At 45.4% G+C, this 437,542-nt stretch overlaps 2 protein-coding genes across 2 annotated transcripts; one reads left to right on the top strand and one right to left on the bottom strand.

Moving 5' to 3' along the window:
• Positions 1-118,606: 118,606 nt before the first annotated feature.
• Positions 118,607-291,105, bottom strand: RNF41 (ring finger protein 41). Its single transcript, XM_082245466.1, has 6 exons — positions 290,923-291,105; positions 192,507-192,618; positions 181,220-181,491; positions 170,321-170,456; positions 128,307-128,410; positions 118,607-120,525 (listed from the first exon to the last, which is right to left on the bottom strand). Exons 2-6 carry the CDS (start codon positions 192,594-192,596, stop codon positions 120,174-120,176), a joined length of 954 nt encoding a protein of 317 aa, XP_082101592.1. The 5' UTR covers positions 192,597-192,618; positions 290,923-291,105; the 3' UTR covers positions 118,607-120,173.
• A 319-nt stretch (positions 291,106-291,424) lies between these two features.
• NABP2 (nucleic acid binding protein 2) lies at positions 291,425-387,303 on the top strand. Its single transcript, XM_082245468.1, has 7 exons — positions 291,425-291,532; positions 307,667-307,778; positions 332,812-332,950; positions 336,245-336,316; positions 363,310-363,391; positions 385,396-385,459; positions 386,811-387,303. The coding sequence occupies exons 2-7, from the start codon at positions 307,700-307,702 to the stop codon at positions 386,987-386,989; spliced, it is 615 nt and encodes a 204-aa protein (XP_082101594.1). The 5' UTR covers positions 291,425-291,532; positions 307,667-307,699; the 3' UTR covers positions 386,990-387,303.
• Positions 387,304-437,542: the final 50,239 nt, after the last annotated feature.

Genomic DNA, 437,542 nt, shown 5'->3' with positions numbered 1-437,542 from the left:
AGAATTATACATCATGGATGGTGGAGTGCATATCATGATAGGATTATATATCATAGATAGTAAATTATATATCATGATAGGATTATATAACATTGATAGTAAATTAAAAATCACAATGGGATTATATATCATAGCTAAATTATATATAATGGACAGTGGATTATATATCATGACTGTAGGATATATAAGATCTCTGATCTGTAAAGCAAAGCACTGTGTATATTCAGGATGACCTCCCCTCCCCCCTGTCAGGTTAAGTGAGGACAGCGGTCACAGAGGACAGATGTGTGACCTGCCAGGTGATGGAGATGACAGTTGCTCATGTCATGTTGGTGATAGGTATGACAGTTGCTCATGTCATGCTGGTGATAGAGATGACAATTGCTCATGTCATGCTGGTGATAGAGATGACAGTTGCTCATGTCATGCTGGTGATGGAGATGACAGTTGCTCATGTCATGCTGGTGATAGAGATGACAGTTGCTCATGTCATGCTGGTGATGGAGATGACAGTTGCTCATGTCATGCTGGTGATAGAGATGACAGTTGCTCATGTCATGCTGGTGATGGAGATGACAGTTGCTCATGTCATGCTGGTGATAGAGATGACAATTGCTCATGTCATGCTGGTGATAGAGATGACAGTTGCTCATGTCATGCCGGTGATAGAGATGACAGTTGCTCATGTCATGCCGGTGATAGAGATGACAGTTGCTCATGTCATGCTGGTGATAGAGATGACAGTTGCTCATGTCATGCCGGTGATAGAGATGACAGTTGCTCATGTCATGCCGGTGATAGAGATGACAGTTGCTCATGTCATGCCGGTGATAGAGATGACAGTTGCTCATGTCATGCTGGTGATGGAGATGACAGTTGCTCATGTCATGCTGGTGATGGAGATGACAGTTGCTCATGTCATGCTGGTGATAGAGATGACAGTTGCTCATGTCATGTTGGTGATGGAGATGACAGTTGCTCATGTCATGTTGGTGATAGGTATGACAGTTGCTCATGTCATGCTGGTGATAGAGATGACAATTGCTCATGTCATGCTGGTGATAGAGATGACAGTTGCTCATGTCATGCTGGTGATGGAGATGACAGTTGCTCATGTCATGCTGGTGATAGAGATGACAGTTGCTCATGTCATGCTGGTGATGGAGATGACAGTTGCTCATGTCATGCTGGTGATAGAGATGACAATTGCTCATGTCATGCTGGTGATAGAGATGACAGTTGCTCATGTCATGCCGGTGATAGAGATGACAGTTGCTCATGTCATGCCGGTGATAGAGATGACAGTTGCTCATGTCATGCTGGTGATAGAGATGACAGTTGCTCATGTCATGCCGGTGATAGAGATGACAGTTGCTCATGTCATGCCGGTGATAGAGATGACAGTTGCTCATGTCATGCCGGTGATAGAGATGACAGTTGCTCATGTCATGCTGGTGATGGAGATGACAGTTGCTCATGTCATGCTGGTGATGGAGATGACAGTTGCTCATGTCATGCTGGTGATGGAGATGACAGTTGCTCATGTCATGTTGGTGATGGAGATGACAGTTGCTCATGTCATGCTGGTGATGGAGATGACAGTTGCTCATGTCATGTTGGTGATGGAGATGACAGTTGCTCATGTCATGCTGGTGATAGAGATGACAGTTGCTCATGTCATGTTGGTGATAGAGATGACAGTTGCTCATGTCATGCAGGTGATGGAGATGACAGTTGCTCATGTGATGCTGGGCTCTCCTGTCTGGTGGTGGTAATGTCCCCCTGTGTGGGTGTCACGTTATGATGTGATGAATGGATGGATAATGATGTGTGGGCTCCCATGTGGGGTATCAGGGGGTATGGTGACATCTGGCCTCCTGTAGGCCCCACACATGCCCTCCTATAGGAGATTGGCCTGGCACTGCCCCCTCCCCCCGGCCCCCCAGCACAGTGGAGTGTCAGCTGAGCACAGGCCATGCCGGCCGGCAGCTCTCCCCGTTCCCGGTGCCGCCGTTCCCCCTCCCCCTAGCCGGGCCCGGCTCTTTGTTCTCGGTGTACAGACAGGGAGGAGACGGCGCGGTTCTCGCCAGGACACCGGGCCGCTCCTGCTGGTACCTTCTTGTAGTTTTTCCCCAGCCATAGCCGCACGTTGTCGAACTGGGAGATTGTGTCTGAGGACTCATAAAATTTCACGTTCGGCCCACCGTCCTTCTTCCGCACCGCCATCTTCTGCAAGCCTGACCGGCACCTTCAGACTTACAGAAAGGCGACATCTAGCGGCCACATTGCAAACTGCGAGGAGACGGGTTAATGGAACCCTGCGAGAGCGACACCTTCGGCCCCATCTGGTATTACAATATAGCGGGCACTGCCATTGAACTCAGGGTGCCAACTGGGGGGGGGGGGGGGGGGGCATGAGGGAAGAGATTTGATGGGTGCTGAGGCTCCTAGGCACACCTGCACACTGTGTAACCCGCGCTCAGGATGTGACAATACCTCATGAATCCTTCAGGCCAGTGCTGTGCTTGAACCATACGTCCTATTATACAATGGGTGACTCTATACAGGCCGCTGTCTGTACAGAGAAACTTCTAGCACAGACAACCGCCCACTGCTGAACTACTACTCATTCTACAAAGATTGACTATTGCAGGTGTCACCTCGTATTACAAACAATCCTGCTCTCCCACATGATTCGATCCGAGAAACCGGCATGGCTGTGTGACTGAGACGAGGTAATCAGCGCCGAGCCAATCAGCAGGCAGCAGCCAGGGGGCGGTATGTACTGTGTGTTGGAGCTGTGTGAGGCCGTTGGCTGACAGTCACGGTGGCCGAGTGGTTAAGGCGTTGGACTCGAAATCCAATGGGGTTTCCCCGCACAGGTTCGAATCCTGTTCGTGACGGTTTCGGTTTTTTTGCTTAGTGATAGGATTTTAATTCTCCCAACATAATTCAAACTGGAAAATGTGACAGATGCACAAAGATTTCTATGCGAAGTTCATTCACGCGTGGTGTACTTCAATAGTGTTTGCTGCAGCTACTACATAATTACCAGATCCAAATGGAAAAAAAAAGTCTGTATGGGGAATTAAAGCGGTTGTAAACCCAAAATGTAAAAAAAAAAAAAAAAAACCACCTGCAAGACAAAGGCATAATGAGCTAGTATGCATCGCATACTAGCTCATTATGTATTACTTACCTTAGAACGAAGCCCCGACACGGACCCCCGGACATCGCTGCGGGCGCCGCCATGATCCCTCGCTGTCTCTTCCGGGTTCGGCGGCTCCGCGCTGTGATTGGCCGGAGCCGCGATGATGTCACTCCCGCGCATGCACGCGGGAGTGATTTTCCGGCAAGCTCCCGGCAAGCAAAACTGAAGGTCCCCTTGGACCTTCAGAGCGCATGCGCCGCTCGCGTGAGCGGCTGCATTCACTGCAAATATCTCCTAAACCGTGCCGGTTTAGGAGATATTAATTGTACCTGTAGGTAAAAGTGTAAAAAAGCATGATACTACCACTTTAAGAGTACACCTAAGGGGCTATTCACATCTGTTTTGAGACCTACATTTTTTTTTTTTTTTTGGGGGGGGTCAACTTTTTCCCACGCGTTTAGGGCAGTCCATTTATTTGAATAGGCTGCGCTACACACATCAAACGAGGCAAAATAGCTCATGGAGGATTTCCCTGCGTTACGGTTTTGCACATTTTTAACTGCAAATTTTACCGCATGTGTTGCGCGTTTGCCTCCCGAGTTGACGGGGGCATTAACAATTATTGGTGCACTAAGTATGATGCATGTTTTTCATTCTTTCTGCATTCCCAGAATGCGCAAATGTGAATGGAGCCTTAAAGTAAAACCCTTTTTCATTTTGGATATATTAACCTCTTCAATGCCGTGCACTTTCACCCTCTTCCTGCCCAGGCCATTTTCAGCTTTCAGCGCTGTCACACTTTGAATGAAAATTACTAAGTCATGCAACACTGTACCATATGACATTTTTAGAATATTTTTTTTACACAAATAGAGCTTTCTTTTATAGGTATTTAATCAACACTGGGTTTTTTATTTTTTTGCTAAATAAACTAAAAAAGACCAAAAATTTTGAAAAAAAAAAGTTTCATGGTTTGTTGTAAAATTTTACAAACAGGTAATTTTTCACCTTCACTGATGTGCACTGATGAGGCTGCACTAATGTGCACTGATAGGCTGCACCGATGGGCACTCATGAGGCTGCACTGATGAGGAGGCACTGATGAGGCTGCATTGATAGGCGGCTGGCACTGATGAGGCAACACTGACAGGCGGCTGGAACTGATGAGGCTGTACTGATAGGTGGGTGACACTGATGAGGAGGCACTGATGGGTACTGATTGGGTGCACTGATGAGCAATGATAAGTGGCACTGTTGGGACTGCACTGATAATCAGTGACCTGAATATCAGTGTAGATGTCCCTTTCACACAAGCCAGTTATTGGCTCTCCTCTCCCCCTCTTCTCACATTGTCAGCGTAAGGAAAGGAATGCCAATAACTGCCTTGTGTTTACATCGTGATCAGCTGTGATTGGACACAGCTGATCACGTGATAAATAGCCGCTGATTAGCTCTTTACCAAGATCTGTGATCAGCAGTTTCCGGAGGACACAGTGATCACAGAGCACAACGTAGAACTGGCCAACCACACTGTGGAGATCCTTGGTGAATACTGCAATATGGGCGGTGTTCGGGCGCCCAGCCCGGAGTTAGTGTTTTCTTCTCCCGACCCGGTGTAACGTTAGAAAACCATACCCCGTGAGAAATCCATGCCTTCGTCACTTCCTGTCAGGAACAGCTGAGCAGCGTAGCAGTGCACATGCTCACAGCCCCGGATACGTCATTGAACAGCCGAGGGCCTGACAAGTGCGCATGCTCCGAGGGTATGGTTTTCTCACGGTAGTGTGTGTAAAGTTACACTTGCGGCGGTTACATTAAAACAGCTGTGCTGCAATATGAGTCATCTCCGCTCCTATCCCTGACACTTCCCTGATCTCGGCTAATAAATGTAAAAGCAGCGGCGGGTGTATGAAATCTAAATGACGGAGATGTCGGCTCCGTGATCCACTTTTATATTTATTAGCCGAGATCAGGGAAGTGTCAGGGATAGGAGCGGAGATGACTCATATTGCAGCACAGCTGTTTTAATGTAACCGCTGCAAGTGTAACGTTACACACACTACCGTGATAAATCTATACCCTCCGTAGGTGCACCGGAAGTGACGAGGGTATGGTTTTCTCACGGGTATGGTTTTTTCATGGAACCCCGGCCCCCAGGCCTGGGCTTGGGGTGGCGCTGCGGCCGCAGGTGACGTAGCTATGTATGTCGCGCTAGTTGCGGCGTGGGCTCTCTTTCTTGGCACCCGCACCGGAAGTGACGGGCGGGAGGTTCCCGTTCCGCCCCTTCCGGTGGAGTCCTATATATGATGGAGGCGGTCGGCGTAATGGACGCGGCCCCCTTCTGCCCGGTGAAGTGCCATCATTTGGGTCAAAATGAGTTTCTATATGCTGAGGTGAGTAGAACTGCAGGTTGATTATTGGTATATATCATTAATTACATGTAAATCCCTTTGGTATTTGGTGGAGGTCTGGCTTTTTAGGAATGAATGGAGCTGGTTTATCTTCTCTTTGATCTCCCATTCCCTTTGAAATTGGTGGGGATTCTGGTTTACAGTATCTGTCTCCTTATTTCTGGTGATAGTGGCTTCCTTACACCGTATTCTATATTATGTATGGAAGGTACCTCAGCCTTTTTAGATGCCCCTCTTCTCTCCCCCCCCCTTTTCCCTGTTTTTTCTCGTCCTCCTTTCTCTTCACACCAAGGGATTTCCATTTGATCTCAGGCACTAGATGTTAGTTTGCCTCTTTTGAAACTGCATACTTATATGCATTGTAGGCACTCTCTATGTCCATTATTGTTATTATATATTTTCTTGAACTGCCATCTTATTGCTTGGTTTCCATAGTGGCGGGTTTCTCTCTCCCTTCTTTTTGGATGAACCAATACTTTGTCATCCGGAATTATAGGACTCAGCACCTCCCAGGAGAGGTACCCCGCCACTGGGTGCAGGGGGATTACTTCTCAAGTTGCCACCATTGAATGTCCGCAGCATACCTATAGGCCGCCTTACATCCTGACCCTTAATACATGTTGTTCCTTGTATCTATGGTGAGCATTAATATGTATGTATTAGTTTAAAGATAATTAATTGAATTTATATGTGGAAATGTCGATGTATTACAATTGTTTTACCCTTTTTTATAAAGTCTGCCAGGGATTGAAAGGGTCTCTGAGGAAGCACCATTTTTCGAACAATTAGTTCAGCAAAACGCGTCAGACCCATGCTATCCTGGTTGTGACTACCAACAGGCCATTTTCATCTATGGGCCGGAAACTCCTCTCTTGGCAGATATGATCAATGGTTGTCATATTTATGCATTTAATGTTGTGCTATGTTTTTAATGAATTGTCAATAAAATGAATTTTTCATATATTTCCTTTCTTGGTTACTAATGCTCGCTACTGCACAATCTACACCCCTTAATATCCCACATTTTTAATAGGTTGGGTGAGGCCCATTTAGTCTGCTTGACTTTGGGATCAGCCCAAACCTGTGTTTTTTTAGTGGCCGGCCACACTGTAACCGTCATTCGGCTATAGCACAGTTGGCAAGTGTTAAGGGAGAGTTAAGACCACTATAAGTTTTGTTGGTTATCTATGTCCAATTGGGGAAATTCCCTTTTACTTCCTGTCCCATAGCCCGCAATTTTGCCCATCCGCACTCTTTTGCTGCCATCTGCCAGCCAGTGACCCGGGAACTCGATCGCTATGGATCGTTTCCTCCACCACGGCGGCGCTCCGCCGGCGGCCCAAATCAAGCCCGTGGCTTCAAGTGCGGCCTACTCTGAGGAAGACATGGCGGATGCCGCCCCCCCTCAGGCGCCACTAACGCAGCCACACCAGACCACCACATCCATCCCTGAGGCTCAGATATCCTCCCTGGCACAGGCTGTGGCCACCCTGCTGTCCCCCACGATCAAGGACGCTGTGGACAAAGCCATCTCTGAGGGGATTGCTCAGATAAAGAAGGAGATAGGAGAACATGCACATCGGCTGACAGAAATTGAACACAGAATGTCTGACCTGGAAGACGAGCTGCAGGGATCCTTTGCGATGGACCAGCAGGCCAGGCAGACTCAGAGGTATCTCCTAGATAAAGTGGACGATCTGGAGAACAGATCTAGGAGAAATAACCTCCGGATCATAGGACTGCCAGAGACCTATGGAGCAGAAACTCTGTGTGAAATAGCCTCTGCGCGCCTTCCTGCGGCTCTGGGGATCCAGACGCCATGCTCTGTAGAACGCGCTCATCGCCTGGGGGCCCCTTCCAATGACAGACGCACCCCGCGATCGATCATCGCGCGGTACCTGAATTATATGGACCGGCAGAATATTCTAAAATCCTTCCGCAACTCCAAGGCCCTGCAAGTCGAAGGCCATAAGCTGCTGATATTTGCTGATTACTCCCAGGAGGTTTCCCGCCGCAGAAAGGCCTTTCAACCGATTTGTCAGGCCTTATTCCACAAATCTATAAAGTTTACACTGGCGTACCCAGCCATACTTCGGCTAGCGGACCTCTCCGGAGAACAGAAGTCCTTCTCTGTACCTGACAAGGCCTACCACTTTCTGCAACGCCACTACAACCTCGCCCTGGACCCTCCGTCTACACCATCACCTCAACGCCCCCAGGGGGCTAGGGGACAGCAGAGCCCCAGAAAAGATCCCGCAAAGAAGCAACGGGTTTCTTACCGCCACAGACCACGCTGATGAACTACCTGATGCCGGACTGTTAACTATCAACTATGCCTCAACAAACTCGTTCTGTGCATATCCTGTGCTTCCCGACGGCAGTACCCCAGACTGGTACTTGGTAACTATACGTGTTTAATATGATTACACACAACTGTAATTTTCTTTGTTCTTTTCCCAGTTACATTAGGATGATTCTTTGCCAATGCATTATGCCTGTTATGGCTTACGGGTTTCTTTATTGCATATATGTTCTTGGTTGCCATTTTAGTACATCGGCCCGACGCGCCTGCGTGGGATCTACCGTGCACGCGGGTTGCTGCCATTCTGTAGCTTTTCCTCTCCAGTGCTGTGCGACCCTGTTACAATGTCGGGGACCTCCCGCGGTTGTTCTAAGCAGCATCCCTCAAATACTGCACACTGACCATCAGTGGCGGGGGCACACCACACTGGACCTGGTAACGCTGTCCGATGCGTGAGCGCATTTACATGAGGAAAAAAGTGAAGTTCCACATGTATATCTCATGTTCCTCACTGGTTTACCCTTTGGCCCACGTTGGGCCTACCCCACTACCTTTATCTATTCCCTTGGCATCTACCTCCAGCTATCGTCCGTTGTCCACCTTATTTGGCCGGTCAGACATCCCACCACGAGGCATAACACCAGGGGCACTCCCACCAATAATTCCTAATCATCACGAGTTATCACTCCCGTGGGACCCTCCATGAGTGTCATATCTTGGAATGTTAAGGGACTTAGATCACCTAACAAAAGGATGGCAGTTCTCAGACACTTGAAGCGTTTGAAAGCTGACATTGCGATTTTACAGGAAACGCACTTGGAAGCAAAGGACTTCCATCGTATGCGCAAATTGTGGGTGAGACAGGTTTTTGGTTCTCCGGCAGTGAAGGGCAAAGCAGGTGTCCTAATACTTGTCCATAAGAACTTACAGGCTACCACCAAACACACGGTATCTGACGCGGAGGGACGCATAGTGATACTACACTTAGACACGCCGCAACGGGAATGGGCAATAGCGGGTGTCTACGCTCCGAATACGCCCTCACCGTCATTCTTTCAGTCGTTGACCCAGACATTGGCACCCTTCCTTCATCTACCGCTTTTAGTAGCGGGAGACTTCAACCAACTTATGGACCCGGCGGAGGACAGATCCCTCACTGCAAGGGCCCTCCAGAACCCAAATTCACGTCATTCCTCGTTGCTGCGGGAATTTGCGGATAGCATACACCTCTCCGATGTGTGGCGACTACACAACCCTGAAGGCAGGGAATACTCCTTTTATTCTCACCCCCACCAGATGCTCTCCAGAATCGATTACATCTTTGCGAATCCTAATATACTCGCTTACGAGACATCTCCCCTCATACATGACATAGCGATATCTGATCACGCCCCAGTCTCAGTTGGCATCACCCTATATAACTCCACTCCTGCTGCGAAATGTTGGCGATTTCCCTCATACCTCGCTAAGGACCCGGGGGTCTCCTCCCTCATCAAAGCGGCCTGGACAGAATTTATCGCACAAAACTAATCTCCCTCGATATCCCCCACCCTTCTTTGGGAGACAGGGAAAGCAGTGCTAAGAGGTCGTCTTATATCTTATGCCGCGGCATATAAGAAGACACTCTCAGAAACTTTTGAGACGGCCAGCTCCTCACTGAGAGCGGCCCAGGCTGCACTTCACAGCCGCAACTCCCCTGACAACATAGACCATTGGCGGTCTGCAAAGGCAGTCTTTGATGAGTGGGCCAAGAAGAGGGAACAGCTATATAGATCCCACCAGGAACGGAAGTTTCATTGCTATGGAAACAAGCCGGGAAAGCTCTTGGCCTCTCTTTGCCGAGGTCCCTTTACCCCTACTCAGGTGTCCGCTCTCAGGGACACTGACGGCCAACTAGTAAACGACCCAAAAGATATCAACAGGGTATTTGCTCAATTCTACCAAAACTTCTACAGCCACGAACCTATGGACGAGACAACGGCCTCGGAATGGCTCTCCAGGGTCGGCCTCCCAACTCTAACTCCGGACCAACTATCGCAGCTCAATGCCCCATTGACTTTGGAAGAATTGACCAAAACCATCAAATCACTAACACCGGGGAAATCACCGGGCCCCGACGGGTACACGCCAGACTTTTACAAGCTAGCAATGGACTCGGTAGCACCGACACTGCTGTCTGTCTTTAACCACATACTAGATGGCCATCCCTACCTCCCTACGGGCAGCCAAGCTCACTTCAAATTGATATACAAAAAAGGTAAGGACCCACTAGACCCGGGCTCTTATAGGCCAGTTTCATTACTTAATGTAGATTCCAAATTGTTATCCAAATTGATGGCGGACAGGTTGGCATCCATAATGCCTACTCTCGTCCACCCCTCACAGGCGGGGTTCACGAAGGGTAGATCAGCGACCTCTAACATTAGGAAAGTACTTCTTGCATTGGAAAGGGCTAAATCAGACCCGGGCACAGACACAGCGATCATAACCCTCGATGCCGAAAAGGCATTTGATAACGTAAATATTCAATGGTTGGATCGTGTGCTTCTCCAATTGGGCTTCTCCGGTAAATTTCTCCACCTAATCCGCACGATGTATGCGTCCCCAGCGGCACAGGTGGTGATAGCGGGACATATGTCCCCGTCCTTTCGCCTTTTCAAAGGGACGAGGCAGGGGTGCCCACTTTCCCCACTTTTGTTCAACTTGGCGCTGGAACCGCTGTCCAGGGCCCTTCTAGCACACCCAGACTTGCATGGTATTGGGGTGGGCACCGAAGAGCTTCGCATTGCAATGTTTGCTGATGACGTCCTTATATTCACATCAGCACCGGGCCAAGATATACCCACAATACAATCCGTATTTGCTTACTACCGTCTGTGCTCGGGCCTGCGCATTAATTTTACCAAGAGCGAAATCCTACCCCTCAACACAACACGCACCCCGTCGTGGGCAAACTCCTCGACTCTCCGTATAGCAACATCACACATAACTTACCTTGGGGTCAAAATAGGCAGTTTCCCCTCATCAATTTACCACCTAAATTTTACACCGGTCCTCGATAAAATGATAGCTGAAATGAAAACATGGGCCAACTTACCGCTGTCCTTCTTCGGAAGATGCCATCTTTACAAAATGACTACCTTCCCGAAATTATTGTATCCGCTGCAAACCATTCCTTTACTTTTAAAGCACACTGATGTCACTAGACTACACAAAGCGCTTTCCACCTTCCTATGGAAGGGGAAGAGACCTCGCATCTCACTCATCAAACTACACCTACCAAAAAGAGAGGGGGGAGTGGATCTTCCTAACACCAGATTGTACAACATAGTATGCCTCTTGAGGGGATGTCTAGATTGGCTCAGCCAGGATTCGCATTACACCAACTGGTCGCTGGAGACGCAGATGGTGGCCCCTTGTGACCTCATAGCGCTGCTGCACTGTGGGACGGGGGATATCCCGTAGCCCCTTCGCAATAATATCTTGATAAGAGACACAGTGGCGGCATGGCGAGAAGTGCGGAAGAAGCTGGGGACCCCCCCAGCGGCTGTCAAGGTATCTACCCATACATCGCCACCCCGGGTTCCCACAGGCGCAGCAGCACTCAATTTATGAAACGTGGTCATCTAAGGGGATCAAGCGGTTCTCCCAACTATTTGATGTGAACACCGGAAGACCGTTGGCTTTCGCCAGCTTTGCATAAACCTACGGCCTTCCTCACGGTCATTACCTCTATTTTAGGCAATGTATAAGTTATGTCTCAGGCCTGTGTCATACCCCCTCACAACGTTTTTGCTCAACCCTTTTGGACGCATGGATACAACAGGGTAAGCACAGGATATCACAGCTATACAAGCCTCTAAATCAGGAACTCATGAAGGGGACTTCGGCCTCCATAGCCAAACCTTGGAACAAAGCACTTAACTCCCCTGACGCACATCGGAAGATCTTACAAGTCTACACCATCACCCGTATGTATGTCTCTAACGAATTCTGGAGGGAACAACAATTTAAAATTCTACATGGAGCATACCTCCCGCACATTCGGTGGTCTACTGATGTCGCCCACCACTTTTGTACTTTATGCAAAGAACGTTTCCCTTCCCTTCTACACAAGTTATGGTCATGTACCCACATATCATCTTTCTGGAATAAAGTGATTAGATATGTTGCTAAACTGACGGGGGTACTACTCCCCCAGGATATATACCCTCTACTTTTCAACTGTTTGAACAAAAACTCCACCTCTTTGTCTCAGTCCAATTGGAAGCTTTTGTCATTACACAAACCTTGGATAGTGACCTGTCTGATGTCGGCCCGCAGGCTGATACTCCGTCATTGGCTTTTGGACTCTGCCCCCACAATCTCAGAACTGTCCACTGCCATGTCCGCACTGAGAACCACGGAATCTGTGGGTCTCTCCATCGACCCACGTCTGTCTCACGCAAAATTTGACAACAAATGGAACTGTCTATCCTCCACCTGCCCCACGAGAGCTGAAGGATACTCAGCTCCCGTCTCTATTTGATCTAAGATCCCACCACTACTGACTCAGTGGACTACAACGCACCGGTGAAATGCACTCACCCCAGCTGAGATCCCCCTATTTAGTATGAATATGCCTTAGCCTCTTTCTACTGCCTCACTGTATGTATAAGACTGTTTCGGTGACAACGGGCTCTTCTGAGCTTTCATGACTGGGCTGCTCGACTACGGTGGACAGCCTTGTCCCAAACGACTAGCAACGTCAGATACGATCTCCTACCAATACTTAATGTGATGCCCACCACCTACCCTTCCCTCCCCTCCCTTCCCTATGTCATTCCTTGACACCAGGCTGTACATTGTACGATTTTCTGTAAAGCCCCCCCCCCCCCCCCACCCAGAGTTACACAAAACACCCTAGGCTTTGCGGAAAATTGATCTTGCGATTCTACCCAAGAAATTCTTTGCGACCTGAATTGACACTTTGCAGAGCGCGTTGTCACCAGTATTATGCCGTCTGAAGTACTTTTTGCTCCACTGCTCACAGTTTTGTTACCTGTAATGCTTTGAATTTCAATAAAATATTGTTTAAAAAAAAAAAAAAAAAGGATGAATGAATAAATAAAGTGGCAGTGTGCATAAATAAAAGTGTGCAACAAATATATGGTGACTAAATATTAATAATGGCAACAGTGCTCACCAGAACTGTAGGACTCAGAGTGCCATATAGCACCTGGGTCAAACCAGCTTGTTAACCAATGGATGGCTGATCCGAAAAGATAGACAGACCACGGATGTTGAAGGAGCTCCCAATCCGTCAGATAGTCATAGATAAACCATAAAAAACAAGGGAGCGCAAATAGTGTAACACTGCTAAAATTTATTTAAATATAAATAAACAAAATTGCACTTACAAACATCCCATGATAAAGAACGTATAAAGATGCAAAGGTAGGCTGTCAGCAGCGTGGCCTTGACGCGTTTCAGCATAAATGCTTTTATCAAAAGGTAGTGCCAGCCAAATACCTAAAAAACCCTTATATTTATAACCCAGACTGTAATGACTTCCCCCAGTGAGAATGGCGCTTCCTGTGTGTCAAACCGAGGCCAAAAATGGCGTCGGCGTGCGTTCCAAGCCTCGTTTTGCGAGGCGGCCGAGAGACGCGACGTCACTTCTGGGATAAAACGGAAGTGTGCCATATGCGGAAGCGCGGCTACGCTGTACAGATAAACAGAGTCTATTGGAATGAAGGGAAGCACCATTTTAAGTCAGGGAAGAGGTCCAGTATGCGCCACAAAGGGGGCCGGAACCAGTCCAATATAAATAGGACAATATGCCGGCATATAAAGAAACAAATCTACATAAAATACACCACTGCACAATGTATATAATATAACAGCATTTGAATAAAATGAAGACAGGTATGACATATAATAATCATAATAATACAATATGTCACAACATGATTAAACAAATCTATAAAATTACAGCATGTAACTACCATAAGGAAATAATAAAAAAAATAAAAAGGTTAAAACTATTAGAAAATTATTATGTATAAAATATTAATAAAAACATTTTATAAAAAAGCCAATTCATGAGAAAACAATATTGAGAAAGAGGGGGATAAATATTAACCCCTAGAGGACTAAAACTAACCACTAAATGGAAAATAAAGCAAATAGATTGGACAAAAAAATGATCAATTAAGATGTATTAATAAAAGCGTTAATATCCCACTCTATGTTAAGTCCGTGAGGATAAATTGATTTTTGTAAAATCTTACCGTAAAATCCTTTTCTCTTAGCTCATTGACAGACGTAGTCCTCGGTGATACACCACCTTCGGGTTATGTTGCCTCCACAGGAGCAGGACTAGACAGGAAATTAAAAAGCTCTGGCCACACCCTAGGGGCAGTCCCAGAGGGTATATCCTCTCTCTCTCTGCCTCAGCAAATCAGTTATGTGAAAAAGCATTTCTTCAGTCTTTAGAGATTTTAACCCAACTCAAAAAACAGAGGGGCGGGGACTACGTCTGTCAATGAGCTAAGAGAAAAGGATTTTATGGTAAGATTTTACAAAAATCCATTTTTCTCTAGCGCTCATTGACAGACGTAGTCCTCGGTGATACACCACCTTCGGGACGTCCCAGAGCAGTATCACAACCGAGGGGTGGGAAAATGAAATCAAATCCCAATCTAGAAGGCCCAACCGGTGCCAACTAGAAGTTTACAATGCTCATCCTTAATGATGAGACTCAACAAAAAAGAGAAAAATTTTTTTTTTTTTTTTTTTCCAAACAGAAAAAAACCCTCGAGGTAGACCACCGGTCTCCTCAAATTGCGGCCTGCAAAACCTTGCGGCCAAATGAGGCATCCGCCGATGCCGTCACATCAATTTTATAGAATTTTGTAAAGGTATGTACCGACGACCAGGTGGCCGCCTTACATACCTGGACCACTGACGCCTGATGGCGAAAGGCCCAGGAAGTACTGAGCGCTCGAGTGGAGTGCGCCCTAACAGGGAACGGAGGACTCTGACCCTTAATAGAATAAGCCTGTACCACCGTTTGTCTAATCCATTTGGCAATGGTCGCGGCAGATGCAGGCAAACCCTTTCTGGGGCCATCCGTGATCACAAAAAGTGAATCCGTCTTACGGAAAGATTCCGTAGCTTTCAGGTATACCCTGATTGCCCGAACCACATCTAAGGAATGCAACGCATGTTCCCGATGATGCTTGGGCTGAGGACACAAGGAAGGTAGTACAATATCTTCATTCAGATGAAAATCTGAAACCACCTTAGGAAGAAAAGATGGCTTAGGATGAAGTACTACCTTATCCCTATGAATCACTAGGTAAGGGGACTGGCATGATAATGCAGCCAGTTCTGACACCCTGCGAGCAGAAGTAATAGCCACCAAGAAGGCCACCTTCTGGGATAAAGTAAGCAAGGGAATCTCCCTGATGTTTTCAAAGGGAGGTTTCTGTAGAACCGACAAAACCAAATTAAGATCCCAGGGCGGTAAGGGCGCGCGGACTGGAGGAGCCAGGTGCCGCACCCCCTGTATGAAATTCCGCACCAAGGACTTGGTAGCTAAAGGCTTCTGAAAGAAGATTGCTAATGCTGAAACTTGACCCTTGATGGTGCTCAAGGCTAGCTTCTGCTCAACCCCTTGTTGCAAAAAGGCCAATATTCGAGTCACCGAATAGGTACGTGGAGGAAATCCTAAAGATTCGCACCACGCAATATAAGTCTTCCATGTGTGATAATAGACTTTGCTGGAAGTCGCTTTCCTTGCTTTAATAAGGGTAGGAATGACTGAAGTAGACAAACCTCTGTCCTTCAGTACTTGGGTCTCAATGGCCAGGCCATTAAACCCAGCAACTGTAAAGCATGATGGTAAATTGGTCCTTGAGACCACAGACACTCCCTGAGACGAAGTTCCCACGGAACGTCTACGACTAACATGTCCAAGTCGGCCAGGCCGGCTTGAGGAGGCCAGCCTAGAATTTCTAGGACCACTGGCGCTGATAGAATCTGAACCAGGCGTCCCTAGAGGTATCTGGCCCCGACCATCCGAGAAAGTCTGGTCGTTTTCTGTTCCCACACATTTATCAGATACCTGATAGTTATCAGGAAAGGTGATCTTTTCTGGTTGAACCTCAGGGACCGAAGTCACCCGACTAGAGGCTACTTGGCCTATCTGGTCAACCAGATCCGATTCCTGTGAGGTATCGGGACTAATCTTAGGAAAAGGTAAAGGAAAAGATCTATTCAGGGAACGGTAACTACCGCTTCCTGTAGTACTTAAATGTTGGAAGGGAAGAATCGCACCGGTAGTAGTGGTTGATGCTCGATCTAATGTCCTGAATACCGGTGAAAACGTCCCCCCACCCTGAAACCGGGTGGGGGCGCACCTTCAGGCTGTGTACTCCTTTGCTTCGGGTTTGGCTGGGTTGGTCCTTTGCTTGTCCGACCAGCCCTTCTTGAACCCTCCTGGAGGAGTCTTGCCTTTCCCGCTAGTACCAGCCGGGCGCCCTTTATGGGCGGTAAAGAAAGGTCCTCGCTTGTTGCGAGGTCCCTTAGCTTTAGCAGCCTGTGGCAAAAAAGTGCTCTTGCCCCCAGTGGCATCCTTAATGATTTCATCTAGGTTGGCCCCAAATAGACGATTCCCCTGAAAGGGGAGATTTGTCAAGGTCTTTTTGGAACCTAGGTCAGCAGACCAGCATTTTAACCACAGCACACGTCTGAGGATCACCGCTGACTTAGATGCATGCCCTAATAAGGGAGTAGTGTCCAAGGCTGCGTCACAGATAAACTGTAGCCCTTGTATAATCTGTTCCATCAAATCAGATGTCTCCTGGGGAATATCTTTTCCCCTAAGATCTTGGCGTACCATTTTCGCCCATTCCGTAAGTGTCTGGGAAACTAGACCAATAACAATTACTGGTCTAAATGCTGACCCTATCAGAGAGAAGATGGTGCGGGACTCTGCTTCCATCTTTCGATCCACCGGATCCTTAAAAGACGAAGTGTCCTCCACTGGAATAACCGTGGCTTTATTCAGCCTGGAAATAGGTGGATCCACCACTGGTGGTACTGTCCATTTCTTAATGATGGATTCCTCAAACGGATAGCGTCTAGCAATACGCTTGGAAATAGTAAAGGTACGTTTAGAATGCTCCCATTCTCCTTTAATCTGATTACCGAAACATTTAGGTACAGGAAAAACCTTCACCGTTTTGATGGGCTTATTAGTACCAAAAGGAATCTCTGTTTCAGTTGCCTCTGCCGGTAAAGCCTCAAGTTTTAAGGTTTCCTGCACTGCCACAACTAGTGCGTCCACCAATGCTTCTTCCTGAATTATAGCAGGAGAAGAAACGTCCTCCTCACTGTCTGAGGGGGCTTTACCTGGGATAACAGCCCTTGCAGAGGAACCTGCAACTGCAGTGACCATCTCTGAATCAGAGTCAGAGGTGTCAGATAGTATAGGAGTAGGCGGGGGTCGCTTCCTTGACCCCCGTCCCTGACAGGCCGCCTCCACCCGAGCCACCATAGACTCCAAAATTGCTGTAAATGACTCTATACTCTGTGCACCGGCGGGTCCCGTGGCCCCCTCGAGGGAAACAGGTGGGGGAATATGTGTGGCAGGGTCCATGATAATTCCAGTCACTTCCTGGATAATATAATTCAAAAATAAAAAACTTTTTTTTTTTTTTCTCAGACCCCCAGCGCCACAAAAGCCCCTTAGTGTTACCTGCTAGGGATCCCTATCGATCGAGAGAGAGAGAGAGATAGACCCCCAGGCTCACCACTTGATGCTCAGAGTTTAACTGCAACAGGTTACAGCGCTGTCTTGACAAACAGGAAGTCTTTTGGCTGGCTGCCCAGGAAGAAAGGAGGCGGCTCCGCCCCTCTGCACGCCTTCCGGCGCCTCCCCCAAGCTCCACGAGGTGTTTGGATCACCTCAAACATGGCCGCCCCCATGCTGGAGACACGAGGCTACGCCAAAATGGCGGCTCGTGCGATCCAGCAAAAAAAATGGCAGCGGCCTGTACTGAATAGCGGTGTGCTGCAGGGCACACAACACTCTCTCTGCATGGGGATATGGCGTGGTTGGCGGTACCGGCCCTGGCAGACCGCATGGCCATTCGGGAGGCCTGCTAATAGCTGGAGATCTGATTAGGAAGGCAGTCTACATGTCCGTGGCTTCTGACTGGTAGGTAGCTTATTCTTAACACCGTAAGATTCCCAGAATGCCACAGATTACATCTTTTTAACATGTATACAATTAGATTGTTAGCCCCCAAACCAAGCCTCCTGGCTTTTTGCACATAAAATCACACTCAAAGTAGGAGGATCTGTGTCATGTTATAGGATAGAGAGGGACTCTATCTTACCATACAGAGAGTGGCCCGCGTTCACCACAAGACCCGTCAGGGGAAAAGGGGGAACATACTACTCACCATACCGGAACCAGGCGGGCACCAACTCCTGACAGTACCACTCTCCACCGGGGCGGGAGGGCTGTCGACCGATACGGACGCCGTGACTCATGGTCTTTGGCGTTTCAGCGAGACGTTTAACTCGCGTGGACAGTCCTTTAATGGGACTTTGTCGCGGCCGACCCAGCGCGGAGCTATGGCCTGCACGCGCTCGTAGGCTGAACTGGGGTGACCACCGGATCTCAACATCCAGCCCGTCGCCCAGTTCAGCTTTCTTGCTTGAAGATCTCACAGGAACACTGGAGAAAAAAAGCTGTCTAAAAAATCTTATATGTATGGGTGGTTCCTGCGCTATCTGAGGATATGTATTTTTCCCTTCTTACTGCTGCACCACAGTACTGGTACCAGGAACCAGTTAATACAATGTATACAGTTTGGGTGGGTGATGCGCTTCAGAAGTGAATATAAAGTAAAAATATATAATAAATGTATAAACTGGCGTGGTAAAAAGTGTTCTAGTGATAAAAAGTGTTGGTGTTGATTAAAAAAAGGTGATCCAATACTTCATTTATATCTCATATATATATATCAATACAAGTAAACTATTCCAGTTATCTTCTATACAATAAAGTGCTGAGTGTTTATACTTTCCTAAAAGGTATCAAATAAATAAACCGTAGACAAGATAAAAATAAAGATACTTCAAAAAGAGATACAAAGTGCTGTGTGCTCATTTGCTTAGATCAAAAAATAAATAAATAAATAAAGTGCTGTGTTTATAGTGTCCATATATATAGAGATCCAAAATCAGGTGTCATTTCCTTCGATATCATTAAATAAAACAAGGTGCTCTCATGCAAAGTATGGGTGTTGTGACTTGTTGCCTCCACCAGGTGTCACATCTAGGTGCTCTATCTTCTCACCTCAATAAGGTGTATATTGCGCCTGTATACAAGCTTAGCCTCCGGATATCATATAGGCTTTACTTATTCCGGTATCTTGCTCCACTTCCAAGTATTTCCTGTCCTGTCCTGTTTAGTATTTAGGGGTGCATACACTTTCCGTCCTTATATCGTGGCCTCGGGCTCAGTAAAAACATAGGGCAATCATGGTGCAGTATGTCAAACAAGATATTTTATTAAAAACGTAGTTGCACTTACAATTTGTAGATCATTTGAATGCGGGTAAAATCTCAATACAGCGTGGGGAGCGTTATCGCTCCGATCTCTAACGTCACTTCCGGTAGTCTGGCGGCTCCTCCTACGCGTTACGTCACATCACGTGACTTCCTCAGGGAGTGGCCTATACTGGATGTGACGTTTATTTATATATGCCGGACCGGAAGTACCGTCGCGGCCATTTTTAAAAAACCTTGTGAGCGAAATTCCGGCGGATATGCTCGTTCCGCCATATTGCCTTTAGAAACAGGTGTATTGTTATTGTTTTTCTTCAATGTTTACACCGGAAGTGAGGTTGTGGATCGTTTTTTTATCTAGATGAATACATTTGTTGCATATACCCAAACTTATTCACAGTTATTGCATCTAAAAACATACAGAAAAGATAGTCCAAAAACGAATAAAATCATTAGTTTATAAGAGCATATCTTTTAAAATTATATGTATACCGACGTACAACTATCTTCATAATACTTTAAGTGTGCCTAAGGGGATGGGGAATATTTCTTATTTCTTATCATCAGATCAGGTGGTGTTTACTTGTCTGAGGGGGGATTTTCAGAATATGTTTAAAATATAAAAAAAATATAATAAAAGAATATATTCTCTATATAAAACTTTAAAAATCACTAATAAAGCAGTTTAAGTCGAAGTCAACGTTCAGGCCATTTGGTGTAAAAGAATCCATTTTAAAAATCCATTGTGATTCAAGTTTACTCAGGGTACGAACTTTATGGCTTCCTCTCCAATGTCTTATGTAGGGAGTAATCCCCCAAAAGAGCATTTTTGAGGGGTCTTTATGATGATATTTGGCAAAATGTCTTGATACGGTATGTTTGTCGCTTCCTTTAATGATGTTTTGTACATGTTCTTTAATGCGAATCCTCAATAGACGTTTCGTTCTCCCTATGTATTGTAGTCCACAACTACATTGTAAAGCATAGACTGCTCCCTCTGTATTGCAGCAGATAAATTCTTCAATTTTGAATTTAGTTCCATTGCTGGTAGATGAAAATTCAGTTATTTTCTGCTTTGGTTGTTTTGTTTTTGTACATGCAAAGCATCTTTTGCAGGGATAAAATCCCTTTCCAGTGAAAAAAGAAAATGTTTTTTTCGGGGGTTCTATGATGGTTTTTACAATTTTATTTTTTAATGTTGGTGCCCTTTTATATATAAAGTGTGGTTGTTCTGGAATATAATTCTTCAAATGTCTATCTATTTTTAACACATGCCAGTGTTTTTTGAATATTTTCTCCACTGCTTTATATTGTAAATTATAATTCAAAATTATTGGAATTTTGTCTGTATAGGCATTCTCATTTTTCTTTATCTTCAAGAGTTCTTTTCTCTGTGTATTCTTTACTTCAGTTATTTTATTTTCCATGAATTTCTCTTCGTAGCCTTTGTCCACAAATCTTTGGGCCAGCGCTTTGGCTTGTTCCTCAAAGTCTTTATCCTTTGTGCAATTGCGTTTAAGTCTTAATAATTGTCCCTTCGGGATATTCCACAGCCAATTTTTATGGTGGCAACTGGTGATGGGGAGATAACTGTTACGGTCTGTGCCTTTGAAGTGTGTTTTTGTAGTTATTTTTCCATTATCTTGAGAGATATGTAGATCCAAATAGGTAATTTCTTCTTCACTAATATTCCAAGTGAGCTTTATATTTTTATCGTTGTTGTTCAGTTTCTTTAAAAAGTCTTCTAATGTATTCCTTGTTCCTTTCCAGAATATTAATCCATCATCTATGAATCTGTTATATAGAATCAGTTCATGTGGCGTGTTTTGATAGATGGTTTCAAAACACGCCACATGAACTGATTCTATATAACAGATTCATAGATGATGGATTAATATTCTGGAAAGGAACAAGGAATACATTAGAAGACTTTTTAAAGAAACTGAACAACAACGATAAAAATATAAAGCTCACTTGGAATATTAGTGAAGAAGAAATTACCTATTTGGATCTACATATCTCTCAAGATAATGGAAAAATAACTACAAAAACACACTTCAAAGGCACAGACCGTAACAGTTATCTCCCCATCACCAGTTGCCACCATAAAAATTGGCTGTGGAATATCCCGAAGGGACAATTATTAAGACTTAAACGCAATTGCACAAAGGATAAAGACTTTGAGGAACAAGCCAAAGCGCTGGCCCAAAGATTTGTGGACAAAGGCTACGAAGAGAAATTCATGGAAAATAAAATAACTGAAGTAAAGAATACACAGAGAAAAGAACTCTTGAAGATAAAGAAAAATGAGAATGCCTATACAGACAAAATTCCAATAATTTTGAATTATAATTTACAATATAAAGCAGTGGAGAAAATATTCAAAAAACACTGGCATGTGTTAAAAATAGATAGACATTTGAAGAATTATATTCCAGAACAACCACACTTTATGTATAAAAGGGCACCAACATTAAAAAATAAAATTGTAAAAACCATCATAGAACCCCCGAAAAAAACATTTTCTTTTTTCACTGGAAAGGGATTTTATCCCTGCAAAAGATGCTTTGCATGTACAAAAACAAAACAACCAAAGCAGAAAATAACTGAATTTTCATCTACCAGCAATGGAACTAAATTCAAAATTGAAGAATTTATCTGCTGCAATACAGAGGGAGCAGTCTATGCTTTACAATGTAGTTGTGGACTACAATACATAGGGAGAACGAAACGTCTATTGAGGATTCGCATTAAAGAACATGTACAAAACATCATTAAAGGAAGCGACAAACATACCGTATCAAGACATTTTGCCAAATATCATCATAAAGACCCCTCAAAAATGCTCTTTTGGGGGATTACTCCCTACATAAGACATTGGAGAGGAAGCCATAAAGTTCGTACCCTGAGTAAACTTGAATCACAATGGATTTTTAAAATGGATTCTTTTACACCAAATGGCCTGAACGTTGACTTCGACTTAAACTGCTTTATTAGTGATTTTTAAAGTTTTATATAGAGAATATATTATTTTATTATATTTTTTTTATATTTTAAACATATTCTGAAAATCCCCCCTCAGACAAGTAAACACCACCTGATCTGATGATAAGAAATAAGAAATATTCCCCATCCCCTTAGGCACACTTAAAGTATTATGAAGATAGTTGTACGTCGGTATACATATAATTTTAAAAGATATGCTCTTATAAACTAATGATTTTATTCGTTTTTGGACTATCTTTTCTGTATGTTTTTAGATGCAATAACTGTGAATAAGTTTGGGTATATGCAACAAATGTATTCATCTAGATAAAAAAACGATCCACAACCTCACTTCCGGTGTAAACATTGAAGAAAAACAATAACAATACACCTGTTTCTAAAGGCAATATGGCGGAACGAGCATATCCGCCGGAATTTCGCTCACAAGGTTTTTTAAAAATGGCCGCGACGGTACTTCCGGTCCGGCATATATAAATAAACGTCACATCCAGTATAGGCCACTCCCCGAGGAAGTCACGTGATGTGACGTAACGCGTAGGAGGAGCCGCCAGACTACCGGAAGTGACGTTAGAGATCGGAGCGATAACGCTCCCCACGCTGTATTGAGATTTTACCCGCATTCAAATGATCTACAAATTGTAAGTGCAACTACGTTTTTAATAAAATATCTTGTTTGACATACTGCACCATGATTGCCCTATGTTTTTACTGAGCCCGAGGCCACGATATAAGGATGGAAAGTGTATGCACCCCTAAATACTAAACAGGACAGGACAGGAAATACTTGGAAGTGGAGCAAGATACCGGAATAAGTAAAGCCTATATGATATCCGGAGGCTAAGCTTGTATACAGGCGCAATATACACCTTATTGAGGTGAGAAGATAGAGCACCTAGATGTGACACCTGGTGGAGGCAACAAGTCACAACACCCATACTTTGCATGAGAGCACCTTGTTTTATTTAATGATATCGAAGGAAATGACACCTGATTTTGGATCTCTATATATATGGACACTATAAACACAGCACTTTATTTATTTATTTATTTTTTGATCTAAGCAAATGAGCACACAGCACTTTGTATCTCTTTTTGAAGTATCTTTATTTTTATCTTGTCTACGGTTTATTTATTTGATACCTTTTAGGAAAGTATAAACACTCAGCACTTTATTGTATAGAAGATAACTGGAATAGTTTACTTGTATTGATATATATATATGAGATATAAATGAAGTATTGGATCACCTTTTTTTAATCAACACCAACACTTTTTATCACTAGAACACTTTTTACCACGCCAGTTTATACATTTATTATATATTTTTACTTTATATTCACTTCTGAAGCGCATCACCCACCCAAACTGTCTAAAAAATCCTTTAAGAAAAAATTCTTGCCAGGACCTAAGATCCCAGCAAGGTATCTAGGTCCTTACTCCTAACTAGACAGAAAATAACTGATTTGCTGAGGCAGAGAGAGAGAGGATATACCCTCTGGGACTGCCCCTAGGGTGTGGCCAGAGCTTTTTAATTTCCTGTCTAGTCCTGCTCCTGTGGAGGCAACATAACCCGAAGGTGGTGTATCACCGAGGACTACGTCTGTCAATGTGCGCTAGAGAAAATAAGATTTAACGTGTAGATCCAATAAGTTTCACGTTGTGAGACCCCACGGATCTTAGAGCCACCTCTCCAAGGGGAGGTAAACCGGTCAATAATTTGAAAAAGTGTCCCGTTGGGACTTTTTTGATGACATAATAAGTAATGTTTGGATACATTGTGTTTGTCTTTCCCTTTAATTGTAATAATTATTATTCCCTTTTATTAGTGATGTGCTCTTTAACTCTAACATAAAAAGGCCTAATGGTCCGAGCTACATATTATTTACGGCAGGGGCATGTGAGTAAGTAAACAACATGGGTGGTAGTGCATGTAGCAAAAAATGTTATCTGATATAGACAATTAGTCACTGTAGGATGTTTTTGTTGTGATTACAATTGAACATGCACACCCTACATTTGCGGCAAGGATAATAACCAACAAGGTCTAGAAAAAACGTAGGTCTCGTTGGTTCATCTAGAACATTAGGAGCCAATTTGTTTCTAAAGGAAGGAGCTCCTCTGAATGTGACAATTGGTTTCTCGGGATGTACAGAGTTCAACACACGATCATTTTTAAGGACACCCCAATGTTTTTGAAAAATCTTTTTAATAGACTTATGTTGGGTATAATATTGTGTGAATAAAGACCATTTTGTGAAGCCTGGATCTTCTTTTTTAGCGGTAGCGGTGGAACAATTCAATAATTGGGACCAATCAGTTTGTGATACTTGTGTAATAGTAGATTCTAGTGAAGCTCGGTCATAACCTTTAGTCAGGAATCTTTCATTGGATTCCTGACTAAAGGTTTTGAATTCCCTTTCATTGGAATTCAAAAGGGACATAAAAGAGTCCAATGATTCAGAGTCCCCATGTCATAGTAGGAGGATGTCGTCTATATAACGTATCCACAGAACCAACTCTGGCCTATTAAGTGGATAGACAACATCCTCCTCCCATTTGGCCATAAAGAGGTTGGCCAAACTAGGGGCGAATTTTGCCCCCATGGCCACACCTCTTTGCTGCAAGTAAAACTGATTATTGAACCAGAAGTAGTTATGTCCAGTGGCGAACAATAACAACTCCAAAATGAAATCACGTTGTAATGGTGATAAGGATAAATCAGTCTTTAAGAAATGTTTCACAGCTTCAAACCCCAAGTTGTGTGGAATACAGGTGTAAAGTGATGTAACATCCGCCGTTACCATAAGATGTCCACCTTCCAACTTTGTGTTGTTTAGAATGTTAATTACATCACGAGTGTCCTTGATATATGATGGGGTTTTATATACCAAAGGTTGTAGGTAAAAATCAATATATTTACCTATGTGGGAGGTGATGGAATTGATCCCGCTCACAATGGGACGACCTGGCGGGTGAACGGGATCCTTATGGATTTTAGGTAGGTAGTACATTACTGGTATACAGGGGGCTGTAGGGACCAGGAATGATTTTTCTTTTTTGTCCAAAATATGATCATTTTATCCTTTATTAATTAATTTGACCAATTTAGCTTTAAATTGAGAAGTAGGATTATTTGGCAATTGTATGTTGGTATCCTGGTCACCCAGGATCCTATCCATTTCAAGAGTTAATGAGCATATCACTAACATAATTAAAGGGAAAGACAAACACAATGCATTAAAAAACATTACTTATTATGTCATCAAAAAAGTCCCAACTGACACTTTTTCAAATTATTGACCGGCATAGCCGGGTGTTTTTTGTTCTGCCTAGTCCTACTCCTGGAGGAGACAATATAACCCAGTAGTTATGATTTATGGAGCGCTGTGTCCGTCAATGAACGTAAGAGAAATACGGTTTAAAAAGCTCTTAAAGCGGAGTTCCGGGCACAGAAATTATTTTTTGCTGAACATACCCCCGGGACAGTCAGGGCTAGCACATTCCACAATGGCTTGCCTCTGATCTGTCCCGGTTCGCACTTACCTTTTAGAAGTGTAATGTTCTGGTACCTTTGGGTACCCTAATTACTCTTTCATAAGTGTATGCGCCCCACCATTCTCTTTTGGTAAGGTGCGCATACACCTTTAAGACTGATGCTGTCATCACTGAGAGCCGGACTGGATGGCTATTTAGATCGCCGGCTCTCACTCACATGTGTTCGTTCAAACTGCTTTGTGCCTTTATGCTAACCTGTCTTGAAGCTCTCATGCTTGCAAGCATACCTCGCTGTCCGAACCACGCTGCGCTGATCCCTGTATCCCGCTACCGGATCATCCGCTCTTGCCGAACCTCTCCTCTGCTACATTGCTATTAGTGATAAGTACCCCACAGGGGAAACCTCTATAACCTTTATACTAAAGCTTACACTATCTAGCTCTGCATACTAAGGACTATTACTACATCTGCATTATCTAAGATTGCTAGCTCTTGAGCCTACTACCACCTGTTCTTGCACTGGATTGATCTCTCTTGTATGTCCACCTGCTACTCTGTCATCTACTACCATACATGATTGCTAAACCTATCTGCATCCCATCTGCTACTATCTTACTTTCAAGAACATTTCCTTTCAAGTGTCTGTCATCTACCATCTCTACCCAACCTGTCTCTTCAGCCTATCATCACTGTGTTACTATATACATAAGTCACTCTAGGAAACATCTTATTGAGTGTGTGTATTTACTTGCTGAATTGAGATCATCCACACATGATGAGTCATTGAGAGTTGGGAATGGTGTCTCAGCGTTTCTCTACATGACTACTGAAGTGGAATATTTCTGCAGCTGAAAATCCACATCATACGTAAAACGCAGGAGCGTTACAAGAAGAAATACTTACTTAGAAAATTTCTTCCACAGCGTTTCCATCTCTGTTGTGGGCAGCTGAAGCCGGCGCGGTACTCTTCTCTGTCTTCTTCCGCGTCTTTGTGTCCCAGAATGCACTGCACCGGCCCCTCTCGTCACTTCCGGTGCGGCGCCGCATTCCTAAACAGCTTCTGGGCATGCCCAGAAGCTGTTTAGCAGGGGAATGCGGTGTCGCCCGGAAATGACGAGCGGGGCCGGTGCCGTCGCATTGATTCCTGGGAGCTATGACGTTTAGCTCCCAGGAATCATCGCAAGGCAGGAAGTGACGGGGTGAGCCGCGGCTCCGAGGGAGGAAGCAGTCAGAGGTGAGTATTTACGATCTTCAATAAAAAGGTGGGTAAACAAAAAAAATAAAAATAACTATCCAATTGCTTTTCAGGTGAGCTCTATATAGCGGAGGGGCACAAAAAAAAAATCGTTTTTGTGCCCGGAACTCCGCTTTAAGTCCAATTCGCAAACGGATCAGAGTCAAAAAACATGCAATATTTACCACCAGGGTTTTGCTGGCGGTATCACATGTAGTATTTGTCAAAAAACAGCGTGGGAATCAGGGGGACCATCTGCTGTGTACTTAAAGTGGAGCTCCACCCAAAAGGGGAAGTTCTGCTTTAAGGCCTCCTCCCCGACTTCTGTTCGTGAAATAGAGTTTTTGGGGAGGAGGGGGGGAGCGAGTACCCTATTTTGACAGGTTCCCGCTTCTGTTACGGTCGCCTTAGACGATTGGCAGCAGAAGTTCTCCTTCCCGAAGTCTTCTGGGACACATGACAGGGCCTAGAAGACTTCGGAACCAGCCATAGAGCGCATCGCTGCTTGCGAATGCACAGTGGGCACCCAGCTGTGAAGCCACAAGCTGTCACAGCTAGGTGCCCGTAGTAAAGATTTTAGGGGGAACCCCACACCAAATAAAAAAAACCCACACCAAATAAAAAAAATAAAAAACGGCGTTGGGTCCCTTCTAAGGTCCTAAGATCCTTATCCAAGCAAGCGCCCCCCCCACTCCTGAACCATACCAGGCCACATGTTCTTAACATGGGGGGGCCCCCCATCCCAAAGCACATTGTCCCCATGTTGATGGGGACAAGGACCTCATCCCCACAACCTTGGCCGTTGGTTGTGGGGGTCTGCAGGCAGGGGGCTTATTGGAATCTGGAAGACCCCAGATCCCGCCCCCCTCATGTGAATGAGTATGGGGTACCCCTACCCATTCACCAAAAAAGTATCAAAAAGTAATACAAATACAGAGACAGTTTTTGACAATTCCTTTATTAAAAAAATAAAAAAACAGTGTCCCCCAATGTAAATCCATCGTTAATCACGCAGCAATACTGAACCCGAAAAAAAAAAAAGAGCTTCACTCGCGGGGACGGCTGGCCGCCGAATGCTTGCTTCGCCATTTGACAGTTCTTATATAGGTAAGGGCAAGGCCACCTGGACACATTACCTGGTGGCACGGCCCCCCTTGTGATGTCACAAAGTGGTGCATGCTGGGTTGATGACGTCATAAGGAGACGTGCCACCAGGTGACATCGCCAGGTGGCCCTGCCCTTACCTAAATAAGAACTGTCAAACAGCAGAGGAAGCATTTGGGCAGCCAGCCGCCCTTGCGAGCGGAGCTCTTTTTTGTTTTGTTTTTCGGGTTCTGGCGGTGCGCAGGCATCATGATTGACGATGGATTTACATGGAGGGACACTGTTTTTTTATTACTTTTTGACACTTGTTTGGTGAATGGGTAGGGGTACAATGTATCCCATACTCGTCCACATGGGAGAGGGTGGGATCTGGGGGCCCACAAGGTGCACCCACCCCATGTTGAGGGCATGTAACATGGTATGGTTCAGGAAGGGGGGTGCCCGCTCGCCCCCTACCCCCCCCTTTCCTGACCACTAGGCTGCATTATCAAATAAGGGTCTGGTTTGGATTTTTTGGGGGGGGGGCCCCACATCATTTTTTTTTTTTTAATTTTGGCGTGGGGTTCCCCTTAAAATCCATACCAGACCTGAAGAGCCTGGTATGGACTGGGAAGGACCTCACACGTTTTTTTTTTTTTTAATTTTTCTATTGCGAGCAATTGTATTGTATTACCGGCAATTTAAATGTCACTGACAGCTGAGGAGTCATTCGTTCATAAGGACTCAGTGGCCAGCTTCCTGGCCCGCTCCTTAGCAACCAGCTCAATGCGGTAAATCAAACAAATTCTTTGTGAATGGCACTTTCGCAACTGATTTTCCACAAGCATTATTTTACTGCATTGTTTTGGCCTGTTATTTAACTCTTAGTAAACTGACCCCTTAGTGATGAAAAAAGCCCTTGTGGGTTTAGCCAATCATTTTTTCTTAATAATTTTTCATTGGCCATATAACTGGGGATGTGGAAGAAGGTGTATTGATACTCATACTTACCGGTAAAATTGCTTTCGGTACAACCCTAGCAGGAAGTAAAAATAATTATTTTTTTTATTATATTTATTTATTATATATTATATATATTTATTTTTTATTTATATTTTTATTATTCCCCACTCCTTTTTTTTTTTTTTTTTTTAAATCTGGTCTGGTCACACGATCCTGTAGGTTTGACTCACTGGTGTATGGGAGTGAATTCTTGGAGTTGTGATGTCTCCTATAGGCTCGCATCTTCAAGCTGATGTCGGCGTTCTCTCATTTCCCCGGCAGCAGCTGCTTACTGACACGGTGTAACTGGAGCTGTGTGATCACGTGACCAAATCAAAGCGGTTTAAAATAGTTAAGTACACAAATCTGTTTTACGCATTGTAGGCAGAATAGGTGGGAGGAGGGAGAGCTAACATTTTTAAGAACATTAGGCTTTTCTTCTTCTTCTGAAAAGTAAAGATTTGCTACTGTAGCCCTCTTTTGGGGGTGTTATGAGAAATTACCCTCCCCAAACAAGATACTGCATTAAACCTGTAGGTAAATAAGAGAACCAGAACCTTCGCTAAATGGAAAATTGGGTTTGATAATAGAGTTGGCAGTGCCTTCACACAGGACACGGCCTCTGCGAACAGAGGGGGTTACCTTACGGGGGAAATTAACCAGTAATCTGATCAAAGTAATTAGGAGCAGAGGTACTACCGCAAAGTAATTAGGACACAAGGCAGGAAAAAGATTGACCACGCCTATGGGCAGTCCCAGGGGGTGTACACCCGCTCTCAGATATAGGCACTTTTTTTCTGCCTAGTCAGGAGTAAGGACCTAGTTCCATGCTGGGATCTCAGATTCTGGCAATTTTTTCTTTTTAAATGTAATTTTTTCCTCCTTTTATTATTTTGTTCCTGTGATCTACAATCAACTGCCGGAGCGAGCCGGAGCAAGCATATGCAGACTGCAGCTCCAAGCTAGGTCAGTCACGACATAGCCCCACTGGACAGGGGCTGGCCTGCGAGTTGAACGTCTCACGAGGGTGCATATGAACTGGCTTTGGCCTGAGTCGCAGCGACCCTCTGGCCAACAGCACCCACATTAATATGGAGCGGTGTCCTGTCCGGTGCCGTGCCCACCCTGTTCTTGGTGTGGCAAGTAGCTGTCCCCCCTCTATCCCTGGAGGGTTTTGGGGTGGACGAGGGCCCCTCCCTGGGACGGTGTTAAAAGTTAGGAAATCTACTTCTAGGAAGATCTACTATTGTACGTGGAAGACGCTTCTTCTTGGTGGATCAGATCTTAACCTTCCTTCAATGGTGGTTGAACAGAAATTGGCCCTGGGTACCATCAAGGGCCAGTTATCTTTTTTTGGCTGTCTTTTTTACCGACCTTTGGCCACACACTCCCTGGTGTGTACCTTTTCTTCAGGGTGTCCGACATTTGGTTCCTTCTGTGCAGGCTCCGTTGCCACCCTGGAATCTTAATGTGGTGTTTTCAGCTCTACAGAAGCCTCCCTTTGAAAATATTCGGGAGGTTTCCCTGCCTAGCTGCCCCAGAAGGTGGCCTTCTTTGGTGGCTATCACCTCTGCATGCAGGGTGTGGGAACTGGCGGTGTTATCCTGTTGATCACCTTATGGGGATTCCCAAGGATAAGGTGGTGCTTGCCTCTGTCCGTCATTCCTTCCTAAGGTGGTCTCTGACTATCATTTGAATGAAGACATTGTGTGACCTCCCCTGTGTCCCAGGCCTAAACATCCAAAGGAAATTGCCTTGCATGCCTTGGATGTGGTTCAGGCAATTAGGGTATACCTGACAGCTACGGAGTCTTTTCGGAAATCAGACTCTATTTGTGCTCACGGACGGATCTTACAAAGGGTTGCAGCTTCTTTTGTGACCATTTCCAGATGGATCAGAGGGTGGTTCAGGCCTATTGCATCAAGGATCAGGTTCCTCCTTTCCCTGTCAAGGCACACTCTACTAAGGTGCTTAGTGTCTCGTGGGCTTTCCGTCATCCAGCGTCAGTGACGCAGGTTTGCAAGGCGGCCACCTGGTTGTCAGTGCACACTTTTACACAGTTTTTTGCAAAGTGGATGTGTTGGCATCTGCGGATGCTTCTTTTAGCCACAAGGTTTTGCTGGCTGCTGTTTAGAGGACCTTGTCCTCTTTGAGGTTGTATTGCTTTTTTCAAACGTTTCAGGTTTTTTTCAGGTGAGTTCCAGTTGTTTATGTTCGAGCTCTATGTTACCTGGTTGGCTATGGTTAGCCTTGGGAATTTTGGTGCTTTGGAACGTCACAATGGTTAAGAAAAATGAGGAGCTGTGTCTGTCAATGAACCAAAGAGAAAATGGGATTTTTGACTTACCATAAAATACATTTCTCTGATGTTCATTGAAGGACACAACACCCACCCCTCAGTGAAGTTGGCTTTCTTCTGACACTGCTTGTAACAAAAGTGCCTATAGCTGAGAGTAGGTGTATACCCCCTGGGATTGCCCATAGGTGTAATCAAGCTTTTTCCTGCCTAGTGTTCTACTTCTGTAGAGGGCAGTATAACCCAATGGTAAGTTGAATTAGTGTCCATCAATAAACATCAGAGAAATGGATTTTACGGTAAGTCAAAAATCCCATTTCTCTTACGTCCTCCGACAGTCGCAGCCCCTCACACAGCCTTCACGAGTGGGTAATGGAGCTCTCTGCAGGAGCAAGCTAGGCAGTTTAAATATTAAAGAGGTTGTAAACCCTCAAAACTTTTTTTTTTTTTTTGCTGCAACCTGAAAGAGAAACCCATAATGAGCTAGTATGCATTGCATACTAGCTCATTATGAAATACTTACCTAAGAACGAGCCCCCGCCGTGCCGCCCGCTCACCTGGGGCCATGTTCTGTGGGGGTGTTCTGTGGGCCCACTCTTAGGGGATGGCAGTTCTAGTGGCTTCTGTGATATCCCCCTCCTGGCCGTTTTGATTTGGTTCCCTTCCTCCCTGCCCCTGCTGGGGGCACTCTGCGGTGCAAATTGCTGTGGCTGGGGGGTGTGGGGGCTTAATGTATCTGGGGGTGCTCTCTGGGGTTCCCTGTGATGGCCATCTCATGTGAAAGTGCTTACTTTGGCGCCGTTCGCGTGGCCGCTATTCTGGATAAGGGCAGGCTGCTTGGGCTTCATGTAAGGGCAGCAGCTATTTTAACTCACTGATCAGGCGCCATCTTTGGTATGGGCAACCACCTAGTAAGGGCAGCAGCCATTTTGCCTGTGCTTCCTCCCATTGACTCTCATCAGGCACCATTTGTTTGTGGCTCAGGGCGGGCTTAGGCCTCTATGTGCGTGAGGTCACTTCCTCCTTTCTCTCATCTTCGCTGCAGCAGCGTGTGGCAAGTACTGACTCTGTGGGGTGATTTTAACTGTTATCTCAGGCATTTTCCTGTAAAAACTGTTTTCTTTTTGTGGCTATTGCTTTTTCTAAAGGGTCTCCACAGGTGGTGCAGTTTGCCAGCATCCTAAAAAATTTTTCTTACTAAAATGGAGTCCCAGGATAGCAAATTCCCCACACACCAGGTTGGTGCTTCAGGAACTCCTGAATCATCTTCCATGGCCTCATTATCTGCTGCTCCTTCGACTTTGGCGTCCAAAGTGGATCTGCTGATGTCTGAACGCACTTCTCAAAAACGGCCTATGCCCTCTCAGTCTTCTGACTCAGAGCCTGATTTGGTTGCCATGGACAATGTCCCCCCTGAGGGATCGAGGGATCCCAGTCCTCACATTCAGATGGGGAGGAGGAAGAGTCTTCCTCTATGGTGGCGCGAGAACACGCAGCAGTGGGTGCACTTATTAGCTCCATTAAGGAGACTTTAAATCTTGACGATGAGCCCTCTTATGGCCCGTACACACGATCCGAAAATCGGACGAAAATTAACGCTTGTGAAAGGATCGGACGATAATCGGATCGTTAGTACACAGCTTACGAGAGGCGATCACGACAGTTCACCCGATATTATCCGGTCGTGCAAGCATAAAAATTTTGATCGTATTATAACACATCGTACGATAATCGTATTATCAGTATGTTGTTCGTCCGAAAAAAATGGTGAGCAGTAGACAGCGCATGAGCAGTAGACATCATTTTCCCCTCACACGCTACAGCGTGGTTACGCATACCGGAAGCTAAGAATTATCGTCCGAGAAAATTCGTATCATGAGTTACCTCTCCCGTTAAGCGAATATTATTGAGAGCTGCTAGAATACGAAAAATAACGGATGGAACGTCGCCCGATTTTCGGATCGTGTGTACTGGGCATTAGTCAAGAAAGCGGGCTGCCTTCGGGTGCCGCAAAGCCCAGAAGTCGGGTCAGGTTTTCCCCTGACCCGAGCAGTTTCACGAAATAGTGAACGACCAGTGGCGTTTCATTAAACATATGCTGGCAGGGCAGCCATCAGAAATTGTGGGGCCCCTTACACAGCTTTAGGCCTGGCCCCCCCCAGGCCTGACCACCAACATTCCCCCAGGGCCTGCCAATGGACCATCCCACCGAATCCACCCACTAGTTATAACAGTGAATCCTTCAGTGCACACTTTTATTTTAACATTCTTACAACGTAATATATGAAAATGAAAAGTGTATTCCAAGTCATCAGTGCTATTAAGATTTAACAGTAAGGAATTATATTTTGCCCAAAAAGATCCCAATTCAGCAGCTGTATGCACTCAGACCCCCTCACACCTGTACGCACTCAGCCGACTCACACCTGTACGCACCCAGCCCCCTCACACGTGTATGCACTCAGACCCCTCACACGTGTACGCACTCAGACCCCTCACACGTGTACGCACTCAGGCCCCTCACACGTGTACGCACTCAGGCCCCCTCACACCTGTACGCACTCAGCCCCCCTCACACCTGTATGCACTCAGCCCCCCCTCACACCTGTACGCACTACTCAGCCCCCCTCACACGTGTATATATCACACACACACACACACATGTGCAGACACGTACAGACACACACAGATATATACGCACACAGAGACGTGTACACTCACAGACATGTACACAAACACAGACATGTGTACACACACACACACATGTACACTCACAGATATATATACACACACACACACACACACATGTACACACACACAGGCATGTACACAAACACAGACATTAGTACACACACATGTACACTCACAGACATGTACACACACACACACACACACACGTACACTCACAGACAAGTACACACACAGACATGCAAACACACGTACTGACAGACACAAACCCACACGCAGATATGTACACACACCCACCCCCATGTACACACACAGTCATGTACACACGCCGACCCCCATGTACACTCACAGACATGTACACACACAGACATGCACACACACCCACCCCCATGTACACACACAGACATGTACACAGACACACGTACACACACAGACATGTATACACACACACAGACGTGTACATGTACATACACAAACAGGTACATACATACACATACAGACACACATGTACACAACCCCTCCCCCTTCAGTTGTACAACAGCCCTTACTGGTAAGGTGGTCTTCCTACCCCCGCTCTTGTTTCCCCATGTGTCTGTGAAACAGAGAGGAGCTACAGTCCAGGATTCAGTACAGGCAGCACACAAGAGGAGTGCAAATGCAGTAAGTAGCCAGAGGTGGCAGCAAAGAGCCAGATGTGAGCTCAATGACACAGAGAAGCAGCAGCTGCCGACTCACAATCAGAAAGCCAGTGCAGTCATGGAGCACCTCTGCACCTACCCCTGCCTTTTCCCATCCTCGCCGGGCCCGTCTAGACGCTCTGACCCCTTACAAGTGTATGGGCTGTACCACCCTGATGGCGGCCCTGTATGCTGGTGGTGCCTAAGGGGTTTAACTACCGTTATCCCTTTGCGGATCCTGTAGACAAGCGCTGGACGGTGTCGCCTAAGGTGGACCACACTGTTTCTAGGTTAAATAAATCCAGCTTGATGCCTGTGGAGGACTCCCCGGTGTTTAAGGATCCGGCAGATAGGCGCGTGGAGATGCTTTCCCACCACATGTACTTGGTGGCGGGCTCCCTGCTGAAACCTGTGTTTGCATCGGTGATGGTCTCTCAGGCTGTCACGGAATGGTCCAAGGTGCTTCGGCGCACCCTGGTGGCGGAATCGGCCTCTCGGACTGCCCTTGACAAGGTGGATCAAGTGACCCAGGCCGTAATATACCTGTGTGACGCGGCCTTGGACGAGGTTCCTTTGGTCGCACGGCTGTCTGCGGTCTGGGTCGCGGTCCGCCGCATTATTTGGCTGAAAAGTTGGTCGGCTGACCATGCTTCCAAAAAGACTGTGTCTGATGTCCCTTATGTGGGGAGTCGTCTTTTTGGGGACACTCTGGATAAGTTGATCAAGGGGCTTACGGGGGGGGAGGGTAAGAGTACCCTTTTGCCCCAAGCCTCTAAGGGAAAATCCACCCGCGCTAGGCGGGGCACTTCTTTTAAAGCTCATCGTGGGTCCTTTCGTGCCTTCGGGGCACAGGATAAAGGAAAATCCTTCAAGACCTCAGGGGGTCACAAGAAGCCGTGGTCAGGTAAGTCAAAGGCCAGTCAGGCCGGTTCAGCGGCCCAGTCCACCTCTTCCTGAAGGGACGCCCTCACACGTTTTCAGGGGTGGGGGGACGTCTGCGTTGTTTTCAGGAACCCTGGTTGTCCAGAATTCAGGACAGGTGGGTTCATGAACGGATTCATTCTGGGTACAAGATCGAGTTTCGATCTCTCCCCGCAGACAGATTCTTTCAATCAAATCTCCCGATCGTTTCAGAAATCTCATGGGGGTGGTACAAGATCTTCTCGCCCAAGTGCCTTCATGGGACAGGTTTCGCAGTTTTTATTCCAACCTGTTCACAGTGTCCAGAAAAGAGGGCAAAGTGCGTCTGATTCTGGACCTAAAGTCTCGGAACCGCTTTGTGAGGGTACAGAAGTTCTGGATGGAATCCATCAGGTCGGTGGTGGCGTAGTTGAGTCCAGGGGACTTCCTGGCTTCCATCGACTTGAAGGATGCGTATCTGCACATCCCTATCTACGAGGGTCGTCAGAGGTATCCCCGCTTCGAGGTGGCAGAGGGACGAGATCAGGTCCCTCAGGGACAACGATCTCTCCTCTCTACGGGCCTATATGCAGTCCCTGGGTCTGATGGTTTCGGCTTTCGAAGCCATCCCATTTGCTCAATTTCACACGAGAACTCTGCAAGCAGAGATCCTTGCCAGGTGGGCCAGAATGCCTCAGTCGTTGGACAGGAGGATTTCTCTGAGCCACCTTACAAGATCAGATCTTTTGTGGTGGCTCCTGTCACCAACTCTGACACAAGGCAAGTCCTTCCGACCTCTGCTGTGGACGGCGCTCACCATGGATGCCAGCCTGTTGGGCTGGGGTGGAGTTCTGGGCGCGCTTTGTGCCCAGGGGACGTGGTCGGCGGAGGAGGCCTCCTTACCGATAAACGTCTTGGAGCTCCGAGCAATCAAACTCTGCCTGTTCCGTTTGTCAACTCGGCTTCAGGGTTGCCCGGTTCGGGTACAGACGGACAATGCCACGGCGGTGGCTTACATCAATCACCAAGGGGGCACCAAGAGTGCCCGGGCGGCCAAGGAAGTGGCCGAGATCCTATCTTGGGCCAAGACACACGTTCTGGCGATTTCGGCCGTTCTCATTCCAGGTGTGGAGAACTGGCAGGCGGACTATCTGAGTCGCCAGACCCTGGACCAGGGAGAATGGTCCCTGCATCCGGAGGTGTTTCGTCTCCTGTGTGCCCAGTGGGGGTCTCCGGACGTGGACCTGTTTGCGTCCCATCTTAACAAAAAAGGTGGGAAGGTTCGTGGCCAGAACCCCCAATCCTCTGGGGACGCCACGGACGCGTTAGTGGTGCCTTGGCACCAGTATCGGCTGATTTATGCCTTCCCTCCAATTCAACTGTTATCCAGGTTCCTCTGCAGGTTGGCGTCGGAACGGATGCAGGTCATTCCGGTAGCCCCAGACTGGCCGCGTCGGTCTTGGTACGCAGACATCATGCAGATGGTCGTCGAGCCTCCCTGGCGGCTTCCGCTGAGAGACGATCTTCTGTCTCAAGGGCCAATCTTCCATCCTGCTTTACAGTCTCTGGCTTTGACGGCATGGCTGTTGAAAGCCAAGTCTTGAGAGACAAGGGTATCCCAAATGCTGTCATTCCTACCTTATTGAAGGGTCGGAAAGCTACCTCTAGAAAAATTTATAATCGCACCTTTAAGGCGTATATTGCCTGGTGCGAGTCACAAGGGTTTCATCCCCACTCCTTTTCGGTGGCGAGGATTTTGGCCTTCCTGCAGGAAGGTGTGGATCAGCGTTTGGCGCTGATCCCGATGAAAGGTCAGTTGTCGGCCTTAGCCATTCTGTTCCAGCGTCCCTTGGCGACTAATTCCTTGATTCGCACCTTTATTCAAGGGGTGTGGCATCTGGGTCCCCTGAGGAAGGCTCCTTTGCCTCCCTGGGACCTGAATTTGGTGTTATCTGTTTTACAATGACCTCCTTTGGAGAACATCAGAGACATACCTCTGCCTGTGTTGTCCGAGAAATTTGCCTTTCTGGTAGCTATCACATCTGCTCGCAGGGTGTCTGAGTTGGCGGCTCTGTCTTGCCGTTCGCCTTATCTGGTAGTTCATAGGGATAAAGTGGTCCTGCAACCCAATCAGTCTTTTCTCCCCAAGGTGGTGTCGACTTTCCCCCTCAATGAAGATATTGTGTTGCCTTTGCTTTTGTGCGAAGCCCAAGCATCCCAAGGAATATGCCTTGCATTCCTTGGATGTGGTCCAGGCAGTCAGGGTTTACCTGTCTGCCACGGAATCTTTTAGAAAATTTGATTCCCTGTTTGTCCTTCCTGAGGGACCGCGGAAGGGTTCGGCTGCGTCCGCGGCAACCATTTCGAAACGGAACAGACAGACGATTGTTCAGGCCTATTCAATCAAGGGTCAGGTTCCTCCTTTCCCTGTAAAGGCACATTCTATTAGAGCTGTCAGTGCCTCTTGGGCGTTTCGCCATCAGGCTTCTGTGGCTCTGGTGTGCAAAGCGGCGACCTGGTCGTCTGTGCACACTTTCACAAAATTCTACAAAATTGATGTGATGGCATCCTCGGATGCTTCCTTTGGCCGCAAGGTTTTGAGTGCGGCGGTTGTTTGAAGAGACGTGTTTTTTTTCTGTCTCTTTCTGGGGTGTTTTTTCTTATTCTGGGTTAGCTCCTGTTTAAGCTTTGTTGCCCTGTTGGCTCAGTTTTTTTTTTCTGGCCTGGTTGATACGTTGCCTTTTCAGTAGGTTGCGTCTTTCCACCCCTCACACCTGCACTGCTTTGGGACGTCCCACTCGTGAAGGCTGTAATGAGGGGCTGCGACTGTCGGAGGACGTAAGAGAAAATAGAGTTTTTGTAAGAACTTACCGTAAAACTCTTTTCTCTGAGTCCTCCGACAGTCACAGCCCCCGCCCATCTGTTTTTTTGGATCTTGGGGTTATTGCCTTCCGGTACTGCTTGCTACTAAACTGAAGGGCAGTGGTAACAGGATCAGGATAATGGTTGAGGGACGGCCCCCTGGAGGTGTGCTTAAGTGTAGAAAGTTTTTTATTAACATTTAAAACTGCCTAGCTTGCTCCTGCAGAGGGCGCCATTACCCACTCATGAAGGCTGTATGAGGGGCTGCGACTGTCGGAGAACTCAGAAAAGAGTTTTATGGTAAGTTCTTACAAAAACTCGATTTTTTCTCTTCAGCAATTAGAGCAGTCTTATGACTTCTATCAGCAGTATTCAGCAGAGCATTGGTTAAAGTTTTCATTCTGCTCTGACTGTCCTATGAGGCTGTAGGACCCCCTGACACTCTGTCTGAATGGTGCTGATTGGCCCTGTGCTGATCAAATGCTCTCTCTCAAGAAAAAGTAAAAACTCTCTAGCAATGCACACCAAACTGAGCATGTGCAGCTTGGCCCCAAAGGCTCTGTTCTATCAGAAGATGGTTTGGGGACTGTGGAAGAAGGGGAGGATTGGAGAAGACAGGATCAAACAGACTTTTTACACATTGCAGAGGATTAACCCCTTAGGTTCCACAGTGAGTATAACAAGCATGCTTTACTGCATATACAGACTGGTTTTACTGTTGTGAGTTTAGTAACACTTTAACTGCAAGTATATAGATGCACACCAAGATTAATAATAGTACATACATCCAATGTACAAATGGTTATTTTCAGCAAAGGGCCCAATAGGAGTCCTGGTGAAATTGTGCACATATACCCTCGTATGTATAGTTTTTAATAGAGATACTGTACCTCCAGATAAATGTTGCAGCAAAGTTCATTTGCAGGGGTACTTGAGGATTATTGCGATGCAGCATCCCTCTTTGTATTGGAATCCTAAATACGAGATCAGTAGTGATGGGGAGATCCTTCAACTGTTTTCCAACCAGCCTGGAATGCAGCTTCTCACATGCAGAAACCGTGGTATGGCATTGGAACTCAAAGTGGGCCTATCTACTTTATGATTTAGTCCCTCCTTAGTGGCTTGTAATCTGACATGCAACTGGACCTTTAACTACCAGAAGTGACCAATGAATGCCTAACCTGGCTCTAGCTTATGCTGGCTATCAAGCCCTAATATCACGTACCTGGTGCTAGAGGCCAATGGAGAGAGAGGGCTTCCCTTGCGGCTAAGTTCCAGACCCCCCTGAGGATGAGAACAGGAGAGGTCAGGCCCAAAGTAGCACGGGTCGCCTGCTGGACTGTGTGCAGGAGGATCCAGAGTACCGCTGGAGTGGAATCAGCAGACAGGTGGCACCCGTGAGGTGTTTGCAGGACTTGGATAATGCTGAGACTGGAACGTGGTCACGTGGATAGCCAAGATCAGGAGCCGGGTGGATGTCAGAGCAAGCGTGGTCAGGTGGATAGCCAAGATCAGGAGCCAGGTGGATATCAGAGCAAGCATGGTCAGGTGGATAGCCGAGGTCGAACACAGGAAGCAATCAGGAGACAGGTCAAGGACAAGCCGGGTTGGTAACAGGAGACAGGAACTGGAATATCACAGGGATAACACACTGGAGGGGCTGAAGATCAACCAGCAACTAAAATCACTGGCAGGCTTCCTTAAATAGGCCCAGGTAAATTGCTGGTAGTGCTGCTGGGTCCTAAAGTCCTTCTCCTGCCAAAGTGCTGATAGCGCTGCTGGGTCCTAGAGCCCTTCTCCTGGTGTTTGTGCCCTGACACCTAAACTAAAATTAGCTATAGAATCCCAGATCAGAAGGGACAGGGTTAACTAAAATAACAGGAGCTGCATGTAAGCACTATTGTAATAAATAAGTTCACATACTAATATACTGGAAGGTGATCACTAGATACTGTGGCAGTGTGAAGCCCTGCTACTGGGAAAATGTAGGAGACAGTGACACCGAGTTTGCACAAATGCAAAGTGTAGGATTCCATTGTGTAAATTCTGAGCGGAGAAAGGTGGTTTCTGATCTTTCTCCTGGTTTTGGAATTCCTAACCCAGGGGCTGGAGCTTGAAGACTCTGAAGTGCTTTGGGCGGGAAGGAGTCTCTAACCCAATGTCCAGGTTTTGCCAGTAACCAACAGGCTGAGTGGACAGGTGTTAACAGCCCTTATAATCTAGGATCTGATTATAGTTAGGGCTCCACTTGAGAGACAAAAGGACCCCAATCCTTCCCCAGAAATCAGAGAGGCCGCATGGGGCAGCCAGAGCATGTATGTCTGCACAATGCAAGAGCAGATAGTGACAGAGCAGCAAGGAGCTGGAAGAGAGCCAAGGTAAAGAGTGTGTACAGGAGCACTAAGGTGCTGTGTTTAATGGTCTGGACAGTGGCGGCCGGTGTATTGAGGGCGCAGGGGGGCCGCCCCCCATCCATGCGTCCGGCCCCCTAATCTGCATGCAGGGCGTCGGACGCATGGAGCTTAATATTTATTTATTTTTTTATATCACCTGATTAGAGCCAGAGGCTCTAATAGGGTGATGCAAAGGATGAAGCCAGGGCGCAGAGCAGTGCGCCCCGAGCCCACCCATTGTGTGACAATAGCGAATGAAAATTCGCTATTGTCACACCGATCCTCCTCCTGGCCAATCAGGAAGCGCGTCCGATACACGCTTCCTGATTGGCCGCAAGGCAAACCCCATGCCATTGCCCGAGGAGGAGGCGGGAGCGGGAGGACTGGAGGAGATGCGCCGCCGGGGGACACAGTGAGGAGAAGCCGCTGCCGGGACTGAAGTGAAGCCGCGGCCGGGACTGAAGAGAAGTCGCCACGCCGGGACTGAAGAGAAGTCGCCACGGCTGCTCCAGGTAAGTGCACTGGCCTCGGGGGGGGGGCACACTGCATTGAAGGGGGCACGCACGCTGGTCTCTGCATTGATGGGGGAATGGCATGCTGGTCACTGCATTGATGGGGGCACGGCAAGCTGGTCACTGCATTGAAGGGGGTACGGCAAGCTGGTCACTGCATTGAAGGGGGCACGGCAAGCTGGTCATTGCATTGATGGGGGCACGGCAAGCTGGTCACTGCATTGAAGGGGGCAAGGCAAGCTGGTCACTACATTGATGGGGGCACGGCACGCTGGTCACTGCATTGAAGGGGGCACGGCAAGCTGGTCACTGCATTGAAGGGGGCACGGCAAGCTGGTCACTGCATTGATGGGGGCACGGCAAGCTGGCCACTGCATTGAAGGGGGCACGGCAAGCTGGTCACTACATTGAAGGGGGCACAGCAAGCTGGTCACTGCATTGATGGGGGCACGGCAAGCTGGTCACTGCATTGACAGGGGCACGGCAAGCTGGTCACTGCATTGAAGGGGGCACAGCAAGCTGGTCACTGCATTGATGGGGGCACGGCACGCTGGTCACTGCATTGAAGGGGGCACGGCAAACTGGTCACTACATTGATGGGGGCACGGCACGCTGGTCACTGCATTGAAGGGGGCACGGCAAGCTGGTCACTGCATTGAAGGGGGCACGGCAAGCTGGTCACTGCATTGATGGGGGCACGGCACGCTGCTCACTGCATTGATGGGGGCATGGCACGCTGGTCACTGCATTGATGGGGCACAGCACGCTGGTCAACTCTGCATTGAATGGGGGCACGCTGTAGTAACTCTGCATTGAATGGGGGCACGCTGTAGTAACTCTGCATTAAATGGGGGCACGCTTTGGTAACTTTGCATTGAATGGAAGCACGCTGTGGTAACTCTGCATTGATGGGGGAACTGCAAGCTGGTCACTGCATTGACAGGGGCACGGCAAGCTGGTCACTGCATTGAAGGGGGCACAGCAAGCTGGTCACTGCATTGATGGGGGCACGGCACGCTGGTCACTGCATTGAAGGGGACACGGCAAACTGGTCACTACATTGATGGGGGCATGGCACGCTGGTCACTGCATTGAAGGGGGCATGGCAAGCTGGTCACTGCATTGAAGGGGGCACGGCAAGCTGGTCACTGCATTGATGGGGGCACGGCACGCTGCTCACTGCATTGATGGGGGCATGGCACGCTGCTCACTGCATTGATGGGGCACAGCACGCTGGTCAACTCTGCATTGAATGGGGGCACGCTGTAGTAACTCTGCATTGAATGGGGGCACGCTGTAGTAACTCTGCATTAAATGGGGGCACGCTTTGGTAACTTTGCATTGAATGGAAGCACGCTGTGGTAACTCTGCATTGAATGGGGGCACGCTGTGGTAACTCTGCATTGAATAGGGGCACGCTGTAGTAACTCTGCATTGAATGGGGGCACGCTGTAGTAACTCTGCATTGAATGGGGGCACGCTGTGGTAACTCTGCATTGAATGGGGGCACGCTGTAGTAACTCTGCATTGAATGTGGGCACGCTGTAGTAACTCTGCAATGATGGGGGCACACTATACTTTGATTACTGAAGGCCCCTTTCACACTTTTGTGACCTCAAAGTCATGCAATTTTTTGCCGCGTTTTTTGCCGAAAAGCAATGTCTATTAGATTTTTTTTTGTTTGCGCCCCCCCAAAAATTTTGAGCACCAGCCGCCACTGGGTCTGGAGGACCAAGGCAACAGGCCTGAGCAGTGGGGCTGCCACAGAGAGCTATAAGGCTGAATGTCATTTATGTTTATGTTCATGGTGGAAACCCCTGCATGGGAAACCGATTCTCTGTATGAACTTTTTTTGTTTCAGTAATAAAAGTGGGCCAACAAGCCCTAAAACCGCACTCCTTGACAGGACTGAACTCACTGAGAAGCACTACTATTGAGTGAAAACCCCCAAACCATCATGAATTGGTGCTTGGATGTGGGCAGAATGATCGAGTTCCAGATCCTCATATGCCAAATCACAAATTGGTGCTCAGATGCAGGCAGAACCATGGAGTTCCAGATCCTTGCATGCCAAAAGAGTGAGCTTGCCAGAAACTGTTTTTTGCTCTGCAGTTTGTGCACCAGGTGGTGTGTATGTAAAGGAAATGTGTATTGCAGCTCAGTAGTTCAATTTTTTTTTCTGTGCAAAGTTCAGGTGGGAACTGTGAAACAAACCAGTGTGTGTGGCTAGAGAAGATGTCTCCGTATTAAGATGTTTTGGATTGGTGTGTTCGGCACCTGGTAAAAATAACCCTGGATGAAAGGGAGTGTGTACTGTTGCCATAGGAGATGTATCCTTTAGCAACTGGAGAAAGTATTCCATTAGAGATCCAAGCTGTGGCCATGAGTGGGAGTCTGCTGTTGCTAAGTCTCCCTGGTCTCAGGTTTATGCACCTGGTAATTCAGCAGAGAAGAAGTTTAGGAATACCTGCATTGATATTTACATAAATAGGTGTTGCCCTTGGCAACAGAAAATAAAAACCAGTACATGTAGGGGTGCCAGAGTGCACAGGAAGCCTGTTGAATCACTGTGTTGCCGCTAAGGTGAAGAGGCAAGTCGCAGTGAAGTGGAGCAGCGTAAGCAAAGGAAGATGGGGAGACCGCCTATGCCAGTGGGTATGACCATCTGTGTTGCAGCGAATGCTAAGACTGAGTGCTAAGACTGAGTGTGAGACTATCTGTTGTGATGCTGTATTGACTTGGGAGACCCACTGAATGTCATTTTGAAAGAAGTTTGCCGCTGTACAATGTGTTTAATGGGGAGGCAACAGCAAACTGGTATAAACATAATGTGGAATACCGACAATTAAAAGACTCTTGGTGATAATGTGTTAATGCAGCCCCCTTAGGCTGAAAATGCAAATGCCTATGTTGGGAGTGGAGCACCACCAGTACACGGTGGTGAGAATGTTGTATTGCAACCATCTATGTCTAAAAATGCGGTATTGCAATGTGATGTTAAAACTGACAGGTGCAATGTGTCTGATGCTGTTGAGCCCTTTGGTCCATCTGTGTCTCCTTGGGCAGGTGGTGTGGTGCTTCAGAGCACCAGAGGTTGGAGCACAATGGGTTACGATAGTTAGAGCAAGAGGCTTCTACTATTGCTGTGCCAAATGGAGGCTCTGCAGAACAGCCTGTCGTTAAGCACGTGTTGGCTGTTGCAGAGGTTACCCTTGTAATGATATCTGGATATATGAAGCTGTCGCAAGAAACCATTTTGTTTAAAGCAACCATGACAGGTAGACCAGAGACCACTCACTCATCCAGCCCCCTCCTCTAGCTAATTAACTCCTGGAATGCAGAGCTTCAAAGAGCTGGCACTTCAAAGAACCTTATCTCAGCAGACAGGACGCCTGGCAGATGTGTAGGACAGGACAGGCCAGGTCGTAAAGCCATAAACGAGCAAGCCATTAAGACTGACCAGGCTGGGTCGTAAATACCACACAGCCCAGCTGGTCATTATAACTGTAACACATTCACACACAAATTCATAATTCTAAACACAGCCAAGATATGTCTTTAGAAAGTGTATAGTTAAATGCAAAATAAAATACTGAACGGAATGAGATCATACATGACCACCCGGTCACATATAGAATAGAAGGTAGCCATAAGATATTCCCTGTATGATAAAGTTATCCATGTTTAGTATCTATTAAAGCCAAATGACATGCTGAGTTATAAACTAGCAGTTTAAAGAATGTAACCCTTACATATTTTGAGATATTAAGAGTGGTATGATTCTGTCCACAAAGGTACATTTGATATGGTCGTAAACCACAGGACAGCCCTTTGCCACTCTGTTGTAATTGGTCAGGGGTGTCCGTTACCGCCCCTTTGATCATAGAGAAAAGCTTGCTCAAACTTTGCTTTTTAAGTTCTCATGTAATATCAAAGAAGAAACATTTATCAAGTGGAGAACCGATCACACATGCTCAGCTTCTGAATCTCTGATACTACTCAGGACATTGACTGCAAGTATATTAATTTCTAATTCTTTGTCTTATTTTTTTAAATTGCTGAATTGTGTCTCTATTTCTTTGAAACCCATTTTTCTGTAAATATTTTTATTGGCACCAATGTTAAACTTTTTATTATTAAACTTTATTTTGAAAAGTGTTAATCTTGTCCCTAAGCTCTTAATGCAAGCTAACAACGAACCTGTCTCTTGAAGAGCGCTACTGTCTAGAATAAATCCTCTGGACATTCCTGTCTGCGGTGACAGCGCATGTTACAGATGATTATTCTAAAGTCATAATTGTTATTTCTAAAATTACGAGCGTCCGCTGGGCTCAAACGTAGCAGTGGTGGCAGAGAAAGGGTTAATTGCTTAATTAGCCCGGTGATAATCGCTCTCAGCCTGCTGGCATCTAGATTGTGGTCCCGCAAGCTGGAAAATCTTTGTGCCAGGTGCAGCTGAGAGTGGCATTGTTACGCAAGTGACGGCAGGGTGTGAGATTGCCTGGTCCTCGGTCACGAGTTAGTGAGAAGGGCAGGGGTCTGATACCCGCCACCGTCACATATTGGCTGGCAGCGTACATGGGATAGTCTTGCATTAAGAACATTCAGTGCACTGTTAGGAATTAGCTCTGCACTGAAGGATTGTAACGGTTGTGGAAAGCAGTCCTTAGAGACAAGCTGGTGCATATTTTTTTGTTTTTTAAAAGAGACATACAGCAACCTCTACTTTCTACAGCTCTTTCCTATCTTTGCTTTCTGTTCTATCTTTTCTGCTTGCAAACATGCCTGGTTTATCGGAATATAAGAAAATGAGCAAAAGTGATCTGAGTGCGGAGTGCATATCGAGAGGACTTGACGCCAGTGGCAAAAGTCGTGAAGGAATGATTCATGCCCTGCAGGAGAATGATATCCAGGCAACCCAGAATCTGGCGGAACCAGAAGCCAGGGTTTCCGTCACTTCAGAGGCCAGTGATTCAGAAATGGCCTCCCAGGATGGGCCAGCCGAGACTGACACTGGAGTATCACTGGAAGTCACCCCCCAGCCACAGCATGAGCAGACCAGCCCCAGCTTGCCTGCAACCAGCATAGACTCTCCTCAAATGCAGGAAACACTACAACGTATCAAGGAAGTGGATTCTATGGCGTACATGCAGTTTCTGGAACGCCAGGCTGAGAGAGAGGCTATGGAACTCCAGGCTGAGAGAGAGGCTATGGAACTCCAGGCTGAGAGAGAGGCTATGGAACGCCAGGCTGAGAGAGAGGCTATGGAACGCCAGGCTGAGAGAGAGGCTGATGACGTCGGCATGAACTGGAGATGGCTAGGCTCAAGCAGCAGCCACAGGCTCAGAACCTCGGATCCCTAGAGCACAGGGACACCTCTCTGCTTGTGAGCCAGGCAGCCAAATTTCCAGTTATGGAAAAGGACAGTGACATTGATGTGTATCTACTGTCGATTGAAAAGACTTGCCATCAGTACCATCTGCCTCAAGCACAGTGGGCCCAATACCTGACGCCAGGGATGCGAGGCAAGGCCCTGGACGCTTACGTCGAATTGCCAACAGCACAGGATGGCGATTATGAGGCCATAAAGGCTGCGATCATCCAAAAATATCAGTTGACCCCAGAAATGTACCTGAAGTGATTTAGGTCCCTGCAAAAGGGGCCTGGGGACTCATATATGGATGTGGTAAGCCGCTTACGCACCACATTCCGGCAGTGGACTAAAGGCTTGAAACTCATTTCTTTTGAGTCCCTGGAGGATCTCATGATTGGAGATCAACTTTTGCACATCTGTCCCACAGACATCAGACAGTTTGTGTTGGAATGGAAGCCAACCTCTGCCCAAGAAGCAGCAGAGCTGGCAGATACCTACATCCACGCTCGGGTATCTGACCATCGCAAGGCTCCTCTGTATGGCGCGAAAGGAGGGAAATCGCACATGGCAACACCTCCTGCACCTCTGAGTCAAGTTCCCCAGCATCCAGCACCTGCAGTCACTGGAGTCACCTCAACTGCAACTGACACCCGCAGATGCTACACCTGTGGAAAAGCTGGACATCTCAGAACACAGTGCCCTGAGCAGAAGCAGATGACATCACCTGGTCAGCCGGCCAGCAACTCCTCCTCAGTGCTATTTGTCTGCAGGAAATCGAGGGTGACCGCTGCCAACTTGCAGCCAGTCACCGTGGGCAACCGGACTGTAACTGGTTTCCGGGACACAGGAGCTAAAGTCACCTTGGTCAGACCAGAAGTGGTAAGAAGAAGGGACATCATCCCTGGAAAGTTTTTTACCCTCACTGGAGTCGGGGGGACCCGCTCACGAGTACCCCGTGCCCATGTTTTCATTGCTTGGGGTGCTGGAAGTGGGATGAGGGAGGTGGGAGTCTCTGAGGAAATCCCCACAGCTGTTTTGTTGGGTGCCGATTTAGGTACCCTTGTTTCTTACTACACCCCTGCTAAGAGAACCCTGGATGCCTCCACGGAACTCTCTGGACTTAACAAGGTACTGTGTGCAGATGTTGGGTTAATGTCTGGGCAACCTATGGATGGACAGAGGGAGGGGGAGGGGAAGGGTAGAGTTGAATTACAAGGTCCTCCATCTTCTGAAGGAGAGGAGGCCCCCTTGCCTGTGAAGTTACCAGGGGTATGCTTTAATAATGCTATAAAGAGTAAACATGATGTTGCTAATGATGATGATGATACTGATGATGAAAATGATGATGCTAATGATGATGAAAATGATGATGCTGATGATAATGATAATGATGTTTTGCCAATGTTGGTGGTCATTCGCACTGCTGCAAAGGCAGCGGAGATGCAGGCCCTGGTCGCAGAACAGCAGGAGGAGGTCTCTGTGCCCTCTCCTTGTTCTGACCCAGTGGATTCCACCTCTGTTAAGCCTCTGCAGCTGTCTTTGTTTGCCACAGGACAGCTGGCTGGGACTTGTAGTTCCGCCTGTCAGCCAGCACTGCAGATCGACCAGGCTCTCAAATAACTCAGGAGTGGAGCTGATTTGCTCCCTGCGGAGGAGAGTAAACAACAGTTTGACTGGGACAGTGAGCAGATAGGTGCGACAGGCCAACAGGCAGGAGGCCTGGAGACTGAAGGGGTTAAACAGCTGCACATTGTGCCCAGTCAACCTCAAAGGCATGTATTGAAGGTGTCAATTGATCTGGTTTGTAAGGATCCCTGTGAGATCAGGAGGACCAGGCCTGGAGTGAAGCACAAGGGTTTGTGGCTTAACCTGATTCTTACACAGCATCCTAGCACAGCACATGCCATGGGCAAAGGTAGTAACCCTGAACTCCTGAACTAGGAAAAACAGGTGTCCTGTTAGTGGTAGCTGACACTCAGGGAGTGGGCTTGGGCCTTCAGCTGAAACCACCCTTCTCCCTCCAGGTATCTATGCTGCTGGCAGTGCTTACAGCAGGCCGCGTCAGAGATATTTGAGACCCTGGGAAAGCACACCATGACGTCCACAAGGTGGGCACCTGGGTGTCTGCTCCCCCCATGCCTGCAACCTCCCCTGTCTCACAGGAGGCGCAGGCCGATGGGAAACAGAAGACAGAGAGAAGGCTTTGTGGAGCCTTTAGCAGGCTGAATGCCAGCCCTGCGATTGTGGCCTACCCCGTGCCCAGGAACCATGAGGTGTCAAAGCATCTGGCTGGTGCCCGCTGTCTAACCATCCTGAACCTGAGCAGGGGGCGTGGACCAAACACTCTAACCCGTAAGGCTCAGGCCAAGCCAGCCTTCACCACCCCATGTGGCTTGACTGCATCTACGACAATGCTAGATGGGGTTGAGAACGCATCAGACACCTCCCTAAGGGTCATGTGTGATCTACGGGGAGGGGTTGAACTGTGTGCAGTGGCCTGCTTTAGGGGCCTGGTCATGTTTGGCCCTGTCTGGGACACCCAGGGCTCCTGTCAGCAGTCCCAAACAATCTGGCACGGCCTAGTTTGACAGTTCTGCACAGTAACTGTCAGATGGACATGTCAGAGGTTTGGTACTGGGAACAGCAGGGAGGAGTAGGCACCCAGAGATCTGGAACTAAGGCTACCAGGACCTGGCCTACTCCTCAAACCAAAACTTTAGTTACGTCATTCCTGGGTACAGCTGGCTACAGGCGGATGCTGGGGTGCGACTATAGTAGCTCAGCTGAACCTGTGACTGACCAATCCAACGGTACCCTGACTAAAATGGCGTCCTTGATGCCAGCGTGTCAGAAGGACCGTCCGGCCCTGACGGAGGTACTGGCCAGTGCACCTGGGACATGGGCCCCAGAATTTAAACGCCCAGTCCCGGCACAACCCTATGCCACTACCTTTGGGCCAGATGCAGCCCTGGGCCAGAGGGATGCGAAAGGAGAGGAAAATCTCATCCTCTATCTGAGCCGGAAGCTGCTCCTCAGGGAAGTACCATATGCCATCCTTGAGCAGAAGTGTCTTGTGATCGTGTGGGCCCTCCAGAAGTTGCAGATGTACCCGTATGGAAGGCACATCACTGTGATCACCGATCACAATCCCTTGAACTGACTAAATCGTGTTGCTGGGGAGAATGGCAAACTATTTTGGTGGAGCTTAATTCTCCAGCAATAAGATTTCACCATCCAGCATAAGAAAGGCAGCACCCATAGCAATGCTGATGGTTTGTCGTGACAAGCCGAGCCCGCAGGAGTCGGTTGCGTCAGAAGGGAAATTGCAGTCCCCTCCTATGGACCCACAAAAGGGGGAGGTGTAATGATATCTGGATATACAAAGTTGTCGCAAGCAACCATTTTGTTTAAAGCAGCCATGACAGGTAGACCAGAGACCACTCACTCACCCAGCCCCCTCCTCGAGCTAATTAACTCCTGGAATGCAGAGCTTCAAAGAGCTGGCACTTCAAAGAACCTTATCTCAGCAGGCAGGACGCCTGGCAGATGTGTAGGACAGGACAGGCCAGGTCGTAAAGCCATAAACGAGCAAGCCATTAAGACTGACCAGGCTGGGTCGTAAATACCACACAGCCCAGCTGGTCATTAGAACTGTAATACATTCACACATAAATTCATAATTGTAAACACAGCCAAGATATGTCTCTAGAAAGTGTATAGTTAAATGCAAAATAAAATACTGAACGGAACTAGATCATACATGACCACCCGGTCACATATAGAATAGAAGGTAGCCATAAGATATTCCCTGTATGATAAAGTTATCCATGTTTAGTATCTATTAAAGCCAAATGACATGCTGAGTTATAAACTAGCAGTTTAAAGAATGTAACCCATACATATTTTGAGATATTAAGAGTGGTATGACTCTGTCCACAAAGGTACATTTGATATGGTCGTAAACCACAGGACAACCCTTTGCCACTCTGTTGTAATTGGTCAGGGGTGTCCGTCACTGCCCCTTTGATCCTAGAGAAAAACTTGCTCAAACTTTGCTTTTTAAGTTCTCATGTAACATCAAAGAAGAAACATCTATCAAGTGGAGAACTGATCACACATGCTCAGCTTCTGAAACTCTGATACTACTCAGGACATGCAAGCATCTTCATTTCTAATTCTTTATCTTATTTCTCTAAATTGCTGAATTGTGTCTCTATTTCTTTGAAACCCATTTTTCTGTAAATATTTTTATTGGCACCAATTTTAACCTTTTTATTATTAAACTTTATTTTGAAAAGTGTTAATCTTGTCCCTAAGCTCTTAATGCAAGCTAACAACGAACCTGTCTCTTGAAGAGCGCTACTGTCTAGAATAAATCCTCTGGACATTCCTGTCTGCGGTGACAGCGCGTGTTACAGATGATTATTCTAAAGTCATAATTGGTATTTCTAAAATTACGAGCGTCCGCTGGGCTCAAACGCAGCAGTGGTGGCAGAGAAAGGGTTAATTGCTTAATTAGCCCGGTGACAATCGCTCTCAGCCTGCTGGCATCTAGATTGTGGTCCCGCAAGCTGGAAAATCTTTGTGCCAGGTGCAGCTGAGAGTGGCATTGTTACGCAAGTGACGGCAGGGTGTGAGATTGCCTGGTCCTCGGTCACGAGTTAGTGAGAAGGGCAGGGGTCTGATACCCGCCACCGTCACAACCATCTCAAGACAGAAGTACTGAATGAGAATCAATAAGGAGGGTTTGGGACTTTAAAGGAGGTGAACAATCACCTCCATCCCGGTTTCAGTACATAGGTCAGTACAAGGACCCCAGCCATTAACCACCTCTGCATCCCCAACGTCACATTGGCGTGTGGCGAGGAAGGCATACCTCCACGGGATGTGGACGCCATATGGCAGCCAGCCCCCGGAGGAGTGTCTAAAACATGCTGAGCTTCCATATGGCGTCCACATCCCATGGAGGTATGCCTTCCTCTCCACACGCCAGTGTGACGTTGGGGATGCAGAGGTGGCTAACGGCTGGTGTCCTTGATTGGGGCACTCCTTCCTGGGACTAGCTTTGCCGACAGGTGGTGCGCGGTTGGTGGCCGACAGGTGGTGCTGTGCTGCGGACTTGAGCAGCGCGGGAGCAGAGGCTGACGTGTGTGAGGAGCGCGTGTGTGTGTTTGACCAAAGGAGCGGCGCCGAGCGGTGCGAACACCCCCCCCTGAGAAGAGCGGCGGCGAGCGGTGCGAGACCCCCCCCCTGAGAAGAGCGGCGGTGAGCGGTGCGTGACCCCCCCCTCCTGAGAAGAGCGGCGGCGAGACCCCCCCCCCCCCAGAGGTAAGAGCGTGGTGTGCGGGCAGCGAGCGGTGAGGTAACCCCCCCCCCCTGCAAGGGCGGGCGGCAGACAGAGAGAGGACAGGGGGGGCAGAGGAGACACACAATTCCTGACCTGGCCATTGGCAGGGAGAGGAGCTGAGGGGAGACTGATCGGCAAGTGACAGAGGAGAGAGACAGGAGCCTAAGCAAGTGTCAGGCTTAAAGGAACACACACACATACAGGACTGGTGACTGAGGTTGATCACTGAGGCTCAGCGAGTAACTGGTGAGTATCCTTGCGACTGGGAGTGTCCTTGCGACTGGTGAGTATCTAGCGACTGGTGAGCATCTTACCACTGGTGAGTATCTAGCGACTGGTGAGCATCTTACCACTGGTGAGTATCCCTGCGACTGGTGGGTGTCCTTGCGACTGGTGAGCGTCCTTGCGACTGGTGAGTGTCCTTGCGACTGGTGAGTGTCCTTGCGACTGGTGAAGTGTCCTTGCGACTGGTGAGTTTCCTTGCGACTGGTGAGTGTCCCTGCGACTGGTGAGTTTCCTTGCGACTGGTGAGTGTCCCTGCGACTGGTGAGTGTCCCTGCGACTGGGAATGTCCCTGCGACTGGTGAGTGTCCTTGCGACTGGTGAGTGTCCCTGCGACTGGTGAGTTTCCTTGCGACTGGTGAAGTTTCCTTGCGACTGGTGAGTATCTTGCGACTGGTGAGTATCTTTGCGACTGGTGAGTGTCCTAGCGACTGGTGAGTGTCCCTGCGACTGGTGAGTGTCCTTGCGACAGGTGAGTGTCCTTGTGACTGGTGAGTTTCCTTGCGACTGGTGAGTGTCCCTGCGACTGGTGAGTGTCCTTGCGACTGGTGAGTGTCCTTGCGACTGGTGAGTTTCCTTGCGACTGGTGAGTGTCCCAGCGACTGGTGAGTGTCCCTGCGGCTGGGAGTGTCCCTGCGACTGGTGAGTGTCCTTGCGACTGGTGAGTGTCCCTGCGACTGGTGAGTTTCCTTGCGACTGGTGAAGTTTCCTTGCGACTGGTATCTTTGCGACTGGTGAGTATCTTTGCGACTGGTGAGTGTCCTAGCGACTGGTGAGTGTCCCTGCGACTGGTGAGTGTCCTTTCGACTGGTGAGTTTCCTTGCGACTGGTGAGTGTCCCTGCAACTGGTGAGTGTCCTTGCGACTGGTGAGTGTCCCTGCGACTGGTGAGTGTCCCTGCGACTGGTGAAGTTTCCTTGCGACTGGTGAGTATCTTTGCGACTGGTGAGTATCTTTGCGACTGGTGAGTGTCCTTGCAACTGTTGAGTGTCCTAGCGACTGGTAGTGTGGTGCGACTGACCGGCTGTGCGATTGTGAGGGTGGTGCGACTGAACCGGGCTGTGAGACTGTGAGTGAGTGCGACAGGAGTGTGGTGCGACTGACCGGGTGGTGCGGCTGGGAGTGTCGTGCGACTGACCGGGCTGTGAGATTGTGAGTGTTGTGCAACTGAGTGTCAAGTGAGTGAAGCGGAGTACCAGAGGGTGAGAAGGTAGAGTTAGGAAGTCAGGAAATAGCCACATAGGATAGTCTTAAATCACTGAATCCCCATTAGATTAGATTAGTAGGTACAATGCATCAAAAAACATCAAATGAGGATATATGTAGCCGCTCAAAATTAAGAGGTTTGTATACCAATGCCAGAAGCCTGGCCAACAAGATGGGAGAGCTAGAGCTGCTGTTGTTGGAGGAGGACTTAGATTTTGTGGGGATAACTGAGACTTGGTTTGACAGCTCTCATGACTGGATGGCGACCATTCAGGAATATTCCCTTTATCGCAGAGATAGAGAGGGTAAAAAAGGAGGAGGGGTATGTCTGTATATTAAGAACAGTGTGCAGGTAAATATGAGGGATAATATTAATAATGGAGCTAAGGACGAGGCAGAATCCCTATGGGTAGAGCTTCAAAGGGAAGGCACAGTGGGGAAGGTAATATTGGGCGTATGCTATAGGCCCCCCAACCTGAGGGAGGAGGGGGAGGCGGACCTCATGTTACAGATAGGATTGGCAGCAAGGATGGGAAATGTCATTATAATGGGGGACTTTAATTATCCAGATATAGACTGGGCAGATGGAACCGCGCATTCGGCCAAGGCTAGGCAGTTCCTAAATATCTTGCAGGACAATTTCATGGGTCAGATGGTGAATGCACCGACAAGAAACAATGCGGTACTTGACCTACTGATTACCAACAATACAGACCTGCTCACGGATATAGAAATATGGGAGAACTTAGGAAACAGTGACCATAGGTCAATAAGTTTCAGTATTAATTATAGTAATAGGAAGCAGAGGGGTAATTTAAGGACGCTGAATTTCAAAAGAGCCAATTTCCCAAAACTGCGCTCGCTGCTAGAAAATATCAATTGGGATAGAACCCTGGGAACAAAGAACACGGAGGAAAAATGGGAGTGCTTCAAGAGCATACTTAACAAGGGGATTGACCAGTGCATTCCAAAGGGAAATAAATTTAAAAGAGCAAAATTAAACCCTGGGTGGCTAAACTCCAACATAAAAATGCATATTAGTGCTAAAGGAAAGGCTTTCAAAAAATACAAGGCTGAGGGGTCATTGGCAGCATTTAAGCATTACAAAGAGTGTAATAAGAAATGTAAAGATGAAATCAGGGCGGCTAAAATAGAACACTAGAGACATATAGCGGAAGAGAGTAAAAAGAACCCCAAGAAGTTCTTTAAGTATATAAACAGTAAGAAAGCGAGGTCAGAACACATTGGCCCCATAAAAGATGACAAAGGAAATATGGCCACTGAGGACAGGGAAAAGGCGGAAGTGTTAAATAATTTCTTCTCTCCAGTCTTCACAAAAGAATCGGGGGGCTACACGAACCCAGCTTGTAAGGCCAATCTAAACAACACACCTCAGGAAGTGCCGCCATGGCTAACAGAAGACAGACTTAGAACTAAACTTGAGAAACTTAACATAAATAAATCACCGGGACCGGATTGGCTTGCACCCGAGGGTTCTTAAAGAGCTCAGCCAGGTGATTGCCAGACCATTATTCTTGATCTTTAAGGATAGTTTACAGACAGGTATGGTGCCAGCAGATTGGAAAAAGGCCAACGTAGTACCAATATTTAAAAAAGGGCCGAGGTGTATCCCGGGTAACTATAGACCTGTCAGCCTAACATCTGTAGTCTGCAAGATTTTGGAGGGGATGTTAAGGGACCACATACAAGACTTTAGTAATGAAAACAATATAATTAGTAGTAATCAGCATGGATTTATGAAAAATCGTTCTTGCCAAACCAATCTATTAACCTTCTACGATGAAGTGAGCTGCCATCTAGATAAAGGTAAGCCAGTGGATGTGGTGTATCTGGACTTTGCAAAGGCCTTTGACACCGTTCCCCACAAACGCTTACTGTATAAACTAAGGAAGGTAGGTATGGACCATAAGGTGAGTACCTGGATAGAGAACTGGCTCCAGGGGAGAGTCCAGAGGGTGGTGATTAATGGGGAGTACTCGGATTGGGCGGGGGTGGAAAGTGGGGTCCCCCAGGGTTCTGTCCTGGGGCCAATCCTGTTTAATTTATTCATAAATGATCTAGAGGAGGGGATATCGAGTACAATCTCAGTATTTGCGGACGATACTAAACTAAGCATGCCAATATCTTCTATACAGGATGTGGAAACCTTACAAGCGGACCTAAACAAAATAACGGGGTGGGCAACTACATGGCAGATGAGGTTTAATGTTGATAAATGTAAAGTAATGTACTTGGGGGCCAGAAACCAGAAAGCAAGCTACTCACTAGGGGGGGAACCTCTGGGGGAGTCTAGGATGGAAAAAGACTTGGGGGTACTGGTAGACAACAGGCTTGGCAGTGGCATGCAATGCCAAGCAGCTGCAAGCAAAGGCAACAGAATATTGGGATGTATAAAAAAGGGGATTCACTCCAGAAATAAAGAGATTATTCTCCCGCTCTACAAGACTCTGGTCCGGCCACATCTGGAGTATGCTGTCCAGTTCTGGGCACCGGTCCTCAGGAAGGATGTGCTGGAATTGGAAAGAGTCCAGAGAAGGGCAACAAAAATAATTAGGGGAATGGAGGACATCAGCTATGAGGAAAGACTACAAGCACTGAACCTATTCTCTCTAGAGAAGAGACGTTTGAGGGGGGATATGATATCAATGTACAAATACTGTACTGGCGACCCTAGCATAAGGAACAAACTATTCAGAGTAAGGAAATACAACAAGACACGTGGCCACTCACTAAAACTAGAGGAAAGGCGGTTTAACCTTAAAATGCGTAAGGGGTTCTTCACTGTAAGGGCGGTAAGGATGTGGAATTCTCTTCCACAAGCAGTCGTATCAGCAGGGAGCATTGATAGTTTCAAAAAACTATTAGATGGGCGCCTTAAAGACCACAACATACAGGGGTATACAATGTACGGTTAAAAGCAAACACACACACACATCATAGGTTGAACTGGATGGACTGATGTCTTTTTTCAACCTCACTAACTATGTAACTATGCTCCATCCCTTGTCTCACCGATCTGTTGATCCTACAGACCCAATATGCATTTTCTGTCATCACCTTTTCAATCTCCCGGTACGACTGGTTTGTTGGCCGATTCTAGCATTACATATCCATGTGATTTGCAATGATCTGAGATGCCCTATTCGTATCACATCTGTTCCTTATGAAGTGGAATACAGTCCACAGAAACGCGTCGAGCCTTATTGATGCAGATCATTATTATTTGGGTTACTGTTATATATCATACTTTGACCAATTTTGGTTGGTTCATTGTGTAACTTTGATGTACTGTATGTATACTAGCTCATATCAGTCTTTCTTTTATCCATTTTAAATTCATATATATTTACTATTGCCATGTATATGTGCATTGATACAATGAATTTGTTTTCATGGTTTTATAAATATGGCCGTGTCACACGTCTCATTAAAAGTCTCAAACCTTCCCCCTATTATGTACTGAATGAGAATGAACGCAAAGCAGCAGTTTTGCCCTCAACCCATAAAAAAGGTAAAGATATGGTAGGTATACTAAACTGACATTGTCCCTAGAGATAACCTGGAAGAGATCATTGTCTCAGCCTGAAAGGGTTTGGTGAATCCTGCACCTGGCAGAGCTCTTGGAGAGCACCATTATTGTATCAGGTGTCTCCAGTGGGGAGGAAGCCCATTTAAAAAACATAAATTCTGGGCATCGGTAAATGAGTCTCTCGTCTCTCATGTCCCCAGTAACATAAAGACCACAGGAAGGTCCTATGTGTGGAATCGGGTACCTTTTTTTGACAGAAAGTCTTAGAGAAATTTTAGAATTCTGGAATGTACACCCAGTGTATATATATATATATATATATATATATATATATATTACCATCTGCTCCTCGCTTGGATGAGCTGGTACTGTGGAGTAGCGCTGATTGGGTACGGACTGGCCAGGCGGCATTCCGCTCCTCGAGACAGTCGTTGTTGGCACATAGTGACCTATAGCTACTCACACATTGCTGTTATATGCTGTGAGTGCTCCCAGTCGGCTTGCCTTCCTGTCTGGCTTGTTGTGCATTACTGAACTTCCATTACAATATATTCCTGTTATTCTGCACCTGGACTGTTTTCTGCCCCGGCACCATGCTGCACCCACCCACAGGCACTTGGCAGCATTAAACCTGGATGAAAGGGAAGTGTGTACTGTCGCCTTGAGCAACATGGATTCAAATGTGCTACAATGTGAGAAGATGTCTCCATTTGTAATGGCCAGTCCAAAGGGCCACATGGTGTTTGAGACAGTGGAGGAATGGTTCAAGTGGTTGCCTTTTAAGATTTATGCTTAAAGAACTTGTAACAAGAGAGAGATTGAGGCATTGGGATACTTCAAAAATGATTAGCAACAACAGTGAGAGGACAGTCTTCTCCCACAGTAAAGATGAACAGCGAACAGTCTATTCCCTCACAGTTGGAGACCATGGAAGGGAAGATTACTCTGGCATCTGGTTACCTTGCTCCAATGTACAGCTTCTGGTACCCAGTGCAATCTTTAAAATGCTCTACAGTCACAGGGATCACTTTTAGGCTGGGTTCATACCGGTGCTAATTGAATGTAGGTTTCCCCGCATCCATGTCAGGAAACTGTGAACACCTTTCAATGGAGCCCGTTCCCATAGCTCTAGTATGGCTGCGGAGTGGTTTGCAGAAGGGTCCTGTGCATCTTCTGGTCCATTTCAGGTGTGAATTTAGCCAAAAATTCAGACCGAATTCGGACTTGAAACGGTGAACAGGGACGCAACAGACCCCCTGCTGTGAGCCATTCTGTAGTGTCTCCAGGGCAGCTGCCCCTGGACACTCTCAGTGAGGGAGATACTCCTTCTCCAGACCAGATCCCTTGAATAAATCTTGCAATCAAATCCAGGCTAACTCTAGGTCCCAGCACTGCAGCTACGGTCCAGTCCTTGGGCTGCCTCAGGGGCAAACCCCCCCCCCCCCCCCAAACACTGGGAACTTTCCTTCCAGGGGAATGACCCTCCAGCTACACCTCATCAAGGATTGGCTAGGCCCTGATAATATTCAGAGTGGCCATTTAAATCCCTTATAGATGGGCCATTGGCACAAAAAACGTAAGGAAAGTTCCTGTGTTTGAAGACAGGTGGTTTAGACGAGGCAAAGTGAGTCTCCTGGAAACAGGCCACATCACACCCAAGCCGTTCCACCTCCCTCCAGGCCATCTTTCTCTTGTATGGACTATTCAGGCCCTTCACATTCATGGAGGATATCTGGAATGCCATGGTGGTGTAGTTGAACACAGGTGCAATGGGGTTAAGTCAGTGGAAAGTTGGAGTGAGTCAGAGCGTGAATGTGCATGTTACCTATTCCAGGACGGGCTGCAGGGAGAAGTGGTGCAAGCACTAAGGACACGTGTCTCCAGTTAGACACTGAACGAAACTCAACAAAGGGTGTGTAACTGTGCTCCAATACAAGAAAGTGAATGAAAAAAGAAAAGATTAAAAAATATATATATATATATATATATATATATAAAAGGACGATTCCACGTGGAATCTGTGCAGGTAGATTGCCGCTAAATCAGTGGGGGTCAAAGGAAAGTACCAGTGTGGCATCCGTCTAGGCTGTCAGGATATGGGACCAACTATGTTTTATAGAGATCTCCGGTATTAGCTCGCCTCAATGTCTGAGTTGTCCCGTGTGGGAGGGGGTTCCACTCCCTACGGTGTGCTAGTCAGGGATCTGCCAATCCCTCAATAGGCAAAGCCCTTCTTTCATTGTGGTGATTGCATGAGTGGATCCATCTTTTGTAACTAGGATTTTAGCCGGATATAGCCACCGATTGGTAATTTGGTTGTTATTCAGGGCTTTTGTAATTGTGGCCAACGGTCTTCTTCTTTGTAGAGTGAAAGATGACAAGTCAGCAAAAAATGACAGACCCTGCAAATTTTGGGAGAGATTGTCCCTGTTCCTAGTGACCGACATAAATTTTTCTTTTGTATGGAAAAAGTGGATTTGCACGGAAAAAGTGGATTCGCACTATCCCTAGGCAAATGCGATGGGATATGTTTGGGTCTCGGCAGTCTGTGTATGCGATCTATAAGGAGGTCTTCAATTGGTGCTTCGGGGAGGGCTTCCTTTAGGATGTCTGTGAAGTAAGTCTTAAGATCTGGGGGCTTTACTGATTTAGGAATCCTGTGAATTTTAACGTTGTTCCGTGGGGATTTATCTTCTAAATCCAACATTTTTTTATTTCATCCAAGTTAGCTTATCCTCTTTTTCAGTATGAGCGTCTACTAGGCTGTTAAAAATAGATGCAAATTCTTACATTTTAGACTCTATATGTGAAATGCTCTTTGTTACTGCATTTACTTCTGCTTCAAATTGCTGTTAATGATAAGATATCTGCATGGAGTGTGGATCTTAGAGAGACTAACATATCTTTAAGGGTGATATCCATAGCTGGCAAATTATTAGTGGGATAATCAGATATATCTGATTATCCCACTAATAATTATATAGTCTTGCAACTCTCTAGTGTCCTCCCAGGGATTAATCAAGGTGGCTTTCCTCCAGATCAAGTGCAGGTGGAATGCTTCTTCTTCTTGTTTTGCTTTGTGAGACTGGAACTAGAGGATGGTGGGGGGGATTGTTCCCCTGTCTCCTGTCTGGTGCTGGATCTGGAGCCGTTCTGTGCCTGGGAGCCTTGTGCCAAGTCTGCAGGACCACCAGCGCCATATTTGTTATATTGTCTGTTCGGCTGGGGAAAGAAGTCTGTCATCTTCCCTGGCTTCATATGGTTTTTCTGCTTCCTCGCTGCCACCCCCAGAAGCTCCGCTATCACAGGTGAGAGATGCAGGCCGGTTTGAAGATCTGTGTCGCTGTGTTGTGTCCTGGCAGTCCGCGGCAGAGAGGAGCTCACTCATAAAGCGTCCATGCACTCTGCTGGCTGGCCACGCCCCCTAGAAACTTATTTTAGAGGCAGGAGGAAGCAATTCAACCTCCTGCCTGTGAAACCCGTAACAAACCAGACCAAAATAATCTCTGCTCCTGCTTAATTACAGAAGAAGCAAAAAACTATGCTAGTAGGGTGCTAAATTTGCTACATCTTAAAGTAGAACTATAGGCAAAACTTTTTTTTCTTTCTCCATTTTGGATAGTGTATGGGGGTTATAACTTCTGTTGGGGAGATTTCCTTTCAATTTGGAGAATCTCTAAGGGCCCCTCAGGTCACTGACTGTGGAAACTTCAGACTGGGCCTCATGCAACCTGGATTCTGTGCCTCTCCACTCTTCCTCCAAACCCTGGGACCTTGATTTCCAAATGAAATGCAAACTTTTAAACAGTCTGTGATGATTTGGGGAGCCATGTCCTCTGCTGGTGTTGGCCCACTGTGTTTTATCAAGTCCAAAGTCAGCTCAGGCCTCTACCAGAAATTCTAGAGCACTTCATGCTTCCCTCTGCTGACCAACTTTATAGAGATGCTGATTTCATTTTTCAGCAGGACTTGGCACCTGCCCACACTGCCAAAAGTACCAATACCTGGTTTAATAATGATGGTATCACTGTGCTTAATTGGCCAGTAAACTCACTTGACCTAAACCCCATAATCTGTGGGGTATTGTCAAGGGGAAGATGAGAGACACCAGACCCAACAATGCAGACGAGCTGAAGGCCGCTATCAAAGCAACCTGGGCTTCCATGACATCGCAGCAGTGCCACAGGCTGATCGCCTCCATGCCACGCCACATTGATGCAGTAATTCATACAAAAAAAGCCCTGACCAAGTATTGGGTGCAAACTTTACTCTTCAGTAAGCCAACATTTCTGTATTAAAATCTTTTTTTTTTTAGTGGTCTTATGTAAAATTCTAATTTTCTGAGGTACTGAATTTTGGGTTTTCACTAGCTGTAAGACCAAATCATTACAATTAAAAGAGACATGTTTTAAATATATCACTCTATTGATACACTATTATGTGTAACGCATCTATATAAATGTATTTGTATAATACACTGTATGTCAGGCATCATTAAATGGCGGACCGCAGGCCAAGTCCGGACCGAGTCAATGCTCCGCCCAGCCCCGCCACGGTCGCGCCATTTAGGATCTGCTTTTTTTCCCTCCGCCGCCACTGCCCGCTAGCTCTTTTGTCTTTACAGAGCTGACATCGGAGGAGCAGCACAGCGATGCATGGAGGACAGGGGCTGGCACAGTTAACTAAATGGTTGCTAGAACGGCCCTGTATTCTAGCAACCGATCAGTTAACTAGGGCAGGTCCCGCCCTCAGTCCATCCGTTTTCTGCATCTCTGATATCAGCTGCTGTGCCCTGTGTAAGGTAGGACAGGGAAGAAGGCACTGCTGATGTAAAGGGGGAAAGGGGGGTGATATAAAAGAGGCAGGGCAGAAATGTAAAGGGAGTGATATGAAGGAGGATGGGGTTCTACAAAGAGGGTGAGGACAGAAATGTAAAGGGGGGCTGGAGACTGCGGTGTGAAGGGGTTTCTAAAAAAAAAGGGGGTGAGCGTGCTATAAAGGGAGTAAAGACAGGAATGTTAAGGGGGGGCTGGGGACTGCAGTGTGAAGGGGGGTGCTATAAAGGGGATGAGGACAGTTATGTGAAGGGGTGTGCTATAATGGGGATGAGGACAGTTATGTGAAGGGGAGTGCTTTTAAAGGGGGTGAGGACAGTTATGTGAAAGAGGTTGCTATAAAGGGGATGAGGACAGTTATGGGAAGGGGTGCTATAAAATGGGTGAGGACACTTATGTGAATGGAGGTGCTATAAAGGGGGTTAGGACAGTTATGTGAAGGGGGGGTGCTATAAAGGGGGTGAGGACAGTTATGTGAAGGGGTGCTATAAAATGGGTGAGGACACTTATGTGAATGGGGGTGCTATAAAGGGGGTTAGGACAGTTATGTGAAGGGGGGGGGGTGCTATAAAGGGGGTGAGGACAGTTATGTGAAGGGGGTGCTATAAAGGGAATGAGGACAGGTATGTGAAGGGGTGCTATAAATGGGATTGAGGACAGGTATGGGAAGGGCGATGCTCTAAACAGGGTTAGGACAGGAATGTGAAGGGGGGTGCTATAAAGGGGGTGAGGACAGGAATGTGAAACGGGGGGGGCTGGGGACTGCAATGTGAAGGAGGGGTACTATAAAGGGGGCAAGGACATGAATGTGAAGGGAAGGGTGATATGAAACGGGCTGGGAACTGCAATTTAAAGTAGAGGGGTGATATAAAGGGGGACTAAGAGCACTGATGTAATAAAAAGGATAGTGATGTGAAGGATCTGAGGCTAGGTTCACATTGCATAACACATGTAGGCAGCCTATTTATTTAGTCTCTGACTCTAATAAGTCCCTGGCCTTTTTTTTTTTTTATTGCGCCGTATCAAGCTGCATGGTACTGTGGCACCATGCGATGTGGCACTCGTAAAGACACATTTGCCCATTGTGCAAAGGTGCCATTAAGAGACAAATATATGATTAGGACCTCGGCTGGAAGAAAATTTTACTGACTGGACCTTCATGAATTTAAATTAAATACCCCTGATGCAGGGGGGTGTGGCTAGGCAATGGCTCCATGAGGCCGCAGTAAGCAGGAGCTTGGTGAGCTGAGCGGAGCGTGATCCTCTGCAGCCAGCGTTCCAGCCCTCACGCCTGCAGCTTACATGCCGGCAACCCAGGCATCTACACAGCCGTGTATTACTACGAAGCGGTCTGAGATTACCGCATATTTTTTGAGACGATCGGCGGTCCCACAAGGCTCTGCAGCTACCTCCAAAATGGCGCCGACGCGACCTCCGGCTACTGGCCCGGCATTGCAGCAGCAAAAAAAAGGCATCCAAGGCGATCTCCGACCGGTCGAGAGAGTCCCCTCCCCCTACACAGGGTTCCCCTTCTTGGGATCCAGCTATGGAGGAGTGTGGGGCTGCACAGGCTTCACTAATACCCCAGCTTCTACCGGTCACAGAGTGGAAGGAGTTTGTCTCCCGCATTCCAACTAAGCAAGATATCGCAGACATGGCGTCCACAATCTTGAGTAACCTGAAAGGTGAAATTAATTCAGTTAAACAAAAAGTGGACCAGGTAGACGCCAGGGTCGGCTGGGTGGAGGATGTACAATCCCTATCGGATTCTATAATTAATGAGTTAAAGCAATCACAGTTGTTATTACAGAAACAAATCACCATACTGCATCTGAAGCAAGATGATAATGAAAAAATGGATTTTTGTAAGATCTTACCGTAAAATCCTTTTCTCTTAAGCTCATTGACAGACGTAGTCTTCTTGATTCTCAAGAGCTGGGTTATGTTGTCTCCGCAGGAGTAGGACTAGGCAGAAAGACAAAACGTTCTGGCTCCACCTTAGGGGCAGTCCCTGAGGGTATATCCTCCCTCTCTCTGCTACAGGGAATCAGTTCTGTTCTAAAGCAGTAACAGAGAATTTAACCCAACCCAACTCAATGATAGAGGGGCGGGTACTACGTCTGTCAATGAGCTTAAGAGAAAAGGATTTTACGGTAAGATCTTACAAAAATCCATTTTTCTCTATCACTCATTGACAGACGTAGTCTTCTTGATTCTCAAGAGCTGGGACATCCAGAAGCAGTGCCACAAATGAGGGGTGGGATTGACAAAAATCAAATCCAATCTAGAAGGCCCAACCGGTGCCAAACTAGAAGTTTTAAAGGCTCATTATAAACAAAGAATGAGACTAAAAAGAAAAATTTCCAACGGAAAAAACCCTCGAGGCAGACCACTGGTCTCCTCAAATGGCGGCCTGCAAAACCTTGCGGCTAAACACGGCATCAGATGATGCCATTACATCAACTTTATAATGTTTTGTAAAGGTATGCACCGACGACCAGGTAGCCGCCTTGCACACCTGGACCACTGACGCCTGATGGCGAAAGGCCCATGACGCACTAAGCGCCCGAGTGGAGTGCGCCTTAACAGGGAACGGGGGCTCCCGACCCTTAATAGAATAAGCCTGTACCACCGTTTGTCTGATCCATTTGGAAATGGTCGCGGCAGATGCAGGCAACCCCTTTTTGGATCACAAAAAGTGAATCCGTCTTGCGAAACGAGTCTGTCATTTTTAAGTATACCCTGATCGCCCGGACCACATCCAAGGAGTGTAAAGCAAACTCCCGAGGATGACTGGGCTTAGGACACAGGGAAGGTAATACAATTTCTTCATTCAGATGAAATTCTGAAACCACTTTTGGTAGGAAGGATGGATTCGGACGAAGAACCACCTTATCTCTATGAACCACCAGATATGGTGAACGACAAGATAATGCGGCCAGTTCTGACACCCTGCGTGCAGAAGTAATAGCCACCAAGAAGGCCACCTTCTGGGACAACGTAGGTAGAGGAATCTCCCTAATATCTTCAAAGGGAGGTTTCTGAAGAACCGACAATACTAAATTAAGATCCCAGGGTGGTAACGGCGCGCGCACTGGCGGAGCCAGATGTCGCACCCCCTGGATGAAATTCCGCACCAAGGAATGAGTAGCCAAAGGCTTCTGAAAGAAGATAGCTAATGCTGAGACCTGACCCTTGATAGTACTCAAGGCCAGTTTCTGCTCAACCCCTTGTTGCAGAAAAGCTAATATTCGACTAATCGAATAAGACCGTGGACGGAACCCCAGAGGTTCACACCATGCAATGTAGGACTTCCATGTACGATGATAAATCTTTCTGGAAGTCGCTTTCCTTGCTTCAACTAGAGTAGGAATAACTGAAGCTGACAAACCTTTGTCCTTCAGCACCTGGGTCTCAATAGCCAGGCCGTTAAAGCCAGCGATCGTAAAGCAGGATGGAAGATCGGTCCCTGAGACAGTAGGTCCTCCCTGAGAGGAAGTCTCCACGGGACGTCCGCCACCAGTCTGACCACGTCGGCGTACCAAGCTCGACGAGGCCAGTCCGGAGCTACCAGAATTACTGGAATTCCTTTCTCCTCTATCCTGCGAAGAAGTCTTGGCAGTAACGCGAGAGGAGGGAAGGCATACATTAGCTGGTATTGCCCCCACGGGGCGATCAGTGCGTCTGCGGTCTCTGCTAGAGGATCGCGGGAGCGAGCCACGTATCTCTGTACTTTCCTGTTGAATCGTGATGCCAACAGATCCACATCCGGGGTGCCCCACCGTAGGCACAACTGGTGGAAAACGTCTGGATGGAGGGACCATTCCCCCTGATCCAGAGTCTGACGGCTGAGATAATCTGCCTGCCAATTCTCCACCCCCGGAATGAACACCGCAGAGATCGCTGGAACAAATTGTTCCGCCCAGCGAAGAATGCAAGCCACTTCTTTGGCCGCTCGGACACTCTTGGTGCCCCCCTGGTGATTGACATAAGCCACGGCCGTGGCATTGTCCGACTGGATCCGAACCGGGCTGCCCTGGAGCTGCTCGGTCCAGTGAATCAGACAAAGTCTGATCGCTCTCAGTTCCAATACATTTATCGGCAACCTGGATTCTTCCGGGGACCAAAGTCCCTGGACAGATAACTGACCGAGAATTCCTCCCCATCCGGATAGACTGGCATCCGTGGTCACTATCGTCCAATATATTGGCAGAAATTACTTTCCCTGGCTGAGCATCGGAGACCGAAGCCACCAGACCAGAGACTCTCTGGTCTGTTTGCTCAATCGGATCTGATTGTCCAGGGATTCCGGATTCCGATTCCATCTGAGAAGAATCTCTTGCTGAAGAATTCGGGTATGGGACTGGGCAAATGGGACTGCTTCGAAGGAAGCCACCATCAACCCCAGAACCCTCATGCAAGTCCGAAGGGAAGACCAGCTGTTGGATAGTAATAACTGGACTGCTGATTGAATCTTTCGGAGTTTCCCTACCGGAAGGAAAACTCTTGTCCTGACTGTGTCTAGAATTAGACCCAGATATTCGAGCCTCTGGGTGGGAACCAGAAATGACTTTTGCTGGTTCACCAGCCACCCGAATTCCTGTAAAGAAATCATAGTAATTTCTATGTTTTGTAGCAAGGTCTGAGGAGACTCTGCATGAAGCAGAAGATCGTCTAGGTAACCAAGAATCGATATGCCTCTTTGGCGCAGTAGTGCCAACATTGGGGCCAACACCTTCGTGAAGACCCGAGGAGCCGTGGCGAGACCGAAAGGTAACGCCACAAACTGATAGTGGTTCTCTTCTACGGAAAAGCGTAGAAACCGCTGATGTCCTGCGAAAATGGGAATGTGAAGATATGCGTCCTTGATGTCTATGGACGCTAGGACATCCCCTGGATGCAGGAAGGCTGCTACTGTGCGAATGGACTCCATTCTGAATTTTCTTATGTTGACAAAAGAATTGAGTGCCCTTAAGTCCAGAATTGGACGCACTTTGCCCTCTTTCCTGGGTATTGTAAATAGGTTTGAATAAAACCCCTGAAAACGTTCTGTCCGAGGAACGTGGACTACCACTCCTTGTTGTAGTAAATCCGTGACTGCTCTCCGCAGATCTTCTAAACGATCCGGGGATAGTCGAATATTGGAAGGGAAGAATCGCGCCGGTGGGAGAGATCGAAACTCGATCTTGTACCCTGACCTTATGACTTCGCAAACCCACTTGTCCGGGATTCTGGAAAGCCATGGATCCGGGAACCGGCGAAGACGTCCCCCCACCCCAGTTATGGGTGGGGGCGCACCTTCAGGCTTTGGACGATTTATCTTCAGGTCTGGAGGGGGCGGGCTTTTGCTTGCCCGACCAACGACCCCTGACGCCTCCTGAAGGAGCTTTGGAGGACTTAATTTTTTCACCCGCGGGACGAAAAAACCTCTTGTGAGCAGAAAAAGAAGGCCCTCGTCTTTGACGAGTTCCTTTACCTTTAAAATTTTGCGGTAAAAAGGTGCTCTTTCCACCCGTGAGATCCTTAATGATCTCATCTAAGTTGGCTCCAAATAGACGCTCTCCTAAAAAGGGGATATTAGCCAATGCTTTTTTGGAACCTTGGTCGGCTAACCAACCTTTTAGCCACAGTGTACGCCTGAGAACCACTGCTGAGACTGATGCTCGCGCCAATAATGGAGTGGCGTCTAACGCCGCATCACACACAAACTGTAATCCTTGTATCATTTGTTCCAACAAATCTGATACCGCCTGAGGGACCTCTTCTAAGTCCCGGCGTAACCACTTGGTCCATTCAGTTACAGCCTGCGAAACCAGACCAATAGCTATTATAGGTCTGAAAGCTGATCCAATCAAGGAAAACATGGTGCGAGACATAGCTTCTATCTTGCGATCCACTGGATCTTTAAAAGACGGAGCGTCTTCTAGAGGAATAACCGTGGCTTTATTCAATCTAGCGATTGGTGAATCCACCACAGGTGGTTCTGTCCATTTCTTAATGAGGGTTTCCTCAAACGGATAACGCCTGTTAATGCGTTTAGAAATAGTAAAAGTGCGTTTTGGCGGAGCCATTCTTCTTCGATTGGATTGCCAAAACATTTGGGCAATGGAAAAACCTTCGCCACTTTGATGCGTTTTTTAGTCCCAAAAGGGATTTCAGTTTCAGCTATTTCCGACGGAATACCCTGTAATCTTAAGGTTTCTTGAACAGATACAATGAGTGCGTTTACCAACGCTTCCTCTCTGGCTATGGCTGATGCCGAAACATCCTCCTCACTGTCTGAAGAGACAGTACCCGAGACACCAATCCCAGATGAAGTACCTGCAACTGCAGAAATAGGCTCAGAGTCTGAATCCGAGGTTTCAGATAATAAGGGGTTAGGCGGGGGTCGCTTTCTTGCGCCCTGTCCCTGACAAGCCACTTCCACCCGGGACACAAAAGTTTCCATAATAGCTGACAATGATTCAATCGTCAGTGGGGTGCTGGAGGATCCTGCAGACCCCTCGAGGGGATTCGGAGGAGATACATGAGTGGCAGGGTCCATGTTAATTCAGGACACCTTTGCCAGAAAAAACAAAAAAACTTTTTTTTTTTTTTTTATGTGTCTCCCCCTAGCGCAATAGCGCCCCTCAGAGTACCTGCTTCTCGATCCCCACAGAGAGAGAGAGGGACCCCCAAGGCTCACCAACCGATGCAGTGAAGTTTCCAACCAACTGCAGTCAGCGTCTGTCTTTTACAGACTGGAAGGAGCTGTTGTTTTTTCCCGGGTAGAAGGACGTGGCTCCGCCCCCTGTGTACGCCTTCCGGCGTTCCCAGCTCTCCACGAGGTAGCTGGGCTCATGAAACATGGCCGCCCCCATACAAGAGACATAAGACTCCAAAAACATGGCGGCCGGCGTGACCTGAGGACATACATGCACTTGGTCTACGGCAAAATGGCGGCGGACCGCCGAAATCGTTTTCCCAGCACATCCACCTGCATCTCTGCTAAGTGGCGATATATGGATCTACAGGAGATACACTACAAATAAGGTAGGATTATACCTCCTATGTCTGCTGTAATGTTACAGTCTGCTGGGTAGAGTGTTAGCTCTCAAACCAAGTCCACTTCCCACAAACACATACTGTATTTACAAGGGGGACTTTTTAGTGTCAGATATATACTGACCATGTATGGAGGGGCCCATAATTCATACTGCCTCATAACGAGGAAAGAAAAAAAGGGAACGTTTACTCACCATACCAAACCGACAGGCACCCTCTCTTCACAATACCCTCTCCACCGGGGTGGGGGGTTGTGGACCACTCCGGACGCCTCGACTCTCTGGTTCCTGGCGTCCAAGCGAGACTTTTAACTCGCAAGGTCAGTCCCTCCACTGGGACTCCGTCGCGGCCGACCCAGCGCGGAGCTCTGGTCTGCACGCGCTCGTAGGCAGAAACCGGGGTGACCACTGGATCTCAACATCCAGCCCGTCGCCCGGCCCCGCATACTTACTTGAATGTGTCGCGGCCGACCAAGCGCAATGCAATGGTCTGCGCGCGCTCGTAGGCCGGCTGGGGTGACCACAAGTTTCGCCCAGTCCGGCGTTTTTGCTTGAAGATCTCACAGGAAAAAACACTGGAGAAAAACTACCTAAAAAATGTTTTTTCTAAAGAAAAAAATCTTGCCAGGACCAAAAGATCCCAGCAAGGAACTTAGGTCCTTACTCCTGACTAGACAGAAAAAAACTGATTCCCTGTAGCAGAGAGAGGGAGGATATACCCTCAGGGACTGCCCCTAAGGTGGAGCCAGAACGTTTTGTCTTTCTGCCTAGTCCTACTCCTGCGGAGACAACATAACCCAGCTCTTGAGAATCTGTCAATGAGCAATGAGCGATAGAGAAATCGTAACCGCAGAAATAACGTCAGACTTAGAGGTTTACCAGAGTCTGTATTGGGCCCTGATCTCAAGGAATGTGTGATGAAGATCATTAATGGGTTAATGAAGCGTCCATTGGTTGAACCCTTTGAAATTGATAGGGTTCATAGGATTGGAACCCCACGCAATAAAGGCATTGAATATCCACGTGATGTGTTAATAAGGATACATTTTTTTGCCTTCAAGGAGGAGATCATGAGGTGTGCCTGGAAACAGGGACCATGGGACTATGAAGGTGCCCAAATACGTTTGTTACCAGACCTCTTCCATAACACCTTACGAATGAGGGCTATGTTGAAGCCTTTGTTGGAGGAGATCTATAGGATAAAGGCAACTTATCATTGGGGTCATCCATTTCAGCTGGTGGTGGTGCGAGACAAAAAGTCGTTTATACTCAAGTGGCATGATCAACTCCCCGAATTGTTTTCCTTTCTTGGGACCTCTCCTGTCCCTGTACCGGACTGGTTAGGGGTCTATGGGGGGGGGCCTGGAGGTCCCATACCAAATAGGCTTGTGTCCCGCTCACGAACCCACTCGAAGAGCCATCCAGAGATAGCGACAGAGGAAGTGCTTACCATATCCTAGGCTTTGTTAAAATCTTTGGCCCATTGAAGATATGTGCTTAAGAATATTTATGATTGCACCCGATGGTCCTCTATTTCTTTGGATCGTGATCATCCTCTTATTATTGGATGATACTATGCATTCTGTTTATAGGATTCTTTTTCTCTTTTTATTTTTATTGTTAAGATAATGATAATATAACGGGTTGATTCCTGCATTTGGGACCTCTCCCTCCCCCTCCTTTTGGAGGGCGACGGAGGGTTAAATTATTTTTGTTACATGGCGATGGGCTGGTCTGAATCCGGGGAGACGGGTGGGGTGGGGTGGTTGGGGGAATGGGGGGGGTGTTACCCCTGTGTCTCTTCCCTTTCCCCCCCCTGTCTCTCCCCTCCCCGCTCTTCCTCCTTTGTTTTTTTTTTGGGGGGGTTGGCGGGGGTGGGGGGTCTGTCTTCCCTCTCCTCTCCCTCCTCCCTCCTACATTAGAGGTGGGCCCGCTCCGCTCATAGCTCCAAGCATCTAGTCTTTGGAATTTTTTCTTCTTATCAAATCTGTGGGAACCTCACGGAGTCTGCCTATCACATTTTTACCCCACTATAGGCGGCGCCTGGTTGCGCGAAGTGTTTTTTTTTTTTCTTCTTTCTTTTGTGTTTTTTGTGGTCCCCTTTTTTTTTTGCTCTCCATGTCTGTGCCTACGGCTTCGGGGGGGGGGGGGGGGGCATCATCTGCAACATCGAACCCTCATAGACGAGTGGATATTGGCTGTAATATTACAACCCTCAATGTTAGAGGAGCGCTTATTGCAGGACCTAAAACGCAGCCATACGCAAATAGCATTTTTACAGGAAACATATTTTAGGAAGGATTCTATTCCCAAACTTTACAATAAAGATTTCCCTCGGGTATATCATGCTCCTTCTCCTATCGCTAAATCCAAGGGGGTTAGTATTCTTATTTCTAAAGAGATTCCGTGGACACTTAAAGAGTGCCTAGCAGATCCCATGGGGAGATATTTACTAGTGAAGGGGAGTACTGGTCATAAAGAACTTACACTGGTGAATGTTTACCTACCCAATTCAGACCACCTGGCATTTTTACAGCAGTTGATACCTGTTATCCTGGGATTCAGGGAAGGCCATCTGGTTTTGGGGGGGGGTTTCAATTTCACCTCAGAACCCCTTATGGATACTTCAAAGAAATCTTCTTGTATCTTGCATACACAAGTGCGGCGCCTGCAGCGCAAACTTTCTATTCTAAATCTAGTCGACCCTTGGCGGTTAATGCACCCGAATGTAAGGGATTATACATATTATTCTCCAATCCACAACGCCTACTCCCGAATAGACCGCATTTTGGTCCCTCAGTCAGACTTACCGTTGGTGTTCTCATCCAGCATCGACAATTTTTCTATGTCAGACCACGCCCCGGTCCATGTGTGCATGGGATGGGACTCTAGACCACCTAGACCTGCTACATGGCATCTGAATGAATCACTCTTACAATCCCCAGAGTTTAGGGTAAAAATAGAGGAGGCGCTGAGATATTACTTTCTAGAAAATAAAGATGACTCCCTGTCTCCCTCAATTATTTGGGAGGCCCACAAATGTGTGGCTCGATGGGTTATGATGCGGTTGGCATCCCAACAAAAAAAAAACTCAGGAGAAAAAGGTGAATGAGCTGCTCTCTCAAATTGAAGACCTAAGTAGACTCCATAAAAGATCTTTGGCTATTGAACATTTGGCCCCTCTCACTCGGGCAAGAGAGGAGCTAAATTGCATTCTCTTTCTAAAGATAAATAGGAGACTGATATGGTTTAAAAGACACTCCTTTGAATTTGCAAACAAACCAGGGATGATGTTGGCAAGGGCATTAAGGGGACCTAGGCAACAAACATCCATCCCGCACATAAAGATGGCGGCAGGTGGGGAGGTGTCCACCTCGTCTGCAATTGCAGGTGAATTTCGCTCATTTTATCACTCCCTGTATAATCTACAGAGTGCAGGGGGTGGAAAAATGGACCATGTTAAACAGTTAGAACGGATAGAATCCTATCGCCAAAACTCTGGTATGCCCGTGTTATCTGCGGAACAAACACTCGCTATGGAAGGAGAGATTACAGAAACGGAATTGGTTGCTGCAATATCCCAGGCCAAGGCACATAAAGCCCCGGGTCCTGATGGACTTACATTACCATACTATCAACATTTCAAGCCTCATCTAATACAACCTCTTTTAAGGCATATGAACTCAGTTCAGGACGGTAAAGTACTGCCTATAGATTAATTGAGGGCGTATATTACGCTTTTACTCAAGGAGGGGAAAGATCCCCTTCTATGCAGCAGTTACCGTCCAATTTCTCTTCTAAATTGTGACATAAAACTCTTGGCAAAAATACTCGCAAACCGCCTCATGCCTTACATTCCTCACCTGATATATTACGACCAGGTTGGTTTTGTACCGTTGCGTGAGGCGAGGGACAATATCACCCGGGTTATAGATATCATCTATGCGGCACATGTTTCCCACAATAAAATGGTGTTGCTTTCTACTGATGCGGAGAAAGCATTTGACAGGGTGGCCTGGAGTTTTATCGAGGCCACCCTGTCATATATTGGACTTGGTCCGCAGATGTTAACATTTATTTTATCACTGTACACTAATCCCTCAGCAGCGGTGCGTGTTAATGACTGGAGATCGGATTTTTTTTTAATATCAAACGGGACAAGGCAGGGATGCCGTTATCTCCTCTCATTTTTATTTTAACACTTGAGCCTCTACTTTGTTCAATACGTAGATCTTCAAATATTGCAGGGATGTGGGTTGCCGGTGAGCAGCACAGGGTGGCCGCTTTTGCAGACGACCTTGTATTCTTCGTCACTAATCCAATTGTATCACTTCCAAATATATTGGAGGCACTTAGAGTATATGGAGCATTAGCTAACTACAAGATCAATCTCACCAAGTCGTCAGCGCTGAGTATTTCTATGCCACTACAGGAGGAACTTCAATTACGCGCATCATTTCCGTTTTGTTGGGTTGAGGGCTCATTAAAATATCTTGGGGTCCAAATCACAGCAGATCCATTGGATCTATATAGAATTTTTTTTTTACCCTTATTAACCACTTAAGCCCCGGAAGATTTTACCCCCTTCCTGACCAGGGCCTTTTTTGCGATTCGGCACTGCGTGACTTTAACGGACAATTGCGCGGCCCTGCGACACTGTACCTAAACGAATTTGACGTCCTTTTTTTCCCACAAACAGAGCTTTCTTTTGGTGGTATTTGATCACCTGTGCAATTTTTACTTTTTGCGCTATAAACAAAAAATAGCGTCAATTTTGCAAAAATAACAATATTTTTCACATTTTTTTATATTAAATTCCCCCCAAAAAAAATGTAAAAATCAAAATTTTTTAACATTTTTGGCCAATTTGTTTTCTGCTACATATGTTTGGTAAAAAAAAATCACAAAAAGCGTATTTTGATTGGTTTACGCAAAAGTTATTGCGTTTACTAACTAAGGGAAAGATTTCTGTCATTTTTGGTGTTTTTTTTTTTTAACGCGTAATGGTGGCGATCTGCGATTTTTTTTGCGGTACTGCGACATTGCGGTGGACAGATCGGACCCTTGACTGACATTTTTGGGGTTACCAGTGACATTACTATAGTAATCAGTGCTATACATATGCACTGTTACTGCAAAATGACACTGGCAGGGAAGGGGTTAACTTTATTGGGGAAGGAGGGGTTAAGTGTGTCCCTAGGGGCGTGCTTCTTACTGTGATTGGACATGGCTACTGGTTTAGGAACAGTGATCAACGGTCCTACATAGTAGAACCGAATGATCACCATTCCTACACAGGGGAGAATGACAGGCGGCTTGTTTACATCAGCCGCCTGCCTTTCTCTCTTCACGGCGGCGATCGCGGGTGACCGGCGGACATCGGGTCTGCCGGTCACACGCACAGACTTCCCAGGGAACGAGCCGGGGAGGACGCGCGCTCGCCCGATATTGGCTCACAAGCAAGTGACAGGCTAGTGACGTACCGGTACGTCACTTTGCCTGGCCGGGGCTGACCGCCGCAGTATATGTACTTGCGGCGGTCGGCAACCGGTTAAGGAGGATTAAAGAAGACTTGAGGATATGGCAGCAGTTATTTCTAACCTGGTTCGGTAGGTGCAGTGCACTTAAAATTAATGTCCTACCCAGGATTCTGTACGTAATGCAGGCCCTGCCAATTGCAATTCCCCCTACCTTCTTTCACCAGATTAGGGTGTTGTTCCACTCTTTTATCTGGGCTCATAGGTCCCTGCGGATTCGGTTACAGATCCTGTCCCTGGCTAAAGCTGGGGGGGGGGGGGGATAGGGTTACCGGATGTATTTCGATATTACAGGGCTATCCATCTGACACGGGTAGTGGATTGGAATTGTAATAGGGCCTTTAAACGATGGGTGGGGCTCGAAGTTGACAAGGTGGGTCAATTGACCCCCCCCCGCACCGTGGTCGATATACTCCTCTATGAATAAGGCCTATGTACACCCTACTATAGAGACGACAATACGGGAAACTAGATATATTCAACAACTCCCCAAGATATCCCCAAATCCATCTCCTCTGATACCGATTTTAGGCAATCCTGAACTTCCTCCGGGATGTATGAGTGTAAAAGTACGGCGCTTAGCACAGGTTGGTAAAATCCGTATATATGGCGTGTGGAAGCAAGGCCAAATACCTACACAGGAGGAGATTATGGCATGGCCAGATTCCGAATTGGATTATTTTAGCATCTTCCAATTGAGACATTTCCTAAAGACACATCAACAAAGGGGTACGTTCCTCGGAACCTAACCCCCTTTGAAAAGATGTGTATTTCGGGGGCTCCGCCCAAACATTTGATATCCTTATTTTACGCATGGCTGTCAGAAGACCAAGAAGATCAGCAGCTTCCGTTCATATGGAGATGGGAACGTGAGCTTGCAATATCCCTGTCTCCTGGACAGGTCAATAAGATTTTGACCACCATATTAAAACTGTTCATACGGTATCACAATATGTGCCTTATTTATTACTCCCTGGTACAATATCGCGAGTGACACCCCGTGGACATTCCGGACCACTACCTACCGTTAGGAGCTTATCAGATCCCGACCACTATCCCTGGGGAACCTTCCATATAGGACCTTTCAGACCACTTACAGGACGCCCCCATCCAAGAGTAGGCGAGGATATCAGGAGTTCTCCGATTGTAGGATACACATACATACCCGCTCTATACCCCTGTGTGGGGTGGGTATTTCTGGTGAGTGAGCTTTTTTTTTTTACCAGAGGGATCACCCAGCACCTCACCGCCCACCACGGGGTCACTCCTTATAGTTATCGTCAGAGTGTTGTCACCCATTATCCACATTGGAACTTTGTCCATTATATTTGGTCACTGCACTTGGTATATAGACACCAAGCACCTATATTGGACTTTGTATTTTTTATTTGTTGCTATATATTTTGCTTGCACTTTCACTTTACCTCCATACCACAGTGTGTGGTATAGTTGGGGTATTTTGTATGCACAAGAGCACTTTTATTTAATAGCCTGATATGCATGATCAAGATTGTATATAATTTATGTTTTATTGATATCCGCTATAGCCTTTTCTCATTAACTTTTTTAGGTTTTGTATTTATTCAGACCTTTTATATCACGTTTTACCACATTTGTCCAGTGACACCTATATGCACATATCACTTTATATGCTAATTATATTTATACACCAAATTTCTACAACTGCTGTCACTTTTCACATTACCTAGTTGCATCTTTAAGGTTTTTACCTCGGGGGGCGTGGCCGGGATGTAGACGGCGCCGGACGTGTGTTGGCAGAGCTCTCCACCATCCTGATCTTATCCGGCTCCATCCACGGCCCCTGTGCCTCGGATCGCGGCGGTTTTGCCCTCCTCCGCATCGGGCACAGGTGGGGCACGGATGCCGGGGAGAAAATCCCGGGTTTCAGCACCGACCCCGCGGCCTAAACGAGCGGTCCCGCTGCGAGGCGCGAAAGCGGCCGCCGCCATCTTGCAGGTCCAGGCCTCATCTTCTTCCTCTGCAGCCACAGGCGCCCAGGCCTTCTTGAAGTCGGGAAAGATGTCCGCGGGGGCCGGGGACCCTCCTATGGCGCAGCCTATGGACTCAGGTACCGGGGGGTCTCTGCCGGGGACCGCTGGTCAGAATGGAGGGTCGCATGGAGGGGGGGATATTACTGCTCCCATACTGGCTGCTATAGACGCCTCAAAAACTGCCCTGATGCTCCGGATTGACCACCTGGCCTCTGAATGTACCCTAATCCGCCATGATCTGGATAAAATCAGGGGGCGCCTGACTGAGACTGAGGGCAGGGTGTCTGAGGTGGAGGATGTTACCGCTTCCCATTCGGCACAAATCATTGCCATGCAGGCCCAGGTGAATGCTTTGGCGGACAAGATGGAGGATGCTGAGAACCGACAGCGTCGCAACAATATCAGGGTGGTCGGCTTGCCAGAGAAGGCTGAGGGATCTAATTCTACATTGTTTGCTGAGAAGTTCTTTTGTGATCTACTCAAATTGCCTCCCCCTCCCCCGACATATGTGGTGGAGAGGGCCCATAGGGTTCCCACAGGACCTCGGCCACCCGGGGCCCCCCCGCGCCCGTTTCTGGTCCGCTTTTTGAACTTCCGTGACAGGGATCGTGTCCTCTCTGAGGCCAGGAAGCAGGAGGAATTGCAGTTTGAGAACAGCAAGATAATGTTATTTCCTGACTTCTCTGTGGAAACGCAGAAGAAACGCAGATCATTTACTGAAGTGCGCAAACTCCTGCGAACCAAGGGCCTGAAATATGGCATGATGTACCCGAGCCGCTTGCGTGTGGATTACAAGGGATCTGTCCTTTTCTTCAATTCGGCGGGGGAGGCTGCTGACTGGTTGGACTCCATTTAATTTCCTCTGCTGCACCTGCTATCTTGGATGATATGGGGCTCTTGGGGCCCTGCTACACTGTACTCCCTATTTGCAGCTCCTGTCTACGCACGGTCTGCCTCCTCTATTGCTGCTGGGGGGACATCTACGGTTCCTGTGTTGTTGATCCTGCCCTGAAGTTTCCTGGGTTGCCCTGGGCTGGATCCATGCTTCTATTCCTGGGGCTGTGGACTGGTCTACAGGTCATTGGAGCTCTGTGTGCTACACGTTGTTGAACTGACATTTTTCTCTTTTTTTTGTTTTGACTCTATTTTTCCTCCCCTTAGGTTTTTTTCCTTTTTTCTGAGGAATGACTATCTAGCGGCCCCCCCTTTTTTTGGGGCTGCCGTTGGTGGACAAGAGTAACGCCGGCTGCGGTTTTTATGTCGCAGCCATGCCTTTAAAATTTTTGCTGGGTTTTGGGATTAGGCTGGGTACCCTGTTGCACTTTTTTTTGTTCCAGGTTTGGGTATCACAGCAGGGATGTTTTTTTGTTTTTGGCTCCAGGCTCCATCCGGTGGTCACTGTCCTTTTTTACTTATATGTCTGTATTGCTGAATGTCTGGATGGAGTTGGGGGAACGGGTTGGTCCTCGGGCTGTGCTTGGTCCTCCGGCTCCCTCCTGCTATATGTCCCTCTGCTGTTCTATGGCTGAGCTACTTAAAATCATGTCATGGAATGTGCGGGGTCTCAATGACAAGGTGAAACGCACGGCCATTTTTAGGTATATTAAATCTGTTCAACCGCATGTTATCCTCCTCCAGGAGACGCATTTGGATGGGAGCAGGGTGCTTGCCTTGAAGAGGCCTTGGATTCAGAGGATCTTCAATGCTACCTACTCCACGTATGCCCGTGGGGTGTCTATTTTGCTGGGTAGAAATGCACCCTGCTCGATTCAAAAGGTAATTACGGATCCTGGCGGACGGTATGTTATTGTTCTACTGGAGATTTTTCACCGGCAGGTGGTCCTGGTGAGTGTCTACTTACCTCCCCCGTTCCACTCTCAGATTCTGGTGGATCTCCTGGTGACCTTGGCCCCTTATATGCATCTTCCTCTAATTATGGCGGGGGATTTCAATGCTGTTCTGGACGGCGGGCTGGACTCCTCTAACCCGGGTAGACTGTCGTCTCCTGAACTGGTGTCCTGGTCTTCCGCGGCTCAGCTTACGGAGCTGTGGCGCTGGAAAAACCCTGGGGTACGTGGCTACTCCTGTTGGTCTGGGGTGCACAGAACGGCGTCCAGGATAGATCTGGCTTTTGCTAATGGGCCTTGTCTTGCTTTGGTCCAGGATGCTACATATTTGGCGGGTGGCCTCTCTGATCACAACCCACTGCTATTGACTCTGCGGGTGGGAACGGGTAGAACTAGGGGTGCATGGCGCCTTTCGCCGGGTTGGCTACAAACTGACAAGGTGATGCAGCAGGTGGAGCCCCAGATGCCTACATATTGGGAAGATAATGCCTCGTCCACGGCAGGGGTGGTCCTGTGGGATGCTTTCAAAGCGGTTATGCGGGGTCATTACATCTCTGCGATTAAGGCATCTCGTAGGGAGGCTAATGCTGACAGGGAGGCTGTTCTGCTGGAGGTCCGTAGGTTGGAAGCTGAATACTCGGCCACTCCGGGACCGGCGGCCTATGCGGCCCTGGAGGAGGCCAGGAGGCGTTTGGCTTTGTTGGATACTGATTTTGCGCATGCCAGCCTTAAACATAGAGCGGAGTCACTTTTTGAGAAGGGGGACAAGAATGGTAAGCTTTTGGCTTTTTTGGTGGCAGATCAGAGGGCTTCGGTAAGTGTTCCGTGCATCCAGTCTAGTTCAGGGGAACTGGTTAGGGACCCGGGGGAGATCTCCCGGGTCTTTATGGATTACTACTCTGACACCTATTCCCCCCTACCTGCATATGACCTGGAGGAGTTGGAGCGCCTTTTATCTGGCTTGCCGGTTCCGGTCTTGGAGGGTGAGGACAGTGCGTGGCTGGACAATGACATCACGTTGAAGGAAATAGAGAGAGCCATCTCATCCTTTCCCTCCAATAAATCGCCGGGCCCTGATGGGTTCCCCGTGGAATGGTATCGGCAGTACTCGGACTCCCTGGCTCCCAGGCTCCAGGCATTGTATGCTGCGTGTTTCGATCAGGGGGCCCTGCCGGGTTCCATGCTCGAAGCGTATGTTGTTCTCCTGCCTAAGCCGGGAAAGGATCACACCCTGTGTTCCTCCTACCGCCCCATTGCCTTACTCAATGTGGATCTCAAGATACTCACGAAGGTCTTGGCTACTAGGCTGGCGGTGGTCTTGCCTACCCTGGTGGACATTGATCAGACCGGGTTTATGCCAGGCAAGTCCACGGACACCAACCTTCGACGTCTGTTTACTCATTTGCAGGTGTCCCATGCCTCCGTTGGCACTAGGGTGGTGGTGTCCTTGGACATTGCCAAAGCCTTCGACACGGTGGATTGGGGGTACATGGGGGTGGTGCTGAGGCGCATGGGGTTTGGTCCTAAATTTTGCAAGTGGATTTCCCTTTTGTATTCCTCCCCGCGTATGGCGTTGAAGATTGGATCTTCCCTGTCCCCATTTTTTGCAGTGGGTAGGGGGACTAGGCAGGGCTGCCCTCTTTCGCCCTTTTTGTTCTCTCTGATGATTGAACCCTTGGCTATTGCGTTGCGTGCGTCTCCGGAGGTTGGGGCTCTGGAAGTGGGCTCCATTAAGGAGTGCCTGGCACTTTATGCGGATGATATGCTTTTATTTTTGAAGGATCCCAATGCTTCTCTGCGGGCGGTGTTCAATATCCTAGACACTTTTGCACAGTTTTCCGGCCTAAGGGTGAATTGGGATAAATCCACTATGCTCCCTATTGATCCTGGTGCCATTGCTGCAGCTGATGGGGCGCTACCATTGAAATGGGTGACGGAGTTCACCTACCTGGGAGTCAGGGTGTCGGCGAGGGTGGCGGATTATCTTACTCTGAATCTTAACCCACTGCTGGAGGTCTTTAAACGCAGGGCGGAGGTGTGGCGCGACTTACCTTTGTCGGTTCTGGGGCGCATTAACTTGGTGAAAATGAAACTTCTCCCTGTCTTTCTATACTTCCTTAGAAATTCCCCGGTGTGGGTCCCGCGTTCTTTCTTCCGCCGCGTTCATGGCCTGATAGGTTCCTTTATTTGGGGTACCTCTCCTCCTAGAATTGGTCTGCAGGTGTTGCAGGAGCCCTGGGGTCAGGGGGGATTGGCTTTACCTGATCTTTATAAATATTTCCTGGCTGGGCAGGGAGTGGTGGCGCGACGCTGGCTTGCAGGGGACGATGGGGACTCCGCCACGGTGCTGGAGGCGGCTGTTTTGGGCTCCTACGAGAGTCTCCGCCTTTTACTGCATCGAGAGTCCAGGGCTACATTTCAGCTGACAGGAACGATGCGTTCTACCATCAAAGCCTGGGAACAGATGCAGGTGCTGGTGGAGCCAGGAGCCACTGGTGTTTCCCCGGCCTCCCCATTGTGGTGGAACCCCAAGTTTCCGCATTTTGCCTCGATCCCTGATCCTACCATCTGGGCCGTTAAGGGGGTGAAGTTGCTGGGGGATATTGTCTCTGGTGGGGAGCTGTGCTCCTTTGATGCCCTGAAGGCGCGTTTTGATCTTCCAAATGGGTATTTTTTTCGCTATCTCCAACTTCGCCATGCGTTTGTGGCACAATTCGGTTCCTCTCGGGTTGTGATTAAAACTTCGGCTCTTGAAACAGCGATACAAGCGGCGGGTATGCGGAAGCCTCTTTCGGAATTGTACAGGGAATTGTTCGCTGTCACTCCGCCTGCTGTACGTAGATGTCGGGAACGCTGGGTGGAGGAGGTGCCTGACCTGGATGGTGATGACTGGGATGATATGTGAAGTTCACCCTTCGCCTACCTGGTCTCTGCGAGGGACCGTCTGATTCACTTTAAATTTCTGCATCGGATTTATTACACGCCGGCGAGGCTGGCACGTATTTATCAGACGGCCTCGGCGGAGTGCTGGCGTTGTTTGACCTGTTGTCACTGTTATGGTTGTTGCCCTGCGTGGCATTGTTTTGTCTGTTTTTATTGTGCAAAAATTCAATAAAAACAAATTTTCAAAAAAAAAAAGGTTTTTACCTCAGCACTTACTAAACACCCTTAACACCTATATTATTAGGCAGCGCCATCACCCTATCTTTTTAATACCATACATATATAGTCTTCGGACTATAATCTAGGGAGGCTGCAGCCTAGTTATTTATTATATTATATTTCACATTTATATTACACATTTTATATACACTTTTATATTTCATTTTCATATTTATATCTTTTTATCTTTGCACATATCCTCCTTTTATCCAGATAGACCATAAGCGCAGAGTTTTATACTTTTTAAGATTTTGACCACAGTCCATAAATCATCTATGGACTGTAAAACCCAGGAGATGGGATACAAAATACTCACTAGGTGGTACAGAGTCCCTGAGGTGCTGCATAAAATGGATGAGAATTGTTCGGACAGATGTTGGCGTTGTGGATCGGAGGAAGGGACTATGCTCCATATTTTTTGAACATGTCCCTCCATAAGGGTATTTTGGACAAAAATCGCTTTAATTATTAAACAGTTGACTGCGGTAGAGATCCAGGATGACCCCACCTTATGTCTTTTGCACCTTACAAAAAGCTCTTTAAAAATATATAGAAAATCTCTGACGCTTAGACTTCTAAATGCTGCGAAGGCCTGTATACCTGCCATGTGGAGACAAACCCAGATACCTACTTTGACTTTGTGGTTCTCAAAAGTAAAAGAGATCCATAAGATGGAGGAACTGACATCTCTGCTAAAAAAATACAGAAGAAGTGACTAAAGCCGATGGCTACCATGGGTACACTTTACTGGCACGGAGGCTTTCTTAAATACTATATGAGGATTAAATTCTGTGTTGTATGGGCATCTCATTCTCCCCCTCTCCGTGTTGTTCCCTTTTCCCCTTTCTTTTTTTATTTTTCTTTTTCCCCTGGGGTGCTAGGGAGATACTCCGAGCACAAATGTTTTTTTTTTCCTTTTCTTTTTTCTCAAGTCACACATATAATGTAATGACTCTATGGAGTTTCATGAGGGCAGGTTCCCCTCCTATCACACGGTCTTTATATTGCGAAGAGGGCACATCTTTCACTAGGTCTTAGTGTCATTGAGGTGGTTTTGGCTTTTTTTTTATTACCTCATTCTATGGGGATGATAATATTTGATTAAGACACACTTACACATTATGGTTTGATTTTTTGTTTGTCACAGAGTGATATATTGATATTGGACTCACAATGGAGCTAAAATTTTCTATAACACTTCACAGATTTTTGTGTATTATTAGACCGGGGTATCTTCCCCTCCCTCCTGCCCCCTTTTATTATTTTTTTTTTTGTGTTTTTATGATGTTTCGATGTATGTATTATTTTTGTGGTTTAGTTGGTTTGTATATATAAAAAATTTATAAAGATTGTCAAATTTGAAAAAAAAAATACCCCTGATATTATATGAGTTTCACTTTTTGAATTGAATTACTGAAATAAATTACCTTTGTGATGATATTCTACTTTTATAAGATGGACCTGTAGTAGTATCTTCTGGTGTACTATAGTGACAAGGGAGTTCAGGTTTCCTTATGAGAAGAGCTACTATTTACAGCCTTCTTCTAAAAATGCTAGTTGCCTGGCTGTGTCTGTACTTATAGACCTGGAATAAGGATACCACAACTAAAAGTTAGGATTTCTTATTTGGTATACTTCTTGTTGGCAGGAGGAGAGATCAACAATGGTAACCTACATTTTTCCCTGAGATATCTTTTAAGAAAGTAAAGTTTTCTAGTTATTGTTTTTGTATATATTTTCTTTATTATGTTCAGAACATAAAAATAGATGTTGGAAACATATTTTAGATTTTTTTTAAAAAAAGTATCATATATAGGATTTTCAGCCAGCAGGTGGAGCTCTCGGCTCCTTTCACTTTTAACCAAGTTAAAAGGAAGAGAATGTACAGTGATTTTTGTGTATATTTTTTCTTTTTAATTGTTCCCCAGATTAAAATAGATTTTCTTCTCCTATTTGCTCATTAAACATTTACACTGCTCAATAGCTCAAGTGGGTGAGTCAGATCAAAGATTCTTTTATTACTGGAACAATTATAAGTTATAACTCTGGTATGCCCCCACTACATTCTTTATGGGAGAATGGGGCATCCATGATATTCAGTGCAGTTTTACAGCTCTGCTCAGAACATTATCCTAGCTTGCTGGAGAGGGGGTCAGCAGGAGAAACCATTTAATTTGTCCTTGTAAAAGGTGAGGAAAGGTTCCAAGAGAGAGACACTTCTGATAATCATGAAAGCCACCAACATTTCTACTTTGCCTGAGAAGTCATTCAAAGGGAGTTCCTGGATTCAACGGGTGGGTTCTGCAGGGGAAGAGAACCAAATTTAGGGTTCCAGGGAAGCACATGGTGCTGTAAGGGTGGTTTAACCAAGAAACACCTTGAGTAAAGGTCTTTAAAAGGGAAGGGAAAGTAAGAGGTTATTGGAAAAAAAAAAATAGAGCTGAAACCTGTTCCATAAAAGTACCTAAAGTGGATGTAATCCCTCACATACCCAGTGAAGTGAACAGCCTTAGATAAAACATAGAGATGAAACACATTTCCCTACATAAGTTTTACATGCATATCTGCTGTCTTCAACTTTATATATTCTTTAGAAAGTGCACATTGTGTTAGAGATTTTCTCTTCCTGTTCAGCACTGGGAGTGGATTCCTAGCATATTGCCAAGACAGCTGATTGGAGGAAAGGCACACCCCCTCCACATAGACAGAGACTTGCAGAGCTGTGCTTTGACAAGACAAACTCTCTGCTAATCTATATATAGCAGCCTCCCACGACATAAATTTCAGGCTGGTTTTATCTTGGTTGACGGAGAACTTGTCGGAAGTTATCATGCTGGTAACAGAGCAATGAAAGAGCAGAAAGACACGGGACTTAGGGCTTCAGAGCGAGATAAGAAAACACTACAGATATACAGTATATGCTTAGGTCAAATTTCATAATTCAGGTTTACATCCACTTTAAAGACAAGTTCTGGCCAAACCCTTCTTGTTGGAAAGCCAGAATCCAAGGCACAGTTATCTCTGGGATTCAAGTGCCTGTGGTCACACCAGAAAAGAAGGATTTCCAGGTATAATAGCAGATCTTTCTGAAATTGACTTTCCTTGCATTTAGCAATGTGGGAATGACAAAATCAGAGACCTTTTGCATTTCTGAATATCTGGGTTTCAACAGCCATGTCATTGAAGTCAGTGAATGAGAAGCTGGGTGGAACAGAAGGCCTAAAGTTTAATTTTTTTTTTAATAAACACTTTATTGAAAATTTTATAAGCATAAAAGTAAGGTTACAAAGAGTGTACAAAAATCCAAGACCAAGTGGTAACAAACAACCTTAGTTAGGACAATAACAGCTACCGAATGACACGTAGTATATGGCTAGTAAACAGGTGAAGTTCAGTTGGGGAAAACACAAAAGCGAACAGCGAGAAGAAACCCAGGAATAGGGCAAGTTGTACTTGGAAAACAGCGCTCGAGTACCAGTAAGTGTCTGAACTGATTGCTACAGTACTTCCATTAGAAAAGTGAAACCCCGGAACCCCTTGGCCGGGTCACGGTCGAGAAGTGGATCCTGCAAATGAAACCAGGGGGCCCCCAGGCACACATTCGGGGGGGGGGGTCGGGCACACCCAAGGGGAGCACACTGTGCCCAAGACCCCCGAGCATGCACCCGAGGAGGTTGAATGAGGACCAACCTAGGGGCACAATGAGCAGGAGGGGGGGTTATGCCGATAATTAAGCTGGGGAGGGCTGTTACACAGGTAAGGGCAAATGGTAAACTGGCATCTTGTCTTACCATGGTACTACAATATTACAGGAGGTAAAGGAAAGGTAAAAGGGAAGGACGTTGGGATAGGGATGACGAGACAAAGACACAACAATGGGAAATGAGGAAAAGAGAAGAGAGAAAAAAAAGGGAAGAGGAAAAGGGAAGGGAAGAGGAAGATAAAAAAAAAAAAAGGGGGGGGGGAGAACATCGAGAGCCCGCCATATCCGTGACGAAAAAGAGGATGCAGCCAATTAGCCTGAAGCTCCCGTTAATTCGCCATATTTGGAGGAGAGGGAAAAATGAAGCCACGTGGCCCACGTGGTGTAAAATTTGTCAGGGGAATCGTGGGCTTGGTGGGTCAGGTCCTCCATCTCCGCCACCCTCTTCACTCTACGGAGCCAGTCCGCAACGGTGGGAGGGAGGGAGAGCCAGCGACAAGGGACGCACATTCTCGCAGCATTAATGAGGTGTAGGGTCAACGATTGTTTGTAAGCTTTTTGTGGTATAGACATGTGATTGAGGAGGTATTGAGCCAGGGAGAAGGCAGGGGAGTAGGTTGTGATGTACTTGATAAGAGAATGGACCGCCTGCCAAAAGGGTTTCATAAGGGGACATTCCCACCAGATGTGGAGTAAAGTACCAGTGTGACTGTTGCACCTCCAGCACATAGGGGAGGCTGCCAACGAAAACTTGTGTAGGGTATCGGGGGTCCTGTACCATTTGGAGAAGAGTTTAAAGCCACTTTCTTGCACAAATACGTTTCTGGAACCCTTGTGCATGTGTGTGAGGATCCTATCCCAGTCCTCGCCACAGAGATGTCGAGGTCCTCTTCCCAACGTTCGCAAATACGAGCGATCCTAGGGGGAAGTCTTGGCGAATAGGAGGGTGTATAAGCAAGAGATTAAATGTCGCTGGGGCGACGTACGGGTGCAAAGATCCTCTAGGGGGGGTAGCGTCCCTATGCCAGGCATTTATGTCCTCGGCGTGTAGTAGGAAGTCTCTAATTTGCAAGTAGTTGAAGAAGGGGATTGTGCATTTGGTCCGAGTATGTAATTGGGGAGCCACCCCGAAAAAAGTGAACCGCCCTATGCGGGACATCCGACAAGCGGGTCACGGCGACCCACACCCGGAATAAAGTCTGGGTTGTGGCACAGGGGGACCATCGGGCCCGGTCTCGAGGATATGTCCTGAGTCTTAAAGAGCTGGCGAAAAATAAGTAGGGTAGGGTGCGTGAGGGGGTGTTTCACGCAGGTCGCCGGAGTGGAGTTGGGGCTAGACCACGGTAGGAAGCGTATGGGGTAAGGGGACAGAGTCTTCAAGGTTCACCCAGTCCTTTGTAAGGCGGCCATTGTGCCAGTCCACAATCCTAGACAAGTGACAGGCCCAGTAGTATCTTTGTAAGTGAGGTAGGCCCAGCCCCCGGACAATTTCGGTGCGGTTAGGAGATCCCAAGACAACCTAGGGCGCTTAGGGCGCCAAATAAAGGCGGAGCATATCCGTCGATAAGTTTTAAAAAAACAGGGGGGGATCTTGATGGGAATCGTTTGAAGGACATATAGCAGCCTGGGGAGGATATTCATTTTTATGATGGCCACTCTACTGAACCACGAGAAGGACCCGCGCTCCCATTTAGTCAAATCAGACTTAATGGCCGTAAGGATAGGGATGAAGTTCTTTGCGTACAAGTCTGAGAGCTTGGCAGGGATCTGGATACCCAAATAGAAATAATTTGTGTCCTAAACCTTCTCTGTAACTCTAAACTGGTAACCTGTAGACATTTTTAAATAGTGTCACCTATAGGTATTTTTAAGTACCAATGTTTGTCGCCATTCCACGAGCGTGCGCAATTTTGAAGCATGTCATGTTGGGTATCTATTTACTCGTCGTAACATTATCTTTCACATTATAGTAAAAAATTGGGCTAAATTTATGGTTTTCTAATTTTTAGTAAAAAAAAAAAAAAAATTGTTCCAATAATATTGCGTTTGTAAGACCTCTGCGCAAATACGGTGTGATAAAAAAAATATTGCAACTATCTCCATTTTATTCTCTAGGGTCTCTGCTAAAAATATATAGGTTTGGGGGTTCTAAATCATTTTCTGGCAAAAAAAATGATTTTAACTTGTAAACAACAAGTGTCAGAAAAAGGCCCGGTCCAGAAGTGGTTAAACCTGGGTGGCTAAACCGTAACATAAAAAGTCATATTAACCACTTAAGGACCAAGCCTATTTCTGACATGTTTACAAGTTAAAATCAGTATTTTTTGCTAGAAAATTACTTCGAAACCCCAAACCTATATTTTTTTTTTAGCAAAGACTGGAGAATAAAATGGCAGTCACTGCAATATTTTGTCACTCGATATTTGCGCAGAGGTTTTCAAATGCAATTTTTTTGGGAAAAAATAAATTTCACTTAATTAAAAAAAAAAACCTAAACAGTAAAGTTAGCCCAGTTTTTTGGTATATTGTAAAATATGATGTCACGCAAAGTAAAGAGATACCTAACATGTTACAGTTTAAAATTGCGTACACTCGTGGAATATCGACAAACTACGGTACCCCAAAATCTCCATAGGCGACGCTTTAAAAATTAACGTTTACCAATTTAGATTTTCAGAGTAGGTATTTTTCTAGACTTATTGCTCCGACTCCGACGATTGCAGCGATACCTCACGTGTGATTTGAGCACAGTTTTCATTTGCGGGCGTGACTTACATATGCATTTTCGTTTGCGCATGAGCTCACAGGGACGGGGCGCTTTAATTTTTTTTACATACATATAACACTTTTTTTTATATTTTTTAAAAATTGATTTTTGTACTTACCGTAAAATCCTTTTCTCTGAAGTTCATTGACAGACGCAGCTCCATATTGTCTTAGACCATTGGGTTATGCTCCTCCCATCAGGAATAGGACATTAGGCAGGAAAAAGCTTTACCACGTCTATGGGGCTGTCCCTGTAGGCATAACCCCGCACACTCTGCTACAGCCCTTAGTTTCATTGCAAGCAGTATTAAGAAGACAAAAAAAAACATTTCACTCACAAGGAGAGGGGTGTGTGCTGCATCTGTCAAACTTCAGACACTGATATTGAAAATAAAGGGTGCGCTGATAAAATGAATGCGGTAAAGCTGCTACCAAGATACTGTGCCTGAGTGTAAATTAATAGAAAAATTGATTGGTGCGCTAAACGTAATAGTGTGTCTTAAATCAAACTTAATAAACGCAATTGGACAAAGTGCAAACAAAGTGAACCAACAAATCATATGTGCTGAAAAAGTCCAAAATGAATGTCCATCATATTCTACAACAGCAACGTGAAAAATAAATGATGTTCCTCGTGAAACTTCTGTGCTCATATAAAGGTGCTGAAAATGCAACTCAAACAGTGTGACATCCGTGTGAAAAGATCCCCACCACCAGCAGGCTGATCTTCTTACCAGATATATGAATGTAAGGATCGTGAGTATTCCACAATAGCCAATATGTGCAAGTAAATCCCATGCACATTCACCCTGCGTGTAAACACACTTGTGAGCCTCTTCCCAGATGTAAGATAATTTGGGCGCTGGGAATAAACTCTCCACAAGCAAGAAGGCAGCTGGTAGCTGAATATGGATGTCTAGTTTCCACGGACAAAACGATGTTCTATCTTCCTATTGTCTCCGCAGACCGCATGTAAAGAATGCAAATAAGGCCGACAATAGTGTATTATCCTCAATTTATTTTGTAAACATAGGCAATTGCACTTACATGTACTGGATCTTGTTCATAGCATGTATCAGAAGAGCCTATAGGGTTCCCAAGTCCGGCTGCAGCACGGACGAATGGATGACGCGAGTGACGGTGCGACATCGGGTTGCAGCAGAAGCAGCCAATCCTTTACGAGGTCCCTTGTTAAGGACAGAAGGAGCATCTGATTTTCTGAAAGATTTAGTGGCCGCCAGGTAAACTCTGATCGCCCAAACCACAACCAAAGAACGCAAGGCAATTTCCTTGGGATGCTTGGGCCAGGGACAAAGTAAAGGCAGCACAATGTCTTCATTCAAATGAAAATCAGAAACCACCTTAGGAAGAAAAGACCGATTAGGTGGGAGGATCACCTTCTCTTTGTGGACCACCAAATAAGCTGAGCGGCAGGACAACACAGCCAATTCAGACACTCTGCGAGCAGAAGTGATAGCCACCAAAAAGGCAACTTTACGAGACAATGAAAGCAGAGAAATCTCCCAAATGTTCTTAAAAGGAGGCAGATAATACCAAAATTGAGATCCCACGGAGGCAGCGGGGATCGTCTCGGGGGAGCTATATGGCGCACTCCCTGAATGAAAGTGCGAATCAAGGCATGCGTAGCTAACGGGCATTGGAAATATATAGCCAAAGCCGACACTTGGCCTTTGATAGTGCCCAAAGCCAACTGCTGTTCAACCCTTTTTGCAGAAAGGCCAAAACCCAGCTACTGATAACAATCGAGAGTGCACCTTCAATAATTCACACCATGAAATGTACGATTTCCACGTACGATGAAAGATCTTTCTGGGGTCGACTTCCTGGCCTTCAATATCCCCTCCTGCTCGTTGGGATAAAGGCAGAACGGCTGCTGAGCCACATCGGTTGTCATCTCCTGAAAGCCGACCGCCAGCTCTAAAAAACTATCCGGTTGATGCCTGCAGCTGCTGGAAGTGGTTAGGGACAAAAAAAATGGCCTTAAAAAAAAATAAAGCAGATGGGTCATTTAGCATTCCAACACTACAAGGAATGCAACAAGAAGTGTAAGAACGCAATCAGGGTGGCGAAGATAGAGCACAAAAGACACAGCGAAGGAGAGGAAAGAATTTCTTGGGATTTTTTAAAAATATATATAAACAAAAAAATAAGGTTTTGGCCCCATAAAAGGGGGATGAGGGGGAACTTGGTTACAGATGACAAAGAAAAGGCAACTGTACTGTATAACAACCACGACCGTATTGTTAGTAACGTGTCACAGGATGTAACCTTGTGGCTTACAGTGTCGAGAAAAGACTGGAAAAAAAACTTAACACAAAAAAATCACCAGGACCTGACGGCTTGCACCTGAGAGTGCTCGAATAACTCAATCAGGTTATAGCCAGACCGCTATTCCTAATCTTTATAGACGGACAGCATACTGACAAGAATAGTACCAACAGATTAGCAAAAAGCCCATGTGGTACCAATATTCAAAAAAGGGTAGAATACCATCAATAGCATGTAAACTATTTGAGGGGATGACAAGGAATTATATCCAAGAATTTGCTGATGAAAACAGTATCATTAGTAGTAATCAGCATGGGTTTACGAAAGATCATTATTGTTAACCTTTTATGAGGAAGTGAGCTGCCACCAGGACAAGGTAGGCCTGTGGAGTATATGGATTTTGCAAAAGCATTCGATACAGTGCCCCACAAACACTTAATCTACAAACAGTAGGTATGGACCATAGGGTTTGCTCTTGGATAGAAAACTGGCTACAGGGGCGCGTCCAAAGGGTGGTGTTAAAAAATGTGTGCTCAGAATGGTCTAGAGCAGTGATGGCGAACCTTGGCACCCCAGATGTTTTGGAACTACATTTTCCATGATGCTCAACTACACTGCAGAGTACATGAGCATCATGGAAAATGTAGTTCCAAAACATCTGGGGTGCCAAGGTTCGCCATCACTGGTCTAGAGTGTCCCTGGGACCAATTCTGTTTAATTTAAATATAAATGATATAGAGCATGGGATAAATAGCTGAATCTCAGCATTTGCCGATGACACAAAAAGGAGTAGGGCAATAACATCACAGCAGGTTGTAGAAACCCTACAAGAAGACCTCAAATTAACGAAGTGGGCAACTAGATGGCAAATGAGGTTTAACATCAAAAAATGTAAAGTAATGCACTTGAAGGTAAAAAATATAAATGCAGGTTGGAGCTGGAGAGAAAGTTCAGAGAAGAGCAACAAAATTAACCACTTAAGCCCCGGAGGATTTGGCTGCTAAACGACCAGAGGGTATTTTGCGATTCGGCACTGCGTGACTTTAACGGACAATTGCGCGGTCGTGCGACGCTGTACCTAAACAAATTTGGCGTCCTTTTTTTCCCACAAACAGAGCTTTCTTTTGGCGGTATTTGATCACCTGTGCGATTTTTTGATCACGCGCTATAAACAAAAAAAGAGCGTAAATTTTGCAAAAATAGCAATATTTTTCCCTTTTTTTTATATGAAATTCCCCCAAAAAAAAATGTAAAAATCAAAATTTTTTAATATTTTCGGCCAATTTGTTTTATGCTACCTATGTTTGGTAAAAAAAAAATCGCAAAAAGCGTATTTTGATTGGTTTGCGCAAAAGTTATTGCGTTTACTAACAAAGGGAAAGATTTTTGTCATTTTTGTTGTTTTTTTTTTTAACGCGTAATGGCGGCGATCTGCGATTTTTTTTGCGGTACTGCGACATTGCGGCGGACAGATCGGACCCTTGACTGACATTTTTGGGGTTACCAGTGACATTTCTACAGTAATCAGTGCTATATATATGCACTGTTACTGTAAAAATACACTGGTAGTGAAGGGGTTAACTTTATTTGAGAGGGAGGGGCTGTGTGTGTCCCTAGGGGCGTGATTCTAACTGTGATTGGCTGTGGCTTCAACTGTATGCAGAGTGATCAATGGATCTACATAGTAGATCCATGTGATCATCTCTCATACAGAGAGGAGAATGACAGGCAGCTTGTTTACACAAGCTGCCTGACTTTCTCCCTCTCCCCCGCCGATCGCAGAGTGGCCGGCGGCGATCGGGTCCGCCGGTCACACGCGCGGGGGGGTCTGTGACCACGCGGGAGCGGGAGCGCGCCTCCGGCGGCGTGCGCTCGCTCCCTAAACCCTCACAGGCGAGCGACGTAGACCTACGTCACTTTGCCTGTGAGGGGCTGACCGCCGCCGTAGATAGTCGTGCGGCGGTCGGCAAGTGGTTAATAGAGGCCTGGAGGTCTACAAATACGGGGAACGACTACAAGCGCTAAATTTATTCTCCCTGGAGAAAAGACGCTTAAGAGAAGATATGATAGCAATATACAAATATCTCAATGGTAATCCCTGTGTAGGTAAGAAACTTTTCAGTCTCAGGGAGTGTAAGACAACACCGGCCACACAATGAGATAGGAAGAGAAGCGGTTTAACCTTAAAGTGGATGTAAACCCTCACATATACCCAGTGAAGTGAGGGGAACAGCCTCAGATGATACACAGATGAAACAAATTTCCCTACATAAGTTTTACATGCATATCTGCTGACTTCAGCTTTATATATTCTTTAGAAATTGCACATCATGTTGGAGATTTTCTCTTCCTGTTCAGCACTGAGAGTGTTGTGTTGGTATACACTGTGTAACAGCTGATTTGAGGAAAGGCACACACCCCCATTACACATAGGCAGAGGAAGGAATGTGCTGTGAATAGATGAGCTTACTGCTAATCTATTTATAGCACCCACTCCGACACAAAATTCAGCCTGGAGAACTTGTCAGAAGTTATCATACTAACAGAAGAACAGAGCAGGAGAAAGCTACGGGTGTGCTGTTACACATGTGAAAATTTAAATAGCTAATTTTTATAAGCCATTGTTATTTGACTGCTCTATATTTGGTTATTTTACTGCCATCTTGTGGTTGTTTTGGTTGTTGCACTTGCATTCTGTCTATCCCTTCTGTGTTCCTTCCCTTTTACGGTGTTTCCTGTTCCTGATTCTTCATGCTTGGCATAAGACATGTCTAGGCCTCCATGCAATCTGCTCGCATCTGAGAAAACCATGTTTTGTCCTGCAAAATACAGTATTTCAATCATCTACCGCATCTTGTTGTCTGCTGTTTGCAATAAATATCTTGTGGATGGAAAAGACATATTAATTATGGGGAGTTCAAGCTATCTGATAACGATTGTCTGCGGTGATTGCATCTGCTCGTGTTAAAAGACAGAGCAGTACATGTTGACTACCCAGATGCAGGTCTTGCTGCTGCATGGGCAAGACTTGAGCAAACCTATTGTAGCTCTGAAGCCATAGAAAGCACTCTATTCAAAAGACTGCATAACTTTCCAAAAATAGGTAGTAAAGATCATCGCAAACTTCAAGAACCAAGAGATCTCCTCATGGAGTTAGAGTTGGCAAAGGCAGTCCCTCTTTTACCTCAACTAAGCTTTCTGGACACTGCTCATGGCATGAATCCAGTGCTGTCTAAACTGCCATACAACCTGCAGGAGAAATGGGCACAACAGTGCTCAAGATGTAAAAGACTAATTTATCCTTTCCTCCCATCTCATATTTTTGCAGGTTCATCAGTGAACAAACCTGGATGAGAAATGATCCCATATTTAGCTTTTGTGAGTCTAGCCTGCCTGCTTCATCATCATCAAGGTATGATGAAGCTAAACAGACTTAAACAGAGCTGTACCTACTAAAAAGACAGACATCTCGCCTCTTGCATCCTCTCCTGCTCACCAGAGTGGTACCGGTGATAGAGATAAAGATCCAAATCGTCAGTGCCCTATTCACAACAAACCACACCCTCTTAAGAAATGTTGTGGGCTTAGGGCAAAGGCTGTCCAAGAACGCAGGGAGATTCTTCAGACACTTGGAATATGCTATAGGTGCTGTGCTTCCTATGACCATTTTTGCTAAAGATTGTAAAGTTGTCATCAAGTGCACAGACTGCAGTAGTGACAAACATGTAACAGCTATGCATCCTACACAACTTCCAGACAATCCACAGCAGCCATCTACATTCAACCCTGCTTCAAATCATTGCAGGGAGCAACAAAGCCATGCTCCAGCCACAACAAATGTTTCATCTTCATGTATTGAAGTCTGTGGAGAAGGATCAAGCCACAAATGCTGTGCCAAGGTTATGTTTAGTCAAAATATATCCATGGGATCAACCTGAGAAAGCTACCAGGATGCATGCCATAATAGAGGAGCAGAGCAACAGATCCCTGGTTAAATCTAAATTTGAGATCTTTGGCATAAAGGGACATGCTACGCTATATACTCAACACCTGTTCTGATCGTGTAGAAACCTCTGGCAGAAGGGCTGATGGGTTCATGGTTTCCTATATCAAGGCGTAGAAGGGAATACCCTTGCCAGCATTAGTTGAGTGTGACCAAATACCAGACAACAGGGAAGAGATTCCTACTCCAGAAGCTGTGTATCACCATCCCCACTTAAGGCACCTGGTTACCGAGATTCCTCCAATGGACATGGATGCACCCTGTTGCAACATATGGTTTACGAAGGACTGCTCGACGATGAAAAGGAATATGGTGCAGATGCTCGGCACTTTGTTGAGAGAGACTTCTACGTGGACGATGGACTCAAAGCCTTATCCACAGAAGAAGAAGCCACAGACCTGCTCCAAAGGACTCAAGGTATGCTTTCTGAGGCCAAACTCAGACTTTTTAAGATTGCCTCAAACAGTGCCGCTGTGATGAAAGCCTTTCAGCCTGATGATCATGCCACAGGATTTAAATCTGGGAATGGACATGCCTCCCATTCAGAGAAGTCTGGGCTTACGGTGGAACTTGTTAAAGACACTGTCGGCTTTCAAGTCAGCACTGCAGACAAGCCATTCACCAAAACGTGTTCTGTCAATGGTGTACAGTCTTTACGATCAACTGGGATTTGTGGCTCCCATCAACATACAAGGTAAATCTCTATTAAGACAGCTATCAGAGACTATTCAAGATTGGGATGCGCCACTACCAACAGATAAATATTCAAAGTGGGAGTCCTGGAGACAATCTCCACGTGCCTTAGATCAGTGGTTCTCAACTCCTGTCCTCAGGACCCACTAACAAGCCAAGTTTGCAAGATAACTGAAATACATAACAGGTGATACAATTTGCTGTTCAGGTATTGTAGTATTCTAGTCTGCATCTCCCCAAGGTAATACTTAAAAATCTGGTCTGATAGTGGGTCCCGAGGACAGGAGTTGAGAACCACTGCCTTAGATGGAATTGACCTACCACACTGCTACACTTCAACTTCCCTTGCCACAAGTCAGAGAAAAGAGATTCACATCTTCTCAGACGCATCCACTGAGGCCATAGCAGCTGTAGCCTACCTCAAGCTAAGAGATTCTTACGATCAAACCCATGTAGGATTTCTGTTTGGCAAACCTAAGTCTGAACACACAATTCTCAGGCTTGAACTTGGTGGGACTGTGCTAGTCGTAGAAGTTGCAGATTTTTTATTGCTTCTACACAGATAGCAAGGTTGTTTTGGGTTACATGTACAATCAGACAAAACGCTTCTATGTCTATGTCAGTAACCGTGTAGAAAGAATCAGAAAATCCTAAAGGCCTGAACAATGGCATCATGTTCCATCAGCGTTAAATCCTGCGGATCATGCCACCAGACCAATGTCTGCAAGTGCCTTTGCAAATTCTTCTTAACAGGACCTGAATTCCTGCTGGATCATACAGCTTCAGCTGAGGTCTTCAGTCTTCTAGATCCTGACAAAGATCCAGAGTTGTCAACCATCCTTACTCCAGCTACTCTTCTTACCCAAAAGTTTGGGTCTGTTCCTATTCCACCTGGGTTAGAAAGGCTGGATTCATCTCTTTTTCATGGATAGTGTAGGACCCACTGATAATGGGGTACTTTGACGCAGTAGTGGGCTTGAGCACAATATGGCCATATGGTGGGACCAAACCCCCATTTTTATTTATGGACTCTCTTCAGATTTGGTAGTAATTTCTTTTGCATTTGCGCGCTATTCTTTTTTAATATACATGTCTTTTGGTTCATAGCTGCAGCAGCTTTGGAAATACATGGGTATGCTCCCCCAAATTTTTTGCAAGTTGGAGATCTTGTTCTGCTTAAAGACCAGCAAGCAGAAAGAATCAAATGGCCGATGGGACTCATTGTAAGAACCATGCCTAAAAAATACCTATTTTGGCAAGTTCAAGCTATCTGATAACGATTGTCCGCAGTGATTGCATCTGCTTATAGAGACCAGGATTAGGTCTCAGCAAGGGATAAGCCACTATTACAACAATTGGAGTCAGAATAACGGGAGTTAGGGTTTTGGAGAGAAAGATAAGAAAACACTGCAGATATATGTGCCTAGGTCAAATTTCATTAATCGGGTTTACATCCACTTTAAGCAGCGTAGGGGGGTTTTCAAGGTGAGGGCAGTAAGGATGTGGAACACTCTTCCACAATCAGTAGTGTTAGCAGGAAGTATCCATAGTTTCAAAAGACTTTTGGACATGTATCTTCTAGAACACAAAATACAGACATATGGGAAATAATTATCTACATGAACACACACCAACATAGGTTGAACTGGATTGACTATTGTCCTTTTTCAACCTTACAAACTATATAGGAAGTTCCTGTTTATCGGCAGTTGTCAAAAAAAAAGGGCCGGAGAGCTGTTCCAGTCTGCAGAGCTCAGTGAGGAGAGCTCTAAAAGTGGATTGTAGGGAATGGTTAGCAAATCAGCTGGAGCTCCCTTCCAGCCACCTTTTTTTTTTCTTGGTATCAGGAAAACTTGTCAGAAGTGACTTTTAGTTTAGTGCTTTTCATTGAGACAAGTACACACTATTGTTGGGATTGGTTTTGTTCCTATGTCATATCTGAGGTTTACAACTACTTTAAAATTAATCTTCTAGTCATTTGGCCAAAGTAAAAAGTGCCACTAAACCTACATCATAAAAAAACAAAAAACTATCAAATACTGTATTACATGCGGTTTATACTCACCCAGTCACAATAAGATTTTTCTGTATTCTGCAAAAAAAAAAGAAAAAAGTGGTTGATCCTGCTGCTCTATCTTCTGTTCATGTCCCCAATTCAGTTAGTTTTTGCAGCTGTGATAGCAACTCTGCACATGCTGTTTTCAGTGGGCATTTATGCTGAGCATTTCCTCCCCATCCCATCTGAGCAGCCCATGTGACTATAGTGTCACACACGGGTGAATACACAAAGGTAAATGACAGCCAACTCCTTCCCTCAACCTCCATACCAGCTAAACACAATGGGCATGGGATATTACATGTAGTTTAATAGAGGCCTCACCTTCCTCTTATTCCAAGACCCATGCTGGAGGGGCGGTAACAACCTGTGACTGGCAGAAATCCACCCATACCATGTTATTTCCACAGAATAATAAACATTTTAATTTCAAATATATATACTTGTATGACAATTTTAAACAGTTTAACGATATTTAATTTTTTCTCTGTATTCCAAAGACTTTTTGTTTTTTGATCAGGTGACCAGCAGCAGAGGATTAGAAGCTCCTCCTACTTACGTTTCCCTGCAGACAGGCTGGGAAAGATCTGGGTAATATGACAGCTGTATATCGATTAGGAAAAAAGGTATTTTGATTTTTTTTATAATTAAAATTAAATTACAGTGCCATTATCCGAAGGGACAATGTAAAGTAAACAAGTGTGTGTTAAGTATTACTTTAATACCAACACTTTGTGTATTAGAACCATGAGGGTCTTTTTGAGAAGAGAAACTGCTGGATCCACCAGAGGCATATTCCATTGCTTAGTAAACTCACTTCACATAGGATATCATAATGCAAATCATTTTTGTGGAGCGAACACCTTAGGGTGAACCCAATCCCTATATACAGTGCCTTGCAAAAGTATTCACCCCATTGGCATGTTTTGTTGCTTCACAACCTGGAATTAACATGGATTGTTTGAGGATTTGCATCATTTAATTTACAGAACATGCCCACAACTTTGAAGATTTTTTTTTTTTTTATTGTGAAGCAAACAACAAATAGGACAAAATAACAGAAAAATTCAAGGTGCATAACTATTCACCCCCCTAAAGTCAATACTTTGTAGCAACACCTTTGCGGCAATCACAGCTCCAAGTCGCTTTGAATAAGTCTCTATGAGCTTGCCACTGGAATTTTTGCCCATTACTCCTTGCAAAACTGCTCCAGCTCCTTCAAGTTGGATGGTTTGAGCTTGTGAACAGCAATCTTTAAGTCTGACCACAGATTTTCTATTGGATTGAGGTCTGGGCTTCGACTAGGCCATTCCAACACATTAACATGTTTCCCCTTAAACCACTCAAGTGTTGCTTTAGCAGTGTGTTTGGGGTCATTGTCCTGCTGGAAGGTGAACCTCCGTCCTAGCCTCAAATCACGCACAGAGTGGTACAGGTTTTCCTCAAGAATATCCCTGTATTTAGCACCATCTATCTTTCCCTCAAATATGACCAGTTTCCCAGTCCTGGCTGCTGAAAAACATCCCCACAACATGATGCTGCCACCACCATGTTTCACTGTGGTGGGGATGGTGTTCTTTGGGTGATGTGATGGGTTGGGTTTGCACCAGACAGCGTTTTCTTTGATGGCCGAAAAGTTCAATTTTAGTTTCATCAGACCAGAGCACCTTCCTCCATACATTTTGGGAGTCTCCCCCATGCCTTTTCGCAAACTCAAAAACGTACCATTTTGTTTTTATGCTGAAAGTAATGGCTTTCTTCTGGCCACTCTGCCATAAAGCCCAACTCTATGGAGCGTACAGCTTATTGTGGTCCCATGTACAGATACTCCAGTCTCTGCTGTGGAACTCTGCAGCTCCTCTAGGGTTACCTTAGGTCTCTGTGCTGCCTCTCTGATTAATGCCCTCCTTGCTCGGTCTGTGAGTTTTGGTGGGCGGCAGGTTTGCGGTTGTGCCATGTGCTTTCCATTTGGCTAGGATAGATTTGATGGTGCTCCTGGGGATCATCAAAGATTTGGATATTTTTTTTATGACCTAACCCTGTCTTGTACTTCTCAACAACATTGTCCTTTAGTTGTTTGAAGAGTTCCTTGGTCTTCATGGCAGTGTTTGGTTAGTGGTGCCTCTTGCTTAGGTGTTGCAGCCGCTGTGGCCTTTCAAGAAGAAAAAAAAAAGTGTTGTAATGTAATGACACATCATGTGACACTTAGATTGCACACCGGTGGACATCATTTCACTAATTATGTGACTTCTGAAGGGAATTAATTGCACCAGAACTTTTTACAGGCTTCATAACAAAGGGGGTGAATACATACACACATGCCAATTTTCTGTTTTCTAGAAAAAAATTGTTTTATGTATATATTTTTCTCGTAGTGTTCTCATCCATCACATAAAATTCAGATTAACAAAACATTGAACTTAAGGCTGTAATGTAACAAAAAAGTCAAGAGGGGTGAATACTTTTGCAAGGCACTGTAAGACTCCCTTTAAATAGGGATGTACAGGGAAAGATTGGTAGGGGATGCTGTGGCAGCTGGCAGGACCTCAAACCCCTACCCTTAGGGACAGAGGATTTTGGCAGAGGTCATTTTTTAATTGGTCTGGACCTCTTTCTCCGAAAGAAAAAAAAAAACACACAAACTCCACAAAGGCCTTTTTGGGTCTGAGATAGGAGTAGTTATCCTCGTCCTCATCCTCTGAGAAGTTTATTCCTTTCCACCTACTTTTTCTGTTTCTCCATCAACAAGTGAGGCGAGACAGAGCATTTTTGTGTGCGGTCCAGACCACAAAGGACTCTAGAGAAAGACCAGATAAACAAAGGGGATCACAACCACCAGGCACTGACCTCCAGGGGAGTTATTGCAACGGAAGCTTCAGCCAGATTACTCGAACTACAAAAAAAAAAAAAGGTATCTGGGACCCTGTATTTTGGCACAACATCCTGCTCCACCCCTGAACACAGCCTACCGGTCTACCAGACAACAGAAAATGTCACAATATACAGGTACACCTCCTAAAATTAGAATATCAGAGTCATTTCAGTAATTCAATTCAAAAATAAAAATTATATAAATTGCACACACTGATATATTTCAAGCATTTCTCTTTTAATTTTAAGGATTATGGCATACAGCTAGTGAGAATCCAAAATTCAGTATCTTAGAAAATAAGAATAATCACACAGCAACAATTAAAAATTGGATTGTCTTACCGTAAAATCCTTTTCTCTGAAGTTCATTGACAGACGCAGTCTCTGTTCTTCATAACAGTAGGGTTATACTGCCCCCAACAGGAGTAGGACACTAGGCAGAAAAAAAAGTTCTGGCTACACCTATGGGCAGTCCCAGGGGGTATACCCTCTCTTCCTGCTATAGGATGTCAGTTTTGTATCAAAGTAGTGTCCGAGAAAACAATACCAACCCAACTCAAAATAGAGGGGTGGGTACTGCGTCCGTCAATGAACTTCAGAGAAAATAATTTTACAGTAATACTATATTCAATTTTGTGTATCGTCCATTGATGGACACAGTCTGTTCTTCATAAGAGTAGGGACGTCCCAAAGCAGTACCATAAAAAACATGAGGGGTCGGAACAGCAGAAAATGATTTACCCAAGGCTGAACCACAGCCAACATAGGACTCATCAGAACAACACGATGAGACCCACCTAAAAAACATTAAAACACCCTCAAGGGATACTAAAACCCCCTTAAACCGCAGCAGATGCCAGCACATTCACCTTATAAAACTTTGTAAAAGGTATGAACAGATGACCAGGTAGCCGCCTTGCATACCTGAACCACAGATGCCTGATGGCAAAAGGCCCAGGAAGCACTAAGTGCCCATGTAGAATCTGCCTTAACAGGGAAAAGTGGAACCTGACCCTTAATTGCCCGGCTGTCTGTCTGATCCATCTGGAAATAGTCGCAGCAGACACAGGTAGCCCTTTCCTTGGTCCATCCCTGAGTACAAAGAGCGAATCAGCCCTCTGAAAAGATTCAGGAGTCGCCAAGTACACCCTGATTGCCCGAACCACAGCCAAAGTATGTAGTGCAAATTCCTTGGGATATTGAGGCTTAGGACACAAGGAGGGCAACAGAATGTCCTCATTTAAGTGGAAACTGGAAACCACCTTCGGAAGGAAGGATGGATCCAGATGAAGCACCACTTTATCCCTGTGAACCCCTAGATAGGGAGAACGACAGGACAACGCCGCCAGTTCCGACACCCTGCTCGCAGAAGTAATAGCCACCAAGAAGGCCACCTTCTGGGATAAGGTAAGCAGGGGAATCTCCCAAATATTTTCAAAGGGAGGCTTCTGGAGAACCGACAGCACAAAATTAAGGTCCCAAGGTGGCAACGGAGGTCGCACCGGCAGTGCCAAGTGTTGCACCCCCTGGATAAATTTACGCACCAGGGAATGGGTGGCTAGCGGCCTCTGGAATAAAATTGCCAAGGCAGAGATCTGACCCTTGATACTACTCAAGGTCAATTTTTGATCAACATACAGGTTGAAGGCAGGCCAAGATCAGAGCCACCGAATAAGAGCGAGGGGGAAACCCAATAGACTCCACGCAATATACGACTTCCACGTACGATGATAGATCTTTCTAGAATCACTGAAGCAGACAATCCCCTGTCCTTCAGCAGCTGGCTTTCAACAGCCAAGCTGTCAAAGCCAGCAACTGTAAAGTAGAATGGAAGATTGGCCCTTGAGACAGTAGATCCTCCCTAAGAGGAAGTCTCCAAGGAACGTCTGCGACTAGCCTGACCAGGTTGGCATACCAAGCTCGGCGAGGCCAGCCTGGAGCCATAAGAATGACCGGAATCCCTTCCACCTCGATCCTGCAAAGAAATTTTGGCAGCAACTTGAGAGGGGGGGGGGGGGAGGCATACATCAGCTGGTACTGACCCCACGGAGCCACCAGTACGTCTGTGGCGTCTGCCAGAGGGTCCCGAGATCAGGCCACAAACCTCTGCCCTTCCCTGTTGATCCGAGATGCCAAAAGATCTATTTCTGGAGTGCCCCAATGAAGGCACAACTGCTGGAACATCTCAGAATGGAGAGACCATTCCCCTGGATCCAAGGTCTGCCGACTGAGGTAATCCACCTGCCAATTTTCCACTCCTGGAATGTGAACAGCAGAAAGACCTGGAACAGAGCGCGTTCCGCCCATCGAAGATGCTCGCCACCCTCTAAGGCCGCAAGGACACTCTTGGTGCCCTCTTGGTGATTGACATAAGCCACAGCCATGGCATTGTCCGATTGAATGCGCACTGGCCAGCCTTGAAGGTACTCCGTCCAGTGGACAAGCCAAAGCCTGATCGCTCTCAGCTCCAGCACATTGATCGGTAACCCGGATTCCTCCAGAGACCAGACCCCTTGAGTAGAAAGTTTGCCTAGAACACCTCCCACCCAGAAAGCCTGGCATCCGTGGTGATTACTGTCCAATATAGGGGAAGGAAGGATTTTCCTTAAATTGAGCGTTGGGGACCGAAGCCAACATATCCGGGACCCCCTGGCTCAGCTGGATCTGGTTGTCAAGGGAATTTGGATCTTTGTTTCATTTGAGAAGGATTTCCTTCTGGAGGATTCTCGTGTGGAATTGAGCGAAAGGGGCCGCCTCGAAGGACGACACCATCAGTCCCAGGACTCTCATACAAGTCTGAAGGGACGACCATTTGCCGGACAGCAATTGCAGAATCGCAGTCTGGATCTTTTGACATTTTTCCGGAGGAACAAACACCCTGGCTGAGGACGAATACAAAGTCAGGCCCAGATAGTCCAGTCTCAAGGAACCAGGGACGACTTCTGAAGGTTCAAAAGCAACCCAAACTCCTCCAGAGTTCTCATGGTGATCTCTAAATGTGTAATCAGCACCGTGGGAGACTCTGCATGAAGAAGTAGATCGTCCAGGTAACCCAAGACCGATATCCTCCGCTGACCAGGACCGGAGCCAACACCTTTGTGAAGGCCCGAGGAGCAGAGGCGAGACCAAAGGGTAACGCCACAAACTGATAGTGATCCTCTCCTATGACGGAGAAACCGTTGATGTCCTGCACATATTGGGATGTGAAAGTAGGCATCTTTAAGGTCTATGGAGGCCAGGAAATCCCCCTGATGTAGGGAAGCCAGCACCATGCGAATGGATTCCATCTTGAATTTCTGGCAATATAGTGCCTTTAGGTCCAGGATTGGACGCATCTTGCCTTCCATCCTGGGGACCATAAACAGGTTTGAGCAAAAGCTCTGAAAACGTTCCGAAGACAAAACCAGAACTATTACTCCTTGTTGTAACAGCTCCTGTACCACCCCAAAGAGAGCCTGTAAGTGACCTTGGACATTGGAAGGGAAAAACCTTACCGGCGGGACAGATCGAAAAATCGATCTTGTAACCGGACCGTGTCACCTTATGAACCCACTTGTCTTGTATATGGGATAGCCACAGGTCCGGGAACCGGATACGGGTGAGGGCGCACCTTCATGCCTAAGGGGTCTTATCCGCAGGTCTGGAGAAACCAGATTTCTATTTGCCAGACCAGGCTCACTTGGAGCCACCCAAGGAGGCCTTGAAGGACTTCGATCCTTTATCACTTGTCCCTGAGGGACGAAAAAAGCCACAGACTCGCCTTTCTATCTGCCGGATCCTTAAAAGGACAGGGAATCCTCCACTGGGATCATGGTAGCTTTATTCAGACCGGAGGGTCCACCATAGGTGGCACAGTCCACTTTTTAATAAGGGACACCTTAAAGGGGTAGCATCTAGCAATCCGCTTAGGCACCCCAGGGGGACGCTTTGGGCGGTTTCATTCTTTTTTGACCATGTTGTAAAAATACGCAGGAAGGGGGAAAACCTTTGCCGCTCTGGATGGCTTGTGAGTGTCAAACGTAACCTGCGCCTCAGTCATGTCCTCCATTTTTAGGGTCTCACGCACGAAACAACCAGTGCATCCACCAGCGCCTTATTTTTTTGCATGGTGGCAGAGGGAGAGGTGTCATCCTCACTATCAGAGAAGACAGGGCGCGAGGTAGTAGACCCGGAAGCAGACCTACGTCTGCGGTGGCTGAATTAGATTCAGATACATCAGATGAGGCAGGGGTTTTATTGGCAACTCGCCCCTCACAGGCCACCTCCACCCGGGACACAAAGGATTTCAAGACTGCCGACAGTGCATCTATGCATAGCTGGGATGTGGAGGGCCCTGCAGCCTCCTTGAGGGGCTCAGGTGGGGAAAAAAGTTCTGCTGGATCCAAGTTGCAGCAGGGGAACCCCTCATCAAAAAGTTGCAAAAAAAAAAAAAAAGAAAAAAAAAAAAAGAATAACGTCCCACCACGCTATAGCACCCCCAAGAGGTCAGGCAGAATGCACTGAAGACCCCCCCACCACCACCCGCACCAGAGATGCAACAGGAAGGCCCAGAACGTCTGTACAGCACATGTCTGCAGCGATGTCGATCAGAGGAAAACCTGAGTGTCAGCACCAGGGTAGAGGGAGAGACTCCACCACCAAAAAAAAAAAAACACATCTAGGGACTACAAGAACATGGCCGCCAGTGATTTTCAGTGGGAATCCACAGCAAAATGGCCTCCGGTTGTACAAACATGGCCACCAATCTTTCTCAGCACATGGGCTACAAGAAAATGGCGGCCCCGCAGAGCTTCTGGGGACCCTCAAGCGGACCCCTCTATCCTCCTGGACGGGATCGACAGGAAGGGGGCCCTGGAAGTGACCAGTAAACCCCCCCCCCCCCCCGCGATCGATCGTCCAGTCACCGGGGGCGCACCCCCCAGGGAGTAGCTTCACGCGTCCCATAGCCCCAGTAGTGAGGGGGGGTGTGTGACAGGATAGAGGGAAACCCGGGGGTGCGAGGGTCCGACCGTCCTAAGGAGAGGCCCGCATTCACCCCAAAACCCACCAGGGTGGAGAGGAGGGAACATTTTACTTACCATACCTAGAACAGGCAGGCACCATCTCCCGACAGAACCCCTCTCCGCCGAAGAGGGGGGGGGGGGGGGGGCTGTCGGCCAATAGGAACACTGACACTGGGTCTACGGGCTGACTATTGGTAATGAATAAGCGATCTGTGGAATCGTGAAACGAGTTTACCTGTCCCGTGTCTATGTGAAGCATTGTTTGTTCATTTTCAAGTGTATGGGGAATAAAGCACTTCCATCTTCATCTTCTTCCGAGTGCGGTCACTTTTCTTCTGTTGATTATTGGACTATTGGATGACGGATCCAACCTGCACCGGTACACCTTCTCACCTGATCGGCTTTTTTTTTCTGTTGCCTGCATTGTTTCTCCGAGACGTTTAACTCGCAGGGCCAGTCCCTGTCCAGTGGGACTATGTCACGGCCGACCTAGTGTGGAACTGGGGTGTGCGCGCTCACTGGCCGGCTGGGGTGACCACTGGATCTATATATCCAGCCTGTCGCCCAGATCCAGCTTAGTTTCTTGTAGATCTCACAGGAAAAAAATCTGGTGAAAAAACTATCTAGAAAAAGAAAAAAAAAAAACTTTTGCCAGGACCAGAGATCCCACTAAAGGAACTAGGTCCTGACTAGGCAGATTAAAACTTGTATCCTATAGCTGGAAGAGAGGGTATACCCCCCTGGGACTGCCCATAGGCATAGCCAGAACTTTTTCTGCCTAGTGGCCTACTCCTGTAAGGGGCAGTATAACCCTACTGTTATGAACAGATACTGCGTCTGTCAATGAACGAGAAAGAGAAAATTGGATTTTAGAACTTACCGTAAAATCAATTTCTCGGAGTCCACTGCTTTAATCATAGACGGTTGGCTTTGGCCTCACGGCTGCATTTCCAGTTTTTAGTTGAAAGCAGTGGAGAATAACCTAAAACCCTCAGAAAAACAGAGGGGTGGGAGCTACATCCGTCTGAGAAATGGATCTTACGGTAAGTACAAAAATTCAATTTTCTCTATCGTCCGACGGACGAAGCAGCTGCTTTAATCATAGACGGTTGGGACGTCCAAAAGCAGTAACCACTGAGGGGTGGGAAAAAATGACAAAACCCCAAAAGGAATGCAATTCCCATGGCTAACAGCAAACAATAAAACAGAGCCCAACAAGTAACAACTGCGGCTCAAATGCAACAAAACCACAAAAGGAGGAGAGAAAAATAGATCGCCCCTTACACGGCGGCCTGCAAGACCTTGCGGTTAAAGGACGCATCTGCAGATGCCAGCAGATCCACTCTGTAAAATTTGGTGAATGCGTGTACTGACGACCAAGTGGCCACCTTACAAACCTGCAGCACTGATGCTTAATGGTGGAAGGCCCAGGAGGCACTCAACGCCCGCGTAAAGTTAGCAGTGACTGGGAAAGGCAGAACTTTGCCCTTAAGAGAATACTCCTTCACCACCGTCTGTCTGATCCATCGAGAGATGGTCGCCGCAGAGGCAGCCTGACCCTTCCAGGGTCCATCCGTAGTCACAGAGTCCGACTGACGAAAGGACTCAGTAACCTCCAGATACTCTTGTATCGCCCGAATCACATCCAAGTAATGCAAAGCAATTTCCTTGGGATGGGAAGGTTTTGGACAGAGTGACGGGAGCACTAGGTCTTCATTCAGATGAAAATCAGAAACTACTTTAGGTAGGGATGGCGAATGAGGTCGTAACACCACTTATCCCTATTGATCACCAGATAAGGAGAACAGCAAGACAATGCCGCCAGTTCAGACACCCTACGAGCAGAGGTGATATAGCCACCAAAAAGGCAACCCTCTGCGACAAGTCAAGCAATGAAACGCGCCTATGTTCTCAAAAGGAGGATGCTGAAGAACCGACAGAACCAAATTAAGGTCCCAAGGAGGCACGGGGGACCTCCTGGGGGGGAGCCAAATGGCAAACCCCCCTGAAGAAAAGTACGACTCTTTCAAACGGACGTTGAAAATACACAGCCAAGGCTGAGATCTGTCACACAAGAGTGCCCAAAGCCAAGCGTTGGTCAACCCTTTTCTGCAAAAAAAGAAGCCAGGATCCTGCTGACCACAAAGGATCAGGGATGTAGGTGGAACAACTCACACCAAGCAATGTACACTTTCCATGTACGGTGATAGATCTTCCGAGAAGTGGACTTCCTGGCTTTGAGTAAGGTAGGGATCACAGAGTTGAACAGACCCCTGTTCTTCAACACCATGCACTCAACAGCCAAGCCATTAAAGCCAGCGACTGTAAAGCAGGATGGAAGATGGGACCCTACGATAGATCTTCCCACAGAGGAAAGGCCCATGGACCTGCCACCTGTAGCCAAATCACGTCGGCGTACCAGGATCTCCGGGGCCAATCTGGTGCCACCAGAATCGTCGGAATCCCCTCCAGCTCGACCCTGCGGAGCAGACGAGGCAAGAGTTTTAGAGGAGGAAACGCATAAAGGACCCCGTACTGACTCCAGGGAGCCACCAGGGCATCCACGGCTTCGGCCAGGAGGATCTCTGGACCGAGCCACAAACTTTGGAATTTTTCTGTTTTGCCTGGAGGCAAACAGATCCACATCCAGGGTTCCCCACTGCAGACACAACTGGTGAAACACTGGCGGATCCAGAGACCAATCTCCCTGATCCAGGGTTTGTTGACTCAGGTAGTCCGCCTGCCAGTTGTCTACGCCAGGAATGTACACGGCGGATAGGGCTGGAACATAAGTCTGCACCCAGCTCAGAATTTCGGCTACCTCCATAGCCGCCAGGGCACTCCTGGAGCCCCCTTGATGATTGACATATGCCACGGCCATGACGTTGTCTGACTGGACCCGGACAGGACAGCCCTTGAGTGTCCATCCAATAGAGCATGCTCAACCTGATTGCTCTCAGCTCCAAAACTTTGATCGGAAGGTTGGATTCCTCCATCGTCCAGGTACCTTGAACAGTCAGAGTGCCCGGTGCTCCCCCCCCCAACCGGTCAGACAGGTGCCTGTCGTCACCACCGTCCACAACACTGGAAGGAAGGAAGGATTTCCCATGGAGAAGGTTTGGAGAGCTGAGCCACCAATGCAGGGAGTCCCTGAAGCTCTGACTCAAGCGAATCAGACTGTCCAGGGATGCGGGGTCCTTGTCCCATTTGACAAGGATTTCCTGTTGAAGCTTTGTGTGGGCCTGAGCATAGGGCACGGCCTCAAAAGAGGACACCATCAGGCCCAGCACTTGCATAGACGACCAGAGAGACACCAGGTCGCAAGCCAACAGGGACAGAAGCGCCTCCAACTTCGCAGAAGGGAGAAACACCTTTGCCGCAGCTGAGTCCAGGATCATGCCTAGGTACTCCAGTCTGGTCGTTGGAACCAGTGCAGATTACTGAAGGTTGAGATTCCAACCGGAACCAGTGCAGATTACTGAAGGTTGAGATTCCAACCGAACTGCTGTAGAGTGAATAGTCACCTCCAGATCCCATTCCAATTGCACAGAAGAGTCTGCTTGGAGCAGGAGATCGTCCAGATAACCCAGGAAGCTAAAAAATGGAAATGCAGCCGTAAGGCCGAGGGTAATAGCCTGGGGGGGGGTCAAAGCCAACTGTCTATGATTAAAGCAGCAGCTACGTCCGTCGGTGGACGATAGAGAAAAAAGATTTTTTAAACACAGAAATGTTGGTTTACTTAAATGTATGTCCATGTACTGTATACGTACTGTGGAAACTTCACACTGGACCTCATGCAACTTGGATTCTATGCCTCTCCACTCTTCCTCCAGACTCTGGGACCGTGACTTCCAAATGAAATGCAAAATTTGACATCCATGATGATTTGGGGAGCGATGTCATCTGCTGGTGTTGGTCCACTGTTTTATCAAGTCCAAAGTCCGCACAAGACCAGGAAACTCTAGGAGCACTTCAGAGGAGAGACACCAGACCCAACAATGCAGATGAGCTGAAGGCAGCCATCAAAGAAGCATAGGCTTCCGTAACACCTCAGCAGTACCACACCGCATTGATGCAGTATTTAATGCAAAAGGAGCCCCGACCAGAACTTGAGTGCATACTATACTGTACATCAGTAAGCCAACATTTCCGTATTAAACATTTTTTTATTGGTCTTATGTAATATTCTAATTTTTCGCCAGCTGTAAGCCATAATCAAACATTTCTTTTGTTTACTTTTAAAATAAATCACTTTGTGTAACACATCTATATAAAATGTAGGAATTTCACTTTTTGAATTACTGAAATAAAATTTACATTTTGATGATATTCTAAATTTTAAGAGATGTACCCCCTTCTCTATCAGCGACTTCACGGGCATGACCATCACCTAAGGAACTAGCCAAAAAAAAAAAAAAAAACTGAAGCTATGCCTAGCTGTGAGGGATTTTTCCTGGATGGGGGATTTCCTGTCTTTTGTGTCAGTATCCAATCACCTAAAAGGTGGTAGCATAACCCTATGTATATGAAGATACCCCATGTACTATTATGAACAACAAGAAAACTTACCGTTAGTATACTGGTAACGGCCTTTCTCTTAATCCTTCAAGGACGGCCTACATATGAGAGATTGTGGCTCCGCCTCACAGGAAACACAACTAATTTGCAGCTGTTAAAAGGGTCCCACCCATCCTTGAGCTTCAGTAATAGAAAAGTACCTTTCCAACCGAACTTTCAAAGGATACAGTTATTCAATAACATACAGCTACACATATATATACATTTTTTAACTCACCACCATCTTGGGCGGGAAGTAGGCCGGCCGTCCTGGAAGGATTAAGAGAAAGGCCGTTACCAGTATACTAACGGTAAGTTTTCTCCTTTCATCCTTCCAGGACGGCCTACATATGCGAGGATAATAAAGGAATCCATACTGGCCTACCTTAGGGCGGGACCACTGCCTGTAAAACCTTTCTGCCAAAGGCAAGGTCTTGTTGTGACAGTACTTCCACACGATAGTGCTTTAGGAAGGTATCTTGACTGGACCAGGCGGCTGCATGGCGGATCTGCTCCCAGGATGCTCCGGCTTTTTCGGCCCAGGAAGTTGCCATGCCCCTTGTGGAATGTGCCTTTAGATTTGTTGGTGTGGGGGTACCGGACACCTTATATGACATACTAATGGCTTGTTTAATCCACCTAGAGATTGAGGGTTTTGATGCTTGTAATCCACTCCTTGGTCCAGAATGTAGAACCAATAGGTGGCTAGATCTTCTAAAGCCCTTGGTTCTTTCTAAATATGCTAGAAGACACCTTCTTACATCTAAGCAATGGAATTTTCGTTCTTTTGCACATTTAGGTTTTTCACAGAAAGATGGGAGAACCATCTCATGATTCCTATGAAAGGAAGACACTACCTTGGGTAGGTACAGTGGGTCTGGTTTAAGAATCACCCTGTCTTGGAGAATTCGCATAAAGGGTTCCTTTATGGATAAGCTTTGTAAATCTCCCACTCTCCTGGCTGTGGTGATTGCCAACAGAAAAGTTAACTTGATTGACAAAATGTTTAAACTAATTTTGTTCAAAGGTTCAAATGCTTCACTAGATAATGTCTCTAGTACTAGCGTTAGGTTCCAAACTTAGTTCTGTTAATTGGAGATACTCTTCCCCGGGCTAACAGAAACCTTTTAATTAAAGGTTCTTTGGCCAGACTTTTGTCTAAAAAAACAGAAAGTGCCGCTACCTGTACTTTTAAGGGTGTTCACCGCCACCCCCTTATCTACCCCATCCTGTAAAAAATCCAGGATCATCGGGATTGAGGCAGAGGAATCCTTCTTCTGACTCTGCCAAGTACAGAATGTTTTCCAGATTTTGGAATAAATTTTCCTAGTTACTGGCTTTCTACTTGAAAGGAGGGTCTCAATGACTGTCTGAGCATCCTTTTTCTTTTAAGATTTGGCGTTCACTACCCAGACTTAACTGAAAAAACTGTGGTCTGGGGTGAATCAAAGGTCCTTGTAGTAACAAGTCTGGAACTTCTGGTAGTTTCCATGGTGCTGTCACTGATAGGGATACCACGGTTGCAAACCACGTTCTCTTTGGCCACCCAGGTGTGACCAGGATGAGGCGTAGTTGCGGCCATCCGCTGAGTTTCTGCAGAACTCTCGCAATTAGATTCTGTGGGGGAAAGGCATAGGCTAGCCTGAAGGGCCAAGGCTGTGCTAGAGCATCCAGGCCCAGCATACCCCTCTGCTTTGTCAGAAAAGAACGGTTCTACTTTTCGGTTCTGCCGAGTGGCAAACATGTCCACTTCTGGCTGACCAAATTTTTGGACTAGGCGTTGATAAATTATGGGGTTCAGTTCCCATTCTGCCTGTTTGATGTGATGACGACTGAGGAAGTCCGCTTCCCAGTTGTCCTTCCCTTTTATGTACATGGCTGAAAGGGAAATTACTCTCTTTTCTGCCCAGCTCAGTGTCTCCTGAGCGAATTTTAGCAGAGAGCTTGATCTGGTCCCCCCCCTGATGATTCAGGTAAGCTACTGCTGTAGCATTGTCTGAATGGACTTGGACTTCTTTCCCTAGAATGTCCTTCTCGAAGGCTTTTAAGGCCTTTTCCACAGCCTTCAGTTCCCTGTAATTGGAGGAGGCTTGACTCAGCTTCGAATCCCAGATACCCTGGCTCCGTGCTTCTTTTAGGTGAGCTCCCCACCCCTCGGAACTTGCGTCCGTGGTAATCCTTACGGGCAGCTCTTGACCCCATAATCGCCCCTTCTCCAGGTTTTGGGGAATTGTCCACCATTTCAGTGACAAAATTACTTGTGGGGACAATGTAATTTTGTGGTCTATGGAGTCCTGTCTCCTGTTCCAAGAGGCCAGGTGAAAAAAATTGGAGGTCTCTTGAATGTAGTTGGGCCCACTCTACAGCTAGAATACACGCTATCATTAGCCCTAGAACTTGCATGATCTGTCTCCTGGAACACCAAGGATGAGAGCAGATGCCTCTTACTGCTGAGACCATTTTTTCCACCTTTTCCCTTGGGAGGAAAAGTTTTTTGAGTCTGGTATCTATTTTGTATCCTAGATACACTTGGACCTGTGCTGGCTGTATTGAGGATTTCTCCAAATTCAATAGCCACCCTACCGCTTGAAGAACTGACATAACCTTTTGGGTGTCTGCCATAGCCTGTTTTTCTGATCTTGCAAAGATCAACATATCATCCAGATACGGGATCAAACTTAGGCCTTGTAGGTGAAGATGGCTTACTACCTCGGCCAAGATTTTTGTAAAAATCCTTGGACTTGTTGCCAAGCCAAAAGGAAGAGCTCTGAACTGCCAATGTGCAGTGCCTTCTTCCGTCACAATGGCGAATCTGAGAAATGCTTGATGTTCCAGATAAATTGGAACATGTAGGTAAGCATCTCTTAAATCCAATGTTGTCATAAAGACATTCTGGTACAGATTTTTTCTGACCGCATAAATGTTCTCCATGGGGAACTTCTTGTATATCAGTAATTTGTTTAGTTTCTTGAGGTTTATGACTAGTTGGAATTTTCCTGAGGGCTTTGGCACCACAAATATGTGGGAGAAAAAGCCTTGGAATGCCTGACCCATTGGTACAGGTAAAATCACCCTCTGCTCCGCTAGTTCCTGAATACCGTCTAACAGTGCCTTCCACTTTTGTTCTATTTTTGAGGGATAGGTCACTGTTATATCTGGTACCGGCTGTGGGGCAAACTCGTCGGTACTAGAGATGCACCGAAATGAAAATTTTGGGCCGAAACCGAAACCGAAAATTCAGGATGCCCTTGACCGAAAACCGAAACCGAAAATGACTGACTTTTTTAACCTAAATAATCTACATAATAAAAGTGTCAAACACCCCTATAATAAATAACCCATAAATTAACATCAGCAATAAATAAGCAATATATTCAATATCCTATAAAAGCTATCACTAATGTGGATAAAAAAAAGAATGTGTGGCTTATACAGTACATAAATATGAACTTAGCAAATATAGAATAAATATAAATGAGCAATAACAAGTGCAGTAAAACGTATATACTCATGCACGAGGATATACGTTTTACTGCACTTGTTATTGCTCATTTATATTTATTCTATATTTGCTAAGTTCATATTTATGTACTGTATAAGCCACACATTTTTTTTTTATCCACATTAGTGAGAGCTTTTATAGGATATTGAATATATTGCTTATTTATTGCTGATATTAATTTATGGGTTATTTATTATAGGCGTGTTTGACACTTTTATTATGTAGATTATTGAAGTTATTTATATATTTCTATATTGATAATTTATTTCCCTCTATATATATATATATATATATATATATATATATATATATATATATATATATATATATATATATATATATATATATATATATATATATATATATACACACACACACACACACACACACACATCTGTATTTTTTTTCCCTTCTCAGTTTACACACTACGCTGATACAGAATATTCACATTGAATCCTACATATTCACCGGCAGCGCCAATCACTTCCTCTTCTCTTTATATATCTATTATATAACCCCTCCCAGGGTTATATCTTGAAGTGGGCTGCAGCCAATCTCTCTATTATCTCTTTATACATATATATTTCTTAATTTCTTTATTTGTTATCCTAAGCGCAGATTCTCTTAGTTTTTTGATCTAAGGGGTTAACTTTATTAACTCCCGCACTGCAATCAGAAGGGGGTGAGCACTGCACTAGGCTGTGAATTCATTCTACTACTGACATGCAGGGGAGAAACAGTTTTTTTTTTTTACAGCACAGCACATAACATTAATTCCTCCACAACAAACACCACGTGAAGGCACTGAAGGGAGGAGGTGGGTGGAGCGGTGGAGCGATGCAGCAATCGGCGCGGAGGAGAATGAGATCCTCCTACACCGTCACTGTGCATTCTGGGTTCCTCTCCCCCGGGACGACAAGCTGTAAATCACAATGAAGGAGGCACCGCATCGGATCGCGGCGGACAGGGAAGTCAATGACTCACTTCTTTCACAGATCAGCGGCCATACATTTTCGGCTTTTTTAACCCCCTATCGGCCGAAATGAAATAGTAGCATTTTCGGCCGAAAATATCGGCGGCCGAAATTTCGGTGCATCCCTAGACTCGGTACCCTTCCCGAATTATCTGGAGAATGTAGGGGCTGGCAGAGATGTTTTCCCATTGGGAAGCAAAATGGGTCAGTCTGCCCCCTACCCTGATGCTGGCGTCAGTTGGTTTCTTTGGACTTAGGTCCAGGTTTAAGGAACAATAAGTTGGTTCCTTGTTTTCCCTTTTCAGGACCACCTTTCCTGGCCTGTCCCTTGAAAGGCTTTGATTTTTGTCCTGGAAGTTCCGAAAGGAATATCTTCCCGTTTTGACCTTTTTACTGGGAAATTTTTTCCCTTTTTCTGCAGATCTGGACAAGGTATCATCCAGTCCTGAACCGAACAGTAATGAACCTTCAAAGGGTAATGCGCAGAGTTTTACTTTGGAGGCTATATCACCTTCCCATGCTTTGACCCAAAGCGCCCTTCTAGCAGAATTTACTAATGCTGCTGTTTTTGCAGATGCTACTATTGACTCCACAGCCGAGTCTGCTAAGTAGGATACTGCTTTTCCAATCACAGCCAGGGAATCTATCAGGTCTTGTGATCCCGCCATTGTGGGGACATGTTTTGACAGTTCCTTGAGCCAAAAGTCTGCATTCCTGGCCATACAGGTATCAGCTAAGGCTGTAGTCATATTATACGCGTTAGAATCCCAAGCCTTTTTTTTAATAAGGATTCAATCCTGCGATCCATAGGATCGGTAATATGACCGGCATTTTCCAAGGACAAATCTGTTCCTTTTGATAGCTGTGCTAGAGGAGCGTCCAGTTTTGGATTTTTTTGTAAATACCTCCAATTCCTGTGGCTCAAAGGGATACCTTCTTTTCCAGCTATTTGGCCTGGATAAGGCATGTGTAGGGCATTTCCATTCTTGGTGTATTATGTCTTTTAATGACTGGTGAATGGGAATGGTTCTGTACTGGGCTCTTTCCAAGCCTTTGTACACTTTATCTTTACTGGAAGACTCATTTACTGGGGTAGGGATTCCTTCAGTGGCATGTACCACTTTAAGGAGACCCTCCATGTATTCCAACGAAAAAAGATTTTTGTTACTTTTAAACTTCTTTTTCCTCCTCACTGTTACTTTCTGAGTCCTTATCCGAGCTGGAAGGACCTCCCGTGTAACTAGTGCCTTCCCCTGGATCTTCCTGTTCCCTGACTTGTGTTGAGGGAATGGTTTGAGACTCTGACCAGAGAGATGAGGGTCCTCTTGACCACCCACTGTCCTGGGAGGATAAGCTATCCTTGGATACTTCCTCTGCTGGGTTTTGAGGGATAGCTGCTGTAGTCCTGAATGACTAAATAGTAGCTAACATTTCCTCTTGCATAGATTTAAGAAAATCTTTCATTAGGATTGATGCTTCCTTCCCTGCTAACTTATTAATACAAGTATGGCATAAGGGCTTTAAGTAAGACTTAGATAATCTAACCCCACAGTTCCCACATTTTCTAGACATGCTAGTGCTGACTGTGGAAGGGGGTCTGGCAGGGGCTTCCTGTGCCGGTGGCAGACCTGTGTAAAACACAAGACAAGAAAAAGAGACAATAATGTGACACAATAGTATCTCTTGTCTACCACTGCGGCTAACATTAAGTCAGGGAAATGGCCAGGCATGCCTGTCTTGAAATAGACAGCAGTTGGCCCGGCACCGGTGTAGTCACTTACCCGTTCCTGTCGCCACCTGCGCTGCCGCTTTTTCCTCTGTCGGGAGTGCGGATATCCGAGTCTCTTTTTGGGGCAATTTCAGCCCTCTCGTAGCCGGAGAATCAGCCATGCCCCCAGCGCTGAGCTCACATGGACCCGGCGTCTCCTCCACGCTGTGCCTCTTCCGGGTATCACCCGCTCCGCCTTTTCCGCCGGAACTTCTGGTCTCCATAGCGAGGCTTGAGGCGCGCTCACTGGCGGGAAATTCAAAATCCTTACCGCCCAACGGAGCTAATGGAGGAGACTTCCTGCAGAGACAACAGGACTTCAGGTATAGAGGGACCTTCACTGTAAGGTAAACCGCACTACCTGGCATGTTGGCGACCTGAAAGCTCCTGTTTCCAGGATGCAGCTAGGGAGGAAACCTGCCATTAGGCCGACCGAAGCTGCCTTCCAGGGGTACCTCTCAGACAGTCCTTTGCCTTCAGGTCAGTAAAAAAAAAACAAACGTTCCGATGTGAGGTTGGAAACACAACTGAACTGAAGCTCAAGGATGGGTGGGACCCTTTTAACAGCTGCAAATTAGTTGTGTTTACTGTGAGGCGGAGCCACAATCTCTCATATGTAGGCCGTCCTGGAAGGATGAAAGGAGAAAGAGGTCTTTTAGACCTCCACTCCAACCATTGGTTTAAAGTTTTGTTTGTCAGTGTTACAAAGTATGAATTGGCAAATGATTAGCAAGCCCTCAACTAGGGGAAAGAGAGAACAAGGCCCACCCAAAGAAAGCATGTGAAGTGAAAAACCATTGCATAGAATCACACAAAATGAAAGGTTTTCCATGTTTTATAATAATTTTTTACAAACATTAAAGCTGGCCATACATTATACAATTTTCTTATTCAATTTCCTTTAGAATTACCTTCAAGTATGAAGTGCAAGGGCCTGCTGATTGCATACAAATTGAAAAGGTTTAGGTCTGACTTCAAGTTATATGGTTTTGGTAAAACTAAAGGAAGATTGTACAAGAAAATTGTATAATGTATGGCAAAGCCTTAGAAGCGGTCAAGATAAAATGCCCCATCTCAGAGACTAGGTTTCAATAGCCAGATCATCAAGCCAGCAACCAAGCAGCAGGACAGGAGATTGGTTCATAAGTTCAAGTCTTGCATCTAGTTGAACTGACACACTAACAGGACTTCGGGCGTTCCCAAAAACAGACATATGTTTGTTTCGGGAAAACTTCCGAATGATGGATCTATTTCCCCTGGGTGCAGATCTTGACTTCTGAAAGTCTACCAGATTCCCCCCCCCCCAGGAATCCCTAACACAGCAAGCTCCACCCAGAAGAAAGCTACCCCAACACTCAGGGTAGCCCACCGATGATTGATAAATGTGCCACTGCCAACTGAACCCAGACCAGGCCATCCATTAGAAGGAAAGGCCAGGGAAGGAACAGAAAACAAAATTTCAGAACTGTACATTAAATACTGTTAATATATAGCTATGCTATGCAGTCACCTAAACACTGACCCAAACAGACAGCTTAAGATAAACCCACCCACAACCGGAATACTTAAGCTTTTTGCTGCGTCCTCAGGTAGGTGAAGGTTTTCACACAGAAGGAACACCAAGGGCAAGTCTCTTATTAGATAGTTCAATCTGAAATTTTATTCCAACATACAATGCCTCAAAGGAATTGGGGTTTCTTCCACTAACCCATAGCTATCCGTAAATTCTGTGTCATATATTAAAGGTTTTATTCTAAACCCGACAATATAGATATACAATTGACCCCAGTCATATTTTCCCTTCGAATGACTACTTGTCGAAACATTAAAGAACTTAAAAAAAAAAAAAAAAAAGGCTATTTCTGTTAAGCTCCTCCTATATTTATTGAATGTTTGAAATTTGTTTGTATGAATTTTTTATTGCGCTATTGGTAAAATTTCAGCACCCTTTTAAATGAAATCCTCATCACATGCATGGCAGCTGAAATTGCAAAATCCTACTGACATCTGGGAAATCTGGAATTTTGATGCTGGAGAGAAGAGGTTAAGACACAAATCATAACTCCTGCCACTTAGGTGCCATATTACATGCACTGGTGACAGTGACCATTGTAGCTGCTAGCATTTGTTTCTTTGGTTGCTGTGTTCAAGGTTTTCACCAGCTGTTATATAATGGCTTTCACACATTATAGCAACCATTTATAATAGTGCAGTAGGTTCTGTGACATTAACTATTGCTTTATATATGTATACATTTTAATATTAGTAAATAAAAAGAGCAGAATACCCTTTGCACTATACAAATAGCAACATAATACACATACCTGCATACAAACAAGAATCTGTGTATGCAACTGCTCTTTACTTGTCTTAGCATACATAAAAAGAACCCCAAGAACTGAAAATATATTAATATCCAATGTTTATCCGACTTCAAAAGGATGCTGCCTAAGAGGATTAAGAGTACGGATTCTCCACAAGGTCTTTGAAGCCTGCACGAAAATGAAGTCTGCTCTGTCTACAAAAAACAGCACATACCAGCATGTAGTAAAGCTGCAGTGTATGCTCTGGGCATTTTGTATAAACCAGCTTAACACATAATAGGGAGGTCTGTTGAAGGGCATTTTCAGCACACATCACAGGTGAAGCATTTTTAACCATTTTAATTGTGCACTAACAATTGCTTTAGGTTGATCGTAAAATATAAGGTGACTTAAGGTAACACAAAAACATGTACTTTATGTTTTATGTATATTAAAATAGACAAAGGAACCATACATACAAAAATCAAAGACACATATTAAAAAAAAAAAAATACTGAAGCATAAATATTGAACAGAACCGGAAAACAAAAATACATATAAAGCTTTTGCAACATCAACAAGAAAATAAAGACCGGTGGTACTGGAACAGAGAACAAGCAGTGCTCTGCATGACCTTCAAGTTTTTTTTTTTCTCTTTACACACAAGAAAAGGCACCACTGAGGTGTAAATCTCTGCAACAATTTGTTGAAAACTGTTTACATGCCAACCCTCAAATGTAGTCAGTATGCAGATATGACCTGTAGTATTGAAAGTATAACTAAAATACTGCAATCTCTCTTCCACTGTCAAATTAACATTAAAACCTTCTCAACTCTTGCAGAATATGATAAATTTAACATGCACGCTTGACATAAAAAAAGTGAAACTAAAGTTATGAAAAAAAGGATACACAAAATAAAAAGCTTTGAAGTCAAGAAGAATGTTGCACCAAAGTCCACTGCATGAATAAATGCTCGTTTGGTGCACAGATTAGATAAAACAAAACAAATCATTATTACACTTCTGTACAAGCACCTCAAATAAGTGCATCATCCCTTGCGTAGAAGAAAAAAAAAAAAAATCAAGTTCATAACCCACAACATACTCTAATAGATGTCCACAGTTTTATTGTTTGTCATTCACCCAATGAAGACTGAATATGGAAGATTGGAGTGTTGCGTCTGATCACATTGAATCATGAAAACGGCTTGAACACAACATATGTTTAGAGTGTAGTATGTTTGGAGTGTAGTATGATCGCTGCTTTGTCTGCTGCTTATTCATATTTTATTGTGACACTGGCCACACCAGATCAAAAAAGAAAATCTAACATTAGTGCCAAGTAAAAGAGGGATTAATAAAAAAATATCCAATTTTTCTTCTAGCCTTCTTGCACAAATGATCCCTGCCAGATCAGGTTCTAGTGGGTCTGCACAAGTCCCAATTCAAGTTGTAGATGCCAGTGATTTAAGAGGGTGCCTCAGCACCCCTGACTTACAAATGCCCATAAATCTTGCACAATGCCCCTTGTAGTGTCTTCGGTTAGTCTTTTCTCTCTAGTTTTTGCAATATTGTTGAAGACTGCTCCCTTCTCCTGAGGAACTAGTAATCGTACATCCAGCCAACATAAAGCAGAAGGTAAGAAATTAACATGACTTTGGACTGGGTTTGCTTGTGCTGGAAGCTTGGCCATAGTGCACTATGGGGGAAACTAAAAGCTAATAAAGCTTAGCTTGAGTCTTTACCAAAGAAAAAAACACAACAATGGCAAGTCATCACACAGTACTCAACTAGTAGGCACCAGTGGCAAGAGCAGGGTCTGGAGACTTAGCATTTCAAATGTTATCTCAGGTAACAGGATGGAGCACATGGAGAAGCAAAACAAGTGTGTATACAGTTGCCAAAGTGCATTTATATTTCCTCCACACCGTGAGCAAAGATCATAACCAGGCCAGGCTCCAGTACCATGTCCTCTCCCATATGTTGGTTCTCACAGGCCATTACCACAACAGCCTGCTTTCCTGGAATCCGCTTTGCCACGTAGTTCTCGTAATACCTTCGGTTCATCTGTCGTGTCTCAAGTGTTGCCAGGCCCTGTGGCCAGTTGCGCTCATGGGCATTTTCTATGAGCTCATTCACTATAGATGCTGGGCAACCACTTTCCACTAGTGAGCGTTTGATGACTGCTTGTAACACAGCATCTGGCGTTGAGATCATTCCACCCCACCGAGTCACGCGTGCAGGTTGTAAAGAGTTTACCCACCTGTATAGTAAAATCAAAGGGAGTATGTAATCATTACACAAGTCAGACAATCATTTCAAATCCTTAAAAAGTCATAATACATGAAAGTCACACGACAGATTCAAGCACTACTTGCTATTAAACAATGAAGGAGTTTACTAGAGAAAACTATCAATTGCTTAATAAGAACCACATAAACAACACGTTTGGCATGAGGCAGTTTAGAAAAGGATTGGAAGATTCCTAAAGGAGTTGTAAAGTCAGGTGTTTTTTGCATGAAGATAAAAAAAAAAAAAAAAATAATGTGTGTAACAGCTGCCCCAGCACCCCCTAATACTTACCTGAGCCCCCCATCTCTATCCGGCAATGTCCACGAGTCCCTCAGCTGTCCAGGACCTTCCCTCCTGATTGGCTGAGTCAGTTAGCGAATCAGGAGTGAGGGGACACGGCTGAATGGCAGCTCCATGTCTGCATGGACACACGGAGCTGCAGCTAGACTCGGGTGCCCCCATAGCAAGCTGCTTGCTGTGGGGGCACTGGACAGGAGGGTAGGGCCAAGAGCACCTAAGAAGGTCCAGAAAAGGAGGAGGATCTGGCTGCTCTATGCAAAACCAACTGCACAGAGGAGGCAAGTACAATGTTTGTTATATAAAAAAAAAAAAAAAAAACACAAGACTTTACAATCACTTTAAACACCTGGTTCTGGTACAAACATGCTCATCTAAGGTCACCATTATGTGCTGTAGTCTGAGGATTTGACCACAGTAAGGCCCCATGCACACGGGACGTTTTTAACGCCGCTGTAAGCAGCGTCAGGCGTTTTCTTTTTGCAGCCTAAAAACGCCCCTCCATGTTATTCTATGGCCTCATGCACACTCAGACGTTTTTGAGCTGTAAGTGGCTTAGACGTTTTTAGGCTGCAACAAGAACCCACCACCTGCGCGTTCTGAGGACCAGCGTTACAGCGTTAAAAACGCCTGACGCTGCTAAAAGCTGAATAACTTTGCTATAACGTGGCTTAACGTGCGTTAAGCCACGTTATACGTTTTTTTTTCTTCCATTCAAAATCAATGGTTCCCTATGGGATCCTATTGATTTGAATGGAGGTCGCACCGCAACACCGCAAGTCGGATCAGACTTGCGGGGTGACTTGCGCTGTGGGAATCTTGAGGGGGAACGCCACACCAAAATGGGAAAAAAACGGCGTGGGGTCCCCCCCAGGGTTCCAAACCAGGCCCTTCGGGTCTGTTATGGAATTTGAGGGTAGCCCCATGCCGAAAAAACGGCATGGGGTCCCCCCCAAAATCCATACCAAACCCTTATCCGAGCATGCAGCCCGGCAGGCCAGGAAAGGGGAGGGGACGAGCGAGCGGCCCCACCCCCCCTGGACCACACCAGGCCACATGCCCTCAACATGGGGGGGTGTTGGTGCTTTGGGGCAGGGGGAGCTCTGCACCCCCCACCTCAAAGCACCTTGCCCCCATGTTGATGAGGACAAGGGCCTCATCCCCACAACCCTGGCCGGTGGTTGTGGGGGTCTGCGGGCAGGGGGCTCATCGGAATCTGGAAGCCCCCTTTAACAAGGGGGCACCCCAGATCCCGGACCCCCTCCCTATGTGAATGGGTATGGGGTACACTGTACCCCTACCCATTCACCCCATAAAAGGCAGTGTAAGGAAATAACGACAAGAGACGTTTTGGAAAGTTTATTAAAAATCTTCATCCGACTCTTCTTGTCTTCTCCTCTCCGGGGTCTTCTCCGGGGTCTTCTGCTCTTTTGCTGTCCGCCCTTCTTGTCTTCTCCTCTCCGGGGTCTTCTCCGGGGTCTTCTGCTCTTTTGCTGTCCGCCCTTCTTGTCTTCTCCTCTCCGGGGTCTTCTGCTCTTTTGCTGTCCCCCTCTTCTTGTGTTCTTGTCTCCGGGGTCTTCTGCTGTCCCCTCTTCTGCTGTCCTCTCTTCTTTTCTTCTCCTCTCCGGTCTTCTGCTCTTTTGCTGTCGGCTGTCTTCTTCCTCCGGTCCTCCTCCGACGATGTCTCCGCTGATTATGCCTATGCCTATGGTGAGTTTTTGGCAGCTCTCATTTGTTTTGGAAAATGAAGAAAGAAAAAGGAAAATGTATTTGTCATTTGGGGGGTTTGTGCTGTCTTGGCATTTCATGGCCTCCGAAACTGACGGGTAGGAGTGAATTCAACAATTTCCACTCTTCGCAAGCCTGAAGGCGGTGATTGGTTTCGGGGTCCTGTACGTGGCTAGACTGCCAAAAAGTCTCACACATGTGGTATCCCTGTACTCAGGAGAAACAGCAGAATGTATTTTGGGGTGTCATTGCACATATAACCATGGCATGTTTGAGCAATATAAAATTTAGTGACAACTTTGTGTGACAATTTTTTTTGCCCCCCCCCCCCGATACTTAAGTCCACGGAATATTTTATATTTTGCCACAACATGCCTCTCAGAAAATAGCTTGGGGTGTCAACATTCCGAAGAGGGGTCATTTTTTTGGGGGGGGGGGGAAGTTGCCTCCAAAACTGATACGTAGCAAGGAGGGACATCAAAAATGTATGCCCTTAGAAAGCCTGAAGGCAGTGATTGGTTTTGGGGGTCCTTTATGCGGCTAGACTTCCAAAAAGTCTCACATGGGGTATCCCTGTACTCAGGAGAAGCAGCAGAATGTATTTTGGGGTGTAATTCTACATATACCCATGGCGTGTGAGCAATATATCATTTCAATGACAACTTTGTGTAAACTTTTTTTTTTTCCTGGTCATTTTTTAAACACCTGTGACAAAAAAAAAAATTAAATATTCATTGGGCTCAAAACGCCTCTCAGAAAATTCCTTAGGGGGTCTACTTTCCAAAAAGAGGTAATTTGGGGGGGCTGCCCTGCCACGTTAGCACTTCAAGAAATTCCAGTATTTACACCAGTTTGTAGATGCTATAACTTTTGCGCAAACCAATATATGCTTGAGATTTTTTTTTTATCAAAGACACGTAGCTAAAACTGGATTTTTGACTTACCGTAAAATCCTTTTTTCTTAGGTTTATTGACTCAGTCTCTGATGCATATCAGAAGGTTATACTGCCCCCTACAGGAGTAGGACACTAGGCAGAAAAAAAAGTTCCGGCTACGCCTATGGGCAGTCCCAGGGGGTATACCCTCTTTCTTCCTGCTAAGGATGTAAGTTTTGTATCAAAGCAGTGTCAGAGAAATAATAGCAACCCAACTCAAAATAGAGGGGCGGAGACTGCGTCCGTCACTGAACCCAAGAGAAGTGGATTTTACGGTAAGTCAAAAATCCATTTTTTCTATCGTTCATTGATGGAAGCAGTCTTTGATGCATATTAGTAGGTACGTCCCAAAGCAATACCATAAAATGAGGGGTGGGAACAGCAGAAAAAAACAAGTATCCAAGGCTAAACACAGCCAAAATGGAACTCATCAGAACAAGATGAGCCTCACCTGAAACAAACAGAAAACACCCTCAAGGGAGACCAAAAGCCCCCTAAACAGCAGTCTGCAAATCTTTGTGGCCAAAAGAGGCATTAGCCGATGCCAGCACATCTACCTTCTAAAGTTTGGTAAAGGTGTGAACAGATGACCAGCCTTGCAAACCTGAAGCACAGATGGCGAAAAGCCCAGGAAGCACTAAGCGCCCGAGTATAGTGCGCCTTAACAGGGAAAGGTGGAACCTGACCCTTAATTGAATAAGCCTGTACCACTGTTTGATCCATCTGGAAATAGTCGCAGCAGATGCAGGCAGCCCTTTCTTTGGACCATCCGTGAGTACAAAGAGCGAATCTGACTTACGAAAAGACTCAGTAGTTGCCAAGTACACCCTGATTGCCCGAACCACATCCAGAGGATGCAGTGCATATTACTTAGGATGTTTTGGCTTAGGACACAAAGATGACAATACAATGTCCTCGTTTAGAAACCACCTTCAGAAGGAAGGACGGATCCGGACGAAGTACCACTTTATCCCTATGAACCAACAGGTAGAACGACAGGACGCCGCCAGTTCCGACACCCTGCACGCAGAAGTAATAGCCACTAAGAAGGCCACCTTCTGGGATACAGTAAGCATGGGAATCTCCCAAATACTTTCAAAAGGAGGTTTCTGGAGAACCGACAGCACCAAGTTAAGGTTCCAAGGTGGCAACGGAGGTACCAAATGTCGCACCCCCTGGATGAAGTTACGCACCAGGGAATGGGTGGCCAACGGCCTCTGAAAAAAAAAAAATTGCAAAGGCCGAAAACCTTACCCTTAATAGTACTCAAGGCCAACTTTTTATCAACTCCCCGTTGAAGGAAGGCCAAAATCCGTGCCACCAAGAACGAGGGGGAGCCCCAAGAGACTCACACCACGCACAGTACGACTTCCACGTACAATGATACATCTTCCTAGAAGAAGTCACTTTTCTCGCTTTAAGCAGAGTGGGAATCACTGAAGCAGACAATCCCCTGTCCTTCAGTGCCTGGCTTTCAACAGTCAAGCCATCAAAGCCAGCGACTGTAAAGCAGGATGGAAGACTGACCCTTGAGACAGCAGATCCTCCCTGAGGAGAAGTCTAAGGAGCGTCTGACTAGCCTCACCAGGTCGACGTACCAAGCTCAGCGAGGCCAGTCCGGAGCCACAAGAATTACCGGAATCCCTTCCGCATCGATCCTGCGGAGAAGTCTCGGCAGCAACTTGAGAGGAGGAAAGGCATACATCAGCTGATACTGACCAAACGGGGCCACCAGCACATCTGCCAGAAGGTCCTGGGAACGGGCCACAAACCTCTGCAGTTTTCTGTTGATCTGAGACACCAACAGATCTACGTCCAGAATGCCCCAAGGAAGGCACAACTACTGGAACACCTCGGGATAGAGGGACCATTTCCCTGCATCCAAGGCCTGTCGACTGCGCAGATGCTCGGTCCAGTGGACTAGGCAAAGCCGGATCGCTCTCAACTCAGGACATTAATCGGTAACCTGGATTCCTCCAGAAACCAGACTCCTTGAGCAGATAACCTGCTGAGAACTCCCCCCAACCCCCATATATATGGAGGAAGAATTTTCCTTGCTTGAGCATCGGGGACCAAAGCCACAAGATCAGAGACTCCCTGGTCACCTGGCTCGGCTGGATTTGATTGTCCAGGGAGTTTGGATTCTTGTTCCATTTGAGAAGGATTTCCTTCTGGAGGATCCTCATGTAGAATTGAGCGAAGGGGACCGTCTCAAAGGAGGCCACCATCAGTCTCAGTACTCTCATACAGATCCAAAGGGAGGAACATTTACTGGACAGCAACCACTGAACCGCAGTCTGGAGTTTTTCCGGAGGAAGAAACACCCTGGCTGAGGACGAGTCCAGAGTCAGGCCCAGGTAGTCCAGTCTCATGGAAGGGACCAAGGACGACTTCTGTCTGAAGACTCAGAATCCACCTGAAGTCCTCCAGAGTTTTTGGCGATTTCCAAATTTGTTTCCAGCACCGTAGGAGACTCCACACGGAGAAGCAGATCGTCCAGGTAACCCAGGACCTATATCCCCCGCTGCTGCAATAGCACCAGGATCGGAGCCAACACCTTTGTGAAGACCCAAGGAGCAGAGGAGAGACCAAAGGGCAGTGCCACAAACAGACTGATCCTCTCCCACGGCAAAAAACGGAGAAAAAGTTGGTGTCCTGCACAGATTGGGATGTGAAGGTAGGCATATTTGATGTCTATGGAGGCCAGGAAATCCCCCTGATGTAGGGAGACCACCACTGTGCAAACCGATTCTATCTTGAATTTTTGAACTTGCACAAAGCAATTTAGTGCTTTCAGGTCGAGGATTGGACGCACCTTGCCTTCCTTCCTGGAAACTGAACAGGTTTGAATAAAAGCCATGAAAACGTTCCGCACACAGAACTGGAAAAATATCTCCCTGTTGTACCAGGTCCTGAACTGCCCCAAACAAAGAGGGGGGGGGGGTTGACAGAGACAGACACTCTCACTGTACCAAGATGCAGCAAAGAGATAGACTCCCTGTACCAAGATGCAGCAGCGGGCCCAGAACATCTGCACGTGTCAGCAGTAATCTCTCCAAAACGGAAATGAGCTGAGAAAACGCCAAGGGTTTAGGGGGGGCTCCATCCACAGAACGCCTCCAGAAACTCCCATACCGATTCCTTGCAGGAGAATCCACCGCAAAATGGCTGTGCCGGGTGTACCAAGATGGCCGCTGATCTCCTCAGCACGTGTCTACAAGAAAATGGCGGCCTGCAGAACAGCTGGGGACCCTCATGAGGACCACCCCAGACTCCACAGTGGGATCGATCAGCAGGTGGGCCCTGAAGGTACAGACCGAGACCCCCCCCCCCTCATGATCATTCATCCGCCGCCGCTGCACCCATGGTCCCCTGGAAACACGGTCCCAGCCCCTGGGAGTAGACCCAACAGCCACCAGCAAGGGGGGAGCGCAGGTAGAGGAGGGGGTGCGTGACAGGACAGAGGGGAACCTGGGATTGTGAGGGTTCGACCGTTCCAGGCCCGCGTCCACCCCAAAATCCACCAGGGGAAGAGGGGGGAACATTTACTCACCATACCAGGAACACAGGCGGGTACCATCTCCTGACAGGAACCCTCTCTGCCGAAGTGGGATGGCTGTCGGCAAAATAGGAACGCTGCGACTCGGGCCTAGAACCAGCCGCATGCAACCTGGCGAGACGTACAACTCACAGAGCTAGTCCCTGTCCAGTGGGACTATGTTGCGGCCGACCCAGCGCGGAGCTAAGGCCTGCGCACGCTCGTTGACCGGCTGGGGTGACCACTGGATCTATACATCCAGCCCATCGGCCAGATCAGGCATAGTTGCTTGTAAAATTCACAGGAAAAAATCCAGATAAAAAGCTAGCTAAAAAATTATATATAATTATATAATAAAAAAAAAAAAAAAACTTTTGCCAGGACCAGAGATTCCAGCAAGGAACTAGGTCCTTACTCCTGACTAGGCAGATTAAAACTGACATCCTATGTAGGAAGAGAGAGGGTGTATACCCCATAGGAGTAGCCAGAACTTTTTTTTCTGCCTAGTGTCCTACTCCTGTAGGAGGCAGTATAACCCTACTGATATGCATCAGAGACTGTGTCCGTCAATGAACGATAGAGAAATACATTTTGGACTAAATGTATGACAAATATTTCATTTATTGGAAACTTTTTATAAGAAAAAGTAGAAAATTTCATTTTTTTCCTCACAATTTTCAGTCTTATATTGCAAAAAATAAAAAAACGCAGAGGTAATCAAATATCACCAAAAGAAAGCTCTATTTGTAGGGGGGGAAAAAAGGATGTAAATTTTGTTTGGATACCGCATTGCATGACTGCAATTAAAGTCATGCAGTGCCAAATTGCAAAAAAATGGCCTGGTCATTAAGGGAGTAAATCCTTCTGGTCCAGAAGTGGTTAAAGAGATTTGGGAACACAGGAGCTCTACTGCATTGGCATTATCAACCCGATGCAAACTATGTCAAAACAGAAACATTTAGCACTGTCATCCTAAGTGAACATAAGGGGTCAGGACAAGAACTGAGGATGGCTTGCTTTGAGACAAAGTTGCTAGGAGAGGATCAACTTCTTTTGTTTGCTTGGTGTACAAAAACATTTTTAACCTATCTTGTTTATAACCTTTATTCCATGTTTTTTTTTTATTAGGAGATCCTTTTACTATTAAATTGAGCAGCCAGTTAACTTCCAATTTATTTTTTGGTGGCAACAGGCACAGCCAATATCAAACTTTTCAAATGAGAATGTAAAATTTCTATCAATACCATAACTTACTCAAGAATTTCATTATACTCTATTGTTTCCTCCAAGTTCTGAAGATTAGGGTTGGCACTGCGGATTGCTCTCATATATGCCTTTAGTAGCTGGATGTCTCGTTTCTGTTGGAAAGTTAAAAAAATGATATGTAAATACACTGAATACAAAATAAAGTAAGCTGTAATTTACATTACTATTTACCACGGGGCTCTCCTATTTGAAAGAATGACAAGCAAAATGCAGCACTATATACAATAAAATAGCTTAAAGTCAAATCAAATACATTTATACAAACACACCTAAGTCCAAGCAACAACATGAAAAATATTCTAGAAAATTTTAATATAAAAAGGTTTCAAAATACAGTGCATCTGGGAAGTATTCACATCAAACTTTTTCCACATTTTGCCATGTTACAGCCTTATTCCAAAGTGAATTAAATTAATTATTATTCTCAAAATTCTACAAACAATACCCCATAACGACAACTTAAAAGAAGTTTGTTTGAAATCTTTGCAGATTTATTAAAAATAAAAAACTAAAAACAAAATCACATGCATTCACAGCCTTTGCCATGACACTCAAAATTAAGCTCAGGTGCATCCTGTTTCCACTGATCATCATTGAGATGTTTCTACAACTTGATTGAGTCCACCTGTGGTAAATTCAGTTGATTGGACACGATTCTGAAAGGCACACACTTGTCTTTATAAGGTCCCACAGTTAACAGCGCATGTCAAAGCACAAACCAAGCCATGAAGACCAAAAAATTGTCTGTAGACCTCCGAGACAGGATTGTATGGAGGCACAGATCTGGGGAAGGGTACAGAAATTCTGCAGCATTGAAGGTCCCATTGAGCAGTGACCTCCATCATCCATAAATGGAAGAAGTTTGGAACCACCAGGAGTCTTCCTAGAGCGGGCCGCTGTGCTAAACTGAGCAATCGGGGATAAGGGCCCTAATCAGGAAGGTGACCAAGAACCGGATGGTCACTATGACAGAGCTCCAGCATTTTTCTGTAGGGAGGGGAGAACTTTTCAGAAGAACCATCTCTGCAGCACTCCACCAACCAGGCATATATAGTAGAGTGGCACATGACAGCCTGCATGCAGTTTGCCAAAAGGCACCTGAAGGACTCTCAGACCATGACAGACAAAGTCCTCTGGTCTGATGAAACACAGATTGAACTCTTTGGCCTGAATGGCAAGCATCATGTTGGGAGGAAACCAGACATCGCTCATCAACTGCCCAACACCATCCCTACAGTGAAGCATGGTGGTGGCAGCATCTCCCTGTGGGTATGTTTTTTCAGCGGCAGGAACTGGGAGAATAGTCAGGATCGAGGGAAAGATGAATGCAGCAATTAAGAGACACAAACTTGAGGAATTCCTGCTCCAGAGCACTCTGGACTTCAGATTTGGGCAAACGTCCTTCTTCCAAAAGGACAACAACCCTAAGCACATAATCAGGATAACAAAGGAGTGGCTATGGGACAACTCTGAATGTTCTTGAGTGGCCCAGATGTGAACCCGATTGAATATCTCTGGAGAGACCTGAAAATGGCTGTGCACCAACACTCCCCCATCTAACCTGATGGAGCTTGAGAGATCCTGCAAAGAAGAATGGGAGAAACTGGCCAAAAATAGGTGCGACAAGCTTGTAGCATCATACTCAAAAAGACTTGGTTGTAATTGGTGCCAAAGGTGCTTCAACAAAGTATTGAGCAACAGCTGTAAATACTTATGTGATTTTTTTTTTTGTTTTTTATTTTTAATAGATTTCCAAAGATTTCAAACAAACTTCTTTCATGTTGTCATTATGGGATAATGTTTGTAGAAATTTGAGGAAAATAATGAATTTGTTCCATTTTGGAATAAGGCTGTAACATAACAAAATGTTTAAAAAGTAAAGCACTGAATACTTTCTGGATGCACTGTATGTGTATATCCAACTTTATTAATACTACTAGACATTAAGCCTGTTAAATTAACGGGCGCTAGAACATATGTGGTCAAACATTTGTAAAAACAGACAGCCGTAAGTCCACGTGAGCGCGCACCCGCGCACACCAGCCACTTCCAAAAGTTTTGCCTGGCTGCCCGAAGTCTCTGCGCTCCAAGTCCCAAAGGCTGTCCGTGGGGCACATGCGCAGTAGCGCAATCCCACGCACACAGGGACTGGACGCAGAGACACTTGTACTTTATATGTATAGATTATTTAGTATACTTAGAAGAGAAGGAGATTATACACATACATACATATTTATGTATATACATATATATATATATATATATATATATATATATACACACACATATATATATTTTTTTTATTTAGAAATACTTAGAACAGAAGGAGCTATTATATATATATATATATATATATATATATATATATATATATATATATATATATATATATATATAGGGGGGGGGGAGGGGATTGTAGTGTATGGGGAAGGGAGGGGATTGTAGTGTATGGGGGAGGGGTTCTACAGTGTATGAGGGAGGGGATTGAAGCGTGGGTGGGGGGAGGGAGGGGATTGTAGTGTGTTGGGGAAGGGAGGGGATTGTAGTGTGTTGGGGAAGGGAGGGGATTGTAGTGTATGGGGGAAGGGGATTGTAGTGTATGGGGGAAGGGGATTGTAGTGTGGGGGGGGAGGGGATTGTAGTGTATGTGGTGGGGGGGGGAGGGGATTGTAGTGTACAGGGGGGGGGGGAGATTATAGTGTATGGAGGAGGGGTTCTACAGTGTATGGGGGAGGGAGGGGATTGTAGTGTGTTGGGGGGGGGAGGGGATTGTAGTGTATGGAGGAGGGGTTCTACAGTGTATGGGGGAGGGAGGGGATTGTAGTGTGTTGGGGGGGGAGGGGATTGTAGTGTATGGGGAGGGGATTGTAGTGTGGGGGGAGTGAGGGGATTGTAGTGTATGGGGGGACAGAGGGGATTGTAGTGTATGGGGGGAGATTATAGTGTATGGGGGAGGGGTTCTACAGTGTATGGGGGAGGGAGGGGATTGTAGTGTATGGGGGAGGGGTTCTACAGTGTATGGGGGAGGGAGGGGATTGTAGCGTGGGGGGAGGGAGGGGATTGTAGTGTGTTGGGGAAGGGAGGGAATTGTAGTGTATGGGGAGGGGATTGTAGTGTATGGGGGAAGGAGGGAGAGGATTGTAGTGTATGGGGGGAGGGAGGGGATTGTAGTGTATGGGGGGATGGAGGGGATTGTAGTGTATGGGGGGGTTATAGTGTATGGGGGAGGGGTTCTACAGTGTATGGGGGAGGGGTTCTACAGTGTATGGGGGAGGGGATTGTAGTGTGTTGGGGAGGGAGGGGATTGTAGTGTATGGGGGGACAGAGGGGATTGTAGTGTATGGGGGGACAGAGGGGATTGTAGTGTATGGGGGGACAGAGGGGATTGTAGTGTATGGGGGGACGGAGGGGATTGTAGTGTATGGGGGGACGGAGGGGATTGTAGTGTATGGGGGAGGGAGATTATAGTGTATGGGGGAGGGAGATTATAGTGTATGGGGGAGGGAGATTATAGTGCATGGGGGGATGGGTTCTACGCTTCAATCCCCTCCCTCCCCCATACATGGGGGAGGGAGGGGATTGAAGCGTTGGGGGGGGGGGAGGGGATTGTAGTGTATGGGGAAGGGAGGGGATTGTAGTGTATGGGGAAGGGAGGGGATTGTAGTGTATGGGGAAGGGTGCTGTCACGGGCGAACCAAAGGTGCTGGAGACCCCAAAATTGTACCGTAGGTGGCCAAGATGCTCCCCTACAGCTAATAAAAATTTGGGGTTTTGGGGATGAAAGAGCGCGGAGCAGTGACCCCGAGAACCGGGCCTCCCCCCGCCATAGACTCCAATGTTAAACCTGGTCACCTTGCGGTTAGGTCACGGTCCGTTTGGGGAGGTGTCACGGGCGAACCAAAGGTGCTGGAGACCCCAAAATTGTACCGCAGGTAACCATGACTCTTCCCCCTACAGTTGATAAAAATTTGGGGTCTAGAGGATGAAAGGGCGCGGAGCAGTGACCCCGAGAACCGGGCCGTGACCTAACCGCGAGGTGACCAGGTTTAACAGTGGAGTTTATGGCGGGGGGGAGTCCCGGTTCTCGGGTCACTGCTTCGCGCCCTTTCATCCCCGAACCCCAAAATTTTTCTCAGCTGTAGGGGAGTTTCTTGGCCAACTGCGGTACAATTTTGGGGGTCTCCAGCTCCTTTGGTTCGCCCGTGACAGCAATTTTTCCGCGGCGGTGTTCTCTGCGTCCCAACGGCTGTTTGTTCAGCACATGCACAGTAGCGAATTTCCACGGACACAGGGAAAAGCAGGGAAAGCGGACGCAGGGACATTTGCGTTTTATTAATATAGATGAAGGATAACAGAAATTGGAAGTGAACACAGTCTCTAAATACCACCCCTCTTAACCAATTGACGACTGCCCACAGTACATTTACATCATAACTTTGACGTTAAATACCATTATGGCAGCAGCTAGCTGCCATAGCCTTGGAATTATTTTGTACTGTGGCCGATTCTGCATCTGATAAAAATGTGGTCCCGGCAGCGGATTAGACACGGGATCACTTAAAGGCGGCACTGCTTGCACTGTGTTCTGATACAAAACACTACAAATTACAATAAACAAATAGTGGAGCACTTTAGTGTTATTATAGAAGGGTTGCAACTAACGATTATTTTCATAATCTTTAATTCAAAGTTGAAAAAAAAAAAAAAGGCAATTTATTCTTAAATATCTATATGCAGTGGTAAATATAAATAACTATAGGGTTAGGGAGCAAAATCTCTAATCCACCTTGATAATAACGGACAGAAGGGATATACTGTATATACTATTAGAGGTTGAATCTGAGAAATATGAGACTGAAAAGACTATTTTGCCAATTTTCAGACAGAACTGTATTATTTTATGTATGACAGACTCCCTTGTCAGAGGAGGGTGACCTGATAAAAAGCTACCTGCGCCTGAGGTTACTTATCCTGGCCATACAAAAACAGGTCTTTTTGAAAAATTATTTTGAAGGAGTTGCAACGTCAGAAGGTTTATCATAATGCATTCTATGCATTAAGGTAAAAAGCTTTCCGTGTGTAGCAGCCTCCCCAGCACCTCTAATACTTACCTGTGCCACCCTCTCTGTGCCATCCATGAGTCCCTCGGCTGTCCTGGGACTCTCCCTCCTGATTGGCTGAGATACAGCTGCGGCCATTGGCCCCCTTGGCTGTCAAAGTTAGTGAGCCAATCAGGAGAGAAATTGGGGGCGGGCCGAACAGCAGCTTCATGTCTGAATGGACACATGGAGCTGCAGCTTGGTTTTGGGAGGGGAGGGACCAGGAGCTCCAGCCAGGGACCAAAGAAGAGGAGGATCCAGGCTGCCCTGTGCAAAACCAACTACACAGAGGAGGGAAGTATAACAGGCCATGCTTGTTATTTGAAAAAAAAAAAAAAAAGAAGACTTTACAATCACTTTAACCACTCCACTTAAGCCCCAGAATATTTTACCCCCTTTCTGACCAGGCCCTATTTTGCGATTCGGCACTGCGTGATTTTAACGGACAATTGCGCGGTCGTGCGACGCTGTACCCAAATGAAATTGACATCCTTTTTTTCCCCACAAATAGAGCTTTCTTTTGGAGGTATTTGATCACCTGTGCGATTTTTACTTTTTGCGCTATAAACAAACAAACAAAAAAAAAAGCGACAATTTTGAAAAAATATTTTTCACATTTTTTTTCTGCAAAAAGCACCAAAAAACACAGATGTGAAACAGGCCCCAAGGCCTTATATACACTGCTGCTGATAAACAGACGTTTAAGAGCAGTTGGGTGTTTTTTTCAGCAGCCCCCGAACTCTCCCGTTATCTTACCTGTCCATGCACACAGACGTTTGAAGTCGTTTAGAGGCAGTTGAGTTTAGTGGCATTTTTTTTTTTTATAACAAAAAAAAAAAAAAAAAAAAAAAAATGCGTTCAGACGGAGGTTTATTGGCATTTGAAAAGCCAAATGCTTGTAACAGCGTGTAAACATGTCTAAACGCGGTAACTTGCGTTTCATAAGCACTTTGTTTATAGGGGTTTTCAATGGGGATACATTTGACAATTTTACAATGTAAAAACGCTTCTAAACCTAAACACGCATAAATAAACCCAGCAAAACTGATGTTTTTAGCCATCGGTTACTAGCTGTATAGTTCCAGCATTCAGGAGAGGTTTTCAAACATCTAGTGTACATGAAGCCTAAGATGTTAAGCAGCAGCAGCATGCTTTTTTTTTTGTACCGCCTAATACAAAAAGAGCAGATGATCGCTACTATAAGGGGTTCATTTATACTGTGAAACAGTGGAAGTAATATAGATTACTTATATATAATAATAAATACACCCAGAAGTAGGATATATGGGCATTTAGGCTACATGAAGGGTGGAAGGGAGATATAAATCTTTTATATTAAAGTAGTACTAAAAGCGGAGAGACTTTTTAATGGATATAATCGTTTTAAATATAAATGCACAATACTGGTAAAAGTTCCCTTTAACCACTTCCCTACCGGCGTATAGGGAAATGACGCCGGCAGAAATGTCTCCTACCTCCGTTCTTGCCGTTCTAACGCGCCCCACCAGAGGCATGCAGCATGGCGATTGGGGATTGCTATGCTGTGTAAAGAGCCATTTTTATTGGCTCTTTACACTGATCGGGACACAGCCCACCCCGATCAGTGTAAAGAGCCAATAAAAATGGCTCTTTACCATTTGACGGGCTGTGTCCAATCACAGCCGGCCACATGCATGGTCCTTTCTCACGCCACTCGTGTGCGCCCCCCAGAGGCGCGCAGAACGGCGATCGGGGATGGAGAGAGTGTCACTCTGACACAGCCCATCCCCGATTAGGGTAAAGAGCCAATTAAATTTGCTCTTTACCATGTGACCGGCTGTGTCCAATCACAGCCGGTCACAGAATGTAAACAAGCCGTGGTAACTAGCTGTTACCAGGCTCTCCTCCTCACACACCAAAACACACCGATTACCCACCAATAAAGAGAACCAGTCACCAGCCCATCAGGGTAGCCGAGTACCAGCCCATCAGGGTACCCGAGTACCCGTCACCAGGGTACCCGAGTACCTGTCAAGAGTACCTATCTGCAGCCCATCAGTGTACCAGAATACCTCTCTGCAGACCATCAGAGTGCCCAAGTCATTTTGTGGGCGTTTCCATTGTCCTGGACCTCCAGGGCCTTCAAAAGTGTGATAAATTAGATGTGTAATTCATGCTCCTAGAACGCCTGAAGGTACTACTTGGATGTTAGGCCTCTGTATGTGGCCAAGCTGTGTAAACATCTCACATGTGGTATTGCAATACTCAGGAGAAGTAGCAGAATGTATTTTGGGGTGTAATTTTTGCTGTGTACACGTTAGAAATATCTTACAAATTTTTGTAAGATCTAACCATAAAATCTTTTTTTTTCTGATGTCCGCCGTCGACAGACGCAGCTTCATCTCCATGAGCGGAGATGGTTTATGCTCCTCCCATCAGGAGTAGTCTAAGCAGGAAAATTTAAATGCACACGCACAGGGGGCTGTCCTCCAGGCATAAGCCCCCACTGCACAACCCAGCACATCAGTTTAGTTTAAAAGCAGTGAAGACAACAGAACCAACCCCAAACAGAGGGGCGGGTGCCGAGTGTCGCGGAAGATCAGAGAAAAAGATTTTATGGTAAGATCTTACAAATAAATCTTATTTTCTCTATCGTTCGTCGACAGACGCAGCCTATAATCTCCAGGAGCTGAGTGGGACGTCCCAAAGCAGTATCGGCATGAGGGGGGTGGGAAAACGCAACCAGACAGTAACGTCAACTCCAAAAGGCTAAACTTAGCCAACCAGGCAACATGGAGCTCAACAACAGGATCTCACCCAGATAAAAGACCCCGAAGAGAAGGACAAACAAACATTCTTTTATGAAAACAGCAGCCTGCAAAACCTTTCGGCCAAAAGAGGCATTCAAAGAAGCCAACAAAGTACACCTTGTAAAATTTGGTAGAAGGTGTGCACAGACGACCAAGTCGCTGCCTTACAAACTTGTACAACAGAGGCTTGATGGCGAAAAGCTTAAAAGGCACTCAGCCACTGCGACAAAGAAAGCAGAGAAATCTCCCTAATATTCTCAAAAGGAGGCTTTTGAAGAACAGACAAAACAAGATTAAGATCTAATGGCGGTAACGGGGATCTCCTGGGGGGGGGGTGGGAGGCGACGCACACCCTCTGAATGAAGGTGCAAAACAAACTACGAATAGCCAACGGACGTTGGAAGTAAATAGCCAAGACCGAAACCTGGCCCATGATAGTACCCAACGGCAAGCGCTGCTCAACACCTTTTTTGTAAAAAGGCTAAAACCCTAGCTACAGAAAACAAGCGAGGGTGCAGCTGCAGCGATTCACACCAAGAAATGTACGATTTCCACGTACGACGATAGCTCTTCCTAGATGCCGACTTCCTGGCCTTCAAAGGGGTAGGAATCACCGAATAAGAAAAGACCTCTATCCCTCAACGCCTTGCTTTCAACAGCCAAGCCGTTAAAGCCAGCGAACGTAAAGCAGGATGGAAGATTGGTCCTTGAGATAGATCTTCCCGCAAAGGAAGACGCCATAGAGGATCCACGACCATTTTTACCAGGTCCGCGTACCAAGACCGCCGAGGTCAGTCTGGTGCCACCAGAATGCCTTCCATCATCACCCTGCGAAGAAACCTTGGCAGGAGAACGAGCGGAGGGAATGCATAGATCAGGCGATACCAACTCCAAGGAGACACCAGAGCGTCTGTGTTGTTGGCCAGAGGATCCCGAGACCTGGCCACAATCCTATTGAGGCGAGATGCAAACAGATCCACATCTGGGGTCCCCCACCGAACACACAGGAGATGAAACGCTTCCGGATGCAGGGACCACTCCCCCTGATCCAACACCTGACGACTTAGGTAATCCGCTTGCCAATTCTCCACATCCGGGATGTGGACTGCGGAAAGAGCCGGAACACTGTTCCGCCCATACCAGAATCCCGGTCACCTCCTTTGCCGCCAGGGCACTCCTGGCGCCCCCTTGATTAATGTAAGCCACGACCGTGGCATTGTCTGACTGGACCCGAACCGGAGAGCTGTGTAGCAGACCCGACCAGTGAAGCAGGCAGAGCTTGATCACTCTCAGCTCCAGAATATTGATCGGCAATGAAGACTCTTCCGACGCCCAAGTCCCCTGAGCACAGAGCTCCCCCAGCACTCCACCCCAGCCTGATGGGCTGGCGTCCGTGGTGACCACCGCCCAAAACACCGGCAGGAAGGACTTGCCATGGCACAGGACAGGTGACTGGATCCAACAAGAGAGCAGACTTCACCGAATCTTCTGGTCCAATGACCGAGTATCTCTTTCTGCAGCTGTCTCGTGTGAGACTGAGCAAATGGGACTGCTTCAAAGGTCGAGACCATCAGACCCAGGGCCCTCATGCAAGCCCACAAGGAGCACTGATCGGCCTCCATCAGCAATTGGACCACCCTTTGCAACTTCTGAAGCTTGTCCAAGGGAAGAAAGAACCTCGCCAGAGCAGAGTCGAGGATCAGCCCCAGATAGGTGACCCACACAGATATAGTCAGGGCAGATTTGGTGATATTAATCGTCCACCCTAAGTTCTGAAGGGTCTGAATTGTGATGGAAAGGTTTTCCAGCAGATCCGAATGGGAAACTGCTCACAACAGGAGATTGTCCAGATACCCCACAATGGGAATACCTCGTTGACGAAATAAGGCCAGCACAGGGGCTAGGACGTTGGTAAAAACTCTGGGAGCCGAGGCGAGACCAAAGGGTAACCCCACGAAATCAAAGTGCTCCTCTGCCACCGCGAAGCGGAGGAATGGCTAATGTCAAAAATGGGGACGTGGAGATACGCATCTTTGAGATCAATGGAAGCCAGAAAATCCCCCTGATTCAAAAATGCCACCACCGACCGAATGGACTCCATTCAGAATTTCTGCACCCGCACAAAGCGGTTCAGAGCCTTGAGGTCCAGGATTGGACGCACCTTGCCCTCCTTTCTGGGCACGGTGAACAGGTTTGAATAGAAACCTTGAGAGCTTTCCTGTTGGGGAACCGGCACATCCAGATCCTTCAAACACTCCGGAGACCGGTGAAGATTTGACTGAAAAAACCTGCCCCCTGGCCGGGACCAGAATTCGATCTTGTACCAGGAACAAATCAGTTTGCGAACCCATTCGTCCTGAATGAAGGAAGTCCAGGGTACCTGAAAGAAGCGCAGACGTCCCCCCACCCCTAGGACGGGTGAGGGCCAGGGTTTCTTAGCGCCTCCAGAAGTTCTGAATGGCTTACCTTTTTCTTGCACCCCGGAGGTACAGAAAAAACGTTTATGAGCAGAAAAGGAGGGCTTAGTACAGGGGTGTCTTACCCTTGGAGGATTGAGGAAGAAGAGTACTCTTCCCGCCAGTCAGGCCCCTGATCATCTCATCCATTGAGTTGCCAAACAACCTGTCTCCCAGAAAAGGGAGATCAGGTAAGCTTTTTTAGAAGCTTGGTTAGTCGACCAGCTCTTCAACCAGACCATGCGTCTTAAAACAATGCCCACGGCTGAGACCCTGGCCACCAGGGGAGCCGCATTCATAGACACATCACACAGAAACACCAGAGCCTGGAGAATCTGGCCCAACAGTTCCAACTGTTCCAGAGGAACAGTCTCGGGGTCCAAAGACTCCTGCAAACCCCTAATCCATTCCATCGCCATCTGAGACTAGCAAAGATACAAAAACAGGTTTTAAAATTGAACCCGCCAGCACGTGAAGATGGCGGGAAAGGGATTCCACCCGCCTGTCCACTGGATCTGTAAAAACTGGGGAATCCTCCACAGGCACAAGAGTAGATTTGTTTAATCTGGAAACAGGATGGTCCACTTTAGGTGGCACCGTCCAACGGTTGGAAACCTTTTCAGCAAAAGGATACCGGCGTTTAAAGCGTTTTGGCACCACTCACACGTACTCAAAGCGCTGCCATTGGCCATTCACAATATTGTGAAAAGTGTTGGGAAAACCCTGTCAGCGTTTGGAGACTTCTGGGAGCCAAAAGCTACCCGCATCCCTGCTGGCGTAGGTTCATCAGCCAATTTTAAAGTATCCAGCACTGAAATAACCAGGGCTTCCACCAAAGCACGTTCCCGCACTACAGCTGAAGACAGGTCCTCTTCACCATCTGACTGCAAGGACAGCGACCCCTCAGGAAGGGGAGCATCAGGGGGCAAACCATCAGCCTCCGATTCAGAGGACACCTCCACAGATGGAGAAGGCAGTGGCCGTTTATGGCTATAAACCCTTCTCAAAAATAAATCAACTTTAGTCGCCAGGCTCGCTCACTGAATCGCGGACAGCGACTGAACTTGACTGTCCGGGAGTCGCACAGAGTGGGTCTGAGGGTCAATTTCCAGTTTGGGACTCCATAGTGCAATTTGGAGTACTGTAGCTTTAGGAACGCCAATCGCAGGATCCACCACCGATCGTAGCGTTCTGCAGGGAGCCCCTTTAAACCAAACTGATAGAAAGTGCAAGGATATGCCCGCAGGGACCCTCAATACTTTACCACCACAGACACACAGTCTCCTGAATCTTCCACAGCATGGAGAGAGAAGCAGGAAGTGACCTTGGCTAAGCAGCAGGAAATTACCACACAGGAAGTGATGTTGTCTGATAGGGATACACTGCCAAGTATAGCACCAGGGCTACACAAAAGATGGATGCCCATACAAAACAATAGGAAGCTGCAGGAATGGCTGCCCCCTACAAGTCTATAGGGAAAAAATTCCATTGCCCACACTTAAGATGGTGACGCCCATGGCACACCATGCGGCTAGGGACCGATGCATGAAGGCCTCACGAACCACAACAGGGACCAGCAAGCCCAAGGTACCATGTGCCCCCCCCCCCCCCGTCCGAAGCCCCAGCCGGCAGTGTTGCTTGTAGATCACAAGGAAATTCTTCGAGCATAACCCCACTCAGCTCATGGAGAGGAGGCTGCGTCTGTCGAAGGACGATAGAGAAAATACGATGTCATTTTTTTCCACAAGTTTTTGGAAATGTGGAAAGAAAATGAAATGTTTAAAAGACTCATTATGCCTCATAGAATATACATTGGGGTTTTTGCTTTCCAAAATGGGGTCATTTTGTGGGTAATTCGATTTTCCAGGTGCTCCAGGGCCTTCAAAATTGTGTTTGGCCGTTAGGAAATTAGATGTTTAATTTATGCTCCTAGAACACCTGATCGGTGCTCCTTGCATTTTGGGCCTCTGGAGTATGGCAATACCACATATGTGAGACATTTAACACAGCCTGGCCACATACAGAGTAGCAGAATGTATTCTGGGGTGTAACTGCAAGCATGCATATACTGTGTGCGGAAGAAATAACATGACAATTTGAGAAAAAAAAAAAGTCTTAATTTTCCTAAGAATCGTGGGGAAAAAATTACAACTTCAAAAAAAAAAAAAACTCACCATGCCTCTTACCAAATACCCTGGAATGTCTACTTTCCAAAAAGGGGTAATTTGGGGGGTATTTGTACTGTCCTGACATTTCAGGGCCTCAAGAAATTAGATAGACCGTCGGTACATCAAGTGTGATCGATTTTCAATGATTGGCACCATAGCTTGTAGACTAACTTTCACACACACTAAATAACCACTAATTTGGGTTATTTTTACCAAAGATATGTAGCAGTATAAATTTTGGCCCAAATTTATGGGAGAAAAAAAAAAAAAAAAAAACTTATTTGCAATTTTTTTTACATTTTCACTCTTTTTTCCACTTCTATCGCTAAAAATAAAAACCCAGTGGTGATTAAATACCAACAAATTTGTGTGAAAAAAAAAATATTTTTTTGTACAGCTTTGCATGAGTAATCATTCAAAGCGTGACAACGCTGAAAGCTGAAAATTGTTCTGGGCAGAAAGAGGGGGAAGTGCCCTGTATTGGAAGTGGTTAAATGCAATTGTGATGCCTTATATTTCCTCCAGTCCATCAGCCTCCACCTTCTCTGTGTTCAGAAGCTGATCTTCCCTGAGTCTTAAAGTGATTTTTTTTTTTTTCAAACCAGTTTGACTGCCCACTGCATATATACTGCAGCAGGGCGGCCCGGCTGGGCAGAATCATGTACATGTAATGTGATTTTCTGCAGGTGATGTAGCGGCATGCGGGAGCCAATCAGCGTTTGTTCGGCAGAATGACAAAATGGTGGTCTACCCATGTATATACAAGGCAGACCGTTGTTCTGTCAGGGAGTAAGCTAAGCTGAAACACCGATCTCTTTTCCTACAGTGCATCCACTCCCCCCACAGTTAAAAAGCACTCCATAGGATGACACTTAACCCCTTGATCGCCCCTGGTCTTAACCCCTTGATCGCCCCTGGTCTTAACCCCTTCCCTGCCAGTGTCATTTATATAGTAACATTGCATTTTTTGTTTTTGTTTTTAGCACTGATAACTTATTTGGATTCTTTTTTACCAAATATTTGTAGCAGAATACATATTGGCCTAAATTGATGAAAAAATTGGATTTTTTACATTTTTTTCAAAGTTGTGGTTCTTTGTTTATAGCGCAAAAAATATAAAAACACACACAGGTGATCAAATACGCCAAAAGAAAGCTCTATTTGTGGGGAAAGAAAAAGACCTCACTTTTGTTTGGGTACAGCGTCGCATGACTGCGCAATTGTCAGTTAAAGCAACGCTGAGCCGTATAGCAAAAAATGGCCTGATCAGGAGTGGGGAAAACCCTTCCGGAGCTGAAGTGGTTAAACAAACTTATGTTCTACTTACATGCTCTGTGCAATGGTTTTGCACAGAGCAGCCATGTTTCTCCTCTTCTGGGGTCCCCCACCAACACTTCTGGCTCCTCCTGGCTCCTCCTGCCTTCAGAGTGCCCCAATAGCAAGCTGCACAGTATAGTATAGAGTGCCCCTATAGTAAGGTAAAAAAAAAACTTCTGCTTTTAGAACCACTGACTTGCCTGCCCAGGACTACATGTCCCATGAGGCATTGCTCCTCATTCACAAGTTCTCAGGCACTTACTGACATGTATGGATGGTGTACTGAGCTGTACGTGTGCTTCACTGTGTCTTCTGACCTGTATGAGCTGTGTATTGAGCTGTATGTGTGCTTCACTGTATTTACTGATATGTAAACAAATAATGCATTCTGTAGGCAGGCCAACTAATCAGCTGACCAACTAATCGATTATTAAAATAGTTGTCAATTATTTTCATAATCGATTAGTTGACCATTAATCGATTCGTTGTTTAGGCCTTAAACTATAGTACATATAATTGTACTGCAATACTCCAAAGGGTGAGCAGAAAATATTATATACATGTGATTAACCACTTCAGCCCTGGAAGGATTTGCCCCCTTTATGACCAGGCCCTATTTTGTGATTCGGCACTGCGTGATTTGCGCGGTCGTGCAACGTTTTAACCAAAAAAAATTGACATCCTTTTTTCCCCACAAATAGAGCTTTCTTTTGGTGGTATTTGATCACCTGTGCGATTTTTAATTTTTGCGCTATAAACAAAAAAAGAGCGACAATTTTGAAAAAACAAAGAAAAAAAACAAAAAAACACAAAACCATATATTTTTCACATTCTGCTATACGACATTCCCAAAAAAGAAAATTTAAAAAACAGACAGGTGGATCTGAACGGTCAGCCCGTGTGAAAGGGGCCTCACAGTGTAAAATTTGCTGCCCCCTCAAAATAACCACACAGTCATTCATGTCTAAACCACTGGCAACCAGAGTTGCAGCGATATATTCGCTCTCTCTCTCATATTATATATATATATATATATATATATACACACACATACATTATATATATATATAGGTGTGTGCAGGGCTTGACAAATTTGCCTGAAATCTAGGAGCCAGCTAAAAAAGTTAGGAGCCAGTTTTTTTTTTTTAAACTAAGTGCCGGTTCACACTCATGTGGCTGCGGCGATCGCATGTAATATCGGAGCGCACTGCTCCTTCATTACATGCGATCGGCTGTGCGGTGCGAGTTTAGCCATACACTTTGTATGGCTAAATTCGCACCGCACCCGCAGCAAAGACGCTCAGGACCCTTTTTTGCAGCCGCATCAGGATCGGATTGCACAGCGGTTCACATTTGTGCGATCCGATCCTGTGCGAACTGCAAGATCGCACTGCGATATGCTATCAAACTGGGGGTGTCATTAAGATTACATTGACACCCCCAGCGTATCGCATATGGCAGTGTGAACTGCCAGGGGCGCGCTTGCGATGCGGGAACATGCTGCGAATTCGCAGCCTTCCCGCATCGCATAAGTGTGAACCGGGGCTTACAACCAAGCTTTATTTAATAAAACGGATACTAAATTTACAAATAAATACGACTAGAACTCCACTCTCTTCTATAGCGCAATTGGATGGAAACAGACTGTCTGTCTCTTTCCATCCGATGCCATCTGATCCGATCAACGGGATGGATAGAAAATAGAACCACCATCCGTCTGTTTTTGGCGGACAGGATCAGATGGCGGCAGATTACTGCTCCATAGAGGAGACTGAAGGGTCCGATTAGGTCTGCCTGAAAAACAGACAGGCGGACCTGATCAGACAGCCCGTGTGAAAGGGGCCTTAGGCTGTGGTATGGCGATGAGGAAAAAAAAAAAAAAAAAAAATGATATAATATATATATATATATATATCAATTTTTTTTTTCTTTTTTAAATAAGAATTGGAAAAAAAAAAACGTATTTTTTTTTAATAATTTAAAAAAAAAAAAAGAAAAAATTATTTAATTTTTTTTACATTTAAAAAATAAATTAATAATAATAACCATACTCCCTGTCCACTTACCTTTAAGCAAAGGTAGCTGGACAGAGAGATGAAGCCTTAAAAAAACTTTCCTCTCATTTCCTCTTTGGAAGGAGATGGAAAGGCATTAAGAACATGCATTACTCCCGGCCACCACAAGAGGGCGCCAGTTCCCCTAGCCTTTCTCATCTCACAGAAGAAGGCCGAAAAGCCGGGGCCTCAATTTTTGGACAGCGCGGAAGTCCGTGCACTCGAGGAGAAGGTGGGGGGCTCAAAAGGGACAGGACACCCTATGCAGGGCACCCCAGGCGCCAGGTCGCTAATTCTAGTCGCAAATGCGACCTGGCGCCCGGGTTTGTCGAGCCCTGGGTGTGTGTGTGTGTGTGTGTGTGTGTGTGTGTGTGTGTGTGTGTGTGTGTGTGTGTGTGTGTGTGTGTGTATATATATATATATATATATATATATATATACATACATACACACACACATACATACATATACACACACACAGATTTTCTGCTCACCCTTTGAAGTATTGCACCCTATGAGTGTTGCACCATTTTAGGTATCTATTTACTTGTATATCAGCAGCTTTCACATTATACTAAAAAATTGGGTTAACTTTACGGTTTTGCTTTTTTTTTTTTTTAAATTGATTGACCACTTAAGGACCAGGCCTATTTCTGACATTTGTTGCTAACAAGTTAAAAATCCGTTTTTTTATTTTTTGTAATACTAGAAAAGGACTTCGATTCCCCAAACATTTTGCATTTCTTTTTTAGCAGAGCTTTTTTCCCCAGTAAAATCTATTTTATTAAGTTAGACGGACACAGCACTCCATAAATCATAACTACTGGGTTATATTGCCTCCTCCAGGAGTAGGACTAGGCAGAAAAAAAAAAACACAACACCTGGCTACGCCCATGGGCTGTCCTCAGCTTAGTATATAACCCCCCTCTCTGCTCTATGTAATCAATTTAGAAGCGAGCAGTATTACAAGTATCAGGACACCATAGAGGGGTGAGTGCTGTGTTAGTCGAACATTTAGAGAAATGGATTTTACGAAAATCCCATTTTTCTTTTCGTTCGACGGACACAGCGATCCATAAATAATAACTAGTGGGACGTCCAAAAGCAGTGCCAAAAGAAAGATGAGGGGTGGGGAAAATAACCCAGGGCTAAAACATAAGAACCCTTCACCAGGAAATAGGAGCCTTTACGGGGTCACAGGATCCCCTTCTGAAAAATCAAAGTTTTAAAGAAAAACACCCCTCAAGAGGGAACAGCCCCTCTAAACAGCAGCGCACAAAACTTTGCGGCCAAAAGAAGCATCCGCAGATGCCAAAGTATCTACCTTATAGAATTTTGTGAAGGTATGCACCGACCACCAAGTGGCCGCCCTGTAAACTTGCAATATTGATGCCTGAAGGCTCAAGAAGCACTCATTGCCCGAATAGAATGCGCCATAACAGGGAAAGGTGGAACCAAACCTTTAATGGAATAGGCCTGAGAAACCGTCTGTCTGATCCATCTGGAGATGGTAGCCAAAAAAGCAGCCAGCCCTTTTTTTGCTCCGTCCGTAACCACAAAAAGAGAGTCCGACCTCAGAAAAGACTCAGTAGCTGCCAGATACACCCAAAACGCACGAATCACTTCCAAGGTATGCAAAGCAAATTCCTTGAAATGAGCAGGCTTTGGACACAAGGAAGGCAACACAATGTCATCATTCAAATGGAAGTCAGAAATAACTTTGGGCAGGAATGATGAACAGGGATGAAGAATCACTTTATCCCTATGGACCACCAAATAGGGACTGCGATGGGATAATGCCACCAATTCCGAAACCCTGCGGGCTGAAGTAATAGCCACCAAGAATGTCACCTTCTGGGATAACGCAGACAAGGGAATCTCCCAAATATCCTCAAATGGAAGTTTCTGGAGAACCGAAAACACTGAATTTAAAACCCATGGCGGCTAAAAAGAGACCATACAGGTGGGAGCCATAAGTCGAACCCCCTGAATGAAGGTACGAACTAAAGAGTGCGTGGCCAGGGGTCACTAAAAGAAGATTGCCAAGGCAGACACCTGGCCCTTGATGGGACTTAAAGGCTGACTTCTAAACAACGCCCCGTTGAGGAAAGGTTAAGATCCGAGCCACAGACAAGGATCGAGAATGAGTGCCAATCGACTCACACCAAGAAATGTAAGCTTTCCAAGTACAATGGTATAACTTCCTTGCCTTCACCATAGTAGGGATAACTGATCCAGTGACTAAAGCAGGATGGTAGATTAGCCCTTGGGACAACTGGCCCTCTGAGAGGAGGCACCCAAGGGTCATTTATGGCCACCAGGATGATTGGAAGATCCTCGCTCTCGATTCCACACAGGAACTGCGGAAGAAGCCTGAGCTGAGGATGATACTGGCCTTACCGTGGCCCTTGGATGCCTGCCATAGGAACCAGTGATCTCGGCACAAACTTTGTTATCCTCCTGTGGAGCTGAACCTGCTAAGGAAGCTGCATGTAGGATTGTGCAAACAGAACTGTCTTGAAGGAGGATACCCCCAGACTCAGAACCTGTATGCAAATCGGGAGAGAGAACTATCTGTGTGACAGCAGCCGGTGAACCACAGCCTGTGGTTCCTGAAATTTGTTCAGAGGAAGGACCACCATGGTGAGAATTAAAATCAGACCTAGGTAATTCAATTCCCTGGACACGGATAGGGGGGATCTTAGTAGTTTAGACATTACCTAAACCTTTGCAGGAATTAAATCCCCACAAGGAGACCTAAAAAACTACAAGCTTTGTCCCCCTTTCTGGGTACTCCCAAAAGAAACATTTTGCAGATCTCCTTGACACTCTCAAAATAAGTTCACAGGGCCAGAAACCAGCAAAGATGTCCCCCCCACCCCAATAATGGGTGAGGGCAGACCTTCATGTTAAAGGGGTCTTGTCTGTGGGTCTGGGGAAGCTAGCTCTAGGCTTACCAGACCAAGGTTGCTTGGAATCTCCCGGGGAAGATTTGAAAGAGCTATTTCCCATATTCTCAGTCCCAGAAGCACAAAACTGTCTATGGGCCGAGAAGGAGTGCACCCGCCTGAGGCGAGGCTCCCATCTCTTTCCTGGTTTGTGGCAGGAAGGTACTTTTCCGCCCCCGCGATACCCTTAATGATGTTATGCAGGGTAGCCCCAACCAGGCAATCGCCTTTAAAGGGCAGATCAATGAGAGCTTTCTTAGAGGCTTGGTCTGCAGACCAATTCCTAGGCCACAGCACACATCTAATCACCTTCGCTGAAACAAAGTTTGGACAGCATAGGAGCTGTATCCAAAGCTGCATCACAAATAAAACTGCAGCCCATTGACCAACTGGTCCGCTAAATCAAAATAAGCAGTGGGGACCTGCTCACCCTCCCCACGTTCTGGCGCATAAGCTTGGCCCATTCAGTTAGAGTCTGAAACACCAGGGCTGAGGCAAAGACTGGCCACAATGCCGAACCAGCTATAGTAAATATGCTGCGTCCCACAGCCTCCGCTTTCCTGTCAGCCGGGTCCTTAAAGGACAGGGATTCCTCTACTAGGATCATGGCTGCTTTATTCAACCTGAAAAAAAGGAAGGCCACCACTGGTGAACTAGTCCACTTTTTTAAAAGGGACTCCTCACTTACAGAAAAACGTCTGGGGGACCACAAATGGTAATTTTGCTTGTTGCCATTCCTTACAGGAAAACTAAGGCACATAAGGAAACACCTTTGGGGTATGAGGTAACTTATGCGTACCAAAACGACAGAGCCACGTCTGTGGCTACATCAGCCACATCCTCCTTTTTTTAAAGCCTTACGCATTGCAGTGATAAATGCGTCTGTTGCAACAATGGAGGGGAGGAATCATCCTCACTATCGGATGGATCTGGGGGATGTGATATTAAGACCCCGTGGACAGAGCGCGTCCACGGCGGCTTTAGGCTCAGAATCCAAGACCGACTGAGCAGGGGAAAGCAGGGTACGCGTCCCCCCTGGGCCTTTGCTCACACGCCGCTTTCACCCGGGACACTAAGGACTGCAGGACCACCATCAGTGCTCCCATGGGAAGCAGGGGGTCTCCGAGTGACCTGCCACCTCCCTAAGGAAAGGAAGACCTTGCAGTACAAAAACGATCTTTTGGCACCGCTAAAGGATCCCCTCAAGGCTCAGGGTACCCATCAGCAGAGAGGGAGATAACTGGGACCCCCAAGGACTCCCTACCGACCGGAGGAGTGTCAAGAATTTGAACCCGGCATCATCATGGACGCCATCCCTGTTTATATGTCCCAGGCAAATGAAGAGGAAACTGAGAAGGAAGAAGAGGAAGGAGGAGCTTCTGCATCCTCATGAGACTTCGGTCATCTCCAGCGTCTCCCAGTTTAAAGGAAAATAGCCCCCGTGACATCAGGCTACACAAAAATGGCCGCCAATCGGAGACCAGCCAGACTAAAGGAAGATGGCCACCATCAGCTACAAACGCTGAAGCATGCTGCCATGATCTTCCCTGCACCCTCTGCAACCCCCCCCTGAAGGTAGGACAGAGGGGAGACTCTGCTCTTCACTCTGTACTGGACCCCCTGCACTATACCCACACTGCAAACAGTAGGGCATGCACCTGGGGGTCTCCTACACTGGGACGACCTCTCCAGACTACCAGGGCAGGACACACACTAACCCAGAGTGGGGATAGAGGGGAGGGGGGCCCCAGGGGTCTCCACTGCATTCTCTTCCCTGGGACCCCCAGCAGACTCAAAAGTCCAGACAAGGGGGAAAGGGAGTCGGGGAAGCCCAGCTCTCTGAGGGATTTAAGGATGAGAGGAGGGAACCTGAAGGTAGGTCCAACTGTCACTGAGGTTACCCAGGTCCATACAAAAAAAATGGCAAACGAGGAGGGGGGGGGGGGGGACTATACTTACCCCTTCCATGGTTCGGGCAACGCTCCAGACAGAATCCTCGCCAAAGTAGGTGAGCTGTCGGCCAAGGGACCACTGTGACTCAGACCCAAGCTTGGCCCGCCTCTGTCCGTGAGGCAATGTCGCAGCCAACCTAGCGTGTATGAGTGGTCTGCACCCACTAGCTGGCTGGGCTGGGGGGGGGTAGAACCACTGGATCTAGGTTATCTAGCCTGGCAGTTAATTGTAGATCTCCCGAGAGAAAAAAAACAAAAAAATGTAAGACAGGAGAAAAAATTGCTAGGACCAGAGATCCCAGCCGGAAGCCTAGGTCCTTACTCCTGGACTAGACAGATTGAAACTGAATACCTAGAGTAGAGGGGGGGGGGGGTTATATAACCAAGCTGAGGATGGCCCATCTGCATAGCCAGGTGTTTTTTTATTCTGCCTAGTCCTACTCCTGGAGGAGGCAATATAACTCAAAGTCTTCACCAATGGGTATCGACATCAGCTCCGCAGGAGTAGCTAGGCATAAGACTTGTTAAAAACAAAAGCATTTAACAGACACACCGATGGGGGCTGTCCCACTGGTCAATACCCCCCTGCAGTAAGCCATCCCAACTCAGTTTGGTAGCATAGCAGTAAGTGTACAAGAAATTACCCCAAAAGAGGGGCGGGGGCGACGACTGTCGGAGGACTCAGAGAAAGGAATTTTACGGTAAGATTTTACAAATATTCAGTTCTCTTACGTCCTCCGACAGTTGCCGCCACTCAAAGTCTTCACCAATGGGATGTCCCAAAGCAGTGTAGACATGAGGGGTGGGAGACGCAACCGTAGAAAAGGCCAACGCAGTACCCACATCAGAGAAAGGAACCTTACACGCACAGTAAGAGAACCTTCTGGGCAACAGAAAAGGCTCAACAGGAGCAACAGCCCAGAAAAGCAAATAACCCAGGGGATAAACAACCCCAACAAGCAAAGGACCCACAAAACAACAAGGGTCCCCTATGGCACTGCCGCGCAGAGAACTTTGCGGCCAAAGGAGGCATCAGCTGATGTGCACTGACGACCAAGTCGCAGCCTTGCACACCTGGGCCACTGAAGCCTGATGCCGGTAGGTCCAGGACGTACTCATCGATCTGGTAGAGTGCGCCTTAACAGGGAAGGGTGGAACCAGTTCCTTTAAAGCATAGGCCTGGACAATCGTCTGTGATCCATTTTCCATTTGGCAATGGTCGCCGCAGACGCAGCCATGCCCTTCCGAGATCCATCAGGAAGGACAAAGAGGGAATCCGATTTCCGAAAGGATTCAGTGGACGACAGGTAAACCTTGATTGCCCGAACAACATCCAAGCAATGCAAGGCAACCTCCTTAGGATGCTTAGGCTTCGCACAGAGCGAAGGCAAGACAATGTCCTCATTAAGGTGAAAGTCAGACACCACCTTAGGGAGAAATGACGAGTTAGGTCGCAAGACCACCTTATCTTTATGAACCACCAGGTAAGGGGAGCAACTCCGACACCCTGCGAGCCGACGTGATTGCCACTAGAAAGTCAACCTTCTTAGACAGCAGAGGCAACGATATCTCCTGGATGTTTTCAAAGGGAGAACGCTGCAACACGGACAGAACCAAGTTCAAGTCCCATGGAGGTAAAGGCTCCCTTCGGGGAGGGGCCAAATGTCGCACACCCTGAATGAAGGTGCAAATTAAGGAATGAGACGCCACAGGGCGTTGAAAAAGAACAGCCAGTGCAGATACCTGGCCCTTTATCGTGGCCAGCGCCAGGCGCTGGTCCACACCAGACTGGAGGAAAGACAAAACTCTTGTCACAGACTATGAGCGAGGAGAAAACCCCCTGGACTCACACCAGGCAAAGTAAGCTTTCCAGGTAGGGTAATAAATTTTTCCAGACGAGGCTTTTCTAGCCTTGATTAAGGTAGGAATGACCTCTGGGGAGAGACCCCTGTCTCTCAGGACCTGGCTTTCAACAGCCAGGCTGTTAAAGCCAGCGACTGTAAAGCAGGATGGAAGATCGGTCCCTGAGACAGTAGATCTTTTCGCATTGGCAGTCGCCAAGGAGGCGCGACTGCTAGGTGAACGATGTCCGCGTACCAGGACCGGTGTGGCCAGTCCGGTGCCACCAGAATCACCAAGTTCGGTTCCAAGGTCAACCTGCGAAGGAACCTGGATAAAAACTGAATCGGAGGAAAGGCATACATCAGACGATACCGATGCCAAGGGGCCACCAGCGCATCCGAGGCGTCCGCCAGAGGATCGCGCGTTCTTGCCACGAACCTTCCCACCTTGTGGTTTGTCCGAGACGCTAACAGATCCACGTCCGGGGATCCCCACTTCGCACACAGCATTTGGAAGACCTCCGGGTGTAGGGACCATTCCCCCTGATCCAGGGTCTGGCGGCTCAGATAATCTGCCTGCCAATTCTCCACACCCAGAATGTGAACTGCCGAAATCGCCAGGACATGAGCCTAGGCCCAAGACAGAATGTCGGTCACCTCCCGGGCCGCCCGGGCACTCCTGGTGCCCCCTTGGTGGTTGATGTACGCCACCGCGGTAGCATTGTCCATCTATACCCGAACGGGACGACCCCAAAGTTGATCCGACCACTGGAAGAGACAGAGTATGACCGCTCTCAATTCCAATATGTTGATCGGAAGGGAGGATTCCTCCTCCGACCAAGTGCCCTGGGCAGACAGGTTGCCCAGTACTCCACCCCAGCCTGACAGGCTGGCATCCGTGGTAATCACTGTCCACAGTAACGGACGGAAGGATTTGCCTTCCGACACAGCCGGGGACTGAAGCCACCACAGAAGATCCATTCTGGTCCGGCGACTCAACGAGACACTCAGATCCAAGGACTGAGGTAGTCTGTCCCACCTGGCCAGGATCTCCGCCTGGAGAGACAGTGTGTGAAACTGAGCAAAGGGTATCGCCTCGAAGGCTGACACCATCAACCCCAGGCACCGCATACAGGTCCTGAGTGACGAGGATTGGTTGTCCCTGAGGGACCTGATCTCGTCCTGAAGGGTCCGGAGCTTGCCCTCCGGCAGAAATACCTTCGCTTGAGCAGAGTCCAGAACCATTCCCAGATAGGGAAGACGAACCGAAGGAGACAAAAGTCGACTTCTGAACATTGATGGTCCAACCGAACTCCTGGAGCGTCTGTACCGTAGTCGACAGATCGCACAACAGACTGACAGGCACTCGATCTTAACAGGAGATTGTCCAGATATCCCAAGACCGCAATGCCCTGTGCCCTTAACAGGCCCAGAACAGGCACCAGCACTTTGGTAAAGACTCTTGGAGCCGAAGCGAGACCGAAAGGTAGCGCTACAAACTGATAGTGGTCCTCCGCTATGGCGAACCGGAGGTACCTCTGATGACCCTCGAAAATGGGGATGTGCCGGTACGCATCCTTCAGGTCGATAGAGGCCAGGAATTCCCCTGGCGGAGAGATTCCATGCGGAACTTTCGAACACGCACCAAGCGGTTCAGAGCTTTTAAGTCCAGGATAGGACGCACCTTGCCCTCCTTTCTGGGCACAGTGAACAGATACGAGTAAAACCCCCGAAACCTGTCCCGATGAGGCACCGGGACAATCACCCCCTGGGCCAGGAGATCCTGCACCGCTTGATGCAGGTCCTGCAGGCGCCCAGGGGTCAAATGAAGATTTGAGGGAAAGAATCTGTCCGCCGGCCGTGAAAGGAATTCGATCTTGTATTCCGATCTAATGATTTCCTGAACCCACCTGTCCGGGATGCGGAGCAGCCAAGGTCGGAGGAAACCGCGCAAACATCCCCCCACCCCTGAAACGCGTGAGGGCGTCCCTTCAGGCAGAGGCGGATTGAGCCGCCGCACCGCCATGGTCGGACTTCTCCTTGCCCGCCCAGGGCTTTTTCTGGCCCCCTTGGCCCTTGAAAGGTTTACCCTTGTTTTGTGGCTTAAAGGCAGGAAAGGACCCGATTGGGTCTAAAAGCGGGACCCCGCTTGCCGTGAAAAGGCTTGTTCTTCGGATTTTGGGGCAGCAGAGTGCTCTTGCCCCCAGTGACACCCTTCACCAAGGTATCTAAAGCCTCGTCAAACAGGCGAGCCCCAGCATAGGGAAAATCAGCCACCGTTTTCCGTGACGTCTGGTCAGCCAACCAGCTCTTCAGCCAGATCAGTCAACGGTTAAGCACCGCGACACTAGACAGGCGCGCAGCCAAAGGGGCCTCATTTAAGGCCGCATCACACATATACATGACCCCTTGATGAATTTGGTCCACCATGTCCAGCGTAGCAGGTGGGGGAGAATCAGACGCGAGAGTGCGTCTAAGCACCTTAGTCCAATCTGCCACCACCTGAGCCACCATGACAAACGAAAATAGGTTTGAGCATGGAACCCGCCACCATGTAGGCATGACAGGCCAGAGACTCCAACCTCCTGTCCGTAGGATCCCAGGACACCGGGGTATCCTCAGTGTGAACCAAAGTAGCCTTGTTTAACACGGCCACCGTGTGATCCACCTGGGGAGCCACACACCAGCGTGAATCCGTAGAAGGCGCAAAGTGGTAAAGCAGTTTAAACCGATTAGGCACTGTGAAAGGGCGTTTCAAACTGCGCCATTGTTCATTCACAGTGTGATGAAACTCAGCGGGGCAGGGAAAAACCTCCGCCGACTTGCGGGTCCTATGTGTACCAAAAGGAGGACACAATGCCCGGAGGATTGGGCTCATCCTCCAAATGTAGTGTTTCTTTTACAGAAGAAATTAACGCATCCATAGCTGCGCGTTCTTCAGGCGACCCCGGGGAGAATCATCTACCCCCTCCGCCTCAGACCCCAGCGGGTCCAGGGACGAGCGGGACCCTGAAAAGGGCACGCCAGCCACATCACCATCTGAAGAGGAGAAAGATAGTCTAGGCCTTTTTCTAGCAGCTCGTTCAGCCATCAGCACCTCCATTTTTGACACTAAAGACGCCACCACAGTGGCCAAATTAGGTATAGTGGGGGGTTCAGCAGAACTGGGATCCCCCACCAAAGCTGGGGGGAATTTGCTGTCCTGAGATTCCATTGCATAAAACACAATGAAAAAAAAAGTACTGGCCCTTTAAAAGCGCTGCGGATTGCGCAGCCCACCGCTAAATACACTGTGTACACAGACCCCCCAAAAGGGACAAAACTGAGCCAGAAGGGATAAAACAGAAACATGGAAGAGACAGTCTGCAGAGCCCCACAGAGTGTTACCACACCGATCGCTGCTCCAGAGGAAAAGGAAGTGAGGTCACCAGGGGCTGAACTATATGCTGCAAGGCTAAGGGAAAATGGCTGCCCATAGAAAGTAACGGGAGGCTTCGGCAAGATGGAGACCGCCATGTGCTCGGAACGATCATTCTGCCACACACAAGATGGCGCCGGATGGCGCCAAAACACTACACAGCAAGCTGTTAGCAAATAATGAAAAAATAAAGGTGCGCTGATAAACGTGCGTAAAGCTGCTACCAAGATATATATGTGATATAAATGTAAAGAAAGGTTGGTGCGCTAAACTTAAATTCCACAAATATATAAACAATGCATACAAATGTAAATATGGTGAAAAAAATCAAAAGTCCATTCTCTTGTGACAACGTGCAAATGAATAAACTTTGAAGTGACTTGAAACGAATTGTGATTCCTGTAACTCGATAAATTGTGTATGACCACCACGTGAAACGATCCCCACCACCGACAAGCTGTTCTTCTTACCAGATAGACAGATATATACGTGAGTTGATTAATAATACAGCTACTCACTCCCCATGCAGCTTCACCCAAGGTGTGTGTGTAAGCCGCTTACCAGATATCAATATGGTTGGGCATGGGAATACAATCTCATCTCTTCAGAATCGAGGCTGTCTGTTGGTGTGGCGATCCCAATACAAAGTATAGTGTCTCCTTGTGACCAAAGCCAACAAGACAGGAAATGACGATTTCACGGAGCTGTCATGGTGCAGCAGTTTTGGCCAGGAGCCCACATAAAATCCACGCTGACACCAGCCAGCAGACACTATCCGTAGAACGTAGCTGGGTGACGGATAGTGTCTGCTGGCTGGTGTCAGCGTGGATTTTATGTGGGCTCCTGGCCAAAACTGCTGCACCATGACAGCTCCGTGAAATCGTCATTTCCTGTCTTGTTGGCTTTGGTCACAAGGAGACACTATACTTTGTATTGGGATCGCCACACCAACAGACAGCCTCGATTCTGAAGAGATGAGATTGTATTCCCATGCCCAACCATATTGATATCTGGTAAGCGGCTTACACACACACCTTGGGTGAAGCTGCATGGGGAGGGAGAAGCTGTTAGCAAAGCCCATAGTGAAGCCAGACATGCTGCCCACATCCAAAATGGTGGACCGCGCGGTTTTCAGCCGCAGCAGCCGCCGCACACACAGTCTGCACCTCCCAAACACCGAAGTGACACAGGAGAGAGGCCCCAAAAAAAAACACACAGTGCCAGCAGTGCAATAAAAAAGACCCCGCAGGGATCGCATCCAGGAGCCCCACAAACGCACAGACATGAGGGGACACAGCAACACAGGACTGCCACCCCAGACAGAGGTCCCACACAGAAAAGTACTTACCTGTACCGGATGGCGTGGGGAGCCTCTATTAAAAACGGAAAGCCGCTGTCCTCAGATGACAGGGAATGCCGTCAGCCAAAACGCAGGACACTGCAGTACTTAACCGCAGATGCGTCCAGTGTGGTAGCCACCTCACAGGCTGCATCCCTGCTGCGAACAGGGATGGGGCGTTCATAGTGCCAGGGCGAACCATAGCCGAACGCTCGATGGCGGGCTGGGGATCCCTCTGACCCTCTGCCCTGGAGAGCCAGGGCGGCCAGTCCGATTCCCAGCTCCGAAATCCATCTTCATCCGAAGATCCGACCAAAAACTAAAGCTGACAAAATAAACAGCTAGTAAAGCAAAGAAAAAAAAAAAAAAAAACGGACATTTTGCAAATAAAAATCATAAGAAAAGATTAGATTAGAAGGCTGTGACTGTAGCCCCAGCACAGGGAAGCCTATCTACTCCTAACGCTAGGCAGAGACAAACTGACCAGTGGGACAGCCCCCATGGGTGTGTATGTTAAATGCTTTTGTTTTTAACAAGTCTTATGCCTAGCTACTCCAGCGGAGCAGAAGTCAATACCCATTGGTCAAGACTTTGAGGGGCGGCGACTGTCGGAGGACGCAAGAGAAAATGAGTTTGAAAGACCGCTGCGCAAATAGAGCGTGACATAAAATATTGCAACAATTGCCATATAATCCTCTACGGTCGCTGCTAAAATATATATTTGTTTTGTTTGGGGGGGTTCAAATTATTATTACTTTAAGACCAGGTCTTTGCTAAAACTTTTCATTTACAAGTTTAAAGTGGTTAAATGCTAGCCCCTGGCACTCGAATATCCATAGCATAAGGCGGCTTAGAATGTATTTACCACTGTCTGATGTGTTGTAATCTAATGTCAGCAACCTGCAAACAGCTTAAGTTTTTTTTTACCAGATAATACAGCTCCTTTTGTACTTGTGGTCCCAGCGGACTTCAGTGCATTTTGTGAATGACCAAGGTAGATGGGGGGAGTAGACACAAGCACCAGTGTCTGAGACCTGGGGGGCCAATATAGCAGGGTTTAGGGAGCTGTACTATCTAGCGAAAGTGGGTGGGTGGGGGGGGGGGGGCACAACCCCCATTTATAACCCCTTGCCACCGCCTGGCATTCTTTAACAGGGTCTTAATGTTTGGAGGTAGACGTGGATGAAAATGAAGAAATAATTTGTGCGCCCTCTATTTCTTAATTTCAGTTCATTTAGCCATTCCCTAGTCTTAGGAGGGCAGCATATATCTGGACTTGCCAGGGCACAAGCCTAGAACACCACCACTGTTGGGCCCATCTTCGAGTGCAGGAGATTGGAGTTTTGCATCTTGATTTAGATGACCTGATTAAGTGACTGCTGTGATTGGCGGTCACAGTGCACACATTATCAGGAGTTTCCAAATCGTAAGCAATGATCAGGAGCGGTCCTCAACAGCTTGATCACTGTGCTGGGAGCGTGCTACGAGTGCACTTTGCAGAGAATTATTATATTTTTACCAACATACGGGGTTTATATAGTGCCAACAGTTTGCACAGCGATTTACAAAATGAAGGCAGACAGTACAGTTACAATACAGTTCAATACAATACTAGAGAAAATCAGAGGGCCCTGCTCTCCCTAAAAGGGAGTCAAGTAATACAAAAGACTATAAAGGAATGAGCAGAATAGGGTTCTCTAAAGTGATGTGTTTTCAGGGATCACCTAAAGATGGACAGAGTAGAAGAATGACAGAATGGCCTGTCAGCCATTCCTTACAGGAAAACTTGTCAAAATAAGGCACATAAGGAAACACCTTTGGGGTATGAGGTAACTTATGCGTACCAAACGTACATTGCCAGGTGTTATTACCCATTCGCCTGCCACCACATATATGTGTAGAGCTGTCAGGAACAGGTTAAACGGTTAATATACAGCAGCAAACACATTTTAGGACCTCTTAAGCTATGTTAGTATGGTAACTGGATTTGAGCTTTTTAACAAAGTGGTGGTCATTTATACAGCTTCAGTGAGAATTCCAGTTAAAATTAAAATCAAAACACAGTAACCTTTTGGAGGACCTCAACATCCTGGCTAGAGCACCTGATTACAGCTCATAGACTTCGACATTAGTAGCACAGCTGGGGTAACAATTTGTTTTCTCTTAAGACTATTAAAACTTGTGTAATACAGCACTGGGATATTTCTCTCCCCCCCCCCCCCCAGTTGTCCTATAAAGCCCAACTCAAAACAATACAATTTTTAGCTGTCAAGACAGGGTAGGGGTCAGAAACGGTCAAGTTGTAGCTGAGTCCTCATTAGCGAGTTATTTAACAAATCATCACCAGATGTAGCACAATTAAATATTCAGATTACTACCCATGCCTGTTATTGATCTTCTCAAGTCAAGCTACGAATGGAATTTTAACATCGTTATTGCTATGGTTCATAATTTAGGACGACTCCCAAAACAAACTGAGAAAAGTATTAATCTGTATTCTGGGTTATAAAAAGCATATTTAGCCAATTCATTTTGCGCTCCCCTATTGTAAAAACAAAAACAGGCTCACTGGTCGGATGATACAGACAATCACATTTAGTATGCCATACATGGAGACACAAAGTAAGCTCAAAATGACCTCAAGGGAGGCTTGGTTACCATTATACTCGAACATCAATATAGGACCAAAAATGGCCCTATAAATGGCTAAAAATAGCCTTTTATTTTAAATCCGGTATTTAAAAGGCATTGTACATGTTTGAAATGCTTGTTGGGAGGACATCGACACTTGAAGGCTGCCATCTTTTTTTCTTAGTCCGGTGTGGAGTTACATCTATCAGAAACTTTGGTTCAAGGAGTTCTCCCCAGTTATATCTGTTCCGGGTTCTAAAGTGCTCCTACTAATGCATTTTTTGCCAAGAGAACGCCGCACTGCAGATGGCAGTGCATTCTATATGCCGATGTGATGTATCCACCGAACTTTCCCTGCTTTACCGTTAATCTGAGACTTCTTGGTCACTCCACTGTTTGATGGTTCCGAGACACCGTTGTGCCTTATTAGAATGATTACCGTTTTGATGCACATCTTTTTCAGGATCGGTCACATATCTGTTTCCCACTGTAAGCCAAGTTTGACCAGAGTCGCATGCAACCGGAGACTCAATCAAGGACCGTTCCTTAAGAATGTCACATTACTGAATACTATTAATTTGTCAATATCCATATACATACTGCAACATGGTGGACGTTCCAATAGTCACATGGAATGTTAGAGGGCTGGGTAACCCATTAGAAAGTGCCGCGGTAACCTTGGTCCTCTGTAAACATTACCCTGCACTAATTGGCCTGCAAAAAACACACCTTACAGGTGACACACTATGCTGCTTGCGAAATTCCTGGGTAGGCCGGGCATACCACTCTATTCACACAGCCTGCTCTGGGGGGGGGAGTGTTCTGGTACAGAGGTGATGAGGAATCAAAAACATTAAAATACATTCTAAAAATTAAAAAATGAATGAAAAATATGCATATGAATGTAATTATTAATGTAAAAACCCTTCTTCTGGGTACTATTATGCACTGGATGATCACACCCTGCCCCCTTATTTGACACATGTCCAGTTGGATACACCTTCCCTGTTGAGTGGTGTTCCAACCTTATTTCATGCAGGATCGCTAACATTACATTTCACAAAAAGCTGTTCTATATATTTTTGATCTGCTTCTGGTAAGACCAGCTCTGAAGAAGGGGGGTTGACTCCCGAAATGCGTTAGCGGTCCTGATTGAAGGACTTGTTCCAGTTCACATGGTGGATTCTTGTAACACAATTTTATTATCTTCATGTCTATGAGTATGCATTTTATTAAAATTTTGCAAACCGTGACCACGGGTAATGCACTAGGTGTTTGCGCCTCCTTTCTCTTATTTTCTATGTACCCATGTTGGAGTTCCCTGCCTGAGGAGAGCAGCACGCCAGTCTTCCCCTTCGGAGTGAGCGCTAGGCTGAATTTTGTACTCAAAGACTAAGCCTTTTTCTGACAAGTGTTGCTTACAAGTTAATAGCAGTATTTGTTAGAAAATTACTTCAAACCCCCAAATATATAAATATATATATAAAAAAGATATATAGTAGATAGACACTCCACAGTATCTCTATGTATATATAGTAGCGCAAACTTATCAAAAAGAAAAGTGCCAAAAATAATGTGCCGACTGCACAGAGTCCCAAAAAAAATGCAATAAATGTCACATAGGCAGCAGGAAAAAATGACAGAAACAGTCCATATTCCTTCACTCTATATCCTGGGATGACAAAATACAGAAGCGTGTTTCTCAAAGGGATCACCACCACCACCGTGCTCCAAGGGGGGAGGAGAATTGCCCACTCACCAGATGCTGTGGCCCAACCCACTTTCGTGTTTGAGCATTCAAGCTTATAATGATGGTCACTGGTCCAGAGTATCCACACCGGGAATCACACCAGCACAGTCAAAAGAAGCTCAGCAGCATATGGAGAGGAAAAAACATATTCCCAATAGCGTGATACCGTTTAAAAGGCTTTATTAAATAAAACATAAGGTAGAAGAAGTGGAAATCACGAAACGCGTCGGGGCGTGACCAGGCGGTGGAACCAGGTTTTGTAAGAGGAGTTTGGAGTACCCAGAAGGCGCGGCGTCCACGGCGTGGAGCCTGGACATCATCTCCCGAAGGGCATCCCTCTCCTATTGGTGACTGTGATATGCGTTTGATGACATACAAGAAATGTGAGTGTGCTACCTTATGTTTTATTTAATAAAGCCTTTTAAACGGTATCACGCTATTGGGAATATGTTTTTTCCTCTCCATATGCTGCTGAGCTTCTTTTGACTGTGCTGATGTGATTCCCGGTGTGGATACTCTGGACCAGTGACCATCATTATAAGCTTGAATGCTCAAACACGAAAGTGGGTTGGGCCACAGCATCTGATGAGTGGGCAATTCTCCTCCCCCCTTGGAGCACGGTGGTGGTGGTGATCCCTTTGAGAAACACGCTTCTGTATTTTGTCATCCCAGGATATAGAGTGAAGGAATATGGACTGTTTCTGTCATTTTTTCCTGCTGCCTATGTGACATTTATTGCATTTTTTTTGGGACTCTGTGCAGTCAGCACATTATTTTTGGCACTTTTCTTTTTGATAAGTTTGCGCTACTATATATACACATAGAGATACTGTGGAGTGTCTATCTACTATATATCTTTTTTTATATTTTCTCAGTCAAGTAGCTGCATAGCCATTATATTTATTGGTGAGTGGTCCTCATTTTGAGCGCTTGGGATAGCTTTTATCTTTATTTGGTCTTCGGTGGGCATTTAAGCTGTCATGTCATATCTTATATATATATATATATATATATATATATATATATATATATATATATATATATATATATATATATATATATATATATATATATATATATATATATATATATATATATATATATATATATATATACATACAAGGTGTGCAGCCCTTAAAGCGGAGTTCCACTTAAAAAAATACATAAATACCCCCGGGACAGTCAGGGCTAGTGCATTCCACAATGGATAGCCTCTGAACTGTCCCGGGTTGCACTTACATTTTAGAATACTTACCTTGAAAATGTATTGTCCAGCGCTGCCATCTCAGGTGTGGGCAGCTTGAAGTGAGCGAGATCCTCTTCTGCGTCGTCTTCGGTCCCGCCGTGACTTCCGGGGCTGCAGCGTCATCCCTTCACAGCTTCCGGGCATGCCCAGACGCTGTTTAGCAAGGTATGACGCCGCCTGCACCAGAACTGACGTCGGTGCCGGTGCATTGATTCCTGGGAGCGATAAGTTCAGCTCCCAGGAATCATTGCAAGCCAGGAAGGGACGACTCGCCGTGGCCGCCGAGGGAGGAAGAGGAAGTAAGGCAAGTATATTATCTTCTAAAACAAGGCAAGTAAAAAAAATAATCATTGCGCTTATCCATTTGTTTTTCAGGTGACCCAGAGCAAGAAGATGGACGGAAGTTACATTTTAGGGTGGAACTCCACTTTAATATAGACCTAGCAAAAGATGGGTCAATGGGACCACAAGAATCTATCAATCAATGGACACAAAATGAAATTAACACTATTAAAACACCAGCACCACACGCATCTCATGCATCTCCCCAATGCCTTGGCTTTGTTTGGAGTTTTGGCTATCCACTTCTACACAGTTCAAAGGGAACACCTCTGCAGAACACAACTTATGCGCTTCTTGCTTTTGTGATATGCGAGTGTAATATTTTTTAAATACATTAAACCAACGTGTTGCTTACTTCACCATGGAGGAGTTTGTTTATTTTTGCCAACCCCACGTTATACCTGCCTTGGTGAAACCACCTATGAGGGTGTACACTAAATCAGTCTGGTTATGATCCCTGGATTATATACGGTTCTGGAATCAGGATTCAATACCCATTCAGCTGATCGTTGTGCTTTGAGACAACTACTTTTGGAGCTAGTGTGGATCTCTGTAATGGGGATCTACACATTCTGGTAAGCGGCCACACTAACTGGTGATTGGTGGAGGTTCTGTTGTTATAACAAGCACACGGTGAATGGGATTGTTCCTGAGGGTTTTATCGTTATGGATTTTTTATGATTACATTTTAAATCATTACATGTTTTAATAGTGTTCATTTCATTTTGTGTCCACTGATTGATAGATTCTTGTGGTCCCACTGACCCATCTTTTGCTAGGTCTATATTAAGCGCTGCACACCTTGTTCATATTTTTGCTTAGTTGGGGTTCAACAACCTTATGTGCTGGCTGCTAAAATATACTTTACTTAGCCATTACTACAGATCAAGCGCAGTGATTTATTAAATCTATATATATTTATTTATTTATTTTTTTTTTTACTTAAGTTAATTTTTATTTGGTTTTCACAAGAAATAAACAATCACATAAGAAACACAATAAGTTTTGGACACATAAGTATTGGACACAGAAGGTCGCTATATTATACTTAACTGCACTATTGATAATTGCCTATACACCATAGTAAATGTGTATGCCCCCAACACGCACCAATTAAGGTTTTTCCGTAAACTGTGGGCTAAAATTAACAAACTCAAATCAGGAAGATTAATTGTTTGTGGAGACTTTAACATGGTGGCAAACCACGGTATGGATGCTTCATCCAAGGGAAGATCCTCGGCTCCTTCCTTGGCTACATTCATCCACGATGCTACCAGCACGCAGAGGAGAGGGATTATTCATATTTTTCTGTGAGCCATAATTCCTACAGCAGAATCGACATGTTTCTAGTTGACTTACAAACACTATCACATGTCACTCACACATCTATTTCTCAGATAACATGGTCAGACCATGCACCAATTCACATGTCACTGTCCCACCGTCCTGTTTCCCCAACTACATTTATATGGAGATGTAATAACTCCATTCTATCAGATCCTGAATCTTTCAAATCTTTGAAAGCACAGGTGGAGGAATTTTTTTCTATCAACAATACACCGGACATAGACCCGGCATTGTTGTGGATTACACATAAGGCTTTTGCGAGAGGACTCCTCATTCAGCTGGGGGCTAAGTTGAGGAAGAGGTTCAATCGCAAAATGGAAGAGCTTATTCGCGATGTCCAAACTCTGGACACTGCGAATAAAAAGACCCCTTCATTATCCAACGCTTCAAGATTGAGGTCTCTCCGTGCTGACCTTAGAAGACTTTTGTTGGAACGTCATGGAAACATGTTAGCACACCTTCACATGCAGTATTACTCTGCAAACAATAAAGCAGGCAAATTTCTGTCATCTAGGATTAAGACGAAGAGAGTTAAAACCAGAATCGAAGGTATTGTGCATCCACACACGGGTAACAAACACTTGCACCCACAAGAGATAGCGGACGCGTTCGCTGATTACTACAGCGCCCTATATAGTCTCAAGATAGACAAAGACACCCCTCAACCGACGGACGCATCCATCTGTAATTTTTTAGACAACCTTCATCTTCCGACTTTGTCGACCGATAAAGTAACACCTAAACAGACCATTCACTATCAAAGAAGTGACTGATACACTCGCAACTATGCCCTTAAATAAGTCTCCAGGTCCTGATGGATTCACAAACGAATATCTCAGGTCTTTGCAAGACCAATTAGCACCCCACTTGTTGAACCTTTTCACAAAAACGGTTAAGGTGGGTACATTACCCACTGAAATGTTACAAGCCAATATAATTACAATCCCTAAAGTTGGTAAATCTCCCTCAGATCCTGCCGGCTATAGGCCGATATCTCTTTTGAACAGTGATGTCAAGCTATACGCTAAACTTATAGCCAATAGGATCGCATTAATTCTACCTACTTTGGTAAAGGAGGACCAGATGGGGTTCGTCAAGGGGAGACAGGCCCCTGACGCTACAAGGCGAGTTATCAATTTGCTCCATCAGGCAGAACGCACTAAAACGCCTTCTCTGCTCTTATCAATAGATGCAGAGAAGGCGTTTGATCGTGTCCACTGGGGATACATGAGGGCAGTATTGGGGAAGTTTGGTTTTATTGGACCGATTTTTTCGGCTATTATGAGCTTATATACATCTCCAACCGCTCGAGTATTCTCTGCGGGCACTCTATCCAAAACTTTTCCAATATTAAATGGTACGCGCCAGGGGTGCCCACTTTCTCCTCTAATATTTAACTTACTGATCGAGCCCTTGGCGGAAACGTTAAGACAAAATCCTAGGATTTCTGGCTTTAAAATTCAGCACCTACAACATACCATCACGCTTTTTGCGGATGACATAATTCTGAGCTTGACGAACCCCATCGTGTCCTTACCTGCTGTCCATGACACTTTGCAGACATTTAGCAATATCTCTTACTATAAGGTCAATTTCGATAAATCAGTCATCCTAAATATGGGCATACAGGGCCACGCACTTAGCCATCTTAAGCAAAATTTACCTTATACATGGACCCCCCAAGCTTTGCAATACTTGGGTATAACCTTGACATTTCCAACCTCAGGGCTACAGACACTTAATCTGCGATCACTGACAACTTCCATTTCCAATGATACTAATAAGTTAAAAAAGACGGAACTATCATGGGCAGGAAGAATAGCTGCATTTAAAATGACTTGCCTCCCCAAGATAGTATATATTTTTCGCGCCCTTCCGATTTATATTCCTAAACACTATATCAATTCGCTCAATAAACTCCTGCGCAACTTTGTTTGGCAGGGAAAACGGGCAAGGTGTGCATATCTACATATGATACGACACAAATCAGTTGGTGGATTGGGACTACCAAGCCTTGAGGACTATTATCATGCATCTCGCTTGGCTCCTTTACAGTATTGGTTTACCCATAAAACTCACAAAATTTCTCTTCCGTGGCTTCCGATTGAAGCTGCACTATCTAATTCACAGGAACTATATACATTACTTTTGGCAGATATGTGGAAACCTATACCAATTCAGACCCTTCCGTTAACAATAAGAGCCTCTCTTCAGTCTTGGCGTCATCTAATTGCTCAATCACAGTTACAACCACAGCCAAACAATATATTAGTTCCCATACCCCTATCGACAATGTGTATCTTGCTCCCTAACGTTCACATTAATAAATTGGTGGTAGCAGGTATTGAAACAGTGACACAATTATACCAAAATAATATTATTAAGTCTTTCGCAGCCCTTCAACGAGAATTTTCACTCACCCCTCAAGCGGTTTTTGCCTACATTAGTATAGTGAGTTTTATATCTAAACACCCACTCCCTAAACTTGAAATTCCTCAATTACTTTGGAAATATCTCACAGATCCAAACTAAGCTTAAAGGGATATCGGTGTTTTATAATCAACTACAGCAGAAACTCACCTTTTTTAAATCATCGTACATGAAGAAATGGGAAAGAGACCTCGGCATGTCCTTTTCCAATGAGCAATGGAGATGGGCGATACGAGCGTCTTACAAAGCAACACAATGTGTAACACATTGGGAACAATTTCAAAAAATAGTCACTAGATGGTATCTATCCCCCTACCGCCTGTCCTTAATATACCCTAATTATGACCCATTGTGCTGGCGTGAGTGTGACCAAGCTGGCACAATTTTTCATATATTCTGGTCCTGTAAAAGTCTTGTTAGTTTTTGGAGGAAAATTTTTGAAGTACTTTCTGAAGTTTCCGGTATATTGATCAAACCTGAACCCGCAATAGCTCTATTATTTTTGGGTATTGAAAATATACCACTTGATATCAGAACAGTATTTATACATATACTGATAGCAGCTAAAACGGTAATTGCTAGATGTTGGAAACAACCCATAGCCCCTTCCCATATAGAGGTAATAGGTTTAGTCAACCAGAACTATTCTTTGGAAAAGGCATATGCATACTCAGTGTGTCGTGGCAAGAAATTTTATACAGCTTGGCTTCTCTGGCAACAAAGCCCCTACTTTCACAGTGTCTAACAGAAGAATGGAGGCGGGTGGATGGTGAGATTCAGAGCATGATGGTGCCTCCTCCGGTATCTGTCTTGGCATTCCCTGTTTTTGTTTTTTTGTTCCCCCCTTGGGGTATCTCTTATGTATCTCCTATATATTTCCTGGGTAGTCTCCTAGGTTTTGAATGTATACAGTATTAGACTTCCTCGTTTCCTGTTCTTGCCATATATAATGTTATAATGTATTGTGATTAACATACTACATCAATAGTCTCTTCTGTTCCTTTGTTGTTTTTTTTTTTTTTTCTTTCCTTTCCCCTTTCTTTTTCTTTTCTCCTTTCCATTATTATTATCTATTTTTTTTTTTATATGCGCTCTAAATTTTTTTATTTTAAATTGGTATCACATAAATATCCTTTGTGATCGCAATAGGCAGTGACAGGTACTCCCTTACGGAGAGATCTGGGGTCTATTAGATCCCTATTCTGCCCTTAAAAGCATTTGATCAACACCAAGATTGGTGTGATCAAATGCTTTTTATTTAAAAAAAAAAAAAAAAAAAATGGAGTTGTTTACATTCAGGGAAACCAGAAGTGATGTATGGTCAGAGGCGAATAGTGCCATTCTGGGCTTTGTTTGCCTGTATGATCAGCCTGTGGAAGTGTCGGCTGGTAAATCAGGTCTAACCCGGGATGATACCTGCAGCTAGACATCTTCCCAATGTAAGCACTTTAAGTCCAGCGACGTAACAGAGGTCTGGTGCTAGAGTCGTCAAATGGTTAAGAAAAAAGCTGAATGCGACAACACGTCTCTGGAATACTGATTCTGTGTTTAATATAATCAACTAATGCAATTGGTCTTCTTATGAGGAAAGCTGCAGTGCCTGCATGCCTTTAGAATTAACCCTTAAAGCGGAGTTCCGGGCACAAAATCGATATTTTTTTTTTTGTGCCCGTCCGCTTCTACGCCTTCACCTGAAAAGGAATTGGATAGTTAGGTTTTTTTTTTTTTTTTTATTTACTCACCTTGTAATTTAAGATCGAAGATACTCACCTAGTCTTCACTTCCTCCCTCTGTGCCGAGGCTCAGTGGTCTCTTCCGGGCTTGCACTGATTCCTGGGAGCTGAACGTCATCGCTCTCAGGAATCAATGCGACGGCACCGGCCCCGCTCGTCACTTCCGGAAGTGACGAGAGGGGCCGGTGCAGGCGCATTCTGGGAGAAGAAGACGCCGAAGAGGACCGCGCCGGCTTCAGCTGCCCACAAGAGATGGAAACGCTGTGGAAGAAATTTTATAAGTGAGTATTTCTTCTAAGAGGTAAGTGCGAACCGGGACAGATCAGAGGCTAGCCATTGTGGAATGTACTAGCCCTGACTTCTGTGCCCGGAACTCCGCTTTAAAAGAGTATACCACCAAAAATATAATTCCCATTATAGGAGGATGCCTAAAATTTTACTTCTGTCATGGCGCAGACATATGGGAAAATCAGTAAGCCAATTGCACAACCAGGAAATTACATTTCTGTTAAAGTTCTGTACACCAATTGTGTACAGAAGGAAGGCCTGTAGGATGCAATATTGCATTGAATTTAAGAGACTCTTACGGCTGCTGCAATACTCGTTTAACGACTTACCTGTTTTGCGACCGCTCGGACTTACGACCGCCTCTGCTACGTACCTTTTTTATGACTGCACTCGGACTTACGATCTCCTCTGCCGCGTACCTTACGACCGCCTCTGCCGACCCGCCTGCGCAGGACGTCATGTCATCACTCTGCACAGCCTCGTTCTCACTCCCGGCCTGCTGTTTTACAGGTATGTACATACTGTACTCGGTTCTCCTCAATGCCACTTCAAGCATTCCTTGTACTGTTATGGCTTTATGTACAGTACTGTAATGTGTGCTTGTAATGTACAGGTATTGCCCACACCATGTCAGAAAAGAGGTCAGAAAAGAGAAAAAGTGTGCATGCACCTGCAGAAATTACTCTGAAAAAAAGAATATCTATTGATCTTGGTATGAAAATGAAGATCATTAAGGACTATGAGGCTGGAAAATAAAAAAAAAGTTAAAGAAATAGCAAGTGAATTGAAACTTGCACAGTCTACATTTCAACAATTCTAAAGGATAAGGATAGAGTGAAAGAGGCAGTAAAAGCATCAACAGGATATCAAGCCATAATAACTAGGCAGCGGAAAGGCCTCATTCATGAAATGGAGAAATTGCTGGCGGTATGGATTGATGACCAAATAGAAAAAAGAATGCCAATGAGTCTTTTACGGATTCAAACCAAAGCACGCAGTATTTTTGACAGTTTTGAAAGTGCACAAAGGAGAAGAATCAACTGAAACATTTACAGCAAGTCATGAATGGTTTCAGAGGTTTTGTGGGAGATTCAACCTCCACAATTGGAGTATCAGTGGTGAGGCTGCAAGTGCAGATGTGGAAGCAGCTGAAAAATTTGTTGTTGAATTTGATAAAATCATCGAAAACTGTGGCTACTGTCCTGAGCAGATATTCAACGTGGATGAAACTGGACTTTTCTGGAAAAAATGCCTGAAAGGTCCTACATACACAAAGAAGATAAAACAATGCCTGGTTTTAAGGTTTTTAAAGACAGGGTCACGTTGTTGGGAGGAAATGTTGCTGGGTTCAAGTTAAAGCCTCTCCTCATTTATCGTTCACAGAACCCACGTGCATTGAAGCAGGTTAGTAAGCACAAGCTATATTTGATGACTGGTTCATCAATTGTTTCATACCCTCAATCAAGCATTCTGTGTAAAAGGGTGTTCCCTTTAAAATTATCCTCCTGCTTGATAATGCCCTAGGCCACCCCCAGCATCTGGATGACCTTCATCCAGACGTAAAGGTAGTGTATCTGCCTAAACACACAACTGCTATCCTACAAACCATGGATCAGGGTGCAATAGCAACATTCAAGGCCTACTATTTTCACACCACCTTTTCCAAAGCTGAAGCAGCAACTGAAAATGATGAAGTTACCCTTCGTGATCTTTGGAAAGCTTACATTTTAAACTGCATAAAAAACATTGCATCAGCTTGGGAGAAAGTAACAGAAAAGTGTATGCAGGGTATATGGACAAAATGCTTAAAGCGTTTTGTGAACAATAGTGAAGGGTTTGATGAAACAGATGTTGAAGTTATAAATGAAAAAAAAGTGTGCAACTTGCTAACATGCTTGACTTAGATGTTGACGTGACAGATAATAAAGACTTCGTGGAATTTGTCGAGGGAGAGCCAAGTAATGAAGATTTAATTGGAAGAACAGCTGGCGTGTTCTCAAAAGTGAATGCAGCTTTATTACAATTAGAGGGGATGGACCCAAATGTTGAAAGGTTCTATAAAGTGGAACGTCAGATGAAGGAACTTATGCAATGTTATTGTGAGATTTATGATGAAAAAAAAAGAAAAATGACAAAGCAAAGCACCTTAACAGAATTCTTCTTACAAGCTACTCCTACCAGTTCTAAGCTACTCCTACCAGTTCTATCATTTCCTTGTCGTCTTCTCCCTTCTCTACAACTCCTGATGACCCTGCTGGTAACTCCAATGATGACACTGTTGATCCTGCTGGTATTTCAGATGCTGACACTGATGGTAACTCCAATGATGACACTGTCGACCTTGCTGGTTATTTCAATGATGACACTGATGACCCTGAAGCACTAACACCCCTTGAAGGATTTGATGACCAAAATGTTACTCTAAATGTCTACTGTACAGTATACAGTTACTTATTTAGACACTGTACATTACTGTATATCCTGTACAATACTGTACAGTAATGTACAAGATTTTTGTAGTTTATATTTTTGTTATGCAAATAAAATAAGTACAGAACTATTGAGTTGGAGTTTTGTGTCCAGACCTTTTTTCCCAGAATACAGTACAGTACTTAAGAATGATTAAAATATTGATTACTTGTGGCTCCTCGTTTAACGACCTGGCCGCTGGAACGGAACCCGGTCGTTAAGTGAGGAGTACCTGTATTTACAAAGGAAAGGTAAATTCCAATATGGTTCATGTAGCAATTGTATACACAATTTTGTTTATTTGCTAAATTTTTCTCACAAAGTTGGAGTTACATTTTAAAGCAATTTCACAATTCTTGCAAGATAAAAGAAAATAAAGCAATACCTGTTCAGCCAGCTGATGCTTGTTTTCAGCTGCTGCCTTTTCTAGTTCCCCTATACGTGTTTGTTGCTGCTGAACCACAGAACGTAGATGTTTTATGCAGTTGTGGTTTGGTAGTTCATCTTTGGGCATTTCTAGGCTGGTGGACAATAAAAAACAAATACAAGTAAAGCTCAAAAGACTCGAACATACATACAATCTAAAACTGTGCAAAACTTGAACATAATCATGCTAATAAATGTAACCGATATGCATATAAAAGTTCACTTTTTACTGTAGTTCGTGAACATGAAACAGAATGACAAGTGTGCATACATCCAACACTAAATACGTATTTGAAGGTAAATGTGCAAGACCGCTATATACAATGGATATGAAAAGTCTACAAACCCCTGATAAAAGGTCAGGTTTCTGTGATGTGAAAAAAGTTCTGAAATGATCTTTCTAATTTTATTTACATTTAATGTGACCTATAAACTGTACAACTCCATTGAAAAACAAAATCTTTTGTGGGGGGGGGGTTAAAAAAAAAAAACTAAAACAATGCGGTTTCATAAGTGTGCACACCCTTTTAATACTGGGGATGTAGCTGTGTTCAGGATTAGGCAATCACATTCAAACTCATGGTCAATAGGGGTCAGTACACACCAACCATCATTTAAAGTGCCTCTGATTAACCCCAAATAAAGTTCAGCTGTTCTAGTAGGTCTTACCTGACATTCTAAAGCCTCGTACACACGATCAGATTATCTGAAGAATTTTCGTCCGTTTTTCGTTGCATGCTAGTCTCATATCGAAAGTGAAGAGGTTACTCAACATACGAAAACGCTCGTACGACAGAATACCACTTCAGAAGTGATGTCATGTGTTGAATTGTTTTGTATGTATTCTCTCATTTCCAAGAATGCGTAGTCTTGCTCTTACGATTTTTTTTGGACAAAAACTGTACTAATTAAACGAAAATTGGACATTGTGTTCATGTACAATAAAAATTTTATAGCCTGCACATTCAGCTTTTGTCGTACGAAAATGCGTAACCAGCTTTCGAAAGTACTGCACTAATGATCCTAAAATTGGCAGATTGTTCATGGAATGAAATTTTACTTCTGTTCTTTTCTTGTCGTGTGTACGAATGAGCCTCAAGTCGCATCCTACAGCAAAAGCCATGGTCCGCAGGGAGCTTCCAAAGCATCAGAGGAATCTCATTGTTAAAAGTTATCAGTCAGGAGAAGTGTACAAAAGAATTTCCAAGGCATTCGCTATATCCTGGAACACCGTGAAAACAGTCGACTGGAGAAAATATGGCACAACAGTGACATTACCAAGAACTGGACGTTCCTCCACAATTGATGAAAAAACGAGAAGAAAACTGGTCAGGGAGGCTGTCCTAAGGCCTACAGCACTATAAATGTAGCTGAAGGAATATCTGGCAAGTACTGAGTTTGTGGTACATATGAGAACATTCTCCCATATTCTTCATATGTCTGGGCTATGGGGTAGAGTGGCAAGATGGATCCTTTAAGAAAAACGTACAAGCCTTGCTAAATTTTGCAAAAACCCATCTGAAGTCTCCCAAAAGCATGTGGGGAAAATGTGTTATGTCTGATGAAACCAAGGTTGAACTTTTTCTCCATAATTCAAAAATCTGAATTTTTGTAAAATCTTACCGTAAAATTCCTTTCTCTGAGTCCTCCGACAGTCGCCGCCCACTCATACAGTCTTCACCAATGGGATGTCCCAAAGCAGTGTAGACACGAGGGGTGGGAGACTCAACCGTATAAAAAGGCAACGCAGTACCCACATCAGAGAAAGGAACCTTACACACAAAGTAAGAGAACCTACTGGGCAACAGAAAAAAGCTTAACAGGAGCAACTACCCAGGAAAGCAAATAACCCTCGGGATAAACAACCCCAACAGCCAGGGACCCACAAAAAAAACAGGGTCCCCTAAGGCACTGCAGCACAGAGAACTTTGCGGCCAAAGGAGGCATCAGCTGATGCCAGAACCTCAATCTTATAGAATTTGGAAAAAGTCGCAGCCTTGCACACCTGGGCCACCGAAGCCTGATGCCGGTAAGTCCAGGACGTACTCATCGATCTGGTAGAGTGCGCCTTAAAGCGGTTGTATCCCGCTTTTTGACACTTTCACCTACAGGTAAGCCTATAATAAGGCTTACCTGTAGGTACAAATAATATCTCCTAAACCGGCATGGTTTAGGAGATATTTACAGTGCGCGAGCGGCGCATGCGCTCTGAAGGTCCGGGGGGACCTTCAATTAAGTTGCCGGGAGCTTGCCGGAAAAATCACTCCCGCGCGCATGCGCGGGAGTGACGTCATCGCGGCTCCGGCCAATCAGCGCGCTGGAGCAGTCTCTTCCAGCCAATCAGCGCGCCGGAGCCGCCGAACCCGGAAGAGACGAGGGATCATGGCAGCGCCCGCATCGATGTCCGGGGGTCCGTGTTGGGGCTTCGTTTTAAGGTAAGTTACACATAATGGGCTAGTATGCGATGCATACTAGCTCATTATGCCTTTACCTTGCAGGTTTTTTTTTTTTTTTAATTTTTTTTTTTTATAGGGTTTACAACCGCTTTAACAGGGAAGGGTGGAACCCATTCCTTCAAAGCATAGGTCTGAACAATTGTAGGGATGCACCGAAATGAAAATTTTGGGCCGAAACCGAAAATGCAGGATGCCATTGGCTGAAAACCGAAAATGACTTTTTCCCCCAAATAATTTTAAAATAGATAGAACAGGGGCATACGCCAAAAAACAGGCAGCGACGTACACCTGTCGCTGCCACCCTGTCACAGTATATGTACTGTGATGGGTTGGCAATAGGTTAATTTAATTACCAATGGTATTTGTATTATGCAGCATGAGGGGGTTAATGTATTGTCACTGATGCATTAGTGACCGACGAGTGGCAGTTAATTAACCCCTTTGCGTTGTGATCGCTGAGGCAGCTTACCATTGGTATTAGTATTAATTATGCAGCATGAGGGGGTTAATGTATTGTCACTGCTGCATTAGTGACCGACCAGTGGCAGTTAATGAACCCCTTTGTGCTGCATTCGTGCAACCAGTATCAGTGTTAACACTGGTTGCACTGATACTGGTTGCACTAATGCAGCACAAAGGGGTTAATTAACTGCCACTGGTCGGTCACTAATGCAGCAGTGACAATACATTAACCCCCCTCATGCTGCATAATTAATACTAATACCAATGGTAAGCTGCCTCAGCTATCACAACGCCGCCAACTCAGACACCCTGCGAGCCGACGTGATTGCCACTAGAAAGTCAACCTTCTTAGACAGCAGAGGCAACGATATCTCCCGGATGTTTTCAAAAAGGAGAACGCTGTAACACGGACAAAACCAAGTTCAAGTCCCATGGAGGTAAAGGCGCCCTCCGGGGAGGGGCCAAATGACGCACACCTTGAATGAAAGTGCGAATTAAAGAATGAGACGCCACAGGGCGTTGAAAAAGAACAGCCAGTGCAGATACCTGGCCCTTGATCGTGGCCAGCGCAAGTCGCTGGTCCACACCAGACTGGAGGAAAGCCAACACTCTCGCCACCGATTATGAACGAGTAGAGAAACCCCTGGACTCACACCAGGCAAAATAAGCTTTCCAAGTACGGTAATAAATCTTACCAGACGAGGCTTTCCTAGCCTTGATCAAAGTAGGAATGACCTCTGAGGAGAGACCCCTGTCTCTCAGGACCTGGCATTCAACAGCCATGCCGTTAAAGCCAGCGACTGGAAAGCAGGATAGAAGATCGGTCCCTGAAACAGCAGATCTTCCCGCATCGGCAGCCACCAAGGAGGCCCGACGGCCAGGTGAACAATGTCCGTATACCAGGACCGGCGTGGTCAGTCCGGCGCCACCAGAATCACCAACATTGGTTCCCAAGCCAATCTGCGAAGGAACCTGGATAACAACCCTATCGGAGGAAAGGCATACATCAGATGATACTGATGCCAAGGGGCCACCAGCGCATCCGAGGCGTCCGCCAGAGGATTGCGTGTCCTCGCCACGAACCTTCCCACCTTGTTGTTTAGCCGAGACGCGAACAGATCCACATCCGGGGATCCCCACTTCGCACACAGCATTTGAAAGACCTCCGGGTGTAGGGACCATTCCCCCTGGTCCAGGGTCTGGCGGCTCAGATAATCGGCCTGCCAATTCACCACACCCCGAATGTGAACTGCCGAAATCGCCGGGACATGAGTCTCGGCCCAAGACAGAATGTCGGTTACCTCCCAGGCCGCCCGGGCACTCCTGGTGCCCCCTTGGTGGTTGATGTAAGCCACCGCGGTAGCATTGTCCGTCTGTACCCGAACAGGACGGCCCAGAAGTCGATGCGGCCACTGGAAGAGACAGTTTTATCGCTCTCAAATCCAATATGTTGAGCGGAAGGGAGGATTCCTCCCCCGACCAAGTGGCCTGGGCAGACAGGTTGCTCAGGACTCCACCCCAGCCCAACAGGCTGGCATCCGTGGTAATCACTGTCCACATTAACGGCCGGAAGGATTTTCCTTCCGATACAGCTGGGGACTGAAGCCACCACAGAAGATCCATTCTGGTTTGGCGACTCAACGAAACACTCAGATCCAAGGACTGAGGCAGTCTGTCCCACCTGGCCAGGATCTCCGCTTGGAGAGACCGCGTGTGAAACTGAGCAAATGGTATTGCCTCGAAGGCTGACACCATCAACCCCAGGGACCGCATACAGGTCCTGAGTGACGAGACTTTGTTGTCCCAGAGGGACCCAATCTCGTTCTGTAAGGTCCGGAGCTTGTCCTCTGGCAGAAATACCTTCGCTTGAGCAGAGTCCAGAACCATTCCCAAATAGGGAAGACGAACCGAAGGAGACAAAGTCGACTTCTGAACTTTAATGGTCCAACCGAACTCCTGGAGCGCCTGTACCGTAGTCAACAGATCGCGCAACAGGCCCAGAACAGACGCCAACACTTTGGTAAAGACCCTTGAAGCCGAAGCGAGACCGAAAGGTAATGCTACGAACTGATAGTGGTCCTCCCCTATGGCTGATTTCATGCGAAACTTTTGAACACGCACGAAGCGGTTCAGAGCTTTCAAGTCCAGGATCGGATGTACTTTGCGCTCCTTTCTGGGCACAGTGAACAGATTTGAGTAAAACCCCCGAAACCTGTCCCGATGAGGCACCGGGACAATCACCCCCATGGGCAAGAAGGTCCTGCACCGCTTGATGCAGGTCCTGTAACCGCCCTGGGGTCAAAAGAAGATTTGAGGGAAAGAATCTGTCCGCCGGCCGCGAAAGGAATTCGAGCTTGTATCCTGAGCGAATGATTTCCTGAACCCACCTGTCCGGAATTCGGAGCAGCCAAGGTCGGAGGAAAACGCACAAACGTCCCCCCACCTCTGAAACGGGTGAGGGCGTCCCTTCAGGCAGAGGCGGATTGAGCCGCCGCACCAGCGTGGCCGGATTTCTGCTTGGCCGCCCAGGGAAGGCACGAAAGGACCCTTGATTGGGTCCAAAAGGCGGGACCCCGCTTACCGCGAAAAGGCTTATTCTTCGGATTCTGGGGCAGCAGCGTGCTCTTGCCCCCAGTGACTCCTTTCACCAAAGTATCCAAGGCCTCGCCAAAAAGGCAAGACCCTTCATAAGGAAAATCAGCCACCGTTGTCCGTGACGTCTGGTCAGCCGACCAGCTCTCCAACCAGATCAGTCGACAGTTAAGCACCGCGACACTAGACAAGCGTACAGCCAAAAGGGGCCTTATTCAAGGCCGCATCGCATAAATAGATGACCCCTTGAATGAAATCGGTCCACCATGTCCAGCGTAGCAGGTGGGGCAGAATCAGACACGAGAGTGCGTCTAAGCACCTTAGTCCAATCCGCCACCGCCTGAGCCACCATGACAGAAGCGAAAATAGGTTCGAGCATGGAACCCGCCACCATGTAGGCATGGCGGGCAAGAGACTCCAACCTCCTGTCCATAGGATCCCGGGCCACCAGGGTATCTTCAGTGGGAACCAAAGTAGCCTTGTTTAACACGGCCACAGTGTAAGCCACCTGGGGAGCAACACACCAGCGCGAATCCGTAGAAGGAGCAAAGGGGTAAAGCAGTTGAAACCGTTTTGGCACCGTGAACGGGCGTTTCAAACTGCGCCATTGTTCATTCACCGTGTGATGAAACTCAGCGGGGCAGGGAAAAACCTGCACCAACTTGCGGGACCTATGTGTACCAAAAGAGGACACAATGCCCGGAGGATTGGGCTCATCCTCCAAAATGTAGGGTTTCTTTAACAGAAGAAATCAACGCATCCATAGCTGCGCGTTCTTCAGGCGATCCGGGGGGAGAATCCTCAACCCCCTCCACCTCCACCTCCGCCTCAGACCCCAGCAGGTCCTGAGGAAAGCGAGACCCTGAAAAGGTCACGCCACCCACAGCAGCCACATCACCATCTGAATCAGAAGAGAAAGATATCCTAGGCCTTTTTCTAGCAGCCCGTTCAGCCATCAGCACCTCCATTTTGGACACTAAAGTCGCCACCATAGCGGCCAAATTAGGTAGAACGGGGGGGTTCAGCAGAACTGGGGTCCCCCACCAAGGCTGAGGGGAATTTGCTGTCCTGAGATTCCATTGCAGAAAACACAAGTTACAAAGTACTGGCCCTTTAAGAGCGCTGCGGACCCCACCGCTACACAGACCCCCTACAGGGACAAAACTGAGCCAGAAAGGATAAAACAGAGGAAAATGGAAAGGACAGTCTGCAGAGCCCCACAGAGTGTTACCACACAGATCGCTGTGTGGAAGGAAGGGAGGTCGCCAGAGGCTGAATAATATGCTGCAGGCAAAGGGAAAATGGCTGCCCAAAAGTAGTAATGGGAGGCTCCGGCAAGATGGCCGCCGACATGTGCTCGGAACGATCGTTTTGCCACACACAAGATGGCGCCAAAACCACTACATAGAAGCTGTTGAAAAAGCCCATAGTGAAGCCAGACATGCTGCCCACAACTAAAATGGCGGACCGCGCGGTTTTTACCCCACAGCGGCCGCCGCACACATAGTCTGCACCTCCAAACACCGAAGTGACACAGAAGAGCCCCGCAGGGATCGCATCAGGGAGCCCCACAAACGCACAGACATGAGGGAACACAGCACACAGGACTGCCACCCCAGACCGAGGCCCCACACAGAAAGTACTTACCTGTAACGGATGGCGTGGGGTGCCTCTATTAAACGGAAAGCCGCTGCCCTCAGATAACAGGGAATGCCGTCAGCCAAAACGCAGGACACTGCAGCACTGAACCGCAGATGTGTCCAGTGAGGTAGCCACCTCACAGGCTGCATCCCTGCTGCGGACAGGGATGGGTCGTTCCTAATGCCAGGGCGAACACATGGCTCGATGACGGGCTGGGGATCCATCTGACCCTCTACCCTGGAGAGCCAGGGCGGCCAGTCCGATTCCCAGCTCCGCAAAATCCACCTTCGTCCGAAGATCCGACTAAACTAAAGCTGACAATATAAACAGCTAGTAAAGCAAAGAAAAAACTGACATTCTTGCAAATAAAAAATCATAAGAAAAAGATTAGAAGGCTGAGACTGTAGCCCCAGCACAGGGAAGCCTATCTACTCCTAACGCTAGGCAGAAGACAAACTGAAGTGGGATGGCTTACTGCAGGGGGGTATTGACCAGTGGGACAGCCCCCATGGGTGTGTATGTTAAATGCTTTTGTTTTTAACAAGTCTTATTCCTCTCCTGCGGAGAGGAAGTGAATACCCATTGGTGAAGACTGTATGAGTGGGCGGCGACTGTCGGAGGACGTAAGAGAAAGATAGGTTTGGCGCAAAAAAAACATTGCACATCACCAAATGAACACCATACCCACAGTGAAGCATGGTGGTGGCAGCAGCATCATTCTTTGGGACTGTTTTTCTTCAGCTGGAACAGGTGCCTTAGTCAAGGTAGAGGGAATTATTAACAGTTCCAAATACAGTTAATATTGGCACAAAACCTTCAGGCTTCTGCTAGAAAGCTGAACTTCATCTTTTAGCATGACAACGACCCAAAGCATACATCCAAATCAAGGAATGGCTTCACTAGAAGATTAATGTTTTGGAATGGCCCAGCCAGAGCCCAGACCTGAATCGGATTGAAAATCTGTGGGATGATCAGAAGGGGGCTGTGCACAGGAGATGCCCTTGCAATCTGACAGATTTGGAGTGTTTTTGCAAAGAAGAGTGGGCAAATATTGCCAAGTCAAGATGTGCCATGCTGAGACGACTAATACCCAGCTGTAATAAATTCAAAAGGTACTTCAAAGTATGTTAATTTTCGTTTTTTATTTTTACTTCCCTACACCTAAAGGATTTCAGTTTTTTGTTCAACTGAGTTGTACAGTTATAGGTCACATTGAAGGTGGAAAAGGTTCTGAAATGATTTATCTGTCTTTAATTTTTTTACATCATAGAAACCTCACTATTTAACAGGGGTGTGTAGACTTTTTATAGCCACTGAATCTCCCTGCCCGGCATGGAGAGCAGACTGGGAAGACATCAGTTTACAGTTAGGGTAGGTGTTGAACATCCCCTTACTACTCCGAGCATACTGTAGCTTTTATGCCCTACACTTCTGACCCACTAATAGGTGTAACCACTGGAAATCGTTCACATAAATATATAGTGTTACACTGTATTTTGTTGTAGCCCTTAATAGCAGATCAAGTTCTCCTTCATTCTGCTTTTGTCAGCTAAAGATAACCCAAAATAAAAAAAAATTTAAGTCCTCAGAAAGAATGGGCTCAGGTAAGGAAAGGAGGAGAAGCCCATTCCTTGAGGCCAGAAATGCTAGAAAACAGGCACAAAAACCCAATCAGCCCTATAGAAGAAGAGCTCCATAGTGGGAAAACATAAGAGGGGTTAGTTCCCAAGGAAGACGTGGCAGGTTGCCACAGAAAGCAGTCCTGACCCCCCACCCATAAGGCAAAATTAAAATTGTTTGACTATTGTACCTGCATAACCCGATTGTTTAAACTTAGTAACACTGAAACTAGAGCTATTCCCCCCACATAGTGAGAAGAGTTCTAGTGACCCTAAGACTACTCTAACCCGGATCTGCAGCAATAATGCAGAAAAAAAATGCATATGCGTTTTTGCCGTGATCTTACCGAGTTTGCAGTGCATTTTTTTTAAAACATGTGACTCAAGAACCACACCAAAAACACATTGCGGGTACGTTTTTCATTGCTTTCAATGAGGCTTTTTTTATTTATTTTTTTAACTGACCAAGCATGTTCGAAAAACGCAGCAAGCAAGATTTTCTACACTGGAACAGAAGCGCAACACCCCAATCTGAACACCTACATAGAATGGCATTTTTCTTAAGCATTTCTAACTTTTTTTTTTTTTTTTATGCAAAAGCACTTAAAAGAACTCCAGTTTAAAAACAGCCCAAGCCCCCATTTACATAAGCACAAATTGACATTGATTCAACAGGTCAAATTGCATGTAAAATTGGAACCCATAGCCAGAAATTGGGGCGTCACAATCCGTGGGATTTCCAAAAGTAGTTCCTGCACTACTTTTGGCGACTTTGGGGGCGACTCAACAGACATCTGCCCAGATGTTTTTGCCCTCGAAGTTGGACTGAAACGCGGCTTTTAAATTGTGCGAAGTTCAGATGATTTCAAAGCCGTGTTTAGTGTGAACGAGGGCTAAGCCCCGTTTACATTGGAATGAACAACTTGTCATTTAGTCGCATCATATTGCCGCACTGTTCAAATCGTGATTTTTCAGTGTGATTTGAATAGACCTCTGTGCACGAAGCTACACAGATGTCTTCAAAGTCGCACAAAAATTCACACTGAGATGAGGCTTTAAAAATCGTGCGATTTAAGATAAAGTTGCACGATTTCAAAGCCACAGTCAATGTGAACAGGGCAAAGTTAATAAAATCAGGCAGGGACTGCCTCAAAAAGTTAGCCAGCAGATCCTGAGAGAAATGCTCATGGGAGGGGCACTATTGAGTGTGTTTCTGAACACAGAACCAGACAGACAAAAATGTCATGAAGGGAGAAAGTGAATGAAAGACACCAGGATTAGACCCAGATGGTACAAGGTCAGGGGAGGAATTCAAGAAGAGTACGGTATATATAATAAAAAAAAAAAAAAAAAAAAAAAGTGAGAAATGTGAGCATTAGCAGTTGGCAAATGATTCAAGTAACTGGGCCCAGGAGTTCTGTAGCAAACAATCTCCACAGCTCCCTAGGTTATGAATGTTCAGGGTGTAAATAAGAGGCTAATAAAAATATCACTACAGAGCAGGGTTTCTCAACCAGGGTTCCTCCTGAAGTTGCTAGGGGTTCCTTGAGCAATGGGCAATTTCTGCCTCTCAGATAAGTTTCCAATGACACCATTGTTCCTTTTAGCTCTCTGTAAGGGGGTAATTCTTCCCAATGATAAGAGTAACGAGCATTCTCCTCACTGACTGTCACACTAATGTGTCATGAGTTGTAGATATTTTTAATTTTTAGCAGGGGTTTCCCGGGACCAGACATTTATTTCAAGGGTTTCTCCGTGTTGAAAAGGTTGAGAACGGCTGCTAGAGTGTAGTGAATTTTTCAGCAATGCAAGGACTGAATTGATGCGTGAATTGATAGAGAGTAGAACCCCATCACATTTCATTTGATAATAAAGCTGGGGGGGGGGGGGGGGTGTAGTATAGTGGAGGAGACTAGGCAGAAGCCTAAATATTGCAGAAATTAGAAAACAGGTTTTATAGCCAAGATGGGACTGTGTAAGGTGTAGGGAAATAGTTGCAGGTTTACATATAACTGTGCTTGCATCTTCTCCAAACAAAAAAGCAAACCAAGGCTTTTTACTTTAACAAGTACATAAATAGCTACTTACCCACATCCCTGCTCACATGTTACTGGTCGCTTTGGATTGTGTTCACAGTCGTTAAGATGAGACATGAGGTTATCAAGTCGCACAATTGTGGTACAGCCAAAAACTGCGTTGTCACAAGTAATCTGTAATTTGGAGAGCATATTCCGCATGATGCGGGGGACTGGACGGAGATGAGCTACCGTTACAACACTGCGGTCCACAGGACAGGTCTGCTGCTGGGAGAACCACTGTGTAATGCAGGCATTGCAAAAGGCGTGTTCACAATGAGGAGCCTATAGATTTTAGAAAAAAAAAAAAATATATATATATGTATTGTAACTAATAAAAACAATAGCATTTACTAAAATATTTTAGCATTTTTTCCAAATGTAACACAATTTTAAAATGAAAAGAAATAGAAGGGTAGGCATTGCCTCCCTAGGTAAAGATGAATATATTTTGGAAGCAATTTAATGGATAGCAGAGAATGCAAGATTCAAAACAGCTTAGAACTATAGGCAAAACTTTTATTTTTCATTTTGGATAGAGTAAGGGAGGGTTACTCTGGTCAGTTTTTTCTTTTCGCCATCTGTCCCAATGTGGAGGAGTTCCCTTCACTTCCTGTCCCATTGCCAAACAGGAAGGGAGAGGAAATCTCTGAACATTAGGGGAATTTCATGGGGACCCCCCAGGTCACCAGAACTAGTGTCCCCATTGGAAGATTTCCCCTATATTACTTTTCAGGGGACAACCTAAAATTTGGAATTTTTTTTTACTTTCAATGAGAATGATAAAAGAGGACAAATAGGCAGGGTTGCATCTCCTCAATGGGGTCACAGAAAGCAATAAAAACTAACAGGTGTTCTAATCATTCTTCACTATCCAAAAAGAAAAAAAAACAAAAAAAAAAAAAAAACAAAAAAGGCATGTTTTGTTATACTTTAACCGCTTGCCGGCCGCCATAATTTTGTTTGGGCAGGTTGGCTCGGTCCTGTGAGACGACGTACCTGTACGTCGCTTTGCAGGATCACTCCCCGTGGAGACAGAACCGCGTACTGCCTTTGTAAACATGGCAGACCGCTGTTCTGTCAGTTATGAACACAGGGATCCTGCGTTCCTCTTATTTAAGGAACATAGGTCTCTGTGTTCATGCAGCAAGCCCAGATCACCAAGTTCCTCAAACTATAAAATTTTAAAGCCAGAACGAACAGCAGTGCAAGCTGGGGTTCTGTCACGTCACCTTAAACAAAGGCTTGATAGCCTCCCTGTTGTCCGGCCCACACATTTTGGTATAACCTTTCTCTCTCCCCCCCAACACCCAATTTTACCACTTCTTTCCTCTCAATCTGGTCATCTTTTTCATACTGCTTTAAGAGTCCTAAATAGATTTACTGCTAAACTGCCCTTGTTGCCTACCTATAAATTTCCCTCAAACATGATTATTACAAAACGAACACCACAAGGTACAAAGCTTGCTTCCATGCATTACCACCTCCCACCCATGAGTTTGCCCCCCAACTTTATACAGAAAAAAATATTGATAAGTCGCATCCCTTGTGCGCATTCCCTGTTCTTAAGCTGGCCATAGATGGTTAGAATCTTGGCCAGTTCAGCAGGGACTGGCCGAGATTCAAACAATGTATGGGCAAGCCTGATTGCACCAAAGTTGATCCATCAAATGACTTTGCTACAACCAGCATGTCTGATTTTACATGCGATTTGATGCCAGAGGTTATAGCTGCTAGAATTATTCACTGCGTGCTCCCGGCAGGGACGGCTCTCCCCGCCCCCGTCAGGAGGAGAACACAATAGCTCTGCAGGAGGTATTCCCTCATCAACACTGACTGTGCTGAAGGGGGAAATCTCGCGATTTTCTTTCCTGCAATCCGTGGTGTTTCAGGAAAGAAAATCGTATCATCTATGGCGGGCCTAACTTTTCCATACAATTAGAGGGGTAAACAGCTGCTCGTTCTTTAATGCACCTGTTTGCAGTCATACTGGTTTTGTCTCATACTTTCCCTCCAGATTCTTTGTATAGCATCCGGAAATAAAAAGTTTACATCTGGAAAAACAGTACAGCAGTGGCAGGTCCCATGTTCCTTTATTGTAAAACTGAACCTATCCCGATAGGTTCAGTTTTAAAATGCATGTTCTGATAACCTATGCTGAGAGAATTGTGTTAGCTGTCATTGCAAATTTTCTCCTGAAAAAAGGAGTGCCTGCTGTCTCAGTCATCGGCCATGGTATATTCAGTTTTCCATTTTAGTTTAGCCTGGCTATTTGGTCTACCAGGTCAATGAGTGTTGGAGGGACCGACTTAGCCACCAAGTTGCGTTTAAGCACCTTGATCCTTTCCATAACCGTCTGAGAAACCATCACAGAAGCGAACATAGGCTTGAGGAGCGAGCCCGCCACCAGAAACATGTGGCGGGAAAGTGACTCCACGCGCCTATCCATCGGGTTTTTAAACACCAGGGAGTCCCCCACGGGTACAACCATGGATTTATTCAACCTGGACACAGTGTGGTCCACCTTAGGTGACATCGTCCAGCGAGTGTTAACGGGGTCCGCAAAGGAGTAGCGGCATTGAAAACACTTAAGCACTGCCAGCACTTGCTTAACGAGTCGCCAATGCTCATTCACAATATCGTGAAATTCCTCGGGGCAGGGGAAAACCTGACCCGACTTCTGTGCTTTGCAGGACCCGAACAGTCATAAGCACAGGACCCTGGCCACCGTGGGAATCCCTAAGGAAGCCCCCCTCAGGACAAGTATTAGCCCCCGAACACAGCGGGTGCCGCTAGAGCACCCCCAGAAGGAGCAGGGACCATCCAGACTGGCCGGGGGGGGACACCACAGAGATTGCATGCTCTGACATCCCCAGAGTGGGCCCACATCAGTCACTGTACCAGAGCCCGCGGGCTCCGCTCCGATACGAGTCACCTCCCACCCTGAGTGGGGTGTCGTCAGCCAGGAGGGGACACCGCAACACAGGGCATTCCAGAGTTGAGGCGTTCCGGCGCAGAAAATTTCTCCGCAGGCTTGTCCCCATCCGTCGGGGCACCATCGTGGTGAGGCCTGGGCGGACCACAACCTGCGCACGCTCGCTGGCCCAGCTGGGACACCAGAAGGATCTATAGTATCCAGTGCGAGGCCCAGCCCGGCTGACACTTTTAGTTCTCCAGGAGGATCCCCTTGATACTAGCTAGCGATAAGTGAGAAATAAAATAAAAACAAACATTTTCAAAAAAAAATAAAAAACAGTCCCAGCAGGGAATCCTAGTCCTACTCCAAAGCTAGGCAGCAAGAAACTGGATTAGCAGCACTGTGGGTTGTCTTGTGTAAAGCTTTTTTTGATAAGTTTTCACTACCTAGCCTGCTCCTGCAGAGGGCGCCATTATCCAATAGTAAAGAACATATGGAAGGGCTGCCACTGTCAGTAAGAGAAAATTTTTTTTGCAAGAACTTACTGTAAAATTATTTTCTCCGAGTCCTCTGACAGACACAGCCTCTTCCAAGTTTCATCACTATTGGGTAATGGCGCCCTCTGCAGGAGCAGGCTAGGTAGTGAAGCTTCATTAAAAAGCTTTAACTAGACACACCTTTAGGGGCTGTCCCTCCAGATCAGAGATATGCAAAGTGTGGCCCTCCAGCTGTTGCAGAACTACAAGTCCCATGAGGCATAGCAAGACTGACAGCCACAAGCATGACACCCAGAGGCAGAGGTATGATGGGATTTGTAGTTTTGCAACAGCTGGAGGCCCGCAGTTTGCATATTCCTGCTCTAGACATTACCCTCAGACACAGAGCTTACTAATCAGTTTTGTAGCAAGCAGTACAGGAAGACAAACAACCCCAAAATAGAGGGGCGGGGGCAGGGGCTGCGTCTGTCAGAGGACTCGTAAAATAATTTTACGGTAAGTTCTTACAAAAATTATATTTTCTCTTACCTCCTCTGACAGACACAGCCTCTTCCAAGTTTCATCACTATTGGGACGTCCCAAAGCAGTGCAGGTGTGAGGGGTGGGAAAAGCCGTAACCAACAGAAAACGGTAACGTGTCAACAAGGCCAGAACCAGAACTCAGCCAACAGGGCAACAAAAGCTCACCAACAGGCGCTAACCCCAAAACAAAAATTTCACCCAAAAAAAAAAAAAAAAAAAAAAGAAAAGCATGTCTCTCAACAAACAGCAGCACTCAAAACTTTGCCGCCAAAAGGAAGCATCCTAGGATGCCATCACGTCAATCTTGTAGAATTTTGTAAAAAAAAAAAAAAGTGTGTGAAGACAACCAGGTCGCAGCTTTACACACCTAAGCCACAGAAGCCTGATGGCGAAAAGCCCAAGAGGCACTCACGGCTCTAGTAGAATGTGCCCTCACAGGGAAAAGGAGACACTTGACCCTCAAGGGAATAGGCCTGAACAATAGTCTGTCTGATCCATCTAGAAAAGGAGGCAGCGGACGCAGCCAAACCCTTTCGAGGTCCCTCAGGGAGGACAAACAGGGAATCAGACTTCCTAAAGATTCCGTGGCCAACAGGTAAATCCTGATAGCCCGAACCACAGCCAATGAATGCAAGAAAATTCCCTTGGGATGCTTGGGCTTCACACAAAGCGAAGGCAAAAAAACATCTTCATTGAGGTGGAAGGCAGACACCACCTTAGGGAGAAAGAACTGATTGGGTCGCAGAACAACCTTATCCCTATGAAGGACCAGATAAGGCGCCCGGCAGGACAGTGCCGCCAATTCAGACACTCTGCGAGCAGAGGCGATAGCCACCAGAAAAGCAACTTTCTGGATCAACATAGGCAGAGATAGTTCTTTGATATTATCAAAGGGAGGTCGTTGCAAAAATGGACAAAAACCATATTCCAATCCCACAAAGGCAAAGGAGCCCTCCGCGGAGGAGCCAGATGATGCACCCCTTGAATAAAAGTGCGAATAAGGGAATTAGTCGCCAAGGGACGCTGGAAGAAAATGGCCAAGGCCGACACCAGACCATTAATAGTGCCCCATGCCAAACGTTGGTCCACACCTTTCTGCAAGAAAGCCAGGACCCTCGCCACCGAAAAGGAGCGAGGATGCAAACCTTGCAACTCACACCAGGCAATGAACGCCTTCTGGGTACGATGATAAATCTTCCTGGAGGTAGCATACCAAGCTCTCAGCAAGGTAGAACAGCATCGGAGAGACCACTGTCTCTCAACACCTGGCCTTCAACTGCCAGGCCATTAAAGCCAGAGACCGTAAAGCAGGGTGGAAGATTGGCCCTTGAGACAGCAGATCTTCTCTCAGAGGTAGCCGCCAGGGAGGCTTGACGACCATCTTTACGAGGTCTGCCTACTAAGACCGACGAGGCCAGTCTGGGACCACCAGAAACCCTTGTAACCCGTTCCAAAGCCAACCTGCGGAGGAACCTGGACAACAGTTGAATCAGGGGAAAGGCATAAATCAGCTGGTCCTGGTGCCAAGGCACCACCAACGCGTCTGCTAGAGGATCTCGAGTCCTGGCCACAAACCTTTCCACCTTTCTGTTGAGAAGAGACGCGAACAGATCCACGTCCAGAGTCCCCCACCGGGCACATAGGAGCCGAAACCCCTCCGGATGCAGGGACTATTTACCCTGATCCAAGGACTGATGACTCAAAGTCTGCGTGTCAGTTTTCCACTTCCGGAATATGAACAGCAGAGATAGCTATAATGTGCGCCAAGGACCAAATCAGAATCCCGGCCACTTCCTTAGCTGCCGGGCACTCCAGGTGCCCCCTTGATGATCGATGCAAGCCCCAGCCGTGGCAATGTCGGACTGCACCCGAACCGGGAGGCCATGCAGCCGAGGCGTCCAAGGAGCAGGCAGTTTGTTCACCCTGAACTCCAGGACAAGGATCGGAAAAGGAAGATCGACAGATCGCCCAACAGGGTCGGTTAATAACCCACTCTCAACAGGAATTTGTCCAGATACCCGAGGACCGGAAACCCCCCCAGCGGGAACAAGGCTAACACCCCGGTCAAACCTAGAATAAAAGACCCTAAAACCTTACCTGCCGAGGAAACGGCACCACCACTCGCTGCGCAAGCGGAGCCCGCTCCGCCTCCCTGGGAGCCCACAAACGATCCTGGAGATATGGTGAAAAGAATCTGTCTGCCGGGCGAGACCGAAATACGGGCTTGAAACCTGAACAAATTAGTTTGTGAACCCATGAGTCCTGAACCAGAGACGCCCAGGGTTCTGGAAGGCAACACAGACTGTCCCCCACCCCCGAAGGTGGTGAGGGTGTCCCTTCATGCAGAGGATGAACCTTCCTCCGAACCGGACTGGCTATGCTCAGACTCATCTGATCAAGCCGTCTCAACCTCTCCGGAGGCTTTGAATGGTTTACCCTTTTCCTGCGCCCCAAAGGCATGAAAAAGCCCCCGGTGAGCCTTGAAGGAAGGACCCCGCCGCGCACAGGGTGTTTTACCCTTTGCAGATTGGGGCAGGAGAGTACTCTTACTCCCCATGAGACCCTTGACAATCTCATCCAAGGAAGGCGTTCCCACAAATAGGGGATATCAGACACGGACTTTTTAGAGGCATTGTCTGCCAATCAGCTCTTCAGACACACCATGCGGCGAAGAGCAATCCCCACCGCAGACAATCTTGCGACCAGGGGAGCCTCGTCCAGGGCAGCGTCACACAAGTACATAATGGCCTGGCCATTTGGTCCGTGAGCTCAATGAGAGTCGGTGGAACCGGCTCAGCCACTAAGTTGCGCCCAAGCACCGTAATCCATTCCGTAACCGTCTGAGAAATCAGCACGGAAGCGAACACCGGCTTGAGGTGTGAGCCCGCCACCAAGTACATGAGGCGGGAAAGCGACTCCATGCGCCTGTCCATTGGGTCTGCAAACACCGGGGAGTCCTCCACGGGCACCACCGTGGATTTATTCGCCCTGGAAACAGTGTGGTCCAACTTAGATGGCACAGTCCAGCGATTGGAAACTGGGTTCGCAAAGGGGTAGCGGCGTTGAAACCGCTCCGGCACTGACAGCAGGTGCTTAACGCGTTGCCACTGTGTGTTCACGATATCGTGAAACTCCTCGGGGCAGGGGAAAACCTGACCTGGCTTCTGGGCTATGCGGGAGCCGAAGACAACCCGCTTACCTGACTGGGTGGGCTCATCAATGTGCAAAGTCTCCCTAACGGAGCGAACAAGTGCTTCAACCACAGCACGTTCCCACGCTGCAGCGGAGGAGGACTAATCCTCCTCACCGTCTGAATGTGCAGAAAGGGATCCCTCAGGGGGCTAGTGTCCGTGGCAACCATATCAGGCTCAGAATCAGAAGACAGAGAGTATCGGCCGTTTTTGAACATGAACTTGTGACGTGACAAGATCAACTTTGGACGCCAAAGATTCAATGGCTGCAGATAAATAAGCTAGGGAAGGCGACCAGGATGTCCCGGATGCACAAACAAGATCAGTGGGGAAATGGTCACTCTGGGACTCCATTTTGGCAGAAATAGAAAAAAATGGAACGCTGGCCCTATAAATGGGCGATTGCGATCCGCACACCTTTAATGTATGCAGATAACTTATAAGCAAATGTGTCTAAGGAAAAAATGCCCAAAGATGATTAAATCCCCATACAGTGCCTGAAATAGAGAAGACAAACCGCTCTCCACGCTTCTTCTGCAGCAAGTGAAAGATGGCTGGAGGAAAGGCCGCAGTTCCCTGAACTACACAAACATGGTGCCAATAGAAAGTATAGGGGAAACAGGGAAAAAGGCCGCTGCCCTCAATGCGGCTTGCCCACATCCAAGATGGCCCTGAAAACGGCGCCAAAAGCGCATGCACAAAAAATGGCTGCTGTCAAACTGATGCAGCCATGCTTGCCCTCACCCAAAATGGCAGCCGGAAACGGCACAGACAATCAGGAGCCCAGGAACCCTGGCCACTACGGCATTCCACTACAGGAAGCCCCCCAGGACAAGGTAGGAGCCCATACACCCCCCCCACGCAGTGGATGCCGCCAGTGCGCCCCCATAAGGAGCATGGAAGCAGGATCCGTCCAGACCTCGAACAGGGGGATAGAATCACTCACCATACCATGAACCGCGGGCACCAATACAGCTCGCCTCCCACCCCAAGTGGGGGTGCCGTCAGCCAAGAGGGGACGTTGAAACACAGGGCATTCGAGGTTGATGCGTCCCGGCGAAGAGTTTCTCCGCAGGCTCATCCTCATCCGTCGGGGCACCGTCATGGCGAGGCCTGGGCGGACCACAACATGCGCACGCTCGTAGGCCAGGCTCGGGTACCATAAGGATCTAGATTATCCAGGGCGAAGCCCAGCCCGGCTGTCGCTTGTAGTTCTCCAGGAGGATCCCCCTGACTAGCTAGCTATAGTGTGTGAAGAAAATAAAAACCCCTTTTCAAAGAAACACAAAAAAAACTGAGGCCGAAGACTTGGAAGAGGCTGCGTCTGTCAGAGGACGTAAAAGCAATGATGATTTTTACATGTAGGAGAGGGGTGCCAGAAATCACCCGGTATGGAAGTGGTTAAAAGTATAGATCTACGTTTGTCCAAAGCATGTTTGAAGCCATTTATTGTTTACAGGCTCACTACCTCTGGTAAAGTCTATTCCAAGCATCAACTACCTTTTCAGTAAAAATACTCTCCAAGATTAGTTCTGAACTTTCATGTCCCCCGTGTTCTTGATTTTAGTTTTGAGGTCATGTCCCGGTGTTCTTGATTTTAGTTTTATATTGAAAAAAACTGCCCTCCTGAAACCTATTCGTCCCCTTGATGAATTTAAAAGGTTTAAAATCAGGTCTCCCCTGTGACAGTGGCCGGTATCAGACCCCTGGCCCCGGCACACAGATTGTCCAGCTTGCGGGACCACAATCTAGATGCCAGCAGACAGAGCGATTGTCACCGGGCTAATTAAACAATTAACCCTTTCTCTCCCACCACCTCTACGTTCTAATGAGCACAGAGGACGCTCGGAATTTTAGAAATACCAATTATGACTTTAGAATAATCATCCGTAACATGCGCTGTCACTGCAGACAGGAATGTCCGGAGGATTTACCCCAAACAGTAGTGTTTTTCAGGAGGCAGGTTCTGGTTAGCTTGCGTTTAAGAGCTTAGAGACAAAATTAACAATTTTCAAAATAAGGTTTAAATTATAAGAAAGGTTAAAATTGGTGCAAATAAAAATATTTACAGAAAAATGGGTTACAAAGAAGTAGAGACACAATACAGCAATTTAGAAGAATAGATAATAATTAGAAATGAAATACTTGCATTCAAAAGTCCTGGGTGTTTCAGAGGCTGAACATGTGTGATCGGTTCCCCCTTAAGCGATGTTACTGCTTGATGTTAAAATTAAGAACTGAGAGCTCCATTAGCTCTCTCCTTTTCTCTGACCCCCAGGGGGGTGTCACCAGAAGTACTTGACCAACAAACACTGGGGCCATGGGCGGCCCCGGAAGCTTAGCAAAATGCCAAGACACCTCCGGATTAGACAGATTACTAACATAACTCATATCTCAAAATATGTAATTGTTACATTCTTGAAACTGATATTTTATTGTCCGGCATAAAATTTATTATGCACAGACACTAAACACGGGTTCTCGGAATAACCTCTGACCCGTAAGGCATCTGATCGCTAGCTTGTCTTCCCTAGGATCGAATGTAATCGGGTTTGATCTTAATTGGATCGGTATTTTATTTGCCATTCAAATATATACTTTTTGTCAAGGTGTCCTGTTCGGGTAAAAAGTTATGAATTGGGTTTGGATTTGTGAGATGTAGGCGTTACATTTTAATTAACAACTGGGCTTGTGGAATTTACAAGGAAGCCTCCCTGGCCATCTGCTCAGATTACGACATAACTTCTGGCCAGGAAGAGACATATCGGCTAGGAGGTCTGTCTGCTGCTTAGATAAGAGTTGTTTAACCACTTAAGTCCCGGAAGATTTTACCCCCTTCCTGACCAGGGGGTATTTTGCGATTCGGCACTGCGTGACTTTAACAGACGCTGTATCTAAATGAATTTGGCGTCCTTTTTTTCCCACAAACAGAGCTTTCTTTTGGTGGTATTTGATCACCTGTGCGATTTTTTGATCATGCGCTATAAACAAAAAAAGAGCGTAAATTTTGTAAAAATAGCAATATTTTTCACATTTTTTTTATATGAAATTCCCCCCCCCAAAAAAAATGTAAAAATCAAAATTTTTTAACATTTTCGGCCAATTTGTTTTATGCTATCTATGTTTGGTATAAAAAAAAAAAAAAAAAAAAAAAAAAAAAATCGCAAAAAGCGTATTTTGATTGGTTTGCGCAAAAGTTATCGCCTTTACTAACAAAGAGAAAGATTTGTCATTTTTGTTGTTTTTTTTTTTTAACGCGTAATGGCGGCGATCTGCGATTTTGCGGTACTGCGACGGACAGATCGGACCCTTGACTGACATTTTTGACACTTTTGGGGTTACCAGTGACATTTCTACAGTAATCAGTGCTATATATATGCACTGTTACTGTAAAAATACACTGGTAGTGAAGGGGTTAACTTTGAGAGGGAGGGGCTGTGTGTGTCCCTAGGGGCGTGCTTTCTACTGTGATTGGCTGTGGCTTCAGATGTATGAACAGTGATCAACGGTTCTACATAGTAGAAGCGTATGATCATCCTTCATACACAGGGGAGAATGACAGGCAGCTTGTTTACACAAGCCGCCTGACTTTCTCCCTCTCCCCCGACGATCGCAGAGTGACCGGCGGACATCGGGTCCGCCAGTCACACGTGGGGGGGGGGCCGTGACCACGCGGGAGCGCGCCTCCGGCGGCGCGCTCGCTCCCTAGACCCTCACAGGCTAGCGACGTAGACCTACGTCGCTTTGCCTGTGAGGGGCTGGCCGCCGACGTACGTAGATAGTCGTGCGGCGGTCGGCAAGTGGTTAAAGCCTTGCATACTAATGCAAAAGGGACCCAGGGGGTAATTAACACTGCAAAAAGGAGCTGGGGTGAGGGGCTGGTAAAGGAATGACTTTTTTGGTTTTGAAAACTGTCAGCTGAGCTCTGAAACACAAAATGGTTGCTTTCGTATCCCAGCGCAGGATATTCAGTGTACGATACCATTACATCCCCTTCTTTCCTCCAGACTGTACATATTAAGTTCCTGAAGTTTCACTCGACATGTTTAATCCCCCTGACATTTCACCATTTTTGTTATCAGTCTCTGGACTCGTTCTAGCTTATTATCTTTTTGTAAGTAAGGTCTCCAGAACTGGACACAGTATTTACAGTAAAAAATTTAAACTGCTTACTTGGACTGGCTCCTCCAAAACCCCACTGCATATGGGGCAGATAAGATCTTCGTCCACATCACCCTGAAAGCGTGTTACATCATACCCCATCGCTCATCACTGACACTGAACACTGCAAAAAATAAATATAGGTATTACATTTTAAAGAAAATAAATTTGATTATGTTGCCCACAGCATCCAGATGCTTTCACTTTCCTATATGCACAGTAGCTGCTTAAATCTAGTTGCTATGGGCGATACAAATGTTACTGCGTCATAATGTCAACACTATGCGTCAGTGTCAACCTCTCTTCATTCAAATAAGGAGTATACATTTAGAAAGGTACACTCCAGTGAAAAGAGAACAATTATACTGTAAATTGTAGATTGCACTGTATAGTAATCTTTTTTTTTTAGTTTGAGAGAGAGCGAAGGATTAGAACTTCTGTTCTGTCCATGCCTCCCAGCTGCAAAGATTTACCTTCCCCTTTTGTCTTGCGGTCCATTGTCACTGGGACAGATGTAACCAGAGCAAAGAAAGCAATCACCCTCATTTTGGAAAAATGTCCTTATTTTCTGTTGAGTCTCTGGGCAAGCAAAGAAAATTTTCCCCAATTGCACCCAAAATTCTGTAGTTTATTTCTTGGACATTTATTCCTCCTCCCTTTTCTGAAAGATTCTTGATGGATTCCAATTATCACATGTTGATATGTCCCCATCTCGAATCTTACCATAGCTTTGTTTGTCATTATTATAAAAACTGTCTGTAAAAACATACCTCCGAGTGGCGGTTCACACATATGCAGTGTCAAAACCCTGCGAATCCACTGCGGGTTCCTGCATCGCACTCGACTCGCAGGCAGTTCACACTGCCATCCGCAAATCGCTGGGGGGTCTCAATACAAAGTGAACGATACCCCCAGATCAGTTCGCATATCGCAGTGTGAACTGTCAGTTCGGACATGAATCGGATCGCATAGGTGTGAACCCATGCAGTCCGATTTCGGTGCGGACCAAAAAAAAAGGGTCCTGTGCGACTTTGGACCAAAATGCGATGCAAATGCAGGCATACAATCTGCATGGCTGAATTAGCAACGCACAGACATCACATGTGATTTGCTAAGCAGTGCGCTGCAAATCACATGCAATGTCTGACATCGCTGAAGTGTAAACCAGCACTGAGGGTACACTATCTGTTGTACTTGCACCTTTTGGGCTTCTGGTAATTGTAAATGCTGTTTCTCTTGACAGGAGAGAATCCGTGTTAAAAACAACTAAACCGCACTTTTTCAAACCAGTGTGGGTGAGTTTAGCAGCATTTAGTGTTTGAGTTTATTTCATTGGCCAGATTTTTAGCTTATTCTGGTCATGAAATGAATAATTTCTGAAGTGCTAAACGCACCTAGGGGCATTTAGCGTTTTTTTTATGCCAAAATCTCCCCCCCTGAACGCAAATCTTCTGTGTTCAAGGGCTTCAGCAAAAACACACCAAAAGCAGTGTACAGGAGACCCTAACAGGATGCCTGGAATTGTTCTCCAGGAACTCTGAGCTACTGAAAAAAAGACTTTGAATATGGATCTTAAAATGTGAAATGTTTTTCTTGTATTTGGTTTATCATGGATTTTGTAAAGAAATCAATTTGTATTATATGACTGGATAGTTTTTTCTCACAGCCTTGTTGACTAGCCCATAGAATTTTTCAACCAAATTCTCAGTCATACTCTAACTTCTTGACCTGGGAAGGGCTGATATTTTGTATTTCTGGAGCAAAGAATTTCACCAAGACTGTTACTATGCAGTTCAGAAAATAACTGGTTTAAAAGGCCACATGTAAGGATTGCATTACAGAAAAATAACAAAGATAATTGTAGATCAAAAGAAAATTAATATTGGCTTCAAAATATAAAAAAAAAAAAAAAAAAAAAAAAAAAGGGTAACAAAACACCTTATTACTGCTATCACTACGAAAAGTAAGTTGTATAGTCTTTATCTGTATTGTGGCGATATGCTCAACTGATAAATTCTTATGAATGATATATAGAAGTCACAGCATCTCAGCATTTTCTTGATTAGAGGCAATTTCAGAAGAACACTGCAAGAGAGGTACCTTTAAAGCACCACATGCCTAATTGTTATAAAGTAGGGATGCAACGATCCGATATTCGGTATGGATATCGGCACCGATATGGCCATAATAGCTGGATCGGGGGATCGGTAAAATTAACAGATCCACGGGCTAATCCGATTTTGCTCTTTACATAGCTGTGAGGGAGCAGAGAACAGCTGTCAAAGAAGAAAAAAAGAGCCTCCTGCAAATGCCTGTCAGTCTCCCAGTTAAGTAAACACGATTACAATGTATCTTTTCGTTCTGTCTGCTGGAGGAAGGAAGTTTAACCTCTTAAATGCACAATTGTTATAGGGTATCTGCCGATACCGATCCGGAAGTATTATTTTGTTATAAGCTCACAAAATAGTACTTCCGGATCGGACTCGGGATCGGCGATTTCACAAATCAAAAGATCGGCATCGGGATCGGCACCAAAAAAGTCGGATCGGTGCATCCCTAGTTATAAGGTCTACCTATGGCAAAAGAAAATTTGTTGCAAAGCTGTAGAGACACAGGATGCCCTCAGCCACTACAAGGTAGGGAAGTATTTAAAACAGAATACTTAATAATATTCAGTTAAATACTACATGGATTTATGGTGGCATTTTTTAATTTTTAATAACCTAAAGCCAGCCTTGTATCCATAAAATCCAGCCAGACAGCAAACAGCCAGTTCCTAGAACTCTACAGCAAAGGGACACCAAAGGAATATCCTTATTCTCTAAAATGATCACAACTGAATGGCCCTGTAATCTATTTTTTCTTTATTAAAAGGTTAAACTTCACTTTCATGGGAATAAAAATTAAAAACAAAAATAATAAATAAATGATATAGCATATACAATTGCGACACAAGTAATTGCAATAGCTGTAATTTTATGCAAAACGTAATGCAATATAGCTACCTGGAGGTGTCCTGTACAGAGAATGTTTGCAGAACGCCCCCCAGAGACATTTCCTGCTTGTGTGATTGGCTTCCTGATTTTCCCAGAACTCTGCACTAAGACACAAGTCAAATTTCTGGCATCCCCTGCAACAAAAATTTCATTTTTGTTGATACTCTCAATAGGAAATCACATCCAAAAAGGATGCAGACCCCACAATTTTCCTTATTAGAGCTTTGAAGTGCAACCGCTGCTTGATAATTATGAAACCACTCCCATTAGACTCACTTTGCACATGGGCACAGAGAAACACAGGGTTTTTTCAGAACAGAAGGTAGGAATCTGCAACAAAGTTTGTTAAAACCCCTGCAATATACATAGATCACCCAGAGGGGGAATGTTTTTTTCTCTCAACAAAAGGGGAGTTACTCGTTAAACTGTTTGTGTTTTTCTGCCTCCTTGCCATAGTGCATAGTCCCTAGTCCATTCCTGGAGTGAGCAAGAGAGGGTGACTATGTATTAACATCCAGTGGGACCAAAGAAAATAAACAAACATAGTCACCCTTTAATATTTAGAGTCGGTTCACACTATGGCGACACGACTCTGCACTACTTCGGGAGGCGACTTGCACGGACCTCATATAATGAATGTCTATGCAAGTCGCTCCGAGGTCGCCCCGAAGTAGTACAGGACCCTTTTTCTAAGTCGGAGCGACTTGTGTCGCTCCTATTAGAACGAGTCCTGTAGCAGTCAATGGACTGCGAGGGACCGTGACGTGTCAGGCTGACAAGACGCCTGACAAGTCGCTCTAGTGTGAATCAAGTCTAAGTCGGATCACACCAGCAAAAAAACAAACAAAAAAGGGTTGGGGGGGGGGGGGGGGGGGAGATTCAGAGGGAGCTAAAAGCAATAGAAGGTACTTTAAGTTAAAAATACATAATTCATATTAATTCAGGCACGTTCATCCCACGGCCCAGAACCGCAGGCAATGCGGCCCACCGTCCGCGGAGCTCCAGACCAGGGGCGAGTCCAGGGGGGAAGCTTCCTGTATAGCGCCGCCTCCTGTCACAGGCAGAGGGATACCAAATGCACTCCGCCTCTGGAGCTACCCAGCGCTATACAGGAAGCATTGGCTCCGCTTCCTGCGACTGTCACGCTGATCCCCAGAAATGTACCAACAGTACCCGCCAGCAATACCCACCAACAGCGTTTCTGACATCTACCACCATGACCACTTCAAATCACTGAAGTGGTTAGAGTGTTCCTTTAATATCCCTCAGAAGAAGTAAACCCCTGTATACGGCGGCGTTTTAATTACTTAAATACCTTAACTATAGTATATATTTTATATGCGGACCAAGAAAATTTCTCTACACTCAATGTGGCCCAGAGAGGCCAAAAGGTTGTTTTAATTGAAAAAAAAAAAAAAAAAAAAAAAAACACATGCATTATATATATATATATATATATATACACACACACACACACACACACACACACACACACACACACACACACACACACCTGCACATAAGTGAGCAGGTATGAAGAAATGCTCTCAAAGTAAAAAAAAATTAGAAAATTAAAAAAATTGCGCTATACAAAGGTCAGAGTTTGTGACACCAGGGCAATGGCGTGGACTGGCCTAAGTGCCGAGCCAGCCACAGTGAACATATTGCGGGCTACAGCCTCCGTGTTCCAGTCAGCTGGATCCTTAAAAGCTAGCAATTCTTTCACTGGAATCACAGTAGCCTTAGGCTCCTTTCACACGGTCCGCTGTCCGGTGCTGACCGCTCTCTGCTCAGCGGGAATCGATCCCTGTTGAGCAGGCGGATGACAGCTTAAGGCCCGTACACACGTACCGATCGTCGGCATACAAACGTCGGTGGACGAAGGATCTGCCGATTGTACGTGTGTTAGTATGGTGCCTCCGACAGATGTCTGCGCACAATCCGCGGACAAAAGTCTTTCGTGCAAACATGAAAATATTTGTATGCCGACACCAGAACGGACGATTGTTCGCCTGTCAGTACACAATTCGGCCGACAGACCGCAGATTTGCAAGACTGGGCATGCTCAGAAAATAGAAAACACAGGGAAAGTTAACCATTACATGACATCACTTCTGCAGTCGGCGGACAAAATTCTTGTGCTGTCCTTGTGCTGTCTTTGCACTTTTCAGCAGACACCGACATCCCGGGGAGAAAAGAGGAACATTTGTAAGCCGACCATCGGTACGTGTGTACGGGGCTTTAGTCTCCGCACTGTGTGCAGAGACGGAGGTGTCAGAGCCCCGCTGCTCTCTATGGGGGGAATCGGATGAGAGCGGACTGCATGTTGGCTCTCATCTGATCCCATCCGATCCTCTGGAGGGTTGAAAATTAGGGTTTCCATCCGTCCGGATTTCACGGACAGGATCGGATGCAGATGGCAGCGGGTGTCAGCGGACATGTCTCTGCTGACATCCGCTGCCCCATAGGGATGCATGGAGGATCCGATCAGATCCGCCTAAAAAAAAAAAAAACAAAATAAAAACTGACAGGCGGATCTGATCAGATCGTTCGTGTGAAAGGACCCTTATTCAACCTGGAAACCAGGGGATCCATCCCCGGTGGAACAGTCCACTGCCCCAGCAGTAGCCCAGACCACCACACTACCCCATGTTAGGGGTGGGGGAATGGGAGACCAGAGGACCCACAGGGACCACCAAGGCACAGGGGGGCAGGGCCAAAATGGGAAGGAGGGAAACCCATGGATTCTACAGTCCTAGGAAGGGCCCGCGTCCCCCCCAAAACCCTCCAGGGGGAGGGGGGGGGGGGGAAGACAGGTTCTCACCCAAACTTGGAACCAGATGGAGACCAGCTCCAGACAGAATTCCTCGCCATTGAAATGGGGGGCTATTGGACAGGAGGGATACTGACGCGGGCCGAAAACCGGTCATACGCGACCTCGCGAAACATTAACTCACAGGCCAGCCCCTGTCCGGTGGGGCTATGTCCCATCAGACCTAGCACAGAGCTGTGGTCTGCGCGCACTCGATGGCCTGACTGGGGTGACCACTGGATCTAGATTATCCCGCCAGTCGCCCAGTCAGGCAATTGATTGTAGATCTCAGCAAAAAAAACTTACCGTTAGTTTACCGGTAACGACTTTTCTGATGAGCCTTCCAGGACGGCCCAAACATGAGAGATGATAGGCTCCTCCTACCGGAAACACAATCAATTAAACATGGTTAAAAGGCCCCACCCTTCCCTCTATCCTCAGTTGTAAAAAAGTATCTTCCACAACCAGATTTCTTGAGGGAGGTGTTTTAATATTTAATCCATAGGTACTTACCCCTTTTAAATTTGTTTGCACCCTTTGATAGGGCGGGTAGGCCGGCCGTCCTGGAAGGCTCATCAGAAAAGTCGTTACCGGTAAACTAACGGTAAGTTTTCTCTAATCGCCTTCCAGGACGGCCCAAACATGAGAGGATACTAGATTAACCCCCGGCCTACCTTAGGGTGGGACAACTGCCTGCAAGACCTTGCGTCCAAAGGTTAGGTCCTGTTGAGACAGAACTTCTATCCTGTAGTGTTTCAGGAAGGTGTCGTGGCTGGACCAAGTGGCTGCCTTGTGGATCTGCTCCCAGGATGCTCCTGCCTTCTCGGCCCAAGATGTTGCTAGGGCTCTTGTAGAATGTGCTTTAATTTTTACAGGAGCTGGGACACCTGATGCCTCATAAGCTCATAAGCGATGGTAATTGCCTGCCTGATCCATCTGGATATTGAAGGCTTAGAGGCCTGCAAACCTTTCCTAGGTCCAGAGTGAAGGACTAAAAGATGGTTTGACCTTCTGAAATTCCTTGTCCTGTCTAAATAGATGAGTAGAGCTCTTCTAACATCAATACAGTGGAACCTTTCCTCCTTACTGTTCCTAGGGTTGTCACAGAAGGAAGGTAAATTAATCTGTGTTCTGTGAAAAGGAGATGCCACTTTTGGTAAATACAGAGGATCTGGTTTTAGGACTATCCTGTGCGGGAAAACGGTCATAAATGGTTCTTTGATGGAAAGGGCCTGGAGATCTCCTACTCTCCTAGCTGAAGTGATGGCCAGTAAAAATGTCAACTTAAGGGACAACCTTTTGAGGGGAATCTCTCCCAAAGGTTCGAAAGGGGGCCTAGATAGCGGCTCTAGGACCCTTGTCAGATCCCAAGGTGGGAACCTGTCCTTTAACAAAGGAGTAACTCTGTCTGGCTAACAAAAATCTTTTTATTAGCGGTTCTCTCGCCAGACGTTTGTCAAGAAACACAGAGAGGGCCGCAATTTGTACCCCAAGTGTGTTAATGGCCACACCCTTATCAACCCCGTCCTGTAGAAACTCTAGGATGACCGGGGTAGAGGGGGGGAGACAAAGCCTTTTTGTTTACCCCAGGTACAAAATATCTTCATGTAGATTTTTTTGGTAACAGGTTTCCTGCTCAACAGGAGAGTATCTACCACTCTCTGTGAGCAACCTTTTGAAATTAAGAGTTGGCTTTCAGTAGCCAAGCTGTTAACTGAAAAAATTCCGGGTTTGGGCAAAAAAACGGACCCTGAGATAACAGGTTTTGTGAAACCGGCAGGTGCCAAGGGGGAACCAGTGCCATGGTCCTCAGAGTTGCAAACCAAGGTCTCCTTGGCCACCAAGGGGCAACTAGCATCAATCGGAGGTCCCCTGAGTGATTCAATTTTTGAAGAACTCTTGGGATCAACATTAGAGGGGGAAAGGCATAAGCCAGACTGAATTGCCAAGGTTGGGCTAGTGCATCCAACCCCATCATCCCTCTGGTCCTGGTAAGGGAGAAGAACTTTTCCACTTTCTTGTTCTGCTCTGTGGCAAACAAATCTATTTCTGGTGTTCCGAACCTCTGGGTTATCTCTTGAAAAATTTTGGGGTCTAACTCCCATTCTCCCTCCTGAATAAGATGACGACTGAGGAAGTCTGCTTGCCTGTTGTTTTCCCCTTTGATGTGGACTGCTACTAGGGAGACCACTCTTTCCTCTGCCCAGCTTAGGATTGAGGTAGCTAGATCTAAGAGGGGTCTGGATCTGGTCCCTCCTTGCCTGTTCAGGTATACTACCGTTGTAGTATTGTCAGAGTATGAGGACCTCCCTGTTGAGGATGTTCTCCCTGAAGGCTTTTAAGGCCTCTCCTACAGCTTTCAACTCTCTGAAATTGGAGGAGGCTTGAGTTGTTGCCAAGTCCCAGATCCCTTGTGCCTGAGCTCCTTCCATGTGAGCCCCCCAGCCCTTGGTACTGGCGTCTGTGGTGATTTCTACAGGATCCCATTGCCCCCAGGGCCTGCCCTTGCTGAGGTTGGTCTGTTCTTTCCACCATATCAGGGATTCCCGAACCTGAGGGGTGAGGACGACCTGTTCGTCCAAGGACTCTGTTTTCCTGTCCCAAGATGATAGATGGAAAAACAGAAGTTCCCTTGCGTGTAGTTGTGCCCAAACCAAAGCTGGTATACTGGCTGACATAAAACCCAATACTCTCAGAACTTCTCTTCTGGAGCAGGATGGGGAGTCCTCTAACGCTTGGACTGCGGTGACTATTTTGTCCTTTTTTTCTTGGGTTAGAAATAGTTTTTGAGCCTTTGAGTCTACCAGGAACCCTAGAAAGTTCCGTAGCTGGGATGGAAGCAGGGCTGACTTTTTCAGATTGATGAGCCATCCTAGATACTCCAAGACCTCTATAACCTGACGAGTATCTAGGTCTACTTGGGTCTCTGATTTCCCGAAAATCAGTAGGTCGTCCAAGTAAGGGATCAGGGCAATCCCTAACAAGTGTAGGTGTGCTACCGCCTCTGCAAGGACTTTTGTAAATATCCTTGGGCTGGCGGCAAGACCAAAGGGTAGTGCCCTGAACTGCCAATGAGTCATTTTCCCCTTGTTCTCTAAGGCAAATCTTAGGAACTTTTGATGTTCTGGGTGGATGGGAACGTGCAGATAAGCGTCTCTGAGATCTAAGGTGGTCATGAAGACATCCTTTAGCAAGTTCTTCCGTACTGAATAGATTGTTTCCATTGAAAAATTTTTGTACGTCAGGAACCTGTTGAGTTTCTTTAAATTTATGATCAGGCGGAATTTTCCTGATGGTTTTGGAACCACAAACACGTGGGAATAGAACCCCTGGAGATGTTGATCTTCTGGCACTGGGGTTATCACTGACTGCTCTGCAAGTTCTTGGATACCCTGAAGCAGCGCTTCTTTGACTTGAGGATTCTTGGGGATCTGAGTTAAGGTAATTGTGGTGTGAGGTATTGAAGAAAATTGAAGGCGGTAGCCTTCTTGAATGAGGTTGTAAATATATGGGGAGACTGAAATTTCTTTCCACTGAGTGATAAATTGGGTCATTCTGCCTCCCACCTTGATGCTGGCGTCACTTATGGTCTCTTGAACCGGTGTTGGAGGGAAAGAGCAAACTATTCCTTTGCTTTCCCTTCCTGAACCCCCATCTTTTGTTGGGTTCCCTTTTCCGTCTGTTTTGACTTTGCTCCTGGGGGCCTCAAAAAAATTTCCTGGGAACCTCCTTTCTCTTTACTGGAAATTTCTTCCCCTTTTCCGAGGACCTGGCCAGGACCTCATCCAACCCAGAACCAAATAGCAAGGACCCCTTGAAAGGCGAGGCACAAAGTTTTGTCTTTGAGGTAAGGTCCCCCTCCCATTCTTTCAGCCATATGGCTCTTCTGGCTGAATTTAAGAGGGCACCTGTCTTAGCCGAGGCTACTACTGACTCTACAGCCACATCTGCCAAATAGGCTACAGCCTTCCCAATCAGGGACAGTGAGTCCTGTAAATCCTGAGACTTGTCCTGGGGTAAGTTCTTATTTAACCTGTCTAACCAACAGCAGGTATTCCTTGCTACACAGGAGGCGGCCAAGGCCGGGGCCATGGTAGAGGCATTGGAATCCCAGGCTTTCCTCAGGAGAGATTCTGCTTTCATATTCATGACATCATTAATACTGCCTGTGTCAGCAAAGGAGAGGTCAGATTTCTTGGTCACTTGAGCCAAGGGTGCATCTAACTTGGGACTCTTGATCAGCTGTTCTATATCCTCCTCTTTAAAGGGGAATCTGCGTTTCCATGAAACTGGTTTCTTAAACTTAGTTTCTGGACGCTTCCACTGCTGAAGGACCAACCCTTTGAGGGATTGGTGGATGGGAAAGACCCTGGAAGGAGTCTTACCAAGACCCTTATAGAGTCTGTCCTGGGCTGATGTCCCTTTTTGCACTTCGGGTATTTCTTCAGAGGCATACACTGCTTGAAGGAGTCCCTGCATGCTATCCAGCCCAAACATATTTCTAGATGGTTCTGTTTCCTCTGTCTCTTCTGAGTCCCTATCTCCTTCTCCCTCTGAGTTGGATTGGGAGACTGAGCGGTCTATATCCTCTTCCTCCTGTCTAATCGTAGAAGGTAGACTCTGAGGAAAAGACTGGCTAGCTTGTCCTGGCCTAACCGAAAGGCTCTCCTGAGAAGAGGTACCCTCTCCAGCTGAAGAGGTTGGGGATCCTGAATTTCCTAGGGAGGATTTTACAGTCTGAATTGTTGACAACATTTCTTCCTGGACTGTTTTTAGGAAGTCCTTCATTAGGGCTGAAGATTCCCTCCCTGCCAGCTTGTAAATGCATTTGTAGCAAAATGGTTTTGTGTGGGAGCTAGGCAACCTGTCTGCACAATTACCACACTTTTTAGAGGCAACAGATCCTAACCCTACAGGTGAGACAGTAGAGGTTTCCTGCACACCGCTCTGGGACTCTGGAAGACAGGATACAACATCAATTAGTATCACTCTTCCAATCTTTCTGAAAGGGTATGAGGCCCCTAGAAAAGGACACTTAAACAGTCCTACTAGGGGCAGGGAGAGGGAACATCAAGCATTTGCAGGAAAGCAAACAAACATCAGCAGACTTTTCCTTGGCAAAAAGTAAGATGCACTGCAGCACTTACCCGAGTCCGACCTGGGTTTGGCTGTCGTTGCTTGGCCCAGCGCTTCTTCCTTCCCTGGTGGGTGAGTAGAAGGCTTCATCTCCCTGGCAGCTGTCCGAGCTCCTATGGCCTGGGAGTCTGCACTACCGCGTGCAAGCGGTTCCGGCGTCTCCTCCACCTTTCTCTTCCGCATTGTAGTAGGAACTGACGTCACCGGATGTTGGAGTCCTTCCGCTCTGACCGCGAGGCTTGAGGCGCTCGCGTCTGACGTCACTTCCAGCGGGAAACTTGAATCCGGATCTGTGGAGGAGAGCTGCTGGCGCAGGGAAAACGATCGGTGAGAAAACCTAGAGGAATCACCCGGGTGACCGACGGTTTTACTGAAAGAAGAGGTGACCTGTGAGAAACCCGGGAGGGGTGGCAGGTAGAGCTCCACTCACAATGGCTTTGCTGAACCTGGCTCACAGGGGGGACCATAGGACTATCAAAAAGTCTGCAGGTCAGTGAAAAATAACAAATGTTTCGTAGGAAGAAACACAATCTAAACTGAGGATAGAGGGAAGGGTGGGGCCTTTTAACCATGTTTAATTGATTGTGTTTCCTGTAGGAGGAGCCTATCATCTCTCATGTTTGGGCCGTCCTGGAAGGCGATTAGAGAAAAGAAAAAAAAATATAATAATAAAAAAAATTTGCCAGGACCAGAGATCCCTGCAAGGAACTAGGTCCTAACTCCTGACTGGGCAGAAAAAAAAAAAAAAACTGGAGTACAAATAGCAGAGAGGGAGTATAACTCCTGGGACTGCCACTAAGGCCTTTTTCTACCTAGTGTTCTACTCTGTAGGGGGCAGTGTAACCCACTGGTCAAGATTCTCAGGAGCGGTGCCCGTCAATGAACAAAAGAGAAAACTGAATTTTTGGAAAATCTTACCATAAAATTCCTTTCTCTGAGTCCTCCGACAGTCGCCGCCCATTCACACAGTCTTCACTAATGGGCTATTGCTTCCTCTCCACAGGAGTTTCTAGGCACAAGACTTGTAAAAGAACAATTTATCTACATAGTCACACCCATGGGGGCTGTCCTAGTCCAATACCCCCCTGCAAAAGCCATCCCAACTCAGTTTGGTCACAAGCAGTGATAGTGTATGAAAAAAACCCCCAAAAGAGGGGCGGGGGCGGCGACTGTCGGAGGACTCCGAGAAAGGAATTTTACGGTAAAATTTTACAAAAATTCAGTTTTCTTACGTCCTCCGACAGTCGCCACCCATTCACACAGTCTTCAATAATGGGGACGTCCCAAAGCAGTGTAGACATGAGGGGTGGGCAACGCAACCGCCAGAAAAGCAACGCAGTACCCACATCAGAGAACGGAACCTTACATGCACAGAAAGGTAACCCTCTGGGTAACGAAAAAGGGCTCAACATGAGCAACAACCCAGGAAAACAAACAACCCAAGCGGAAAAACAACCCCAAAAGCCAGGGACCCGTACAAAAACCAGGGTTCCCTATGGCACAGCCGCACAGAGAAATGTGCGTCCAAAAGGAGGCATCAGCCGACGCCAGAACATCAATTTTATAGAATTTGGAAAAGGTGTGCACCGACGACAAAGTCGCAGCCTTGCACACCTGGGCCACCGAGGCCTGATGCCGGAAGGTCCAGGACGCACTCACCGACCTGGTAGAGTGCGCCTTAACAGGGAAGGGAGGAACCCGTTCCCGCAACGAATAGGCCTGGACAATGGCCTGTCTCATCCATTTGGCAATGGTTGCCGCAGACGCAGCCGTACCCTTGCGAGGACCCTCAGGAAGTACAAAGAGAATCCGACTTCCGAAAGGATTCAGTCGCCGACCGGTAAACCCTTATCACCCTGACAACATCCAAAGAATGCAAGGCAACCTCCTTTGGATGCTTAGGGTTCGCCAAAAGCGAAGGTAAAACAATGTCCTCATTGAGGTGGAAATCCGAAACCACCTTCGGCAGAAAGGACGGATTAGGTCGCAAGACCACCTTATCCCTATGAACCACCAGGTAAGGGGCCACCAACTCCGACACTCTGCGAGCAGAAGTGATCGCTACCAGGAATGAAACCTTAGATAGCATAGGTAATGAAAGTTCCCTGATGTTTTCAAACGGGAAACGCTGCAACACGGACAGAACCAAGTTCAAGTCCCATGGAGGTAAGGGCTCCCTTCTGGGAGGAGCCAAGTGACGCACACCTTGGACAAAGGTGCGAATCAAGGAATGAGACGCCACAGGGCGCTGGAAAAGAACAGCCAGTGCAGACACCTGGCCCTTAATCGTGGCCAACGCAAGGCGCTGGTCCATACCAGACTGTAGGAAAGCTCTCGCCACCTAGTATGAACGAGGAGAAAAACCCCTGGACTCACACCAGGAAAAATAAGCTTCCCATGTACGGTAATAAAATCTTACCAGATTTACCAAATTAGGAATAACCTCTGAGGAGAGACCCCTGTCTCTCAGGACCTGGCTCTCAACAGCCATGCCGTTAAAGCCAGCGACTGTAAAGCAGGATCGAAGATCGGTCCCTGAGACAGTAGATCTTCCCGCATTGGCAGCCGCCACGGAGGCTCTATGGCCAGGTGAACGATGTCCGCGTACCAGGAAAGGCGAGGCCAGTCCGGCGCTACCAGAATCACCAGTGATTGTTCAGAGGCCAACCTGCGAAGGAACCTGGACAACAACTGAATCGGAGGAAAGGCATACATCAGGATACTGATGCCAAGGCGCCTGCCAGAGGATCACGCGTCCTTGCCACAAACCTTTCCACCTTGTGGTTTAGCCGAGACGCGAACAGATCCACATCCGGTGATCCCCACTTCGCGCACAGCATTTGAAATACCTCCGGGTGCAGGGACCATTCCCCCTGGTCCAGGGTCTGGCAGCTCAGATAATCTGCCTGCCAATTCTCCACACCCGGAATGTGCACTGCCGATATCGCCGGGACATGAGTCTCGGCCCAAGACAGAATACTGGTCACTTCCTGGGCCGCCCGGGCACTCCTGCTGCCCCCTAGGTGGTTGATGTATGCCACCGCAGTGGCATTGTCCATCTGCACCCTTACAGAGCGGCCCTGAAGACGTTCCGACCAATGGATCAAGCACAGCCTGATCGCTCTCAATTCCAGAATGTTTATCGGGAGGGAGGATTACTTCTCCGACAACAAGTGCCCTGGGTACACAGGTTGCCCAGAACACCACCCCAGCCTGACAGACTGGCATTCGTGGTTAAGACCGTCCACAGAATTGGCCGGAAGTATTTCCGTCCAACACAGCCGGGGACTGAAGCCACCACAACAGATCCATTCTGGTTTGGCAGCTCAGAGACACTCTCCGTTCCAAGGACTGAGGTAGTCTGTCCCACCTGGCCAGGATCTCCGCTTGAAGAGATCACGTGTCGAACTGTGCAAATGGTATCGCCTGGAAGGCAGATACCATAAACCCCAGGGACCGCATACAGGTCCGGAGTGACGAGGATTTGTTGTCCCTGAGGGACCTGACCTCGTTCTGTAGGGTCCGGAGCTTGTCCTCTGGTAAGAACACCTTTGCTTGAGCAGAGTCCAGAACCATTCCCAGATACGGGAGACGAACCGAAGGCGACAAGGTCGACTTCTGAACGTTGATTGTCCAACCGAACTCCTGAAGCGTCTGGACCGTAGTGGACAGATCGCGCAGCAGGCTCTGACTGGCATTCAATCTTAACAGGAGATCGTCCAGATTTCCGAAGACCGCAATGCCCTGTGCCCGCAACAGGCCCAGCACAGGCGCCAACACTTCCGTAAAGACCCTTGGAGCAGAAGCGAGACCGAAAGGTAACGCCACAAACTGGTAACGATCCTCCGCGATAGCGAATCGGAGGTACCTCTGATGACCCTCGAAAATGGGGATGTGTAGATACGCATCCTTTAGGTCTATAGAGGCCAGGAACTCCCCCGGATTCAGGGAGGCCACCAACGAGCGGAGTGATTCAATGCGGAATTTTCGAACGCGCACGAAGTGGTTCAGCGCTTTTAAGTCCAGAATCGGACGCACTTTGCCCTCCTTTCTGGGCACAGTGAACAGATTCGAATAAAAACCCAGAAACCAGTCCCGATGAGGCACCGGGACGACAACCCCCTGGGCGAGCAGATCCTACACCGCCTGATGTAGGTCCTGTAACCGCCCTGGGGTCAAATTAAGATTTGAGGGAAAGAATCTGTTCGCCGGCCGTGAAAGAAATTCGATCTTGTACCCTGACCGAATGATTTCCCGAACCCACCTGTCCGTGACTCGGAGCAGCCAAAGTTGGAGGAAATCGCGCAAACGTCCCCCCACCCCTAAAACGGGTGAGGGCGTCCCTTCAGGCAGAGGCGGACTGAGCCAACGCCCCAGCCTGGACGGATTTTTGTTTGCCGAATGAGGGTTTTTTCTGGCCACCGTGGCCCTTGAAGGGTTTACCCTTGTTCTGCGCCCTGAAGGCACTAAAGGATCCTTGGTTAGGTTTAAAGGAGGGGGCCCGCTTACCGTGGAAAAATTTCCCCTTTGAGCTATGGCAAGAGCACTCTGCTGCCCCAGAACTCTTTCACCTTATGGTGAAATTCTGCAGGGCAAGGAAAAACCTGCACCGTCTTGCAGGTCCTGTGTGTACCGAAAGAGGACACAACGCTCGGGGGGGGGGTCATCCTCCAAATGTAGTGTTTCCTTTACTGCTAGGATCAACTCATCCATAGCTGCGCGTTCCTCGGGCGACCCTCCGCCTCCCCCTCAGACTCTTGCGGGACCTGAGAAGTGCGAGACCCAGAAAGGGCCACGCAACCTACAGCAACCATGTCCCACTCGGAATCGGAAGAAAAGGAAATCCTAGGCCTTTTCCTAGCAGCCCGTTCAGACATCAGCACATCCATTTTTGCCACCAAAGTTGCCACAACAGCTACCAAATTTGTCTGGTTAGAGGATTCAGAGGACCCTGAATCCCCCACCAAAGCTGGAGGGATTTTGCTGTCCTGGGATTCCATAACAGAAATAAAACGTTTTTAAAACTGGCCCTTTAGGAGCGCCGCGGACCCCGCAGCGCATCGCTATAGAGACTGTGGAACACAGACCCCCCCCCGCAGGGACAAAACTGACCAGGAAGTTTGCACAAAATAGGACAGGAAAGGAACAGCAGGACAGAACCCCACAGTGTGTTACCAGCTCCTTCGGTCAGCTCTGTGAGAAAGGAGGAAGTGATGTCACCGCTGGAGGCTGAACTGAGGCTGCAGACCAAGGGAAAATGGATGCCTATTGAAACGAATGGGAGGCTTCAGCAAGATGGCCGCCGACATGTGCTCGGAACGATCGTTTGCCACACGCAAGATGTGTGCTGCATAAACGCCCATAATGAAGCCAGACATGCTGCCCACACTTAAAATGGCGGGTTAATGGCGGTTTTTAACCCTGCAGCAGTCGCCGCATGTGTCTGCACCTCCAAGCACCCTAAAGTGACCTCAGGAGAGGGACGCCCCAATCCCCCACACAGCGCTGCTGTGAGAGAATAAAAACCCCCGCAGGGACCGAGGAACAGGGAGCCCAAAACCCACAGACACAGGAGACACCACAGACACACAGGACTGACGACCCCAGACAGAGGACCCACACAGAATGTACTTACCTGTACCCGATGGCGTTGGGTGCTTCATATCAAGCAGGAAACCGCCCACCCTCAGATGGCAGGGGAGTGCCGCCAGCCAGAACCGTAGGACACTAGTAGTGCACGGACGAACCTATGCTGTGTCCAGTGAGGTAGCCACCTCACATGGCTGCATCACTGATGGACAGGGACGGTTCGTTTGCGAGGCCAGGGCGAACACATAGCCTGCGAAACGCTCGATGGTGGGCTGGGATTCCATCTGACCCTCTGTCCTGGGGAACCAGGACGGTCAGTCCGATTCCCAGCTCCGCAAACGCTGTCTTCATCTGAAGATCAACTAACTAGTGCTGATAAAATAAACAGCTAGCAAAGTAAAGAAAAATTACATTTTCAGAAAATAAATCATAAAAGAAAAAGAGAAGGCTGAGACTGTAGCCTCAGCACCGGGAAGCCTATCCACTCCTAAGCTAGGCAGAAGACAAACTGAGTTGGGATGGCTATTGCAGGGGGTTATTGGACTAGGACAGTCCCCATGGGTGTGACTATGTAGATAAATTGTTCTTTTACAAGTCTTATGCCTAGAAACTCCTGTGGAGAGGAAGCAATACCCCATTAGTGAAGACTGTGCGAATGGGCGGCGACTGTCGGAGGACGTAAGAGAAAAAAAATTTTAAACCATAGTTTAGAGTGACTTTAAGTAGTAAGGTCCAGGTGAAAGGACAATAAAGGATTAACAGATGAGGAAAGGATTATGCTTTCCCAGCATGCGAGCAAGTATGAGCAAATGAACGGCGCTCTGACTGAGCTATAAGTGGTGTTGTGTAGAAATATTCAGCCCTGTTGCTAGCTGGCAGAATTTATAACAGAATAACCCACTGGAATACTTACATTTCCAGTGGGTGGCATGTTAAATCTTTAAGCACCTTCATGAACTACGGCCACCACTGCTACCCAACACCTCCAGGGATGCAAGACAGCATGTCCTGCGCCATGATTCCTCCTGCCAATCCAGACAAAACGACAGGTCACAGTGACATAGGAATGGCGGGGGATATAACCGGCACACCCTGAAATGTGTTAACAGTAGCAGTCGTAGCCCATGAACTGAGTAAAGCCCACCCACCAGAAAGGTTAGTATGCAAGTATTCCTATGGTTTATAAAGTAATTCTGATTTAATTTTTGCCACATGACAAATGGACACAGATACAAAACAAAATTGAGCGGCTTATGTTGGTTCCATGTCAAAAATGCATTTACTTTTTTTAATGACCACATAATGGGACAAAAGTGTTTTTTTTTTTTTTTAGCCCGAGTTTTAACTTCTATGTGCCAAAACACAATAGCAAATCAATGCCAGAAATTTCCTCTAAGTGCCGGTTCACACTAATACGACTTGTCAGGCGACTTGGTCAGCCTGGCAAGTCGTGCGTTGTGGTCATTGAGTAGTACTGGACCGGTTCTAATAGGAGCGACACAAGTCGCTCCGACTTAGAAAAAGGGTCCTGTACTACTTCGGGGCGACCTGGAGGAGACCTGCATTGACATTCATTTTATGAAGTCCGTGCAAGTCGCGCTGCACGCGACTTCACAGGTCGCCCCCTAAGTCGGAGCGACCTAGTGTGAACCGTCACTTACAAAACAATTTTAGAGAAGGGAGAAAGGGGGTAGTTGATAAACAAAAATAAATGGATTTTTGTAAAATCTTACCGTAAAATCCATTTCTCTTAAGCTCATTGACAGACGTAGTCATCCTTGATTAATATCAACTCTGGTTATACTGCCCTCTACAGGAGTAGGACTAGACAGGAAAGAAAACGTTCTGGCCACACCCTAGGGGCAGTCCCAGAGGGTATATCCTCTCACTTCCTGCTACAGCAAATCAGTTATGTCACAAAGCAGTGTTTAGAGAATTTAACCCAACCCAACTCAAAAACAGAGGGGTTGGTACTACGTCTGTCAATGAGCTTAAGAGAAAAGGATTTTACGGTAAGATTTTACAAAAATCCATTTTTCTCTGTCGCTCATTGACAGACGTAGTCCTCCTTGATTAACCACTTTACCACCGGAGGATTTTGCTGTCTTCCGTCCAGGCCACTTTTTGCGATTCGGCGCTGTGCGACTTCAATTGACAATTGCGCGGTCGTGCGACGCCGTACCCAAACTAAATTTACGTCCTTTTTTTCCCACAAACAGAGCTTTCTTTTGGTGGTATTTGATCACCTGTGCGATTTTTACTTTTTGCGCTATAAACAAAAAAAGAGCGTTTATTTTGAAAAAATAACAATATTTTTAACATTTTTTTATATAAAATTCCCCCCAAAAAAGATGTAAAAACCAATTTTTTTAAAAATTTTTGGCCAATTTGTTTTATGCTACATATGTTTGGTAAAAATAAAAATCGCAATAAGCGTATTTTGATTGGTTTGCGCAAAAGTTATTGCGTTTACTAACAAAGGGAAAGATTTCTGTCATTTTTGGTGTTTTTTTTTTTTAACGCGTAATGGCGGCGATCTGCGATTTTTTTTGCGGGACTGCGACATTGCGGCGGACAGATCGGACCCTTGACTGACATTTTTGACACTTTTGGGGGTACCAGTGACATTACTGCAGTAATCAGTGCTATATATATGCACTGTTACTGTAAAAATGACACTGGCAGGGAAGGGGTTAACTTTATTGGAGAGGGAGGGGTTAATGTATGCCTGGTGCTTACTGACGTGTAGGGGGGGAGGTGACTGTGTGAGTCATGGACAGATCGGATGTCCAGCTATGCTGAACAGTCCGATCTGTCACTCCCTGTCACTATGGAGATCCGCCCGCTGTGTTTACACACAGCGGGCGGATCTCCAAACTCGATCCCCGACGATCGGTAAAGAGCAGCGGCGATCGCCGCTGCTCCTCCCCTGGCCCGACTCCCGCTGTGAATGAAAACAGCGGGAGCGAGCCTCCGGCGGCGCGCAAGCGCCGCCCAGAAGGGGGAGTGTCCAACGACGTTAATACTACGTCGCTGGACGATAACGAACCACTCTGCCGCAGTAGTATTAGTATCTAAAGTGGTTAATATCAACTCGGGACGTCCCAAAGCAGTGCCACAAATGAGGGGTGGGAAAATGGAAATCAAAATCCAATCTAGAAGGCCCAACCGGTGCCAACTAGAAGTTTTAAAGGCTCATCAATCACACAATGAGACTCAACTGAAATTCCAACGGAAAAAAACCCTCGAGGTAGACCACCGGTCTCCTCAAATTGCGGCCTGCAAAACCTTGCGGCCAAATGAGGCATCCGCCGATGCCATCACATCAACTTTATAAAATTTTGTAAAGGTATGAACCGACGACCAGGTAGCCGCCTTGCACACCTGGACCACTGACGCCTGATGGCGGTAGGCCCAGGAAGTACTGAGCGCTCGAGTGGAGTGCGCCTTAACAGGGAACGGAGGATTCCGACCCTTAATAGAATAAGCCTGTACCACCGTCTGTCTAATCCATTTGGAGATAGTCGCGGCAGATGCAGGCAACCTCTTTCTGGGGCCATCCGTGATCACAAAAAGTGAATCCGTCTTACGGAACGATTCCGTAGTCTTCAGGTATACCCTGATTGCCCGAACCACATCCAAGGAATGCAACGCTTAGGACACAAGGAAGGTAGCACAATATCTTCATTCAGATGAAAATCTGAAACCACCTTAGGAAGAAAGGATTGCTTCGGATGAAGAACTACCTTATCCCTATGAACCACTAGATATGGGGAATGGCATGATAATGCAGCCAGTTCTGACACCCTGCGTGCAGAAGTGATAGCCACCAAGAAGGCCACCTTCTGGGATAATGTAAGCAAGGGAATCTCCCTGATATTTTCAAAGGGAGGTTTCTGAAGAACCGACAAACACCAAATTAAGATCCCAGGGCGGTAAGGGCGCGCGCACTGGCGGAGCCAAGTGCCGCACCCCCTGGACACCAAGGAATGAGTAGCCCAAGGCTTCTGAAAGAAGATTGCTAATGCTGAAACCTGACCCTTGATAGTGCTCAAGGATAGTTTCTGCTCAACCCCCTTTTGCAGAAAAGCCAAGATTCGGGTCACCGAATAGGTACGTGGGGGAAATTCCAAAGATTCACACCACGCGATATAAGTCTTCCATGTGCGATAATAGACTTTGCTGGAAGTCGCTTTCCTTGCTTTAATTAGAGTAGGAATAACTGAAGCTGACAACCCTCTGTCCTTCAGTACCTGGGTCTCAATAGCCAGGCCATTAAAACCAGCGACTGTAAAGCACGATGGAAGATCGGTCCTTGAGACCGCAGATCCTCCCTGAGAGGAAGTCTCCAAGGAGCGTCCGCGACTAGCCTGTCCAAGTCGGCGTACACGGCTTGACGAGGCCAGTTCGGAATTTCCAGGATAACTGGAGTTCCCTCCACCTCTATCCTGCGGAGAAATCTCAGCAGCAATTTGAGAGGGGGGGAAAGACATATAGTAGCTGATACTGCCTTTACAGGCCGTTCAGCGCGTCTGCTGCGTCCGCTAGAGGATCGCGGGTGCGAGCCCTGTTGAGCCAACCTACCAACAGATCCATATCCGGGTTGCCCCAAGGGACAGCTGGTGAAATACCTCTGGATGAAGAGACTATTCCTCTTGATCCAGAATCTGACGGCTGAAATAATCTGCCTGTCCACCCCCGTGATAAATATCGTGGAGAGAACTGGAACAACTGTTCCCCCAATAAGAATGTTGTCCACTTCTATGGCCGCCAGGGCACTCTTGGTGCCCCTTGGTGATCGACCTAAGTCATGACCGTGGCATAGTCCGATTGGATCCGAACCGGGCTGCCCTGGAGCTGCTCGGTCCAGTAAATCAGACAAAGTCTGATCGCTCTCAGTACCAACACATTTATCGGTAACCTGGAATTTATCAGAAGAAATGACTTCCCCTGGCTGAGCATCGGAGACCGAAGCCACCAGACCAGAGCCTCCCTGGTCCGCTCACTCAATCGGATCCGATTGTCCAGGGAATCGGGATTCCCATTCCATATGAGAAGAATCTCCTCTTTGGAGAATTCGGGTATGAGACTGGGCAAACGGTACTGCCTCTAAGGAGGCGACCATCAATCCCAGCCAGTTGACGGACAGCAACATCCGAATCATTGACTGAATCTTCTAGAGTTTCTCCGCATGGAGAAACACTCTTGCCAAGGATGTATCCAAAATTAGGCCCAGATAGTTCAGTCTCCTGGTGGGAACCAGGGATGATCTTTGGGAAAAGCAACGAAAACGCTGATGTCCTGCGAAGATGGGGATATAAGGATAGGCATCCTAAATGTCTATGGACGCCAGGAAATCCCCCTGATGCAGGGAGGCCACCACTGTATGGATGGACTCCATCTCTTCCAAGACCAGAATTGGACGCACCTAGCCCTTTTTCCTGGGCATTGTGAACAAGTTTGACTAGAACTCCTCCAAGGAATGGGAACTACCACTGCTTGTTGTATCAAGCTGTCCCCCGCAAAGCTTTTAAGCGATCCGGGGATGTCGACTATTGGAAGGGAAGAATCGCACCGGTGGAAGTGATCGAAACTCGATCTTGTATCCCGACCATATGACCTTGCAAACCCCTTTATCCGGGATTCTGGAAAGCCCTGGATCCGGAAACCGGTGAAGACGTCCCCCCACCCTAGAGATGGGTGGGGCCCATTCTGTCAATCCAACGGGATAACAGTGGCTTTATTTAGTCTGGAAATCGGTGAGTTCACTATTGGTGGTACCGTCCATCTTTGTAATGAGGGATTCCTCAAAATGATAGCGCCTAGCCATGCGTTTGGAAATAGCAGGGCTCATTTACGGACGACCCTATTTGGGCAAGGGAAACCCTTCACCATTTTGGTAGGCTTGCTAGTACCAAAAAAGGAATATGAGTCTCAGCTACCTCTGCCGGTGTAACCTCAAGATTTAAGGTTTCCCGGACAGACACAACTAGTGCTTCCACCAACGCTTCTTGTGCTATGGCGGAGGCAGAAGCGTCCTCCTTACTGTCTGAGGAGACCGTACCTGAGACAACAACCCCAGAAAAAGGGACTGCAATGACCAGCTCAGAATCCGTATCTGAGGTATCAGATGACATAGGGGTAGGCGGGGGTCGCTCTTCTTGACCCCCGTCCCAGACAGGCTACCTCCACCCGGTATACCAAAGATCCCCACCTGATCCCCTCAGGGTGGCCGCAGGACCCTGCAGTACCCCACTTGTGATGTGGCAGGGTTCATGTAACAAGACACTTGCCAGCAAACACAAAAAAATTGCAAGAAAAAAACTCTTTTTTTTAACTTAGTCCCCCAGCGCAGTAGCGCCCCTCAGTCTACCTGCTTGGACCCCTCAGAAAGAGAGAGAGAGACTCCAAGGCTCACCTGATGCACAGAAGTTTCTTATCAACCTGCTTCCAGCACTGTCTGTTACAGACAGGAAGTCTTTGGCTTGCTTTCCCTGGGCCAAGGAGGCGGCTCCGCCCCTTTACACGCCTTCCGGCGCCTCCCAATTACTCCACGAGGTGTTTGGTCACCTCAAACATGGCCGCCCCCATGCTGGAGACACGAGGCTATGCCAATATGGCGGCCTCGTGCGATCTGCAGGAAAATGGCGGCGGCCTGTGTAGGATAGCGGCGGCTTGCAAGTTAGCAGCGGCCTGCGGGATGTGTGCATTCGGCCTGCGGGAGGTGTCCTCGGCCTGCGGGAGGCTGTGCGGCCTGTGGAAGTGACCGGCTTTCTGGAGGGATGGCGATCTGTGGCTGCAGTAACTCAGGCATAGGCATCGGCCTGTGTACACACTAGACAGGTAGGATACCTCTATACCTCAATAGTAATGCCTTTTAGTAGTCTGCCACTGACTTCAGTCACCCTTACAGTCATATAGTGACTTTAGATAGTCAGCTCCCAAACCAAGCCTCCTGGTTTCTATTCACAAAAATCACACTCAAATTGGGGGATCTGTGACCTGTTATAGGATAGAGGGGAGACCCAGAAACTGAGTGTCCGACCATCCCAGAGAGGGGCCCGCGTCCACCAACAAACCCGACGGGGGGAGAGGGGGAACATTCTACTCACCATACCAGAACCAGGCGGGCACCAACTCCTGACAGAATCCCTCTCCACCGGGGTGGGAGGGCTGTCGACCAATACGGACGCGTGACTCTGTTGGTCATTGGCGTCCAGACGAGACGTTTAACTCGCAGGGTCAGTCCCCGTCCAGTGGGACTATGTCGCGGCCGACCCAGCGCGGAGCTATGGCCTGCACGCGCTCGTAGGCTGAACTGGGGTGACCACTGGATCTCAACATCCAGCCCGTCGCCCAGTTTCAGCGTACTTGCTTGAAGATCTCACAGGAACACTGGAGAAAAAAAGCTGTCTAAAAAAGTATTTCTAAAAAATCCTGCCAGGACCGAAGATCCTAGCAAGGAATCTAGGTCCTTACTCCTAACTAGACAGAAAAAAACTGATTTGCTGTAGCAGGAAGTGAGAGGATATACCCTCTGGGACTGCCCCTAGGGTGTGGCCAGAAAGTTTTCTTTCCTGTCTAGTCCTACTCCTGTAGAGGGTAGTATAACCCGAGTTGATATTAATCAAGGAGGACTACGTCTGTCAATGAGCGACAGAGAAAAGGAAGTTACTCTGCTGGTGCAGAAGATCCTATATAAAAAGGTAAAATCTACTTCCTGCAACATGCTTTATTTACTTTTCATGACCCGACTATAAAACCAGAAAATCAAGTTTCTCTGCCAGTTTTGGGATTATAGCTTTCCATTGCTAGTAATACATCTGGAAATAGCTGCGAGACATGGAGGCACCAACTGCTCAGATCCATCTTGTATACAGGAAATAACCAGCACACGAAATAACCAGCTCACCAGGTGGCTCTGAGGAAGAGGCTGAGTCTCGAAACGCATCAGCTGTCATCTTATCGGATTATGGACTAACATAAGGACTATTCCTGACACTGTTAGCAACTGAGCTTGATATGATCATTCACCTGTGTTTGAGTAGCCATTTTATATGTTGCGTGAATAAAGCCTAATATTGAGGATAATGTACTAGGTCGGTGTGCCCTTTCTTTGTTTCTGTTTGCCTTTAGTACCGTTTGACTACCCCAGTCCTTTTTGGGCAGCAAGACCTTAGCCATCCAAGACGCCAGCAGTGAGTCCCGTGGGGAGTGTGGTCGGGGAGCTTGGATACTTAGCGCAGGAGAAGGGTGGTATCACCTTGTTTTTTTGGAGCAGCACAGAAAGAGGAAACTGAGGAAGGGGACCCCGACCCCCCCCCCCCCCTCCTGACTAGCAGGGCAGGATGTATACTATCCCAGGACCCTTACAGAGTGGGGATAGCGGGGGAGACCCCAGGGGTCTCTGATGCAATCTCTGCCGTGGGACCCCTACTAGACTCCAGGTCCAGACAGGGGGGAAAGGGAGTGGGGGAAGCCCAGCTCACTGAGGTATTTAAGGATGGGAGGAGGGAACATGCAGGCAGGTCTGACAAGTTCCTGGAGGTTACCCGTGTCTACAGCAGAAAAACTGCCAAAAGTGGAGATGGGGGACTATACTTACCCTTCCATGCTGTGGGTAATGCGTCAGACAGAATCCTCGCCACCGAAGTATGGGAGCTATCGACCAAGGGACCTCTGCGACTCAGACCCAAAGCCCAGTCATATGCAACCCTGCGAGATGTTTAACTCGCGGGGCCAGCCTCTGTCCGTGAGGCTCTGGCGTGGCTGACCTAGCACGTAGCTACAGTCTACACGCGCTCGCTGACTGGGCTGCGGGGACCACTGGATCTAGATTATCCAGCCCATCTCCCAGCCTGGCAGTTGATTGTAGATCTCCCGAAAGAACAAAAAAGAAGTAAGGAAGAAAAAAATTGCTAGGACCAGAGATCCCAGCCGGGAGCATAAGGTCCTTACTCCTGACTAAATTAGTTAAAAACGGATTACCTAGAGCAGAGGGGATTATATACCAAGCTGAGGACAGCCCATAGGCGTAGCCAGGTGTTTTTTGTTCTGCCTAGTCCTACTCCTGGAGGAAGCAATATAACCCAGTAGTTATGATTTATGGAGCGCTGTATCCGTCAAAACGAAAGAAAAAACATTTTGAAAAGTAGAGGATATTTCTATACAACATATAGAAATATGATATAAAGCAATTATCTTCTGCATACAATTAAAAAATTTCCATATCAAAAATGTAATAGTTCGTGGAATACTTAACGAGTGACACCAGTATTACATTCTCAGCAGCATTCATAGTTTACAGTAGATCTGGGTTAATAGCATGCAAATGAGATGCATGCAAGTCTGGATTTTGCCCCTGCAGCAGTCTCTGCCTTATAAAGAGGTTACGCTCAGACATGTTTAACTACACACAAACTTCAACAAAATACATACACACAGAAGAGATATGATGGTATAGCGGACTGAAAACGAGACAAAATATTTACCATCTGCATACCTTTGTAAAGCTGTTAAAAATGTATAAAATTATAAAAAAAAAAAAAGTAGGAGGTACACTGAAAATTCAGGATGCACTTGGCCGAAAAAGAAATTATACATATTTTTATATAGAATTGTATTATATTCTACTTTTTAAATATTATGAATTTAAATTAACATGAATTTATTGTCAGCCATCATCAGCACCTTCAGTGCATGAAAACCTCAAGACAAAAATGCATCCCTTTAAAAATTGTATGTATGCAATTGTGAAAATCCAGTTTTTTACTTCTGAAATGTGAGTGGATTTTTCTATAGAAACAAATACTTATTAGCGATTTGCACTAGGGATGCACCGAAATGAAATTCTTGGCCGAAGCCGAATAATAATGAAATGCTTGGCCGAAGGCCGAATACCAAACGCAGTGTTTCGCATTTTTTCCATTTATTTTGCCAATTTTCACGGCGCGTCCCTGTCCTCTCGCGCGTCCCTCCTTACCATCTGCAGAGTCGATGTTTGCTGTATGGCTCCTGTGCACTGTCACAGGCGGAGGCGGAGTACATTTGGTATCACTCCGCCTGTGACAGATCCGGCGCTAAGCGGCTATACAGGAAGCATCCGCTCTGCTTCCTGTAGTGCCTCCGGCTATGTTTACAGTGATGCTCGGGGATGGCGGGTCACCGGTCGGGGACCCGCAATCTGGGCTTACCGACCCACCATCCGCGTCATTAAAAACGTCAATTGTTCGGCACAAATTTATTCAGCCTTTTTACTTATTCGGCCGAACACCGAAAGTGCTTTTTTTGCTATTTTCGGCCGAATAATTTCGGTTGCCGAACATTCGGTGCATCCCTAATTTGCACTATGGTTCTTTCCTCTAGCCTCCTATATGATTGACACCACACTGAGGAGCTGCGAATTCGGAGTGTACAGCAAGTGGGGGCGGTGCCACTTCGAACACTGCAAAGTGCATAAAGACCTCTTAAAGAGGAAGTAAACCCTCCTCTGACACTTTTACCTATAGGTAAGCCCAGGCCTCGACAAACCCAGGCGCCAGGTAGCATTTGCGACTAGAATTAGCGACCTGGCGCCTGGGGTGCCCTGCAGGAGGTGTCCTGTCCCTTTTGCGCCCCCACCTTCTTTCCCGAGTGCACGTACTTCCATGCCGTCCATAAATTGAGGCCCCGGCTTTTCGGCCTTCTTCTGTGAGATGAGACGCTAGGGGAACTGGCACCCTCTTGTGGTGGCCGGGAGTAATGCATGTTCTCAATGCCTTCCCTCTCATCTGCTCTTTGGAAGGAGATGGGAAGTTTTTGCAGGCTTCATCTCTGTCCAGTTACCTTTGCTTAAAAAAAGGTAAGTGGACAGGGAGTGTGGTTATTATTATGAATTTATTTTTTAAATTTAAAAAAAAAAAAAATTAATAATTTTTTCTTTTTTTTTTAATTATTAAAAAAAAAAAATAACACATCTTTTTCTTTTTCAATTCTTATTATTAAAAAAAATACATTTATATATATTTATTTTTTTTCCTCATTGCCGTGCCACAGCCGAAGGCCCCTTTCACACGGGCTGTCTGATCAGGTCCGCCTGTCAGTTTTTCAGACAGACCTGATCGGACCCTTCATTCTCCTCTATGGAGCAGTAATCTGCCTCCATCTGATCCTGTCCTCCAAAAACAGATGGATGGTGGTTCTATTTTCTATCCATCCCGTGGATATGCGATGCATACTAACTCATTATGGGTTTCTCTTTCGGGTTTCAGAAAAAAAAAAAAAAAAAACTATCCAGGGTTTACAACCTCTTTAAACACCTCCTTCCCAAGCATATTCTGACACTTTGCTCCTACATGTAAAAATCAACTTAGTTTGCTGGAAAATTACTTCGAACACCAAAACAAAAAAATTGATTTTTGTAAAATCTTACCGTAAAATCCTTTTCTCTTAGCTCATTGACAGACGTAGTCCTCGGTGATTCAACACCCTCGGGTTATGCTGCCCTCTACAGGAGTAGGACTAGACAGGAAAGAAAACGTTCTGGCCACACCCTAGGGGCAGTCCCAAAGGGTATATCCTCTCACTTCCTGCTTTAGCAAATCAGTTATGTCACAAAGCAGTGTTTAGAGAATTTAACCCAACCCAACTCAAAAACAGAGGGGCGGGTACTACGTCTGTCAATGAGCTAAGAGAAAAGGATTTTACGGTAAGATTTTACAAAAATCCATTTTTCTCTATCGCTCATTGACAGAAGTAGTCCTCGGTGATTCAACACCCTCGGGACGTCCCAAAGCAGTACCACAAATGAGGGGTGGGAAAATGGAAATCAAATCCAATCTAGAAGGCCGAACCGGTGCCAACTAGAAGTTTACAAGGCTCATCCTCAATGATGAGACTCAACAGAAATTTTTCAACAGAAAAAAACCCGAGGTAGACCACCGGTCTCCTCAAATTGCGGCCTGCAAAACCTTGCGGCCAAATGAGGCATCCGCTGATGCCATCACATCAATCTTATAAATTTTGTAAAGGTATGTACCGATGACCAGGTGGCCGCCTTACATACCTGGACCACTGACGCCTGATGGCGGTAGGCCCAGGAAGTACTGAGCGCTCGAGTGGAGTGCGCCTTAACAGGGAACGGAGGATTCCGACCCTTAATAGAATAAGTCTGTACCACCGTCTGTCTAATCCATTTGGAGATAGTCGCGGCAGATGCAGGCAACCCCTTTCTGGGGCCATCCGTGATCACAAAAAGTGAATCCGTCTTACGGAACGATTCCGTAGTCTTCAGGTATACCCTGATTGCCCCGAACCACATCCAAGGAATGCAACGCTTAGGACACAAGGAAGGTAGCACAATATCTTCATTCAGATGAAAATCTGAAACCACCTTAGGAAGAAAGGATGGCTTCGGATGAAGAACTACCTTATCCCTATGAACCACTAGATATGGGGAATGGCATGATAATGCAGCCAGTTCTGACACCCTGCGTGCAGAAGTGATAGCCACCAAGAAGGCCACCTTCTGGGATAATGTAAGCAAGGGAATCTCCCTGATATTTTCAAAGGGAGGTTTCTGAAGAACCGACAAACACCAAATTAGGATCCCAGGGCGGTAAGGGCGCGCGCACTGGCGGAGCCAAGTGCCGCACCCCCTGGACACCAAGGAATGAGTAGCCCAAGGCTTCTGAAAGAAGATTGCTAATGCTGAAACCTGACCCTTGATAGTGCTCAAGGATAGTTTCTGCTCAACCCCCTTTTGCAGAAAAGCCAAGATTCGGGTCATCGAATAGGTACGTGGGGGAAATTCCAAAGATTCACACCACGCGATATAAGTCTTCCATGTGCGATAATAGACTTTGCTGGAAGTCGCTTTCCTTGCTTTAATTAGAGTAGGAATAACTGAAGCTGACACCCTCTGTCCTTCAGTACCTGGGTCTCAATAGCCAGGCCATTAAAACCAGCGACTGTAAAGCACGATGGAAGATCGGTCCTTGAGACCGCAGATCCTCCCTGAGAGGAAGTCTCCAAGGAGCGTCCGCGACTAGCCTGTCCAAGTCGGCGTACCCGGCTTGACGAGGCCAGCTCCGAATTTCCAGGATAACTGGAGTTCCCTCCACCTCTATCCTGCGGAGAAATCTCAGCAGCAATTTGAGAGGGGGGGGGGGGGGAAGACATATAGTAGCTGATACTGCCTTTACAGGCCGTTCAGCGCGTCTGAGAAGAATCTCCTCTTTGGAGAATTCGGGTATGAGACTGGGCAAACGGTACTGCCTCTAAGGAGGCGACCATCAATCCCAGCCAGTTGACAGACAGCAACATCCGAATCATTGACTGAATCTTCTGGAGTTTCTCCGCATGGAGAAACACTCTTGCCAAGGATGTATCCAAAATTAGGCCCAGATAGTTCAGTCTCCTGGTAGGAACCAGGGATGATCTTTGGGAAAAGCAACGAAAACGCTGATGTCCTGCGAAGATGGGGATATAAGGATAGGCATCCTAAATGTCTATGGATGCCAGGAAATCCCCCTAATGCAGGGAGGCCACCACTATATGGATGGACTCCATCTCTTCCAAGACCAGAATTGGACGCACCTAGCCCTTTTTCCTGGGCATTGTGAACAAGTTCGACTAGAACTCCTCCAAGGAATGGGAACTACCACTGCTTGTTGTATCAAGCTGTCCCCCGCAAAGCTTTTAAGCGACCCGGGGATGTCGACTATTGGAAGGGAAGAATCGCACCGGTGGAAGTGATCGAAACTCGATCTTGTATCCCGACCATATGACCTTGCAAACCCCTTTATCCGGGATTCTGGAAAGCCCTGGATCCGGAAACCGGTGAAGACGTCCCCCCACCCTAGAGATGGGTGGGGCCCATTCTGTCAATCCAGTGGCTTTATTTAGTCTGGAAATTGGTGAGTCCACCATCGGTGGTACCGTCCATCTTTGTAATGAGGGATTCCTCAAAATGATAGCGCCTAGCCATGCGTTTGGAAATAGCAGGGCTCATTTACGGACGACCCTATTTGGGCAAGGAAAACCCTTCACCATTTTGGTAGGCTTGCTAGTACCAAAAAAGGAATACGAGTCTCAGCTACTAACCTCAAGATTTAAGGTTTCCCGGACAGACACAACTAGTGCTTCCACCAACACTTCTTGTGCTATGGCAGAGGCAGAAGCGTCCTCCTTCCTGTCTGAGGAGACCGTACCTGAGACAACAACCCCAGAAAAGGGACTGCAATGACCAGCTCAGAATCCGTATCTGAGGTATCAGATGACATAGGGGTAGGCGGGGGTCACTCTTCTTGACCCCCGTCCCTGACAGGCTACCTCCACCCGGTATACCAAAGACTCCAAAACTGCTGATAATGCATCATCACAAGTGGGGTACTGGAGGGTCCTGCGACCACCCTGAGGGGATCAGGTGGGGATACATGTGTGGCAGGGTTCATGTAACAAGACACTTGCCAGCAGACACAAAAATTAATTGCAAGAAAAAAAAACATTTTTTTTCTTTTTAACTTAGTCCCCCAGTGCAGTAGCGCCCCTCAGTCTACCTGCTTGGACCCCTCAGAAAGAGAGAGAGACCCCAAGGCTCACCTGATGCACAGAAGTTTCTTATCAACCTGCTTCCAGCACTGTCTGTTACAGACAGGAAGTCTTTGGCTTGCTTTCCCTGGGCCAAGGAGGCGGCTCCGCCCCTTTACACGCCTTCCGGCGCCTCCCAATTACTCCACGAGGTGTTTGGTCACCTCAAACATGGCCGCCCCCATGCTGGAGACACAAGGCTACGCCAATATGGCGGCCTCGTGCGATCTGCAGGAAAATGGCGGCGGCCTGTGTAGGATAGCGGCGGCTTGCAAGTTAGCAGCGGCCTGCGGGATGTGTGCATTCGGCCTGCGGAAGTGCCTCGGCCTGCGGGAGGTGTCCTCGGCCTGCGGAAGTGACCGGCTTTCTGGAGGGATGGCGATCTGTGGCTGCAGTAACTCAGGCATAGGCATCGGCCTGTGTACACACTAGACAGGTAGGATACCTCTATACCTCAATAGTAATGCCTTTTAGTAGTCTGCCACTGACTTCAGTCACCCTTACAGTCATATAGTGACTTTAGATAGTCAGCTCCCAAACCAAGCCTCCTGGTTTCTATTCACAAAAATCACACTCAAATTGGGGGATCTGTGACCTGTTATAGGATAGAGGGGAGACCCAGAAACTGAGTGTCCGACCATCCCAGAGAGGGGCCCGCGTCCACCAACAAACCCGACAGGGGGAGAGGGGGGAACATTCTACTCACCATACCGGAACCAGGCGGGCGCCAACTCCTGACAGAACCCCTCTCCACCGGGGTGGGGGGGCTGTCGACCAATACGGACGCCGTGACTCTGTTGGTCATTGGCGTCCAGGCGAGACGTTTAACTTGCAGGGTCAGTCCCCGTCCAGTGGGACTATGTCGCGGCCGACCCAGCACGGAGCTATGGCCTGCACGCGTTCGTAGGCTGAACTGGGGTGACCACTGGATCTCCACATCCAGCCCGTCACCCAGTTTCAGCGTACTTGCTTGAAGATCTCACAGGAACACTGGAGGAAAAAAAAAAAGCTGTCTAAAAAAAGTATTTCTAAAAAAAATCCTGCCAGGACCAAAGATCCTAGCAAGGAATCTAGGTCCTTACTCCTAACTAGACAGAAAAAAACTGATTTGCTGTAGCAGGAAGTGAGAGGATATACCCTGTGGGACTGCCCCTAGGGTGTGGCCAGAACGTTTTCTTTCCTGTCTAGTCCTTCTCCTGTAGAGGGCAGTATAACCCGAGTTGATATTAATCAAGGAGTACTACGTCTGTCAATGAGCGACAGAGAAATATATATTTTTTTATCAGAAACCCTATAGAATAAAAACGGTGTGTTTTTTATGTCACACTGTATTTGCGCAGCGGTTTTTCAAAAACACATTTGTTTTCTGGAAAAAAAACCTGAATTTTTGTAAAATCTTACCGTAAAATTCCTTTCTCTGAGTCCTCCGACAGTCGCCGCCCATTCACAGTCTTCACTTATGGGGTATTGACTTCATCTCCTCAGGAATTTCTAGGCATAAGACTTCTAAAACAATAAATCTACATACAGTCACACCCATGGGGGCTGTCCTAGTCCAATACCCCCCTGCAAGAACCATCCCAATTCAGTTTGGTCGCAAGCAGTGAAAGTGTATAAAAAGACCCCAAAAAGAGGGGCGGGGCGGCGACTGTTGGAGGACTCCGAGAACGGAATTTTACGGAAAGATTTTACAACAATTAAGTTTTCTCTTACGTCCTCCGACAGTCGCCGCCCATTCACACAGTCTTCACTTATGGGGATGTCCCAAAGCAGTGTAGACATGAGGGGGTGGGCAACGCAACCGCCAGAAAAGCAAGGCAGTACCCACATCAGAGAAAGGAACCTTACATGTACAAGAAGGTAACCTTCTGGGTAACAAAAAAGGGCTCAACATGAGCAACAACCCAGGAAAACAAATAATCAAGGGGAAAACAACCCCAACAGCTAGGGACCTGTACAAACCAGGGTTCCCTATGGAACTGCCGCACAGAGAACTTTGCGGCCAAAGGATGCATCAGCTGATGCCAGAACATCAATTTTGTAGAATTTTGAGAAAGTGTGCACCGACGACTAAGTCGCAGCCTTGCACACCTGGGCCACCGAGGCCTGATGCCGATAGGCCCAGGACGTACTCATCGACCTGGTAGAGTGCGCCTTGACAGGGAAGGGAGGAACCCGTTCCCGCAACGAATAGGCCTGTACAATGGTCTGTCTGATCCATTTGGCAATGGTTGCTGCAGACGCAGCCATATCCTTCCGAGGCCCCTCAGGAAGGACAAAGAGAATCCGATTTTCAAAAGGATTCAGTCGACGACAGGTAAACCCTGATCGCCCGGACAACATCCAAGGAATGCAAGGCAACCTCCTTTGGAGGCTTAGGATTCGCACAAAGCGAAGGCAAAACAATTATTCAGGTGGAATTCCGAAACAACCTTTGGCAAAAAGGATGGATTAGGTCGCAAGACCACCTTATCCCTATGAACCACCAGGTAAGGGGAGCGGCAAGACAACGCCGCCAACTCTGACACTCTGCGAGCAGAAGTGATCGCTACCAGGAACGCAACCTTCTTAGATAGCATGGGTAACGAAAGTTCCCCGATGTTTACAAAAGGGGAACGCTGCAACACGGACAGAACCAAGTTCAAGTCCCATGGAGGCAAGCGCTCCCTTCTAGGGGGAGCCAGGTGACGTACACCTTGAATAAAGGTGCAAATCAAGGAATTAAGACGCCACAGGGCGCTGGAAAAGAATAGCCAGTGCAGAGACCTGGCCCTTAATAGTGGTCAACGCAAGACGCTGGTCCACACCAGTCTGGAGGAAAGACAACACCTTCGCCACCGAATAGGCAGGAGGAGAGAAACCCCTGGACTCACACCAGGCAAAATACGCTTTCCATGTACGGTAATAAACCTTACCAGAAGAGGCTTTTTAGCCTTAATCAAAGTAGGAATGACCTCTGAGGAGAGACCCCTGTCTCTCAGGACCTGGCTCTCAACAGCCAGGCTGTTAAAGCCAGCGACTGTAAAGCAGGATGGAAGATCGGTCCCTGGGACAGCAGATCTTCTCGCATTGGCAGCCGCCACTGAGGCTCTACGGCCAGGTGAACGATGTCCGCGTACCAGGATCGGCGAGGCCAGTCCGGTGCCACCAGAATCACCAGTCATTGTTCTGAGGCAAACCTGCGAAGGAATCTGGACAATTGAATCGGAGGAAAGGCATAGATCAGTCTATAATGATGCCAAGGCGCCACCAGCGCATCCGAGGCGTCTGCCAGAGGATCACGCGTTCTTGCCACGAACCTTTCCACCTTGTGGTTTAGCCGAGACACGAATAGATCCACATCCGGGGATCCCCACTTCGCACACAGCATCTGAAACACCTCCCCTTGTTTTGTGCCTTGAAGGCACGAAAGGACCCCTGATTAGGTTTAAAGGCGGGACCCCGCTTACCGCGGAAAGACTTGTTCTTTGGATTCTGCTCTTACCCCCAGTGACTCCCTTAACCAATTCATCCAGGGCCTCACCAAAAAGGCGAGAAACCGCATAGGGAAAATCAGCCACCGTCTTCCTGGATGTCTGGTCAGCCAACCAGCTCTTCAACCAGATTAGTCAGCGGTTAAGCACCGCGACACTGGACAGGCGCGCAGTCAAAGGGGACTGGTTCAAGGCCGCATCGCACAAATACATGACCCCTTGATAAATCTGGTCCACCATCTCCACAGTAGCAGGGGGGGCAGAATCAGACACGAGAGTGCGTCTAAGCACCTTGGTCACACCTCACAGCCTGAGCCACCATAACCGGAGGCAAAGATAACCTGCCACCATGTAAGCATGGCGGGCAAGCGATTCCAACCTCCTATCCGTAGGAACCCTAAACACCGGGGAATCTTCTGTGGGAACCAGGGTGGCCTTGTTTAATCTGGCCACAGTGTGATCCACTGGAGGAGCCACACACCAGCACGAATCCGTAGGGGTAAAGAAGTTGAAACTTCTTAGGCACCGTGAAGGTGCGTTTCAAACCACGCCATTGTATATTCACTGTGTGATGAAACTCAGCGGGACAGGGAAAAACCTGCACCGTCTTGCGGGTCCTATGTGTACCAAAAGAGGACAATGTCCGGAGAATTGGGCTCATCCTCTAAATGTAGTGTTTTTTACCAAAAGAATCAGCGCATCCATAGCTGCGTGTTCTTCGGGCGACCCAGGGGGGGGGGGGAGAATCATCTGCCCTCTCCACCTCCGCCTCCCCCTCAGACTCTTGCGGGTCCTGAGAAGAGCGAGACCCTGAAAGGGGCATGCTACCTACAGCAACCATGTCACATTCAAAATCAAAAGAAACCCTAGGCCTTTTCCTAGCAGCACGTTCAGTCATCAGCACCTCCATATTGGACATAAAAGTTGCCACTACAGCAGCCAAATTAGTCAGGGCAGGGGATTCAGAAGAACTGGAGTCCCCCACCAAGGCTGGAGGGAATTTGCTGTCCTGGGATTCCATTGCAGAAAGTTTTTGATGCAAGGTACTGGCCCTTTAAGCGCGCCGCGGACCCCGCAGCACACCGCTATACCGACTGTAATACACCCCCCCCCCCCCCCCACAGGGACAAACCTGAAATCCAGAAGGAATTACAGGGGAAAAAGTAAAGGACAGCAGACAGAGCCCCACAAGAGTGTTACCACCGCAGATGCCGCTCCAGAGGAAAAGGAAGTGATGTCGTGCCAGAGACTGAACTATAGCTGCAGGCTAAAGAAACATGGCTGCCTATAGAATGCAATGGGCTTTGGCAAGATGGCCGCCGACATGTGGACAGAAGGATCGTTTGCCACACACAATATGGCGCCGCAAGGCGCCAAAATACACTACACAGCATGCTGCATAAGCGCCCACAGTGAAGCCAGACATGCTGCCCACACCGAAAATGGCGGACCGGCGTGTTTTACCCCGCAGCGGTCGCCACACACACAGTCTGCACCTCCAAGCACCGGAGAGGGCCCCCCCCCCCCCACACAGCGCTGGCTGTGAAAGAAAAAACCCCCACAGGGATCGCATAAGGGAGCCCAAAAACGCACAGACATGAGGGGATACCACAGACACACCGGACTGCCAGCCCCAGACAGAGGCCCCACACAGAGTGTACTTACCTGTACCCAATGGCGTGGGGCGCTCTTATCAATCGGAAAACCGCTGCCCTCAGATGGCAGGGGATGCCGTCAGCCAAAAACGCAGGACACCACAGAGCACGGACGAACAGAGGATGTGTCCGGTGAGGTAGCCACCTCACAGGCTGCATCCCTGTGGACAGGGATGGGTCGTTTGTAATGCCAGGGCGAACACATGGCTAAACGCTCGATGGCGGGCTGGGATTCCATCTGACCCTCTGCCCTGGAGAACCAGGGCGACTAGTCCGATTCCCAGCTCCGCAAACGCCATCTTCGTCCGAAGATCCTTAACTAAAGCTGACAAAATAAACAGCTAGTAATGTAAAGAAAAAACCGACATTTTCCGAAAATAAAATCATAAAATAGAAGAAGAAGAAGGCTGAGACTGTAGCCCCAGCACAGGGAAGCCCACCTACTCCTTAACTAGGCAGAAGACATACTGAGTTGGGATGGCTATTGCAGGGGGGTATTGGACCAGTGGGACAGCCCCCATGGGTGTGTCTATGTTAATGCTTTTGCTTTTAACAAGTCTTATGCCTAGCTACTCCTGTGGAGGGGAAGTCAATACCCATTGGTGAAGACTGTATGAGTGGGCGACGCAAGAGAAATTTTTTTTTTGTAATTTTTCAAACACCTGTGACAAAAAAAACGGAATTTTTGTAAAATCTTACCTGTAAAATTCCTTTCTCTGAGTCCTCCGACAGTCGCCGCCTCTTCATATTCGTCACATATGGGGTATTAGACTTTGCTCCGAAGGAGAAGCTAGGCAACAGAATATGTTAACAATAAAGCTTTAACATATCCCACCCTCAAGGGGTGGTCCCCTCAGTCAATACCCTCCTACTTCCTGCAACCATATCTCAGTTTTAGTGGAATAGCAGTAGAGTATACATTCAAACCCCAAAAGAGGGGCGGGGGCGGCGACTGTCGGAGGACTCAGAGAAAGGAATTTTACAGGTAAGATTTTACAAAAATTCCGTTTTCTCTTACGTCCTCCGACAGTCGCCGCCTCTTCATATTCGTCACATATGGGGACGTCCCAAAGCAGTGCAAACATGAGGGGTGGGAAACGCATCCGCGCCGAAAGGCAACGCAGTCTCCACATCAAAGAAAGGAACCTTACCAAAGGAAGGAAACCAGCTGGGCAACAGCAAAAATAAGTGCTCAACAGGAGCAACAACCCAGGAAAAGACAAAAAACCAGGGGATACAAAACTTATCCCAACAGCCAGGAGTCCCCAACAAGGGACCCTAGGGAACAGCCGCACTAAGAACCTTGCGGCCAAAGGAAGCATCCGCCGATGCCTGAACATCTACTTTGTAGAATTTTGTAATAGTGTGTACGGTCGACCAAGTCGCCGCCTTACACACCTGGGCTACAGAAGCCCCATGACGACAGGCCCAAGACGTACTCAGAGATCTAGTAGAGTGCGCCTTCACAGGCACAGGGGGAACCTTCCCCTGCAAGGCATAGGCCTGTTCAATGGTCTGCCTGATCCATTTGGCAATGGTAGAGGCGGAAGCCGCCATGCCCTTCCGAGGACCCTCTGGAAGAACAAACAAGGAGTCCGTCTTTCGAAAAGACTCAGTCGATTTAAGGAAAACCCTAATCGCCCGAACAACATCCAGAGAATGCAATCTCACCTCCTTTGGATGTTTAGGCTTCGTGCACAACGAAGGCAAAACAATATCCTCGTTAAGATGGAATTCCGAAACTCGTTTCGGCAGAAAAGAAGGATTAGGTCGCAAGACCACCTTATCCAAATGAACAACCAGGTACGGAGACTTGCAGGACAAAGCCGCCAGTTCCGACACTCTGCGAGCCGAAGTGATCGCCACCAAAAAGGCGACCTTTTTGGACAACATAGACAACGAGATCTCCCTGATCTGTTCAAAAGGAGCACGTTGTAACACAGACAGGACTAGATTCAAGTCCCAAGGGGGCAAAGGATCCCTCCTAGGAGGAACCAGATGCCGCACACCCTGAATAAAAGTGCCAACCAAGGAGTTGGAAGCCACGGGACGTTGAAACAGAACGGCCAGCGCAGACACCTGACCCTTTATCGTAGCCAGCGCCAAACGCTGATCGACACCCGTCTGAAGGAAAGACAGCACACGGGAAACCGAGTACGTGCGGGGTGAAAACCCCCTGGACTCACACCAGGCAAAATAGGCCTTCCAAGTACGGTAATAAACCTTTCCCGAGGAAGACTTCCTCGCGTTGATCAAGGTATGAACAACCTCTGGAGAGAGACCCTTCTCCTTCAGGACCTCGGTCTCAACAGCCAGGCCGTCAAAGCCAGCGACTGTAAAGCAGGATGGTAAATCGGTCCTTGAGACAGTAGATCGTCCCGAAGAGGCAGACGCCAGGGGGCGTCGACCGCCAGATTCACGAGGTCTGCGTACCAGGACCGGCGAGGCCAGTCCGGTGCCACAAGAATCACCGTGCTGCGTTCCGAGTGTAACCTGCGAAGGAACCGGGACAGCAACTGAATCGGTGGAAACGCGTACATCAGCCTGTACTGATGCCACGGGGCCACTAACGCGTCCGACGCGTCTGCCCGAGGGTCGCGCGTCCTTGCCACGAACCTCTTCACCTTGTAGTTGAGGCGAGACGCGAACAGGTCCACATCTGGAAGACCCCACTTCGCGCACAACATCTGGAAGACAGCCGGGTGGAGAGACCATTCCCCCTGATCCAGGGTCTGGCGACTCAGATAGTCCGCCTGCCAGTTCTCCACTCCCGGAATGTGAACCGCCGTTATCGCCGGGACATGAGTCTCGGCCCAAGACAGAATGTCGGCCACTTCTCGAGCCGCTCGGGCACTCCTGGTGCCCCCTTGGTGGTTGATGTAGGCCACCGCCGTGGCATTGTCCGTCTGTACCCGAACCGGGCAGCCCTGCAGCCGGTCCGTCCAGCGATGAAGACAGAGCCTTATTGCACGCAATTCCAGAATGTTGATCGGGAGGGAAGACTCCCCCTCCGACCAGGTCCCCTGGGCGGACAGAACGCCCAGAACACCACCCCAGCCCGACAGGCTGGCATCCGTGGTGATTATCGTCCACGAGATCGGACGAAACGACTTGCCCCCGGACACCAACGGGGACTGGAGCCACCACAGAAGGTTTTCCCTGGTGCGATGACTCAACGAGATCTGAAAATCCAGAGATTGAGGTCGCCCGTCCCACTTGGACAAGATCTCCGCCTGGAGACCCCGCGTGTGAAACTGCGCGAAAGGAATCGCCTCGAAAGCCGAGACCATCAATCCCAGACATCTCATACACGTCCGCAGAGACGAGTTCGGAACGTCCCCGAGGGACCTGACTTCCTCCTGAAGAGTCCTGAGTTTGTCTTCCGGCAGGAAGACCTTCGCCTGCACCGAGTCCAGTATCATTCCCAGATAGGGAAGACGAACCGACGGACTCAGTGTCGACTTTGGAACATTTATCGTCCAACCGAACTCCTGCAGAGTTTGCATCGTGACAGACAGGTCCTTCTCCAGACCCTGACTGGTCGCAGACCGAATCAGAATGTCGTCCAGATACCCCAGGACAGAAATGCCCTGGGCTCTCAATAATGCCAGAACCGGTGCAAGCACCTTGGTGAAGACCCGCGGAGCCGAGGCGAGCCCAAAGGGCAACGCCACGAACTGGTAGTGATCCTCCGCAATGGCAAATCGAAGGTATCTCTGATGACCCTCGAATATGGGGATGTGAAGATACGCATCCTTCAAATCGATGGAGGCCATGAATTCCCCCGGAACCAGGGCAGCCACCACCGAGCGCAGGGATTCCATGCGGAACTTGCGAACCCGCACAGAGCGGTTCAGAGCTTTCAAGTCCAGAATAGGACGAACCTTGCCCTCCTTTCTGGGCACGGTGAACAGATTGGAATAAAACCCCCGAAATCTGTCCCGATGAGGCACCGGAACCACCACTCCCTGAGCCCTCAGGTCCCGCACCGCCAGGTGCAGATCCCGCAGGCGCTCTGGAGACAGTTGTAGATTTGAGGGAAAAAATCTGCTCTCTGGCCGAGAGAGAAACTCGATCTTGTAACCAGATCGAACGATTTCCAGAACCCATCTGTCCCGCACACGGGCCAACCAGGGCTGAAGAAAACCGAGCAAGCGTCCCCCCACCCCAAAACTGGGTGAGGGCGCCCCTTCAGGCCGAACTGTTATGGGCCGCAGGTCCGGATTGGCCGGACTTCTGTTTCCCAGACCAGGGTTTCTTCTGAGAGCCCTGGCCCTTGAACGGTTAGCCCTTGTAGTGCGGCCGAAAGGCACGAAAGGACCCCTGAGGGGGCCGAAAATGAGCATGCTTCTTCCCAGAAGCCCCCTTAGCCTTGGGGAAATGGGGCAAGAGAGTGCTCTTACCCCCGGTAATCCCCTTAATCAACACATCCAGGGACTCCCCAAAAAGGCGAGACCCATCATAAGGCAGATTGGCTAAGGTTTTACGTGAAGATTGGTCCACCGACCAACATTTCAACCAAACCAGGCGGCGAGACAACACCGCCACGCTGTGCACACGCGCGGCCAACGGAATCAGGTCCAGGTCCGCATCACACAGATACATGACACCCTGGTGGATCTGATCCACCATATCCAGGGTCGCCGCCGAGGCCGAATCGGCCACTAGGACGCGCCTAAGCATCTGCGTCCAACTTGCGATCGCCTGGGCCGCCATGAGAGAAGCAAACAGAGCCTTAAGCATAGAACCCGTAACAGAATAAGTATGACGGGCAAGAGACTCCAGTCTCCTATCCGTGGCATCACGGAAAACAGGGGATCCCTCTGCAGGGATCGCAGTGGCTTTGTTCAAAACCGCAATAGCATGATCCACTGGCGGAGGCACACACCACCGTTCATCAGTGGCAGGCGAGAAAGGATAACGCAGCTTAAATTTACTTGGTACCGCAAAAGGCTTGCGCAAATCGCGCCATTGGTCCTTAACAGCGCGCTGAAAATCAGCATTGCAGGGAAAAACCTGCGGCGTCCTGCGTTTTCTCTGCGTCCCATAAGCCGCCAAGGCAGCTGGGGGACACACCTCGTCCTGCAAACGTAGCGTCTGCTTAATGGAAGCAATCAACTCATCCATGATTGCAAGCTCTTCAGGCGAGCCAGGGGGAGAATTATCAACCCCCTCAACTTCAGCCTCTACCTCAGACCCCACTAGATCAAGAGAGGAGCGGGACCCCGATAGGGGGGTCCCCGCCAGAACAGCCCCATCACCTTCACCCTCAGAATCAGAGGACAGAGCAACTCTGGGCCGTTTAGTAGATTGAGCAGCCACCAGCATTTGCACCTGTGCAGCAAGGCCAGCCACAATCGTGGCCAAATCCCCCCCTGGGGGGGAAACAGCGGTCCCCTGGCTTTCCACCAATACTGTGGGAAACTTGCCCTCCTGAGAATCCATTGCCCCTGTATGCCAGACAACCAAGGGTTAACTGCCCCCTTACAGCAAGCGCAGCCCACCGCACCACACTCAGGCACAATGAGACCCCCACAGGGAATATACAGACTGAATACAGGCAATGGAACACAGGAATAGAAGGATAAAACCTGAGGAGACTCCGCTGCTGCTGCTGCCTCGATCGGTGCTTCCAGGAGAGAGGAAGTGATGCTGCCAGGGCGCTCTATGTAAGCCTATGGAGGCTACAAGAAAATGGCCGCCGTGCATGTAAACCATGCGGCCGGAGCGGGCGCCGGTAAAATGGCGCCGTTTGGCGCCGAAATCGCCGCTCCACAGTGCATAAAATCACACACAATATTATCCCATTATATGGATACATGTTAGATCGCCGCAGCGATCGCTGTATATGCCCCAACATGCCATTAAAAACATGCCCCACAGCACACAGCTCCTCACACTGCCCAGCCTGACATACTCAGTGTCATACAGCTCCCCCCCCCCTTGCAGCCCACAGCATGCAGCCGAGATATAGGGAGACAAGCAGCGTGATTAAAGGCAGGTTACACAGTCCCAGACTGAGACCCCCCCCAGACAGACAGGTCCCCACATAGATACACTTACCTCACATGGCGTGGGGAACCCGCACAGGCGAACAAGCCGCTGCACATGAGGCAGGGAGAGTCGCAATTCAAGACGCACACAATGGCGGTTCAGAAACCGCACAGCGTCCGGTGAGGTAGCCACCTCACCAATCATCCCTGCACCGAACAGGGATGGGTCGTTCACCGTGCCAGGAGCGTTACCTGGCTGAACGCTCGATGGCAGACTGGGAAGCCACTGACCCACGACCTGCGACCAGGGGGATCAGCCCGAGACCCAGTCCGCATGATCCTCTTCGTCCGAAGAACTAACTAATGCTGACAAAAATAACAGCTAAGTAAAGGTAGAGAGAAAACTCAAACAAAATATCAAAAAGAAGAAAGAGTCTGGGACAAAAAGTCCCAGCACAGAGAGAGCCAGCCACTCCTGACAAGCTAGACATTAAAACTGAGATATGGTTGCAGGAAGTAGGAGGGTATTGACTGAGGGGACCACCCCTTGAGGGTGGGATATGTTAAAGCTTTATTGTTAACATATTCTGTTGCCTAGCTACTCCTTCGGAGCAAAGTCTAATACCCCATATGTGACGAATATGAAGAGGCGGCGACTGTCGGAGGACGTAAGAGAAATTAAATATTCAGTGAGCTCAACATGCCTATCAGGACATTCCTTAGGATGTCTACTTTCCAAAAAGTGGTAATTTTGGGGGGGGGGGGGGGGTGTTTTGTACTGCCCTGCCATTTTAGCACTTCATGAAATGAGATCGACAGTCAGAGATTAAAGCTGCGTAAATTCCAGTATTTACACCATAGTTTGTAGACGCTATAATATTTGCGCAAACCAATAAAAATACGCTCACCGAGATTTTTTTGTAGCTAAATACATTTTGGCCAAAATATATGACAAATTGAGTATATTGGATATTTTTTAAAAGACAAACGTTGAAAATGTTATTTTTTCTCAAAATTTTCGCTCTTTTTTTATTAATATCCCAAAAAATAAAAAAGCGCAGAGGTGATCAAATACCACCAAAAGAAAGCTCTGTTTGTGGGAAAAAAAGGACGTAAATTTTGTTTGGGTACCACATTGGATGACCGCACAATAAAGTCACGCAGTGCCGAATTGCAAATTGTGGTCTGGACGTAAAGCAGGAAAATCCTCCGGTGGTAAAGTGGTTAAATACTGGTACCACTTTGGCTTTTTTCCAATCAGCTGGTACCATTCCTGTCAGTAGATTATCCATAAAAATTAGGAACAATGGTCTGGCTATCACCTGGCTGAGTTCTTTAAGGACCCTCAGGTGTAAGCCATCTGGTTCTGGTGACTTATTTTTGTTAGGCCCCTTTCACACAGGCGGACCGTTCAGATCCGCCTGTCCGTTTTTTGGCGGATCTGAACGGTCCCCCCATGCATTCCTATGGGGCATCGGATGTCAGCGGAGACCTGTCCGCTGACATCCGACCCGATCCGTCAAATCTGGACAGATGGAAACCATATTTTCCATCCGTCCAGCGGATCGGATGGGATCGGGCGAGAACGGACTGACGGTCCGTTGACTTCCGATTTCCCCCATAGAGATGCATGGGGAACTGTCAGCTGTGTCTCCGCACACAGCGTGGAGACACAGCTGTCCTCCTACTGCTCAGCGGGGGATCGGTCCCCCGCTGAGAAAAACGGACTCCGTCCAGCGGACGGAGTGTGTGAAAGAGCCCTTAGGTTTTTCAAGTCTAGTTCTGAATCTGAGTCCGTCTTCTGTTAACCATGAGGTTGCTTCCAGTGATATGTTATTAACTAACAGTCTAGGTTACTGTATCCCCCCCCAATTCTTTTGTGAAGACTGAGAAGAATATATTTAGCACCTCCGCCTTCTCTCGGTCCTTTAGAAGTTGTAAATTTATAAAGATATTTCTAACACCATGTACATAGCAAAAATTACACCCCAAAGCACATTCTGCAACTCATTCCAAGTATGGTGATACCACAAGCGAGACTTTTTACACAGCCTGGCTTAGAGCAGCCCAACATGCAATTAGCACCTCCAGGCATTCTAGGAGCATAAATTACACATCTAATTTCGTGACTACATATCACACCTGTGAAGGCCCTGGAGCACCAGGACAATGGAAAATTCATCCTATGCATGAAGGGGAAAAAAAAAAAAACGCACACAAAACACACTTGTGTGCAGCTGCACCCCCAGCTCCCCCTATTACTTACCTGAGCCCCCTCTCGATCCAGCCATGTCCACGATAGCCTTGCCTTTCCTGGGACTCAAATTCCTGATTAGCTTATGGCTGCAGCAGGAGCCAACCAGGAGATGGAGAGGCGGTACCAAGCCGCCGCGCCTTGTGTGAAGTAAAAATAAAAAACGAAAATATTGTGGCTGCATAAGTGTGCACGCACTCCTAAATGGGGATGTAGCCATGTTCAGAATTAAGCAATCAGATTCAAACTCATGTTAAATAGGAGTCAGTACACACCTACCATCATTTAACCCCCAAATAACGTTCAGCTGTTCTTGTAGGCCTTTCCTGGCAATTTTCTTAGTCGCATCCTACAACAAAGACCATGGTCCGCAGAGAGCTTCCAATGCAGAGAGATCTCATTGTTAAAGGGTATCAGTCAGAAGGGTACAAAAGAATTTCCAAGGCATTCGATATTCTATGGAACACTGTGAAGATAGTCATCTAGTGGAGAAAATATGGCACAACAGTGACATTACCAAGAACTGGAAGTCACCCCAAAACCGATGAAAAGACAAGAAGAAAACTGGTCAGGGAGGCTGCCAAGAGGCCTACAACAACATTAAAAAGGAGCTGCAGGAATATCTGGAAAGTACTGGCTGTGTGGTGTATGTGACCACAATCTCCCATATTCTTAAAGAGGAAGTAAAGTCGAAAAAAAAAAAAAAACTAGAAAAAAAAAGCCCTGTAAAGAGAAAGGCATAATGAGCTAGTATGCATCGCATACTAGCTCATTATGTAGTACTTACCTTAAAACGAAGCCCCCGCCGTGCCGCCACCTCAGCGACAGGACGGCGACATGTCCTGCTTCCGGGTTCGCATCCTCCGGCCATCTGATTGGCCGGAGGCGCGATTACATCACTCCCGCACCTGCGCACGGGACCCGCCGTTCACGGCACTGAGCTCTGAAGGAACGGCACGGGTGGCCGTTCCCTCAGAGCGCCTGCGCCGATGACGTCATCAGCAGTTTGCACTGTAGATATCTCCTAAACGGTGCAAGTTTGGGAGATATTTATAGCACCTATAGGTAAGCCTTAATATAGGCTTACCTATAGGTAAAAGTTATACAAGTGGGTTTACAACCTCTTTAATGTGTCTGAGCTATGGGGTAGAGTGGCAAGAATGGAAGCCTTTACTTATGGAGGAAAAACACCCAAACTCAGCTAAATCTGAAGTCTCCCAAAAGCATATGGGAAAAGGAGTTATGATCTGATGAAACCACAGTTGAACTTTTTAGGCCAAAATTCCAAAAGATGTTTGGCGCAAAAACAACACTGCACATCACCAAAAAAAACACCATACCCATTGGTGGTGGCCGCATTATGCTTTGGGGCTGTTTTTCCTTCAGCTGGAACAGGGGCCTTAGTTAAGGTAGAGGGAATTATGAACAGTTCCATATACCAGTCAATAATCAGGCTGAACATGAAGAGGAACTTCATTTTTCAGAATGACAATGACCCAAAGCATACATCCAAATCAAAGGAATGGCTTCACCAGAAGAAGATTAAAGTTTTGGAATGGCCCAGCCAGAGACCAGACCTGACGAGTGGTGATCTGACGAGATCTGTATACAGGAGATGCTCTCCCAATCTGACAGATTTGAAGCTAAAACTTCATAAAAATGTTTATTTTAGTGTAATTTCAAATGCGGTTCTCAATCTTTTTAAAAACAAACTTTCGTTACAGGAATATTGCCATGATCCTGCAACAAAGGCATTTGTTTGGGTATTTTCTGTTAGGAGGTGAAAAATGTCTCCCAATGACGTCCTGCGCTGTCAATAGGTCACGTGTGATCCTGATGAAGACTACGGCCCCGTTCACACCTGAGCATATTGAAATTGTGGGTAGAAATACGCAATTCTGCCTGCAAGTCTAGAATCAAAACAAAAACGTGAGACGCGTTTGCGGTGCTTTTTCTTCTAAATGACAACCCAAATGTGATGCGATTTTTAAGAGAATGACGTGCTAACAAAAAAAAAAAAAAAAACCACACATTTGTGGCAAAACACACAATGCTAACTGACCCCGACTCACTTCCAAAATGTGTTACATGAGCTTTTTTTTATGTGTTTTTATTTAATTAATGATGCCGCTCTAAAAGTGCATACAAGTGGCTGTGCTGAAACACATTGTAGAGGGGCGATTACCCAAATTCCACCAGGTTCACTGAAATAACAGTCAGCTAATTCAATTCTCAACACTTTGCAGCTCTCTGCTATGCGGTTACTTTTCTTAAAATACCTGGAACAAGAGGTGATTGCTTTAGTGCTGCTGTGTTTCTCAAGCTTGACAGTTATGAGGCACTGTAAGACCAGCTAGAAAGTTCTCTGTTGCAAGTACAAGTACATGTACAGCGTCCAATAAACATTCTAGCCAGTATAGTTAAAATCCGGCCATACATGGATCCAGATACAGCTGGATCAAGCCATGTATGAGCAGGCAGGTTGTACAGAAGTCGATCTACCAGCCTGTTGGAAAACTACCACCTGATCAGCGCCGCCGGCTATAGCCTGCAGCAATAAGTGTATCCTGACGGCGCGGGAGGGGGGGGGGAAATGGGAGAAATCAAAAAAACATACCAAAAAGCCATCTTTGCAGGCTAAAACAATTGCACGCAAACTGACTGAGGCATGACGCATGGCAAACATTTGACCAAACAATTCCTAGAAAAAAGGTATCCCTCTAAATTGAGCTACAAAGCTTTTACTTTCTACAAACAAAATTAACCCACCAGAAGGGAAAAGAAATCTGCCAAGCTTGATCCACAACTGCTTAAGATTCACCACTACATTCCACACCAGGTTTAAACAAATGGAACATATATTTAGGAAACACTGGCCTATTCTCCAAGCTGACCCACATCTTATAGCCAGCATCTCTGATCGCCCATTAGTGTCATAGAACCATATTGCTCCAAGTAAGATTAAAAAAATCTCCAATACACCTAGTGCCCCCCTCACCTTCTTTAACCAGTTCCTTACCGTCCCATAGTCATACGATGCTGGCATGAACACTCCGTCGATCTGGGTGGCCGTCATATGATGTCCGCCCGTTCTCGCCGGGGGCATGCAGCACGGCGATGAGTCTCGTCCCTCGGACAGAGCCCATCTCTAATCAAGGTAAAGAGCCAATGAAAATGGCTTTTTACCACGTGATCGGCTGTGTCCAATCATTTATATGGATTTATATGATCAAATGTTGCAGTCCATTTCCCCAACACGAAAATCCCTCTTTTGGTATAAAAAAGTCGCAATTTACTTTTTCCATTTACATTGCATATGTCACCTATCAAAAATCTACAGAAACACCAAACCCCTTCCTATAGTTTATCGAAGATATTGCCACTGCCCTGATTTACAAGAAAGGATCCCGCCCAGAAAGCATTTGTTCCGATTGTGTCAACAGACTTAATGCGCGCCATTTTCCGAACCATACACCGCGATCAGAAACCGGAAGATGATGCCAAAAAAAAAGTGTTGGGTGTGTAGCAAAAGAGGATTTAGGAAAGACCCCAGTTTTTATTGTGCCCAATGTTCCTCCCAACCTGGCCTATGCATCGGAGATTGCTTCAGATTCTATCCCCCTGCCCTAAACTATTAGCCCATATTTCTATCAGACTGCCATTTCCCCTTTTTCAATTTCTGTGCTGAATATTTTCCTGCTGCCTCAACCAACCATATCACTGCCTTCCATGTGAACCGACCCTGGCCTGTATATCGACTATGCCTCTGCCTGCCATCTGCATTGTTTTTCCACCACGTTTCTGCCTTTCACGTGAGCTGACCCTGGACTGTTTATATCGACTATAAAGCAGATAGTGCAGCACTTAAAATTATAAAAAAATAAAAATATATAAAAGTCCGCAGTAGTCCAAAAGGTAAAGATGTTGAAGTGAAGATTCCCTTAAAGTGAGGAAAGGAGTAAATAGGACACCAATTTTGTGAATCCTTCCACCAATAGGAATTACTGCCTCACCTCCAATCCCTGACCACCAGGGTCATCAGGCAAAAATGCTGGAAAATCCTGAGCTTCCACACTTTGACCACCAGGGGTCAGCAGCAGAACAAATAGACCATAGCATATAACAGCCACATCAATCCAGGACTTAACTCGGACAGATCGTCATACAGGAAGAGAAAATAGAAAAATCAAAGTGCTCTCTGTCATCCTTGATAAATATTTTATTGATTAAAATAAGGGTACTCACATACAAAGCACTGTCACAGTGCTGTCATGCAGGCTTAAATGACAAGACATTTCTCATGACCATGGGCGGCCGCGGGTAACGCCAAGCTCATCCCCCCGTACGTGTTACGTCACTGGGCGTGACTTTGTCAGTGGAAGTTGACTATGCCTTAGCCTACCATCTACTTCTGGCTTTTACCTGCACTGACCTCGGCCTGTCATGACCATGTTTTTTGGCTGTCACTTAGACTGATCCTTCACCCTGCTACTGTAGTAGAGGGATTCAAAATAACACAGGGGTCTCACTTTTGTGAGGGGCTTCAGAATAGTGTTCTGAGTTGAGAAAACCAGTTTTTGGTTTTCTCTGGGTTTTGTAATCCCAGAACAGGGTCTGGAGTCCAGAGGCTTCAAAGAGATTTGGGTGGTAGAAGCCTCTACCCCTGTCCCCATTCTTTTCGGTCTGAAGCCCCAAGCTTAATGGTCCTGCCTGCTGCCTAGACCAATACTTTGGCTGTGCTGATAATATCTCTGCTTGCACTGACCCAGGACTTTTTATGGAACATGTGCCTGTTGCCTGGACCAATACTTAGGCTGTACTGACCATATCTCTGCCTGCACTAATTATGGACAGTATTCCTGCTTGCTGCATGGACAACCCTTTCACTGTTGCTGACCATATCCCTGCCAGCTACCTGGACCAATGCTTTGGCTGTGCTGACAATATCTCTGCCTGTACTGACTATGGACAGTATTCCTGCCTGCTGCCTGGAAGATCCTTTGACTGTCGCTGTCTATGTTCCTGCCTGCTGCCTGGACCACTGCACTGCTAAAACCACAGGTATGCTTTTGTTTACCCTTTGCTCAGCAGAATCTATTTTGGCAAGTATTATGCTATGTGTTAAGGGCCTTCAACAATGTGATAGGTTGTCAGGAATTTGGGTGTGTGATTTATGTCCCTAGAAAGCATAATGGTGCTGCTTGGATGTTGGGCCCCTCTATGTGGCTAGGCTGTGAAAAAGTCTAACACGTGTGGTATTGCTATACTCAGGGGAGGAGTGGCAGAATGTACTTCGGGGTGTCATTTTTGTTATATACACGCTACGTGTTCGGAATATCCTATAAAATTGACAAATTTGTGTAAAAAAAAAAAAAAAAAAAAAAAAAAAAAAAAAAAAGAAGTTTTCATTTTTCCCCCAGATTTTCCAAAAACTTGTGAAAAAAAAAAAAATGACATGTTCAAAAGACTATAAGAATATACGTTGGAGTGTTTGCTTTCCAAAATGGGGTCATTGTCTTGGTGCTCTAGGGCCTTCAAAAGTGTGATAGATAGTCAGAAAGTTATATGTGTATTTATGCTCCTGGAACGCCTGAAGGTGCTACTTGGATGTCAAGTCTCTTTTTGTGGCCAGGCTGTGAAAAAGTTTCACACATGTGGTATCGCAATACTCAGGAAAAGTAGCAAAATGTATTTTGGGGTGTAATTTTTGCTGTGTACATGCTATGTGTTAGAAATATCTTATAAATTGACAAATAGTGGGAAAAATAAAAAATTCCCAAGAATTGTGGGAAAAAATTACAACTTCAAAAAACTCACCATGCCTCTTACTAAATACCTTGGACTGTCCTTTCCAAAAAAAGGGTCATTTTGGGGTATTTGTACTGTCCTGACATTTCAGGGCCTCAAGAAAGGAGATAGGCAGTCAGTACATCAGGTGTGATCAATTTTCAGTAATTGGTACCATAGCTTCTAGACTCAATAGCTTTCACACAGACTAAGGCCCCTTTCACACAGCTCTGTTCAGTCGACTGAGCTGTTCTGCTCAGCGGGGGGGATCGATCCGCCGATCCCCGCTGAGCAGGGGGATGACAGCTCCGTCTCCGCTCTGTGTGCAGAGACGGAGCTGTCAGATCCCCGCTGTCCCCTATGGGGGAATCGATGAGAACCGACCACCTGGAAAATAGGGCTTCATTCGTCCGAATTTGACTAACCGGATCGGATGGCAGCTGGTGTCAGCGGACAGGTCTCCGCTGCCCCATAGGGATGCATGGGGCATCCGATCAGGTCCGCCTGAAAAACTGAAAAAAACCCAGTTGGGATCAAATGCCACCAAAAGAAAGCTATATTTGTGTGAAAAAAATGATAAACAGTTTGGTTACAGTGTAGCATGATTGAGCAATTGTCATTCAAAGTGTAAGTGCTAAAAGCTGAAAATTGGTCTAGGCAGGAAGGGGGGAGTAACTGCCCTGTATGGAAGTGGTTATGAAAGGTACCGTATTTTCCGGCGTATAAGACGACCCCCCTAATTTTCATAATTTTTGGGGGATTTTTTTGAGGTTCAAAAGTAGTCTTATACGCCAGAAAATACAGTATGTTTCAATGCTGGAAAGCACTTTGCCTCACTTGCAAACATGTCACTCATGGCCAAAAAGATTTCCACACCAAGAGCCATAAATTGCTCTTCGGAATTTGTGATATATTGCATGTCCTGTCCATGCAGCCTCCTTTATGTAGTCCGAACCATACGTACTCTGCGCAAAAGATTTGGGGAACATACTTACTGTTCATTGAAACCGGGTCTGATAAACAGTGTCCCCAAACACTTCTTCCAGTACCACCACCAGTCCTCAGTAGATCTAAAGAGTATGGGTCCTTGAATCCATAACCAATAATCTACCTCCGGCTTAGAGGTTTAAACACCTCTGCGCCAGTGAATCCTACTGGATTTATCATCTGCACTCCGACGCCCGGGGGCCAAAACGAAGAAATCAAAGTTAATGCGCTGTTATAAATTTATATATTCACCTGTCCTAGCTGCCCCCATTTCCATACATCTTATACGTTAATCCTTGATTTTTTCTGCTATTTCAGGACTCTATATGACTTGTTCCCTTTAGGACACATGATTAGCATCTCCACAGATACACTTTTGTGGAAGCACAGACATGTATAGGTCAATATATATATATATATACACATATATATATATATATACATATATATATATATATATATACACACACACACACACACACACACACACACACACACACACACACACACAATTAATATTATATACATACATACTTGTCTGTATGGCCTCAGGCCGCCTCTAAAACCCATTAATGTCTGTCCTTAGTCTCCATTCTTCTTTTTGGTATAATTTCACACCTATATATTTCTACTTTTGATATATTACCACCCTACTTGCCAGTTCATGCTATTTATAAACACTACACACACAAGTTTTTTTCCCCCATTAGTTCAGCTTTGTTTGTATGTTTATAGCTGGTTTCTCGTTCCGGCTCTAGAGTCAGTTGTTTACCGTCCATCGTCATGACGATAGGACATCTTCTCAGATCTCTGTCATCGCATCAAGTTACCCCTTCACACAGCAGTCCAGCAACGCCTGAGGAAGGAGCAGGCATGCGCCGAACGCAAGCACCATCCTGCCACTACCAGATGTGACGTAGGACGCTGGAAGACTGTCCAGGAACTAGGAAGTGCCGGACACCACCGACACAGCCGGGCCAGCGGCTGCTCCACTCCACCTCCAAGTCCTCCCTGAAGTGATGCAGATTACCGTTTTTATTATGCTAGTTTTTTTTTTTTTTTTTTATCTCCAAGTTTTAGATTGTTTTTAAGAAACAAACCAACCCTTTAATCTGCACTGAGGTGGCGCTGCTCTCTTCTCCCTTCTCTTGAAGGAAAAATAAAGTACTAATGTATGGGCTGCCTAAGTAACAATGATACACAGAATAATATCTCATACAGAAGTGAGTCATCTAGTTATAAAAAAATAAATAAAAATTACAAAACCCGTCACAATTGCACTAATTATCATAGCTACTCACTGCTGATCACAACTACGCTAAACATAAAAAGGATCCTAAAAACAATAAAGCACTACAGATGGTGGATGTGTCAAAGACTTCTCACTCAGAAGCTGTGTGTAACTCCCACTGTACCACTCCTATTGTATGAATGTCCAAAGCAAAAAACTTTATACTGTAGGCTGTAAAAAGCTTTAGCCACACGTTATAGAGAGATGACTAGGACTAAGTATGTGTAATGAACTACGTTAAGCCTGTATACATGTGTGGCTAATTCTTCTGGCCAAGTCAAGGAAAGGGCTTGAATAGAGATGGCATTCAGATACAGAATGCAGTCAAATGCAGTATGCTTTCTGCGGCTTCTGAGATGCTTTGATTTGCAAACAGGTAAGTTTGTGCAAAATGTCTCTCTGGGTCTCAAGCAGCTGAGCTATTCATTCATGAAAGTCTACATGTCTCACTACTCATTTTTCCCCAGTGAGGCAGCCACCCTGCTAAGTCAAGACTTTCGAGCATCAAAAGGTCTCTAGTATGCATGGACAGACACCTCAAAAGCTAGACTGGTCATCTGTTAAACAATGTAGTGTAACCCCCAAGTCATAGTCAGGATCTGACAGCTAACCTCCTGGCCTGGCCATAGCTTAGTTGGTCACATTGTTTTGTAAACAGTTATGCATCTTGGCTTCATAAGTTTACCTTAAGGCTCCGTTCACATGTCAGCGTATGGATTGCGGGCAGAATCGCTGCGATTCCGCCCGCGATCCGGAGATTATTGCAAATCGCGGGACGCCTGTGCATTGCCCGTGATTTGCAATAGCCCCCCAAACGCTGAGCGATGTTGCCGCGATTTCCGCCTGCCGAATCGCGGTAACATCGCGCAAAAAAAAAAATTGCGAGACGCAATATGCTCCAAAGAAGCTCTTGTACTTTTGTGGGCGTAATGCGTCCCGCGATTTTTTTTTGCGTGATGTTACCGCGATTCGGCAGGTGGAAATCGCTGCAACATCGTTCAGCGTTTGGGGGGATATTTCAAATCATGGGCAACGCACAGGCATCCCGCGATTTGCAATAATCTCCGGATTGCGGGGGGAATCGCGCCGCGATCAATACGCTGACATGTGAACGGAGCCTTAGGAAGAGTTGTGTAGGCAGTACCCAAAAACAGCATCAGAGCTCAGCAAATGTACACTCTCACTGTATGGTGTGTAATGGGGGGGGGGTGGGGGGAGTGGGGGTGTCGAGCATTTATTTCTTCAAAAGGTGTTTTTTTGGGTTATTACTGCATAAAGAAACAGAAAGCAAGATATCCTAAATTCCGAGGTAAATATGTAAACAAAGAGCATCTCTAGGAGGTAAAGCCATCACCCACCTGCAAAACTAGATACATTTTTTAGAAAATGCAGATCGGGTTACAAATCCTTCTTCCTCATTCAGCAGTAGTGGGTGTGGAGTCTGGTCATACACTTTATGAGCGCTGATTGGAGGAAAGGCACACAGATTGTCACAGGTTTGGGTAGGCTTTCTCCTTGCAAATCTAGGGGGGACCCTTGTATTTTAAGTTCTGTTCCAGTGCTTAGGCGACACACTTCTATCATGCATATCCTCATCTGTCCTGTATTGGATTTTGCCTCTCACCCATCTGTTTTTATGGGTTTCAGCACCTGATCAGTTAGCACCCTTTCACCTCAGGCCGATTTGACATGTCAAATCGCATGCCAAATCTGAGCCTATTATCCGCAACTGCAATGTCCGAATTGGTGCGACGCCTACATCACGGAGCCGCACAGATTCACAAAGTAGGTTTCTGAAGTAATTTTTGCGACTTCAATAGACATCTGCATGAACCCACACAAATGCTCATCAAATCAACCCCCCCCCCCCCCCTCCAAACTTGCACTGACATAGGGGTTTAAAATCATGCGAGTACAGCTGAACTCGCACAATTTCAAACCTGCCCACAGTGTGAACGAGGGCTGAATGTTATGCTGTCCCTGGTTATGACGCTTTTCTATGTCTGGTGTACACTTGCACAGTCCCTGTCTGCAGCTGTCCAGATAGACAAACATGTAGGTCACCTAATGGAATAAAATTCAGAAGCTCCTGTTGACAGACATTTACAACCAACTAGCAATATGGCATTTATCTTTGCCTGTATGCACCCTGTGCTTGCTCTCCTTTGTGTCACTGTGCTCATTTTTCTGCTCCTGCTCACCCCCAGATTTATACAGTGACACTGTCAAAAAGTTAATTTGTCCACGGGCTTCCAAAACCCTTGTGCCCTGGGATCAAGGACACAGATCTGTGACCATAGTAAGAAAGCTACATCATTAGCATGTCCAAGTATTTACTATGTTTCTTATGTGTAGACACTATTTGTTCTGACCCAATCATTTGTAGGTAATTTGGAGCTGAGAAATTACGTAAACGACTACTTGAAATTTTTCTGAACCACTTATGGCCTAGGAGCAAGGGATTTACAGCTCAACTCCACTGATTTCATTTTGAGCAAATGGCTAGTTCCAATACAAAAAAATAACGGACATTCAAAATGGATTTCACTTTTTATTCTCTGTAAGGAGTCTAGTTCATAAGTCACCCACCAATGTGGTGTGTAGGATCTCCTTCTCAACAATAGTCCCATACCTTTAGTTGGATTTTCCACAAGATGAAAAAGAAACCAAAAATAAAATAAAAAAAAAAAAAAAATACAAAACATGTAATTTGTATATATACAAATTACATGTTTTGTATATTTTTTTTTTTAATTTATTTTTGGTTTCTATATATATATATATATATATATATATATATATATATATATATATATATATATATATATATATATATATATATATATATATATATATATATATATATACACACACACACACACACACACACACACACACACACACACACACACACACACACACACACACACACACACACACACACACACACACACACACACACACACACACACACACACACACACACACACACACACACACACACACACACACACACACACACACACACACACATATATATATATATATATATATATATATATATATATATATATATATATATATATATATATATATATATATATATATATATATATATACATATACATATACATACACACACACACACACATACTTTGATCTAGCTGTTTCAGGTGCGTATCCAGTCAGAATTCTTGGCCGAATTCACACCTGAAATGGACCAGGAGACCCACAGGACTCTTCTGCAATGTAAACTGCATCCAATTTGCATCAGTGTGAGCCCAGCATTACCTCAGTCAGTTGATTTGACATATTCAAGTGTCAAATCAAAAAAAAAAAAACTTTTTCCAGGAAAAAGTTTGAAAAATAGAAGTCAGCTATTAAAAGATATGTAAAACACAATGCAATTGAAACCAGAAAATGTTAAAGCCGACGCAAAATACTTGTGGCTGTAAAAACTTCTATAAAAGCTTGTGGAAATTAAGCAAAAATACCCCCAAAAAAGTAATTTATAAAAAAAACAGCAGTTCACGTCCATGGGTGGATTAAGGCTTCATTTGCATTTTTACCACTCCAAAGTTGCACCAATTTTGGAGTGCAACTTTGGAGAAGACTTTAGCTTTGACCAGTGATAATGGTCAATTGTTGCATAGTAGAACATTCAGGTACGAATAAAACTTTTGAGGGTTAACATTGAAGTCTGTGGCCCTCAAGTTACAAGAAAGTCGGACCAAACAATGCATGAAGTCGCAACTTTAAGTTGCACATATATGAATAGTTATCATTGGAAAGCATGGGGAACGACTTGTCATGCGACTCTGATGAAGTTTCATGACAAGTCACAAAAGTGTGAATGGAGTCTAAAACTACAAATCATTAATCCTAGCATTAGAATCATCAAGAGTAAAAACCAGAGTTAGAACTTACCGGTAACTCTGTTTCCAGGAGTCTTCCAGGACAGCCCTTGAGAGATGGAGCTCCTCCTACCAGACCGGAAACACATTGCCATCAGCTCTTAAAAGGCGGTCCCTCAGGCACCTGGTCAGTTTTATCCAAGAACCGAAGGACAGAGCTGAAAAACAGTTAAAGCATAATATGGAACATTACATTAATTTCTTTTATCAATGTATAAGAGAGGGTGGGAACCTGCTGTCCTGGAAGACTCCTGGAAACAGAGTTACCGGTAAGTTCTAACTCTGGTTTTTCCCCAGTCGTCTTCCAGGACAGCCCTTGAGAGGATTAACAAGTACTCACCCAGTTCCTTTTTTAGGGGGGGACCACTGCTTGGAGGACTTTCCTTCCAAACACCTGATCCTGACTACCCAAAACACAAAACATCCAGACGGTAGTGTCGGACGAATGTTGACATGCTTGACCACGTTGCGGCCTTGCAAATCTGCTCAGGGGTAGCACCGGCTCTTTCTGCCCAAGATGTGGCTAATGCCCTTGTGGAGTGTGCCTTGAGTCCCTCTGGCGGGTCTAGGTGCAAGATTTTGTATCCCTCTGAGATAGCTATCTTGATCCATCTGGCTATGGTTCCCTTTGAAGCCTGCTTCCCCTTGCGTTTTCCTGAGAACAGGATAAACAGGGACTCAGATGTACTGAAGCCCTTTGTGGCTTCTAAGTAGGCAATAAGGCACCTTCTGACATCCAAATGGTGCAGTTGTTCTTCCTTGTCATTGGATGGCCTATTGCAGAAGGAGGGTAGTGTTATGTCCTGGCTTCTGTGAAAGGTAGAGGCGACCTTGGGTATAAACGTTTGGTCGGTCCTGAGTATGACCCTATCCTCCAAAATCTGTATGAAGGGTTCTCTAACAGAAAGGGCCTGTAGTTCGCTAACTCTGCGAGCGGAGGTTATAGCGATAAGAAAAACTGTCTTCAGGGTAATCGCTCTTAAGGAAGCCTCTGATAATGGCTCAAAGGGTTCCTTAATCAGCGCCCTTAATACGATAGATAAGTCCCAAGTCGGAAATTTACGACAAGGTACTGGTCTAAGTCTAGCAATTGCTTTGCAGAATCTGCTAATGAGGGGATCCTGTTGTAAGGAAGTTTGTAAATAAACTGATAGGGCAGCAATCTGTACCTTAATAGTGCTTAAGGACAGGCCCTTGTCGATACCTTCCTGTAGAAATTCCAGAATTGTAGGCGAGTCAGACTCTCCTTTTTTGGATTGTGCCAACCACAAGTTAAACCTCTTCCAGACTTTCTGGTAAATAGCTCTTGTGACTGGCTTTCGGCTCTGTAGCAAGGTCTTGATCACCTTGTCCGAGAGCCCTTTTAATCTTAAGATGTCTGATTCAGATACCAGGCTGCCAAGTTTAGCATGGCTGGCCTGGGATGAAGTACTGGTCCCTGCGACAGCAGGTTCTGGTTGACGGGTAACATCCATGGTTGTTGATCCGTCAGGGATAGTAGCAGTGAAAACCAAGCCCTCTTCGGCCAGAATGGCGCAATCAGGATTAACGTAGTGTGTTCTCTCCTGAATTTTGCTAGGACCCTTGGGATTAGAAAAAGAGGGGGGAAGGCATAGCATAGTCTGAAAGTCCATGCGGTCTGAAACGCATCTACTGCCATCGGCTGATCTCGAGGATTGAGCGAGCAAAAATCTGGCAGTTTGGTGTTCGCTTTGTTGGCGAATAAGTCTATCTCCGGATAACCCCATCTGGATGTTATCTGTGAGAAGACTCCAGGGTCTAAGGACCACTCCTCTTGTGAGATCAGTGATTATCCATCCTAGACGGGTAAGCCATTCCTGAGCCACTATTAGATCCGCGACCAATTTTTCTTTGGTGGGAGCCATGAACAGCAGATCGTCTAGATACGGGATTATATTTATGGCTCTGAGTCTCAGGGGAGCCAGAGCCTCTGCTAGGATCTTCGAGAAAATTCTCGGCGATGACGAGAGTCCGAACGGAAGTGCTCTGCTCTGGAAATGATGGATCCTTTCCCCGATCTTTATTGCTATGCGCAGATGTTTCTGGGATCCCTCCCTTATGGGGATGTGTAGATAAGCATCTTTTAGGTCCATAGTTGCCATAAAACAATCTTTTTGGAGCAAATTCCTTATAGAGTAAATTGACTCCATGCGGAATTTTTTGTACCTTATGGCGGTGTTCAAAGGTTTCAGATTCATTATTAATCGGAATTTTCCTGAGGGTTTCTGTACTAGAAACACATGCGAATAGAAACCCTTTCCTTCCTCTCGTTTTGGTACGGGAACTAGGACCCTTTGATCCACCATCTCGCCTATAAGCAGTGGCAGAGCCTGTGCTTTTGCCGGGTCCCTTGGTAGATTGGTAATTGTCAATCTTGAGGGGGGTTTTCTGCCGAATTCCAAGGCATAACCCCTCTCGATGACTCCCCTGACAAAATTGTTGGAGGTTAGTTTTTGCCATTGGGGGAGGAATCTCTCCAATCTTCCTCCCACCTGGCCTCCAGCGTCACTGGGTCTTGGGATTTTGGCCAGGAGGGTTAAAGAGCACATTTGCCCTTGATTTCCCCTTCTGGCCCGTCCAGTGCTTCTTCGGCCTTCCTGTATCCGTTTGACCTCGGTCTTCCCTGGCTTGTCCCCTATAGGGACGAAAAGTCTTCCTTTGAAAGGTCCTCTTTTTGAACGGGAAGGTTTTCTTTCTGTCCGCCGTCCGTTCTAAGGCTTCATCCAATTTTGTGCCAAAGAGGAATTTTCCCGAAAATGGGACACTGCATAATCGCAGTTTTGATGCTGTGTCTCCGGACCAGGTTTTGAGCCATAATGCTCTTCTGGCTGAGACGGAAAGCGCCGCTGACCTGGCTGACAATTTTACTGCTTCTGTTGAGGCATCCGAAATAAAGCCTACTGCCTTAAAGAGCATAGGGAAGGACTTTAGTACCTCTTCTCTTGGGGTACCTGCCGTCAGGTGTTCCTGTAGTTGCTTGAGCCAGAACTCAAAGTTCCTTGCTACACAAGTTGTAGCTAACGCGGGCCTTAAATTGGCCATAGCCGTATCCCATGAACGTTTTAAGATGATATCGTTCCGTTTGTCCATGGGGTCCCCTAGGTGTCCCATGTCTTCAAAGGCCAAGTCCGAATGTTTGGACACTTTAGCCAGGGGGGCGTCTAACCTTGGCGCCTGGTTCCACACTGATTCCTCATTGTCATCAAAAGGGAATCTTCTTTTTAAGGAACCTGAAAAGAATGGTCTCTTTTCAGGTTCTGACCACTCTTTGAGTACCAAATCCGTCATAAGTTTATGTACCGGGAATACTCTAGCCTTCTTTTTGTTCAGGGCTTGATACATCTTATCGTGTCTAGATAAGGGGGCCTCCTCTTCCTTTATTTCCAGGGTCTCATAAATGGCCCCCAGAAGATCCTGGACCTCCTCTATGGAGAGTTTGTATCCGGTGGGTATGACGGCCTCCCCCTGTCCTTCTTCCTGTCCAGAATCTGACTGGGAGGAGTTTGGGTCCATGACCCTCGAGGGGTCTTCCCTGCTCAGTACTGGTTCCCCTGAACCTGAGGCTACGGGAGTAGGCGGGGAGGAGGGGCCTGGTGGAGTAGTGGTGGGTACTTGCACCTCTGCGATTAATTTCCTGAAGGACGCAAAGGTAGAATGTACCTCGTCCTTAAAGGAGGAGAGAAATTTTGAGAAAGGTGAATCCTCCTCAGCTTTCAATATGGCCGAGATGCATGCTGGGCATAGGGTCTTTGAGTAGTTGGAGGAAAGCCTGGTGGCACAGGAGGGGCATTTTTTCTTTTCAGTCTTAGAAGTTCCTTTAGAGGGTTCCTTCTAAGAAAGGGGTACATAGGCAAATATCTTTACTTGTGACCACACAAAGAGAGAGGAAGAAAAAAAAAAAAAATATTTTTGGAAAACAAAAAACCCTCTCTGTGCCTCCCTGTTACACTGACAAGTCCTATAAGGACTCTTCAGTGCTTCACCCCTTCCACCACCACTATGCTGCATACTGTTCACAGGAGAAGGATACTGGCAAGTGCCAGCCTACCTGTGCTGAGCCGGTGTTCGTCTCCCCTGCGGTGTGTGGAACCTCCATCGCCTTGTTAGTGGGATCCGCACTGCATCCGGCATGCTGTGCAGGCTTCCTCTTCCTTTTACACCGGCTCCGGCCCTCCCCTTCCTCTCTGCGCCTGGAGGCCGGAACCGTGACCTCCGGCGCACAGCGATGACGTCACCGCCGCCGGAAGTGACGCACCGCGTCTTCCGGTTCACGGTACATCCAGCGAGGCCGCAGAGCGGCCCTGCCGCATATACCGCTTGGTGTGCGGTCATCACTGCCCTCTCCCTCGCCGGGCCCTGGAGAGAGTGGGGAGCGGGGAACTCCATCGTCTGTGGAGGGAACCCGAGGCCATGGCTGCTCCTGTAAGGTGAGGGTCCCAGGCTGTTGCGGTGTCTTCCCGGACAGTCCTGAGTAATGGAGCTCATCCAGCCCTCTAAGGTGGTTCCTCCTGGCAACATGTCTCCTCGGAGTGAGGAAACACAAAAAACTGACCAGGTGCCTGAGGGACCGCCTTTTAAGAGCTGATGGCAATGTGTTTCCGGTCTGGTAGGAGGAGCTCCATCTCTCAAGGGCTGTCCTGGAAGACGACTGGGGAAACACTACTTTCAGCTCCTCACAAACATGGGGAAATCTACAAATGACAAAAAAAAGCTGCCCATAAATGAATCGAAATTTAGACAGTTCAGCAGGTACTGGATGAATTCCAATCTATGTGTGGGAACTGTGGTTGTAAAGAAGTCAATCTACTGATTGTCTTCTGTAGAACGACCCTGCTGGAATTTTTTCTCTCGATTAGTCATTCTAAAAAGGCAGGAAGTCCCTTCGCTGTCAGAATACAACATGGCAGAAGGATTCGCAAATGCACCTAAAATGTTGTGAACACACACAAACCACTTTATTATGTACTCCTTGCTAGTACCTGGTTGTGTTCTAAAATGTGCGGATATAAGTGGCTGTAGGGACAGGTAGTTGGCAATTGTAAAACCCTGAGATGTAAAGTTTTTCTTTTAGTTAGAGGTACACCGATGGATATTTTGGTGTCGAAGCGGAAACCAAAAAATGCAGGATGCACTTGCCTTTTTTTTTTAAATGTATATTTATCAAGAATTGTACCATATTCTACTTTTAATTAATATCATGAATTTGAATAAATATGAATTTATTGCCAGCCATTATTGTCACAAGAAAAATGTACCCCTTTCAATTCTATGTATGTCTTCACACTGGTCTGTTGCGCTTCTGTTGGTGTTAAAAACCCTGCTTGCTGCGTTTTTGGGCAGTTAAAAAAAAAAAAAAAACGCACCAAAAAAGCACCTCCCCATTAAAATGCATTGAAAGCGCAGCAAGAATGCATCAATAACGCACCAGTGTTACTTTTTGATGCTTTTTTTTTTTTGAGTCGCATGACCTACCAAAAACAAACCAGCACAGTAAAGTCATGGTAAATTTTTTTTGCATGCAAGTCTCCATATCAAAAATGAAAAGGTTACTAGATTTACGAAAATTCTCATATAACAGGATAAAAATTTGAAAGTGATGTAACATTGCATTTTCAGACGAAAACTGTACCGAGGAAATTATATTTGTACAATCTGGTATCGTACGAGAAATTTTCGTGCTTGTCCCATTGGATAATTTTGCACGACCTGTCATGATCGGCTCTCGAAGGCGGTGTACAAAATGTATGGCTGACCCATTTTTTGGATCGCACTAGAATCGCATCACATGGGTGTTCACACCAATGCGATCCGATTCCTGCACCATTTCACAGTTCCCACTGCGATCCAATCTGGGGGGGGGGGTGTCATTAACTTTATATTGACACCCCCCAGCGATTCTGGTGCGATGTGGGAACCGGCCCGGATTTGCAGAGTTTCCCACATCACACCAGTGTGAACTGGGACTCGGACTTTACCAGTACTTGATTATGTTTGCCATACTTTTGGTGGAATATGGTAATAAATTTAAACCTTAGGATGCCCATTTACCAACTGCATTTGTGGCTTGGGGGCCACATATTCCTCATCTTTGGTACAATTCTTCCTCAGGTGGCAACTTTTGGCATGGGAGGTAAGAACTACCTGCAGATGGTCTAAACCAATTCCTTGAAATGATTTGGGTACCAGGGTGGCTAAAATACCATGATAAAAAGCTTTTATTTATTTTTTTTAGTTTTTCCTTCTTTCTTCCCTTAACCACTTTAAGACCTGAAAGATTTGCCGCCTTCCCGACCATGCCCTATTTTAATGTACAATTGCGGACATGTGACGCTGTACCCAAATTATGTCCTTTTTTTCCCCCCACAAATAGAGCTTTCTTCTGGTGGCATTTGATCACCTGTGCGATTTTTATTTGTTGTGCTATAAAACAAAAAAAGCGACAATTTTGGGGAAAAAAAAAAAAATGGATTTTTGTAAAATCTTACCGTAAAATCCTTTTCTCTTAGCTCATTGACAGACGTAGTCCTCGGTGATACACCACCTTCGGGTTATGTTGCCTCCACAGGAGCAGGACTAGACAGGAAATTAAAAAGCTCTGGCCACACCCTAGGGGCAGTCCCAGAGGGTATATCCTCTCTCTCTCTGCCTCAGCAAATCAGTTATGTGAAAAAGCAGTCTTTAGAGATTTTAACCCAACCCAACTCAAAAACAGAGGGGCGGGGACTACGTCTGTCAATGAGCTAAGAGAAAAGGATTTTACGGTAAGATTTTACAAAAATCCATTTTTCTCTAGCGCTCATTGACAGACGTAGTCCTCGGTGATACACCACCTTCGGGACGTCCCAGAGCAGTATCACAACTGAGGGGTGGGAAAATGGAAATCAAATCCCAATCTAGAAGGCCCAACCGGTGCCAACTAGAAGTTTACAATGCTCATCCTAAATGATGAGACTCAACAAAAAAGAGAAAAATTTTTTTTTTTTTTTCAAACAGAAAAAAAAACCCTCGAGGTAGACCACCGGTCTCCTCAAATTGCGGCCTGCAAAACCTTGCGGCCAAATGAGGCATCCGCCGATGCCGTCACATCAATTTTATAGAATTTTGTAAAGGTATGTACCGACGACCAGGTGGCCGCCTTACATACCTGGACCACTGACGCCTGATGGCGAAAGGCCCAGGAAGTACTGAGCGCTCGAGTGGAGTGCGCCCTAACAGGAAACGGAGGACTCTGACCCTTAATAGAATAAGCCTGTACCACCGTTTGTCTAATCCATTTGGCAATGGTCGCGGCAGATGCAGGCAAACCCTTTCTGGGGCCATCCGTGATCACAAAAAGTGAATCCGTCTTACGGAATGATTCCGTAGCTTTCAGGTATACCCTGATTGCCCGAACCACATCCAAGGAATGCAACGCATGTTCCCGATGATGCTTGGGCTGAGGACACAAGGAAGGTAGTACAATATCTTCATTCAGATGAAAATCTGAAACCACCTTAGGAAGAAAAGATGGCTTAGGATGAAGTACTACCTTATCCCTATGAATCACTAGGTATGGGGACTGGCATGATAATGCAGCCAGTTCTGACACCCTGCGAGCAGAAGTGATAGCCACCAAGAAGGCCACCTTCTGGGATAAAGTAAGCAAGGGAATCTCCCTGATGTTTTCAAAGGGAGGTTTCTGTAGAACCGACAAAACCAAATTAAGATCCCAGGGCGGTAAGGGTGCCGCACCCCCTGGATGAAATTCCGCACCAAGGACTTGGTAGCTAAAGGTTTCTGAAAGAAGATTGCTAATGATGAAACTTGACCCTTGATGGTGCTCAAGGCTAGCTTCTGCTCAACCCCTTGTTGCAAAAAGGCCAATATTCGAGTCACCGAATAGGTACGTGGAGGAAATCCTAAAGATTCGCACCACGCAATATAAGTCTTCCATGTGTGATAATAGACCTTGCTGGAAGTCGCTTTCCTTGCTTTAATAAGGGTAGGAATGACTGAAGTAGACAAACCTCTGTCCTTCAGTACTTGGGTCTCAATGGCCAGGCCATTAAACCCAGCGACTGTAAAGCATGATGGTAAATTGGTCCTTGAGACCACAGACACTCCCTGAGACGAAGTTCCCACGGAACGTCTGCGACTAGCATGTCCAAGTCGGCCAGGCCGGCTTGAGGAGGCCAGCCTAGAATTTCTAGGACCACTGGCGCTGATCGAATCTGAACCAGGCGTCCCTAGAGGTATCTGGCCCCGACCATCCGAGAAAGTCTGGTCGTTTTCTGTTCCCACACATTTATCAGATACCTGATTGTTATCAGGAAGGGTGATCTTTTCTGGTTGAACCTCAGGGACCGAAGTCACCCGACTAGAGGCTACTTGGCCTATCTGGTCAACCAGATCCGATTCCTGTGGGGAATTGGGACTAATCTTAGGAAAAGGTAAAGGAAAAGATCTATTCAGGGAACGGTGACTACCGCTTCCTGTAGTACTTAAATGTTGGAAGGGAAGAATCGCACCGGTAGTAGTGGTTGATGCTCGATCTAATGTCCTGAATACCAGTGAAAACGTCCCCCCACCCTGAAACCGGGTGGGGGCGCACCTTCAGGCTGTGTATTTCTTTGCTTCGGGTTTGGCTGGGTTGGTCCTCTGCTTGTCCGACCAGCCCTTCTTGAACCCTCCTGGAGGAGTCTTGCCTTTCCCGCTAGTACCAGCCGGGCGCCCTTTATGGGCGGTAAAGAAAGGTCCTCGCTTGTTGCGAGGTCCCTTAGCTTTAGCAGCCTGTGGCAAAAAAGTGCTCTTGCCCCCAGTGGCATCCTTGATGATTTCATCTAGGTTGGCCCCAAATAGACGATTCCCCTGAAAAGGGAGATTTGTCAAGGTCTTTTTGGAACCTAGGTCAGCTGACCAGCATTTTAACCGCAGCACACGTCTGAGGATCACCGCTGACATAGATGCATGCCCTAATAAGGGAGTAGTGTCCAAGGCTGCGAACAGATTATACAAGGGCACAGATAAACTGTAGCCCTTGTATAATCTGTTCCATCAAATCAGATGTTTCCTGGGGAATATCTTTTCCCCTAAGGTCTTGGCGTACCATTTTCGCCCATTCCGTAAGTGTCTGGGAAACTAGACCAATAACAATTACTGGTCTAAATGCTGACCCTATCAGAGAGAAGATGGTGCGGGACTCTGCTTCCATCTTTCGATCCACCGGATCCTTAAAGGACGAAGTGTCCTCCACTGGGATAACCGTGGCTTTATTCAGCCTGGAAATAGGTGGATCCACCACTGGTGGTACCGTCCATTTCTTAATGATGGATTCCTCAAACGGATAGCGTCTAGCAATACGCTTGGAAATAGTAAAGGTACGTTTAGAATGCTCCCATTCTCCTTTAATCTGATTACCGAAACATTTGGGTACAGGAAAAACCTTCACCGTTTTGATGGGCTTATTAGTACCAAAAGGAATCTCTGTTTCAGTTGCCTCTGCCGGTAAAGCCTCAAGTTTTAAGGTTTCCTGCACTGCCACAACTAGTGCGTCCACCAATGCTTCTTCCTGAATTATAGCAGGAGAAGAAGCGTCCTCCTCATTGTCTGAGGGGGCTTTACCTGGGATAACAGCCTTTGCAGAGGAACCTGCAACTGCAGTGACCATCTCTGAATCAGAGTCAGAGGTGTCAGATAGTATAGGGGTAGGCGGGGGTCGCTTCCTTGACCCCCGTCCCTGACAGGCCGCCTCCACCCGAGCCACCATAGACTCCAAAATTGCTGAAAATGATTGTACACTCTGTGCACCGGCGGGTCCCGTGGCCCCCTCGAGGGAAACAGGTGGGGGAATATGTGTGGCAGGGTCCATGATAATTCCAGTCACTTCCTGGATAATATAATTTAAAAAATAAAAAACTTTTTTTTTTTTTTCCAGACCCCCAGCGCCACAAAAAGCCCCTTAGTGTTACCTGCTAGGGATCCCTATCGATCGAGAGAGAGAAAGAGATAGACCCCCAGGCTCACCACTTGATGCTCAGAGTTTAACTGCAACAGGTTACAGCGCTGTCTTGACAAACAGGAAGTCTTTTGGCTGGCTGCCCAGGAAGAAAGGAGGCGGCTCCGCCCCTCTGCACGCCTTCCGGCGCCTCCCCTAGCTCCACGAGGTGTTTGGATCACCTCAAACATGGCCGCCCCCATGCTGGAGACACGAGGCTACGCCAAAATGGCGGCTCGTGCGATCCAGCAAAAAAAATGGCGGCGGCCTGTACTGAATAGCGGTGTGCTGCAGGGCACACAACACTCTCTCTGCATGGGGATTTGGCGTGGTTGGCGGTACCGGCCCTGGCGGACCGCATGGCCATTCGGGAGGCCTGCTAATAGCTGATGATCTGATTAGGAAGGCAGTCTACATGTCCGTGGCTTCTGACTGGTAGGTAGCTTATTCTCATCACCGTAAGATTCCCAGAATGCCACAGATTACAATCTTTTTAACATGTATACAATTAGATTGTTAGCTCCCAAACCAAGCCTCCTGGCTTTTTGCACATAAAATCACACTCAAAGTAGGAGGATCTGTGTCATTTATAGGATAGAGGGGGACTATCTTACCATACAGAGAGGGGCCCGCGTTCACCACAAGACCCGTCAGGGGAAAAGGGGGAACATACTACTCACCATACCGGAACCAGGCGGGCACCAACTCCTGACAGTACCCCTCTCCACCGGGGCGGGAGGGCTGTCGACCGATATGGACGCCGTGACTCATGGTCTTTGGCGTTTCAGCGAGACGTTTAACTCGCGGGGTCAGTCCTTTAATGGGACTTTGTCGCGGCCGACCCAGCGCGGAGCTATGGCCTGCACGCGCTCGTAGGCTGAACTGGGGTGACCACCGGATCTCAACATCCAGCCCGTCGCCCAGTTCAGCTTTCTTGCTTGAAGATCTCACAGGAACACTGGAGAAAAAAAGCGGTCTAAAAAATCCTTTAAGAAAAAAATCTTGCCAGGACCTAAGATCCCAGCAAGGTATCTAGGTCCTTACTCCTAACTAGACAGAAAATAACTGATTTGCTGAGGCAGAGAGAGAGAGGATATACCCTCTGGGACTGCCCCTAGGGTGTGGCCAGAGCTTTTTAATTTCCTGTCTAGTCCTGCTCCTGTGGAGGCAACATAACCCGAAGGTGGTGTATCACCGAGGACTACGTCTGTCAATGAGCGCTAGAGAAAATCGAATTTAACATTTTATGCCAATTTGTTTTCTGCTACATATGTTTGTTAAAAATCGCAAAAAGCGCATTTTGATTGGTTTGCACAAAAGTTATTGCATCCACTAACTACGGGAAAGATTTAGGTCATTTTTATTTATTTTTACTAGTAATGGTGGCGACCTGCGATTTTTTGTCAGGACTGCGACATTGCGGCAGACAGATCAAACCCCTGACATTTCTGGGGGGACCAGTGACATTACTACAGTAATCAGTGCTAAAAATATGCAGTTACTGTAATAATGACACTGGCAGGGAAGGGGGTTAAAATTGTGGGTGATCAAGGGGTTAAACGTAAGCCTAGGGGAGGGATTCTAACTGTGGGAGGGCGTGGCTTCTGAAATGACCAGAGACGTGTGACCCTATATAGAAGGATCACAGGGGCTCTATTATCATTCCAGGGAGAAGAACGGTCAGCTGTGTTTACAACAGCTGACCGTTCTTCTCTTGGTGGGGAACGATCCCGGATGTCAGGATGTTTTAGCTAATTAAATTTTAATAAAATGTTTTTGAAGTAAAAATCCATCTAAAAAATACATTTTTTTTTTTTAAGTTACATTTAGTTTATGCAGTATAAAATTGAGCTTAGTTATGTAGATAATGTAGGTAGTTTTGGTAAACTCATTCAATGAATCCAAGCTCTGCAAGCTGGAATAACATGCATTGATGCATTTATATCAATTTCACAGTAACCATGAGATAAACCAAAGTTCAGGAATATTCTCATGGTTTTGCAAATCTATGTACATTACAAACTGTACGATTGTTTGAGGAAAAATGCATCTGTACCAAGCTCTGAGAAGGAAGGGCAAACAGTAAAAATTTAAGTGAAACCCAAGTAGCTGATAAAAGATAAAAATGTTTTATATCTTTTAGTGCAAGTTCCCAGCACTTTTTGCCACTGTCACTTTACCTTGTTATTCTCATCATTGTACTAATTTATTATATCTATTCACTGCTTGGTTAGATTTATTCATTTTTTTTATATACTCTGTCACTCTAATTGCACTGATAATTTATTGTACACCACATCTTATATACATATCACTGTGCATCTATTTATTTACACACTGCAATATTCAATACAGGCAACGCCAATTACACAATATTCTTCCTTAAAGAGGTTGTAAACCCCAAAACATTTTTTTTTCTCTTTTTGCAACCTGAAAGAGAAACGCATAATGAGCTAGTATGCACCGCTCAATACCTTAGAACGAGCGTCCGCTTACCTGTATGACGGGCGAAATGTCCAGTCGCCCGTCTTCCGGGATCGCGGTATCCGGCCATCTGATTGGCCGGAGCCGCAGTGACCTCACTCGCGCGAGCCGACGGTCACGGCACGGGGCTCTGAAGAAACGGCACCAGCGGCCGTTCCTTCAGAGCGCATGTGCCAGTGACGTCACTGGCTGCATGTAAGGTAAATATCGCCTAAACGGTACATGTTTAGGAGATATTTACAGTACCTATAGGTATGCCTATGATAAGGCTTACCTATAGGTACAAGTTACAGAGGAGGGTTTACTTCCTCCAAGTAGCTGATAAACCTTGTGATTTTTCTCAAACTATGTGTTATTAACCTAAAATCAGTTCAGATATTGCCGTTTTACTAACCTGACAGCTTATTATTCTAAATTGAAAGCCCTGCATTTTGTTTGCAAATAAAGATTCTAACTACCAGCAAGAATGAGTCCTTACAGTTAAAAAACACCTGTCATTCTAACTACCCCATAGCAGCACCCCCCCCTTATATTTCATAGATTGGCCGGATACATGCAGTTAAGTTATCCTTTTCCTGAAATTACTTTATCCATTCTGGGTTCTACCAAATTCCCGTTCTGGCTCATATCCTTCATTCTCGTCAATGATTTGCTTGCAAAATTATATGTGGTCCAACTAGGCTGTGGTTGAATAGAAATGTACTGTATAAACAAGTGGGTGTGGATATTTAAAGATGTGGGGTTGTCAGATATTGTGAGCAGATAAACTACTACTCATTGTATAAAAGGATACATTTTATTGTACAAACTGATAAAAACACAGTAAAAAAAAAAAAAAAGGAGGATACATGTACAACATTACAGTGTCACATTGGCTCACTAAGGAGCAAAAAGTTGTATTACATAACTAGTAAGGGTCCTTTAACACAGGCTTTCCGATCAGGTCCGCCAGTTTTTTCAGGCAGATCTGGTCGGATGCTCTATACACCCCTATGGAGCAGCAGATGTCAGCAGTGACATATCCGCTGACACCTGCTGCTATCTGATCCGATTCATGAAATCCAGACGGTCCGTTTTCATCCGACCTCCCATAGAGGAGAGTGGGGATCTGACAGGTCCGTCTCACCACAGTGAGTTTCTATTTTATACACTATAAGATTATATGCTTAAAATACTTGTTCTTCTTTTGTCTTTCTGAAGCATATTAGACTATCTACTTAATAGTGAGGGTCCCTTAGGAAGCGATGTGAACACAATATGTTAGGTGAAACGCGTTGGACCTTCAGAAACTAGTTATAAAATACAATTTTTTCTCTTAGCAAGCCAATGTGACACTAATGTTGTACATGTACCTTTTACTGCGTTTTTATCATTGTTTGTACAATAAAATGTATCCTTTTATACAATGTAAAGCGGTTTATGTGCTCACAATATTTGACAACCCCACATCCAATGGTGGACGGTTTCTGCCACTTCTTAATTTTCTTTCCAGAATATCTTAAATTTGGATGTGGATGTAGGTGGTGGTCTTTATAACTGGTAAATTCCAATTCTATTGCCTAAAGAGGAGAGCATGTTTGTGTCTAAGTGGACTCTCCTGGATGGCCATTGTAAGATCCAGATGAAAGGCAACCTCCAAAAAGGGCCAGCTATCAGCCTGGGAAGACAGAAAACCGCAAATGCTAAATACTGGTGTGCATGTGCTACTACACATGCACAAATAGCTGCGGCTCGGGTGTCTGTAGACCCCTATTAATGTGCTGGATATGGACCCTATAGCCCAGTCCTCCCACATCTGGATTCCTCTCTTTTTGCCCTAAACCTCTTAACCCTACCTTGCAACACACCCTTAATTTTTGGGATTCAGTCAAATATTTCAGCAGGCCAAAACTCTCCGCTACTCCCACTCCTCTAATTATTTCATTTCCTTCTCTTCTCTCAGAGGTTGGAAAGCCCCAAAATGGTGGTACTCTTGCGGCTTTACCACCATATGCTCTTTTTTGAATACGCAAGGAATTTGTACATTCAACAACTTTGGGATTTACATGATATCTGATAAAGAACTTTTTCTCTAACCTTGTCACCTGGTGGAATCGCTGAAAAATTTTTTTTTGACAACTCGGGGCTTGGACTCTTTGCTATATTTAGCCATCTTCAAAAAAAGGATAATTTTATCTTTTAAAAAAACAAAAGTGATTTTATTATCTTTTTTACTAAGAGGCCACAAAGTATTTCACCCATGATGTGCAAGCTGTCTCATACCTCGTATGGCCAGTCAGTTACACCAACAGCAAGACTCATTGAACTACCTAGAGCACTCAACAGTGCCCTGGTAGTTAATTGAGAACTGTAAGCCGACAACCACAAAGGCTGTTGGTACTTGTAGCGTTTACATTCACGGAACACTGAATGAATGACGCGGCCAGGCAAAGCGTTCCCCCCCCCCCCCCCCCAAAAAAAAAAAAAACCCACACACCAAACACAGGTTAACTCTAAGACGTCTTCCAGGGCAGCACCTGAGAGATAGGCTCCTCCTCCCACCTGAAACACATTAGTCCACCATAGTCCATACCTTCAGCCTCAGTAATACCGAGGGACCCCTCAGTAAGCTCTTTGAATCCTCAAAGCCCCTCTTCTAATGTTCTTTAGGGCACGAACAGATGTTGCCCTGGAAGACTTCGAAAAAAGAAGTTACCAGGTACCTGTTTTCTCTAATCGTCTTCCAGGGCAGCACCTTAGAGGATGTCTCAAGCAATACTTACTAGGGTGGGGAGGTTGGGGCACCTTGCGACCAAATATCTGGTCTTGGCTGGACAGCTGGTCGATACAGTAATGCCTTGTAAAGGTATTGAAACTCGACCATGTCGCTGCCCTGCAGATCTGCTCCAGTGTAGCCTCGGCTCTTTCTGCACTTGATCAAGCCCAAGCTCTGGTTGAGTGGGCTGTGACTCCGCTCTGCTGGGCGATGTTTAGTGCTTGGTAAGCTGTTTGAATAGCAAGCTTTATTCTGGCTATCGTACATTTCGAAGCCGACTTCCCTTTGTTCACCACTGCATGGGAGGATGAATAGCGTGGTTGTTTTTTGCCACAATTGAGTTCGAAGTAAGCCATCAGGATCTTTTACATCCAGCTTGTTATAAGTGACTCTTTTTCTACTATTCATAGATTTTGGAAGGGAGGGAATAACCACCTCTGAGTTCTGTGGAAAGTTGAGACTTTTGGTAGGCAAGAAGGATCTGGTGTGAGAATAATTTTATCTGCCAGAATTCAACAGTAAGGTTCTATCATGGACAGAGCCTGAATTTCTCTGACTCTTCTAGATGATGCCAACAACACCAGAAGTACTGTTTTTAGTGTAAGGTATTTAGCCGAACTATCCTCCAGTGATTAGAAAGGTGTCAGGAGGAATCCCTTGAGTACCGTGTCCAATGCTGGAGTTCTGCTGCAGCTCATGGGTGTGACTTTCCTTAACGTGAGCAGGAATCTTTTGAGTGTGTTTTTGGCCAGCCTAATATTTAGGTGGGAAGATAGAGCTGCTACCTGAACCTTCAAAGTGTTATGAGAAAACCCCTTGTCCGCTCCTTCCTGCAAAAAAATCTAAGATTGCCAGAATAGACCCCTTGACGGGGTTCCTTTTGTTTTTGTACCAGAAGACAAACTTTTTTTCCTCACTTTCTCATAGATGGCTCTAGTCACCGGTTTTCTGCTGGATAAGATGGTGTCAATTGTGAATTGAGAATTGTCTGGACCTGGCCCTAGCCCTATGACTAGCTGTGTTAGATGTCATAAGGCTTTGGACCTTTGCTGTGAGCAGATCCTGGGTACTGACAAGATGCCAACCAGCAGAGCAATGTATGGAAAATGTGGAGGGGAAACCAGCCTTGGCACCACAAACCTTAGGCATCTTAGATTGTTTTTTTTTCTTCTTTAGTACATGTGGATGGATGCGCTTCCTGTCGATCCACTGTGGCTAGGAAGCTTCTCAGGTACTTGTTTGGGGGGGGGGGGGAGGGGGGGGGAGGGGAACAGGAAAGCCCTACCAAAAAGCCTACCGCTGCCAGGCCAGGGAAAAACTGAATTTTCCCCGATTTCCTCCATTGGGCGCGAAGCGCTCCCCCCTTACTCCGCCTGAGGACTATATTGTTTTTTGTTCTCAGAGATTGACGGCTCTAGGATAAACTCCTCTTTGCTAGGTTTGCTTTGTTGTGACCAACACTTTTTTGGACCCATCTTCTCGAACCCTCTGGATTGGCGAAAGGGCGTTTTCTCCTTACTCTTTTTGGTTGGAGGAAATCCCTTGTTTTTGGATGCAGTTCTGTGCAGTACCGTTTCCAGGTTGGGTCCGAACAGTAAAACGCCTGTAAAGGAAGTGAGGTCTCCTTCCCATGACTTCAGCCACAGGCCTCTCCTAGCTAAATTAAGCAAGTGGTTCTGGCTGAGATCCTTACAGAATCTGCTGAGGTGTCTGCTAGCAAAGCTGCCGCTCTGGTTAGAGTGGGAATGGATTTTACCAGTTTGTGAGGTGTCCCCCTTCCAGTAATTCTTGCAGCCGTCAGCCAGACCAATAGGGTCCTAGTTGTGTGGGTGGAAGCTATGGCTGGATTTAGATTTGCAGCTGCGGCTTTCCAGGCTCCTCTTAGAAGTGCCTCTATCTTTTTATCCATCGGATCACCGAGTTCGAGAGTCGTCAAAAGCCAAGTCTGCTTTGTTAGCGATTCTGGCGATCGAGGCATCTACCTTGGGGCATTTAGCCCAGGGTTTAGTACACTCCTCTGTGAACGGATACCTGCGTTTAATTGCAGCTGGGGTAAAGAGCTTCTTTTCCGGTTCGATCCATTCTTTAACCAAGTTTTTTTTTTTTTTTTAAGGGACACATGTACTGGAAATGTTCTAGGTTTTGTTGTTTTGTCGGTTGTAAACCTTTGTACATTTTATCATCTAGAGAAAGGGCTGCGATCTTTTGCTCTTTGATATTCAGTGTATCTGTAATGGCTTAGTAAATTATTCTGGGTCTTCAATAACTGAGTCCGAGCAAAGGCCCACTTCATGATCTAATTCCGAGCTATCTGCATCAGATCCTTGCTCCACCTCATCCCTGCTGTATGAGGGGACGGATGACATGCTGGCCTGGCTGGAGCCTTTAGTTTTTCTATGGCTGTGCTAAGGGGACCAATTGTGCTTTTAATCTCCTGTTTGAAAAAATTAAGCAGATCTTTAAAAAAAAAGGAACCCCTCTGACTCTTTGGCCACCATTTTACAGATGCATTTCTGTCAGGGGTTTTCTCCATTCTGGAGGGAACTTGTGAGCGCAAGATGCACATGCCTTGCTATTGGTCTTTGCCTTCTCCTCTGGGGTCTTTGTCTGTAAATAAGCACAAAGGACCCAGTGAGTCAGGCAGTTGCCACACACAAAGAAAAAAGCAGTTTGTTGGGGAGGTAAAGACAGAGGGAACTCCAGAGTGCTCTGGCATACCCTGGAGCTGTCCTGTCCAGTAGGATCTGCAGAACAGCGTGGGGAGGTGTCTGACTTGATCAGTCTCAGAAAGGGAACATCAATATAGGGGCCTTTAACTGCTTCCTGCCAAGCTCCAGCCTCGCCCCCAACTGCCCCCATACAGGCTGGTGGACATACCTGTATAGACCCATCCTGGTGCCTATGGTCAGCTTTCCCACGTGATGAAAGGGGAAACTGACAGAACGTATAGGGTCCAAGTGCAATTTGCCTGTTTGAGAACCACACCGTGGCTTTTCAGGCTGCCCGGAAGAAACGTCTGCGACCACTTCACCCTTTTCCAAGATGGCCACGGACTGGAAGTGTGTCACCAGAAATGACGCGATGTTCCGGTCCCGCCGCCATCTTGCTCCTCCACAGTGAGGAGCTCCAGGAAGCGGAGGAGGCCGGCCCAAGCAGGCGGTCGGGGGGGGGGGGGCAGGGAGTCAGTGCCACCCTCACTCACCCGGGGATCGCTGAGGCCGGGCAGACCGGCCTGAAAGAACTCTGGCATAACCAGGTTCGGTCTTGGGGGGGGGGGGATGGTTGCATACCTCTCAGTAGGGCTAAACCTCAGGTGGGGGCCTGCTCACCCCAGTGTGCTGTCCCTGACCCGAACTGCCCAAGTCTCGCTGAGTTGGATGGGAGGCTGGTCAGGGAGCCTCCTGCAGATAGCACAGAGGCTGAAAATTAACAAACTGTTGCAGCTCTTGTAGGTCAGAAAGAAACCCAATCAAACTGAGGCTGAAGGTATGACTGATTTCTTTTTATAAATGGTGGACTAATGAGTTTCCCGTTTCAGGTGGGAGGAGCCTCTCTCAGGATCTGCCCTGGAAGACGATTAGAGAAAATGGGTCTAACCTGTTACAAAAAAGGTGAAGTTATCCTTTAAATGCTTCCAATGCAAAAGCACCTTGCTACTGCTCCTGATTGGAATGTGATTTTGAAACCTCTTTTAGCCGTGGATTGGAGCAAAATATAGGTGGCACTTTTTAAGTCGTCACATAATATATTACATTTTGAGAACTCTTTAAAGTCTTGTCGTGATGCTACTTAAACACAAAGTGCTCCCCCGTCCTATCCTAGGTTTCCGGGGGATATGAAGCATATATGGTTGACGAGCCCAAAGTTACACAGCTGTGGTTTCTTTCTAGCATACAGTATAGTAAATAAAATACTGCAAATGAACCTACGTAAAGACCCCTAGCTTTCTTTAGCAAAGACAAGTAGTCAGCCCACAAAAACACTAGTCCATGCAGAATTAAAATGCATGACTGCTCTAGAGGTCCCAAAGTCCAGGTCACCAGCAGCTTAACCATATCAACCCCAAACAATTTACCACTCCTGCTCCTCCATGTTTACGGCTTCTCGCTCCCTCTTTTCCTTTTTTGGACTCACACACAGGTGGGGTTAACCCATTTAAGACCCCCGAAGTCAGGGTTTGGAGATTCTTTCCGACCAGAATCTCTCTCTGAACCCCCAATGAGGGCTTGGCAATCCAGAGAATACTGAAAAGCAGTTCTCCCCTCAGACCATCCCAGAACCCCTCACGGGTGAGAACTGCCAAGTACTCAACAATGACTTCAAACAATCTCTCCTAAAGAGACCACAACCCAAATAGTGGGGAAATATACCTGCCACACAGGACCCATCCCTGGCATCCTGTACAACCAACATTCAGGGTGCAACATGTTAAGTACCCTCTGGACCCCCAATTTTCCATGCAGCAGCTGTCAATTTTGGCTTTTACATGGCTGTGTCGGGCTCCAAAAGTACTGCACTATTAATTCACAGATGTTGAGAAGTCACATCTGCCACTGTACAGATAGACTAGTATTTCTTAATGTTAGTCAGGTGTGATAATCACCACACTCATAGTCCAATGACACTTCCTCCAGCTCTCCAACCAAAAGCCCTTACAGGAGGAACAGGCAAAAATTAGCAGTTATATCTTTTTCTAAAAGGTGAACTTAGCCCTTAAAATACAAGGCACAGTGGTATTAAGGCAAGTGCTGTCGCGTGTCTTTAGCTCACACACATTCCTCACTCAGCACAAGAAGTTGATTTCAGCATGAATGAAATGGAGGTATGCTGCTACATAAAACAAAATAAAAAAAAAAAAAGGAGAAGAGGAAGGACTGCATTTTATATCCCGTCTGAAAAATGGATTTAATTTCTTTAAAAAAAAAAAAAAAAAAAAATCTGAGCCATCTTTACAAGGCATTTCAAACCTTGTTCAGCAAACCAAAAAATGTGGGATACAAAAACAGAATTGGATTGTTGCCAGATTTTTAGAGCTGGTTATACACTAGCATAAAGGCTTTAGGTTAGATGTCTCAAGAGGCCCTTGGATGAAAAGTAGGGGAGGGACACAAAAACACTCACCTAGATGGCTGCAGGTGACGCCCCCCCGGCTCTACAGCAAGATCAAAAGACAGCTGATCACCCAGTTCTCTGGTCCACTCTGAGCACAGAGCGGTGACTGTTAGTCACCACTCAGTGCACTACCCCCCCCCCCCCCAGTGCTCACTGGACTGTGGAGAAGGCGGGGGCATCTGGCTCAGCCTCAGCAGCGCTTAGAGAGGCTGGGCCAGCTGCTAGTTAACCATCTGGGCGGATCCTGACATTGTCAGAATGCCTGCAGAGCCTGGATTGGTTCTGACGTCTGCCGACAGAGAGCTTTTGCCCGTGGGTCAACTGAATCTGGTTTACAGGAGAGCAAAACTAAGTGCACTCCTGTGATCCATAGGAGAATCATGGCCAAAAGAGCTTTGATCATAAAACTCCTTTAAAGCATTTAAAATTCTCCTAGGAAAAAGACAAGGCACCTGGCTCTCCGATTTGAACAGTTTCTGAGTGACAACTGGGAGAAATCTGGCTAGTTACAGGAAACCTGTCACTTTGCCCATTTAGAGAAAGGTGACAGATTCTCTTGTCAAATAGAAAAGTGCAACGCTGCAAATCAATGAACATATGTGACAATATGGCCCCTTTTCACATTCGTGCGACCTAAAGGTTGAAGCAATGCCTGGAGTTGAAGCAATGCCTGTGTAATCTTGAGGGCTATGGACCTCAAAAACGCATCAAAGTCAGACCAAAGAAGTGCAGGGACTACTTTGAAGTTGCACAGATATAAGGGAACTCATTGGAAATCATAGAAAAATAAAATTTAAAAATGTATTATGTATTTTAGGGATAGATATGGGTTTTTTCAGGGCCAATACCGATATTTTGGTCACAAGTTTTGAAAAAAAAAAAATAAAGAATTTTTAACAAAAATCTGGTACTGAACATGTTAATTTGTGTTTAATGCCTAATGGCTGGCTGGCTTGCTGGCACACCCTGTGGCGGGTAGGTGGCTGTCACGCTGGTACAGTGCCTGTGGATGGGTGTACAGCTGTGATACACTCCCGCGAGACTAGTCCCGACTCCAGATGAGGCTGTCCAAGGCAAGGGAGGCAGAATGACTTCACAAAAAAATATAATAATTAATATCTATATATATATCTATATATCTATATATCTATATACACACACACACACACCGCAACTAACGATTATCTTCATAATCAATTAGTTGGCCGCTTATTGCATCGATTATTCGGCTAATAACCTTAAAAAAAAAAATAAAATATCTGTATGCAGTGGTAAATCTAAACAGCTATATGGGTATGGAGAAAATCTCTAATCCACTCTGAGAATAACAGACAGATATACTGTACATTGAATCTGGTAATATTAGAATCCGAGATCAAATTTTTTTTTTATTTTTTTTTTTATAAAAAAAAAAAAAAAAGTTTTTAATATTTGCGGATTTTTGGACAGAACCAATATATTATATATCAGAGTTCTTGTCATAGGCATGTAGCTTGATAAAAGCTCCCTGCACCTGTTGTCACTTATGCTGGCCATATAAAAACAATGTCTTCCTTCCAAAAAAAAAAAAAAAAAAACATTTTCATTTTAGGAACGTTCGTTCGATTTTGTAATCATTTGACGTTTCAATCAATTCTAATAATAAAAAAAATAAAAAAAATAATTGATGTTAGCTTTCAACCACAGTGACGAGAAAATTCGAAAGAGCAGAATAGAAAACTTCTTGTTCAAATGAATTTTCAGACAGCATGTGGTTTTCATTCAGAAATTACATTAATTTTAAAAGTGCAAAAAGGCAAGTGAAATTTTCAAAACGACATTCTTTCATTCAGCTAATGTAAAAAAAGATTTTCGTATGCATATTCACGTCCGAAAAATCGATGTGTATGGCATGGTTCACACCTATGCATTTTTGCTTTTGATCTGTTTCTGCAGTGCTTTTTGCACATGCAATTTTGCATCTTTTATGCTATTTTTTTGCCAATTTGTTGTAGGGCAGATTAAAAAAATGCATTACATGCTTTTCTGCAGCTTTTCCATTGACATCTATTGAACCCAAAAAGCACAGATTTGCATTGAAAAAAAGTCCTTGACCCTTTCCAAATATGCAGCGGCTGAAAAAAGCATAGATGTGACCATGTCCCATAAGAAACCATGCTAAATGAATTGTAGTGCACTTCTGTAAAAAAGCACCAACAAACACATAGGTGTGAACCAGGCATAAGACGTTTAGTAGCAGCAAGCCCTTTTTCGTATCATCTGTCATAACGGGGTAAAAAAAAAAAAAAAAAAAAAAAAAAAAAAAGCCCTTTATAGTACAAAAAGAGCAGATAAACGCTACTATAAAGGGGTTCATTTATACTGTGAAAAACACATACATATTTTTTGTATGTATGTATGTATGTATGTATGTACACACTAATATATATATATATATATATATACATATACATTATACTATACACATACACACACAGGTCCATAAATATTGGCACATCGACACAATTCTAATCTATTTGGCGCTATACACCACCTCAATAGATTTGAAATGAAACAAGATGTGCTTAACGGCAGACTTTCAGCTTTAATTTGAGGGTATTTACATCCAAATCAGGTGAACGGTGTAGGAATTACAACAGTTTGTATATGTGCCTCCCACTTTTTAAGGGACCAAAAGTAATGGGAGAGATTAGCAATCATAAATCAAACTTTCACATTTTAACCACTTGCCGACCGCCGCCCGACTATATATGGCAGCGGTCAGCCCCTTCCAGGCAAAGGGACGTACCGGTACGTGACTAGCCTGGGAGCCAATAGGGGGCGAGCGCGCACCGCAGGAGGCGTGCTCTCGTCCCCTAAGAAGCCTGCGCGTGTGTCTGGCGGACCCGATGTCCGCCGGTCACTCGCCATCGTCGGGTGGAGAGGGAGAAAGGCAGGCGGCTAATGTAAACAAAGCCGCCTGTCATTCTTCCCTGTGTAAAAGCACAGATCATACGGTCCTGTTATGTAGGACCGTTGATCTGTGCTGTTACACACACAGCCACATCCAATCACAGTTAGAAGCACGCCCCTAGGGACACACTTAACCCCTTCCCTCCCAGTGTCATTTTTACAGTAACAGTGTTATGTATAGCACTGATTACTGTAGTAATGTCACTGGTACCCCCAAAAGTGTCAAAAATGTCAGTCAAGGGTCCAATCTGTCCGTCGCAATGTCGCAGTCCCGAAAAAAATAAGAATAAATCGCAAATAGCCGCCATTACTCGGAGAAAAAAAAAAAAAAAAAAAAAAAGACAAAAATCTTTCCCTTAGTTAGTAAAACGCAATAACTTTTGCGCAAACCAATCAAAATACGCTTTTTGAGATTTTTTTACCAAACATATGTAGCAGAAAACAAATTGGCCTAAAATGTTAAAAAAATTTTGATTCCTTACATTTTTTGGGGGTGGTATATAAGTATATAAAAAAAATGTGAAAAATATTATTTTTGCAAAATTGTTGCACTTTTGTTCATAGCGCATGATAAAATAAAAAAAAAAAAAAAAAGTGATCAAATACCACCAAAAGAAAGCTCTGTTTGTGGGAAAAAAAAAGGACATCAATTTCATTTGGGTACAGCGTCGCACGACCGCGCAATTGTCCGTTAAGAAAAAAAGGGTTGGGACTTTATATGAGAGACATGGCAGTGACCAGGCTTGCACAGTTGAAAAATCATGTTTTTAATGGTGTAGCATAAAATACAAACATGATAAACATAATAAGACATGATACATAATGGCAAATAGCTGAATTGGCAAAAAGGAAGAAATGGATTCCTAAAGCAGCTTCGAAACAAGCCAGCATGGCAAAATACACAATCTGAATGAGTAATAGGTTTATTCGTAGTAAGTTTGATCATAGCATCCATTGACTGACGCGTTTCGTGGACTAAATATGCCACTTCTTCAGAGTCGATGCATGATTCGTGTCTACAATAAAAAATGCGTATAAGAACATTGCATGAGCTGGTGGTTAATGGAAGCTGATAAAAGGAAAAGGGAGGATTAGCCCCACAGTTCCAAGAACTTGCATGTTAGTACTGGCACAAGCTGGCAGTGGAGGTAGGGGCATGAGCCCAGGTGCCGTTAAAAGTCACGCAGTGCCGAATCGCAAAAATAGGCCCTGTTCAGGAAGGGGGTAAAATCTTCCAGGGCTTAAGTGGTTAATACTTGGTTGCAAATCCTTTGCAGTCAATTACAGCCTGAAGTCTGGAATGCATAGACATCACCAGACGCTGGGTTTCAACCCTGATGATGCCCTGCCAGGGCTCTACTGCAACTGTCTTCAGTTCCTGCTTGTTCTTGGGGCATTTTCCCTTCGGTTTGGTCTTCAGCAAGTGAAATGCATGCTCAATCGGATTCAGGTAAGGTGATTGACTTGGCCATTGCATAACATTCCACTTCTTTCCCTTAAAAAAACTCTTTGGTTGCTTTCGCAGTATGCTTCGGGTCATTGTCCATCTGCACTGTGAAGCGCCATCCAATGAGTTCTGAAGCATTTGGCTGAATATGAGCAGATAATATTGACCGAAAGACTTCAGAATTCATCCTGCTGCTTTTGTCAGCAGTCACGTCATCGATAAATACAAGAGAACCAGTTCCATTGGCAGCCATACATACCCACGCCATGACACTACCACCACCATGCTTTACTGATGAGGTGGTATGCTTTGGATCATGAGCAGTTCCTTTCCTTCTCCATACTGAAAGAGTATCAACGTGCCTTACTGAATTAGATTTCATAATACATTTCAGCTCATGCCCACTTTCCAATGGAATGTGGTCCCTTGTAATTACATATTAACGAGGCAGACTAACACACCTCATTCACACACCCTGGACACTTAACAAGTTAGGTTTTACATATAGACGACAGACAACACCTGAACACAATTGACAATTGCTTACATTAACACATCATACAGCTGAACACAGACGGAGCGGCTTTCCCACAAAACACAATTTTGACAGATGTATGGGAACACAAGGGCCTTTTCATGTATTGTTTCTCTGAGATATATTCTATTGATACGTTGACCCATGAATTGTAACTGGTTTAAACTGGGTTTTGCCGCCCAAATTTCCTTTAAAATGTGTGAGCGAAACTTGAAATAAACTAGATGTGTCTACGCTTTGCTTAAGTGCTCTGTGTCGTCGCATCTACTGGCCAGCGGAGGGAAAATTCACTATACAGGGGGAGTTGGGACTGAAGGGCTGTATATCATCTTGTAATTGCCTCCTGACGAGATTGAGCTAACAGTTTGGTGTCAAAAAGTTGGGATCTGCCATAACACAGTATTGGGTGAGTAATTCTTTTATTTATTATCACCCTATACTGTCAGAGCAGATTAACGGTACCCAGTTACCGCTATTTTTAGCGCCTCCCAGGAATCTGATATTCCTAAAGAAAATAGGGGTCCGATACCCCAGGGTCTGAAACCCGGTTACAAAGCAGTACTGTGTGTGATAGTGAATTCTCCCTCTAAACCTTGTATATTTGCTGTATAGACATTTAAGTGTATTTTTAGTCGTTATATAAAGATTGCATGCCATTATATAGATGTATGTGGAGATTGTATGTGATATTAAGCTGAGCTTGAAGGTATAAACTTGCCCACCAAGGATAGTTAACAGCAAACCATAAATTGGGTGTATATAAATCTGATTAGAAAGACGCAGGAAACCACATAAGTTGGAAAACTAGGTTTTCCAATAAAGTCTAAATACTGACCTCACAATCCCTATATTTATTATATATATATATATATATATATATATATATATATATATATATATATATATATATATATATATATATATATATATATATATATATATATATATATATATATATTATATATATATATATATATATATATATATATATATATATATATATATATATATATACACATACATACACCTTCAAACTCAGCTAATCTCACATTGTAGTCTGAGCTTAAGATAATGGGCAATTCTCAAGGTAAAGAAAAAAAAAAATGAAATTTACGTTTAGGAAAATTGTATCGTGTATGGGCAACCTTAGAGGTGTGCGAGATCCATGGATCGTTATGATGTGTTAGGAACAGTTTTAATAATGTTCCTAAAAGTGCTGTATCAGCAAAGCATTTCATAACACTGAATGAATACTGGTTGCATAATTTGTTTTGTGTTTATTACTTATGTTTTAAAGTGATGTGATTTTGCCACGAGTACAACTAAAAGGTAACAAATCCGTGCTATGCTGGTCATGGCAGCTTTTAGAAACAAGAAAATATATTTGGTGTGTAAAGTGTGACCTTAAGGACTAAAATTGTATTTCTATCGTGAGCAATTTTGAACGTTATCATTGAGGTTTTGTCACTGACTTTTTAAAACAAAAAAAAAATTTGGTGCCTTTTTTTAGCACAACCCCCCCCCCCCCCCCTTCTCCCATCCGTGACACAGGCAATTGCAAAAGCTTGGGAGTGTAAACAGCTGTATTGTCATGCCAATTGACTGAGCTGAGTAAACTTGAAGAGGAAAGTACAAAATAATCTGTTAATTGTATATGCAAATGTATATTAACTATCATTTTTTGCTTTTGTAGAAAAAAACAGTTTTGAAGAATGTTCCAAATGGGTGAAAAATGGTGACGTATAATGTCTTGTAGCCAAATGGGAAATTACTAAATGTTTAATTTTTGAGCTGCTCATTTTTTATCCATGGTAACAATAATTTTTTCTTTAATTTTATGGTATACCATGACAAAAAAAAAAAAAAAAAAAAAATATATATAGAAATCCACGTGGTAATTAATTTGACGTCAACAATTTTTTGGTATTAGAGAAGTGCACTGTTAGGAAGGAAAATGTTTGACATGCTTACTGTATGCTAAATTCCTCTAACCATTGGTTTATTTTTAGGAGGAAAAGTAAAATGTTTTGTTACTGAATTTTTCTTGATGCTTATTTCTCAGATAAATTTAATTTGAGACTTTTCAGAACGAAGGACGATCACAGCCTACGACAACTCACCAATGGGAGTATTGTTTACAAATTGTTTTTTTTCTGATTAGACTGTTTTTATTGGTGTTAGAAAGTTCTTATTTATTGGGTGTCAGATATTTGATGTGTTCCAATTTGACATATATGAGCTCTGGCATTAATGAGGTGCTATGCCTTAGATAATTAAACATCTCTTGTCTTATAAAGTTTTTCATTATATTGTGAGATGGAAGAATAAGATAGAATTGGATAAATTGTTGCTCTATTATTACACCTATAGTGTGCTAAGAATTACAACAAAGTTATGTCAGTGTTACTACATTGTTTGTAAAGCCCCGTACACACGTACCGATGGTCGGCTTACAAATGTTCCTCTTTTCTCCCCGGGATGTCGGTGTCTGCTGAAAAGTGCAAAGACAGCACAAGGACAGCACAAGAATTTTGTCCGCCGACTGCAGAAGTGATGTCATGTAATGGTTAACTTTCCCTGTGTTTTCTATTTTCTGAGCATGCCCAGTCTTGCAAATCTGCGGTCTGTCGGCCGAATTGTGTACTGACAGGCGAACAATCGTCCGTTCTGGTGTCGGCATACAAATATTTTCATGTTTGCACGAAAGACTTTTGTCCGCGGATTGTGCGCAGACATCTGTCGGAGGCACCATACTAACACGCGTACAATCGGCAGATCCTTCGTCCACCGACGTTTGTATGCCGACGATCGGTACGTGTGTACGGGCCTTTAAGATTTTGGTATTGTAAGATTTAAAAACTTTAAGACAAGGTAACCTGCTGTTGTGAATTCAATTAGTTGCATGGCCAGCCAAGCCATCTCTTTTCATTCTAAGGTGACTCATTACCCCAGGCTTTGTATATAAATGGTCCTTGAAGTCAGACCCTGTGTCTCCAAGGCTATTTGGTTTCAATTTCCTGCTCGGTGTCACTGAGCAACTGTGCAATCCCTTATAAATTTATGTTTGCATGGGTACTCACTTCTAGCTGTTTTGTGTGTCTCTGTGTACACAAGACAGCTTGAATTTTACTCCCTGCTGTTCAGTGATCACCGCATCTTAGCCATGCAAGGGATTCTCAGTTGTCTATTGGCCTTTAGTTCTAGGTAGCTGCCACCTTTGGAGAATACAAGGCAGTTCAACCCCTCCAAGGGCCCTCACCATTGTTGCATGTGTGGACATGCCGTGTTCTCCCAAAATAGTGCCATTAGGTATCCTTCCTGTCTTAAAATTACCTGCCTTCCTGTAGGTCCTAAACTCCAGTACTGTAAATGGTTCTTACTAGCATTTATTTTGCTGCCTGCCTGTAAGACCAGAAGCCCAGTGCCGCAATATACTCCTGCCTTTCTTGTAAAATTTGTATTCTTGTCTCTGTACTTACCTGCTATTCTTGCTGAAGTCAGAATGACTCCAGACCCAAGTACCAAGCTATCTCCCTTTGAAATTTTGATGGGGAGACCCTTCCCAACCCCATGAATCCATTAATTCTCATATCTAGAGATTTGCAGCAGATGCAAGAGGAATATGTGGCAGAATTAATTGAAAAATTAAACAGGGATTATGGTGATATTTCGCTCTCGTTTCCTTTGCCAACAGGTGCACCAACCCACCCATTCAAGCCTGGAGACAGAGTCCTGGTGAAGGCCTCCCATAAGCTGACTTCGCTAGACCCACCCTACGGACCTCCTGCGACAGTTCAAGCAGTGACCAGAACAGCGGTATTGACAGACGACTCCCCGGTTTGGATCCACGCATCGCGACTGAAGGAAGCCCCACCTCTGGACCCCACGACTGCGGACCAGAGATTGTGACGAGCACCAGAAGAATTCCAGTTGGATCCAGACAGACGCATTGGTACAATGCCAACGGACACCCCTACTCCTGGAAGACTTCCCATTTGTGCAGCAGTGGTACTCTTTGTAGCAAGCTTAACACTAGTAGCCACTGTCTGGTTACTTGCAACATGTGCTAACCACCCGGAGAACCTCTCCTCCTTTTGCCCTTCCTCACCCCAGGAAAGGAGAGAGACGAGACATTCATGTCTCCACTTTACAGTTGAAGTCAAGCCCATTGGACACAAAGGACATTGTTTAACGTTGTAGCCGCCAGGGATTTAGTCTGACCACTCTGGTGATACGAGGGTCAAAGGGGAATTTTTTCCTCCCATTGAACGGGGGGTTTATTTTTGCCCTTTCCTGGCAAAGGCTTTAGGTGAGGTTGAACATTCACATGCTATAGTCAACAGGTGGTATGTGCTGCCATGGTCTATTTGTAGTGACTTTATTGCCATAATATGGAGTTTAGATTTTTCAGGCCATAGATTCTTGCAAGCTATGGCCCTCCCCATTGAACATGTCTGTTTTTGATTTGATAGAATTCTAAGAAGTTCTATCCCTATGTGCACACAACCAAGTCGCCAGCCTACATACACTTTAGAATGTAATGTCACCTGTTTTGTGCAAGTCAGTTACCAATAATATGACATGCACTCATACAATAACACAACCCAGGTATGTCAAGAATGTCCAGCTCATTAAGGGATGGTTACCATCATGTGGGACTCAGTGGACATATATCCCAGGAGGGCACATTCACGCTATTCACAGACTCTAGGTGACCCCACCCTTATGAATAAGGTTGGGATCAAATGTTGGGTTGAAAGAGTGTCAACGTGCCTTACTGAAATATTATATTTCATAATACATTTCAGCTCATGCCCACTTTCCAATGGAATGTGGTCCCTTGTAATAACATATTAACGAGGCAGACTAACACACCTCATTCACACACCCTGGACACTTAAGTTAGGTTTTGCATATAGACGTCAGAAAACACCTGAACACAATTGCTTACATTAACACATCATACAGCTGAACACAGACGGAGCGGTTTTCCTACAAAACACAATTTTGACAGAGATGTATGGGAACACAAGGGCCTTTTCATGTATTGTTTCCGTGAGATATGTTCTATTGATAAGTTGACCCATGAATTGTAACTGGTTTAAAAACGGGGTTTTGCCGCCCAAATTTCCTTTAAATGTGTGAGCGAAACTTGAAATAAACTAGATGTGTCTACGCTTTGCTTAAGTGCTCTGTGTCGTCGCATCTCCTGGCCAGCGGAGGGAAAATTCACTATAAAGTGGGAGTTGGGACTGAAGGGCTGTATATCATCTTGTAATTGCCTCCTGACGAGATTGAGCTAACAGTTTGGTGTCAAAAAGTTGGGATCTGCCATAACACAGTATTGGGTGAGTAATTCTTTTATTTATTATCACCCTATACTGTCAGAGCAGATTAACGGTACCCAGTTACCGCTATTCCTGACGAGATTGAGCTAACACATACTCTTCTCTTCCCATCACTCTGGTACAAGTTGATCTTGGTCTCATCTGTCCATAGGATGTTGTTCCAGAACTGTGAAGGCTTTTTTAGATGTTGTTTGGCAAACTCTAATCTGGCCTTCCGGTTTTTGAGGCTCACCAATGATTTGCATCTTGTGGTGAACCCTCTGTATTCACTCTAGTGAAGTCTTCTCGATTGTTGACTGACACACATACACCTACCTCCTGGAGAGAGTGTTCTTGATCTGACCAACTGTTGTAAAGGTTGTTTTCTTCACCAGGGAAAGAATTCTTCAGTCATCCACCACAGTTGTTTTCCGTGGTCTTCCGGGTCTTTTGGTGTTGCTGAGCTCACCGGTGTGTTCTCTCTTTAAGGATGTTCGAAACAGTTGATTTGAACAAACCTAATGTTTTTGCCATCTCTCTGATAGGTTTGTTTTGTTTTGTTTTTTCAGTCTAATGATGGCTTGCTTCATTGATAGTGACAACTCTTTGGATCTCATATTGAGAGTTGACAGCAACAGATTCCAAATGCAAATAGCACACTGGACCTTTTATCTTCTCCTGGTAAATGGGACAATGAGGGAATAACACACACCTTGCCATGGAACAGCTGAGAAGCCAATTGTCCCATTACTTTTGGTCCCTTAAAAAGTTGGAGGCACATATACAAACTGTTGTAATTCCTACACCTTTCACCTGATTTGGATGTAAATACCCTCAAATTAAAGATGAAAGTCTGCAGTTAAAGCACATATTGTTTGTTTCATTTCAAATCTATTCTGGTGGTGTATAAAGCCAAAAAGATTAGAATTGTGTCGATGTCCCAATATTTATGGGCCTGACTGTATATATGCACCCAGAAGTAGGATATATGGGCATATACAACTAGGAGTCAGAAATGAAGCTATATGGAGTAGGGCTGAACGATAGTCGATATGATATCGACTATCATTCTGTGGCCGTAGGCGATATTCATATCGCCGAGGTCACGATATTTGCATAGGCAGGGGGAGGGACTCGGAGGACTCACAGACTAACGTGTTAGGCAGGGGGAGAAGTCGGGACGCTTCAGCGGTGAGCATACACCGACTCACTCGTGAACTGCAGCCCGCCCCACACGTTCAGTGAGTCTCACTCTCCGCCCTAGTTTTCTCAATGGCACATTCAGAGAGCCAATCACGCCGTGATTAGCTGCACAGCTAACCAATCACACGTGCCTGCACACCTGATTGGTTCCGCTGTGCCGCTACTCACGGCGTGATTGGCTCTCTGAATGTGCCATTGAGAAAACTAGGGCGGAGAGTGAGACTCACTGAACGTGTGGGGCGGGCTGCAGTTCACGAGTGAGTAAATGTATGCGGCCGTGCTGTGATCCTTTCCCGGCTCCTAGCTCCAGCCTCCTACAACCACCACTATCTAATCTGATCCAGATAAGAAGAGGTACTTTATTAAGAATTTATGTCTTTGGCTTAACACTACAGCTGCTGGGAAGCCTGCAATTAATGTTACGGCCAAGTAGTATAACCAAAACAAAAAATTTACAATGAACTTTTATGCCGTAATCTACTTAAGTGAGCAGAGAAAGAAGCCATACGTTTTTTGTTAAAAGGAAAACACAGATCCAGCTGGGATGGCTTTATAGTGTGTAGAATGACATTAGCCAAGTCTTATAATACCGCTGGATCAGCCATAGCGCCCCTCCGCCTCACTGACATGTCACTAATTGATTTTACCATATTAACCCTGACCTGCCCAGTGCCCTGTATCTGCAATTAAAATTTAGAAGGCTGCCTGCATGCTTCCTGATTTCCATTCCCAGAATCCTTCCCAATCCCTACAGTGTCAGTAACATTAACCCTATGGTAGAAGGCTGCAGTGTGCACTGAATCCCATTCCCTACAGTAACATACATTATGGTCAGAAAGGCTGGATTGACGGGTCCCTCAATATCGCAATATATATCGTTGAAAAAAAAATATCGCAATATATTTTTTTTCCCCAATATCGTGCAGGCCTAATATGGAGGGTGATATACTTTTATATTAAAGTAGTACTAAACGCTGAGACTTTTTTTTCATGGATATAATCATTTTAAATCTAATGCACAATACTGGTAAAAGTTTACTTTAAATGTAATTGTAATACCCTATATTACACCTCCAGTCTATCAGCCCCACCTTCTCTGGGTTCAGATGCCAATCTTCCCTGCACAGAGTCTTTAAAGTGATTTTTTTTTAAAAAACAAACATGCAACACTCACCTGCTCTATGCTGCTGGTTTTGCACGGAGCAGCCCTGATTCTCCTCTTTTGGGGTCCCCCACTGCCTTCAGAGTGCCCCAATAGCAAGCTACGCAGTATAGTATAGAGTGCCCCTCCAGCAAGGTAAAAACTTCTGCCTTAAGAACCATTCACTTCCTATATATAAATAAACACATACACACACAGTGCCTTACAAAACCATTCACCCCCTTTGCATTTTCGGTGTTTTGTTGCCTCACAACCTGGAATTGAGTATTTCCATCATTCACAGAACAAGCCCACAAAAGATTTTTTTTTTTTTGTGAATGAAGCAAAACAACAAATAGGACAAAATAACAGAAAAGTCAATGTGCATAACTATTCACGCCCCCCAAAGGCAATACTTTATAGAGCAACCTTTTGCAGCAATCACAGCTCCAAGTCCCTTTGGATAAGTCTCTCTGAGCTTGCCACATCTCACTACTGGGATTTTTGCCCATTCCTCCTTGCAAAAGTGCTCCAGCTCCTTCAAGTTGGATGGTTTGAGCTTGTGAACAGCAATCCAAGTCTGACCACAGATTTTCTATTGGATTGAGGTCTAGGCTTTGACATGTTTGCCCTTAAACAACTCAAGTGTTGCTTTAGCAGTGTGTTTGGGGTCATTGTCCTGCTGGAAGGTGAACCTCCGTCCTAGCCTCAAATCACACACATAGTGGTACAGGTTTTGCTCAAGAATATCCCTGTATTTAGCACCATCAATCTTTCCCTCAACTCTGACCAGTTTCCCAGTCCCAGCTTCTGAAAAACATCCCCACAGCATGATGCTGCCACCACCAAGTTTCACTGTGGGGATGGTGTTCTTTGGGTGATGTGATGGGTTTGCGCCAGACATAGCGTTTTCTTTGATGGCCGAAAAGTTCAAATTTTTGTCTCATCAGACCACAGCACCTTCCTCCATACATTTTAGGAGGCTCCCACATGCCTTGTCGAAACGTGCCATTTTGTTTTTTGCTGAAAGTAATGGCTTTCTTCTGGCCACTCTGCCATAAAGCCCAACTCTATGGAGCGTACGGCTTATTGTCCTATGTACAGATACTCCAGTCTCTGCTGTGGAACTCTGCAGCTCCTCCAGGGTTACCTTAGGTCTCTGTGCGGCCTCTTTGATTAATGCCCTTCTTGCCCGGTCCGTCAGTTTTGGTGGGCAGCCGTCTCTTGGCAGGTTTGCTGTTGTGCCATGTTCTTTCCATTTGGTTATGATAGATTTGATGGTGCTCCTGGGGATCGAAGGTTTGGATTTGTTTTTTTTTTTTTTTTATATAACCCAACCCTGACTTGTACCTCGACAACATTGTCCCTTACTTGGAGAGTTCCTTGGTCTTGCCTAAGTGGCCTTTCACAAAAAAAAAAAAAAAAAAAAAAGTGTTGCAATGTAATGACAGATCATGTGACACTTAGAGCTTTTTATGGGCTTCATAACAAAGGGGGTGAATACATACGTACATGCCAATTGTCGGTTTTCTATTTATAAAAAATTTTTTATCTATATATTTTTCTCATTTCACCAACTTAGAATAGTGTGTTCTGATCCATCACAAAAAAAAAAAATTCAGACAAAACATTGAACTTAAGGCTGTAATGTAACAAAATGGGTAAAAAGTCAAGAGGGTTGAATACTTTTGCAAGGCACTGTATGTATGCATGCAAGTAAATTTTATATATATTATAATGTTCTCATCTAGGCAATTTAAGTTATGTATGACTAGAATAAGTCAATCCAACATAGAATCAAAAGTCCAAAGAGTCTGTAGATGTAAAGTAGCGAATAAAATGAAATCTTCACACTATATGGACTTTTCACAAGGCATCTTTTCACTTTAGACACACAGAAAATTGATACACAGTGCACCTAACCATAAGTGCAATACAGCTCATTACCAGAACTTGTTGACCTGTATTATAGATGCTCCTTTCTTGGATTTAAGTCTCCCTCAAACCAAACTGCACCCTCCGCCAGAGCTAAACATGGAATGAATCAACATTACTCAAAAATAAGACACAAAAGATCCTCCCCTGTTCAGGTCTATGATCTTGTCTTGTACAGTAACCAAGCCTCGATCTGAGTAGGACCACACCTCCATCTAGAGAGCAGAACCAAGTCCAGGTTCTTTTGTCAGACCCAATACAACTCACCTTCAATGGACTTCCCTGCCAGTCTGTTAAAACCCACAATAAATACATTGTCCAATGTATAAAGCAGCATGTGACCTTGACCAGAGCTCAAACATGTGCAGCCAATCACCAATTCTAAACACTGTCACAGAAGGATGAAGAAGTTAACCCTGAGTACTTCGCGACATGGAGCTTACACAGGGATTGGACTTGTGGCTACAACAACTGAGAATCTGATAAGATTTTGGGCTGCTCTTACAAAAGAATGCCATTTTGCTCTTATTAGGCAGACTGAGGGGGTGATTTACTATAACTGGTGCAGCTGTGCACAGCAACTAATCAGCTTCTAAGTTTTAGGCCCCTTACACGGGCATTCCATATCCATATGTCCATTTTTCCTCCATTCGTTGACTGGTAAAAAACCGAAAACCAATCTTTGGGCAAGCGGATGATCATCCTTTGACATCTGCTGATATCCTCCTTCGTAAAATAAATAAAAAGAAAGCCCTATTTTTCTTCTGATAAAAAAACAGAAGCAGACCTAAATTGATGTCAGACAGACAAACGGTCCATTGTTGCATTGTTGTTAGGAGCCGGCACCTTCCGGCATCTTAACAACCAGTGACTCATCTCTGCTGTCTGTGGGAAATTCCCAGCTGACAACAGCAGAGGCCTGCCACTGGCCAGCAAGGGAGGTGTGTGTAGACAGGGGACCTAATGCAAACAATTCACCAACTGAAAGTGAGATCTATGTTAATAACCACTCAAGGCCAAGGCCCATTTCTGACACTTGATGTTTGCAAGCTAAAAATCATTATTTTTGTTAGAAAATTACTTAGAACCCCCAACATTATATATTTTTTTTAGTAGAGACCCTAGAGACTAAAATGGAGATCTTGCAATACCTTATGTCACACCGTATATTTGCACAGCGGTCTTCCATACGCAATTTTTTTTGGAAGAAATAGACTTAAAAAAGTAAACAGTAAAGTTAGCCCAATTTGTTTTTCAAAAATGTGAAAATGTTACGCCGAGTAAATAGATACCCAACATGTCATGCTTCAAAATTGCGCACGCTCGTGGAATGCAGACAAACATTGGTACTTTTATTCCTATTACAGGGAATGGAAACATCCCTTTACTGTGAGATCTGGGGGTCGAAAAGACCTCCAATCTCACATCTACACTTAAAGCAAAAAAAAAAAAATGGGACCTTTAAGGCCGTTGGGCAGAAGGGACATATGTCGTCGCTCTGGTCCTCAACTCCGGTCCAACTAACAGGCCAGGTTTGCAAGATAACTAAATTACATCACAGGTGATCTCATTTTCTGCTCAGTGATTGCAGTATTCTAGTCTGCATCTCCACAAGGTAATACTTAAAATCTGGCCTGTTAGTGGGCCCCGAGGACCAGAGTTGAGGACCACTGCTCCAAGGCACAAGAGTCAAGTGGGGGCCATCTTGCCCTCACTCAACTTTCTGCACAGCACTTCAGAGGACCAGATTGTTTCCCCCGCAACCGACGGCTTCAGTAAGCAGGGAAAACGATCGGGAAGCGGCAGGGGCATCTCTCCCACCACCAATAAAACGGAACCCTCCCAGAATCTGCCGCTGGGACCACTTAAGTGAAAGAGGACCGCGGGCAGAGAAAGATAGTACCGGGGTTATGGCAGCTATTTGCTGTCATAACCCCGATAGTTAACATTAAATTACTGATGTAAAACTGTGGTGGGCGGTTCGGAAGTGGTTAAATGGAAATAAAAATATGCTGACTGATAGAAACTTAGAAAAAACACAATGGGGCAAGGTCATCCCGTGACATCACCTGAATCAGTCATTTGCAGACTCCAAATCAGCACATCAGAGCTTTCATTCTGCCCGCTGCTAAAGTAGACAAAGGGGCGGGGTCACCTGGCTAGCATGAACCTACAACCAGTACTGAGAATCCTCACTAGAAAAGTAGAATCTGAACCACTAGACAGCAACAACTACAGATATTACCATCCAATCATTTCTACAAATGTAGATTACAGGTTCTGTCAGAAAAAACCTATAGGAAAGGCACAGATCTTGGAAGAGTATTAACAGAATATTAATCACAAATGACTTGTGACATTTTCACAAAGACAACAAGGGCAGCAAAGGATTAACATGTGATAAAATTTTAATATCCCTGCTGCATCCAATAAATATTTATTGCATAACTGGCTTTCTGCAGAAAGACAAAAATGTAGAATCTTTTTTTTTTTACTAGAGCAATGGGGGAGAAAAGGACAATAGAGGATTTTCAGGGCTTGCGAGTAGCGATGGGCTCGAACCCACCAAGAAGCCGGCAATGCAAACTACCAATCATAGGCAGCGTGCGCAGCTGCTGGTCTGGAAATGCCTCACTGCCTATGATTGGCGGTGTGTAGTGATAGCTCCCTGGTGGGCTCGATCCAAACAAGCTGGAGCCCATCACTACTTAGGAGTATGCTTATCCAGGATATACATGCATCAAAGGTGTGCGATAATGAAGAATGATTTTTGTGCGTATGGGTGAAGTTTCTCTGTAGACTTCACTTGGCCAGACAGGGATATAGAGTGCACAAAGAAGCATAATCTCTATGCCCAGGAGTCACTGGTGTTTAAGTACAGCCAAGGCCATCAGACTATACAATGACAGCGGCTGCAGCTGTACGCATTTATTTGCGCATCCAAGCAGTTACTTCAGTAAAAAGGGATGGATAAGCAGCTCTGGAAGCAAACAATTTGCGTTCAAGGCCAGTCATCTGTCCCTGTACATATGTAACCACTCTGATGTGCATACAGTCAGCCGATCACTGATTTGTAGAGGCTGTGGGTCAACACCTGTAACTCCTGGGCACAGAAATATAGCCCCTTTGTATGGTGCATGGCCCTCTGCAGCCGTATGAGTAAGGCCCTTAAACTCTGACAAAACATGAGCACATGGCCACTTTATTAGAAGAACGAACATCCCTGTACACCCAACATATTAGAGACAATGAAAGAGGAACTAAATAAAATACTCACCTAGGCTCTAATGATCTATTGCCCACAGGGTCCATCGCCAGCATCTTCCTAGGTTCTTACAGGTGCCTTTATTCAGCAGTTTTTATTCGCTGGCATGAGAGGAATTCACTACCGCACAAGCACAGGAGTGCAGCCTGTGGCGGAATGTAAACTGAGCTGCGCATGCTCAGCGTACGTTTTGCAGGGGGTTTGCGAACAGGCAGGTATTTTATTTCAGAAGAGAAACTAAAGGTTTCTTTTGCAATTAAAAGGCCTCCCTGTAGGCAATTTTTCATTTTTTCCTTAGACCTGCTTTAAGACAGACATTCGAAATTTGCAATTGTGCAGGAAAAATTTCAGCACGTTATTTTGTTCTGTTTCTCAGGAACAGATTTAAATGCAAAAACTGACATCTAACTGCATACCTACCTAACTGCATTACGTAGTTATAAATCCTAACTCCAGGATTACCTGGACTTAAATAGTTTGCTTGGGCCAAGCTGGCCCAAGCAATTTCCTTTAAGCCTAGTACACACGCAACGAATTTCCGCCGACCGGTCGTCCATCTTTTGTCCAGAGTGGTGTTTTGTTGGTTGGAATGTGCCTAGACTGCACACGAATTTTCCCGCACGACAAAATTCTACTTCAGAAGTGATGTCATGTGTTGGTTTGCTTTCTTTGTGTTCTTTCTTCTCTAAGCATGCCCAGTCTTGCTCATAAGATTTTTCCCTGTCGAAATCTGTACTGACTGCATGAAAATCGGACGTGTTTTGACGGAGGACAAAAATGTTATAGCCTGCACACCAGATTTTTTTCGGCTGAAACGTCGGTTGTCAGAAGCATCATACTAACAAGCCGAAAATCGTCGGATCAGTCGTCGGACGAAAATTCCCCGCTGAATTTCGATGCGTGTGTGCGAGGCTTTACAGAACAAAATTAAGTTTCCTCCATTCACACACAAAAACATACCGTGTCTTGGTGAATAGGGGCAGTCCCACGCATAAAATGTGTCCAGTACCTGATGAACTTTGATCTGTCTATGGCCAGCTTAAAGTGGTGTTCCAGCCCTGTGTTTATTAAAAATCAGCAGCTACAAAAAAGTGTAGCTGCTGACTTTTAATAAACACACACCCATCTGTCCCACGATCCAGCCAACCAAAGCCTTGGTGGCGCCGGCATCCCTAGTGTGGGCACCCGGTTGTGACAGCTTGCGGCTTCACAGCTGTGTTCAAGCTGTGCATCTTGATTAGCCGGCAATCTTCTGGGACCTCTAAAGCGTCCCAGAAGTTTGCAGGGAGGGGGGAGAGGCGAACTTCCACTTGGGGCGCCGCAGCGTGCCAAGCGGAAGTTGGAGTGGGTACCTATCAAAACTAGGTACCCGCTCCCCCCCCCCAAAAGAAATGACATGCCACATGTGGCAGGACAGGGGGTTAGGACTACTTAAAGCGGAAGGTTCCACTTTTGGGAGGCAATCCGCTTTAATAAATGTGCCCCGAGAGAGCTGTAAAAACTGAATGCAGCATCCGCTACATACAGTATACAGCACTGTGTTCCAGCTAGATAGGAACTTCCCACCTTATTCCAGAACAAAATCCAGTCGGGCTGAGCAGTCATAGGAAACTTTGTTCTTATATGACATCACCCACACGCCTATCAAAGCTAAATCAAAAACCATTCCTATGAATGGTTGAGCAGTGCACAGCCTGACTCAATTTTGTTCTAGGAGTCCCCGTCTCACTGCCAGAACACATTGCTGTATACTGTAGGAGTAATGCTGCATACAGTTTATACTGAGCTCCCGGTGGGTGCATCTATTCAGCTACATTCGCATAAGAGGCTTTAAAATTGGTACGAATGACAGCGGCATGAATTTGCTGATTTTGCCACCTGTGAGTGGCTAGCTGAAGATGCCAGCCTCATACACATTAATGACAGCGATTACCTGTGGCAATCACTGCTTGACATAGCGCTTTGTGTGTATCCAGCATTAATCACTGCACGTTACAGCAGCTGACAAACAGTCACAGATAGCTGCAGCCACTGCAGACCTGTTATTAAAGTGAACGGGCTTGGTGGCGTCGAGATGTTTTCAGGTGGCAAAAAAATCTGCAGGAATCACGCCTGCCCAGTCCTGGTCGTCTGTTAAAAATACAAAAAGATTATTTTGTGCTGTAAAAAAAAAAAAAAAAAAAAAAAAAAAAAGTGTACATAGGGCAGCACCAACTAAACATCAAGAATATTGGATGTCAGAACCTATATATACACACACACATACAATGAGTGCACATCCAGACAAAAAAAAAAAAATCCATGATCATCAAGTGAAAAACCTCTTGTAAAAAAAACAGTAGTCAAGGAACAAGTGAAAACATTCAACTATCCAAAGACTCCATAATTGTATCTTGAATAGACGACCAAGACACTCGTGCCCTTTACCACAAATAAGGTTGGCCTTTGAAAAATGAAAGATCCTGTTCTGCTGAGGATGCTGTTTGATGGTGAAACATGTAGGGTGGGGCCTTAACTTGTGACATCAGCGCTTACACCGTGTAGCCAGCAGCGACGCATCAATACATGCTGTATTTTCTTTTAGCTTTGTCTATTATTTTAAATAAATTCTTAGGCAGTTTTGCACTACGTGTGGCCTTTGTGAGCATGGACACTTGCTGAGCATTAGAATCACTGGATCCGGAAGTTGGTGTCCCGTTATTGCCATTGATTGTCTGTTAATTACATGCCTGGCTGATCTTTCATATTTGGTAAAGCCCCTTTCACACGGAGGAACCGATCAGATCCGCCTGTCAGTTTTCCGGCAGACCCAAATCAGACTATCCATTGTTCTCTATGGAACAGCAGATGTCAAAAGCATGTGTTCGCTGACACGCACCTTCATCCAATTCCGCCTGCTAATAACAAATGTATGGAGAAGAGTTTCCCATCCGTCTGGCTGATCACATGGGATGACAGTTGCACGGAAACAGACAGCAGACCGTTTCCATCTGATAGCCCAAAGAGGACAGCGGGATGTGTCTGTGTCCGCTCTGCATCAGTGGAGAGGACACAGATCTGTCATCCATCTGCTTAGTGGGGATCAGTGGAGAGATCTCCTGATTAGCAGACAGACCCTGCCAGTGTGAAACAGGCCAACCTTATATGTGGTGAAGGGCACGAGTTTCTGGTTTGTCTATTCAAGATGCATTCACAGATTCGGTGGACAGTTGAATGTTTTCACTTGTTCCTGGAATTTACTGGTCTTCGTATCAGGCGTTAGCATGCAAGGGTGGCTCCATAGGGTCTCTGCGGGGCAAAAGGGGCCACTCCATCTGGAAGAATGCCGCGGGGGAGGGCGTCTTTTGACTCGCTCACTGAAGAAGGTAAGTCGCTGCAATTGATATTAAAATGTTCAGGTTTAATAACACTTTAGGATTTCATTACAAATCTAGGAAAGGAATCCACTCCACCACAGGACTGTTTCGTTCAAACATGATTAGTTGCAGTTAGAAGCCAACGTTGCCAATACCCTAGAGAACGGTTATGATGCCTAGGACTCCCCCAACCATTCATTCTAATCAGTTGGTTGGATTCCACATAGCTACCAATAGCTCTGTATACCCAGCAAAACATACAAGTAACAGCTGTCTGCGTTCACCTCCTCCCCCACCCCTTGTACAGGGCCTGAGGTGCCCACACCGACTGCCACTTCCACACAATACCTCACCACAGAGTTCTCCACACCTGCCTGCAGCTTCACCCCCTCCAGCGGCCTCCTCTTCACTCACACCATTCTCTACGCCGCAGCGAGGGAAAAGGCAAGACACCCAAAAGTACTTACCGTGCCCAACCCCGACCCCAGTGGAGCGGACGCCGCCTCTCCCGGGGCAGGGAGCCTACGGACCCCGGACGCTCCGTCTCTCCGCTCCCCCTGACAGGCGCTGACGCCACCACCGGTCTCACAGCTCTGCTGCTACGCAACCCACCGCCAAGCCACGCCCTCCATCCTCTGACCGACTGGCAGTCTCAGCCAATCTCTGCAGCGAGTTATCAAAAAAGCGCGTGGCCTCTGCGCTCCAACAGCCAATGATAAAAGAAAGGGCGGGGCTTGAGAAGGGGCGGGAGATTAAGGCTGGATGTTTCCTGGGGATAGGGAAAACCTTTAAAGTACAAGTTCACCAAACCCAGCCCCCCTCCTCCTCCTCCATAGCCCCTAAACGCATGTAAACTGGACACCCACACCCACGTGCTCACCCACCTCTCCGTGACGGCGGGGGCTTCCTCCGGTGTTTACATCTTCGGTGCAGAACCTCCGGCGCTGGCTGCCCCCTCCTTGGAGTACAGCCCCATTCAATTCTATGGGGAGTTACTGCGCAGGCGCGGCTCGTGCCGGAGATTTCTGTACCGAGGAGGATGTTAACAACGGAGGAGGCCGCTGCAGTGACAGAGAGGTAGATACACTCCGGAGTGGGGGGTTCGGCTCTACATTAGCTTGCAACTTTAGAAAGGAGGGCTGGGGGAGTTTTATGGCAATAGTGAGGTTGTCCTTTAACTCATTCTTCAGCTGGCGACGCAATACGGCTGTCCGTCCAATCAGGAGGGAGTTGCTAGTCAATGTTTCCTGACGTCACGGGCCTCGATACAGCCAGTAATTACGGCATTCAGTACATGTAGCCGCCATTTTGGCTATTTGTAGTGTTGAGGGGGTTTGTGGGACCTCTCCAGGAGGTGATGATTTCACTTCAAAAGCCAGTAGACCATTACTGTCCATAATGACAGGCAAAGTTAGGTCACCCCATGCTCTGCTTTGAGGTAAAAATAATCCAGGCAGTAGGAAATCCTTTATTCTTCATAAACTATGGAAGTGCTTGGTTATAATCCTGTGTGTTCAGGTCACCTGTATACTCTGTATATACCTTCCCAAGCCCCATGGAAGTCTTAGGCTATGTTCACCTGAGTGTCATGCGTGACAGCCCATTGACTTGAATGGCCTTCTCATTGTGTGAAAAATGTGTCATGTACCAAATCCCTAAGCCAAGTATATTTGGCTTTGCGCATTTTAGCACACATCGGACGTGTAAAAATTGCACCGCAATTGCGTTTTGCTGTGTTTTCTGGAAAAAAAAAAGAAGCGCACGAGTCTGCCCACATTTTCAAAACACTTAGGTGTAAATGCAGCCTTAAAGCGGAAGTCCACTTTCTTCGAGGAAAAAAAAAATAGTAAATGTAAAAAAAAAAATCAATATAGCGTATACAATTGCGACACAAGTCATTTTGTATTTGAATGTTATTACCACTTAAGCCCCGGAAGGTTTACCCTCCTTCATGACCAGGTCATTTTTTGCAAATCGGCACTGCATTACTTTAACCACTTAAGCCCCGGAAGATTTTACCTCCTTCCTGACCAGGGCCAATTTTGCGATTCGGTACTGCGTGACTTTAACTGACAATTGTGTGGTCGTGCGACGCTGTACCTAAACAAATTTGACGTCCTTTTTTTCCCACAAACAGCTTTCTTTTGGTGATATTTGATCACCTGTGCGATTTTTTGATCATGCGCTATGAACAAAAAAAGAGCATCAATTTTGCAAAAATAATATTTTTCACATTTTTTTTATATGAAATTTCCCAAAAAAGAATGTAAACAAAATTTTTTAACATTTTAGGCCAATTTGTTTTATGCTACATATGTTTGGTAAAAAAAATCCCAAAAAGCGTATTTTGACTGGTTTGCGCAAAAGTTATCGCGTTTACTAACTAAGGGAAAGATTTTTTTTTTTTAACGAATAATGGCGGCGATCTGCGATTTTTTTTTTTTTTTTGCGGGACAGCGACATTGCGGCGGACAGATCGGACACTTGACTGACATTTTTGACACTTTTGGGGTTACCAGTGACATTACTACAGTAATCAGTGCTATACATATGCACTGTTACTGTAAAAATTACACTGGCAGTGAAGGGGTTAACTTTATTTGAGAGGGAGGGGTTAAGTGTTTCCCTAGGGGCGTGTTTCTTACTGTAATTGGATGTGGCTTGATGTGTAAGAACAGAGATCAACGGTCCTACATAGCAGAACCGTGTGATCTCCATTCTTACACAGGGAAGAATGACAGGCGGCTTTGTTTACATTAGCCGCCTGCCTTTCTTCCGGTGTAACGGACGATCGCGAGTGCCCGATGGACATCAGGTCCGCCGGGCACACGCGCGGGGTAATCCGTGACCGAGCGGGAGCGCGCCCGCTCCCTAGAGCCTCACAGGCTAGCGACGTAGCCCTACGTCGCTTTGCCTGTGAGGGGCTGACCGCCGCAGTAAATAGTCGTGCGGCGGTCGGCAAGTGGTTAACTGACAATTGCGCGGATGTGCGATGCTGTACACAAATACCATTGATGTCCTTTTTACCCACAAATAGAGCTTTATTTTGGCGGTATTTGATAACCTGCGGTTTTTATTTTTTTGCGCTATAAACAAAAGAGACAGACAACTTTGAAATAAAAAACAATGTTTTTTACTTTATGCTGTAAAACATATTCAATGTAAAAAACCAAATGTATTAATCACTTTTGGCCAATATGTATTCTGCTACATATATTTGGTAAAAAAAAAAACTATAAGCATATATTGATTGGTTTGTGCAAAAGTTATAGCGTCTACAAACTATGAGATATTTTTATTTATTTATCTTTTTTTTTTACTAGTAATGGCGGCGATCAGCGATTTTTACACAAGGGTAATATAAGGACACTAAATTTCAAAAGAGCCAACTTCCCTAAACTGCGCTCTTTGCTAGACAATATAAAATGGGATAGAATCCTAGGAACAAAGAACACAGAGGAAAAATGTGAGTGCTTCAAGAACATACTAAATAAAGGGATTGGCCTGTGCATTCCAAAGGGGAATACGTTTTAAAAGAGCTAAAATAAAGCCTGAGTGGCTAAACTCCAACATAAAAAGGCATATTAAAACTAAAGAAAAGGCCTTCAAAAAATACAAGGCTGAGGGGTCATTGGCAGCATCCTAACATTACAAAGAGTGCAATAAGAAATGTAAAGGCAAAATCAAGGCGACTAAAATAGAACACGAAAGGCACATAGCGGAAGAGAGTAAAAAAAAACCCCAAGAAATTCTTTAAGTATATAAATAGTAAGAAAGCGAGACCAGAACACATAAAAGACGACAAAGGGAATCTGGCCACAGAGGACAGAGAGAAGGTGAAAGTGCTAAATAAATTCTTCTCTTCAGTCTTCACAAAAGAATTGGGGGGGTTACATTAACCTAGCTTGTAATGTTAAAATAAATAATACACCTCAGAAGCACCCTCATGGTTAACAGAAGACAGACTCAGAACTAAGCTTGGGAAACTTAACACAAATAAATCACCTGGACTGGATGGCTTGCACCCGAGGGTCCTTAAAGAACTCAGCCAGGTGATAGCCAGACCATTGTTCTTGATCTTTATTACTGATGGGAATGGTGCCAGCTGATTATAAAAAAGCCAACGTGGTGCTAATATTTAAACATAGGCTGAGATATATCCTGGGGAACTATAGGCCGGTAAGCCTGACATCAGTAGTCTGCAAGATTTTGGAGGGGACGATAAAGAACTATATACAAAACTTTAGTAAGTTTTTTTTTTTTTTTTTTACTAGTAATGGCGGTGATCTGCGATTTTTTGCTGGACTGCGACATTGCGGCAGACAGATCGGACCCCTGACTGACATTTTTGATGCTTTTGGGGGGACCAGTGGCATTACTAAAGTAAGTGCTAAAAATATGCTCTTCTACTGTAATAATGACACTGGCAGGGAAGGGGTTAAGTGTGGGTGATCAAGGGGTTAAATGTGTACCTAGGGGCATGTTTCTATCTGGGGGGGCGTGGCTTGTGGAATGACCATAGAGGCCTGTGATCCTATATAGAAGGATCACAGGGGCTCTATAATCATTCCGGGGAGAAGAACGGTCAGCTGTGTTTACAACAGCTGACCGTCCTTCTCTCTCAGCCAGGAACGATCACGGGTGTCAGATGGCATTCGGAGCCGCCTGACCCATGCATCGGCTTCCCCTCTGATGAGCGGAAGCGCCGGCGGCGGCGGCACATGCTCGCCCCTTAGCTGCAGGTGCGCGACCGACGTAGCCCTACGTCGGTTTGCCTGGGAGAGCCACACTGCAACAGTAAATACATGGTGTGTGGTCGGCAACCGGTTAAGGACCACAACATACAGGGGTATACAATGTAAGGTTAACAGCAAACACACACACTTCATAGGTTGAACTGGATAGACTGGTGTCTTTTTTAACCTCACTAAAGCCTCGTACACACGCAACGAATTTCCGCCGACCGGTCGTCCGTCTTTTGTCCAGAGTGGTGTCTGTTGGTTGGAATGTGCTCTAGACTGCACACGAATTTTCCCGCACTACAGAATTCTACTTCAGAAGTGACGTCATGTGTTGGATTGCTTTGTATGTGTTCTTTCATCTCTGAGCATGCCTAGTCTTGCTCATAAGATTTTTCCCCATCGAAATCTGTACTAATGAGACGAAAATCGTACGTGTTTTGACGGTCGACAAAAATTTTATAGCCTGCACACCAGGATTTTTTCGGCCGAAAAGTCGGAGTCGGTTGTCTGAAGCCTCATACTAACAAGCTGAAAATCGGCAGATCGGTCGTTGGACGAAAATTCCCGGCCGAATTTCCACTCGTGTGTACAGGCCTTAACTATGTAGGAATCTGCAACAAAGTTTGTTACATTCCCTGCAATGTACACAGATCTCCCACAGGGGAATGTTTTTTTCTCTTAGTCTTTAAAACTGAACTTTACCTATAACAACCTAATAAAAAATAATGTTCTTTAGCAAGGAACATATATTCCACATTAATATGTATACTACCAAAATAAGTGTGTGCTGTAAATTAACCTCCAGCATTGTTCCTGTTACTTCCTGCTTGAGGCCGCCATTTTGCTGAGGCCCAGAGCCCCTGAACAAGCAGTAAATTATAAAGCAGAACTAAACCCATCAATCTAACCATTCCAAAAAACAGTTACATTCCTGTAATGCCGAGTTGCTGTCACATTTGTTTCTTCAACCAAACTGTCAAACTATCAAGTGGCTGGTGTCATAACTGATCACATGTGCAGCACCATGGCAGTTGCAGATCAAACAGAGGCTAAGATGGCAGCTTCTTTGGCTGTAAAGAATAGGAGGGTTTAATTCCACCTTGATTACTTAGGCATGCCTCTGTCAGGAACGATCAGTGGGTCCCAGAGGAGGGACGATCGTCCGCTTTTCCTTGTTTTATAGCAAATCAGAAACGAGGAAGGAAATAATCTATGAAAATTCTCATACGACAAAGGCTTTTTTCTTTTGTTGTTTATTTTTTCTGATCATACCAGTCTTTCGTTTCAGATTTTGCTTGTACGAAAAAGGTAGACATTAAACAAACAATGATCATTCTGTTCCTGTACAAGAAAAAAATTGGAATTTGTCCATTTGGAAATTTTCGTTCTGAAGGTCGGAATTGGCTGTCGAAAGTTGTGGGCACACTATCAGAAAGTCGTATGATTGTTTGCCCGATTTTCTTATAGTGTGTACAAGGTGTTTTGAACCGCATCTAATTCGCATGTGAACCGATCCGGCTAGCATTGGAGCTGGTTCACACATGTCCGGAGCTAGCCGCGGTCAGTGTTTAAAAAAAACATTCTGTGCGATTTTAGGTCCGGTGAAGTGTGAATTAAAAAAAAAATTCACACCTGAACCAGTGAACTAAACTGCACCCGGCTCCTTTAAAAACGGACCGAAAACTGCAGGCGAAACATGTGTGAACCTAGCCTTAGGGCTGGTTCAAACCTGTGGTGGCATGTGCTATAAAGGGAACATTGTTTTTTTTTTTTTTTTATTTATTTATTGAAATGTCACAAGAATCATGTCATTCATTTTTCGTCTCCACAACACGTTGCGATGTGATGTACTGCTAAATTTTTTCTTCAAGCACCACTGCAACACAGTAGTGTGAACTGAACTTTTTGGACTTAAAAGAGAAGTATGGTTTTTGGTGTTTTTCCCAATGTATACTTACCTAGGTGGATACAGCATTGGTCTGATGCTGCATTTGTCCCCCGGTGCATCTGTCCCCTGGCACCTCTACACTGAGAACCGAATGATTGAACACTGCCGATCACTCAGTTCTCACAGCTCCCTGAGCAGAGAGCTGCTGTCAGTAAGCAGCTCTCCACTCTGCCACCTCCTCGCTCCCTGGAGCACTGAGCTGTGAAGGGGTGGCGAGTGGCCGGCTCAGGCTCTTAGCGGATCGCTGAGAGGTTGAGCTGGGTGTAAGTCCAGGCACCTGGCGGATCTCAACTTCCATTATCGTGATGATGTGGTGCCTGGACTGGTCAAGAACATGCTCAGTCTTATTCACTAGCAGACTGTGACACTGAGGTGCTTATTATCTCTGGGTTTATGGGAGATCCTCCCATATGATTATTATCAGATGATATGGCTCTTTCTTCCCCAGGAGGAGAATGGGGCGTCACTGGCTGATTTTCAGTTGCTATTTGTGTCACAGAACCAGTAAGAAACTGTTCTCTTTTTAATGGATGCTGTGCATTCTGCTTTACATTTAGAGAATTTCACCATTACTTCACCTTCATCCCTTTTATCCCATCTTCTAAAAAAATTATTTTGAAATTTATATCCCTTTTTAGAAGATTTTGTCAGAAATTATCTACTCTTTTCAAGCTAGATGCTTTGGTGTCTTAACAAGGCTATGACCATCCCTATCTAAGATGCTCCGTCTTTTTAAGGCCCTACTGACAAAAAGTTCTCAATCCATCTAGTCCTTAGTGGGGTGGATGTCTGCTGGTGTTGATCACCAGTTTAATGATTGGGTTGGTCAGATGACTGTTGCTTCACTTTTTATCTGTGATGCAGTGCTAGATGCTTGACAAGTTTTTTCTCTGGTATACTTTTGTTTGGTTCAGATTTGTACAGCAATGACATCAACAGGGCACTTGGGCAGTAAACAGCAGGGTTAATTGTGATGGGAAATAACAAAATAACAAAGGAGAGATACAAATTGAGACTTACCCAGCAGACCAATTGCCGGAATCACAACATAGAGCCAATACTATCGATGAGTCTTCTGTCACACCAATCAGTCATTTAGACCAGGCAATGCTAGCCCCAGCACTAAGGGCATTCCCATCAAATGTCATTCAGAAAACATAGTATCTGATCTGGCTGTTTGGGAAGAAGTTCTCCATTTGCAAGAAATTTAGCAGTGAAAGCATCAGAGGGTCAAGTTTTGTTCTCATGTTTCGAATACCCATAAATCAGGTTCTCGTATAGATTTAATGTTTGGATCTGCCTTGGCCTTTTCCTGTGTTCGTGCGGCCTTCTACCTACCAAGGCCCTTGGCAACCCCCCTGCACCCGGAAGTGAATGTCCTAAGAAGCCGCGCGGACTCCTTGCTGTACATCATAGGGGTAGACATCCATCGGCCGCAGCCTCGTCAGCTGCAGCCGCCGAGGCCAACCTGAGATATCCCTTCCCACAGGGGGACTTGTGTTACAGCGCTATATGCTTGATTATATACTGAATTGTGAGTACTTGTATATCTCTTGTCATTAAATACTTGATGTGCTACACTCAGACGGCGCTTGTGTTTCCTCCCCAGCTATCCACAAGCCTCTTCTTGCTTGCACACTGAGCAGCCGTTTTAAAGAGCCAGCACATTTTAAAGAGCCAGCACATGATCATCATCAAAAAGTAACTTTGAACGATTCATTTTGAAACATTTATTGAACTTTGCATTGAACTTTCCTTTTGCCCTCACGATTTCCCACTACCTATGAGATGTAGCCCCCTTTCATTTTCATTGCGCCAGTATGACTATCCCTAGTTTGATATAGAAAAAAAGGCTTTTGACAAAATCCGATTGGTTTACTTGATGCAGGTGTTAGAGCTCTTTGGTTTCGGCCCGGTCTTTCGGAAGTGGATTGAGATAGTATACAAATTCCCTGTAGTTAACATTAAGCTGAGTGGCAAGTTGTCGTCTCCCTTTTTGATCCAGAAGGGGACGAGGCAGGGGTGCCCTCTTTCCCCTGCCTTGTTTGTGCTGGCCATGGAACCGTTGGCGGAGGCATTGAGGGCAACCTGATAAGGTAGCTGGGATTTGTGTTTGCTGCATTGTAGACAAGGTAGCGCTCTATGCAGATGATTTATTTCTCTTTCTATGGGACCCTGGTCCTTCACTTTCGGAAGCACTATGGATCTTAGACCGATTTGCCGCCCTTGCGGGTCTTACATGCTAATTTGGGGTAAATCCCTTGTGTTACCGATTGATCCAGGGGCTAAAAGGTTGGCTAACCCCAATTCTCCTTTGCAATGGGCAACAACTAATAAATATTTAGGGATCAATATTTCTGCCAACACTAAGGATTATAGCCATCTTAATTTGTCCCCAGCTCTTCAGTGGTGTAAACAGAGATTGAAAGCCTGGTCACATGTCTCTTTATCCCTTATCGGGAGAATTCATTTAATTAAAATGAAAATCCTTCCAGTTCTATTATACAGCCTTAGGCACGCCCCAGAGTCACTTATAGGCTCCTTCTTATGGCGATCCCAACCAGCTAGATTTTGCAGGAAAGTTTTATGAAGACCTTGGACACAAGGGGGCTTGGCTTGCCCAGACTTTCATACCTACTATTTGGCGGACATGCTTACCCACACTCATAACTGGCTTATCTCTGATGACACAAATGCCTCGGTAGTATTAGAAGTTGCGCATTCAGGATCCTATGAGACCTTCCGTAATCTCCTCTACAGGGGTCTGAAAGTCTCTAACCCACCCTTTACAGCCGCTATGAGGGCAGTTATTAAGGCCTGGCATGCTGTCATTACTAAACCCAATATAGTGAGGGGTAAAAGGTCCCCACCAACTCTGCCTTGGTTCAATCCCATGCTACCCGAATTTCATTCCTTACCAGACCCCTGACTTTGGGCTGCTACAGGAATCGGATACCTTTCAGATTTTTGTGATGGGATTGCACTATTTACGTTTGATAAGCTGAAAGATAAATTTACACTGCCTAATGCGTTCTTCTTCTGATTCCTGCAACTCCAACATGCCTATGCAGTGCAATTTGGGTCCTCCTTGTTTAGATTGGAGCAGGACGATTTGGAGGTTCTACTCCAGGATGACACTGTCAAAAAAACACTTTCTGTGATCTACAAATCACTACTTCCCTCCGTTCATGTGGGACTAGATGCCCCGCTAACTGTGTGGCATTCGGAGAAGCAGGACTTGGACAGTGAAGACTGGGGAAAATCTCTGGAAAAGCCCATTTCAAGCACTAATATCGCCTAAAGACCAGCTGATCCAATTTAAAATAGTGTACAGAATTTATACATCGTATATATACCCTAATTCCTCTTCTTGCTGTTGGAGATGCTTTAGTGACCCTGCTGGATTTTCCCATATCTTTTGGGAGTGCCCTCAGATTAGTAGCTACTGGCGGGAAGTAATAGTTGGTGTTTGCCTCCTGGGGTTGGTTGACTCTCTAGCCGTTAGTAGGATGATGCGTACTCTCTTGGGTCTCTTATTATTTTATGCCGGGAAGGCGATAGTGCTCAAGTGGAAATCAGACACAGCCCCTAATCTGCCTTTCTGAAAGCATTTAATCAATAAGGTTGTACCCCCTATACAAAGCTACTTATTTGTCCCGGGGTTGCCCTAGGAAATTTGAGAAGACCTGCCACTTGTGGACAGATTCGGAGTGTACAACAGATGATCAGGAGTCCACAGACTGAATTCATTCCCCCTGATAAGGTTTAGTTTGTGATATGAACAAATTTATTCCTCTGCAGGGACTCACATTATATTTGTTCAGGTAGGATTCTAAACACAAGGTAATATTCTTCCGATATATTATCCTGATGGTTGAGAGGGAACAGGAATCTCCTTATAATTCATTAACCCTTGAAGTGATTTTATAAAAGAATGACAGAGCGAGGTGTATTAAAGCTGTGTTGTTTTTTTCCCCCCTTTTTTTTGAGTTCTATAATAGGAGGTGTTATTAGTAGTTCGATTGTTTTATGTATTAGCCGGGGAATGCCCAAATGCTATGTTTTGTACCTATGCATCTCAATTTTTCAATAAAAAGACATTTTCAAAGAAAACATGGTATTCAATCTCTGCTTACAGACCAATATGTTTTTTCCCTGTTTGCTTACTTTTTAGTGAAAAAAAAACTTGTTTTGTTTTCGTTGCCCTTTTCTTCTTCCGGTTTGTTTTTTCGTTTCCGCTCATCTGTGATCTTGTACATTCAAATTCTTTCGTACAAACACCATGCTAATTACAAGATAATAGTTAGATCTGTTATCTGATAGGAAAAGTTTCGCTCATGTTTCTTCAGAAACATTTGCATGAACAGTCATGATCGGATATGGGAAGCTGTGTACCAACGGATAGATTATCGAACAATTGCTCTAATCCATCGTAAGTTATTTTCATCCAGTTTTCTCATTGTATGTACTAGCTATTACTGTCTTTAAAGAAACAGAGCATGCACAGTGTGGTGACAAGGATCCAGAGGCTCTATGAGCCTGCAGGTCATTGCCGCCACCAAGGAACTATAAGTGACTGCCTAGTAGACAGTAGTAGTATAGGTGACTGTGAAGTAGGTTATACATAAATATAGATTACAGACCTAAACAAAGACTAATTATTAGGAAGGGAAGGGTTTCCTTTTTGAGTTTAGTGACACTTTATATACCTTATTATATACAATGTGTAGTGTATGATATCATTAGGGCAGTACAGCGTCATCATATGACTGGCGTGGCGGTGATCAGCAACACTGAGTGGTGATATTATGTTAAAGGAAAGAAAATAATAATCATTTTAAATTTTTCAAAATTTTTTACATTTTTTTATTTTTTATATATTTTTTTTTTCTTTTTCTTTTTTTTTTTTTTACAATATTTTTTTACATACCGTGACCAGAGCAGTAGTGTTCCCATAGTGACACTACTTCTCTGGGGAGGTGATCAGGATTTTTTTTTTCATTATGATTGCTTATTACAGTGAAGATCTGATCACTGTTATAAGCAATCGTTTTTTTTTTGAATGCCATCCATTCATGTGTCATTGTGTACTATTGTGATAGCTGATATTGGCTACAGCGATCACATGGTACAGGTCCTCTGTGATTGGCCCCTGTACCATGTGGTCACTGTGACCACTCACAGAGATCACTATACTACACAATGAATGATTATGAATAAAAGCCATTCTGTACTATTAACATGTTATTGCTGTGATTGGTCACAGCAATGACATGGTACCAGGACTGGCCCAGTAAAACGATCTATCTTCCACTGTGTCTAGTGGACACAGCGGGTGACTGATTGCGCCGATGAGTGGCCCCTAGGGCAGGCATGAGGCTCACTGCTATAGGACATCATATGACATCCACCCAGGATTAGAAAGTCATTATACAATAGGCTGGGTGGGAAGTGGTTAATTTATCTAAATGTAAAAACATTTTGTGAAAATGAACACATGGAAAAAAACAATGCTTCCATGGGTTTGTTTCTCATAATTTTATTTAGTTATAGTTTTTTTTTTAATCTAAAAAAGCAATGATAAACAGTGGTGCAATGAGGAAATGCTCAGCTTTCAACTACAATCCTTGACCAGTGGCAGCTTTAGTCTCTGCTAAGAAAAGGCTAAAAATTGAGCAGACCAATGCCAAACCCCCCCCCCCCCAAAAAAAAATATTAATAATAATTTGTTGCTGTTTTAGGCTGCACCATTCAAATAAATGTTGTCCTTTGGGAGAAGGTCTGCATTTTGAGACTGATCCTTACTTTTACCCATCACGAGGTTTCTTGTGTGACACCTTGGTGATGAGACACCTCTTTTTAATAGGCCATTAGTTGAGACTGAACCAGCTGATATTAATTTGCACTGACAAGGGGCAGGATTGCTTTGAAAATTACTGCTTGTTTTCAGCTGGTGGCATGGCTTTCTATGCCTTTTTTTCCCAAGCCATTTTTTAAAACTTTTTCCCCATGTGATTACATTTCAATACACATAACTTAATTTATGAACTTATTCGTTTTGGTTTCTTCTTTGCATGTATGGATTGCATTGTTGTTACCGACATGAGGTGAACATTTTCATGTCAACAGCACCTTTAGAAATATATTTACCTAGAGAAATGGTGACGTGTTAAATACTTATTTTACCTGGTTTATGTATGTGGGTATATATATATATATATATATATATATACAGTGCATTGCGAAAGTATTCGGCCCCCTTGAACTTTTCGACCTTTTGACACATTTCAGGCTTCAAACATAAAGATATAAAACTGTAATTTTTTGTGAAGAATTAACAACAAGTGGGACACAATCATGAAGTGGAACGAAATTTATTGGATATTTCAAACTTTTTTAACAAATAAAAAACTGAAAAATTGGGCGTGCAAAATTGTTCAGCCCCCTTAAGTTAATACTTTGTAGCGCCACCTTTTGCTGTGATTACAGCTGTAAGTCGCTTGGGGTATGTCTCTATCAGTTTTGCACATTCCTCCTTGCAAAACAGCTCAAGCTCAGTGAGGTTGGATGGAGAGCGTTTGTGAACAGCAGTTTTCAGTTCTTTCCAGTTCTTTCCAGTTCTTTCCACAGATTCTCGATTGGATTCAGGTCTGGACTTTGACTTGGCCTTTCTAACACATGGATATGTTTATTTGTGAACCATTCCATTGTAGATTTTGCTTTATGTTTTGGATCATTGTCTTGTTGGAAGACAAATCTCCGTCCCAGTCTCAGGTCTTTTGCAGACTCCATCAGGTTTTCTTCCAGAAGGGTCCTGTATTTGGCTCCATCCATCTTCCCATCAATTTTAACCACCTTCCCTGTCCCTGCTGAAGAAAAGCAGGCACAAACCATGATGCTGCCACCACCATGTTTGACAGTGGGGATGGTGTGTTCAGGGTGATGAGTTGTGTTGCTTTTACGCCAAACATAACGTTTTGCATTGTTGCCAAAAATTTTGATTTTGGTTTCATCTGACCAGAGCACCTTCTTCCACATGTTTGGTGTTTCTCCCAGGTGGCTTGTGGCAAACTTTAAACGACACTTTTTATGGATATCTTTAAGAAATGGTTTTCTTCTTGCCACTCTTCCATAAAGGCCAGATTTGTGCAGTATACGACTGATTGTTGCCCTATGGACATAGTCTCCCACCTCAGCTGTAGATCTCTGCAGTTCATCCAGAGTGATCATGGGCCTCTTGGCTGCATCTCTGATCAGTCTTCTCCTTGTATGAGCTGAAAGTTTAGAGGGACGGCCAGGTCTTCGTAGATTTGCAGTGGTCTGATACTCCTTCCATTTCAATATTATTGCTTGCACAGCGCTCCTTGGGATGTTTAAAGCTTGGGAAATCTTTTTGTATCCAAATCTGGCTTTAAACTTCTCCACAACAGTATCTCGGACCTGCCTGGTGTGTTCCTTGTTCTTCATGATGCTCTCTGCGCTTTAAACGGACCTCTGATACTATCACAGTGCAGGTGCATTTATACGGAGACATGATTACACACAGGTGGATTCTATTTATCATCATTGGTCATTTAGGTCAACATTGGATCATTCAGAGATCCTCACTGAACTTCTGGAGAGAGTTTGCTGCACTGAAAGTAAAGGGGCTGAATAATTTTGCACGCCCAATTTTTCAGTTTTTTATTTGTTAAAGTTTGAAATATCCAATAAATTTTGTTCCACTTCATGATTGTGTCCCACTTGTTGTTGATTCTTCATAAAAAAATTACAGTTTTATATCTTTATGTTTGAAGCCTGAAATGTGGCAAAAGTTCGAAAAGTTCAAGGGGGCCGAATACTTTCGCAATGCACTGTATATATATATACACACACACACACACATATATACACACAGTACAATGTATACATACAGTACACGTTTTAGGCAGGTGGGAAGAAATGCTGTAAACTGAAAATGCTTTAATATTTGAATTGTTTATTTTTTTATCAATTTGCATAATGAAAAGAAGAATAGAAGAAAAATCTAAATCAAATTACATTGGCTTCTCTCACTTGTACACTTGAACAAAGTCAGGGATTTTGTAGGATTAGAGTCAGGTTTATTATTAACCAAATTTTACCAAACAAGTACTAATGACCATCAATTTCAAGTGTAGGTTGAAACACATAAACAGTTGTGTAGGAGGCTTAAAACTGGGTGAGGAACAGCCAAACTCTGCTACTAAAGTAAGTAGACACAAGGTAGTTATGCTGTATTAGCAAGATCTCTCCCAGACAAAGATTTCAAAGCAGACTGGAGTTTCAGAATGTGCTGTTCATGCTCTTTTGAAGAAGCAGAAAGAAACGGGCAATGTTAAGGATAGTAGACGCAGTGGCTGGTCAAGAAAAGGTAATGCAGCAGATGAAAGATACATCATGCTTACTTCCCTTCTACATTGGAAGATGTCCAGCAGTGCCATCAGCACAGAACTAGTGGAAATCAGTGGACCCAGGTACACCTATCTACTGTCTGGAGAAGTCTGGCCAAAAGTGGTCTTCATTGAAGAATTGTAGGTAAAATGCCGATGTGGAAACAAGACTAAGCGACTTAAATATAGGAACTGGAGTGCAAAAAAAAAATGGCATCAGGTGCTCTGGACTGAGTCAAACTTTTAAATATTTGGCTGTAGCAGGAGGCAGTTTGTTCTCCAAAGAGCTGGTGAGCAGTAAAATAATGAGTGTCTGTAGGCAACAGTGAATTTTGGTGGGCGTTCCTTGCAAGTTTGGGGCTGGCCAGGCCATTTTTTGCGATTCGGCACTGCGGTACTTTAACAGAAAATTGTGCGGTCATGCTACGCTGTACCCAAATAATATTGATGTCCTTTTTTTCCCCACAAATAGAGCTTTCTTTTGGTGGTATTTGATCACCTCTGCAGTTTTAGATTTTGCGCTATAAACAAAAAAAGAGCGACAATAAATGAATGAATTGAAAAAAACGCCATCTTTTTTACTTTCTGCTATAAAACATTCCCAATAAAAACATTTTTTAAAAATGTAAGTTTTTTATCAGTTTAGGCCAATTTGTATTCTGCTACATATTTTTGGTAAAAAAAATCCCAAAAAGCGTATTTTAATTGGTTTGCGCAAAAGTTATAGCGTTTACAAACTACGGGATCGATTTTTTTAACGTTTTATTTTTTATTAGCAATGGCGGCGATCTGCGATTTTTAGCGTGACTTCGACATTGCGACGGACAGATCGGACCCCTAACTGACATTTTTGACTCTTTTTGGGGACCAGTGACACTAATACAATAATCAGTGCTAAATAATATGCACTGTTACTGTATAAATGACACTGGCAGGGAGAGGGGTAATACTGGGGGTGATCAAAGGGGTTAAATGTATGCCTGCATGCTTACTGACTGTGTGTGTATGGGGGGGTTCTGTGACAGGCCCAGACAGATTGCAGTTTCAGCCTAGTTGAAACTGCTGATCTGTCCCTGCCTGTCTGACAGAAGATCCGCCTGCTTAGTTTACATAAGCAGGCGGGTCTTCTCTCAGTTTTTCAGACGATCGCGGGAGGGCAGCGGCAATACCCGCCGCTCCTCCCGCGGCCCCGCTCCCGCTGTGTCTAAACACAGCGGAAGCGCGGCTCCAGCAGGACGCGTGTGCCACCGAAACCACATGCACTCGAGCCGCCCTGCCGCAGTAAAAAGGCGGTGGGCGGTCGGCAAGTGGTTAAGAACTATCTTCAGCATAAAGAAGAACAAGGAGTCCTGGAAGTGATGGTTTGGCTCCCACAGAGCCCTGATCTAAACATCATCCAGTTTATCTGGGATTACATGAAGAGACAGAAAAATTTTAGGCAATCTATATCCACAAAAGATATGTGGTAAATTCTCCATGATGTTTGGAACAATCTTCCTGCCGAATTCCTTCAAAAACTGTACAAGTGTATCTAGAAGAATTGATGCTGTTTTGAGGGCAAAGGGTGATAGATTTGATTTGGATTTCTCTCCTGTTCATTTACTTTTAATTTTGTTAATTGATAAAAATAAACTAAAAACATCTTTTACAGAAAACATTCTTAATTTACAGGATTTTTTCACACCTGCCTAAATTGTATGGAAAATTGAAGTACAAAAGGCAGTCTGTCCAAAATCCATAGCAATATTTGTGTCTAAGTACAATTGCTAAAAATTTGTTTCATATTAACGAGGCTGGAGTGCTGACCCATCAATCTTAGTAACGACAATAATAAACCAAAAAGTCCCATACAAACCTCTATAACCTGCATCAGTATTATGCGATTCTACACTCTGCTAAATAATGGGGATGATGAACATATATAAAGTTATTACATTACGTAATTCATGATAGTGATGTTAACAGTCATAAAGCCACGCAGGTACATTAATATGGAATATGACATTGTGGACACTCCTTATTGTGCTTGTTGGCTTTTAGTTCTAGGTAGTTAAGGCAAAAGAACTACATCACTGTGTATGAATAACTGTTGAATTATATTTTTTTACAGTGATTAAAGCGTCAGCTTTACAGAAGGGCAATTATGACTACTGAAACCTTTGTAAAAGATGTGAAGCCTGGTCTCAAAAACCTGAATGTAATTTTTATTGTTCTTGAAACAGGTATGTAAAATTTCAAGGTAGTTTTTATTTTTATAGTTTTGAAAGGATATTTATAGTATGACCGGCTCAATATACAAATCTAATATACCAGGATAAAGATCATTATTTTCAAAAAAGTGACAGTCCAAAAAGCTGAGTCCAGAGTGATTTAAAATTATAGTCATATTCATGACTGAAAATAAAAATCCTTATGCAAATATTCAGTATTTCAAACTTTAAGGCTGCATTCACACTTGAGCGTAGCGTTTTCGCATGTTTTTTACTGCGATTTTACCAAGATTTTCAGCCGTTTTTGGAAGCAGGCATTGACATCTATCAAAAACGCTGGTAATCAGCCCAAAAAGAAGCTCCTGTACTTTTTTCAGCTACAGGCTTTTTGCTTCAGGCGTTAAAACGCTCAGATGTGAACAGGGGCCATTTAAATGAATGGGGTTTTACTTGTTGGGCGTTTTGGAACGTTTTTTATTAGCGTTTTTGGAACTGAAAAACGCTCAAAAATGCCCAGGTGTGAATGGAGCCTTAACCTTTAATTTCTTGGTTGGCTGTATTATGCTTTGTTGAACTTTATTTAACCAGATTGTTAGCTATCTTGTGGGATCTAAAGCCAATATTTTCTATTGTTTTTTGCTCACAATAGTTATATTCCCGACCAAGACTTTAATTTAAAATTTAATTTAATTAAAATTTAATTGAAATGAACAGGAGGGACTACAGCATTCTGATCCTAATTTATTATATTGTATTAAAGGGAATGCATACTTTTATACTGTATTTTTTCTTTTTTTTTTCATTTGGTTTTGAGAAATCTTATTTTGTTTCTTTTAAAACATTTAAAGTGTAAGTAATGGGACAAAATCAAATGTTACATTTATTTTTTGTCCATTGAGGGACATAGGAAGTCTTTAAAGGGCTACTCCATTTTTATGGGGAAAAAAATAGAAAATTAAAAAAAATAATATTAATATAGCATATACAAATGCAACACAAGTCATATTGTAATTGAATGTTATTAAACATTGCCTTTCTTTTTCAATCTGCTGCTCTGTAATTTTCTGTGCAATGCAATATGGCTACCTGGAGGTGTTCTGTACACAGAATGTCCCCCAAAAACATAAATTTCCTGCTTGTGTGATTGGCTCACTGATTTTCCCAGAAGTCAACACTAAGATACAAGTCAGATTTTTGGCATCCCCTGTAACAAGAATGTCATTTTTGATAGGATACTTCCAACAGGAAATAACGTCTAAAGGGATGCAGACCCTGACACTTTCCTCATTAGATCGGTATGTTTGTTATGGTATAAAAATGTGAGTCACATTGATTTGGGAGAGACCAGCCCTATATACAGTGGGTACGGAAAGTATTCAGACCCCCTTAAATTTTTCACTCTTTGTTATATTGCAGCCATTTGCTAAAATCATTTAGGTTCATTCTTCTTCCTCATGAATGTACACGCAGCTCCCCATATTGACAGAAAAACACAGAATTGTTGACATTGTTGTAAATTTATTAAAAAAGAAAAACTGAAATATCACATGGTCCTAAGTATTCAGACCCTTTGCTGTGACACTCATATATTTAACTCAGGTTCTTTCCATTTCTTCTGATCATCCTTGAGATGGTTCTACACCTTCATTTGAGTCCAGCTGTGTTTGATTATACTGATTGGACTTGATTAGGAAAGCCACACACCTGTCTATATAAGACCTTCCAGATCGCAATGCATGTCAGAGCAAATGAGAATCATGAGGTCAAAGGAACTGCCTGAAGAGCTCAGAGACAGAATTGTGGCAAGGCACAGATCTGGCCAAGGTTACAAAAAGATTTCTGCTGCACTTAAGGTTCCTAAGAGCACAGTGGCCTCCATAATCCTCAAATGGAAGACGTTTGGGATGACCAGAACCCTTCCTAGAGCTGGCCGTTCGGCCAAACTGAGCTATCGGGGGAGAAGAGCCTTGGTGAGAGAGGTAAAGAAGAACCCAAAGATCACTTTGGCTGAGCTCCAGAGATGCAGTCAGGAGATGGGAGAAAGTTGTAGAAAGTCAACCATCACTGCAGCCCTCCACCAGTTGGGGCTTTATGGCAGAGTGGCCCGACGGAAGCCTCTCCTCAGTGTAAGACACATGAAAGCCCGCATGGAGTTTGCTAAAAAACACCTGAAGGACTCCAAGATGGTGAGAAATAAGATTCTCTGGTCTGATGAGACCAAAATAGAACTTTTTGGCCTTAATTCTAAGCGGTATGTGTGGAGAAAACCAGGCACTGCTCATCACCTGTCCAATACAGTCCCAACAGTGAAGCATGGTGGTGGCAGCATCATGCTGTGGGGGTGTTTTTCAGCTGCAGGGACAGGACGACTGGTTGCAATCGAGGGAAAGATGAATGCGGCCAAGTACAGGGATATCCTGGACAAAACACTTCTCCAGAGTGCTCTGGACCTCAGACTGGGCCGAAGGTTTACCTTCCAACAAGACAATGACCCTAAGCACACAGCTAAAATAACGAAGGAGTGGCTTCACAACAACTCCTTGACTGTTCTTGAATGGCCCAGCCAGAGCCCTGACTTAAACCCAATTGAGCATCTCTGGAGAGACCTAAAAATGTCTGTCCACCAACGTTTACCATCCAACCTGATAGAACTGGAGAGGATCTGCAAGGAGGAATGGCAGAGGATCCCCAAATCCAGGTGTGAAAGACTTGTTGCATCTTTCCCAAAAAGACTCCTGGCTGTATTAGATCAAAAGGGAGCTTCTACTAAATACTGAGCAAAGGGTCTGAATACTTAGGACCATGTGATATTTCCGTTTTTCTTTTTTAATAAATCTGCAACAATGTCAACAATTCTGTGTTTTTCTGTCAGTATGGGGTGCTATGTGTACATTCATGAGGAAGAAGAATGAACTTAAATGATTTTAGCAAATGGCTGCAATATAACAAAGAGTGAAAAATTTAAGGGGGTCTGAATACTTTCCGTACCCACTGTATATGCACAGTATCTCAGTGAGTACACCCCTCACATTTTTGTAAATAATTTATTATATCTTTTCATGTGACAACACAGAAGAAATGACACTTTGCTACAATATAAAAAGTAGTGAGTATACAGCTTGTATAACAGTGTAAACTTGCTGTCCCCTCAAAATAACTCAACACACAGCCTAATATTAATGTCTAAATTGCTGGGAACAAAAGTGAGTATACCCCTAAGTCAAAATGTCGAAATTGGGCCCAATTAGCCATTTTCCCATCCCGGTGTCATGTGACTCGTTAGTGTTACAAGATCTCAGGTGTGAATAGGGATAAGTTGTGTTAAATTTGGTGTAATTGCTCTCACTCTCTCGTACTGGTCACTGGAAGTTCAACATGGCACTTCATGGCAAAGAACTCTCTGAGGATCTGAACAAAAAGAATTGTTGCTCTACATCAAGATGGCCTAGGCCAGTGATGGTGAACCTTGGCACCCCAGATGTTTTGGAACTACATTTCCTATGATGCTCGTGCACTCTGCATTGTAGTTGAGCATCATGGGAAATGTAGTTCCAAAACATCTGGGGTGCCAAGGTTCGCCATCACTGGCCTAGGCTATAAGAAGATTGCCAAGACCCTGAAACTGAGCTGCAGCACTGTGGCCAAGACCATACAGTGGTTTAACAGGCCAGGTTCCACTCAGAACATTCCTCGCCATAATCAACCAAAGAGTTTGAGTGCACGTGCTCAGCGTCATATACAGAGGTTTTCTTTGGGAAATAGACGTATGAGTGCTGCCAGCATTGCTGCAGAGGTTGAAGGGGTGGGAGGTCAACCTGTCAGTGCTCAGACCATATGCCGCACACTGCATCAAATTGGTCTGCATGACTGTCGTCCCAGAAGGAAGTCTCCTCTAAAGATGATGCACAAGAAAGCCTGCAAACAGTTTGCTGAAGACAAGCAGACTAAGGACATGGATTACTGGAACCATGTCCTGTGGTCTGATGAAACTAAGGTAAACAGATTTGGTTCAGATGGTGTCAAGCATGTGTGGCAGCAACCAGGTGAGGAGTACAAAGACAAGTGTGTCTTGCCTACAGTCAAGCATTAGTGGTGGTAGTGTCATGGTCTGGGGCTTCATGAGTGTTGCCGGTGTACTGCCGAAATTTCCAACTTGCCAAACCCGCGTCACTTCCGGTCAGAGATCTCGGCAAGTTGCCGCTACTGCTCATGCACAACCGGCAAGGCTTGTTCACAGAGAACATGCATGAGAGTTGGAGTTCTCGGGAAAAGAATGCAATTACCTACTGCGCATGCGCGAACGGCAATGCCCGTTCACAGAGAACTCCAACGCCCGTGCATGAGAGTTGGAATTCTCAGCAGGACGATTCAAAACTACTGCACATGCGCCCGCGGACAGTGCCTGACAGCTGGAGCTTTTGGCAAATAAAAATCCATGCACAGTGCTATCCCCCCACAGTAACGTGTACGTGTGAGCGTCCCTATGCGCTTTTTGAATGGGCAGAGACACAGCCAGGAGTTAGCAGAGCTAAGCCTGAAAGGGGATGCTGGAATTTATAGTTCCTCAAAAAAAAAAAAATTGTGAAGCTGAGCCTGCAAGTACATGCTGGGATTTATAGTTCTTCTACAAAAAAAAAAAACACAATTGTGAATGGCGCAGAGACACAGGCAGGATGTAACGGAGCCTGAAAGGACATGCTGGGATTTATAGTTCCTCTCAAAATAAAAAAACACAATTTTGATCAGCATTGAGACACAGGCTGCATTATGGGAGACAGGCTGGATGACGGTGGGGAACACAGGCTGCATGATGGGGGACAGGCTGGATGACAGTGGGGACACTGGCTGCGTGATGGGGGACACAGGCTGGATGACGGCCAGGAACACAGGCTGCGTTATGGGGGACACAGGTTGTGTGATGGGTGACAGGCTGGATGACAGCGGGGAACACAGGCTGCGTTATGGGGGACACAGGCTGCGTGATGGGGGACAGGCTGGATGACACAGGCTGCGTTATGGGGGACACAGGCTGCGTGATGGGGGACAGGCTGGATGACGGCGGGGACACAGGCTGCGTGATGGGGGACACAGGCTGGATGATGGCGGGGAACACAGGCTGCATTATGGTGGACACAGGCTGCGTGATGGGGGACAGGCTGGATGACGACGGGGACACAGGCTGCGTGATGGGGGACACAGGCTGGATGACGGCGGGGACACGGGCTGCGTGATGGGGAACAGGCTGGATGGCGGCGGGGACACGGGCTGCGTAATGGGGGGCAGGCTGGATGACAGCAGGGGACACAGGCTGGATGACAGCAGGGGACACGGGCTGAATGACGGCGGGGGACACAGGCTGAATGACGGCAGGGACACAGGCTGAATGACAGTGGGGACACAGGCTGCATGACGGCGGGACACACCCCTTGCATGCTGAATGGTTAGCGGCTGTAGCATGAAGATAGGGGACCTGTCTGTGGGGGGTAAGAATAAGCGGTTAGAGGAGTGGGGGGGCTACTATAGGTGCAGTCACGGTAGGCAAACTTTAAGGGGCCACAGCTTGGACCCTGAATGAGTCCAGGGTCCCAAATTTGGCACAGAGATAGGGGAGGTCTACCTCTGGGGGCCTCTAGTATCCCTGTACCAAATTTGGTGCCCCTAGCCCCCGGGGTTAGGTCAGCTTGGTGCAGTATGGCAAGCTTGGAGTGGGCACAGTTGCAGGGACACAGCTCATGCCCCAAACATGCCTGGGGTTTCCAAATTTGTCACGGAGGTAGGGGAAGTTTAACATTACCATCCCAAAAATGTTGGGGTCATTAGCCCAAAATGTCTTTGTCAAATTTTTATGGGGTCACTCAGGAGCATATGGCCGCCAGTCAGTACCACAAAGTGGGGATTGCTGGGTACCATATTATTCACCGTAGTCTTAGCTATCTGTAAAGTGGGGCTTTGCATTACCTATGTTCTGCAGTATTAGTCCAAAGTCGATCCCCATGCCAGCCCATGTAAAAATTAAGCATTGGACACAAAAATGTTTTGTGGCTCCTAGAAGTCCTCTAGTATTTGTTTGCCAAATATGGTGCCCTTAACCCCCCTGGTTTGGGTACCGCAGCGCCCTAAATTTAAAGTAGCTTCACCCGCTATGTTAAACTTTGGCACAGTCGTAGTCTGGACATTTGAGGGACTGCAGCTTGAGCCCCAAAAGAGTATGGGGGCCATATTTGGCACGGAGGTAGGAGAGGTCTTCCTTTACCAAATATTTTGGAGTCGCTAGCCCAAAATTTCCTGATGGTGTTTCTTAGCATCCCAGATGTTTTGAAACTACATTTCCCATGATGCTCAACTACACTGCAGAGTACATGGGCATCATGGGAAATATAGTTCCAAAACATCTGGGGTACCAAGGTTTGCCAGCACTGCTATAGTATCTCTGAGCCAAGTTTGAGGCCCCTAGCCACCAGGGTTTAGGTACCACCAGGCCCATTATTTAAGTCAGCTTGGTTCTGTGTGGCAATCATCGAGTGGGCACAGTTGCAGGGCCCCAGCTCGGGCACCAAACAAGTCCAGGGGCCCATATTTGGCACAGAGGTAGGGGAGATCTTCCTTTACCACTCTTAAATATTGGAGCAGCTAGCCTGAAATTTTCTGGTCAACTTTTTTAGGGGCCCCTTGGGAGTGTGTGGCCCTCGGGCAGTCCCGTGGAGCAGGGACTGCTGGGTACTATATTAATCTCCATATTCTTAGCTATCCAATGGTACCTGCAGAGCAGGGCTCACTGTTACCTATGTTCTGCAGTATTCGAGCAATGTCGACCCCCATGCCAGTCCTCGTAAATATTAGGCATCGGCCACAAAAAAAAATGTGTGTGGCCCCCTGGGGGTCATCTAGTATCCCTGTACCAAGTTTGGTGCCCGTAACCATCGTGATTCGGGTGCCACAGGGCCCTAAATTTATGGTAGATTGGCCTGCTATGTTAATCTATGGCTTGGTAACGGTTGGGAATTTGAGGGGCCACAGCTCGGGCCCCAGAATAGACCAGGCTCCCACAGCTTGGGCCCCTTGACATGTTTGGGGCCCAAGCTGTGGCCCCTCAAAATTTCTTACTGTGCCATATATTAACATAGGCTAGGCCTAGGCCCTGTGGTAGCAGAACGATGTTGCCCAGGGGCACCAAATTAGTTAAAGGCTTATTAGAGAACTCCCAGGGGCCACAAAAGTTTTTTGTGGCCAATTCCTAATTTTCATGGGGACCTGCATGGGGTTGGAATTTGCCCGACCACCGCAGGACACAGGAACTGCAGGGCACCGCTCTGCAAATACTGTTAAATAGCTAAGAGTCCAGAGATTCCTGCAGTACTCACCAATCCCCGCTCTGCAGTAGTGCCCGAGGGCCACACACTCCCAAGGGGCCCCCTAAAAAGTTGACCATAAAATTTCAGGTTAGCGACCCCAAAATTGTAGAATAGTATAGGAAGACCTTTCCTACCTCTGTGCCAAATGTGGGCCCCTGGACTCATTCAGGCCAGATCTGTGGCCCCTCAAATTCCCGATCGCGGCTGCACCATAGTTTAACATAGCAGGCCAGGCTAGCTTAAATGTAGGGCACCAAGTTTGGCACAGGGATACTATATGATCCCCAGGGGCCCTCATACATTTGTTTGGGGCCAATGCTTCATTTTCACAGGGACCTGCATTGGGGTAGACTTTAGCTGACCACCGCAGAATAGGGATTCCTGTGGTATCCAGCACTCCCTGCTGTGCTGCGTGGCCCGGGCCACATACTCTCAAGGGGCTCTAGAAAAAATTGACCAGGAAACTTTGGGCTAACAAACCCCAAAAAGTTTGGGGTGGTAAGGGAAGGCCTCCCCTACTTCTGTGCCAAATATGGGCCCCCCGGACTCATTTGGGGTCCAAGCTGTAGCCCCTCAAATTTCCAGACTACGATCCTGCCATAGATTAACAAAGCAGGCCAAGCTACTAGCAACTACTACTAGCTACTAACTACTGTAAGGCCCAAACCACGGGGGTTCAGGGCACCATACTTGGCAAACTTATACTAGAGGACCTCCAGTAACCACGCAAAATCTTTGGCCAAATACTGCAGAACATGGGTAATACAAAGCCCCGCTTCACGGGTACTATCGGATAGCTAAGACTATGGGGATTAACTACTTACCCAATGACGGCTACAGCGCAGTCAGCTTATTCTGGGAGGGCATACAGGGATGTCCTCCCAGAATAGCGCTTCCCGCGGATTGTGGTAAAGGGCCAACGACAGGGGCCCTTTACTACGTGACCGCTTCACCCAATGACTGACCGATCATTTGTCAACAAGCTGGTGCATGTCCAGTTCAACTCTATCCTCGCATGCCGATCAGCACCACCCCTGCCTCATCCATGCCCACCTGTGCCTCATTCATGCCCAGCTGTGCCTCATGCATGCCTACCTGTGCCTCATTCATCGCTATGCGTGCCTCATGAGTGCTCATTTGTGCCTCATCTGTGCAACATCAGTGTGTCCCTCATCATGCAGCCTTTGTCCCCGACAATGCAGCCTGTGTCCCGCATCATGCAGCCTGTGTCCCCCATCATGCAGCCTGTGTCCCCCATCATGCAGCCTGTGTCCACCATCATGCAGCCTGTGTCCCCCATCACTCAGCCTGTGTCCCCGCCGTCATCCAGCCTGTGTCCCCCATCATGCAGCCTGTGTCCCTGCAGTCATCCAGCCTGTCCCCCGTCATGCAGCCTGTGTCCCCGTCGTCAGCCAGCCTGTCCCCCTTTAGGAAGCCTGTGTCCCCGCCATCATCCATCCTGTCCCCATCACGCAGCCTGTGTCCCCCATAATGCAGCCTGTGTTCCCCACCATCATCCAGCCTGTGTCCCCCATCATGCAGCCTGTGTCCCTGCCGCCATCCAGCCTGTCCCCCATCACGCAGCCTGTGTCCCCCATCACCCAGCCTGTGTTCCCCGCCATCATCCAGCCTGTGTCCCCATCACGTAGCCAGTGTCCCCGTCGTCATCCAGCCTGTCCCCCATCACGCAGCCTGTGTCCCCCATCACGCAGCCTGTGTTCCCCACCGTCATCCAGCCTGTCCCCCATCACGCAGCCAGTGTCCCCGCCGTCATCCAGCCTGTCCCCCATAACGCAGCCTGTGTTCCCCGCCATCATCCAGTCTGTCCCCCATCACGCAGCCTGTGTCTCTGCGCTGTTCACATTTGTGTTTTTTTTTTTTGAGAGGAACTATAAATCCCAGCATGCACTTTCAGGCTCAGCTTTACAATTGTGTTTTTTTTTCTGTAGAAGAACTATAAATCCCAGCATGTCCTTTCAGGCTCAGCTACATCCTGCCTGTGTCTCTGCGCTGTTCACAATTGTGTTTTTTTTTGAGAGGAACTATAAATCCCAGCATGTACTTTCAGGCTCAGCTTCACAATTTTTTTTGAGGAACTATAAATCCCAGCATTCCATTTCAGACTTAGCTCTGCTAACTCCTGGATTTGTCTCTGCCCATTCAAATAGCACATAGGGATGCTCACAATGGTACACGTTACTGTGGGGGGATAGCACTGTGCACAGGTTTTTTATTTGCCAAAAGCTCCAACTGTCAGGCACTGTCCGCGGGCGCATGCGCAGTAGTATTGAATCGTCCTGCCGAGAATTCCAACTGAAGTTCTCTGTGAACGGGCATTGCCGTTCGCGCATGCGCAGTAGGTAATTGCCTTCTGCTGCTGAGAACTCCAACTCTCATGCACGGAGTTGGCATGCACAGTAACGGCAACTTGCCGAGATCTCCGACCGGAAGTGATGCGGTTTGGAGATTTCCACAAGTTGCAAAGTTCGGCAGTACACCAGCACTGGGGAGCTACTATTTTATTGAGGGAACCATGAATGCCAACATGTACTGTGACATACTGAAGCAGAGCATGAACCCCTCCCTTCGGAGACTGGGCCGCAGGGCAGTATTCCAACATGATAACGACCCCAAACACACCTCCAAGACGACTACTGCCTTGATAAAGAAGCTGAGGGTAAAGGTGATGTACTGGTTAAGCATGTCTCCAGACCTAAACCTTCCAGCATCTGTGGGGCATCCTCAAACAGAAGGTAGGAGCGCAAGGTCCCTAACATCCACCAGCTCCATGATGTCCTCGTGGAGGAGTGGAAGAGGACTCCAGTGGCAACCTTTAAAGCTCTGATGAACTCCTTGCCCAATAGGGTTAAGGCAATGCTGGAAAATAATGGTGACCATACAAAATATTAAAACTTTAGGCCCAATTTGGGTATTTTGACTTAGGGGTGTACTCACTTTTGTTGCCAGCGTTTTAGACATTAATTGCTGTGTGTTGAGTTATTTTGAGGGGACAGCAAATATGCACTGTTATACAAGCTGTACAATCACTACTTTACATTGTAGCAAAGTGTAATTTCTTCAGTGTTGTCACATGAAAAGATATATTAAAATATTTACAAAAATGTGAGCGGTGTACTCACTTTTGTGACATACTGTATACAGACAAAGAGAAAGGGGAAGAAAGGGTGATCTTTACCCCACAATAGATGGGCTTTTAAATGGTAACTCCCAAATAAAATGTAGTAGCCATACAAATACCTTATTTAAAAATGTACAAAAATATATTTATTAAACATCCAAAATCATATACATAACCTTACTGCAGACAGGGCCGTAGAAAGACATAGGGCCAATATAAACATTGCGCAAACAACAACTTCAGTAGTGTATGATGGATATGAGTACAAAATATGCCAACATGTTTCGTTGTGTGAATATTCTGCTTCTTCAGGGCTTTTGTTGTCCACCTATTCTTCACAGATGTCTAATATATTCATATAGAGAAAGAAAGCATAAACTTCTAAAGAATACACCATACACGCAAGTAAGAATAAAATAATTACAATAAACTAACCCGTCCAATATATACATGGGGTGTTACTCATTAGATCCCTGATTCTGCAGCAGCTGGTTGATAATTATGAAACCCCTCCCATTAGACTCACTTAGCACACGGGGCACAGAGGAACAAACAGTGATTTCTTCAGAATAACAAAAGGTATGAATCGGCAACAAAGTTTGTTAAAATCCTTGTAATGTACATAGATCACCCAGAGGGGATTTACAGAGTTACACTTTAAAGTATAACTAAAGGCAAAACTTTTTTTTTTAGTTTTGGATAGAGTGGAGAGGGATTAGAATACCTGTCAGGTTTTATAGCTGTATGTGCCCCCGCTAAGGAGATTCTCCCTCTCTATTTGTCCTGTTTACCATTATCATTGAAAGTGAAAGTAAAAGTAAAAGAAAATTCCACATTTTGGGTTGTCCCCAGAAAAGTAATAGAGGGGAAATGTTTAAATGGGAACATTAATTCTAGTGACCTGGGGTTCCCAAAGGAATTACTTTACTTTTCAGGAATTTCCTGTAATTTTCTGTTTTGGCTATGGGACAGGAAGTGAAGGGAAATCTCTGCAATGGGACACAGATGGCAAAAGAAAATCTTACAGGGGTTATGACCATCTCTTACTTACAAAATTAAAAAAAAAGTTTTGCCTTTAGTTCTACTATAACTGTCAAGTTCTATTGCCACCTACAGGGGGGATTGTAAATGGGCAAATTGTAGGGCAGCCCAGGGAAACCCATTTTGATAGTGTACTAGCAGGAGGGATAACTTTCTCACCTCTTCTAGGAAAAGTCTCTTATTTTTAGCTAGCATTTTTTTTCTTTAATCAAGATTTTTTTGTACATACATTTTGAACTGGTCTCTACATGACAGCTTTCTGGATTGGCCTTTGTAAAACCTAACTTTGGAGTGTCATACCCAGATCCCATTGGACTGGACATTACAAGGCTGGGTTCAGCACAAGGTACCTTCCAGATCTTCCAGGTCCACAGCGGCTGCCATTGCCTCAGCACTTGCCCTATATCTGAAAGCTCACTTTGTGAGTTGGCCAGTTGGACTGAGTCTGGGATCCACATCATTATTTGGACCACTGAGCACTTTCAAATTTTCCACTTTCTGTTGGTTTTACCGAGGGAATGGATTAATGCTGAGAGATTCAGTGCTGACTTCATCTGCTGGCTGGAGTGTTGCATGCTCTCTTTCCAGCCATACAACGTTGAGGAAACATCTCCCCCCCTCCTACTTGCAAGAGCTACGTGGAACTGGCCATCTAGCCCTACATAGAGATGTAAAATTTCTGAAAATTTTGAAGCTCAGAAAAAAACATTTTTTTTCCGTTTTTTAGGGAAAAAAACAGAATTTTTTGGAAAAATTGAAAAAAATGCTACATTAGCACTTTTTTGTCTTTTTAAGATTGAAAGTCATTCTGTTACTTTAGGAACATAAAATATGACTATAGACAAATTGACTTGGCTTAAAATTATCACAACTAGCATATTAAAAATATAGTGTAGCCAAACAATTATCACAAACAGAATTTACTTTTTTATAATATTTATTTGTAACAAAGGGAACAACAATCTCCTGAACTGCTTACCAGTTTATGTGAAACAGCCACAAAGCCTCCACAAAACAATTTTCAAAACCAAAAGTAACAATTTTTCATATTTTCTCTCCACAGTATTAAATAAAAATAAAAACCCCATTCTCATAAAAAGAATTGAAGTTGGGGGAAGTGTTAAGAAGAGAGTGGGACTAAAGCCCCGTACACACGTAGCGATTGTCGGCCGTAAATATTCGGCCGCCGAACGATCGGCCGATTATCGGCTTGTTAGTATGATGCTTCCGACAACCGACAGCGACTTTTCGGCCGAACAGAATCGGGTGTGCAGGCATTAAAATTTTTGTTGGCCAACACCAGAACGGCCGATTGTTCGCCAGTCAGTACAGAATTCGGCCGACAAACAGCCGATTAGCAAGACTGGGCATGCTCAGAAAAGAAAAAACACACGGAAAGTTAACCATCACATGACATCACTACTGCAGTCGGCTGTTGTTGGCTGACAAAATTCATGTGCAGTCTTTTGCAGTTTTCAGCCGACAGGACAGCACCGGACAAAAGACGGCCGATCGTTCGGCCGACATTCGGTACGTGTGTACGGGGCTTAAGTTTCAATGGACATTTAGTGCCAGTTCACATTTATGCGATGCAGGAACACTGCCAATATACTGCGTGTTCCCACATTGCATCCGCAGCACAGGCAGTTCACACTGCCATATGTGATACGCTGGGGGTGTCAATTCAAAGTCAACGACACCCCCAGATCAGATCGCAAATCGCAGTGCGATCTGAGAGTTCACACAGAATCGGATCGCACTAGTGTGAACCACCATGCGGTCCTATTCTGCTGCGGACCAAAAAAGGGTCCTGTGCGTGTTTAGTGCGATTGCGGTGTGAATTCAGTCATACAAACTGTATGGCTGAATTTGCACCGCACAGACATCGCATGTAATTTTAGTAGCAGTGCGCTCCGAATTACATGCGATCTCTGTGATCCCAGGAATGTGAACCGGCACTAAATCAGAATCATTTTCTGAGCTGAAATTGTCAGTATCCGTCTCTGCTTCTGCAGCTACCCTTTTTTGTCCGTCATCACAATTAGGAACTTCTAAAAACTGAAGGTTTGCCCGGATCGAAACAAGCTTCTCTACCCTTTCACATGTCAGTTTATTTCTTGACTAATGGGCCATACACACTATAAGATTTTCTGAAGACTTTTTCCTTTAGACTTACCAAAACCATATCATATGATGTCAAACCTAAACACTTTCAATTTGTATGCAATCTGGCAGACCCTTGCACTACATAGAAAAGGTAAATCTGAAGGAAATCTAACCACAAAAGTTGGATAGTGTGTATCCAGCTTTAGTTAGTGTTTCCAAACATTCTTTCACATGCTGCAGAAGATGGAGGTATCTGGAGAAGGCAAGAAGCAATAGGAGTCAGAGGCTGTGTTGTGCAAAGACCTTGCCACCGTGTTGCAGGAGGAATATGTTTGGCAGAATCCCAGATTGCATTCCTGGACCAAATCCCTGAAGATGTTCTATATTATATTCTGCAACATTTGAAAGTACCTTCCCAACATCAAGTCCTAAATGTGATGCTTGTTTTGTGATCACTGAGGGAAGAACCAGATTACAGTACTGGTAATTTATTTACACAAAAGTTTATAAAGATAAACTAATGTAGCTAAATTGGTTCAGTTTTCTGGATTCAGAATCAGATAAATGTAAACTATACTTTCAGGTCCTTTTTGTTGCTCTGTATTTTCTTCCAATGCTTTTGAGGCCTAGTAAAGAGGACAGAACAAACCAAACACACCCACTAACATGCAAAAGCAAAACTGAAACCTTTTTCTTGTTACAATAGCAGCGCAGCGCAACACCTCCTAAAGGAAGAAATGCATACTGTTCTTGCATTGGAGGGTTCAGTTTGTTACCTAGGACTTGCTTGTCCTCACTCAGTGCACAGAAATTGGAATAATCTGATATCATAAATTTTTTTAAGAAATGATTTGGAAAACATTTGAACACCCTGTCTTAAAATATTTTATTCATCATGTTAAAAATAAAATATTTCACAATTTTTTTTTCTTTTTTAAATTTTTTGGAAAAAAACAAAATAGCCGTTTTTTTTTTTTTCTGGGCCTTCACATCTCTAGCCCTACACCTGCTACCAGCAGTTGAGTTTCTGAGTAACTGAGGCCTTGCCTTATACCCTTAACTATGTTGCCTTACTTTCTTACAGTTGCAACAAGTCTTATTCTAATCAAGTGGGGGCAGTCCTATTGTCCTGGGTGCCCTCAGCTTACACTCCACTTGTTGATGAGGCACTGCTTATAAGAAAGCATACAGAGACAGTTGATTTCTGCAGCCTGGAATCTTCATGCCCAGTACTCCAAGAGTATGCGTCTTTGAAGTCTTTCTTTATTTTCTTAGCTGTGGCCACCCCCCCTGTGCTGTCTAAGGAGGTTTTAACTATGATTATGCATGATAACATAGCCAAAATTCCTATCGCTCCCAAAATAAAAGAGTCTGGCTCAACTCTTATTGATTCATGCTAACCATGCTACGTCCTTAGGTGGTAAGTGGTTAAAAATGGTTTGTCCCTTCTGTGCATCTGGCAGTGTCCCATCATAACAAAGCACCCACCGGTCCAGTGAAGGATACACCTGTCTTCAAGTGGTTAGAGGCCCTCTCTAGAGCTCTAGACCTTGATCTGTAAAACTATCATGGGTGTCGTGGCAGAGCCTGACGTGTAGAAGGATCTCTCACCGGATGAAGAGCCTGGATTTATGTGCGATCTCAGGACGGGGATGCTGACAGGATACTTAGACGGACACAGGTTCACCAGAGGCGCGGAGTCTAAGTGCTAGCCAGTATTCACCAGGGCCCCTGATGGTGGGGATGGATTTGGCTGCGTGCTAACACCAGGTCGCAGTCCTCCGAATTCCCTAGCCAGGCCAAGAGCGGGTCCAGGTCCAGTGGGCAGCAGATAATCAAGGTCAGAGGCAAGCCAGGTCAGACGATCAGGAACAGCAGGTAAATTCAGGTACAGGAGACAGGAGAGCTGAAGATCACACAGCAAAGATTCAGTGTGACCACTGCCCTTAAATAGGCCATTTGGCGCCAATGGTGATTGTGCGCACGTTTGCGCGAACAGGAGGACGCTAAGGTATCCTCTAACTATTCAATGCGCCTCTGCGTAGGCGCATGCGCATAGGCGCTCGCCGGTTTGCATCGCCAGTGCGCCTGCGCATAATAGCGAATCCCTGACAAAAACTCTAACTCCCTGGTCTAAGGTTTTTAGAAAAAATATGATTACTATTGAGGTTGATCCCTGGATCATAGAATATTAAGAAGCAATGGCTTTAGTTTAGAGCAGACAGTCACCAGCTCTCTGCTCACAGAGCTCTGAGAGCCGAGCGATCAGCGGTCTTTGATCACTCGGTTCTCAGTCTAAGGCTCCATGTACACGGGACATGTAAAACGTGCTGCAAAGCTAGTTCTGACGCCGGGAAAAAGCAGCTGTTAAACGTGCTTTCAGTAGCTTTTTCCATTGGCGTTATTGCACGTTTGGCCACGTTGCTTTTAGGAGACCCCGCCCCCTCGTGTCACAGATGACATGAGGGGGCGGGGTCTCCTGATGACGTCACCGGGCGGCCACGCCCACAATGGCTATATAACAAGCTGCAGAGACCGGAGAACGGCATAATCACCAGAGACATCGTCTGAGGAGGACCGGAGGAAGAAGAAGAGCCGAGGGCAAAAGAGCAGAAGAGCGGACAGCAAAAGAGCAGAAGGCCAGAAGAGCGGAGAGGGAGAAGACCAGAGCGGAGAAGACCGGATGAAGAGTTTTAATAAACTTTCCAAAACGTCTCCTGTCGTTATTTACATACACTGCCTTTTATGGGGAGAATGGGTAGGGGTACAGTGTACCCCATACCCATTCACATAGGGGGGGGGTCCGGGATCTGGGGGGCCACCCTTGTTAAAGGGGGCTTCCAGATACCGAGAAGCCCCCTGCCCGCAGACCCCCACAACCACCGGCCAGGGTTGTGGGGATGAGGCCCTTGTCCTCATCAACATGGGGGAAAGGTGCTTTGGGGTGGGGGGTACAGAGCTCCCCCTGCCCAAAAAGCACCAACACCCCCCCATGTTGAGGGCATGTGGCCTGGTATGGTCCAGGGGGGGGTGTCCGCTCGCTCGTCCCCTCCCCCTTCCTGCCCAACCGGGCTGCATGCTCGGATAAGGGTCTGGTATGGATTTTGGGGGGACCCCACGCCACTTTTTCGGCATGGGGCTACACTCAAATTCTATACCAGACCCGAAGCACCTGGTTTAGAACCTGGGGGGGAACCCCACGCCGTTTTATTGGCGTGGAGTTCCCCCCTCAAGATTCTCACAGCGCAAGTCGCGCTGCAAGTCGGATCATCCTGATCCGATTTGCGGTGCGCCTTCCATTCAAATCAATAGGCTCCCATAGGGAACCATTGATTTTGAATGGAAGAAACGCCGGGAAACACACGTTCGAACGGAAATAATTGCGTTCCAAAAAACGTCCCTGAACTCAACTGCCTGCAAATGGCTGTAAACGACCCTGTGTACATGGACAGATAAGATAACATGTAGATGGGTTCAGGGGCTTCTGAAAAAAAACGCCCAACTGCTCCTAAACGGCCATTTACAACGTCCCGTGTATATGGAGCCTTAGAGGCGGACTGATGCTGCATCCACCTAGGTAAGTATGATTTTAAAAAAAGCCAAACTTCTCTTTTAAAGTGCTGGACTGTGGAACCCACATCTAAGAAGCACCTAGAGCACCCATCTTCCTCAGCCAAAGAAGCCTCGGTCTAGGAAGGCTAATCTTTACTGGAGGTCAAGAAGAATCCTTTTTGTTACTTCTGAGCCTCAAAATACAAGCCAAAGCTAAGCTTAGGCCTCCCGCAAGTCCTGGAACTTCAAGTATGCCAAACCTTCAGATAATTGTTCCTCAACATTTGGACAGCTGACATCTCAGATGTGCGAATGGTGGTTTCCAGGTGCCACAAGCAAGAGTTTTACTCCCAGCCCCCTCTTCGGTTTATCAATTTTAAACTTCCTGTGTAAAGCCTTGTTCACACCAGAATGCAGTGCGGGAAATACGCTTTCCGTGTGCATCTCCTGCACCGTGTTCAAAGCTATCTTCAGTGGGTGTCAATGTACAATGTTAACAACACCCCAAACACAGGTCGCACACGCACTCTGTTTGCCTGCATTGGATCACATGGTACAGAAGTACCATGCCGTCCAATTGCAGTGCATTTCCAAAAAGTAGTGCTTGCTTCTGTGCGATTCCTAGTGTGAACCGGCCCTAACTGCACAAATTACCAGGTCTCCAGGTAGCCCTAGCGGGTCTTCTGAACCAGGGCTTTTTCAAAGAGTGGAAAATATAACATTTTGTGGCAGCACACGTATGGGTAGGCTCCGCCTCCTCTCCTACCCTATAGGACCCCACTCCCATAAATCTTTGCTCCATACCAGGAGCAGTGTTCCTTTTTTGTCCTCCTCCTGCAAGAAGGAAGTCTTACCTTATAGGATATCTATCGGCTTCAGGCGACCTGGTGGCGTGTGGACCTTCCTGTTGTCGTATGCCTCCTGTTTTATGTCCAGCAATCTCGATATTTATCGGGTGGACCCGGGCAATATTGTCTTGATGCTGAAGATGCCGTAAATCCTGCATGAGAGGTGGGCTGCATTGTTGGCCAATACGTCCTTGCTATTAAGCGGATAGGCCCTGATGCATTGTCACACACGCATGTATTTATCCAGGCCTGAGACTGTTCGGCTTTCATCATGGTGGTAAAGTATAAAACTTTCTTTGGTCATTGTATTTCCTGTTTGTTTGCGGCTGGAGCGCTCCTGCGTTCCAGATCGCCGCTTAGGCTCCTCCCCCTGCTTCTCCGGACCTCCGATTGGTCGTCCAGGATGAGGCTTGGCTCTGGCTTCGTTCGCGCATGCGCGCGTACCGCTCCCGATCTCCTATGACGCTATTGCGTCGATGGGGGCGTGGCTTTGCGGCTCCCGGGAGATTTAAGCAGCTGTCAAAGCTGTTTTCAGTGGGATGTCTGCGGGCGTTGCGGTGGCTTCCCCGTGCTGTCTTTCTGCTCCTTAGCGGTGAGTCATGCTTTGAACCAGTGGCTATTGGGGGTTGGGGGGGATGGTGTGGAGATGAAAGTTAGTACATGTATGCTTACTTTCTTCCTGTTGCAGGCTGTTGTCCGGGCTGGATCTGTCATTGGCAGTAAGTTCTCTTCGAGTCCAAATTTCAGCCATTTCGGCTTTTACTGGGACTGCATGGGCTAAACACTCTCTGGTTCGCCAGTTCTTCAGAGGTGCTACCAGGCTAAGACCTAGAAAACCCAGGTTTCCTAAGTGGGATCTTCCTACGGTTTTGGATTTTCTTCCCTCAGTCACCTTGAATCAGGAGGATCCATTCTCCCTAAAAATATCTCAATGAAGACTGCCTTTCTAGTGTCTATTACATCAGCCAAACGGGTTTCCGAACTCAGTGCCTTGGGCTACAAGGAAACATTACTTACGTTTTTTCCTGACCGGGTAGTATTGGTTTCCGATGCTTGGCTCCAATCCAAAGGTAACGTCGGTCTTCCATGTCAACCAGGAGATTGTCCTGCCTACGTTCAAATCTCAGAATGAAAATTCTATCCATCCTTTGGATGTGGGGGAAACTTTACGGCTATATCTGGAGACCACGGCTCCTTTTCGACAGTCAGACCATCTTTTTGTCCTCATCCACGGGAAAAACAAAGGCAAACAAGCTTCCTCAAGATCTATAGCGAGTTGGATAGTTCAGACCATCCAGTGGGCATATAGAGCCAATGGACTGGCTCCTCCAGAGGTGGTGACGGTTCATTCCACTAGAGGGATCTCTACGTCGTGGGCAGCTTCTCTTCATGTAGCTCCTGACGTGATTTGCAGAGCGGCTTCTTGGTCATCAATCAATACCTTCATGTCGCATTACTGTGTTTAACTGGCTTCTTTGTCTTCGGTCAATTTTGGTTTAAAAGTTTTGTCTGTTGACGGTGCAAATTAAACCTATTTTCTGTTAAACCAGCAGTTACCCGCCCGGGTGTGTATGGCAAGTTATTTCCCATACGTGTGCTGCCATGGAGTCTGTCAGGAAAACGGAAAATTTATATCAATACTTACCGTAATTTTCCTTTCCTGATGGACTCCATGGCAACAGGAGTCCCCTCCCATCTGCTGGAGTAGTCTATTTATGGAACACGGCTCCTGGTATGGAGCAAAGATTTATGGGAGTGGGGTCCTATAGGGTAGGAGAGGAGGCGGAGCCTACCCATACGTGTGCGGCCATGGAGTCATCAGGAAAGGACAATTACAGTAAGTATTGATATAAATTTTCAGTTTTTCTCACAGTTTTTGCACATTTCTCTCATAAAAATAGCATTCCGACGCCTGTCAAAAATGCATTCTAGATGTAGAGCTACCCAGCGGGGAGCAAGGTTCAGCGGGCATTATTGGGGACATTAGCGGTAGAGTGACCAGAGATCCAAAATCCAAGGCAGATATGACAAATCCAAAGTGCAGTCTCATAACCTCTAACGAGGATATAGTATGCAACTGGACAAAATTATGACGTTTGCTTGCCAATGCTAGAAGTCTGGCCAACAAGATGGGAGAACTGGAGCTGGTAATGCATGAGGAGGATTTCGATTTTGTGGGAATTTCACTTGGTTTGACAGCTCTCATGATTGGCTGGTGACCATTCTGGGGTATTCCCTTTTTCGCAGAGATAGGTAAGGTAAAAAAGGGGAGGGGTATGCCTGTTTATCAAGAACAATGTGCAAGTGAATATGAGGGAGGAGGTGCAATCTTTATGGGTAGAGCTTCAAAGGGAAGGTACTATGGGGAAAGTAATATTGGGCGTACGCTATAGGCCCCCCCCCCCCACACCTGAGGGAGGAGGGGAGGCAGATCTCTTATCACAGCTTGGAATGGCAACAAGGATGGTAAATGTCATTCTAATGGGAGATTTAATGGGGGATTTTATCCAGATATAGAGTGGGCAGAAGGAACTGCGCATTCATCTGTAGCACCCTCCTAGTGCCTAGTGAGAGAGTATAGTTTTTGGCTCTGTCTGCCTATCAGAGGAGCAGCAGGCAAATCTATATTGCTTTCTGTCTAGCAGAGAGCAGGATCTGTGAGTTAGGTCTGCTCAGTGTGCTCAGTATTTGATTCATTGAGACTGGAGAGTGTTTATCACTGGGCCAATAGGGAAGCATGCTGAACAGTGGGAGGAAACCTGACCAATGAGTACATAGGCTTTGATACAGTCCTGGTGATTGGCGGCTGACTGGCTGTCCCGGTGCATTCTGGGATACTGTATAAAAGCCAGGAGCACATGTGCTGCAGGGTCTTTGGCTGGTGAGCAGAGTCCTGGAGGGAGGGGAGCGGCTGCCTCCTCCTCTGTAGCAGTGGCACGTGGCATCAGGAGGTCGTCCTGAGGGCCAGAGGAACGGAGCTGAACCCAGAGGTCCAGGAAAGCTGACTGAGGGGGAGACACTGGAGACCCTAGAAAAACAGTATCGTGAGTACAGGGGATTGTGTCAAGGGGCCTGACCTGAGGGGGCCACCCCGGAGTAGGACAGTCAGAGGACGGGTGTCAGTGGTCGAGAAAGAGAATGCTAGGAAAGTGTCCTGAAGAGAATTTAGTTCATCAAGTCATCTGGATATCGACTTAACCCCAAATTCACCTAAGTGGCAGGGTGAATCAACAGCCTGGCTGTATCGAGAATTAGAAGTCCTCCATCTTGTGAATAATTAATTTGGAGTATCCCACTATTACCTTCTCCCATCCCTATTTAAAATAAAACACAAAAAACAGCTACATATCCCTGGACTGATCATTGACTGAGCATAGAAGCAAAGTGTTAAATTGTGAATGACAGTGTTGCTAACGGTAACCCAGAGTGTAATATCCAGCAGTCCTCAAGGGGGCAGTGCTACACGTCTAAGGCTCGCCATTTCCTAAATGTTTTGCAGGACAATTTCATGGGTCAGATGGTGAACGCACCAATGAGAAACGTTGCGTTACTAGACCTACTGATTACTAACAATACAGTCCTGATCACGGATGTGGAAATACGGGGCAACTTAGGAAACAGTGAACATAGGTCAGTTAGTTTCTGTATAAACCACAGAAATAGGAAACTGTTCAAGGACACTGAATTTCAAAAGAGCCCATTTCTCTAAACTGCGCACTTTGCTAGACGATATTAATGGGATAGAATCCTAGGAACAAAGAACACTGAGGAAAAATGGGAGTGCTTGAGGAACATACTAAATAAAGGTATTGTCCAGTGCATTCCAACAGGGAAAAAGTTTTTAAAAGAGCTAAAATAAACCCTGGGTGGCTAAACTCTAAAGTAAAAATGCATATAAAAACGAAAGAAAAGGCTTTCAAAAAATACAAGACTGAGGGGTCATTGTCAGCATTCCAACATTACAAAGAATGCAATAAGAACTTTAAGAGTGCAATCAAGGCGGCCAGGATAGAACACGAAAGGCACATAGCGGAAGAGAATAAAAAAACAAAAAAAAAAGCAAATTCTTTAAGTATATAAATAGTAAGAAAGTGAGGCCAGAACATATTGGCCCTATAGAGGACGATGAGGGGAATCTGGCTATAAAGGACAGAGAGAAGGCAAAGGTTCTAAATAAATTCTTCTCCTCAGTCTTCACAAAAGAATTGTGGGGGATACATTAACCTAGACTGTAATGTTAATAACACGTCAAAGGCAGCACCCTCATGGTTAACAAAAGACAGACTCTCAGAACTAGACTTGAAAAACTTAACATAAGTCACCTGGACCACCCGAGGGTCCTAAGGAACTCAGCCAGGTGATAGCCAGACCATTGTTCCTTGTTTTTATGGACAGTCTACTGATGGGAATCTTACCAGCTGATTGGAGAAAAGCCAACGTGGCACCAATATTTAAAAAAGGGCCGATATATATCCCTGGGAACTACAGGCTGGTTAGCCTAACATCAATAGTCTGCAAGCTATTGGAGGGGATGAGGGACTATATACAAGATTTTAGTAATGAAAACGGTATCATTAGTAGTATTCAGCATGGATTCATGAAAAATCCTTGCCAGACCAATCTATTAAGCTTCTATGAAGAAGTGTGCTGCCATCTAGATAAAGAAAGACCTGGGGATGTGGTGTATCTGGATTTTGCAAAGGTATTTGATACAGTTCCCTACATAAGTTACCTGTACAAACTAAGGTACGTAGGTATGCACCATAAGGTGAGTACCTGGATTGAAAACTCGCTTTAGGGGCGAGTCCAAAGGGTGGTGATAAATGGGGAGTTCTCGGAATGGTCTGATGTGAAAAGTGGGGTCCCCCATGAATCTGTCCTGGACCAATCCTGTTTCATTTATTCATAAATGATCTAGAGGATGGGATAAACAGCTCAATCTAAGTATTTGGTCGATACTAAATTAGGCAGGGCAATAACTTCTTAACAGGGTGTGGAAACCTTACAAGAAGACCTGAACAAAATAATGGGGTGGGCATCTACATGGCAAATGAGGTTTAATGTTGTAAAATGTAAGCTAATGCATTTGGGTGCCAGAAATAAGAACACAAGTTACTCACTAGGGGGAGAACCTATTGGGGGAATCTAAGATGGAAAAGGACCTGGGGGTCCTAGTAGATGGCAAGCTCAGCAATGGTATGCGATGCCAAGCTGCTGCAACCAAAGTCAACTGAATACTGGCACGTATAAAAAAGAGGATTCACTTCAGAGATAAAATGATAATTCTCCCACTCTACAAGACTCTGGTCCGGCCGCATCTCGGGTATGCCATACAGTTCTTGGCATTGGTCCTCAGGAAGGATGTGCTGGAACTGGAGAGAGTCCAGAGAAGGGCAACAAAGCTAATAAAGGGAATAAAGCACTTCAGCTATGAGGAAAGACTACAAGCATTGAACTTGTTCTCTTTGGAGAGGAGATGCTTGAGAGGGGATATGATATCAATGAACAAACACCATACTGGGGACCTTAGCATATGGAACAAACTTTTCAGCGAAAGGAAATATAAAAGGACTTGCGGCCATTCACTAAAATTAGAAGAGAAGCGGTTTAACCTTAAACTGCGTAAAGGGTTCTTTACTGTCAGAGTATTAAGGATGTGGAATTCTCTTCCACCTGCAGTGGTATCAGCAGGGAGGATCGATAGTTTCAAAAAACTATTAGATGGGCACCTTAACCACCACAACATACAGGGGTAAACGATGTACTATTGACAGCAAACACACTCATCAAAGATTGAACTGGATGGATTGGTGTCTTTTTCAACCTCACTATGTAACTCTACTGAACAATATTCCCTCATCTTTGTAGTTAATAAATGAAAAGATTAGCTATAATATATAATGATACACAAGCTTTTACCATGCCCTGCATGTTGGTGGTTGCAGCTCAGCATGTCTAAGGCTGGCCTCACACCTATGCAACTCATCTGCATTGCTGCGAACCATGGCAACATACTACTTTGCTCTGTGGTATTATGAGTCAGCAAAAATGGTGCAGGTCCAAATTTTAGGTCCGTTGTGGTACGTTGGCAGCCCAATCAAATGAATGGACTACCGTTAATGCACCCTATTAGACCACACAGGTTCACACCACATCAGACTTCCTGTGGCCCTCAATTGACTGCAAGAAAAGGTTGTTTACAGAGAGTTCAAAAATCCTGTTTCATTAAATAGATCTGTTTATGTTAATATTTTTTAAAATTTCAATCCATTGGGGGCAGTGCCTTTTTAGCAAAAGTTGATCGTTAGATTAACTTCCATCAATGGGTATGTTGGAAAATTTTTCTTGATCAGCTGGTTGCAGCTGATCGGCAGCAGCCGCTGATCAGTTTATTCTGAGAGTCCCGCTGTCAAAATACAATGTTCCAGCAGGAAGATTTCTCTATCCACTTTGGTTGTGTGGATGGAGGAATCAGTTCGATTTTTTTCTGTTCTGCAAACCTGGCTGATCGAAAAAAAAAAAACAAGTCATCTATACCCAGCTTTATTTGGAGCACTTTTGGACTTATTCAGCAAAGCAAAGAATGCTTAGCTAAATGCACAAACCCACAGCAACCAATCAGAATTCAGAGGCTCACTAATTTGAGTGCAGCAGACTTAAATCTGGACACTATAGGTTACTGAACTCCCACATCTGTATTGCACTTTCTGCGTTTATTTATTTAGATCTTTCTGGGGTATGGGTTGTTTTATAACTAAATTTAAGTAAATCTATATATCTTCTATTTTATAAAGAAAGCTAATTAAGCAGAACATCCAAGCATTTTAATTTTCCTTACAGCAGAAGCAGAAATAGGTTTTCAACTGAAATCACTAATGTAGACTTACAATTTTATTTATTTGGAATAAAATCTTCACTTTTCAATTTCCCTAATAATGCATAATTATGTTATTTTGTGAGTAAAAATACATTTTCTATTAACCTCCGTTTACAACTTTGACTGTCAGGCAGAGTCACCAAGACAAAGGATGGACATGAAGTGAGAACTTGTAAAGTGGCTGACAAGACAGGAAGCATCAACATTTCTGTTTGGGATGATGTGGGAAACTTGATCCAGCCTGGGGATATCATCAGACTTACAAAAGGGTAAATGATTGGTGGAGATGATGATTGTACAAGACATAAAAAAAAGACCATTTTAGATCTGGACATTATCCTGACTATCAGTGGCGGCTGGTGCATTGGGGGCACCGCCCCTTATCCATGCGTTCGGCCCCCTAATCTATATTCAGGGCGCCAGACGTATGGAGTTCAATGGGGCTTTTTTTTTTTTTTAACGACTTAAGCCCCAGAAGATTTTACCCCCTTCCTGACCAGGGGGTATTTTGCGATTCGGCACTGCGTGACTTTAACGGACAATTGCGCGGTCGTGCGACGCTGTATCTAAACGAATTTGGCATCCTTTTTTCCCACAAACAGAGCTTTCTTTTGGTGGTATTTGATCACCTGTGCGATTTTTTGATCACGCGCTATAAACAAAAAAAGAGCGTAAATTTTGCAAAAATAGCAATATTTTCACATTTTTTTATATGAAATTCCCCCCAAAAAAAATGTAAAAATCAAAATTTTTTAACATTTTCGGCCAATTTGTTTTATGCTACCTATGTTTGGTAAAAAAAATCGCAAAAAGCGTATTTTGATTGGTTTGCGCAAAATTTATCGCGTTTACTAACAAAGGGAAAGATTTTTGTCATTTTTGTTGTTTTTTTTTTAACGCGTAATGGCGGCGATCTGCGATTTTTTTTGCGGTACTGCGACATTGCGGCGGACAGATCGGACCCTTGACTGACATTTTTGCCACTTTTGGGGTTACCAGTGACATTTCTACAGTAATCAGTGCTATACTTATGCACTGTTACTGTAAAAATACACTGGCAGTGAAGGGGTTAACTTTTTTTGAAAGGGAGGGGCTATGTGTGTCCCTAGGGGCATGCTTTCTACTGTGATTGGCTGTGGCTTCAGATGTATGAAGAGTGATCAACGGTTCTACATAGTAGAACCGTATGATCATCCTTCATACACAGGGGAGAATGACAGGCAGCTTGTTTACACAAGCCGCCTGACTTTCTACCTCTCCCCCGCCGATCGCAGAGTGACCGGCGGACATCGGGTCCGCCGGTCACACGCGCGGGGGGGTCCGTGATAGTCGTGCGGCGGTCGGCAAGTGGTTAAGTGATTAAAGCCAGAGGCTCTGATAGGCTAAAAAAAAGGGTGGGCTCGGGGCGCAGAGCACTGCGCCCTGAGCCCACCTAGTTGTGTGACAATCGCAAATGAATATTCGCTATTGTCACACGGATCCTCCTCCTGGCCAATCAGGAAGCGGGTCCAGACAACCGTTTCCCGATTGGCCGAAAGGAAAATCCATGCCATTGGCCGTTGAGGTGGAGGGAGGAGATGCAGAAGACTGAGGGGAAGAAGCAGAAGCCGCCACCGCCATTTGCTGCTGCTGCCTGCCTTCCCTCCACATGTCCATGGTATGGTGCGGTCCGTCTAACGCCCCCCCCCCCCCCCTCCCCAGCCCATGGAGCACCAGTCGCCACTGCTGACTATATCTCCGTTATCGGGAATTTCATCCAAAAGGGGAATTTCCGCTTGTTTGCAGCCCCCACCATCACACACACACACATACTGCCATTTGGCATTTTTTGGGGGAGAGGGGGTACCTGGTTTTGAGGGTAATAATGGCATATTTTCTGAATGAACTAGAGTTGTGCCCCAGGGCTATGTCCTGGGACCAATTCTGTTTAACTTCATAAATGATGTAGAGGTTGCAATAAATGGTTGCAATAAATTGTTCTATCTCAGTGTTTGCTGATTATTCAAAGCTAAGCAGGGCAATAGCTTCACAACAGGTTATAGACACTTTACAAGAAGGCCCCAAGTAAAAAGAGGGGTGGGCAGCTAATTAACAGATGCAGTTCAATGTAGAAAAATGTAAAGTAATGCATTTTGGAACTAAAAATGGTAATGCACGTTACACACTAGAGGAGAACCTCTGGGGGAAGCGAGGATGGAAAAGGATCTGGGGGTCCTTGTAGATCACAGATTTAGCAATAGCAGGCAATGCCAAGCTGCAGCAAGCAATGCCAGCAGACTTCTAACATACATTAAAAAGGACATTTACTCAAGAGATGAAAGTATAATTTTACCATTATACAAAACTCAGGTTCAGACACATCTTCGAATATGCAGTCCTGTTCTGGTCACTGACCCTTAGGAAGGATGTGCTTGAAGTGGAGAGAGTGCAGAGGAGGACAACAAAACTGAAAGGCTGGAGGACCTCAGTTATGAGGAAATACTACAAACATGAAACTTATTCTCCCTGGAGAAGAGACGCTAGTGATACTAAAGTCTTGTTTTTCTTTTCGTTAAAAATAACAAACTTACCCCCTCTGTGCAGTGGTTTTGCACAGAGCTGCCTCAATCCTCCCCTTTTCAGGTCCCTCTGCGGTGCTCCTGGCCCCTCCATCCTGTTGAGTGCCCCCACTGCAAGCAGCTAGTTATGGGGGCACCCGAGCTGAGCCACAGCTCGCTGTGTGCGTTTAGACATGGAGCCATGCCCCACCTCCTTCTTTTTCTCCTCATTGGCTGACTGACTTTGATTGACAGCAGCGGGAGCCAATGGCGCCGCGCTGCTGTCTCAACCAATGAGGAGGGGAGTCCTGGCCAGCTGAGACACTCCTGCAACATCGCTGGATCTAGATAGTGCTCAGGTAAGTATTAGGGGGCTGAGGGGGGCTGCTGTACACCGAAGTCTTTTATCTTAATGCATAGAATGCATTTAGATAAAAAATGTTCTGCCTTTACAACAACTTTAAGAGTGGATATGATCACAATATACAAATCTTTACATGATAACACTAGCATTGAGAGGAAACTACTTAACTTAGGTCTCTAAAGAAGACAAAGGGTCACACAATGAAGTTAGATGGGGAGCGGTTCAATCTTAAACTTCTTAATGAGTTCTTTACTGTTAGAGCGAAGAGGATGTGGAACAGTTGGTGGCAGCGAGTGTAGATAAAGTAAAAAAAACTTCTAGATATGTTTCTTAGTAAACACAATGTACAGGGATATTGAAAATGGTAGCGACATACATACATACAAAATACTTGAGAAATAAAGTAAAGCTTTATGTCTCTGCTTGTCACCTTAATGAAGATGGCTGCTGTCAATGTAATATAGCTGCTGATATAGGACTTCAGTTAATTTTCTCATTTGGGATTATTAGTTTGGCATGCTGACTTTCTCCTATTCACTACAAACACCTGACTGAGGTTCGAAGCCCTACCTTGTTTTATCCAGAATTAAAAAATGTTTTGTGTTGATTTGGTCTTTATTTCTCTTGTTTGCTCTTTCTGATACCTTTCTGTCTATTTGCAGCTATGCTTCTGTCTTCAAAGGTTGCCTGACTCTTTACACAGGACGGGGAGGTGACTTGCAGAAGATTGGAGAGTAAGGCTTTAATACAACACTTAACCACATGATGTTTTCAACTTTCAGTTCACAGATCTTTCATTGGTGCTTCACCACTGCTAACCTATCTACCTGTCAGGACTTTAATAAGTATGCCCAGTAGGAAACAAGGCATATACATGAACATTTAATTTACAGTTACAATTTATGCTGTTGCATATCCATTGCCCACTGTGGAGGCTTCTTGTTATTAACTGTATAATATACAGAATATAATTTGACCTCTGAATCTCCTTTCACAGTCACATGATTCTTGTATACAGCTTACAGGTTGTATAAATATTGAAGCTGAATCATTTCTGTTTGTGCTACAACTATTTTTCCACTTATAAAGTGTTGGCAGATATTCAGAGACACAGGAGAAGAAGGATGGGGAGGCTTTTATAGGCTGCTGGCATTATATGCCAAAGGATGCCATAATTTTGTTTATCTGTATCTAAATTACAGTGGGATGTTAGATGCACTTGACTTTTGATAGCGACTCCAAAACATGTTTTAAAGGTGGAAGATAATGTTATATCAATGTTTAATCTGCTTATATTTTACTTTACTAGGCTCCTCCTTTTCTCCCTCATGAACATGCTAGTTACATTTAATATAAAACCTTTCTGTTTTTCATTACATACTAGTGCCATCATCACTGGGTCCCTGTGCTTTTCTATGAAATGCAGACAGGTGGTGATGGTGGAAGGTGGTGGGAGGGACTAGCAAGGTGCTGTTAATAGTTTACTGAACACATCACAATACCATGTCTACCTCTCAAGAGCCCTCAGCCCTGATGCAATCAGTGGTCTGGCCCTTGAGAAAAATTATGCAAAACCAAAAATGCCTTCATGGGTGAATGTCAGTCTGGAAGATTGGGCACTCCTAGGCATTCTGTATATGCATGCAAATTACCCTAGATAAAGCCTACATGTGATGCTGAGCCTACATGATTTGAAGAACTGAAATACAATGAATAAAAGGAACAGGACAGAAACAGTACAAATGGGGAGGATAGTTCAGGATAATTATAATGCACATTGTGAGAAGCTCCCAGTGTGCAGTGAAATCAGATTAAAGGAGTTGTAAAGTCAGGAAGGTTTTTTATCTTAATGCATTCTTTGCATTAAGATAAAAAGCCTTCTGTGTGTAGTAACCCCCACCAGCACACCTAATACTTACCTATGCCCCTTCTCTGTCCAGCGATGTCCACGAGTCCCTCGGCTGTCCTGGGACTCTCCCTCCAGATTGGCTGAGATACAGCCGCGGTGCCATTGGCTCCCGCGGCTGTTAATCAAAGTCAGTGAGCCTTTTAGGAGAGAGGGGGTGGGGCCGAATGGCAGCTCCGTGTCTGAATGGCCACACGGAACTGCAGCTCGGCTCGGGTGCTCCCATAGCAAGCTGCTTGCTCTGGGGGTACGCGATAGGACGGAGGGGCCAGGAGCAGGAATGAGGGACCCAAAAAGAGGAGGATCCGGGCTGCTCTGTGCAAAACAAACTGCACAGAGGAGGTAAGTGTAACATGTTTTTTATTAAATAAAAAAATAAAAAAACAGAGACTTTACAGTCACTTTAAGCAATTTCAGTACAGGAGAGGAGCCGGCACAACTGTGCATGACTGAATGTATGGATGGAGTTCAGCTTGGAGTTCTGGGATCAATCTAACTTAACTAATCCTAAGAATGGTCCTACCCCCCTTCTAACACCTATACAAACTACCCTGTGGAATAAAGATGTATATACTCACTTATTTTCAATCTGCTCTTCTCCGGTCACACGATCGGCTCCCCTCTGTCAGCTCGCAGCAGCTTCAGGGGAGAGGAGGGACCACTGACAATGGATGGCCCATAGTAAGTCTTTGGGTGATGTCACTGCTTAGGCATTCCAGCTATTATCAGAGCACTCTCTTATCTCTCCTGTAGCTGGCGCTGGCTGACACAGGGGAGATCATGTAACCTGGACCAGAGCAGCCTAAGAATAGGTAAGTACAGTGCCTTGAAATATTCCTTGAAATTTTCCACATTTTGTCATGTTACAACCAAAAACGTAAATGTATTTTATTGGGATTTTATGTGCTAGACCAACACAAAGTGGCACATAATTGTGAAGCAAAATTATAAATGGCTTTCAAAATGTTTTACAAATAAATATCTGAAAAGTGAGGCGTGCATTTTTATTAAGCCCCCCCCCCCCCGAGTCAATACTTTGTAGAACCACCTTTCGCTGCAATTACAGCTGCAAGTCTTTTTGGTTATGTCTCTACATGTTTGCCCATTTTTTGCAAAATAGCTTAAGCTCTGTCAGATTAGATGGAGAGCGTCTGTGAACACCGACTTTCAAGTCTTGCCACAGATTCTCAATTGGATTTAGATCTGGATATTGACTGGGCCAAATTTAACACATGAATATACTTTGAGCTAAACCCTTCAATTGTAGCTCTGGCTGTATGTTTAGGGTCATTGCACTACTGGAAGATGAATCTCCGCCCCAGTCTCAAGTCTTTTGCAGATTTTCTTCTAGGATTGCCCTATATCTGGCTTTTTCCATCTTCCCATCAACTCTGATCAGCTTCCCTGTCCCTGCTAAAGAAAAGCATCCCCATAACATGATGCTGCTGCCACCATGTTTTACGGTGGGGATGGTGTGTTCAGGGTGATGTGCAGTGTTAGTTTTCCCCCACACATAGCGTTTTGCTTTTAGGCCATAAAGTTCAATTTTGGTCTCATCTGACCAGAGCACCTTCTTCCACATGTTTGCTGTGTCCCCCACATGGCATCTCGCAAACTGCAAATGGTACTTCTTCTGGCTTTCTTTCAACAATGGCTTTCTTCTTGCTACTCTTTTATAAAGGCCAGATTTGTGAAGTACACAAATAATATATATATATTTTTTATAAAAAGAGGATAGCATTTCTCAATATCTCATTGATTACGGGGTATCAATTGTAGTTTGATTGTTTGAACAATGCAAATTTTGATTTATTATCAAATATTTGACATATGGTTGCTTGCATTTTTTTGTAAAGGTCCCCAGTGAAGATTAGGTCTATAATACAATTTTTGACCACTAGATGGCATTAATAGTCTTTTTAAATTTTTGTTTCACGCTAAGGGATGGATGACCATACGGACGCCCAGGACATAATATGTACATATATGATTGGCTATATCCCAGAACAAATTTGCGATGCATAGCACCTTGCTCCTGCGCTCAGAACCAGAGCCCCCCGACCACTCCTTCCACGGAACTCATACTGGGCATCCCCAATGGCTAAGACCTTGCTGCCCTCTCAGACCTGGGTAGTCCAAAAAGTACTGCAAACAAGAAACAAAGAAAGGGCGCACCGGCCTAGTGCATTATCCTCAATAAGGCTTTATTAGTAAAAGGTAAAAGTGACTACTCACAAACAATGGTGTAAACCAGCATATCAAATTCAAACATCTGGATCAATTTGTGTCAATGTCCACTGTCCTTGATGAAATGATGGCTGATGCGTTTCGAGGCTTCGCCTCTTCCTCGGAGTTGATGGGCCATGTCAAGACCACCAGTTTATTTAAAAAAAAAATGCATATATATATATATATATATATATATATATATGAAAGAAAAAAATACATACGTGTGTAGATATATATATATATATATATATATATATATATATATATATATACACATATGTCAACACATATGCATATGTATATACTGTATATATATATATATGTATCTATTTTTATTTCTTTCATATATATATATATATATATATATATTTATATATATATATATATATATATATATATATATATGTGCATTATTCTTTTTATATATTTATAGCTGTATTTTTTACACTGGTTTTAAATTAAATCAATTAATGGATTGTATAATGAATAGTATTGTATTGTGCCCACCCGTGTTTCATGGAGGTGCTGAAGATGGTAAAAATTTGCATAGAAGGGTGTAAGAAAATCCCCCTCCCCCATAGTCTGTTGTTAATTCAAAGTCAGCAGCTACAAATACTGTAGCTGCTGACTTTTAAATATTAGAACTTACCTGTCCAGGGTTCCCGTGATGTCGGCAGCTGGTTCCCTACTGTGTTTCTAATTGGCTCCGCAGCAGAGGAAGAAGGAGGGGGGCCAAACTTCCGATCGAACAGCGCAGCGGAGCTGTTGCCTAGAAGTGGGGAAGGGTACCTGTCGAAAACATATACCCGTTCCCCCCTCCCCCCTGAAGGGTGCCAAATGTGGCACCAGAGGGGGGAGGAAGCATATAAGTGGAAGTTTCTACTTTTGGGTGGAACTCCGCTAGGTAAACATTAGCCATTTAGGCTGAATAACTGTCCCTACTTTTATATTGGTGATTCAGAACCTATGTAACTGTTTTTCATTAAACTCTCCAGGGGTGGTTGAGGTCTTTTGAGCCCCTTAGCTTCCAGGGGAAGAAACTTTGTGATATAATCATCTTTCTAAGGCCACATTATACTATAACAGCCTGAAAGCCCCTTGTCTTTTTACAGGTGGCAAAATGTAAACCTTTATTGTTGTTGCTTTTAAAGCCATACACATAATATACATTATTGTCATTTAAAACTCAATTCATTGCCATATCCTCCCACAGGTTTTGAAAATCTGAGCCAAAATGCCCCTTTTGTTACCCTGATTTCTGCCCGAGAGCATTATTGTTATAAGGGACTCCTCCTATATATACTTGATAGTGGACACTGATGGAGTACAGGTGTGTGTGGGGGGGGATGGGGTGCTCAACCTCAGAAGTCTGGTCAGACCGAATACATAATAAACAAGCAAAAAATTGGGGTATATCCAAGTAGATATAGGAGGAGTGCATTAGCACATCTTTCCCAGCAAGGAGTGTTGTCTCCAAGGGTTAGAGAGGCTGGATTCACCCCTTTTTTATGGATAGTGTAGGACCCACTGACAATGGGGTACTTTGACGCAGTGGTGGGCTTGAGCACGATATGGCCATATGGTAGGACCAAATCCCCATTTTTATTTATGGATTGTCTTCATATTTGATAGCCATTTCTTTTGCATGTGTGCGCTACTCTTTTTTAATACGCATGTCGCTTGGTTCATAGCTGCACCAGCTTTAGAAATACATGTTCAGGGTTTGCTCCCCCAATTCTTTGCTTGTTTATTATGTTTTTCTTTACTGCAGACCTATTAATGTGAGCACCAATGTCTAATATTATATATAGAAGTATATACTTATCATAGATCAAATTGTAATATTATTTTGTTATGGATGGATTTTTGTGATGATTAATTGCTTGTTATTTCTTTGTTAGTTTGCATGTGTAGCATCCAGCTATTTCTATATAGCGAAACATGTTGAGTAAAACTGGATTCTCTGCTTGAAATACATGTAAAAGCTTTCCTTTAACCCTTTCACTGCCAGGTCAGTATGGCCCTACAGCACTGCTTGCAGCTGGCCAGGTCCGTACGCCATTCGGACCTCATTTCTCCCCCTGCTATAAGTTCAATGACCATGAACTTATAACTGAATTGTTCAGCAGACTCTGCTGAACAATTCTGTAACTTTGATCAGGAGATTACAATCTGCTGCTTAGAGTTAATAACCAAAAATGTGACAACAATCCCCCCATGCCACCGCTTCCCTGTCCCCAGCCTCTTCACCTCCTGCCGCTCCTTGTCACCTAAAATTACTCCCCCCACCCTCCTTTTTTTTATCCCCTTCACCCCCTTCCAGCCCCCCAGCAGTGAGCCTCCCCCCCGCCTCCACACCCGATCCCCTCCCCGCAATCCTGATCCCCTGCAGCTACCTTTAGAAGCCGGCATCCCTCCTCTGCCGCTCCTGCTGGCTTCAGGTGCTGCTCTGGCTTGGGGGGATCACAGAATGTCCCCCTCCCCCCCGGCAGGCCGATTCCCCCCCCCCTGTACCATTCCCTGCACCCCCAATCCATCCATCCCCCAGTGGTATCCCTTCTTTTCACTCCCGCTGCCTGCAGCTGCTGACCGTCACTGTGTCCGGCCAGCTGTCATGCTGAGTGGGGGGTGCTGGTGAAGCTGGGACTTGGGGGGACTTGGTAAACATGTGTTTACCAGCCCCCTCCCTGAAGTGCAGTGGACCGAGGCAGCCATCGCTAACGATGGCTCCTGTGTTCACTGACAGCTCAGGTGATCAGATAGTAAACTGAGAGTTTACTATGTGTCAGACTGACAGTTTATAAATGGATAAGGAGTCTCTATACAGACTCCTTATTCATTCATGTAAAGTGCTGTAGAGAAAGGGACTTTCTTAACTCTTTCTCTGTCTAAAAAAAAGAGATCTGAGGGTCTGTATAGACCTCAATCTCACCCCCCCCCCCCCCCACCCCTCCAAAAAAATATAAAATATTTGTAGAAAAAAAAAGTAAAAAAAAAAACGCAGATCTGCCTGCTTAGCGAGGAATCTCTCTGCTGATCCCCGCTGAGCAGGCAGATGACAGGTCCACATCCGCTCCGCTGATGCAGAACGGACACAGCCCGCTGTTCTCTACGAGGTGGTCGGATGGAAATGGGCCGCCTGTCCATTTCCATCCAATTTGATCTGCTAGATGGATGGGGAATGGGCTCCCCATCGGTCTCTTTTTAGTGGACCGGATCGGACACAGGCGTGTGTAAACGGACACATATCCATTTACATCAGTTTCTCCAAAGAAATCAATGGGTAGTCTGATTGGGCCCTCTTAAAAAACGGACAGGCAGACCCGATCAGTCTGCTTGTGTGAAAGTGGCCTAAGGCCTTGTTCACACTGGGCATACACAGCGTACCTTTACAGGGATGCACAGGTGTTCCATGCATCTCTGTGCAGGCAGTCCAATATTAGTTTTTTTATTAACTCAATACAGTTTTACTTTTATATTTAGTAGGAATTTTGTACATTTCTCTATCGTTCATCGACAGACGCAGCTCCTTATCTTCATAACTCATAGGGTTATGCTCCTCCTTCTAGGAATAGGCACTAGGCAGGAAAAAAATGTAACCACGCCTATGCGGGCTGTCCCTGCAGTCATAACCCCTCAGACTCTGCTGAAAACAGTTTTGTTCTGCCTAGTGTTAGGAATAGGACCTAGCTCCCAGCTGTAACAGGGAAAGTTTATGATTTTTTATTTTTTTGAATAGTTAGTTCCTGAGGACCAAGATCCAGAGGAACTACAAGCAATAGCCGGCTGCGGTTTCGCACTGGATAATCTAGATCCTTAAGGTCTCCCAGCCTGGCCAGCGAGCGTGAGCAGGTTATAGTCCAGAACTAGGCCTCGCCGCAACAGTGCCCAATGGATGGGGACGAGCCTGCGAGTGGACAGTCTCCCTGGGTCACAGTCACAGCTTCCCCTTGGCTGACAGCACCCCCATCCTTGGATGGAAGTGATCTGTTTCGGAGTGGTGCCCACTTGGTACCGTGGTATGGTGAGTAAAATTGTCCCCCCAAAACCCTTGGCGGTCGCGGGGCGGGCGTGGTCCCCACCCTGGAATGGTCAGACATTAGGGGCTCCCTCGGTTCTCTGGCCCCCCGGAGGACTAATCTGGTGTACCCCTTGGCATTCCCCTACCCCTAGCAGGTTTTACCTGGGGGGGTGGGGGGCGGTAATAATGCGGCCGTTATGGCACTTATTTGAGGGTGGTGGGTTGTCCTGGGTGGGTCCCTGGCTAGGGACCTTTTTAGATGCCTGTTGTTCTGGGACCCCTTTGGGGGGTCCTGCAGACCGCATGGAGCATGGTGAGGGCCTCCATTTTGCTGTGGTTCATGATCTCTGTGTTCACATTAGTTTGCATGGGCAGCCATTTCCTATACTTCCCCATTGAGAATGTATGAGCGGCCATTTTCTTGAGATCCGTGGGATGGACAGGCATGTGGTATGGCTTGAAATGATTGAGGCAGAGATTCTTCCTCTTCCTGTGCAGACAGTGTTAGTTTCGTTTTACACTGATCAGGCTGGATGCTTCTTTGTGGTCTGGTAATGTTCCTGAGTTTCCCTGTGGGTTTTTCCTCTTCTGCTCTGCTATTATTACATAATTACAAATCAGGGATTGTGAATCCGCAGTAATAGCCGTGGGACTGCCTTTTTTGCTGTCTTAAAGGGACATTACACAAAAAAATTGTTTTATTTAAGCAATGGAGTCCCAGGATAAAAATTCACCTGCAGACCCCCTGGAAACGACTGCGGGACCCTTCTGTTCACAGTCACAGCCAGCTTTGCAAAGCCTAATGTCAAAAGTGGATTTTGTCATTTCTGGTGCTGCCAGCCACAAACGCCCTCCGCCCTCACCTCCATCAGCAGGGTCTTCGGATTCTGAGACAGATATGGTCACCGCGGACATAGACCACCTTGAGGGGTCGGTGTCTTCACATTCTGACAGTGAAGAGGACCTGTCCTCATCAGCTGCCACACGGGAACGCTCATTGGTGGAAGCCCTGATAGTTTCTGTGCGGGAAACTCTAAAATTGGCTGATGAACCTACAGCGTCAGATACGCAGGTGTCTTTTGACTCCCGCAAGTCCTGTAAATCGGGTAGGGTGTTCGCTTGTCCAGAATTGTTTCATACTATTGTGGATGAACAATGGCGACACATTAAGCACATGTTGGGGGTGCCTAAACGTTTTGCACGCCATTATCCTTTTGCAAAGGCAGTGTCCAAAAGGTGGACTGTACCACCGAAAGTGGATTCTCTGGTGGCCAGTTTGAATAAAGCGACTCTGGTACCGGTGGAAGAGTCTCCAACCTTTCTGGACCTCATGGACAGACGTGTGGAATCATTGTCCCGCCATTTACATATTGTAGCAGGTCACATGTTAAAGGCTACCTTTGTGAATGTTTTAGTAGCGCAGACTGAATGGGTGAAGTTACTGAAAAGTAACTTGAAAACGGCAGGGCTTCCCCTGCGGTACTGGAACTAATAGACCAGTTGACCCAAGCCCTAGTGTTCATGGGTGATACGTCCCTGGACTCAGCTTTGTTGGTGGCCAGAACGTCAGCAGTGGAGATTGCCATTAGGCACATGGTGTGGCTAAAATGCTGGTTGGCTGACCAGGCTTCTAAGAAGGCTGTGACTGATCTTCATTTTACAGGGGAGAGGCTGTTTGGATCCTCCCTGGACAAGTTGATCAAAGGTATCAGGGGGGGAAAAGGACACGAATCTGCCCCAATCCTCTAAGGGCAAGGCATCGCGTACTAGGTGGGGGCCTTCCTTTACTGCTCACAAACGTTTTTTTTCATGCCTCCGGATCACAAGAAAAAAGTAAACCTTTTAGGTCTTCTGGGTGTTCCAAGAAGCCATGTTCAGGAAAATCTAAGTCCAGCCAATCTGGACCTGCAGACCTCAGCTGCATGAAGGGGCGCCCTCACCCGAGTCTGGGGTGGGGGGATGTCTTTGATTCTTTCAGGAACCCTTGACCTCCTTGATTCAGGACACATGGGTTCACAAACTGATCCAATTAGGATATAAGATCGAATTCTGGTCTCGCCTGTCGGACAGGTTCTTCCCGTCCAATCTTCAATTATCCCTAGTCCGGTTAACGGACTTGCGAGGGGCAGTACACGATTTGCTGTCGCAAGGAGTGATTGTGCCGGTTCCCGCTCAGGAACGTTTTCAGGGGTTTTATTCAAACCTATTCACCGTGCCCAGAAAAGAAGGCAAGGTGCGCCCCATCCTGGATCTCAAGGCCCTGAACCACTTTGTGCTGGTACAGAGGTTTCGGATGGACTCCATCCGCACGATAGTAGCGTCTCTGCATCAGGGAGATTTCGTAGCCTCCATAGATATCAAGGATGCATATCTACACATCCCTATCAATGCTGAACACCAGCGGTCTTTTTGCTTTGCGGTTGCAGAGGAGCATTATCAATTTGTGGCGTTAGCCTTTGGTCACGCCTCCACTCCCAGAGTGTTTACCAAGGTACTAGCATCGGTATTAACACTGCTGCGCTGGCGGGGGATTGCAGTACTGGGGTACCTGGAGGATCTCCTGTTGAGAGCGGACTCTCATTCAGCCTTGTTTTGGGATCTGATGATCACAGTCAGAACTCTGCAGGAGTTCGGTTGGAACATCAATTTCAGGAAATCCACACTGACTCCGGTTCTGAGACTGGATTATCTTTGCTTGACTCTGGATTCAGCCTTGACAAGGGTTTTTCTTCCCCCGGGCAAGCTGCAAAAGTTGCAGGGGGACGATTCAGTTGTTGTTGGACAACAATCTGTCCTCTCTACGATTTTGCATGCGAGCCTTGAGTCTGATGGTATCGACCTTCGAGGCGGTTCCGTTTGCTCAGTTCCATACAAGGCCTTTGCAAAGGGAGATTCTTGTCAAATGGAACAAGGATTTGTCCTTGGATTCTGTGATTCGGTTGAGCCACAACACAAAATCTGGATAAATGGGTATGTATCAGCGCTGCCAAATAAATATGTGCAAAATATAGTGCAAAATAAATCACAGAATAAATAAATTATGTATAAAGTGCTATTCAAATAAGGTGCTGACTAGTGCTTCTCATATAAATAAATAAATATATGTAACAATATAGTGTAAATTGATCATACATAAATAAATACAATATATCATAAAGTGTCCAGTGCTATAGTGACAAAAAATAGTAAAAGTAAGTTGTTTCTTGATCATAAGCAATAACTTCATGCTTAATAAATTAAATAAAAATGTTCAATCTTCATCCTTAACAAGTTCTCAGTGCTTGTCTGTGAAAACGGAAAATTTCCAAAGTGCTAGTGCTTGTTGGTGCTATCGGGTGCTCCCCTCTCAGGCCCCTACTCACCAGACAATCAATGGTCAATCGCTTTAAACAATCTTATTTTCCACTGATCACCAACGGCAGACTGCAGCACCATACACCGCTACTTCCTCTTAATTACTCCGTATTAAAGCAGCATTCAGCTATGAGCATCCAAGATCGACTTCCCCATGTGGGTTTAATAGACAAAGAGAATCCTCATCGTGCAGTATATCCAACAAACTTTATTAAAATTCAAATACAATTGCACTTACAATTTTAGCATGAAAGCAAGCAAGAAAATTATCCTTCAGCCGGGACGCCAAACATGTCTGTGCGTTTCACCCGTGCTATCCGGAAGTGACGTGTTGCGTGAGGTTGATGGCTTGACACGTTTCGCTCTGCCAATCAGAGCATTCTCAAAAGTGCTAAATCTGCTCTGTTGTGGTGGATTTAGTCTCCATCACTGTGCTAGGGCAAGTCCTTCCTTCCACTGTTTTGGACGGTGGTAACCATGGACGCCAGCCTGCCAGGCTGGGGCGGGCTACTGGGCAAGCTCTGTGCCCAGGGTACCTGGACGATGGAAGAGTCAAAACTTCCGATAAATGTTTTGGAGCTCAGAGCGATAAAGCTTTGTCTGAGTCATTGAACAACCGTCTGCAAGGTTGTCCGGTTTCGGATTCAAATCAGACAACGCCACGACTGTGGCTTACCTCAATCACCAGGGGGGCACCAAGAGTGTTTTTGGGGCCAAGGAGGTGGCCGACATTCTGGTCTGGGCGGAAAGCTTTGTTCTAGCCCTCTCTGCTGTACACATTGCAGGTGTGGAAAACTGGCAGGCGGATTACCTGAGTCGTCAGGTGTTGGATCAAGGGGAGTGGTCCCTACACCTGGAGGCGTTCTGCCTTCTGTGTGTTTCAGTGGTGGACTCCCAAGGTCGATCTGTTTGCCTCTTGTCTCAACAAGAAGGTGCAGAGATTTGTAGCCAGGTCTCAAGATCCTCTGGCCACAGATGCACTGGTGACTCCTTGGGGCCTGTATCGGCTGATTTAAGCATTTCTTAAATTGAAACTCCTGCCGAGGTTTCTGCACTGGTTAGAGGTGGGAAACATTACAGTCATTCTGGTGGCTCCAGACTGGCCTCGCCGGTCTTGGTATGCAGACCTGATAAGGCTAGTCACTGATACCCCTTGGAGACTTCCTCTCATGGAAGATCTGCTGTCTCAAGGTCCGATCTTCCATCCTGCTTTACAGTCGCTGGCTTTAATGCATGGCTGTTGAAAGTCAGGTGTTGAGAGATAGGGGTCTTTCTGACTCTGTGATTCCTACACTCTTGAAGGCTAGGAAGTCAACTTCCAGGAAGATCTACCATCGTACGTGGAAATCATACATTTCATTGTGTGAATCGCTGAAGGTGCACCCTCGCTTGTTTTTGATCGCTAGGGTTTGGTCATTTTGCAGAAAGGGGTTGAACAGCGGTTGGCTTTGGGTACTATTAAAGGTCAAGTTTCGTCTTTGGCTATATATTTTCAACGCCCGTTAGCCACGCATGTCCTAATCTGGACTTTTATCCAGGGAGTGTGCCATTTGGCTTAGGGATAGACCGATATACTTTTTCAGGGCCGATACCGATATTTTGGTCACAAAGCATCTGTATGGGCCGATATTTTGTACATTTAAAGTTTTGAAAAATAAAGACAATTTTTTATACAAATCTGGTACTGAACATGTTAATTTTTGTTTAATGCTTAATGGCTGGCTTGCTGGCACCCTGTGGTGGGTGGCTGGCACCCTGTGGTGGGTGGCTGGCTTGCACCCTGTGGTGGGTGGCTGGCTTGCTAGCACCTTGTGGTGGATGGCTGGCACCCTGTAGTGGGTGGCTGGCTGGCTGGCACCCTGTGGTGGATAGCTGGCTGTCTGGCACCCTGTGGTGGGCGGCTGGCTGTCTGGCACCCTGTGGTGGGCGGCTGGCTGTCTGGCACCCTGTGGTGGGTGGGTGGCTGTCTGGCACCCTGTGGTAGGTGGGTGGCTGGCATAGGGGCTGTGGGTGGCTGGCTCGTACAGGGACTGTGGGCGGCTGGCTGGTACAGGGCCTGTGGGTGGCTGTCTGTTTGGCATCCTGCCTGTGGGTGGCTGTCTCTCTGGCACCCTGTGGTGGGTGGCTGTCTGTCTGGCACCCTGTGGTGGGTCGGTGGCTGGCACAGGGGCTGTGGGTGGCTGGCTGGTACAGGGCCTGTGGGTGGCTGGCTGGCTCGCTGGTACAGTGCCTGTGGCTGACTGGCTGGTACAGGGCCTGTGGATGTGGGTGGCTGGCTGGCACCGGGCTGCTGTGGGTGGGTGTATGGCTGTGATACACTCCCGCGAGACTAGTCCTGACACCAGACGAAGCTGTCCAAGGCAAGGGAGGCGGCCTAAGAAGGCAGAATGACATCACAAAAATATTGGCCAGTCCTGGGGCCGATATGCACTTTCCCCGATGTATCGGCCCCGGAACTGGCCGATATTGCCGATATTTTTGTGATCTCATTCTGCCTTCTTAGGCCGCCTCCCTCGCTGATATCGGCCTTGCTGATAATCGGTCTATCCCTGATTGGCTCCTCTGAGGCGATCCCTGTTACCTCTGTGGGATCTAAATCTGGTGTTGTCTGTTCTTCAAAAGCCTTTCTTTTGAAAAAATGTGGGAGATTTTGCTGCTGTCTGTCTCAGAAGGTTGCCTTCTTGGTGGCAATCACTTCTGCCCACAGGGTATCTTAATTGGCGGCGTTGTCTTGCCGATCACCTTATCTAGTGGTACACAGGGATAAGGTGGTACTTCGACCTAATCAGTCCTTCCTTCCTAAGGTGATTTCTGATTTTCATCTGAATGAAGACATTGTCTTGCCTTCACTTTGCCCTAAACCTCAACATCCTAAGGAGTATGCCTTGCATTCTTTGGATGTGGTTCGGGCGATCAAGGTTTATTTGGAGACCACTGAGTCCTTTAGAAAATAAGACGCTCTTTTTGTCTTTATTGATGTACCTAGTAAGGAATTGGCTGCATCTGCTGCGACCATTGCCAGATAGATTAGGCAGATGGTGGTACAGAAAAAAGGGGGGGTGGACCTGGCGCACAACTAGGGAGATGTGTGTCCAAAAAACTTCTGCAAGCTCCAATGACAAACATGTACTAGTCCACTGAGCACAATAGCTTTATGATATAAATAGAAAAAGTCCATAAGAAAAGTCCATCTACATACGTCTCCGTGTACCACACTCCGCAGGCTGCTCTGCAAGCAAGTAGAAGGGACTTGTGATGAGCTGCAGGGAGAAAACAGGCGCCACACTGAGTGCAGTATGTCAGGATCATACGTTTAATAGACAAAGTGAACAGGTACTCACAAGCGGTGTAATAAAAACAACATGGCAGTATTGCAAAGTGAAATGATGATCCCAATGTCCGGATTCAGGATGGCACAAGCGGTCTCGAAGCCCTGGGCAGTAGCGAATGGAGGATCGATACTTCCCATACACTAGGGACACAGCACCGGCCGTTCTGACGTCACTTCCGGGATGCGTACTGGCGCCGGCGACGCGTTGTCGGAGCATGCGCTCCTTCCTCAGGCCGATAAAGCGCCATTTTGGACAAGGCTTAAATGGGCAGAGCGGCAGAGCAAGCTGGTTCCTAAAGGTGCCATAATTCTTGCTCAAAAGAAACCCTCTATAACACTGGACTGGGGCTATGTGCATTAAGAACATACAACCAAAGCAGTAGTCAACAAAAATGCAATGATCAACAATGGTCAAATTACACTTACATAAGAATATATTTAAATTAATTCAGAAAAAAATAAATAAAATAATAAAAAAAAAAAAAAAAAAAACCTTATACTATGAATCAAAAAAAAATATTTTTTTAAAAAATATATTGTACCTCACATATGTACACATCCCCATATTGTTACACATAGGGACATATTATCATAGTGCAGTAATATAATTTAATATAAATACATATATAAAAAAAAAAAAAAAAAAAAACATATATATAAAATTATATCGCTATTAATTTTATAACGCTATTCATTTTATAAAAACCACCATATTTAAAACCACCGAAAATATCTGAAAATTATCTAAAAAATTGTTTAAAAAATTGTTTAAAAAGCCATCAGCCAATATGACCATCCACTGATATATCCCATTAAATTATTCTGACTCCATATGTGACTATTAGGAAAGGGACTATCAAAAAGGAGTGTTATAAATATACAAGAGTATTATAGATAAGATGAAGGGGCATATCTCTCAGATGTCTAATCCAAAAAAATATATTTTTATATATCCAATTGGATAGGGTCAAATGAGAGAATTGGTCTCAACTTCCTCATTCAAACCCCCCGGCACTAAAGTATCCAGGGTATAAATCCAGTAGGCCTCTCTTTGACATATTCTCTTGAAGCGTTCTGCTGACGATAAAGTAGCAGGTATAGACTCAATAATCCACACCCTGAGGCCGACCGACAGGTGTTCATGGTGCAGCAGGAAGTGGCGTGGGACACTGTGCTTGTCATCACCAGCCTCCACAAACCTGCGATGTTCACCGAATCTCTTACAAGGCAATAAACAACAAATTCAGTGGAACAGTTGTAGAACTGTGTCAATGAATACGTTTTTCCCTTTACCTGAAACATTTTTATATATGTATTTATATTAAATTATATTACTGCACTATGATAATATGTCCCTATGTGTAACAATATGGGGATGTGTACATATGTGAGGTACAATATATTTTTTAAAAAAATATTTTTTTTTGATTCCTAGTATAAGGTTTTTTTTTTTTTTTATTTTATTTTATTTATTTGTTTCTGAATTAATTTAAATATATTCTTATGTAAGTGTAATTTGACCATTGTTGATCATTGCATTTTTGTTGACTACTGCTTTGGTTGTATGTTCTTAATGCACATAGCCCCAGTCCAGTGTTATAGAGGGTTTCTTTTGAGCAAGAATTATGGCACCTTTAGGACCCAGCTGGCTCTGCCGCTCTGCCCATTTAAGCCCTTGTCCAAAATGGCGCTTTATCGGCCTGAGGAAGGAGCGCATGCTCCGACAACGCGTCACCGGCGCCAGTACGCATCCCGGAAGTGACGTCAGAACGGCCGGTGCTGTGTCCCTAGTGTATGGGAAGTATCGATCCTCCATTCGCTACTGCCCAGGGCTTCGAGACCGCTTGTGCCATCCTGAATCCGGACATTGGGATCATCATTTCACTTTGCAATACTGCCATGTTGTTTTTATTACACCGCTTGTGAGTACCTGTTCACTTTGTCTATTAAACGTATGATCCTGACATACTGCACTCAGTGTGGCGCCTGTTTTCTCCCTGCAGATGGTGGTACAGGCCTATTCACTGAGGGGTCGGATTCCTCCTTTACCCAGTGAAGGCTCATTCTACAAGAGGGCCTCTTGGGTGTTTTTTTACCATCAGGCGTCGGTGCTACAAGTTTGCAAGGTGGCAATTTGGTCGTCTGTGCATACGTTCACAAAATTCTACAAGGAAGATGTGTTGGCATCCGCGGATGCTTCTTTTGGCTGCAAGGTTTTGCAGGCTGCAGTTTAAAAGAGAACTCTGTTTAGCTTCTTTTTGAGGGTTACATTTTTTCGAAGTGAGCTCAAGTTATTCCTGGTTGAGCTCCATGTTACCTGGTTGGCTAAGTTTAGCCATTGGGGACTTACGTTTTGTTTCTGCGTTGTTTCCCACCATCATAATTATACTGCTTTGGGCCATCCCTATGAGTCATGAAGATAAGAAACTGCGTCTGTCGATGAACGATAGAGGAAACTGGATTTTTGTAAGAACTTACCATAAAATCCTTTTTTCTGAAGTTCGTCGTCAGACGCAGCATCCGCCTCTTTACTTCTGAGGTATGGGGTTTTTTGTCTTCTACACACTGCTTGCAACTAAACTGTTTGATGATAGCAGAGTCTGAGGGGTTATGCCTGCAGGGACAGCCCCATAGGCGTGGTTAATTTTTTTTCCTGCCTAGTGCCTATTCCTAGAAGGAGCAGCATAACCCTATGAGTCATGAAGATAAGGAGCTGCATCTGTCAATGAACTTCCGAGAAAAGGATTTTACGGTAAGTTCTTACAAAAATCCAGTTTTTGCCATGTATGAATCCACTAGTAATGATTTTAGTGTATTTTTAGCGAAAAAATTGGTTTGTTAAACACTTGCGCAATTATCGCAGTGCCTTTAAAATCAGAAGCACCTTCTTTTTTTTTCTACTGGCTGTGTGCTTTCAAAAAATATATGGTTTGGGGCGGTCTTTTATAAACTCTGAAAGCTGTAGGGAAAAAGGAAAACCCCCAGATTTTTAGAGAAATGTTTGCTTACGTCCGATTTTCACTAGTTCTCAAAAGGGCGCAATTTAAAATGTACAAATATTTGTTATTTATTAATTCAATACAGGTTTAGCTTTTATATTTAGAAGGAACTTAGCAGGGATTTCATAAAATTTGCTGTTTGTATCTGCAAATAATGATTTTAGGGCATTTTTAGCGAAAATATTGTTTTGGCAAATATCGCAGGGCCTTAAAAATCAGTAGCACCTTCCATTTATTCTACTGGCCCTTTGCTTTCAGAAAATGGATAGTTTGGGGGGTCTTTTAAAAGCTCTGAAAGCTGAAAGTGAAAAATGAAAACCTCCAGAAACCTGAGAAACTTGGTTATTTACAGTTTTGTGTACGTTCAGTTTTCACCATTTTGCAAAGAGGTGCGATTAAAATGTACAAATATTTGTTATTTATGAACTCAATACAGGTTAAGCTTTTATATTTAGTAGGAATTTAGCAGGAATTATGTAAAATGTGCAGTGTTTGTATATGCTAAGGATACATAAAGATACATTTAGAGACTTTTTAGCGAATATATAGTTGTGATAAACATTTGCGATAAAATCAGTAGCACCTTTTTTTATTCTACAGGTCATGTGCTTTCAGAAAATGTATGGTTTGGGGGGTCTTAAACAAACCCTGAAAGCTATAGGGGAACAATGAAAACCTCTAGATTTTTTGAGAAATTTAGATATTTCTATTTTTGCGTATGTTCGATTTTCACCATTTCGCAAAAAGGCCCAATCTAAAATTTACAAATGATTTTAATGTATTTTTAGCGATAATATGTATTTTTAGCGATAATTAATATAATATAATATTTATTTGGTAAACATTTGCGCAAATATCGTGGGGCCTTAAAAATCAGTAGCACCTTTCTTTTATTCTACTGGTCCTATGCTTTCAGAAAATATATGGTTTTGGGAGGGTCTTTAACAAACTCTGAAAGCTGTAAGGGAACAATGAAAACCTTCAGATTTTTAGAGAAATTTGGTTCTCTACATTTTTGCGTACGTTCAATTTTCACCATTTTGCAAAAATGCGTAATATAAAAATTTCAAATATTTTGTTTTTTATTTACTCAATACAGGTTAAGCGTCTATATTTAGTAGGAATTTAGCAGAAATGTTGTGAAATTTGCTGTGTTTATATCTGCTAAGGATACATAAAGATACATTTAGAGACTTTTTAGCGAATATATAGTTATGATAAACATTTGCGATAAAATCAGTAGCACCTTTTTTTATTCTACAGGTCATGTGCTTTCAGAAAATGTATGGTTTGGGGGGTCTTAAACAAACCCCAAAAGCTATAGGGGAACAATGAAAACCTCTCGATTTTTTGAGAAATTTAGATATTTCTATTTTTGCGTATGTTCGATTTTCACCATTTCGCAAAAAGGCCCAATCTAAAATTTACAAATAGTGGTTATTTATTAACTCAATACAGGTTGGCTTTTATATTCAGCAGGAATTTTGTAAAATGTGCTATGTTTTTATCTGCTAATAATTATTTTAGTGTATTTTTAGCAAAAATATTGTTTTGATAAACATTTGCTAAATATCCTTGTGCCCTTAAAAATCAGTAGTGCCTCATTTGTATTCTACTGGCCAACTTGTCATGTGCTTTCAGAAAATATATGGTTTGGGGGGTCCTTAACAAACTCTGAAAGCTGTAAGGGAAAAATAAAAAAAGCAGAGGAAAAAATTGTAATAATAAAATTGTATATTTTTAAACAAAACTCATTCTCTGTTGTAATGCACCTTAAAAACCCTATCATCTGTACCCATTTAATTTTAAAAATGTCCTAGGGTGTGGTGCGGTTGACCTTTGGACACTCACTTTTGTGATTTAATGCACGACTAATAGTTGTCCTGTAGACAGATTCTCCCACCTGAGCTGTGGATCTCTACAGCTCCTCCAGAGTTACCATGGGCCTCTTGGCTGCTTCCCTGATTAATGCTCTTTCTTTCCTTTATAGAACAAGCACAGAGTGACCTTAACGCTTTGAAAAAGGCCTATGAGCCGAAACGCGTCAGTAATAATTGGGATCTTTTTGGGGGGACCAATGTCCCTTTAAATATCTATTGGAAAACAGCCCAAAAAATCCTCAAGAATATGTCACCTATGCACCATTGTCACTGATTCTTCAGAATCAACCTCTTTCTTACTTCCTCACACTTGGGCTCTTCACCCCAAGCACATTACTCACCATTACGTTATTAACAATACCTGGAATTGTGTGTTAATAAATTTCTGCTGAATTTTTTATTATTATTTTTTTCTACTATTATTTGTGTCTCTATGTTGTATATTTATATACATATACCTTGATTTACCTGCCCGTAAAGTCCCACCCCCTCTTGGTTTGAGGCACCAGAAAACCCCAATATACTTTATTAGGGACGGTGGCAACATCTACTAACTTTGTGTGCAAAAGGAAAAAAAACCCCTTCACCTATGTCTCGGATGGATAACACATCCACTGCCTCCTTTTCTTTTTGCTTTCACATCTAATTTTTAGAATACCTTATAATACTTATTAGGGTCAAGAAGCAGGACCCTACCCGTTATTTTCAATATAAGGGCCCTGGAATTAGGGAATTTTACCATCCTTGGTGTGACCAGGAGTCCCAAGGGAAAAGGTAACCCAGACGACCAGTGAGCCCACAATCTCTCACCTCACGTGAGAGACAATGAGCGCTCCCGAAAGGGAGGACCCACCCACAGGGAACTTGATAGGAGATGGATAGAGCAACCTGATGCTGGACATCCAGAAGAGTTTCCAGGGTCATATGCAGCAGGAATCGGATGTTTTAGCTTTATTCAGCACACTAAAAAGACAACTCGAACGAAAGTCAGCTTTATTCTGGCATATAAAAAGCTTTGAAAGATACGTGACGGAAAACATAAACCCAGTTGGCCTCAGAATTCAGATATTCCCGACAATGGACAACATTACAGCAATGATGAAGAAGGAATGGGAAGAGATCCTTAACGAGTGTTCCAAAAAATTGATGATTCTCCTACAAACAGAATACCTTCGACAAATGGAAAACCTAGATATAGAGATAAAACAGATATATGAGAAACTTAATCTCCTCAGAAATGCATCACTATATAGTGAACAGGAGAGGAAACTAAAAGAACACATCGAAGAGTTCAGTAAGGAAATGTTAAAGAAAAAGGAACGTAAATATTGGAGAGACAAGAACGCCTTTTCACAAAATCGTGCCTATAAATGGACGAACAGCAGACAGAACAGGAGAACCACATACAGAACACCAAGGAATCCCGGCCCACAATACTCGTCAGATTCGTCAGCCTACACGTCGGGACTGGAACAACAACCCTTTCGACGCAGGGGCCAGAATAAGCCCCCTGAGAATCCACAACCAACTGAAGACAATGATGACCAATCCTCGCAAGACGCGGAGGAACCAAATATTTCAGAAATTAACCCCTTTCCTGATGAAGGGGCTACCGCCCCGAAGAAATATCCTAAAATGTTCACCAGATCCCAACAACCAAAAAACGATAATCCAAAATCTCAGAGGCCTTTTTTAGGCGTGAAGTAGAAAACGAAACAAGTGAACAAATAACCCAAGACGAAGCTATGGAACATGAAGGGCTGACAATTATCAACTTGTCGACACATATCCTAACCAAAGCAGAAAGGGAAGTACTATCCCTAGGACTTTCTTTTTGCCCCAATAGGGGGACTGACACCTTTGAAATTATCAAAGACGTCAATCTATTTGCGAGGAACTTACTTCTCAAAGTCAAATATAATAAAAAAACAACAACTGCTGAAATACCTCCAACAAGCTTAACAGCAGCCGAATTTAGGGCCATAAGAGATCTTAACTTATTACTGGAAGAAGGAGCTATTGATGACTGGATTGATGAGGACACACACATTGGAAGTGAAAACGAGGAGGCAGAAGACCCACAAAGAGCTCAAGGCCCCATTTTCAAGAAAAAATCGCACATTTTTCCTTCACTCAATGAGAACCCCTCAATTGCCCTCTTTGTCAGAGAGACCACAAAAGATCTTGAGAAACTAAAAGGGAAGAAGATAACACAAAACCTCACAGAGGAACAAAAAACTGCTTTACAAGAACTGAAGAAAAACAAATCCATAACAATAAAACCCTCCGACAAGGGGGGGAACATTGTGTTAATGGATAATGACGACTACAAAATCATGTGCCAGAGAATCTTGGATAACACCCAATGTTACAAAAAGATTATGCCCATCATGGTAGAGACGTATAAAGAAGACTTTTACAAAAAAATAGATGGAGCACGAAACCAAGGGATGATCTCCGAAACACTCTGGCAGTATGTGAGGACAAAACACGCTAGAACCCTGACTTTTTACGCCTACCTAAAATCCATAAGGATAAAGACAACCCCCCCAGGCAGACCCATCATTTCGGGGAATGGAAATTTAAGGGAAAATACCAGCAAGGTCATTGATGCATATTTAAGACCGCATGTAACCAAACTCCCTTCATACACCAGAGATACAGGACACCTCCTTCAAATCCTGGAGGGTATTACCATACCAGACGATGCTTTCCTTGTCACCATTGACGTCGAAGCACTCTATAATAATATCCTGCATAAGAAAGGAATGGAAGTCATCAGAAGAACCCTTGAAGAACAGAGTGGACATGATCAAAAATTCAGTGCCTTTATTATCATGATGTTGGACTACATTCTCAACAACAACTTTTTTGTGTTCAATGGTACATATTACTTGCAGACATGTGGTGTCGCAATGGGCACAAGTTGTGCCCCGTCCTATGCGAACACATACCTTGGAGCCTGGGAACAGGAATTTTTAGCCCAAGAAGAAAACAGCATCTTTGCAAACAATATCATCGTTTGGCAAAGATTTATTGACGACATCTTCATTATCTGGACAGGCACAGAGAGTATGATAAAAGAATGTCTCCAAGCTATGAATAAGAATACGTATAATATGTTCTTCACTATGAGTTATGATAAAGAAAAAATACCCTTCCTAGATACGTGGATTATCAAGGACAAAGATGGACTCCTTAAAACAACCCTATTTCGGAAGGAAACAGCAGGTAATTCCATATTACATGCATCCAGTTTCCATCCATCTTCACTCAAAAGTGCAATCCCATATAGCCAATTTCTTAGGTTAAGGAGAAATTGCACCACCGAACAGGATTTTCAGAAGGAAGCTGATTCCCTGACAGCTAGACTTATGAAGAGGGGATACACTAAGACAACCCTACGAAAAGCGTTTAATAGGGTTAAGAAACAAGAAAGACATGACATTCTGTTCAAAAAGAAAAAGAAACAGACACCAGATGAACCAGAAAATTTGACAAGGGTTATCATGAGATTCACGAATGACCACCCCAAAATAAGGAATATCATAGCCAAACATTGGCTAATCCTAAGGGAGGACTCTACGATAAAACCGTTTATACCGGAAAATCCTCAGATCACATATAGAAAAGCAGGATCCATGAAACAGTCGCTCACTCACAGTGAGTATAAGGAAACAAGAAGGGATCCCTGCAAGCAGAACGGCACATTCCCCTGCGGTAACTATGGGCAATGTAATGTTATAAAAAAATTTATAAACACAATACTCCCCAATGGAGATCTCTTTACACCCCGGCATTTTGTGAACTGTCGTACAAGAGGGGTGGTCTACCTTATGAGATGCCAATGTGAATCCTACTATGTAGGTAAGACCAAACAGGAATTTGGCAAACGTGTCAATCAGCACATTAACAGTATGGAGATGTGTAATTTTTATGTACCTCTGGGCAGACACGTAGCACATCACCACAAGAATATCATGCCAAAAGTAACATTTACAGCCCTTGAAAGGATTCATATACCGTATAGAGGGGGGGATTGGAACAAACGTCTGTTACAAATGGAAATGAGGTGGATAAGACGCCTCCAAGCCACAAAACCACCCGGACTTAACGAAAACAAGAGTTTTCGCCCCTTTTTGGAGGGCTTTGCATCGGGAAAGACGGATTAATAATCAACATCAACTCTCCTCTTACTCCATAAAAACAAACTTCTGTACAGACATGCATCAAAATATAGTCCTACATACGGTGCTCCTATTCCCATACCTCCTTTAGACTCGGTATAGATTATGATGATTGACTCAGATGATCCAATTATCATCCATCCATCCCTTATCCCCACTTTCTCATTCTATGTTTAGAAACAATCCTATGTGGGATCGCAACATCTTCCCACACATTTAGGAGGTCTCAACTCCTTCATGACAATATCTCATATGTGCTGATTGCCTATGTCCGACCCTGCTGAGCATGGCCCCACGATAACCCTGGAGTACCCGGGTATCGGGACTGCTCCGTGTCGATCCATCAATACCCTGAAGTGGGAGCAATATGTTGATTGCTTAAAACATCTTTATTTATTTATTTATTTATTTATTTATTCGTGCACTATCTTTTTTGTATTACCAATTTATTCTTACTTTCATGAATTTTGCTTTATTATTATGCTCTGTTGCTCTTGGTAACGGCACATGCACAATTCTGTGTTTACATGTTTAATTATCTGTACTACGATAATCCACACACATGAACTATAGCTGTCAGTTCTGCAGATCAGCTTGCCTTGGTCCCGATAGTCACACCCAGCACGGGTAGCCCCTACGTATCCACGTAGGGGCTGCATGGGATCCACCAATCACCTGCGGGGAAAGGTGGGCTCCTCCTTTCGTGCTGGCGGCCAGAAAAGCGTCCTTTACTACGAGCCGTAGCAACCTGCGCGCCCATCCGGCGAGAGCAGGAACACGTACTGGTGCCTCATCACGCTCTAAGCTAAAGCCGTCCCACATGCAGAAGTCACTGCGCATGTGCGGAGGGCTTTAAAAGGCCGGGGATCGACGATCAGTCTTCACTTCTCTCGAGCAGAGAGAAGGAGACGGACGTAACCTGCGCCAGGCGGATGGACCATTTTTTCCACAACAGATCCTCCACCAAATGTAAGTCTTAAAGGGAACTCCTTATCAATAAAACCTTGGCACAATAAAGTCACATCTTTTACTGTTCAAGCACAATTGGACCACATCATTATATATGGAAGTACTTACAAGTGATACCAGCTACTTGGTAGACCATCTGATACGCCATACTATACTATATATTATATCCTACATCCACAATAGACCAAGACTCTGGCACGAATAGAGGGAGAAAAACCACCAACCCCCCCCCCCCCCTTGGAGGAAGCGTTTTTTAACCCCCGTCAGCCCACAAAACTGTAAGTGGTCACCATATATATATATATATATATATACATTGGACACACCGTATCCAAAAAAAAACACCTCATTAAAACTTCTGTCACTACCATCCCAGGCTACACGCAGAATATGATCTCGCTGTGACTACAACAAGGACAGGGGAGCCCATTGCAGTCACTGCCAGCTACACTCATGTATGTGGAATTGTTTTTTCCTACCTGTAAAATTACTTGTATCAAAATTGATGACAATATCGAGGACCTAAACAAACCTATATATATATTTTCCTTTATAGAACAAGCACAGAGTGACCTTAACGCTTTGAAAAAGGCCTATGAGCCGAAACGCGTCAGCGAATAATTGGGATCTTTTTGGGGGGACCAATGTCCCTTTAAATATCTATTGGAAAACAGCCCAGAAAATCCTCAAGAATATGTCACCTATGCACCATTGTCACTGATTGTCTTCAGAATCAACCTCTTTCTTACTTCCTCACACTTGGGCTCTTCACCCCAAGCACATTACTCACCATTACGTTATTAACAATACCTGGAATTGTGTGTTAATAAATTTCTGCTGAATTTTTTATTATTATTTTTTTCTACTATTATTTGTGTCTCTATGTTGTATATTTATATACATATACCTTGATTTACCTGCCCGTAAAGTCCCACCCCCTCTTGGTTTGAGGCACCAGAAAACCCCAATATACTTTATTAGGGACGGTGGCAACATCTACTTACTTTGTGTGCAAAAGGAAGAAAAAAAAACCCCTTCTTCTTTCTGCCCGACCTGTCAGTTTAGGTGGACGGCCATGTCTTGGTAGGTGTGCTGTTGTGCCATACTCTTTCCATTTTCAGATGATGGATTGAACAATGCTCTGTGAGATGTTCAAAGCTTGGAATATTTTTTATAACCTAACCATGCTTTAAATTTCTCCACATCTTTATCCCTGACCTGTCTGGTGTGTTCCTTGGCCTTCATGATTCTGTTTGTTCACTAACAAACCTCTGAGGGCTTCACAGAACAGCTGTATTTATATTGAAATTAAATTACACACAGGTGGACAGGTTTACTAATTAGGTGACTTCTAAAGGCAATTGGCTCCACTAGATTTTACTTGGGGGTATCCGAGTAAAGGGGGCTGAAAACAAATGCACACCACACTTTTCAGATATTTATTTGTAAAAATGTTAAAAACCATTGATAATTTTCCTTCTACTTTACAATTATGTAAGGTATTGCACTTGGGGACTAAAAACATAAAAGCACAGTATGCTTTATGGGGGGAGAACCTCTGGGAGAATCAAAAATGGAGAAAGATCTGGTAGTCTTAGTAGAAGATAAACTTAGCAATAGCGTTCAATGTCAAGCTGCAGCTACCAAAGCCAGCAGAATATTAGCATGCATAAGGAAGGGGATGTATTCCAGAGATAAAACTCTAATCCTACCACTTTATAAAACAATGGTCCGACCCCATCTGGAGTATTCTGTCCAGTTCTGGTCGCCAATCCTCAGAAGGGATGTGTTGAAGCTGGATAGAGTCCAGAGAAGGGCAACTAAACTAATTAGGGGATTGGAGGACCTTAATTATGAAGAGCGCTTACAAGCGCTTGATTTATTCTCCCTGGAGAGGAGATGCCTGAGAGGGGACATGATAGCAATTTACAAATACCTCAATGGGGATCTCAGCATAGAAAAATAACTATTCAGTCGCAAGGTATGCATGAGGACACAAGGCCATACAATGCAATTAGAGGATAAGCGTTTTAACCTCAGGCTACGCAGGGGGTTCTTTACAGTAAGGGCTACAAGACTGTGGAATTCTCTACCACAAATGGTAGTAACTGCAGGGAGTATGGCTACTTTTATAAGACTCTTGGACGTACATCTCAAGGATCAAAACATTCAGGGGTATGTGTATTACGGCCAAACACACCTACACAGGTTAAACTGGATGGACTATTGTCTTTATTCAACCTCAACTACTATGTAACTATGTGCTACTTTGTGTTGGTCTCTCACATAAAAACCCAGTAAAATACATTTACATTTTTGGTTGCAACATGACAAAATGTGTACAATTTCTAGGGGTTTGGATAGTTTTTCAAGGCACTGTATATGGATCTTTCTTCCTCATGGTAGGTGTTAGAAGGGGTTGGGTTGCAGTTTTAAAGGGCCATACACACTATAAGATTTTCTGAAGACTTTTTCCATCAGATTTACCTTTTCTATGTAGTGCAAGGGCCTGCCAGATTGCATACAAATTGAAAGTGTTTAGGTTTGACCTCATATTATATGGTTTTGGTAAATCTAAAGGAAAAAGTCTTCAGAAAATCTTATAGTGTGTATGGCCCTTAAGATTGTTTAGATTGGTCCCGGAATTCTAGAGAATTCTTCAATAGGCTTGCAATGATGGATTCTCAGGCATACCTGGAACCACACCAAAGGATTGGTCTATGTGGATCCTTCAGTATTTTCTTTTTTTTGTACATCACTTGTTAAAAATCAACAGCTGCTGTCAAACGTTTGATCATTTCCTGATTTTTATTGATCCATTGTTGTGTTAATTGTCAATTTTCTTTTGCAGATTTTGCATGGTATATTCTGAAGTGCCTAATTTTAGTGAACCAAACCCTGAGTATGTGGCACAGCAATCCCAAAACAAACAGGTGAATGTCTCTTCTGTTAGCAGTAGTAAAAAATGCATGTATAGTTATTTCTGGTGGTGAGGCTCCATCTTATCTTGGTTATTAAATTCTGTGTCATAATCTCTTGTGGCAATTGGCCAAATTGATCAGACCATGTAAGGACCCCTCCTGGAGAGAGACAACAAATGCTTCTGACAGTCAGAAGAATTTGCTATTGAGAATAATTTCTAAGCTGTAGAAAAATATCTGTTCAGATAGTAATCAACTGCTCCTTTACCAAAATCAACTGCTCCTTTACCGCTGAAGAAAAAGGAATCAGTCTTTAACCACACGTATGCCTCATTAACCTGTAAGGCGAAGAAGAAAGGAGGAGTTTTGTTTGTCCTGATGATGTGGCGATTACAGGTGGCACAGTTTTGCTACATATCTCTCGGTCGGAATTCAGTGAAAGTGTCATAAGAAAGAGAGAAAGGCGCCTCTAAGTGCAATATTAAAAGGTTTATTATAGAGTACAAGGAGTTAAAAACACTCAGGATCGTCATAGAAAAGTCCTCATGCAAGTCGCTTGTCCTTCGTCTTATCTGCAGGGGAGAGTGAAGAGAGCTGTCCAGCAGCTGTCAGATTCCCGGAAAATGTGCAGAGGCAATGAGGCGGCCCGGGTTCCGGAACCACGGTGGAACGCGCTCAGCCGATGTGGCGTCAGATGAGACCAGTGGGCAGTAATGCGTTTTGGAGCATGCGTGGCTCCTTCGTCAGACCTACTCCCATATTCACTAGGAGAGCTTATAGGGAATTTTAGAATGATAGACAATTTTTAGAGAGAATAATTTTCTAAAAGGGCCATGTCAAGAGCCATTAATGGCCAAGGATGGTGTGTGCTATGCTCTTGAGGTCCATGTGAACATCATAATGGAAAAAAGGGGGTCCGTACATTTAGATAATAGTGATGGCATGTTTTATGCTCTATAGGGTAATGGATAATAGGAAGTTGAAAATGTTAATACTGTGGATACAAAAATGACTTGTTCTGTTAGGACCACTGTAGGAAGATTTGGGAGTCCAATTGTGTGTAACGGTAGACATGGTTGGGTGTATGCAATGCCAATGGCAACTGTGTGAATTCTACCTTGTCTATATGGTGGGTCGATTATCTGGATGGCAGATGCAGCAGTGTTTCCTGCGAGAGGCAGAGGTGATATTAGTAAAGGGTTTAGTTTATGCATGATGTCATAAAGTGTAGTGTAACAGTTCTATAATATAGTATTTATTTCTAAATCTTCATTGATCCCTCCCCGTGAGAGCACGTCTAGGGCATATATCCTTTATAAAATAAAAGACATAGAATTCCGCGCTAGGATATGAGACCAATGGTGTATGAAATATTTAGAAATGGCTGCAGCCCACCTCCTATCTATAATCCAGTTGGATATATAGTACAGTGAGGGAATATGGAAGAGGTGAATGGCGCTGCCTGGAAGTGTCAATGATTAGGTAAGTAAGGTGAAAGTGATCAGATCCAAGATTCAATCGCATGGAATGCCCAAAAACGAAATGCAAAAAAATTGATAACACAATGAATAGATAGTATAAATCGGAGGAATCGGATCCGGTAAATCTAGCAATAATAGATCACAATATAATAGGCTGGAAAATGCACCAATTCTTCAAATCCAAGATTCTGTCACATGGAATACACAATAAAAAATAAAGCCAAAATAATTGATAACACAATAGATAGTGAAGATGGGAGGAATCGGATCCGGTATTCTAGAAATAATAAATTGCAATATAATAGGCTGAAATCTGCACAAATTCTTCAAGGCAATAAATAAATATAAAGTGCTAAAAGTGACAAGTGGTACAAAGTGAATATGAATAATTCAAATAATAATTCAAATAATAATGTTACATATACCGAAAAAGTGCCAAAGTGATAAATATACTAATGTGCGGATCCCAAGAGGATCAGTATAAAAAGTAAAGTGATGAAGTGCTGGTAAATCAAGTGGTAGGCGTGTTTACCCACAGAAAATGTGAAATAATTAATTATATGAATTGCACTCAAAAGAGGGTAAAAAATCAATACAATGGTGTAAATGATGACTAAAAAAACATATAAAGTGACTAGTGCTGATAAAATATTGCGACTGAAAGGATGGAATCGCACAAGATAAACAGTCCAATCATCCAAGTCGCACAAAAAGGTGATCCAGTGCTGAAAACCAAAGGATGTATAATCAGGTGACTAAAGGTGCTGTGGACCGCTTCGAGGGTCTCCAAGTGTGGTCGGTGTGATGGGACAGGTGCTCCCCTCACTCCCAGGACCGCACTTACCAGAAATTGTAACCCCTGCAGGGGTAACAGGCCTGTAATCCTGGCTGGATATGGTACTTAAGGGCCCATAATATACTGTTCCTTTTGGTAGCGTGGCCAAAACAAAGCAGATAAAAGAGCAGTAAGGCAAGTGTCTAGTCCGGGTACGCCGTAGCGTTAAAGCTCTTCCGGAACGCAGTGCGTTGCACGTATCGGAAGTGCATTCCACAGAAGTTACGCTCTATGCGTTTCATCAGAATGACGTCCTCAGGAGTAGCGTCACCACTCCATGTCCGCGCATTAAGTATCAGAGGATCTCCAAGGGAGCCAGCCAATGGAAAAATATAGTGAAGCGGCCAATAGAAAAAAGCCAATTGTGACGTAAATAATCACTAGGTAATATAGAAGATGGCAATTACATACACATTAACCACTTGCCGCCCGCCGCCCGACTATATACGGCGGCGGACAGCCCGCATTAAGTATCAGAGGATCTCCAAGGGAGCCAGCCAATGGAAAAATATAGTGAAGCGGCCAATAGAAAAAAGCATATTGTGACGTAAATAATCACTAGGTAATATAGAAGATGGCAATTACATACACATTAACCACTTGCCGACCGCCGCCCGACTATATACGGCGGCGGTCAGCCCCTCCCAGGCAAAGTGGCGTACCGGTACGTCACTAGCCTAAGAGGGAATAGGGGGCGAGCCCGCGCCACCGGAGGCGCGCTCCCGCCCCCGCTCGTACCCAAAGAAGCCGGCGCGCGATGTCCGCCGGTCACGCAAACGTCGGGTGGAGAGGGAGAAAGGCAGGCGGCTAATGTAAACAAAGCCGCCTGTCACTCTCCCCTGTGTAAAAGCACTGATCACTCGGTCCTGCTATGTAGGACCGTTGATCTGTGCTGTTACACACAAAGCCACATCCAATCACAGTAAGAAACACGCCCCTAGGGACACACTTAACCCCTCCCTCTCCAATAAAGTTAACCCCTTCCCTCCCAGTGTCATTTTTACAGTAACAGTGCATATGTATAGCACTGATTTCTGTAGTAATGTCACTGGTACCCCCAAAAGTGTCCAAAATGTCAGTCAAGGGTCCGATCTGTCCGCCGCAATGTCGCAGTACCGCAAAAAAAAACGCAGATCGCCGCCATTACTCGTTAAAAAAAAAAACAGCAAAAATTACAAAAATATTTCCCTTAGTTAGTAAACGCAATAAATTTTGCGCAAACCAATCAAAATACGCTTTTTGCGATTTTTTTTTTACCAAACATATGTAGCAGAAAACAAATTGGCCTAAAATGTTAAAAAAATTGATTTTTACATTTTTGGGGGGGGGGGGGGATTTCATATAAAAAAAATGTGAAAAATATTGTTATTTTTGCAAAATTGTCGCTCTTTTTTTGTTTATAGCGCATGATCAAAAAATCGCACAGGTGATCAAATACCACCAAAAGAAAGCTCTGTTTGTGGGAAAAAAAGGACGTTAATTTCATTTGGGTACAGTGTCGCAACAACCGCGCAATTGTCCGTTAAAGTCACGCAGTGCCGAATCGCAAAATAGGCCCTGGTAAGGAAGGGGGTAAAATCTTCCGGGGCTTAACTGGTTAAAGACTGTCCTTAGGGAAATATATGCAGTGTGTTTCCTGTTGGCAGAGATGCTGGAATCTCTCTGCTTCGGGGAACCTGGCAGGGATGGCTTTGTTAACCCACACTTTTAGGGCGTTGGTGGATTTCTGGTGGTATTCCGCAAAATGTTGGGGGACGCTGTGGTGGTCTCTGCTGCCCTCAATGAACCGACGGTGCTCCCCAAAATGCTTGTGTAGGGTGCGTATAGACAAACAATAGACTACGTATTCTGTGGAGCAGGTGTAGAACTCTTGGATTTTGTACACCTTCCCTTTCACTATGAATTCTTTTTGTCCATGGTGTACAAAACTGCATGTGAGGCAGAGAGGTTTCCGGCACTGATACATCCCAATGATGGAGAAGAATTTAAGTGATGGGGATGTGTATTTGGTGGTTTTGTGTTTGTGGGTGCTATTTTCCCTTTGATATTGGGGGCTTTTCTGTATGAGAATTTGGTTGGGTTGGTATGCTGTCTTTCAGATGAGGGTCCTGCAGGAGTATAGACCAGTGCTTTCGCACTATATGTTAAATATTTTTATATTTGTTGTGGAACTGGGTGGTGAACCAGATAATATTCGATGTGTTGTCATTTCTGTTGGTTGGGATTTCGGGATTTATGTATGTAGCATATGCTTTTTCTATTTTTGGGGGGTTTTAAAAGTATTTATTGAAATGGTTTTGGCAATATTACAAAAATTATGTTACAAATAAACACTTTGCATCATAGATTTAAACAGAGAAAAGAAAAAAAAACAACGGAGAAGGATGTTCAGGTCACATTAGTAATACGATCAAGTGGTAGAATATGGCATGTAATGATTACATGTATATTGCAATACCGAAATTACTCTTCCCTTAAAAGAATAGCTGTACAAGAGTAGACTATTGCTCTAGTTTCTTAAAAAATGTTCACAAAAAAACAGAGCTAAGTAAACTGAAAATTGTGAAGATGTAAGGAATTTAACAGGCACATGGGTACCGTAGAAATATCAAGAAGATAACAAAAGTGATCACTGAAGCATTTCAGGTGATACTCAGTACCCGTTGTGAGGTGGAAAAGTAGGATTTTGTCTGCTGTCCCAATCACCCCCTCTGGGAACAAACTGTGCTAGGAGGGAGACAGCCCCAGCCACTTTTAGGGTCTTTCAAAGCATATGTGAAAAGGTGTTACTCATCAAATACCTCTCCCTCTTGCAAACACTCTCTAGTGGACGCCGTATAGCCACCCCCCTATACGGCGTCCACTAGAGAGTGTTTGCAAGACGGAGAGGTATTTCTGTAGTCCTGTGTATGCAGTGCGAGCCGCGGATCACACATTTGGGCTGTCAGACCCTTATCCAGTCTATTTGTGACATTGCTTTTACAAGTCTATTAACAAGTGACTGTGATATGTATTTTTTCAATAAATTTATGTTATAAAACGGTATCACGCTATGGAAGTGCTTTTTGTTTTGTTGCCCACACATTGTGAATGAGAGGAGGAGGTGTGCAGCAGCCGCAGATACCGGGAGGAAGCTTTTGATTTATTCATGCTGTGTCTGCCTATTCCATGAGAGTGGTTAGGCATGGTTCTCTGGTGAGTCTGCATTTTGGCTAATTCTCCCAGCACTGGTGGTGGTGACATCTTATGGTGGTTCCTATAACTGACACCAGAAAGACCCTTCATAAAGAGACTCTATATTGCTTTAACAAAGGACTTTTTGAAGGACTCCAATTTGCTTTGTTTATTCATTCATGCAATTTATGCACGATTTGCACTGTATGATAGCAGGGTAACACCATCCTTGCGCTACTAAAATTATAAAGAAAATCTGATTTTTTTTTTCTGTGATGAATTTTAATTTGTTTGTTATTGCCTTTTGAAGTAGCAGCATTATATGTATTTTGTTTTAAATAGCCCTTGAGCGCAGAGGATCACATTAACATACTTAGTTGTTCTGTGGTATTGCTATATATAGTTAGGAGAAATTGCTTTCAACCATTGTTGGTCTGAAAAGGATTGGTTGAGATCTTTCTCCCAGTTTAAAAGAGCTGGGGCCTTATTAAAAACCGTTTTGGAGTGAAGTAGATTGTAGAGCAGTGTAATACCTTTGGCTTTAGTATCTATAGAGAGCCAAAAGGACCATGCTTTCTTTGAGACCTTCACCTGTGTTGGGTTCTAGTGGCCTAGGAAGGATGATAGCTTAGCATATGTGAAGAACCTAGATGTGGGTAACTTGAATTTTTGTACCAGAGACTGAAAGAGCAGCAGGTGATCTTCATTCATCACATCCCCTAGATTGTGTAAATTCAGTTCCTTCCATTTCCTGAATGTAATATCCGGTATCAGGTAGGATATTGAGTCTAGAGAAATTGGAATTTCAATAGGTTCCTTTTGTTATCTCCCCGTGTTTATGTAGATATTGCCAAGTGGAAACAGTGGCTGAATTGATGGGCTGCTAGTATGGATGGTTTTCCCTGAGATAGTGGATGCAATCAGAATGGATTTAAGGGTTTTTGGACTTAGCAAACCTTGTTCTAAATTCACCAATGTTTCTCTTGTACTGGTGACAACCAGAATCATAATTGATTTAAAAGTGAGGCCATATAATAGTGTTTCAGATTTGGAACTCCCATACCGCCAACTAATCTGTGCTTATGTAAAATATGTTGGGAACATCGCACTTTGCCGTCTGCCCATATAAATTTTAAGAGTTGTTTTTGTATAAGTGTAAAAAAAGAAGAGGGAATAGGTATAGGGAGTGTTCTAAAGTAGTAAAGTAATTTAGGTAATAGTAGCATCCTTTATACTGCTAGTTTCCCCGACCAGGATAGGTAATCTTTCCTTAATCTGGACATTTCTTGTTGGAACGTAGAAATTAGAGGGAGGAAGTTAGCTGTATAAAGATCAGTATGGGATGCTGTTAGTTGGACACCCAGATATTAAAGTGACTTGGAGGCCCATTGGTATGGGAATTTTTTTAGTAATGTTTGTGGATTTTTCTATTACTAAGCCCAGTATGTGTGACTTAGAAGTGTTTACTACAGTGGGTACGGAAAGTATTCAGACCCCCTTAAATTTTTCACTCTTTGTTATATTGCAGCCATTTGCTAAAATCATCAAGTTCATTCTTCTTCGTCATGAATGTACACACAGCTCCCCATATTGACGGAAAAACACAGAATTGTTGACATTGTTGCAGATTTATTAAAAAAGAAAAACTGAAATATCACATGGTCCTAAGTATTCAGACCCTTTGCTGTGACACTCATATATTTAACTCAGGTGCTTTCAGTTTCTTCTGATCATCCTTGAGATGGTTCTACACCTTCATTTGAGTCCAGCTGTGTTTGATTATACTGATCGGACTTGATTAGGAAAGCCACACACCTGTCTATATAAGACCTTCCAGATCACAATGCATGTCAGAGCAAATGAGAATCATGAGGTCAAAGGAACTGCCTGAAGAGCTCAGAGACAGAATTGTGGCAAGGCACAGATCTGGCCAAGGTTACAAAAAGATTTCTGCTGCACTTAAGGTTCCTAAGAGCACAGTGGCCTCCATAATCCTCAAATGGAAGACGTTTGGGACGACCAGAACCCTTCCTAGAGCTGGCCGTCTGGCCAAACTGAGCTATCGGGGGAGCTATCAGGGGAGAAGAGCCTTGGTGAGAGAGGTAAAGAAGAACCCAAAGATCACAGTGGCTGGGCTCCAGAGATGCAGTCAGGAGATGGGAGAAAGTTGTAGAAAGTCAACCATCACTGCAGCCCTCCACCAGTCGGGGCTTTATGGCAGAGCGGCCCGCCGGAAGCCTCTCCTCAGTGTAAGACACATGAAAGCCCGCATGGAGTTTACTAAAAAACACCTGAAGGACTCCAAGATGGTGAGAAATAAGATTCTCTGGTCTGATGAGACCAAAATAGAACTTTTTGGCCTTAATTCTAAGCGGTATGTGTGGAGAAAACCAGGCACTGCTCATCACCTGTCCAATACAGTCCCAACAGTGAAGTATTGTGGTGGCAGCATCATGCTGTGGGGGTGTTTTTCAGCTGCAGGGACAGGACGACTGGTTGCAATCGAGGGAAAGATGAATGTGGCCAAGTACAGGGATATCCTGGACAAAAACCTTCTCCAGAGTGCTCTGGACCTCAGCCTGGGCCGAAGGTTTACCTTCCAACAAGACAATGACCCTAAGCACACAGCTAAAATAACGAAGGAGTGGCTTCACAACAACTCCGTGACTGTTCTTGAATGGCCCAGCCAGAGCCCTGACTTAAACCCAATTGAGCATCTCTGGAGAGACCTAAAAATGGCTGTCCACCAACGTTTACCATCCAACCTGACAGAACTGGAGAGGATCTGCAAGGAGGAATGGCAGAGGATCCCCAAATCCAGGTGTGAAAGACTTGTTGCATCTTTCCCAAAAAGACTCCTGGCTGTATTAGATCAAAAGGGGGCTTCTACTAAATACTGAGCAAAGGGTCTGAATACTTAGGACCATGTGATATTTCAGTTTTTCTTTTTTAATAAATCTGCAACAATGTCAACAATTCTGTGTTTTTCTGTCAGTATGGGGTGCTATGTGTACATTCATGAGGAAGAAGAATGAACCTAAATGATTTTAGCAAATGGCTGCAATATAACAAAGAGTGAAAAATTTAAGGGGGTCTGAATACTTTCCGTACCCACTGTATGTAATAAGAGATTAAATGAAGAGAGAACCTCGTGCCGCTGGAAGAGAGACTGACGGTTCTGAGCGAGACAGTATGATATCATCTGCAAACAGCGTTATGGTATGGTATGTATCATTAGCCAAGGTCCCTTTTATACCGGGGTGCATCCTAATTCTTTCTGCCAATGGTTCCATAAGCAAGGCAAAGATCCCATGACTCCTGATGACGTCAGACGTTACTGACAAAACGCATAGGGTCACAAGATAACGTTGTACATCACTTCCGCCATTTGGAACGCAGGTGGAATGCAGTCGCTGTCCCTGTAAGTGTTTTAGATACCGTTTCATGTAATAAATGCTTCGTACTTCACCATGGAAGTCTTCCTCTTTTACTCCCTATAATCTATGGATATTTGGATGGAGTTTGTCTAACCTATGGTCGAGGAGGCCCTCCTATTGAGATTAGGCGATATTTATACTTACCTCTGGCAAGTAGGCATTTTGGCTATTGGTGGTGGACACAACGTTTTTCACAGCACATCTTTGGGAAGAATTTTGGAATAATGGAATAAGAACATTTGGCATGCATAATCACGTTGGGGATCAAGAACTTTTTGTTTTGCTATAGACATTTTTTTACATCAATTTATTCATTTATCTATTGTAAATTATATGGTTTAGGCACTATTTGCACATTGCACTTTATCTACATATTAATTTGGGTATTGCTATCACAGCACAACATATCACGGATCGTATGTAAAGTTTGATTTATGTCTATTATTGATTACTAACATTTGTCAAAAATAAGCGCTGTTAAAAGTATCGATCAACACCAGTTGACCGGTCATTTTTAAAATGTTTAAAGATGACACCTTGAATTTCATGGTGTTAGCTAGTGTAACATGTTGGATAGTACGGGGGTGAAACAAAAACTCTTTTTGGCTAATAGGTAGGTGATCAATTTACGTGTGCTGAAGGGTCAGTTGTGAGTTGTCTAAGCAGTTGCTGGTGATGAAGTAGAGAATGTACCAAGCAGGACAAAAAAAGTTCTTAAAATTGAATTTGCGATCCTTGAGGAATAAAACAAACTAAGAGGACAAAAAAACAAAAAACGTAAGGAAAGTCAAACAATTTCTACACAATGATGACTCAGAGTGTGTGTAATAATAAGGAAAAGATAGGCGATTCTAATCGAATCTGAGCTGAATTATCCGCAATGTAATGGGGGTTAAAGAACTGGGTTGGCTCATGCAATCCACAGGCCCAGCTGAGCCAGAATGTAACGTAGGAATAAAAAGAGCTCATATTTGTAAGATTCTGGTACCTCTGGTACCCTTAATAATTTATTTCCTTCCAAATATGCGTCCCACCTTTTTTACTAGGTGGTACGCATACACCTTTAAGACAGATGATGTCATCACTGAGCGCCGCAGAGCGGCTATTTCAACCGCCGGCGTTCTCACTCACATCGTTCGTTCAACCTGCCTTGTGTATCCACATGCTTTCAAGCCTGTCTTGCTGTCAGAACCTCCAGCTGGTTGCTTCTACCTGGAGCAGACCGGAACCTCGCTACTGATCCCTGTATCTCGCTACCGGATCTTCCCCTCTCTACTGGACCCCTCTACTACTAACATTTACTAGTGATAAGTACCCCACAGGGGAATCCTCCATAACCTACTTACACTATCTATCATCTGCACTGTTGCATAGATTGCTAGCTCTTGAGCCTACTACCATCTACTATCTGCACTGTTACATAGATTGCTAGCTCTTGAGTCTACTACCATCTATCATCTGCACTGTTACATAGATTGCTTGCTCTTAAGTCTACTACCATCTATCATCTGCACTGCTACATAGATTGCTAGTTCTTGAGTCTACTACCATCTATCCTTGCACGGGTTAGTCTATCCTGTAATTGTCATCTGCTGTCCTTACCACCTGTCACCATACTCGATTACTAACCTATCTGCACTCTACCTAATACCATCTAGTACTCTCCTGAACAAACCTATCAAGTACTTACCATCTCTATCACTGTTCACACCTGTCCCTTCAGCACAACACCTTCATACTGTCATATACATTCCACCACTCCAGGAACATCTTATTGAGAGTGTATATATCTGTATGTTGAAGCTGACAGGCCCACAGTGATGAGTCTGGAGAGTTGGATCTGATTATTCAACACATCTCTACATGACTACTGAGTGGAGATTTTGCAGCTGCATATCCAGCCTACTACAAAAACGCAGGAGCGTTACAATATTTAACTGGTATCTTCATCTGAGTCATTCTGATTTTCTCTGGGAGAAGTTGACGAGTTGTGGTGAATGGATGGTGGTGGGTCAAGTATGTGCCAAGATCTCAGTAGTTGTAAGCCTTATTCCAAGGAAGAGACTGCGTAGGTGTTGTCATCCTTCGTGATGATCACTTTGGCAGGATACACCCATCTAAAGTGGATATGATGATTATGTAAGGGCTTGGTTATAGTTGCCAGTTTCCTGAGTTGTTGCATCTGGAGAGATCAGCAAAGAACGGCAGATTCTGCAATTCCTGGGGGAGTTTATCCCGATCCCTGGATACTCTCAGCAATTTTTCTTTAGTGTGATAGTAGTGTATTCTGCCAATTGTATCTCTGGGTAAGTGAGCTGGGTGGTAGTTAGGTTTGGGCAACCTATGGATATTGTCAATCAGCAGATCCTTTAGTGGGGCTTCTGGTAACATCTCTTTTAAGATGTCTGTAAAATAGGCTTTCAGGTCTTGTGGTTTAACAGTTTCCGGCATTCCTCTAATTTTAACATTATTTTGTCTGGATCTGTCTTGAAGGTTTGCTAGTTTTGACTTGATCTATAGAAAATCCTCCTCCCTATCATTATGCACATCCATGAGCTCATTGAAAGTGGAGGCAAATTCCCCCATCTTTTTCGCAACATGAGTTACTCTATTGTTCACATCGTTGAGTTCTGCTTTAAATTGCTGTGTGAGCATTATAATGTCAGAATGTATGGTGCTTTGCAGAGAAACTAACATGTCTTTTAATGTAGTGTCAATCACTGGTATATTAGAGGTAGGGAAATGAGCGATGGACTCCTGCAGCTCTAGTGTTGAAATTAAACAGCTCACCTCATGTGAAGTTGCTGGAGAATCCAGTAGTTTCTATTTAGCTTTAACTGGGCTGGAGGAGGTAGATGAGGATTGAGAAAGTGATCCGTTCTTGTGGGTACGTTTTTCATGCCCTTGGTGGTATTTGAGTGCAGAGCTGTGCCCAGATAAACGGCCTTGTAAGGATCCAGGCGCTCCGCCGATGCCATCTTGGATACTGTTAGGCCGTGGCTGGGGGAAGAAGTTAGTTAATTTCACTGGGCAGCTCTGGACTTTCCTTTTCCCCTTAGCCATACCAGTGTTCCCCTGTATCAGGGGTTAGTTGGACAGTAGGAATCTGGGCTCTATTGATGTGTTGCTTGTTCTGTCAGGTCCATTATTTAACAGTAAAACGTTTTTATAACATACAATCCACCAAAAAGGGACCCTCACCTCTCCAAGTTAAAACTATCAACCCCCCTCCCACCCACAATCTCATTATAGATGAAAAAATTGCCCTAGAGATACTTGATGAACTTTACCAGGAAGGAAACAGACGTTCCCTAAATCCTGATGACCCCTGAACTAGACGCACTCCTGTACCCCAACATCTCATTAGCTCTCCTGCAGTGAAACACACCACCCTTCGTCCCCCATCCAACTTCTGTTCCATACTATCAAAAGGACCATGCGTAGAAACTTTCTACCGCATGGTCTATTCGGAGTTACTAAAAATTACAAAAAAAGAACACCACTACAAGAGCCACAACCTCACACATCAAGAAAGATCAGTCTTAAACTCTCAAAATAACCAAAAATATCATCATAAAACCAGGTGACAAAGGCGGTAGCATTGTACTACAAGATAAAAATTACTACACTAAGGAGGCCATGAGACTGCTGGGAGACTCACATGCATATGTAAGACTACCAAATGACCCACTACTTGGCTTCAGCATAAAATCCTCTGTTTTGGTGAACCAGGCACGTCATCACTAAAAATGAAGAGTCCTTCTTAGTCAAGAAATACCACCATACATCATATTTCTACCATTTACCTAAAGTACACAAACGTACTACCAATCCCCCAGGCAGACCCATAGTAGCCTCTATGAATAGCATCACAAGTGGCTTTTCCCAGTACATAGACTACTTTTGGCAACCCTTTGTATCAAACCTACAATCTTACATCAGTGATGGGACACATCTGCTAGAGCTACTAAACCCATACCAATGGGACCCTACCTATTCCTGGCTCTCTTTAGATGTCCAATCACTGTATACATCCATTCCCCACAACATCGGCATGCAGGCCATACAAAACTTCCTGATGGAAGACCCACCTATCCACCCAAATCAAATCCAATTAATTCTAGATGCCACACTGTTCTACCTAACGCACAACTACTTTCTGTTCAAAGACAACTACTACCTCCAAACCCACGGCACGGCCATGAGGACAAATTTTTCTCCCTTTTTTTGCTAACCTGACCATGGACCTCTGGGAGACACAATACATATGGGCTAAAAACCCCTTCATGTCTAGCATCATCTTTTATGGTCGCTACATCGATGATGTTATAATTATTTGGGACGGAGACACTAACCATTTAGAAAACTTTGTCTCCCACTGCAACAACAATAACATGGGCCTAGCTTTTACTTCTGTACATGACAGCACACACCTAGCATTCCTGAACCTTGACTTATACCATGATAATGGCCAAATCCACACCAAAAACTACAGTAAACCTACCGTGGGTAACTCCTTTTTACACTTAGACAGCTGTCACCACCCTCGTTGGCTGAATAACATTCTCAAAAGCCAATTTTGTCACCTCAGACACAACTGTACCAACAAGCCGACTACCAAACCCAGAGCAAAACCCACAAACAAAAACATTTCTGGAAAAAGGATACCCAACCCCCGCTTATTGAAAAAGCATATGCTACATACATAAATCCCGACATCCCAACCATCAGAAATTACAACACATTGAACGTTATTCAGTTCACCACCCACTTCCACAACAAATATAAAAATATAAAACATATAGTGCGAAAGCACTGGTCTATACTCCTGCAGGACCCTCATCTGAAAGACAGCATACCAACCCAACTCAAATTTTCATACAGAAAGCCCCCAATATCAAAGGGCACCCAGCAAACTCAAAACCACCAAATATACATCCCCATCACTTAAATTCTCCATCATTGGGATGTATCAGTTCCGGATCCTCTCTGCTTCACATGCAGTTTTGTCCACCCCAGACACAGTGAAAGGGAAGGTGTACAAAATTAAAAGAGTTTTACACCTGCTCCACAGAATATGCAGTCTATTGCTTGTCTTGCCCCTGTGGCCTCCATTACTTAGGCAGAACTATAGTCACCCTACGCAAGCATTTTGGGGAGCACTGTCGGTTCATCGAGGGCAGCAAAGATGACCACAGCGTCCCTTGACAGTTTGCAGAATACCACCAGAAATCCACCAACGACGTAAAAGTGTTCGTCATCGAATCCATCCCTGCCAGTTTCCCCGAAGCAGAGAGATTCCAGTGTCTCTGCTAAAGGGAAACATACTGGATATATGCCCTAGATGTGCTTTCACCAGGAGGGAGCAACGAAGATTTAGAAATAAGTACTATATTATAGAACTGTTACACTACACTTTATGACATCATGCATAAACTAAACGCTTTACTAATATCACCTTTGCCTCTCACCCGAAACACCGCTGCATTTGCTATCCAGATAATCGACCCACCATATAGACAAGGTAGAATTCACACAGTTGCCATTGGCATCGCATACACCCAACCATGTCTACCGTTACACACAATCAGACTCTCAAATCTTCCTACAGTGGTCCTAACAGAACAAGTCCTTTTTGTATCCACAGTATGAACATTTTCAACTTCCTACTATCCATTACCCTATAGAGCATAAAACATGCTTCTGGGACATGCCATAACTATTATCTCAATGTATGAACCCCTTTTTTTCCATTATGACGTTCACATGGACCTACAGAGGATAGCACACACCATCCTTGGCCATTACTGGCTCTAACCTATCACTCTTGACATGGCCCTTTTGGAAAATTATTCTCTCTGATAATTGTCTATCATTCTATAATTCCCTTATTTCCCACCTCAGTTCATTGTATCATGCAGGTTCCCTTGTTACTTTTTTCTTACTTTTCTTACCATTAAATCTGCATGACACGATCTACATGTGTGTATGAACACAACAGGCTGCACTCCTAGCATGTCCCCGGCAACACAATCTCTACTCCACAGTCTATCAGGTAATTATTGGGCTTTTACTCTTCCCCTTTCTCCTCTCTTTCTCCTCCCACTCACCCCTTATAAGCTCACCTAGTGAATATGGGAGGTGGTCTGAAGAAGAAGCCACACATGCTCCGAAACATGTTACTGCCCACTGCTCTCATCTGACGCCACATCGGCCACGTGCGGTTCCGGAACCCGGGCCACCTCATCCCCTCCTTGCCTCTGCATGTCTTCCGGGAATCTGACAGCTGCTGGACAGCTCTCTCCACTCTCCCCACAGATAAGACGAAGGACAAGCTACTTGCATGAGGACTTTTCTATAATATGCCTTCTTTTAACCACAATCCTGTAAGTGTTTTTAACCCCTTGTGCTCTATAATGAATCTTTTAATATTGCACTTAGAGGCGCCTTTCTCTCTTTCTCATGAACTTTCAGAGTTGCTTCTCCCCTCATAAGTGCTGGCATTGAGCACCATGCAACTGTCCCTGCATGCCTTTTAAACTGAGATATGCAGTTGTGTCTGTACAGTCACTGCATACACATTCACTTACATAGGCTGCTTGCATCCAGCTCTAAGTGGCTTCAGACACGTAAACAAATGCTGTACGGGCCTCTGTGCAAGGAAACAACATGAAACTCTTAAGCACAGAAAAAGGGCTATTGCACACAGACTTACATTAGGGTGTACAGAGGTAAAAAGGCTGTTGTTGTGGTACCTGAGAGCCACAGCTCCACAGCTGAAATGTAATTTTGCCCATTGATATGCATTAAAGAATAGGCTGTGCATGGCTATACATGTGTAACCACCTGCACACTTTCTGTTTTGAAAAATACCACCCATACGTGTGCAACTGTAAATGCGAGTACTGTCATTTTGACATTGAATTCTTGTGGATCCTACTACACCCCGGTCACACCGATTGCGACATTGAAATCAGTCTACTTTCTCTGATGTTAAAGGGTTTTGTTTGTTGCTTAGATGAAAACTTTAGTTCTCTATACGCTGGAACCCCCACATCTGCATACAGAAAACTTTCTATGAGGAAATAGGAATAGGTATAAAAACAATTACACTCACATTTGCTGTTTAAAATATAGCCATGTAACAAAGTTGGGTTCGCCACTTCGACGTGCATTCCAAACACCGGAAGTGCGTCTTTGTCAGCCCCCCTTGACGCGTTTTGCCCGATCCACTGTTTTTATACCTATTTTAATAAAGTCAAAACGATATCATGCCATGGAGATCTCTTTATAATTTTTCATGACACACTGCAAGTGTATTTGGTCACACTACAGGAGAAAATAAAAAAGACGAGATGCCATTCACCATACTAGGATACTACTAGTGAGATACCCTTTTGACTCAGAGTCGGTGAGTAGGGAGAGAAGGTGGGGAGCACAGAGGAATGATATTGTACAATAAGAGATTCATCTGCAAAAGCACTTTATATATTTTTGCTCAATGGACTGTATTTTTTACACAATGGACTTATGATTATCAAGTTGGATTATATTAGCACTGGTCACTTTTGCACATAGAATTTATGAATTGTTTAGATTTAATTTCTTTAGAGCACAATGTAAATGATGGTAAGAGCAGCATTTGGATTTACATCTTTCATTAAGGTTATTTAACCCTACACCATAGCGGCAGCTCCATTAATCACGTGTAATTATAATCAGTTATAATTGTTCATTATTTATTTATTTAGCACTACCGAGCACAGTACCATAGTGCGGGAGCACCACTCATTTTTATTCCTTAGAATAAGCCAATGTTTTCCTAAAAGGCCCTTGACCAATTGATGTTGATTAGAGTATGCGGTGGTGAAAGACCACTCAGATTTATTATCCTGAATAGTCCTTGGCTTGAAATGTAATCTATTGTTCTTGTCAGCATGTGCAGCTTCTTGAATATAAGTTTCTACCTCACAGGTGTCATAGCTCTTTTGTCACAAAACATTGTTTTATTATATTGGCTTGCCTCCTAACATCTTCCTCTTCTGAGCAGTTCCTCCTGATCCTTCAAACTTGACCCTTAGTTATTGCTCTGAGCCCATTAAAGTGGTAAAAACTCTGCACTGGAATGTACCCATTCCTGTCAGTTTTCTTCGAAAATGTTCTTGTGTACAGGTGATTGTGCAATCTTCTTGTAAATGGTAAGGTCAAAAAAGTTTACCTCAAAATGACCACTTGATACCACACTCATTATTGTTCAAGCTGGTCATAAACATTTGCAATGATTGTTGATCTCCAATTTTACAAAATATATTTTGTTCCTCTGGTAACCGATCATGTCACCTATATATTATGGATTGCATCATATAGAATGCACAACAAGAGTCCTACAAGGCAGAATAAATGAAGATATCACAAACATCAAAAAGGGTTTTTATGGACATAGTTTGTCCAGACATTCTGGTACACATCATGCAATAGACCCAAGCAATTGAACAAACAAGGACTCACTGCTCGAGGTGGTGTAATTGCCTGATGACTCACACAGGTGCATGCCCCGGCTCGCCTCCGTGAAAACTTGATAAAAGAAAAGGAATTGGCAGCACTCCAGGTTGAGTCAAAATCCAGATTTATTAACTGGACATCCAAATATGACAATCGTGACAAGGTAGACGCGTTTCACACACTGACTGTGTGCTTAATCATTACTCTAATGATTAAGCACACAGTCAGTGTGTGAAATGCGTCTACCTTGTCACGATTGTCATATTTGGATGTCCAGTTAATAAATCTGGATTTTGACTCAACCTGGAGTGCTGCCAATTCCTTTTATTTTATCAATAGACCCAAGCAGCCTAAATGTAATTAAATATTTGAATGGATTGCACTAAGTTTTTATTTGAAGTATCCACATTAACAGGCTACACAAGTGGCATGCAGCTCCAAGTGGCTTCAGACAAGTAAACAAATGCTGTATGGGCCTCTGTGCAAGGAAACAACATGAAACTCCAAGCACAGAAAAAGGACTCTTGAACACAGACTTACATTAGGGCAGGCCTCAACAAAACCCAGGCGCCAGGTCGCATTTGCGACTAGAATTAGCGACCTGGCGCCTGGGGTGCCCTGCAGAAGGTGTCCGATCATTTTTGCCCGGACTTCCGCGCACGGAGTGCAGGGACTTCCGGGCCGTCCGAAAATTGAGGCCCCGGCTTTTCGGCCTACTTGAGATGAGAGGCTTCTAATGGGGAACTGGCGCCCTCTTGTGGTGGCCGGGAGTAATGACTGTTGTAATTACTGTTTCCACTGCCTGTTTGTTCACAATGCCATCTCCCTGTCCAGTTAGTTACCTTTGACAGGGAGTGTGGTTATTTATTATTAATTTATTTTTTAAATGTAAAAACTAAATAATATTTTTTTCTTTTTTTTTTTAATTATTAAAAAAAATATATTTTTTTTTCCAATTATTATTGTTAAAAAAAAATAATAATATTATTTATATATATATATATATATATATATATCTTTTTATTTTTTTTTTCCTCATCGCCATGCCACAGCCGAAGGCCCCTTTCACACGGGCTGTCTGATCAGGTCCGCCTGTCAGTTTTTCAGGCAGACCTGATCGGACCCTTCATTCTCCTCTATGGAGCAGTAATCTGCCGCCATCTGATCCTGTCCGCCAAAAGCGGACGGATGGTGGTTCTATTTTCTATCCATCCCGTGGATCGGATCAGATGGCATCGGATGGAAAGAGACAGACAGTCTGTTTTCATCCAATTGCGCTAGAGGAGAGTGGGGTTCTAGTCGTATTCATGTGTAAATTTAGTATCCGTTTTATTAAATAAAGCTTGGTTGTTAGTTTAAAAAAAAAACTGGCTCCTAACTTTTTTAGCTGGCTCCTAGATTTCAGGAAAATTTGTCAAGCCCTGCATTAGGGTGTACAGAGTTAAATTTGGCTGTTATTGTGGTACCTGGGAGCTACAGCTGAAATGTAATTTTGCTCATTGGTATGCATTACAGAATACGCTGTGCACGGCTATACATGCACACTTTCTGTTTTGAAAAATACCACCCATACGTGTGCAACTGTAAATGCCAGTACTGTCATTTTGACATTTATCCTTGTGAATCCTACTACACCCCAGTCACACCAATAGCGGCATTGAAATCATGCTACTTCGCTTGAAGTAGCACAATTGGAATGTAGCATTTCAGTGCTACTTCGTAGATGCCTTATGCAAGTCACACCTGAACTTACAAAAAGTAGTGCAGGAACTTCTTTAGAAATTGGTGCAACTCTGACAGAGTTACACCGATTTGACCACTTCTAATTCAGACAATAGGGTGCAACTTCATATTGTCAAATCGCATGACAAGTTGCACCGGTTTTAGCAGGGGCTTAGGGAAGATACTTCCTGTTATGAATAATTCCAGTTATATGTAACATTTTTTAAAGGCGCAGATCTAATAATAATCCACCCATCCTCCATTAATAAGTCCTGTTTCACTTACTACATAAAGCTTTAGTACAGCTTCTATGAATGGAGCAGCTGGACACAAAGGACAGATATAGTTGGGCACTCTTAGGCCGGCAATAGACTGTTCGAATCTCGGGCGGTTCAGCAGGAGCCGGCTAAGATTCGAACTGTGTGTTCGAATCTTAGCCGGCTAAGAGGTTGCAGGAAAGAAATTTGCACCATCTATGGCCTGCCTAAATGAGAGCATGTGACAGCCCTCACAGTTCTATTTACCCCTACCATATTGGAAGACTGCGGGTGTTTGGGACTTTCAGAACCAGATGGCTAGGGAACTCCCTACGAGGCCCCGGAAACACACAGAGACTTCTGACAATGAAGTACACTCAAAGCATGTTCATTTTTTTTCAGCAAATGTGCCTAGCATATATACAATTTGAACAACAGAAGGATTGATTTCAAAATAAGTAGTTTGGTTTCAGTATGACTTACAGTTACAATGATAGGTTTTGCCATACTACACAAGTTAGAATATTCCCATAACAAACTTACCAATCAAGAAGTTCTCATGTGAAACTATTTCTGCAGAGTCAGACATAACTAAACAAACAAGATTTTATGACTATGAATCAAGCATAGTTGCATAAAAAATAAAGAAGGATATACAGCATGAAAACATCATTACCCTTCAGTGGGTAGGGAGGGGTTTCCATGGGCAGAGGAGGATTTCAGAAGAGGCATCAGCACAACTGACACATCCTACTGACTGTAAGTTATGTCCCTTGTGTTGACTTTCACTTTTATTTTATTTTGGCTGCATTTAGTCTTTAATTACGATTCATAAAGTTTAAATGTCAAAACAGTGCCTTGCGAAAGTATTCGGCCCCCTTGAACTTTGCAACCTTTTGCCACATTTCAGGCTTCAAACATAAGGATATAAAACTGTAATTTTTAGTGAAGAATCAACAACAAGTGGGACACAATCATGAAGTGGAACACAATTTATTGGATATTTCAAACTTTTTTAGCAAATAAAAAACTGAAAAATTGGGCGTGCAAAATTATTCAGCCCCCTTAAGTTAATACTTTGTAGCGCCACATTTTGCTGTGATTACAGCTGTAAGTCGCTTGGGGTATGTCTCTATCAGTTTTGCACATCTAGGGACTGAAATTTTTGCCCATTCCTCCTTGCAAAACAGCTCGAGCTCAGTGAGGTTGGATGGAGAGCGTTTGTGAACAGCAGTTTTCAGTTCTTTCCACAGATTCTCGATTGGATTCAGGTCTGGACTTTGATTTGGCCATTCCAACACCTGGATATGTTTATTTGTGAACCATTCCATTGTAGATTTTGCTTTATGTTTTGGATCATTGTCTTGTTGGAAGACAAATCTCCATCCCAGTCTCAGGTCTTTTGCAGACTCCATCAGGTTTTCTTCCAGAATGGTCCTGTATTTGGCTCCATCCATCTTCCCATCAATTTTAACCATCTTCCCTGTCCCTGCTGAAGAAAAGCAGGTCCAAACCATGATGCTGCCACCACCATGTTTGACAGTGGGGATGGTGTGTTCAGGGTGATGAGCTGTGTTGCTTTTATGCCAAATATAACGTTTTGCATTGTTGCCAAAAAGTTTGATTTTGGTTTCATCTAACCAGAGCACCTCCTCCACATGTTTGGTGTGTCTCCCAGGTGGCTTGTGGCAAACTTTAAACAACACTTTTTATGGATATCTTTAAGAAATGGCTTTCTTCTTGCCACTCTTCCATAAAGGCCAGATTTGTGCAGTATACGACTGATTGTTGTCCTATGGACAGAGTCTCCCACCTCAGCTGTAGATCTCTGCAGTTCATCCAGAGTGATCATGGGCCTCTTGGCTGCATCTCTGATCAGTCTTCCCCTTGTATGAGCTGAAAGTTTAGAGGGACGGCCAGGTCTTCGTAGATTTGCAGTGGTCTGATACTCCTTCTATTTCAATATTATCGCTTGCACAGTGCTCCTTGGGATGTTTAAAGCTTGGGAAATCTTTTTGTATCCAAATCCGGTTTTAAACTTCTCCACAACAGTATCTCGGACCTGCCTGATGTGTTCCTTGTTCTTCATGATGCTCTCTGCGCTTTAAACGGACCTCTGAGACTATCACAGTGCAGGTGCATTTATACGGAGACTTGATTACACACAGGTGGATTCTATTTATCATCATTAGTCATTTAGGTCAACATTGGATCATTCAGAGATCCTCACTGAACTTCTGGAGAGAGTTTGCTGCACTGAAAGTAAAGGGGCTGAATAATTTTGCACGCCCAATTTATCAAAGTTTGAAATATCCAATAAATTTTGTTCCACTTCATGATTGTGTCCCACTTGTTGTTGATTCTTCACAAAAAATTACAGTTTTATATCTTTATGTTTGAAGCCTGAAATGTGGAAAAAGGTCGTAAAGTTCAAGGGAGCCGAATACTTTCGCAAGGCACTGTAAATAGCAGATCTTATGACAATTCTGAACTCACTTTTTAACATTTTTACAAGTTATCAAAGTTTGCAAGGGTTGCAAAATTTCTCATGTTTATTCATGAGGGCTTTCTGTTAGTTCATAATTTACATTTGACTTTGCAATTTCAGGCACAAACAGACAGTCTGCCAGGAACAGCCAATCACAGCTCCTCTAGCAGTGCGGTTCCAGCAGGTAATAATGAAAATAACTCTTTAAGTGCATGCTCCTTTTTTTTTTATATAAATTTAAATATAACCCAGTAGAATAACTAGATTTTTAGTAATGTAAGAACTACAAACATTAGTACAGCTTAAAATAAATCTAAGCTTTTCCCATAAAGGGAATGTAACAGGTTCACTTTAATGGCAATCCCTCAGAGTTGCTTATACTTCCATTCTCTTTGCTTCTCAGCCATTCTGTTTGCCCAGCTAAGTGAAGTTACATACTCAGTACTTCCAGGTATTATTATTATTCTTATTATACAGGATTTATGTAGCGCCAACAGTTTGCGCAGCGCTTTACAATGTGAAGGAAGACAATACAGTTACAATACAGTTCAAAACAGGAGGAACTAGAGGGCCCTGCTCGTTAGAGCTTACAATCTAGAAGGGAGGGTCAAGTGAAACAAAAAGGCAATAACTGTGGGGGATGGGTTGATGGAGAAAAAGGAGGTACATTTGTTAGGGGTTGGTAGGATAGGCTTCTCTGAAGAGGAGTGTTTTCAGAGATCGCCTAAAAGCTAATAGAGTGGGGGATAATCGGACAGATAAGGGTAAGGAGTTCCATAGGATTGGAGAGGCTCTGGAAAAGTCCTGGAGGCGAGCATGGGAGGAGGTGATGAGTGAGCTAGAGAGCAGGAGGTTTTGAGAAGAACGAAGAGAGCGATTAGGTTGGTATTTTGAGATGAGGCTGGTGATGTAGCTGGGGGCTAGGCTGTGGATTGCTTTGTAAGATGTTGTAAGTATTTTGAATTTAATTCGTTGGGTGAGCGGAAGCCAGTGGAGGGCTTGACAGAGAGGAGCGGCGGACACTGAGCGATTGGTGAGGTGGATGAGTCTGGCGGCAGCATTCATGATGGATTGAAGGGGGGATAGCCTGTGTAGAGGTAAGCCAATGAGAAGGGAATTGCAGTAGTTGAGGCGCGAGATGACCAGGGAGTGAACTAGGAGTTTTGTTGTGTCTTTGGTTAGAAAGGGGCGTATTTTGGAGATGTTGGAGGATGGTATGGAGGATCATATGACTTGCTTTTTTTTCCTCCCACATGAGAGTGCTGGTGCTTGGTGATTGGCTGCTTAGACACTCAGCCCTGTCATGTGGGTGGAAAAAGCCTCAGCCCTGTGAAATTTTCAAGTCATGACTTACAACTTACATTGGGCTCCATCTACTACCAATGGATCAACACAGTGGTAGGAAGCAAAGGGAAGGCAAATATAAGCATTAAATTGGACAATTGTTTTATCTGCATGGGCAAAACACAGATTAATTTTGTTATAAATAAAGAGAAGAAGCCTTAGGCTTAGAATGCCTCTTCACTCATTTTCAGCTTCTGATTTGTCCAATGGTAATGGAACCAACAACCAAAGCAGTGCTGTACATCCACCGCCAACAACTGCTCATCCATCAAGCGGACGGATTACACGTAGCCAGCCTAACCACTCACTCCCTGGAGCACCAAACTCCATCAGTAATGGCAAAGAGACACGGCGGACTGGGAAGAGATAGCATTTCTGATCTTTTTGGCAAAGCTGGATTCAGCCCTTCATCCCATGCACATTCATCTAGTTTGTATCCAGAGAAGAGCAGAAATTGTGATCATTTCTGGTCCCAGTAAGGCTATCCACAGACATTAGATAGCAGTTTGAAGAAACAGGCTATTTATTTACAAATGTTGCCAAAAAAATTGATGTGCAGAAGTGGCATTATATGGCAGTTTACCATAGGATGAACATCGTTTTTGCAAAAGTATATGTAAAACCTAGTAATGAACTTCTCTTCTCTTCTCCCCTTTGGTCTGTTAAATATACAGTATAATTGAAGGTATTTTTTATATCTTTTTGGCAAAAATACATGTTGCTCCTCCCAAAAATCCAGTGGGTTCCTAACATCCTGTAATAAGCTGGCAAAGAAATTTGCCCTACCCTACCCACGTGCTCTCTGAATTACAGAACACCTCCCCCAGTGCTCTAGAGCTGAAGGGATGGAGAGGTATTCCTTCCTAACACACTTTCTGATCTAGTGCGATAGTACTACTCTTCAAAATATATTGTGCAGTGAGTGAGCGCTATCTCCCTAGGACAGGAAGTATGTTATTGGCAGGATCACAGGTGAAAATAATATAAATAGTCTTAACCAAAAAAAAAAAAAATGCAGCCACCACAGCTATGGACTGGTAATCTGCAATATATATTACATTTTTCTTCTCGGGTTTACATACTGTACACTTTAGGTAAACCAGCTCTGAGAAAATAATGGAGGTAGCAAATGCCTCCAAGCATCATAGCTGAACAAATAAACACAATTTGCATTCCTGTGCTTTAAAAATACCATTATATCACTAGAAATACAGTCTGTTTTTCAGATGATAGATTTTTTAAAAGGTAAGATCATTTCAGCTCTGGGAAAGGGCTCTGTCTTTTGTGTGTGGGTGGCTTAAGGGAACATCTTGGCCTTGGCACCACTGAATAATGGTTCCTATATGTCTAAGCAATATCACCTAAAGCAAACCTGTGGATAAATCTAAAGTGAAAAACTAAAGCTGGCCATACACAAAACAAAAAATCCATAGATGTTAAACAGCATGGATGGACAGATCTCCTACTGCCTGCTATTTTATTCTGACAGCTGGCACCCTTTGTTGTCAGAATACCCAAACAGTGACATCAGCGAATTCAGTCACTGTTCGACCAACATTTTTCCACCCGGCTCCTTTGGTTTTATCAAGCTGGGTGGTGTTGGCAGGAGCACCTATGACTCGAATTTGAACAATTATAGTCAGGTGTGACAAGCTGTGCCCCCAGCAAGAGGCTGCTGACATAAGATGTCAGTAAATACGGTACTTGTTGCTGCAGATAGGGGATGGGGGGAAATCGAGCTGTTAATTAGAGAATCAAGCTTGCCTGTGAGAACTATGGCCAAACCTTTTTCCTGGCTATATTTACAGGACAGCTGACTATATTATGGAGATCCAGCTGGCTGCTTAATTGACAGCTTGCTATGCCTTTCAGCGTCCGGATGAGAGTCGGAGCCAAACAAACCCACTTTTCCCCCTAGCCTGTTTGCTCCAGTGAGTGATGAAGGAGTTAAGCAGGATGAAGTGACTTACAGTCACTGTTTTCCACTGCAAACAGACTGAGAGGTGACTGGTAAGCAGTTTCTGTCATCTGTCGACTCTCTTGGGACAGCTGCAGTGTCAAATTGGTGCTGCAGCATGGAAGTGAGTACATACATATGTTTTTTTCTTTTTTTTAACCCGATAATTCTCCTTAAAATCACACCGTGATTTCTTATTTCTCTCAGGGACTCTGATGGCAAGATTTCTGTGCATGAGTGCCCATGTCTACTCTCCTATCAGGGCAATTATGAGAGGGACCCCTGTCCTCACTTAATGTTTATTTAATATTAGTAACAGAAGCACTTTTGTTGTAAGATGGGAGTGAGATGACCATGTGGGCCACAGCAGAGCTAGGATGCTCATCAAGGAGATCTTACTACTGGAATCTTCAAGGGATAGAAGAAACCGGCAGATGACTTGGCTTACCAGACTGCACATCAAATTATCACTCATGAGTGGTATGAGCCAGTATTACTGTCAAACCATGATATTTGAAATTAAAAGCAGAGTGCTTAAACACCCCTTAGGGCCCATTCAGGTATATATGCTGTGTTATGGTCTGTTAACCTGTGTTGCATTAACACAGCCTATTTCTTAAAAATGGACGCAACACACCATAATAAAGAAAAATCTAGATATGAACCATTTTTTTCCAGATGCAGTGCACCACAGCACACACAGTATTGAATAACCACGCATTGTGGTGCTTTACATTTGTAGTCTGCTGAACCTGTTCATTAGATTTCAAATCTGACCTTTTAGGTGGTGCTTGGTTCAGCTAAGTGCTCTCAGTTGTAGTTGTGTGTCACAGACTATAAAGGTTTATGTAAGTGCATATTTGACAAGCACTGTCCTCTTTAGATTTCACATTTTAAAATTATTATTTAATCCCTTTTTAATAAATATTTGACCTGTTGAGTGTCTTTTAGATAAATTGTGTCCAAGATTCATTCCAGGATATTACTGTTTAATTGTGCATCGGCTGCTAAAGGGATAACTGAAATATTTCATTGGTTTGGTGGATATTGTTTATAATTACTTTTAACCCGCTATAGGAGATTTACTAAAACTGGTGCACTCAAAATCTTGCGCAACTGTGCATGTTTTCCAATCAGCTTCTAACTTCAGCTTGTTCAATTAAGCTTTGACAAAAAAACTGGAAGCTGATTGGTTTTGTATGCAGAGCTGCACCAGATTTTGCACTCTCTAGTTTTAGAAAACCTCCCCATAGTTTTTAAACATTTAAATAGTACGTTTTCATACAGCTGATCATATTGTTATTTCTGATAAATTGATATTCTAAGTTTAAGATCATTGTAGTCTATGAAGCAGTTTATTTGGTTTCTGCCAAAAAAGGGATGATGCAGAAATAGATATAGACTATTTTTTGATGTTTCAGTCATTAATGTTTATGATACCTGTTTTCCCTTTATGCAGACTAGTGATCATTTATATAGACCTATGGCCTTCTTAAGTAGGTTCATCTTTTTTTCTTCTTTTGCTGAAATACACAGATGAAAGTCTGATTCAGCATTATTTTATTTAAAGAGGTGTGCATGTATCAGGCTATTACAGTTCCAGGGATAAAGATGAAAGTTATAACATATTGGTAAAGAATTGCACTTAACAAAAAGCCAGGTGTGTGGGTGCCCTTTAAATGAGGGATTGTTTACTCGTCTGTAATGGACCATTAATCTCAACACCAATCTTCTATGCCAAGCATACTTGGCATATATGAGGGAAGGTAATACAAGCACCCCCATGCATGTCTCATATGTATGTTGCCTTTAGCAAGTTACACTGTGATGTTAACAGAGGCATAATGGTAAAAACATGTTTTACTCTCCAGAGAAAACTTGCACTCACTACTGTGATCTTTGTTTTGGACCCACTGATATCCTAATACTACCTGGAATTGTGTGTACACTACTGTTATTGTATTTGTATTCCATTTATTGGCCAAGTGAAATTGTTGTTGAATATAATTTTACATATGAAAAAAACATTAATTTCCCTCTAGCAAACCACTATCTTCTATTGTATCTTTTTATCATTTTAACTAACATTTCCTTCCTTAGAACACATTCTGTAGATATACAGAATCCAGAATAATCCCCCTTTCTGAATTACTCCTAAAGTCTACATTTATCTGTTCAACCCTGACTTACATCCAGGCACAGGAAGCTGCAGGAAAACAAGACTTGAACATGCTTGTTGGGGTTCTACAAATTGGCAGGACTACTGGTTCAGTGTGGGTGGGCGCGTGTGTGTGTGTGTGTGTGTATATACAGTATATATATATATATATACTGTACTCAAATCACTTGTAAAATACTAGATAGTTCATTAATCTCAGTGGAGTATATGAAATGGAGCTAGATACCCCTGTGAAATCACTAAAACAGAATGAGGTTGATTTACTAAGGGCAAATATTCTGTGCACTAGAGGTGCACTGCAAGTGCAGTTGCTCTAGATCTGAGGGGAACCTCAGAAATTAGGGAAAGCTCTGCTGAATTCTATCATCCAATCAAGTGCAAGCAAAAATGCAGTTTTTTATTTTCCTTGTATGTTCCCCTCAGAATTAGAGCAACTACACTTGCAGTGTACATGAAGTGCACTTGCAGGTGCAATTGCAGCGCACAGAATATTTACCTTTAGCCCCGGTTCACACTTATGCGAGTGCGGGGTTCGCATGTAATGTCGGAGCGCACTGCTCCTTCATTACATGCGATCGGCTGTGCGGTGCGAGTTCAGCCATACACTTTGTATGGCTAAATTCGCACCCGCAGCAAACTCGCACAGGACCCTTTTTGGCAGCCGCATCAGGATCAGATCGCACAGCGGTTCACACTTGTGCGATCCAATCCTGTGCAAACTGCAAGATCGCACTGCGATATGCGATCAAACTGGGGGTGTCGTTAAGATTAAATTAACACCCCCAGCGTATCGCATATGGCAGTGTGAACTGCCGGGGGTGTGTGTGCGATGCGGGAACAGGCTGCGGATTCGCAGCCTTCCCGCATCGCATAAGTGTGAACCGGACCTTAGTAAATCAATCCCAATGTAACAAAAGAACTACTATCATCAGTGCAGTGCTCCTTTAAAAAATATGTAATAACACAAAAAAAAAAAATTCATAACAAGTGTCATTGTGCACGTTAAATAGAGCTATAATACATAATAAATACAGTGTCCATATGAAGTCCAATATACAAAACTCCAAAAGCTCCACATTGATGCCGTGGACCTTACTAATATGGTAAGGTCAATAACTGCTTAATATTACAATCTTTCCACAAAGATCCTTCTCAGCTCAGCAGATTCTAAGACTGGCTCAAGAGGTCCTCTTACTATCCCATATGAACCGTCAGAGTCATCCATGGATATATAAACTCATAGAAACAAGAAAAGACTCATAGTGTGTACCACTCCTTTATTGTAAAAAAAATTATTAAAATTGTAAAGTAAACATCATCTTGTAATCCTCCAAGTGTTTATTATTATATATCTACTGTATTTAATTTGCACAATGTCATTTTATCATAAAGTGTATAATTATTTTGTGGTGGTAAACTCTTTTTAAGGGAGTGCTGCCACTAATGATTGTGGAGATATACAGTATATAATGAGGGTTTAGGTCAAGTGAATGGCTGTTCACAAACATCAGTCCTGTCAGTGAACTACATTTCAGAGTTTTTTGCCTACTCTAATTCATAAGTAAAGTTCAAAAATCACACTAAAGGCTACCCTTGCAGGGGATTTTTAGCATTCCATTGCCATAACACAGATATCTTCAGCCTCCTGGCACCTGGACTATGTAGTCCCTGAGTCTGTCTCTGCACTTACTTACTGCCTAATGTCAGTCATTGATTCAGCCTCCTGGGTAACAGACTCCCCAATATGGGCTGTACAGTCTCCTGACAGTTCAAACACTGTTTCTCTCAATACTCACTCAAAAAGCAATAGGATTATCCATGGAGTGGTCTGCTGTACTTGGGAGATTAGCTGTCATAAGGACTGTTAGATTATGCCGACTCCCTGTCAGCGTGGTCAGCCGGTGGCTGAGAGCGCTGACCAGAGTGTTCTGGCGGGGGGGCTGCCCCCTGTCAGAACACAACAGCTCAGAAAGGGAGATTGCTTTACTAACATCAGAATGTTAGTACAGTTGCTCCAACCGGAGCTATCAGTTTTTTTTTTCGCTCAACACGCTGGGTTCTCTAGATATCAATCAGCAACTCCCAGCAGTTTCTTCCAGACAGCAGGGAAACCAATTGCCTTCCCATATTACAAAGTGGGGCTAACTAACTATCTGTTTTACCTGTAACAACAAATCAGAATACAACTGTAATTTTTCTGCTGCAAGTTAGAATTAAATGTGAGCTGGATGTTGAGTGGTTGCTGTTGGCAATGAGGACTGAGTTTAGCTAAATCTAAAAACACAAAAGGGACATAGCTTGCAGTTAGTATGACGTGTCCCTTGTCCGGTTTCTTCTGCTTTCAGTAGAAATCTCCATCTGTCTTCCAACTCCCTCATGAATGAAGGGGGCAGAGCTTTTAATAATAATAAATATCTAATAAATTAATAGCGATGCTGTGTCATTCATAGAAGCTATAGTATGGCTTCTATGAATGGCGGATCGTGCAGGAAAGGCAGACATAGTCAAGCTCTCTTGCTGAGAGTTTCTGACAGCTCTTTAGCTGTATTAACCGCTTCTTGCGTCGAGGGTTACGGCAGTGAGGTGGGGGGGTTTGTGGGTGGTTTTGGGGTAGGAAAGATGAAGATTTCTACTGAAAGTAGAAGAATCAGGATAAGGGAAACATCATGCTAACTGTTATATCCTTTAAACTTAGGCTTTAAACTGGCCATACACTGTTAGGTTTTCAAACAAGTGTTCAATAAAAATTGTTTGACATTTAGCATAGCAATGTATAGAATTTTAATTTTTGATTTTTAATCTTTTACAACAGTATACAAATACAATACAAGTGATTTTTCCTAAAGGAGAGTCACATTAAAGTAATAGTAAACTGCTTTAAAAAAAAAAACTACATACTAGCACATTATGACTGACTTACCTGTGAAACGGATCCCTCCAGTGGCGCCTTGTCACTGATGATAGGGAATCCATCTTCCTTCTGGGTTCATGGGCTCTAGCAATGGGTGAGCTGCGATGACGTCACATGCGTGGGAGTCAAGGCCATGGCACAGCTCTCTCAATGGACAGCATGCACATACGCCGGTGACGTCACTGACTGCTTCATATGTAAATATCTCCTAAACGGTGCATGTTTAGCAGATATTTACTGTAACTACAGGTAAGGCTTGTTATATGCTTACCTGTAGGTACAAAACAAGAAAGGGAATTTACTCCTACTTTAACAGTTGGGGTTTAATTTTTTTCAAATAAGGAACAAACAAAAAATTTTCATCCTGAGCCTTCGAATTTACTTGTCCATACATACAGTCAAAAATGAGCACCGATTTGTCTCCATTAAAAAATGGAACAAATGTTTGAAAAACATTTTTCAGCTATAATTCTACCAGTGTATGGCCAGTTTTATTCCCTTTAGTTTTCTAAATTAGCATCAATATGTTAGAATGTGGCATATGGTGGCAATATCGTTACAGTTATTACACTAAAGATACCACATGCTGTATGTTATCAAAATATGTGGATGCTAAGGTCAATGGATTTTACTTGTGCACTGTGCTTGAATTGTTTCTTTGCTATTAAAAACAGGTTTTTATATATATATATATATATATATATATATATATATATATATACAAATGCTTTTCAATTATTTTCTGCATGAATGATTTCTAGCTAATGAAGAGGTGATTGTTGTACTGATTAATAAAATGACTTTGATATATTGTGCTGTTCTGCTGGGTGATTTGAAAACATAATGTATACAATATAATACATGTATTCAAAAAATGACCAAATCTAACTTTTTTTTTTTTAATTGCCTTTAAGAGAATTTGTACTACTGAGCCTGCTGTTTTTTACCGTCTAAAAATACTTGTCAGGTTGTCATGCTAGTTCATTGGTTTTGGTATTTTCTAAATCATTCACTCAATGAATGTGTAAATCATGAATGTGTAAATCATGAGTTCTGACTTCACTCTGACCCAAATGATGCATGCTTGTTCTCAGGTCAGTGACTGAAAAGTATTAAGACCAATGGGAGCCTGGCAACTAGCATTTTAGGGACAGAAATGGCACCCTTTATAGTTCTCTTGGTGTAGATTTCAACCCAGTTCTCCTAAACTAATCTGTACACATCCTCCCACTCCGAGGCCACATCATGTTGAAAAGTGAGAGAGGAAAGATTGTAAGTAAGGGCCTGGGTCAACAGGTTTTTGTTCACTTGTATCACCATACAAGTCTTCAACTCTTAGGGAATGCAAAAGCAGTTAGAAGCAAATGTCCCTGCAAAGAATTCTGAATGATCTCGGAAGCATCTTAAACTGAAGTCAAAAGCCCACTGCTCATCAACACTGGTCTTAAGCCTGGTACGTGCTATTCGTTGTTTAACTAGGTTGAACGAAAAAACTATGCAAAGTTAGTATTGGGATCTGCCCCGCTGAGCTATTGTGTTCTGACAGGGGCATGCCCCCCCCCCCCCACCAGAACACTCCGATCAGCGCTCCCTGGCATTGGCTGAGAGCGCTGATTGGGAGTTGGTCGGCTGCTGGTTTTCCAGCATGCACTTCTGACAAAAGCCAGCCAAACGGCCGGCTTCTGTCTTACAGACCAACATACACATGGGCCGAATGTTGGACGTTTTTTTTTTTTTTTTGTACCGGCAAATGTTCCCGACCAGGGCTTTTTTTCTTGGAGAATAGGTTCAGGAACTCCCCCCTTCTGAGTCACGCCTTGTCTCCACCCACTACCCACTCTGAGCACTGTCCCTTGGTTCCACCCACTACCCACCTCTGAGCACTGTCCCTGGGTTCCACTGCCTACCCACCTCTTAGCACTGTCCCTTGGTTTCACCCCCTACCCACCTCCCACACAAATTAAAATACCTCACCCAGCAACAAAAGGTCCACCCCAGCAACATTAGACCCCCTCCAGTACTACCAACAACGGCTCTCCCAGCAACCAGTATAAATGGATAAGCCAAAAGTAGACCTCAACCTCAACAGGAGATTCCTACCTACAACATAAGACCCCCCCCCCAGCAAAAATAGATCCACCAGCAGCAACAATAGACCCTCACACAATACCAGATCCCTACCATTGACAATAGATCCCAAAGCAGCCAGCATCAAGAGATCCTCCAAGACACCCCACACCCCTTGCTATTACATATATTCAGTGCTGGAGGTGCCGGAACTGCTTTCCACCGCGTTCCTGCTGAAAAAAAGCCCTGTTCCCGACATTCTGCCAGTGTGTATCTGGCTTTAAGCTGTTGTTGGGGGTTTACTGTTAGTGTTAGTTTTTTATATAGGCGATCGTGTCCTTAAAGTGACACCAAACAATATTCTTCTTTTCCAAAAATAATCTATGCAGATCCACTATTTAATGGCCCTGTAATCTATTAATTATGACATTTTTTTTTTTTTGGGTGAGCTTCTGCTTCCTTGTAATATCCTCTATGAGCTCCTGAACCTCTCCTTCCTGTCATTTTGCCCCTCACTTCCATTTTCCTGGAATGAGCATTGCACGTTAGTTGCAGTAATGCGCACTGCTCTATGCACACTGCTGATCCCATAGACCATAGTCCCTGGTCCAAATTGGCAGCAAGGAATAGAAGGTGGCTACATTCCTACATACGAAGAATGAACATAGCCATCCTCTAATGGAAAGTCATATTACAGCTGAGAACAATGGAAGGTCCTCTTCTAAGAATAAATAAAAAACCTGCGCAATCGGCGCACGGCATGAGTGGCCACGGCATGAGAGTGAGCTCCATGCCTGAGCTGAGCTCCATGCAGCTTGCTCCTTCATATCTCTCCAGCAGCAGCCAAATAGGGAGAGAACCTACACCACGGGATGCCACTGAAGCGGAGACAATCCCCGCAGCCTCAGAGGACCCCGTGGCTCCCTTCCAGCTCCCTGGATGTATATTTCTCTGGTGGAGGCCGGACACGGAAGGACAGACCCAAGATGGTGCCAGGTGAGTGCTCCACAGCCACACTTATTTCCGATCCTCTCGCCACAGCTATTATCTACCTCGCCTCCTCCTTCCGCATCTCCAAGCTCCCCCAGTAGCTAAGTCAGGGTTCTGGACTCAGGAAATGCCTTGGTAGACAGGGATCTGAGGTCTCATATCCTGTCCCTTCCCACAAAGGCCGACCTGGAGAACTTATTGACCAGGATAGAAAAGGCCTTACAAGCTGATACAGCCCACCTGGGGGGGGTAGAGTGGAGGCTCTAGAGACTTCAGTGGAGGACATAACCCATACTTTGCAGGCCCTGCAGACACACAGCAAAGCTCAGGACCAGTACATTGACTCCTTACTAGACCAACTAGATGATATGGAAAACCGCAGCCGCTGGGTTACATTCGTTTTAGGCCTACCTTAAGCCACTGCACCCAGGGACATAGTCCCCAACCTTCAAGGAGCATTTAAGCAAATCCTTGGTCAGGAGGCACCAGACCATATTTAAATTGATCAAGCTCATAGAGCCATGCGGCCCCCCTCTGATGACCCAGCTAAACCACGAGATATAATATGCAAGCTTCATAAATTCTCGCTGAAGGAACACATCATGTATCATTTCAGGGGGGTCCGCCATGTGGATTTTGATGGAGCCAAGCTGTCACTGTTTCCTGATCTTCCTCGATGCACGATGATGCAGCACAGACCCCTCAAGCCGCTCTTGGAAGCTCTACAAGATGCTCACCTAATCTACCACTGGAGTTTCTCCTTCAGTCTTTCCGTCACTAAAATTGGCAACCAGGTTACCCTACGGAATAAAGCAGACTTCAATTTGTCCCTCGCCTTGGTTTACCTTCCATGGACATACCAGACTGGCGCATCTCCCGGAGATTCCCATGCCGGCTCGCTCCCAGCCATGGCAGCCAGTACGCCGCAGGGGGTCAGAACAAAACTCGTAATGGCGCATCTCGATCCGCTGGATCTCTGCCACCTTCAGTGGCGGCCTCTTAAGTAACTGCCTAGGACTGTTTTGCACCTCCTCTGTCCCTTTAGGGTTATTGTTGCTGCTTCTGTGAACATGGGACGTGCAGCATGCACATCTGTTCTTTGTCTTCTCAGCTCTTTCGCTGGAGCAGACTCACTGTCTGGTGCATCCGCCTCTCCACTTACCCCCAATAGGTTAACTCTTCTGAGTTATGTTCCCTAGTTTGGGAAAGTGACGGTGTAGGGGCTGTTGTCACCTCCTTGGCTGGGAGACCAGATGGCAACCGCTGACACCATTGCTACCGTTAATTACTGGTATTTTTGGAATGCCTCCCAGACGTTCCGTTCCTTTTATGTTTTGTTTCAAAGTTGTTACTTTGGTTTTTTCCTGTGTTCTATGTCTTCTCCTTGATCAGATGACTGCAGGTCTCTCCCCTCTGCCCCTGAAGACCCTGGGGATCTCCCTACCAACTACCATGCATGGCTTCCCTGAAGATAGTGTTGTATAATATCCGCGGCCTGGGCTCGCCATCTAAACCCAGTAAGTTGTGGATTGAGACAAAAAGACGGGGGGCACACATCCTGTTCTTGCAGGAGACACATTTTTGTACTGACTCGGTCCCTCGCTTTCCTACACACCTATACAATCAGTGGTACCTGAGCAATTCACCCCGACCAATGTCGGGAGGAGTGGCGATTGCAATACATAAACATTGCCCTTTGTTCCCATAGATCACTAATCCAGAAGGTAGGTTTTTTTCTTAAAAGGCACCATGTACGAACGTAAACTTACCCTTGTTGCAGTATATGCTCCAAATACCCGGCAGATTACGTTTTTGGACAGGGTCCTAGAGCCCCTTTCAACATTCAGGGAGGGACACTTGCTGCCTTAATGACCAGGCTATTTTTTGCAATTCAGCACCATGTTACTTTAACAATTGCGACGCTGTACCCAAATACAATTGATGTCCTTTTTTCCCCACAAATAGAGCTTCCTTTTGGTGGTATTTGATCACCGCTGTGGTTTTTAGATTTTGCGCTATAAATAAAAAAAAGAGCGACAATTTTGAAAAAAAAACACTATTTGTTTACTTTTTGCTATAAAACATTCCCAAAATAACATTTCAGAAATCAAATTTTTTATTATCAGTTTAGGCCAATTTGTATTCTACTACATATTTTTGGTAAAAAAAAATTCCAAAAAGCTTATATTAATTGGTTTGCACAAAAGTTATAGCGTTTACAAACTATGGGATAGATTTTTGGACTTTTTTTTTTTTTATTGTTGTTTTTATTAGTAATGGCGGCGATCAGCGATTTTTAGCGGGACTGCGACATTGCGGTGGACAAATCTGACACTTTTTGGGAACCAGTGACACCAATACAGTGATCAGTGCTAAATAATATGCACTGTTACTGTATAAATGACACTGGCAGGGTAGCAGTTAACACTGGGGGTAATCAAGGGGCTAAGTGTGAGCATAACTGTGCTTACTAACTGTGGGGGGGCTCTGTGACAGGCACACAGAGATCATTGTGCCTGTCTCCCTTGTTTACATAGGAAGGTGGCTCTCCTGAAAGCTTCCCCAAAGTTTGCGAGAGGCCGGCAGCGATCGCGCCCGCTCCTCCCGCGGTCTGGCTCCCGCTGTGTCTAATCCACTGAGACCACGTGCACATAATCAGGTAAATCTACGTGAATATGCGCAGCCGAGCCACCCTGCCACAGTAAATCTGCATGGGCAAGTGGTTAATGTAAGCTATGACCCGGGGATGGACACATCCACCGGTCACCCCGTGCACTCCTTCGCATTCATCAAACATTTCTGTAAATCTTTACAGGCCCATCATCTGGTTGACTACTGGTGAGCTCTCCATCCTACTGCTAAAGTTTTTAGCTACTATTCTACTTCTCACAATGTATGCACATTGCACACGAATTGATCTCTTGTTAGCGGACCAGCATTTTCTGGAGTCACTCTTAGGCACATCACTCGGATCACTCACCATTTCTGATCATGCCTATTTCTCCATCTCCTTTGCCCCACTGTGCCCAGATGTGAGACAGTGGACCTGGTGATTGAATGAGAACCTGCTGGACGACGCTGTGGAGCTGAAGCAGGTCTCTGATACAATCTCCCTTTATTTTGTGGAGAATCGACCGGGGGAGATGGGGATCACTTCAGTTTGAGAGGGACACAAGGCCGTTGTTAGAGGGGAACTGATCTTCCAGGGGTCCAGGCTGAAGAAAGCGCACAATGGAGAATTGCAGTCCTTATTGACCAAACTCCGAGCTGCAGAGCTCAAACATAAGAGTAACACGACCCTGGCACTGGCCACGGAACTTCACGACGGGACATGTTCACAAACTCCACATCACCCCAGGACCTCCAATGGTGTTATTCTCTAAAATCGCAGAGGCTTTAAGAGAATACTATGCCCGACTCTATCAACTCCCTGATGCACTCTCCGGCTCCACACCCACCCAGAAAGCGGAGCTCCTCTCGCAGTACCTTTTATGAAGCGCAAATCCCTCGACTTAGGATGCCAATCGGTAAGAAGCTAGAAAAGCCTATTTCTCTAGCAGAGATAGTCGGTTGTTAAAGACTTGCCAAAATGCAAGAGCCTAGGCACAGACGGGTTAACGAACGCCTATTGTCATATATTTTTCCCCCTCCTCTCTAGCCATATGTGTGCATACTTCAATGCCCTGGCTCACGAAACAAATATCCCTAAAAAGGCCTTACTGGCCCATATCACAGTTCTCCCGAAGTAAGGGAAGGACCCTACAGCACCATGTAGCTATAGACCAATCTCGCTGCTGAACACTGATATTAAGATATCAGCGCGGGTCTTGGCAAATCACTTGAAACCCATCCTACCGACAGTAATACATCTTGACCAGACGGGGTTTATATCAGGGAGGGAGGCCAGGAACAACTCCAATCGGGCAATTCAGCTGATCCACTGGGCAGACTCGCAGACTGACCGTCCAGCCTGCCTTCTACTGTATACTGACGCTGAGAAAGCCTTCAACAGGGTAGATTGGGCATTTCTTTGAGCTGTATTGAGTAGGATGGGCCTGGGACAAAACATGCTCCTGTGGATAGAGTCCCTATATAGCTCCCCAGAGGCTTGGATCAAAGTGAATGGAACTCTCTCTGACCCCTTTCCCATACGGAATGGGACGAGACAGGGGTTCCCCTGTCCCCACTCATCTTTTCCCTGACCCTTGAACCTCTATTGAATATGATCCACTTGAACCCTGAAATTAAGGGCTTTAGAGTGGGGATAAGAGAACATAAACGGCTTATGCGGATGATGTCTTATTTTATGTAGCTGATCCACTGATCTCCCTCCCCAAAATCATGACGGAGTTACGGAGATTTCACTCACTGTCAAATTTAAAAATGTATTATAGTAAGTCAGAGATTCTCCCCCTCAATATTCCGTCTGGCCTCCGTACCCAGCTGCAAGCCTCCTTCTCCTTTATATGGTGCCGCTCTCTACGATCGGAGCGGACTTGCTGAGGTGAGACTGCACTACATTTTCTTGGATGGGCCAAGTCAGTATATTTATTTGGCAAGGGCAGAACCCACGCCTAGCCCTCCGCACATTACAACGCCCTAGGAAACTGGGGGGATTGGGAGTCCCTTCCCTCAGGAAATATTATGAGGCGATAGTTCTGCAGCGGATATTATATTGGCATCATCACGTTAAAACAAAAGCATGGGTTCCTCTTGAGAAATTTTTGTCTGGTTGTAATTTATCTCATGCCCCTTGGCTTGCCCAGGAATATTGAGGCCTTTTGAATCTCGTGTCCCCCATTACTACCCATGTGCTGAGACTGTGGGATGCTTTAAATGCACAGGGTTTGCTGTCTCCCTCAGTGTCTCCTCTTGCACCCCTGGGAGGTTTCCCCTGTTTCACTCCTGGGGAACTCCTGTCCTGCTTACGCTCATGGGCAAAGAATGGGAAGGTACGATGTGGAAGGTTTGTACATGATCAGGGCCTTATCTCTCTGGACTTGCTCCGTGATCAATTTGGCCGTTTCCGATGGATAACTGGCGCTATAGACCGCTACATCATTTTGTTTGCAGTCTACCTCAGACTATCAGGCCCCCGTCCTCTGTGACCCCATTTGAGAAACTATGTATATCGGCTGCTCCTGTCTATCACTATATCTGGGTTCTCTATGAGAAGCTGCAGATGTCCAGAGCCCAGAAGCCAGCTAATCTACATACGAGAGTCAGACCTCAGCATAGGGTTGTTTTGAGCTGATTATCTTCTGCTTAGAGTCTCTGAGTCTAGAAGGGGGGGGGGGGTTGAAGCTGTCAATGCTGGTTTGGGCACAGAGGCCCCAAATCTGTATCCGGGTCCTCAAGTTCTCTGAGTCTGTGTGTTTCGGGGAGTTTGAAAAGGCAGTAAGACTACTCCAAAGTTCCCCCAGGCACACACCTCCCAAAAAATAGAGCTCCCTCAAATGCCAGGGCCTATAGTCAGTAGGCAAGAGGTTAGCCTGCAGTCCCTCTAAAGCCACAGTCACATTGGTTATCGTGACAAAGCTAGTCACAATTTGCTTAATGAAAGTTTAAAGAGTACTACAATTATCTATAATCCGGGGATAGTAAAGGGTTTGTGGACCGTCTTAGCTAAAAAGATGAGCAGTCGACCACTCTTGACTCCCCTGTTGCAAAAATGTGTTGCACTTGGTACAACAATTTTTTCTGAGTCTTATCTGTCAGGGCAATATTGTAAGTTCTCTGGGTGGCCTTGCATTGGTGATAATTGTAAGAGGATGGGTCAGAGATGTATGGCTTCTCTGTATCCACAACCTTAAGGGAAATTTAAGTTGAATTAGAATTATTAGCTTTCTTCAATGCATGCACCCCAGTCATGTAAGAATCTCTCAAAACAGCCCTGAAGGCACCCCATAATAGGCCCGTCTAGCCCCCCTAATCATCATTCTGCCAATAAGATTTCATGTTATCCTGGCATTTATATAATACCATAAGATCCAAAAACTGAAAAGGACTCATTCACCATGTGTGCATGCCAGGAGTACGAGCAATATGGGATTGTAACTCCAATGGGGCGTGGTCCGACAGGGCCCTAGGGAGGTATCAAATATCGATAACTTTGCTCAAGGCGGTTGTACTGGTAAAAAACATATCCAATCTGGACAGTGTTCTATGACATTCAGAGTGGCATAAATCAGAGGTGGGGGACTTGAGCCACATGACTTCACTTAAGTCAGACTTAAGTCACCAGCTTGAGGACTTGAGACTTGCTTGACTAATAAAAGACTCGACTTGACTTTGACTTGGTATTCATGACTTGAGACTTGACTTTGACTTGAGACATATGACTCGAAATGACTTTACTTTTTTAAGTTATTAAATATTTGCATTTTCTCAAAATGAATGTGCCTGTTATTAGTGGTGGACGAACATCTGCCGGGAACGTTCGCAAACGGTTCATGCGAACTCGCTCAAATGTTTGTGAACATTATTTTAATGGGCGAACATGAAAAACCTCCAGGTCATATTTGCAGCCACAAAATACTTACTAGCTGTGCACACATAGTCCCACAACATGGACACTTACATACCAGAAGTATTGCTATTGGAAAAGTTGCCATAACATTTTTTTATTATTTTTTCAGCAAAAAAATATATATTTTATTTTTCTAAATCAGCCAGAACTGACAGCAGCCAGTAAATACATGTCAAATACATATAGGGTCCATTCGCACGTCTATAAAATGGGTCCGCATCCGTTCCACAATTTTGCGGAATGTTTACAGACCCATTGATTTTCAATTCCAGTCTGAAAAATTAGGCATTCACAGGATAAAGAAATAAGTGGTGGCCAGTACAGGCACCAAAAATTAGCCCACAGGCGTTCACCTGACAGAAAAGAACTTTGTATTCTGTGGCTGGATGTACATTAGGCATTCACAGGATACAGTAGTAAGTGTCGGCCATTACAGGCCCCAAAAATTAGCCCATTATTTGGTCCCTTGTTTTTATATATTGACTGAAGACCAACGACCACTTGATTTTAGAATTCAGTCCTCTCACATTCCAGGAGTTCCACAAGACACTATGCCACAGAGAAATACAGTACAAGTAAATTATCCTCATACTACAGGGTGTACATAACCAGAAACTTCTATTCCCCCTACCTGGCCGACAAGAAAAAACACAGTGGGCTTTCTCCCAAAACTTCGAAAAGCAGTGCCCTAAAGGTCCCAGGTGGACCATAGAAAAAGTTAAAAACATAACAACAAAAAACACGGGAAAGTGATCCAGGTAGGCAACATAAACAAAATACCATAGTGGTAGCGCTAAGGGATCAGATTTATATGGTACAACAAACTGTAACAACAAGCTCAACAGACATTTCCAATCAAAAGCTCAGTGGACATTTCCAGTCAAAAGAATAGGCTACCAGGAAAGGCAGGTCAGCCCAGAAACAGGGCTATTGAGCCAGGCAGAGGCATCTTGGGTGTAGTGAAGAATTGTGTTTTCCCGCCACTAATAACTGAGTTTAGCTTGGTAAAGCATGCTGTATAATAGATTTTTATCACGCAGCCTGCGTTTGACTGCAGTTAAGACACCTCTTTGCTTTTGAGTGGCCGCTTAAAAGTCTGAAAAGATAGAAACAGGTGTCCCATTGCATGTTAGCTTACCCAGTGCCCAGGCAGCACTTAGGATTTGTTCTTTATGCTTAAAATGTGGGAGCTTAACAAGTAAAAGCAAGAAGGTATACCAAGAGGTAACGGACGTTGGAGTACTTGGTGAGCCCTTTCTAAAGAAAAAGAGCAGAGAAGGTATCTGGAGTCATAATAGATTTAAGCCAGGTTTCCATAAAGCTTTTTGGGTTTTTAGCTTCAGAGCATTCTGGGAAGCCAATAAAACGCAGATTATTGCATTGGAGTCTGTCCTCTAGGTCAGCGGCCCCCAACTTTTTTGGCACCGGGGACCGATGGTTGATATGGTGTCAGGATGATTGAAGTGCGTTATTTCTATTATTACATTGTAATATAAAGTTCAACTCACCATAATTCACAATCAGTGGGAACCTTGAGTGTTTCATTTGCAGCCATTGCCTGCCACCAGATACAGATTGTCACTTGCTACATCACCTGTCACCAGATGCAGCTTGCCACTTGCAATGTCACCTGCCACCAGATGCAGTGTGTCAGTTGCTATGTCGTCTACCAGCAGATGCAGTGTGTCACTTACTACATCACCTGCCCCTAGATGCAGCTTGTCACTTGCCACGTCACCTGCCACCAGATGCAGTGTGTCACTTGCCAAGTTACCTACCACCAGATGAAGCGTGTCACTTTACACGCTGCCTGCCACCAGATGCAGCTTGACACTTGCCACATCGCCTGCCACCAGATGCAGCGTGTCACTTGCCACGTTGCTTGCCACCAGATGCAGCTTGTTACTTGCCACCATCACCTGCCACAAGATGCAGCTTGTCACTTGCCACGTCGCCTGCCACCAGATGTGGATTGTCACTTGCCACGTCGCCTCTGGTGAACTCTTGGGCATGGAGTTCACCAGAGCTTTACAGGTTGCCACTGGATTCCTCTTCCACTCATCCATGATGACATCACGGAGCTGGTGGATGTTAGAGACCTTGCGCTCCTCCACCTTCCCTTTCAGGATGCCCCACAGATGCTCAATAGGGTTTAGGTCTGGAGACATGCTTGGCCAGTTCATCACCTTTACCCACAGCTTCTTTAGCAAGACAGTGGTAATTTTGGAGTTGTGTTTGGAGTCGTTATCATGTTGAAATACTGCCCTGCGGCCCAATCTCTGAAGGGAGGAGATAATGCTCTACTTTAGTATGTCACAGTACATGTTGGCATTCATTGTTCCCTCAGTGAACTGTAGCTCCCCGGTGTCAGCAGCACTCATGCAGCCCCAGACCATGACACTCCCACCACCATGCTTGACTGTAGGCAAGCCAGGAGAGGACTGGGGCAGGGGGGCAATTGCCCCCTGGGCTGCTCTGATGTCCTGTAAAAAAGCTGCACCGCTTCTACCACAGACACACCTAAAAGATTCCTGGTGAAAAGAAGTAAGCAGTCTCTGCCACTAACCTACTGAGTGCGGGTTGAAGACAAGGACAAAGCGCAGACCTCCTTCCCCAGCATGGATGGTGTAAACTGTGTCTGAGCAGAGGCCAGTTTCATGCCCCACTGGAGACTCTCCTCCCCTGGCCAGCCCCAACCGAGCTGTCCCAGCTCCCCCCAGCTGCCCCCTGGCAGATAAAGTGTAAAAATGTCTTTACATGATGTCTCTTACACTTACACGCTGACCTCAATGCACTGTTTAATTGGACAACTACGTGGCTGTAAGGGATGCACTGTGACATCCCGGGGGCGTCCGAGAATGCGGATGCGCAAATTCACTTGTTCCTGTTTAACTGCAAACTTGCGTTCGCCAGTGCGCATGCGTGTGCAGGAAAGCGTGCGCATGCACAGGCAATAGCGTCACGTTTTGGCACCATGCGTGGACTATATAAGGGTAACTGACACACCTGTTCCCTGCTGTCTTGTCTGCAGCTTTACCTGTATTCCTGATCCTGAACCTGCTGTATCCTGTTGATGCTGTGGAAATTATTGGCGCTTAGAGCATAGAAACCCGATCGGTGCGCTGAAGACTTCGCTGTGCTGAAAAGCGCACTTGTGGATATTAATACGTGCCAAACGCCATTAATCCCTTGTACTGAAAAGTACAATGTACAGCTCTTTTGTATAAAGTTAGGCCATCGCACTCGGAGACAAAGAAAAAGGAACAGACACGCTGGGTCATATTGATGCCATCTGCCTTGTCTGTGTGTGTGTGTGTTTGTGTGTGGGTGCGTGAGTGTGTGTGAGAGTGTGTGTGAGAGCGAGTGGTTGTGTGTGTGTGTCAGTGTCTCTGTGAGTGTGTCTATGTGTCAGCTTCTGTGTGTCCCAGAGCAGGGCTAGCTTTATTTACAGCAAGTGAACAAAGGGGGGTTACAAGGAGTAGCTTCAAGACCACCAATCACAGAACATGTATACATTGAAAAGTACAATAGAAACGAAGAGTGAATGCCTATGCATGAACATGGCTGAATGCAGAGACTCCAACTGCCACGTGAACAAAGAAACATGGCTGCACTTGGCTTCTCATGACTCAGCCACACTCATTCACAAGCATGAACTCATTATTACATGTTAGTGGATCCTATATAATATAGTTCATAGAAGACCATATTTCATAGTGACCATGCTTTTGTTCCAGTCTATGGGACTGTATTATATCTTCATAAGACAATAGCAGCAGTATTTCAGCCATATGGATCAAATATGACAGAAAGATGCCATCCATTATTCTTGGTAAAACTATAAGAATTCCACATCACAAACACATCTCCGTAGTGAATAGCCGGGGCCCAGGATGGCGGGTATATATTTGTGCGATGGATTTCTCCTTGCGCTGCCATAAATCAGGCTACAAGTATTGAGCAATCCCATCTAATGGAAGATTTCCACTAACAGGTCTTTCCTCAATGCCAGTTAAAGCAATATTCGCTGTGCATAGCGATTAGCGGTAAACTGACACTGGGAGACATAATGGCAATTTAACAAAAAATACATCCTAAAGAAATGTCCCCATAAATATTAATAACATTTCCACAACATTGACTTCCTGATTGACCTCCCCCGGCTTGTCCCTCACTTCGTCTGCTTGCTACCCGCCCTGACCTTGGATTGTTCCTGTAACTACTCTTAAGCCTTATCCTTGTCTGCTTATCTGCTACCGGTTCTGGACTTTTCACCTCCTGGTGAGGCGAACCTGAGGACCGCGACCTGGTGTTCAGCACGCAGCAAAATCCATCCTCACCATCAGAGGCTCTGGTGAAGACCTGTTGGCACTTAGACTCCGCACCTGTCTGTGTTCCTGTTCCACTGGATCCATCCTCAGCCACCAGCTCCGTTACAGTAGCAAATGAGGTTTAGTGTTGATAAATGTAAAGTTACAGTTTCTCACTAAAGTCAGTACAGCCCTCACATTTTGTAAATATTTTATTATATCTTTTCATGTGACAACACTGAAGAAATTACATTTTGCTACAATGTCAAGTAGTGAGTTTACAGCTTGTATAACAGTGTAAATTTGCTGTTCCCTCAAAATAATTCCACACACCGCCATTTATGTCTAAGCCGCTGGCAACAAAAGTGAGTACACCCCTAAGTGAAAATGTCCAAATTGGGCCCAATTAGCTGTTTTCCCTCCCCAGTGTCATGTGACTTGTTAGTGTTACAAGGTCTCAGGTGTGAAATGGGAACAGGTGTGTTAAATTTGGTGTTATCGCTCTCACTCTCTCATGCTGGTCACTGGAAGTTCAACATGGCACCTCATGGCAAAGAACTCTCTGAGGATCTGAAAAAAATAATTTTTGTTTTATATCAAGATGGCTTAGGCTATAGGAAGATTGCCAAGACCCTGAAACTGAGCTACATCATGGTGGCCAAGACCATACAGCGGTTTAACAGGACAGATTCCACTCAGAACAGGCCTCACCATGGTCGACCAAAGAAGTTGAGTGCACGTACTGTATTCAGCGTCATATCCAGAGGTTGTCTTTGGGAAATAGACATATGAGTGCTGCACATCTAGAGCCCTGAATGTGGGAATGGCCAAACACGTTAAGAATATTAAGAAAGGTGAAGTCTCACATAACGTGTCAAAACATTTCAGGGAAGTGCATGATAGAAAGCCTGATTCATTAAAATTTTGTGGTATAGAACATGTGAAAAGGCACTGGAGAGGTGGCAACTACATACGCCAACTTAGTAGGCAGGAATCCTTTTGGATATTTGAGGCAAAAGTTCTAGTGCCCAGGGGCTTGAATGTAGATTTCGACCTCAACTGCTTCATTAGTGATAAATAATGACTTTATGTGTCGTTTTGACTTGTAGGTGCTCATCCATTCTAATGTTTGGGATTGATTTTATATTTTTGAATGAGTATTTAGTGGAGCATAGGTAAGCGTTAGAGATTTTTATGTATATATTTTATATATTTTTTATTTTTATATTTATTTTTCTTTTATTTTCATTGTGTTTATTATTATTTTTTATTTTATTTTATTTTTATTTTTAATTTATATATATATATATATATATATATATATATTCTTTTTTTTATTATTATTTTCTCAGTCTCATTTTTATATTTAGTACACTAGCTTTATAGTCTCTTTTTTATAGTCTTAAGGCTTTTTAGATTGTTTTTAATAAAGATTATGGATTGATCTATAAAGATGCAATATGTAAGAGGGGTTTATGTGATGCCGGGCATGCTGACTCCAAAGTTAAATGTCCTGTCTTCATAGCCACCATTTATTATCCTATATGACCCCACTGAGCCTGATTCCAGTTTCAGTGTCCCGGAGTGTAAGCCTCTTCATTGAGCGGCATCCATTGTCCCAGGCTGAGAGGAATGGAAGGTGTGTTGTGGGCAGCATGGACCAATCACGTTTATTGCCACGGGCCGGCCCAGCCTTATAACTGAGGCATAGAAAGTGCAGTCTCCACCCCTACCGAGGAAGTCGATGCTCTACGAGCTGACGTAACGCGTATAGAGGGGGCGGTGTCTGCATGTTTGACGTCACATCCCCTTGAGGCGAGCGTCCTGAACCGCTATAACCGTTACTTGTTATGCTTTTTAAAATACCGGATCATGTAAGTGCATTCTTAATAAACGTTTACCCTGTTTATTATACGGCGAGCACTAGATTTTTTTCTATTATCTCTTCATATATACACCTGATCGGTACTGGACCGGAGTGAAGGTCTACACTTCCCTATGTGGTGTTATCATCCTGTGCATACCCTTATTGAGGGAACAAGCTGACTTAGACCCTTGGTGATTCGAGGGTCTAGGAGTGAGGTGAGAAGCCATTTCTACCGGTGAAGGGTTGGTGAACACATTCACTGTGGTGTGAAGCACTGGAGATTGTCTTCATCTGATTGGATTGATGGACTTTTTGTTACTCACCTTAATGCACACCATTATTCACTATTTAAATAATTTCCTCACTGTTTATATCTTGCACAACACTGTTTGATTTCATTTATGCTTTGGATTGTGTAGTGCAGAAACAGTCGGTGTGTGCCGACGGTCACTTGATAATATATATATTTATTTCTGGTATAATATTTTTTTTGCACATAATTTTGTGGCACAATATATTTATTTTTGCATAGAATTGGGTATATTGCACAGTATAAATTTGCACACATTTTATATGTTGCACCATTTTTTGCGCTGATATTTTTTCACCGTGATTTGTTTGTATGACTGCTGCCAGCATTGCTGCGGGGGTTGAAGGGGTGGGGGGGTCAGCCTGTCATGAGACTAGGATAAACTTATTTGGTTCAGATGGTGTCAAGCATGTGTGGCGACAACCAGGTTAGGAGTACAAAGAAAAGTGTGTCTTGCCCAGGGGCAGACTGGCAACTTTTGGCCCAGGGGGCAAGTACAAACCAGAGGCCAAGGGTGCAGCGAATCAGCCCCCCTTCCACTCTCCTTTTTCATGTCCTCTTCCTGCCCCCATTCCAGGCTGAAGCCCTGCTCCAGGTACTTTCTACTCACCGGCTGAATCTGGGTTCCCGAACTGACCAGCAGGGGGCAGTTGGGGGGAGCTGGGACAGCTCAGTTGGGGCTGGCCAGGGGAGGAGAGTCTCCAGTGGGGCATGGAACCGGCCTCTGCTCAGACACAGTTTACACCATCCATGCTGGGGAAGGAGGTCTGCGCACTGTCCTTGTCTTCAACACGCACTCAGTAGGTCAGTGGCAGAGACTTTTTACTTCTTTTCACCAGGAATCCTTTAGGTGTGTCTGTGGCAGAAGCGGTGCAGCTTTTTTACAGGACAGCAGAGCAGCCCAGGGGACAATTGCCCCCCTGCCCCCTTGCCCTGTCCTCCCCTGGCTTGCCTACAGTCAAGCATGGTGGTGGTAGTGTCATGGTCTGGGGCTGCATGAGTGCTGCCGACACTGGGGAGCTACAGTTCATTGAGGGAACAATGAATGCCAACATGTACTGTGACATGCTAAAGTAGAGCATGATCTCCTCCCTTCAGAGATTGGGCCGCAGGGCAGTATTTCAACATGATAAAGACTCCAAACACAACTCCAAAATGACCACTGTCTTGCTAAAGAAGCTGTGGGTAAAGGTGATGAACTGGCCAAGCATGTCTCCAGACCTAAACCCTATTGAGCATCTGTGGGGCATCCTCAAACGGAAGGTGCAGGAGCGCAAGGTCTCTAACATCCACCAGCTCCGTGATGTCATCATGGGTGAGTGGAAGAGGAATCCAGTGGCAACCTGTAAAGCTCTTGTGAACTCCATGCCCAAGAGTGTTAAGGCAGTGCTGGTAAATAATGGTGGCCACACAAAATATTGACACTTTGGGCCCAATTTGGACATTTTCACTTAGGGGTGTACTCACTTTTGTTGCCAGCGGTTTAGACATTAATGGCTGTGTGTTGAGTTATTTTGAGGGGGCAGCAAATTTAAACTGTTATACAAGCTGTACACTTCCTACTTAACATTGTAGCAAAGTGCAATTTCTTCAGTGTTGTCACATAAAAAGATATAATAAAATATTTACAAAAATGTGAGGTGTGTACTCACTTTTATGAGATACTGTATATACTTTGTGTATGTTCATCTTTATTTATAATTTTGACTGTCAGAACAGCATACTATCATGGGAGTTGGGGTATTTTTCTCCAATGCACACTAACTCTGCTTTAACATACTGATGAGAAGGAGAGAACACATAACACCTCTTATCCTCTAGTAATTGTCCTAGATATAAATGAAAGAGGCAATGGTTTAAAAGATGTACACATGCTACAGAGTATTCACATCTAAGTGTATGCATTTTAGGGACACCTGATTAAAATGACCTAGTTTATCCATATGGAAAGGAGTAGTGAGAAGAGTACAAGTGAAATTCAATGTAAGTAGAAGATGTGAGGAGGATAAATGAGGCATTTACTATATGGGCCAACTGACAATACTAATATTTTTGTGAATTTGGAACTCAGAATTTGGAATTCAGAACTTGTAATTAGGTACTCAGAACTCAGAATTTGACATTTTAAACGTAGAACCCAGAATTTGGAAACTGGGATTTGGAATTTTGGATTTTGGAATTCAGAGCTCAGAATTTGGAAATTGGAACTCAGATCTTGGAATTCAGAACTCGGAATTTGGAAATTTAAACTTGGAACTTGCATTCACTGTAAGATAGATTTGTATACAGCATGTCATTAATTATGTGTTAAATTCATTTACATTTTACATAAGTCATAATTGTGCATTTTATGTAATATTAATCAGTTATATAAATAGATTTTATTTTATAGTCACAATTATGTCCATGGTCTTTATGTCTTGTAGTAATTAGAAATTCATATATAATATTTTATTCAAGGGGTTATATCACATTATGTTTAGTTAGGTTAGATTTTGAAGTATATTATATTTGAGTATGGGGATTTTGGATACCCAACATCATGCATTTTGTTTTATTTTATTAATTTATGTAATGTTATAGTTTCATGATATCAACTATATGTCTATTAATAAGCTATGAACAAAAGGTAATATCTGTGGGGGATGAGCTGGTAGAGAAAATAAAAGTACAGTAATTAGGTGGAGGCAGGATGGGCTTCTCTGAAGAGAAAAGTTTTCAGGGATTGCCTAAAAGTGGGCAGAGTAGGAGATAGACGGACAGATTGGGGTAGGGAATTCCATAGGAAGAGAGAGGCTTGGATGAAGTCCTGGAGGTGAGCACGGGAGAAGGTGACAAGAGAACTAGAGAGCTGGAGGTCTTGGGAGGAACAACTAGAAGGATTTGGTTGGTATTGAGACTAGGTTAGTGATGTAGCTGGGGGCTAAGTTGTAGATGGCTTTCTAAGTTATTGTTAGTATTTTAAATTTAATTTGTTGGGTGAGTGGCTGTAACGCTCCTGCGTTTTCTGAAACAAGATGGATTTGCAGCTGCAGAAAAACTCCACTCAGTAGTCATGTAGAGATACGTTGAAATACCAATTCCAACTCCCAAGACTCATCACTGTGGTCTGTCTGAGCATACAAATATACACACTCAATAAGATGTTCCTGGAGTGATAGATGTATATAGCAGTATAGTGGTGATGAGTTGAAGAGACAGGTATGAACAGTGACAAATAGGTGAACAGCACTTGAGAGAAATGTTCATGAGAGTATAGATGGTAACAGGTAGGATGCAGATAGGTTAGCAATCATGTATGGTAGTAGGTGGTAGGACAGCAGATGACATACAGGAGAGACTAACCCAGTGCAAGGATAGATGTTAGTAGGCTCAAGAGCTAGCAATCTAAAACAACAGTGCAGATGATAGTTACAGTCCTTAATATGCAGAGCTAGATAGTGTAAGCTTAGTAGGAAGTTTATGGAGGATTCCCCTGCGGGGTACTTATCACTAATAGCAAGCAGTAGTAGAGAGGTTTGGTATGAGCGAGTGATCCGGTAGTGGGATACAGGGATCAGCAGCGAGGTTCCGACAGCGAGGTACGCTTGTAAGCATATGAGCTTCAAGGCAGGTTGAAGAGTGAAGGGTGAAAGCAGCATGCCGGGAGTGATCGGGTGGCGAGACACAGGATCAGATATGGAACAAGTTCAGGTAGCGAGATACAGGAACGAGTAACATCTGGTATGCTGACTTCGGACAGGGACGATCCAACCATGACGGTTGAACGAACATGTGAGTGAAAACGCCGGCGGTTGAAATAGCCGCTCTGCGGCGCTCAGTGATGACAGCATCAGTCTTAAAGGTGTATGCGCACCTACCAGAAGAGAATGGTGGAACGCATACACTGAAGTGAAAAGTGGAATAAGGGTACCAGAGGTACCAGAACATTACAGTACCCCCCCCTTAAGGCCGGCTCCGGAAGGCCTCTAGAACTGGTTTTTCCGGGTATTTCGTGTGAAAATTGCGAATCAGCCTAGGGGCATGTATATCAGAGGTATCCAGCCAGGTGTCGTCTTGGGGCCCATAGTTCTTCCATCGTACTAGATATTGGAGTCTTCTTCTGGGGATACGAGAATCCAGAATCTCCTTTATCTCATATTCTTCTCCGCCTTCAACTTGTACAGGAGGTGGAGGTGGGATGGTAGGCCTTATTCCTTGGTCAGGAACATGGGGCTTCAGTAGCGATACATGGAAGATGGGATGTATCTTGAGGTCTGTTGGTAATGTGAGCTGTACTGCAGCTTTTCCAATAAGTTTCCTGATTGGGAAGGGTCCCAAGAATAGAGGCCCAAGCTTTTTGCTAGGGATCTTTAATCTTAAGTTTTTTGTTGATAGCCAAACGAGGTCCCCAATAGCATACTGAGGAGAAGGTCTTCTACGAAGGTCATAGTACTTTTTTTGTTGACTATGAGCGTGTGAGATGGTAGTATTAAGTAAACCCAGAGAGTCTTTTATTTGGGTAAGATAGTCTGAGGCTACTGGGTTACTTGATGGAAGGATGCGTGGTGGAAGAATAGTGGGATGAAACCCATAGTTCAAGTAGAACGGACTCTGTTTGGTCGTACTGTGGGTTGCGTTGTTGTAGGCAAATTCTGCCAGAGGGAGGAGATCCACCCAATCATCCTGTAGGTATGATGTATAGCAACGTAAATATTGCTCGATGCACTGGTTGACTCTTTCAGTCTGTCCGTTGGTCTGAGGATGGTAGGGAGAAGTGAGCTTTCGCTCAATTCCTAGTATGTGGCATAGTTCTTGCCAAAATTTGGAGATGAATTGTGATCCACGGTCAGACAAAAGAGTTTTTGGAATACCATGTAACTTAAAGACATGTTTCATCAGTAGTTCCGCTGTTTGTTTGGATGAAGGTAGTCTGCGAATAGCAACGAAATGTGCCATCTTTGTCAGATGGTCCACTGACACTAAAATGGTATTAAATCCTTTGGAAGGTGGTAGTTCTACTATAAAGTCCAAGGACACAACTTCCCATGGAGTCTGGGGTATTGGTAGACTGCATAGTAGACCGGATGGTTTTGTAGTATCAATTTTGGACCTGGCACAGACGTTGCAGGAAGAGACAAATTTTTGTATAGATGTCTTCATATCAGGCCACCAAAACTGCCTGGTAAGCAAATTAAGGGTCTTTGTCATACCCATATGTCCTGCCATAGGCACATCATGTGACAATTCCAAGATCTTGGTGCGCATAGTAGGGGGTATGTAGAGTTTGTCGTTGTAGTAGAGGAAGCCTTCTGCATCAGCAGTTAGTTGTGGTGGAGGTGAATCCAAACCTATACTGTGCAGAATCTCTTCCTTCAAGGAACGGACAACCCCAATAATACGCTTGTAGGGTATTATAGGAACGGAAGGGATTTAGGAGCAATTATCTTCAGTTAATCGTGATAGCGCATCCGCTTTTTTATTCTTGTCTGCAGGTGTGTAGGTCACTAGGAAGTTAAATCTTAGGAAGAATAGTGACCATCGTACCTGCCGGTGGGAGAGGGTTTTGTTAGTTTGAAGATATTGAAGATTTTTATGATCTGTATATATGAGTATTGGTAATCGGGTGCCTTCAAGTAGATGTCGCCAATTCTCCAGAGCCAGTTTTATAGCAAGCAGTTCCTTTTCACCCACTGGGTAATTCACCTCTGGGCTGCTTAGAGATTTAGAGAAGAAGGCGACTGGATGGAGTGGTGAAGTATTCGTTGGTCGTTGGGAGAGTACTGCTCCTACTGCCATATTTGACGCATCTACTTCCAGAATGTATTGGAGGGATGGGTCTGGATGGCGAAGTATGGGAGCAGAGGTAAAGTTTGTTTTTAACAAGCGAAAAGCTTCATTTGCTTCATCTGACCATTTAAATGGTTTCTTAATACTTGTGAGTTGTGTGAGAGATCTCACAATGGCAGAGAAGTTCTTGATGAACTTCCTATAGAAGTTTGAAAATCCAAGGAATCGCTGTAGTGCTTTGCGGGTGGTTGGTATAGGCCAATCCTGAATACAGGATATCTTACTCATATCCATCTTGATTCCTGTTTTGGATATGATGTATCCAAGGAATAATACTTCTTCTTTATGAAATAAGCATTTTTTTAGTTTCACGTATAGATTGTGTGTGTGTAATCTGGATAACACAAGTCTTACATGTTTTATATGTTCAGACAAGGATCGTGAATAAATAAGTATATCGTCCAGATATACCACAACACAGACATCAAGTAAGTCTCTAAGGATATCGTTTATGAATCGTTGGAAGGCTGCGGGAGCGTTACATAGCCCAAATGGCATTACAAGATATTCGAACAATCCGTATCTGGTTCTGAATGCCGTCTTCCACTCATCTCCATCACGGATTCGGATTAGATTGTATGCCCCTTTCAGGTCCAATTTTGAAAAGTAGGTAGCTCCACGCACTCGTTCAATGAGTTCAGGGATAAGCGGCAAAGGATAACGATCTTTTACTGTAATGGCGTTCAATTGCCTATAGTCGATAATAGGCCTGAGACTTGAGTCTTTATTGCGGACAAAAAAAAGTCCTGCAGCTGTGGAAGAAGTGGAAGGTCTAATAAAACCTTTTGTCAAATTCTCATCCAAGTATTCCTTGAGATGGGAAAGTTAATCCTGCGAAAGAGGATAAACATGACCAAAAGGCAATTTAGAATTAGGGAGTAGATCAATAGTGCAATCATAATCCCTATGGGGAGGCAGTATTTGAGCATTTTTCTCAAGAAAAACTTCGGACAGATCCTGATAGCATAGTGGTGCAATCTCATCTGACACCACAGACAGGATCTTTCCATAAGACGGGAGGTTACACGTACTCTCGCAATAGTAAGAGAGGAAGGTTAGGGTCCGTTTCTTCCAATCTATGGTTGGTTGATGTGTGTGTAACCAGGGAAGTCCCAAAACAATGGGAAAGTGGGGCGAAGACAATAGGTCGAAGGTAGTGGTCTCCGTATGAGACTCGTTAGTGGTGACTAGGAGTGCTTGTGTCTGATTAGTGATTGGGCCAGAAGATAACGGAATACCGTTAATAAGACTCACAGAGACAGGCTTAGGTTTTGAAATAATAGGTACTTTATTTAAAGTAGCAAAACGTATATCGATATAATTTCCGCAAGATCCTGTGTCGATCATGGCCTTAGTGGTAATCCTAGTCTGGTCCCACTGCAATGTCAAACGAACAAAAAGATAAGGGTTAGTAAATGAAGTTGTCAATCCCCCTAGGAGGACATGTGAACACTCACCCTCTTTTTTGCGGACAAGGGGACAGACGCTTATCATGTGATCCGGGGATGCGCAGTACAAGCAAAGATTACTGGATCGTCTCCTGGCTCTTTCAGCAGTTGATAAAGGTGGGCGTATGGTTCCTACCTCCATAGGAGTAGGGTCAACGGCCGAAATCCGAGAAGGACTGGACAGTGGCATTCCCATTTTTTCAGCCTTTCTTTCTCGCAGCCTCCTGTCTATGTTGATACTGAGTTGTATCAAAGCATCCAGGGTGTCCGGTAAATCCGCTCGGGCGAGCTCGTCTTTAACGGCTTCTGATAGGCCGAGTCTAAATTGAGTTCTCAGAGATGTATCATTCCACCCTGAATCAAGGGTCCATCTTTTGAACTCTGCTACAAAGTCTTCTACAGGTCTCCTACCTTGTTTCAAGGACCTCAATTGAATATCGGCAGTACTCTGCCTATTGGGGTCATCATATAGACTAGCGAGTTCCGCTAGGAATAAAGCATAGGAGTTGAGAAGCTGATCATTTTTCTCAAAAAGAGAGTCCGCCCAGCCCCGTGGATCAACCGTTAGGTATGAAATAATAGTACAGACTTTGATATGATCAGTAAGGTAGGTACGAGGTTTTAGCAAGAAAAGTACCTGACAGGCGTTTTTGAATTCACAAAATTTTTTGCGATCACCTGTAAACACTAGAGGAGGATTTATTTTGGGTTCAGGGGGCTGAGCAGCGGCAAGTTGTGATAGACGGGTTACCTGCTGCTTCAGAGCCTGATTGTCTTCTTTTAATTCAGTAAGAGCGTGTATTAACGCAGTCACTTGTTGTTTTAATTGTGTCACTTGAGTGGGTAAATCTGCTGAATCCATTTTAGGTTCGTTCAATCTGTAACGCTCCTGCGTTTTCTGAAACAAGATGGATTTGCAGCTGCAGAAAAACTCCACTCAGTAGTCATGTAGAGATACGTTGAAATACCAATTCCAACTCCCAAGACTCATCACTGTGGTCTGTCTGATTCAGCATACAAATATACACACTCAATAAGATGTTCCTGGAGTGATAGATGTATATAGCAGTATAGTGGTGATGAGTTGAAGAGACAGGTATGAACAGTGACAAATAGGTGAACAGCACTTGAGAGAAATGTTCATGAGAGTATAGATGGTAACAGGTAGGATGCAGATAGGTTAGCAATCATGTATGGTAGTAGGTGGGACAGCAGATGACATACAGGAGAGACTAACCCAGTGCACGGATAGATGTTAGTAGGCTCAAGAGCTAGCAATCTAAAACAACAGTGCAGATGATAGTTACAGTCCTTAATATGCAGAGCTAGATAGTGTAAGCTTAGTAGGAAGTTTATGGAGGATTCCCCTGCGGGGTACTTATCACTAATAGCAAGCAGTAGTAGAGAGGTTCGGTATGAGCGAGTGATCAGGTAGCGGGATACAGGGATTAGCAGCGAGGTTCCGACAGCGAGGTACGCTTGTAAGCATATGAGCTTCAAGGCAGGTTGAAGAGTGAAGGGTGAAAGCAGCATGCCGGGAGTGATCGGGTGGCGAGACACAGGATCAGATATGGAACAAGTTCAGGTAGCGAGATACAGGAACGAGTAACATCTGGTATGCTGACTTCGGACAGGGAAGATCCAACCATGACGGTTGAACGAACATGTGAGTGAGAACGCCGGCGGTTGAAATAGCCGCTCTGCGGCGCTCAGTGATGACAGCATCGGTCTTAAAGGTGTATGCGCACCTACCAGAAGAGAATGGTGGGACGCATACACTGAAGTGAAAAGTGGAATAAGGGTACCAGAGGTACCAGAACATTACAGTGGCAGCCAATGGAGGGATTGGAAAAGAGAGGGGAGCAAACATTGAACGGTTGGTATGGTGGTTGAACCTGGCAGCAGCATCTATGATGGACTGAAGAGGGGATAGCCTATGTAAAGGTAAGCCCACGAGGAGGGAGTATCAGTAGTGGAGGCAAGAGATATCCAGAAAGTGAATTAGGAGCTTTGTGGTGTCATTGGTAAGGAAGGGGTGTATTTTGGAGATGTTGCAGAGGTTGAAGGGGCAAGCTGTGGAAAGTGATTGGATGTGGGGCTGAAAGGAGAGTTCAGACTTCAGGATTACACCTAGCACTCTGGCATGCGGGGACAGGTTGATGGTTATGCCTCTGATCTTGGATATATTGTGTTCAAGGAAGTGGTGTGACATGCAGACTGATATGTTGGTCAGTACATTAGTGATGCCTGAGACTAATTTTAGCTGAGAAGAAGAGAAATAGATCTGGGTGTCAGATGCATAGAAATTATATTGAAATCCATTGGAGGCTATTAGCTGATCCATGGAGGAGGTGTAGATTGAGAATAGGATAAGTCCAAGAACAGATCCTCGGTAGGCCCCGAAGGAGAAAGGAAGATGAGACAAGGAAGTAGAATTGTAAGTGGCACTGAAGGTGCGGTGGGATAGGTAGGATGAGAACCAATGAAGAGCACAATCATGGAGACCAAAGGAGTAAAGTTTTTTGAGGAGGAGGATGTGGACAACCGTATCAAAGGCAGCCGAAAGGTCCAGGAGTAGGAGTACTGTCAGGATCTGTGTCATTACGTGGGTCACCTGCTGGTGGCACTGTTGTTCCTGGAACTGAGGGGCGCAGTTCCAGGGCCCACCAGCGGGTGTCTCCCAGCAGCTGGACTGTTCTTTTAATTAAGCTGCACCTGAGGAGGACTGCTGAGGGAATATAAGCCCGCCCTTCACTGAGGCTCAGTGCTTCAGTATTTTCTCTGCTAGCCGTGTCCCTGTCTGAAACCTGTATCCTGAAACCTGTATCCTGAAACCTGTATCCTGAAACCTGTATCCTGAAACCTGTATCCTGAAACCTGTATCCTGAAACCTGTATCCTGATCCTGAGTCCTGTTCCCTGCATCCTGCTTCCTTTACCTGGCTCCCTGCTTTCCTTGTCTCCTGTTCCTGTCCTGTCCTGCAATTGTTTGCTCCATCCCTTTGTATATAGTTTGTTAGGTTCTATTGGGGTTTTGTACTGTTATCATTTATATTTTGTTTACTTGTTTATGGTCACTGGTGTTGGTATTGGAGTGTGTCATTTTGCTTAATAAACTTATTTACATCTTTATCCATCTGGGTCCTGATTCCTTGGTGCAGCCAACTGATCTGATCACTCTTGCTGGATGCCTGCATGTGGTATCCCTGACAGAATACTGAAGCCACTAACGATCAGATCGGTTGCACCTGGGAATTAGGAATTTTCTGGTTGTTGCAAGATGCAGTCAGAGGAGGTCTTTTATTTTTCTTTGCTTGTAACAGAAGACAGGGAATATTGTCGCCAAATTTTGAAAACTTACACTAGCGAGCAGTTGTTGGAATGCATCCGTCTGGCCCACTCGTTTGTTGACAAAGGCAGAGTTTTGTTCAAAGAGATTCAGCCACTTATTCAGCTCTGTGCAGAGTTGGCTTTATCTAATACCCCTAAGGGTGGTGATGATTATTCTCCTCCTTTTAGTGTCTCTCAGGTGGTATCTCTTGTGTGGCTCTTGGAAGATGATAAACCCTATTTTATTGAACATTATTCAGTGTATTCTCCAGAGGCCCTGTTGGATTGCATGAATGCTGTATATTCTCTAATCAGACAAGGGGGTTGTAAATTGAGTTTTGTTCAGGCCTTACTGCAAACCTGGTCAGATCTTTCCAATTTAGCATCAGCTAACTCACACCAATTCACTTCTGCCTCTGGACACCAGTTTTCTCAAAGTTTCTCCTCTCCGTTACCCGTAGCAACCACAGCTGCAGTTAGGTATGGTTTGCTTTCCACTGCTTGTTCATATCCTGGCTTAACGAGTTGCACTTTTCCTGCATTTAACTCTGTGAAAACTTCCTCTACTACTCTGTTGCCCCTAGCAACCTCTCAGAAATTCTCCTCTGTAACTGTCTCTCCTTTTCCACCATCTCCCAATCCTGCCATTTCGCTTCCATCTACTTCACAATCTATTCATAGCCCTGCAACCACTAGCAAGATTTCTGTATCTAAACCTAAAAAGAAAAGGAGATTTTTCCCAACACATACAATTATACCTGTTACCCAGCCTGCTGATCCAGTGCCCGCTGATCTGGTGCCTCCTACTGAGCCTGTTGATCCAGTGCCCACTGATCCGGTGCCTCCTACTGAGCCTGCTGATTTAGTGCCCGCTGTTCTGATGCCTGTTGTTCCAGTGCCTGCTGATCCAGTGCCCACTGATCCGGTGCCTCCTACTGAGCCTGCTGATCCAATGCCCACTGTTCTGATGCCTGCTGTTCCAGTGCCCGCTGATCTGGTGCCTCCTACTGAGCCCGCTGATCCAGTACCTGCTGTTCCGGTGCCCGCTGATCCGGTGCCTCCTACTGAGCCTGCTGATCCAGTGCCCACTGATCCGTTGCCTTCTACTGAGCCTGCTGATCCAGTGCCCGCTGTTCTGATGCCTGTTGTTCCAGTGCCCGCTGATCCAGTGCCCACTGATCCGGTGCCTCCTACTGAGCCTGCTGATCCAGTGCCCACTGTTCTGATGCCTGCTGTTACAGTGCCCGCTGATCTGGTGCCTCCTACTGAGCCTGCTGGTCAAGTGCCTGCTGTTCTGATGCCTGCTGATCCAGTGCCCGCTGATCTGGTGCCTCTAACTGAGCCTGTTGATCCAGTGCCCACTGATCCGGTGCCTCCTACTGAGCCTGCTGATCCAGTGCCCGCTGTTCTGATGCCTGTTGTTCCAGTGCCTGCTGATCCAGTGCCCACTGATCTGGTGCCTCCTACTGAGCCTGCTGATCCAGTGCCCACTGTTCTGATGCCTGCTGTTCCAGTGCCCGCTGATCTGGTGCCTTCTACTGAGCCCGCTGATCCAGTGCCTGCTGTTCCGGTGCCCGCTGATCCAGTGCCTCCTACTGAGCCTGCTGACCCAGTGCCCACTGATCCGGTACCTTCTACTGAGCCTGCTGATCCAGTGCCCGCTGTTCTGATGCCTGTTGTTCCAGTGCCCACTGATCCGGTGCCTCCTACTGAGCCTGCTGATCCAGTGCCCACTGTTCTGATGCCTGCTGTTACAGTGCCCGCTTGTCTGGTGCCTCCGACTGAGCCTGCTGATCCAGTGCCTGCTGTTCTGATGCCTGCTGATCCAGTGCCCGCTGATCTGGTGCCTCTTAATGAGCCTGTTGATCCAGTGCCCACTGATCCGGTGCCTCCTACTGAGCCTGCTGATCCAGTGCTCGCTGTTCTGATGCCTGTTGTTCCAGTGCCCGCTGATCCAGTGCCCACTGATCCGGTGCCTCCTACTGAGCCTGCTGATCCAGTGCCCACTGTTCTGATGCCTGCTGTTCCAGTGCCCGCTGATCTGGTGCCTCCTACTGAGCCCGCTGATCCAGTGCCTTCTATTCCGGTGCCCGCTGATCCAGTGCCTCCTACTGAGCCTGCTGATCCAGTGCCCTTTGATCCGGTGCCTTCTACTGAGCCTGCTGATCCAGTGCCCGCTGTTCTGATGCCTGTTGTTCCAGTGCCCACTGATCCGGTGCCTCCTACTGAGCCTGCTGATCCAGTGCCTGCTGTTACATTGCCCGCTGATCTGGTGCCTTCTACTGAGCCTGCTGATCCAGTGCCCACTGATCCGGTGCCTCCTACTGAGCCTGCTGATCCAGTGCCTGCTGTTCTGATGCCTGCTGGTCCAGTGCCCGCTGATCCGGTGCCTCCTACTGAGCCTGCTGATCCAGTGCCCGCTGTTCTGGTGCCCGCTGTTCTGGTGACCACTACCCAGTCTGCTGACCCAGTGCTTGCTGTTCCAGTGCCCGCTGACCCAGTGCCTGCTCTTCCGGTGCCTGCTGATCCGGTGTCTCTTACTCAGCCCGCTGATCCGGTGCCAGCTGATCCCGTGCCCGCTGTTCTGGTGACCACTACTGTGCCTGCTGATCCTGTGCCTGCTGATCTTGTGCCTGCTGATCCTTTGCCTGCTGACCCAGTGCTTGCTGTTCCAGTGCCCGCTGACCCAGTGCTTGCTGTTCCGGTGCCTGCTGACCCAGTGTTTGCTGATCCAGTGCCTGCTGAGCAACGGTCTGCCGCCCTGTTTGATGTGCCACTGTCTGTTGCCCAGCCTGGTTTGCCACTGCCGGATATCCTGCATGCCGCTGGCGCTCCCCTGCTTGATGTCCAGCTTGCCTTCAGTCCCAGTGTTGGGACATGTGTTGCAATGAGGGCAGGTGTATCCCTAATGTTACGCCTCTTCAGGAACTTGACCTGTGGGGTGCCAAGACAGCTTCCAGACCCTGGTGGTGGGGCGCATGATCAATTGCTGGACTCTGGTGGCACGCCTTCCGGCAAGTTAAAGGACTTTGGCCTAGAGAGTGCTAGAAGACCCGCAGACATGGAGGGGAGACCTTTTTGGACTTTCGGGGTAGAAGCACAATGGAGCGTCCGGAGGCCGCTCCTTAAAGGGGGGGAACTGTCAGGATCTGTGTCATTACGTGGGTCACCTGCTGGTGGCACTGTTGTTCCTGGAACTGAGGGGCGCAGTTCCAGGGCCCACCAGCGGGTGTCTCCCAGCAGCTGGACTGTTCTTTTAATTAAGCTGCACCTGAGGAGGACTGCTGAGGGAATATAAGCCCGCCCTTCACTGAGGCTCAGTGCTTCAGTATTTTCTCTGCTAGCCGTGTCCCTGTCTGAAACCTGTATCCTGAAACCTGTATCCTGAAACCTGTATCCTGATCCTGAGTCCTGTTCCCTGCATCCTGCTTCCTTTACCTGGCTCCCTGCTTTCCTTGTCTCCTGTTCCTGTCCTGTCCTGCAATTGTTTGCTCCATCCCTTTGTATATAGTTTGTTAGGTTCTATTGGGGTTTTGTACTGTTATCATTTATATTTTGTTTACTTGTTTATGGTCACTGGTGTTGGTATTGGAGTGTGTCATTTTGCTTAATAAACTTATTTACATCTTTATCCATCTGGGTCCTGATTCCTTGGTGCAGCCAACTGATCTGATCACTCTTGCTGGATGCCTGCATGTGGTATCCCTGACAAGTACAGAACAGTGTCCATTGGTTTTAGCTTTTAGAAGTGGTGCACCGAAATTAAAATTCTGGACTGAAACCGAAAATCCAGGAAGCACTTGTCCAAATACCTAAACCAAAATGGACAGTTTTTTTTTATATATAATTATGTTATATTTAACTAATTAATTAATATCATAAATTTAAATGAATATGAATTAAAAAAATACAATCCAGTAACATAAAATAACTTTTATTGAAAGTAGCACAGAAAAATTAGACAGAAAATAAAATGAAATATATATAAAATTAAAAAATGTAAATACCCACTTGAAGACCAAGCCTTTTCTGGCACTTTTTGTTAACAAGTTTAAATTAGTATTGTTTGCAAGAAAATTACTTATACTCCCCAAACATTATACACTGCTCAAAAAATTAGATGAGCACGTTTTAACCAGAGTATAGCATCAAGTCAATTAAACTCCTGGGATATTTATCTGGTCAGTTAAGTAGCAGAGGGGTAGTTTTGGTGTTAATGAAATTAACAACAGGTGCACTAGATTGGCAACAAATCCTTTTTTTCCCCTACTCATCTTTTCTGACTGTTTTTCACTAGGTCAGTGTCACTACTGGTAGCATGGGGCGATACCTGGAACCTATAGAGGTTGCACAGGCAGTCCAACTCCTCCAGGATGGCACATCAATATGGGCCATTGATAGAAGGTTTGCCGGGTCTCCCAGCACAATCTCAAGAGCATGGAGGAGATTCCAGGAGACAGGCAGTTACCCTAGGAGAGCTGAACAGGGCCGTAGAAGGTCCTTAACCCATCAGCAGGACCAGTATCTGATTCTTTGTGCAAGGAGGAACAGGATGAGCACTGCCAGAGCCCTACAAAATGACCTCCAGCAGGTCACTGGTGTGAATGTCTCTGACCAAACATTCAGAAACAGACTTCATGAGGGTGGCCTGAGGGCCGACGTCCTCCAGTGGGCCCTGTGCTCACTGCCCGCCACTGTGGAGCTTGATTAGCATTAGCCATTGAACACCAGAATTGGCAGGCCTGCCACTGACGCCCTGTGCTTTTCACAGATGAGAGCAGGTTCACCCTGAGCACATGCGACAGACGTGAGAGGGTCTGGAGAAGCCATGGAGAACGTAATGCTGCCTGTAACATCGCTCAGCATGACCAGTTTGGTATTGGGTCAGTGATGGTCTGGGGAGGCATATCCACAGAGGGATGCAGGGAACTCTATAGGCTAGACAATGGCACCCTGACTGCAGTTAGGTATGGGGATGAAATCCTTGGACCCATTGTCGGCCCTACGCTGGTGCACTGGGTCCCAGGTTCATCCTGTTGCACGACAATGCCCGGCCTCATGTGGCAAGAGTATACAGCCAGTTCCTGGAGGACGAAGGAATTGATACCATTGAATGACCCCCACGCTCGCCTGTCTTAAATACAATAGTACACCTCTGGGACATTATGTTTCGGTCCATCCGACGCTGCCAGGTCTGTTCAGGAGCTCAGTGATGCCCTGGTCCAGATCTGGGAGGAAATACCCCAGGGCACCATCCATCGTCTCATTAGGAGCATGCCCCAACATTGTCAGGCATGCATACAAGCACGTGGGACCAATACACACTACTGAGTACCATTTTGAGTTGCTGCAATAAAATTTCAGCAAAATGGACTAGTTAAACAAAAGAGAAGGATGGCGCTCAGGTGTGCACTTGTAGTGAGTGAGGTAAAATTAAATAATAACCCCAAAAAGTGGTCTTCATTGTGAGTCTTAAAGATTTAATAAACACATGCAAGTAAAAATAAAAAGTAAATAAAAGTACTTGGAAACAAACCCTGAAGCCTCTGGATCTCAATGAGATGCTGTGGGGATCCCTGATGTGGTAGTGGGACTCCAAATGGCATCGAGGTACCTCAGATGGAAAAAAAAGGGTTCTCCCTGATGGAAAATTCCAACTTCTGATGGTAGTGGCTCACACGGTCCTGTGTGCGGCCGCTACACTGAACCGAGCCGATGCGCTATAGGAGACCGGGTCCTTCGTGAGGACCGGAAGTGACGCATGGATGACGTCACCGGAAGTGGCCAGAAGTGATGCCGCAGGGATACACAGGAGGCCGGGCAGAACGAAAAGAGTATTGCAATAGCTTCTCAAGAGCTTCTGGTTGCCACAACCCAAGTTGGGAACCATCTTATACCAGGCCGCTGTGTGCCATTTACTATTAATAAATATATAGTGGCAGCCAGGCCAGCAGCCTGCTTAGCAGTGTACACAATATAAGACAGTGCAGGCCAGGCCAATTACATTGTACACAGGTAAAGTGCTATGCTAAGTTAGCATAGCACTTTACCTGATGTACAATGTAATTGGCCTGGCCTGCACTGTCTTATATTGTGTACACTCACTGCTAAGCAGGCTGCTGGCCTGGCACTATATATTTATTAATAGTAAATGGCACACAGCGGCCTGGTATAAGATGGTATAAAACTCAGTAAAATTATTAAAACAGAAAGTTAATATTCTGAAGAGGAGTAATTGTCCTATGAAAAGCAATGCCATTTAAAAAGTAAAATAATTTAGAGCCTGCACAATGAATTCTCATAAATGAGTAAAGGTCTGCACATGAAGTAACTCCAACACAGATATATACTGTACACAGGCTGTTAATATTAAAGGCCACAGATACCCTGTGTATGTAGGCCTTAGACATGACCAGCTTGCCATGCCCCCATCATCAATGCAGTGACCAGCTTGCCGTGCCCCGATCATCAATGCAGTGACAAGCTTGCCGTGCCCCCATCATCAATGCAGTGACCAGCTTGCCGTGCCCCCATCATCAGTGACCAGCTTGCCATGCCCCCATCATCAATGCAGTGACCAGCTTGCCTTGCCCCCATCATCAATGCAGTGACCAACTTGCTGTGCCCCCATCATCAATGCAGTGACCAGCTTGCCGTGCCCCATCATCAGTGCAGTGACCAGCTTGCCGTGCCCCCATCATCAGTGACCAGATTGCCATGCCCCCATCATCAGTGACCAGCTTGCCGTGCCCCATCAATGCAGTGACCAGCTTGTCTGCCGTGCCCCCCCATCAATGCAGTGACCACTGACCAGCTAGCCGTGCCCCCATCATCAGTGACCAGCTTGCCGTGCCCCCATGCCCCATCAATGCAGTGACTAGCTTGTCTGCCGTGCCCGGGTGCCCCCCCCATCAATGCAGTGACCACTGACCAACTTGCCGTGCCCCCATCATCAGTGACCAGCTTGCCGTGCCCCCATGCCCCATCAATGCAGTGAGCTGCCGTGCCCCCCCCATCAATGCAGAGACCAGCGTGCATGCGTGCCCCCTTAGCAGTGTGTGGGCCGGGCCCCCCCCTGAGGCATCACTTCACTTACCTCTCACAGGCGGTCACCGCGCGCTGCTGCTGAGTCGGCCCGGAGTCTTCTGAGACGCAGACGACAAGAACACTTCTCGAGACGAACGACAAGTTCCTCTTCTTCCTCACGCGCCGGCTCTCCTCTGGTCTGATGGCACCGGTGGGCGGGAAGGTGATCGTGACGCCGGGACGGTGAGTGACTGACGCACGCATCGCCCCCACGCATCACGTCACCCGGCCCCGGGATGTCCTCCTGTGTGATTGGTCCAGACTAGAGTCTGGACCAATCACAGCCAGGACATCACTAAAGTGGGGAGTGTCAGGGCACATTGCTCTGCGCCCCGATGACCCCCAGAAGGCCGCCAATCGGCGCCTAAGCTGCATGCACGTGGGGTGCAAAACCCCACCCCCCCATAGCCACCACTAGGTCCGGTGCCCCCTAGTGGGCTGAAAATTGTTTTTTTTTTTTCCTTTTTTTTCTTTTGGCCACAGATTGGGGGGACGGCGCCCCCTGTAGACCGGCCGCCCCTGCCCTAGGGAATTAAATGGCGATCGTTGTGGGTTTTCTAAATGAAATTCTTTTGGAAAAGATACACTTTAATGAATTAAAACTAAACACAACATATACCACCTTTTTTTTTTGTAAAATATGAAAGATGATGTTACGCCGTGTAAATAGATTCCTAACATGTCACACTTAACAATTGTACACGCTTGTGGAATGGCAACAAACTATGGTACTTAAAAATCTCCAAAGGTGATGCTTTAAAAATGTTTAAAGGTTACCTCTCTAAAGTTAAAGAAGGAGTTCTAGCACTAGAATTATTAATCTCACTCTAACGTGTATGGTGCGAACACCGTTTACACATGCATGCATGAATTACATATGCGTTCGCTTCTGCGCACAAGCACTGAGGGATGGGGGCGCTTTACATTTTGTTTTCTTTGTTACTTATTTTTTTTACACTGTCCCTTTAACTTTTTTTATCACTTTAAGGCCCTGTTCACACCTGAGCGTTTTTCAGCTCATACAACGCTCATCTCTGAGTCTCAAAACACCCAACAAGTAAAATCTCATTCATTTTAATGGCTCCTGTTCACATATGAGCGTTTTGTCGCCTAAAGCAAAACGCCTGAAGCTCAAAAAAGTATATGAGCTTCTTTTTTGGCAGATTACAAGCTTTTTTGCTAGATGTCAATGCCTGCCTCCAAACACCTGCAAAAAACGCCCTGAAAAAATGCGCGAAAAAAAAAATGCCTGCAAAACGCTTGAAAATGATACGCTCAGGTGTGAATGGAGCCCTAATCCTTTTACAAGGAATGTAAACATCCCCTGTAAAAGAAATAAGGATGAAAGGGCCTCTTTATGGAGCGATCTAGGGTCAAAAAGACCCCAAATCTCTCCTTTACCTTTAAAAGCTAAAGATTAAAAAAAAAAAACATTTTTTTGATCTCTTGCTTTAAAAAAAAAAGAAAATTGTTTACTTCCACCCTAGACTGTAAGTGACGTCATGACGTAGCTCTGGTCCTCCAAGGATATACAGGGAGTGCAGAATTATTAGGCAAATGAGTATTTTGACCACATCATCCTCTTTATGCATATTGTCTTACTTCAAGCTGTATAGGCTCGAAAGCCTACTACCAATTAAGCATATTAGGTGATGTGCATCTCTGTAATGAGAAGGGGTGTGGTCTAATGACATCAACACCCTATATCAGGTGTGCATAATTATTAGGCAACTCTGGTGCTGTGTTGTATGTGAAAAAGAAGTGGGCACATTGTATCATATCTTCTGGTCCTGTTCTAAGATAAAAACGTATTGGGCGGGAGTAAAATCAACAACGTCCGTGTCCTTGGCCTGCCTGAGGGATCGGAGGGCGAGTCCCCGGCGGAGTTTGCGGAGGGGTTCTTTAGGCAGCTACTAGACTTTCGGGAGGTGTTGCCCACGTATGTGGTGGAGCGGGCGCACCGCACCGCGTCCCTACCGGCAGAAAGATTCCCGGAGCCCCTCCGAGACCCTTCCTGGTTCGCTTCCTTAACTACCGGGACCGGGATCGCGTTCTGGGTGAGGCCCGGAAGCATCCCGAACTGAGATTTAAGAATGCCTCCATTCAGCTCTATGCAGACTTCTCGGCTGATCTCCAGAGGAAGAGAAAGTCCTTCACTGATGTCCGGCGCAGACTGCGGGAAAAAGGGGTCCAGTACGGCATGTTGTATCCGAGTCGGCTTCGAGTCACCCATGGGGGCACAGTGCGGTTCTTCAACACCCCGGACGACGCGGATGCCTGGCTGCTAACCATTCGTTGAGAGGCGTGAGTACTGGCTCCTGTCTACACTGCTGTCCTCCCCCCTTCCTGCCTGGATCCGAGTTGCTGCACCCCTGTTTCTCCCTTTGCTTCCCTGGATGCCTACCCTGTCCTTGTTTTTCCTCAGACCTTGGCCTCCCCCTAACTCACTGCTCCTTATACGGATGGCTTCACTTCTCCTATGTTGGGGAGCTCTCAGGCTCTACTGATTGGATGTCCAACACTGCAATTTTTTTTTCCGGTACTTTGATTTGACTGCCCTTTTATTTCCCCCTTCCCTCTTCCCTTGCCACTGACTGTGCAGTGGGGTGCCACCCGCTTTCCCTGTTTTTTCGCGGGTGGATCTCCCCTCGCACCCCATGTTTGCGGCCTGAAGTGACTGTTTCCCTCTTGTGGCCGCAAGAAGTAACACATGTTTTGGGATGAAGCCGTGCCAGGGTGTTGTTGTTTTCCTGGTCGGCAGGGACTACTTTTTTTTCTGACTGTTCTGTCTTTTTTTTTTCTCTTGGTGCTTGTGCCGAGGGATTTTTCTTTTTTTTTTCATGGCTGCTAGCTCACTGTATTGTATTTTGTGCTCAGGTATTACCTCTATAATGCACCTTTACCGAGTATTGTTTGTTCCCTGGTCCGGCCTATGTGTGGCTGGTGGGGAGGAGTGTGTGGTGTGGGGACCTCCCCTCCTGGAGCCGCCGCGATGCTCCTGCACTTATTTTGCCTTGGATACCATGGCGGGGAGTATTAGGCTGCTTTCCTGGAATGTGCGGGGCTTAAATAATAAAATTAAACGTTCCTTGATGTTCAAGTACCTTCAATCTCATAAGCCGCATATTCTGTTTCTCCAGGAAACACATCTCATTGGCAGCTCTGTGCTGGCTCTGCGCCGGCGCTGGGTGGGGCACTCCTTTCACGCCACGTACTCCTCCTATGCCAGGGGGGTCTCCATCCTTATCAACAAATCGTTCCCATGCCATATAGAGCAGGTTGTTACCGACCCACAGGAACGATATATTATTCTTGCCCTGTGTTTTGAGGCCAAACTTTATGTGTTTGTAAACGTATATGTACCACCGCCCTTCTCTGGTGCTGTGTTGTATCAGATTTATGAGCGCCTGGCTGCATTCTCCACTCCGGGGATCTTCCTAGCTGGTGATTTCAATGCCATCTTGGACGGGGCGCTTGACACATCCAACCCAAGCAGGCAAGGGTGCCCTGAGTTTGTTCACTGGGCCTCTGCTTTACAGCTGACCGAAATTTGGAGATGGAAAAATCCTGACCTCCGCCACTTCACGCATGTGTCAGCGCCCCATAGGTCTGGATCGCGTATTGACCTCGCCTTTTGCCCCCCTTCGGCTCTCCGGCTTGTGACTTCTGCCGTGTACCTGCCTTCTGGTATATCGGATCATTCCCCATTGGAGCTCATGCTGGAGCTGGGGGGATGGAGGGGGCATGAGTGTTGGAGGCTGGGTACTAGATGGTTGCGGGATTCTGGAGTGGAGGAGGCAATGCAGGGCAAGATCTCTCAGTACTGGGAATGTAATGAGGATTCGTCCTCACCTCTGATTTGCTGGGACGCTTTTAAGGCCACTATTCGTGGAGACTACATTAGTGCTATCAAGGCGGCCAGGGTGGAGGGTGCTGCGGAGATGCTGGCGTTGGAAGAAGGGGTATCCTTGGCTGAATCTGATTTTGCCTTGGATCAGACTCCTGAGGCGCACTCCTCCCTGGCCCAGGCCCAGAGGGCGTTACATTTGCATGTGTCCTCGGCCGCCTTGGCTGAGGTTGGTTCACTCAGGGCTAAAGTGTTTGAGAGTGGTGACAAGAACGGGAGGCTCCTGGCTAACCTGGTGGCGGATTCCAAATCTCAGACAGTCGTTCCCCTCATCCGAACTGAGGCGGAGGACACCACTGCTGACCCTGCTGCTATTCTTGCTGAGTTCCGGAATTACTATCAACGTTTGTATTCTGTGCCCTCCCCTCTGCGGGACGTGGTGGACCTGGGGGCCCTTGGGGATCTCTCCTTGCCGCGCTTGGACGAGGATGAGGCCGCTTCCTTGGAGGCGGACTTGACCTTGGAGGAGGTGGAGGCAGCTATCCTCTCTCTCCCCCCCCGAGAAGACCCCGGGTCCGGATGGCCTGCCGGGGGACTGGTACAAAATGTACATAGCGGATCTGGCTCCCAGATTGTGCAGTCTATACCGAGCGAGCCTGGAGGCTGGCGTGCTTCCGGACTCGTTGGCTCAGGCCCACATTGTGTTGATCTTGAAACCTGGCAAAGACCCTACCCTTTGCTCGGCTTATCGGCCGATTTCCCTTCTTAATTATGATTTGAATATTCTGACAAAAATCCTTGCCACCAGGTTGATGAAGGTCCTCCCGCTCTTGGTTGACATAGACCAAACGGGTTTCATGCCGGGGAAATCTACGGATATCAATACCCGCCGGGTGTATACACATTTGCAGGTCCCTGCGGAGGAACAGAGCCAACGAGTCTTAGTGTCATTGGATCTAGAGAAGGCCTTTGACTCTGTGGCCTGGCCCTACCTTAGTGAGGTGCTCCGCTCGTTTGGTTTTGGTCCTACCTTTCGCAAGTGGATTGACATTCTTTACAGTAAGCCTCAGGCACAGATCAAGTTGGGGGGTAGAGTGTCGCCTGTATTTGATATCCGGCGCGGCACCCGTCAGGGGTGTCCACTGTCGCCGGCGTTGTTTTCGCTGGCGGTGGAGCCCCTGGCGAGGGCTGTTCGGGGTTCTGGAGAGATCGGGGGGATTCGGGTGGGGTCCCTGGAGGAAAAACTGGCGTTGTACGCGGACGATATCATTCTGTTCCTCCGGAACCCGGGCCCCTCCCTCCGGGCTGTCCTGGCCCTGCTGTCGCGCTTTACGGAACTGTCGGGTCTCCGAGTAAATTGGGAGAAATCTCTCTTGCTCCCGGTGGACGCGGACTCCCGGACACGGGCAGACCCCTCTTTGTCCTTGTGCTGGGCGGACAGTGTCAGATACCTGGGGGTCACGATCTCCCCGAGGGTGCAGGATTTCTGTGCTCTGAACCTCTATCCTCTCCTCCAGTCCTTCAAGGACAGGCTCCGGGCATGGGCGAACCTCCCGCTGACTTTGATCGGGCGCATAAACCTTGTTAAAATTAAGTTGTTGCCTCCCCTGCTCTATGTTCTGCGACAGTCGCCGGTGTGGATCCCGAAAAGGATCTTTAGAGCCATTCATTCCCAGATGACCGCCTTCATATGGGGGGCTCGCCCCCCGAGGTTGTGGCTGGCTGTCCTACAGCGGCCCTGGACGCATGGGGGCCTGGCTTGCCCAGATTTTTTCATGTATTTCGTTGCCGGTCTACTGACCCATGCCCACAATTGGCTTATATCGGATGACACGAACTCTGCGGTGGTGCTTGAGGCGGCGCTGCTGGGGTCCTATATATATATATATACAGATACACTTCAGGACACCCACCCCCACCTACCTGGATACACCATCCATGGGTTACAGTAATTTGATCCTTTTATTAATATAATTTATAGAGAACTGGCAATTTGCTTGCCTCAACACTTCATTTACTTTTCAGACCAAACCCGCTCAGGATCCAGTAGCAACCTTGGGAACTACGGACTACAAAACCCTCCCACCAATTTGTATGGGGACAATCATCTCTGCATTTTAGGTACACAACCAGAAAAAAACAATGTGATTATTATATAATACTATATTTGTTCAGCACAACAGTAACTAATTTTTTGCTATTTTCTTCACTTTTCCCTTCATAGAGTTTGGTGATTTTTTCCTTGATAAAGGCTATTACATTAATGCCGAAATGCGTCGGAACCCCAGTTCTACAACCGGGAATCACCACTCCGAGTCTTAAGTAAAATGGCTCACAATGTTGATTGTTACAGTACCCATATGATTATGTATCATATTTATTTTCTTTCTCAATTTTTACTTTCTGTTTGATGTACATAATTTTTCAATAAATTTACATATATTTTACAATCTGCCTACACAATCCCACTTTCTTTCCCCTTTGGCCTGAGGAACCAAACCCCCTTTTTAGATCAGCAGTTTCAGCTAAGATGAAACTGCGATCTGTCTGTGCCTGTCACAGAACCCCCCCCCCACCCACACACACACACACACACACACACACACACACACACACACACACACACACACACACACACAGTAAGTAAGCACACAGGCATACACCCTTTGATCACCCCCAGTATTAACCCCTTCCCTGCCAGTGTCATTTATACAGTAACAGTGCATATTATTTAGCACTGATTACTGTATTAGTGTCACTGGTCCCCAAAAAGTGTCAGAAATGTCAGTTAGGGGTCCGATCTGTCTGCTGCAATGTCACAGTCCCGCTAAAAATGGCAGGTCGCCGCCATTACTATTAATTTAAACGCTATAACTTTTTTTTTTTTTACCAAAAATATGTAGCAGAATACAAATTGGCCTAAACTGATAAAAAATTTAAATTTTTAATATTTTTTTATTGGGAATGTTTTATAGCAGAAAGTAAAAAATATGACATTTTTTTCAAAATTGTCGCTCTTTTTTTGTTTATAGCACAAAATCTAAAAACCGCAGAGGTGATCAAATACCACCAAAAGAAAGCTCTATTTGCGGGAAAAAAAGGACATCAATTTTATTTAGTTACATCGTCGCATGACCGCGCAATTTTCCGTTAACCACTTAAGCCCCAGAGGATTTGGTTGCTCAAAGACCAGGCCCTATTTTGCGATTCGGCACTGTGTGAATTTAACGGACAATTGCTCAGTCGTGCAACGCTGTACCCAAATGAAATTGACGTCCTTTTTTTCCCACAAACAGAGCTTTTTTTTTTTTTTTTTTAAATAGTGGGAATCAACCCAAAAGAAGAAAAGGGGGGAAGACAGACCCAGGTGATAGAGCCTGTCGACCTAAGATGCAGTAGGAGGAATACCTCCAAGAAAAAGATAGAACAGAATAGAATGGAATGAGAAATTGTTGTGAGGGCTAGTGGGATTTTTACGGTGGTACCGTACTAATTCATGTAGAATGACACATGAGCAAACAAATAAAATATATAGAATTTATTAATCCAAAGCTTAAAAACACCATACAAATAACACAAAAGACATTAAAAAATACAAAGGTACATTAAGGAGTTCTCAGTGCTTAATACATCCGATATAAATACCGGATATTGAACCCGACATGTTTCGCAGTTATATCCAACTGCTTCTTCAGGGGTATACAATAATTTGTACTGTAGCAATGTTGTCCTGAGTTTTCCTGTGTAACAAATAGTAGAGTGGGTTATCAAAGAACTGTATCACAGAACAGGTAGCATATCTGCATAGGGATCCGATGTCTTAGTGCACTTCCCAATACGCCCAGAACACCCCAGTGGGTACGGAGAGAAAAGTGCCCACTGTTGACAATTAGGTATGTCGGTACCATTTAAAAATGTATCATTTATTACAAACACTCCCTTTATCTCTGAAACAGAGCTTTCTTTTGGTGGTATTTGATCACCTGTGCGATTTCTATTTTTTGGGCTATAAACAAAAAAAAATGTCAATTTTGAAAAAGTAACAATATTTTTCACATTTTTTTATATGAAATTCTCAAAAAAATGTAAAAATCTAAATTTTTTTTACTTTTTAGGCCAATTTGTTTTCTGCTACATATTTTTGGTAAATAAGTGTATTTTGATTGGTTTGCGCAAAAGTTATTGCGTTTACTAACTACGGGAAAGATTTATGTCATTTTTATTGTTTTTTTTTTTTAATTAGTAATGGCAGCGATCTGCAATATTTTTTGCGAGACTGTGACATTGCGTCGGCCGATTTCGTGTGTACAAAAACTGTGATCTGTTAACAATGACAGAGACACCCCACCCATCAGTGTTGCCAACCTACCAGATTGAAATTTATTGACACGACACCCAAAATGTACTGGCACAGCTAAATTTCTACTGGCATTTCCAAAAGTTACAAAATTACAGTTTTAAGTGAAAATGGCAGTATTTAGGCTACAAACAAGTACAATGTGCAATTAGCAATATCATTTAAGGTAGATATTAAGGCAAAAACACATTTCTTATTTTATTTTTGATAAAGTACGTAAGTAGCTCAGGAACAGGACTCAGGAGGGCAAGAAACTAGAATGGGCCAGCGCACACACACACACATGAAATTTACTCTCACAGTGACACAGACAGCAGTGTGCAGCAGCACAGGTGATGACACCTCACTGACATGACACGTCCCCTCCTGAGTCACAGTGACAGTCTCTCTCCATGCCAGGTGGTCCCTTCAGTCCACTCCAATCCAAACAGCACTGACAGTCCCACTCCTGGCTGGCCTTGCTTCCATCCTACAGACCCGTATATGAGGCTCCAGCAGCTCTGCTCGGCTCCCTTGCAACATGAACACACTGTAGCAGGCACTTGGATGGTCTCTGTTGGCTCTGAACTGGAGCTACGCATGAGCGTCACAGCCATATTTTTTTACTGCCAACCTTTTCCTGTCACTGGCATTTACTGGCAGGAGAAAAGTGCCCATTTTTTATTGGCTGCAAGTAAAAATACTGGCAGTTGGCAACACTGCCACCCATGTTCTACTGACGCATTTCACCCTTTACTGGGGCTTATTTGTGGAGCAGCTTTACAGTATGCGACTTCACTACATTTGTACGCAGACATTGTGGGGCAGTAATGTGGAAACAGGCAGTTGCCAGCACCTATGGCTGGTGAAATGGAGGCACAGAGCCTCAGAGATGTATTGGTAGAATAACATATTTTGAAAATGTAATTCTCAGTGTAAGGAACAATTCGTTCATCTCAGGGTGAAAATATTTGAATGCTAATGGCACATTCATATTGTTGTGCATCATATGTTAAATTCAGAATACAAAATATTTGAAATGCAGTGGATATTCTCAGTAATGTACAGCATTTTGTTTATTTGCCAGACCTCTCCATCCATCTGACTCTTCCATCAGGCTACCAGGATTTGAGTACCCTTTGGTTCTATGGCTGTAAGTAACAATTTATGCAATATAAACCTTATTCAGATCTTTGTTAAATACACTGAAACCTAACTGGATTCCTTTGGTTACTGAATTTGTACATTGTCATTGCTATTTGCTTTCTTGTATTAGCCTGTATGTATTGATTATTTGCTCCTTCTATTTAATATCAGTTTTAGTCAAAGATATGGATTCAGCATAGTGTACAATAAGCTAAACTTCCAGAAGCCTGTCACAGACTGAGAGGTGGACAAAGCTCCTCTGGGCAATGGCTTTCCCTGCAGGGACACAGAAGTTTGGGCTTAGCTGATAGCTACCCCTAGATCAGTCAAAAGGTACTTGCAGACATGGAGTAGGGTTGGTGCTGGGAAACTGGAGCGTGAGAGAGTCATGAGGAGCTGGGAGACTCAAAGCAGGAGTGCAGAAATGGCTCAGCAGAGATTCAGACTGTGGATGCCGTAAGGACTGAAAATAACTGTGCAGACAATGGGGGCCTAAAATATATTTCTGAAATAAGACTAATGTCTGCATTCAGACTTATAGTTGTCAATTTTCACTGCAGGTTTGAATTTACTTTATATTTCAGGTACTTTCATAAAAGAGAACAGCTGTTCTATTCCTAACAATTCACATGGTTTTCTGGACTTTCAGAAGTCAACATTTTTACTTTGGTAAAGTGAAAGATCCTAAAAACTACTGCCCAAGGTGCCAAGGATTATAGTATTATGTCCTAGTTGTGTAGATCCAGCTAATAATAAATCCAATACTACATTTATTCAGAGAT

The sequence above is a fragment of the Pelophylax lessonae genome (genome assembly GCF_965119305.1).
Source record: "Pelophylax lessonae genome assembly, chromosome: 2".
Lineage (NCBI taxonomy): Eukaryota > Metazoa > Chordata > Amphibia > Anura > Ranidae > Pelophylax > Pelophylax lessonae.
The sequence above is the reverse complement of the archived record's forward strand: the minus strand, read 5'-3'. Positions and strand labels throughout refer to the sequence as shown.

Excerpts from the sequence above, each read along its gene's own strand:
- RNF41 (XM_082245466.1), bottom strand. The coding sequence starts at position 192,596 with ATGGGGTATGATGTAACACGCTTTCAGGGTGATGTGGACGAAGATCTT. Across the intron at positions 181,492-192,506 it reads TTTTGGAGGAGCCAGTCCAA|GCTCCTCATTGTGAACACGC; the intron begins GTAAGCAGTTTA and ends TAAAATCTATAG. Across the intron at positions 128,411-170,320 it reads AGCATCAGCTGGCTGAACAG|AAACGAGACATCCAGCTACT; the intron begins GTATTGCTTTAT and ends ACTTTCCAACAG.
- NABP2 (XM_082245468.1), top strand. The coding sequence starts at position 307,700 with ATGACTACTGAAACCTTTGTAAAAGATGTGAAGCCTGGTCTCAAAAAC. Across the intron at positions 307,779-332,811 it reads TTTTATTGTTCTTGAAACAG|GCAGAGTCACCAAGACAAAG; the intron begins GTATGTAAAATT and ends TTTGACTGTCAG. Across the intron at positions 385,460-386,810 it reads TAGCAGTGCGGTTCCAGCAG|CTTCTGATTTGTCCAATGGT; the intron begins GTAATAATGAAA and ends ACTCATTTTCAG.